Genomic DNA, 576716 nt, shown 5'->3' with positions numbered 1-576716 from the left:
AACTCATAGGTTTTAACCATGGTGATGGTTTACATTGACATGGTAGCCTTTCTAGACCCCAAGCCTTTGTAACAAGCCATTCATCCACCCTCTTTCAAGAGAGTTCTAACAGTTTGACCTACAATGGGTTAACAATTTCATTACATTTGAGTACTTGTTACTTAGTTTTGATGATATCTAAAGGAATGGTAACAATGGTAGACACTCCCCTTGCTATAGCAGCACTCAATCCTTGAATAATGATAACTCTTTTGGAAATGGGTATGAAGAATTCTTTCATTTGCTCCTGTTGACTCATGCAATAACCAGGGCTTGAATTATTTGATTATTATCATTTCGACTACTACAATAACCAATGATTGTAAACACTATTTCTTGTGTCATGCAATAGCAGGGGAGGCTCGTCGAAAAACATTTGAAGGAGCATACGTAAGAATGGGCATGCCCCACAATCTATTAGTTTTCATAATTGTCTGAAATACGTCAATACCCAACCTCCTTGTAACTTATGGATATTTAAGGCATTTCCTGCCCCCTTTAACCATTAGCCTTTGGCTAATTACATCAATAGGGGTCCAAACAAGTTGCGCAGACATGTCTTCACTCATACTAGCAACTACATTTACAATAGTTGTTGCTAGAAATTCTAAGAATCACACTTGAAAAATTGTGGTGTTGGCATAGCTCTTGGTGATCCCAAGTGTACTCATGTAAAACATTTGTGCTAGGATTCTCCCTATTAATGATGTTCCAAAACCTCTATACATGCCTGAAAAACCTCCATCGCATAAGATGTTTGTTCTAACATTCACATAAGACATATGCTTATGTAAAACTTGTTGCATGGTTTTATGAACAACAACCTATGGATGCCTTTTGCAGGATGTCAAAAAGTTTTTGTGGGTTGTTAGGAAGTTATGAGTCTTATCTTTGCAAGAGGGAAAATCCAATAGGATTGTCTTGTTAGTTTCGGTACAGATCAATAGATCTATTAATTATGGTACATGGTATCTACACTAAAATTCGAAGTGGTGAGGCATGGTGTGGCAGTAGGAGAAATGACATGGTCGCAGGGGGTAGTGATAGTACCACGGCCAAGCAATGAGGCATCAAAAGAGTGACAACAAGGAACCAAAGAGTGACAACATGCTTCCAGCAAAGTGGTGCATAGACAAAAGAGTTTCTAGTAGGAAGTTTATCTAGCATACATTAACATTAAATGTTATAAGAGTAATGTCAACTTTAGTTCCAACATTACTTCAATATAGGGAAATATGAATTATATATATATATATATATATATATAGAGAGAGAGAGAGAGAGAGAGAGAGGGGGGGGGCAGGGGGCATAGCCTAACTTACAAACAAAATAGAAATTTTCATTGGAATTCGTTAAAACAATTTCAACAAAGAATGTGATTTTTTGTTGTTTAAAATGCATCATAAATTGATTCAAAGCCCTGAAAAACCACTGGGGCACTCAAAATGAAGTTTTTAAAAATCTGTGCCATATTTTAATTAAAATTAACTAGAAAATTTGTTATGAAAATGGTCATTTCATCTATAAGTTCATTTATATATATATATATATATATATATATATATATATATAATATTTACAACTCTAAAAAAATATTTAATACAATTTAAAGCTTTCATAATATGCAATATGTGATGATAAAATAAAAAAAAATATACAACATTGGAAATCTTGAAGAAATATAAAAACTTTGGATAAAATTTTAGAATACACAATAAAAAAAATATGATGATATATAGATCATTGTATACTTATGCCTTTGATGGATATAATAAGTTATGTAGATACAAAATATGTGGATGTATCTTTATATGTTTGTTTATGTCAAAATAATACATATATAATAGTCGTAGGCTAATCAGACTGTTTTTTGCCCTAAAAATCATGGAAATTTCGGTAATATTTTGATCAAATCCGGTAGGGAATTTTGTAAATCTAAGTTATAGTTGTCAAACTTCAAGATTTTGGGTGTCCCATAGGTTTTTGATGGAACTGAATCTATTTCCACCATCAAAAGCATGATTCAAACACTACTACTGCAAGGTTTCTTGAATTTTTTTGCCCAGATTTTGGCCACTTTTTCCATCCATACGATTCCTCCGTCTTAGTAGACGACGCCTATATAATATATATAGAACTAAAGTTTTGAGTTCCCTTCCTTAGCTTATGGTTTAAAGTTAAGGAATATATAGCGTGAATGGACTACAAAGAACTTTTAATAATCGGTTCTCGTTTCAGGTATATTTGAAATGCAGTCTTTGCTTACAAATATTAAAATGGTTGTGTTGACTCATCCATTACATATGCATCATTCTCGCTCATCATTTCCAAGTAGTTTAAAGAGGCGTCAATTTTCTCTGGAAAGTAATGGAAATTCTTGTAGGATTTTGAACAAATCTAGCTGAAATTTTTGTAAATTTGGTTTACAGCTATCAAGTTTCAAGATTTTAGATATTTCAAGGTTTTTGATGGTGTTGAATCCATTTCCACCATAAAAACGAGATTCAAACACTCCTATCAAATATTTCTGGGAAACAATAGCCAGATTAAAACAATTTTTTTTGGTGTCCCGACTAAATTAACCCTTGGGTAGACAACGCCCATCATTTCGCAGTAAATTTTTACTAATTAATTTGCCTATTAAATCCTTGGGTAGACAAACACTTTAGAAACTCATAGGTCTTAATCATGTTGGTGGTCTACATTGACATGGTAGCCCTTCTAGATCCCAAGCCTTTGTAACAAGTCATTCATTCACCCTCTTTCAAGAAAGTTCTAACAGTTTGACCTACAATGGGTTGACAATTTCATTACATTTGAGTACATGTTACCTAGTTTTGATGATATCCAAAGGAGTGGTAACAATGGTAGACACTCCCCTTGCTATAGCAGCACTCAATCCTTGAACAATGATAACTCTTTTGGAAATGGGTATGAAGAATTCTTTCATTTGCTCCTGTTGACTCATGCAATAACCAAGGCTTGAATTATTTGATTGGCTCATCTCGACTAATACAATAACCAATGCTTGTAAACACCATTTGTTGTGTCATGCAATAGCAGGTGAGGCTCGTCGAAAAGCATTTGAAGGAGCATATGTAAGAATGGGCATGCCCCGCAATCTGTTAGTTTTCATAATTGTCTGAAATACATCCATACCCAACCTCCTTGTAACTTATGGATATTTAAGGCATTCCCTGCCCCCTTTAACCATTAGCCTTTGGCTAATTACATCAATAGGGGTCCAAACAAGTTGTGCAGACATGTCTTCACTCAGACTAGCAACTACATTTACAATAGTTGTTGCTAGAAATTCTAAGAATCACACTTGAAAAATTGTGGTGTTGGCGTAGCTCTTGGTCATCCCAAGTGTACTCATGTAAAGCATTTGTGCTAGGATTTTCCCTATTAATGATGTTCCAAAACCTCTATACATGCCTAAAAAACCTTCATCGCATAAGATGTTTGTTCTAGCAATCACATAAGACATATGCTATTGTAAAACTTGTTGCATCGTTTTAAGAACAACAACCTATGGATGCCTTTTGCAGGATGTCGAAATTTTTTTGCGGGTTGTTAGGAAGTTATGAGTCTTATCTTTGCAAGAGGGAAAATCCAATAAGATTGTCTTGTTAGTTTTGGTACAGATCAGTAGATCTATTAATTATGGTACATGGTATCTACACTAAAATTCAAAGTGGTGAGGCATGGTGTGGCAGCAGGAGAAATGACATGGTAGCAGGGGGTAGTGATTGTACCACGACCAAGCAATGAGGCATCAAAAGAGTGACAACAAGGAACCAAAGAGTGACAACATGCTTCCAACAAAAAGGTGCATAGACAAAAGAGTTTCTAGTAGGAAGTTTATCTAGCATACATTAACCTTAAATGTTATAAGAGTAATGTCAACATTAGTTCCAATATTACTTCAATATAGAGAATATGAATTATATATATAGAGAGAGGGGGGGCGGGGGACATAGTCTAACTTATAGATTAAATAAACTTTTTCACTGGAATTCATTAAAACAATTTCAACAAAGAATGTGATTTTTTGTTGTTTAAAATGCATCATAAATGGATTCAAGACCCTGAAAAACCACCAGGGCACTCAAAATGAAGTTTTTAAAAATATGTGACATATTTTAATTAAAATTAACTAGAAAATTTGTTATGAAAATGGTCATTTCATCTATAAGTTCATATATATATATATATATTTAATATAATTTAAAGCTTTGAAATATGCAATATGTGATGATAAAATCAAAAAATATATACAACATTGGAAATCTTGAAGAAATATAAAAACTTTGGATAAAATTTTGGAATACACAATCAAAAAATATGATGATATATAGATCATTGTATACTTATGCCTTCGATGGATATAATAAGTTATATAGATATAAAATATGTGGATGTATCTTTATATGTTTGTTTGTGTCAAATAATACATATATAATAGTCGTAGGCTAATCAGATTGTTTTTTGCCCTGAAAATCATGGAAATTTTGGCAATATTTTGATAAAAATCCGATACGGAATTTTGTAAATCTAAGTTACAGTTGTCAAACTTCAATATTTTGGGTATCCCATAGGTTTTTGATGGTGCTGAATCTATTTTCACCATCAAAAGCATAATTCAAACACTGCTACTGCAAGGTTTCTCGAACTTTTTTGGCCAGATTCTAGCCACCTTTGCCATCCATACGATTCCTCTGCCTCAGTAGATGACACCTATATAATATATATAGAACCGAAGTTTTGATTTCCCTCCCTTAGCTTATGATTTAAGGTTAAGGAATATATAGCGTGACTGGACTACGAAGAACTTTTAATAATCGATTCTCGTTTCAGGTATATTTTAAATACAGTCTATGCTTACAAATATTAAAATGGTTGCATTGACTCATCCATTACAGATGCATCATTCTTGCTCATCATTTCCACATAGTTTAAAGAGGCATCAATTTTCTCTAGAAAGTAATGGAAATTCTTGCAGGATTTTTGAAAATATCTAGCTGAAATTTTTGGAAATTTAGTTTACAGTTGTTAAGTTTTAAGATTTTAGATATTTCAAGGTTTTTGGTGGTGTTGAATCCATTTCCACCATAAAAACGGGATTCAAACACTCCTATAAAATATTTTTTGGGAAAAATAGCTAGATTGAAACAATTATTTTTAGTGTCCCACCTAAAATGACCCTTGGGTAGACAACTCCCATCATTTTGCAGTAAACTTTTACTAATTAATTTAATTATTAAATTTGCTTAAACTCCTATTACCACATGTTTGTTATCATGGGAATGATATGTGTGATTGTCAAGGTACTAGCATATCAGTGTTTGTATTATTATCCTACAGCATGCAGGTTATTATGTGTTTCATTTATGCTTTGACTATCAATTATCCCATGTTTGACTAAAAATCAATTGCCATGTTTGAAATTTGATTAGTTTACAAGGTTTCACTCTTATTTTGTATTCATTGTTTTACCATCAGCCAACGGATCTTGCAATTGCAGTATTGTACTAGATCTCCTTCGTACTTAATGGGTGCAATCTGTATTTACTCATTTCTAGATGTACGAAACAACCTTTAAATTATAGCTATTTATCCCTGGGTCTACATTGCATATACTTTATTGACATAAATGACATGGCATGCAAGGCCATACCGAGCATAAACTTGACATATTGATTGTTAAACACGATATTTGATATACATATTTGAAGCGACATATACTTTCGGCATTATTTTTATTTTGTGTGTAATTTGTTAAATAATTAAAAACCCATATTTCTACATAAAAAAATATTACTACTTTAATTTAGAGAAGCATCTTAAACATCTAATAAGTCTCCCTCACCAAGAAACTAACTATGATTTTATGATAGTGGTTTAGAGAGGCATCTTAAATATCACTTTATGATTTATGTATGTTTTAAACATTTACTAGATTTTTATATTTAAAAATATTTTTTAATTTTATTGTATATTTTTTATATTTATAAGCTTTCTACATCTATTTTTAATCTTTATAATATATTAATATTATTTTTAACCATTTAAATTATGGATTGTAGATTTCTGTGGTCAGGTTTTTTAGAATTTACACTCGGATATTCCACAGTTTCCATTTTTGCTTTGTCGACTTTTCGAGTCTAGACCCAGACTCATCATCAGAACTTGATTTATAAGTGAAAATATATATAAATAAAGTGTGTTATTTAAATTTAATAAAATATTTAAAATTTACCTTATATCAATTAAAAATAAGAATATGGATTAGTGATAAAATTTTATGAATAGTTAGTTAGTTATATTTTTAGTGAAAAAAATATTAAGATTAAAGATGCTTTGAAATTGATTGTAATGTATTGATGTTTTGATTTTATGATTTTAAATTGAATTGAATGTGATTTGTTAAAGATAAATTTTATCCACAAATCCATAATTGATAAAAGTTGTTTTTTTCTTTAAGTCTTTGTTAATCATTTTATATCAAGACTTTTCAACAAATTATTTTTAAAATAGGGATTATATTTTAAAAAAAATTTGATTTCTATTTTTTTAATTGTGAAAGATGAATTTTCTCGTTAAATTAATGCAACTTTTTAAAATTGTTTCATATCCTCTTTTTTCAAATTTTTTTGTTTTCAATTTTTTTTAATTGTGAAAGATGAATTTTCTCGTTAAATTAATGCAACTTTTTAAAATTGTTTCATATCCTCTTTTTTCAATTATAAAACAATGTCTCTCCGTATAATGTTGTATTTATAATATTAATATCAAATCAATTATATTGCGATGTTATTATATCTGGGGCAGGCATGGTATAACTCATTCAGTGTTTCTTTTGATTGAATATTAGTTTGTTTTTAACCAAAAACTTATGATGTTTATCCATAGTTTAACATTTTTTTCTTCTAAATATGACTAATTCTATTAATGTAACAAAAAATAATACATGGAGGCACCGGCCTCTGCAGAACCTGTCTCAGATTTTACCATGTTTTAACAAACAATAACTGAAAATGACTGCCCTCATTGGGGAAACCAGTCCAAAACTCGAGAGGTGTGCTGCCCACGCAGGGGAACCAGCCTGTAATAGCATTGTGGAATAGTTTTTTGAACAAAACAACAAAATTGACAACAATTACAACAACAAACATCATAAAAGACCCCTAAGTTGGTGACCGGGTGCTCAAAGAAACCTGAAATAAACCTTGGCCTGCTAGGTGTCATTAGGTGGCAGAGGTTCCTCCACAATTAGACACCTGTAAGCCTCTAAGTCATCTTCGTTGTGTTGTTTCTCGCTCGTCGTTGCTTCCATATTCGTGTTTCCACTTGGAGTATTGTGTCCCGGAGCTGCGTCCGTTCGGTTCAGAGCTTCACCATGTGTTCTGCAAGTCCCAGAGCTGCTACTAGGAGTTTTCCTTTTGCTGGTGTCGGTCCTTTCCTGAATGATGTGAGCCGGGACGATAGAGCTCTGTGGCTCCTCTCTGAAAGCAACAGAAATGGTAGCAATAATGCACGGGCGCTCCAGCGTGCAACGAAACTAGAACTGGGTAGAATGGCAGGGTTGCATCATCGGGACAGAGGCATCAGGAGGTTGATGAGCGTCTGCAGCACGCCTAGAGCCGGCCGTCTGAGCATGCCCCCTACCACTGCGGGTGGCGGGATACCGATCCGTGAAGTGAGCCTCTGTCGAGGGAGAGGAGGAATTTGAAGGAATAGAGTCAGGGAGGGACAATGAGGGAGGGCGAGTTGCTCTACCTCTGCTGCTGCCCCTTCTACATCGCATCCTGTGCTGCAAACGAGGCATATTTGCCTAGCTGGAGTTGGTTCGACGGGTGTTAGGAGGAGCAAGACGAGGGATAGAATGGCTAGTGGGAGCAGGAGAATGGGGAATTCGAAGTTCAGAAGCAGAATTTAGGGTCAAAGCAGCAGTTCTGAAGCAGCAAAGCAGATTATGCAAGAAGTGGGCACCTTCAACCATTTCAATACAGCAGAGGATCTGGCACCTTCTCCCCGTTGTCGTGTGCGAGCTTGGCTCTGCAGCAGCGGGGAGACAGTTACAGTTCAAAGGAGGCGTAATAGGGGGAAGGCGGTCCGAAATTACCATCTTATGGATCAAAGTGAGGTTTCCTCGGCTTTCACACAGCATTAAAATGCCATTAATTATGGCGGTGGGCTTCTGGCTGGAAGCGTGGGTGGCCATGTGGCCACGCCACTTTCCAGCCCAGATTTGTTGCACTGTACCAATGCGATTAATCACCTGTATCTGGGAGTGATGCGTCTTTCTGCACCAGATCGATGCATCCCTATAAATGAGAGTTGTCATTTAAAATTTCATTCAAGCTTGCAGTAAGAACTAGTTCATTATCCACCCCCAGATTTGCCAGGAGATCCACCACTTTATTGCCTTCCCTTTTGATATGTTGGAATGTGATTGCTCTATTGGTTAAGAGCCATTTTTCTATGAGCTCTAAACGAGCCGCTAGTCTCCAGCTGTTGGCTACTTTGTGGGCAGGAGTTCCTTGGAGAATTTGATTGGCTATGGTGATGAGGATTTGTGAGTCTCCTTCAATTATTATAGGGAAAAAACCATGTTGCTGAGTCAAGCACAGTCCCTGCCATAGTCCTTCTAGTTCTGCTGAGTTGTTTGTGTCCCAACCTATTGATCCATAGAAGATCAAGAGTGGTTTGCCTCCATGATCCCTGAAGATTCCTCCATAGCCTACCATGCCTAGGTTGCCTTTGGAGGCTCCATCAAAATTTAATTGTATCATTCCTTGGGAAGGAGGTTTCCATTTACTTGGAGCTTTGGAATTTTGCGAGAGGTTGCTAGAGTGCTCATGAGTTCGACGGGTGCTAGGACGAGCAGGACGAGGGATAGAATGGCTAGTGGGAGTAGGAGAATGGGGAATTCGAAGTTTAGAAGCAGAACTCAGGGTCGAAGCAGCAGTTCTGAAGTAGCAAAGAAGGTATTATAGGGACCTAACATGTCCATCTCCTTCAAAAAAGTGTTGTCCTTAACGCTTGAGTAGTTCTAGATGCTCCTGTATAAAATTCTCATCCTCCCATGTGGAGTCTTCAGTGGATAAGTTCTTCCACTTGATGAGATACTCCGAAATTGATCGATTTCGTAGCTGTCGAGTTCTTGTTTCTGTGACTGCTTCCGGTTCCAATATAATTTTTCCTTCCTCATCAAGTTCTGGAAATATTGTTTGAACTGGGAGCTTGTTGCGTATAACCTTCTTTAAACATGAAACATGGAAAACTGGGTGCACTCGAGAAGCTGCAGGAAGCTCCAATTTGTATGTCATAGTACCAATCTTTTGCAACACCTTGTACGAACCATAATACTTTGGTGATAATTTATTATCCATCTTGGCTTGCTTGAGGGACATTTGTTCATATGTTTGTAGCCATAAGAATACCCAATCACCTACATCAAAACTTCTTTCACTGCGATGTTGATCTGCCTGTTGTTTCATTCTATTCTGCACCAACATGAAGTTATCCTTTAAGAGTTGAAGGACTTGTTGTTGATGCTCGATGTGATGTTCCACTTCTCGAACCTTAAAATTTTCTCTTAAATATGATGTGATGTGTTAGCCTCCTATTGCAATAGGTTTCATATTTCATGATTGACGGTTTTACATGCCAAATATGTCATCTTTTCATGTTGCAAGGTTCCATATTTCCAAAAAGTTCCATTTTGAAGAATCATACCATTTTTGAAGAGTTTTACAGATAAGGGAAAGCCAAACAGCTTAATCTTGGCTTCCCTAGGTTTAAATTGCTTGTTTTAGAAGATAGAGAATGCATATTTGTCCAAACAGCTTAAGCTTGGCAGATCAGTAGCTAGGTAGAGAAATGAAGGAGCCCAACTGCTTAATCTGGGCCCTTGGAAGAGATAAGGGTACATTTAGATATGAGGGCAGTCAAAAGAAAAGAAGATAATCAGGGTCTGCAAGTCTAAGTGCACCCAAACCAAAAAGAAGAAAAAATGTTAGGTAAGTAGGCTGGGTAAGTAGTTTTGAGGTTGCAGAATGAATAAGTGTGATCAATTTTGTATTTCAAAGTGTTATTTTACTTCAGATCACAAGTGCAAGGCAATTTTCCCTTGGAGCAGCTCAAGCGAGGCATGATTAACTTCCCTTTCTTCCTTTCCCCCAAATCATTCACTAACTTCCCCTAAAGATGTTAAGATCTGCTTAATATCTTTAAAAATTCATCATATTCCATAGCATTTGCCTAAGCAAAGATCTGCTTTGCTTAAGGATGCTTATATTTCTTATACAGGTCCTGTTTCCCCTTTAAAGCCTAAGATTTCTATCCTTAGCGCTTTCTTCACAAAATTCATATTAACTCCTAAACTCTATTATGTAAATTCCTCCTTATTTCCCCTTCCCATACTAAAAAATATAGTAAAAATCCCCATTATTTACATATCCCCTCCTCTGGTTGAAATATAACAATAAATATTGCTTGGGAATTACTAAGTTTACTTGAAACTTAGTAAGAACCCTCATTTTTGCTCAAAAACCATCTTCCTAAGGTGTTTGGACTCCTTCCAAACACAAAACCCCCCTTCAAATGCTACCGAACCCCTTCCGATGCATTAAGGACCCTTCCTAAAGCTTAAAAAATATTTATCCGATGCACTAAAACCCATCTCAGATTGCATTAAACCTTCTTCCGATCACATTAGGCCTTCGCCGATTAACAAAAAATTTCTCTGATCCATATTCCCCTCCCTCCGACGCGATATTGTTGTCGGAGATGGCAATGACTTTGTTGGCCCATATATATTCACGCTCTGATGGCAAACCACCGATCGCGACTTCGCGATCGTCAGTCACAAGGTTTTTGTACCTACATATATGCGCCCCCCTCTCATGCGCCGATGCGATATTTCTATCGCACCCGAAAGCATATCGCATCGCAGTCCACTCATTATCGCAATCACATCATTTATCCATATATACCTCGGCTTCCCCGTAAAACTTGGTTATATTGCAAAACCTAAGTTTTACTGCTAACCTCATTTTACCTCAATATATGACATTTCCGTATTATTTCCATTTTCACGCAGCCGCATGCCTTATCGCTTTTTCGATATCGGCGATCGCTCCCATCGCATCGCATATATAAAAGCCATTGGCCCCTGTCCCCGCCAATTGTCGATCGTCGATTTAGTCCCTGCCGTAACGGGACCCACCGCTGATGTCATCACTGAAAGAAAGCGCGAAGGGCGAAAATCGCAGCAATGGAAGGCCGCCTATGGCTCGGCTACCAGCAGGCCCGAAAATTCGCAGTTTGACAGGATTTCTTCATTTATGTTCATATTCAAATCGGCCAGCGCCGATAGCATTCCCGGGGCCACGAAAAGCATTTGCAGCAACCATTTTTGCCTTGAAAGGGCAGAAAAGGGGCGATTTGACAGTTTCTAGCATATCAAGGGAGAGAAAGTGGCCCAATTTAAGTGTTAAAGAGTATCAGAGGAAAGATAAAGCCCAGATTAAATTAAAGAGTATCAGTGAAGCGGCAAAGAGTATCAGATCGGCAATATCAAAGCAGGTGAACATTAAAGGCCTCAATCTAAGTCAAAGAAGCAGTAAAGGTCATTCAAAACTCATCAGATCGAGATTAGTGCACATTAAAGCCACCTAAAAGCAGCAGAACCACCTAAGAGGTGCAGATGAGAGAATAAAGGCACAGTTATTGCAGAAAACACTGCACCGAGCCACCAAGGACACCATATTAACTCATTTTGATGCAACTACCTCCAGCGCAGCTCAAATAGATATCTTCTTGCATTAATTTCAGGACAAGATTAGATTAAAGAACTCATTTCCCTCAGATCTGTTTAAGATCTGTTGTAATAGATATTTTTGGATATTTTCTCTATATAAACCACCCTAATTCATTGTTTAAAGGGTTGGTTGGCTGATAATCCTCATTCTGGACTTGCGCTGTATTTTTGAGAAACTCTGTAATCAAAGACTGTTGGAATGCTTTGGATGAAGAACTGACTGTTGTGTTATTAATGGCCAAAGAGTGACTGTGGAATTCTTGTGCTACTACATGGCTCAATAAGTGTTTTTCTAACTCTGTTTACAGTTTACATATGTTAATGCCACCATTGTGTTACCATCTAAATAGCAAGAAAGAATAATAGCTTAGGTTTTGCTTGACTGCACCCTATGCTCAGTTCTTGTTATTTCTATATGTTTTCTTCAGAAATGGTTATGAACATGCATACTTAAATGATCATGTTTACCCTGTTTCTTTCGCATATGACTGTTATTTATGAATTCTTGATTGCTCCTAGAGAAACTATCATTCACCTTCCCTCTCTGTTAGCTAATGAAAGATTCTCAATTGCCTTTCATCTCTGACCTTCATTCCATCTTTATTCCAGCCTAATATTGTTCTATGTGTAGCTATCCTACTCTATATTCCTCTTGTGACCAAGAAAACGCAACAGCAAGCCCTAATCCATGACTCCATGCCCAATGGTTTGAACTTCTCACTCTATGCATCCCAACTCTGCTTGAAAACGTCATCCTTCCCACCAAAATCAAAACAAAACCCACGTACACCATAACTAGCCTAAAATCAACCCAAAACAAAGTTAAATCATAAAGAGAGAGCCCTCTCTGACTGCAGGTAGGCTAGGACCTGCAGCCCAAAGATTGGTTTGTGGTTACCTCGGTCGTATCCCTTAAGGAGCCAAGGGACAACCTGAGTGATAACATCATTGACGACTCCATTGGGGAACTTATTCAGAAAATTCCAAAAAACAGGTTAGAAGCTGGCTCCCAAGAAGAAAACACATAATACTAGGTCAAACCCAGACCCAAATCCACCAGTTGTTTTTGAAAATCCCAATTTAATCTCTAGAAACCTTAGCAAACAAAAACAAGAAGAGGTTGTTGATTCTAGTCCTGAAACAGTTCAGCCAAGCTGTTTTCCAACCCCTGTTAAAGTTTTGTTTCGTTCAACCCCTACTTCCCCTTGTTCATCATCCACTTCTCTAAGCACCTCTTCCACACCTCCATTCACTGCGCATACTACCACTACCACCACTGTTATTACAGTTATTCCAGTTGTTCCATTTATCCCTGTAAATATGGCTAACAGATATGCACCCTTACAGTTACCTGCAAATCCAAGGGCTATGCCTCAGGACTATCAAACTAAAATCACATACTTTGATGCTACTGGTTTTGGCACAGCCCTGCAACATACCAAGAAAATGCAGGACTTTTTTGAGAGTTATGAAATAGATGATGATAGTGTAAGAATGAAGATTTTTGTCCAAAGTTTAACAGGAGATGTAAGGCCCTGGTTTAGAACACTTGTTGCAAATTCCATAGCTGACCCAGAGGCCCTTTACCAAACATTTCTTAACGGATGGGAGAAGAAGAAGGACCCTCTGCACATATTATCCAAGTATGACACTATCAAAAGAGGCCCTCAAGAAGCTTTCTTAGACTATTGTGCCAGGTTTAACAATGTTTACAACGCTATTCCACAAAACCTGAGACCTCCACCTAATCTTGCTTTATACAAATTCCCTGATGGATTTGATTCAGACATGGCTTATCAGTTAAGGGAAAGAGCCCCTCAAACCTTAGCAGACATGCAGAATGTAGTTGTTATTGTGGAGGCGAATCTGATTGCCAAGCAAAATAGAGCAAGAGCTGAGAGAAGAACCACTTTCAAAGATGAACCTTCAGCCTTTGAGCAAAAATTGGACACAATCATCAAAGGTATGGACAACTTTGAAAATAGAATGGGAACTATTGAAAGAAAAGCCTCATGGGAAGGACAGCAAAAAAATCCTATCAGAAATCCAAACTTTAGAAAAAATCAGAACCCAAACATTGGAAGGGCAAGTCCTGACCATGATATAAGACCTCCTTTTCATGAAAACTATGCTGAAGCATCCACATCTAGTGAGCAGGTAGAGGACACTCACATAAACTTGATGGGTTTGAAAAGTGAACAACAAGTATTTCTAACCCAAGAAGACCAAGATGACCATGATATAAAGCAATTTCAGACCAAGTCTGGAGAATCCTTTGACTTCAAACAAGGCTATGATTCAGCTGTCTACGAAGTCCATAAACAATACAAATTGAGAACAAGAACCATTGATGTGTCTGATCCCATCAAGCCAAAGGATGCCAAGCAGCCTAAGAAAGTAAAAGACAAGGCCGCTATCACAGAACCTGCTGATAAAATAGACCCAAAATTAAAAGAAGTGACCATAGAGGATGTATTTGACATGCAGCCCTCTAATAACCAGCCTTTTGTATCCTTTCCCTCAAAAGACAATGTAAATATCACTCCTCAAAGCCTTCCCAAAACAGAACAATCTCAAGAAATCACTGATGACCAAGAGAATATCACTAAAGATACAATTGAAAAGGGAAAATCTGCTAGTCACAATACTAAAACACAGTCAGAAAAATTGTTTGATTTAGAAGCAGAAATTGGTAAATTAAAGATATCTATTCCTCTCTCTGAGCTTGCCAAACACGATGTGTATAGACAGCAAATCAAAAGATCACTGCAAATACCAGAGAACAGGGATGATGTTAATGTCTTAGATAATCAACCTGAATTACTTTTTGGCCCTGAAGTCAATGGTAAATCGGGACATGGAGCTGTTCTACCCTTTTATGTCAGTTTGCACATTCATGATAAAGTGTTGCACAATGCTATGTTTGATTCAAGTGCTTCACACAATCTGATGCCCAAAGCTGTAATGGAGAAGCTAAACCTTGATGTCACTAGACCCTACAAAGACTTATTCTCATTTGATTCTAGTCAGGTCAAGTGTTTAGGCTTAATCAAAGACCTTTGTGTGTCTTTAGTCCAATTTCCCAACAAAACGATCCTAATGGACGTGGTGGTTGCTGACATTCCACCAAAGTATGGCATGCTCTTATCAAGATCTTGGGGAGAAAAACTCCAAGGATCTCTCCAGCTAGACCTCTCCTATGCCACTATTTCAGTCTTTGGACAACCAAAGAGACTGCATAGAGAAAAACTGATGAAGTATGTGGTAAGTAGTGAGGAAAAACCCCAAAACTTTCCCATTTACTCAATCCATTCTGATATGGATTCCTTTATATTGTTCAATGATGATAGTTGTCCTCTCACTAATGAGAAGCCTTTGCCTTTAGAACAAGAAACATGTATCAATCAAGAGTCGGTTGCCCATACCTGTCAAACTGTTAAAACAATTAGTGCAACCAGTATACAAGAAGAACCACATGAAGCACAAAACCTAGGCCCGCCTAATCCTAAAAAGACTGAAATTCTTAATACTAACCACAAGCAAGAAATCACATGGTATTTAGAGTTTGATGGTTCTGTTAATAAGCTAGGAGCAGGGGTAGGAATATGGATTCACAATACACATAACAGCCATGTAGAGGGTCATGCTTACGGACTAAACTTTAAATGTACCAATAACATGGCAGAGTATGAGGCTCTCTTATTAGGCCTTAAACTACTCAAAGCTCTAGGAGCTGCAAAAGTGTCCATTCTAGGTGACTCCGATTTGATCATTCAACAGATGAAGGGTAACTTTGTTACTAATGACAATAGGCGGAGATCTTATAGGTCTGCTGCCACAAAAATACTCAATTCCTTCACCGAATCCAAGCTTGCTAAGATTTCTAGAAACCATAACATGCATGCTCATAGTGTAGCTACTTTTGCTAGCACTTGCAAGCTGACCTTTGAGCCCAATTACCACTTTACTGCTGAGATAAAGCACAGGCCTACTATGCCTAACAATATCAAAGATTGGCAAGTGTTTGAGGATGATGCTCAAATCAACAATTTTCTTACCTTACAGCAAGAATTCTCAAGCTTAAACATTGATGAAGATGCCATGGATGACCCACAACAGCAAATGAGCCAAAATGAGAAAACTATAACAGCTGAAGCAGCAAATCAAATGCTGCACCCAACCATTTTTTATGAGAAAAACATGCAAGAACTGAAGCAAATGCATTTAGATGAAATAGCTGAAGCAGAGGCCGAAGTGATTGATTTAAAAGACAATTTTCTACCTACTGGCCTCACCCCATTAGAAGACATATTTGATTCAAACGATATCCCCAAAAATCCAAAGATGCAGCCCTTAAACGCTGCTGTGGAAGACTATAATATTGGGACAGCAGAGAAGCCCAAAATAATTAAACTGTCCAAGTCTTTGCCTCCCGATCAAAAACCAAAATATGTTGATTTATTTAAAGAGTTTCAAGATGTATTTGCCTGGAGTTATGAGGACCTTAAGTCCTATGACACCTCCGTTATTCAACATACCATTCCCTTAAAGCCAAATCAAAAGCCCTTCAAACAGAAAATAAGGAGAATCAATCCTGTGCTTCTCCCTTTGATTGAGAAAGAAGTGAAAAGAATGTTTGAGGCCGGTATCATAGCACCCATTAGATTTTCGGAATGGGTATCTAATCGTGTTCCCACAAGGAAGAAAACAGGGGAGATTAGACTATGCGTGGACTTGAGAAATCTGAACCAAGTCTCCCTTAAAGATCACTACCCACTGCCAAAAATGGACCACATTCTACAGAGAGTAGAGGGCTCCTCAAGAATTTCTTTGCTAGATGGCTTTTCAGGTTTTAATCAAATACTTGTTCACCCGGATGACCAAGACAAGACAGCCTTTACAACACCGTGGGGAACATTTAAGTATGTGAAGATGCCTTTCGTACTAAAGAATGCAGGTGCTACCTTTAAAATGGCCATGGACATTGCATTTGCCAAAGAAATCCATGATTTCCTAGTGGTTTACCTTGATGACCTTACTCCTTTCTCAAAATCTGATCAAGAGCACCTAAAACATTTGAGACAAGTGTTCCTAACATGTAGGAAATATGGCATTTCCTTGAACCCCAAGAAGTCTTTATTTGGCCTTGAAGAAGGAAAATTACTAGGCCATATCATTTCAAAATATGGGATTAGAATTGATCCTGAAAGAATTCAAGCCATCCTTCAAATCCCTTATCCAAGAAACATCAAAGAATTGCAAGCATTCCTAGGAAAGATTAATTTCCTAAGGAGATTTATTCCAAACTTGGCCGAACTGATACGAATGCTAAATAAAATGTTAAAGAAGGATTCCAAGGTAAAATGGACTTTAGAGGCCAAGCAAGCCTTTGAGGGCATAAAATCTGCCTTAACACAAGCCCCAGTCCTCACAAGTCCTCAATTTGATAAGGATTTCATCATTTTTTCATTTGCATCTGAACACACCATTGCTGCTATCCTTTTGCAGAAAGATGATCAGGGAAATGAAAAGCCAATTGCATTTTTCAGCCGAGCCCTTAGAGATGCACCCTTGAAGTATCAAATCATGGAGAAGCAAGCATATGCCCTTGTTAAAGCAATCAAAGATTTCTGAATTTACATTTTATATTCACATGTGATTGCTTATGTGCCAAATGCTGTTGTAAAAAACATATTAACTCAAGAGGGCATAGAAGGCAAAAGAGACAAATGGATTGCCAATATCCTTGAGTATGACATTGAGATAAAACCCACCAAGCTGATAAAGGGACAAGGTTTAGCCAAACTAATGTCCAAAACCAATTTCCAAGCCTTAGACATTAATCAACTGGACAATGAACAGGAGCTGGCGACTCCACAGATTAGTCAAGCTTTTTTGCAATCCCCATGGTATGCTGATATATGTTTTATATTGTTAAACCTGTGTGCTCCTCCAGGGTTGTCCAGAACCAAAAAGAGATTTTTAAAGATGAAAGCATCAAAGTTTTGTGTCTTAGATAATGCCCTGTTTTGGAAAAATCATGAAGGAATATTGCTGAATTGTCTAACTATGAATGAAACTGACAGTGTCATGAAAGAATTCCATGCAGGGGACTGTGGAGGGCACTTATATTGGAAGTCCACTGTTGATAAGATACTCAGGGCTGGTTTCTATTGCCCTCTTTGTTTGCTAATGTGAGAAATTTTGTTGTTTCATGCCACAAATGCCAAATCTTTGAAGGCAAAAGAAAGCTTATGCCCTTGCCCCTTAAACCCATTTCAACCGAGAAGCCTTTTCAACAATGGGGTCTTGACTTCATTGGAGAAATCCATCCATCCTCTTCTGGCCAGCACAAGTGGATTCTAACAGCCACATATTACTTTACCAAGTGGATTGAAGCCATCCCATGTAGGCAAGCCAATGACTCTACTATCATCCAATTCCTTGAAACCAACATTTTGTCCAGATTTGGCTGTCCTGAGAAGATCATTACAGATAATGCTGCTGCATTCAAATCCAAGAAAATGATCAGTTTTTGCCACAAATTCCACATTACCTTGGGTCACTCCACGGCCTATTACCCTCAAGGTAATGGCTTGGCCGAATCATCCAACAAGAGTCTGATTAACATCATTAAGAAAGTCTTGGAGGAGAACAAGAAGAACTGGCACAAAAAGCTTGTAAATGCCCTATGGGCAGACAGATTGTCAACCAAGAGGTCCATAGGGATGAGCCCATATGAGTTAGCCTATGGCATGGAGGCGAAGTTCCCCTCTTCTTTGGGAATCCCTGTTATCAAATTGTTGCAAGAGATTCAGGCAGAGCCAAATGATATCCAAAGAAGAATAAACCAAACCATCCATTTGCAGCAAACAAGAGAGCAAGTGTATGACAGAGCTCAGATCTTACAAGAGAAGCTCAAGAAAAGGTTTGACAAAAGAATCAAGGCTGAAGATTTCTACATAGGCAACAAAGTCTTAAGATGGGATTCAAGAAGAGAGGACAAAGGAAAGCATGGCAAATTTGATTTCCTGTGGAAAGGCCCCTTTATTATTTCTGTTGTGCAAGGCAACAACACATATTTTCTGAAGAGTTTGGATGGCAGCACAGCTGAAGAAGGCCCTGTCAATGGCCGAATTCTAAAGCACTATCATGATCCCTTTTGTTGAATGCAGCACAGCTCTGTATACTATCTGTACATTAATATTTGAATTTTCAGCACTTTTTCTTATAGCAGGCTAATAAGAGGGAACAATGCAACAAATTTTGAAGGAAAGACCAAAGAAAGTTCTATTTCAGATCTCTGTTTTTGAAATAATTACAAAGAAGTGCTCAAGCAGATTTCAATATGATTACAAGCACCCAAAAGGCAATAAGGAGAATTTCAGTTTACAACAACAATTGAAGATCAAGGCATTCTGACCTGTTGTTCTTGGCTTTTCATCCTGAAAAACCATCCCCAAGTGGAGCCACTGTTAGCCTCCTATTGCAATAGGTTTCATATTTCATGATTGACGGTTTTACATGCCAAATATGTCATCTTTTCATGCTGCAAGGTTCCATATTTCCAAGAAGTCCCATTTTGAAAAATCATACCGTTTTTGAAGAGTTTTACAGATAAGGGAAATCCAAACAGCTTAATCTTGGCTTCCCTAGGTTTAAATCTAAAAAGATAGAGAATGCATATTTGTCCAAACAGCTTAAGCTTGGCAGCTCAGTAGCTAGGTAGAGAAATGAAGGAGCCCAACTGCTTAATCTGGGCCCTTGGAAGAGATAAGGGTACATTTAGATAGGAGGGCAGTCAAAAGAAAAGAAGATAATCAGGGTCTGCAAGTCTAAATGCACCCAAACCAAAAAGAAGAAAAAATGTTAGGTAAGTAGGCTGGGTAAGTAGTTTTGAGGTTGCAGAATGAATAAGTGTGATCAATTTTGTATTTCAAAGTGTTATTTTACTTCAGATCACAAGTGCAAGGCAATTTTCCCTTGGAGCAGCTCAAGCGAGGCATGATTAACTTCCCTTTCTTCCTTTCCCCCAAATCATTCACTAACTTCCCCTAAAGATGTTAAGATCTGCTTAATATCTTTAAAAATTCATCATATTCCATAGCATTTGCCTAAGCAAAGATCTGCTTTGCTTAAGGATGCTTATATTTCTTATACAGGTCCTGTTTCCCCTTTAAAGCCTAAGATTTCTATCCTTAGCACTTTCTTCACAAAATTCATATTAACTCCTAAACTCTATTATGTAAATTCCTCCTTATTTCCCCTTCCCATACTAAAAAATATAGTAAAAATCCCCATTATTTACATATCCCCTCCTCTGGTTGAAATATAACCATAAATATTGCTTGGGAATTACTAAGTTTACTTGAAACTTAGTAAGAACCCTCATTTTTGCTCAAAAAACCATCTTCCTAAGGTGTTTGGACTCCTTACAAACACAAAACCCCCCTTCAAATGCTATCGGACCCCTTCCGATGCATTAAGGACCCTTCCTAAAGCTTAAAAAATCTTTATCCGATGCACTAAAAGCCATCTCAAATTGCATTAAGCCTTCTTCTGATCACATTAGGCCTTCGCCGATTAACAAAAAATTTCTCCGATCCGTATTCCCCTCCCTCCGACGCGATATCGCTGTCGGAGATGGCAATGACTTTGTTGGCCCATATATATTCACGCTCTGATGGCAAACCACTGATCGCGACTTCGCGATCGGCAGTCACAAGGTTTCTGTACCTACATATATGTGCCCCCCTCTCATGTGCCAATGTGATATTGCTATTGCACCCGAAAGCATATCGCATCGCAATCCACTCATTATCGCAATCGCATCATTTATCCATATATACCTCGGCTTCCCCGTAAAACTTGGTTATATTGCAAAACTTAAGTTTTACCGCTAACCTCATTTTACCTCAATATATGACATTTCTGTATTATTTCCATTTTCGCGCAGCCACATGCCTTATCGCTTTTTCGATATCGGCAATTGCTCCCATCGCATCGCATATATAAAAGCCATCGGCCCCCGTCCCCGCCGATTGCCGATCGCCGATTTAATCCCTGCCGTACTGCCACGTCACTACCGTACCGGGACCCACCGCTGACATCATCACTGAAAGAAGGCGCGAAGGGCGAAAATCGCAGCAATGGAAGGCCGCCTATGGCTTGGCTACCAGCAGGCCCGAAAATTCGCAGTTTGACAGGATTTCTTCATTTATGTTCATATTCAAATCGGCCAGCGCCGATAGCATTCCAGAGGCCACGAAAAGCATTTGCAGCAGCCATTTTTGCCTTGAAAGGGCAGAAAAGGGGCGATTTGACAGTTTCTAGCATATCAAGGGAGAGAAAGTGGCCCGATTCAAGTGTTAAAGAGTATCAGAGGAAAGATAAAGCCCAGATTAAATTAAAGAGTATCAGTGAAGCGGCGAAGAGTATCAGATCGGCAATATCAAAGTAGGTGAACATTAAAGGCCTCCATCCAAGTCAAAGAAGCAGTAAAGGCCATTCAAAACTCATCAGATCGAGATTAGTGCACATTAAAGCCACCTAAAAGCAGCAGAACCACCTAAGAGGTGCAGATGAGAGAATAAAGGCACAGTTATTGCAGAAAACACTGCACCGAGCCACCAAGGACACCATATTAACTCATTTTGATGCAACTACCTCCAGCGCAGCTCAAATAGATATCTTCTTGCATTAATTTCAGGACAAGATTAGATTAAAGAACTCATTTCCCTCAGATCTGTTTAAGATTTGCTGTAATAGATATTTTTGGATATTTTCTCTATATAAACCACCCTGATTCATTGTTTAAAGGGTTGGTTGGCTGATAATCCTCATAATGGACTTGCGTTGTATTTTTTAGAAACTCTGTAATCAAAGACTGTTGGAATGCTTTGGATGAAGAACTAATTGTTGTGTTATTATTGGCCAAAGAGTGACTGTGGAATTCCTGTGCTACTACATGGCTCAATAAGTGTTTTTCTAACTCTGTTTACAGTTTACATATGTTTATGCCACCATTGTGTTACCATCTAAATAGCAAGAAAGAAGAATAGCTTAGGTTTTGCTTGACTGCACCCTATGCTCAGTTCTTGTTATTTCTATATGTTTTCTTCAGAAATGGTTATGAACATGCATACTTAAATGATCATGTTTACCCTGTTTCTTTCGCATATGACTGTTATTTAGGAATTCTTGATTGCTCCTAGAGAAACTATCATTCACCTTCCCTCTCTGTTAGCTAATGAAAGATTCTCAATTGCCTTTCATCTCTGACCTTCATTCCATCTTTATTCCAGCCTGATATTGTTCTATGTGTAGCTATCCTGCTCTATATTCCTCTTGTGACCAAGAAAACACAACAGCAAGCCCTAATCCATGACTCCATGCCCAATGGTTTGAACTTCTCACTCTATGCATCCCAACTCTGCTTGAAAACATCATCCTTCCCACCAAAATCAAAACAAAACCCACGTACACCATAACTAGCCTAAAATCAACCCAAAACAAAGTTAAATCATAAAGAGAGAGCCCTCTCTGACTGCAGGTAGGCTAGGACCTGCAGCCCAAAGATTGGTTTGTGGTTACCTCGGCCGTATCCCTTAAGGAGCCAAGGGACAACCTGAGTGATAACATGATGGATGGTGGCTGATATCCATAAAGTGCCATAAATGGGGTCATTTTTGTTGTTGTATGGAAGGAAGTGTTATACCACCATTCAGCCAGAGGCAACCATTTGACCCATTGTGTCTGTTTATCAAATACAAAGCAATGAAGATATCCTTCCAAACATTTGTTTACTATCTCAGTTTGCCCATCACAATGAGGATGATAAGATGAGCTATGAGCTAACTGAGTATCGAGACAAGAAAATAATTTTGTCCAAAAATTTCCAGTGAATATGGGATCTTTGTCACTTACAATAATCTTTGGGTTTCCATGTAGCTTTTGAATTGTTTCCATAAATGCAGTAGAACCTGTACTGGCTTTAAATGGATGTGATAATGCACAAAAGTGTGCATACTTGGTAAGTCTGTCAACTACCACCATGATGACACTCTTTCCCTGATACTTGGGTAAACCTATGATAAAATCCACTGAAACCTCCTCCCAACGTTGGCTTGGAATGGATAAAGGTTGTAATAGACCTGGGGTCTTAATTGTTTCAACTTTATTTTGTTGGAAAGCCAAACATTCTGCCACAAACTTTTGAATATCCAATTTAAGGCCATCCCAAAAAAATTCCTTCTTAACCCTGTGGTAAGTTTTTAAAAATCCTGAGTGCCCCCCTAAGGGAGAAGTGTGCAATTCCATAAGAATCTTTTGCTTGAGTTGGGAATTCTTACAGAGGTATAAGTGATCTTTGTACCATAACGAATCATTTTGCCAGCTAAATGTATCAGATGTACTGGAATCTTGTTGAAACTTTCGAATAAGTGCCCACACTTCTTCATCATTCTTCCATTCCTCCCTTGCTTCGTTTATCCAATCTGGTTGGATAATATAAATGGCGCACAACAATGCTTCCACATCCTCATCCTTTCTTGAGAGTGCATCTACCACCACATTTTTCTTCCCTTTTTTGTAGATGATTTCAAAGTCATAACCCAACATCTTTGTGACCCACTTTTGTTGCTCTTCAAAGGATAATCTTTGTTCTAAAAAGTATTTAAGGCTATCACGATCCGTTTTTACCTTGAAGTGTCTTCCCATTAGGTAGGGTCGCCATTTCTTAAGTGCATGTAATATTAACAACATTTCCTTCTCATAAACAGCTTTGTGTAAAAACTTTCCCTTGATTGGATGATTTTCAAAAGCAATGGGTCTTTCATCTTGCATTAAAACAACACCAATTCCATTTCCTAAAGCATCACATTCCACAATAAAGGTTTTTGTGAAGTCCGATGTAGCTAAGACCGGTGCTTGGCACATTGTCTCTTTAAGATGTTCGAAGGCCTTTGTTGCTTCTCGAGTCCATGAAAATGCATCTTTCTTCAATAATGTTGTTAGAGGTGCTGCTATTCTCCCATAATTCTTAACAAACTTGCGATAATACCTTGTCAACCCGAGAAATCCTCGCAAATGCCTTATGGATGTGGGGATTTTCCATTCCTTAATGGCTTTAATTTTGCTAGGGTCTACCTTAACTCCTTTTTGAGATACATTATGACCCAGATATTCCACCTCTTGTACTCCAAAGAAACATTTGGATCTTTTTGCATATAATTGTTTCTCCTCCAATAGTTGTAACACCCTGTCAACATGTTCAACGCGATCCTTCCAAGACTTGTTGTAGATTAGTATATCATCAAAAAATACTAACACAAATTTTCTAAGGAACGGTTTGAAAATGGAATTCATCAAACCTTGAAATGTAGAAGGTGCATTGGTAAGGCCAAAAGGCATGACCAAAAATTCATAGTGACCCTCATGAGTTCTAAATGTTGTTTTCTGAATGTCTTCAGTCTTCATTCTGATTTGATGATATCCTGAATGAAGATCCAACTTGGTGAAGTAAATTGATCCATGCAATTCATCTAGTAATTCATCAATGACAGGAATGGGAAACATATCTTTAATAGTGAGCTTGTTGAGCTCCCTATAATCCAGACACATGCACCATGATCCATCCTTCTTGTGCACCAATACTACGAGAGCAAAGAAAGAACTTTGACTAAGTTGAATTATACCAGCCTCTAGCATTTTTGCAACCATATGTTCAATTTCACTCTTTTGGGTATTGGGATATCTATACAGCCTGATGTTTGGAGGAACACTTCCTGGAATCAGATGAATAGCATGATCATGATCAAGAATAGGTGGGAGACCTTTGGGAGTCTCAAATACCTTGGAATGATTGTCCAAGACTATTTGGAGATCTAGAGAAATAGATGATTTCGATGTGGAAACATCTAGCGAACATAATTGTGCAATTACACCTCTTTGTTCCTTTTTTAGAAGCTTTGTCATACCGTTAGAGCTGATTATCTTTCCTGGTTTCCCTGCAATACCCCTTAATTCAACTTCCTTTCCTTCCGCGGAAAATTTCATGAAAAGTTCTTGAAAATTAAAAGCTATTGTACCCAAGGATTGTAGCCATTGGACTCCTAGTACAACATCAGCACCTCCCATTGGAATGGAAAGCATTGGGCTAGTCAATACATATTCTCCCATGGATAGCTTGATATTATGGCACTTTCCAGAGCAATTTATTGTTCCTCCATTTGCAACCATCACTTGACACTCTAGTGCTAGATATAGGAAGCAATTCAATTCTTTTGCTACATTACAATGAATAAAATTGTGGGTACTTCCTTAATCAATCAACACTATTACATTTTTCTTCTTGATTTGTCCTTCTATCTTGATGGTTTGAGGAGTGGTAATTCCAGCCAATGCATTACAAGATATGGTCGGATTCATTTCTTCTTTATCTAGGCTTTGTTCCTGGAGTATATCCTCTTCTTTTGACCTTTCTTACTCATTTTCTTCTTCCTCTTCACAATCTATGTAGAATAATTTCTTCTCAGCACACTTATGACCTTTAGTGTATTTGCTATCACAACTTTAACAAAGCCCTTTTACTCTTTTTTCTTCCAATTTTTGTGGTGTCAACCTTATAGGTTGTGGAAGACTAGGGGCAACAACACTTCCATCTTTATAGTTGTGAGTGGTATGCTTCCTGGTTGCCATAATTTTGCTTTCCATTTTTCTTTCTAACCTGAATGTCTTCTCTAATGAATCAGGTTCCCAAAGGCGAACATCATGTTGGATATTATCCCTTAAATTCCCTATGAACGCATCAATCCTATGCTCCTCTGGAATATTTTTTACCCTTATTTTCAATTTTTGGAACTCCTCAATGTGCTCCATTATTGAACCCTTTTGTTTGAGACTTATCAATTGGCTAAACAAAGTGTTGCTTTTTGTATCCTCATAATGTGCTGTCAATTCTTCCGTAAAAATTGCCCAAGTGATAGTTTGTTTACGAGAGCAAAGTCATTGATACCATACAAATTGATTTGGTTCTAAATATAAAGTTGCAATACGTACCTTTTGTGTGTTTTGCACATTATTGAGATCAAAAAATTGTTCCATCTGTAATATCCATGTTGTGGGATCCTTGCTATCAAACTTCCTCATATTGATTTTTGGAATATGGTGGGTCTTCAATCCAACATTAGAGTCTATGAAATCATTATTAACATTTCTTTTGTTTGCATCATGATTTTCCTTTACTACCCTTTCACCATTAGTAAGTATTTCTTGTAGAAAATTTGTCAAAACTGTCTTCAAATTTGTGTTCAAATCTATCTTCAAATTGTCCATCTTAGCTTCCATGCCATTCATCTTAGCTTCCACGCCATTTATCTTAGCTTTTGTTAGCTTTTGTGAGAGTGACATTTGTTGCACTTGGTCTTGTAATTTTGATATATCATGTAGCATTTCTTCCTCTTCTTCATGAGTCATGCTAGAGCTTTCAGGTTGCTTACTAGGTGTTTGCATTTTCTTTCTTCGGGGCATCAGTTACCGATAATAATGCTCTATTATTCCCTTTGAATTCCTTCAAAATAATTTTTCAAACCAAGCTTAAGCAAGAATTTAAAAAAAATCTACACATCTTTTTTCACTTTGTAGGAGCTCGATATTGCCTCTGATGTATCTCTATAATTTTGGATCATCCAGTTTTGAAATTGTGACCTGCAGTAGCCCTCTGTGTCCTCTTTCCAATGCCACTAGTCTGATCCAAATTGGATTCTCCAAGGAAGAGTTATGTCAAATCTCCCACAGTTACCTAATTATAGACTATTTCAGTAGAGTGAACTTGTACGACGAGCCACGTGTCCCTGTTTTGACCTTTGGCTCTGAAAAATATCTACAAGAAACTACAATCCGTCCTATTTCTGTACGTTCTTATGAAATTTCAATCCAATGCTCAGAGAGAAAGTTACGATGATTTTCCCCAGGTCACCTGTTTGGAATGTAATTCAGGAGTCTGAAAAAAGACCAACTTCCTCAAATCATATCTCCGCAAATATAGCACGAAAAGCTCTAAAATTTAGACCCGAGGTTCAGCGTGAGTTCGTCTCAAATGGAATTTTTTTTCGCTTCTGAAACGTCGCAAAAAAAAGTTATAGTGAAAATGCCATGATGACCTATTTGGAGCAGTGAAACCCTAGAATCCAAAAACAACAATATTAATAAGGGATACAACTACAATATTAATGGGGTAATCACTAGTATTATAGGGACCTAACATTTCCTCGGCTTTCACACAGCATTAAAATGCCATTAATGATGGCGGTGGGCTTCTGGCTGGAAGCGCGGGTGGCCATGTGGCCGCGCCACTTGCCAGCCCAGATTTGTTGCACTGTACCATCGCGATTAATCACCTGCATCCGGGAGTGCTGCATATTTCTGCACCAGATCAATGCATTCCTGTAAGTGAGAGCCGTCATTTAAAATGTCAAGCGAGCCTGTGGTAAGAACTCGTTCATTATCCACCCCCAGATTCGCCAGGAGATCCGCCACTTTATTGCCTTCCCTTTTGATATGTTGGAATGTGATTGCTTTATTGGTTAAGATCCATTTTTCTATGAGCTCTAAATGAGCCACTAGTCTCTAGCTACTGGCTACTTTGTGGGCAGGAGTTCCTTGGAGAATTCGATTGGCTATGGTGATGAGGATTTGTGAGTCTCCTTCAATTATTATAGGGAAAAAACCATGCTGCTGAGACAAGCACAGTCCCTGCCATAGTCCTTCTAGTTCTGTTGAGTTGTTTGTGTCCCAACCTATTGATCCATAGAAGATCAAGAGTGGTTTGCCTCCATGATCCCTGAATATTCCTCCATAGCCTGCCATGCTTGGGTTGCCTTTGGAGGCTCCATCAAAATTTAATTGTATCATTCCTTGGGAAGGAGGTTGCCATTTACTTGGAGCTTTGGAATTTTGCGAGAGGCTGCTAGAGTGCTCATGAGTTTCCAAAATTTACAAAGGTAGAGGGCTTGACCAAAAAGATCCATTTGCAGCTTTAAAAGTGGATATTGCAACATATTTGCAGCTAGGTGAAGTTCTTATAGTGGGTGATTTCAATGCTAAGACTGTAAGTGAGCAAGCTAGCATTCTTTGTTCTAAAGATGATTGTGACCCTATTTAGTTTACAGAAGAAAGTAATCATCAGTGGGAAAGAATTTCAGAGGACAAGGGTTGCAATCTCTTTGGTGAACAATTGCTTACTCTATGTGGGGCCTTTGATTTAGTCATTTGTAATGGCTTGACTAGATGGGCAAAGTCTAGTAATTTCACTTCCAATACTTACAATGGAGCAAGTGTGGTAGATTATGTAATTTGCTCGCATGCTTTGTGTGAGAAAATGGAAGAAGTTTTGGTTCGAGATCCGCTGTGGGATTTGAAATCAAATCACAAGCCAATTTATTTATGTTTCTCTTGGATTGGAAAGAAACTATTACAGTCAAAAATTCAGCATGTCCAACAAAATCTACCACAGGGCAGAATTCTTTTGACCCCAGAAAATTGTAATACCTTCAAAATGACACTAGAGAGGCTCTTTGAGAAGGAGAAAATTACAATTCACAACCTTCATAGTCATGAATTAACACATTTAATTCAATGCGCACTTGCAAAGTGCAAAAGAACAAAAATTAAGAAGTCTGAAACAAATTGCTTTCCAGTTAATGCTTGGTTTGACGAGGAATGCAAAAAGGCAAGGAGAATGTGGTAAGAGTCAAACAAGGATAACATAAAGCTCAAATCTTACAAGTAGTTATTAAGCAAGAAAAAGGTTGATTTCAAAGTTTCAAGAAGGGAAGAACTAATCTTCCTTGGGAAAAATAATCCCAAATTATTTTGGAAGGAGCTCCAACCGAAAAAGATACAAATTGGAAATAATATTACAGCTTCTAAATGGTTTGACTATGCAAGACAACTCTATGAGCAGGTTCCCAAGGTTGACCATCCCCCCTTGGTCAACATTGATACTGAATTCTTCACGGTACAAGAGGTAGTGATGGGTATCAAGAAGTTGGGTGTTGGAAAAGCAAAATACTTAGCTGAACTCCAAGCAGAATATCTAAAGTGGGGCTCAAATATTCTTGCACCTCACATTACAAAAATCTTCAACAACATCATACAACAAGGGATCCCCACAGATTGGACAACTAGTCTGGCAATACCTCTTTTCAAGAGCGGTGACATCAATAATCCCTCCAATTATAGGACCATCATGATAAACCCTTTGTTTGCAAAGCTATTCAAAAGCATGCTAGAATACAAAATTAGCTAGTGGGCAGAAGAAAGAGATAAGCATGCTAAAGAGCAAGCAGGTTTTAGACCTAAACATTCCCCAGTTGATCATTGCATAACTTTAAGGCATGTCATTGAAAAAGTTTGGGAGAAAAAGGAAGAAGTCTTTTTTTGCTTTGTTGATTTCATAAAAGCGTTTGACTCAGTTCCTAGGGATAAACTTTGGCAGAGAATGGAGGAACTTGGGGTTCCTAAGCATTTGAGTGCAGTTGTGCATAAGCTGTATGAAGAGGTGAAAAATAAATTAGAACTTTAGCAGGCATTTTCTGAAAGTTTTAGAAGCGATATCGGGGTCAAGCAAGGTTTCCCACTATCTCCTACCCTTTTTGGTTTATATATCGACAAGCTTGAGGAGTGGTTAAATTCGCAAGGGGGTGATGGTATCTATTTGTCCAAGTTTGTTATAAGGCTTCTTTTGTATGCAGATGACCTTATGATAATTACTAAATCGGCTCTTGGTTTGCAAGAGCACTTACTATCCCTTGAGCATTTTTGTAGAAGTGTGGGGATGTAAATCAATATCAGCAAAACAAAAGTAGTGGTCTTCTCTAAGAAAAGAAAACATAACCAGCATAAAGTTCTACTTTGAAGGCAACATTCTGGAAGAAGTTGCAGATTACAAGTACCTTGGAATTGACTTCAACAAAAATCTAAGCTGGAATGGTTGTAGAAAGAAAAGAACTTTGGGGGGTTGGAAAGCATTTTATGCTTTTCAAAATAGGTGTAGAGAGGCAGAGTTATGGGACTGGAAGACCACTCAAACCCTTTTTGGGATTCTATTAATTTCGGTGATTCTCTATGGTTGTGAACTATGGGCTACTGGTACCTCCAACATGCAATGGAGACAAATTGAGAAAATTCAGAAGCGTTTGATTACAAACAAATTTAAGATTAAAAGTGCATTTCCTTCTGATATCTTTTTAAGTGAAACAAGGACTACTCCTATTGAAGCAATTGCTATGGTGCGAGTCATAAGGTATTTAAAAAAAAGTGAGCAAATGGAAGAGGGTAGATGGCCTAAGGTTGTCTTTAATGATAGATTGTGCAAGAGAAAAAAAACTTGGATGCAGCAAAATAAAAAATGGTTTAATAAATGGAGTATTTGCTTGAATGCATGTCCCATAAACAGCAAAGAGATAAAAGCTTTTGTTATGGAAAAGTTCCACAAACGTACTTGGGATAAGGAGCTAGGAAGAAAGAAAAATTATTATATTTAAGTGTTTAATCCCACTCATAATCATCAACCAAAAGCATACATAGAGGCCAATATCTCTTGGAGAGCCAAAATTCTTATTGCTCAGTTAAGGACTAATTCTCATCAACTCCGTTGTGAAACAAGGTGCTGGAAAAGGCCAAAGGAAGTGCGGGAGGAAAGGGTATGCATTTTTTGTTCTTCCGGAAAAGTGGAAAAAGAAAAACATTTCATTTTAGAATGTGAGGCCTTCAAAGACAACAGGGGAAGTTATGCAGATATGCTAGCAGCTAGCTCTTGGGATAATTTATTTAGCGAGGGGTTTGTCGAGAAGCTCGAAGCATTTATTGTGAAGCTTCACAGAAAAAGGGTCGAATACATCAAGCAAATGAAGAAGCAATCTGTCCCATAGGCTATCTTTAACCTCGTGGACGTTAAAATAATCTCTTTCTTCTTTATTTCTTTCTAACTAATATAACATAAGAAGCTACGCCATATAACCTTCTATCGATACCCATTCTATGGCCACTTATGAAACTTGGAAAAATCCCTGATACCTTTAACCATGATGTGAAAAGTTGTTGCGCAAGTGTCTACCTATACACGTGGGGCACATAAACAAAGATAAAGACTACTCACTACTCATTCATACGTGTACGGCTCTACCTACAGAAAAGGATAAAATTAGTATTTATCAGGAGAAGGTTTTCACCATGATTGTCAAATTTATAATGTTTTTTTTAAATATTTAAAATAGTAAAATAGTAAGTTAGAAACATGGAAAGGAAGTGGATAGGTATTTAAAAAGTAAGCGTTAATCAATATTAATGTGGATTTTTTTTTAATTAAAAATTTGCAAGGGTTTATTATTTTAATTAAATATATGGTTTAGATTTTAACAAAAGTTGTACAAATTTATAATAAAATAGGAATACACATGAAAAGAAAATAAATATTGTTTCATTTAATTTGCAATAATCACGTAATTCTTCATCGCAATTAAGTCATGATAACTTATTTCTTAATTTATTATTTTCTATTTTTCAAGCCAAATTTATTATTAAATAAACAAAACAGAAAATTCATAATATTAAATCCATATAAATATGAAATTAAATTTTAATAAAAATTCAAAATATTAAAAGAAAATACTACACTTTTTTAATTTCTCACCAAAAAGTTAAAGTTCTCCACTTAATTCGAGAGTTTTAATTTATGACTATCCTCCATATTTGATTAAATAAATATCATTATAAATGCATATTTTCATGATTCATATGTATGAATGGTAACATTTTTAAATGCACCTTATATATTCTTTTACTTTGAGTCTTTATTGTGTTTTACTTTAGTTTAGCTATATTTAAACTAAGCATAGAACTCACTACTATGTGGCTCTTGTTAAATAACATATACGTATGGATATAAAATTATTGAACTTGGTCATAAAAAAATGCTAATTTATTTCTTAAAACTTTGAAGCTTCCAGCAAACTTTGATCATTTATCACTGCACGGAGATTTGACCCAAAAACCTCCCTAGTGTTCACATAAATAAATAATAATGATGCTTTTTAAAAGACTGGCAGATTTTCTTTAAAACAATTCTTGCCTGGTGCACATTTTACAATATTTGCTTGTCAGATTATGTATCTAAATTTTTTTATTTTTATTTTTCCATTTGATTTCCGTGGATTCTGTATATTTTTTAACATAGGCACATACTTTTTTATTTCATTGATTTCCATCCATTCTAGGTATTTTTGTACTTCAAAGAACATAATTAGATAACCGGATTTTCATGAAATGCAGGTGCTTTTGTGCATCAATGGACATAACCACACAACTTTATTATTTGGTTAGGTTAATGATTTTTTAAATTAATTTTTAATTTTTATTTATTTTTTCAATAATATTTCATAAGTTTTATATGTTTTGGTAGACTTGCGCGGAGGTGGGTCTCTAGTTCCACAAACAAGGGGTCTCATACACTAATTTGGTGTGGCTTGGCCATGACCTTAAAATAGGATAATAATAATAATAATATAAATTACTTGAATCCACAATAAATATTTTATATTACTAAAATATAAAAATCATTAAAAAAAGAAGCCCCAAGGGATAGCTCAGATGGTCAAGTTCCTATTGCTAAGTACCTTGCCTATTTGGAGGTCACAGGTAATACCCTTGGGGTTAGGCCTTGGCAGGTTGATCTACATTTTATTAATATTGGTGTAGTCTAACTAATTTAACGAATACACTAAATGATTTTCTTACAACAATCCAGCAATACAATTTTGAGCAACATTGTGATTTCTTATTATTTAAAATGCACTTTTGAATGCATCATTCCCTCTATTGGCTAGACTAGGCCATGAATAATTATAATTATTTTATTTTATTTTATGTATTTTAACTGAGCCAAAATGTTTTATTAATAATTATAGTTATTTTATTTGTTTTATTAATAATTATAGTTATTTTATTTTTATTTTTATGTAATTTTATCAAGTCAAAATGTTTAAGAGGACAATACAAGACAAGGCATTACAACATCTCTTCCATTCTTGTTGCTCTGGGTTGGAGAGCGCCTCTTGACCCAAAAATAGTCATTTGAACAAGCATCATGTGAAGTGAGTTATAGATTTTTTGGCATGTGGTATTTATAAGTATTGGTCCATGGTATTGTAATAAAACCTATTTATAAATTAAGAGTTTCCATGGTAAAGTGAGGGTAACTCTTCATGGTTAAGCCAAACAAAACTCTTCGCCTGAAGAATAAATCTCGGGCCTAGACCTTAATCGCCCTGTTGTTCCTGAGGACTAGTCTGCATTTGTAATGCCAGGTTTTCTATGTATCTCTCTATTATCAAAATTATGTCGAGTATACACTAGTAGAATAATAGGAGCGTTGTTCAGTTTTGAAATTTTACCCGATAATTGGGCCTCGTTTGGTAGCTTGCATTTGCAGAAAATGAAGCCCATTTATGTAATTGAACTTTTAATTTCCTGAGCATTTGTCGCGTTTGGGCACAGATTTAATACAAATTGTACTCGTTGTTAAAAAAAAATCTTCATGGTTAAGCATCTTGTTCATATATATATATATATATAACATTTTTTTCAATAAGAAGAAAAATAACATCTGTATATTAAATAAATCGTTGACATTATTCACAATATATCAAGATATGGATATGTCTAACATTGTTCAATATATCCAAATGATCCAAAAACTATAGTTGATAAACATATTCACATACATGATCAAATAGTACCAGACAAAAAGTAAAAATATTAGCAGAGAGGAAACAGTCTAGAAAATACTAGGCTACCAGCGTCATATTCTGCCACATAGATAGACCTCAACTGTGTAGTCATTCCTTTCTTTGAGATAGCATCCGCATGTTCATTCATTTCCCTATATATATGTCCAATCCTGATGTCGTTGAAGGAGTTGAATAAGTGTCTAACCTTTGTTTCCAATGCCCAAGAGTTGCAATGTCCACGTTATATTTCCCATTGGTCCATTCCACCACTACCTTTGAATCCCCATATACCTGCAGATTTTCCAAGCCTAAGAGTTTTGCAAATGTTAAAACTCCCCACAAAGTTGTAAGCTCTACTTTTGTATTAGATCTTGATCCACATCTCCAACATAGGTTATAAAAGTGTTGTTGCTCCAAGAAGATTACACCTCCACATCCACTAGTGTTTGAGCAAGTAGCCCCATCAAAAAATGAAGAGGGATAAACCATCCTCATTAGATACTTTACAACCCTGGGTTTATGTAAAATTGTCCTAGGTCCCTTCTCCATAAAATATCCCATAATCTTATCAAATGTTCTTTTAATAATAGGTACTTTGTCCTCAAATATCAAATGGCTCCTGGTTGTCTAAATGCCTCATGCTATTGTTGGATTAATGAATTATTGAGTGCGAGTGAATCAATTATTAACACTCCTAACAATTTTTTATGGACATTTAAAATTTAAAATTGCATGCACACAAATAACACATGAGATGTCATCATTTATACATTTGAAACACAATGATTTATATGGAAACCTTTCCGAGAGAAAAATAACCAAAGTTGATTTTTGTATTATGATGATAATCAAGGCATCAACTTTGATAACATCATTTGTTTATGAGCACCCACTCATAGGAGGCCCCAACCCCCATTTTACTATACAGAGCAACCTTTTTTTGTAGTCACTAAATCTGAGAGAGAGCTTTAATTTGAGTTTGAGGACTTCAACTAAATATCACACAAACATCAAAAGATTTCAATAACTCGGTATGGCTCCCCTTCCTTATTCAGTGTGTTCTCCATGTTTGACTTGAACATTAATTGTGCCTTTCATTTTCTCAGTACACCTAAAGGACTTGATTTATTATGTTTTGTAAGGCGCGGGGTGTACTGTGTCTTTCCACATTTTTTTACATTGGGAGTCTACTCCAATTATGTACATAGCATTTGACAAGGTCTCTAGTATTTTCAAGCTACCTGAAGAGATTTCTTTTATTTAATACAAAATGGCACTCGGAGTACTTCATTTGGGCATATCGTAGAGAAATACCATCATTGAACTAAAGTGTTTCACTAACTCCATTGATCAACCTTTGTGCATTAGTACAACGTTGTGCAATTGGTCCTAACTCCTTTACGTGAGTGAGCTTCTTGAGGTTTTGTGGTCAATTTCAGTGTTTATAGAACTTAGTAGAGGTTCTAACTTTAGCAACCCTTCAAATTTGGGGAAGAACTATTGCCTACGCATTCCTATTTCTTTTGACCTGAGGTAAGATGGACATCCAGTTTGGCACAACTGCAAAATGTGGCACAAGGAGTTGTTGATGCATTTAGGATTCATCCCATAGAACTAATCCCTTGGCACTTTTAAATATAATCCCACGATGTCTTTTAAATGTAATAGGTTTTTAGTCCCATGATTTTTTAATGCACAAAAACACACATAAAACCATGACCTAGGCACCCTTTCCAACACTTGATAGGTTTGTCAATTGTTGCGAACATTTTCATTCCTCTACCTCGTAACCTCAGCCTTTTTAAACTATGCTCCTTTAAAAAATGCTAGAAACTTTCCTTCGAAGAAAACCCACCGAGGTGATGTAGCCTGTTGGGACCTCCTGCTGCAGACACCCCCAATAAAATAACCCCTGAGACAACATGGCCCTGCCACTTCACACAAATGGGCCCATCTCATGCCTGCAACACTTCACCGTTGGAAACTATTTATTCCTCGCCACCATGTCTCAGAATAGACTTTTCTTTGTCAATCGTCGATGAATTCTCTGTCTACCCACACTTTTATAATTGAGCTGGTTTCGAAAATGCTAGGGTTGTACCTCTGAGGTGACATCATTCGTTCCACGTGGCCTCTCATGATAGCACCGTGTGATGCCCAAAATAGGCCCACTTGGAAACCTAAAAGTGCCAAATCTACACACCACATGCCAACCATTGATTGTTCCACGTCATGTTTCCATTGTGTTTTGTTAACCAATCAACTCACACCATGTGTCCTCTTGTGATTTTTCCATGGTGTCAAGCATATGGAGATGAGGAGTCTCGGGCTTGTGCTTTTTGTCCAAATTATTTGTAAAAAAGAAAGGCATGTTGGGACATAAATTTCAAAGTCCAATATGAGAGATGTCTTCGGCAATAGATGGGGAATTTCCCGTTTCTCGGGTCCATCTCCCCAAACGTTTTTCTAAGCAACCTCCTTTGGAGATTCCCAAAAAAGGCCTTTGGGGATGTGTCATGTGGGGTCCCCCACAAAATCCCTCCTGAGATTTTCATTTGATCAACATTCCACCATTGCGCCAATTCATTTGGTAACATGTGGCATCTCATCATGGTGATCCTCTCCTTAGGACTTTAGATGTGGGCAATCTTTGGAACTCGAGATATTTTTTCATCAGGGTTACATGTCTCGAGTGGACCCGTGTGATCCCTCCTAATCTTACCCCACACTATATAATGTTGCTACTTGTGCACCAAATGTCACCTTTTCACTGATTGGACTATGGGGCCCATGGCCAAGAACACTAAGTATAACCCCTTTTGATCTGCTAAATTTTACTAGCCATATATTTGGCTCCTGAGGGTCAAATTCAAACTTCAACATTTTGTTGGAAAGCTCTTTCTAATAACTATATAAGTGTACCACTTCCAAGAGCATTTACATTGATCTTGTTGGCATTATGGCCAATGTGTTATCCTTGATGGCAACCTGCTTGTCAAATATATCCTTGATATCAACTTGGTGATAATATTATGGTTATGGAACTAATGCAGATAATAGGTATTATGATACAAATCTTACAAATGGTATGGACAAATAAATGGTAGTTCAGTTACAGATGGATGAAAAATGTAAAGGTTGAGAAGTATACGTGGTTCTTATGAAGAATGGTCATGTACATACGCAGGTCTTGTGAGAAAAAGTCGTGTACATAATTTGAACCATGGAAATATGGATACCAAGGATCATCACCATGGTAATTGCCCATAGTAATTGAGGCAACAATGTTTATTTGATCCCATCAAAAAATACTAACAACATTACTAAAGGATTTACCTAAGATATTGGCTAAGGAAAAATCTATATAAGGAGATGGAAATCAAGGTGTTGTCTGTGCAAGTAAATAGTCATTCATGTGTGATCTGATCTGAAATAGGTGAGCACCAAAGAGCAAGGAGATGAGTCAGATCTGGAAGATTTGAAAGTGGATTGAGTACTAATGGTTATACTTGTATGATTTATTTACCTTTTAATACCTAATGATGCAAGATTTGTTTGAATTTGTTTGAAGTGAGTTGTGATTTAACAATAAAATCTGCAAAAAGTATAATTGTGATTGGCAGTGAAGATCTGATTCAGTAGTTTAATATTTGTATGTTGGTTTTCTTAAATAAGGGCACGTACATACGCAAATATGGTTCAGCATAGTTGCTTATAAATTATGTGATATTTTATTTAGTACATTGGTATATATACATCAATGTTATGCATAATAATAGGGTACACGTGCAAATATGTTTTATGGAGGTCGTGTATATGTCCTAGGGTTTGAATTGATGCTCGATGATGACAGTTCATGATGTTTGTTCTATTTGCTGATGTTTTTCAATGATGTCTTAATAAGCATGGTTTGTATCTGCCATTGTTAACTGGGTTGATTTGATTTGAATGTTGGTTAGTGATAATGATACATGATGTTAATCTGTGATTAAGATGCTACTATGACTCAGCAAATGATGTAGTGATTTAGTGTTAGCATTCAATGATTTGAGATCTGTACACATGTTGTATTTAGAGGAAGTATGTATATACACAGTTATGCTTTAGAATAGACGCGTATAATTTATGAAGTAAATATGGTGAGGGTTTGCAGTGTTGCTTGATCATAACAGTTGATGAGTTCTGTTGTATGTGTTGTTGCCTGTCAATGATGTCTTGATCATGATGGTTTGTATCTTTTGTGATTTTTTTGTGCATTGATTTGACCCGGTTGTAGTCGTTGATTTTGTATTCAGTAGCTTGATGTTTTAGTGGTTCAATTGCTTTACAATGCTTGAGTGATTCAGACTTTGAGATTCAGGTTTTCAGTTTAGCATTTTGGTTTGGGCTTATTGTTTATGTGGGCCCAGTATGAAAATTTGATGAAAGGTGGCCTGTAGGTTGTTTGAAGATTGTTTGACAGGTGGATCCATTCAAGGTGTTGAGGGTTGCATGTAGAAATTTCTCTATAGATCAACTAGCTCTGATACCATGTAGAAATTCTGCAAATTCTCTACAAATTGCTCTGAGACTTATGTAGAAAATATGACTGTAGATTAACTCGATAATGCAATATAACCAAAGAAAAATATTATAATCTACTTCTACTATCAATTTGCAAAAGCTTAAAGATTTGAGCAAGATCGAGCTGAACACATATAACCAGAAGAAGAACAATCAATGCACATGAAACACAAAAATACTCAGGGGAAAGCCTCAGATAAAAACCCCACTATCTATATTATCATACAAGGTGGAAATATATCAGAATAATACAAAGCCTTAGCTCTCACAGCTAGCCAACTCTTAGTACAATCCTCCTAGATGCTCACAGGAAAACAAGGCTTCTCACAAACCTTCTCCTCTGCCCTCCAAGCCTCCTATTTCCTTGTGCAGTTTCTCCTTGGTGATCCTCCTATTACCAAGTGTAACATTGATCTCTCACATTGATCTCACACCCTGTAAAACTGCACAATACTAAAGGAACCTTTCCTTGACTGCATGCATGAGTTTCCTTTATAGGAGAAAACATGCAACTGATAGTACACTGCCCTTGAAATTTAGCTCAATTGGGTCTTTCTCATAATAGAAATGCATGAGTTTCTGATGAGGGAATCTTCAGTTATCTAGAGTACACTTGTTAAGTGCATGCATGCATCAACTGACTGATAACTCACAATTAGTTCCTCAAATAGTTTGGAACTAATTTAACTGGACTTAACTCAGTAAACTGAGCTAACTAATTACAACTCAAATATAACTCAATCTTATCTCCTTAATTAAGGGATAATCTCCTTAATTTAAGGGATAACTGTTGCATGACTTCAAAAAGACTTCTAACTTGAATTTCTCCAACTAATTAATCCATAATGAATTAATTAATTATTTCCAAGCAGCTGGTGAGACTAAATTCGAATTTTAATTCACAATTTTAAGTCAAGGACGAATTAAAATTGGAATATCCTGGATTCTATTTTTATCATTTCTTGTTGCTATTTTCATGATCCAGATTTAAACAGGAGCGCAAAAAATTACAAAGATAACCATAAACACAAAGATGCAGCAGAAATAATACTTCATTTCATTAAGGTAAAATACTAAAATATGCTTACAAACATCAAATGGAAATAAACTAGCTATGGCGATTGTAGCTTATCTCTGAGAAGAGATGTGGCAGCTACATGCCTCTGAACTGTGTTACAATGAGGCTCGAAGGCCTATTTATTGTTGTGAAAAAATGGAAAACCCTAAACATCCAAAAACCTAACCCTAGAAGATGAAACGCCAAAATGTGGGCCCCGTTTGGGTAAATTGGTACATCAACTTCTCGGGGTCGTAACTTTGGCATACAATCTCCGTTTGATGCGCACAATATCTTGTTAGAAAGATCTATCCAAGAAATACAACTTTGCGAAGAGCAACATCGGTCCATCAACCCATGTTGCTCCCAGTTTTCCCAAAAAACATCGTTTAGGGCCTCAAAACAACTCCGGAAGTTTAGGAACTTAAAACTGCTAAAAATAGTAAATTGTGCTACAATTAAGGAAACTGAAAAGCTGAAAGAAATAATGGTGGGGGTCCAAGTGGACTTGGCAGGTGGCCACCAATATCCACCTGGATCATTCCCCCCCCTGCTTAGCAAGCAATGGTCCCCACTACGTTGAGTTCCTCCATGAGATGAGGAAACTTCTACTGAAACTTGGTCCCTAGTGAAGGAGTTGGCCTACTTTGACAACTTGATACAGTTGGATATTCTGCTGGCGAGTGTGCTTGATCTGTGTGTCCATGATTCGATCAGTTGCAGCTTGTTCCATGCAATCTGGATTTAACTCTGTGGTTGTGAGTTGTTCTGCAATGTTGGATGTGTCTAGTAATGGTGGAAAGTATGGCCGAAGAAGGTCCACATTTAACATTGGGTGCATGCCAAGAAATGCGGGAATGTTGAGCTCAAATGCATTGTCTCCCATAGCCTTGGTAATGGTGTAAGGACCATATCGGAGTGGTCTGAGTTTACGATAGGCTCCGGTAAGGCATTCCTTTTGCAAATGCAACCAAACTTTGTCGCCCACCTGAAACTTGTGTGGCACCCGATGTTGATCATATTGTTGATTGTACTTGGCATTTGATTTCTCCAGAATGTCATGGACCTGCTGGCGAATATGTTGCATGTGCTCAATGAAAATGTTTGCCTTATCTGTTTCAGACTAGACATGAGTCGAATCTGCGTGAGTAGCTGCAAATGGCAGGGCCACATCAATGGGACATAGAGGCTGGAATCCCAAGCCCACCTGAAAAGGGCTATGGCTAGTCGAGCTGTGGAGAGCCCGATTGTAACTGTGCTAAACATAGGGGAGGCTCTTGTCCCATGTGCATGGATGCTTTGAGTTGTACATGTGCAGAATGTGTACGATCATCCTGTTGAAAACCTCTGTCTGACCATCAGTTTGAGGATGGAAGGTTGTGGACTTAGTGAGTTTGGTGTCCAGCATCGACCAGAGACTGGACCAAAATGTACTGAGGAACCTATTATCTCGATTTGAGATGATAGACTGTGGGATCCCAAAGTGTACCCACACTCGTTCAAAGAAGAGTTTAGCAATGGCTTTTGTTGTGATATTCTTCTTGCAGGTCGCCATAATGGCCATCTTCGTGAACCTGTCGACGACCACAAAAACACAGTCGTTTCCATGATTAGTGGAAGGAAGGCCTGACATGTAATCCATGGAGATGTATTCCCAAGGTCGACTAGGGGTAGGCAGCAGGGTATAGAGGCCTTGCTTCTTGATGGTCGGTTTGGCAATGGCACAGGCAGTGCATGATCTTATGTACTTCCCGACATCCTATCGGAGATTTGGCCAATAGAAATACTTCTGTAGAACTGCCACTGTTTTCTCGACCCCAAAATGCCTAGCAGCCCGACTGTAGTGTGTTTCCCAAATCATCTTGGCACGCTCGCTTGAAGGAATGCAAAGGTGACCCAGGTGGCATAACATGGCATCCTGGAGGTGAAAATCTGGAACATGCTGACCCTCCAAGAGTGTCTAGTATGTGTGGCTGAATTCTGGGTTGCTTTTGTAGAGAAGTTGCCAATCAGAAGTCTCGTGCCCACAAGAGTTGAGCACGGTGGTTAACACCATGATCGGTGGTCGAATGAGGCAATTTGCAACGTTATTGGTGCTACCCTTTTTATACTTAATATTCAAATGGAACTGTTGTAGGTATGTGGACCACTTCTGATGGCGATCATTCTGCAATTTCCCTTGGGTCTGTATGAACTACAGGGATCGGTGGTCTATGTGGATGACCGTTTCCTTCCCCAAAATGTAATGCTTCCATTGTCGGCAAGCCTACACAATGGAATACATCTCTTTATCATAAGTGGGATACTTTCAGACTGTGTCTGAAATTGTCTCATTTTGATATGCCATTAGATGCCCATGTTGAGGAAGGATTGCCCCAATAACATAGTCAGAGGCATCTGTCTCAACTTCAAATGGTTGTTGCAAGTCTGGTAATGCGAGCATGGGTATCGTGCAAAGGCGATCTTTCAACTCTGTGAATGCCTTCTATTGAGATTCAGACCAAAAGAATTTTGCTTTCGCTCCTCCCTTGGTGACTTGACTCAAGGGCTAAGTGATATGAGAAAATCCCAACACGAACCTGCGGTAGAAGTTAGCAAGACCTAGAAAGTTGTGGAGCTCTGTCAGAATGGTTGGAGATGACCAATCCCAAATGACTTGGATCTTGGCTGGATCCACATGCACCCCCTGTTCATTAATAATGTATCCCAGATACTGAACCTGGGTCATGCCAAAAGTTGTTTCTCCAAATTGGCACATAACTTGTGTTGTTGCAATGTTTGGAGAACCTGTTGGATGTGGTGGAGGTGCTATTCCCAACTGTAGCTGAAGATCAGGATGTCATCCAAGTATACTACTACCAATGAGTTGGTGAATGGCCGCAATATGTCATCCATTAGCCTCATGAAGGTTATAGGAGCATTTGTCAATCCGAAAGGCATAATCAACCATTCTAAAAGGCCCTCCTTGGCTTTAAAGGCAGTCTTCCACACATTGGAGGGTTCGATTGCTACCTGGTGATATCCTGACTTCAAATCGATCTTGTTGAAATATTTTTCCCCCTTCAGTTGGTCCAGGAGGTCATCAATCCGTGGGATCGGGTACCTATTACGAACAGTGATCTTTTTCAGTGCCCGATAGTCAATACAGAGTCTCCAAGTCCCATCCTTCTTCTGTACCAACACGATCAGGCTCCCACAGGGTGATGAACTCGGACAGATTTGACCTTTCTACAGCAGCTCCTAAATCTACCTCTTGATTTCATCGTTCTCCAAAACGGAGCGCCGATAGATTGGTCCATTGGGCAGTGGCACACCTAGGGTCAAATTGATGGAGTGCTTGACCTAACAGTGTAGAAGAACCCTGTGGGGGAGGTGAAGATGTCCTCGTACTCCTCCATGACCTTGTTCATCCGTAGTTGTCATTCAGAGGGCCCCTATCTAGAGGTCATGGCCACTGTCTTCTTCTTTCCTTGAGGGCGTATCATCAGGAAAACAAATTTCCCAATTTTGGAAATGAGCTTACTGCATTGTTTTATAGTAACCAAAGAGATGGCGGTAGGCATTGCTACCTCCGGTATCCTGTACAACTTATTTCCCAAAGTAACAATAGCAACACGAGGCCTTGATTCATACACAGCATGTTGCTTCCACAAGTATGGTTGTCCTAATAATACATCACAAACTTCAAGGGGAGCAATGTCACACAATACCTCATCTGTGAAGGGCTTGATGTTGTATGGAAGGCAACACTGCTAGCTCACGCGAACATCCCGTCCTTGGTGAAGCCACCCGATGGTGTACGTTTGTGGATGTGTTGTGGTCCGTAAGCCCAGCCACTTCAAGACCTCTACCGAAATGAGGTTCTCTTGGCTCCCGCTATCAACAATGAACTGTAGCGGGGAGCTCTTTACCCACATCTGGGAGTGGAAGAGACGCTCCTCCTCCTTTGGATCTTCGTGGTTGCAACGGTGGCGTTGGGCTCCGCATCGATAATCTGCTTCCTTTTTTCATTCCCCCTATTGGGTTCTGACTCAAAGTCGGAACATGCATCTGATTCTGAAACCTTTAGCTCAGCCACCAGTGACTGCTTGGCCCAACACTCACTTGTGTTGTGAGTGGAGCTCTTATGGAACTCACACCACTTCCCCGTGTCCTTTTTCAGCTTCTCGACATTGTTCTTTACTTGCAGCTTTGCCGAGTTGTCTTGGGTCACCCCACCTTGGCTTTGTCCTTTGTTCTACGGTTTGGGGGCACCTTTCCCTTGCTTCGTATTCGCAGGTCCAAAGTCTCGCTTCTTTTGTTTAAACTTTTGCTCGACCTTGACGGCATATCAGTATGCCGTGCCGAGTGAGAGGATGTTCAGGAATTCTATTTCTTCCTAGATGTACTTGTGTAGGCAGCCGCGGTATTTGAGTACCAAATGTTGCTCCAAATCCTTGATACCAACTTTGTGCAAAGGGTATGGAAAATATTGGTAAACTCTGGCACATCTTGGTCCCTTCCCTGCCGCAACGTGGTCCACTTTATGTATTGATCCTCATAGCTTCCAACAGGGTAGTACTGCTCCTTGATGGCATCCCGAAACGAATTCCAAGTGGGTGCGGCTGAAAATAGTGAGCCTGTACTTTCATTCTTCTGCTCGCAGTAGGTTTCCCACCAGTCCTTGACATGGGGGGTTGCTTTAAGAAGAGCGAAAATAATCTTTTCCCGACTGGAAAAATCATGAACAGAAAAATAACCATCTAGTAGATTTAACCATTTATCGAAGGCATCTGCGTCTAACTGACCCTCGAATATGGGGATTTCAAAATTAACTTGTACCTTAAATGGTGTGGCTTTTCCAGAGTAGTTGTTGGAAGCCAGTGCATCGCCCCTGGGTAGCCATAGAAGGATATGGGCAAAGTTGTCCATCATTGTGTTCCTTTGTTGCTCGAGGGCTTCTTCGAGCAAGATTTTGATAGGATCTCCTGCCCCCTCGTCTTTCTTTTCATCCGCCATGGGAGGTCGTCGGGATTTGCGAGGCTGGTCTTGCTAAGGTTCGACCAGTTCAAGCCCTAACTCCTTATATCCTAACCTCGTTGGGGACATGTAAAGAAAAACAGAGAAAAAACAAACCGCTATGATACCACTGATCCAGATTTAAATAGGAACGCAAAACATTACAGAGATAACCATAAACACATATATGCAACAGAAATAATACTTCATTTCATTAATGTAAAATATTGAAATATGCTTACAAATAGCAAATGTAAATAAACCAGCTAGGGCAATGGTAGCTTATCTTTGAGGAGAGATGTGGTGGCTACATGCCTTTGAACTCTATTACAATGAGGCTCGAAGGCCTATTTATTGTTTTGAAACAATGGAAAACCCTAAACATCCAAAAACCTAACCCTAGAAGATGAAACGCCAAACTGTGGGCCCCGTTTGGGTAAATTGGTACATCAACTTCCTAGGGTCGTAACTTTGGCATACGATCTTTGTTTGACGCGCACAATATCTCATCAGAAAGATATATCCGAGAACTACAACTTTGGGAAGAGAAACATTGGTCCATGGACCCATGTTGCTCCTAGTTTTCCCAAAAAACGTCGTTTAGGGCCTTAAAACGGCTCTGGAAGTTCAGGATCCAAAAAACTGCTAAAAATAGTAAATTGTGCTACAATTAAGGAAACTGAAAAGCTGAAAGAAACAATGGTGGGGGTCCAAGTGGACTTGGTAGGTGGCCACCAATATCAACCTGGATCATTTCAACAGCCTTCAGTGAGGGTAGGAGCTCCCTTCTGGTAGGAGACGATAAATGAGATAGGGGGTTGTAGCTCCATCTAGTGGGTGTTGGAGAACGAGTGGAGGTTGTATCGTACTGCATGGAGGTTCATGCACACTGGTAAGAGTCTACACTAGCAAAATATATAATGATTATTTTATTTATATAATAAGAAAGATAACTAAGATGATGACAACGGTGGTTTTCTCCCACATTGGGTTTCCAACTAAAATCTTGATGTTCATATGTGTTGATGTGTTGCTCATGTGTTGTGATTGATATTCTCTTTACTACATACTAAATGAATAATGAATAATGAAATGATAAAGTTACATATCAGATAGAAATTATGAAAAATAAGTAAATTGGATATACATTGTTTTCCTTCACTAAAGTATCGTACACATGTTGGTTGCATAAAGGACAATAGAGTACAGAATTCAAAATATGAAATGATAAGTTAAAGTGAATTAAAAATATTGATTCATCCCCCACCCCCACCTCCTCCCCTCTCAGTATTTTTCTTAACAATTGGTATTAGAGCAAGTCTCTCCAGTAATTCTTAATCACTTGAGAGTGGATCAGGGACAATGGGAAGGAAGCATGAGAAGAAAGAAACACAAAGGAAAAATTCAAATCAAGAAAGCAATGATAGTGATGCATCTAATGTTGTGGCAATATCTGCGTTCAAAGGTCAGGATGAATCTACAACAGATCAAGCCAAATCGGAAAATATGGATAATAAAGGTGTGCTTGTACTTAATGATGTTAACTTTTAGGAATGGAAATAAAAGATGAAGTCTAAGTTAATAAACCTTAGATTTGATGTTTGCCATTTAGTGCGTAGTAGTTGCACTAAAACTCCCCCATCATGTGAAGAATTGCAAAAGAATAATCAAGCATTAAATTAAATAATTGATAACATACTTGATTCATCACTAGAGAAGGCTATGCATTATGAAACTACAAAGGAAGTATGGGATAATCTGCAGGCAATCCATGAAGTAAAAACAAAGGAATATTGTTCACCGGGAGAACCAATAGGTAATCTTGTTTCTAAGGGAAATAATGACGTGTTAGAAGATGAGTATGATAATAAAACAACCTTTGTTATGTCAGATGGAGTTACTGATTCATAAGAAGACAGGTTAAAGAAAGTACTTAATCTTAGAAGAAAACTTGTTTTTTCTTTGAAAAGGATTAACAATCTTAAGAATAAGTTGCAGGCATATGAGAACAAGGATCATGATAAATTGGTAAATATTGCAGTAGAATCTAAACAATATTGTGAAGGACTTGAAGTTGAGATCGTCTCTCTAAGATCAGATCTTGAAAATTCAAACAAACGAAATGAAGAGATACTTCAAGTATTTTAAGAACAAGAGAATGGGATGAAGGAAGATATTATTGAATTAAAAGAGAAATTGGAAGAAGGAAGAAAGTTTGAAGAAGGAATGAGGAAGCAATATCTGGAAAAGGAAGAACAATATCAAAGACTGGAGGTTGAGGTAAACATTCTAAAAGGTAAATTAGAAGAAAAGGATAAACATTTGATATTTCAAGATAGTACTAAGACTCTAGATAACATTCTTAGTTATGAAATCTCTCCCTCTATTAAATCTAACCTTGATTTTCATGAAACTGTAAAAGGAGAATCTAGCTCACAAGCTTGTGCAAGCAATTATGAGGTTAAAAAGGAAAACTCTGAAATACATGGTAAAGAGATAAGAAATCAACCAAATCAATATCCAAGGAAAATGAATTTTCAAAGGAAATCATTTTCTCCTAATAAAAAAAACATTAATCGATTCTCTCCTCTCATCAATGATGTTGAATATTTTATATGTCATAACTATGGACACATTGCAACCAACTACAGAAGCATATAGTTTCAATCTCAAGCAAATAGCCACTTCACAAAAAGATCATCAACTCCCAGGTATTCAAGTTTCTTTCAAGGTTATTGTTTTACATGCAATATATTTGGTCACAAAGTTATTGACTGCAATAAAATAAATGTGAAGCAAAAATATTACGTTGTTCCCTTTTCTAGTCAAGTAAGATGGTATACTTGTAACAAGTTTGGGCATGTAGCAAAAGAATGCAAAAATTGGTCAATTGATTCATGCATGTAACAAGTTGATTTCCTCAAAGGAAAGCAACCAAACAAGAATATAGTTACAAAAAGACCTAAGAAAGATGAATCCACCAACACTTCTCATATTAAGCAAAAGAAGAAGAACAAGTGATGTGTGGCCTTACTATGTGCTCATTTGAAGATGAAGATAAATAATACATAGGCAATGAATGATCTCATCACATGTCTGGAGATAAGAATAAGTTTGAGTCTCGCAATAAAAACAAAGGCGCTAAAGTTATTCTTGGAAATAATGCACCAACAAAAGTTCTAGGAAAAGTTAGAGCCAAACTTGATAAGCATAATAAAGCAATTGATGCATTATTAGTTCAAGGACTAAAGCAGAACATTCTAAGTGTAGGCCAAATAGATGATAATGGATGCAAAATTGTGTTTACATCAACTAAATACAAAGTTATAGAAGAATACATTGGAAAGGTTATAACAAAAGGATTCAGAAACGCAGAAAAGTTATATGTGCTAAAGAAGAATTCAGGTAGAAATAAGAGGTATAGTTCCTCTTCTTCAGATTCAGAGTAAAAGAAGGTGGTTCTCACTATAGTGTATTTTATTTAATGCATTCTTCTAACAAGTGATTGCATAAGTGAATGTTGGCTACATAACCTCATGAAGAACAGGTGATGATTATCAGGTCCACGGGATTAGTGATGTATGATCTCAAGGGGAGTTATGCATGTGTATCTTGATAATGATTCCCTATGGTGTTTTGATGTATTTTTGGTAATGTGTATATTACTGACCTTGCATCTGATGAAGTAACAGTGAACAGGAACAAACAAGACATGTTCAAGGGGAGATTTGGCTATAAAAATCAGCAGTTTATATTTTGTACGCAGTTCTTATGAAAGAAAGCTACGTGTATACACGATTTTTGATCTAGACAGTTGCATATGATTCTCGGTAATGAAAAAGAAGTGGCACGGATTTAGAGGAAGCTTCCCATATGCTTCGATTAGTTGATTACTATATTTTTGGTTCTAACATTGTTTTTTTGCAGTCTGTTAGTGATGACCTTATGCTTCTTAGGGTATTGGCTCATGATGATCTTATGAGTTTTTGCAAAATTTCATATTGTTATTGATGAAATGGTTTTTTGATGCACTTGCCAATTGATGAGATGGATATGATGAGATTTGATGATGAATAATTGGCACAGGTTCATGGGGAGCATTTGCTATGCGTTTAATAGTTCATTGTTGGCATTATGGTTTCTTGAGCATTCCTTTGTGCATGATGGTGTTTATGATGAATTCATGATTTACTCACTGATTTTTGGCATATTTCATTGATGAGAGGATACATATGTTGTTTTCATTATGTCATGAGCTATCAATTATGCATGAATTGAATGTGGTAAATCCATGGATGATGCCTATATGCTGCGTGAGTTGCATTTGGAGAAATTGATAATGGCGTCTTAGTCTTGTTGTTGTCAAACATTAATAAGGAAGATATATATGCTATGTTCATTGAAGATATTGGTTGATGATGTTGTTGATCAGTTCTATGTAATGATTTTTGATGTATAACAGCTACTCTTTGCACATATGTTGTTGATTCATGTATATGCTACTGTTGATGGTGCTAGATTCAGGGGATCTCCCCAGTATGAAGTCCCAACTAGACCTTACATCATTAGTGTAGGAGTCCCATCCGGTACAATGGCTCGGTTTCCATTCTCTTAGAGATTTTCCTTAGCTCTTGTTGTTTAGCACATGAGAGTGTTATGCTGGTATCTTCGAAAAGCGAGGTGAGTGTGTGTGGTGAGTGTTGAATGTAACTTGTGTCTAGGTTCTATTAATGCAAAGGGGGAGAGTAAAGTGAGCCTCTAAGTGAAAGGTAGTAGTACCAACCAGGAAGAGACACACACAAACCAAAAGAAGTCTATCCAACATCCAGCATAATAGTCCACAACGGATGCGACAGTCGTAAAAATCGAAGTATAAGGGAAAACATGTACACCATCCAGTAGAGTAATCCACACGGATGTGACGGTCGTTATAACTAGTAAACAAGAAAGGTCTATCTAATATCCTATGGAGTAGTCCACAAGGATAAGACAACAATGATAACCAGTACAACACATTCCCAACAATGTAAGTACTAAAACAACTGAAGTAGTTCAACTATCTTAGTACAGGTGAAACAAACATGCATTACAAATATTGAAGGAATAGTCTTACAAAAATCTACAAAACATGCATGAAAATGTGATGGCCTTAATAGGATTATGCATTAAGCAAAATTTCCAAGACACATATGTACACCATACATCACTAGTCCCAGTAGTGGGACATTGGAGCCACTCCTCACTCCTTAAAGAACTGGTTGAAACTCTCAAGGCTATGTGGGAGGAGCTAAGGTGTTTCTCATACAATGGGAGGGGTATATATAGCCCAGGGTGATGCTTGACCCTTGTGACTCTTGGACTACCCTCATGACCATTCAACTTCCTATGACTTTTCAACTGACATGATTCTTCATCTTCACGTGTGTGTCCATTGGACTTTCAGTTTACATTAAATTCAGTTAAAACAGATATAGCCCATAGTAGTGATGTGGCCTTGACAACTCATGACACAACTTGACATGACACTGTTGACATGGACTAGCTAACTGTGGTGGAAATTTCAAGTTGTTGTTGCTACTGAGTGATGGATGTGATATTAGATGTGCTTTGTCTTTTCCTCCACATGGCTTGATGTTACGGGGTCTTCAATGGTCTTGGTCTTGTAAGATGGTTACATGCATGTGCTCCTTTCACTTGCTCTTTGATGAGCTTCTTTCATCCATCCAGCTGCAAGTAAGTCTTCTAGCATGTGCGCTCCTCCTTCGTCTCGTTCGTCGTCTTGCCATGATCTATCAATTTACTTGTTCCCGCAATTCACTCATGATGGGACGACATCAAATCCAAAACCTCTTAATCTAAGATGATGCATTTATTTCCATGGTCCATGCCCGGGACAAATGACAGGCTGGGAAGAGGACCCAGTAACTACGCACTATGCAGTTATAAGTGACAGGGAGGGGGGTTGTTCACTGAGACTGTGTAGAGTGCAACTCAGGCTTGGATGAGGAACTCTGGGGCACAATCTTCACTGTCGGGGAAAACTATGCAAAGGCTAATAGGAGGTAGGATTATGTAGTTGAGGAAAATAGTGGCAGCTGCAAGAAGGGACCCTGAGGGGCACCTTTGTCTAGTTTCCTGAGGGAATGCAAGGCAGGATAGCAGGGGAACCAGAGGACAGTTATGCACAGTTTCTGAGACCAGTGAGTCCCGGCAGAGGGAGGTCACTAGGAGGACACACCTGTGTAGTTTATGGAAGCAGTGTAGTCTCAGGTCTCTGTTCATTGCGGGGTTCCAGTAGGAAGGGAGGTGGCTTGATGATTTATCTTGCGAAGTGCGCAGTTCAGGTCGGGCTCTAAGGTAGTTTCTACGCAATTCTGGGAAGGAAGGTAGGTTGCTCACCTTGGGATTGTGCAGTGCAACTGTCCTAGAGGACAGCCTCAAGAACTGGGCAGTTCCAGGCAACAAAGGAGCATCATTGGGGGCTAAGACATGCAGTGTAGCCCAGTCAGGTTTCGGTGAGAAGGGGATTGTCCGGTAAGAAGGATTTTCAGGAAAATGGCTGAGTATGGGAAGAAAGTGTACCAGTGAGGACTCGACATTGTGATCACACACTTAGCATACTTTTTCAACATGACAAAATTGACCGTTGGTACAACAAGACAAAGCATTGCCCTCTGTGAGACTGTCTAGAGCTAAGAGCGACAGGTGCGACACTTGAGATAGACCTTCGGATGACTGTAACGACTCTTGCACGATAGTGCTTACAACTTTTTGAATGAGTGTGATAGAATATACATATATAGGACAACTCAAACACACAAAGACAAACCCTCAAAATCACCAGAACAAGACCGAAAGTCATGAAAAAACAATCAACATGTCAAAAGACGACAATTGGTCAAACAAGCAAAAGGGGTGAAAAGACTCAAAGAGAGCTCACCAAATGAGCCCGAGTGTTTGCAACCATAAAGGAAAAACCAAGGAAGGCTCTAAAAATTAAGTGCTAGCCAAAATTTTGGAGGGTGTAGCAACCAATACAACAACTACCTATGGTTCTTGAGGGTTGTGGCTCTTCCTATATACAGAAAGGATGTGTTGACCTTGATGACATGAGATCAAGGGGATGAGTTGATAACAAAACTTTATTGCACAATCATATGTTTTTGCTACAATTGATTGGTGATGATTGGAAGCATTGCGCATTTGGTCACGATATTAGAGAGATTGATGCTACACTGTCTTATCTTCTTATGGCTTCTTGATGATGAGGAGGTTCATGCTGGTATTATTTATGTTGCTACTGTCAGATGATTATGATTGCAAATGCACATTCGGAGCATGATAGTTGTTGATGAATATAATGATTTTGCTACAAAGGATACTTCATTTTTGAAATCCTTGTTTATGGTTATGGATGTCATGTATGTCTCTTGATGTAAAGGTCATGAAAAGACCCATGTTGTAATCATTGTAAAATTTAGTCATGTATGGGCTATTGCAACTAAGTCATGTCATATATGTAGCCCCATTATTGTGGGTATTTGATATAAAATTGGGTCCAACATATAAACCCATTATGTTGGGTGGTTGATGTAAACATGGGAGCATAAAATCATTGGTGATAGGAAAGGTCATATTTGTTTGAGTCATAAAGCCTTGTACTTTACCACATATATTCAGAAAGTGCAACATATGCTCAGGGGGAGCATGGTCAGTGTGCGGATTTCACGATTCATATCAGCATATCAGACTTATAATAATAAGCACTACATGGGAAGTACTTCATTCAACCCGATTCATCCCTTTGCACTTGATGTCAAAGGGGGAGAGAAGACTTGGTGTTTGGAGAGGTGTTTGGGAAGAAGACTTGGTGTTTGCAGGTGTGTTTTCAAGTGTTTACAGGTGGTGTCCAAACACCATAGTGGTTGCCATCAAGTCCAAAGGGGGATATTGTCGGCATTATGTCTAATGTGTTGTCCTCGATGGTAACATGCTTGTCAAATATATCCTTGATGTCAACTTGGTGATAATATGATGGTTATGGAACTAATGTAGATAATAGGTATCGTGGTACAAATGTTACATAGGATATGGACAAAGAAATGGAAGTTCATTTATAGATGGATGACAATGTAAAGGTTCAAAAGTATATGTGGTTCCTATGAAGAAGGGTTGCGTACATACACAGGTCTTGTGAGCAAAAGTCACGTACATAATCAAAATGATAGAAATATGGATACCAGGGGTCATTACCATGGTAATTTCCCATAGTAATCGAGGCGGAAAAGTTTACATGATCCTGTCAACAAATACTAACGACATTACCAAAGGATTTACCTAAGGTATTGGCTAAGGAAAAATCTATATAAGGAGATGGAGATCAAGGTGTTGTGTGTGCAAGTAAATAGTCATTCATGTGTGATCTGATCTGAAACAGGTGTGCACTAGGGAGCAAGGAGATGACTCAGATATGGAAGATATGAAAGTGGATTGAGTACTAATTGTTATACTTGTCTGATTAGTTTATCTTTGAATATATAATGATGCAAGATTTGTTTGAATGTGTTTGAAGTGATCTATGATTTAACATTAAAATTTGTACAAAGTATCATTGTGATTTGTAGCGAAGATCGGATTCAATAGTTTAATATTTATACGTTGGTTTCCTTCAGTAAGGGTGCATACATATGTGAATCTAGTTCGGAATAATTGCATATAAATTTTGTGATATTGTATTCAATATGTTGGTATATATACGTTGGTGTTATATACGTATATGTACTAGGGTTTGAATTGTTGCTTGATGATGTCTATTCTATTTGTTGTTGTCTATAAATGATGTCTTGATAAGCATGGTTTGTATCTGGCAGTGTTGATTGGGTTGATTTTATTGGAATGTTGGTTGGTGATGATGATACAGGATGCTAATCTATGATTAAGTTACTACTGTGACTCAGTATGTTAGTGACTTAGTGAATGTTGCAGTGATTCAATTTTAGCATTCAGTGATTTGAAGTCTGGACATAGGTTGTGTTTAGTGGAAGCACGTATATACGCGGTTATGCTTCAAAACAGTCACACATAATTTATGAAGTAAATCTGGTTAGTGTTTGCAGTCTTGCTTGAGGATAACAATCAATAAGTTCTCGTGTATTTTTTGTTTTCTGTCAATGATGTATTGATCAGGATGGTTTGTATCTGTTGTGATTTGGTTGTACATTGATTTGACCCAGTTGCAGTGGTTGATTCAGTATTCAGTAGCTTGATTTTTCAGTGATTCAGTTGGTTTACAGTGCTTCAGTGATTCGGACTTTGAGATTCAGTATTTCAGTTTGGCATTTTGATGGGCTTATTGTTGGTGTGGGTCCGGTATGAAAAATTGATGAAAGGTGGCCTACAGGTTGTTTGATGAATGTTTGACAAGTGGATTTAGCGTGAAACATTCTTAAACGTGGTCCACAAGGTGTTGACGTTTGCAACCTTCAGTGAGGGGGTAGGAGGTCCCTTCCGATAGGAGCCAGTAAGCGATATCAGGGGGTTGTAGCTCCTTTCTAGTGGTGTTGGAGAATAAGTGGAGGTTGTAGACTCTTTCAGGTGGGTGTCTATGTGTTGGTAAGAGTTTGCACCAGTATAAGATGTAGTGATGATTTTCTTTATATAATAAGAAATAAGACTGAGATGAAAGCAAGGGTGGATTTATCCTACATTTGGTTTCCACCTAAAATCATGGTGTTCATATGTGTTGATGTGTTTCTCATGTGTTGTGATTTATCTTATCTTTATTGCATACTAAATGATTAATGAATAATGAAATTCTAAAGTTAAACATTAGATAGAAAGTATAAAAAATAAGTAAATTGGATATGTGTTATTTTCCTTCACTAAAGCCACGTACACATGTTGGTTTCATAAAGAACAATAGCATACGAAATTCAAAATATGAAATGAAAAGTTAAAGTGAATTAAAAATATTGATCCACCCCCTACCCTCTCAGTATTTTTCTTAACAGATATCATGAGGCAAAAATTTCTTCTAATCCTGGGAATCCCAACTACCATAGTTATAATATATAGCTTTCTTCATCTAACCTACTACTATGATGGTTCTCTACCAAAGAATTTAGCTACCAAAAGAATCCCCCTAAAATTGATACATCATGCATTCTTCATTTAACCTTCTACTATGATGGTTCACTACCAAACACTGTAGCTACCAGAAGACTCCCCCTGAACTTGATACACCATGCATCTTCCATCCTTACTCATCTGACATCAATGCCAAAGATATGCTCAACAATTATGTATATAGGAAGTGTTTCCCATTCTAGATGTACATTGCCCAATATTTAAAGTGGGTCTTAAATATTTCCCCATTCTAACTAAAGACGAGATTAAATTCCTTCAACACAAAATGTCAGATAAACAAAGAAAGTGGACACTTAAGAAATAAGTGTGATATATTCTCCTCCTCCATACAAAGAGTACATTTGCTTAGTATAGAGAAACATGTTTTTCAAAGATTATCCCAAGTTAGAAATTTATTCCTCAAACAAAACCACACAAAAACTTTTAGCTTAACATGGATTTTCCAAATCCATAATTTTGTATGCCACCGTATAGGGGTTGGGAAGATCATTGTCGATGCTATATGTCAATAAACCTCCTTAATCGTGATCTTGCCTTCTTTATTATTTCTATTCCATATAGGGATATCTTCCTATGTCAACCAAATAGTGTCAACATTGTGCTTCAAATATCTCTTCTCAATATAATTAATATAGTAATAAACTCTAATGTGTAAGAGATTAATAAATTGTTAAGGAAAAGTAAGAGAGGAGGATCCAATGAGGCTTTCTCCAATTCTAACCCTTGAGTCATCTTTAATTTTCCATTTTATATTCTCTGTTATCCAACGTTTGATTGATAACATACATTACCAAATAAAAGATGCATTATGAGTGCTTGTATCTAGTCCTAAAACGCCATCTTATAAAAATACTTATCCCTGCAAATGTCTTGCCAAAATCTTGTTTCAAACAGAGCTCTCCACAGTGATTTTGATTCCAAATCCCAACCAAACCAAAGGATGTTTTTTAACCCCCAACCTCCATCTGATTTCGGCCTTGATAAATCCTCCAATTTAGCCAAGTGAATTTTTGATGCTCTATATTGCCACCCCAAATAAAACCAACAATGATGGAATTAATTTTATGGAAAATTAAAGTAGGTATCTTAATAGTGTGGAGCCAATAGCTTATATATTAACTATTTTTATAATAAATAAAAATTAAAATAGGGTTACAATTTAGTTAGTTTTCATATATATATATATATATATAGCAACGGGTGATGTATCATGCATTAAGTGATTTGATGCTTCTTATGGATTGATGCATATGGGAATTTACCAGGCCTTTAATTGCATTGATAGGTGCTCTAGAACCTAGTATGACAACAACGTAAGGTGTTATCTAATGTAATGTTATGCTGACTCAGTTAGAATTTAAAAATAAAAATAAAAAAATAATAATTATATATAATTAAAAATTAATATTAACTCTAGACTCTCGATGCTTGGTAGATCTAGATTTAAGATGGATCTAGGCTGGTTTATATGGTTGCGCTAGTATATAAGTTAAATTTAAAAAAAAAAAAATAGTAAATTAGCAATAAGGTTCAATGTTGTAAACAAAAATTTAATGGAAATTGATCTCATTGTAATGTTTCATATAAAATTATAGCAAAAGTGATAGCAGATAGACTCAAGAGACTCCTCCTAAATGTCATCTCTGAAAACTAGGGAGGCTTTGTTTCTAGAAGAAAAATTATTAATAGCATCAACTTGGTTCAAGAGGCCATAGAATCTAGTTAGAAAAGGGGTGAAAAAGGAATGGTTTCTAAACTTGATATGGCCAATGCTTTTGATAGAGTATAGCATACCTTCTTCTTCAAGGTAATGGGCAAAATGGGCTTTGACTCTAAGTTCACCCAATGGATCAAAGTATGTATAAGATCTCCTTGGATCGCTCCACTGGTGAATGGTAGAGTCACTACTTTTTTCAAAGCATCCTAGGGCCTTCGCCAAGGTTGTATTCTATCCGCTTTCTTATACATTCTCATGGAAGATACCCTAAGTCATCATCTGAAGTATGAAAAAAGAAATTTCCACCTTCCTAGTATCAAATATGAGCAAGGTGTAAAAGCACCAATCATTCTCAATTCGTCGACATACTCTCCTTATTGGTAGAGAATTTATAGTCATTGCCAAAATATTCAAACAGGTTTTCGATAACTTCCTTCAAGCTTTAGGAGGCCAAACACATTTTTCTAAGTCCCAAATTCTCTCATGGAACATATCAGCTATGAAATAAAAGTAGATTCGAATTCAATATTGTGGAGAACTTGAAGGAATTCAAGTATTTTGGCATCCACATATGCCTCAGATCTCATTCATCACAAGCTTGGCAAGGCATTCTCTTAAAAGTTAAAGGGAAGTTAGACTCTTTCGGAGTTAGATGATTAAATATGGTGGGTCACATCTACCTCATAAAAGCTTTCCTATAAACAATCCCCCTGTACAAATTTTCCCCTCTTAGCTCCTCAATAGATTCTCCAAGGTATGGACCAATCTATCCAATGTCTTTGGGAAGGTGGAAAATCCTCTACCAAAAAATTTCATTTGGTTAATTGGGCTACTCTACGTGTTGATTTGTGGTAGCATCGGATGTGCTCTAGCCACAAAATTTTGTGGAGAGGTTGGGGCACATGACATCTCCAATAGCCAGAAATCGTTTGGGCGGATTCTAAATAGTTCAGGAGATATTAAAATAATTAATATTTTTAATGGAGTCCCTAAGTCTAAAATTAGGGAAATTAAAATATTAATGTGGATTAATATAAAATTGTGTTCATATATATAAAATTGGGCATGAACATTTCGATCTCGACTCATGATCATCTAAAAGAGGAAGGAGCGAGGGTTTCAATCTCTACAGTCGCAATGGCTCTTAGTCTGACCTGCGTCGACCAAACCACCGGAGACTCCACAAGCAAGAAGCCAGAACACGCACGACCTGCATTGGTTATCTTCGGTGCGCCGAGAGCAGGGCTTTTATGTTATCTGTAGCAGTCAGGGTTTATAAGAAGAACGGAGCTGCGTTTTTGGCCAGATCTGTTGAATACGGTGCTTCCTAAGGCGGAGAAGACAGCTGGTAAACCCTTGATCGGCATAAACGGGCTGGATACGCTTATGAAATGCTTATGGATCAGGCACTTGACAGCCTGCTCTATGGCAACAAATGCCTCTGAGATCATCCTTTATGAAGGCGCTATCTCTAGCAACAATGGAGCTCTTAGGACGAAAAATCGCCAACCCTGCCAAAGGTATGAAGAAATATTACAGTTTTTTGCATATCAGAATGCAGATCTGTATTATTATGTTGCCGATCTTGACATTCACCGGTTCAAACAACTACCATTGAGCCCTGATTGGGAAACATATCCACAGATCCGCGGCAATGAGCACAGATCGAGTCTTGGGCTCGTAGATCCAGACCTTCTTATTGCAGAACGACCCTATTTATGGTCAAATCTGGAAGCTAGCTCACCGAACAAGCTGTTTCGAAGTGAGCAAGAGGTGCAGAGCAGAGTCACAGGGATAGATCTGCCAAAAACAAGATCTGGAACCCTGGATCATAAGTTCCAAGTATTTGTAAAAAACCCGGAAGGAAAATCGAAAATAATTTGAGTCAAAGAGACAGACATTGTCGAGCAAATGCAGAAAATTATAATGCAACAGTTGGGTTACCCCATCAGAACACAAAATCTGATACAAGGGGGCAGAGTGTTACAAGACATAAAATACCTTTGGGAATACCAAATTTCACCTCTATCAACAATTATCCTCAATCTGAGGTTAAGATGGGGTGCAACCAATAGTAACAGAAATCCAGATAGGGTGGGAGGAAGTGGTACTGGTTCAATCAGGAAAAAACCAGGCAGCATTTCCTTCAAAAATGTCCTACAAGGGAAAAACACAGAAGGAGCAGCACCAAACCAAACAGGTATGGACGCAAGGCCATACATAGTGGAACAGCTGGACCACACCCCAGAATACAACATAGATACACCAGAAATAGATGAGCACTGCACTATATATGAAAGACAAGCAATAATATGTAGATTTAACTGCTTTTGGCCCAAACTGGCTAATCTATTTCTTTGGATCTTCACGAACTGGACCACACACTACAAAATACATCTCTGCTCCAAGGGTTTTTTCATAGTGAAATTTCTATCAGCAATAGACAGAGACATAGTAATGCAAGATGGACCTTGGTTCTGGGGATCCACTGGACTCTTCATCACACCATGGTTCCCAGATTTTGATGCAAACACAATGGTTGTCTCCAAGATGCCAATTTGGGTGTGGCTACACAACCTCCCAATACATCTCTGGAATCATCAAGTACTAGCTGGAATTGGAAATACTATTGGGCGTTACATTAAAATGGACACCCAGTGAGTGGAGGAAAGAATATATACTTTTGCACGAATATGTGTGGAAGTAGACCTCAGCAAAGGCCTGCCAGACCAAATTCAGTTGAAGCATGGACAGAGGAGCTGGACACAGGTTCTAGATTATGAAAACACTGCTTTCAGATGCCGAATTTGCCAACAAACAGGACACCTACAAAGCATGTGCCCAGCAGTCAAAAAAGACAATCGCAGAAAGAAGAAAATGGAAAAACAAGCAAAGGGATGGCAATTTCCTCCACCTCCCCCGGATGATGAGGAGGAAGAAGAGATGGATTATGCTAACCCAAATGAGACCAATCAGATGAATAAAGAACCAGATGCAGAAGACACAAATCAACAGGAACATATAGACACAGCACTAGCAAGAAAATCAGAAATGGATATGGGCATAAATAAATGACAACACATATCAGACACGTCAGACTCTGATAAGGATAATCCACAACCTGTGGCTGAAAATGCATTAGCACTTATAACTCCCACAGAGTCACAGGGGGTTTGGAGAAAGGTCGAGAAGAAAAAAGGGCGAAAAGTCTGACTTTTCCCCACCTATGCATTAATATTTTTGCTATTTATGTTTATTTCTTGAAATCCATACACCTTGCGTGGTGTTGAAGGATCTATGCATCTTTTTGTGCACCTTTTTTGAAATCTGTTTACAGCATATGCCGAGAGGCATCTACAACATGTAATTTTTCAATCATAATGAAAGATTACGATTTTTCCTGTGGAAAAAAATATATAATTGTGTTAGAATGGTCCAAAAGACATGGATCAAGCCAGATCTAATCTTAGCCGTTGCTTAGGGACTTAATCTCGGTCGTTGATATGTCAACGAGAAAAGTATAATAGGGGGCTTGAGGGTCACTTGGAGAGCACACCAAATGATCAGTCATTCTATTCTCTAGAGCGGGGTTTGCTAAGAGAGATAGAATCAGTGATCGAAGTTGCAGCTAAGGGGCAGTGAGTACAAAGAGACAGAGAGGCAAAGATAGTGTCGGTAGATCAGCGCAATAGCCAGAGAGAGTGATGCAGTAGTAGCCAGGGCTCATGCAGGGCCACCTAGAGGAAGCCAAGAGTTGTGCAGTGCTTCAGAGAGGCCAGCGTTGCTAACACAGAGGGCCAGAAGGTTGACGTAGGGCCTCCTGAGGCTGACGCAGAGCCAACGCTAACAGATAGAGGTTCACACAGTCCAGAAAGGCTGACGCTGGGGTTTCTGGGGCAGATTGGAGCTAAGGAGCTACCAGAGGGTTTATCTCGGGTTTCAGCAAGGGCATTTGTCTCAGAATGAGAGGTACTATTACCAAGGGAATTCTTTGTTGGGTAAGCCGGATTTGGCACCCAGATTGTACTCTGAAATTTCTTAATAAGAAAACCCTCAGATAGTTGCACCAGTTTTCCCGCATTGGGTTTTTCTGGGGACATTGGACCAAAAATAATGGTGTCATTTTGTGTGCTTGTTTATGTTTCCTTCAGTTGATGATCTGTAATATGTTGATCATGCACTAGTGTTTATTTTCAGCATTTACATTGTAAATAACTTGTTAAGTAACAGAACAAGTAGGTAGGAATAAATCAATAAAGTGCATGGAGGGTTTCTAACTGGTAGACTTAGAAACTTCAACATGGTATCAGAGCATGGTTGCAAATCACAAGATAACTGAGGATATCAGCTGAGCGGAGCAGTAGCAGTAGAAAACAGTTGCCCCGAGTGACAGAAGTTGTTTCTAGCAGAGCAGCAACAAGGGAAGGGTGACGCCTGCGTCATCAAGGGTGAGCTAGGAAGAGGCAATGCAAAGTCTAAGGGAGGCAAAGGGAGACTCACGCAGAGCCACGCAAAAGCTGGGAGGGCTGACACAGTTGGTTGAGGAGGCCGATTTGCTGGTGCCGGGATTACAGAGAGCCTAGGAGCTCCCACCTTCAAGTTTCTAGGGTTTAGAAGGCTGTGGTAAAGTTGTAGAGTAGAGCTAGTGAGGTATTGTAGTCGGAACAATACCTGACAGGGCAAGTCCAAGAGGAGAGAGTTGCTACCAAGGGTTTCTAGTCGAGAAATCCGGATCAGTGGTGTGGTTGCACAGGCGATCAAAGTAGGGGGCATCTCCACATCGGCAGAAGGATTTCCAGAAGGGAAATCGAGACTTAGAGGGAGCCACATCAAGAACTTCCAAGAGGGAAGTAGAAGAGAATCATGGCATTACACGGAGTAAGAGGCCAGGACAAATTGGACAGAGCGTCAAACTTTGCAGTCTGGAAGGCCAAAATCTTATCCGTACTTTACAGAAATCATCAAGCACTTCACCTTGAAGACGATAGCTATCCCAGTCGACCCAGCTGAGAATGACAAGTACAAAGAGGAAATGGCAAGGGCCAACAGCATCATCCTTGACAGGGTCAAGGACCATGTAGTACCACACATTTCCGAGAAGGAAACAACAAATGAGATGTGGGAGGCCCTAAAAAAATTGTACCAGCATACTTCTGTGCATAGAAGAATGTTACTAGAAAATCAACTCAGGTCATATCAGATGAAGAAGGGAGTAATGATTGACACCTTCCTCGGAGGACTGAATGAGATCCGAGATCAGTTGACTTCCATAGATGCCATGCCAGATCAAGAATTGATGGTGAGTACAACCCTGAATGCAGTCTCAGAAGACTGGGAGGTATTTGTCCAAAGTATACTGGGAAGAGGGACACTTCCACCTTGGGATGAGATGTGGGTGGCCCTTTGCCAAGAAGAGATCAGACGGCAGACAAAGGCGGGAAGTAGCAGTAAGGGGATCAGATTCAAAAAGGAAGAGGAAGAAGATGTTGTCCTAGCATCTGTGGGAAAGCAAGAAAAGCGGAAGAAGAAGTATCTCTCCAAGATCAAGTGCTTACACTACAGGGAGCAGGGTCATTATGTGACCCAGTGTCCAAGAAAGAAGAGTAAGGGAGAGTCTTCCAAGACTAAGGCAGCGGTAGCAAGGGTAGAGAAGGAAGTGGAGACATATGATGATTGTGCCATAAGTGCACACGTAGCACTTGAGCGAAATTGGGGAGACATCGAGCTGTAGTCAGGTGGACTATAGGCGATGAGAGGCAAGATCCTCGAGGTACCCAGCCTCTTGGATTAGACCTTGCTATAGGAGCCTAGAAAAGGAGTAGCAGGGCTAGCTGATGTGGGTAGATATGGATGCGGATGGAGCAGTAGAGAGAGCTACAGTGTAGGAGTCTCGATACAGTGCAGGGCTAGCAAGATACAGCAGTACGAGAGGCTCGGGAGTGTTGCACCAGTCTAGGATGGTACAGAGCGGGATGCAACAGTGCGAGATGTAGAAAGTTGTTGCAACAGTGCAGAGGTCAGAGAGGGAGCACTTGTCAGCGACAGAGAGAGATTTAGCATCAAGAGGTTCTCTAGCCCAATAGAGAGGTCAGAGTTGGGAGATCAGTTACTTACTTCTCAATAACTAAGTTGCAATGCAACAATGGGCAGGATGATGAGAGGAGTTGCAGTGCGGATGCAGTGTTGGGAGAAAGGACCAACAGCAGCACGGATGCAGAGGACGTTGTCGTACAGATGTAGCAGTGGTAGAACCATAGGCAACAGTACAGGATACAACAGTGCAGAGGATGGTGGGCAACAGGCCTAGCATCACCACAGGGACTGATGCCAGATGATCAGAGTAATATTCAGTGAGGAGTATTGTTAGAGCATAGTCTTAGCTAAGAGGGAGCGTTGATTTTTGGCAGCATTAGATGTGCTCTAGCCACGAAATGTTGTCGAAAGGTTGGGGCACATGAGATCTCCAATACCCAGAAAGGGTTTTGGCAGATTCTAAACAATTCAAGAGATATTAAAATAATTAATATTTTTAATGGAGTCCCTAAGTCGAAACTTAGGGAAATTAAAATATTAATGTGGATTAATATCAAACTGTGTTAGAATGGTCCAAAAGACATGAATCAAGCCAGATCTAATCTTAGCCGTTGATTAGGGACTTAATCTCAGTCGTTGATATGTCAACGAGAAAAATATAAGAGGGGGCTTGAGGGTCACTTGGATAGCACACCAGATGATTAGTCCTTATATTCTCTAGAACGAGGTTTTCTAAGAGAGATAGAATCAATGATCGAAGTTCCAACTGAGGGGCAGTGAGTACAGAGAGACAGAGAAGCAGAGATAGTATCGGGAGATCAGCGTAGGAGCTAGAGAGAGTGACACAGTAGCAGTCAGGGCTCACACAGGGCCATGCAGGGGCAGCCAGGAGCTGCGCAGTGCTTCAGAGAGGCTAGCGTTGCTAACACAGAGGGCCAGAAGGCTGACGTAGGGCCTCCTGAGGCTAACACAGACCCATTCAAGGTGACGCAGGGCCAACACTGGGCAAATAGAGGCTGACGCAATCCAGAAAGGCTGACGTTGGGGTTTCTGGGGCATATTGGAGCTGAGGAGTTGTAGGAGGGTTTATTCGAGGTTTCAGCAGGCCATTTGTCTCAGGCTGAGAGGTACTACTACCAAGGGCATTCTCTGTTGGGTAAGCAAAATTTGGCACCCATATTGTACTCTGAAATTTCTTAATAAGAAAACCCTCAGATAGCTGCATCGGTTTTACCGCATTGGGTTTTTCCCGGGACATTGGTCCAAAAATAATGGTGTCATTTTGTGTGCTTTTTTATGTTTCCTTCAGTTGATGATCTGTAATATGTTGAGCATGCATTAGTGTTTATTTTCAGTATTTACATTGTAAATAACTTGTTATGTAACAGAACAAGTAGGTAGGATTAAATCAGTAAAGTTCATGGATGGTTTCTAACTGGTAGACTTAGAAACTTCAACACTACGAACACCAAAATCACATTAGGGGTTGGGTTTACATGATCCCGCCTTAATGAGTCAAACCATAGGAACTAAATTGGTGTGGAATCTCAAGTCTTATTCTGACACATGGTGGGCTCAAGTTCTTAGAACAAAATATTCTCAACAAACTCATGGGAGGAGAAATGATCATATCCAACCCTCGTGTCAAGGATCCACTATCTAGAAGCTTATCTCAGTTGTTTCTAGCCTCATAAATAAAAACCTTTGTTGGACTCTAGGGAATAGATTTGAAATTCATTTTTAGATAAACTCTATAATGGATCATTCACCTCTATAAGAAATAATCGTATTGTGCCCCCTTAAGGTCTTTTTAACTAATCAAGGGATGGTTACGCTGTCTCACACTTCCCTCTGGGATGATTCGGTTCAATGGGTCGGCTAGAAATTTGAAGAAATCCCCAACAACCTCCTCCACCTCATGGAGATCAAGAAAGAAAACCTTATGGGTTGTGCCCCTCATAATCAAAATGTTGAATACCAATTGAGATGGAAGTCTCAAAGATCTAGGAGGATCCAAAAAGGCTCAAAATTCAAAGTCCTCGAATCTTAAAAAAATATGGTGCCAAGTCGTAGAGCTTGGAGAGACCTATCCAATAGCATGAATGACACTTCAAATGGAATATGTATGAAGAAATTATGGTATTTTGAAGTTTTTTGGAAATAAGGAAAATAGGCACACTAACAATGCCACATGGTATCACCGAAGAGGACACATGGCACTTATTCAACATGCACAATCAACAGGTGGGACCCACAACCAACGTGCATGGTGACATGACGGGGGACCCAGGTGACACATCAAGGAACAATTTTCAAGTGAATCAATGGACACATGGCACCTGTCAGTAATGAGGTGGACCAATCTATAGGCATCCCATGGATGGCCAAATGGGTTTACCCAATCAAAAGAATTGTCGTGACAATTGGGGGTCAAACCCCTGACCTCAGAAGAATGAACTAAAAACCTACCAATATGTCACGCAGGTTGACTCTAGGACCCCCAACAAACAACATGATTTTATATAAGCACCAACCATATGCCAAAACGTCGAGTGTTTTGGACTCTGATCATCGAGACATATATAAACCCATGTGTTATTCGAACAATAAGGGAGAACACAACCATGAGGTAGCATAAGAGCTCCCAACCATGGGCACAAGACCCGTGTACAGAGCTAACAAGTGGCAGTCGTGGGAGGCCTATGCACGGGACCCGTGTAGAGCTAGCGCAATTCAAACATGAATTTTGATGCTCTACAAAGATTCTAAGAGAATATTCTATTGTTTTGGTACAAGTGTCGAGAGAGAGATTCCCAGAGGGGTCCCGAGGTAATGGCGATAGAACCATATGATGTTTATCATCATTCTTCATGATTTTTCGAGACAAGTTGAATGATACAAACATAATCTGGATCTCAACAGTAGATCTAAGGGCTCATGATTGAATCCCACATGAATCATTAATGTTGAAATATGTAACTAGGTTTGGTCTTCATAATGGCATATGTAATCGGGATTTTATGTATTTAATGAAAAGAGAAAAATAAATTTACTATTTGTGTTCTTGAAGCATGAGTTTCATGCTCAAGGGAAATTTATCTTTAGGTCAAGTACAAACTGAGTGATTCTAGGTTTTTCATAAAGTCAATTGAGTCATTGTCATGTATTGAAGACCCATTTGGGCATGTTACATATTGTGAAGAAAAATTTATTGAGTCAAAATAGAGTCAAAAGACCCTCCAAGATCTTGTCATGGCACAAAGATCAAGTCGAGCTACATGAAGGGACAAGTCGGCCTCAAGATAGCAATTTGTACCCCTCACAAGCCTATAAATAAGAAGGAATTCGACCTCATATGTACACTCAGTCACGCAAGTTCGATCTCCTCAATATAAAAGCTAGAAAAGGACGAAGAAGAAGAAGAAGATCAAGATCAAAATTTTTGGGCCTCGTTCTCTCTTTCTTTAGGGTTTCTACAGTTTTTGGGCTAAACAAAATTTTTAAGTTGCATTGAAGTTGTGAAGCTACAAGGTCAAAGCTGCATCGAAGCTGCAAGGTCGAAGTTGTGGAGCTGCAAGGTTGAAGTTGTGAAGTTGCCTCTAGATCAAAGTTGTGAAGTTGCTAGGTCGAATGTGTTGAAGTTGCACCAAGTTCGAAGTTGTGAAGCTGCTAGGTCAAAGTTGTTGAAGTTGCTAGATTGAAGTTGCATAAATTTTTGTTGGGGTCGAAGTTGTTGGAGAAGTTGTTGGAAGGTCGAAGTTTGCTGCTGGAAATAAAAGCTCATTAAGAAGGAAGGATGACTTGGTCTTGGAGGGTCTTGGTTAAGGGTCATAGGTCTTGGAATTTGTGATTTGAAGTTGTATAAGAAGAAAATGCTTTTGATGGGTTTTCCTCTCAGCTGGAGAGGTTTTGTCCCTAGTTTATCGCCTATATCTTTTGTCCAAGTGTCTCATTTTTCTTTATTATTTGGTAGTTGTTTGATGATAGGGAACACTAATATTAATAAAGGAAAGAAGAAGTTAATCAAGTAAAGTAAAAATACATCACAAGAAGTTATCAAAGTAAGAGAAATCACCTACAATTGTTTCCCCTAGATTTATCAACAATTAATGCTTGGCACAAAGTTCGAGATAGAGATATATTTTTCAGAAGCTAGTCGCGTTTACATTCAAAAGTTACAAAATATGAGATAGGCTTGCCGGTGTTGTGATTTCTAAGTTTCGAGAATTTGATTAAGCATTTTGGCATGAAAACTAATGTAAGTCTCATTTATTATTGATTTCCCCCTTTAGATATTTGTAAAAGGGAGAACAAGTATTTGCAAATATGCTTGATTCTGAACAACAGATTCAAAGAGGATATTTGCCACATGTTGTGAGAGTCCAACCCCTTTAACTTGGAGAAATGGAGAATAGTTTATGCCACACTATGTGAGAGATTTTAGCCCCTTTGAAGCGAGAACAATTGTTCCAGTGAGATTCTAGCCACTTTGATTTAGGAAAAAGGGAGGATAGTTTATGCCACTTACAGTGATAGTTCATTCCTTTTGTATTATCGAAGGATAACATCTCTTTAAAGGAGAGCAATTTCCACTTGCAAGGAGATTTAAATCCTTGTATTGACAAAGAAGAGCCTTATTGAAGAGCAACTAATGAAGTAGCTACATAATTCAGCGAAGCCCAAAGATGTAGCTCACACGCTGTGGGTGAACTCTGCTACCAAGTTTCGGTGCATTTGTCCATGTTTTCATTTCTTCATGTGTGTCACACTAATGGTTATTTCATGCTCTTTATGCAAAAAAAAATTTAAGTAATCAAAGTAAAGATCCTAGATCACTCACACTTATACTGTCAAAGATGGATATGAGGAACTGTTATTCTCCATGCTATTCCCTCGAAAGTCCTCTATTTGGAGAAAAAAATTGCTTAACAATGTTATTCTAAAAGTAACTACTTTATGTTGGCTTCTCACTCAAAAAAAAGTCTTAACCTTGGAAAATATTATAAAAAGGGCATTCAAGGCCCCTCCGTTGCCATCTAAATGTGCAACAAGAAAAGGTTGTTGTCTATCTCTCCCTTCTATGTCTTTACACCAAGCAAGCTTGGAAAACAGCCCTTGTCCATACGTTCTCTCGCATTAGGTGGCCTCATGACCTTCTTACCTTCACCTCATCCTAGCATAAACATTATATGGGTTTTTTTGACGGTGTTGGACCCGCCGACATTCAGGGGATCTCCTCGATATGAAGTCCGGACTAGACCTCACACTGTTTGGGGTAGGAGTCCCATCTAGTACAATGGCTTGGTTGCCATTATCTTAAAGATATGCCTTAGCTCTTGCTTGTCATCCCATGAGAGTGGTATACTTAGTCTTAAAATAGTGAGTTTCGTGTGCCTGGTGAGTGCTTATTCTTGCTTTTGTCAAAGTTCTTTCACTACAGAGGGATAGGGTGAAAGTGAGTCTCAAGTCGAAAGGGAATAGTCCCAACTCAGCAGAGACAAACAACACAGCAAGATCTGCGCAACTTCAGGCAGAGTATTCAACACGGAAGTGGCAGTCACAAACACAAGGTGAACAGATAGCACATACAACACCCAACAGAATAGTCCACACGAGTGTGACGGTCGTTATAACAAGTTTACAAGAATGAGTTTGTTGAGTTTACGACATAGTAGTCCACACAAGCGAGACAATGATAACAACTAATACAACACATTTCCAACATCATATGCACTAAAACAACCGAAATAGTTCAACTATCTTAGTACAAGTTAAAGCAACATGAATTACAAGCGTCCAAAGAATAGTCTTACAAATGAATACAGTACATGTGTGAAAATGTGTTGGCCTATTAACAGGATTCTGAATTAAGTGAAAGTTCTAAGACACATCCATACACCATACATCACTAACTCCAATAGCGGGGTGTTGGAGCCACTGCTCGCTCCTCAAAGAAAATACTACAGACTCTCAAGGCTATGTGGGAGGAGCCAAGGTGAAAAGTCCTTTGCATGTACAAATAAGGGGTATATATAGACAAGGGTGAAACTGACCCTTGTGACTGTTTGACTTCCCTCATGACTGTTCAACTTACATGAATCTTCGACTTACATGACTCTTTGACTTCATTTGTGGGTCTCTTGGACTTCCACATTACATTACATTGATTACACAGTTATGACCCAAAGTAGTGATGTGGTCGAGGTGACTCATGACACAACTCGACATGACATTGATGGCATGCACATGTTGGATGTGTTTTCTATGTCGAGTTGTTGTGCTTCTGAGTGATGAGTTTGCCCGTAGTGTACCATAGCTTCACCTCCACATGGCAAAGTGCACGGAGTCTTCAATGGTCTTGGTGTTCATTTGATGGTTCATGCATGTGCACATGTCTCCTTTACTTACTACTTGGTATGCTTCTTGGGTTTGTCCAACCGTGAGAAAGTCATCTAGCATGTGCTCCTTGTTCATCTCGTTCGTTGTTATACCATGTCTCATCCATGTACTTGTTTTTGTAATCACTCATGACGAGAAGACATCAAATCCAAAAATATCCCAGTCTACCATTATGTATTGTCTTTCATTTCCAGTTGTAGGTGACCAAGAGAGAGGACAAGGCTCTGAAATAGCGTAGAGCACATGTCAAGCTGGGATGCGAGGCTCTGAGACACTGTCGAGAAAAACTATGCAGAGGTCACTAAGAGGCTGGGTTGACCATTCCAGGATAGCAATGACATATGCGGGATTTGGCTCAACTCGGAGGCAAAACTGCTCAATTTTTCTGGGGAAGGCAGTGCTGGCAGCAGGAGGCACTGGCAATGAAAACTGCATAGATTTTCAGAGGAGGCCGGGAGCGGGCTGTGGGAGCTTGCTGGCCAAAACTATGCAGAACTGTGAGGCATCCATGCAGGACATGTCTACACAGTTTTCAGGCTGAGCAGGGTGTCGGGAAGTTGGTGAACTATCCAAGAAAACTACGTAATTTTTAGGAGGCATGGCGGGTCGGCCGACAGGGAGATTGACTGACAAAACTGCACAATTTTTAGAGACAGTGCAGTGACAGGTAGTTGGTGCCTGTCACTCTTGTCTGTGCAATTTCTTTAGTCAGTGTAGGCAAGCAGGTTGATAACTTCTACGAAATTTTTGGGAGTAATGAAGCTCGAGGTTACTACCCAGTCAAATTGTTTGGTTCACCAGCGGGAGGCTTGATGGATAGGCTTGCGGGAAGCACAGACTGAGATAGCTTCTTGGGTAACTTTTGCATTGTTTTGGGTGACAGTTAGTCGGGTTGATTCCAAAATTGCATAGTGCAAACTTCTTGGAGGGTAGCCTCAAGCTCTGCACAGTTCTGGGCAACAGTGCTTAGTCATTGAGGGCTAAGACTATGTAGTGAAGCTTAGTGGGGGTCTGATTGATGGAGGGTGGTCCAATCAACAAATTTTTCAGAAAAAAAAATGGCTAAGTGTGTGAGTGAGTGAACTCGTGAATACATGACCTTGCGAACACACACTCAACATGACTTAACAACAAGACACCTCAAACCAACAAGAACACGTCTCAATGTGACTGACTATGGGACTGTCTAATGGTGAAAGTGACAAGTGTGACACTTCGGATAGACCTTCAGATGACAGTGTCGGCACTTGTGCGATAGTTCTTACAACATCGTGTGTGAGTGCGATAGATGTTTACATAGCGAACACAACTCAAGAAAAAACCTTCAACATCACTAGAACAAGGTCGCAAGCATGACAAAACGATCAACATGTTGAAGACGACAGTTGGTCAAACAAGAGAAAAGGAAGCAAGACATGTAGAGGAAACATATGAAATGAATTTTTGGTGTTTTCATACAAGCATGTTATTGAATACATGATGATATGATAATGCCAAGCAGTCTTGAAAATTCAATTAAGAGATGTACTTTGAAAGATTTTCTTTACTTACCATACTTACCCTCAAGATGATCATGCATCCGACGGAGTTTGCATGTGGTCCTGACCTTTACCATCACTTAGTCTCTTGGTCCTTCTCCTCAACTCCTTGGGGGTGATCTTAGCATGTCACATTTTCCTGTAGTCACTGAGAGATAGATCAACACAGCTTCAGCGGGAAGTGATTGTTGTCGGGATGAGTCCCTTGTAGGGCCATCTGTGTAGTTTCTGCATGCACGACCGATAGGACAACTTGGAAAACACTGCACAGTTTTGAGGCACAAGACACTGTTGTGGGATGGGGGTCCTAGGAGGACACCTCTGTGCAGTTTCTGAATGCAGGGTGGCTGGACGGCTCTGCACATTTCTGGAAAGCAGTGTTGGCTACCTAAATGCTCTGTGCATTTCTAGAGAGCAGTGTTGGTTGGGGTCTTTGCACATTGTGGGATTTCAGTAGGCAAGTAAGGAAGGTTGATGGTTGAAGAAGCAAAGTACATAGTTCCAGGAGGCTGGATGAGGCTAAGATTCTTGGGAAATTGGCTAAGTGTGAGACCAATGAAACATATGTAAACATTGACAAGACTTGACTTTGATCGCACAACAACACTTAGTGATACAATCGAAGACCATCCAGAATGTATAAACATACTTTGCTTCATGCAACAACCTTCATGACAAGGGTGCATGTAGTGAGTGTGAAACATGTCTATGTGATGATAATAACTCATATGCACACAATTCCCTTGAAGCAAAACAACATTCCCTTTGTATGCCAAACAACAATCCCTATGCCCAAAAGTGAGACATGTTGTATAAAGATGAGAACACAGACAACTCTTAATATTTAGGGGAGCTTGAAATCGTCATCTTACCAACAAGTGACCAAGGATGATCCATCACAGGATCCAAGGTAGTCTCTGAAATTTGCATGCGAGCTAAAATTTTGAAGGGTGGTTGTAGCCTTTGCAACAAGTTCAGTTTCTAGGAAACCTAATTCTTTAAGTACCTCTGTTGGAAAATTTTGTTATCTCGAAATAGTGTCATATTTAAAAATATCAACCTTCCTCCAAATTCAACAACCCTGAAGGTTCTTTATCTATGTTATGAATTCAAAAGAATCAAATTAAGCACCCTGGACACACTCCTATATCACAATGAACAAGAGTGGATGGACTCCTTAATTGACAGATGGAAAATCCTCCCCATATCTACTTACAATTCTCACCTTGCAAAGAAGATCTGGAAACTTCGTCTCTCGAACGATGACTTGGTGGATTGGAAAAAGAAAAGGAATTGTTTGATTCTCCAATTAAATGGAGCCTCCAAAAAGAATCTAGGGGTGGCACAAGGGGGGAGGATTATTTATAATCTTGATGGATATTTAACAATCAAGTATTCCTAGGGGCTAGGTAAGAGGACCAATAATCAAATAGAATTGTATGGCCTCATACTTGGATTAATCTTGGAAAAAGATATGGATATATGAAAGATAGCAATCCTGGGGGACTCCCTACTCATTATTCAACATCTATGCAAAGGTTTGTTCCTTAGAGAAAATCATTTAAAACTACTCCTACATACAATTACTTGTGCTTTAGACTACTTCCCTCTTGACAAGTCCTTTTTTAACATTCTGAGGCATTAGAACTTAGAAGTTGACAGAAAGCTAACCTATATTACCTTCTTGAAGTTGGCCAAATGGACATATATGGATCCTTAGGCTGGATAATTGTTCTCCTCCCTACTCTTAGCTCTAATAATCTTGATTTGGACTCTTATGTTTAGGCCCTCTCACATTTGTCTATAATTATACAATGGAACTCATGATACAAACGAGTAGCAATTAATGTATGGTGTCATGGCTCTTGGTGATGTCACGACCTATGCAAAGGTTTGGTTTTGTGTGGAGTTGACCCACAAATATGTGGTTTCGTGGGGAATGTACATGTTCATAGTGTTGGACCTACCAACATTCAGGGGATCTCCCATATAAGAAGTCCCAACTAAACCTCAGACCATTTGGAGTAGGAGTCCCAACAGTGGGTGGTAATGTAATGCCTTGGCCAGGGGTACCGTGCAGAGATAGGTATGATAACTTTGGGGTGGAAGAAAGTGTGTGATCTTGTGGCGAATCAAGAGTGATGCATGGGGGCTCTAACATACAGAGGGGAAAAGGAAGTGTGCCCCTTAAAAACCTGTAGTAGTACGCAGCTTGAAAGAGACACACGAGCGAAATGACATCACAATCTAAAATGTGGAATAGTCCACAAATTAAAATAATGGGTTAATCCAACAACGCACATTCGACAAGATTCGTACAATTGCATACAAAATAATTCATAGGCAAATGTGTGGGTTAAGAAAAATACATTGCTAAAGAAACAAGAATATTCCAACTACAATAACAACATATGCATGAAAGCGTGTTGGCTCTGATATTATTATTATAAATGAAATTTCCATCCATACATACACCATTGACGACCACTAGCCCCAATAGTGGAACATTACAATCAATAAAACCTGCTCCTCCAAAGAAGTATACTCGCTCTACATTGTGGAGAAGCCAAGGCTCATCACAATACTCCCAAGCCTTTTCTAAGCCTAAGCCTAGCCAAAATCTTTGGATCCAAAAAGCCTTTTCTATGAGTTATGAGGTTCTATTTATAACAAAGGGTGGGGTGACCCTTGACATTCCCCTTTGTGACTCTTTTACTACCCTCGTGACTCTTCAACTTCTTTACAAATAACTCATTACATAACATGATGACCTTTCACATTCCACTAATGACACTTGGAATTTCACTTACAACATATTTACAAATAATATTACATTTTCCACATGTACTCATGTGAGACAAAACAAGCTAGAGATAGCCTAACAAGATAAAACACTATGACTTCGAAGTTTGGGGAAATACCAACTCGGAAACCTCCACTTGGTGCTTCTCGGTCACATACTCATGCCAAGCTTGGTACTGTGTGATGATGTCCCCAAAATACTTGATGATGTTTTTCTGATAGCAAACTCTTTCCTCCATAACATCTGGGTATATGGTTTTGGAACATATATCCAACTTGTCCTTAAGTAAGCAAATAAAGAAACAAAACAAGAAAGAAAACACTACTTCTACTCCTAAGATAAGCAAAGCATGGACCAACTCACGTGAACTGATATTTCCAATGTATCCACTGGCACATTGGTTGGCCCATGTAGGCGACAACATGATTAATAAGAAATATATTCAAGCAAACCAACCGACAAGAAAGATAAAACAATGTAAACCAAAACATTTGAAGCTTGAATGCATCCACACAAAAAAAGAAAAAAATGAAAGCACATGAAAGGCACTCTACAGATGTATCATGGTGTCTTGTCACAGTACATGTGGAATACAAGCATGTACACACCTTCAAATGTGACAAATGAGCAAACATGAAGAAAGAATAATTCTTCCATTTCGCAACATTTCTTGCTACGTATGACTCCTCCAATGCATGAGCAATAGGATCATGTGATTCTGGTGGAGGATGTGACAATTGTGAAATGGATTGATTTTCAATGTGGACAACAAAGTGATGAGGAGCGTAGGGAGATTCAACGGATTTATGATCAGAATTGGAACTAACATCAAGGTTATGAGAACCTGAAATAACCATTAGCTCACGCTGAAGTGCCTCACCAACTTGCGGAGTTTCCACTTCATTAGAAGATGCATCATCAAAGACCAGTGGCTTAGAAATATCAACAATAGATGAATCAGAATCGTGATCGAATGAATGAGTGAAAAGATCATGAAAACCACGATCAGAAAATTCGAGATGGACAACGACATCCTCATGATTTGATGAATCATAGAGAGGGGGTGATGAAAAGCAAGAATTTTTACCCTTTAAGTTTCTGGAAATGTAAGATGAGAGATTGGGTGGATCCGAGAAGAAAGATTTGTCCTCTTCACGATCATATGAAAGACTGATATCCCATGTGTTCTGTGAATGATCGGAAGTGGAGACGTTTGGAGATGAATTTTCACAAGATGGAATAGAAATGGCAGAATCGTGGAATATGTCAGGATAAAGCATATGAGATGCGGACAGAAGGAGGTCATCCTTCACCACATATTCTTGTTTAGACTCCCACACATACGCATCAAAAATGATAGTGCAGGTTGGTTTTACAACACCAACTCCATCCAAAACTTGATCCTCGTGAACACCACATGTGGAATCTAGAACGGATGAACACAACACACCAAAAACCAGAGGATCAAAGGAACCAAAGGAGGGAGGCTGAGCGGATGAGACCACATGATAACCATCAGACTTGCGGTCCAGATCTGCGCAGAAATCCTGAGCAGGCGGCGTAGGAGGAGATGGTGACAATTCAAAAGGTGGATTCACAACTTCTCCCAGCTTGTCTTGCAGAGCTAGAGTTGTTTAATGAGAAGGGGATGGAGGGTACTTAGGACAACAACCTTGTCCGTCTAAGATTTAAAACCTCTAACGCCGAGGTATGTTGGGAGAGATTCGGAAGTTTCTAACTCAAGAAAATTCTCAGAGATGTGAACAAGATATTGAAATCTTCCCTCCAAAAATTTCCAGTCAAATTCATCTTCACGAAATTCATAACAGTAATGAAGAAAATGATCATGAAAGTGCTTAAGAGATTCGTCAGATGTTTTTCGCAATTTTAAATTTTTTTGATGAAGTGCTTTACGATCATAAATAATGAAAGCACAAGATAATTCTCTGAACATGTGATCGAAAGAGTGTATAGGGGTTGCGGGCAATGTGTGACACCATTGCTTTCTGTGCCCTTCGAACGTGAAAGAAAACAACCACAAGTATTGTTATCCGAGGTGACATTATGTCTATCACAAAAACCACCAAAGGTAAATGTGTTCCTAAACAAGGGTGTTCCATTATTTCCATTAAACTTATGTTTAGAGAAGTCATCTATAACATCCATTGGCACATCGAAATCAATAGCGTGAGAGAAACATGTCGGGGTTGTGATTAGGACATAAGTCATGAAAGAAGTGTAGAAATTAAAAATGGACTTCAAGGGATCAGCTTGTCATCTGGCCCTCCTTCTAGCGCTAGAAATGTTGGCGGTTCTGGACCCGCCAACATTCAAGGGATCTCCCCGATAAGAAGTCCCAACTAAACCTTAGACCATTTGGAGTAGGAGTCCCAATAGTGGGTGGTAATGTAATGCCTTGACTGGGGGTACCGTGCAAAGATAAGTATGATAACTTTGGGGTGGAAGAAAGTGTGTGATCTTGTAGCGAATCAAGAGTGATGCATGGGGGCTCTAACATACAGAGGGGAAAAGGAAGTGTGCCCCTTAAAAACCTGTAATAGTACTCAACTTGAAAGAGACACGCGAGCGAAATGACATCGCAATCTAAAATGTGGAATAGTCCACAAATTAAAGTAATGGGTTAATCCAACAACGCACATTCAACAAGATTCATACAATTGCATACAAAATAATTCATAAGCAAATGTGCGGGTTAAGAAAAATACATTGCTAAAGAAACAAGAATATTCCAACTACAATAACAACATATGCATGAAAGTGTGTTAGCTCTGATATTATTATTATTATTGAAATTTCCGTCCATACGTACACTATTGATGACCACTAACCCCAATAGTGGAACATTATAGTCAATAACACTTTCTCCTCCAAAGAAGTATACTCACTCTATGTTATGGAGAAGCCAAGGCTCGTCACAATACTCCCAAGTCTTTTCTAAGCCTAAGCCTAGCCAAAAGCTTGGCTCCCAAAAGCTTGTTCTGTGATTTATGAAGTTCTATTAATAACAAAGGGTGGAGTGAAGCTTGACATTCCCCTTTGTGACTCTTTGACTACCCTCATGACTCTTCAACTTCTTTACAAATAACTCATTACATAACATGATGACCTTTCACATTCCACTAATGACACTTGGAATTTCACTTACAACATATTTACAAATAATATTACATTTTCCACATGTACCCATGTGAGAAAAAATAGGCTAGAGACATCCTAACAAGACAAAACACTATGATTCCGAAGTTTGGGGAAATACCAACTCGGCAAACTCCACTTGGTGTTTCTTAGTCTGGTACTCATACCAAGCTTGGTATTGCGTGATGATGTCCCCAAACTACTTGATGGTATATTTTTTATAACAGACCCTTGCCTCCATAGCATCTGGGTATATGGTCTTGGAACCTGTATCCAACTTGTCCTAAAGCATGTACAATATGGTGTTGACCATGACGGGACCACCAATGTACTTCTTCATGTTTTGTACGCTCAGCTCCAAGTCATCCCTGGTGGCCTCTCGCCTTAGCTGCTCCATGTACCTGTCAATCTCTAGCCAGACTTGGTTCTTGTGTTTAGCTTCGGTGAGGGAAACGAATGATGGGATCTTGTGCATTCTCACAATGACATCAAAACTCTTGTACAACTGTGCATATGAGGCTTATATGCTACTAACGAATGGGGCAAGCTTCTCATAGTTCTGGATCAACATCTAGACCTTTGCTTTCTCCAACTCTGCCCGAGGCTTCATCATCTTTGGCAAGTGAAGCGGGGGCCCTTTGTACTACATTGTCCACTCTTTCACATGGGCGATGGCAGCATGTATATTCCTAAGAGTTTGAAAAAACTCTTTGCTTCATTGTTGTAATTCAAGCACACGGACAACTACTTTATGCACGGTGACAAATCTATTGTAAATCTTTTGCATGGTAGTCTCAAGTGTTGATACTTCAGTGAGTATCACTTTCCTCATCTCTTCCATTATGGAAATTGCACTCTACTCTCTGATTTGTTTTGCATCTTGCCTGGTAGCCTGCAAGTTCTTTGCCATTTGTTCATTCTCAGCCAACAGGAACTTAACATTTGAGCTCTTTGCTCCTGCATAGGCAAAGGTGTCATAGGAAAAGGGCAGCTGGATGCTTTTTAACATCTAACACTTTCACCCTTTCCTTCATGAATTCAGGTGATGCTTGATCATCTGGAAAGTTCTTCCTCCGCGCCTGTACAATCTTCTTTTGCAACTCGTCAAATGAGAGATTGTACACATCCATAACCAGGTCAGCATCAAGGAGAATATCTTCTCCTTGCTCGCTCGAGATTGGTTCTGACATTGGAGGTGGTGGAGACTTAGAGATGACCTCAGGTGCTCTCGGCTAAGGTCAGCTTCTTCATTCAGTGGCTCCTTCCCCAACGCCATGTATGTCACTTCCATCAATTTCTCAATCTACTAAGCAAGCTCTTGATCCTGCATCTGTTTACCCTCTTCTTCAGCTGACGGTTGTTCTGACTCCTCAACCTGTATGGGTGTTGTTTGCTCTATCATTGCGACTTGCCTTTATTCTTCCACTTGTTTTTTCTTCTCTTCCCTTTCTCTCCTTCTCAGCTCGTGCTCTTACTTCAACTTCTTCTCTGTTTGCTACAAGTTTAGTTATGCTTCCTGTAGCCTTTGATTTTCTCTCTTCCTTCATTCTTCCCTCTTTATCTGTTGCTCCCTCTTTCCCTCTGCTGCTAAAGCTTCTTTCTCAATGATAGGGTCTAATCTCATCTTGTAGCTTTTCTCTACCTACGGGTTCTTGACAATCTTCCTCTTGCCCATGTCCTGCGTTGGATTGCTACTTATTGTTGTTGTTGTTTCTTCTTGCATTATTGTTGCCTACAGAGCAGCCTTCCAAGCTGTAGTTATATTGACCGGTTCGTGGAGTTTGGAGTCATTGTAACAGTACCTCCAAGGGTACTCGTCGTGCCAGTGAAATGTCTCGTGGATCCATGGATAGTACACTTTCGCATAGTGTTTCCTGTAAATACCGTGGAGATCATACGAATTAAAGTCTTTGTTGTCAAACTTGAACTTCAATATCTCCTTAGCTTTAGCATCTGCATATTTCAAGCTCTTAATCTCATATAGCCCAATCGGCAAAGGAAGAGTGGGCCATGGTGCCTTCTTCTTCTTGTGCAGTCCTGCTGATAACCCTATGGAGATGTGATATGAGACCTCTTCCATGACTAGCTTTTCCACGGCATACCTTGGTAGGACATGCAGAGGCTTCTCTTCGCCAAACACTCTGATGAAGATGCCACCGAGTGAGGCATACCGATCTAAAATGTTAAGCATCACCTCCATCTCTTATCCGGACATGCAACGTGGATCCTGCTCAAAGATAAGCTTATACAATGGGATGATGAAATGGTCATTCAGCCTTGCAATTACTCCTCGGTAGTTGCAATCCGAAAGCAACTTGTAATAAATGTTGATGGCAGTCTCTTTCAGGGTCCATGTCCAGCTCATGCCAGGAAATTTTTGTTGGGCACAGATTGCATCCAGTAAGTATGCGGACATGTAGAATCTCGCTTGCTTATCCTTGGGCAGATTCTGAGCGTTAGTCAAATGCACTTTCAACTGATGAACCAACAAGTCTAACCAGTTGAATGACCTTCCTTCACTCACCAAATGGTCTATTACAATTACCCAACCTTCAGGAAAGGTCTTTATTCTCTCTTGACCATATATTCAACATGCAAAGATCATCAAGAATGGGTAGGCCTTCTTGAGAGACTTTGTCTTGTAAACATGATTGGGTGCTTGTATGAACTTTGATGTCTCTTTCACCCAACGCGTGACTATATCTCTCGTGTTCACCTAGTTGTGGATGGCATAGAAAAGTGTGTTTATGCACCTCGCCGACTGAGGTGAATGATACATTTGATGAAATTTCTCTGCCCTGAAGGTGGAAATCTCTATCTCACTGACAGTGCTTAATGTCATAGTCTTTGGAAATTTGTGTGAGCAATCTAGCTGATAATGTCTGCACATGGGAAGGTGGGATACCTGAATGCAACCTTGTATAAGCTTGACCACTGGATACTGATATAAACATTTCAGTCCTCTAAGTCTTCATTGAAGTCCTCTGAAAAGTATTCTTGATTTGTTGCCATGTCAACTTTATGCCCTTTTCAATGAACAATTGAGTGTCTGTATAAATTGGTAGATTAACTGACATCTGCTCAACTGCTTCCCTAGTACTACTCTCGACCATTTCCTTTGATGCAACTCTCTTGGAGGCCATGTTAATTGTAACTATTAGAGAGATGCTCAACAATTGTTTTACTTGGAGACAGAGGGGACGCTAATGGCATGCAAATGTTAGCTTAAAACCAAAAGAACTTCAAGAAAAGATTAAGCAAAAAACCGGGCTAATGGTAGGGAAGATTGCACAATTTTGGTTCAAAAAGGTGACTGGCTACCTGTTGGAACTATGCATTTCGCAGTCCCAGTAGTCAGTAGGGGAGGCTTATTGACTAGAACTACGCAATTTGTAGTTTAGTCTGGACACCGGCCCGGAGAGACTGCACTGGGAGGCTGGATCCTGGAACTGCAAAATGCACAGTTGGGGCCAGGCCAAGGTAGCCTTTGCGCAATTCTAGAAGCCAAGGCAGAGGCCATAAGCTCCTAGAATGCGCAGTGCATGCAAGGCTAAGTGAGATCTGGGCAAGGGAAGGCTAGATCTGCCCAAGGTGAGTATGAAATCAAGCAAATTTGAAGGATGGTGTGATGTTGAGTGCAGATCTGACTGAGTGATGATGCACACAAGTGAAACAAGTGTAGGAATCAATCAAATTGAAGGAAAACAAAGCATGTGGAGAGAGTCACCACAACGATGATCGTTAGTGCAAAAACGGGGTAATGCATGCGACACTTGGGAATGGAAATGAAAAACTTAAAGCAACACTTCTATAAGCTAAAACAAGTTAAAACACCAGAAGTTGTTCAAAAAAACAAGTGAAACAACACTCTAACAAGCTAAAGAAGAAAAAGGGACAAAAAAAGTGGCAAAAGACTAGAAAAGCAAAACTTACCCAAAAAAGCGATGATGATCACACTGAAGGTTCCTTGATCTACTTAGGAATGCAAAAGCTCCAAGATTTAATGTGAAAATGAGCTCTGGCAGTTCCGATTAAATATATTTAGTCAATTTAGGGTTTATGACACGAAGGCCAAAAATCAAGGAAAAAGCGACACTTGGCGACAGTTTCCAAAATAACTCAAGTGCCTCCTTCGAACTACTAAAAGTAGATCCCTATTTTCTAGGTATGCATTTTTTCTTTTTTCTTTTTTTCTTTTTTGGGAAAAGTTGCCATGCATTTCCTGGAGAGATTGCGCAGTTCTGGGAAGGATTGGGAAACTCATTGGCTAATGCACTGAGCAACTTCTAAGCAAGAGGCTTTTGTTCAATTTCTGGGTTGAGTGGCTCTAGGCTGCCTCTCATGCTCTGCGCAATTTCCCAATTGAAGGATAGTTGTCAACTAGCTCTATGTAATTTTTGAGTTGAAGGCTCACTGTCAGCTTGGACTACATAATTCTTGAGAGCAAGGTTGGTTGCCCTCAAGGATTGCGCAGTTATCTAAGGCAAGTCTGGAACTGACTGGAAACCAAGTCAATAGATCGGCTTGCGGGTTAGACAGAAAATCAAGTAATCAAACACAATCAATGACGAAAGGATGAGGCTCAATCAAAGCACACAAGTAACTAGACCAGTGCAAGATGAGCTATCGTGATTTAGAAGGGAGGCTCCAAAACGAAGCATAGGAAAAAATTTGGATCTTGGTTGTAGTTGCTACAACAGTACCCAAGTGGTGGGATTTGTGACCAAAGATGTGGGAAAATAACAAAGGTGAAAAGTAATTGTTTATTCATTGGATGCATGAAGGGCACCCTTGAAGGGCTAAGGAGCACCTAGGGCTTCAATGGAGTGGAAAAAGACAAATGAAAGGAATTTTACTTCTTAAGATAATATGGTTTTTATATGTAGGCTCATGTCGACTTGGCCTACAAGACATGCCACTGGGTTTTAATGTTAGCCCCTAATATCATTGTAAGTAAAAGAGGATTCAAGTTCATTTGGCACATCCACAAGTGCAATTCATCATGAGTAGACTTTACAAGAAGTTCGAAAACTTAAAAGGAGTTAGGTTAGCAAGGAGAGAAGGATGTGTTGTGGCTTCTTGTCTTATGTTCTAGTTGGCGGAGTTTGGAAGGTCTATTCATGGCAAGTTCTCGGCACAAGTTATGTTGTAATTTCTTGTGATATTATTTGTGACAACTGAGCTAACTTCATATCTTGAAGAGAGAGTTGAGATTGAGGTGGAATGATAGGTTGAATTAAGGTCGAGTTCTTATCTAAGAGATACAAAGGATTATAGGTCTGTATGGGAGCATATTATAGTGTGTGAGTAATTGTTTTGTGACTGAGGTAACTCTAGTTGTGGGGGCCACAGAGGATTGTGAATTACATCAAAGACTTCAATCAAGCTAGTGACCAGAACCGTGGATCCTAAGGAGTCAAGTTGAGTTCTCAAGGAGGTAAGTTTGTGATTTTATGGAGTATGAAAATGCTAGTGTGGATAGGTCTATCCATAGGGGATAGTAGTTTATATGCCCTAGATCATTCATCATAAGGTGTGTTTAGGGACTGTGTGAGGGTTGGTTGTTTGTAGCCTAAGTTTAGTCAGTGCAAGTGGGCATATCATTGATGTGAGGGTTGTTAAATGAAATCCTTGTGTACAATGATCCTTTGAGAAGTAAAGGGAATGTTAGAGGTTGTTTGATAACCCTAAGTATAGTGATATAGGAGTGCTTGACATTGTTGGAGTGCATTTTTGTTGGTTCCATAAGGAATTTCAATTTGGAGTAGCAAAAGGTTAGTTAGGGGGTTGTGTGTAGAAGCCCTATGTTCAACCATCTAAGGAGAAACTAGAGGACTGATAGAGGAAAGATGTGGAAGACGCTATGAATAATGATCTAAGGAGAAGCTAGTCATTGTTAGAGGGCAACCAAAGTTCAGTGACATTGGAGTAATAGTGCCCTTGATATGAGGTAGTTTGGTGAGCTAAAGATACAAGAAACTATATAGTAGTAGAAGTACTTGTGAGCAGTAGAATTGGTGGAAAAGGACCTGTCAAGTGTTCAAGGTACATGGACTAAAAGGGCTAGTGTGAGATCTCCTTCAACAAGTAATTCAAGTGTGTCTTGTTTAAGGACAATTTGATAGTCATAAGTTGTTGACATCAAGCCCTAGTTGTTCTTGTATCAGGGCTAATTGTAAGGGCCACAATCCTTGGTATGGAAGCCCTATGTTTGTTGTATTAAAGTTGTAATATAACAAGTTTTAGGTTGAAAAAAACTCTTGTGTACTACATTAATTCACTAGTGTACATTTTCCGTTGTGCAAAGTTCTTGTGTTGTGGCATTTTAGTGTGTTTGTGATTGTGTTTTAGACATAGACCTGATTCTGAAGTGTCGAGGAAAAATTCAACATGGTGTCAGAGCTACTTTGAAGGGATAGATGAATCAGAGTATGCAAAATGAAGCATATTAAGAGGGAGTTGTGAAATTGCATGAACATGAAGTAGAAGGTTTATCTGAGAACAGGCAAATGTGGTCTTGACTAGCTAGGTGACGAGATAGGCCTGGAGTTCTGACGGATTGGTGGAGAACCTGGTGAACAACATTTTGTTGTGTGGTAGGTTCCAAATCATGGACTTTTGCGGAAGTTTTAAATATTGATGGGATTTCTTAAGGGGTGCTTTGGCATGAACGAGCTAGTCCCATGTGAAGGACGAGATAATGACAAAATAGTATCTTCATTGGGTTATGAAGTTGTGCATATGACATTGGAGTCTCATGCAGATGACATATTTCACCCAAGAGGATGAGATTACTTGTTGAGTTGAGTTGTTGTGGTCTAGTGTGATTAGACCCAATGTTCGATCGCAGTGTAGACTAACCTTGGAAGGATACAAGTTCAGTACAAAAAAATTCTAGGAGGGAAAGCAGAGTGAGCCAGTGGAGGTTGTGTAGACTGAGAGGGAGTCTAGATTCAGAGGGAGACTAGAAGTATTGTTAGCTACCCTATGGAATTTTGAATCTTTAGGTTGAGGAGATCGAGGTAGGTACACTATTGAGGATAGTGTGGTTCATTATGTAGAGTATACAATAATGGTGGATGCCAAATATTGGGTTAATGTCGTTGATGATGACGAGTTACTTCCAAGTAGTGGAATTAACTCCATCACTAAGGGGGAGTGTTGAAATGTGTTGCTTGGGATGTACTCCCACAACCCATGGGGTATTGGGTTTGTGTGGAGCTGACCCAAAATATGTGGTTTTTTGGGCAATGTACCTAAGTGGTGGGCTTTCTACCCAAAGTTGTGGGAAAATACGCAAGGTGAAAAATATGTGTTCATTCATTAGATGCATGAGGGACACCCTTGAAGGAATAAGGGGAACCTACGACTTCAATGGAGTGGAAAAAGACAAATGAAAGGGATTTAATTTCTTAAGATAGTGGGGTTTTTATGTGAAGGCTCATGCCAACTTGGCATAAAAGAGATGACCCTTAGGGTTTAATGTTAGCCCCTAATATCACTATAAGTAGTAGAAGATTCAAGTTCATTTGGCACATCCACAAGTGTAATTCAGCAAGAATAGACTTCACAACAAGCTCTTAGACTTCAAAGGAGTTGAGTTAGCAAGGAGAGAAGGATTTGTTTTGGTTTCTTGTCTTATGTTTTGGTTGGATGAGTTTGGAAGGTCTACTTGTGGCAAGCTTTGGGCATATGTTCTATTTTAATTTCTTGTGATAGTCGAGCTAACTTCAGAGCTTGAAGAGAGGGACAAGACCCTTATTTGAGGTGGAATGGTAGGTTGAGTTAAGGTAGAGTTTTTATGTAAGAGCAATGAAGGATTACAACTCTGTATGAGAGCATATTTCAACGTGTGAGGGATTGTTTTGTGACTAAGGTAACCCTAGTTATGGGGGCCATAGAGGACTATGAATTAGGCTAAATACTTCAGTCAAGCTAGTGATCAGAATCGTGGATCCTGGGGAGCCGAGTCGAGAATTGGAGGTAAGTTTGCAATCTTACTGTTGATGAAATTACTGGTGTGGATAGGTTTGTCCATGGGGGTTTTGAGCAATAGTTTATATGCCCTAGATCAACCATCCTAAACTGCATTTAGGGACTATGTGAGGGCTAGTTTTTTGTAGCCTAAGTTTAGTGACTGCAAGTAAGTATATCCTTGATGTGAGGGTTTCTAAATGAAAGCCTTATGTATAGTGATATTTTTATAAGTAAAGGGACTATTAGAAGGTTGTTGATAAGCCCAAAGTATAGTGATATAGAGAGGAGTGCCTTGTCATTATTGGAGGGCAATTTGGTTGGTGTGGTAAGGATTTTCAATTTGGAGCAACAAAAGGATAGTTAGAGGGTTGTGTGCAGAATCCCTAATTTCAACCATCTAAGGAGTAGCTAGAGAATTAATAGAGGGAAGACGTGAAAGACCCTATGAAAAATGATCTGAGTAACTAGTCATTGTGAGAGGGTAGCCTAAGTTTAGTGAGATGGAAGCAGCAGTGCCATTAATATGAGGTAGTTTGGTGAGCTGAAGATGCAAGCCATTTTGGAGTAGAAAAATCATTTTTGAGTAGAAAATAGGTGGAAAAGGACCTGCCAATTCTTCAAGGTATATGGATTGAAAAGGTTGTTGTGATATATCCTTTAGGAAGTAATTCAAGTGTGTCTTGTTCAAGGGAAGTTTGATAGTCATAAGTTGTTAACATCAAGCCCTAGTTGTTCTTGTATCAGGGCTAATTGTAAGGATCATGATCCCTGGTAGGGATCCATATGTTTGTTGTATTAAAGTTGTACTATAACAAGTTTTTGGTTGAAAAATTCTCTTGTGTACTACATTGGTTCATTGTTGTACATTTTTTGTTGAGAAAAGTGCTTTTGTTGTGGCATTTTAATGCGTTTGTGATCATGTTTTAGACATAGACATTATTCTGAAGTGCCGAGGAAAAATTCAACAAGGTTTTCCTACCAGTACTCTCGCATGCCTTAAGTAATGAGACATGACGACAAACTAAGTTGTGATCTGACCTTGCTCATCAACCATTGATTGTTTCAAGGAAGGGTGTCATAATGAAGTTTAATGGCGAGTGGATTGGCATAGCATGTCAATTCTCAAGTTTACAGGTTAACTTCATGGCCCTCATCATTTCCCTTCTCCATACCTCCCTGTTGTTGGACGAACGTGAGTTATTTATCTACATCCCTTAATTGTGCCCAATGCTAGCTCTTTTGAACTGAGCAGGTTTCTTAGGGTCCAATCTCTATGACAACTCGCTCAACAAATTTAGAGGCAACAATCTCAAACCCAAGGTAAATTTGTTCAGTGTTATTTGGTTCAAATTAGTGACTTATTGCAGTGGGAATTCTAACAATATCCCCCTCTCATGGGTGTGTCTAGATCCCCAGACTATGCTTGTGGGCTCAATTAAAATCAATTTGGTCTGTTGCAAGCATGTCCCAGCTAGCCAGTGCTCTTCTTCATAGGACAATCTCCTTTTGCTTAGCTATCCCCTTCCCTTTTTCTTGGTCTCCTCTGTAGATTTGGTTTCTTGTCATTATATGTTGACCTTCTTCTTTGATTGGAAATTTACTGTGTTCTTTTATCCCTTTGGTTTGGGTGCTCTCGGTTCTATGAATTATTGTTTTGGGCATGTTTCTCTCCATAGGAAGTGGCTACCTTCCTTTGGCTCTCTTTGCATAGCCAAGATCAAGGCAAAAATTGCCAATCTATGGAATGTAGTTGACCATATCTCTTTTATTGGTAGCCCTCCCATTGACCCTCTAAATTTTCTTTGTCTTGCCCAAGCTAACACTAGGTCCTCTCCCTCCTGCAACCCAAGAATATGAACCAATAAGGAGAAATCTGTAATAACGGGTGGCAACAATAATTGTAGTAAGTGCTTCTAGCAAAACAAATCTCTTGAGTTGGAACACATGAGTACTAATTGGAAACTCCATCAACAAGTGTCAACTTCCAATTTCCTCATGAAAGAGATTAAGTCTTTAAAAGAAAAATTAACTCGTCAAGAATTTGAAATCAATGCTCTTCACCAACCATTGGAAGACTTGAAGATGCATCTCATAGCCAATGAAAACCATAACTCATCCATCTGTGCCTCCAGTCGTCCCACAAGCAAACCATTGCTAGATCTAAATCAACCTCTTGAAGAAGCTCACTCTCCTCCTTTTTTATGTTCTAGTAATGTAAATGTGTCTTACTTAATGGGAAATTTTGCAAAGTCTACACATGTCGGCCTCTTGTAGTAGTCAGTTTATAATACAGTGTTTTTGTAACACTAGTTAGACCCTCCTTTGAGAATCCTATGCAAGAAGAATTAATGTATTTGATTTCTCAAGTAGTTGCATCTGGGTACAAATTTTAATAGAAAATTACTCACTTTTATTAAAAAAAAGTTAATGGAAATTTAATTTCACACTTGTGAACATGGAATCTTTTTTTTTTAATAAATTAAAATCCAAAAGGTCATAACTACCTTTGAGACAAATCTCAACCCTATATTCCATATTATTACTAAAAATAGACTTTATAAGTTACATACTTATCATCACTTAATAATTATTAATTATTGATAGTTAAATTAAATTTTGAAAACCTTATTACGAAATAAACAAACCTATCATCATAAAAAAACCCTTATATAAAAAATTATTTATTATTTCAAACCACTATCGTAATGCTCCATGTCTCTATATAAACAAATCTTGTGAGTTATCAAATAATGAATGTGTGATCAGGAAAATATTAAATACCATGTAATAAACCATTATTTATTTATTATTTTTTCATCATGTCTATTAAATATCACTTTATTCTCATCCTAAAAACAAAATGTAAAGGTAGAGAAACAATAATTGAAACAATTGGAAAATCTACTTTTTCCATTAGAATTCAACCTCCCGTGCATGGAGTTCAAGCTTAGATCAAAATGTTAAAAAGCATTTAGTGGATATTGAGGCCATTCTATGGACCCCAAGAACTGAAGTTGCTGTAAAAATGTTTGTTGTTTTTTAGATTAGTTTGCAATGAGAACTTGCATTTCGTTGAAAGGGGAAATTTGATGGAATGTTTTCCGTAGGCTATGCAGATAATATATTATGTGTGATAATCTATTATGCGTTGCTATGGAGGTCGTTGTGGAACAGACCCATCCATTTTCCCAAAACAAGGTTCTCTTTGGTCGACATTTACTAACTTGTAAGGCTAAAGCCTCAGCCTATGAATTTCCTCATCAGTTATTCCGCTCCTTTCAAAATAAGGATGATAAGAGTATTGATGCGATTTTTAAGCTCCACACGATCTGTTATTGGAACACTGATGTGATTCTATGTAGAGATACGATTCTTTGAAGTTTCTACGGGAAAGAAATTTCAATTTTTATGAAGCCTTTATGATGTTGAAAAAAATCAATTCTCTGCAATGTTAGTATTTGGAGCCATTAACTTAGTTTAGAAAGAAATGCACACAAAAATAGGAAACTGAATTACACAAACTAACACAGGAAATTTACGTGGTAAAACCTTGACAGCGTGTCAAGGAAACCTCCATGGGGCAAGGGATTGGAATTCTTATTGCTTCAAAGTCAATAATTATTCTCCAATGTACATCAAGCCTCTCGGGCAATCACCAATTAATATGGGTTATTTCATTACATAACTTCTTTTCCTTACAAAATTGAGTGAATGGTAAAATATATTTACTCAAATAATTACAATATTAACATTAATTGTTGCCATTCTTCAACAATATCCACCTTGACAACAATTTTCATACTCCCTTTCCCATGCCCATTCATCATATCTTATACAAGCCGAGAGAAGCCAAACACCATCACAACTTCCCTACTAAAACTAGTTTTGTGAACATGTCTGCACGATTCTCTTGTGTATGGACCTTCTTGAGAGCTACTTTACCACCATTGATCACATGTCTCACAAAATGGTACCTTACATCAATGTGCTTAGTATTGTTGTGATAAACAAGATTTGTGGCCAAATGAATAACAATTTGACTGTCATAGAACACATTCACTTTCTCCTTCATCCTTCCAAGCTCATCAAATAGACAGTTTAACCAGATTTCCTCTTTACAGGCATCTAAAGTAGCTATATACTCTGCTTTAGTAGTGGACAAAGCAATAATTTCTTGAAGCTTTGAAATCCAACTAATTGCTCCACCTGCAGGAGTAAAAAAATATCCTGTAGTATATCTCCTCTTGTCCAAATCACCTACATAGTCAGCATCCACATATCCGCGGACTGAACCTTCACTACCATTAAACATGATACAATGGTCGCTTGTTCCCCTCAAATACCAAATCACCCATTTCAAAGCTTGCCAATGTTCTTCTCCTGGATTTTCCATGAACCTACTGACAACTCCAACTACATCAAAAATGCCAGGTCTTGTAAATACCATTGCATATATTAAGTTTCCTACCACATTTTCATATGGTACATGAGACATATACTTACTTTCTTCATCAGTTCTAGGACTCAAACTTGAAGAAAGCTTAAAATTAGAAGCTAATGGAACATTAACAGGTTTCACATTGTTCATACCAAAATTTTCAAGTACTTTCTCCACATAATTCTGTTGCGATAACCAGAGCTTTCCATTTTTCCTATCGCTATGTATCTCCATGCCCAAGATGTGTTTTGTCGCTCCAGGATCTTTCATCTCAAACATCCTCGAAAGTTGAGCCTTCAACTTGTTGATCTCTTTCATGCTTTTGCTTGCAATAAGCATATCATCAACATACAAAACCAAGATAATGAATATGCCATTGAAACTCTTAAATTACACACAATGGTCATCCTCACTTATAGTAAATTTTTGGCTCACCATGAAGGAGTCAAACTTCTTGTACCATTTCCTGGGAGACTGCTTCAAGCCATACAATGATTTCCTGAGCTTGCAAACTAATCTTCTGTTGCAACCTTGTACAAAACCTTCCAGTTGTTCCATATAAATCTCTTCATCCAAATCCCCATGAAGAAAAGTTGTTTTAACATCTAACTGTTCTAAGTCAAGATCAGGTAATGCGGTTAGTGTTAACACAGTTCAAATAGAAACAAGTTTTACGACTGGTGAAAAAATCTCATGAAAGTCAATACCTTCAACCTGAGAATACCCTTTTGCAACCAACCTCGCCTTATACCTTTCAATACTTCCATCAATATTTCACTTCAATTTGAAGACCCATTTGGATCTGACAACACTTCTCCCTTCAGTAAGTTCTACAAGATCTCAGGTTTTGTTCTTGGCTAAGGAATCCATTTCTTCATCCATAACGTTTTTCCACTTTTTGTTATCCACATCAACCACTGCTTCCTTATAACAAGAAGGTTCCCCATCTTGAATAACCAATGTAATAGATGAAGCAGAATCTTCGTACCTTTTAGGTGTTCTTATTTCTCTTGTAGATCTCCTTAGAGTGATTGGTTGTTGGACTGGTTCCTGAACTTCTATAGTTTCCTTTGCATCTTCTTCACCTTTTTCTTCAGAAGTCTCTCCTTCCTTTTGACTTTCAGAAAAGGGTTTAGCCTCCAACTCAATTTGTTGATTCGGTGATACCTGTTCTCGTTAAACTTCTTCAACATATGATTTTAGAAGAGAATATTCATTAAATGTTACATCTCTACTAATGACTATCTTACATGACGAAGGATCCCACAACCTATCCTTTCACAACATAGTTATAGCCAACAAAGACACAACATTTTGCTTTTAGGTCTAACATAGAATGTTGATTCTTTGGAATAAGAGCATAGGCATCACAACCAAAAATTCTTAAATGTGAATAATCACAAGAATGACCCAACCAAACTTCTTTAGGAATTTTACAATTAATGGCAACTGAAGGTGATATGTTTACCAAATAACAAGCAGTAGATACTGCTTCTACCCATAACTCATTTTTCAGGTTAGCATTGTTCATCATGCTTTTGGCTATTTCCATAAGAGTTTGGTTGAGCAATGGTTTGATGAGGAGCATGATATGAGTGCATGGGATTGATGTGATCCGATTCATTGTTTTACAGTGTGAGCGGTGATAAGGGATTTGTGACCAAGTCCCCAAAGCCATGGTGTTGTCTTCGAGCCATGGGGTGATGTTGAAGTTGAGAGAGAAGCTTGATTGTTTTTTCTTTGAGAACAAAAGCGAGGCAAGAACATAAGATTTCGGCCTTTCATGCTAGACAAATTGATACTTTGAAGGTGTGTTTGACTAAAAAAAGAAAAATCTGGAAGTTTTTTTAAACTTATACAGCAATACATATTGATGTATTTACAACAATACATATTGATGTATTTGAGATTTGTCAAATTACCGAAGAAGTTTGGGAGCATCTGCAAACTTATGTAACAATCCAGTTTGCTGAATTGCACTTGCGTCAAATTTACCAAGGAATTTTGGGAATATCTACAAACTTTTAAACCAATATAAATCAATGTCGCAAAGTTCTGTTAAATTATGGAGGTTGGGGCATTGCCAACAATGCTAATAACTTCGAAATTGAAGTATTATGGTGCATTAAGGAAAATAATAAGATTTTGTGCAGGCCATGTGATCCAGGTGGATATTGGTGGCCACCCACCTATTCCACTTGGACCCCAACCATTGTTTCTTTCATTTTTTCAGTTTCCTTAATTGTAGCACATTTTACTATTTTTGGCAGTTTTTTGGGTCATAAACTACCGAAGCCATTTTAAGGCCCTAAACGATGTTTTTTTGGAAAACCACAAATTAAAAATATAAGTTTTTGACTCCATATTTGTTGTCATCAATTGTAGTCCTTAGACAGATCTTTCTAACGAGGTATCGTGTGCGGCAAATGGAGATAGTATGCCAAAGTTACGACCCTGGGAAGTTGATGTACCAACTTACCCCAACGAGGCCCATAGTTTGGCATTTCATCTCCTAGGGTTAGGTTTTTGGATGTTTAGGGTTTTCCATTGTTTCTCAATAATAAATAGGCCTTCAAGCCTCATTGTAACATAGTTCAGAGGCATGTAGCCACCACATCTCCTCAGAGATAAGGAACCATCGCCCGAGCTAGTTTATTTCCATTATGTATATAAGCATATTTCAGTTCTTTGATATTAATGAAAGGAAGTTTTCTTTCCGCTAAATTTCTGTGTGTATGGTTATATTTGTAATTTTTTGTGTTCTTGTTTAAATTCGGATTAGTGGTATCAGAGGGGTCTAATCTTTCTTGATCCTTCTTTGCATGCCCCCAACAACGTTGGGGTATAAAGAGTTAGGGCTCGATCTAGTTGAACCTTTGCAAGATCAGCCTCGCAAACCCTGACGACCGCCCATGGGGGAAGAAAAGAAATATGAGGGAGCAGGAGATACTATCAAAATATTGCTCGAGGAGGCCCTTGAGAAACAAAGTAACGCGATGGTGGATAATTTTTCCCAGATCCTTCAACGGTTTCCCACTAGCGGCACATCCACATCTAGCAGCCACTATGGAGGCGCCACACCTTTTAAGGTACAAGTAAACTTTGGCATTCCCATATTTGAGGGCAAAATAGATGCAGATGTCGTAGATAAATGGTTAAATATACTAGAAGACATTTTTTTGTTCATGATTTTTCGAGCCAGGGAAAGATTACTTTTTCTCTTCTCAAAGTCGCCCCCCACGTCAAGGACTGGTGGGAAACCTACTGTGAGCAAAAGGATGAAAGTACGCCCTCATTTTTTTCAACCGAACCCACTTGGAATTCATTCCGGGATGCCATCAAGGAGAACTACTACCCTGTCGGGAGCTATGAGGATAAATACATAAAGTGGATCACGCTGCAATAGGGAAGGAACCAAGACGTGCCGGAGTTTACCAGTGTTTTTGATACCCTTCGCACGAAGTTGGGTATCAAGAATTATGAGAAACATTTGGTACTCAAGTACCGCGGCTTCCTACATAGGTACATCTAGGATGAAATGGAGTTCCTGGACATCTCTTCGCTCAGCACAACATACCGATACACTGTCAAGATCAAGTAGAAGCTTAAACAGAAAAAGTGATACTTTGGAACGGTGAATCCGAAGTAAGGGAAAGGTGCCCCTAAACCACAGAACAAAGCACAAATCCAAGGCAGTGCGGCCCGGAACAACCCACTAAAGCCGCAAGCAAAGAACAAGACCATGAATCTAAAAAAGGACAAGGGAAAGTGGTGTGAGTTCCATAAGAGCTCCACTCACAACACAAGTGACTGTCGGGCCAAGCAGTCACTAGTGGCTGAGCTGAAGGCTTCTGAATCAGATGCATGTTCCGACTTTGAGTCAGAACCTGATAAGGGGAATGACAAAGGGAAGTAGATTATCGATGTGGAAACTAATGCCACCATTGCCACCACAAAGATCTAGAAGGAGGAACTCGAAGATCCAGAGGAGGAGGAGCACCTCTTCCACTCCCAAATGTGGGTAAAGGGTTCCCTTCTACAGTTCATTGTTGACAACGAGAGCCAAAAGTACCTCATTTTAGCAGAGGTTGTGAAGTGACTTGGCTTACAGACCACAACATACCCACAACTGTACACCATTGGGTGGCTTCACCAAGGACGGGATCTCCGCGTCAACTAGCAATGTCACCTTCCATATAGCATCAAGGCCTTCACAAATGAGGTATTATGTGACGTTGCTCCTCTTGATGTTTGTGACGTATTATTAGGCCAACCATACTTGTGGAAACGACATGCTCTATATGAGTCAAGGCCTTGCACTGTTATTCTTACCTTGGAAAATAAGTTGTACATGATACCGAATGTAGCACCGCCTACTGCCATCTCTTTGGTTTCTACAAAACAATGCAGTAAGCTCATTTCCAAAACCGAGAAATTTGTTTTCCTGATGAAACACCCTCAGGGAAAGAACAAGACAGTAGTCATGACCTCCACACAATGTCCCCCCACACGACAACAACAGATCGACAAGGTCGTGGAGGAGCAGAAGGACATCTTCACCTCCCCCGCAGGGGTGCCTCTGCACTGTCAAGTCAAGCACTCCATCAATATGACCCCAGGTGCGCCATTTCCCAATGGACCAATCTATCAATGCTCTATTCTGGAGAACGAAAAAATCAAGAGGACGATTCAGGAGTCGTTGCAGAAATGTCACATACGGCCAAGTTCATCGCCCTGTGGGAGCTCGATCGTGTTGGTACAGAAGAAGGATGGGACTTGGAGACTCTATATTGACTACCGGGCGCTGAACAAGATCACTGTCCGGAATAGGTATCTGATCCCATAGATTGATGACCTTCTAGACCAACTCAAGGGGGGGGGGGGAATATTTTAGCAAGACTCACTTGAAGTCCATATATCACCAAGTACCAAACGAACCCTCTGATGTGTGGAAGATTGCCTTCAAATCTAAGGAGGGCCTTTTCGAATGGCTGGTTATGCCTTACGAGTTAACAAATGCTCCTGCAACCTTCATGAGGCTGATGGATGACATCTTGCAATCGTTCACCAAATCATTTGTAGTGGTATACTTGGATGACATCCTGATCTTCAGCCAGAGTTGGGAAGAGCACCTCCACCACATCCGACAGGTTCTCCAAACAATGCGGCAACACAAGTTGTGTGCCAATTTGGAGAAATGCACTTTTGGCATGATCGACGTTCAGTATCTGGGATACATTATTGATGAACAGGGGGTGCATGTGGATCTATCCAAGATCTAGGTCATTTGGGATTGGCCAGCCCCAACCACTCTGACAGAGCTCCGCAACTTTTTGGGTCTTGCCAATTTCTACCACAGGTTCATGTTCGGGTTCTCTCATATCACTTTTCCCTTGAACCAAGTCACCAAGGGAGGAGCGAACGAAAATTTCATTTGTCCTGAATCTCAATAGAAGGCATTCACAGAGTTGAAACATCGCCTCTGCTTTGCACCAGTGCTCACATTACCAGAATTGCAACAACCATTTGAGATTGAGACAAATGTCTTTGACTATGTTATTGGGGCAATCCTTATTCAATAAGGGCATCCAGTGGCATATCACAGTGAGACACTTTCGGGCATAGTCTGGAAGTATCCCACTTATGACAAAGAGATGTATTCCATTGTGCATGCCTACCGACAGTGGAAGCATTACATTTTGGGGAAGGAAACGGTCATCCACACATACCATCGACCCCTGTAGTTCATACAGATGTAAGGGAAGTTGTAGAATGATCGCCATCAGAAGTGGTCCACATACCTACAATAGTTCCATTTGAATATCAAGTACAAGAAGGGAAACACCAGTAATGTTGCATATTGCCTCAGCTAACCCCCAATCGTGGCGTTAACCACCGTGCCCAACTCTTGCGGGTATGAGACTTCTTATTGGCCACTTCCCTACAAAAGTGACCCAGAATTTGGCCACACATACCAGATGCTCTTGGAGGGTCAACAAGTTCTTGATTTTCACCTCGAGGATGCACTGTTATGCCACCTGGGACACCTTTGTGTACCTTCAAGCGAGCGTGCCAAGATGATTTGGGAAGCACACTACAGTTGGGTCATTAGGAACCTCGGGGTCGAGAAAATAGTGGCAGTACTAAAGAAGTATTTCTATTGGTTGAATCTTAGAAAGGAGGTTGGGAAGTACATCAAATCCTACACTGCATGCACCATAAGAAGCAAGGCCTCTTTACTTCGTTGCCTACCCCTAGTCTACCTTGGGAATCCATCTCCATGGGATTACATCTCGGACCTTCCTTCTACTAAGAATGGAAACGGTTGTGTTTTTGTGTTCGTCGACAGATTCTTGAAGATGGCCATTATGGTGGCCTGCAAGAAGAATATCACAGTAGAATCCACTGCTAAACTCTTCTTTGAACGAGTGTGGGTACACTTTAGGATCCCATAGTCCATCATCTCAGATCGAGACAACAGGTTCCTCAGTACATTTTGGTCCAGTCTCTGGTCGATGCTAGACACCAAGCTCACTAAGTCCACAACTTTCCATCCCCGAACTGACGGCTAGACAGAGGTCGTCAATAGGATGATCGTACACATTCTACGCATGTACAACTCAAAGCATCCACGCACATGGGATGATAGCCTCCCCTATGTCTAGCACAACTATAATTGGGCTCTCAACAACTCAACTGGCCACATCCCTTTTCACGTGGGCTCAGGATTCAAACCACTATGTCCCATTGATGTGGCCATGCCATTTGCAGCTACTCAAGAAGATTCGGCTCATGTCCAGTCCAAAACCGACAAGGAAAACAACTTCATTGAGCACATTCAACACGTCCGCCAACGTTCCATGACATATTGGACAGATTCAATGCTAAGTACAAGCAGCGACATGATCAACATTGGGTTCCACACAAGTTCCAGGTGGGCGACAAAGTTTGGCTACATTTGTAGAAAGAGCGCCTCATTGGGCCCGACCGCAAGCTTCGCTTGCTCCGATATGGACCATACACAATCACCAAGGCAGTATGGGACAACGCCTTTGAGCTCAATATTCCACCATTCCTTGGTATGCACCCAATGTTCAATGTGGATCATCTTCGGCCCTACTTTCCACCATTATTGGACACATATGACATTACACACAACTCACACCAACAGAGTTAAACCCAGGCTACATGGAACAAGCCACACCTAATCGGATCATGGACACAGATCAAGAACACCCGACAGCAAAGAATCCAACTATATCGAGTTGTCAAAGCAGACCAAGTCCTTCATTAGGGCAAGTGGCTCACCAGGGACCAAGCTCAGCAGAATTTCCTCATCTCATGGAGGAACCCAACCTAAGGGGGGGAGGAATGATCCAAGTGGATATTGATGGCCACCCGCCTATTCCACTTGGACCCCCACCATTGTTTCTTTCAATTTTCCAGTTTCCTTAATTGCAGCACAGTTTACTATTTTTCGCAAATTTTTCGGGTCCTGAACTTCCAGAGCCTTTTGAGGCCCTAAACGACGTTTTTTGGGAAAACCGCTGTGGCAAATACATTATTTTAACTTAGTATTCACTGTCATCAGTTGTATTCCTTAGATAGATCTTTCTAACGAGGTATCATATGCGTCAAATAGAGATCATATGCCAAATTTACAACCCTGGGAATTTGATGTACCAACTTACCCCAACATGGCCCATAGTTTGGTGTTTCATCTCCTAGGGTTCGGTTTTTGGATGTTTAGGGTTTTCCATTGTTTCTCAATAATAAATAGGCCTTCAAACCTCATTGTAATGCAATTCATAGGCATGTAGCTGCCACATCTCTTCTCAGAGATAAGCTACCATCGCCCGAGCTAGTTTATTTCCATTTTGTATGTAAGCATATTTTAGTTCTTTGATATTAAAGAAAGGAAGTTTTATTTCCGTTGCATCTCTATGTGTATGGTTAAATCTGTAATTTTTTGCATTCGTGTTTAAATTCATATTACCATGTAAAACTTGAAAGGATGGACATGAGAGAAGTTGAAAACTCTTCAAACCCTAAAGTAATTCAAGAAATTGACAAGCACCCGACTTGACACTTTTGTCAGCAAGGAAGCGCAGCAGAGAGAATCTTTGAAGAACAATGATCCGGGTAATTTATTTGGATAAACGTGGCCTGAAGCGATAAGAAATATCGCAAGAGTGTAGTGGGCAAGTCGTGCATTTGCCTCTTGGAGAGTCGCTCAGCTAGTGTTCCCATGGACCATTGCCTATTACATCCTAGTAGTTCCTGATGTGAAAAATAAAATGTCAAAATTGTAGCTGCTAAAAACTGAGTACATGCTGGGGGAATTGTGGTCTGTCTATGGGCATTGAACAGGGACTAGTTGTGGTGGTTCTCTTGTAGTGACATCTATATCTAGGAATGGGTTATTGATTATCACTTTTATGCACACGATGCAAACGCAATGCTGGGACAATCAAGAGGTTGTGGTGAAGCCTCCCATTCAAGAGTGGGCCCTACAAGTAGTGACAATTTTGATACATTTAGGGAATATAGTTAGCGTTTTTTTGCCGAGACTAAGAAGGTGTGGAATGTAATTATTGGTAGATCTTCAGTAGCCATGATTGAAGACTCTATGATGGTATGGATAGATGTGGGTGATGGACATCAAGGGAACGAGTCAAAGGTTTATACAATAGTATGTGACTTGGAAATTTATATCAAGGATCCTCGTAAAATGTTCTAAGGATGGAAAAGGGTAGCATTAGCGGGGCATATGACACCCTTGAAATGTTTGATATAATGCGAGAAGTGGGAATGACAACGTAAGAAGATGGTTGCTTAAGGCATGATAACAACCAATGTTTGATATAAGGTATATAGCTTGCAAATAAATTTGACATTTTTTTATCATTTACCATATTCTTGGGGGTGATGGGTTGTTATTTTAATGGCAATGTGGGCTTCGTATGAAAAGATAAGATTATATATATATATATATATATATATATATATATATATATATATATATCTGTGTGTGTGTGTGTGTGTGTGTGTGTGTGTGTGTGTGTGTGTGTGTGTGTTGTATGAGTGATGGGTTTTTATTTTAATGGCGATGTGGGCTTGGGCGTGATGGGTTGTTATTTTAATGGTGATGTGGGCTTCATATGAAAGATGAAATTATGTGTGTGTGTGTGTGTGTGAGGCCATAAAATTTTCAAGGGGAAGAGCATGCTTGAATTTGGGTGTGGAAAAGAATGTACAATGAGAGAATGTTGGCTTAAACCCAAGATAGGAAGAGCAACTAAAATAAATAAATGCATTTCAAAAAAATTCATGTAAATGGGCATATGACTGTAAGACCTGATAAGGCATGCGTATCTCAGTAAATCACTAATAAAGTTTGAATGTCCACTTACGTGATATGGGGACACATGTGATGGTATGATAAAGCATGTTAAGCTATGAGAACATGTGAAATTATCAAATACCTTAACGATGACTTGGTAGGGCTGGAAGTGAGTGGTGGCTAGCTCACTTGGGCAGTTATATTTGGCCAAGGAAAACCCAAAGTCAAGTTTAAAGGGGGGGTTGTTAGATAATCTTTGTCATGGAGTTGAAGTTGTGCCAATAGTTGTGGTTTTTGGGCATGCGGTATTAGTGACCCATGGTAATAAGCTCATGGTACTACATGCAATTGAAGTCATTAAAAGGATTGTGTATTCTCCATTGTATTGAGCTATGGTTGAGTGGTGAAAGCTCGGGGTGTTGGCTGTCTTGGCTGTGTTTTAGCCATGGATAATTATAGATCTATTGTTGGCTAGTTTTTTTCCAATTGTGGTTTTCCAAGTAAATCATGGTGTACATGGTTTTAATGTTTGTTGCTTGTTTGTTTTTATTTCTCTTGAACCCTAACATGCAAGAAAAATTTTGGAGTCAGTCATTATATTATTGAAAAACTTAAACATAAAAAAGTAAGTTAGGCTGCAATCTGCAACTTATATATATCTAGAATATGTAGTTGATAAATAAAATGATTTACTGTTAATGTTTTTTTTTTTTTTTTTGAAATGCTAACACTTTTTTAAAAAATAAGCAGTTCCAATACATATATGATATCATGAATATCCATATATCAAAAAGGAGGAGCAAAATATCTACAAAATGACAACAAAAATATATCACAATGTAGTCTAAAAACAAGACATGTAGATATAGATTTAGTCCAAGTAATATCTAACCAAAATGTCTGTAGACAAATAACAACCCAGACCAAATACTAATGAAAATCCAAAATATGAGAATGCAAGAGAAATCATTATATTATTGAAAAACTTAAACATAACAAAGTAAGCTACGTTGCAATTTGCAACTTGTATATGATATCTAGAATATGTAGTTGATAAATAAAATGATTTACTGTTAATGATTTATTTATTTTTATTTTTTTAAAGAAGGAAAAAAATGCTGACACTTTTATTAAAAATAGGCAGTTCCAATACATATATGATATCATGAATACCCATATATCAAAAAGAAGGAGCAAAATATCTACAAAATGACAACAAAAATATATCCGACTGTAGTCTAAAAACAAGACATGTAGATATAGATTTAGTCCAATTAATCTCTAAACAAAATGCTTGTAGACAAATAACAACCTAGACCAAATACTAATGAAAATCCAAAGATATGAGAGTTCTCATATGAGAATGCAAGAGAAATGATTGTACAATCTATGCGATTAGGATTACCATACAAAAATCCAAAAACATTCAGAATAGAGATCATGATTCCTGGAAAAATGTTACGGCACATCAAAACATCCTTCTGCCATCTGCTTACCCGCCACAAATAATCTGTATTGTACCGAGATAGGAGCGGCCACTAGAGCTTGTTTGGAGAGATGATATGAGATTGAATTATGTTCGCTAAATACATGTGTGAAAGTAATGTGCTAAAAGGAGTGTTCCAATAGCTTTATGTGATCCAACCATACTTTCAAAGAAGGAATGGAGATGGAGGATCACCCTACCACCACATCTATGATAGATTTTGAATCCCCATAAATAGAGAGGGTCTTGATTTGAAGTCGCTTAACTGAAACCAACAATCCCCAAAGTGCGAATAACTCAACCTTTTCATTTGTACCAAACCCACCAAACCAATGAATGATAAAGTGAATATGGAGATTGATCCTCAGCCACACCCCACAACCACATCTTCTTTCATGGGCCACTCCATCAAAAAGCAAAAACCACATGTATTGGAGGAGATAGTGATTTGGGATGACAATTAGGTCACCGAGGAGACCCCCTTTCAGATAAACAAACTGAAATTTTAGAGCAAACAATGTGGATCATGGGAGGCTTGTATTCAAAGATGGCATGATTTATGGCCTTCCAAATCTCCAAAACTTTGAAAAGGGGTAATACTTTGTGTCTCCCTTTCCTGTCAAACCACCACCTTAAAACAGACTCAATGAGTCAAAATAAACCAATTGAGTAATATGTACCTGATTCAAGATGTACGCCCATATCTCCACTAACAAGGTGTTGATAAATCTAGAGCATCATAGTTTAGTTGATTTCTCTAGATTAGTAACTGCTTGTGAGTATATTTTACTTCATTAGATTAGGATATTTTCTTTTCTTAAGTTATTAGTGTTCTTCTTCATCAAACAACTACCAATGCACAAACATAAATAGACAAGAGACACAACATGTAGGCTTTGATCCAGGGCCAAAACCTGTCACTCTTTGAGAGGAAAACCCACACAAATTCTTCTTATATAGATTCCAATGGACAAATACCAAGACCAAGACCCTTGACCTATTAGCCACTCCAATACCAAGACACTAGTTCTCTTAACTGACTTCTCTTCTTCTCTTCCTCTTCGATCTCCTTAGCATTGAGACACTTGTCACCATCGAGATCTTCTTACTGTCTTCATATCGAGATTTCCTTTCTATGAGACCTCCTTGTTTTCATCTTAATACTGTGATGGCATCAATCTCTTTCCCTTGATCTAGTACTAATGTCATTCCTTTAAGGTAGCACCGAGACCTTAAACTGAGTTTCCACCGAATCATTGAATTGCAACTCTTTCATGACACCTAATTGTTCTTCGTATCACTGCAATCTTCTTTGTCACTGTGCTTGGTTAGTAGACTTCAAAAGGATCCAAATTTATTTTACTGTAATGACATATGAATTTACTTGATTGTACCTATCCACCAAAACCAGAGATATGAACTTCTTGGTGACTGTACTAGAGGCTCAGACTCATCACTGTTCTCTCCATCGAAAATATCTGAAATGTTGACTGTAGTTACCCTCCTAAAATCTCAGAGGAATCTGAATTCTGAACTGTGTATTATGAGAAGAGACTACCCTGTATATATAGTTGTTTTCCCATCAATATAAGCCAACTTGACATTTTGAATAGATGTGTCTCCATATATGGGGAGCCGACATGATTTTCCTTTCTGTTTTGAGGTTGACTTCAAGAGCAGGACTAGTGCTTGTCGTTGGAGGGCTTCTAAACATTTTCATAGACTCATATACATTGTTAGATCCCCAATATGGATTCTTCATACATGACATTGAATCTTTGACGTTAATGACAAATCCTAAGGCTATCAATGGGAGCCATCTAAATAAAATATCTTGCTCATGTAACCCATGAAGCAAGCATTAAAAAATAATTTTAGTTCTCTTATTTTCATCATTTACAAAAATCACAATTACATGTCATTATGAAGACCGAACCTAGTTACACTTTTCAACACTCCCTCTTAACTAGGGAGGTATTCATAATGGTACTTGGTCATTCTCAATCTGAAGAATTTCTCATAAGAAGAATGAGATTGGTAACCCATTTGTCTAGCATCATATCAAACAACATTGTCATATAGAAAGGCCTTGACTAACAACTCTATCCACATGATCAGAACACAATGTTGGCAAGACCAATGATTCATAGATATCATAATCATTGTCTCTCAAGGTACATACTCCACCCAGGTTTTCACAAAGTATGACCTACTTTGGACTATTCTTATCTTGGATAGCCAGTCCTCAAAGAATATTAGTCCACGACTACTCTTATCTTGGATGCCCTATCTCATCCTAAAAGAGTATTAGATGCCAGATGATTACCCAATCCTCCATTCTGTATTCCTAGGTGAAGACCAGAATGATGTGTCTATCTCTCCCTCTCAAATGGGGAGGACATGTCAATTCCAATAATGGAATGTACTCATTCCTACAGAAGGAATGTACCTAAGCTCCCTCTTCGCTTAGGAATTTCCAAGTTTCTTCCAAGTAAGAAACATGTTTTCAGGCTCCCTCTTAATTAGGGACCTACATCAACTCCTCAACCAACTGCTTGAAGAGATCCTTCCTTAGATGTCATGAATTTCTTTGTCAAGGAGTCTCCATATTTTTGTGGCTTCTTCATAAAGCGCAGACCATCCATGACTTTCATCCATGGGTCAGTCATATAATTATTCCTTTCATCAGAAAGTGATACATTAGTCTTTATATGGTCTTGCTTCATGTCATGCTGCCTTATTCATGCAATATTTTACAGAAGGATCTTACATCCTTCTATATGGTCCTCTTGGGAATCATCCACAGTTCCTCCCTTTAGCAGTCCTACATAAGACCATCTAGATATTTGTTCAAAAATAAGAAATGAACAATTAAATAAAAATTACCTTTGTGATGGTATTTCATTATGAAAACTTCTGGTTTGCATCAACATCCTATATACATGTTGACATATCTCCCAAATACATCCATTTTCAATGGTCTCCATCTTTTCCAGACTTCCATCAAAGTCTTCATATCTTTCCGGAAGATTTCTTAGTCAAATCTTCTTGGTCTTCTAGATGTTGATTTCCTTTACCATGGTTGCATATCTCATGATATCTTCCTTTCTTTCTTCACACATATCATTTCATTCCCAGGAGCTTCCAATCAAAGTTCCTCAATTGTAGTCAACCATCTCGGACTTCATATTGTTAGGATATTCCGACACATAGGAAATAGTTAAGTACAACTTGGTCTAGTATAGAGTTAGGTAAAGTGTGTTTCTTTACTATGTACATTTTGTAACTTACAATCCGACGGTCACAATATGTAGTGATCCGACGGTTCATTCTCTCCTCGGTATTACCGACACTTGATCTGTGGCTTAACACCCGATTGGTCCATGATATCTATTTGAAGAGCATGGAGGGTCATTTGTAGGGTAATCCGTCTATGAGAGAAGCATATGTAAATTTTCATTCTTTTATTAATAAATTGCCTGAAGTGGCCACGTTAGCTCAGGCCGTGGACTGTTTCCCTCTTTGAGGGTTTTAACCACGTCAAAATACTGGTGTATTGATCTGTGATCTGTTTGTGAGCGGTGTCCTTTGGTGTTCTGTCTGAGGAACTTACCCTGTAAATTCTTACATGGTATCAGAGCTATTTGAGGGCCGCATCCGTTGGTGATCCAAATCTGAAGCCGGTAGAACTGCATCCGACTATCGTTTCCTAGCTCTATTGTTTCTGACTGCTTTCGGGCCGAGAGGACTGCTCTGTTGTGTTGGGAGCATCTGTTCCAGTGAGGAACCCCTTTCGTTTCACGCGAAAAGGTTTCTGGTAACCCTAGCTGCGTCATTTTTAAGATCTGGGGGTATACAGTGTTTATTTGTAGTTTACAGTGATTTTCTCTCTGTTTATTTCGGTTTCGGTTTATTTAGCCTTTTTTATTACCGGATCTACACCTTTCATTTCTGCAGATGCTCTTTGCCCTGTGACTCTGTGCGATCTGGGCAAATCAGAAACAGAAAGGAAGGATTTTTCTCATGCGTATGCTCTTTTCTGCTGCGCCTTAGTGTGATCTCGGAAAATCAGAAACATTGAGGAAAATATTTAGTTTCTGGCTAAAGCTAACTTTGAGCCGCAAGGTTCATTTTTGAAAATATCTAGTTCACGGCTAAAGCTAACTTCGAGCCGCAAGGTTCGTTTTTTTTTGTATGTCCGTGTTGGGTTTTGTGTTTTTTGTTTTGGAGCTTTCTCAAAGCAAGCACGCAACCCAAGGCATTAGGGAAAATCAGAAACAGAAAGGAAGGATTTTTCTCATGCGTATGCTCTTTTCCGTTGCGCCTTAGTGTGATCTCGGAAAATCAGAAACATTGAGGAAAATATTTAGTTTCTGGCTAAAGCTAACTTTGAGCCGCAAGGTTCATTTTTGAAAATATCTAGTTTCCGTCTAAAGCTAACTTCGAGCCGCAAGGTTCGTTTTTTTTTGTATGTCCGTGTTGGGTTTTGTGTTTTTTGTTTTGGAGCTTTCTCAAAGCAAGCACGCAACCCAAAGCATCAATCTCTCTCTCTCTCTCTCTCTCTCTCTCTCTCTCTCTCTCTTTGTATAGCTCACTTGGTGCAAAGCTAATTTATGAGTAGAGGTCTTGGGTTCAAGTCTCCATTTTGTGGGGGCGGATTTTTTCATTTCCGCACATTCCCACACTTCGTCGGCGACTTCGTCAATTTTTTTTTCAAAAAGCCATAACTTCTTCATCCGGAAGCCGTTTTCAGAACCGTTTTTTTTTAAACGGCCTAATTTTTCGAGATCTTTCCATTGGTACACTTAGTTTCAGCATCTATAGCTTCAGTTTCTGTTAAAAATGGAAATTCCATGCCAAGTCATTCTTGATAGCACTAACTACTTCCAATGGTGGTCCTACATTGTGGATTTACTTAGAAGTAAAGGTCTTTACAGAATAGCCACAGGCCAAGAGACCAAACCGAAAGATGAAGATAAGGCAGCCAAATGGGAAAACGGGCAAGACCAAGCACGTGGGTTGATAGGGATGTCTATTTCTCCAGATCTTAGATTCCATATTGCAGAACTTGATACTCCTGAAGAAGCACTACAACAAATTACTAAAGTCTTTGGAATTAAAAATGAACTTAAAGCCCATCAACTTGAAAATGAATTGCTTACATTGGACCCCGATAATTTTTCATGCTTTGAAGATTTTTTGTCCAAGTTCAAGACCCTTAGACTTCTCTTGGAAGGTGTTAAGGTTAAGAAAGAAGATAGTAGCCTTATCTACTCCATTCTTACTAAGTTGGGACCAGCCTATTCTGTGTTTGTTTCCACCTTCCATTCTACAAGAGAAGCCTTCATTTCTCAAGGACAAACCTACAAGTCCCCTTCCTTTGATTCCTTTTGTGATTCTTTAATAAGAGAACAAGAAAAACTCTTACACCTTGGTCTTCTTCATCTTGGAAACTCTTCTAAGAAAGCGTTAGCCGCCCAGCAGCAACCAAATCCAAAGAATCCTAAGAAGTTGTATCCTAAAACGAATGGTCCTAAACCAAACAAGGGTCCTAAGCAATTTCAGCCTCAAAATGAAAAATCATTTCAACAAAATGGTAAGACAAATAAAAACAAAGGGAAGAAGACTGATAGACATTGCAACTTTTGTAATCGAGATGGCCACTTAGAATCCAAATGCTTTAAGAAGATGGAAGCCTTAGAAGCAGCAATGAAGAAGCACAACATCCATTTGGAGCAATCTTCAACTTCAACTTCATCTTCAGGAATGGCACTTTCTGCATGTGGTTGTCAAGCATCTCGGTCTGGATATGCACTAAATGTATCTTCTTCTTCTCATTCTCATGAGTGGCTCATTGATTCTGGAGCTTCTTATCACATGGCCAAAAACAAAGCCATGTTTTCTTCTTTGAATGATTGTAACACCAAAAATATATATGTTGGTGATGATAGATCTCTTAGTGTTGTAGGGACTAGAACTGTTCATCTAGACAATGGTCAGTTTAATGATGTATTATGTGTTCCAACCTTATCCTGCAACCTTCTATCTGTATATCCGATAACCCATTCAGGTGAAGGTAAAATCGTTGAATTTTCACCGCACGATGTTGTAATTAAGGACCTAAGAGATCCTAGACAGATTTTAGCTACTGGCATTGCTGATGATTCTACAAGGTTGTATAAGTTTCACAACTTTGGGTCATCAAATCTTCCCTCAGTATTTGTTGCTCATAATGATGAAGTGAGCAAACTTTGGCATGAGCGATTTGGTCACTTAAACTATCGCTCTCTTCAGAATCTATGTAAAGAAAATATGGTGACAGGTCTTCCAATGGTATCTTGCAGAGATGGTGTTTGTTCCGGATGTGTACTCGGAAAACATCATCGGGACAATTTTGAAAAACGTGCCTCTTGGCACGCCTCAGCCCCTTTACAGCTCGTGCATAGTGATTTATGTGGTCCACTTCCAGTTGCTTCATTCTCTGGCTACAATTATTTCTTAACTTTCATTGATGATTTCTCCAGACGCACTTGAGTATACTTCTTAAAACTCAAGAGTGAAGTATTTAACATGTTCTTGACCTTTAAGGCATTTGTTGAAAAACAATCTGGACATCAAATTCTTAAGCTAAGATCTGATAATGGCGGAGAATATGTTAAAAACACATTCATCAACTTTTGCACTGAGAATGGAATTCAAATGCAACATACTGTTCCATATACTCCACAACAAAATGGTGTAGCTGAAAGGAAGAATTGCACCTTAAAAGAAATGGCTAATTGTATGCTTCAATCTAAAGGACTTAGTCTTAATTATTGGGCAGAAGCAATTAACTGTGCAAATTACATAATAAATTGCACTCCTACTAAGGTTTTAAAGAATATCACTCCAGAAGAAGCATGGAGCTCAAACAAACCAGATGTAAGTCACTTTCGTGTTTTTGGAAGTGAAGCATGGGCCCATATTCCAGATGAGAAACATAAAGCTTTAGAAACAAAGAGTGAAAAATGTATTTTTGTTGGATATTCTGAAGATGTCAAAGGATATAGACTTATTCCACTTAAGTCCAAAAATGATATCATTAGAAGAGATGTAAAGTTTGATGAAAATATATTGGCCTGCGAGCCTAGTTCGGCGGATGTGCCACCTCTCCCTATCTCTTCTACTTTTGAAAATATTTCTTCTTTAGATGATGAAAGCGAGGATGAAAATGCTCCCCCACCTTCTCAGGATCCTCCTTCAGCTCCTCAGCTTCCAAAATGGGTCCATGCTACTCGGGATGCAGCAAGTGATCTTGTCGGTGATCCTACAGACCAGCGACGTACACGTTCTCAGTTCGAGAGAGCCTCTTCTTTACTAGCTCAAGCTTTAGGGAATTATGATCCTAACACCTTTGCAGAAGCTTCAGGCCATCCGGATTGGGAAGCAACTACGAATGAAGAATATCATTCATTATTGGCAAATGATACATGGGATCTTGTTCCTCTACCAAAGGGACGAAAACTTGTTAGATGCAAATGGGTTTACAGAACCAAGTATGGACTAGATGGGAAAGTTGATAAACATAAAGCTCGTCTTGTTGCCAAGGGTTTTTCACAAGTTGAAGGCATTGACTATACTGAAACCTTCTCCCCTGTTGCCAAAATGAACTCTATCCGCCTTGTTCTTTCCCTTGCTGCTTCTTTCAAATGGGAAGTCCATCAGATGGATGTTAAATCCGCCTTCTTGCATGGGGACTTGCATGAAGAAATCTATATGGAACAACCTATTGGCATTATACAAACAGACTCCAGCCTTGTACGTCGGCTTAAGAAATCCCTTTATGGTCTCAAGCAAGCTCCTCGCGCTTGGTATGCCAAAATGGATAACTTTCTTTTAGAAAATGGCTTTTCTAGGTGTCATTCTGACAATACTGTCTACACCAAGAAAGTGGGCAAGTCTCTTATCATTCTTGTTCTTTATGTTGATGATATTATCTTAACTGGTAGTGATCCCAACCTTATAAACCATGTGAAGTCTAGCCTTAAAAGGAAGTTTGAAATGACAGACTTAGGACACTTACATTATTTTCTCGGTCTTCAAGTCTTGCAATCCAAGGAAGGTATTTCCCTTTCTCAGTCCAAGTATGCCTGTGATATTCTACGCCACTTTCACATGGAAGACTGTAAGCCAGCCCCTTCTCCCTTTCAGTCTGGAGTCAAAATTTCAGTCACTTGTACTTCTCTTGAAGTTGATGCTACCTTATACCGTCAACTTGTAGGAAAACTTTTGTATCTAACCCATACTCGTCCTGACCTTTCCTTTGTTGTTGGCCTTGTTGCTCGGTTTATGCAAAACCCACGTGAAAGTCATTGGAAAGCAGCTAAAATAATACTTCGTTATGTTCGAGGTACAATTCAGTTTGGGATTCATTATAGTGCCGAAGTGTCACACGGAATCTGTCAAGGGTGCGGACACGACTGACCTTCCTAGAAGTCTAAGACATTCTAATGACAAACAAGACAAAATGGAGTGATCTTTCTCTAAATACACCTTTTACAACATGAAAACTACAAGTGTTTAGGCTTACCTTATTCCAAAACGCTGTTGTTGAAGTCCGTTCTTGACGATCCGGATGAGCTCCTCCTTCAAGTCAATTCCTGCAACCACAAACAATCAAACAATTACCAAGCACTTGCATTTCATATAATAAAACATATATTCAACATGCAGACCAAGGAACACATGAAATAACTCATTAACACAAGCTATTGAGAAAAATAAACCAGTTTGTATTAATAACGAAACAAAGAAACTCTTACAACCTGGCCTTGGTGTTGTGCAAGTTCCTCCCAGGGTCCATCAAGGGTTTTCCTCTACTTTGACAAAGCTCACCCTCTCCCAAGTAGAATCAAGTGAAGACAATCTCTCCTCACAAAGGCTCTAATGGAAGACCTAAATCCTGCAGCATTTACCCAAAGAAAATGTATAGCTCCAACCTCTTCTCCTTTTGGCTCAATGCCTTTATTTATAGTGCTGTAAAGAGGTTATTCAGGTCCACTATCAATGGGATCATCCCCCTCTATGGGTGGGATAGCTCCCTTATTGATGGGATAAGTTCCCCCTTAATAGAGATACATGAACCAACTGGAGGCGCATCCATTTCATCAAACCGACCTCTAGAATGTTCTAGAAGTAACCACAAGTAACTTTTTCAAGATAAAACTCGCGCATTTTGCCTTTTACAGAGGGACGCACCTGTCCCTTAACATACAGAGCGTCCATGGACGCAGATTTTGTGAACATGGTCAGCGTCCCCGCAGGTAAGGCTAGAGAGAACCTGCGACCCCAGAGATAAACATAGTTTTTACAAGACTTTCTCTCTTCTTTGAGTTTGAGATGGATAACAGAGGCATGAGACTTGCCTAAGAGGGTAGCATGACTGTTGATTTGAGCCATACTAACTGTAAGTAGTCAAGGTGACATTTTTTAGTGTAACAGATTGCCCCCTAAAGTGCGAAGCCTGGAATAGAATAGGGTTTTGTAATTCTAGGAAGGGTGAAGCGCTTTATCATTTCAAGGATTGCCTTGTGGATGGCCTGGTTGGAACCTGCAATTTTCAACACAAAATACATGGATAAGATTATATCATCACTGAGGTAGGCATTCCCATACTCAGATTCAAAACTTTAACTAATGGACTAACTATTCTGATACAGGAATGATCTTGCAGTACATCATTTTTATAGACTTTTGTAGACACAGTATGGACGCAGCCATCTGTTTATGATTAGTCTACATAGACAATGAATACAAAACTCCTCGCAGCCTGGATGGTAGAAACTAGATCCAGGGTCTTCACTTCTACTTCCCGAATTGGTACGATTCTAGCCATGTGATTAAATGATTCGATGTCGAACATGGTAGAAACCACTTGATTACCAGTCAATGATGTAAACTGTTAACAAGCGTGAGAGAAACCACCAGTAATGTCAATGGTCCTCAAAGTACCAAGCACAACCCGTGAAATGTGAATAGATGTTTTGATGTCGAACACTTCACGGAATCCTCTGATCGAAAGTCAATGATGTAAACTGACGTCAAAGGCGAGAAACCTGCCATTGATGCATGCAGACTTCAAGGTACTGTCGATTCCTAAGTCATCTTTCTAGATAATGTGTCGATGTCGATAGAAAGCGACCCGTTGCAGGCAAGCCCGCAACACGAAATCATTGTTCAAGTTGAAGAAATGTTGCTGTAAGGACTGACTCAGGGATGGTCAAATGGATGACAAGTATTTTGCAGATGAAAGTTTTTGCTTGCAGACCTCTTGAACACATAACGACACAACAGATGGCTTGGTGACGAATAACTCAAAGTTAATCCCCGAAACCCGGTTAAAGACTTTCAAAGTGATTTGGTCAACTGTGAGGTAAAAGATTTCCCAACCCAGGTGAATGAAAAGTGTCGTGTTCAAGAGCGGTAATAAAGTTTCTTCTGAGACAAAAGGTGACAAATAGGTTCATTCTTCTCTCTTTTCCCCCACCATTTCTGGCAAGTACCTCTTTATTTTTAACAAGCTTGAGGAGGATAACATATGCTTGATTATAAGCTCATCCTTCGGACGAGTCCAACCTAGTTTAAATTCGAACCCTAGGAAGGAGTGGTTCGTTCCTGTTTGTAATTGAACAGGTCCTCTACTGTAAAAGTTTAACGAGCCCAGTATAGGAGAAACTCGGCGTTTTTCAATTTTAGAGAGTCTGAAAAAACTAAAGGAGACTCCACGTTGAACTTTTTCGTATATTTGTGTCCCTCAAGCCCGAAAAAGTATAAAATAATACCTGGGGGAACCGCTTGATCTTGCGACCAAGGAGTACTTTCATAATAGTGTCGTTAACCTGAAAAGTAAAAAGCGATCAAGGACACGTCGTTTTATTTCCTTATCGAGTTTGAAACGACAAAAACCCGGCAATCTTTTCCTGATTTTGCGGTCAGAAAAGAGCTAAAAGGGGACCGTCTTTTAATTCCGTTTTAACGAGTGAAAAAGAAACACTCGGCGATCTTTTCATGTTTTAGGAGTCAGAAAAGGGCTTAAAAGATGACTCTGAAATTTTGTTTGTGAAAAATTACAATTTCCCTCGAAATCCCTTCGTCCTGCACAAAAGCGACACATTACTCATACCTGTTTAAAATAGGCAAAAATACATTCGAAAACATCTTTTCATGGTAAAAAATGAACTAATTCATCCAAAAAACCTATAAAAAGACCTTTTACCATGTCATTTTTACCGTTTCACTGTTGAGGTTGAAAAAGGAGCTTTTGACAAGAAACTTCCCGTGGTTGCTGCGGAAAATCTGACCGTCGGAATCGAACGCCGCTTCACCGAGGTATTTTACACATCCCACTCTTCATTTTTATCCGTTTAGTTTTTTGTTTTTGGTCTCTGTTTCATTTTTTGGGGGGGTTTTGGGTTCAAAATGCGCCCCTCGGCGGACGCAGGTGCCCTTCGGGTGACCTGCGTCCCCCGACTTTTTCTCACACGGGAAAAAGGTCGGGGGACGCAGTCCGCCTTCAGGCGAGCTGCGTCCGGACGCCCTGTGCTACAAAGCCGGGGTGCGTCTTCCGCAAAGGGCGCATTTCAAAACCCCAACTCTCTCAAAAAACCACCAAATTTTCTCAAATTAATTTCTAATTGACTCTTTTGATGTGCAGGGCCTAAAACATGTTAGACTGGAGAGAGAGAGAGCACGTAGAGGACGATGAAGCTGCGATTAACCACCAACCCTCTCTGGATGCCTTAAGAACATGTGGATTGTACAAATATTGGACCATACCGGGCATGAGGGGCCAGGTAAGATTTTTGGAATGGCTGGTTGAGCGATGGAACGTTCAAGATCAATGTTTTTACATTGGAGGGCACCAGCTCGAGATAGAGCCCTCGGATGTATACTTTCTCACTGGCTTGCCAAACAGAGGTGAGCAACTCAACCTTGCGGGGACCAGGCCGGGTGGCCAATCCCTTGATGATCTCCGCGAGGAGTGGTGCAGACCAGGGACTCGCCATAAAAAAGGCGTGGAGATAAAGCACATCGCTCTGGCGGAACTTAGAGTTATTGCATTTACGGTCACCAGGATTTGTGGCGCGGCCGCCTTGCACATTGCTTCCGGATCCCAAATGCGGATGGCAGTTGACTGTTACCAAGGCACCATCTTCAACTGGTGCGAAGCTGTGTCGGCTCATATGAAGAGCCAACTAACCAAGGCAAAGAACGGACGACTAAAGACTTTTGGATATGGGCCTATAGTCGTGAGCTTTGCCTTGGAGAGAGTTCCTATGCTGATCCCTCAGCAACTCACTGTTGATGACTTGGGTCCTCGGGAGCCAAAGCTTGTTCGATGGGTTGCGGTGATGGCCCGGCATCCTGACGAGGGTGCTGCAGTGGTTCGATTCTCAGACAGTTACTTCGACTGGCTAGAGGGCCAGCTTTTTGTGATACAAGACTTTCCATATGCCGGAATGGATTTCAGAGGTGATCCGGACATGGTTCTTCCACAGGGAGAACAATGGGATGACAGAGGTACTTTCATTTTCACAAGTTTTCTAATTATGTATTTTTTATTTTTCATATATATCGTCTCAAAGTAACAGTAAAACTTTAAAAATGCAGATGTTGGACCACAGCGTCCAGCCAATCTCCGGCCTTACGACAGACGACATCCAGCTGCACCGGCACCGGCCCCACAGGATGCGACAGCAGAAGTACTAGCTGATTTGGAGCATGATCTAGAGCGTCTCACGGCAGATATACCTGAGACTACTATGGACGATATTCCTATGAGGCTTCAGCGCTTCGTAGTCGCGGTCCCTGGACCGTTTAGGAGATTTTTGCGTAAGGTAGCCCGCGCAGTGGTGTCGTACAGAGAGCACCACCAGTGATTGACTAGTCACTTTTGTAGTCACATGTGACATTTTTGACTTTTTGTACTATCATTTTGCCGATCATAAGGTGTTTTAAACCTATGATCGAAGACGATGTATATATTTTTTGACACACTTCTATCTATATATATCACTATTACCGGCTTATCTTGTTTAACATATGTGATGAAATGTTTTTAAATTTACTTGCATGATTATTGTAAATGTCTGTCCAACATTCGAGAAGCAATTGCATCTGCTAATGTATTCAAAGACCTTGGAATATGTTGATATTCAATGTAATCAAATTCACGTTCCAAGAGACGCACTCTCAAAAACAACCTTAATAACACAGGATTTCTAATGGCATAAACTCTATTAAGCTGTAATACAACAAGTTCAGAATCTAACCTCACTATCAAACGTCGAATTCCAAATGAAATAGATTCGGATAATAATTCAACCACTGCACTGTATTCTGCAATGTTATTCGTTGTTTGACCGAGGCTTACCCCATGCATAGAAACTAACTCGTCAGAGGGCGAATAGATAACCCAAGCTGCGGAAGAGATATTCCGTGTACTACGACAAGCACCATCAGCAAATCCAATGTATGTTTGGAGAGGCGTCGACATCTACAATATCAAGAGTAAAACCAAGATGAGCCAAAATAATGACGAAAAACCACACTTGCTAAGCTAAGCACACTGACTAAACTAACACACTTGCTAGCTAGAAAGAAAATCTAACCTATCTAAAAATTTCTCCATACCCATCATTTTAAGCATAATACCTCTTTAGGTAAAGTCCATTTCTGGGTTTACCCAAAGAGTCCCCATCAAAATCAACTAACTCATAAGCCCCTTTTGCTAGCTTTCGCTTTACAATGTAGGGCCCATGCCACATGGGAACGAATTTTCCAGCACCTAGCTTATCGTTAGCTTGATCATATAATAGTACTAGGTCTCCTTCCGAAAAACTTCGAGGGGTTACATTTTTATCGTACTGAGCTTTCATTCGTTTCGCGTGAGTCTCGATAGCTAAAGTAGCGTCACGTCGAGTCTCATCTAATTTAGCCAAGTATAACAACCGTTTCTCCTCTTCGGAAGTAGCTGGAAGTAATTCGACAGCCATTTGAAGTGATGGGATTTCGCACTCAATAGGTAACACAGCTTCTAAGCCATAAACTAGCTGAAAAGGGGTGAAACCTGTTGAATTTTTCACTGAAGTTCGATATGCCCATAGCGCCGAAAATAACATGTTATGCCAATTCGTTCGATGGATACCAATGATCCGTCGAATCATGACGACTAGAACTTTGTTGATTGACTCAACCAAACCGTTGGCTTGCGGATAATAAGGTGTAGAGCTATCGTGGCGCAAACCAAGCTGGCTTGTAAGCTCAGTCATCATGACATTTCGAAAATGGCTTCCATGGTCCGTAATGATTGCTTGTGGGACACCAAACCTAGTTATGATATGATTGAATACGAAAAGTGCAGCTGTCTTGCCGCTTGCGTCGAATGTAGGCATCGCCTCGGCCCACTTAGTAAAATAATCAACCGCAAGGATGATATACGCATGCCCCCCGGCCGAGTGAGGGTTACAAGTAATAAAGTCAATGCCCCATTTGGCGAATGGACCAGCGGCAATTATAGGGTGGAGAGGAGCAGGTGGAGCGCGCATCTTGCGATCAAACACTTGACAGTTGTGGCATTTTCTGACGGCAAGGATACAATCTTTAAACATAGACGGCCAGAAATAGCCAGCGCGCAACACCTTCTGAGCTGTGGCATACCCAGACATATGACCGCCACATGCTCCAGAGTGACAATCATTCAAAACTCTCTCAGCCTCATCGTGAGTTAAACAACGTCGAAAAACTAAGTCTGCCCCCAGGCGATAAAGTGTATCTCCAATAATTCTGTATTGCTGGGATTGAAACCGAATTTTTCGACGGTTTTCCTTGGAAGCTTCAGGCCGAAAGGTTTGGGTTTGGAGATAGATGATTATATCCCCATACCACGGATCTACAGTGCTAATAAGAAACAAAGATTCGTCCGCAATGGACTCCTCTGCCACAGTCTCTGTGTCAGCACTCGGGAAATCACACATCAATTCCGCGAAGACTAAAGATTTCTTAGACTTGGACTTCTCAAACTCCAAGTCGAACTCTTGCAGGATGACGATCCATTTAGAGTACTTGCCCCCTAGCAGTTGTTTTGTCAAGATATAAATCATAGGGTTGCAATCCGAAATAACAGTAGTTTTGCGGAGAAGAATGTAGTGACGAAAACGCTGGACAGCTTGAACGGCTGCCAGGGCCAATTTCTCCACATGCGAATATTTTAACTCAGTTGGATTTAAGGTTCTGCTAAGGTAATATATCACATGCTCTGCCTTGAATTCATCTTCTTGAACTAACACCATTCCAATGGTGGAATGCGAAGCTGCGAGGTATAAGAAGTAGTCCTGGTTGTAGTTGGGAGGATGCAATAACGGTGCATGGGTCAACGCGTGTTTCAATGCATCAAAAGATTGTTGAGCAATCTCGTCCCAAAAGAATTGTACGTTCTGTTTCAACAACCGTGTAAAACCTTTAGTGACCTCGGCGTAGTTAGGGATGAATCGGCGTAAAAAGTTTGCTTTCCCTTGCAAACTTTGGAGTTGGCGCAAACTCGAAGGAGGAGGCAATTGGATGATAGCCTCGACTTTCGAGGGATCGACGCGAATGCCGGTTTTGGAAACAACAAATCCCAGCAATCGACCTGTTTCTATACAGAAAACACACTTGTGGGGATTCAACCGAATTCGATAATGCCTACACCTCATAAAGATTGCTCGTAAATGGACAAGGTGATCAGCTCGGTGTAAAGAATGAGCAGGCAAATCATCGAGATAGGGTTGCACAATGTGCTTGATGTCATGAAATGCATAAGACATGGCCCGTTGAAAAGTAGCACCGGCATTCTTAAGGCCAAAAGGTAATTTGCAATAAGCAAATGTCCCCCATGGACAAATGAATGCCGTTTTTGGTTGATCGGCAGGTAGAATATTGATTTGATTATAACCTGAGAAACCATCCATGAAGGAAAACATCTCACTTCCGGCACAATCATCAATAATTTGATCGATATAAGGCGTAGGATAGTTGTCTTTTGGACAAGCTCGATTGATATCCCTATAATCGATACAGATTCTTATTGTTCCTTGTTTTTTATTGACGGGAACAATATTCGATACCCAATCCGTTAACGGGATCGGATAAATGAAACCTGCTTTCAACAGCTTTTCGACTTCTGCTTTAATTGCAGCTGCTTTTCGAGGGTGAATCTGACGCAACCGTTGCCGAATGGGTTTAGCATCCGGGTAGGTTTTGATTTCATGAACAACAATGGCAGGATCGATTCCTGGCATTTCTTCGTAGGACCAGGCAAACACGTCGCGGAATTCTTGGAATAGGGCCTTGTAAGTTTGGATTTCTTCTTCAGTACATGCGGCACCTATATGAATGTTCTCCTCGATTCCGGGCTTCACTGAAATATCAATGGGAATAGTACGAGAAATATTCCCTAAATTCAGCTCTGAATCAGAATGTTTCGTTGGATCCTGAGCGTCTTTGACATATTCAGCGGTAAAGATAGATGAAAAATCATTTTCAAATGCATCATCCTTAGGTAAAAACGAAGATCTGTGATGGAGATCTTCCCATGGTAGATCATCTACACTTAGGATTTCGCGAAGTTGTTCGTCAGATGACACTTCTTCGGGAAACGTTATCCGTTCTAAGGGTGAGGTGAAAAGTGACTCTTCACTGACCACATTCATTTGGTCGGTTGAATGAAAGTCGGTAAAAGACATAAGAGCTTCATAAGCAATCTCATACGGACTCAACGGCATAACATCACCGAGTGAGTCTAGCTCAGAGTCAGAGGGAACATACCAAGGATCATCATAAATAATGTTTTCTGACGTGATCATATGAATTGTTGCGAACGAAGGGTCTGCATTGAGTGGAGGGAGAGGAAAAGTTCCCAGTAAACCGGAATCCTTAACTAAACCTACACCAATGTCCCTATAAGGGATTGTCGTTTTACCAACATGCTGGATAGTTTCTAAAGAGGTTGGGTCGGATGAAAAGTATGTCAGCTGATCAATAGTCACGATCTTACCGTTATGTGGAAACTTAATGACTCTGAAGACCGATGAAACGACCGCTGTCATAGCATATGACCAACTTCGACCCAAAAGAAGGTTGTAGTCTAGAGGGGCATCAACCACTTCCACATCCAGACTAACGGTTTTACCTTCGACCCCTATAGGCAATTCTTGTAGAATACCAAACGGACGGAACCCACGGCCATCAAAGGCCTTAAGGATGGTGGGGGATTGGTTCAACGAAGGAGAACCAAGCGATCTCCAACATTGAATCGACATAATACACGTAGAAGCTCCCTCATCAATCACAGTCCGATGAATAGGCCTGTTTTTGACTATCACTGGAATTTGGAAAGCCATTTGATGGGGGAGACGCGGTGTACTACTTTCTAGATCAAAGATCATTAGGTTCGGGTCCTGAACATCGACAGCTCCAATAGCCGACAAAAGCAATTTTCGTTGCGCTGGACATGATTGCAGCACTTCGAGTGCCGACATTGCTGAAGGTGAAACAGCTAAGTCTTCAACAATGTTGTAATTCTGGGCTGCTCTCGCATGTGGATTGAAAGCAGACCTTCGAAGTACACCCTTGGCGGGCGGCTTAATCACTAAGTCTGGGTTAGGTTTTTCGATCTGTAGTGGATCGGAACCAGGAGCTGAGGTTGATGGGTTAGAGTGAGAAGATTCTGCTTCTTTACCATCAACAGGAGCCTTACTACCATAATCTTGCGATCGAGTCGCAATCCTGACATGAGACATCATCAAAATGGGTTCTTCACTGGCATTCGAAGAAGAACCTATCATCTTATTTTCCTGCTCGGGAAATGGATTCTTTAACACAGCAGGAGTGGGAGAACCTTTAACTATTTTCACTACCTCGGCCCGATGAGGGCAGTCTCTCGTAAAATGATCTTCTTCACAAATGAGACAAGGATAACGAGGTTTGCGCTTTTCGTCATTGGTTTCCGACTTTTCCGTTTTCTCCTTTGGAGCCTTGTCTGCTTTAGCCTTCTTCTTTCCTTTCTTCTTTCCACCGTTTTTGGATTTGGCCGTAGATGACTCTACAGCGTGAATGTCGGCGGTAAGTTCAGGAGGAGAAGACTCTCCTGTCGGAGAATCAGGCAAAGTGATAATTGGAGTATTGGAGGTCTTGGAAGACTTCTTCTTACTCTTCGTAGTCACGATACCGATCATACCATCAGCGGCATGAGATCCCGAAGGAGCAGCAGCGATTTGGTTTGACTTTGGAAGATCCGGAATTTTCTCGTGTAACGTACCCGACTGAGTGTAAACTAAGTCAAGGTATTGTGCCTGAGCAATGACTTGCTCCTCAGTAACTACTCCGGCCTTAGCTACATCTTCAGTAATTCTTGGTAATAATGATTTTACAAACCATTCAGCTAAAATTTGGTCCGGGATAAAAACTTTCACTAATCTTCTTCGACGTCTCCACTCATGGATGTGATCAGAAATGTACGTGGATGTCGATTGTTTTAGCGAAGTTAATAATTCTGTACCATTATCGTATCTGACTGGTAACTGAAAATGAGTTAAGAATGAAGTAGCTAACTGGCTAAAGTTGTAAAAAGAAGCCCGTGGCAACTCAATGTACCACTTGGCTGCGAGACCAATGAGTGTACGCTGGAAAAGACGTAAGCGGATAGAATCATCTGAGATGGAATTTGATGCACACCAGAGGTGGTAAGTCATCACGTGATTAGACGGATCCTCTCCAGACTTACCTTCGAACTTGGGTATATCGCTGGGCAACTTATTTGGCATTGGCGGCCAGAACGGAAGATATTGAATTGGATCGTTCGTTAGGCGCGTCAAGTCGGGTAAATCTAAAGTCGCAATAAACGGTAACTGCCGGTTAGGATCTCTAAAACTCTGAGTCACAATACCAGCCCCAGGAGGAGGATATCCAGGATAACTAGGAACAGGAGTCGCATTGGGGATATTATATCCTCCTGGAAAACCAGGATTAACCGGACCGTACTGGGGTTGCTGAGGTGGTTGATAAGTGTACCCAGGATACGGTTGATACTGGTAAACCGGTTGTTGGGCAGCTTGCCCAGGTTGATACTGTCCCTGGTACGGAGGTTGAACAAATTGAGGTTGAGTAGTAACAACCGTACTTGTACCAGGTTGGCCTGCAGGCATCTGGACTGTGGTTTGAACCGTGGGTCCAGACAACGGTACAGATGTCTGAGGAGCGGTTACAGGGACAGTAGAAACCGGAGCTGCCGATACTCCAGAAGTAAGCATGGTAGATGAAGCGGTAGTTGCTGCAGCCGTGTGAGGAGGAGTACTAGGTGCAATTGGCGGCTGAGTAACTACAGAAGTTACAGGGGTCTGAACACTTGACTGGACAGGTTGCGGTTGCTGGGGTGGACCAGGAACTGCAGGTTGTCCTGCTTGAGGTACCGACTGTATACTTGGTTGCGACATCTGTTGACCCTGTGACGGATCCCATGTTAACATTCCAGGGTATTGACTCGTAACAGGTTGAGGATACTGAGATCCATAGCCGTATTGAGGATAGGGTTGATAACTGTAAGGTGTAGTCCCATATGATTGCCCTTGAGGTGGTTGATAACCTTGACCAGGGTATTGACCCGTAGGTTGATAACCTTGAGGTAAATACGAATACTGGGGTTGACCTTGACCTTGAGGTTGGTATCCTTGAGGTTGATACCCTTGGGGTTGATACCCTTGGGGTTGCCATCCTTGAGGTTGCCATCCTTGAGGTTGATACTGATACTGAGGTTGACTTTGGGGTACATATTGAGGCTGGGGTTGATACCCTTGGGGTTGATACCCTTGAGGTTGCCCCCCAGTCACGAATGAAGTACCTTGAGGTTGCCCCCCAGGCATTAACGAAGGTTGCCCCCCAGGCGGTAATTGGCCACCTTGAGGTTGGTTAATGGGAGTTGAACCTGACATCATATAAACTTCACCTATACTCAATGGTACATTACCACTGTTTCCAACTAATAACCCATGATCAACAGGTTGAGGAGATGCTCCCGCAAAGGTACCAGAAAGTGATTGATACCCAGTAGGAACAGAAGGACCGCCATGTAAAAATGATTCAGGACTTTGTGAAAACACAGATGACTGACCAGACATATTTACAGGAGAATGAATTCCTCTAGGTGGAACCGGAGTACGAGGTGTAGAAAAACCTACTGAGTTGTCTAAAAAATTGGTTAATGCAAGGTACCAAGATTCACTTCTAGGAGGACTGTAAAAGATGGATTCACGCTCCCTTAGATCAAGGGTAATTAGATCTTCAGAATCAGAAACGCCTATTTCTTCCTCTGGAACAAGTTCTTCTATAGCAATTAATCCAACAGGAAGATTTTCGGTGATAATTCTTTCTATTCTTGGTGAATCAGGAACACTAGGAGTTGGAGTAACAGGTTCTGAAATTTCAGGTTCTTCGCCTGTTTCACTGGCAGATGAAAAACTACCAGCAAGCTCGGAAACTGTAACAGCTTCGGGATTGTAACCTGTTTCTAATCTTTGGTAATCTGGATGGACTACCAAGGAAGATTCTCCTTCTTCAGGTGATCCTACTCTACTGCCACTAGGAGGAGTTACAAGGACCTTTAACCCTTCTAAATGACCCGGAATGTCTTCAGGAGATTCACCCCGCGATTTACGGAGTTTTCTTAACAAATCTATTCCGGTAACAATCTCAGGAGACTTGCCCCGAAGTCTACGGGACTGTCTCGGTAATTCCGCCACAATTAAAGATTTTAACTACAACACACGAAAACAAAGTAAAAAATTTCAAATCAAACCACCTAAAGTCTTCTAAAGAACCAATCAAATTTGAAGCACACGCCTAAATAATCTAGAGCGTCAAACCACACACAAACAGTAGTCTTCCGGACCAAAAGCGCTAGTTGGTGATTAGGCCCAACCTCGCAGGATTCAGTACAGAAATAGTGGGTGGAACAGTTACCCCGGCAACCTGCTTAATGAATAGACTGGACCAAGTTCCTCCACTTTAACCGTCTCGAAGTGAAGCGAACCCCCCAGAAAATCCAAGTGAGTATAACCGACGTCTGCTCCAGGTACAGTGGGACCTTCCCTCCACCGTCACCTTGGGTAGAATCCTAGATATTATGGCCACTAAGGTTACCAATCACAACAATTACACCTGGGGGAACAGTCTAAACTCCGACAGCACGCAAGGGCAGAGTAGCAAGCTCCAATCCCCTTACCGGCTCCTTGACAACAATCCAAGGTTTACCGATAAGTGACCCCTGGCTCCTCGACAATGGTTAATCCGAGGTTTACCGTTTGTAATACGTACTGCCTGGCGTCGTTCCCAACGAGGGAGGAATGATCCCCTCACTGGTTCGGACACGAGCTCGTGTTTCTCCTTTAAGAGGAGCTTTCCCAGAATGTAACTGAAACAATTGGATTTGTTCTACTCAAGATAGACTATCTGTTTGGTTTTGTAGTCTTGGAGAGTTAAGTACTCACCTACTCCAAGACCCTAGCCTAAGCTATGTTGGTGCTTCAGAGCCCTAGAAAAATAAAGATTACTAGATTGATTTTAATTTAAGCGTTACTTTTAAGGTTGTTTCTTAAGTCAAAAGGTGATGGAAGTGAAACTAGTGGTGTGTTGACTCGACTCGAAACCACTACAAAATGCACCTAGAATGATTTATCCACTACTTTACTTTTTCGATGAATTGCTTAACTAAAAAGTTGAGAGAATGCAATCTTTATAAAAGCAACTTCTTAATTGAAGACAATCAAAGAAACAATTCGTTTTTCTTTTCCAAGCATAAAAACATAACTTCTCTTTACATGCACGAAAAAACTCTTTTCTTCTTTTGAAAACAAAAAGCTACTTGAAACAAGACTTTTTAAGAAGATGTTTTTGTATTTTTCTTTTAATAAAGCAAGTAAATCTAATATAACCAAAAAATCAATCTTAACAACTCTTAAAATCTATGAAAATGCACTCATAAGCAAACTAAAGGCAAATTTACTCTAAGCAATCTTAACGAGGCCAAAACTAACAATGATTATTTCTAAGGTGTTTTACTTGATCACAATCAAATCAAGGACTAGCTTATTGCAGAATCAAAAACTAGCCAAAACAAAACTCTAATCTTTTTGTTCTTTTTGTAAAATGGAAATCAATACTTTATAAACAAGTAATTCGAAATTTGACCCAAAACAACTCAAATGACAAGTTGCTCAAACAAGGAGACTTTACGACAGGCTCAACTTCTAAGAAGGTTGACTAACCAGAGATATCTAAGGCTGGACAACTTTCTACTATCAAAGTCACTACAAAGCCTTTCCAAAAATCAAACCCTAGGTCTAAACTTCGTTGAAAACCACTAAAACACTCAAAGCTCACAAAACTAGTTCAGGTGAGAATTCTTGACAGGGTACTAAAGGATCTGGGCAGAAAACACTAAGGAAAAACAAAATCTAAAAGTAATTTAAAGCAAAAATGGAATTTTCTTAACTTTTACAGGAAGACGCAGGCCACCCGTTGTCACAGGTGCGGCCCCGCACTGTGCAGTCGACAACAGCGCGTCCAAGGACGCACTGTGCAGCACACAGAGACTGCGTCCTTCTGGAAAAAGGAAGAAAAACTAAAGCCAACTAAATCTACAGCTAAGCCACCCAAATACTAATTCTCACAGTCAAAAACCAGAAAATAAAAATGATTTTCTCAAAGCAAAGTTCATATAAAGGAAAAGACTCTCTCATTAATGGATTCCCCAGTGGAGTCGCCAATTTGTCACACGGAATCTGTCAAGGGTGCGGACACGACTGACCTTCCTAGAAGTCTAAGACATTCTAATGACAAACAAGACAAAATGGAGTGATCTTTCTCTAAATACACCTTTTACAACATGAAAACTACAAGTGTTTAGGCTTACCTTATTCCAAAACGCTGTTGTTGAAGTCCGTTCTTGACGATCCGGATGAGCTCCTCCTTCAAGTCAATTCCTGCAACCACAAACAATCAAACAATTACCAAGCACTTGCATTTCATATAATAAAACATATATTCAACATGCAGACCAAGGAACACATGAAATAACTCATTAACACAAGCTATTGAGAAAAATAAACCAGTTTGTATTAATAACGAAACAAAGAAACTCTTACAACCTGGCCTTGGTGTTGTGCAAGTTCCTCCCAGGGTCCATCAAGGGTTTTCCTCTACTTTGACAAAGCTCACCCTCTCCCAAGTAGAATCAAGTGAAGACAATCTCTCCTCACAAAGGCTCTAATGGAAGACCTAAATCCTGCAGCATTTACCCAAAGAAAATGTATAGCTCCAACCTCTTCTCCTTTGGCTCAATGCCTTTATTTATAGTGCTGTAAAGAGGTTATTCAGGTCCACTATCAATGGGATCATCCCCCTCTATGGGTGGGATAGCTCCCTTATTGATGGGATAAGTTCCCCCTTAATAGAGATACATGAACCAACTGGAGGCGCATCCATTTCATCAAACCGACCTCTAGAATGTTCTAGAAGTAACCACAAGTAACTTTTTCAAGATAAAACTCGCGCATTTTGCCTTTTACAGAGGGACGCACCTGTCCCTTAACATACAGAGCGTCCATGGACGCAGATTTTGTGAACATGGTCAGCGTCCCCGCAGGTAAGGCTAGAGAGAACCTGCGACCCCAGAGATAAACATAGTTTTTACAAGACTTTCTCTCTTCTTTGAGTTTGAGATGGATAACAGAGGCATGAGACTTGCCTAAGAGGGTAGCATGACTGTTGATTTGAGCCATACTAACTGTAAGTAGTCAAGGTGACATTTTTTAGTGTAACACGAAGCATCTCCTCTATTGGTTGGTTTCACTGATTCCAATTGGGCTGGTGACCCTGATGATCGGAAGTCTACTGCAGGTTATGTGTTCACTCTTGGTTCAGGACCTACTACATTGGCTTGCAAGAAACAAGGTGCCATTTCTCTTTCTTCAGCAGAAGCAGAATATCGTGGTGCCGTAGAAGCTAGTAAGGAAGCCTTGTGGCTTCGTCAGATCCTGTCAGAGTTTGGCTTCCAGCAGCAGCATCCGACTTCACTTTGGTGTGATAATCAAAGTGCCATTCAGCTATGCAAAGATCCAATCCAACATCAGCACAGTAAACACGTTGAACTGCACATGCACTTCATCAGAAAGCTCATTCACGACCATGTTCTTGAAGTGCAATATTGTTCAACAGATGATCAAGTTGTAGACATCTTTACAAAGGCTCTCACAGAGGCGAAGTTCACTAAACTTCGATTTATGGTTGGAGTTCAGGAAGTTGTCACTAAGGGGGGATAGGCTCTAGTGCCTCCTTCCTTCTCCTATTGTGTCATATTTGTAAATCCTTCAATCCTATCCCAAGTTGTTCTTAAGGGGGGATGTTAGGATATTCCGACACATAGGAAATAGTTAAGTACAACTTGGTCTAGTATAGAGTTAGGTATAGAGTTAGGTAAAGTGTGTTTCTTTACTATGTACATTTTGTAACTTACAATTCGACGATCACGATATGTAGTGATCCGACGGTTCATTCTCTCCTCGGTATTACCGACACTTGATCCGTGGCTTAACACCCGATTGGTCCATGATCTCTATTTAAACAGCATGGAGGGTCATTTGTAGGGTAATCCGTCTATGAGAGAAGCATATGTAAATTTTCATTCTTTTATTAATAAATTGCCTAAAGTGGTCGCGTTGGCTCAGGCCGTGGACTGTTTCCCTCTTTGAGGGTTTTAACCACGTCAAAATATAGGTGTATTGATCTGTGATCTGTTTGTGAGCGGTATCCTTCGGTGTTCTATCTGAGGAACTTACCTTGTAAATTCCTACACATATGAGGACAATTATGTTGATTTCATCTAGTGTGACCCATGCCTTCCAGCAATATTTCATAGGAGGAGATTCCTTTCCTTTTATCATGCTTCTTCAAGATCGAGCAATGATCCATGTTACCTGCAACCATACAACATGACTTTATAATATTGAATACAAGCATACATACCTCATTTACCTTTAGGCCATCTAGGCTTCTTTCAACAACTTTATTGATTGAAAAGAGCTTCAATCCCTTGATCTACTTTATATGTCATCATACCATCATCCCATGAATTCCACATGTTGGAGTTCCCGATGAAACATTTTCTTCCACTCTAGATCGGTGAATGCTTCGATGAGGATTCCATCAAAGAATCTTGAGGATTTTGCATATCCCTATCCAACAGATGTTTCCTTTTGACTTGATGTATGATGAGACTTATCCTAGATGACTTCTTCCCTTTCTTAAGTTTCCAATGAGGTTCTCAAGAGCTATATCCTTCATAGTTGACTATCATACATCTTTACATGTTTCCTGTTATCCTCTACAATGTCCCAGGCTAAGGAGGAGATCGAAAGAGGTAACTTCAAATCACTTGCAGTTCAGCAATTAGCCCTACTAAACTAGAGAGGGATTTCTCTAAGGATTTTATAGTCAATCACAGGAAGAGAAATGGATTTTAGGCTAAATATAATAGTTTTAGTTGAGTTTTTGAAAATTTAGGGTTTTTAGGTTGCTGGACAAGGGATGAGAAAGAGAAATTAGGTTAAAGTCTCAAAGGTTTGTAGTAGCAGGCATAAAAAGGAGCAATATAACAATGTCTTATGATGGATTTAAGATTTGGTCAATGTAGTGTAGGGTTTGAAAGCTTAAGAAATCATAATGAGCATGTATTACCATGAATTCATTAATCTAGAAGAAGAAATACACAAACATGATTTTCTACATAAACAGAGCTTTGAATATAAAGAATTTTGCATATATAACTGTAAGGAAAATCACTGAGGAAAGAAAAACATGTTAAGAGAGATGAATTCATTCATAAGAAACTGACATAGAAAGGAAAAAACACCACAAACTCACTGCACAAGTATTCCTAAAAAATAGCTGCAACTGCTCCTTGATTAACTGTATGAAAGCATAAGATACAAGTCATATCCTTTGAAGTCCAACCCTTCTCTCTAAATAAGAAATGATACATATAGACTCAAACAAATAGCTTCCTTGCCTTCAGGGGTCAAATCCCTAAGTGGTGGAATAGTTCCCAAGAATCTCTCAACCAACAAGTGAGAGTGAGAAGGTGAAAAACAAACTCTTCTCTTAGACTTTGATTTGAGTTTTGCTTCATTAATGAGGCCTAATTAACCATAGAAACAACCTATAATTCTAATTTATTCATGATTACATCATCTAGACTTCGAACTAATGAAGTTACATCATCAAGTTACCTTTGACCAAGTCAAACTAGAAATGTAAGAAATTACACTAGAATTTTTAATTAAAAACTCATAAAATTGCAGAAGCGCAACACCAACTTTGAGGCCACTTTTAGGTGCCTTTCTGAAGTCAAATTTGAAATATAATAGAACGGTCAACTATCCTTTCCTGTCTAGTTTCCATAACATCTTGAATTTTTGAAAATGACCCATGGGAAGGCCTTAAAAAAATGATTCTCCCAAGGTGTCTCTAAAAGCATAATCCCTGTCAAAAAGAGTGGTAGAATGTTGATTTTTGACCCCTTTTTCTAATTTTTCTCAAAATATGAGCCATAGGAGGCCACCATATTTCCAAAAATGCAAGCCACTTTTCATTTGGATCTCTAAGGAAAAAGTGCAGCGCCAAGGCATTGCATTTCTATACCTAGTGTATTTTCTGAATTTGCACCAAATTTCACCAAAAACCAAAAATGCTCAAAAAACTCCAAAAATTGGTCCAGAAGTTCCAAATGAGGTGTAATATGCTGTCATGGATTCTTCAGCAAGCATCTCCAAGTTTTCTTTCTCATCTTTGCTTTTTAGGGTTTTCTTTGAGTTTGGCCTTCAACTACTTGATTCTGACCTTGGCAACCTGATTCTTTGTGTAATAATGGAGTGAAACCCTAGACCATGACCTAAAATGAAGAATTTAACTATTTCATGACCCAAGACATTTAAATGAAGATATGATACCTCGAAGAAGACAATGACCATGATGAGTGATGAATACCATGAGTAAGTGAAGGGAGTAGCAGTGACCTATACACAATAGCCAATGACCAAAATTTTATTTGAAGATTCACTGAAATGACAAAAATTTGACTTGACACCCTAACGACATCTTGTAAGATCATATTTGATCATTGGTGACAAACTGAAATAACTGACACTAACATTTCCTATGGTGATGTCATGAGCTCTTACTTCTATTGCTTTTCCTCTTCCTTGGACTTCCTTCTTTTAGATTCCTCCACTTATTCGGTGAAATGGACATCTTCTCTGCCTTTCTTGTTATTTCCCTACTTGAGCTTAGGACAATCTTTCCTATAATGCTCATAGCATTGAATCTTAGCTATGTTCTTCTTTTCTTTTGGTAAATTTATGAATACTTTTTTCCCTCAACCTGTCTTCTTCTATCTTGCATAGAAACCACAAGTTGTTGAATGGGATAGCCTTCTTATCCTCATAGACATTTGTTACCTTGTTCATCAGTTAGTTGTATGAAGATTATTTCATCCAAGATCTTTCAATTGAGATTTTAGGAAGATAACCCTTTATCCTTTGATACCTTTAATTTGTGTAGATCGGATCTAAGTGATGTGACCTTCTTTATCACATCTTCAGAGAATAGTTCTACCATCTTATCATATATATCTCCTTGATGTCTCCAATACTGCTATATGAGGGGACCTTTCATAAGAATCCCTTCCCATTTATTATGAGGAGACCTTTTCATTGATATGACTTCACTTTCTTTAAGGACTATGTTTATCCTCCTTTTCCATGCAAGGAATTTCGATGACCCAACCAGCTTATAGATCTCCTTGAAAAATGAAGTCATTTTACCAAATTTGATTATAGAATGAAATATACCTACTTGACAAGTGAAGATGAAATCTTCAACTTGATCACTTTGATGGTGGTTGAAGAACATGTATTAGTGACCCTTTTGGATGATCTTCTTCCAAATGAAAATCCCTTATTCAATAAAGGAGATTGCTCCTTTTATGATGTCAACGCCTTTAGATCTAACTTCCTTTGTGATGGTGATTGATGAGGATGTTTTGATGCTTCCTTGGATGGCCTTTTTCAAGGATAAGGAGGGGATCCTTGCTCGATGATAGGGAGCTTTCCTTATAGATTTTGAAGATTATAATGCCTTGTCGCCTTCAATATACTTCGACTTCTTTGGTAGTGAATGAATGCATATCAGAAATGATTCTAGGATCTCCAAGATGATGTGATCTTAGTCCTAGAAATGATTCTCTATACTTTGGGTTGCCTTGATTTGTAGATCTATTCCTCTTTATGAGGGTCTTTGTGGTCTTTTGCTAAAGATTATAGGATCAAACACTCTTGCTGGTGTAGACTTCTAGTTGCCTTGATTTGTAGATCTATTTTCCTTGAGTAGAAATATGGCTTTGGCCTCGATTTTTTGATGATCCCAAGACTTCTTTGAACTATACTTCCTCCTTTGATCTAGGGTTTGATTCTTCAATGTAGATCCTTCAATTTTCTTTGATGCCTTCCTAGAAACTCGATCCTTGAGTGTCTCTTTAATTAGATGCCCTTCCTTAATTGTCATCTTAGCTCTTAAACCATGTTGAGAAATATAGGGCATCATAGTTTAGGTGATTTCTCTAGATTAGTAACTTTTTGTGAGTATCTTTTACTTCATTAGATTAGGATATATTCTTTGCTTAATTTATGAGTTTTCTTCTTTATCAAATAGCTACTAATGCACAAACAAAAATAGACAAGAGACATAACATGTAGGCTTTGATCTAGGGCCAAAACCTCTCACTCTTTGAGAGGAAAACCTGCATAAATTCTTCTTATAGAGATTCCAACTGACAAATACCAAGACCAAGACCCTTGACCTATTAGCCACTCCAAGACCAAGACACTAGTTCTCTTGATTGTCTTCTCTTATTCTCTTCCTCTTCGATCTCCTTAGCATTGCGACACTTGTCACCACCGAAGTCCAACATACAACAACAAAGTGAATTTCACACTTATCCATTAAATTCCAAAAATACAGTATTAATGGCCCATATAATAGAAAGAAATAAAGAAAATGATTTTAATGTCCACGAGGCTAAAGATAGCCTAAGGGACAAATTTCTTCTTCATCTGGTTGATGTATTCGACCTTTTTCCTGTGAAGCCTCACATTAAATGCTCCCATCTTCTCAACAAACCCCTCGCTAAATAGATTATCCCAAGAGCTAGTTGTCAGAATATCTGCATAACTTTCCATGTTGTCTTTGAAGGCCTCAAATTCTAAAATGAAATGCTTTTCTGTTTCCACTTTTCCGAAAGAACAAAAAATACATACTAATTCCTCCCACACTTCTTTTGGCCTTTTCCAGCGCCTTGTTTCACAATGAAGTTGATGAGAATTAGTCCTTAACTGAGCAATAATAATTTTTGCTCTCCAAGAAATATTGGCCTCTATGTACGCTTTTTGTTGATGATTATGAGTGGGATTAAACACTTCAATATAATAATTTTTCTTTCTCCCTAGCTCCTTATCCCAAATACGCTTGTGGAACTTATCCATAACAAAAGATTTTATCTCTTTACCGTTTATGGGACATTTGTTCAAGCAAATACCCCATTTACTAAACCATTCGTTATTTTTTTGCATCCAAGTCTTCTTTCTTTTGCACAATATGTCATTAAACACAACCTTAGGCCATTTGTCCTCTTCCATTTGCTCATTTTTTTAAAATACCTTATGACTCGCACTATAACAATTGCTTCGATAGGAGAAACCCTTGTTTCACTTAACAATATAGCATAAGGAACTGCACTTTTAATTTTGAATTTGTTTGTAATCAAACACTTCTGAATTTTCTCAATTTGTTACCACTGCATTCAGTTCAAGCACTCCATTAATCTGACCCCAGGTGTGCCACTGCCCAATGGACCAATCTACCGACGCTCCATTCTGGAGAACGATGAAATCAAGAGGCAGATTCAAGAGCTGTTGTAGAAAGGTCACATTCGTCCGAGTTCATCGCCCTGTGGGAGCCCGATCGTGTTGGTACAAAAGAAGGATGCGACTTGGAGATTTTGTATTGACTACCAGGCGCTGAACAAGATCACTGTCCGGAATAGGTACCTGATCCCACAGATTGATGGTCTTCTGGACCAACTGAAGGGGGAAAAATATTTTAGCAAGATCGACTTGAAGTCCGGCTATCACCAAGTACCAATCGAATCCTCCAATGTGTGAAAGACTGCCTTCAAAGCCAAGGAGGGCCTTTTCGAATGGTTGGCTACGCTTTTTGATTTGACGAATTCTCCTGCAAACTTCATGAGGCTGATGGATGACATCTTGTGGCCATTCACCAACTCATTTGTAGTGGTATACTTGGATGACATCCTGATCTTCAGCCCCAGTTGGGAAGAGCACCTCCACCACATTCGATAGGTTCTCCAAACACTACATCAACACAAGTTGTGTGCCAATTTGGAGAAATGCACTTTTGGCATGACCCAGGTTCAGTATCTGGGATACATTATTGATGAACAAGGGGTGCATGTGGATCTAGCCAAGATCCAAGTCATTCGAGATTGGCCAGCCCTAACCACTTTGACAGATATCCGTAGCTTTCTGGGTCTTGAACATTTTTACCACAAGTTCGTGTTGGGATTCTCTCATATCACTTGGCCCTTGAGTCAAGTCACCAAGGGAGGAGCGAACGCAAAATTATTTTGTGTCTGAATCTCAACAGAAGGCATTCACAGAGTTGAAACATCACCTTTGCTCTGCACCAGTGCTCACTTTACTAGACTTGCAACAAGCATTTGAGATCGAGACAGATGCCTCTGACTATGCTATTGGGGCAATCCTTACGCAATAGGGTCATCCAATGGCATATCATAGTGAGACACTTTCAGACACAGTCCAAAAGTATCCCACTTATGACAAAGAGATGTATTCCGTTGTGCAGGCTTGCAACAATGGAAGCATTACATTTTGGGGAAGGAAACGGTCATCCACATAGACCACCGACCCCTGCAGTTCATACAGACGCAAGGGAAGTTGCAGAATAATCGCCATCAAAAGTGGTCCACATACCTGCAGCAGTTCCATTTGAATATCAAGTATAAGAAGGGTAGCACCAATAATGTTGCAAACTGCCTTAGTCGACCACCGACCATGGCGTTAACCACAGTATTCAACTCTTGTGGGAACGAGACTTCTAATTGGCCACTTCTTTACAAAAGCGACCTAGAGTTTGGCCACACATACCAGATGCTCTTGGAGGGTCAACAAGTTCCAGATTTTCACCTCCAGGACGCCCTGCTATGCCACCTGGGGCACCTTTGTGTTCCTTCAAGCGAGCGAGCCAAGATGATTTTGGAAGCGCACTATAGTCGGGTCGTTGGGCATTTCTGGGTCGAGAAAACAGTGGCAGTACTGTAGAAGTACTTCTACTGGCTGAATCTTTGACAAGATGTCGGAAGTACATCAGATCCTGCACTGCCTGCGCCATTGCCAAACCAACCACCAAGAATCAAGGCCTCTATACTTCACTGCCTACCCCTAGTCGACCTTGGGAATCCGTCTCCCGTGCCTTCCTTCTACTAAGCATGGAAACAACTATGTTTTTGTGGTCATTCACAGATTCTCGAAGATGGCCATTCTGGCAGCCTGCAAGAAGAATATCACAACATAAGCCACTGCTAAACTCTTCTTTGAACAAGTATGGGTACACTTTGGGATCCCACAGTTTATCATCTCAGATCGGGACAGCAGGTTCCTCAGTACATTTCTGTATAGTCTCTGGTTGATGCTGGACACCAAGCTCACTAAGTCCACAACTTTCCATCCCCAAACTAATGGCCTGACATAGGTCATCAACAGGATGATCGTACACATTCTACGCATGTACAACTCAAAGAATCCATGCACATGGGATGAGATCCTTCCCTATGTCCAGCACAGTTATAACCGAGCTCTCCACAGCTCGACTAGCCACAGCTCTTTTTAGGTGGGCTTGGGATTCTAACCAGTATGTCCCATTGATGTGGCCATACCATTTGCAGCTACTCAAGCAGATTCGGCTCATGTCCAGTCGGAAGCCGATAAGGCAAACAACTTCATTGAGCACATCCAACATATCTGCCAGCATGTCCATGACATTCTAGAGAAATCAAATGCCAAGTACAAGAAACGACATGATCAACATCGGGTGCCACACAAGTTTCAGGTGGGCGACAAAGTCTGGTTGCATTTGCAGAAGGAACGCCTTACCGGAGCCTATCGTAAACTCAGACCACTCCGATATGGTCCTTACACCATTACCAAGGCTATGGGCGACAATGCATTTGAGCTCAACATTCCCCCATTCCTTGGCCTACACCCAGTGTTCAATGTGGACCGCCTTCGACCATACTTCCCACCATTGTTGGACACATCAAACATTGCAGAACAACTCACACCTACAGAGTTAAATCCAGATTGCATGGAGAAAGCCACAACTAATCGAATCATGGACACACAGATCAAGAACACTCGCCAGCAGAAGATCCAACTATATCGAGTTGTCAAAGCAAGCCAACTCCTTCACCAGGGCAAGTGGCTCACCAAGAACCAAGTTCAGCAGAAGTTTCCTCATCTCATGGAGGAACTCAATGCAATGGGGACCATTGCTTCCTAAGGGGGGAGGAATGATCCAGGTGGATATTGGTGGCCACCTGCCAATTCCACTTGAACCCCCACCATTGTTTCTTTTAGTTTTTCAGTTTCCTTAATTGTAGCACAATTTACTATTTTTACCAACTTTTCGGGTCCTAAACTTCTGAAGCCGTTTTGAGGCCCTAAACGACGTTTTTTTGGCAATCTACTGCCAGCGATAAGTTATCTAAAATCATTTTTTCCGACGTAGTCCTCGGAGATATCTTTCCAATGGGTTATCATGCACGTCAAACAGAGATAATATGACCAAGTCGCGACCCCGGGAAGTTGGCTGTCCAACTCACCCCAACGGGTCCCATAAACTCTTGGTGTTACATCTCCTCGGGTTAGGGTTTTGGTTGTTTAGGGTTTACTCTTATCGTTCAATAATAAAAAGGCCCTTGAGCCTCATTGTAACGTAGTTCAGAGGCATGTAGCCGCCACATCTCTTCTCAGAGATAAGCTACCATCGCCCGAGCTAGTCTTATTTCCATTCTGTTTGTAAGCATAATTCAGTATTTGATATTAATGAAATGAAGTGTTATTTCTACTACATATTTGTAATTATGGTTATATCTATAATTTGTTGCGTTCTCGTTTAAATCTGGATCACCATTTGAAAATGAGCATATAAGCACTTCAATTCCACATTGAAATACAAAAGAAAGCTTTCCTCAACAAGACATAGTGAGAAAAAAAATAAATGAGCTAAATCCTACAAGTAACAGTTGTTGTAGTAAACATCTAAGGGTAAGAAAACCCCTACAAGGTCTTCTCCATGCTCAAACACCTTCAAGAATTGATCCAAAACTGATTGATCCATACATCCGTGGACTTGAACCTAAAAAAGAAAAAAGCCTCTTCAGATGTGCTCTAATCAGCATATAGAGGTCACCATTCGATCCAGAATGTCCAAAAACACCTAGATAGACTCTTCTTGAGCTCCAAAAGGCCAAAAAATATTCCTATTATGGCACCCACAAGTTCTGTCTTTAGTTTCTTTGTTATCCGTCTGACAAAATGGATAAACAGTCTAACAGAGCGACAAATCCACCCTCGTTTCCACTGAGGAGGCGACAAATTTGCCCGCCAAAGGTGCATTTTGTTGGATAATTAAATTGTCCAATAACCCTTAAGTGTGGAAACTATGGCCACATGGGCCATGCAGTCGGGGGCCGAGGCTAACCGCCTGCCCCTGCCGGCCTTGGCCCCTTAACCTTCAGGTCATGGTCATATTAATGCCCACGAGGTCGAGGGTCGGGCCAATGACCTGCCCTTTCTGTCGAAGCTCCCTCATCGTGGTGCCACGGTCATATCGGAGAAATAGAACCAGGGGATGGTCCCCTTTACCTAACTTTCTGTCAACCTCCTTACCACTGTCCTGTGTGGGTTCAAATGTCGGAGGGCTAGGGGCTACCATACGCCCCTCTCCATCTATGCTCTGGTGGCTCCTTTTGTGGTCACATGAGGGTCTTGTGACCAGGGGTCGGACTAGGTCCCGAGCCCCTCTCCTTTGTGCCCAGGGTTGTGTGGTGATAGGTGACTAGGGGCGAGGGCTAACCACCTGACCCCTCCTCCCAAACATGCACTATGTAAACCTTAAATAGGCTTGAGGCCCTTATGGGGTAAGAATCACCCGCATGGCACAATGGCAAGGTGCTTGTCTTGGTCGACGAAGGTCCTATGTTTGAATCCTACCTAACATGTCTGACCATTAACCAAATTTTGTCCAACCGTGGGGTGCTACGTGGTGACCTCTAGTTGGGCCACATGGTACACCCTAATTGGCCCACCATATAAAACATGACCCAATCAAACTGTGACATTTTGACCAATACGGGGCTGCCACTTGGCAGAACCTCATTGGTCCATACTTGCACAGTTGGCTTGATGATGTCAACAATATGATAGCCTAGTCAGTTGCCCAGTCAGCAAACTTGTTATTTCTTTTAGCTGTTGGTCCAAATGATTAGAACGACGATAACTTGACCATACGATGTCGGATTGAGGTGAAACAAATGTCGTTGGATTCAGAATGACGAACACTTCGAATTGACACCATTTTAGAAACATTTTAGGCACTTTCATTTTTGAGTTAAAATTTGATTACTGGATTAAAAAATAAATAAATAAATAATAATAATAATAATAAAATAAATAAATTGAGAAAATATGGGGCCAAGAGTATGCCCTAAAACTATGTTTGTTTGGCTTCCTTAGACAACCCAAGACTTAGAGGTATTTGGTAGGAGCGAAAACGTACCCCATTAAGGACCACCAATTGGTGATTACAAGTGGTGTAGTTTTCCTTAAATAACAGTGATGAGTCAACCTGCTTTAACTGTGATAATTGTTCCACTATTAATTTGACCATTGAATTATAATAAATTTTCCTACTATATTAAAAATTAAAAAAACTATAGTAATTTTGCAAAAGTACAATAAAATAATATAAAATAAAATCAATGTTATTGGAAAGCCAAACCTTGAGAGGAGGGATAAATAAATCATTAAACTTAAATTATTATTTTATTTTTAAATTTTACTTTAAAAAAAGTCCATAGTCCTTGCGTGTTGAGGTTTAGCTTTGATATTGTGTTTAATACTCGAACCCTAATATCCACATGTAGAAAACTAGACAATATTCACATGCATTTAAACTAGTAAAACCAAATAGCATTTCATTGTTATTGCATAACTCATAAGACTATACGAGTTATGAGAGATACTTGAAAATTTCGAAAGGAATTGACTTACAATTTTGGTGAACATACAAATGTTGAGATAAAGATTTATACAGGAAAGAAAGAAAGAAAGAAATTATTTTAACGTCCACGAGGCAAAAGATAGCCTATGGGACAGATTGCTTCTTCATCTACTTGATGTATTTGGCCCTTTTTCTCTGAAGTTTCACAATAAATGCTCCCAGCTTCTGAACAAACCCCTCACTAAATAGATTATCCCAAGAGCTAGTTGCCAGCATATCTGCATAACTTTCCTTGTTATCTTTGAAGGCCTCACATTCTAAAATGAAATGTTCTTTTGTTTCCACTTTGCCGGAAGAACGAAAAAGGCATACCCTTTCCTCCCACACTTCCTTTGGCCTTTTCTAACACCATGTTTCACAACGGAGTTGATGAGAATTAGTCCTTAACTTAGCAATAAGAATTTTGGCTCTCCAAGAAATATTGGCCTCTATGTATGCTTTTGGTTGATGATTATGAGTGGGATTAAACACTTCAATATAGTAATTTTTCTTTCTTCCTAGCTCCTTATCCCAAGTACGTTTGTGGAACTTTTCCATAACAAAAGCTTTTATCTCTTTGCTGTTTATGGGACACGCGTTCAAGCAAATACCCCATTTACTAAACCATTTGTTATTTTGTTGCATCCAAGTTTTTTTGATCTTGCACAATCTATCATTAAAGACAACCTTAGGCCATCTACCCTCTTCCATTTGCTCAATTTTTTTTAAATACCTTATGACTCACATCATAGCAATTACTTCAATAGGAGCAGTGCATGTTTCACTTAACAAGATATCATAAGGAACTGCACTTTTAAACATAAATTTGTTTGTAATCAAACGCTTCTGAATTTTCTCAATTTGTTTCCACTGCATGTCGGAGGTACTGCTAGCCCACAGTTCACAACTACAGAGAATCACCGAAATCACTAGAAGCCCAAAAAGAGTTTGAGTGGTCTTCCAGTCCCATAACTCTGCCTCTCTACAACTATTTTGAAAAGCATAAAATGCTTTCCACCCCCCCCCCCAAAGTTCTTTTCTTTCTACAACCATTCCAGCTTAGATTTTTGTTGAAGTCAATCCCGAGGTATTTGTAATCCGCAACTTCTTCCAGAATGTTGCCTTCAAAGTAGAACTTATGTTGGTTATGTTTTCTTTTCTTAGAGAAGACCACTACTTTCGTTTTGTTGATATTGACTTGCATCCCCACACTTCTACAAAAATACTCAAGGGATAGTAAGTGCTCTTGCAAACCAAGAGCCGATTTAGTAATCAGAATAAGGTCATCTACATACAAAAGAAGCCTTATAACAAACTTGCACAAATAGATACCATCACCCGCTTGCGAATTTAACCACTCCTCAAGCTTATTGATATATAAACCAAAAAGGGTAGGAGACAGTGGGCAACCTTGCGTGATCCTGATATCGCTTCTAAAACTTTCAGAAATGTCTGTTGAAGTTCTAATTTTGACTTTCACATCTTCATACAGCCTATGCACAGCTGCTCTCAAATGTTTAGGAACCCCAAGTTCCTCCATTCTCTGCCAAAGCTTATCCCTAGGAACTGAGTCAAATGCTTTTCTGAAATCAACAAAGCAACAAAAAACTTCTTCCTTTTTCTCCCAAACTTTTTCAATGATGTGCCTTAAAGTTATGCAATGATCAACTGTGGAATGTTTAGGTCTAAAACCTGCTTGCCCTTTAGCACGCTTATCTCTTTCTTCTGCCGACTTGCTAATTTTGTTTTCTAGCATGCTTCCAAATAGCTTTGCAAACAAAGGGTTTATCATGATGGTCCTATAATTGGAGGGATTATTGACATCATTGCTCTTGAAAAGAGGTATTTCCAGACTAGTTGACCAATCTGTGGGGAGTCCTTGTTGTATGATGTTGTTGAAGATTTTTGTAATGTGAGGTGCAAGAATCTTTGAGCCCCACTTTAGATATTCTACTTGGAGTTCAGCTAAGTCTTTTGCTTTTCCAACACCCAACTTCTTGATACCCATCTCTACCTCTTGTATCGTGAAGAGTTTAGTATCAGTGTTGACCAAGAGGGGAGGGTCAACCTTGGGAACCTGCTCATAGAGTTGTCTTGCATAGTCAAACCATTTAGAAGCTGTAATATTATTTCCAATTTGTATCTTTTTCGGTTGAAGCTCCTTCCAAAATAATTTGGGATTATTTTTCCCAAGGAAGATTAGTTCTTCCCTCGTTGAAACCATGAAATCAGCCTTTTTCTTGCTTAATAATTGCTTGTACGATTTGAGCTTTATGTTATCCTTGTTTGACTATTTCCACATTCTCCTTGCCTTTTTGCATTCCTCGTCAAACCAAGCATTAACCGGAAAGCAATTTGTTTCAGACTTCTTAATTTTTGTTCTTTTGCACTTTGCAAGTGCGCATTGAATTAAATGTGTTAATTCATGACTATGAAGGCTGTGAATTGTAATTTTCTCCTTCTCAAAGAGCCTCTCTAGCGTCATTTTGAAGGTATTACAATTTTCTGGCGTCAAAAGAATTCTGCGCTGTGGGAGATTTTGTTGGACATGCTGAATTTTTGAGTCTAATTATTTTTTCCAATCCAAGAGAAACATAAATAAATTGGCTTGTGATTTGATTTCAAATCCCGCAGCTGATCTCCAACCAAAACTTCTTCCATTTTCTCACACAAACCATGCGAGCAAAATACATAATCTACCACACTTGCTCCATCGTAAGTATTGCAAGTGAAATTACCAGACTTTGCCCATCTAGTCAAGCCATTACAAATGACTAAATCAAAAGTCCCACATAGAGTAAGCAATTGTTCACCAAAGAGATTGCAACCCTTGTCTTATGAAATTATTTCCCACTGATGATTACTTTCTTCTATAAGCCAAATAGGGTCACAATCATCTTTACAACAAATAATGCTAGCTTGCTCACTTGCAATCCCAGCACTGAAATCACCCACTATAAGGACTTCACCTAGCTGCGAATATGTTGCAATATCCGCTTTTAAAGCTGCAAATGGATCTTTGTGGTCAAGCCCTCTACCTTTGTAGATTTTTGAAATCTGTGACGCAAAATAGCATGTTGCAATTCTGATGTGGTTTCCATTTTCTGATATTTTAAACCAAATGAATTGCTTATTTGAGTCTTCTTTTTCTAACTAAATAAGACGACTTTCTTTCTCCCTTACTAAAACCATGATACCCCGTGCCCTTTACCATTCCCCACTACCTTGTTCCACACTACCATCTTCCAGTATCCTTCAAACAAAAGTGTCTTGCACCCTTCATGCTCATAAAAGTAAATATCATATCATTTTTATCTCATACTAAATATAAGATAACGAGTTATAAGAGATACTAGAAAATTTCAAAGCGAATTGATTTGAAATTCCGGTAAACATAGAAACGGTGAGCTCCAGCTTGTTGCTATAGCCAATTGCAACCATAAATGGAGGATGACTCTCATAGATTAGTCAACACAATTGAGAGTTCTCTAAGTCCTTCAAGAAACACCTATGCCAACTTCATTTCTATGCATGTCAAGATTGCCGGAACAAAAGATGTCTCGTTACCTTTTCCACATTCATTAAAAGGTTATTTTTCATAAGTTCTATTTCGCACAAAGCAATTAACTTTTAATCATACATGTTTTAATTATTATTATTTTTAATTTATTTATTTAGCATTTTCCTAAATTTCATTTTAGTAATCTTTTATATTGGTGAGCTCTAACTTCTTGCTATAGCCAATTGCAATCAAATCTAGAGGATGGTTCTCATTCTAATTAATTTTTTAATCAATATAATTAAGAGCTCTCAAGTTTTTTATCAAATATCTATGATAACTTCATTTCTATGTATATTAAGATTGCAGGAACAAAAGATATCTCATTACCTTTTCAATATTCATTAAATGATTATTTTTCATATGCATTTGAACAAAAAAATTCCTGGCATAGGTTCCATTTAGCATCAAAACTCCTTGCATAGGCTCCATTTAACATCGAGTAATTAACTCTTAATCATACATGTTAGTATTATTCATAAATCAAGAGTTAAAGTTTATCTCCAAGTTAATTATAATTTTTAATTAATTTATCTCAATTTATTTAATTAAATAAAATGTCTCAACACTTACAACCCAATATGAGGGTGATATGTGATTTTGTCCATGCTCAATGTGGAGTTGCCAAGTGTTTATTTTATATATATATATATATATATATATATATATCTATAAATATAAAAACAATGTCAACTATAGTTAAAAACAAAAGAAATATACATATTTGGTTAGTTTTAATTAAAAGCATTATAAAACATCAATAATCCCACTCTCAAATAATTAAAAGTAAACAAATTCTTATATGTTAACTTTTGATAATGAAAATATATACAATTTTTCCCCTTTTTTTACAATGGGAAAACTTATCATAGCTTAGTTGTCAAACCAATAGTGAGGACAATAATCCACTAATGCACATTGGCTCATCCCCCTTATTCAAGGAAAACCAAGTCTTTCACTTTACTTTTTAAATATATTTCAATAAAGAACTTTGAATATTGATTTACTTGGATATCGACTTCAAAGAAAGTTATATATATATATATATATATATAATTTTAATGCCCAAATAGAAGACAACCATAAATACAATATTTTAACTTTTAAGATTAAGTCATATTTATGTATATTTAAAATTATATATTAATAACAAAAGGATATTTTAATGTGGACAATATGGTTCATAAAAAATTAGCAAAGATTTATTGGAATTGCAAAATTACCCCTTGTAGTTGCACAATCCAAGTGTCCAAAGAGATTTTCATTGGGTTTAAACTATGAAAATTACATATATCTTAACCATAGATCTAATGTTTTGTACCCTTAAAGAAAGTTTGCACATGAAGAAATTTGATCCCTCTCCACTGCAAATTGAAAATAGTATTACAACTTCGAAATGGTGTGGCTATGCAAGACAACTCTATGAGAAAGATCCCAAGGTTGACCCTCCCCCCCCTTGGTCAACACTGATACTGAACTCTTCACAGTGCAAGAGGTAGAGATGTGTTAAGTTTAGGTATGTTCTATGTTAGAGTAATTTATTTCAATTTTCACAGTTAGCTCAATATCTTTTCCAGATTAACAATCACATCAGCGTTAAAGTAAGCTGTAGATAGAACATAAATATAAATCACAAAATACAAGCCAAGACAAGAGGACACAAGATGTGGCACTGGCCAGGGACAAACCCCAATGTGGGAAAATCCTTGATCAATTCTTCTTATATGTTCTTCAATAGTTCAGTAGAGAGAGATAGTACATTTACAACTGAAGTCAACACTTTGATTTATCTAGATGAGAGCATCGATCATATCTAAGAAGATGATACATGAGATCAGTTGAACACATGTTGCTTCAACTGATTCTCCAAGGTGACTCCTTCACCTATCATCGTGCTGCATCTCGTCATCATGCTGCACCTCACCGTGTTGCACCATGCTACACCCATCATCACAATGTTGGACCTTAATATGACTGTTGTACTTAATGTTATATTGTTGTCCCATGTGTCATGATTGAAGCATGTTGTCCATGTTAGTTGTCCCATTGCTTGTTTGTTGTCCCTTGCATGCTTGCTATACCATTGCATGCTTGGTGTACTTGTTGCTAAGTACCATACAATTGTCCTAATGTTAGTTTGTTGTCCCTTGCATGTTGTTGTACCATTGTGCCACTGCTGCACAATGTCATGGCTTTCCTGTTGTGCTTTGTCATACCATAACAACACCATGAATTTGTTACACTAAATACTAGTTGTCCCATGTTGTACCATTGTACCATTGTTGTCCTGTTGTGCACTATATGCCATTAACCATTTTTGTACCATATGCTACACCATACTGCACCAAGTTGCCTTTGTTGTCCCATTGCTTATCATTGCAGCACCATGTAGCATTGTTGTCTCGCTGCTGCACCATACTTCTTGATGTCCATACTGTTGCACCATACATCTTGCTGTCATATACTATGTTGTATACAATGTTACAACATTCATCATAAGGCTTGGATCTATCATTCATGACTGTGATTCAATCCAAACGGAAGATAGAACATCCTTATTTAGAACAGCATTAAGGATAGCTGAAGGTGTGGCTTCTTTATCTCAGCGTTTACGTGTGAGAGCATTCCTTCGATGACAACAATAGTATTCCTTTCATGATTGCGTATAGGATAAGGGCTTTTCCTTTCATGACAGCAAGGGCAATCCATGTGTAAAGCACTTCTTCTAGGACAACGTTCAGGTGCCATCTCCATTAGGCAGCATAGCAACTAGTTTTAGGGCATATCTTCTCCTTAGACCTACGGCTAGGGTTTTTGCCTTCATTTCCATGGCTGCATATTATTACTTCTTCATAGGGCAGCATTAGGGTTTCTCCATAGGGAAATGTTAAGGCTTCTCTGTAGGGAAATGTTAGGGATTCTCCATAGGGAAACGTTAGGGCTTGCTGTTAGGCCTCCTTCACCATGCTAGATCTCCCTTTCCTCCTGTGTCTAGGGCTTCTTCATTAGGGCAACATAGAGCCTAGGGCACTCCCTCTAGATTAGGGCAGTGTTATCCCTTAGGATCTCTCCTCCTATTAAAACCCAAAGACAAGTAGAGAGGAAGAGATCCCAAGTGTGTTGAAATGGCTTGAAGGCCACCTCTATTTATACTAAAACGTTGAGCACAAGTGGGGTTTATTTGGTTGTTGGTCGACCTTGACGAATTGTCCCATAATACAAATAAATTCATATCTCCATGAATACTTATCGGAATCGAATGATCTTTAGATCAATCCTACACCTCTCGATGAGAGGGATCCAAGAAAAATATCAGCTGCCATTAATAAGGTGACCCACATGGAGTTTGTCCCTAGTTGCCAATTTTTAATACTCCCTCTCAACTAGGGATAACTCCATCCGCTAATCCACATGTCCGATTGTATTATCTCTGCCATTAGTGCCTTGCACTGCTCTGCTCTGTTGAACCATGAAGAAGAAGAATTGATCGAGAATGTCTCATACCATTCTCTACTGACCCGAAGTTAGTTTTATTGGTCCCATATCAATACCATAAGAGAGTGTCTCAAACCACTCATACTGATCCTAGATCAATGGAGGTCATCCTAGCATATGGAATACGGTAGATACAACGATGTGTCCATCGATAGTACTACTATGGTCCCTAACTCCATTTCCATTCTCATTGATTAGATGAGAGGTACTTCCCATGAGTCCCAGACTGCATGGGTAGGATGCCTTGATAGGAGAACTAATCATCTTGTCCCACAAGAGAACTAATCATCTTGTCCCACAGGAGAACGAATCATCCTGTCCCAAATTCGCCACGGGGTATCACAGGGGAAGGCTGAGCCATTCACCCTGTACACAGCACACCATTAGGGGAGGGTGAGTCACCCTATGGTCGTGTGTTGCTCCAGTAAGTACCCCAATTCCATACCAGAGCTCCCAGAGCTCATAGCATGCAACATGCAGGACCCTTATAAGAAGGTCTCTCAACGACTCCAAGTTGTTCGGGAAAGTCACAGATTTGACCTTTCCCTGGGGCTTTGACAAAATGTCTGTGACCTGTACATCAGTCTCAATGCGATGGAGCCTCCTTGCTCATCGACGTACCATATCCCAGATAAGGTAGTATCTAATGTCTATCTACTAGAGCAATCATCGAATATGGGATTCCTCAACAATCAAATCCCCCCCTGGTTGTCACAGAGAATCACAGTGGTTTTCATCATGTGTACAAACAACTCACTGAAGAGCTTCCACAACCAGGTAGCTTCACACGAGATCATACTCGTAGCTATGTATTCGGTCTCGGCAGTGCTTATAGCAACCGACTTCTACTTCCTGCTCATCCATGATATGAACCAGAATCCAAAGAGAACCAACACTGAGAAGTGCTTTAATGATCCTCCACACTGCCTTCCCAGTCAGCGTTCGAATAATCATGCAACTTCATATTTCTGACAGTGTATCTCAATCCATGAGATATTGTGCCTCGAAGATATCTCAGAAGATTCTTGGCACCAATCCAGTGAAGCTCAACCAAATATGAGCTCATCGTGCTAACTGCAAAACATATATCCGGACGGAAGTTCATCGAGAACATCAATGCAAATGAGTTTATGAAACTCAAAGGCATTTCCCAAATCTGGTCCGTCATCACCACCATATAACTTCTGAAAGTCAAGATCCTCGAGGTAGTCACTGGATTGCAGTTTACCATTCCACATCCGGAATCCAACTCCCTCTTACTTATGCAAGTGAGAGGGTCTTCACCTGTTAGAAATAGGTCGTCCTCAGAAGGTGTCGGTATGAGAGGTCTATCATCCACAACCTTTAAACAACGGTTTGGATCAGATTCACTCTTAGTGAATCTCAGCTTCATCTGACAGCTATCAATCCTCTCATAACAAAACTGGGGTGGTTAGCTTCAAGCTATAGAGGGCTTTCTTCCACCTGCATACATGATATTCTTGATGAATCTCAAACCCTACGAGTTGTTCCAAACCCGTGGACCTGCTACATGAGGGGAATGGTCCCCTTGTGAGATTTTCCTTCGGTACATCTCAAACATGTACCTTCATGCTCCTTTTGAATTCAGGCATCCCTGTCATCATCTTACTCACAGACCTCCAATGCTATGTGTCAACTGACATGGTCCCCAATGGACTTTCTGCAATTTGATACAAATTTCCAACCCTGAACCCACGAGTAAAATCATCTTTGAAAATTCTATTTTCAAGCACGTACATTTCCATCGATGAATGCCACCCTGAAACCTTTGAATTCCATTGCCAAAATGTACACTAGGTTCTTCTTGCGATCAGGTACATAAAAGAGATTATGTAAATGAATTGAGTTACCCTCATTCAATTGAGGAGTAACATCCTACACCCTTTTCAGAATAGGTGGCATTGGCTCCAAGTATAATCCCACGATTGTTTCCATCTCTACCAAATTCGAGAGAGCACTCTTCCATCCGATGAGGTGCCTTGAAGCACTACAATCAATAAGCTAGATTCCCAAAGAATCTGAAGGAGAGGGCCAATACAAGATAACGCTTCTTTATCTTATCAGAAACAACATTTGATTCTCCATACCTAGGGTTCCTTACTTTCATTGAAGAGTCGGTTGTATCCTTGATGACCTACATTACCTGTCATTCCTCTGATCATTGAAGATGTCCCTTGAATTATTGTTATCATCATCAAGTGATGTGTCCCTACCAGTCGGACACTCCTTCACATAATGGTCGAACTACCCTTCCTTCCATCCTTAGATCTGGACTTCCCATAGAAGTGATCTTCAGGTAGGCCATCAGAAACTTCTGCTGCGCCATTCTGATAATTGTCTCTGCTTCGACTTCACCCTTGGTGAATTAGAAGAGGGATGAGGAATCCATTGATCCTTTTTTCCTTTCTCAACTATCTTCAGTGATTGCTCCTTCACTCTTGCTTTAGCTTTGTCTTCACCTCAGCTCTGATACCATGTTAAGTTTATGTATGTTCTATGCTAGAGCAATTTATTTCAATTTTCACAGTTAGCTCAATATATTTTCCAGATTAGCAATCACATCAACATTAAAGTACACTACATATAGAACTGTTGTGGTAAAAACACAACACCCCCCATTATTGATGCGTCCACTTCGAATAATGGGGACCCTTTCTATAAAAAATTTGGCTAAACACCTTTTTGGATTTTTATTTTAGTTGATTGCCCTGCGCTTTTGTTAATTTTTAGTTTTCTTTGGATTCTTGTTTTGATTGCTTTGTTAGAATCGATTTTCTATAAGCTTCACATTGACGCTTGTTTGGTCTCATTTGGTCAACTGGTTTGAAAATGGCACTCCTTTGAAGTCTCATCATTTATCTAGCCTCGGTTAAAATTGCATAAAACATATAAGATTGCATTTTGTAAATAAATTAGTTCAATAACGCATTTATTTTAAATATTAACCATAGCAAGTTTTTTACTAACATTTTTCCATTTTTAGTTATGTAGCCAAATCATTAATTATCGAGATTTTAAGAAATTCACTCCGATGTCTAAATCAATTATTAATCTCGAAAATCCAAACATTCAAGTGACTGTAGTTTATTTTTCAAGTGGCTATAGTTTAGTTAATTTCATAACTAAATTTCATTAAAAATAAAATCAAAATAAAACATTAATTTTATATATTAAATTTCAAAATAATTAAATTAATATATATAAAATATAATTAATTTAATTAAATTAAAATTTAATATATAAAATTAATATATATAAAATAAAATTAATTGCGTCGGGACTTTTTTATCGCATCGCAAGTTTGGTTCGCAACATATTTTAAAAGCCATAAGCCACCCCCCGATGCGATATCGGGTCACAAGTTTATTCGCAACATAAATTAAATCTCATAAGCCACCCCCGATGCGATATATCGCATCGGGATTTCGCATGGTATTAAGAGCCCAACACCAAACTCTAGTTTTGCCGATGCGATAGCAAACGATGGTTTACCCTAAGTCTAATGGAAAGGTTTGATATTTGTTTTTTAGCATACGTTTTCATATTTGTTTTGAAATCACTCACGTATGAGTGAAGTGTATTAAGATGAGTTAGGTTAGTATATATTAGTATAATATATTAAAGTAAATATTTAATATTTTAAAATTAATTATATATATTATTTAATTAATAGATTTTAAATTAATCATATTAATTAATTCATAACATTTAATTAATGTGATTGATTTAAAGTTAAATATCATTTAGATTAATATTAATTAGTTTTTTGATTAGATTAAATTCGTTTATAAATAGTTTACTAATAATTAAGTTTAGTTTATAATTAACAATTAATTTAGAATTCTAATTTAGGATTTAATTTTTAATGAGAATTTTGATTTTTTTTAGCCTAGCGACAGAATTTCCAGATTCATGCCAGATTTGATCCATCAACTTTGGAGGCTCATAAATTGAGTTATACTTGGCCAAATGAGGCCCAGGACGGCTCATTGGAAAGAGAAAATCAAGGAGAATATTTCTGAGGAGATTTCATTGACAGATTTGGTCATTTATTGGGTCAAAAATCAGGCAGAAGATCAAGCTACACATTTTGAAAACAAAATCATTTTTCTGAGTTTTATTTTCATTGGTCCAGGCCTCTTCTAATTGCAGATTCACTAGTCAATGATATTCTTGGCCAATTAAATCATTCCAAGCATCAATACAGAGCTTATATTTTATTTTCAATTATTTATTTAAAATAGAATTTGATTGGGTTTGATTTAATTGCCAGAAACGATATTTTGATTGCATTTTAATTTATTTTGATTTCTTTTGCAGGAAAACAGTGGAAAAGATATGGAGAAAAGGATTTCAAGCAATGAGAATGCTCCAGCAATTGAAGATCAGAATTAGGAGCAAGTAAAATTATATTTGGCAGATTTCTCTTCAACAAACTCTCCTCTCCAAAATTCCTACACAAATATTATAAATAACAGATTGCAGAATGTAAAAGGGGCTGCTCTCCTCTGCAATGCTAGACTTCTAAAAGCACTATTGTAATAGGAATTTAGAGTTGTAGGAGAGAGGAGAGAAAATCTCAGATCTGGGGATTATTGAGGGTTTTCCCTTTGTATATTGAATTATGCATGAAGAACAAAGCTTGCACTATTGTGGCTCTAGTTTTGAAAGCAGAAGCTCAAGCAATGTAAAGGGCTGTTGGAGACCAAGGACAGAGAAATGGATGCAATAAATTGGTATTTCTAATACTACTGTTTCAAATATCAGTTTTAATTTTAAGGTGATAGGAATGTGTCATTTTATTCATGTTTGTGCACTATTGTCAATATGGGTAATTTGTCTCAATCTTGTTATTATGTATCTCTGTTTTTATGGATTAATTTCTCATTTTTGAGTAACTATTTACTCTGAAATCTGTCTTATGAAACTGATTTATTGAATGATAATGTGTTGTGAACTATTTCCACATATCATTATTCAATTATTGGATTTATTGATATTTGATAATCAATATCATTTTGTGAACTACTTCCTGAGTGTTGTTGGTTTATTATTTCAGTTAAAAGGTCTCAATAGGATGTGTTTTGATATCTATAATATCAGTTAATTGAACTACTTCATTAACTTGGTATTCATTATAAACAAGACATATCTAAATCCCAATATTTTGATTATCTTGCTCTTAGTTGGGTTAGATCTATATCTACCTAATTAAGATAGGATTTAGATTAGTTTCTTTTGCTTGCATCATAGAATAAGCTTGCATTTAGAATAAATTCTACATTCTTTTAAGTCCTCTCCTCAAAGAGGCAAAATTTTAGTTGTGGCTTGGCTGAACCCAAATCAGCTTAAGAGTCATTCTCTTGCCTGATCAGCAAGAAGAAGTGATCTGATGTCCCTGTCTATTGGTAATTAAAGATACATTATAAACCAATAGCAATAGGGAGAAGGTCACTGGACCTAGTTGAACAGTCGGAGCCACCACTCCAAACGGAAAAGGAGCTGCTTTTAAGGTCCGGACCGGGTGGTTATCCCCCAATGTTGTTGCAGCGATTTTCGAGGCTTCAACATTTTTGGCGCTAGAAGGAGGGCCTGAGATTTTGTCTATTGGAGTCTTTTCAAATTTTAATATTTTATTTATTGTGATGGCTCCTCTTAAACTTCCAATTTGGAGTTCTATCCATGGACGTGCATCCTCCAATACTCCACCCGAAGTGGTAAGACTCTTGTCTCAGGTAAAGTTTAATGGTAAGGGGAATTCTTCTGCTTTTAACCATGTCTTTCAATTTATTCAAAATGTTTCAAAATATGATTTTCAAGGAATTGATGAAGGCATTTTATGCAGAATTTTTACTCTCACATTTGCGGCAAAAGCCAGAAGCTGGTGTAGAACTCTTCCAGTTGCTTCAATCCACAGCTGAGATCAATTTGTTACAATTTTCATTTGTAAATTTGACGGCTACGATTATGAACAGGTATGTGAAGAAATTGAATATCTACGAAGGTTTAAAAATGAGTCTGTTAATGATTTTCATATTCGATTTCACTTGAATTGTTTAAGATTTAAGGACGAAGATAAACCTACAGAAGAAGAATCATTAGATTGGTTTAAATATATTTTTTCTCTTCCAACCATTCCCAATCCATATGAAATTGATTCAAGCTTTGTTCCATCCCCTTCCAATACAAATGAAAATCCCAATATGGATGTGCAAATAAATGGTGATGAAGTGGTTTCACAAAGCTTGGAAAATATTTCTAATAAAATGCAAGAAGACAACAACAGCAATTTTGGAGAAAAAGCCGCCTTGAAATCTGAAAGCTACTTTGAAGTAAATTCGGAAAATCAAATCGCAAATCAGCAAGTACAAGCAACAATCAAAGTAAATAAACTGCAAACTGCTGTACAAATTTCTGAATTTCTCCATGATGAGCAAATGCCAAAATCAGAGAAGCAAAGCAGCGTTCTTCAAGAAAGCATATGCACGCAAAGGAATGATCTGCAATCTGAAATTTACAATGAGCATAATGCACAAGAGCTCTCAAACAGAGACAGTTTTAAATGCATTGTTTCAGGTTCACATTTTTCCCTTTATCCTGATATTTTCAATAATGGTAATATTTTTCCTCTTAGTATCAATGATATTTCAGAAATTCAAGAGGATGATTTAAATGAATTACCATTAAAGTTTTATCAAGCTAAAGAAATAATAATCGATCATTCTTTTGCCATTAATGAACATGAAATGCTTGTTCCTCCTTGTTTGGATATATTAGATGAGATTGAAGGGAATTCTAGAGAGTCTTGTGAGGTCATTTATGATGATTACTCTGATATTGAGGATGTTGATTTCAATTTTTCTCAAGAGAATCCTCATGATAAAATTCAAATAACATCTGAGAATGAGGAACGCTTCAATTTAGAAATTATCCCAACTAATCCTCATTTTAGAGCAGCAAATTATCTTCATGATTTCACCATTCAAGAAAACATTCCAATTTATGATTCATATGAGGATCAAACTCTCATTCCTATTCATAATCATAATTTGTTTTCTAATTCACAAGTTGGAATTCAAAATTTTTCAAATTCCATAATTCTGGCCATTCCTTGTGAAAATGAAATCATTTCAAAACAATCCCAATTGTGTTGTAACATTAGTTGTACAAATAGTGATTTCATTTTAGTTTTTCTTTCACAGCTATTTTGTTTAAACTTAGATTTATTTTCTGATTTTATTTTGCAAAATTTTCACACTTTTCGCTGGCATATTGAACACCTTACTATCAAACACTCAATTGATGCATTGCCGAATTGGGAAATTGAAGTTTCATATTATAACCATGAACATAGAAAACTATTAACATATCAATGTCAATCGATGTTCATTGCTTATCAAAAGCTTCTATCTTCTCAAAGGCAATATCAACGAGAGAATGTATTTTTGCAATCTGGCCAACAATTCAATTCAATTAATAAATTGTCATTTTATTTGAAAGACTTCCATCCACTTTTCATTGACTCATTTGAAAATTATTTGGAAATTTTTCCTTCAAGGAAAATTGTCAATGATTTAACATTTGTACAAAACACTAACAAATTTTTTCAGGTCAATGAATCTAAATGCTCATCTTCACAATCTGGCCTGTTATCTCTTCCTTTGAATATTTCCCAATTTTTAATAGAAATCCATCCAAATTTCTATGATCCAATTGGTATTCAATTGGAAAGGAAATTTCATGAGAAAGAGATTTTAAATAAGTTACTAACAATAACTGTATATTCTGATTTCATATTTAATTTTCTTAGTTTAATTAGATTTGTATTTTTATTACTAACATTTGAACTGTACATACATGCAGCGATTAAAATGAGAAAATGGCTACACTGGAAATATGACTATACCTAGTCATTCTCATGCATATGGTTAGAATAGGAGTAGAATTAAATTAGTTAGTTTGTTTTATGTAGTTAATTTATTTTCAACAGTTCTGTAGATTAAAAATAAAACAAAGCAATCAGCCTTCTCATACATGTTCAGTGGAAACATTTTTCCTTATCAGAAAATTTTAATTCTTGCTTTCCTTTTTGAAATTTCTTATAGCGATATCTCTACTCTGCCTATTTTGAATAATGTCTTGATTAAATTCAATTAAAGTTGCACTTGGTATCGATTGCCTCAAAGCCACTTTTCTTCATTTCGGGATTTCCTTCTAAGATTTTCTTTTGAAATTTATATGGTAAGGATTTGAGGATATAAAAGCTTCATGATCCCATTATCCCATGAAATGTATGACTGTCCATGATAAGCTTAATTCTAATTCAATCATTATTAGTCAGTCTAACCTTTCAGAATTTTCCAAACACTGATCTTAAGGATGTCCATTTTGCCAAGTGCACACATTCAAATCTGTTTTGATATTTTTCTACAATTAATGGCTTAATCTCATTCTAATCTTTAGTTTATTATCTGATGCTGTAAAACGCATCATATTCATTTACTAAAGGTATTATTGAACAGTCGCTATAACAATACGGATTCTTCTCAAGTTATTCAGAATAAGCAGAGATTATAAATTGTTGTTTCAACTCAAAAAGGGAGCCTATTTTTATATTTATTTCTGGTAAATTTTATATTCCCTGAACATGAATAAACAGATTTTATTTAGGCTGATTGCACACTTAGATTTAGAATAAATGATGAGATATTTTTGAAAAAAGTCAAAACTTTGATAAATCGAAGGAAGAATTTGAAGATTCATAAGGTAAAATTTACAGACAAATTCTTTTCAGGTACGCATTTACAAGTTTATTCTCATCCATTATTAGTTCATATTTTCCTTAGTTTATTTTTAATTTGTGTTTTGTTTTATTCACAGGTTTTCAGTTGTTGTCAAAACTTGAAGTAAGCAGCAAACCCAATTCAAATTTGCAATAGGCTCAGGGAAATTTTATTTGTGATGCATTAGAATTTAAGCATTTTTAATTTTGCTTTTATTCACTTAGAAAATCCAATTGAAATTCCAAGGAATATCATAAGACCATTCGCATCACAGGATTTCATCGGAAGTATTTCTTAGTATTTCTTTTGATAACAAATTGTTCATCAAAGACCTCTGATGTATTATCTTACTCATATGCCATATTGCATTTCGCATATCGGAGCTTTCCAAGTGAAGTATACTTCCATGAACATGAATCGCCGATCTCCGATAATCGACTTTACCGATATTGCGATAAACACATAATTCCGGACCCGATATGAAATTCAAATCAAATTCATTAAAATATCGCGTCCATTCAATCGCAATAATGGTAAGAGCATAACTTTTAAAGGGCTGATGTCTCGAATCCGATATGTTATCAAATTTTCATCATAAAGTTATCGGGTCCACTTTTCATCGCATGTCGGCGTATCGAGAATGGTTACATCATGTGCTCAAGATTGCCGATTGTGCCGATTGCCGATCACCGATTAGCTACGACATTCACCGCACATCGGCATCACAAGAATCATATCGTGTTATATCGGGTACCAAAAGTTTGCCAATCGCCGATATCGCAATCGCTTCGTCGCATTGTTATTTATGCTTACATCAAATCTCTGATTCTGTGATGTGCGATGCGCGATGTGGGAAGCACAGTGTAAATATGCCCCCACCCCCGATATAATATTTCTTTAATGATGCGATCGCTCTATCTCATAGTACAACTTCTCATCGCATATTTTCATATCGGCAATTCGTCATTGCAACCTTTGATGCAAGAACTTCCAATGCATGCCTCTAAGCCGTTAACATTTAATCAATATATGGCATAGCAATAAAATTGAAGTCTTGCAAATTAAACTAAAAGCATGATGAAGAAACATGTTGTGTGGATCATCCGATGAAGCGATGTGTTAAAACGAGCTTGGGTAACCAATATGGGAAAAAGGCAATTGATGACAAATTTGCAGCATACAAAAATCATTTCAATTTCTCATACATTTTAGTTTTAAATATATAATTCCATAATTAAAAATGGAATTCAAGACCTCTCTATCTTCATAGTTGAATTTTATTAACTTGGATTTGGTCTTGATTCTGGACAATTTATCAAATCATGGAGTTTATATGAAACTTATAATATTTTGAGGAATAGTCATTACTGCAAATTCTCATTCTCATCTCTGATGCATTTCTTTTATTTCAATTCCCCTGAGCACTAAGCATTCTATTTTTACATTTTACTGCTTGCTTTAGTTTAAATAAAATAAATAATGATTTTGGGTTATAGGATTTTGGTTAGTGGGATTTCTTCATGTTTTTAATGATAATTAAAATAAGGAGTCAGCTAGTTTGGGGAAATTGATACCTTTCAGGTAAGATCAAAAGCAATTATCCAATGGTAAGATTCATGTGCCCATTTTCATTAATTTCCATTTCATCATTCTAGTTTCATTTTTGTTTTTAAATTATGCTGATATAAGACTCTGTTTTGCAGCTCTCCATTTAAAGCTTTCAATCCTCTGCCAGATCATATTTTCGAAAGTCCATACTCTTCTCCTAGCTTTATTTCAAGAAGCAGCGATAATCCTCATTGAAACAGCCACACCAGGAAGTTTCTGAACCTTTAGTTTGTTTCTTTAAGCATTCATTTTATTAGAAAATGATCAATATGATGCTTTGAAACAAGAAGATTAATATCATACAGAAAGTTTTCATTATGGCTGAATTTTACAATCACTGATATCTAAAAGCCTAAAGCATTCACAACTCTGCAAGATATGTTTTTCTAAATCTCAACATAAGAAGGAATGATTACATGCTTATTTTCTTTTTCTTCATATTGTTGGAGACATTGGTATAAACATTCTTGTTTGAGTTTATCTTGCGAAACTTGGATTTTCCTTTCCATTTTTAGAGATTTCTTTGTTTTTATTTTTGTTCGCTGATTTCTTTTCTCATTTTAGCATAAGAATTCTTTTCCTTTGGATTTCAATTTTGATTTTGGTGAATTTGTCATTATTTATATGGAAGGCCTATTTGTTACCTAACAATGGTCAGGATACGTGGAGAAAAATTGTTAATAGTCATCTATTAGCTTTTTCTTAAATCTCTTAATGAAGTTTGATTTTCTTATTATAGAGGTAAACATACTTAAGGAAGAGATTACCAATCAAGAGAAGTTGGCAAAGTATCATAAAGTCTGAAAATTTCTTTTTCATCAAATTGTAATCATTTTGAGATTTCAAAATTTTATTAAGATCTTTCAAAGTTTTATTATCAGTCAAGAAAAGTTATTTTTAACCAAGTAAAGACATGTTACAGCAAAGCACCTTTAACTCTGAAATTGTCATTCTTAACTCTTAAGGAGTCAATGATTCTCCCTGTCCCAAAGAGTCTTATTTTCTAGAGTATAGTCCAGAAATATATTTAAACTTAAAAGATAAGGGGTCTCATCATGAGCCTGCTTACCATGATCATAGGGGAAAAATAGGCTGACATTACCAATACTGCTAAACAAACCAGGGTAATGGCTTATGATTGCAAACAATTATAAGACAAGGGGTCTCATCACAGCCGACTTGTTCAGCCCAATTTTAACCAGTGAATGGCATTGTCAACTATCTGGCTACCATACTAGGACAATGGCTTTTAAGATTTAATAAAAAAAAAAAAAAAAAAAAAAATAATAAAAAGTAATACATATATAAATGGATTTATCTCTAGGTCAATAATTCTTGAAAAGATGGGATTCTGAATCATTGATGATTAAAAGGTAACCCTGTCGAAACTATAGACGTTTGTTGGCAGCAGTGGCTCTACCTATGACAAACGAGTATATTTTGAAAGCTAAGCTGTAAAGTGACCCCTGCTTTATCTCTACAACTAATTAAGGACTGATATAGAGTTTTGAAATATTTTAATTTATGAGGAATTTTAAGAAAATTACAGTTAAATGATTCTTGCTTTTAGTCAGACTAATGAACCTAGTCAAACATTTCACGCAAAATTTTCTCTTCTTTAATTATTTTTACTTCAATTTTAGGAAAATCTCATTCATAACAAAAAGAGATAACTGGTTCTTCTCCCGTGTGTCGCCAATTGTTGTGGTAAAAACACAACACCCCCCATTATTGATGCGTCCACTTCGAATAATGGGGACCCTTTCTATAAAATTTTTGGCTAAACACCTTTTTGGATTTTTATTTTAGTTGATTGCCCTGCGCTTTTGTTAATTTTTAGTTTTCTTTGGATTCTTGTTTTGATTGCTTTGTTAGAATCGATTTTCTATAAGCTTCACATTGACGCTTGTTTGGTCTCATTTGGTCAACTGGTTTGAAAATGGCACTCCTTTGAAGTCTCATTATTTATCTAGCCTGGGTTAAAATTGCATAAAACATATAAGATTGCATTTTGTAAATAAATTAGTTCAATAACGCATTTATTTTAAATATTAACCATAGCAAGTTTTTACTAACATTTTTCCATTTTTAGTTATGCAACCAAATCATTAATTATCGAGATTTTAAGAAATTCACTCCGATGTCTAAATCAATTATTAATCTCGAAAATCCAAACATTCAAGTGACTGTAGTTTATTTTTCAAGTGACTATAGTTTAGTTAATTTCATAACTAAATTTCATTAAAAATAAAATCAAAATAAAACATTAATTTTATATATTAAATTTCAAAATAATTAAATTAATATATATAAAATATAATTAATTTAATTAAACTAAAATTTAATATATAAAATTAATATATATAAAATAAAATTAATTGCGTCTGGGCTTTTTTATTGCATCGCAAATTTGGTTCGCAACATATTTTAAAAGCCATAAGCCACCCCCCGATGCGATATCGGGTCACAAGTTTATTCGCAACATAAATTAAATCTCATAAGCCACCCGATCGATGCGCATCGGGATTTCGCATGGTATTAAGAGCCCAACACCAAACTCTAGTTTTGCCGATGCGATAGCAAACGATGGTTTACCCTAAGTCTAATGGAAAGGTTTGATATTTGTTTTTTAGCATACGTTTTCATATTTGTTTTGAAATCACTCACGTATGAGTGAAGTGTATTAAGATGAGTTAGGTTAGTATATATTAGTATAATATATTAAAGTAAATATTTAATATTTTAAAATTAATTAATATATATTATTTAATTAATAGATTTTAAATTAATCATATTAATTAATTCATAACATTTAATTAATGTGATTAATTTAAAGTTAAATATCATTTAGATTAATATTAATTAGTTTTTTGATTAGATTAAATTCGTTTATAAATAGTTTACTAATAATTAAGTTTAGTTTATAATTAACAATTAATTTAGAATTCTAATTTAGGATTTAATTTTTAATGAGAATTTTGATTATGTTTAGCCCAGCGACAGAATTTCCAGATTCATGCCAGATTTGATCCATCAACTTTGGAGGCTCATAAATTGAGTTATACTTGGCCAAATGAGACCCAGGACGGCTCATTGGAAAGAGAAAATCAAGGAGAATATTTCTGAGGAGATTTCATTGACAGATTTGGTCATTTATTCGGTCAAAAATCAGGCAGAAGATCAAGCTACGAATTTTGAAAACAAAATCATTTTTCTGAGTTTTATTTTCATTGGTCCAAGCCTCTTCTAATTGCAGATTCACTCGTCAATGATATTCTTGGCCAATTAAATCATTCCAAACATCAATACAGAGCTTATATTTTATTTTCAATTATTTATTTAAAATAGAATTTGATTGGGTTTGATTTAATTGCCAGAAACGATATTTTGATTGCATTTTAATTTATTTTGATTTCTTTTGCAGGAAAACAGTGGAAAAGATATGGAGAAAAGGATTTCAAGCAATGAGAATGCTCCAGCAATTGAATATCAGAATTAGGAGCAAGTAAAATTATATTTGGCAGATTTCTCTTCAACAAACTCTCCTCTCCAAAATTCCTACACAAATATTATAAATAACAGATTGCAGAATGTAAAAGGGGCTGCTCTCCTCTGCAATGCTAGACTTCTAAAAGCACTACTGTAATAGGAATTTAGAGTTGTAGGAGAGAGGAGAGAAAATCTCAGATCTGGGGATTATTGAGGGTTTTCCCTTTGTATATTGAATTATGCATGAAGAACAAAGCTTGCACTATTGTGGCTCTAGTTTTGAAAGCAGAAGCTCAAGCAATGTAAAGGGCTGTTGGAGACCAAGGACAGAGAAATGGATGCAATAAATTGGTATTTCTAATACTACTGTTTCAAATATCAGTTTTAATTTTAAGGTGATAGGAATGTGTCATTTTATTCATGTTTGTGCACTATTGTCAATATGGGTAATTTGTCTCAATCTTGTTATTATGTATCTCTGTTTTTATGGATTAATTTCTCATTTTTTAGTAACTATTTACTCTGAAATCTGTCTTATGAAACTGATTTATTGAATGATAATGTGTTGTGAACTATTTCCACATATCATTATTCAATTATTGGATTTATTGATATTTGATAATCAATATCATTTTGTGAACTATTTCCTGAGTGTTGTTGGTTTATTATTTCAGTTAAAAGGTCTCAATAGGATGTGTTTTGATATCTATAATATCAGTTAATTGAACTACTTCATTAACTTGGTATTCATTATAAACAAGACATATCTAAATCCCAATATTTTGATTATCTTGCTCTTAGTTGGGTTAGATCTATATCTACCTAATTAAGATAGGATTTAGATTAGTTTCTTTTGCTTGCATCATAGAATAAGCTTGCATTTAGAGTAAATTCTACATTCTTTTAAGTCCTCTCCTCAAAGAGGCAAAATTTTAGTTGTGGCTTGGCTGAACCCAAATCAGCTTAAGGGTCATTCTCTTGCCTGATCAGCAAGAAGAAGTGATCTGATGTCCCTGTCTATTGGTAATTAAACATACATTATAAACCAATAGCAATAGGGAGAAGGTAACTGGACCTAGTTGAACAGTCGGAGCCACCACACCAAACGGAAAAGGAGTTGCTTTTAAGGTCCGGACCGGGTGGTTATCCCCCAATGTTGTTACAGCGATTTTCGAGGCATCAACAAGAACATAAATATAAATCGCAAAAGACAAGCCAAGACAAAAGGACACAATATGTGGCACTAGCCAGGGACAAACCCCAATGTGGGGAAACCCTTGATCAATTCTTCTTATATATTCTTCAATAGTTCAGCAGAGAGAGATAGTACATTTACAACTGAAATCAACACTTTGAATTATCTAGATGAGATCATAGATCATCTCTAAGAAGATGATACATGAGATCAATTGAAGACATGTTGCTTCAACTGATTCTCCAAGGTGGCTCTTTCACCTATCATTGTGTTGCATCTCGTCATCATGCTGCACCTCAACGTGCTGCACCATGCTGCACCCATCATCACAATGTTGGACCTTATGACTGATGTACCTAATGTTGTATTTTTGTCCCATGTGTCATGATTGAACCATGTTGTCCATGTTAGCTGTCCCATTGGTTGTTTGATGTCCCTTGCATGCTTGTTGTACCATTACATGCTTGGTGTAGTTGCTGCTAAGTACAATACAACTGTCCCAATGTTAGTTTGTTGTCCCTTGCATGCTGTTGTACCATTGTGCCACTACTACACAATGTCATGGTTGTCCTGTTGTGCTTTGCCATACCATAACAACACCATGAATTTGTTGCACTAAATACTAGTTGTCCCATGTTGTACCATTGTACCATTGTTGTCCCGTTGTGAACTATATGCCATTGACCATTGTTGTCCCATTGTTGCACCATATTGCACCAAGTTGCTTTTGTTGTCCCATTGCTTATCATTGCAGCACCATGTAGCATTGTTGTCCCACTGCTGCACCATACTTCTTGTTGTCCATACTACTGCACCATTGTTGCACCATACATCTTGTTGTCATATACTATGTTGTCTATAATGTTACAACATTCATCATAAGACTTGGATCTATCATTCATGACTGTGATTCAATCCAAACGGCAGATAGAGCATCCTTATTTAGAAAAACATTAAGGATAGCAGAAGGTGTGGATTCTTTATCTCAATGTTTACATGTGAGAGCATTCCTTTCATGACAACAATGGTATTCCTTTCATGACTGCGTATAGGATAAGGGTTTTTCCTTTCATGACAGCAAGGGCATTCCATGTGTAGAGCACTTCTTCTAGGATAATGTTTAGGTGCCATCTCCATTAGGTAGAGTAGCAACTAGGTATAGGGCATCTCTTCTCCTTAGACTTGCGGCTAGGGTTTCTGCCTTCATTTCCATGGTTGCGTATTATTACTTCTTCGTAGGGCAGCGTTAGGGCTTCTCTATAGGGCAGTGTTAAGGCTTCTCCATAGGGCAGCATTAGGGCTTCTCCAAAGGGCAGCGTTAGGGCTTGCTGTTAGGCCTCCTTCACCGTGCTAGATCTCCCTTTCCTCCTGTGTCTAGGGCTTCTTCATTAGGGCAACGTAGAGCCTAGGGCACTCCCTCTATATTAGGGCAGCGTTATCCCTTAGGATCTCTCCTCCTAGTAAAACCCAAAGACAAGTAGAGAGGAAGAGACCCCAAGTGTGTTGAAATGACTTGAAGACCACCTCTACTTATACTAAAACGTTGAGCACAAGTGGGATTTATTTGGTCGTTGGCAGACCTTGATGAATTGTCCCATAACACAAATAAATTCATATCTCCATGAATACTTATCTGAATCGGATGATCTTTAGATCAATCCTACACCTCTCAATGAGAGGGAACCGAGAAAAATATCAGCTGCCATTAATAAGATGACCCACATGGAGTTTGGCCCTAGTTTCCAATTTTAACAAGATGGATATCAAGAAGTTGGGTGTTGGAAAAGAAAAAGACTTAGTTGAACTCCAAATAGAGTATCTAAAGTGGGGCTTAAAGATTCTTGCACCTCACATTACAAACATTTTCAACAACATCATATAACAGGGGTTCCCTACAGATTGAACAACTAGTCTAGCAATACCTCTTTTCAAGAGCGGTGACATCAATAATCCCTCCAATTATACGAACATAATGATAAACCCTTTGTTTGCAAAGTTATTTGGAAGCATGCTAGAAACTAAAATCAGCAAGTGGGCAGAAGAAGAAGATAAGCATGCTTAAGGGCAAGCAGATTTTAGGCCTAAACATTCCACAATTGATCATTATATAACTTTAAGGCACGTCATTGAAAATTTTTGGGAAAAAAAAGGAAGATGTCTTTTGTTGCTTTGTTGATTTCAAAAAAATAAAAAAAAAAAAAAATTGGCACGGTTCCTAGAGATAAGCTTTGGCACAGAATGGAGGAACTTGGGGTTCCTAAACATTTGAGAGCAGTTGTGCATAGGTTGCATGAAGAGGTGAAAGTCAAAATTAGAAATTCAACAGGCATTTTTTAAAGTTTTAGAAGCGATATCGGGGTCAATCTAGGTTGCCCACTGTCTCCTACCCTTTTTGGTTTATATATCGACAAGCTTGAGGAGTGGTTAAATTCGTAAGGGGGTGATGGTATTTATTTGGGCAAGTTTTTTATAAGGCTTCTTTGTATGCAGATGACCTTATTCTGATTTCTAAATCTGCTCTTGGTTTGAAAGAGCACTTACTATCCCTTGAGCATTTTTGTAGAAGGGTGGGGATGCACGTCAATATTAGCAAAACGAAAGTAGTGGTTTTCTCTAAAAAAAGAAAACATAACCAGCATAAGTTCTACTTTGAAGGCAACATTCTGGAAGAAGTTATGGATTACAAATACCTCGGAATTGACTTCAACAAAAATCTAAGAGGGATTGTTGTAGAAAGAAAAGAACTTTGAGGGGTTGGAAAGCATTTTATGCTTTTCAAAATAGGTGTAGAGAGGCAAAGTTATGGGACTGGAAAACCACCCAAACTCTTTTTAGGCTTCTAGTGATTTCGATGATTCTCTATGGTTGTGAATTGTGGGCCATCAGTACATCAAACATGCAATGGAAACAAATTAAGAAAATTCAGAAGCGTTTGATTATAAAAAAAAATTCAAAATTAAAAGTGCAATTCCTTATGCTATCTTGTTAAGTGAAAGAGGGGATGTTCCTATTGAAATAATTGCTATGGTGCGAGTCATAAGGTATTTAAAAAAAAGTGAGCAAATTGAAGAGGGAAGATGGCTTAAGGTTGTTTTTAATGACATATTGTGCAAAAGAAAAAAGACTTGGATGCAACACAATAACAAATGGTTTAGTAAATGGGGTATTTGCTTGAACGTGTGTCCCATAAACAGTAAAGAGATACAATCTTTTGTTATGGATAAGTTCCATAAGCGTAATTGGTATAAGGAGCTAGGGAGAAAGAAAAAGTACTATATTGAAGTATCTAATCCCACTCATAATCATCGACAAAAAGTGTACATAGAGGCCAATATTTCTTGGAGATCCAAAATTCTTATTACTCAATTAAGGACTAATTCTCATCAACTCCATTGTGAAACAACACAATGGAAAAGGCCAAAAGAAGCGTGGGAGGAAAGAGTATGTATTTTTTGTTCTTCTAGAAATGTGGAAATAGAAAAGCATTTCATTTTAGAATATGAGGCCTTCAAAGACAATAAGGAAAGTTGTGCAGATATTCTGGCAGCTAGCTCTTGGGATAATCTATTTAGTGAGGGGTTTGTCGAGAAGCTGGGAACGCTTATTGTGAGGCTTCACAAGAAAGGAGCCGAATACATCAACCAGATGAAGAAGCAATATGTCCCATATGCTATCTTTAGCCTCGTGGATGTCAATATAATTTTCTTTCTTTCTTTCTTTCTTTCTCGAGGTTGCTACATCTGTGGTTAAGATGGATCTATACTAGTATGAATAGATATCATATAAGGCATGTGGTGTTAGCAACCATGGTATTCGTCCAATGTATTGTAAGAAGAGCTATTTACAAGTTAAGATTTTTCTGGGGTAAAATGGGGGTGAACCTCTATAGTTAAGAATATTGTTAGATGTTTTTTTTAATGTATATATGTTTAACTCATATATTAATATTTTTTTATAATTAGTAATAATAATTTATAATTTAGTTAACTTTTATGACTTTTTTTTTTAGCAATGTGTGATGTATAACACAATAAGCGTTTTTTATACTTACCATAGATTGATGCCTATTGGCATTTATCAACCATTTAATTTATATGGTTGTGCTAATAGCCCTATCTATTTTGGAATAGGGCTTCCATAATTTTAATTTAATTATAAAAAATTATTAAATGGATGGTAGGATTTAACCTCCACTGAATATTTTTAGTAGTATTTAGAAATCAAAGATTGAGATTTATTTTAAAATTAATTATGCTCTTTATTCTCTTTTAATTCACTTGATTAATTAAAAGGAAGTGTCATATGAAATGAACTATGGGTTTTTTGGACATGTGGTATTGATAAGCCATAATATTGGCCCACGGTATTATAGCAAAACCTATTTATATGTTAAGAATCTCAATGGTAAGTGGAGGATGTATATATGTTTTACTCATATATGAATTCTTTTTATAATTAATAATAATAATAAATTTAAAATAAAGTCGTAATGTAGTTAATTTTCATGATTTTTTAATCTTAGCAACGTAATATGTATCATGAAGTAAGTGTTCTGATTCTTATCATGGATTAATGTCTATCAACATTTATTAACCATTCAATTTACATGGCTACACTAATAGTTATTTATTGTTAGCCACATGGGAAAGCTTACTTGGCAAGTCTGTGAAAATGTAAGTAAGCACGAGTACAAGGTCACATGTTTCAATCCTTGGTTGCTTACCCATGACTGCATACTAGGGCGACACAATTGACATAAGAGTATAGTAGTAGTGGTCGAAATCGACCCTATGTCATCGCCCTAGTTTGTTAATTCCCCTACACAATAAATAAAATATCTCAAAATACATGTGAATTAACATAATTTTAAACGAACTTAAGAAAAAAGACAAAGTTAGAAGATTTCCAGAGAAAACTGTGTAATAGGATTTGTAATTTGTCCAATGTTTCTGGTAGGCACTCCACCCATCCATCGGGGACAAAAAAGCATATTAATCATTAAAAGTAAAAAAATTCTTATATTTTAACTTTTGATTATGATATATATATATATATATATATATATATATATATAATTCTTATTTTTTCTTTTTCTTCCTCCTTTCCTTATTTTTTCTTTTTTATTTGAAAACCTATCCTAACTTAGTTATCAAACGAGCAGTGAGAATACTCACAACCATCATTGGCTACAATACTCTAATGCAAACTCGTGAAGGCTTTAATATATTTCAATACAAAACTTAAATAAGTTATTTAAATATTCTTTTAAACTAATTTACTTCAATGTCCATCCATATGTGTGTGTGTGTGCCCAAATAGAAGAGGACCATAAATAAAATATTTTAACTTTAAGGTTAAGGAATATTGATGTATATTTGTCCATGGGGTCTTAGATAGACGATGATTGGGTGTGTTGTTAAGGCACTCTTAGATGTTATGTTAAATCATCGGTTCAATTCCTTAGCACATTTGAATGTTATTCTTAGACATGACCATGATGTAGCCTCACAAATGTTGAACTTACAAAAAAAAGGATTTTCAAGGGGTTTACAATATGAAAATTACACATATCTTAACCATAGATCTAAAGTTTTGTACTCTTAAAGAAAGTTTGCACATCAAGGGTTTTGATTCCTCTCAGGGCTTGCTGAATTAGTGGTTAAGATGGATCTACACCACTATCAACACATGTCATATTGGGCATGTGGTATTGATAAGCCATGGTATTGTAAGAAGAGTTATTTACAAGTTGAGATTTCCCATGGTAAAGCGGGGCTAAACCTCCATAAGAAAATTGTTAGATATTTTTTTAAATGTATATATGTTTAACTCATATATTTAATTATTTTATAATTTAATTTATTTTAATGAATTATTTTTTTTTGGTTTTATTTGGGCATTGTGAGATGTATAATAGGGTAAGTGTTTTGATATTTATCATAGATTGATGCCTATTGACATTTATCAACCATTTAATTTATATGGCTGCATTGATAGGCGTGTCTATTTTGGAATAGGGATTCTGTAATTTTAATTTAATTATCAACATACCACAATTTTGATTTAATTATCAATAATGATTAGTGGATGGTAGGATTTAACCTCCATTGAATATTCTCAAATATTCATAGTAGTATTCAAAAATCAAAGGTTGAGATTTATCTTAAAAGTAATTATGCCCTTTCTATCCTTTTAATTACATTGGTTAATCAAAGGACGTTCTGGCATGGTCTCTTCAGAATTCTTCTCAGCCTTTACGTGTTAAGGATTTATATACAGCAATGTCAACAGGCCTTACGTCTTACTCCGATCCGATCTTTCCACCCAGGCTTTGGGAGGCGACATGTCCTCTCAATATGATTCTATTTTCATGGCTGGTTTTTTCAAACAGGAATCTTACATGGGAGGTCCTTCAAAAGAAGGGTTGGCAGGGTCCGGGCAGATGTTCCATGTGTCAGTTTGCGGCTGAAACTAACGCTCATATGTTCTTCCAATGCGCTTCAACTACTCATATCTGGTATGAACTGTCTTTGTCTTATGGTTTTCCTTACCTCCAGGGCGCCCCTTGCCTCCATTCTGGTTCACATATCGGCATACCTCGACCTTTCTAGATGACTTTGGTCTATGGTTTCTTTAAATCGGTTATCTGGCCTTCATGATCTCTGCTTTTTGTGGGAGTCAACATTTTTGATATTATCTCTATGCATTATGGAATATGTTTTTTTTTGGTTTCCAAAATTAAAAATCTGTAAGTAATTTGGACTGACAAAGTTTTCTCCTTTATGGGGTTTCTGTTTATCTGCCGCTTGGACTTTCCTGAACTCTGTTTCAGGATTTGGATGGTCTCTTTGTAATGTATTCAGAATATTATGTTTTCTTAATATAATCTATGATGATTTTCTCTCTGAAAAAAAAAAAAAAAATAAATAAATAAATAAAGTCACAATGTAGTTAATTTTCATGATTTTTAATCTTAACAATAAAGTCACAATGTAGTTAATTTTCATGATTTTTAATCTTAGCAATGTAACATGTATCATGAATTAAGCATTTTGATTATTATCATGGATTGATGCCTATCGAGTTTACCATTCCTTTAATCGACATGGCTACACTAATAATTACTTGTTGTTAGCCACCCGAGGGAGCTCACTTGGCAAGTCCATAAAAATGTAAAGTAATGTGAGTACAAGGTCTCACATTTAAATCCTTAGTTGCTTACCCATGGTTGCATGCTAGGGGCGATGCAATTGATCTAATGGTATAGTGGTAGCAGTTGGAATCGACCATGTGTCATGCAAGTATGAGACTGGCCCAGTTGCTAATTCCCCTACACTTATCTCTCTCTCTCTCTCTCTCTCTCTCTATATATATATATATATATATATATATATATATACACACATACCGATGGGGGTGGAAGAGCGTGGGCATACAGAGGATGGGGAAGGAGAATCATTCTCTCCCATGCATTGAATGAAGGTACAAGTGGTAAGTTGGCGGGATGAATTTCACTATGGACAAAAGCTTTGAGATGTTGGACGATTGTGTTATTAGCGGGATGGAGAGTTTTGGTTGGATGGGTGCAAGCTTGGTTATGGGAAGTTGGGAGGGCGAAGGTGATTTTGAAGAGTATGCACATGTCGATAACTTGTGCATGCTCCTTTGAATTTGATGCTTTGTGTGTGGAATTCCTGATGGCAAGTGGATTTTTATGGCTGGTGCTATGGGGGGTAAATCGCATCAAATTTAGGATCTAGGAGGGCGAAGAGTTGGGTCTTGTCATGTCACTGGAAGCTTTCTGCAAATAAATGAAGTGCACAGGGTTCGATAGTTTAAAGAGCATCTCAAAACTGGCTTTCTGCTTATGGCATTCTGGTAAAGCTCCCTTGATTGTCCATGTGACCTTCTTAGGGCCATCTTTCTTTCTGGTCGGGGGTGGGAATTCCATTGTATGGTCTTCTTCTTTGGTTTTTGGAAGTTTGGCCCGACATTCACTAGGCCTCAACCAAAAGTTGGAGTAAGGGGTTGGCAAGGCTCCAATGCGGTGTGCTCGATCGTCAATTTCAAGGATATTCCCGTTTATGTAATTCACAGCTAATTGTCATCGGTTGCGGTCTTTATTTATGGCATAAGAGATTTTGGTCTTTTAGTTTTCTCACAGAGAATTTTGTGTTCTCCTTGTGCCCTGAGGGGTGCAGTGTTAACCTTGTCAAAATAGCCACTGTTGAAGGGAGTGGTTTGGTGTTAACGTGTAGTGGTACCATGGTAGATCGATGGGGTAGCCTTGACCAAGTATTGCCTCCCCTTTGAGAGGCATGGGCTTGGTGTTGAGGAAATTTCATAGTTTTTCAAAGGAAGTGGATGTATTGTCAAACTTATGTATAGTGTTAGAGATGGAGTGAAATTTCAAATGTGTTGGAGTCATGTTGACAATACTTAGGCAATGAGGTAGAGCATGGAGGGGTTTAGGAATGCAGAGGCAATGAGCGGAGCATAGAGGGAAATATGCGGTGGGAAGGGTAGCTGGTGGAATGGAGGTGAAGCTAGAGGAGGAGGTGACCTTTACCCAAGTCCCTTCTCCTAGCCATGTTGATATTCCTCCCCTTTTTGACTTTTTAGACTCCCATATGTGGCACATCATCCTTCGTTTGGAAAATTTGGAACAAGACCACAACGATGATCGAAACAAAGCTATACTTCATGAATAATCTGCAGCAAAACCAATGGAATTTGTTGGACCATTTGGCGTCACGTCAGCGGGGATAATGGAGATTGGTGGAGCGCATGGACCGCATGGAGGAAAGGATTTCACACTTAGAGTTTCATGTTCATGGAGACCACAGGTCACCATATCCTCCAAGGCAAGTACCAATTATTCGTGCTCAGGAAAATCCTTTTATTCCTTAGTGTTGGTGGGTTGTATCTTTATCTTAGAGGTCTTCTGGTCATTTTGGTTTTGGATTCTCGGTGAATTTTAACACTTTGTAATGAGTTTTTGTGTTTTGCTTTTGACCAACGAATCCAATAGGAGTGAGGCCGAAAGATCAGAATATCATGGGTAAACATGTTGTAACCTTTAGTTGAATTAATAGAAAGTTTTTTACTAACAAAAACACACACACACACACACTTATTATTAATATTTTAAACCACTTAGTTATCAAGTATAAAATTAGTTCAAAACAATGGTCATTACATGTTAAAATAAACAAAAGTTGACATATGTGAGAACAATGTGTTCACCACAGGCACATATTATGGACCATGTACGTTTTAACCCTGTACATAAATTACGTGCATACAAATTCTAAAAACAGAAAATAAACAATGACGAGAATATAAAACAAATACAAAAAGATCTTCCCCTGGATCCCAAAATCGGGACTACCAGATTGATTTTTCATTACGTTCCTTTCACTGTTACAATACATAAATATACATGCCAAAGCATTCATAAACCTTAATCCATACCATGGATTAGAAAATAACCGTAGTTCCCGTTATATGATCTACAAAATACCATGGGTAGAAAACCATCATGCTCAAAACCATGTGCAAAACCCATGCACAAAAACATAGGTAGGTCCACCCCCCTAATATAGGGTCCAAACAAATTTTCCCGGGGCGGTGCCCCAGACCCCGTGCAGGGGGGCTACCACCCCTTTGAAACCCCCCTATAGGGGGGGTTGCACCCCCTCTATGACCCCCTTGTTGCACCCAGCGCAACGAACATGGGGGTTATCGTCCCCCCTGTGACCCCTCTACACGTGCGACTAGTCGTGGAAAGAATATAACACACACCCAACATACCAAACCTCGAGCACATCAACATCTTTATGATAAATGTCTAATTCACTTAATCCTAAGCTTTGTCATTATTAATTTTAAAAAAATCGATTTATGAAGAATGGAAAGTTGTTAACAATTGATTGCCTCCCTTGTGAATTATACAAAGCCATGTGAGACACAAGTAGAGATGGCTTTTATTTTTTGGCAGCTAAAGTTTTCTCATATGGTAGGATGTCTAATTCAACCAAGGAATTGTCAAGCTCATTCGAAAGAACACGGCCAAGGATATCATTCAAGGTTGGAGGCCCATTACTTTACTAGGTGCACATAAGATTATGGCGAAAGCACTGGCTTTCCAAGCTTGGTTAATTGCATGGAAAGTAGTTCAATAAGAGCAAACAAGTTTTATTTATGGATCGATCTATTCTAAAAATTGTTATCTCAACTTGAACTTATATACGAGTTTATGTTTGTAAGGCCTAGTAATCTAAGTCATAAGACACGGTGATACACGACATAAAAAAATGAGTGTTCGACATGAGGCACGATGACCATGGAAATAAGACATAGAGGGTATATATATATATATATATATATATATATATATATATATATATATATTACAAATTACACATACAAAAATGAAATTTAAAAGTAAAGATTCAAATTTTGTTAGAAATGATAGCATTTGTTGAAAATGGCAACAAGAAATGCTAAAAATAGAAGTGCTAAAAATAGCACTGCTATAAATAGCAGTTCAGGTATCAGTGTTGGACATAGTAGTAAGGAATGAAAAATGGAAGTGCTATAAATAACATTGCTAAAAATAGCAATTCGAGATAGATTCCTATTTTAGTTAGTCCCTGAACTAAAATTGTGAAGTAAAATTCGAATTTGATCTTAGCAACTATTTGTAAATTAATTAATTAATTCATCTTGAGTTAATTAGTTGTAGAAAATCAAACATGAAGTCTATGTGGGGACATACAACAATTTCTCCATTGATTGAGGAATTTATCCATCAGTTAAAGAGATAAGGATGAGTTGTATTATTGAGTTGTAATTAGTTGGCTCAGTTAATTGAGTCAAGTCCAGATAGATTAATTCAAACAGTTTGTTGAATTAATTGTGAGTTTAGTTAATTAATGCCTGCATGCATGTAACTGTTGCACTTCAGATAACTGAATATTCTCTCATAAATAACTCTTGCATGTCAATTATGTCAGAGACCCAGTTGAGATCACAGGAGGGACAATGTACTATCAGTTGGATGAATTTTTCCTATCAAGGAAACTCATCCATGCAGAAGGATTTATCTCCTTCACGATTGCGCAGTTAGATCAGAGGTTAGTGAGTGTGTGAAGAGGCCAATTCACACAAGTGGCAGCACTGAACCCCAAGGAAAACTGCGCAAGGAAATAGGAGGCTTGGAGGGCAAAGGAGAAGGTTATGAGAGCCTTTGACTATCTATGAGCAGTATTGTTTGATTGCAGAGAGAGCAGGATAGCTTGAGAGCTGATTCTTTTTGTAACTTGAACAAGATTTCCACTTGTATGATAATACAGAGATTGGGGTTTTAAGCTGAGGCTTTCCCTGGGTTATTTCTTCTGTGTTATCTGTGATTGATTTCTCATTCTCAGTTATATGTGTTATGATTGATCTAACTCAAATTGATTAAGCTTCCGCAAAGTTTGTTGTAGAAGTAGATATTGTATTTTTCTTTAGTCTATTGCATAATCTGTTGATCTACAGTGGGAATTTCTACAAAATTTAGAAGATATGAATTAAATCATACAATTAGTTATTAGTATTGCATTAATGATGATTAAGGACAAACACGCATGAAATTTGAACCATAAAGTGTAATTTTCTCATAGTCATCAAAATCAAAATGTATTGCATAGATACTTATTCAATACTACTATAGGTGGGAATGTGAATGATTAATACAAACTAGGGTATATACAAGAAGTATAGATGGAAGGATCTTTTAGCTTATGTTTGTCAGTAATCCCCCTCCATGTTAGAATCATCAAAATTAACATCACTCTCACTACTCCCTTCTCCATTCTCGACCTCCTTTTCTAAATGTAATCCAATTTGTGCATTGACTGACATAGATGATGGTCCCTCAAGAGAATCACCATCATCAAAAGTGATTAGCTCTAGCACTAGACCATTAAGGTCTAAGTTGGCTAATACCGACTCAACATTATTGTAGGAAACACATCCCACATCTTTGTCTTTCCCTTAAATCACTCCTTCCTCTATCTACAATAAGACAAAGGTTGGTGTGCACATACATTATTGTCTTTACTTTGGACCCCTCAAACCCACTCTTATTTAAATTGTACAAATTCCTATATGTGCTTCAATTCCTCTTACAACACGAGGACAAAATAACTTGATAGAAAAACCTCACAACTAAATTTCGTTGTAAGAAAAATAACCAATTTAATTGACACATGCACCTATAATGCTCTTAGAATATCTTAAAATCTACAATAAACCTTTGAACTACACACGAACAAACTTGAAAACTCCAACACACCAGAGAAAAACATAGAAAAAACATATTACATTTTTAATAAGCTATAAACCCTTTTTATATGGAATGTATCTTGAAATTAAAACATAATTAAAACATGGCGAAGACATGTTTGACACATATCTTATGCACATGGCACATGGCACATGGCACATGCCAAATACATATTCTACATATATCCTATCATATTCGTATCCAACAAAAAAAAAATACAAACAAAAAACCTATGAAAAACTGTCTTGTTAATTAATAATAAAAAAACTTATAAAAATTTAAAATAAAACCTGATAGAGTTAAAACTAAGCAGGTCTACATGGACCATTATAATTAAAATAACACGTTGCTCAAATGCTTTAAGCTTCATACAACAAATCCAAAGGTGATCCCTAAACTAACTACATCTAGTAATTAATTATAAACGGGAGTGGAATATCACAATTAAAAAACACGGTGTATGATAAAAGGCATTGTAATATTTAAAAGAGTTTTCATTGAAAATATATGGTCAAATGGTAGCTCTATACCATATGTTGTAGGAATTTACAGGGTAAGTTCCTCAGAAAGAACACCAAAAGGACACCGCTCACAACCAGATCACAGATCAATACACCAGTATTTTTGACGTGGTTAAAACCCTCAAAGAGGGAAACAGTCCACGGCCTGCGCCAACATGGCTACTACAGGCAATTTATTAATCAAAGAATGAAAATTTACATAAGCTTCTCTCATGCACGGATTACCCGAACAATGACCCTCCATGTGCTTTAAATAGAACTCATGGACCAATCGGGTGTCAAGCCACGGATCAAGTGTCGGTAATACCGAGGAGAGAATGAACCGTCGGATCACTACATATCGTGACCGTCGGATTGTAAGTTACAAAATGTACAACGGTAAAGAAACACACTTTACCTAACTCTATACTAGACCAAGTTGAACTTAACTATTTCCTATGTGTTGGAATATCCTAACATCCCCCCTTAAGAACAACTTGGGATAGGATTGAAGGATTTACAAATATGACACAATAGGAGAAGGAAGGAGGCACTAGAGCCTATCCCCCCTTAGTGACAACTTCCTGAACTCCAAGCATATATCGAAGTTTAGTGAACTTCGCCTCTGTGAGAGCCTTTGTGAAGATGTCTGCAACCTGATCATCTGTTGAACAATATTGCATTTCAAGAACATGGTCATGAATGAGCTTTCTGATGAACTGCATGTGTAGTTCAATGTGTTTGCTGCGCTGATGCTGGACTGGATCTTTGCATAGCTGAATGGCACTTTGATTATCACACCAAAGTGTGGTTGGATGCTGCTGCTCAAAGCCAAACTCTGATAGGATCTGACGAAGCCACAAGGCTTCCTTACTAGCTTCCACGGCACCACGATACTCTGCTTCTGCTGACGAAAGAGAAATGGCAGTCTGTTTCTTACAAGCCCATGTAATTGGTCCTGAACCAAGAGTGAAGACATAACCGGCAGTAGACTTCCGATCATCAGGGTCACCAGCCCAATCAGAATCAGTGAAACCAACTAACAGAGGAGCTGCTTTGGCACTGTAATGAATCCCAAACTGTACTGTACCTCGAACATAACGAAGTATTCTTTTAGCTGCTTTCCAATGACTTTCACGGGGGTTTTGCATAAAACGAGCAACAAGGCCAACAGCAAAGGAAAGATCAGGACGAGTATGGGTTAAATACAAGATTTTTCCTACAAGTTGACGGTATAAGGTAGCATCAACTTCAGGAGAAGTACAAGAGACTGAAAGGGAGAAGGGGCTGGCTTACAGTCTTCCATGTGAAAATGACGAAGAATATCACAAGCATACTTGGACTGGGAAAGGAAAATACCCTCCTTGGATTGCAAGACTTGAAGACCGAGAAAATAGTGTAAGTGTCCTAAGTTTGTCATTTCAAATTTCTTTTTAAGGCTGGACTTCACATGGTTTATAAGGTTGGGATCACTACCAGTAAGAATAAGATCATCAACATAAAGAACAAGGATGATAAGAGAGTTGCCCACTTTCTTGGTGTAGACAGTATTGTCAGAATAACACCTAGAAAAGCCAGATTCTAAAAGAAAGCTATCCATTTTGGCATACCAAGCCCGAGGAGCTTGCTTGAGACCATAAAGGGATTTCTTAAGTCGACAAACAAGGCTGGAGTCTGTTTGTATGAAGCCAATGGGTTGTTCCATATAGATTTCTTCCTGCAAGTCCCCATGCAAGAAGGCAGATTTAACATCCATCTGATGGACTTCCCATTTTAAAGAGGCAGCAAGGGAAAGAACAAGGCGGATAGAGTTCATTTTGGCAACAGGGGAGAAGGTTTCAGTGTCGTCAATGCCTTCAACCTGTGAAAAACCCTTAGCAACAAGACGAGCTTTATGTTTATCAACTTTCCCATCTGGTCCATACTTGGTTCTGTAAACCCATTTACATCTAACAAGTTTGCGTCCCTTTGGTAGAGGAACAAGATCCCATGTATCATTTGCCAACAATGAATGATATTCTTCATTCATAGCTGCTTCCCAATGTGGATGACCTGAAGCTTCTGCAAAAGTGTCAGGATCATGATTTACTGGAGCTTGAGCCAGTAAAGAAGAGGCTCTTTCAAACTGAGAACGTGTACGTCGCTGATCTGTAGGATCACCGGCAAGATCACCTGCTGCATCCCGAGTAGCACGGACCCATCTTGGAAGTTGAGGATCCTGAGAAGGTGGGGGAGGATTATCATCCTCACTTTCATCATCTGAAGAAGAAATGTTTTCAAAAGTAGAAGAGATAGGAAGAGGTGGCACATCCGCCGGACTAGGCTCGCAGGCCGATTTATTTTCATCAAATTTTACATCTCTTCTAATGATAACATTTTTGGACTTAAATGGAATAAGTCTATAACCTTTTACATCTTCAGAATATCCAACAAAAGTACATTTCTCACTCTTAGGTTCTAAAGCTTTATGCTTTTCATCTGGAATATGGGCCCATGCTTCACTTCCAAAAACACGAAAGTGACTTACATCTGGTTTAATGGAACTCCAAGCTTCTTCTGGAGTGATATTCTCTAGAACCTTAGTAGGAGTGCGATTGATTATATAATTTGCACAATTAATTGCTTCGGCCCAAAAACTAAGACTGAGTCCTTTAGATTGCAGCATACAATTAGCCATTTCCTTTAAGGTGCGATTTTTTCTTTCAGCTACACCATTTTGTTGTGGAGTGTATGGAACAGTATGTTGCATTTGAATTCCATTTTCGGTGCAAAAGTTGATGAATGTGTTTTTAACATATTCTCCACCATTATCAGTTCTTAGCTTAAGAATTTGATGTCCAGATTGTTTTTCAACAAAGGCTTTGAAGGCAAAAAATGTGTTAAATACTTCGCTCTTGAGTTTTAAGAAGTATACCCAAGTGCGTCTGGAGAAATCATCAATGAAAGTTAAGAAATACTTGCAGCCAGAGAATGAAGCAACAGGAAGAGGACCACATAAATCACTGTGCACAAGCTGTAAAGGGGCTGAGGCGTGCCAAGAGGCACGTTTGTCAAAACTGTCCCGATGATGTTTTCCGAGTACACATCCGGAACAAACACCATCTCTGCAAGATACCATAGGAAGACCTGTCACCATATTTTCTTTACATAGATGCTGAAGGGAGCGATAGTTTAAGTGACCAAATCGCTCATGCCAAAGTTTGCTCACTTCATCATTATGAGCAACAAATACTGAGGGAAGATTTGATGACCCAAAGTTGTGAAACTTATACAACCTTGTGGAATCATCAGCAATACCAGTAGCTAGAATCTGTTTAGGATCTCTTAGATCCTTGATTACAACATCATGAGGTGAAAATTCAACAATTTTACCTTCACCTGAATGAGTTATCTGATATACAGATAGAAGGTTGCAGGATAAGGTTGGAACACATAATACATCATTAAACTGACCATTGTCTAGATGAACAGTTCCAGTCCCGACAACATTAAGAGATCTATCATCACCAACATATATATTTTTGGTGTTACAATCATTTAAAGAAGAAAACATGGCTTGGTTTTTGGCCATGTGATAAGAGGCTCCAGAATCAATGAGCCACTCATGAGAAGGAGAGGAAGAAGATACATTTAATGCATAACCAGACTGAGATGATTGACAACGACATGCAGAAAGTGCCATTCCGGAAGTTGAAGTTGAAGTAGGCTCCACATGGATGTTATGTTTCTTCATTGCGGCTTCCAAGGCTTCCATCTTCTTAAAGCATTTAGATTCTAAGTGGCCATCTCGATTACAAAAGTTACAATGTCTATCAGTCTTCTTCCATTTGTTTTTATTGGTCTTGTCATTTTGCTGAAATGATCTTTCATTTTGAGGCTAAGTTGGTTTAGGACCATTCTTTTGAGGATATGACTTCTTAGGATTCTTTGAATTTGGTTGCTGCTGGGCGGCTAACGCTTTCGTGGAAGAGTTTCCAAGATTAAGAAGACCAAGGTGTAAGAGTTTTTCTTGTTCTCTTATTAAGGAATCACAAAAGGAGTCAAAGGAAGGGGCCTTGTAGTCTTTTCCTTGACAAATGAAAGCTTCCCTTGTAGAATGGAAAGTGGAAACAAATACAGAGTAGGCTGGTCCCAACTTAGTAAGGATGGAATAAATAAGGTTACCATCTTCTTTCTTAACCTTAACACCTTCCAAGAGATATCTAAGGGTCTTGAATTTGGACAAGAAATCTTCAATGCAAGAAAAATTATTAGGATCCAAAGTAAGCAACTCATTTTCAAGTTGATGGGCTCTAATTTCATTTTTAATCCCAAAAACTTTAGCGATTTTTTCCAATGCTTCATGAGGAGTCTCAAGTTCTGCAATATGGAATCTAAGATCAGGAGAAATAGACATCCCTATCAAACCACGTGCTTGATCTTGTCTATTTTCCCATTTTGCAGCCTTGTCTTCATCTTTTGGTTTCTTCTCTTGGTCTGTGGCTATTCTGTAGAGACCTTTACTTCTAAGTAAATCTTCCATGTAGGCTATCCATTGGAAGTAGTTAGTGCTGTCAAGAATGACTTGGCATGGACTTTCCATTTAAAAAAAAAAAACAGAAGCTGAAGATGCTGAAAGTAAGTGTTCCAATGGATAGATCTCGAAAAATTAGGCTGTTTTAAAAAAAACGGCTCTGGAAAAGGCTTCCGGATGAAGAAGTTATGGCTTTTTGAAAAAAATTTGTTGAAGTTGCCGGCAAAGTGCGCGAATCTGCGGGAATGAAAAAAAATCCGCCCCCACAAAATGGAGACTTGAACCCAAGACCTCTACTCTCTTAAAATAGCTTTGAACCAATTGATCTATACAAAAAATTTGAGAGAGAGAGAGAGAGAGAGGGGGGGGGGGCTCGGTTTGCATGCTTGCCTTGAGAAAGCTCTTTTTCCCTACAAAACACAAAACACAAAACCCAACACGAATATGCAAAGAAAAACGAACCTTGCGGCTCGAAGTTAGCTTTAGCCAAAAAACTAGATATTTAAAAAAAAATTTCAAAGTTAGCTTTAGCCGAAATACTAAATATTTTTCTCAATGTTTCTGATTTTCCGAGATCACACTAAGGTGCAGGGAAAAGAGCATACGCATGACAAAAATCCTTCCTTTCTGTTTCTGATTTGCCCAGGTCGCACAGAGTCGCAGGGCAAAGAGCATACGCAGAAATGAAAGGTATAGATCCGGTAAAAAAAAGGGGTAAATAAACCGAAACCGAAATAAGCAGAGAGAAAATAACAGTAAACTGCAAAAACACTGTATACCTCCCGATCGGAAAAATGACGCAGCTAGGGCTACCGGAAACCTTTTCGCGTGAAACGAAAGGGGTTCCTCACTGGAACAGATGCTCCGAACGCAACAGAGCAGTCCTCTCGGCCCGAAAGCAGTCAGAAACAGCAGATCTAGGAAACGACAGCCGCATGCAGTTCTACTGGCTTCAGATTTGGATCACCAACGGACGCGGCCCTCAAATAGCTCCGATACCATGTAGGAATTTACAGGGTAAGTTCCTCAGAAAGAACACCAAAAGGACACCGCTCACAACCAGATCACAGATCAATACACCAGTATTTTTGACGTGGTTAAAACCCTCAAAGAGGGAAACAGTCCACGGCCTGCGCCAACGTGGCTACTACAGGCAATTTATTAATCAAAGAATGAAAATTTACATAAGCTTCTCTCATGCACGGATTACCCGAACAATGACCCTCCATGCGCTTTAAATAGAACTCATGGACCAATCGGGTGTCAAGCCACGGATCAAGTGTCGGTAATACCGAGGAGAGAATGAACCGTCGGATCACTACATATCGTGACCGTCGGATTGTAAGTTACAAAATGTACAACGGTAAAGAAACACACTTTACCTAACTCTATGCCTAACTCTATACTAGACCAAGTTGAACTTAACTATTTCCTATGTGTCGGAATATCCTAACATATGTGACAAAGTATACCTTCATTAAAAATTGGTCGGCAGAAATTATGTGGAGATTCGTTTGCTAGAAACTCAAAAAGGAAACCGAAGGACTTCATGGTTGCGGTTTATTTTTTTGGAAAAGACGGGTATTTCTTATTATACTTGTAGTACGTAGTTAGTTTTGCATTGACTATTTGTTTTTTTGGGAAGAGTTTGATTTTTTTATATTTAAAATGTGATGGTTTCAATTTTTATAATTTTTTATTTTGTTATCCTGTAAAATATAATTAATAAAAAACAAAAACTAATACTAATATCACATGAATATCAAAAATCGATATAGAAAATTTATTTTTATATTTTATTTATGTTAATTATATTTTTCATATATAATATTGAACTAAATAATTTCATATCTAGACAACGTTGGGTAAGTGAGCTAACAGCACTGGAACAGAACACAACGACCAAATCACTTTACCATTTTGGTTTCTTCTCTTATTTTCGTGGCTGCATTAAATGAGACAATTGTCCTTGGCATCAGATTTATCTCTAAATTTTTCCAAATATAAGTCCAAAATGGTTACTACAACGAAGTTTCATTTTTTTTTCACCCATCGGATATAAATAGAAAAACCCTCATCACTCATGAGTTTTCTATTAATATTATCACTGTCATCCTGCAATCACTCTCTTAGCCAAGTTATATGGTAGTATTTTGGAAAAGAAGTTGAGCATATGGCTTGAAAGTGAAGGTAAGCGGGCTAAGGGTCAAGCGGGTTTCAGAAGGCATCACTCAACAATAGACCACCTCATTACGCTTAGGATCATTGTGGAGGAATGTCGTACTGATAAATCCAATCTCTTTTGTTGTTTTGTGGACTTCAAAAAGGCTTTCGATATGGTTCCTAGAAACAACCTTTGGAATAGATTAGAAGAGCTAAAGGTTCCTTTCGAGTTGAGAGCTGCCGCTATAAGGTTATACGGGAATGTAATTGCCAAGTTAAAGAGCAATGAGGGGTGGTCAAAAGATATTAAGTGTAATATCAGAGTTAAACAAGGTTTCCCCCTCTCCCCTACCCTATTTGGCATTTACATCGACAAGCTCGAAGGTTATTTATAGGAAGCAGGTTGTGTTGGCACGATCTTAGCTAGGATAGTCGTCATCCTTGTTCTCTATGTTGATGATATTGTTCTTCTCGCAAGATGCCCATCTGATCTTGATAAGCAACTTAGGCTTCCTAAGGATTTCTGCCCTACCATGGGTATGACTATTAACAGTGACAAAACAAAAGTTATGATTATCAAATCCAAGAAGGACACTTACACTAATTTTACATATGACAATAATAACTTGGAGGAAGTGTATTCTTACAAGTACCTAGGAATTGATATTCATCACAAGTTCAACTGTAACTATAGCATTGAGAAAAGGATTAATGGAGGGTGGAAAGTTTATTTTGGTCTTGAAAATAATTGTAAAATGACAAACCTCGTAATGTGGGATAAAAAGAAGCTCCTTTTTGAAACTCTAGTCACTCCTGTTATCTTATATGGATGTGAGGTTTGGGGTTGTAGCATCTCTAGAGAATCTTAGAGAAATATTGAGCAAATCCATAAGCGTTTTATAACGTATAACCTGAAAATTAAAAGCAATACAACCTATCCTATTCTCCTTATAGAAGCAGGTATTTCCCCTACCGAGAGCCTAGCTATGATTAGGCTTCTGTTGTACAAGCACAAACTCAATAACATAGGAGATCATAGACTTCCTAAGCTAGCTTTAAATTCCAGTGAAAACCACCTAAGGCTCAAATGGGGGTGGTATAAAGACACGAGGGCCTGGTTAAACTATTGGAAGATCAATGAGAATGATGCATTGCAAAACATTAATAACATTAAATTTTTTTGAAGGTTCTTTGGCGAAAATCACATAGAGAAATTTTTGTCGACGCGTTTCGAACCAACCAGTGTGGTTCAACTTGTCCTGACGATGAACCACACTGGTTGGTTCGAAACGCGTCGACAAAAATTTCTCTATGTGATTTTCGCTGAAGAATCTTCAAGAATTTGATATGGACCACAGAGGTCTCAATTCAATAACATTAAAAATATTGTTACTTCTAAGTTCAAAGATAAAATGTGGTGTGAGGAAGATTTAGCGGCTAAAAGAAAATTAATTTATTATAAGAAGGTCATCAACCCCACCCTAGAAGATCAAAAGTATGTCTCTATTTTAACTAGCTCAAAAAAGAAAATTAATATAGCAAAGATTAGAACGAACTCTCATGAGCTCCATAGTGAAACAGGTTGTTGGGCAATTCCTAAAACACCATGTATGGAAAAGATCTGCCATCTCTGTGAGAATAGGAACATCGAGGATGAAAACCACTTCCTCTTAGAGTGCCCCTGCGTACAACCACATTAGATCTCAGTTTCATAATCTTGTCGCAATACTAACCTTCCTAGCCTTTTACGATGTCAAAATTATAGTGAGCTCGAGAGGTTTTTCTCCAAACTTTTTGAGCATATGAATAAAATCTTAAATCAAACTAAATAATTTTGTTTCTTTAGGTGTGATAGACCAAAGTTTGGTCTCAATGGACGTTAGCCATCATCATCATCATCATCAATAAATTAACAGAATTTGGTGAGAACATTTACAAGCCTAATTGAAAAGATTATGGATATATATCTTAGAAAACATATTTGAATGTGATTGTTATATAAACTTATTTTATATAATGTGATGTGAGAGAATAATTTTATATAAAATATATAATTTTTATTTTACTGTGATAATTTTTTTTATGACTATATCGTTTTTAGTGGAGGTTAATTATTATTATCAATGGATTGAGAATATACAATTATATATAAGCGGGCTAAAGGCCAAGCAGGTTTCAGGTTTCAGAAGGCATCACTCAACAACAGACCACCTTGTTACGCTTAGGATCATTGCGGATGAATGTCGTAATGATAAATCCAATTTATTTTGTTGCTTTGTGGACTTTAGAAAGGCTTTCGATACGGTTCCTAGATCCAACCTTTGGAATAGATTAGAAGAGCTAAAGGTTCCTCTCGAGTTGAGAGCTGCCGCTATAAGGTTATATGAGAATGTAATTGCCAAGCTAAAGAGCAATGAAGGGTGGTCGAAAGATATTAAGTGTAACATCGGAGTTAAACAAGGTTGCCCCCTCTCCCCTACCCTATTTGGCATTTACATCGATAAGCTCGAAGGCTATTTAGAGGAAGCAGGATGTGATGGCACGATCTTAGCTAGGATAGTCGTCATCCTTCTTCTTTATGCTGACGATATTGTTCTTTTGGCAAGGTGCCCATCTGATCTTAATAAGCAACTCAGGCTTCTTAAGGATTTCTGCTCTACCATGGGTATGACTGTTAACACTGACAAAACAAAAGTTATGATTATCAAATCCAAGAAGGACACTTACGCTAATTTTATGTATGACAATAATAACTTGGAGGAAGTGTATTCTTACAAGTACCTAGGAATTGATATTCATCACAAACTCAACTGGAACCATAGCATTGAGAAAAGGATTAATGGGGGGTGGAAAGCTTACTATGGTCTTGAAAATAATTGTAAAATTGCAAACCTTGTAATGTGGGATAAAAAGAAGTTCCTCTTTGAAACTTTAGTCACTCCTGTTATCTTCTATGGCTGTGAGGTTTGGGGTTGCAGCATCTCCAGAGAATCATGGAGAAAGATTGAGCAAATCCAGAAGCGTTTTATAACTTATAACCTGAAAATTAAAAGTAATACACCCTATCCTATTCTCCTTATAGAAGCAGGTCTTTCCCTTATTGAGAGCCTAGCTATGCTTAGGTTTCTATTGTACAAGCACAAAATCAGTAAAATAAACGATCATAGACTTCCTAAGCTAGCTTTAAATTCTAGCCAAAACCACCTAAGGCTCAATCGAGGGTGGCATAAAGACACAAGGGCCTGGTTAAACTATTGGGAGATCAACGAAAATGATGCATTGCAAAACATAAATAACATTAAAGATATTGTTACTTCTAAGTTCAAAGAAAAAATGTGGTGTGAGAAAGACTTAGCGGCTAAAAGAAAATTAAGTTATTATAAGAAGGTCATCAACCCCACCCTAGAAGATCAAAAGTATCTCTCTATTTTAACTAGCTCAAAGAAGAAAATTAATATAGCAAAGATTAGAACGAATTCTCATGAGCTCCATAGTGAAACAGGTCGTTGGGTAATTCCTAAAACGCCATGGACGGAAAGGATCTGCCATATATGTAAGAATAGGAACATCGAGGATGAAAACCACTTCCTCTTAGAGTGCCCCGCGTATAACCACATTAGATCTCAGTTTCACAATCTTTGTTACAATACTGACCTTCCTAGCCTTTTACAATGTCAAAATTATAGTGAGCTCGGGAGGCTTCTCTCCAAGCTTTTTGAGCATAGGAATAAAATCTTAAATCAAAATAGATAATTTGTTTCTTTAGGTCCGATAGACCATTATTTGGTCTCAGTGGACGTTAACCATCATCATCATCATCATCAATAAAAAATTTAATTTTACAAGTGTAATAAATATTTTATGTTTTTTAATTTTTATAAAATATATTTTTTAATTTTGAATTTTAAAAAATAATGTGAATATAAATAATATAGACATATATTTATTGATGATGATGATGGTGGTGGTGGTTAACGTCCGCTGAGACCAAACATTGGTCTATCGGACCTAAAGAAACAAATTATTTATTTTGATTTAAGATTTTATTCCTATGCTAAAAAAGTTTGGAGAGAAGCCTCGTGAACTCACTATAATTTTGACATTGTAAAAGGCTAGGAAGGTTAGTATTATAACAAAGATTGTGAAACTGAGATATGATGTGGTTGTACGCGGGACACTCTAAGAGGAAGTGGATGTTCCTATTCTCACATATATGGCAGATCCTTTCCATCCATGGCATTTTAGGAACTGCCCAACGACTTGTTTCACTATGGAGCTCATGAGAATTCGTTTTAATCTTTGCTATATTAATTTTCTTCTTTGAGCTAGTTAAAATAGAGAGATACTTTTGATCTTCTAGGGTGTGGTTGATGACTTTCTTATAATAACTTAATTTTCTTTTAGCCGCTAAATCTTTCTCACACCACATTTTTTCTTTGAACTTAGAAGTAACAATATCGTTAATGTTATTTATGTTTTGCAATGCATCATTCTCGTTCATCTCCCAATAGTTTAACCAAGCCCTTGTGTCTTTATGCCACTCCGATTATAGTAAATATAAAATTATGAATTATTAATTTTATTTATTTTTTTATACATTAATTTGGAATATATAATAAATATTTTATGTATTTTAATGTTTATAAAATATATTTTTAATTTTAAATTTTAAAAATATAATAAATATTTTATGTTTTTTAATTTTTATAAAATATATTTTTAATTTTGAATTTTAAAAATGTAATAAATATTTTATGTTTTTAATTTTTATAAAATATATTTTTAATTTTGAATTTTAAAAAAGTAATTTGAATGTAAATAATATGGAAATATATTTATTTATGGCTCATTATAATAAATATAAAATTATTTTATTTAATTATTTTCCATATATTATTTTTAATTTTACTTATTTTTTTTCGGATTAGTTTAGTTTTTTATATGTACTTTTATAAGCTTTATGTGGTTAAATTTTCATAATTTAAAGTTGCTATAAATATTTATTCAATAAAGACGGTTTCATTATTTAATAATGATGATAACTAAGATCAAACATTGATCTATGGAGATCTAAAAAACAAATTATTTATTTTGATTTAAAATTTTATTCCTATACACTGTTTATTCACACCCCACATTTTTTCGGAGAAAAATCATACTAATAGGGTCTTCTCTACATGGAAACCTTCCATATTTTTATGTGGTAAAATGGCCACCATAAGTGAACCAGAAATATCGGAAATGGCCTCCGCACCTACAAAACATGCCGCTGTATTTGGTCTAAACGGGCAGAGAATAGAGTTAGATTTCTGCCAAATCGACCCGGCGACTACACTGCTCGATTATCTGCGTTATCACACTCCGTACAAAGGAACTAAGCTGGGTTGTGGAGAAGGTACAAATTGGAAGCCCATTCATTCATCATTATTTTATGTGATTTCTTTGTAACTTGCAGTAGATTCACCCAAACATTTCTATTTTTCCTTTAGATTTTACAGAGAAGGTTGTTTTGTAAACTTGGGATTGATTTCTTCTCCTGATAGCAGGTGGTTGTGGAGCTTGTGTAGTGTTGCTATCAAAATACAACATTAAAACGAAGGAGATAGATGAATTTTCAATAAGTTCATGCTTAACACTATTGGGTTCTCTAGATGGCTGTTCTATTACAACTTCCGAAGGTCTTGGGAATTGCAGGGATGGATATCATTCTGTTCACAAAAGAATGGCAGGATTTCATGGATCGCAGTGTGGATACTGCACTCCAGGAATGTGTATGTCTATCTTTGCTGCTCTTCGCCGAGCTGAATCTAAAGAAAAATCTGACTCCAAGCATGGATTTTCTAATCTTTCGGTATTGGAAGCAGAGGAAGCTATTGCAGGTAATATATGCAGATGTACTGGATACAGGCCCATTGGCGATGCGTGCAAAAGCTTTGCGGGAGATGTTGATTTGGAGGACTTGGGTCTCAACTCGTTTTGGAAAAATAATGAAGCGGCTAATCCAAATAAATTGCCGAGCTACAACCCAACTGCAGTCTGTACTTTCCCAGATTTTCTGAAGAGGGAGTTTCTAGCTAGAGGATGCACTGTGCCTAACTGCAATAACCAAAATGGTGTAGTACTGAGAGAGCCAACATTAGATTTTGCTTATAAAGAGGATATTAATGGAGAAGAGCGTTTCTGGACTAGACCATCCAGCTTGGAGGAGATATGGACAACTTTAAAACTCAAAAAAGCTGGCGGTGAAGATCTTGAACATAAGCTGGTTGTAGGAAATACAAGTGCTGGAATCTACAAGGGAATGAAACCTAAAGTATTTATTGATATCAGCAATATCCCAGAGCTACAGGTTATCAACAGACTGGATTCTTCGATTGAGGTTGGAGCAGCAGTAACCATTGCCAAGCTTATCGAAGCTTTAGAGGATAGAAAAACCGTTGATACTGGTTTATCGGATCAGGGTAAGGTGAGTTATAACAAAAAAATAGTATTGAAGGGCATTGCCGAACACATGAAAAAGGTTGCTTCTGGATTCATTAGAAATACAGCGAGTATTGGTGGTAACCTAGTTATGGCCCAGAAAATGTCATTTGATTCAGATGTTGCGACCATTCTACTGGGAGTTGGTGCATATGTCAAAATTATTTCAGCTAAAAGAATAGAATATATATTAACCATGGAGGAGTTCCTTGACAACCCTCTGGATTCAGAGTCGTTATTACTATCAGTATGCATTCCATACTGGAATGGAGCTAGTTATTCAGTGAAAGAAGATAAGGACAATGATACCACTGGAGTTTATGGCGAATTGTTGTTCAAGACATATAGAGCAGCCTGTCGTCCCCTTGGTAACGCAGTGTCTTATGTTAATGCTGCCTTCTTGGCTCGAATTTCGTTAAATAAGCCTGGGAGTAACCGCATTATTGAGAGTGTTCGACTTGCTTTTGGTGCTTTTGGTGTGAGCCACGCCATAAGGGTTAATAATGTGGAGGAATTCTTAGTTGGGAAGGTTATAACTTATGCTATTCTTTTGGAAGCAGTTCGCATGCTTAAAGTCTCCGTTGTTCCAGTGGAAGGCACTCCAAAACCAGCTTACAGGCAAAGTGTGGCTGTTGGTTTCCTTTTTGACTTCCTTTTCCCTCTTGTAAAAGATTCAGTGATTCCCTCTGTTACTTTCCACCCAAACCGTATGGATGAAATAAGCGGGTCTGTAAATTTGAATGGTTCTCTGGAAGTGAGCAATGGCCAGAGTAATATCGATCCCAAAGCAATGAAATCGCGCTGTAAGCCAAAATATCTTACAAGTGGGAGACAGATGATGGAGTTCTACAATGATTACCATCCAGTAGGCCAACCTTCTTCAAAAGTTGGTGCTGAGCTTCAGGCGTCAGGTAATTTCTTGCCATCTTGCTTTCTAGACTGTAGATATCACCTATCTTGATTCTACATCACTATAGCCCAAGCCTGCTATTCATGACCTATTTGGAAACATTTGATCCCAGCAAAACGTACACTTGTTCATATGCTTGCTCGTACTTGCGAAGAATCTATTGTGTATAGTAGTGCCATGTGGAATGAGGCAGCACACAAACTTTATAAGAAAGAGTCAGGACGACTGAAGTTCAACTAGGAGGCCAAGGATCCTAGTAGCAACCCTGTTGATTTACGCTTATGGAGGATTGCCAACACACTACCAACAACGCTATTTGAGTTCAGGTTATACTCAGTTTTGGGATCACCAGGAAAATTAGGAAGGCGAAAGGGTAGGTCACTAAATACATTAGGCTATTTAATCTTTGTTTAATGTGCCTAAATGGGCTGTAGGTGATTGATTTTCTTTAATTTATCAGCTTAATAACAACAATGAAATAGACAATATACCAACAAGATGTAGAAAGAAAACTAGGCCTATTGTGATAAAGGGCACTAAATCTACAACCCAGTATGATAGAGAGGTTCTCATGCAAGTAACACTTACATCATCATATTCTTGTTTCATAAACAATTTTTTTTTATGACAAATAATAATAATAGTAATACTGTATGTTATCGAAATATAGATACAAACGGAAATAACAATACCTGTATATTTATGAAAGATAGTGATTCGATATGTAAATAATAAACACATTATCTAATTCAACTTCAAATTGCAGAAAATCGTTATACTTCTCCAGTAGGTTGCGTGGAATCCAGAAGGATTCAGTATTGTCCAATAGGATCTGTGGGTAACATTTTTGGAATACCTTGTTAGTTTCCTTCTAAACATCTTTGTCTGCGCTAACCTGCCATACATTGAACTTTGGTGTGGAAAAACATTTTGTGACAGGGGAATCATAGTCATTTCCTAGAGGTGGCTTCTAGACTACCATTACCGACAAAAGTAGGACCAACTATAATATAATTCCTTCCCATGTTCCTGTATCCAAGCAGTTCTGTATGAACTCGTTCATGAGGTACTGTGACCAACACATCTTAATCCAATGTTCCGCGGGGATGTGTCGCTAGGGTGGGGGTGTAGTCCCCACATTTCCCATTTCCCATGCTCCAAGGATGGGAAGCCCGGGGAACATTTCCCCATGTCCTCCTTTTGGGGAAGTTTGGGGAAATGCAGGGGAAAACATTTCCTCAATGTGGGGATGTGTTTCCCCAAACGAGGTGTTTATGGGCACCCCCTAAAAAAGGGCTAGGTGTCCCCCTGAATTTTGCTTAAAAATGTGAAAATTTGATAAAAATATCATTTATTGCAATCAACCTGTAATTATCCAATGTATTTAATGATGAGAAAAACTATTTTATTGCAAATACTGAATAAAAACATCATTGCAATATTCACCAAAAATAAATTGCGGAAACTTGAGAAAATCAATCACAAAATGGACACCAATATTTTTGGACAAAATGTCCCTGAAAAAACCCTGAATGGAAAACCGGTTCTTCAGATTTGAGGGTTTTAATAATCTTTAACAAATTCTACAATTGATATATATTATAATACTGCTTGCCAAACCCCAACAAAGCTCTGGCAAAATATTTCTTCCCTCCACAAGTCCATCTAACCCCTAGAAGGCTTACAAGTTATAACCTCCCTCTGCAACTTGACATGGCCTCACACTGGCAAATACAACCTGTACGACCCCACATGTGTTGCTTCTAGACCCTCTGATGCTTACGGCCTAGACGGAATCAACCTCTCGACCCTTTTGGCAACTTGTATGACCCTCTTGGCAATCTCGTACTACCTCCTCTTGGCAAATACAAGGAAGCTCAACTTCTTTGAGAGAAAACATGACCCTCTTGGAATCCTCAAGGCCTCAATGCTTCCTTGTTTGCAGAAAAACTGTGGAAGAATTCTTCCTTCGGATCTCGGAAACTGGAAGAATACCGATGAAAGAAAACCTCGGAAAATATTCACTGCTTCAACTACTGCTGAAACCCTCACTGGTGTCAAACCCAGATCATGATGATCATTGATCTCCGAAGTTGGCCATCGATTCCCTTTATAATCCCTTGTTGAGAAATCAATGGCCAAGATCTAGATTTGAAATGATCTAATCGATGGCTAAGATCACTTAGAAACTTTTCTAGACATCTTTAAAGTAAAATTGACCATGTCTCAATTATTACTGATTAATTAATCTATTTCCCTAAGTTAAAACTTAGGGAAATAATTAAAACTGATTAATTAATTTAATTAAGACATTTCCATTCAAAAGAATAGAACACCACTAGAGGCTAGAACACCTGTTTGAGCTACATCAACCAACAAAAAACAATAATTTATGAGTGTTGAAGCTTGATATTCAACCCTAGGGCCCTTCTAATGCTATGTAATTAATGGCAATGTTAAATTCTTAATGTAAAAGGATGAAAATGAAAGATAAAGGACAATTCCTTATTCTCCTTTATCTTTCATTTTCATCCTTTTACTTGAATTTTTATCATTGCCGTTAATTGTTTCAGGATGTTTGAGAGTGGTTCCAACCTCATTGGATTTCATATGAAGAAAGTAGAATTTTAGTTCCCACTCAAAATCTAGTAGGGTTAACAATTTTCAAAATATCAAGATTGGGGGGATTGCAACGTTTCCATTGAGAATTCCTTATTTTTCATTTTCATCCTTTTACTTAAATTTTTGTCATTACCATTAATCGTTTTTAGGATGTTTGAGAGTAGTTCCAACCTCATTGGGTTTATGAAGAAAGTAGAATTTTGAATCCCACTCAAAATCCAGTAGAGTTAATAGTTTTCAAGATTTCAGGATTAGGGGGATTGCAATGTTTGCATTGGATTCTATCATGCATGATGAGATGGAACTAACATTTAATCAAAAGCACCAAGCCCTCTATGTACCTCGATGTTGGTGACATTGATGGTTGAACTCCTTTGTCATGACCCTAGTAAAAATGTACTCATCACTTAAACCAAATCTCGATTTGACATGTTAAGCTTTTTCTATCTTATTTTAATGCTTAGAGGGTTATATTGATGACGAGGATCCCAATATAGGCAACAATTTTGATGATATGTGGGTACTTGTTGTAGCATGATTTTTTTTATTTGGACTATATAGGCCATCTAGAGCCTCTTTTTTTTGACGTATTCTTGGTTCAAATATGGATTGTACTTGGTGCTATTTTGCTTATATGCACCCTTGCTATATATATGAGAAACTTTGAATATTTGTTTATAATAGTTTGGATTCATATGGATGCACATGAATATTTATGTATTTTTTTCAAAATTTGAATATTTATGTGTTTTTTTGGTCTAGTTTTTTTTTTTTCTTCATTTTTGGGTTGATTGGTTCGACGATTGGTCCGGTTTTGATAACATTGGTTCATTGTCCATTTTTCATTTTCAATTTTAACTTTTGAGTCTTAATTCTAGATATTCTTGACTAGTGTTATCAGAACCAGACTGAACTGGTCTAAACCAGCCAGTCCGACCGGTTGGAGGGAAAAACTGGTTTGGACCAGCCTCTTGAACCATACTGAACCGACCCGTTTTGTAATGGAACCGGCTGGTTCAATATCAAACTGACCATTTTCAGCGAAATGGTCGCTTCATTAGAGCCACATACAATGTAGCGTACAGACCCTGTTTGCTTTTTTTCTCTTAACTAGCATTTGGCCCATAGTAGGTGCCTAATATTCAAACCTATGGCCTTACTATTGCTATGCAGTTCATGGTAATGTTAAATTCTCAAGGTAAAAGTGACATTTTCCTTTATCTTTCATTTTCATCCTTTTACTTAAACTTTTAATATTACCATGAAATGGCTCAAGATGTTTGAGAGTGGTTTTGAACTCATTGGATTTCATATGGAGGGTAGAATTTTAGATCCCACTTAAAATCCAATAGACTGAACAATTTTTCAACATTTCAGGATTGGATAAGAGATCATCTAAGTGTAATTCAAACAAGATTGCAGTGATTCCAATGATTGAAGGAGTCATTGATCTTTAAACTTAGTTCTCCCATTATAGTCTTCTGTGCATAGAAACCTTTATCAAATTTGACTTCATTGTAAATGCATCTAGGCTTTTGATTACAAGTAAGTATCCAGGCATCTCCAAGACCTTTATAGACAACTTCAATGATGTTAAAAATTATTCCATGTTATGATCTCCTCATGGTCACTTTATAGTCAAGATCCTTGGCCTTGAACAAAACATTCTTTGTACTCAAGACTAAGAACAATCTCCTCCAATGACTCAGCCTTCCAGAGACATTAATCAAATCACAACAATATTAGTTACCAAAACAAATAGTATTCTAAGGTTATTTTAGAAGACTCTCGGCCTTCGGATAGACTGAGATTCACTCTAAGGTTCAATCTGAGTTGTTTGACATCTATAGTAGGTCTTTAGACTTCAAACTTTTATTATTGTTGTAGTGTGCTCACAAATACTTCCAAATTTGCCATAATTCATAATTTGATCAACCACTGTGAGACATGGTAAATCAACAACATCATATAATTACCAACTCTTGGTAAATCATTAGCGTCAACTACTTGCCATATCCCGGTCGATACCTGACACATGGCATATCTTAGCATCAACTAGTCACCATATTTTGGTCACATTGGCACATGGTATATAGACTAGTCACCATCATCCTGGTCAATATCTCTGACTCATGGTGAATCTCCAAGGGCCTCACTCTTCAAGGGATCCTCATCCTATCTGGAGAGTCCGAGCCTGATGCTGAAGGCACCCACTCAACTGAGTGTATGAGCCTCTAGGACCATTCTTTCTCTTTCTGGTCAATATCTTTTACTTGGAAAGAATGTCTGTCCTCTGTCGGACCATTCTCCTTAAGGTAGAATGTCTCTCCCCTACTAGACCATTTTCTTAAGGTAGAATGCATATCCTCTGATGCTATCATATCAACAATCTGGACCATTCTCCTGGTCAACCTTATCCAGAGAGAATTGTCTGTCCTTGATGTTTCTATCTCATCACTCCCTCTTACTGAGAGAGACACACTCAATCATTTCAAGCTTGCCCTTAAAGTATACAAAATTCGTTCCGAGATCAATCTACTTGACTATAGAACTGGATCCATACTGCTCCCTTCTGTACCTTGTCTTTGTTAGTTTTTGGTAGCAACGAACAAGTGTTCTAGTCTCTATGGTGTATAAGAGGCTAAGGAACACAAGATCTCCAAAACCCAGAAAAGTTTCACAAGAAAAACCCTAGAAACACTTCAATTAGATGAATTGACCAATAATTAAATATTTCCTAAGTTTAACTTAGGAAAATTGGTTAATTAAATCAGATTAATTGAGGGAAATCAATTTTTCTCTAGAGATTTCTAGAAAAGTGAATTGATGGAGTCAAGATGATCTTAGCCATTGAGTGAGATGTGATCATGGCTGTTGGTTTCCCAATAGAAGATTATAAGAGCAGGGTCGATGGGGTTGGAGAGATACAACAATAGAAGATAGTTGAGTAGTTCAACTACCCAATTGTAGTGATTCAACTATGGTGCAACTGAAGCTAGGGAGACACCGAGCAGTGGGGTTTCAGCACAGATTTGGGAGGAAAATTTCCGGAGAAAATTTCCACAGTGATTTCCAGTTTCTAAAGGTAGGAATGAGGTCGATTTATCTGCAGAGAAGGAGGCCGAATCAGCTAGTGCGAGTTAGCCAGTTTACCCAGTGCAAGTTGCAGGAGAGACATCATTCAAGTGTGCCAGTGCCAGAACTATTTCCCAGATGCAGAGTGAGTGGGTCTAGCAGCTACTAGAGGCATTTCGACTTGCAAGGAAGGAGTCCCAGAGGTTGTGCGAATTTCCAGAGGCAAGCAATGCACATTCTAGTAGGCATTGCGAGTAGCCAGAGAGAGTGCGAGTTGGTTAGGAGAGGCTAGATTGAGTTGTAGAGGGAGATTTTGAATCTCTAGTTTATTTTGTTAGTGGAGATCAGTATTTGCGGGAGCTTTGTTAGTATCAGGCAAGTATATTATTGTACTCCTAAATTGCTGAAGATTAATAATAATAAAACCCTCATTTGTTGTACTGGTTTTCCCTTCAAGGTTTTTCTAGGGACGATTTGTCCAAACATATTGGTGTTTGGTTTATTGTGTGTGTGTGCATTATTTTCTTAGTTCCAGTATTTTTATATTCCGCAACGTAGTTTTATTTGTGAAGAATTGCAGTGTGAGTTTATCGTTATTCGTCGTTAATAATTAACAACAGAGAAATAAACTGCATAAGTTAGGAGATAAATTTCTAGTTGCTGCGATTTGTGGAAATTTCACATGGTATCAGAGTAGATCTAGAGAGAGGTTGGTGTGAAATTTTCTAAATCTAACAGATCAGAAATCCTACTGCAGTAAACTGATTTGCATTACCTACTTGTGTTCTTCATTTTAACAAGTTATTTTCAGAACTATTCAGAAAATACTAATGCAAATACACTGCAGCCTACACCAATATATAGATCAAGTACTGAAAAAATAAATGAGACTACGACACAGGACACACTTATCTTTGGACTAAACGTCCTCGGAAAAACCCAGTGTGGGAAAACCGGTGCAGTAGATATGAGGGTTTTATTATTATGCAGATTTCTGAATACAACTAGGGTGCCAAATCCGGCTCACCCAACATAGAATAACCCGACAGAAGTACCTCTATCCGGAGACAAATATTTTGGTGGATCCAACCACTGGATGAACAAACCCCACAGGTGACTGCGCTGTCCCCAGTGCTGTGCAACGATGGCTCCTCCCAGCTCTGCGTCACCCACCTGGAGTTGCACTATCTCTCCCTGATGCTGCGCTGCCTCTCCGTTATGTATTCTCGGCCTTGGATGAAAGTCCCGCTGCCGAACTGTCCCTCTTTGCACTAGAAGCTTACTCCGAAATTCTCAGCAAACCACGCTCTAGAATTGTGATCTAGCTCAAGTGCCGCTCTCCCTGTGTGTGTCCTCCAACTGACCCCAAGCCTTCCTTTATACTTTTCCTGTTGAGAAATCAACGGTTGTGATCTAATCTCTAATCAACGACTAAGATTAAACTAGACTTGATCCTCGTCACTTAGAAGCTTCTCACCCATATTGACATTAATTCACTTTAATTATTTTAATTTCTTAAGTTTTACCTTAAGCACCATTAAAAATAATTAATTATTTGAATAACATGTACTCCGGGTGGAATTTCTCCAAACGATTTATGGGTCTTGGAGATCTCATGTGTTCTAGCCCCTCCACAAAATTTCGCAGTTAGAGCACATCCGATGCTACCCAAAAATCAACACTCCCTCTTAGCGAGGAATGTGCTCTAGCAATACTTCCTAGCAGAAGTATCACACTGATCCACGACATCGGTCCTCTGCACTGCTGATGCTCGACCTGCTGCCCTAAATCTACTGCGCTGTTGCTGCCACTGTACTACTGCCCATGACACTGCCACTGTCACTGCTGCATCTGTACTGCAACTCCCTCTCAATATGCTGCATCATGCTGCCCATAGCATTGCCACTGCTAACTGCTGCATTGCAACTCAGTTGCTGAGAAGTAAGCAATTGAAAAGCCACCCAAAAGTTGACATGCTGGTCAGTCTGGATGCCCCTTGACGCTGAAGCTACCTCTGCTGCTAATCTGTGCTGACCCTCTGATGCTACTGCGCTGCTGTTGTATCTGCTCTGTGCCTTCCGCACTACTGCAACACTCCACTGCGCTGCTTCAGACTTTGGCACTCTAGCTCTGCCACTATTGCTCCATCATCCCTCACACCAACTGACTCTCGTCATTCTACTACTGTCATTAAGGGCTCCCGTAGCCGTATGTGATCCAAGAGTTTGGGCACCTCAAGGATCCTACCCTTTTTCTCTTCACTGTAGCTCCAACTACAGTTCTATATCACCCCACTTCTTTTCTAGAGGTGCATGAGCACTCATGGCGCAATCATCATCGTCCTCTCCGTCAGCTTGCGCTGGAGCAGCCTTTGAGTTAGACTTCTCTTCTTTGCCCTTCTTCTTTTGGGCACTGCATGGCGAAATGACCCATTTCTCCACATCTGAAGCATCTAACTTTGGATATGTCCTTTTTCTTTCTCTTCTACTGCCCTTGATGTCCCGCTGATGTGAGATCTGCATCCTCCTCGTCCTCCTTGACTCTGATCCCTTTGCTGTTGCTTCCCGCCTTGGTCAACCGTCTGATCTCTTCCTATCGAAGCGCTGCCCACATCTCCTCCCAACTAGGAAGAGAAGCCCTAGCCAAGATGCTTTGGACAAAGGTTTCCCAGTCTTTAGTGACTGCATTCAGGGCAGTCCTGACCATAAATTCAGGATCTGGTGTAGCCCCTATGGAAGTTAGCTGGTCACGGATCCCTTGCAACCTAAGAAGGAAGGGATCGATTTCTTCTTCCTTCTGCATTTGAAACTGTCTCAGCTGACTCTCAAGCAACATCTTCCGCTGAACGAAAGTTCCCTCGTACAAAGTGGTCAAGGCCTCCCACATTTCCCTTGCTGTGTCTTTCTCAGCAATATGTGGGATCACATGATCCTTGATCCCGTCCAGGATCATGCACTTTGCTTTTGCCTGAGACTCCTCGTACTTTTTGAGAGGATCAACTTCAACCAGAACAACAATCGTCTTCAAGGCATAATCCTTGATGCAATGTTTATCCAAAACTTCCAGGATCTTGGCCTTCCAGATGACGAAGTTGGATGCTCCATCCAACCTGTCCTGATCCCTTAGTCCGTTAACAACCATCTCTGCTCAAATGAATGTCGAACTGGTTCTCTTCTCCCTCTTTCGCTGCTGCCCCAACAAAACTCGGATCTGGATTTCTTTGGCGCTAGAAATCCTCTAAGGAACAAGCTCCCTCTGAATTTCGATTTCCTTCATGGAAATCCTTCTGCCAACCACTGTCGAACCACCCCTCTCTGATCTCTCTTTGTTGCTACTCAGCACTGGATCTAGATTTCTTGGCAAGAAATCTTCTGAGGAACTGATTCCCTCTACTTTGCTTCTGCCCCACTAGGTACTATTCTGCACCAACAGAATCAACACCCCACCAGCAACTCCAGATAAAATCTGTGCTGCACCCCCAACCACAACAACTGGAAAACCGAGACTCAACAGTCTCTGCGCTGGCCCAGTAACCACTGCGCTGCCCTCTGCAGCAACAACGTCACCCAATCAGGCTGACGCAGGCTTTGCGTGAGCCTCCCTTGGTGACTGCGTCACCCCTCCTCTGCTCTCTTGGCCTGAAACTGCGTTGTCTCTCAGGACAACTGTCTTCACGCACAAATTTTTCCTCTGTCCTTTCGCTGATGGCTTCAGTCCTCCTTGATCTGCAATCGCTCTGATACCATGTGAAAATTTTTGAATCTAACAAATTAGAAATCCTACTGCAGTAAACTGATTTGCATTACCTACTTGTGTTCTTCATTTTAACAAGTTATTTTCAGAATTATTCAGAAAATATTAATGCAAATACACTGCAACCTACACCAATATACAGATCAAGTACTGAAAAATAAATGAGACAACCACACAAAGGACACACTTATTTTTGGACTAAACGTCCTCGGAAAAACCTAGTGTGGGAAAACCGGTGCAATAGATATGAGGGTTTTATATTATTCAAATTTCTGAATACAACTAGGGTGCCAAATCCGGCTCACCCAACAGAGAATAAATTCGGCAGAAGTACCTCTATCCGGAGACAAATATTTTGGCGGATGCAGCAACTGGATGAACAAACCCCACAAGTGACTGCGCTGTCCCCAGTGCTGTGCAGTGACGGCTGCTCCCAGCTCTGCGCTGGGATTGTGTCACCTCCTCTAGGAGTTGCGTCACCCTCCTGGTGAGCCTTCCTGGCTCAGAATTCGATCTATTGAATTGATGCCCAATCTGCCTCACAGAAACCCCAGCGCTGCCTCTGCGTGACTGTGTTAGCCCTCCAGCCTCTGCCTCACCCTTTTGGAGCTGCGCTGTCTTTCCCTGGTGCTGCGCTGCTTCTCTGTTATGTATTCTTGGCCTTGGACGAAAGTCCTGCTGCTGAACTGCCCCTCTCTGCACTAGAAGCTTACTTCAAAATTCTCAACAAACCACGCCCCAGAATTTTGATCTAGCTCAAGTGCTGCTCTCCTTATGTGTGTTCTCCAACTGACCCCAAGCCTTCCTTTATACATTTCCTGTTGAGAAATCAACGACCATGATCCTCTAATCAATAGCTAAGATTAAATTAGACTTGATCCTCATCACTTAGAAGCTTCTCACCCATATTTACATTAATTCACTTTAATTATTTTAATTTCCTAAGTTTTAACTTAGGCACCATTTCAAATAATTAATTATTTGAATAACATGCACTACGGGTGGAATTTCTCCAAACGATTTCTGGGTCTTGGAGATCTCATGTGTTCTAGCCCCTCCACAAAATTTCGGAGCTAGAGCACATCCGATCAATGTTGCACGAAGCGGGGACGCGAAAGTGTCATTTTCCAAAATCTAGGAAGCTTATATTTATATTTTTTTTGCATTTATATTCAAAACAAACATCCCAAATACAAGATTAGTTGTAGAAGACATTGAAACATGCATATTTTTACATAAATCAAGATAGATATGGCATCCATGATTCCATTGTACATCAATGATTAATTATTCGAGCATCAACCATCTATATTCTAGCAATTACAAACATACATCAAATTTTTAAGCATATTATAAAACATAAAACATAGAGCATATTATGATTTATCTAGCGAGTGAGCAACTGTAAACATTTGTCATGTCCAAAATTCAAATAATAATGTTTACAAAATAGGTCACTTGGTCACCGCCAAGACAAAAAGGTTCAAATTCACAACAAGCCTACAAGTCTAATGATTAATCTATGACAAAAGTAGTAAATTGTGAATATATCTACTAATCTCTCGTCCTTCCACCACGAAGAGAACGTGGCGGTGGGCCTCCACGTGGTGGCAATGAAGAAGATGGTGCTTGTGAAAGTTGTGGCACTGAAACTGATGAAGACGAACCCCCTATTGTTGGTGTTGAACCATGGAACCTGGGAACCATGGGACCAGATGGGGGTGGCATCTCAACTCGATCATCATCATCACGGAATCACTCAAAAAATTCATACCAAAAAAACCACTAGTTAACAAACAAAATTAAAAACAGGAATTAGAGAAATGCTTTATAAGCAAAATTCATACCACAATGGATACACCTGGATAAGAGCATCCTCTAATTGCTCTAATCACAACACTCCATCCTCCAAATTGGGCTTCTCTGGATTCCTGTCCCGAACCTTAAGGTCTTTATTAGTCTTTGCATCATCGCAGTAATGGGACAACAATCGCAAGTTGTAATGAACATAAACCAAACTCTCTGTCCGGTCTAAACTCAACCTGTTCCTTTTAACACTGTGGATGAAAGAATAAGAGCTCCAGCCTCCAACTCCTCTCTGCAGAAGAAGTGTTTACCAACTGTGATAGCACCCGCAATGCCAAAGTTTGTAGAAGTGGAATAGCACCTCCACGCATGTTCCACCACTCAAGAGAAGAAAAAGTCTCTCGATCTCTAATTGCATGCATGCTCCCAAATGGACCAGTGCTAAGCATATAGTTGCTCAATTGTGTCTGTACGAAACACGTTTTGGAAAAACCGAAACACAAATCGGGATAACCGAAATGTGGATCAGAAAAAACCGAAACACGTTTTGGAAAAAACAGAAACACGGATCGGGCCGTATGGTTCCGAAATGGCAGGAACCGTATTTTTCAGCCTGATCCGTGTTTCGGTTTTTCGGAAACGTGTTTCGGAGGGCGGATCACCCACGGATCTGTACGGATCGCGGATCGGGCTTTTGATCCGGGGAGGGGGGACGTTTCCTGCAACACTGCATCCGATGCTACCCAAAAATCAACAATTGGTGTAGATAAGAGAGATCAGTGCACTGGAGAACAAATCTATGTGTTGGTCAGTTAGCCAGTGCGTGTTTCAAAGGCTGTAGTTCGATTTCCAGTCCAGGGAGGTGATTTGGAGGAAGTGAGAGTTGTCTCAGTGAGTAGCAAAAGGCAGTGAGGTTGCCGGAAAAGATTTCCAGAGGCAAATCGAAATTTTCAGAGCAGATCTAGCATAGAGGGTTTTCCGCAAAAGGGTTTTGCAGGGTAAATCAATGCAAGGCTTGGAAGAGAAAGCACATGAGGGTCTTATAACCCATTTTATTAATTTCTCCAGTGTATTTGAGGTCACAAATTTTCCTGAGATGACCGCAACAGGATTGAGAGATTATGATAGGTTGGATGGAGACTCCAACTTTGGTATCTGTAAGGCTAGGATGCTATTTCTATTGGACGAGAACGATATGAAGTAGTTCGCTACATCAATTATAATTGTACCAACAGATCCCATCTAGTTTCATGAGTATAGAAAGGATAATGCCAAAGCCAAGAGGATTATTCTTGATGGAGTCAGGGATCACGTTGTTCCACATATTGCAAAAAAGGGAATAACAAAGGAGATGTGGGATGCCATTGTTAAGCTGTACCAGGATCTGTCAGAGAACCGAAAAATGATTCTCAAAGAAAAGCTGAGAATCGTCAAGATGAATAGGGGCGAAGATGTAACCACCTATCTCAACAAGATTCAGTCTTTTCGAGATGAACTCGCTGCAGTAGGAGAGAAGCCATCAAATGATGAGTTAGTGCGTATAACACTCAATGGGTTTACTAAGGAATGGTGTATGTTTGTTTAGGTGGTCTCTGGGCGTGATAAGCTTCCAGATTGGGATCGACTATGGAGTGATTTCACTCAAGAGGAGCTAAGGCTCAACTTAGTCAAGGGCACTACTAGCAGTAGTGGCAAGGCAACAAAGGTGAAGGAGGAGCAAGAGAATGTCACTCTTGCAGGAAAAGGTAAAGCAAAGAAGGGTCCCAGCTAGGGACAAGACTTGAAAGAGAAAAGAAGAAGGACCTGTCGAAGGTCAAGTGTTTTGGCTGTGGTGAACTTGGTCACTATGTCAGCCAATGTCCTAAGAGAAAGAAGGACAAGAAGGAGAAGCAGATAGCTGCTTCAGCAGAGATCGAGGATTTGTCTTCCAGACTGGAGGATGAATTTGTGCTTATAGCGACAATATTCTCAGGAGGAGGAGTATGACACTCTAGTATGCCAGATTGGGCAGGGTCCGAGGAAGGAGCAACAAGGAGATCTAGATCATAGCCAAGGAGGGATTGATCAATAGATTAGATCCAGTTGCTGTGTATGTGATTCCTTAGGTGGACCATTACCTTTGCTATGAGAGCCCAAAGTATTGAAGTAGCTGTGAGATCGAGACTCACTATTGCAGTGATAGAAGAAGCGTAAGGGCATCAACAATGTGAGATTAGAGTAGCGGAGTGGAAGTGCAGATTGGTTTAACTACAACATGTAGCAGGAGAATCAGAGTAGTGTAGTGATAACATGGTTGACAATGATTACCAGAAGATTTTCTTCGCAAAGATTTCTAGTTTCTTAGTGGCAAAGGGAGATCGGTGTTATCTATAGAAGAGGAGTGCGAGTTACTCCAGGGAGGATGCAGTGTCTCCAGTAGTGCAAATTGACTGAGGCAGAGGGAGTTGCTGGGGCAACGAGGTACTTTTCTAGTCAACTCGATTTACAGAGGAGAAGTAGTTCCCAGTTTGATGGTTCGATTTTTAGTGGAGGCTAAGTTTTTTTCCCAGCAGTGCGTGTTTGCCAGAGAAGATGTAGTAAATTGCTGTTACGCAGTTGCAAAGGTCGATTTAGGGTCTCAGAGGGAGGCCAAATTGATTGGGAGGGGCCAAGTAGCTTCTAGGAGGTATCAGAGCAGGTTTCTTTGGGTATTTGTGGATATTTGCAAGGGATCTAGGTTGGCGGGGTCAAAAATCGTAAAACCCTAATCATGGCCAACGAATCTGTAAATGAACCTCGTGATCCTGCAGAGGTGAGGTTTTCGTGGCTTGAACAACAAGTCGCGAATATAAACCGCAATGTAAACCTCCTCATGGTGGCCCTAAGCAATAAGCTAGGGATATTTGGAGAAGATGGGGTTCGAATGCAGAGAACAAATCAGAAGGGGGATCGGGAGATCGAGAAGACACGGAGAACCAACTGAAGAAAGAACCTGGAAAATATCAACTTAGTTCGAGTGCCATGAACGAATCCCTGTTCAAAATGGAAGCAAAAGTCGATATCAAGCCGTACCACGATGACATCGACGCTCTGAAGCTGAACCACTGGTTGCAACAACTGGAATTTTATTTCAGCGTCCATCAGATCGAGGAAGGGCAAAAGATCTCATTCGCGCGGCTGAAATTAGAGGGCCATGCACTGACTTGGTGGGAGAGCCACATGGAAACCCTGAGGTTGGAGCGAGAACCTCCAATGATTAAGTGGGTGGATTTCAAAACTCTCATTAAGTCACAGTTTTATCCCATTGGGTACGTGGAGGACAAGTGGATTTGGTGGCATTACTTCAGGGAAAACCCGGGCCAAAGCGTGCAGGAGTACACCACATAATTTAGAAAGATGGCTATAATGCTGGGTATCTCTCTAAAGAACCCAGATGTGCTGCTCAAGTATTTGAGGGGTCTGCACCGCCATCTGCGTGAGCAAGTGATGCTATTCAAGCCCAAATCGGTGGATGAGGCTTGTGTACAGGCACAATACCTGGAGAACATAGGCTTGAAAAGAGCGCAATCAAGTGGATCGAAGCAAAAGGAGCAACAAGAAGCTTCTAAGGAGGGGAAGAAGAAGCAAAAATGGGGAAAAGATAAAAAGACGACAACCACAACACACCAGTGCAAAGATCCTAGCAACCACTGCAACCACTACAACATTGATGGCCATACAAAGGAGAAGTGCTGGAAGTTGCATCTAGAGCTAAACCCGAAGAACAAGAAGAAAGATAATAATAAGAAGAATCTCATGGCCACTGATTCGAGCAACCAAGTTGAAAGCAACTCGGACGTGGATGAGAAGATTGTCTGTACATCAGTGCAGAAGGAGGTGAATCTGAATAGCCTTTAGCAACAGGAAGAGAAAGAAATGACCAAACTCTTCCATATAAAGATACAGGTCAAGAAGACAAATATTGATGCTCCATTTGACTCAAGATCGTAGATGAATCTCATTGCAGCAGAGCTGGTCAAGAAGTTGGGGCTGGAAGTTCGTGATCATCCAAACCCATATCCACTGGGATGGGTAAATAAGGATGCAAAGCTGAAGGTAACAAAACAATGCAAAATTAGATTTTCTATTAGTGCTAATTTTATTAATGAAGTAGATCTGGATGTGGTTCCCCTTGATGTATGTGGAATCGTGTTTGGGAGTCCATACATGTACATGCGTGATGCAATATTCATGAGGAGAGCTAACCAGTACCGACTCATCAAGGATGGAAAATCGTTCATCATCAACGCGCACAAAGGCAAGTCAAAAATTTCACTGGTAAGTGCCAACCAAGCCAAGAAATTGATCAGTTCCAGCAAGAAGTATGTTTTATTGTTTTTAAGAGAAAGTCAGTCTAAAGAGGAGTCAATAAAAGGCAAGACATCCCTAGAGAGGTGTACTAAGAAACATAAACAACAATTGGAGGAGTTGTTACAGGCATACAAGGATGTATTTCGAGAGCCTAAAGGGTTACCACCTAAGAGAGAAGTGGAGCATGAGATCCAGCTATTGCCAAACTCCCCATTGCCAAATATTAGGTTGTACAGGCAGTTTGTTATAGAAGCAAGTGAGGTGAAGAAACAGTTGCAACAACTGCTGGAACAGGGTGTCATTCGACCGAGTACATCACCATGTGGGTCACCCATCATCATTGTGCCAAAGAAGGATGGGACTTGGAGGATGTGTATAGATTACAGGGCGTTGAATAAAATCACGCTCAAGAACAGATACCCCTTGCCCAAGATAGACGATCTGCTAGATCAATTGCAGCAAGCAAAGTATTTCACCAAGTTGGACTTGAAGTCTGGATATCACCAGGTTTGATTCAAAGAAGAAGATACATGGAAGACCACCTTCAAAACCAGGCAAGGTTTGTATGAGTGGTTAGTTATGCCATTTGGCCTATGTAATGCACCAACTACGTTTATGAGATTAATGAATGATGTATTGCGCCCTTTTATAGATTCATTTGTTATTGTCTATCTGGATGATATACTAGTATATAGTGCTACCTGGGAGGAGCATATTTCACATTTGACGCAGGTGCTGGAAACATTGAAGAAGCACCAACTGCTAGCAAATCTCAAGAAGTGTGAGTTTGCGCAGCAGTCTTTGGTGTATCTAGGGTATGTGATCGGTGGAGGAGAGCTGAATATAGATCCTTCCAAGATGGAGGCCATCATGAAATGGCTGGTGCCTACTAATGTTTATGAGGTCAGGAGTTTCATTGGGGCAACACAGTACCCGAGGAAATTCATAGCCTCATTTTTAGCAGTAGCAGCACCGCTCTACACCATAACAAGTGGCAAGAGTTTCCAGTGGGGAAAAAGTCATCATAAGGCTTTCGAGGAGCTAAAGAAGAATATCAGTCAAGCACCAATTTTGGCATTACCAAATTTGCAGCGCCCTTTGAAGTGTAGACATATCTGAGTGGGTATGCTATGGGAGCTGTCTTGATGCAAGGAGGAAGGTCTGTTTGCTACCATTCTAAAGTGTTTCATGGGCAGCTCTTAACTACCATACTTACGATAAGGAGCTCTATGCCATGATGCAAGCTGTGAAGAAGTGGAAGCACTATCTGATGGGAAAGGAGACAACAATCCACACAGATCACCAGCCGTTATAGTACTTGCAAGCCCAGAGTAAGCTACAACAGACCAAGCATTACAAGTGGATGGGCTTTTTACAACAATTTCATTTGGTAATCAAGTATAAGAAGGGCAGCACAAACAAGTTGGCCGATATGCTTTCACGACCACCCACATCAAAGATTACAACTTTGGGGACTCTTATGCACATGGAGCCATTCACCCATGATGCATACAGAGAGGCATATTTAGAAGATGAGGACTTCAAGGAGGTGTATCAGTAGTTGCAGGTGTATTCCAATAGTAAACTAACTAATTCATAATCAAAGGGTTGATCTAATTATGTTTTGTGAAAATTCCTAGATCTAACAGTCTCAGGAATCCTACTGCAACCAGCTGAATCTACTTCACCTAGATTGTAAATTACATTTACAAGCTTATTTCAGATTTCTTCATGAAACATTGAAGTAAATTACTGAAGCAACCTACACCAATTAAATATGATTATGAAACATAGAAACTGAGCAAGGAAAATAGAAACACATAGGACACAGTGTTGATCAGTGGTTGTCATTGATGTCAACGCAAGCAGCACCAGGGGCTACCTAGATCTTGCATGGGTATTTTAACTTGACAACTTACTCTATTATGAGTCAATGATCTTCTATATGGATTCTACTTGTCGATATGTTTCCGCCGATATATGGCACGCCACGTAATTCTTCACGGTTTGAGAGATATTCGTGTTTGAAGTTAGTAACCTTAGTTAGTGGGCTAAACCCTATGGGGTTGTGGCATGGCAGTCATAATTGGTTGTGGTCATTGAATAGTAAATAATTAATAATGTTTTTTCTTCCTAAAATCCCTCCAACGTTCACTTGTTGAGGACCCTCTCAACTCAAGACTTTCATATAAATAGTGACCCTCGTGTCTTCCTCTAGTAGGGATTTTGTGGCTTCAAACAGGTCATCGTAGCATTTTCGCTATATTTTTTTTTTTTAGCGAAGCTTTAGAGGTTGAAATTAAAATCTATTTGAGTCGAAATCTTGATGAACCTCGTGATTGAATTTCAGATCTTGGTTCGCTATATTTTCGGAGATATGATCTGAGGAAGTTAGGGTTTTTGCAGGCCCCCGAATTCCATGTTAAACAGTTGACGTTGGGAAAATCGTCATAACTTTCTCTCTGAGCATTGGATTCAAATTTCGTAAATAGTCATAGAAATATGATGGACTGTAGTTTGTTGAGTAGCTTTTTCAGAACCGAAGGTCGCAACAGTGACACGTGGCACTTCGTACAAGTTCGCTCTACTGAACTAGTCTATAATCAGGTCATCGTGGGAGATTGGGCATAACTATTTCTTGAAGAATCCAATCCTGATCAAACCATGGGGTTGGAAAGAGGACTCAGAGGGCTACCACAAGACGAAATTTCAGGCCCTGGAGATCCGAATTTACATAGATACAAAAGATTCAATATCGAGATCCTAGAAGGCAAGAAAACGCATGTATTCAAGGATCACTGCAGTAAGGACCACACATCAACAGTCAAGGGTAAGTCTCCTACAACAAGGTATGTATGATTAGTGTTTACATTTGAAATATGAGTATCATCTCTGACATATGTTTTTACAGGACAACGTAAGTACATACAGGGTCTCAGCTATATCTCAATGTCTCTATATGTCACAATTAGTTTTGATACCACATTTCGGATGTCCTATTCTTGATACTACACATTTGATGCTACATATTCTTGATGCTACACTAAGTCTGCTAAATCTATATGATGTTGTAAGTTCATGTTACTTGTCTTGTCATAGTTGATAGAATGGTCTCTGTTATTGTACTTAGAACTTGGTCCATCACAAGTCTAGGATCTGTCATCGGTTTTTATTGTATATATCTTTAGGTCAATTTTGGATATAGTCTTGCATACAGTCCATGCCTATATCAAGAGTGGGAGTCTTTGTCTACTGCTGCAACAAGTCAACAACAAAAGTGACAAGCACACTTCAGGTACGCATTGTAATTTTAATTTGTATTTATTCATTATTATGCACATACATATGTTTTGCAGGCAGAGGTAAGTTGAAGGGTATTTTGTTTTGTTTTGGGATTGGTTTCGCCGGGCAAATTTTGCTTGCAGGTAGAAGAAGATTCAAGTACAACTTCAAGCAAGAATTCAAGAGCAGAAGTATCAAATCAAAGGAAGCATTGCAGCGGGACATCCTTTGAAGACATGATAGCCATCCGTATATTGTGAAGAAGTGTCAAGGCTAAGAGTCATCATTGTAAAGTTGTAAAAGAGTCATTTGTAAAAGTGTCATCATTGTAAAGTTAGAAAAGAGTCATTTGTAAAAGTCTCATCATTGGAAGATTCATTATTGTAAAAGAGTCAATCTGCCTAGAGTCGAAAAGGCATTATTGGGAGGTATAGGAGTCTCTGTTGGGATGATGTCATGGTTGGGTTGCAGGTCATAGTGTGATTGGGTGTTTGGTCAAAATCATTGTAAATCATATTGTATCGTGGATTGTTGTCCCTGGTACGAGAATCCACACTCTTGTCTCATTTCAGTCATTATAGGGTGGCAGGGAGGTGCTAGGTTGGTGCATGAAGTTGCCTACAGGTTGGAGCCTGTGAACACTTCAGGGTGGTAGGTTGGTTTAGGATGTTGGGGCATCCATTCAGTTGACTACTGAAGAAACTAGGGCGTTGGGGTGTCCTTTCAGTGGGAGCTGGAGAAGAATGTTTTTCTAGAATTCTAGGAAGTTGTTGCTTTCATTTCAATTGGGGTTGAAGATTAAAGAATTTATTAGAAAAGCGTTCGGTGGTTTTGACCCGGAGGGGGTTTTCCACCCAAAATTCTTGTGTCTACTGTGTTTTTTTATTTACTGTTATTACTGCATAAACAATAATAATAATTGAAGATTAACTAATGCTCTGAAAAGATTTAAAAGTGCTAATTGCTAAGGAATACTGATTCACCCCCTATCTTAGTATTTCCAACAATTGGTATCAGAGATTGGTTCCTTCAATAGCAATCTCACAATTGGAAGGAGATCATGGAGTATACTAAGAATAGAGTTCCTTTGTTCAATGGAAATAACTATGCACTTTGGAGTGGAAGAATGCAAGTTCATTTGCTGGCGCAAGGATATGAAGTATGGGAAATCGTTGACAAATGCTTCACACCGACCCAGGATGAACAAGGTAAGAAAAATATGGTATATGATGCAAACGCTAAAGATCTTATTATCAGTGGGCTTATCGAATTTGTTTATCTTAAGGTATTGAGTAGCAAAGCTGCTAAAGAGGTATGGGGCAAGCTTGAAAATATATATGCAGGGGACTCAAAGGTGAAAGAAGCAAAGCTTCAAATTTTCAGGGCAAAATTTGAGCAACTCAAAATGAGGGAAGATGAAGATATTGCTGCATACTTTCAGCGTGTTGATGAAACAACAAATACATTGGAAGGTTTGGTAGAACCTGTTGAAAAAAAAATATTTGTTCGAAAGATCCTCAAAACCTTGCCAGCAAGATTTAACCCTAAGGTATCTGTCTTGGAAGATAGATCGAAAATGACCTATCTCAGCATAGATGAATTGCATGGAATTCTTATGGCATATGAAATGAGGATTGAAGAAGAGGATGGCATATCTCATTTAGAAACAACATTTTCCGCATCCAAGAAGAATAGTAAGGACAAGCAGACTCCGAAAGCAAAAACTTGCAATTGTAAGGATGAGGAAAAGGAAGAAGATGAAGAAGAATTGCCTACTTCACGTGGAAAATGAGAACAAGTACGGGAAAATTCAAAGGTAAACTTCCATTAATATGTTTTGATTGTCGTGAGGTTGGGCATTTTGCAGCCAAATGTCCTCACAAAAATGACGCTGTTACAAATGGAAAGAAAGGTCCTAGGAAGTTCAACAAGCAAGGCAAGAAGAAATGGTTTAAGAAAAGTTTCTTCACTAAAGAAGATAGTTCCTCATCCAAAGAAGACAGTGATAACGAAGAAGAATTCAACAGAAGAGTATTGTTTATGGCCAAGCACAATAAGCAAGAGGCACCTGACAAAGAAGGAGACGAAGAAGAAGAAATGACTAAGGTTGAATTTCAAAATGAAGTGATTAGGGTTATCAAAGAGTTCAAAGCTAAGAAGAAGCATGTCAACACTCTTGAAGATGAATTGAAGACAAAAAGAGAACAGGTCCTGTTGACGCTACCGCCTACACCTACCTACAAGTCAGTGAGAAAAACCTTCAACCCCACAAGGTGTGGTTGGTGGCAGGGAATTCTGGAAGGGGCTGTCACACTTAATCCCTTCTCTCTCCATTTAAGCTATCTCCTAGGTTAGCTAAGGGGGGTGGTCCCTAATGAAAAGTTAAGTTAAAAAGAGATGTGAGTTTCTAGGAGAATTGTTAGAGTTAAATAGATTATTTCTTTAAGATTTATAAGCAAAAACTGATATGAGCAATAATCATCATAAGATAAGCATGAAATACATAAACAACCAGTGTCTACCAAGTATTTGCTCTTTAAGAAATAAAATTGTATTTTTCTGAAAACAAAAGTAGAATGCTTCAAAAATTGAAAGCAAAGTAATCTTGAAATGGAGACAAAGATGACATGAAATAATCAAAATGATAATCTACAATTAGTGTACAAGAACTAGATCAAGACATGCAAGTAGAACTCCATACTTGTCTAGTTAAAACAATGCTCTAGGTAGCAAATAAAATCCTTGAAAGCACAAGATAGTGATCAAGAAAGATATTTAATTTAAATTTATGTGATCTTAATAAGTTAGAGGAAAGGAAACTCCCTCTTTCAAAATCGTTTGATGAGATCCTTGAGGCAAACTGATTGGGTCCTTCTATTCTTGATCTTGGGAGTTAGTTCGTCTATTGGAGAGCTACCCCACGCCCAAGTAAATCCTTCAACCAAATCTAAAGATCTCTACACATTTAGAAAAAGATGTCAGCAATCATAAGGGATTACATTATACAATGGAGGAGAAGGCTAGAGATTTCACCAAAAATCTTCGAGTGCTCTTCTTCCTAGAGTATTTCTCTAACCCAAAAACCATACAAGATAGCTTGCATATGTTAATCCAAACAAGTGGCAAAATGATAACTAGCATAATCCAACATACATGTAGAATGTAAAGCACAAAAATTGAAATAACATCACCTCAAGAAATGGAAGGAGAACACCAACACAATAGTACCCCAAAGTCTCTTTTATTACATGAAAGATGAATAGAAAATCTAGTAGAGTCTCTGCAAGCCCAACAGCTCATTCTATATGATCCAAAGATGAGAGCCAAAGCTCATTTAAATAGGCAAATGGGAGCCAATCCCAATGTGAGATGAAATGACAAGCGTAGGAATGGAGATAATCCCAATGATAAACTGAGTTTCCAAGTGGTTACATGACCGAGATCCCAATGGAAATTCGAATTTGCTTTAGTGGATGTGATATTTGACCAAGTGCCAATGAATCTTTGAGTGTAGTAATGATCAAACAAGTGTCTGATATGAATGCTGTGCATATCTCCTTAGCTGGGCAGCGTATATCCTTTCCTCATGTGCCAACTTTCCTAACTGTTGATTAGTGCGAGAGCTACTTGCCAAGTGCACATGTAGCTGAAGTAAATGGGAGACAAACTCCCTCACAAATCTCCAACTAAAACCCGTGATTTGACACATCTGCAACCAAATACCAATGCTGCCAATCAAATCTGTGTATAGCTGCCAGCGTAGAGGTTAATCTGTTGTGCGTGGATCATGAACTAAAACCTGTGATTTGACACATCTGCAACCAAATACCAATGCTGCCAATCAAATCTGTGTATAGCTGCCAACGTAGAGGTTAATCTGTTGTGCGTGGATCATGAAGTCGCTGGGCAGCGTAACATGTGTAAAATGTGGAGACAAACTCCACAATATTCACAATCAAGTCTGAACTTATACCTTCATTCCATATGCTGATTTCTTTGACACCTGTGTTGATTCCTTGCTGTAGCGTTGATCTTTGACCGCCAACGTGTACTTAATCTGCCCATACGTGGAGTTGTCTCCTTGATTGGCAGCGTAAATATCTCTTAAAAAATCTGCTGTGTTGTGTAATATCATGTTGCTGCGTACAAGCTGAACTGAACTGCTGTTGGCTGATTTGCGTGGAGCTGGAGCGTTGACACTTCGACTGGGCCAGCGTGGATGCTTTAATTAACATGTGCATATTTCCCAACTTATGCGTAGACAAGGAGTCATGTGGGGTCCCTCCAACTGATTTTAACTTTTTCACCTTAGACTTCAATTAACATTTGATTTAAATTAAATCAAAGTCACTTCATTTGCTTGTACGTACTTCTCATGAGCTCAATGTGGGCCCCTTTGACTTGAAACTTTTGACTTAATTTGTGGCTTCATATGGTGGGCCCCACATAATTACCAAATTATCTTTAAATTTCATTTGGAACTACCATGTCATTTGGTTGACTTTCTTTGACTTCGGAAAAATTTAGAAATTTTTCTAATTATTGATTTTTTTTTCCTCATTTTTTGCCACTGTTACTAGGAAAATCGTCTTTTGAGAGACTATAAGTCACCTTTTGACCCTGAAAGTGGGTCCTAGGATAATGTTGTGCCTCTGAGGATGAATTTCGAGTAATCACACACCTCAGACATTTCCTAAGGCCACTTATTTACACCATTACATAGAAAATAATTAAAAAATCCTGTTTTGCGGGAAATTTTTAATTATTAAAAAATCTTACTTAGACCTAGCCAAATTCCATGAAATTTTTTGTGTGATCTAGTATGGTAATATACATCAACTCTAGACACTAAGATGTGTTAGGGGCTCAACCTTCAAACCGTCACCCCGACTTTGGGTTAAAAAATGAGTGAAAAAACCCAGAAAATTATTTGCCTCTGAAAATGAAGGGATAATTAACCGGATTAAAAAAACACTCCAAGGTGTACTCGTTTGCTGATCAAGTCCCAACATCTTAGGCCTGTTACAGATTCAAAAACTCATCATCACTAGTATCACTTATTACAATTCCCCGCAGGGTGTGGAATCTGGGTACAAGAAAGATGATGAGAAGATAGAAGTAGAGTTAAAAAACTCTGTCGACTGATGATATCTGATGGTACAAGTGTCCTCTGGATCATCCTTGGGCATGAAATCTTCATATAATCATCAGGTGCCACTCCAGTCGTCAACATTTAGCTCCATATGGGGATGCATGCTAGATACAAAGTGATAGTGTGCAAGAACCTGGAATTTGCATCAATCGGCAAAAGACATATATCAATAGTATCCATTCAAAATATCATCAAATGAAATAAATTATAGAAACGAAGAAATGAAAATTTATTCTAAGAGCATAAATGACAGTTTATTCATGAAATAAAACTAATTAAACAAAAATGACACGAGATAGGGTTAGAAATATGATACAAAAAGATCCCCCATGGCATCAGATATTTTCGTTGTAGAACAATTTGAGCAGCTGGCCGTTCACAGGTAACTCGAGTGGTTCTCCATCCAAAGTGCTCAAATGGTAGGAATTTTGTCCAACTGCTTCCCTGATAATGTATGGTCCAAGCCACAAACTGTCAAACTTACCATGATTTCCTGGCCTTTTATTCCTACGATCCCATAACAAAACCATATCATTGTTAGAAAACATTCTATTCCTAGATGATTTGTCAAAATTTCTTTTAACCTTAGATTGATTTTTAAAACAATGCTCAAAGGCTCTTCTTCTGGTTTCGTCCAATTCTACAATTTGGTCAATCCTACATTGCACAACATCTTTATCAGATGTAAAACTTTATAGCAATTGGTAAGCTGGTAGCCTCAAATGCACATGAAGGGTAACAGCCAAGCCATAAACTAACTCAAAGGGACTCTTCCCAGTAGAACTCTTCTTTGTAATCCTATCAGCCCACAAAGCATATTTAATTTTACTATCCCATGCCCGTTTGTTATCCCCTACTATCTTCTTGATTATGGTTATCAAATTCTTATTACTAGACTCTGCTAAGCCATTACCCTAAGGATAGTAGTTTGATGAATGGGATAAAACAATGCCATACTTAAAGCAAAACGATGAGAATTCAGCAAAGCTAAAAGCCTTGGCATTGTCGGTGGTAATCTTGGCAGGGACACCAAAACAAGTGATAATCTTATCTTCAAGAAAATCTATCACTACTTTGTCGGTGGCGTGTTTTGTAGGTATGGCCTCTACCCATTTAGTAAAATAATCAGTTGCAATTATAATCCATGAGTAGCCATTACTCAAATTTTCATTAAATTTCCCTATAAAATCTAGCCCCCAATGTTGAAAGGGAGCCTCCATGACCACAGGCTAAAGAGGCAAAGAAGCTAATTTCTTCTTCCCAGTGAATAGTTGACAAGATTGGCAACCTCTAACATACTTGTGTACATCAGCAAAAATAGAAGGCCAAAAATAACCAACTCTCAAGATTTTATGGGTAGTAGTCTTAGCAGAATAATGCCCTCCACAAAATCCTGAATGAAACTCAGACAGAAGCTTTTTGGCTTCAACTTCATCAACACACATAAGTATTACCCCCTCCGGATTTCTCCAACCGAGACCATCCTTCATAATGCAATACTTAGTTGCTCTAAGCCTTAATGCTCTACTTTTATGGCCAACTAAATGGTTAGGACATGACAAATTTTGCAAGTAATAATTAATGTCTTTATACCATTCAAATTGACCCAATCTTTGAAGTTCGGATGAAGTTAATTGCAAATCATTTTGACAAATCATTCCTATCACTTTCTCATTTCCTTCAGTCAAGATTTTGGCGAATCCCCGACCTTTCACAAGCTTGGTAGGTCTAATATCCAAATCATACTCGTGAATCTTCAAGACCCACCTAGCTCGAGTTTCTAAGCAATCAGCTTGGACTAAAATATCCTTTACAACAGAGTGGGGAACAAATGCAATTATCCTAGAATACCCCACATAAACTCTGAACTGTTTAAGAGACTTGACCAGAGTTGCGGGGGAGCGCTCCCCTCCCCCCGCTCCCGCTCCCAATCCGCGCTCCGGGCGGGAGCGGGCTCCCGATAAAAAAATTTGCGCTCCCTGCCAATTTCGGGAGTGACATCGGGAGCGTCGCTCCCGTTTCTCTTGGAGCGAAAATTTAACGCTCGGGAGCAATCGCTCCCGAGCGTTAAATTTTCGCTCCGGGAGCGATTCGACCGACGCTGGGAGCGATCCGGGAGGAAAAAAAGCCGCGGATGCGAAAAAAAATCCAATTTTAAAAAAAATAATTATGTTTTAAAAACTCAATGAGGCAAACAAAAATTTCATTATCACTTGAATGAGAGCAAGAGCAAACGAGAGCAAGAGCAAAGGAGCGAGGAGAAGCGAGGAGCAAGTGCCGAGGAGCGAGGAGCAAGCCTGCAAAGAGGTAAGTAACTTAGTAATTTAGTTAGTTTAATTTAGTTTATTAACTATATTTAGTAAAAAAATCATGAATCTAAATTAAATTAATAAATTAAATTAATTAATCTAAGATTCTAAATAAATTAAATTAATTTACAGATTCAAAAGCCTACAAATATCAAACATGATGGACCCGGCTATATTTCTTGTCATTTTCCTCTTCTTGGTCCCTTTTATGGTTATTATGGTGCTGGAGAGTAGGAAACGGAGGGGCCAAAATGAAGAGGGGGATGAAGAAGCTAGAGAAAGTGGATTTGATGAAAACCTCGGTGAGGAGGAGCTGGAGGAGGGTGAACATGACTCTCAAAAAACTAAACAAGACCAAACCCCATTGTGGAAATATGTTAACAGGCCTGAAGCAGGGAGAGGGGGTGGAACCACTAAATTTCATTGCCCCCATTGCAACAATGATTACACAGGTTCATACACCCGTGTCAGAAAACACCTCTGCAGGAAAGGCCATGGGATGGAGACAAACAAATAGGAATCAAAACTTGTCCAACGATGTCAGCAACGGATAGAGCCAAATACATAAGGGAAGAGGAAGAAGCCCAATACAAATCAAAAAAATCAAGGGGTTTCTTTGAACCAAGCTCACAATCACAAGCACAAAGAACTCCTTCAGCATCCTCCCAAGGCAGTGGATATGGAGGCACAGGGTCATCAGGTTTAAGGCGTAGAACCATATCAGATTTCCTTGATGAGGGGTGTAGGAATGATGTGGATTCAAAGGTTTACAGGTTTCTCTATGCATGTGGGATACCATTCAATGTTCTTCGCTCACCTTATTGGCACGAAATGGTTTCTGCCATAAATGATGCCCCTAAAGGATACAAGAGCCCTGGGTATGACAAGGCAAGAACCGTTGGACTTGATCATGAAAAAGCAAAAATATCACATTCTTTGAATAGAATGACAAGTTCTTGGACTGACCATGGGGTGTTCATTGTATCTGATGGATGGACAAATGTAAAAGGCAAGGCATTGATAAGTGTTCTTGCTGTGTTTGTTAGTGGTGCCATCTTTCTAACTGCACATGATTACTCAGACAAGTTCAAGACCGCCATCAACATTGCAGAAGCATTACATGAAACAATTGACCGTATTGGGCCATACAATGTCATCCAAGTCATCACTGATAATGCTCCTAATTGTAAGGCAACGAGAGCAATTATTGAGGATAAATATCCCGACATATTTTGGTCTGGATGTTTGGTTCACACATTGAACCTTCTGATGCATGATATTGTCAAGAACAAAAATGCACAATACAAATGGATTGGTGATTTGTACAAGAAAGGCAAACAAATGATAAAATTTATTACAAATCATAGCAATACCCATGGCCTTTTCCGCAGTCACTCGATATTGGAGTTGTTGAAGATTGCGAAGACCAGATTTGGTAGCTATTACCTCACCTTCAGGCGCCTTTTGAAGGTAAGAGAGTCATTGGATAGCATGGTATCAAGTCCACATTGGCAGGTATTAAAGGAAAGGGCTACAAATGCAGCTGACAGGTGAGGTTTTGAACTGGTGGAGGAGGCCGCTCTTGATGGTCAGTTTTGGACAAGTGTGAGGCAAGTATTGGATTTCACTAAGCCCATTTATCACATGATTCGGTTTGCAGATACAGACAAACCAGTGATTGGCGAGGTGTATGAGCAGATGGATACCATGTTGGGGCAAATAAAAGATATTGTTCATAACAAAGATCCCGACTTGTACAAACTGATTCATGATTGTGTGTTTGAACGGTGGAATAGACTTAATCTTCCACTACATTGCTTGGTGTATATCCTTACGCCAAAATACTACTCTACATCTTGGTTGGGCCAACCTGCACCAGGGGATGGGATTAGGACCAAACCCCATTTAGATGCACAGGTAACTAGTGGATATTTGCAAGCATTAGAAAAGTTGATACCTGACAGGGAGGAATGTGTAGCTGTGCGCCTTGAAATAGGCAAATACTTCAGTGGCACTGGTTTGTTTGGTACCTTCGCAGCAATGGAAGACAGAGACAGATTTGATACTCTCACATGGTGGGAAACATATGGCGGCCATGGACTTTTGCCAAAATTGGCAAAAAAGGTTCTATCACAGGTTGTGAATACTTCTTCTGCAGAGAGGTGTTGGAGCACCTACAGCTTCATACATAATGTGAAAAGAAACAGGCTCAATGAAAACCGAGCAGAAAACTTGGTTTATGTGCACTACAACTTGAGGTTGTTGAGTCATTACTGTGATCGGGCTTATGAGGATCCCACATATAAAATTTGGGACAATCACCCAGAGGATGACAATTTGGAGGATGGTATAGTGCATCTTGAAGAACTGGAAGAGGAACTTATAAGGGATGAAGATGAAGCAGCTGCAGCTGCAGCAGCCATGCGCCCTCCATCTCCACCATCCAGTAGCAGTGCTCGAGGTCCGAGTCTTGTTCCTTTGCTGTCGCCACCTCCATCTACACCCTCACGTGGAGGGCATGTGCCTTCTAGTTCTGGTCGTCGGTCTGTGCGGGAGACTCCTAGAAGACCACCACGACCTGCTTATACTCCTGGAGACTCTCGTGGCAAGGGCCACATGTAGATTTACAGTTTACTTGTCTTTTCTAGTTTCTATTAGTTTTCATAACTGTTGAGTCTTGAGTCCTTGACTCTTGACTCTTTCATATCATAATGATATTTTTTGTAAACAATATATGACTGTGACAATGAAAATTTGAAGTTTGAAGTTGGCAATTATAACTCATTGGTAATGATTGTGAATTATGAATATGATGCTTTGTGAAAGACTAAAGTTGTTTCATTTCATTTCATTATTCATGTTAACAATTAGAAGTTAGGACTTAGAAATATCTAAGATATTACTTCTTGTAATGGTTAAACTTAGCTTACAAGTACAACTTTGGTGATTAATGATGATAAATGTTATATATTGAATTTTCAATTTTGAAGGCTTGAAGTTGAAACTTTAAGATTGAATTTGATGAATCATGATTCACGAGACTCAATATGTTGCAGTTGTAATATGTATTTTACTAACTTGTGGACATGGTTGATGAAGATTATAATTTCTAAATGATTGATGTGATATGGTTCAATGATCAATCTATGTTTTTTTATGTTTTTTATATCTAATTCATCATTCTACATGTTTTTGTTGACATATATGTATAAAAAATTTAAAAATATAAAAATATATATATATTTTTAAAAATTCGCTCCCGGATTCGCTCCCAAACCGGGAGCTTCTGAAAATGGTCGCTCCCGCTCCCCGCTCCCGCTCCCGCTCCCAAGTAACATTGGACTTGACTAAAGCATAAGCTTGCTTCTCCATGGTGCTATACTTCAACTCAGACCCTTGAAGGGACCTACTCATAAAAGCAATACGCTGCTCATGCCCTTCATTATTCTTTTGAAGCAACACCCCAGCAATAGTATCTTCGGATGCAAAAGAGAAAATCAAAAACTCCTTTGAATAATCAAGGCTTACGAGAACAGGTGCTTTGACAATAGAATCCTTTATTTCCCGAAAACCTTTTCTACACTCATTTCCCCAAACAAACTTAACATCCTTCTTTAAGAGGGTTTGGATGGGTTTGGCAATCTCATCATAATTTGGAATGAACCTTCTAAGAAAATTAATCTTTCCTAAGAAGGATTGAAGGGTTTTAAATTTTAATATTATGAGGCAAAGGAATCTTTTGAATAGCCTCAACTCTTTCAGAGTCAATCTTGATCCCATCCTTTGAAATGATGTGACCAAGCAACTTCCTTTCAGTCACTCCAAAAATAGATTTAGCAGGATTTAAGGATATTCCATATTCTCTACACCTATCAAAAATTTGCCTTAGGTGGCTTATATGGGAAATTCCATTTTTAGAAAAAACAGTTAAATCATCTTGATAGATCTCAATAACTTTCCCAATTAGACCCTTAAAGGCAGTGCATAGCCCTTTGAAAAGTTGCTCCAGCATTCATTAATCCAAAAGGCATCCTCAAATATTCAAATGTACCCCATGGTGTGGTGAATGTTGTCTTATGTCTATCCTCTTTCTTCACCAAGACTTGGTTGTATCCTGAAAATCCATCTAACAAAGACATCTTTCTAGATCCTGTTACCCTTTGCAATAATGTTTCCATATTAGGTAAAGGGTAATTATCTTTTTTACAAGCTAAATTAAGATTTCAAAAATCTACACATAGTTTGATTGATCCATTCTTCTTCCTCACAATAACCAAGTTTGAACACCATGTGGAATGCCTAGTGTGAACAATAATACCAGCTTGAAGCATCTTTTGCAATTCCTTTTGCACCAAGGGGGCTAACTTAGGATTGATTTGCCTAAGTTTTTGCCTAAAGGGTTTGGCATTTTCATCCTTAAGAGGGATAGTATGTTCCATAACATCTTCCCTATAACCTTTCAACTCATCATATGAAAAAGCCAAAACATCTCTATATTCATGAAGTAAATTTATCAAATTCTTCCTTTCTTGCTCATTGGTACCCTTGCCTATTTTAATAATCTTTGGGTCATGAGGGGTACCAATATTCACTTCAATGAATTCCCCTGGGTCAATTTTCTTATCATCTTTTCTCTTTGATGCATCATGTCTGTCAAACACTTGCTCCAAGGCTACATGTTCCCTAGGAGTGGGATTTGTCACCACATTACACTCCTCATAATCACATCCTTCCTCTTTGTAGCCAGCCTTAAATTCAGAAAATTCCTCCATGTTATTTTGAAAAACGAACCACCTGGCTTTCATCATTAAAGATTTGCCAATGCTCTAGATTATTAGGAACTGATGGCCTAAAGATAATCTCCATCTTATTTTTATTATCCACCAAGTTCTCTCCAAGCTGTAATGTAGATGCAGCAACAACCAGCTCATCAGATTGTCTATTTCCTTCCCTAGGAATTGCTTGAAGGTCTAATGCATCAAAATATTCCATATTATCCCAAACAACATTTTGATACTTCTTTAATTTATCATTCTTGCATGCAAATTGATTCTTAGTTTGAAGAATGACTAGATCAGAATCCCCCTTGATACTTAAGCAACTTTATCCTCAAGTCTTTTGCCAACTCAAGACCCAACAATAGAGCCTCATACTCTGGTACATTGTTGGTTGCATCGAATTCCAATCTATAGGCAAACTTGAATATGTGACCAAGAGGGGAGGTAAGGACAATTCCAACACCCTTACCATACCTAGAATGGGCACCATCAAAATTCATGTGCCAAACTTCATCTTTCTTACAATCCACCTCCTTGTCCAAAGGAGGAAAAGAATTAGCCAGGATAGCATAGTTTCCGAAGTTATCAGATTCATACACAATTTCATTATGGGGCTCCTTGGAATTTTCTATATGAAACTTTTTCTCCAATTCCCTATCCAATCTAACCATGACGCCCTCACTATTAGGGATGGTAGTGTTATCACTCAGATTTTCCTTGAAGTTGTTGAGAAGAGGAAGGGGGTCCGAGGTAACCACTAACCAACTTCTAGGTACAGAATCTAGCCAATCTGTACCCAGAGAGGGCTCTCTCTTTAAGTTTTAGCTTTGTTTTGAAAGATATTAGGCTAGTTATGAAGTTTAGGGGTTTTGTTTGAGTTTGGGCGGTGAGATTCAATAGCAGAGGGGTAGGACTAACTAGTTTAGGCCATTGGGCTAATGGATTCAAAGAAGATGGCTTAACTGGATTTGGATTTTTAACAAAAGATGGTTTCACAAGGCAAGATGGTCAAACAGGGAACAAATAACAACTTGGAATAGATGGAATGGGCTCAAAATGGGTGAAGGGCAGTTAAGAATCCTTCAGCCTATTTAAAGAGGGAACTTGAATGACTACTAATAAAGAGCAGTTAAGTATTCTTTCATAAATAATCAAAATGAACGAACTAGAAAACAGGAGCAATTAAGATTTCATTGTTTATCCTAATTCAAAAAAAACGTAGAGAATAATAACGATTGAAAACAGAGTGCAATCAAGCATATTCCGAATTACTCTTTTTCGTTTATCATTCAGATATGAAACATAGATGATATAAGATATTAAGAAACAAGGAAAACTTTAAAACATAAGGTAAAGAGGACTTATTGATCTGGTATTTGATTCAAGAAATCTGTGGAAAGTCCTTTGCATCAATTCTTTATCAAGCAAGCCATACAAAAGTTGGTCCAACAACACTTTATTCCAAAATAATCAGTATTACAGCAATGTCTAAGAATCCACACTCAATACTCCAATTGAGGGAGTATTTATACAAAAAATATCTCATAACAGAGTGAGATATGTTCTAGGATGACTATGAATAAGTTACAAGAAAATAGAGACAACTGGTCTCGAAGATAGGAGAAAAGGTAAACTGATGTTGTGCTGTTCCTATTCTCGCTGAGTGTGCTGGAGGCATGCCCTATGATTTGGCTTGCTGCTGTCTTCTTTAGTAACTCTGTGCTGGCTGCCCTGTTTTGACTGATACTCTTTACCTGTTCTGATACACTTCGAACTCTTTGATCTTTGTTCATCTTTGTTCATCTTCTTTACCATTATTTACTATAGTAAATAACCAAAATTTACATTTCACCAAGGATAATTTTATAAAATTTCTAAGATGTCTTCCCACCATTTTGGTTCTGGCAATCTGTTTTTCTGAAGTTTCCTCAGGGTCTCATCAGTTTCTTTATTCCTGAAAAAGGTAGGCTGATTTGGGAACAAATGCTTTATCTCGTGCTCAACATAGAATAAGTTCTCCAAATTCTCATAGAGCACTCTGCCTGTAGGCAATGCTTTTATTCCTGATACACTTGTTGATGAACCTGCTTGGTTGCCTGCATACTTATTCAATTTTTCCACATAGTCTTTATGAGTCATTAGTTTATCATGAATAACTAGAGGACTTGGCAAACCTTTACTCTGCAAAACATTAAATCTCTTCATGAAGGCATTGATTTCTTCCTGCATGTCATGGCACCTTCTCTCTAAGTTCTGCATCAGAGTTCTTTTAGTAAAGACTCTTTTGATTTCCAAAATTGTACCTGTTCTATATTGAATGCCCAGTTCTTCAAGCTGGTACTTATTCCTGGTATTCAAAAACTGTATGAGATTATTGGCTTCTTCAGGCATATTTCTTAATTCTGCCTTTGTCTTCTGAATTTCTTCCTGAGCTAGTTTCACGAAATCAATTTGCTAAAAAATTATCTGAATTGATGGCCAAGCATCATTTATTGATTGTGTGATGTTGTTCCAAAGAATTTTCTTGATATCTGACAGAGACTTGTCAAAAGTAAGATCTTTCTCCAATGATTTCACTTTGTTTTCTGACACTTTAATCTCTCTTGTCTTTTCTGCAACATTTATCTTTGAGAGATCATAGCTTCGTTTCGTTTTGGCATATTGCTCCTTTACCTTATTTAGTTCTGAAACTTGTAGTTTCAGGTCCTTCATTGATTTTAATAGCTCCTCTGTGCTCAAATTAGCAGTGCTGCCCTGTGCTACTCCTGCTGTTCCTGTTGTTGCTGTACTTGTAACTGCCTCTGCTGTGACTGCTAGAATATTTGGTGCCAATGCTGCTCCAAGAGTTGATGGGACTGCTGTTGATACTACTGGTATCACATTGGGAGGCTGGGAGGTCGACTCTCCCTGCTTGTCCTTCAATGCTTTTTCAAGTGCCTGTTCAGTATCATTCAGTCGTTCATTGAGCTTTAAGAGTAAATCCATCAGCTCTTCTTCAGATTTTTGCTTTATAACCTCATCAGTCTGTGGATGCCTTGAAGGTGGCAGTTTTAATTGTTTCCTTAGGGCAACAATATCTTCATCTTTCTTTTTGATCAAGGCTTCTGTAGCCTTTGCATCTTTGGGATCATGACCCAATCCAATAATTATTTCTTCTAAGGATTTTATTCTGTTATCTTTGGCCTGAGAGGAGGCCTTCTCCAAGTGTAGTTGAGTAGTAGTATTATCTAAAGAATTTTGCAACCTATGGGCCATCATTGCCTTACCAGTCAAGGTTGAGTAAATCATTTCTCCAGTTTGTTTATGCAACTCAATCTGATCCAAAGGATGAATATCCTTTGCCATGACTTCAAAATTTGTTCTGAGATAATCTGCTGCTGATTTAGGCTGCTGCACATTTGGCTTGAAATAGCTCATTATCATCTTGCCTTCTTTGATGTCATAAGCTCACATCAATATCTGTTGATTTGTAGGAGCCATCTTCAAATAATGGTTATAAATCTACAACCTCAATGGATCATTCCTGGCTTTTATTTCTGTGAATGTTTTCTTAATATCTGAGGCATCTGTTCCTGGTGGCTTGAAAGAAGATATCTCTGCACTTTGCTGCCTTTTTAGCTCCTGCCTCTGAGAGCTAGTGGATGTTCCTCCTGCTGGGAAAGTTTGCTGGCTTTCCACTCTTTCTTCCCTATGACTATCTGTATTTTCTTAAGCAAATTCCTCCTCTGAAAGGGGATTTAATCTTTGTCTCTTTGTTCCAGGCTGTCCTGAAGGTTCACTAAGAGGGGTAGTAGTTCCCGTATCTCTCTTTTTGTTTCTTTCCTCATTTAGAGGAGTTTGCAAAACTGGAGGCTCTCCCATATTGATCTGAGTGGGAGGAGTATGTGTTTGAGCCTGTTCTCTGGAAGTTTCAGGCTGCTTGGACATTGTAGGCTGCTCAGTGTTTTGAAAGTTGGTCTCTAATTCCTTGCCCTTTAATGTCCCTGTGGCTGGTGTACTTATTTCCTGTGAAGGTTGCTGAGAGGTTCCAGCACTAGAGGCACCAACTCTTGATCTTTGAGATAACTCAAATGGTATCTGCCCAAAAGAATCCAAGTCAAGTGTTTTCTCAAGATTTCTCATAACTTTCTCAAAATTGACCTGTTCACTATCATGCTCTACTAGAGTTCCTTCCCTCCATTCATCCATATTTGCATATTGTTCGATTTCTAGAATCCTATGGTGAATATATGGGGACAACTTGTTCTTCATTCTTCTATCACATATAACGCTGTTCGGGTCAGATGGTATCCACCCAAAACTCTTTTGTAACTTAAGATGCTCTTCTAAAATTTTTTCTGCTTCTTTCCATGCTTCCCTAGTGTTGCAGACAAAAGGGCCTAGCTGGTTCTTGATTCTAAGCTGAGCTTTCTTCTTGGCATTACAAAAATGGACTAGGTTTGCATTTATCATTTGCCTGAAATATTCCAATGCAAAGAGTCTTATTGGAACATACTTTGGTAGCTTAAAAACACAGAGTTCACACCCATAAATCCTGATTTCTGTGTAATTCTTATATAGGTACCAGCCACCTATCCTGTATTGCTTGGAGAGCTGGAGGATTTTCTTCATATCACCATTGATTCTAGGAGGGGAAACTCCTGTCAATAAAGTGGTTGCTGGATGGACAAATAGGTCAATGAACTCATTGTAGGTGTAAGGGGACTCAATGGAGTTATGGAAGATGAGACTCCAAAAGATGACAGACCTTGGATTGCCTCTAGTGTCAAGTTTTTTGACATGGAAAGGGAGGTTGTCTGACTGATAATACAACATAAGATGATAGATGAAAGTGGTGTATTTAAAGACTCCTTCATTGTCCAGTCTTAGGAATTGGTCATGAATTTTATTGGCAATATAGGAGGCATAATCATATTTAACAGCAGGGGGCTGTCCAGGAGTAAAAATTGACAACAACACTAAGGTTACATCATCAACAAACTCTCCGGAGTTGAATCCCATGATTAAGGCTATCATATCAACAATGAGTTTTCTTGTATCTGTAAAGAAAGTCTGCAGATAAGGAGGTGGGCCTTTAGGCTGATATTTAGGGTCCATGAACATCTGACAGATGTGAGTCAGTTCTGATTGAGACAATTAGGAAGATTTCTCAAGTAAGTATCCCATAGAAATGAGAGTGAGAGCTTGACTGGAGTGGAATTGCAACATTTCATTGATGGACTGAGCAATTATGGGAAAAATGACTGTTTGACTTGAGGACATGACTGCTCTTTGGTTAGGGTCATAATTGGCACAACATTGATGAATTATATCTGAGAAAACATGGATTGAAGGGAGGAAGTACATGGGAAGGTTGGATTCCCACAGTCTTAAGATGTCAGAGCCACTCAGATAACTATCTTTGGCCTGAAAAAAGATCTTAAGGTGGTTTTCATTACCGGATAAGTCTTTTATCTGAAAATCTTTATCGGCCAGAGGCAGATAATCTAAATCTTTGTGAGGAGCGTTCATGGGTGCGACATTCAAAGCTATAGGGGTTTCCATCTCTGGTTCTTGTGGATTCAGAAATGGAATTTGGGTTTTCTGTGAAAAATAGTCAAAACAGCAGGTTTGGGAACCTATATAGTGAAACAAAGACTAAATTTATAGTGAAATTGGTCTTTTTCTTTGGAATATTCAGTGTAAAACCAAAACTTGCAGGGTTTCGGTGGAAATGGGATAAATACCTATATAGGGGAAGTGAACAGTGCAATGGCAGGTTGGATAACAAGTTCCGGACTGCATCGTTGCAAATTTTTTGACCAGGTGGCGGTTGAAAAGCTTTAACGGTTCACTTGGACGTTGCTTTTCATGGGAACACAGTTTGTCGTATGAGACAATGAAAACGACATTTCGTTGGTTTTATTCACAAAATCAAGGTTGGCGGGATATTTTGGTTATCGGGCGGATGACGTGTGAAAGGAATTAACGTTTTCTCGCATGTGGAGGGTGGTAAGCGGTATGTGATCGCACCGCTTTTGGAGATGGGCGGGTTTCGGCCGAGAGCCAGCGATCCCACAAGATTTACGACGCGTGGCAGGGGTACGGTGTGAAAACCGCTTGGTGATCGCGCGTTAACGTGCGGTCACCAAGGGGGGTGCGATATTAATAACGACCGTCAGATGATGGGGACGGGATCAAACGGTGGACGGGTGAGTGATACTGCGGAGTTTTAACTGCGGCGGGCCCAATATAATTAACAAGTTAATTAATCATATCGGGGTGATTGTGAATGGGCGAGGAGGTTCTTAATTAACCTTGGGGGTTAATTAATTCCTTGCTAATGCAGCGGGAGATCAGGGTTATTAACTAGTTACGTGTTAACTAGTTAATCCCGGTTTAAAACATACTTATGGTTATAATTAATCAATGGGGGCGGAATATTAATATTTCAGGATTTTATTTATATATATAAATAATACGGGAAAAGGTAATTTATGCGAGATTTATATAATACTAGAGTTAGTAGTTAATATGAAATGAAATGTAAAAAAGCGCTAAGTAAAACATTAAAATGAATATTTAACTTAGGCTTTAGTGGAAAAAAGGGGTTTTTAAGTGATATAGTATATTTTTCCTAAGTAAAATGGAATTTTACTTAGGAAAAGACTTATGAGAGTAAATGAATGATGATTTTAAGTATTTAAATTTTAGGCATTTTAAATTATTGGGCCGAGGTTCCGGTCCTTCTAGAAGTCAGAGAAATGCTCTGAGCCCCTCTAATTTTCAAAGACCTTAGTACTTAGGGGGAATTAGTGAAATCTTTAGGGAAAAATGAGAAGGGAAGTTTATTATTTGACCTTGTCTTGCTTGAACTGCATCAAGTGTAATGTCTGCCTTGCACTTGTGATAAAATTGAAAATTAACACATTTAGAGACATTATCCATCACAAGTAATTTTGCAACATCATCTACCTACCCTACCTACTTTAGCTTGACATTTTTTCTTCTTTATTAGGGTGCACTTGGACTGGCAAACCCTTAACACACTTTTCTTTTACATGTAGCAATCTATCTAAGTCTAACCTTATTACATCCAAGGGCTCAAATTAAACTGTTGAGCTCCTTTTATTCACTCTGCTTATCTACTTATCTGCCAAGATTAAACAGTTTGGTCACATTTTATTCTCTATCTCTAAAACATGAAATTGAAAAATTTAAATTAGTCAAGTTTAAACTGTTTGACTGTTCACCAATTATGGCATAAGTTACAAGTTGCACACAATTTGTTTATTACATAAGAGTAAAAAGTAGTGGCATTTAGACTTGTACACTTTCCTTGGTCTTTCTTTTGGCGGGGTTCAATTTCTTTCACTTTTTTGACCATTTTATTCTTTTCACCCTTTGATTTTTCTTTTAGGGTATACCCTCTTTACATTTTTTAATTTTTTGGATTTTTTGACAATATGGAAAACCTTTGCAACAAGTAAAGGTATGAACATATTACATAGCCCATCAAGTCAATCATGAAAAATGACACCTTTTGGTATAGGAGCATAACACTGGCTCCACTTGGGGATGGCTTTTTCTGATGGAAAGTCAAGGACAATAGGTCAGATGGCCTTTGAATGACTTTGACTGAACTCTGAAATCTTCTTCTGCTTGTTGCTTTATTGTATGTATGACAGTGACACTTCTGAAGCTTAGGGCCTTCTCTTCGGGCTTCAACTCCAGCAAGTTACTATCCAATCCAAACTGTGACATTACTAAAGATATAGTATATACATGTTAAAATCAGAATACATTAAAAAGTAGGATCATAGTAATGTTTCATCATCCGACCATTAATTGGCCCTTCTTCTGTTCCTGTGCCATCCAACTTTTTCAGATAGTAAGTATTGTTTCCTTGCAAGGCATGGATAATAAAAGGTCCTTTCCAGAAGAAGTCAAACTTCCCATGTTTTCCCTTATCCTCTCTCCTGGAATCCCATCTTAAAACTTTGTCTCCAAGGTAGAAATCTTCTGCCTTGGTTCTTTTATCAAATATTTTCTTAAGCTTCTCTTGCAACACTTGGGATCTTTGATACACTTCCTCTCTGGTCTGCTGCAAATGGATGGTCTGGTTTATCCTCCTTTGAATATCATTAGGTTCCACTTGAGCTTCCTGAAGTAATTTCATTACAAGAACTCCTAAAGATGAAGGAAATACAGCCTCCATGCCATAGACTAACTCATAGGGACTAGTTCCAATAGATTTCTTGGTGGTGAGTCTGTTTGCCCATAGTGCATTTGTAAGTTTCTTGTGCCAATTTTTCTTATTCTCCTCCAATAATTTCTTAATAATATTAATTAGGCTCTTGTTGGAAGACTCAGCCAGACCATTACCTTGAGGGTAATAGGCTGTGGAATGGCCTAAGGTAATATGGTACTTATTACAGAAACTTATCATTTTCTTGGATTTGAAGGCAGCAGCATTATCAGTTATGATTTTCTCAGGACAGCCAAATCTAGACAATATGTTGGTTTCTAGGAATCCTATAATCACTGTGTCATTGGCCTGTCTGGAAGGAATGGCTTCTATCCATTTGGTGAAATAGTCTGTGGCAGTGAGAATCCATTTGTGTTGGCCAGAAGAGGGAGGATGGATTTCTCCAATGAAGTCCAGGCCCCATTGTTGGAAGGGTTTTTCAGTGGAAATTGGTCTCAGGGGTAAAGGTAATAGTTTTCTCTTGCCTTAAAAAATTTGACATTTATGGCAAGTAGTGACAAATTTCTTTACATCAGCGAACAAGGTTGGCCAATAAAATCCAGCCCTTAGGATCTTGTCTGCAGTTGATTTCCAGTAAAGGTGTCCACCACAGTCTCCTGCATGAAATTCTTGGAGAACCTTGTCAGCTTCTTCTTTTAATAAACAATTCAATAGAATACCTTCATGATTTTTCCAAAAAAGAGCATTATCTAAAATACAAAACTTTGAAGCTTTCATCTTTAAAAACCTTTTCTTTGTTCTGGATAACCCTGGAGGAGCCTACAGGTTTAATAGTACATAAATTATATCAGCATACCAAGGTGAATTTAAGAAGGCTTTGCTGATTTGTGGAGTCGCCACTATGTTATCACTCAGATTTTCCTTGAAGTTGTTGAGAAGAGGAAAGGGGTCCGAGGTCACCACTAACCAACTTTTAGGTACAGAATCTAGCCAATCTGTACCCAGAGAGGGCTCTCTCTTTAAGTTTTAGCTTTGTTTTGAAAGATATTAGGTTAGTTATGAAGTTTAGGGGTGTTGTTTGAGTTTGGGTGGTGAGATTCAGTAGTAGAGGGGTAGGACAGACTAGTTTAGGCCATTGGGCTAGTGGAGTCAAAGAAGATGGCTTAACTGGATTTGGTTTCTTAACAAAAGATGGTTTCATAGGGCAAGATGGTCAAATAGGGAACAAATAACAACTTGGAATAGATGGAATGGGCTCAAAATGGGTGAAGGGCAGTTAAGAATCCTTCAGCCTATTTAAAGAGGGAACTTGAATGATTACTAATAAAGAGCAGTTAAGTATTCTTTAATAAATAATCAAAATGAACGAACTAGAAAACATGAGCAACTAAGATTTCACTGTTTATCTTAATTCAGAAGAAAACATAGAGAATAATAACGATTGAAAACAGAGTGCAATAAAGCATATTCTGAATTACTCTTTTTCGTTTATCATTCAGATATGAAACATAGATGATATAAGAAACAAGGAAAACTTTAAAACATAAGGTATAGAGGACTTATTGATCCGGTGTTTGATTCAAGAAATCTGTGGAAAGTCCTTTGCATCAATTCTTTATCCAGCAAACCATACAAAAGTTGGTCCAACACCACTTTATTCCAAAATAATCAGTATTACAACAATGTCTAAGAATCCACACTCAATACTCCAATTGAGGGAGTATTTATACAAAAATATCTGATAACAGAGAGATATATTCTAGGATGACTATGAATAAGTTACAAGAAAATAGAGACAACTGGTCTCGAAGATAGGAAAAAAGGTAAACTGATGTTGTGCTGTTCCTATTCTCGCTGAGTGTGCTGGAGGCAGACCCTATGATTTGGCTTGCTGCTGTCGTCTTTAGTAACTCTGTGCTGGCTGCCCTGTTTTGACTGATACTCTTTACCTGTTCTGATACACTTCGACCTATTTGATCTTTGTTCATCTTTGTTCATCTTCTTTACCATTATTTACTATAGTAAATAACCAAAATTTACATTTCACCAAGGATAATTTTACAAAATTTCTAAGATGTTTTCCCACCATTTTGGTTCTAGAAATCTGTTTTTATGAAGTTTCCTCAGGGTCTCATCAGTTTCTGTATACCTGAAAAAGGTGGGCTGAATTGGGAACAAATGCTTTATCTCGTGCTCAACATAGAATAAGTTCTCCAGATTGTCATAGAGCACTCTCCCTGTAGGCAATGCTTTTATTCCTGATACACTTGTTGATGAACCTGCTTGGTTGCCTGCATACGTATTCAATTTTTTCACATAGTCTTTATGAGTCATTAGTTTATCATAAATAATTAGAGGACTTGGCAAACCTTTACTCTGCAAAACATTTAATCTCTTCATGAAGGCATTGATTTCTTCCTGCATGTCATGGCACCTTCTCTCTAAGTTCTGCATCAGAGTTCTTTTAGTAAAGACTCTTTTGATTCCCAAAATTGTACCTGTTCTATCTTGAATGCCTAGCTCTTCAAACTGGTACTTATTCCTGGTATTCAAAAACTGTATGAGATTATTGGCTTCTTCAGGTATATTTCCTAATTCTGCCCTTGTCTTATGAATTTCTTCCTGAGCTAGTTTCACTAAATCAATTTGCTAAAAAATTCTCTGAATTGATGGCCAAGCATCATTTATTGATTGTGTGATGTTGTTCCAAAGAATTTTCTTGATTTCTGACAGAGGCTTGTCAAAAGTAAGATCTTTCTCCAATGATTTCACTTTGTTTTCTTACACTTTAATCTCTCTTGTCTTTTCTGCAACATTTATCTTTGAGAGATCATAACTTCGTTCCATTTTGGCATATTGCTGCTTTACTTTATTTAGTTCTGAAATTTGTAGTTTCAGGTCCTCCATTGATTTTATTAGCTCCTCTGTGCTCAAATTAGCACTGCTGCTCTATGCTACTCCTGCTGTTCCTGTTGTTGCTGTACCTGTAACTGCCTCTGCTGTGACTGCTAGAATATTTGGTGCCAATGCTGCTCCAAGAGTTGATGGGACTGCTGTCGATACTACTGGTATCACATTGGGAGGCTGGGAGATCGACTCTCCCTACTTGTCCTTCAATGCTTTTTCAAGGGCCTGTTTAGTATCATTCAGTCGTTCATTGAGCTTTAAGTGTAAATCCATCAGCTCTTCTTCAGATTTTTGCTTTATAACTTCATCAGTTTGTGGATGCCTTGAAGGTGGCAGTTTTAATTGTTTTTTTAGGGCAGCAATATCTTCATCTTTCTTTTTGATCAAGGTTTCTGTAGCTTTGCATCTTTGGGATCATGACCCAATCCAATAATTATTTCTTCTAAGGATTTTATTCTGTTATCTTTGGCCTGAGAGGAGGCCTTCTCCAAGTGTAGTTGAGCAGTAGTATTATCCAAAGAATTTTGCAACCTATGGGCCATCATTGCCTTACCAGTCAAGGTTGAGTAAATCATTTCTCCAGTTTGTTTATGCAACTCAATTTGATCCAAAGGATGAATATCCTTTGCCATGACTTCAAAATTTGTTTTGAGATAATTTGCTGCCGATTTAGGCTGCTGCACCTTTGGATTGAAATAGCTCATTATCATCTTGCCTTCTTTGATGTCATAAGCTGACATCAACCTCTGTTGATTTGTAGGAGCCATCTTCAAATATTGGTTATAAACCTGCAGCCTCAATGGATCATTCCTGGCTTTTATTTCTGTGAATGTTTTCTTAATATCTGAGGCATCTGTTCCTGGTGGCTTGAAAGAAGATATCTTTGCACTTTGCTGCCTTTCTAGCTCCTGCCTCTGAGAGCTAGTGGATGTTCCTCCTGCTGGGAAAGTTTGCTGGCTTTCCACTCTTTCTTCCCTTTGACTATCTGTATTTTCTCAAATTCCTCCTCTGAAAGGGGATTTAATCTTTGTCTCTTTGTTCCAGGCTGTCCTGAAGGTTCACTAATAGGGGTAGTAGTTCCCCTATCTCTCTTTTTGTTTCTTTTCTCATTTAGAGGAGTTTGCAGAACTGGAGGCTCTCCCATATTGATCTGAGTGGGAGGAGTATGTATTTGAGCCTGTTCTCTAGAAGTTTCAGGCTGCTTGGACATTGTAGGTTGCTCAGTGTTTTGAAAGCTGGTCTCTAATTCCTTGCCCTTTAATGTTCCTGTGGCTGGTGTACTTGTTTCCTGTGAAGGTTGCTGAGAGGTTCCAGCACTGGAGGCACCAACTCCTGATCTTTGAGATAACTCAAATGGTATCTGCCTAAAAGAATCCAAGTCAAATGTTTTCTCAAGATTCCTCATAACTTTCTCAAAATTGACCTGTTCACTATCATGCTCTCCTAGAGTTCCTTCCCTCCATTCATCCATATTTGCATATTGTTCGATTTCTGGAATCCTATGGTGAATATATGGGGACAACCTGTTCTTCACTCTTCTATCACATATTAAGCTGTTAGGGTCATATGGTATCCACCCAAAACTCTTTTGTAACTTAAGATGCTCTTCTAAAATCTTTTCTGCTTCTTTCCATGCTTCCCTAGTGTTGCAGACAATTAGGAAGATTTCTCAAGTAAGTATCCCATAGAAATGGGAGTGAGAGCTTGACTGGTGTGGAATTGTAGCATTTCATTGATGGACTGAGCAGTTATGAGAAAAATGACTGTTTGACTTGGGGACATGACTGCTCTTTGGTTAGGGTCATAATTGGTACAACATTGATGAATTATATCTAAGAAAACATGGACTGAAGGGAGGAAGTACATGGGAAGGTTGGATTCCCACAATCCTAAGATGTCAGAGCCATTCAGATAACTATGTTTGGCCTGGCAAAAGATCTTAAAGTGGTTTTCATTACCGGATAAGTCTTTTATCTGAAAAGCTTTATCGGCCAGAGGCAGATAATCTAAATCTTTGTGAGGAGCGTTCATGGGTGCGACATTCAGAGCTATAGGGGTTTCCATCTCTGGTTCTTATGGATTCAGAAATGGAATTTGGGTTTTCTGTGAAAAATAGTCAAAACAGCAGGTTTGGGAACCTATATAGTGAAACAAAGACTAAATTTATAGTGAAATTGGTCTTTTTCTGTGGAATATTCAGTGTAAAACCAAAACTTGCAGGGTTTCGGATGAAATGGGATAAATACCTGTATAGGGGAAGTGAACAGTGCAATGGCAGGTTGGATAACAGGTTCCGGATTGCGTCGCTGCAAATTTTCTGACCTAGTGGCGGTTGAAAAGCTTTAACGGTTGACTTGGACGTTGCTTTTCATGGGAACACAGTTTGTCGTATGAAACAATGAAAACGACATTTCGTCGGTTTTATTCACAAAATCAAGGTTGGTGGGATATTTTGGTTATCGGGCGGATGACGTGTGCAAGGAATTGTCGTTTTGTCGCATGTGGAGGGCGGTAAGCGGTATGTGATCGCACCGCTTTTCGAGATGGGTGGGTTTTGGCCGAGAGCCAGCGATCCCACAGGATTTGCGACGCTTGGTGGGGGGATGGTATGAAAACTGCTTGGTGATCACGCGTTAACGTGCGGTCACCAAGGGGGGTGCGATATTAATAACGACCGTCGAATGATGGGGACGGGATCGAACGGTGGACGGGCGAGTGATACGGCGGAATTTTAACTGCGGCGGACCCAATATAATTAACAAGTTAATTAATCATATCGGGGTGATTGTGAATGGGCGGAGAGGTTCTTAATTAACCTTGGGGGTTAATTAATTCCTTGCTAATGCAGCGGGAGATTAGGGTTATTAGCTAGTTACGGATTAACTAGTTAATCCCGGTTTAAAACATACTTATGGTTATAATTAACCAATGGGGGCGGAATATTAATATTTCGGGATTTTATTTATATATATAAATAATACGGGAAAAGGTAATTTATGCGAGATTTATATAATACCAGAGTTAATAGTTAATATGAAATGAAATGTAAAAAAGCGCTAAGTAAAGCATTAAAATGAATATTTAACTTAGGCTTTAGTGGAAAAAAGGGGTTTTCAAGTGATATAGTATATTTTTCCTAAGTAAAATGGAATTTTACTTAGGAAAAGACTTATGAGAGTAAATGAATGATGATTTTAAGTATTTAGGCTTTTTAAATTATTGAGTCGAGGGTCCGGTCCCTCCAAAAGTCAGAGAAATGCTCTGAGCCCCTCTAATTTTCAAAGACCTTAGTACTTAGGGGGAATTAGTGAAATCTTTAGGGAAAAATGATAAGGGAAGTTTATTATTTGACCTTGTCTTGCTTGAACTGCATCAAGTGTAATGTCTGCCTTGCACTTGTGATAAAAGTGAAAATTAACACATTTAGAGACATTATCCATCACAAGTAATTTTGCAACATCATCTACCTACCCTACCTACTTTAGCCTGACATTTTTTCTTCTTTATTAAGTTGCACTTGGACTGGCAAACCCTTAACACACTTTTCTTTTACATGTAGAAATCTATCTAAGTCTAACCTTATTACATCCAAGGGCTCAGATTAAACTGTTGAGTTCCTTTTATTCACTCTACCTATCTACTTATCTGCCAAAATTAAATAGTTTGGTCATATTTTATTCTCTATCTCTAAAACATGAAATTGAAAAATTTGACCTAGTCAAGTTTAAACTGTTTGACTGTTCACCAATTGTGGCATAAGTTACAAGTTGCACACAATTTGTTTATTACATAAGAGTAAAAAGTAGTGGTATTTAGACTTGCACACTTTCCTTGGTCTTTCTTTTGGTGGGGTTCATTTTCTTTCACTTTTTTGACCATTTTATTCTTTTCACCCTTTGATTTTTCTTTTAGGGTATACCCTCCTTACATTTTTTAAATTTTTTGATTTTTTGACAATATGGAAAACTTTTGCAACATGTAAAGGTATGAACATATTACATAGCCCATCAAGTCAATCATAAAAAATGACACCTATTGGTATAGGAGCATAACAGGTAGCATAACTTAAATCCATTTGCAAACTACCTCGAATATCAGCTCCCCACTTTCTAGACAATAACATCCCCCAAGCATCAGGCACATCAATCACCACAATATCCATGGTGATCATAATGTCAAGATGTAAAGCTAAGTGGACTTGAAGATCTTTTATCAAACCACACACTTCATTGATCTTTGAATCCATTGCACAAATGTTGTGGTAGGGTCTAGAAATCCTCAAATTTAACTGATTCATGACTTTCTTAGTCATGACACAAAATGATGCCCCAGAGTCAAACATACAATTGTGTAAAAGCATTCCATTGACCATCATAGTGATGAAAAAAGGTTGGTGGTCTTTGTTATCTCTACACATATCACTATTTTGCAGAGTGATAGGGGCATCCTCATATCAATCCTTAGAAAAATTAGACATTTCTTTTCCATTAGGAGCATCAATGGTTTTCAACAATTTATATCTTTGGGACGGAATCTTCATGATTTCAGTGACAGGAACTAAAATCTTAGCATTATTAATCCATCCTCCCAAGTCAATATTCAACTTCGATGTGGGTGGAGTGAAAGTTTTACTATGATTTCTTTCTTTATTCTTTCCCCTTTCCTTATCCTTGGCTATCTCTAAAATCTGAGTTGATGAAGGCTTCTCTCCATATAATTCAGTGATCCTATCCAAATCTTCAAAATTATTTATACTATAGGAGGATGGAGACTTTTTATTTACCTTCTGACTACTCTCCATAACTCCCATCCAATTTTCCAAAGACAAATGATGCTCTTTTCCAACTACATTAATTAGTTCACTTGTTCCCATGATATCTCCTTCTAGGATCCTTCTTGCATACGGACAAGTGAGTTCATCATGTATGTCATCACAAGGTCTCCAATAAGGCATGGAATCATCAACTAAGTTTGTAGAATCGAGTGGATTAGGTGGCCTATAGTCATTGGGAGGTCCTCTCTTTTGCCATCTATCATTTCCTCTATTTGGGAATCTCCCACCTTGATTTCTTTCCATGGCCACTAATCGATTTTGGATAGCATTCATTTGACTGGTGTGATTTGCCTCCATACTCTTGATGAGTTGGGTTAACTCCTTAATAGGATCATGTGTAGTCTCTTCTTTGGCCTTGCCTTTGGAATCATTCGGTTTCGATGGCCCTCTAGTGAAACCAGGAAGTTCAGACTTTCCTGATTGCTTTCTAGCCTTTTCCATTTTTAAGGCTTCAGTTTGAGCTGCACCTAAATTCACAGGCTCCTTCCTCCTCAACTCATAAGTAGTGTCAACACCAAAAGCATCCAGATATGAGCATAAAATAAATTCATCGGGAGGTTTAACAGTAGCAGGCACGCTGTTTACTAATCCATTGAATCTCTTGTTAAACTCTTCCATGGTTTCGTTCTCATTTTTCTTCATATTGCTAATGACGTTGATCAAATGCCTATTTTCCTTCTTCTCTTCAAACTTATCTAAAAAAGCAGTTACAATGGCTTATAAAGAGGTATATGAGTTAGCAGGTTGCTCAGTGAGCCAATCAAGAGCATCTTCTTCTAAAGATAAAACAAAAAGTCTCATCTTCACATCCTCATAATTAGCAGCGTTACACCATTTAAAGATACAAACATTAAAGTTTTTCACATGTGATGTAGCACTAATGGCATTGTTACCTTGAAAGGAAGACAACTTTTCAATACACTTGTCAGGGATATTGTGAGGATAGCCATTTATGTTAGTGAAGTCACAAGGAGCAAAAAGATCATTCATGATGCTAGGATCTACTTGTTCTTGAAAAAGAAAATGAATATCAAAAATAGCCTCTTGCCCAAGACTAGCAGGAGCTCTACTACGAGAAAGTCTATTCAACCTCTCTCTAAAAACCCTTTCAGGATCAGGAGAGGGGTTAACTAGACCACTTGAATTTCTCCTAGTAGAGACTCTTGCAAAATTTGGATTGAGTGGAGTCGCCACTTGAGCAAGAATCTAAATCTAAAGTTCAAAAATGCTAAAATCAAAAGGTTAGTCGATTTCTCAGGTACAAGAAAGCTTGTCTCCGACAACGACGCCAAAGATGTTGACCCTGCCGCCTACACCTACCTACAAATCTGTGAGAAAAGCCTTCAACCCCACAAGGTGTGGTTGGTGGCAGGGAACTCACAGAAGGGGCTATTACACTGAATCCCTTCTATCTCCATTTAAGCTATCTCCTAGGTTAGGTAAGGGGGGTGGTCCCTAATGAAAAGTTAAGTTAAAAAGAGATGTGAGTTTCTAGGAGAATTGTTAGAGTTAAATAGATTATTTCTTTAAGATTTATAAGCAAAAATTGATATGAGCAATAATCATCATAAGATAAGCATGAAATACATCAACAACCAGTGTCTTCCAAGTATTTGCTCTTTAAGAAATGAAATTGTATTTTGCTTGAAACAAAAATAGAATGCTTCAAAATTGAAAGCAAAGCAATCCTGAAATGGAGACAAAGATGACATGAAATAGTCAAAATGATAATCTACAATTAGTGTACAAGAACTAGATCAAGACATGCAAGTAGAACTCCATACTTGTCTAGTTAAAACAATGCTCTAGGTAGCAAATAAAATCCTTGAAAACACAAGATATTGATCAAGAAAAATATTTAATTTAAATTTATGTGATCTTAATAAGCTAGAGGAAAGGAAACTCCTCCTTTCAAAATCGTTTGATGAGATCCTTGAGGCAAACCGATTGGGTCCTTCTATTCTTGATCTTGGGAGTTAGTTCGTCTATTGGAGAGCTACCCCATGCCCAAGTAAATCCTTCAACCAAATCTAAAGATCTCTACACACTTGGAAAAAGATGTCAGCAATCATAAGGGATTAGATTATACAATGGAGGAGAAGGCTAGAGATTTCACCAAAAATCTTCTAGTGCTTCTCTTCCTAGATTATTTTTCTAACCCAAAAACCATACAAGATAGGTTGCATATGTTAATCCAAACAAGTGGCAAAATGATAACTAGCATAATTCAACATACATGCAAAATGTAAAGCACAAAAATTGAAATAACATCACCTCAAGAAATGGAAGGAGAACACCAACGCAATAATACCCCAAAGTCTCTTTTATTACATGAAAGATGAATACAAAATCCAACAGTGCCTCCGCAAGCCCAACAGCTCGTTTTATATGATCCAAAGATGAGAGCCAAAGCTCATTTAAATAGGCAAATGGAAGCCAATCCCAATGTGAGATGAAATGACAAGTGTAGCAATGGAGATAATCCCAATGATAAACTGAGTTTCCAAGTGGCCACATCACTGAAATCTCAATGGAAATTCGAATTTGCTTAGTGGCTGTGATATTTGACCAAGTGCCAATGAATCTTGAGTGTAGTAATGATCAAACAAGTGGTTGATATGACTGCTCTGCATATCTCTTTAGCTGGGCAGCGTATATCCTTTCCTCATGTGCCAAATTTCCTAACTGTTGATTAGCGCGAGAGCTACTTGCCAAGTGCACATATAATTGAAGTAAATGGGAGACAACCTCCCTCACAAATCTCCAATTAAAACCTGTGATTTGACACATCTGCAACCAAATACCAATGCTGCCAATCAAATCTGTGTATAGCTGCCAACGTAGAGGTTGATCTGCTGTGCGTGGATCATGAAGTAGCTGGGCAGCGTAACATGTGTAAAATGTGGAGACAAATTCCACAATATTCACAATCATATCTGAATTTATTCCTTCATTCCATACGCTGATTTCTTTGACACTTGCATTGATTTCCTTGCTGTAGCGTTGATCTTTGACTGCCAACGTGTACCTAATCTGCCCATACGTGGAGTTGTCTTCTTGATTGGCAGCGTAGATATCTCTTAAAAAATCTGCTGTGTAATATCATGTTGCTGCGTACAAGCTGAATTGAACTGCTGTTCGCTGATTTGCGTGGAGCTGGAGTGTTGACACTTTGACTGGCCCAGTGTGGATGCTTTAATTAACATGTGCATATTTCCCAACTTATGCGTAGACAAGGAGTCATGTGGGGTCCCTCTAACTTCTTTTAACTTTTTCACCTTAGACTTTAATTAACATTTGATTTAAATTAAATCAAAGTCACTTCATTTGCTTGTACGTACTTCTCATGAGCTTATTGTGGGCCCATTTGACTTTGACTTGAAACTTTTGACTTAAGTTGTGGCTTCATATGGTGGGCCCCACATAATTACCAAATCATCTTTGAATTTCATTTCGAACTACCATGTCATTTGGTTGACTTTCTTTGACTTTCGAAAAATTTAGAAATTTTTCCAATTATTGATTTTTTTTTTTCCTCATTTTTTGCCACTGTTACTAGGAAAATCGTCTTTTGAGAGACTATAAGTCACCTTTTGACCCTCAAAGTGGGTCTTAGGATAAAGTTGGGCCTCTGAAGATGAATTTCGAGTAGTCACACACCCCAGACATTTCCTAAGGCCACTTATTTACACCATTACATAGAAAATAATTAAAAAATCCCGTTTTGCGGGAAATTTTTAATTATTAAAAAATCCTACTTAGACCTAGCCAAATTTCATGAAATTTTTTGTTTGATATAGTATGGTAATATACATCAACTCTAGACACTAAGATGTGTTAGGGGCTCAACCTTCAAACTGTCACCCCGGTTCTGGGGTTAAAAATGCGTGGAAAAAACCCAAAAAATTATCTGCCTCTGAAAAAAAAGGGATAATTAACCTATTAATTTTAGGTATATTCCATGCTCGAGCAATTTATTTCAATTTTCACAGTTAGCTCCATATCTTTTCCAGATTAGCAATCACATCAGCATTAAAGTAAACTGCACATAGAACATAAACATAAATCGCAGAAGACAAGCCAAGACAAGAGGACACAAGATGTGGCGCTAGCCAAGGACAAACCCCAATGTGGGGAAACCCTTGATCAATTCTTCTTTTATGTTCTTCAAAGTTTAGCACAGAGAGAGAGATAATACATTTACAACAGAAGTCAACACTTTGACTTATCTAGATATGAGCATAGATCATCTCCTATAATGATGATACATGAGATCAGTTGAAGACATTTTGCTTCAATTGATTCTCCAAGGTGATGACTTCACAGTTCACCTAACATAGTGTTGTAGCTTGTACTCATGTTGCACCCGTCACTGTGCTGCACCTAGTCACTGAGCTGCTCCCATCTGCTCCCATGCCCATCATGTTGCATCATTCTTCATCATGCTGTCTCATTCATCATCATGCTGTTGGGATCATCATCCTTGCTGCACCTCCGAGATCATCACTACTGCACCAAGAACTTCATTACGCAAGGTTCTTGAGAGCATCATTGCTGCACCATGACTTCTCCTTGAGATTATTATTGAGATGATCTCTGCACCTATGAAGATCACGACTGCACACTACTATAGGATGAGATCATTGTGAGATCATGATCCTAGACACTGATCCTTGCCAAAGCTGACTCTCCTTGACTTGGTGATCATTGCTTCTTTCATTATGTTGAGACTATAATGATCATACTACTTATGATCCTTATCATCTTGACTGCCTCTGAGATACTTATTCATATCAAGAATACTAGATCTGAATACTGTGATGACTATGACATTGTATGTCTCCTTTTACAGGTATGCTGAGAAGCTATTGATCAATACTGAAACCTACTTCATTATTGTGGTTATGCTGAGACAGTAACATATACATATGTGAGACTGAGATGACACCCAATGTAATCCTCATTAAGCCAAGACAATGTGCAAAAGAGTAGATCTGCTTTAGGTAATCTGAGTTACTGTTGTTTATTGCATCTAAACTGCCACAGGGATACCACCGAGATTTATATGCCGAGACTAATCCTTGTCATGCGAGATCAGATGCCGAGACTGTATCTAGCCCAAACTTCAACTCACTACTGCGTCCTCACATGAGGTCATTTCTGTTCCATTTATCCGGGATCGTGACTGCACCTAAAACCCGAACGAGGTGCAGTCAAATCCTTACTGCGGCTCTACTCCTTCATGCGAGATTTCAGAGGAAAATGCGAGATTCTTTCTCTGCGTGAACATGTCTCCTTGACTGCGTGAACAGGTCTCCTTGCTGTGTTTAGATGTCTTCATTGACTGCGTATAAGGTGTCTCCATTGATTGCGTTTTAGCTGTCTCCATTGACTGCGTTTAGATTTCCTCATAAGCCTGCGGCTTACTGCGGCTAGGGCATCAGCTACTGCGCCCAGCGTACTCTTAGTGTCTTTCTCCTTCACCAAAAACCCAAAACGTGGAGAGGAGGAGATCACATGAAGAGTGTGTGTTTCAAATGACTTCAAGTCCTCTCCTATTTATACTAAAACGTAGATGATGAATAGACATGACTATTGGGCTTCTGAGCCTACACAAGTTGCTGGCCGACTTGACAATTTGTCTTATAACACAAATAAATTCATAACTCCATGAATACTTATCGGAATCGGATGATCTTTAGATCAATCCTACACCTCTCGATGAGAGGGATCCAATAAAAATATCAGCTGCCATAAGAGTGTGAGGAATCAACAACTGCTGCGGTTAATGACTCGAGTCAAAACGGTTCGTTAAATGACGCACTATTCTGAACAATTTAGCTTATCGACTCCTAGAAATTTGAAGATGAGGAGTCTATGCAACAGTATATGACACAAGTCTACGATTGACAGACATGTAGTTTAACAAGATGGCAGTGTCATTACATGTTTAGGGGGAGAAGAATAGTTGAAGTATTATAGATTCAAGAAAGGAAGTGCTGACAAGCAATCTCTATGTGAAAGTGGATCAAGACAATCTAACGATTATCAATATATCTCAATAGGATAAAGGAATATTCATATATCAAATCAAGTACATCAAGGAAATGCTCAAGAAATTCAAGATGGAATATTGCAAGCCTATCCTTACCCCCATGGTAACAGGTTACAAGAAGATTCGTCAAAGGATGTGGACCAAAGGTTGTATAGATCCATGATTGGTAGTCTCCTATATGTGACAACCTCCCGGCTTGATGTGATGCAGGCAGTGGGACAACTAGTAAGATTGCAAGCAACACCAAAAGAATCTCATATTATTGTCGTCAAAAGAATTCTTTGATATCTTAAGGGCATAATGGAATATGGTCTATGGTATCCCAAAGGAAATGATCTGGTTATCCAAGCTTATACAGATGCAAATTGGGCAGGAAGTGTTGATGATCGTAAGAGTACTAGTGGAGCAACATTCTATCTAGGTGGTTGTCTTGTTTCATGGTTAAGTAAAAAGCAGTCTTCAATCTCGTTATCCACAGCAGAAGCAGAATATATCGCGGCAACAACTTGTTGTACACAAGTTCTCTGGATGAAGCAAACTTTGCAAGATCTTCAAGTCAAGTTTGATGAGCCTATTCCCATCTTTTGCGATAACACCAGTGCCATTAGTATCTCCAAGAATCCTGTGATGCATTCCAAAACGAAGCACATTTCGATTAAATATCATTTCGTTAGAGAGAAGGTTGCTGAAAAGAATATCAAGCTTGAATATGTTGGCACTGTTGTCGCGCGGATTGTCACGACAACGCTCAGATCGGGGGCTGTCACTCTGATCCCCGATCTCTCCGTTTAAGCCTGTCTCCCGTGGCTAAGGGGGGTAGACCCTGTAGGGAAGGACGACCAACTGTGAACCAGTTGGGTTGGGAGACACGAAAGGAAACGAGCACTAAATAGATTTTATTAGATTAACAGACCAGTGCCTTATAAGATTGTTATTAAAATGATTACTTGTTAAATGATATAGAAATATAAGCCGTGAACAGCAATCATTTGTCGTCAAAAGGTATCAGCTAAATCACGATGACCAGAACGATATCCAGAAACTGAAAATCTAGAAAGATGAATGCTTTAATCCACCACGAATCATAAACCATTAACCAGATATCAACTTCGCATCTCGACTTGAAAATTCAGCATGAAAGATATAACATGACAGACAACTGAAACTGGATCCAAAAAAAAAAAGAAAATTTTCCAATTTTTTATATTTTTTCAAATTTTTTTTTTTTAAAGAAAATTTAAATAAGAAAATTAAAAAAGAAAAAAAATCTAAAAAAAATTTATAAAATTTTAAAATCCTAATAAAAATTAAATCTCAACTAAAAAGTAAAGAATCTATTAAAATCTAATTAAAATTAAAATCTAAAATTCTAACATCAAAAATCTAAACCGCATAAAGCTAACCTAACACAACCTAAGATTAAAAAGACAAAACCTGAAATCAAAACCTAACTAAAAAGTACGCTGCCCTTCCCCTTTTTTTATTTTATATTTAAAGTTCATTTAAACTACAAATGACAACAAAACTCAAATCGAAATTCTAAATGAAAAACCTACGTAACCAAAAGTAACCACTGCAATACGACTCACGGAGGCAGAAACGAAACTACGCGTATGCTATCAGCATTTTAAACAAAAAGAAGAAGCCGTAAACGAGGTTAGAGCTGCACGTTCGGACGGAGATGTAGATCGAAAGGACGCTGCGTAGAATTTACCTGAGCCCAAAACGATTACCTGTTCCGTCTGATTGGGATCTGATCCGTGTGCGGAGAAGAGAGGTTTACGCCAAACGACGGTGATGAACTATGGTTTGAAGCTGCAGTTTCGGGCGAAGGCTGTATCCCTCACGTGATGAAATGAATCGACGGCGGTAAGATCTGGAGTTGCTGGCGTGAATGATTGGAGTTTACCCGATGTCTTGATAAACTGGATGGCGGAGGCAGTAACCCAACGCATACACCTTTCAATGTCTTCCTGCGGAGATGAATCTAAAGTCTTTGACGGATGGCTGTTGCCTGCGGGTTAATACCTTGTTTCCACGCAAATCTGGCGCTGTCGGCAGCTTGAACACGATGCTGGAGTAACCTTTTCATACAGTCATTCCCACGAGAGATTGAAAGCACGATGCTGCACTGGACGTGGACTGTCTGCTACGCAAAATGGAGAAGAGATCAACGCTCATTTGATAATGAATCGATTGCGCAGATCTGTCTGTCGGCAGCGTAAAATTTATTCGATTCTTCCAGCCGGTAACTGATATCTCATTACAGCATTCAAGACCACGAGCTGAGAAAACAGAACCCTCCTGCTCACACTCATGCCATGGCGGTGATCTGAAGAATTTCTGTCTATTGAAATACTGGAGCAGAGTAATTTCACGCCAGAAAATTTGCTATGCAATCACGCCCTTAGTAGAAATGGACACTGAGAGACATTACCCTGGAGGTACCCTGCCCCTGAAATGATAAAATCACCCCAAAAAATATAATATATACCTCAAACCAAAACTGAAAACCCTAATCAAAACTGCATAAAGCAAAAATTTGAAACTGAAGCCCTAGATCAGCTTAATAATTTACAGATTTGGCCCCTTAACAGCCAGATTCAGCAATAAGTACGGGAAACATTTTAAAGAACAGAAATTTCAGATTGTCACTGTGAAGAACTTCAGAAAATCTCTCATGCAAACTTAGAAAAATAAACCGAATGATAGACCCAGGATCAAATCCAACTGGGCTCAGCAAAAAATGCTTGTGGGAGTTGGCTGGTTCAGCCTAGAACTTCCCCGAACGCCCACAAAATTCCTTCAGAAAATGTTTTCTGCACAGCTCAAAACAACCATCAGTAAAGAGGGCAAAAATGCTGCTAGGTCTCAAAAAGTAATGGAGATACCTGCCATTACTTCAGAAACCCTAACAACACTCAAACCCTAGCAAGCGAACAAGATACCTGTGCTCACAATACTCTGAAAACAAGCTATTATTAATGGCTGAAAACTGAAATATGCAGAAAAATAAACATCTCACAGCAATTCCAGAGAGTAACACCAGCAAGATTTTGGACCCCAAAGTCTTCTTTTATTAACAAGAAATCAGATTACAAGAGAGCTTTTTCAGTTACTGACTCATAGATCGAATGATCTAAAAATGACCCCTAGCACCCTATTTAAAGGAAATGATCCCAACGGCTAGTTTGAGTGATCCATGTAGAAATGATCTCGACCGTTGATGAGGATCAAGACATCTCTTGATCTCATCCGTCGATTTATTCACTTAAAATATTATTATTTTATTAGTTAGGGTTTTTGTTTTATTTTTTAATTTTTTATTATTTTTTTATTTATTTCATTTTTTAATTTTTATTTATTTTATTATTTTTATTCATTTTTTTAATTTCTTAATTCATTTTAAAATGGATCATCGAACTAAGCCTTCGGAAACATCACCTAGGACCTAGGACTTAGGACTCATGAGGGGATTTAAAACATTTTTCGACCCTCAGGACACATTAAATCATGACTTTTACAATTTACATCTTAAGGGAGAAAACCCCTTTAACATAGACCCTCACAAATCACCCAGTTCTGCGACACAACTATAATCTAGCAGATCAACACACTAGGATTCTCCTAAAATTCCAATGACAAAATCCATCCCGGCTTTGGGGTCAGGTTTGAAGGAAAACTCTGCCAATCCATGGATCGGTGAGACGAAAAACCTTCCGGGACGTAGATTACCACTAGAAAGTTAGGTCCACCTAGGCAATTCACATACACGACTCATATCTGCTAAGATTATTTACAATTAATACATGCAGACTGGGTTTACAATTAGCTTGATCAAGCTGCTGATGACTGCTGGATGGCACGAACACGCTGATCAGGTGCTGCCCCTTTCTTGCAAAGAAAAAGGGGGTGTACTGCATGGGTAGTTGACCGGTAGAGGTCAACATCTGGCTCTACTTGGGGACACGTTGCTGCTTGCAGGAATGTGAGAATCCAGAATCTGCACCCATACAACACACAGATAAAAATAAGTAGCGTCCATTCCAAAATCATCATATACATTAAGCACAGGAAAGATAAAAGCTCTTCATTTATTGACTAACTAACGACATGAAAAGTAAATCTAATCCTAAAAATAGAAATGAAATGCTGAAAAGACAAGGTGTAGGGATAGAAATACAATACAGAAGATGCCCCAATGGCATCAGATATCACCTCTGAAGAACAACTTGAGCATTTGGCCGTTCACTGGTAGATCAAGTGGTTCGCCATCCAATCTGCTCAAGTAGAATGAGTTCGGCCCGGCTATATCTCTAATGATGTATGGTCCCAGCCACAAACTATCAAACTTCTTATGTTTTCCCGGCTTTTCATTTTTGTGATCCCAAAGTAAAACCATATCTCCAACCTGCAAAGATCTAGATCGAGAGCATTTATCAAAGCTTTTCTTAATCTTAGATTGATTTTTACATATAGCCTCAAAAGCTGTCCGACGAGCCTCATCTAATTCCACAATCTGATCTATCATATTCTGAACAACATCTTTATTAGTGGAAAATTTTTGGAGAAGCTGATAAGCTGGCAATTTTAGGTGCACAGGTAAGGTAACATCCAAGCCATAAACTAATTCAAAGGGTGATTTACCAGTAGACTTCTTCTTAGTAATTCTGTCTGCCCACAAAGCATACTTGATTTTGCTGTCCCAAGACTTCTTGTTATCTCCTACTATCTTCTTGATAATGGTTATGAGATTTTTATTACTTGATTCAGCCAAACCATTACCCCGAGGATAGTAATTCGACGAATGAGATAAGACAATGCCATACTTGAAACAAAAAGATGTAAACTCTGAAGAACTAAAAGCCTTGGCATTGTCCGTAGTGATCTTAGCGGGGACACCAAATCTAGTAATGATGTTATTTTCAATGAAATCCATAATAACCTTTTCAGTGGCATTCTTAGCAGGAATGGCTTCGACCCATTTAGTGAAATAATCTGTAGCAGTCAAAATCCATGAGTAGCCATTGCTAGAATTTTCATGGAACTTCCCTATGAAGTCCAGACCCCAATGCTGAAAAGGTGCCTCCACAATAACAGGTTGTAGAGGAAGGGCAGCAAGCTTCTGCTTCCCAGTGAACAACTGACAGGCTTGACACGTTCTAACATACTTGTGCACATCAGAAAAAATCGAAGGCCAATAATAGCCAGCTCTCAGGATTTTGTGGGCGGTAGTTCTAGCGGCATAATGACCACCACAAAATCCTGAATGAAATTCAGAGATTAATCTTTTGGACTCAACATCGTCAACACACCTAAACACTATGCCTTCAGGATTTCTCCATCCAAGGCCATCCTTCATAAGGCAGTACTTAGTGGCTTTTAGTCTAAGAGCCCTTCTCTTATGAGCGACTAAATGGTTAGGACATGCAAGATTTGTCAAGTAGTAAACTATGTCCTTATACCATTCATGCTCTGCTAATCTTCTCAATTCTGGTGAAGATAGATCGTCAAGGCAAAACAAACCAAGAGTCTTTTCATTACTTTCTGTTAACATTTGAGCTAAACCTTGACCTTTGATCAGCTTGGTGGGTCTAATTTCTAAATCATACTCCTGTATCTTAGTAACCCACCTAGCACGAGTCCCTAAGCAATCAGTTTGAGTTAATATGTCCTTAATAGCAGAATGTGGGACGAAAGCAATGATCTTAGAATAACCCACATAAGTTTTAAAATGCTTAAGAGACTTGACCAGGGCATAAGCCTGCTTTTCCATGGTATTGTACTTCAATTCGGAGTTTTGAAGTGCTCTACTCATGAAAGCAATAGGCTGCTCGTGACCATCTCGATTCTTTTGAAGCAAGACACCGGCAATGGTATCTTCTGAAGCGAAAGAAAAAATCATGAAATCCTTGGAGTAATTAGGACTAACCAGGACAGGAGCTTTTGCAATAGCGGACTTGATTTCTTGGAAAGCCTTTTTGCCCTCTTCTTGCCAGACAAATTTTGCATCTTTCTTCAGAAGACTTTGAATGGGCTTAGCTATTTCTGCATAATTTGGGATGAATCTTCTAATAAAATTTATCTTTCCAAGGAAAGACTGAAGGGATTTAAGATTATGCGGGAGAGGAATCTTTTGAATTGCTTCAACTCGTTCGGGATCGATCTTGATTCCTTCCTTAGAAATGATATGACCGAGTAATTTCCCTTCTGTTACCCCAAAAACAGATTTAGCCGGATTCAAAGAAATTCCATATTCTCTGCATCTATCGAAAACTTTCCTAAGATGATCTATATGACTGATACCATCTTTAGAGAAAACGGTAAGATCGTCTTGGTAGATTTCAATAATTTTCTCAATTAACCCTTTGAAGGCATAATCCATGGCCCTCTGGAATGTAGCCCCAGCATTTGTTAACCCAAATGGCATTCTGATGTATTCAAAAGTACCCCGCGGTGTTGTAAATGTGGTCTTGTGTCGATCTTCCTTTTTAACCCAAACTTGATTATACCCAGAAAAGCCATCTAGCAATGACATCATTCCAGACCCAGTTACTTTTTGCAACAAATTTTCCATGTTTGGCAAAGGGTAATTATCCTTTTTGCATGCTAGATTAAGGTTTCTAAAATCGACACAAAGTCTTATTGTACCGTTCTTTTTCCTAACAATCACCAAATTCGAACACCATGTTGAATGCCTAGTTTGAGCGATGATCCCTGCTGAAAGCATCTTTGCAAGTTCTTTCTAGACCAAGGGGGCTAATTTCGGATTAATTTGCCTAAGTTTCTGCCGAAAGGGTTTAGCATTTTCGTCCTTTAAGGGAATAGTATGCTCCATAACATCTTCCCTATAGCCTTTTAATTCATCATAGGAAAAAGCTAAAACATCTCTATATTCATGAAGTAAATCAGTTAACTTTTTCCTTTCCTCCAAACTAGTGCCTTTACCAATTTTAACTATTTTCGGATTTTCAGAAGTACCAATGTTAATCTCGAGGTACTTGCCTGGGTCCATCTTGTTTTCTTCTCTAAGCTTTGTGGCATCATGCCGATCAAAATGTTGCTCTAAGGCAACCACATTTCTAGGAGTAGGATTTATGATATGTTCATGATTTAAAGATCCATCCTCCTGAGAATTTATCCGAAAATCTTCAAACTCATCCAAACTGTTGAGAAAACGAACGACTTGTTTTTCATCATTAAAAACTTGCCAATGCTCTGAGTTGTCTGGAACAGATGGTCTGAATATTACTTCCATTTTAATTTTATCGTTAATTAACTCGTCAGACAACTGGAAAGTGGTAGCAGCTACGGCAAGTTCATCTGCCGAACTATTTAGCTCTCTAGGAATTGCTTCAAGGTTAAGGGCATCGAAGTGCTCCATAGTATCCCACACAGCATTTCGATAGTTTCTTAATCTCTGATTTCTACATGTGAATTTGTTTTTAAGCTGCATGATAACCAGATCGGAATCCCCCTTGATGCTAAGCAATTTAATCCTCAAAGCTTTGGCCAATTCAAGTCCCAACAATATGCCTTCATACTCAGCGACATTGTTGGTTGCTTCAAATTCTAAACGATAGGCAAACTTGAATATGTGACCAAGGGGAGACTTAAGCACTATTCCAGCACCCTTACCATGACTAGAGAACGCACCATCGAAGTACATATACCAGACTTCATCTTTAAGATTTTTTACCTTATCATCGGGAGGAATTATGAAGTTAGACATGATAGAATAGTTCTCGATGTCAGATTGCTCTCTAATTATTTCATTATGAGGCTTCTTAGGATTTTCAACATGAAATTTCCTCTCGGGCTCTCTATTTAGTCTAACGGAACCATCACCGCTAGGAGAAGGAATCATAGCATATGACCAATTCATCTGAATGCTTCCTCCTAGATCAGAGGCCCACTTTCTAGATAACAACATACCCCAAGCATCAGGTACATCAACGACAACAATATCCATAACAACCATGATGTCTGGGTAAACGGAAAGATGAACTTGGAAATCCTTGATTAAACCATGTACTTCGATTTTCTTAGAATCCATGGCACATATATTATAGTAGGGTCTGGAAACTCTTAAGTTAAGCTGTTCCATAACCCTTTTAGTCATAACACAAGCAGATGCACCTGAATCCAACATGCAGTTATTCAGTTTATACCCATTGACTAATAAGGTGATAAAGAAGGGTTGATGATCTTTGTTATCAGCATCCACGCTTTGCAGATAAATAGGAGCATCATGATAGTCAACCTCGCGAATCTTCTGCTGAGAAGTGTTGACTTGAGGACCCTGAATTGCCTTTAGTAACTTGTCTTTTTGGGAAGGGATCTTAGCGATCTCAGATACAGGAACCCAGATTTTTGCATTGTTAAACCAACTTCCCAAATCAACATCTATTCCAGAGTTTATGCCAGGGTTTAAAGTTCGAGGGGGAATTTGATTCCCGCTCTGATCTTTATCCCTTCTTTGGTATGTCAAACCCTTATCTCTAGCAATTTCTAAAATTTTCTCAGGAGAGGGTTTCTCACCATATAACCTAGCCAAAATGTCATCTTCATTTTCAAGGTTATTAATACTAAAAGCAGATGAAGGATCCATAACATCATAGCTCCTTTCCTTAACCTCTATCCAATCATTCATGGGCAAAAGAAACTTGCTCCCTACTACGTTTATTTGCTCACCTGTCCCAAACATTCCATTATCCAAGAGTCTTCTGATAATGAGACAAGAGGACTCTTCGTGAAAAGCATCGCAAGCACGACAGTAAGGAGGAGCATTATCTACCAGATTAGTAAGCGGATTAGGGGGTCTCTGCTCACTAGATTGACCCCTTCTTTGCCAATTATTATTTCTGTTATTATTATTTCGAGGTTGAAAATTTTGCGATTGCGTTCTTTCCATTTGAATCAATCTATTCTGCAAAGTGTTTATCTCCTTATTATGATTAATTTCCATAGTTTCAATTTTTTGAAGCAATTTAAGAACAAGCTCACTTTCTGGCTCTTGGACTGCTTTTCCCTTAGGTTCCTTTAGTTTCGTGGCAGCCCTATCAAAACCTGGGATTTCAGACTTCCCAGAAGCTGCCTTGTCCTTTTCAAGTTCTACAGCTAAGGCTTGGCAATCTTGATAATCAGTAAGTTTAGCACGCCTTAACTCATAAGATGGTTCAGGACCAAAGGCATCAATGTAAAAATCTTGCAGAGTTTTATCTGTAGGTTTATAGTCTTGAGGTAATTCTCTAATAATACCATTAAACCTTCTATTAAATTCTTCAACAGTTTCATCCTCTCTCTTTTTCATCAGAGTAAGAGCTCTTACAAGATGTCTTCCCTCTCTCTTATCTCCATATTTTTCTCTAAATGAATTAATGATTGATTGTAAAGAGTTAAATGAATTTGGAGGTTTTTCTGTAAACCAGTCATAAGCATCACCTGCTAGAGTCAAGATAAAAAGAGTCATCCTGACATGTTCATGATCAAAATCAGGAGATCTAGCATACTTAGCCATCCATATATTGAAATCTCGCAAATGGGAATTAACAGTAATGGCATTATCTCCTTGAAAATTAGGCAATTTGTCTATCCCAACAGATGGAATAGCATTGGGGGATCCAGGAATGTTAGAAAAATCACAAGGGGCATACAGACTCATGGTGCTGCGCCTAACTTGACCTTTAAAGAGCAAATGAATATCGGAAAGGGCTTCTTGTCCAAGATTTGCAAGGAGTGTACGAGAAGCAAGTTTGTGTGATCGCACCCTATAAACCTTTTCAGGATCAGGAGTGGGGTTGCACAGACTGCTTGGATGTCTTCTAGTGTACACTCTTGCAGATAATATAGGAAGTGGAGTCGCCACTTGAACAAGAAGTTAAAACACAGAAAAGCTTGAAATGTAAGAACCAAGGACAGAAAAACTCTATCCCCGGCAACGACGCCAAAAAATGTTGTCGTGCGGATTGTCACGACAACGCTCAGATCGGGGGCTGTCACTCTGATCCCCGATCTCTCCGTTTAAGCCTGTCTCCCGTGGCTAAGGGGGGTAGACCCTGTAGGGAAGGACGACCAACTGTGAACCAGTTGGGTTGGGAGACACGAAAGGAAACGAGCACTAAATAGATTTTATTAGATTAACAGACCATTGCCTTATAAGATTGTTATTAAAATGATTACTTGTTAAATGATATAGAAATATAAGCCGTGAACAACAATCATTTGTCGTCAAAAGGTATCAGCTAAATCACGATGACCAGAACGATATCCAGAAACTGAAAATCTAGAAAGATGAATGCTTTAATCCACCACGAATCATAAACCATTAACCAGATATCAACTTCGCATCTCGACTTGAAAATTCAGCATGAAAGATATAACATGACAGACAACTGAAACTGGATCCAAAAAAAAAGAAGAAAATTTTCCAATTTTTTATATTTTTTCAATTTTTTTTTTTTTTTTAAAAGAAAATTTAAATAAGAAAATTAAAAAAAAAAAAAAAATCTAAATTTTTTTTATAAAATTTTAAAATCCTAATAAAAATTAAATCTCAACTAAAAAGTAAAGAATCTATTAAAATCTAATTAAAATTAAAATCTAAAATTCTAACGTCAAAAATCTAAACCGCATAAAGCTAACCTAACACAACCTAAGATTAAAAAGACAAAACCTGAAATCAAAACCTAACTAAAAAGTACGCTGCCCTTCCCCTTTTTTTATTTTATATTTAAAGTTCATTTAAAATACAAATGACAACAAAACTCAAATCGAAATTCTAAATGAAAAACCTACGTAACCAAAAGTAACCACTGCAATACGACTCACGGAGGCAGAAACGAAACTACGCGTACGCTATCAGCATTTTAAACAAAAAGAAGAAGCCGTAAACGAGGTTAGAGCTGCACGTTCGGACGGAGATGTATATCGAAAGGACGCTGCGTAGAATTTACCTGAGCCCAAAACGATTACCTGTTCCGTCTGATTGGGATCTGATCCGTGTGCGGAGAAGAGAGGTTTACGCCAAACGACGGTGATGAACTATGGTTTGAAGCTGCAGTTTCGGGCGAAGGTTGTATCCCTCACGTGATGAAATGAATCGACGGCGGTAAGATCTGGAGTTGCTGGCGTGAATGATTGGAGTTTACCCGATGTCTTGATAAACTGGACGGCGGAGGCAGTAACCCAACGCATACACCTTTCAATGTCTTCCTGCGGAGATGAATCTAAAGTCTTTGACGGATGGCTGTTGCCTGCGGGTTAATACCTTGTTTCCACGCAAATCTGGCGCTGTCGGCAGCTAGAACACGATGCTGGAGTAACCTTTTCATATAGTTATTCCCACGGGAGATTGAAAGCACGATGCTGCACTGGACGTGGATTGTCTGCTACGCAAAATGGAGAAGAGATCAAAGCTCATTTGATAATGAATCGATTGCGCAGATCCGTCTGTCGGCAGCGTAAAATTTATTTGATTCTTCCAGCCGGTAACTGATATCTCATTACAACATTCAAGACCACGAGCTGAGAAAACAGAACCCTCCTGCTCACACTCATGCCATGGCGGTGATCTGAAGAATTTCTGTCTATTGAAATACTGGAGCAGAGTAATTTCACGCCAGAAAATTTGCTATGCAATCACGCCCTTAGTAGAAATGGACACTGAGAGACATTACCCTGGAGGTACCCTGCCCCTGAAATGATGAAATCACCCCAAAAAATATAATATATACCTCAAACCAAAACTGAAAACCCTAATCAAAACTGCATAAAGCAAAAATTTGAAACTGAAGCCCTAGATCAGCTTAATAATTTACAGATTTGGCCCCTTAACAGCCAGATTCAACAATAAGTACGAGAAACATTTTAAAGAACAGAAATTTCAGATTGTCACTGTGAAGAACTTCAGAAAATCTCTCATGCAAACTTAGAAAAATAAACCGAATGATAGACCCAGGATCAAATCCAACTGGGCTCAGCAAAAAATGCTTGTGGGAGTTGGCTGGTTCAGCCTAGAACTTCCCCGAACGCCCACAAAATTCCTTCAGAAAATGTTTTCTGCACAGCTCAAAACAACCATCAGTAAAGAGGGCAAAAATGCTGTTAGGTCTCAAAAAGTAATGGAGATACCTGCCATTACTTCAGAAACCCTAACAACACTCAAACCCTAGCAAGCGAACAAGATACCTGTGCTCACAATACTCTGAAAACAAGCTATTATTAATGGTTGAAAACTGAAATATGCAGAAAAATAAACATCTCACAGCAATTCCAGAGAGTAACACCAGCAAGATTTTGGACCCCAAAGTCTTCTTTTATTAACCAGAAATCAGATTACAAGAGAGCTTTTTCGGTTACTGACTCACAGATCGAATGATCTGAAAATGACCCCTAGCACCCTATTTAAAGGAAATGATCCCAACGGCTAGTTCGAGTGATCCATGTAGAAATGATCTCGACCGTTGATGAGGATCAAGATATCTCTTGATCTCATCCGTCGATTTATTCACTTAAAATATTATTATTTTATTAGTTAGGGTTTTTGTTTTATTTTTTATTTATTTCATTTTTTAATTTTTATTTATTTTATTATTTTATTATTTTTATTCATTTTTTTAATTTCTTAATTCATTTTAAAATGGATCATCGAACTAAGCCTTCGGAAACATCACCTAGGACCTAGGACTTAGGACTCATGAGGGGATTTAAAACATTTTTCGACCCTCAGGACACATTACATCATGACTTTTACAATTTACATCTTAAGGGAGAAAACCCCCTTAACATAGACCCTCACAAATCACCCAGTTCTGCGACACAACTATAATCTAGCAGATCAACACACTAGGATTCTCCTAAAATTCCAATGACAAAATCCATCCCGGCTTTGGGGTCAGGTTTGAAGGAAAACTCTGCCGATCCATGGATCGGTGAGACGAAAAACCTTTCGGGACGTAGATTACCACTAGAAAGTTAGGTCCACCTAGGCAATTCACATACATGACTCATATCTGCTAAGATTATTTACAATTAATACATGCAGACTGGGTTTACAATTAGCTTGATCAAGCTGCTGATGACTGCTGGATGGCACGGACACGCTGATCAGGTGCTGCCCCTTTATTGCAAAGAAAAAGGGGGTGTACTGCATGGGTAGTTGACCGGTAGAGGTCAACAGGCACAAAGGAACAAATTGCTGACATCTTTACCAAACCATTACCTCGTGAAGCATTTGAGTATCTTCGCCAAAAGCTTGGGATTCTCCCAAGTTTTCATTAGACTCTTTCTCTTATCTACTCGAGTAGAAAGGGGGAGTGGAGGTGTGTACAGGTCCGCAGGATGGTTGTTTGTCAGGGGGAGTTACCCTTTGCCATTGATGACAAAGGGGGAGAGAAGGCAGTAGGAAGAGGTGTCATGATCGCAGGGGGAGTACTTGTGTTGCCATCAATGCCAAAGGGGGAGATTGTTGATCAATGGTTGTCATTGATGTCAACCCAAGCAGCACCAGGGGCTACCCAGATCTTGTATGGGCATTTTAACTTGACAACTTACTCTATTCTGAATCAAGGATCTTCTATATGGATTCTACTCGTCAATATGTTTCCGCTGATATATGGCACGCCATGTAATTCTTCACGGTTTGAGAGATATTCGTGTTTGAAGTTAGTAACCCAGTTAGTGGGCTAAAACCCTATGGGGTTGTGGCATGGCACTCATAATTGGTTGTGGTCATTGAATAGTAAATAATTAATAATGTTTTTCTTTCCTAAAATCCCTCCAATGTTCACTTGTTGAGGACCCTCTCAACTCAAGACTTTCATATAAATAGTGACCCTCATATCCTCCTCTAGTAGGGATTTTGTGGCTTCAAACAAGTCATCGTGGAATTTTCGCTATAAATTTTTTCTGCGAAGCTTCAGAAGCTGAAATTAAAACCCATTTGAGCCGAAATCTTGATGAACCTCGTGACCGAATTTCAGATCTTGGTTCGCTATATTTTCAGAGATATGATCTGAGGAAGTTAGGGTTTTTGCAGGCTCCCGAATTCCATGTCAAACATGTGACGTTGGGAAAATCGTCATAACTTTCTCTCTGAGCATTGGATTCAAATTTTGTAAATAGTCACAGAAATAGGACGAACTGTAGTTTGTTGAGTCTCTGTCTCTATATGTCACAATTAGTTTTGATACCACATTTCGGATGTCCTATTCTTGATACTACACATTTGATGCTACACCAAGTCTGCTAAATCTATATGATGTTGTAAGTTCATGTTACTTGTCTTGTCATAGTTGATAGAATGGTCTTTGTTGTTGTACTTAGAACTTGGTCCATCACAAGTCTAGGGTCTGTCATCAATTTTTATTGTATATATCTTTAGGTCAGTTTTGGATATAGTCTTGCATAGAGTCCAGGCCTATATCAAGAGTGGGAGTCTTTGTCTACTGCTGCAACAAGTCAACAACAAAAGTGACAAGCACACTTTAGGTATGCATTGTAATTTTAATTTGTATTTATTCATTATTATGTACTTACATGTGTTTTGCAGGCAGAGGTACGTTGAAGGGTATTTTGTTTTGTTTTGGGATTGGTTTCGTCGGGAAAATTTTGCATGCAGGTAGAAGAAGATTCAAGTACAACTTCAAGCAAAAATTCAAGAGCAGAAGTTTCAAATCAAAGGAAGCATTGTAGCGAGACATCCTTTGAATACATGACAACCATTCGTATATTGTGAAGAAGTGTCAAGGCCAAGAGTCATCATTGTAAAGTTGTAAAAGAGTCATTTGTAAAAGTGTCATCATTGGAAGAGTCATTATTGTAAAAGAGTCAATCTGCCTAGAGTCGAAAAGGCATTATTGGGAGGTAGAGTCTCTGTTGGGATGATGTCATGGTTGGGTTGTAGGTCATAGTGTGATTGGTTGTTCGGTCAAAATCATTGTAAATCATATTGTATCGTGGATCGTTGTCCCTGGTACGAGAATCCACACTCTTGTCTCATTTCAGTCATTATAGGGTGGCAGGGAGGTGTTAGGCTGGTGCATGAAGTCGCCTATAGGTCGGAGCCCATGAACACTTCAGGGTGGTAGGTTGGTCTAGGATGTTGGGGTATCCATCCAATTGACTACTGAAGAAACCAGGGCGTTGGGGCATCCTTCCAGTGGGAACTAGAGAAGAATGCTTTTCTAGAATTCTAGGAAGTTGTTGCTTTCATTTCAGTTGGGGCTGAAGATTAAAGAATTTATTAGCAAAGCGTTTGGTGGTTTTTGACATGGAGGGGGTTTTCCACCTAAAATTGTTGTGTCTACTATGTTCTTTTATTTACTGTTATTACTACATAGACATTAATAATAATTGAAGATTAACTAATGCTCTCAAAATATTTAAAAGTGCTAATTGCTAAGGAATACTGATTCACCCCCCCTATCAGTGTTTCCAACACAGTGATTTTTGGACAATAGTCCCCGGAAAAACCAATGCGGGAAAACCAGTGCAGCAGCTCTGAGGGTTTATTATTATTAAGCAGTAGCAAATTCTGAATACATCACTGAATACCTCATAGGGTTATTCAGTTACAAAGAGAAATACTGGCAGAAGCTTTGTGAGTTTACCTCACACAATCACTGAGAAAAAGTCCCGGCTGTTCCGGCTGTTGGATGAGGTGCCCCTGGCAGGCACTGCACTATCTCTGCGCTGCCTCTACGTTGTCCTAGCGTCAACCCTCTCAAGCACAGCGTCACCCAACTAGGGAATTGATCAGTAGCCTAGAGTCACTGCTCTCAGCCTCCCGGTCTCACACCCCGACTTCTGGCTGCTGAAACTAACCCTCTGCTCTGATTTTCAACTTTCTCTCTCTCCCTCTGCATTGCTTCTCCGTGGCCCTTCTGGCCTTGCGTCAACCTTTGCGTCAAGGCTACTGGATCACTCTCTACCTCTCTTTGCTGATGTATCTCCGACTGAGAATCTCTCTCTCCAGAAGTTGCTATCCCAGTCCCTCAACTGCAAGAGATCTCTTCAATTGATCTTTCCTCCTGAGAACTTCTCACTTCAGAAAATCGATTTTCTCAATCTCTCTGTGTGTTTTCCAAATGACCCTCAACCCCCTTCTTATATCTTCCTGTTGGACAACCAACGACCTAGATTAAATCATAATCAAAGGATCAGATCGTTTTGGCTTGATTCGTGTCTTTTTATAGAAGTTTCACCCCTGATTAGATTAATACCCATTAATATTTTAATTTTCCTAAGTTTAGACTTAGGAACCCCATTAAAAATATTAATTATTTTAATAAAATCACTTCTGGGTGGAATTTCCCAAAACGCTTTCTGGTTTCTTTGGAATACATGTGTCCAAGCCTCCCTGCAAAATTTGAGGCTTAGAGCACATCCGATGCTACCCCAAATCAACACTCCCTCTTATTGAATACCACTGCTGCTACTGCTACTGTACTGCTGCCTTTGACACTGCCACTGCCAATGCTACATCTGTACTGCAACTCCCTCTCAAACGTTGCATCTGCTATGCTGCTAGCACTGCCACTGCTAACACTGCATCCGTACTGCAACTCAGTTGCTAAGAGAAGCAACTAAAAACACCCAAGACTGGACAAGTATCCAGTGGATACACCTCAGTGCTGAAATCTTGACTGTTGCTAGTCCCACGCTGTCTTCTGAAGCCATTGCACTGCTGAAGCTCTGCATTGTGCCTCCTCGCACTGTTGCCTCTTTGCTTTGCACTGCTCACATTCTGGCGCTACTAACTACTGCATTTGTCGAATCAACACTCCATGGCACCAACTGAAAACTCCTCCATCCCGCTACTACTGATCATGGGCTCCCATAGCAAGGTGATGATCCAAGAGGTAGGCTTCTTAAGAATCCTGCCCATCTATAGCTCTATCGAACTACAATTCTATATCAGCCCACCTCCCTCCTTGAGGTATCTTCGCTGTCATGGCGAACTCCTCCTCCTGTTCAATTTTTGCGGTTGCAACCTTAAGGTCATGCTTCTCATCCTTGCCCTTTTTCTTCAAAGGACACTGGGATGCATAGTGGCCCATCTCTCCACATCTAAAGCACTTCACCTTGGAGACGTCCTTTCGTCTCTGAAACCCCTGCCGTCCCTTCGATGCAAGGGCCGCGTTATCCTCCTCGTTTACTTTGGGCTTCGACCCACTACTGCTGCTGCTCCCGTCAAGTTTGACCTTGAGCAGGTCTCTCCTCAGCTCTTCTTGTTTTAGAGCTGCCCACATCTCGTCCCAATTTGGAAATGCTGCTCTGCCCAGGATACTCTGGACAAAGACTTGCCATTCATCCGAGACGGAATTTAGAGCCAGTCTCACTAACTCCGAATCCTGAGGTGTGTGCTCTGCAACTGACAACTCATCACGAGTGTCCTTCAGTTTCGCAAGGAATGGATCCACATGTTCTCCCTTTTGCATCTGCGCAGACCTCAACTTCTATTCTAAGTACATCTTCCGTTGCTTGGAAGATCCCTGATACAATGTGGCCAAGGCATCCCACATCTCCTTAGCAGTTCCTTTGCTAGCAACATGGCACACCACATGATCCTTGACTCCATCCAGGATCATCCTTTTGGCCTTTGACATCTCAGCCTTGTACTTCTTTAGCGGATCTGCATCTGCAGGTTCAGCTACCACATTATCAACATACATCTTGAGGGCATGCTCATCTAGAAGGAAAGACATTCTAGCCTTCCAGATGGCATAGTTGGAAGCCCCGTCCAACCTGTCTTGATCCCTCAAGCCACTGGTTGCCATATCTTCCGAAAAATGTCGAACAACTCCCTCTTTCTCCCTACTGCGTAGCTCCTAGGTTGCCTTACACACTCCTTGATGGAGCTAGTAAGCTGTTGCTCCTCTGCTGCTCAGCAAATGAGAAATACTGATTTCCTCGGTAAGAAATCACTGAGGAAGTATTCCCTCACTATGCGATTTGCTTCTTCCTTCTGACAACTTTTCTGCCCAGCACTCAGCTTGCAGAAAACTGCTCCTTCTAGCTCTGCGTGGCTCCTTTTGCCTTGACAATTTCTCGATCCGATAGTCTTACCTCTCTGTCGGTTCACTCAGAGAGAGACACCCATAGAAATATAGCCCTCCTGGCTAGAACCGCGCAATCCCTCAGGGGATTCGAACTGCTGCTTGCTGTAGCAAGTTGGCCCTTGCTTCAGTGCTAGATCTACTCTTCCCTGTTTCATATCAACAACTTCGATACCATGTGAAAATTCCTAGATCTAACGGTCTCAGGAATCCTACTGCAACCAGCTGAATCTACTTCACCTAGATTGTAAATTACATTTACAAGCTTATTTCAGATTTCTTCATGAAACATTGAAGTAAATTACTGAAGCAACCCACACCAATTAAATATGATTTTGAAACTTAGAAACTGAGCAAGGAAAATAGAAACACATAGGACACCGTTATTTTTGGACAATAGTCCCCGGAAAAACCCAATGCGGGAAAATCGATGCAACAACTCTGAGGGTTTATTATTATTAAGTAGTAGCAAATTCTGAATACATCACTGAATACCTCACAGGGTTATTCAGTTACAGATAGAAATACTGGCAGAAGCTTTGTGAGTTTACCTCACACAATTATTGAGAAAAAGTCTCGGCTGTTCTGACAGTTGGATGAGGTGCCCCTGGCAGGCCCTGCGTTGTCCCAACGTCAACCCTCTCATGCACAACATCACCCAACTAGGGAATCGATCAGTAGCCCAGAGTCACTGCTCTCAGCCTCCCGGTCTCACACCCCGGCTTCTGACTGTTGAAACTGACCCTCTGCTCTGATTTTCGACTTTCTCTCTCTCCCTCTGCGCTGCTTCTGTGTGGCCCTTCTGGCCCTGCGTCAGCCTCTGCGTCAAGACTACTGGATCACTCTTTCCCTCTCTCTGCTGATGTATCTCCAGCTGAGAATCTCTCTCTCCGGAAGTTGCTATCCCTGCCCCTCAACTGCAAGAGATCTCTTCAATTGATTTTTCCTCCTGAGAACTTCTCACTTCAGAAAATCGATTTTCTCAATCTCTCTGTGTTTTCCAAATGACCCTCAAACCCCTTCTTATATCTTCCCGTTGGACAACCAACGACCTAGATTAAATCATAATCAAAGGCTCAGATTGTTTTGGCTTGATTCATGTCTTTTTTTAGAAGTTTCACCCCTGATTAGATTAATACCCATTAATATTTTAATTTTCCTAAGTTTAGACTTAGGAACCCCATTAAAAATATCAATTATTTTAATAAAATCACTTTTGGGTGGAATTTACCAAAACGCTTTCTGGGTTCTTGGAATACATGTGCCCAAGCCTCCCTGCAAAATTTGAGGCTTAGATCACATCTGATGCTACCTCAAATCAACATGTTTCTCCTTTGAACGGAAGGCCCACAATAGACCCTTAGAACACGTTGGAAAGAAACACAGAGTTTCATAAACAAAGATAATCTATGAGCGTGCGGAGATCCATGATTTTATCACGATATTCGTGACGATGAAACATAAATAAACGTAGCAACGTTCAAGTAAATAAAATAAATGCTATGGTCCTACTCAATTTTCCCAACAATAAATTTCTAGTTAAATAATCTAGAAAAATCCTTTTTGTTTTAAAGCTACTATTTCAACATTAATTTGGCCATTTAATGCCACTTTGATTGGAGTCATGTGCACGATGGCGACAACACCGTTGACTACCATCTCCAGGACGACTTACTCTACAGGCTGGATAAGCTATGTGTTCCTAAAGGTGAGCATTTGTAGCTGATTAGAGAGGCTCACACCTCCCAAGTTGCAGGGCACTTTGGTGTAGGGAAGACCGTGACTAACTTGCAGAGGTATGTGTATTTGGCCAAGATGCAAGAGCACGTAGCTAGGTTCATAAGGGAATGCATGCTTTGTTGTACGAACAAGTCTAGTAAAAGGAAACAAGGTCTATATCATCCCTTACCTGTACCTACTCGTCCTTGGGAAAGCATTTCCATGGACTTTGTGGGAGGTTTATTGACAACCAGGAAGGGACATGACTACCTGTTCGTGGTAGTTGACATGTTTAGCAAGATGTGTGTTTTGATGCCTTGTAAAAAGACCATCAACGGACAAGAAGCAGCAAACTTGTTCTTTGGACAGGTTTGGGTGCACTTTGGGATACCAAGGAGCATCATTTCAGACAGGGACACAAGATTTTTCAGTGCATTCTAGACTACATTGTGGGAGAAGATGGACACAAAGTTGAAGAGATCTACAACATTCCATCCACAAACAGATGGGCAGACAAAAGTAGTCAACAAGACTTTGGTACAACTTTTGAGAGGATACAACCAGAAGCATCCGAAGACTTGGGATGAAAATCTGATATATATACAACATTCTTATAACAGAGCAGTCCACACTTCTATAGGAAATTCCCCATTTGAGACTTGTTTTGGATATTTGCCACCTTCACCTTTGGATATTGCATATGGGAAACAAGGAGGAGCGAGGGAAGATCTTACAGGAAATGCTTTGAGGGCTAGAAAATTTATAGAGAAGATTAGACAGATCCATCTACAGGTATAGGAAACACTGTAGAAGTCGCAGGAGAAGTATAAGGCTAGGCATGATCAACACAGAACAAAGAAACCATTCAAGGTGGGAGACAAAGTATGGCTACAGTTGAACAAGGAGAGGCTGCAGGGGCTTGGTAAGAAATCAAGGCTCTGATGTATGGTCCCTTTGAGATACTGGAAAAGGTGGGTGATAATGCCTATTGACTCAGTTTACCACCATATATGCGCATTTACTCAGTTGTGAATGTAGAGAATTTGAAACTCTATGAGCCTTCCATGCTAGATCAGGAAGAGGAACAGGTCCTACCTTCTGTGGAGGATTTGGCACTAGACGCTCAGGCAGAGTTGACAGAAGATACAGTTTTGCAGAAGAGGTCCAGAACTACAAGACAGGGGCAACATGACCTTTGTCAGATTGGGTTGAAGGGACAACTTCTAGGCAAAGCTAAATGGTACACCAAAGAGAAGGTGGAGGAAAAATTTCCTCATCTCATTCAGTAAAAGCTTTTGGGACCAAAAGCCTCCCAAAATGGGGAGGTGTGATTCAAATTGGATCATTATATTATTTGTCATCCATCTTGATGCATTTGCAGTGGAAAAAGTGGAGGAATAAGCTCACGGGACCGCTTTTACTGGCGGGACCCAGTTTGGCGAAACGGTCTCTGAAACCTTCCAGGAGCGTTTTGAGGCATCAAACGACGTTTTTTGGGGGTAAAACTATGCTGCTTTTGCATAGCACCTTTTCATGCTATTCTACACACATAGACCTTTCCAACGACACAAGAAGCGCATCAATCGGAGTCCGTATGCAAAAGTTATGCCACTCAGAAGTTGACCTTCCTGTTTTCACACCTATAGTTTGGGAGGATGGCGTGTCAACTCCCATTATTCATGGAAAAGGGGCTAGCCAAGTGTTTGTGATGTAAGAGACTCTAGAAGAGTCTATTTTGTAACTCTAGTTAAGAGTTGATGTAGTAAAAATTAACCACTAGAAGGCTATCGAGTTGTGTTATAACTGGGCCACTAGGAGGAGAGCATTTTTTCCATATCTGAGCAAAGATAGCTAGGAGAGATAGGAGGTAGAGCACATAGAGAGGATCTGTGCATTGTAGTAGCCCACGAGCCATAAGCATTGCTTCTTTGTACTTGCAGCCATATTTCCAGACAGAGAAAGAGAGCGAAGCAGCCTCACCTTCCAGCTGGGTTTTCTCCCGAAAGGGTTTCCCAGAGAGCATATCTTGTATCTTGTGTGCTTATTTTGTCGTTCTCTACTTTTTTGCATAGTTTCCATTCACATGCATGCACTAATTACAGTTAAATACATAGATCTTAAAGTTTAATAAACTGTAATAGTGTAGAATTTTTAGAGTTTCAATGTAATAGTATTAGATCTGTTGTAATGAACTGTCCAATGGAATATCCACGACAATTTATGGATCACAGAGGGAGGCCGAATTGATTGGGAGGGGCCTAGTAGCTTCCAGGAGGTCGGATAAGCTAGCATAAGTGAAGGAATAAATTTACTGGAGGTTTGCTAATTTATAGCAACCAATTGTATCACAAATGTTAGACACCAACATCGTAGATCAATTCGGCTACAACATGTTCCCACAGATTAGCAGATTGCAGATATACTCACGAAGCCCTTGGTTAAGGCAAAGTTTGTCTACTTCAGGGATAAGATGGCAGTTGTGGAGAACACCTTCCTCGCTAAGAGGGAGTGTTAGTTTTTGGTAGTAGCGGACCCGTGTTCTAGTCTCTATGGTGTCTAAGAGGCTAAAAAACTCAAGATCTCCAAAATCCAGAAAAGGTTTCATAAGAAAAGCCTTAGAAACACCTCAATTAGATTAATTGACTAATAATTAAATATTTCCTAAGTCTAACTTAGGAACACTGGTTAATTAAATCATATTATTTGAGGGAAATCGATTTTGCTCTAGAGACTTCCGAAAAAGTGAATTGATTGAGATGTGATCATGGTCATTGGTTGCCCAATAGAAGATTTTAAGAGCAAGGTTGATGGGGTTGGAGAGATACAACAATAGAAGAGAGTTGAGTAGTTTGACTACCCAGTTGCAGTGATTCAACAAGGGCACAGTTGAAGCTAGGGAGACATTGAGCAGCGGGGTTTCAACAAAGATTTGGGAGGAAATTTTCTAGAGAATTTCCACAGTGATTTCTAGTTTCCAGGGGCAGGAAGGAGGTCGATTTATTTGCAGAGAAGGAGGCCAAATCAACTAGTGCGAGTTAGCTAGTTTACCCAATGCGAGTTGCAGGAGAGACATTGTTTCAGTGTGTCAGTGCCAAAACTATTTCCCGGAGGCAGAGCGAGTGGGTCTAGCAGCTACTGGAGGCAGTGCGACTTGCAGTGAAGGAATCCCAGAGGTTGTGTGAATTTCTAGAGGCATGAAGTGTGCATTCTGGCAGGTAGTGTGAGTAGCCAAAGAGAGTGCAAGTTGGCCACGAGAGGCCAGATCGAGTTGCAGAGGGAGATTTTGAATCTCTAATTTATTTTGTCAATGGAGAAAGTATTTGCCAGAGATTTGTCAGTATCAGGAAAGCAAATTACTGTACTCCTAAATTGCTGAAGATTAATAATAATAAAACCCTCTTTTGCTACATTGGTTTTTGCCAGGGACGATTTGTCCAAAAATATTGGTGTCTGATTTATTTTGTGTGTGTGCATTATTTTCTTAGTTCTAGTGTTTTTATATTCCACAACGTATTTTTATTTGTGAAGAATTGCAGTGTGAGTTTATTGTTATTTGCCGTTAATAGTTAACAAAAGACAAATAAACTACATAAGTTAGGATATCAATTTCTAGTTGTTGTGATTCGTGGAAATTTCACAGTCTTGGTACTACATCTAAAGGTGCCCCAACCTTTCATCATGCTGTCACCTGCACCTGATCAAATAATTTTACTAGAAGTTTCTGAAGCCCTACTACTTTACAACTTGCCATACAACTGCAATATACTTGGCCGCTACAATACGAAGTGCGACAAATGTCTACTTCATGCTCATAGTCGTAACGAAGCTTGACCGAAACAATATCTTGATGAACTTTTTCTCTCTTTAGCACTCTCTGCGTAATCTAAATCTGCAGCTGTACTTCACTATTTGAGATAAATCTCAAAACATAACTGATTTTGCCATTACCAACTGTACCATGCTGGTACACCAACCCTTTTACTGGGTCTATCATCACAGTTGCTTCCCTGTCAGTGTGACTAGTTGCTCTCTCTCACACTGAGACATATCCTGCTGTGGTAATTCTGGCTGCTCTCTCTGCCATTGCAACCTTTCAACATATTACCTATCTAGCCTGACAATCTCAATGACAGTCCATAATTTCGAACTCAGATATTTACTCTCTCTGAAGCTAGTATGAGGCTCTTTGACTTCTCCTAGAGGCAATTCTTTCTGACACAACTCCCTCTGACACAAATCCTTCAGCTTTCGTCAGAGAGAAATTGCATGAGATCAACCAAGCCTAGCATGTCTGCTTGTAATAGCCTTCTTGTGAACTTGTGCTCACAACCTTTAGCTTTGCTGGCAGACAGAGATCAACTTAGTTCCTTGCATAGGCTTAGATGACATCTTCAACTTCTTTGCTTCACCAAAGCTCTGATAACATGCTGATTTTTCAGTACAATTAATACAAGTACTTTATTTTTGAACTATGGTAATTACTTGTGAATATGTATATTATAATTCTTTTATCTTCATCAAGCAATCACACTTGAGAAATTCAACTAATAATCATGAAAGGAAAGTAGAGATTACAATGTGCGTGAGAGAGAGATATGTGTGTATGTAAAATGAAAAAGTTCAAGTGTACTTTATATCCAAGATACCCAAGAGACATGTCCCTTGAAATAAATAACGTCTCTTTGTAAATTAAATTCTAGTATGTCTACACAATTACATTTTTACTCATATTTGTTAAAGTGTTGAAGCTTACGTAAATAATGGTGGGCAGTAACTTCTGGCAAGTATATTTATATACAACATGTTCTTTATACCATATTTTACGCAAATACTTGCTTAAATTATGGTGGGTAGTAACTTATGGTAAATATGTTATTTACGTGAGTATGAGCTATTTTTCAAGGATCTTAATTTAGGTGGTTTTATTGATTTCTTTTCTTTCTTCTAATTCAAGGATTATGAAGACCGACCATAACTACTTTCTTCGACAGCTGGCTGGCTGTTAAGAATAGGACAAAAGTTTTCTCCTATAGGGTTACCCATTTTGGTGGGTAACAAGCCGTATAGCCCATACAGGTGCCCAGAAACTTTCCAGAAAATTTCTGAAAATTGCTGTTGCTTGTATTTTTCTCAGTTGGGCCATTTTCCCAACAACGGAGCCCTTGTATGCTTTCAGATTAATTAATGAAAAGTACATTTTGAAGGACATCAAATATTCTGTGTATTTGTGCAGATTGGTTTAAATTTTTAGTTCTGCTGAAATTTATTTATTTCAGTTAAAATTCCAGCTGTACCTTTTATTTAGTAAAGCTGAAATTGAATTTAAAATCAGTAAGGAAATTTACTAGGAAATAATTAGTCATTTACTGGAGTTAAAACATTAGCACAAAAGATAACACTCTCTGCATGAGGAAATGTTTTATCCAAAGACCGGTCTTCTCCATTTTTGAACCATTCAAGAAAGAAATGCCCATGATCCTTCCTTGAATCCTGGCATCCTCCGGCAGATGGCCTAGAGCATCCTCAAAGAACACATAAAAGTCATGGGGAAGGGGGCCCTGTTTGATGAAACGGTAAAGGGAAATTCAAGTTGAGAGATTTCTATTCATTGAAACAAAAGCTGAGACATTGGAGAATAAAGTGTTGACCATGGCAACACATCTTGGTTTAAACCTGAGGCAAAGCAACATCTCTGTGATACATAGCCAATTGATTCTATCATATGCTTTTGTCAAAATCAATTTTCAGAAAGAAATAATGCTGATCCAACTCCCTGGCCCACTCCATGGCTTCCCATACAGAGATCATGTATGCAAAGTAAATGTTCCCTGAACAAAGCCTGTCTGCTCCTGTCTGACAACTCTTGGGGCCACTTTGCAAATGCGGAGGTTAATTTGAAGCTTCAAGTTCATTATTGCTGAAAGATTACCTTTTTAGAAGAGATTAATGGTCAGAGAGAGGGCACTAGCTTTCAATTTTTTCATCCAGGTAGGTCATGGGCATGTTAGGAAGCAGATAATCCTAGCATGCCACAACCGAAATGTTTTCCATTAAAAATCAGTTCCAAATTGCAGAATTTTTTTAGGACAAGTTAAAGGAGCATTCACTTTTTTCTAGACCATGGATGATATCTGAAATGAATAGTGCTAAATGGACAAATAAATGGAAGAGAAATTACTGCCGTGAATCTATTTCATGCTTTTGGGCTCTAATATTCTCAGTTTATTGTGCCCCAAATTTGAGTTTGATGGAAGTGACTCTTGATTCTTGCAAACTGTGCAGGAGAATCTGTATATGTAAATGACGTTCCTTCACCAGAGAATTGCTTGTATGGGGCATTTGTTTATAGTGAAAAGGCTTTGGCGTTAGTTAACAAGGTTGATGTAAGACACGCAATAGAATCTCCAGGAGTTGTTGCTTATATATCTGCCAGCGATATTCCCAAAGAAGGAAGAAATGTGGGTGCCGACACCATCTTTGGCACAGAAGTTCTATTCGCTGAGGATATTGTGGAGTGTGTTGGCCAACCAATAGGTCTTATGGTAATTACTATCCTGTAAGGACTTGTGCAATTTTGAAAGTTACTTCCACCTTTTTAGCAGGATAAGAATATTACTTCTATGTTCTTTTTCTAACAGTTGGTCACTGTAGTTTTCCCTTGTTTTTTTTTCTTCTATTTATCTCATCTTTAGAGTCTCTCTCCTAGGTTGCTGGCAATTTTTATATCTGATTTACTGTTTTTGTTTTCTCTAGTTTACCTTTTGTGGCCCCATTTGGTTAGGTTGCAAATACTTGGCACAATGCGAGAAAGGCAGCTGATAAAGTGAAGGTAGACCATAATTGTGAGCTGTTGGGCCCTCCCATACTGTCTGTGGAAGATGCAGTAGCAAAAGAAAGCTATTTTCAAGTACCTGGATGGTTTTCCCCAACACCAGTAGGGGATCTTGCAAAAGGAATGTCAGAAGCACATTGTAGGATTGAATCTGCAGAGGTGACTTTTCCTATTTACAATCTACGACTGTTTCAACACTTCGTGCTGTTCTTTGTCACTGTAGTGTTTGTTATGTGATTCAAGACTTAATATTAAAAATGTTAAGATATGCATAGGAGTGATAAACGCAGGTTCCAGATAAATATGAGAAAATATATTCTTATAAATCTTCTCTTACAAGGATGCTAATCTTGATAGGTCAAGATGGGTTCACAATATTATTTCTATTTAGAGATGCAAACTGCACTTGCTATACCAGATGAAGATCAGTGCATGGATGTCTACAGTTCATGCCAGAATCCCAGTATTTTACAGAAAGTTATTGCAAACTCTCTTGGGGTTCCTATCCATAATATACGTGTTATAACAAGAAGAGTAGGTGGTGGGTTTGGTGGGAAGGCCATCAGATGTATGCCGGTAAGTTCTTGCATTCAAAGTTAATTTAATTTTATTTTTTGTCTGCCTTTGCACTTATAGAGCTCAAATAATATTTTTTTGTAAACAGTCTAAAATTTTGCATAAATGCATCCATGCACGTAATCTCTTGTACTGCTGCAGCCATGAGCGAAGTTGCATTACAAAATCTTTTCAAGTCTTCTTAAATGCCATGAATAATAGACATGGAAAAGGCAAGGAAAGAACAGTCTTACCAAGGAGCGCATGCAAAAATAGTTGAACATTCCATTTGTTTATTCTATGATTGTTCTGAACATAAATTTATAAAATAATATAATTTAATAATGCATAATTAACTAATAATTAGTATAATGAAATGACATATATCAAAGGACATGACTATTCATGAAAAGGCATCCCAGCTAGGTATATATACAGGGCCCTCATTATATTCCATCATATCATTTTGTACTCGAGCGTTTATATATATTATTATTCATCCTTATGGTTAATTTCATATTTCATATTTCAGATATTCTGAATATTTTGTGTGTGAGCGAACTTTGTTTGCCTCATTTGGTATCTGAGCCTAATGTTAAGAATTAACATGGGCGTGACAAGCAAGAAAATTTGGCGGAAAAGGCGTGAAGCCCTTGTATTGTATTTGATTGATCTCGAAATCTGAATATATAATACATCAATAATCCTTCTAGATCTTCTAGATCTAGATCTAGATCACACTGACAACTCAGTGGATCATGATGACACCTCATAAAGATAAGGTCTACAACTCATGGACTTGGAACTTGTGTTGTCTAGGGACTCACAGTGTAACATCCCCCCCCCTCAATCACAAGTCTGAATAATTTTACCGATAACTTTTGTTATCTTCAAACTGAAACTATTGAACTGAGTTCCGATGAAGATATGCCTGAAAAACCACCAATATTTGAATGTTTGGAAGTGATCAGCTACTATGTCTGAACATATCCGTTGAAATGGTTTTTAAGGAAACCAATTGCTATGATGGAATTCTCCATTGTTGACTGAATGTGAATGTTGATTGATTGACTTCGAAACTTGAAGCCTGATACTTGATGTCCCCCCTTTATCAGGTGCAAGGAGAAAAGTTTTTCAATAGTTGATTTTGGAAAGGATCCAAGCTGAGGCTTTGGATTCTTTAGGTCGTGGTTTTTCCAGTTGACCGCTAACCATCTTCCATTGGAATTGGTGGTTTATGGTTTACAACTGACCAGACTGCTTTGAATAATGCAGTGGTTTTTGGATGACCACTAACCATATTGCTTTGATTTGAACAATGTGGTGGTTTATGGGTTACCACTAACCATCTTTGGTTCATTAATTTATCAATTTACTCAACCCCTTAAAGGTGTAGGAGAGTTTCTTTTATCAGTGTGCTCCCCCCATAAGGTGAGGAGAGTACCATTTTTTTGTGAAATAGTTGAAAACTTTTTACTTTGTTCATTTCTTCAGGCGGCTTAATCTTTACCTCTGTCTTGACTAGATTGTAGTACTTGTGCAACTTCTTTCCCTTTTGATTCCATTTCCAAGGGTTTATCCATCCATAATTGACTGTCTTTTTAGCCGCCTTCTGCTTTCAACATCTTTCTGATAAATGATTTGTCTTTCCACAATGAAGACAAGGATCGAGGTTAAAACACTAACTCTCCATATGACCATCTCTATGAGAACGCTGACATTTATTAACAGAATTTTGAATATCTTCAAAGAATCCTGCACTCACAACTGAACTGGTTTGGAGAAATCTAGAATATAAATGTTGTTTTCTTTGGTGTATCCCAAGCGATGTCGATCTTTGTTGAATGAAATTTCTTCCCAAGGTCTGATAACCATCTTGGAAAGAGCATAATTTAAGTAGAGAAAATTAAATGTTAAAAATGGCTCACCCAACGGAGAATGCCCTCGGCAGGAGTACCTCTCAGTCGGAGATAGATATTCCAGCTAAATCACCAGATGAACGATCCCACAACAACAATGCAACTTCTGCTGCTCTGTGTGACTCTGATAGGGACTGCGTCACCCTATCCAGCTCTTCGGCTCCAATATGTCCCACGAAAATCTCCCAGCGCTGCCTTTAGGGCCTGCGTTAGCCTCTCTGGTCCAGCGTCAGCCTCTCTAGCCTAGCGCCAACCTATTTGGCCCAGCGTCAGCCTCTCGGGGCTCTGCGTCAGCCTCTGGAGCCTCTGCGTCTTACACATTGGTCCTCTCTCGCTCTGCACAACTCCTGGTTGGCTCTGCGTGGCTTCTGGCTGCCTTTGCGTGGCCCTCTAGCTGGCTTTGCGTCAACCTCTCCCGGCTTCTACGCTTATCCTCCCGGTACTAACTCTGCCTCTCTGCTATGTATTCACTGCCCCTCAGCTGCAATTCAGATCACTTCGCTCAATTTCCTCAGCAAACTCTGCCCCAGAAAATCGAGTTCTTGATTTCTCTTGGTGTGTTCTTCAACTGACCCTCAAGCCTCCTCTTATACTTTTCTCGTTGGTCCATCAATGGCCGAGATTAAATCTCTAATCAATGGCTAAGACTAGATTTGGCTTGATCCATGACTTTTGGACCATTCTAACCCAGTTTTATATTAATACCCATTAATATTTTATTTTTTCTAAGTTTAGACTTAGGAACTCCATTAAAAATATTAATTATTTTAATATCTCCCAGACTGGTTATATTTTGCCCAAACCATTTCTGGGTCTTGGAGGTCTCGTGTGCTTTAGCCTCTCCACCAATTTTTGTGGCTAGAGCACATCCGATGCTACCCCAAATCAACAGAGAACAACTTGAATTTTGACTTTCTTATTCAATTTCAAGTAGGTCATGTTGACCACTGAAGTACACTTGAAGACTCCATGCCCAAGGATATGTTAGAGGATTCTTGCACCTGCAGAGATCATATATCATCAGAGCTTTTAAGCTATTTCTTCTCTTTCTTCTTCTCTATTGTACTTAGATGTTGATTTTTGGTAGCATTGGATGTGCTCTAGCCATGAAAATTGGTGGAGAGGCTAAGGCACATGAGATCTCCAAGACCCAGAAATCGTTTGGAGAAATTCTGCCCGGATGAAGAGATATTAAAATAATTAATATTTTTAATGGGGTTCCTAAATTAAAATATTAATGTGTATTAATATAAAATGGGTGAGAAAGTTCTAAATAACGAGGATCAAACCAGATCTAATCGTAGCTGTTGATTAGGGACTTAATCTCGGACGCTGAATCGTCAACAGGAAAAGTATAAGAGGAGGCTTGAGGGTCAGTTGGAGACACACCAAGAGAGATCAATCAGTCTGATTTTTTGGGGTGAGTTTTGCTGAGGAAATCGAACAAGTGATCAGTTGCAGTGAGGGGCAGTTTGACAAGAGGCCGAAGAATACATATCAGAGAGGCAAGAAAGAGCTAGAAGAGGTAGCGCAGAGCCTAGGAGGGCTGACGCAGAGGCTAAGGAGGCCAGCGCAGAGGACGTAGAAGCCGCAGAGGACGCAGAAGCCGACGTAGAAAGATGTAGAGGCTAACGCAAACAACGCAAAGGCTGTAGAGGCTGACGTTGGGCTGAAGAGGCTGCGCTGAGGAGGTTCTGTGGGGCAGACTGAGAGCAGATTAGCCGGGAGAGGGTGACGCAATTCCAGAGAGGGTGACGCAGTTCCAGAGGAGTGCTTGGAGCAGCTTTCACTGTCCAGCACAAGGAACAGTCAGAGTCACTGTGGGGTTGTTCATCCGGTTGCTGATTTGCCGGAATATCTGTCTTTGGAGAGAGGTTCTACTGCCAAGGAAATTCTCTGAAGGGTGAGCCATTTCTGGCACCCTAGTTGTATTCAGAATCTGCTTAATAATAAAACCCTCTATATGCTGCACCGGTTTTCCCGCATTGGGTTTTTCCGGGGACGATTGTCCAAAAATAACGGTGTCCCTTGTGTTGTCTCAGTTTATTTCAGTTGTTGATTTGTATATTTGTGAAGGCTGCATTTGTGTTTACTTCGATATTTATGCATTTAAATAACTTGTTAATGCAAAGAACAAGTAGGAGATAGTAAACCAAAAAATGCAGTAGGGGTTTTTGATGTGTTAGATTCAGAAATTTTCACATGGTATCAGAGGGATTGCAGATCAAGGAGGATTGAAGACACCAACAGAAGAAATCTGAGAGTTTGCAGTAGAGAAGCAGCTGTCCCAAAAGACAACGCTGTTCCAGAGCCAAAGGTGCAGAAGGAAGAGTGACGCAGTGCAAAGAGGGTGACGTAGAGGCTCACGCAGAGCCTGTGTCATCATTCTGATCCGGGAGAAGAGCCAGCGTAGAGGTAGAGGGGGGGGGCAGATCAGGCCTACGTCGTGCCCGGTCGTCTTTCTCAGCTAGGAAGGATCGACGCTGAGGCCAGGAGGAGCTGATCCAACTCTCACTGTGATTGCGCAGAGCCAAAAGGGCTCAGATTCTTTAGTTGCCGGGGCTAAGGGAGCTGTGCAGATTGTGATTTGAGGAGTTGGTGGGACGTTGTTTCTGTCTGTGCAGAACAGTGTCTAAACAGACGAAACCAAGGTAGAGGGAAGCACTACCTCGACGAGTTTCTAGCCAAGAAATCCACATCCGAGTTGCAACGACAAAGGGGGATTGGAGAGGAGTGATTCGACAGTTGGCAAGAGGATTTCCAGGAGGGAAGACGAGACTCAGAGGGAGCCTAGAAGAGGAGCAGAGATGGCAGTGAATGGATTGAGGGATCAAGACAGATTGGACGGGCTTCCAATTTTGCCATCTGGAAGGCCAGGATCCTGGCAATCCTGGATAAACATCACATCAAGGACTATGCCTTGAAAACTGTAGCTGTCCTAGTTGACCTTGATGCAAATGAGAAGTATGAGGAGGCCATGGCGAAGGTGAAATGCATGATCCTAGACGGGGTCAAGGATCATGTCATACCACATATTACTGAGAAGAACACAACAAATGAGATGTGGCAGACGCTGACCACCTTATACCAAGGCTCTTCCGTGCAGCGAAAGATGTTATTGGAGAATCAACTGAGGTCATATCAGATGCAGAAAGGAGAGGAGATAGATCACTTCCTCCTCAGGTTGCAAGGAATTCGCAACCAGCTTACTTCCGTGGGGTCTACACCGGATCCAGAGTTTATGGTCAGGATTGCTTTGAATGCAGTCTCCGAGGACTGGGAGATGTTTGTCCAAAGCATTTTGGGCAGAGCGACTCTTCCTGAAGAGACGTGGGCAACTCTTCAACAGGAAGAGATCAGGAGGTTGACCAAGGCGGGGAGTAGTGGTAAGGGAGTTCGAGTCAAGAAAGAGGAGGAGGATGCAGCTCTAGCATCTGCGGGACAACAAGGGAAGAGGAAGAAGAAGGACATCTCCAAGGTCAAGTGCTTCAACTGTGGGGAGCTGGGACATTATGCATCTCAGTGCCCTAGGAAAGGTAAGGGAGAAGCTTCCGACTCAAAGGCAGCTCCAGCAAAGGCGGAGAAGGATGTCGAGACTGATGACGATTGTGCCATGAGTGCTCATGCACCTCTAGAGAAGAGGTGGGGTGACATCGAGTTGTAGTCAGGAGGACTACATGAAGGGGCAGGATCCTTGAGGTGCCCAAACTCTTGGATCACATCTGGCTATGGGAGGCCTTAACGATAGTAGCATGATGACAGGTGTCGGGTGGAGCAAGGTGTGGTGGAGCGACAAGATAGGGCTAGAGTGCAGAAGTCTGTAGCAACGCAGTAGAGGTTGCAGTAGTGCGAGAGGCAGAGAGGTGTTTGTAGCAACGCAATGGCAGCAGAGGGAGCACAAGATAGCAACAGAGGTAGCTTCAGCATCACGAGGCTTCCACACTGACCGAGATGTCAATATTTGGGTGAAGTCAGTTACTTAATTCTCGGTAATTAAGTTGCAATGCAACAGTTAGCAGTGGCAGTGCTATGGGCAACATGATGCAGCATGTTGAGAGGGAGCTGCAATACAGATGTAGCAGTGGTAGTGGCAGTGTCATGGGCAGCAGTACAGGAAGCAGCAGTGCAGTGGATGTGAGGCAGCAGGCCAAGCATCAACACAGGTACCGATGCAGAGGATCAGTGTGATGTTTCTATGGTGAAGCATTACTAGAGCACATTCCTCACTAAGAGGGAGTGTTGATTTTTGGTAGCATCGGATGTGCTCTAGCCATGAAAATTGGTGGAGAGGCTAAGGCACATGAGATCTCCAAGACCCATAAATCGTTTGGAGAAATTCCACCCGGATGAAGAGATATTAAAATAATTAATATTTTTAATGGGGTTCCTAAGTCTAAACTTAGGAAAATTAAAATATTAATGTGTATTAATATAAAATGGGTGAGAAAGTTCTAAATAACGAGGATCAAGCCAGATCTAATCTTAGCTATTGATTAGGGACTTAATCTTGGCCGTTGAATCGTCAACATGAAAAGTATAAGAGGAGGCTTGAGGGTCAGTTGGAGACACACCAAGAGAGATCAGTCAGTTCGATTTTTTGGGGCGAGGTTTGCTGAGGAAATCGAACAAGTGATCAGTTGTAGTGAGGGACAGTTCGATAGGAGGTTGAAGAATACATATCAGAGAGGCAGCAAAGTGCCGGAAGAGGCAGTGCAAAGCCTAGGAGGGTTGACGCAGAGGCTAAGGAGGCCAGTGCAGAGGACGCAAAAGCCGCAGAGGTAGACGCAGAGGACGCAGAGGCTGACACAAAAAGACGCAGAGGCTGACGTTGGGCTGAAGAGGCTGCGCTGAGGAGGTTCTGTGGGGTAGACTGAGAGCAAATTAGCCGGGAGAGGGTGATGCAGTTCTAGAGAGGGTGACGCAGTTCCAGAGGAGTGCTTGGAGCACCTTTCGCTATCCAACACAAGGAACAGTCAGAGTCACTGTGGGGTTGTTCATCCGGCTGCTGATTTGCCGAATATTTGTCTCCGGAGTGAGGTTCTACTGCCAAGGAAATTCTCTGAAGGGTGAGCCATTTCTGGCACCCTAGTTGTATTCAAAATCTTCTTAATAATAAAACCCTCTATATGCTGCATCGGTTTTCTCGCATTGGGTTTTTCCAGGGACGATTGTCCAAAAATAAGGGTGACCCTTGTGTTGTCTTAGTTTATTTCAATTGTTGATTTGTATATTTGTGAAGGCTGCATTTGTGTTACTTCGATATTTATGCATTTAAATATCTTGTTAATGCAAACAAGTAGGAGATAGTAAACCAGAAAATGCAGTAGGGGTTTCTAATGTGTTAGATTCAGAGTTTTTCACATTAGATTCCGCAAGCCTTGCGGGGATATTGTAAAGTGATGCTAGCATGATGAAATAGAGTCATGTAACAGGCCTAGGTAGATTAGGACTTTGTTATAAAGTGCGTTCACTCTAGGAAGTTTTTTTACTTGGTTAATTATTTGTGCTTTTCAGTGTGTAATAATTAATTGAGTTTTTCTCCTAGATAAAACCCCAAAGCTGGAGTGTGGCTTGATAACGAAGTCTTAAGTGAGTCCTAGTGTCTAGAGTCATTGTATATTACCATGTTAGTGTGAAAATTCCGAAAACCAAAATCCTATTGCAACAATTGGTATTATTTCTTCTAACTGATAAATTAATTATTCGGTTTATTGCTATGACAACATTGAAATAAACACATTTCAACCTTCACAAATAAAAATTACAGAAATAAATAGCATTGGAACTGAGAAAATACTAGCACACACACATAAAAATTAACACTGTTGTTTTTGGACGAAAGTCCTTGGAAAAACCGGTGCAACAGATAAGGGTTTTATTTTACTATAAAACATTGAAAATCTGAGTACAATCTGGATGCTTGAAGCTGACAATCCACATCAAGAAAATATGGGCAAAATTATTGAAGGGAATTACCCTTCCTCCACAAGCAATTCCGACACAAACTGCATTCATCTAGGGGTTTTGCCTTGGCTGTCCGCCTACATCCGTTGTCCTTGTGCTATTGTTTTGGTAACTTCTTGATGAACTAAAAGATAAAAGAAGAACATAAAGATAAAAGAATCACAAGTAATTATCTATATAAGAAAATATTTCTGCCTTTCTCATTTTTTAACATGGTATCAAAGCTAAGGTGAAGAAGGAAAAACGCAGTTTTAAGTATCTACTGAAAGGAGTCTAAAGGATTGAACAAGGGATCATATAAGGAGATCTTATAGGGGAAGAAGCTCACTATCTTCAAGGCTAAGTTGCACGAAACAAGGAAACGGGTACGAGTTTCCGAAACGGGCACAGGTACGAAACTTGACCCCCCCAAATTTTGGAAACGGGGAAACGAAATATATATATATATATATATATATATATATATTAGGACATTTAAGAAGTATGTGCAATCATAAAGCATACATGATACATTCTAATTTATTACATTATGATTAAATTGTCAATTGTCAATGCATAAACTATAAGTCTCTAAATGGACACCACATTTACTCATGAATGATCACATAATGAAAATAGCAATATCCAAAATCAGCCACGAGAAATTTCTAATTTCTTGTCTCATGCTTGATTGGGAGTCTCCTCCTACATAGTCGAATGACCTTAGTGCTCTTGATTAAATACAAGTTCCATACCCTAGTACCCTAGGTGCTCTTGATTAAATACAAGTTCCATACCCTAGTACCCTAGGTGCTCTTGATTATTGGGAGTCTCCCCTGCATAGAGGGCTTGGTTCTCTTGATTAAATAAAAGTTCCATACCCTAGTACATGACAAAATCCAATGGAAACATTGCAATCCCCCCAATCCTGAAATCCTGAAAAATAGAGAAGTCTGCTGGATTTTGAGTGAGATCTAAAATTCTACTTTCTCCATATGAAATCCAATGAGGGCGAAACTGGGTGAGAATGTTCTAAATGACATGGATCAAGCCAAACCTAATCTTAGCCATTGATTAGGGACTTAATCTCTGCCGTTGAAGACTCAACAACAAAAATATAAGAGGAGGCTTGAGGGTCAGTGGGAGATACTCCAAGATTGATTAGTCAGTTCAATTTTCTGGAGCGGGGTTTGCTGAGAAAATTCGAACAAGTGATCTGAGTTGCAGTGAGGGGCAGTGAGTACAATGCAGAGAGGCAGAGATAGTGCTAGATGGCCAGCACAGTGATTGAGGAGGCTACGCAGAGGCAGCAGGAGCCACATAGAGGCAGCTAGTGACTGTGCAGAGGATGAGGGGCCTGCATGGGTGATGCAAAAGGCCAGAGGGCTGACACAGAGAGGCAGAGGGCTGACACAGAGAGGTAGAGGGTTGACGCAGGGGGTTCTAGAGCTACGCAGAGGCTAGCAGGGTTGACGTAGAGCCTGGGAGAAGCGCTAGAAGGATTTTCGTGGGGCAGACTTGCTGAATATCTTCCTATGGGGAGAGGTATTACTGCCAGATAGAAATCTCTGTTGGGTGAGCCAGTTGACACCGTAGTTGTACTAAAAAAAGTTGCTTAATAATAAAACCCTCAGAACTGCTGCACCAGTTTTCCCAAGTTGGGTTTTTCCTGGGACGATTGTCCAAAAAATAACGGTGTCCCTTGTGTGTTTGTTTATTATTCAGTTGATGATCTGTATATGAGTTGAGACTGCATTTGTGTCTATTTTCAGTATTTATATGGTTAAATAACTTGTTAAGGAATAAACAAGTAGGTGAAATAAACCAGATAATGTAGGAAGAATTTCTGACGTGTTAGACTTAGAGATTTCAACAAGAATATCATCTAAGAAGATTTGTACAAATTGATCGAGGTATTTGCGGAAAATGTTGTTCACAAGGTTCATGAATACTGTTAGTGCATTGGTCAGCCCAAATGGTACCACAGTTAACTCAAAATGCCCGAAACATGTTCGGAATGCATTCTTAGAGATATCACTTTCCTTAATCCTTAGCTGATGATAGCTTGATCGTATATCGATTTTTGAAAAGACAACAGTTCCTTTCATTGGATCGAAGAGGTCATCAATTCGAGGCATTGGATACCGATTCTTTACTGTAGCTTGATTTAAGTCTCTATAGTCTATGCATAACTGCAAGGAACCATCCTTCTTCTTGACAAAAATTACAGGAGCACCGCAAGGTGAAATACTGGGGCAAATGTGTCCTATATCCAATAGTTCTTTTAACTGAATTTGTATTTCTTGAAGTTTTGGAGCTGTCATTCTGTAAGGTGTTTTAGAGATTGGTTCTGTACTAGGTTTCAATTCTATTATGAGATCCAACTCTCTTTCTGGAGGTAATTCTAGTAGTTCCTGTTAGGATATTCCGACACATAGGAAATAGTTAAGTTCAACTTGGTCTAGTATAGAGTTAGGTATAGAGTTAGGTAAAGTGTGTTTCTTTACCTTTGTACATTTTGTAACTTACAATCCGACGGTCACGATATGTAGTGATCCGACGGTTCATTCTCTCCTCGGTATTACCGACACTTGATCCGTGGCTTGACACCCGATTGGTCCATGAGTTCTATTTAAAGCGCATGGAGGGTCATTGTTTGGGTAATCCGTGCATGAGAGAAGCTTATGTAAATTTTCATTCTTTGATTAATAAATTGCCTGTAGAACCCACGTTGGGACAGGCCGTGGACTGTTTCCCTCTTTGAGGGTTTTAACCACGTCAAAAATACTGGTGTATTGATCTGTGATCTGGTTGTGAGCGGTGTCCTTTTGGTATTCTTTCTGAGGAACTTACCCTGTAAATTCCTACATGGTATCGGAGCTATTTGAGGGCCGCGTCCGTTGGTGATCCAAATCTGAAGCCGGTAGAACTGCATGCGGCTGTCGTTTCCTAGATCTGCTGTTTCTGACTGCTTTCGGGCTGAGAGGACTGCTCTGTTGCGTTCGGAGCATCTGTTCCAGTGAGGAACCCCTTTCGTTTCACGCGAAAAGGTTTCCGGTAGCCCTAGCTGCGTCATTTTTCAGATCGGGAGGTATACAGTGTTTTTTGCAGTTTACTGTTATTTTCTCTCTGCTTATTTCGGTTTCGGTTTATTTAGCTTTTTTTTTAACCGGATCTATACCTTTCATTTCTGCGTATGCTCTTTGCCCTGCGACTCTGTGCGATCTAGGCAAATCAGAAACAGAAAGGAAGGATTTTTCTCATGCGTATGCTTTTTTCCCTGCACCTTAGTGTGATCTCGGAAAATCAGAAACATTGAGAAAAATATTTAGTTTTTCGGCTAAAGCTAACTTTGAGATTTTTTTTTTTAAATTTCTAGTTTTTTGGCTAAAGCTAACTTCGAGCCGCAAGGTTCGTTTTTCTTTGCATATTCGTGTTGGGTTTTGTGTTTTGTGTTTTGTAGGGAAAAAGAGCTTTCTCAAGGCAAGCACGCAAACCAAGGCCCCCCCCCCTCTCTCTCTCTCTCTCTCAAATTTTTTGTATAGATCAATTGGTTCAAAGCTATTTTAAGAGAGTAGAGGTCTTGGGTTCAAGTCTCCATTTTGTGGGGGTGGATTTTTTTCATTCCCACACATTCGCGCACTTTGCCGGCAACGTCAACAATTTTTTTTTCAAAAAGCCATAACTTCTTCATCCGGAAGCCTTTTTCAGAGCCGTTTTTTTTAAAACCGCCTATTTTTTCGAGATCTATCCATTGGAACACTTACTTTCAGCATCTTCAGCATCAGTTTTTAAAAAAAAATGGAAAGTCCATGCCAAGTCATTCTTGACAGCACTAACTACTTCCAATGGGTAGCCTACATGGAAGATTTACTTAGAAGTAAAGGTCTCTTCAGAATAGCCACAGACCAAGAGAAGAAACCAAAAGATGAAGACAAGGCTGCAAAATGGGAAAATAGACAAGATCAAGCACGTGGTTTGATAGGGATGTCTATTTCTCCTGATCTTAGATTCCACATTGCAGAACTTGAGACTCCTCATGAAGCATTAGAAAAACTCGCTAAAGTTTTTGGGATTAAAAATGAAATTAGAGCCCATCAACTTGAAAATGAGTTGCTTACTTTGGATCTTAATAATTTTTCTTGCATTGAAGATTTCTTGTCCAAATTCAAGACCCTTAGATATCTCTTGGAAGGTGTTAAAGTTAAGAAAGAAGATGGTAACCTTATTTATTCCATCCTTACTAAGTTGGGACCAGCCTACTCTGTATTTGTTTCCACTTTCCATTCTACAAGGGAAGCTTTCATTTGTCAACGAAAAGACTACAAGGCCCCTTCCTTTGACTCCTTTTGTGATTCCTTAATAAGAGAACAAGAAAAACTCTTACACCTTGGTCTTCTTAATCTTGGAAACTCTTCCACGAAAGCGTTAGCCGCCCAGCAACAACCAAATTCAAAGAATCCTAAGAAGTCATATCCTCAAAAGAATGGTCCTAAACCAGCTCAGCCTCAAAATGAAAGATCATTTCAGCAAAATGATAAGACCAATAAAAACAAATGGAAGAAGACTGATAGACATTGTAACTTTTGTAATCGAGATGGCCACTTAGAATCTAAATGCTTTAAGAAGATGGAAGCCTTGGAAGCCGCAATGAAGAAACATAACATCCATGTGGAGCCTACTTCAACTTCAACTTCAACTTCCGGAATGGCACTTTCTGCATGTCGTTGTCAATCATCTCAGTCTGGTTATGCATTAAATGTATCTTCTTCTTCTTCTCATTCTCATGAGTGGCTCATTGATTCTGGAGCCTTTTATCACATGGCCAAAAACCAAGCCATGTTTTCTTCTTTAAATGATTGTAACACCAAAAATATATATGTTGGTGATGATAGATCTCTTAATGTTGTAGGGACTGGAACTGTTCATCTAGACAATGGTCAGTTTAATGATGTATTATGTGTTCCAACCTTATCCTGCAACCTTCTATCTGTATATCAGATAACTCATTCAGGTGAAGGTAAAATTGTTGAATTTTCACCTCATGATGTTGTAATCAAGGATCTAAAAGATCCTAAACAGATTCTAGCTACTGGTCTTGCTGATGATTCCACAAGGTTGTATAAGTTTCACAACTTTGGGTCATCAAATCTTCCCTCAGTATTTGTTGCTCATAATGATGAAGTGAGCAAACTTTGGCATGAGCGATTTGGTCACTTAAACTATCGCTCCCTTCAGCATCTATGTAAAGAAAATATGGTGACAGGTCTTCCTATGGTATCTTGCAGAGATGGTGTTTGTTCCGGATGTGTACTCGGAAAACATCATCGGGACAGTTTTGACAAACGTGCCTCTTGGCACGCCTCAGCCCCTTTACAGCTTGTGCACAGTGATTTATGTGGTCCTCTTCCTGTTGCTTCATTCTTTGGCTGCAAGTACTTCTTAACTTTCATTGATGATTTCTCCAGACGCACTTGGGTATACTTCTTAAAACTCAAGAGCGAAGTATTTAACACTTTTTTGGCCTTCAAAGCCTTTGTTGAAAAACAATCTGGACATCAAATTCTTAAGCTAAGAACTGATAATGGTGGAGAATATGTTAAAAACACATTCATCAACTTTTGCACCGAAAATGGAATTCAAATGCAACATACTGTTCCATACACTCCACAACAAAATGGTGTAGCTGAAAGGAAAAATCGCACCTTAAAGGAAATGGCTAATTGTATGCTGCAATCTAAAGGACTCAGTCTTAGTTCTTGGGCCGAAGCAATTAATTGTGCAAATTATATAATCAATCGCACTCCTACTAAGGTTCTAGAGAATATCACTCCAGAAGAAGCTTGGAGTTCCATTAAACCAGATGTAAGTCACTTTCGTGTGTTTGGAAGTGAAGCATGGGCCCATATTCCAGATGAAAAGCATAAAGCTTTAGAACCTAAGAGTGAGAAATGTACTTTTGTTGGATATTCTGAAGATGTAAAAGGTTATAGACTTATTCCATTTAAGTCCAAAAATGTTATCATTAGAAGAGATGTAAAATTTGATGAAAATAAATCGGCCTGCGAGCCTAGTCCGGCGGATGTGCCACCTCTTCCTATCTCTTCTACCTTTGAAAACATTTCTTCTTCAGATGATGAAAGCGAGGATGATAATCCTCCCCCACCTTCTCAGGATCCTCAACTTCCAAGATGGGTCCGTGCTACTCGGGATGCAGCAGGTGATCTTGCCGGTGATCCTACAGATCAGCGACGTACACGTTCTCAGTTTGAAAGAGCCTCTTCTTTACTGGCTCAAGCTCCAGTAAATCATGATCCTGACACTTTTGCAGAAGCTTCAGGCCATCCACATTGGGAAGCAGCTATGAATGAAGAATATCATTCATTGATGACAAATGATACATGGGATCTTGTTCCTCTACCAAAGGGACGCAAACTTGTTAGATGTAAATGGGTTTACAGAACCAAGTATGGACCAGATGGGAAAGTTGATAAACATAAAGCTCGTCTCGTTGCTAAGGGCTTTCCACAGGTTGAAGGCATTGACTACACTGAAACCTTCTCCCCTGTTGCCAAAATGAACTCTATCCGCCTTGTTCTTTCCCTTGCTGCCTCTTTAAAATGGGAAGTCCATTAGATGGATGTTAAATCTGCCTTCTTGCATGGGGACTTGCAGGAAGAAATCTATATGGAACAACCCATTGGCTTCATACAAACAGACTCCAGCCTTGTTTGTCGACTTAAGAAATCCCTTTATGGCCTCAAGCAAGCTCCTCGGGCTTGGTATGCCAAAATGGATAGCTTTCTTTTAGAATCTGGCTTTTCTAGGTGTCATTCTGACAATACTGTCTACACCAAGAAAGTGGGCAACTCTCTTATCATCCTTGTTCTTTATGTTTATGATCTTATTCTTACTGGTAGTGATCCCAACCTCATAAACCATGTGAAGTCCAGCCTTAAAAAGAAATTTGAAATGACAGACTTAGGACACTTACACTATTTTCTCGGTCTTCAAGTCTTGCAATCCAAGGAGGGTATTTTCCTTTTCCAGTCCAAGTATGCTTGTGATATTCTTCGTCATTTTCACATGGAAGACTGTAAGCCAGCCCCTTCTCCCTTTCAGTCTGGAGTCAAACTTTCAGTCTCTTGTACTTCTCCTGAAGTTGATGCTACCTTATACCGTCAACTTGTAGGAAAACTCTTGTATTTAACCCATACTCGTCCTGATCTTTCCTTTGCTGTTGGCCTTGTTGCTCGTTTTATGCAAAACCCCCGTGAAAGTCATTGGAAAGCAGCTAAAAGAATACTTCGTTATGTTCGAGGAACAGTACAGTTTGGGATTCATTACAGTGCCAAAGCAGCTCCTCTGTTAGTTGGTTTCACTGATTCTGATTGGGCTGGTGACCCTGATGATCGGAAGTCTACTGCCGGTTATGTCTTCACTCTTGGTTCAGGACCTATTACATGGGCTTGTAAGAAACAGGCTGCCATTTCTCTTTCGTCAGCAGAAGCAGAGTATCGTGGTGCCGTGGAAGCTAGTAAGGAAGCCTTGTGGCTTCGTCAGATCCTATCAGAGTTTGGCTTTGAGCAGCAGCATCCAACCACACTTTGGTGTGATAATCAAAGTGCCATTCAACTATGCAAAGATCCAGTCCAGCATCAGCGCAACAAACACATTGAACTACACATGCACTTCATCAGAAAGCTCATTCATGACCATGTTCTTGAAGTGCAATATTGTTCAACAGATGATCAGGTTGCAGACATCTTCACAAAGGCTCTCACAGAGGCGAAGTTCACTAAACTTCGATATATGCTTGGAGTTCAGGAAGTTGTCACTAAGGGGGGATAGGCTCTAGTGCCTCCTTCCTTCTCCTATTGTGTCATATTTGTAAATCCTTCAATCCTATCCCAAGTTGTTCTTAAGGGGGGATGTTAGGATATTCCGACACATAGGAAATAGTTAAGTTCAACTTGGTCTAGTATAGAGTTAGGTATAGAGTTAGGTAAAGTGTGTTTCTTTACCGTTGTACATTTTGTAACTTACAATCCGACGGTCACGATATGTAGTGATCCGACGGTTCATTCTCTCCTCGGTATTACCGACACTTGATCCGTGGCTTGACACCCGATTGGTCCATGAGTTCTATTTAAAGCGCATGGAGGGTCATTGTTCGGGTAATCCGTGCATGAGAGAAGCTTATGTAAATTTTCATTCTTTGATTAATAAATTGCCTGTAGAACCCACGTTGGGACAAGCCGTGGACTGTTTCCCTCTTTGAGGGTTTTAACCACGTCAAAAATACTGGTGTATTGATCTGTGATCTGGTTGTGAGCGGTGTCCTTTTGGTATTCTTTCTGAGGAACTTACCCTGTAAATTCCTACAGTTCCTTTGGAAAAAATCCAGAAATTCGGATAACACTGGATAATGTTGTAAGGATGGTCCTTTCTCTTTGCTTACTTCTTGAATTGCATATACCTGACAACCTTTTCTTAAACAATGCTTCATTTGCATTGTTGAGATGAAGCGTAAAGATACTTTCCTCTTAATACCTTGGATTTGGATCGTCTCTCCTTCATCATTTATATAGAGAATTGTTTTCCAGTAACAATCTACCCATGCTTGATGAGCTTCTAACCAGTCCATCCCTATGACGAGGTCATAAGTTCCTAGGGCTGTGACATAAACTTTTAACTTAGTCGAACAGATCCCTAGATCAACTTTGCATTCCTCAACACTTAAATCTACGGATTGGAGTTCTCTTGAAGCCATTTCCACCTGTCTGAAATCGTTTTGCTTGCAGGCTGCCAACCCACATTTATTTAATGCATATGACGAAATGAAACTATTAGTGGCACCAGTATCAAATAAGATTTTGAGTTTTATGCCGTTAATAATACCTGAGGATTCCACTACAGTGGATTGATGTGCTGCCTGGTTGTTGTTGACTATTGCATGGATTCTATGATTGCCTTGGGTATTTGATGATGGCTCTTTTCTTGTTCTATGCATTATACTTGATGAAGCTTTCAGACAATCATGTTGCAAATGCGGTCCTCCACATCCCCAACAATTAACTTGGGGTGATCCTCTTGAGTCAAATTGTGAGTTTCTAGACAAGGAGCTCCGTCCTCGTGTGCCACTTCCTCTCTTATTTCTTCCTCTATTAGCAGTTTCTCGAGATTTCCATGGACTTGTGTTTGATGATTCAACAACTATAGTATTAACTGCCACGGGAGCTCTTGCTCCTACTCCTCTTGGGGTAAATCTATTACCATAAGGAGGTGGTCTCGAGCTACTTCCCTTAAAGAAGTTTCGTGGAGCCTTTCCTGGAAAGCCTGGCTATAGGGTTTCTACTGGCTTGACATCCCTTTTTATTCCCAGATGCTCCTTTGCATAACAACCACATTCAATTGCCTCGGTTACTGACGATGGCTTCCACATCCTAACCATGGCCCTGATTCGAGGATTTAATCCATATACAAAGCGCTCATCTTGACGTTCGTCAGTATCTAGATAATGAATATATTTCACAAGTTCCATAAACCTTATCTCATATTCCTCCATTGTTTTGTTACCTTGGACTAGCGTATGAAAGGCCCCAGACTTGCTTCTCTTGAAAATATGGAGGTAAGTACTTGGCGCAGAATCTTTCCTCGAACAACTCCTAGGGAACATTATCCGTTGTGAGGTGTAATTGTTTTTCCAGATTCCCCCACCAAATCAAGGCGCTTTCCTTTAACTGAAATACAACAATTTTCGTCTTGGAAGTAGAAGAGTACTCTCTTAGCGCAAAACATCTATTCATTCCTTCTAACCTTGCTTCAACATGTTCTCCAACTCGTCCTCCTAAAAGTTTTGGGAGTTTAATTTTCGATAGCTCCCTAGAAATGCTCCCTTTGATTGTCTATAATCAGAACCTTTGTGCTCTGTTGGATTTCTTTCTTCAAGTTGAGGTTGCTCTTCTTTGGTATTAGCTATTGGCGGCCCTTTTAATGTTTCCAATATGGCTTCCAATGAGCGCATTATAACGGTTAACTCAGGTGTTGAAGCGATTGGCATTGATGATGGTCTCGGTGGTGGTGGTGGCAATGGCGATGGTGATGACGACAGTGGTGGCGTCAACGATGGCGATGCTACCCGATCACGTCGTCGTCGTTGATATGTCCTTACCATCGTAGCTTTTCTTGGATACATAATAAAATTATGAAAATCTGAGGTATACTTTTAGATTTAACATATATAATTTTGCAAATTCAAGCTCACAAATGGGTATAGTTTTTTTGCTATTATTACCTGCAGGCAGGTCTTACTAGTACCGAGGTCAAGGAGGGTGGCATCGCTACCTCCTTGTCCTAATGCATGGTGTTCTATCCTGATGCATAATAATTCTTAGCTAAATGCATGGGTCTTCATAGACCATAGTATAATATTTGCCTTGTATTTTCTAGTCCTAACTGCAGTTATGGAAGGGGTTATAAACCTTGGATATCTTCATTAATGACCTGATTAATTTTCTAAATAGTCTAACAAATATATATAGACCAAGAAGTATTATTAATAAAATATAAATGGATATAAATAGACACTTTAAGATAAAAAGTATATAAATTATGTAATCAATGTTATAAAGATTATTTACAAAATCATCATTTAAATAATTAATTTGGTCCATTTTAGAGAAATAAGGAATAATATCTATAAAGAATAATTTAAATTTACTAATTACATAAACTCCAATTAACACTTTAACTAACACAGCGTTCTTCATTCGTATCATTAATTTATTTCATCTATACTCCTATATATATAGCTAATTGAGTCCTTGATTTCTATATCTATGTTGTGAAGCCTTAATTATAAATTTCATATCTCTCTTTTATTGTAATTAAAAGAAAAGAATATCATGCCAACCAATCTAACGCGACAGTGATATAATGAAAATGCCACATTCTAACTAAATCTTTATAAATTTTGAATTCTTGATTTTAACAATTTTATTTATACATAAGTTTAAACGATAAAATAATTATAATAAACCATATTAAACAAATAAAGACCTATACCCTATTCACTCAAAATTAACCAATGATTTACATATAGCTTAACCAAGGGAACATTTAAAACTTAAGCGTATTTATACATTGTTTAATAATATGATATGGAATCTAAAGCACGAAACAAAACATCATTACAATTTGCTATAACATATTATGGCATTTCATTTTTAATGATACTGTTGACACTGTTAGCTCTACTACATTCTTCAACATTTGAAGGTCGTAAGCAAGCCTGGCCGTGTTGCTGCTGTTCAAAGAGGACTCGCATTTGTCATTTACCTTCTTCTCCTTCAGCTTCCTCATACTCTCTTAGCCCTCCGTATCTTTGTTTTTCCTCCAAAACCTTGTACAAACTCGCTTTCCCTCAGGTCCCCGGGGGTAAAGTTAAACCCATGAGACCGTGATAGTGTGACCATGCGCTTTTCATAAGCCCTTTTCCCTCATCACTATCGGCAAATCGCATGCATAAGTATATAAGGCTATGCCCCTGACTTCCGCCGATGCGATAAAGTCTTAAATATGGTTTTTTCCTTTATCGGGTCTAGGCTCTAATCACTAATCGCTATCGGCGATCTCAATGGACCGCTTGATATGCTGTAGCGCCCGCTTCCAAAGTGCCGATGCGATATTGGACGTCGGACCCGATATGACTCACCACTCCCTTGTATAAAGTTTCAAGTCCGCTTTTCCGCCTCCGATAGTGTATTGGCCTATAACTCAGTCTTTCTGCCTTTTGCGCTTCCCAATAGTGTATTCCTTCATCCGCTGTTCATGCATTCTATCCAACGATAATCGCTCCTCCCGCGCCCACAAACTGACCGCACATTAGTTCGAGGGGAAAATGGTTTTGGCTCTGTCCCATCCGCCACGCGTCACCCGGTGATTGTGATCGCTCGCCCCTGTACGATTACCGCTCCCCTTCAAAAGCGGTGCGATCAATCCCGCTTCCATCTGTTTCCTCCTGTGGAGCCATAGCTGTTGTCCATCTGTTTCATCCAACGGCCAGTCTTGTTCCTCTATTCAGTTCGTCCACCCGCCATGCAGTCCTTGTGCCTTTGACCTGTATCATACATCCGAAGGACGGAGAGATCAATTACCAAGTGCCCGACGCATTTTATCTCCAACAACCGCATTTAAGAAACAGAATGGCCGAGGGAAAAAGGACATGCCTCGAGCAGATCAAGCATTTATCAGTTATGGAGCTTGTTTCATATTACACTCCGCCTGTTCAGGAAGTACAGCAGAACATCTGAGAAGGTCAAATTCGTCCGCAGACACAGTCAGTTTGTAGCAGAGACGCCATCAGAGAGTTAAGGTGGTTGGTGGTCAATTATGACCCCTCCACGCATAGCACAACAACATATCTTTGTAATGAAACTCTTTATATACCTAGAAAACATATAGGATGAGGGTTGATGGTTGTTATTTTGATGTAAGGTTCAACTTCTGGAGACTGTAACTACTTTGATACTTGCAGCGTCTGGTCTTCATTTTTAGTTAATACAAGCTTCTTTTGCTGTTAATTGCTCACTTTCCACTTTTTTTTTGTTCTAGGCTGTGCCTGTAATGCATTTCTCATGTGCTCTTGATATTTAGCATTTGAGGAGCTGTCATCCCACCTCTGTGTTGGAATCTAGTATGTATCATTGAATATGTTATGCATGTTTCTGTTATCTTAATGCCAAAGAGCTGTCATCCTGTCTGTGTATTAAGAAATAGATTTGCAGACCTCTTTACTGGTTGCAGCTGGCCATCACATGGTCTTGTGCATCTGCTGGTGTGGTCAGTATTCTCCATGTTCACCTATTCCTTAAACTGTGAGTGATTGGTGGTCTAAAGCCTTGTAGTCTGGGGGTGTTCACCCATGTCTGGAGTTAAGCATAGTAGAAGTGGTTATCTGGCTTGAATATGCATCATTCCTTCCATTCATCTACCCATTTCCAACATTTTTGTTGAGTTTGTAATGTTCCCGAGCATCTCTGAGATACAACCTAGGAGAGTTTCTTGGGGTGATAATAGACACCTAATCATAGGGATTAGGTGAACAACTGTAAATAGTGTAAATAAATAATAGAGAAGATGGAGAGCCATCGGGAGATGAAACTCAACAGTCACTCCCTCGTGTATATAATAATGAACAACCTAAATGAATAATATAATCTCATTTGAGGAGTTACCTCCTGGCCTGACATGGTATTAGAGCCAGTTCTAATTTTAGCTTTCCTCCCTTTGTAACTCCCTCATGTTCTGCCTATTTTTGTAGAATTGTCACCTTCTTTGCATCCTGTACACCTGCGCTAGTGATTTCTCTGTCTTATCCCTGCAAGATTCTGTGCATTATTGAATTCACTAGTCTAAATGCAGTGGGAGTGCTGAAGGGTCGATTTGCTGCATTAAGGCATTGCTTTGCCTACTGTGAAGACTGGAGCCAGTTGCTGCGTGGAATGGTCATGTGATGCCAGGAAGTGCTGCGACTATGTGCTGGAAGGGTGGCGCAGCTGGAAGCGTGGTGTTATGGCCAACACTGTGACTGCAACTGCATTTGAGTCTATTATTCCCTGGAGCGTGGTGCTGGACTGAGTACGCTCTGAGTTTGGTAGAAGACCAAACAACCCTCCATTATATCAATATTTGGAGACTGCTAGAAAACGCTGCATACTGCTGGTATGAATTATTTATATGCATTGAATGATTGTGTTGCTGGTCTGATATCAAAACGCTGCATACGCTGGTCTGATATCAAAACGCTGTATACGCTGATATTTCAATATGAATATTTTGAAAGTCTGCATATAAATCCCTGCCATATATAAATCCGTTTTTTTTTACTGTGACACCACTGCCATATACACCCTCCCGACACCGGGTCATACAATCACACAGTTACGCTATCACAGTGGACTGTTGAATGGTCATTCCCATTTCCCGTCGAACTGAACCATTTCTGCGAAAGGAGCTATCATCCTTGCCAAATTCTATCGCATTTGTGCATGTTCCTCAACTCCACTCCCATAGCTCCGATTGTCACAGCGTCGAAGACTGTTGGGGTATTTTTCAAACTGGTTGCAAATTCACTACTACAGTTCCGCAGACAAAAGTTCGAGGTATGGTGAATGTATATGGTGTGAAGCGCATTCAACTCCTTTGAAAATGGTGGTAGTATTAAAGTTCATTGAGATTTTTGAATGGTGATAATAGAATGAGAATTTTGGATGGTATTTTTTTCGGATATATATTATATGGTTTATATGTTGAAACCATCATATAATATATTTGTGAGTGGAGGAATATATGCTACATTAAAAGTATTAATATAGTGAATTCTTTTCCACCTAAACAGAAGATATCCAGAAAGGTTGTGTTTGTTTTGGAAATCAAAAGCAAATATTTTTTTTTTTGGGAGTGCATTCACTAATATCTATTGTTGGAGTAGTTCTCTTTGGGAAAGAGAACTATCCAGAATGGTCAAGGAAAATTAAACACACTCATTTTTAATGAGCTGTGGAAAGGAGTGTGTGTTGGAGACGGAGACAAAGAACCAGAACAACCTACCTCAGGCAAGGAATTCTCCATTTGGGAAAATAAGAACAACAAGGCTTATGCATTGATTGCAGTATCAGTAAATGAAGAGGTGAGTCGCCATATTTCACCATTTTCAAATGCTTTCGAAGCCTTACAAAAACTGAAAGAACTTTATGACACACTCTGCACTTGAAGTTGTTCAACTCATGATTCAATTGTTCAGCCTTGAATTACAAAATGATGATCCTCTTGCTCTTGCATCAGAAGTAAAATCTATTATGCATGATATCAAAGTCACTAATGTTGAACTGGACGTTCCTCTGAAAGCTTTTGTCAAGGCACTTTATCTCACTTACTCAAATTTTCTTGAACCATTGCAAGCAAATGGAAAACTCGAAGATTTACCTTTGACTCCTTTGTGAAAAAAATTGCTGAAAGAGAGAAAGCTTTTGGGAAGAAGATAACTCCTCAGTCTTCTGAAGAGGCTGTGTGTCTTGCACATAGAGAGAAGAATCTTGCTCAAGATTCTTCTAGAGGAAGAGGTGGTCGAAGAGGAAGAGGAAGAAGAAATTTCAGAGGTAGGGGGGCAGACACTCTCAAGGAGAAAAGTCAGATTTACATTGCATACGTTGCAAAAGAGATGGATCACATGATGCATCCACATGCAAGTTGCCTTGGGACAGAATTGAGCAGGAAAGAAACCAACCCAAAGGTAAAACTAATGACAAAGAGAAAGGTAAAGCACCTGAATCCGCTCACTATGTTGTGGCACACTGTAATATTGGAGTAAATGAAGACTTATTTAATGCTTCACTTGCTTCTTGGAAAAATGATTGGTTGCTTGATTCAGGAGCAACTTGCCACATGACTTTTAGAAGAGATTTTTTTGAAGAATTTACTGACAATGTTGATGGAGCAATATACTTTGCAGACAAATCAAAACTCAAGCCATCAGGGCTTGGCACAATCAGGCTTAAATTGCCTGGTCTTCTAGACTTTCTTCTGCATCATGTTTTATATCTCCCACAGCTGAGGAGAAACTTGCTGTCCTTGGTCCACATCCGCCAGCAAGGACACTCCATTCACATGTTTGATGGCAAGGTTGAGGTAAGAAAAGCATCAGACCACTCACTTGTCATGACAGGGGATAGAAGAAGAAAGGCTTCTCAAGCTGCAGGGTACCTCTGCTCATGCACAAAAGTTCTCATACAATTCTTATTATGATGAAGGTACATTTCCATCAAGTTTATTATGGCATGCTAGATTTGGACACTTGAACTATGACAGCCTCCGCTTGTTGAAGAAAAATGGTGTTACTGGTTTGCCTACAATTCCTAGGAAACTTAAGCAATGTGATGCTTGCATTCTAGGAAAGCATAACAAATAGTCTTTTCATGATTCACATTCCAGAGCACATAAAAAACTTGAACTCATTCATTCAGATTTATGTGGTCCAATGCCTGTTCCTTCTGCAAATGGAAATAAATATATGATGACATTTATTGATGACTACACCAGAATGTGTTGGGTTTATTTATTGAAGAACAAATCTGATGCTTTTCAAACATTCAAGAACTTTCATACATGGATTGAAAATGATGCACAATCTCATATTGGCTCTATTCGCACTGATAATGGAAAAGAATACACTTAAAATGAATTTGAAAACTATCTTTGCCAACATTTGATCAAACATCAAACAACTGTGCCTCAAAAATGTAAAATTGATGTTTTGGGTTGATGCAGTTCTATGTGCTGTATATGTAAAGAATAGATGTCCGTCTAATGCTATTAGAAACAAGACTCCTTGTGAAATGTGGTATGGACACATTCCTTCGGTAAAGCATCTTAGGGTCTTTGGTTCCACATGTTATGCCTTGATACCAAAGGTACATAGAAACAAACTTGGTACAAGAAGTCGTAAGTGTATTTTCCTGGGGTAGTCAAACACCTCCAAAACATACCGTCTCTATGATGAAGTCAATAAAAAGTTTGTTGTATCTAGAGATGTAATCTTTCTTGAATCATTGTTAATTTTAGGTATGTTCTATGCTAGAGCAATTTATTTAAATTTTCACAGTTAGCAATCACATCAGCATTAAGATAAACTACAGATAGAACATAAATATAAATCGCAGAAGACAAGCCAAGACAAGAGGACACAAGATGTGGCGCTAGCCAGGGACAAACCCCACAATGTGTGGGGAAACCCTTGATCAATTCTTCTTTTATGTTCTTCAAAGTTCAGCAGAGAAAGAGAGAGAGAGAGAGATAGTACATTTACAACAGAAGTCAACACTTTGACTTATCTAGATCTAGCATAGATCATTTCGTATAACGATGAGATCAGTTGAAGACATTCTGCTTCAACTGATTCTCCAAGGTGACTCCTTCACCTATCATCGTGCTGCATCTCGTCCATTTGCTGCACCTTATCGTGTAGCACCATCATGCTGCATCATGCATCATCACGCTGTTCATGATCTCATCACTATGCTGCCCATACATCTTGCTGTAGTCCAAGTCACTGTTGCATGTCACTGAGATCCATATACTAGATCTCTAATCCTCTTTTCCATCGCTGCTGAGATCCTCCTCGTTTCAACACCATTGAAGCCATCATTACGGAGATCTTTACTGTTGCTTCATATCAACATGATCCACTCACTGTGATCTCTATACTTTCATGGATGCACTAAGACAGTCATTACATTATGTCAATGAGCTCTTCATTGAAGTCATCATTATGTGGACTGTTGCAATATACCTTTGTCATCACTGTATATTTGTTGAGACAGTGATTCTCATTACTGCTTTATTATGTAACCTTTATGCTGCTGAGACTACATCATTCCTTTATAATTTGTACCAAACAATATGATAAATCCTGTAGAGCGGATCTGCTCCAATGCTGAGACTCTTCTTCACTGCGATGACATTATTCATTGCTCCTGGCATCGAGGTTGTGACTGCACCGAAACCCTAGGTGCAGTCAAACCCTACTGTGGCTCCTCTCTATGAGACTGCGGCTTGCAACGTATTACATATTTGCGAATGACCTGCGTTTGCTGCGTATGACAGCGTATATAGGTATATAGAATTGCTACATATATATGTTTCCACGTATAACCATGTTGCCAGATCCACTGCATGCCTTGTGTGTAACCACACTGCCAGATCCACTGCGTGCCCGAGTATGTCTTCTGGACAGCGTATATATGTTTCCACGTATCCGTATAAGTGGTGTGTGTAACCGTCACCATTACTTGCGTATATATGTTTCCAGGAGCAGCTTATATATCTCTGCATGAACAACGTATGACCAACGTGTAAACAAGTCTTTGTATCTGCATTGAATATCATCTATGATCTGCGTAGAGGTATCATCAATGACCAGCGTATAGGGTTGACCATGAACAACTTATGAGAAGACTTATGAACAACATATAAGAAGTCTTCAAGAACAATGTGTAAAATAGCTTCAATTACTGCGTTGAGATGCCTTTATGACTGCGGCTAGGTCTCCATAACTGCGTATAAGGTCTTCCATTCCAGCGTATGAGATATCTCCATTTGACAACGTATAGGTGTCTCTGTTTGCTGCGTAGATCGACCTGTGGCTAGGGCATCACCATAAGGCTAGCGTATTACTCTTGGTGTCTCACTCCTCCAAAAACCCAAGACGTGTGTTAGAGTCGGTCTAGTAGCCCTCCACTAGAGATCAAAGCTCTTTGCATTTCATGATTAGGTGTCCCATCATTGTGATCATGTTGCATTCCGTTAGGCATGCCATAATCCTGGTGGAGGGAGTTTGTGTCTTTTATTCCCCTCTTGTTTGGCACTGCTGGTTCAGGTTTGTTCAAGTAAATAAAATCCTCAAAGGGTCATTCATCTTGCTTTAAGTTTTAAGGTCTTAGGTCTAGGGTTGAGTCCATTTTTGTCTTGAGAGGTCATAAAGGACCAGCAGGCCAGAGGGATGTCCTTCATTAAACATTATTTCAAAAATTCTCATCATTGTACAGCGAAATTTTCACCTTGTTCTCAAAAACTCTGTTTTTGAAAACAAAGGTCATTATCTCATTTTTGTAAAAATTCTCAAAATTTCAAATTCTTCAAATGTCGAAGTGCAGCCTTGGTCTCCTTTGCCAAAGCACTTTGGAAGCTATCCCTGCAAAAATTTTCAGAAGAAATCATCATTTCAACCAATTTTTCAAAGAAAAGAAACCAAAAGTCAGAGCCAATTAATTCAAAAAGTGTCAACATTCAAAACATTATAAAGTGGGTTTTGGGCAAGTAAAAATCTAAAGGAAGCCTATAAAAGCACATCACTCTTCATTAGCAACTCATTTGCCTCTCACAAGCTAAGAGAATCCTTGCAAAGGCGATTTTAGGAGTTCTTGAGCAAAGTGGGCAGTTTCAGAGGCACGCTACGCGTCAGGAAGGGCGCGCTACGCGTCAGGGGCGCGCTACGCATCAGGGAGCTTTTCTCAGTGTTATTTTGCACGTGCGCTATGCGTCAGAGGGGCGCTACGCGTTGGGCAAGGCGCGCTACGCGTTGGGTTTTCTGCTCAACAAACTGCCAACAAGCCATCAAGTCGACTTTTCTCTCAAGCACATTGCAGGTAGGCCCCTCCTCCATGGCTAGATTTGGTTTTGCAAGATGAAAGAGAAAATTAATATGTTCAAATGCTATGAAAATGATAAATCAAAACCCTACATTGTTGTGGAAAATTTAAAGTCTCAATGGTACTAGGGTTTCAAATTTCTCTTGCTGTCCAAGGTTGCCCATTTGTAATCCCTTTTTCCCTCATTTTCATCACCTTTCTCCTTCAAATTTTCCCATGAAATTTCATAATTCTCCTCTCTAAAATTCCTAAAACATACTTAATTCCCAAACCTTTCTTCACTTTAAAATCCCACAATTTTGTGATTTCCCATGTTGCCTTCCCTAAATTCCTTATTTTTGTTTATTGTCCCTAATTCCCTCATGTTCCCCTATCCCTAACAATTCCCTTGTATTTATGTCCCCTTGGTAACAGCATTTGAAAAGTCAAACAACAGTTAATTGGGTGCAAAGTCAGCAATACATTTCAGCCATCTTGCCTTCAAAACCATGTCAGAAACCGAATCAGATTATCAGCAGAGTTATGACAGTGATTCAACACTAGAGGTAGAAGTGCCAAGGAGGCATCACAAGGGTGGTAAGGGTGGTCGGCATGTCAGGGAAGAGCCCACTTCTTTGGCTCAATTGCAAGCCTGTCCACTTGCAATGTCATGTTTTCAGTATCAATCATGCTTTGGATATTGTGAGAGGATCTCACAAATTCAACACCATAGAGAACTGGTCCGCTTGTTTGTCCTACATTTGCACAATGGCCATGTGAACCTTGCAGGAGTGGATTTCACCCTATCACCTGAAATTGTTGCTCAAGCCACCGGGATACCAAATGTTGGGGAAGAGTGGACCAAACGCAAGCTGCTAGACAAATTTCATTATCAACCATACATCAAACCCGGATGCATGAGGCACCTTACTGCTGTTTTTCCTTTCAGATTCCTAAGGGATGAGTATGCACCCTTGGTGAGGCTCATTATGCGCTATTTCACTTGTGAGGGCAGATTTTCACGTTTATATTCATACCATATCCGTTTGTTGATGCACATTACCCGGGTACGAATGATGAACATTCCATTTTTCATGTGTCGAAATATAGAGAAGATGGTGCCCGTAGTGCAAAGGAAGAACCCCGCACAACAACTCAAAAGTATATATCATTATGCACTGATCGAGATCATAGTGATGCATCAGTTGGCACAACAACGTATTGCTTGGGAGGATTTCATTTCTCGCGACTTCTTCATGGTGCCACAACCACCTCCCGAGATTGTCCATGATGAGGGAGGGCCTTCACAGCAGTTTCACATTCCAGAGCCCGAGCATGTCAGCACTCCAGCATGTGTTACATATCAGAGAGGCCACAGGGTCTTATTTGCATTTGCACGGCGAGTATTATCTCCACATCAGGTGGAAGGGGTCTTGCCTTCTTCATCAGCACAACGAGTGTTATCTCCACATCAGGTGGAAGGGGCCTCGCTTTCGACAGCAGCACAGGTACAAGAGAGAGGCAAGCAACCCATGATGAATGAGGGGCCATCAGGAGATCCGGACATAGATATTGTTGACCTTGATATCAGCTCTCCTAGCTTAGAGCCAAAGGAGATCATTCAGCAACTAAGGGCTGAAAATGACTTGTTGCAGCAAAAGTTGGAAATGGCAAATTGGACAATCACATACTTAGAGCAGCGCAACAAGCAATTAGAGGATGAACACACTCTTGATGAGTTGCGGAGGATCCGAGAAGACCGGAACTTGGCTCGCAAGAGACCCGGTGATTTGACACCTAAAGAGCAAGGGTCTATGCTCATTCAGGTGAACACTCATTTAGAGAGGTTGATAGCCAAGGCAAACAGGGACAAAGACATGCTCCGCCACATGAAGAATCATTATTGGGCCCACATGCATGTGTGCAAAGCAAAAATGAAGGTACTCAAAGCATGCTTGGCCAAGGCACTAAAACGGAGGAAAAAGCCCGATCCGCTTCAGATTTTGGCTGAAGCCACCTTGAGGGAGCATGGTGCTCAATGATACAACTCCAGCTCAAAATTCAGGAAATTTGGAGCAATTTTGGTCAATTTTGAATTTTTTGTGCCAAAAACAGGTTTTTGCCCTCAACGCGTAGCGCGCCGCGCGCTACTCTTAAGTTGGGGAGGTCCATTTCACGAAAACTTAGCATTTTTGGATTTGTCATGACAAAATACACTTGCTCAGCCACTACCAAGAAGTTTCATGGAGATTTGAGCCCCCAAAAGGTCAAAAAACAAGCAAAAAATGACCTTCTGCCACTTTTTGGACACACAGGAAGCAGTCTTGGGAGATTGCAATTTTGGAGGGGCAAATGGCCACCAAATTGAGAAATTCCACTTGGGCTGGAGAGTAGACATCCAGACCTTTCCAACAAGCCCACTTGTGCCTCATTTGGATGCCGGGAAGTGCCTCAAAAGTGGCCTGAAAGGCGCGCTACGCGTTGGGAAAATTTGCCAGTTTTGCACCTTCAGCTCAGGAAAACGCAGCATTGACTAGTTTTGACTTTTTGGTGGGATTTTTCATCCTCTTTGATGTAATTGATGTAATTTCATGTTGACATGACACTTTTTTACCTATTCTAGAAGATTCATTCATAAAATGGCAAAAAATTAATGAATGAATTGGTTTCCTAGCTTATAGAGGCAAGTTGTTTTGATTGCCTAGATTGTAGTGCTCAGTTTAGAATTGGTTGAAACAGCTCCTAGGATGATGAGCTCGACCCCTAGAGGCAAGGAAATGTGTTAGCTTGCCTATATTATGTACTTTCTTAGTCATTTTCATGGTTGGACTCTGGAGGGATAAGCTTAGACTGTATTACTCTTTGTATCTCTGCAATTTTGGCAAAGGAAGGACCAGGGTTTTGCAGCACTATTTGGGATTCCTGTGGTGATTTGTGTTGATGGTGTGTTTCTCTCATGTACTTGTAAGTTTGTTATGTGTATCATTTTCCTACTCTTCTCTTCTGCAAATTAAGTAAATGAAGTGTTAAGGTAGAATTCATGGTTTCTATGCTCTACCTTTAAGTTTGCTTAATATCTATGTTTTCATCTGTTTAAGGAGAACTCCTGATGGTTTCTTGCTCTCCTTAGCTCCTCACCAGTCACACCTATCCATTCACTTATTTCAAAGGCATCAAGACAATCTCCTACCTTGCCCCAAAAAGACCTCTGCAAAAACTGTGTCTCATCCCCGCACCCAAAATTGCTGTGCTCAGTTTTCCAACAAAACCCTAAAATTTTAAAATCAAACTTTCCCTATCAGTTTACTAGCCTAAAATCAGTGTTCTTTATTGGTCATCTCAGCCCTTTGAAGACCTTTTGCCGAGATAGACCCGGAGAGAGCCCTCTCCTGTCCCCGTAGGGCTAGCTATGAGGCTAAGTGGTTTGATGTTGCCTTGGATTTTGTCTTTTTCAGCCTGAGGCCAAATTCAAGCGCTAACAACGTGGAGAGGAGGAGATCACTCAAGAATGTGTATTCAGATGACATCAAATCCTCATCTATTTATACCAAAAACATATAGGTTGAATAGACATGACGTTTGGGCTTCTAGAGCCTACATAAGAGCTGGTCGGCTTGATAATAATTACATAATCAAAATAAATTCATATCTCCATAAATACTTATCAGAATCGGATGATCTTAGGATCAATCCTACACCTCTCGACGAGAGGGATTCAATAATAATATCAGCTGCCATAAATAAGCTGACCCACATGGAGTTTGGCCTTAGTTGCCAATTTTAACACTCCCTCTAAACTAGGGAGAACTCCATCTGCTGATCGATATGTTCGACTGTACTATCTCTACCATTAGTGCCCTGCACTGCTCTGCCTAGCTCTGCTCAGCTCTGCTGGCTCTACTCTGCTCTGCTCAACTCTGCTGACTTTGCTGGCTCTGCTCTGTTCTGCTAGCTCTGCTGGCTCTGCTGGCTCTGCTCTGCTCTGCTAGCTCTGCTTTGCTGAACTATGAAGATGAAGAATTGATTGAGAATGTCTCATACCATTCTCCACTGACCTGAAGTCAGTCTTAGAGTGCGTACCACTGGTCCCAGACCAGTCTCAACCGACCCAAAGTCAGCGTCATAGTGGGTAGCACTCCTACCACTGGTCCCAGACCAGTCCTCCACTGACCCGAAGTCAGTCTTAGAGTATGTACCACTGGTCCCAAACCAGTCTCAATCGACCCGAAGTCAGCGTCATAGTAGGTACAACTCCTACCACTGGTCCCAGACCAGTCCTCCACTGACCCGAAGTCAGTCTCAGAGTATGTACCACTGGTCCCAGACCAGTCTCAACCGACTCGAAGTCAGCGTCATAGTAGGTACAACTCCTACCACTGGTCCTAGACCAGTCCTCCACTGACCCGAAGTCAGTCTCAGAGTATGTACCACTGGTCCCAGACCAGTCTCAACCGACCTGAAGTCAGCGTCATAGTAGGTACAACTCCTACCACTGGTCCCAGACCAGTCCTCCACTGACTTAAAGTCAGTCTCAGAGTATGTACCACTGGTCCCAGACCAGTCTCAACCGACCCGAAGTCAGCGTCATAGTAGGTACAACTCCTACCACTGGTCCCAGACCAGTCCTGCATTGACGTGAAGTCAGTCTCAGAGTATGTACCACTGGTCCCAAACAAGTCTCAATCGACCCGAAGTCAGCGTCATAGTAGGTACAACTCTTACAACTGGTCCCAAACCAGTATCATTGATCCCAGATCAATGAAGGTCATCCTATCATAGAGAGTATGGTAGATACAGCGATGCTTCCATCGGTACTACTATGGTCCCTATCCTCATTTCCCTGCTCATTGATAAGATGAGTGGTACTTCCCATGAGTCCCAGATTGCATGGGTAGGATGCCTCGACAGGAGAACTTAATCAATCCCGTCCTCACAGGAGAACTAATCATCCTGGTACAATTTTGTCATGGAGAACACATCATCCAGACCTCACAGGAGAACTAATCATCCTGTCCCACAAGAGAGCGAATCATCCTGTCCCACAAGAGAGCAAATCATCTTGTTCCAGTGCGCACCACTAGGGGAGGGTGAGTCACCCTGTGGCTGTATGTTGTTCCAGTAAGAATCGCAAGCCCCCAGAGCTCCCAGAGCTCAATGTATGCAACATGCAGGACCCTTTTACAAGGGTCTCTCGACGACTCCAAGTCGTACGGGAAAATCACAGATTTGATCTTTCCCCGGGGCTTTGTCAAAATGTCAGCGACCTGTACATCAGTCTCAATGCGATGGAGCCTCCTTGCTCATCGACTTACCATATCCCAGATAAGGCAGTATCTGTGCTGGAGCAATCGTCGAATACAGGATTCCTCAATAATCGAATCCCGCCTCTGGTGTCACTGAGAATCACAGTGGTATTCATCATGTGTACAAACAACTCACTGAAGAGCTTTCACAACCAGACTGCCTCATAGGAGGCCATACTAGCAGCAATGTATTCTGCCTTGGCGGTGCTCAGAGCCACCGACTTCTGCTTCCTGCTCATCCAGGATATCGAGGCAGATTCCAAAGAGAAACAACACTGAGAAGTGCTCTAGTGATCCTCCACACTGCCTGCCCACTCATCATTCGAATAATCATGTGGTTTCATATTTCCGGCAGTGTATCTCAATCCATGAGAGATTGTGCCCTGAAGATATCTCAGAAGATTCTTGGCACCAATCTAGTGAGGCTCAACCAAATATGAGCTCACCATGCTAACTGCAACCCATATGTCCGGACGGAGGTTCTCCAAGAACATCAACGCAAATGAGTTTATGAAACTCAGAGGCATTTCCCAAATCTGGTCCGACATCACTACCATATAACTTCTTGAAAGTTAAGATCCTCGAGGTAGTCACAGGCTTGCAGTTTATCTTTCCACATTCGGAATCCAACTCCCTCTGTCTCCTATAAATGAGAGGGTCTGCACCTGTCAGACATAGGTGCCGGTATGAGAGGTTTATCATCCACAACATTCGAGTAATGGTTTGGATCTGTTTCACTCCTAGTGAATCTCAGTTGCATTAGACAGCTATCAATCCTCTCATACTACGCCCAAGGTGTTTTGCTTCAAGCCATAGAGGGCTTTCTTCCACCTGTATACATGAGATTCCCGATCGTGAGTCTCAAACTCCTCGGGTTGTTCCAAGCCTGTGGACCTGCTTCATGAGGGGAATGGTCCCCTTATAAGATTTTCCTTTGGTACATTTCAGACATGTACCTTCATGCTCCTTTTTGAATTCAGGCATCCTAGTCACCATCTGACTTACAGACCTCCGGTGCTGAGTCAATGGACATGGTCCCCAGTGGACTTCCTACAACTTGATACAACCCTGAACTCAAAACATCTTTTAAAAATCACGTACCTTTCCATTGACGAATGCCACCTTTAGATTCGAACTTCCCAATGAAGTGATCTTTAGATGGGCCATCAGAAACTTCCACTACGCCATTCTGATAATATGCTCTGCTTCGACTTCACCCTTGGTTAACTTAGAAGAGAGATGTGGAACTCATTGATCCTTTTGTCCTGTCCCAACTGTCTTTGGTGATTGCTCTTTCACTCTTGCTTGGGCATTGTCTTCACCTCAGCTCTGATACCATGTTAATTTTAGGTATGTTCTATGCTAGAGCAATTTATTTAAATTTTCACATTTATCAATCACATCAACATTAAGATAAACTGCAGATAGAACATAAATATAAATTGCAGAAGACAAGCCAAGACAAGAGGACACAAGATGTGGTGCTAGCCAGGGACAAACCCCACAATGTGTGGGGAAACCCTTGATCAATTCTTCTTTTATGTTCTTCAAAGTTTAGCAGAGAAAGAGAGGGAGAGATAGTACATTTACAACAGAAGTCAACACTTTGACAGTTTTTGACTTATCTAGATCTAGCATAGATCATTTCGTATAACGATGAGATCAGTTGAAGACATTCTGCTTCAATTGATTCTCCAAGGTGACTCCTTCACCTATCATCGTGCTGCATCTCGTCCATTTGCTGCACCTTACCATGTAGCACCATCATGCTACATCATGCATCATCATGCTGCTCATGATCTCATCACTATGCTGCCCATACATCATGCTGTACTCCAAGTCACTGCTGCATGTCACTGAGATCCATATACCAGACCTCTAATCCTCTTTTCCATCGTTGCTGAGATCCTCCTCATTTCAGCACCATTGAAGCCATCATTACGGAGATCTTTACTGTTGCTTCATATCAACATGATCCACTCACTGTGATCTCTATACTTTCATGGATGCACTAAGACAGCCATTACATTATGTTAATGAGCTCTTCATTGAAGTCATCATTATTGGACTGTTGCAATATACCTTTGTCATCACTGTATATTTGTTGAGACAGTGATTCTCATTACTGCTTTATTATGTAACCTTTATGCTGCTGAGACTACATCATTCCTTTATCATTTGTACCAAACAATATGATAAATCCTATAGAGCGGATCTGCTCCAATGCTGAGACTCTTCTTCACTGCGATGACGTTATTCATTGCTCCTGGCATCGAGGTTGTGACTGCACCGAAACCCTAGGTGCAGTCAAACCCTACTGCGACTCCTCTTTATGAGACTGCAGCTTGCAACGTATTCCATATCTGCGTATGACCTGCGTTTGCTGCGTATGATAGTGTATATAAGTATATAGAATTGCTGCGTATATATGTTTCCACGTATAACCACTCTGCCAGATCCACTGCGTGCCTTATGTGTAACCATGCTGCCAGATCCACTGCGTGCCTTGTGTGTAACCACGCTGCTAGATCCACTGCGTGCTTGAGTATGTCTTCTGGACAACGTATATATGTTTCCACGTATCTGTATAAGTGGTGTGTGTAACCGTCACCATTACTTGCGTATATATGTTTGCAGGAGCAGCTTATATATCTTTGCATGAACAACATATGACCAGTGTGTAAACAAGTCTTTGTATCTGCGTTGAATATCATCTATGATCTGCGTAGAGGTATCATCAATGACCAGCGTATCTTGAATAGCGTATAGGGTTGACCATGAACAGCGTATGAGAAGACTTATGAATAGCGTATAAGAATCTTCAAGAACAACGTGTAAGATAGCTTCAATTACTGCGTTGAGATGCCTTTATGACTGCGGCTAGGTCTCCATAACTGCGTATAAGGTCTTCCATTCCAGCGTATGAGGTATCTCCATTTGACAACGTATAGGTGTCTCTGTTTGCTGTGTAGATCGACCTGCGGCTAGGGCATCACGATAAGGCCAACGTATTACTCTTGGTGTCTCACTCCTCCAAAAACCCAAGACGTGGAGAGGAGGAGATCACTCAAGAATGTGTATTCAAATGACATCAAATCCTCATCTATTTATACCAAAAATGTATAGGTTGAATAGACATGACGTTTGGACTTCTAGAGCCTACATAAGAGCTGGTCGGCTTGATAATAATTACATAATCAAAATAAATTCATATCTCCATAAATACTTATCGGAATCGGATGATCTTAGGATCAATCCTACACCTCTCGACGAGACAGATCCAATAATAATATCAGCTGCCATAAATACGCTGACCCACATGGAGTTTGGCCCTAGTTGCCAATTTTAACAATCATCCAAAACTGAAAATGTTGTTGAGCGGCAACTTGATCGCTTGGATAGATTCGCAAATGCAAAATCATTTCAAGCATTTGATAATCAGATTCCACATCTTCAAGGGGGGATTCCTACACTAGATCAACCTGTGGAATCTTCTTCTGAAGCACTCTCTCCCCTGCATGAAACTCTAAAAACGGATGATACTTTGAGTGATGTGATTGACAGGATTAGGAGACTCAATCTTGATTCAATCCGAACTCAATCAACTGAGTAACCTGGAGCATCTCAAAAAGGTCCCCCAAAGTGGCTGACAAAGACACTTGAAAGTGTTCATCCTGATGAGGTTGGAAAGACAGGAACTAGAAATTCAACCCGGCAAAATGGAGGTGATGTAGGTGACTCTAATTCACCTGTTGATATGGATGTTTCTTATGATTGTGAATTGAATTTGTCTACATATTAACCAACTTCCTTCAAAGAAGCTGTTTCTCATGATGAATGGAAAGAAGCAATGCAAAAGGAGTATGATGCCTTGATAAAGAATGGCACTTGGAAGCTAGTTGATCCTCCATTGGGAACCAAACCAATTGGCTGCAAGTGGGTCTACAAGAACAAGTATAAAGATGATGGCTCACTTGACAAGCACAAAGTCAGGCTTGTGGAAAAAGGTTTTGCACAGAAGGAAAGGGTCGATTATGAGGAGACTTTTGTCCTCACAACAAAATGGGCTACCGTTCGGACACTCTTTGCCCTAACAGCTCAGAATGGTTGGAAAGTCCATCAAATGGATGTAAAAACTGCTTACTTGAATGGAGATCTGTTGAACACGTTTGGCATGGCTGAATGCAATCCTCTGACTACTCCAATGGAACAAAACTTAAAGCTCACATCCATTGAAGGAAAAGAATTTGAGGATGCAACAAAGTATAGACAACTTGTAGGAAGTCTCAACTACCTGACTACTACCAGACCAAACATTTCGTTTGCTGTTGGAATCCTCTCCAGGTTTATGCAAAAGCTTGTGAGGGACATTGGTTTGCTGCAAAAAGAGTTCTAAAGTACTTGAAGGGAACTCAAGACTTTGGACTCAAGTATACACAGGTGGGCGACTTCAACTTGATTGGATACTCTGATTCAGACTTCGATGGAGACAAAGAAACTGGGGTATCTACTTCTGGTTATGCTATGAGTCTTAGATTAGGTGTTGTCTCCTGAGATCATGCAAACAATCAGTTCCAGCAGATTCCACAACAGAGGCAGAATATGTGGTAGCAGCTGAGGCAACAAAAGAAATTGTGTGGTTCAGGGAAATTCTGGAAGATTTGTAGGTAAAACAAGTACATTCGACTCCACTCATGATTGACAATACCTCGGCAATAAAGTTAGCCAAGAACCCAAAGTTCCATGATTGAACGAAGCACATCAATACAAAATATCATCTGATTCGACATCATGTTGAAGCCAAAACAATCCATCTTCGCCATTGTTCCACTAATGAGCAGATTACAGACATCTTCACCAAAGCGCTTGGAAGACAAAAGCTTGAAAGATTCAGAATGATGCTTGGACTCACCAACATCGCTTCAGGTTAAGGGGGGGAATGTTGACACCTAATCATAGGGATTGGGTGAACAACTGTAAATAGTGTAAATAAATAATAGAGAAAATGGAGAGTCATCGGGAGATGAAACTCAACAGTCACTCGCTCATGTATATAATAAGGAACAACCTAAATGACTAATATAATCTCATTTGAGGAGTTACTTCCTGGCCTAACAGATACAAGGCATAAATGGTCTTATACTCTATATCCTTTTTATGTCTGGATACTATAGGCTTTACATGTTAGGGTGTTCACATCCTCTTTCTAATATATTTTATTTTCCAAATTTATTTTAAGCAACCATCCTTATCCATTAACATCCCATTTGATTCTCCATTCTTTAATATATATAATTGAAAAATATATTAAAGTTGATTCTCCTCTTAGTATGGCTAAGATAGGAAACTACCACTAACATAGGTTTAGCAATTATAAAGTTATATGGATATAATTAAAATGATTTTCCATTTCTCTATAGATATAATTAAATCGTTTCGGCATTTTCATTTTATGAGTTTTATCTCTTATATATACATATAAATGTAATATGCCTATTTAAAAAAAGATATATTATATTTTGCTTAAGTTTAAAATATTTCCTTCGACTTGAAAATAAACGAGCCCCAAGTGCAATACAACACGAGTTCCATCAACATGCCTAACACATGACCACCTCCACCGGACATTGCCTTCTCATTATTTCTCATCGCACGAGCTTTTGTTGGTTCCTCCTCTCGGTGCCTTTGGGGCTACACTTGGTGATTGTCGATTAGTGGACTCGGTGTTTGGCTTCTCGGTTGGCAATGTTGAGTTGTGGACTAGACCTCGAGCCCAATGATAAAAATGAATTTTTCTTTAACATACCGACATGACCTTGCCGTCAAATATCAGAACTAAATGTGGAGCCCTGAGACTCTTGGAAATCGATCTCGGATATTTCGGTAGTGTATTATCACACTGTTTGAGGGCTTTGAAGAATCAGATATGCTAAAAACAATTAACCATACACAACAAATATAATCAAATTAATAGACTAAAACAATGTTCAATTCTCGTACTTGTTATGAGGCAACACATGAATTTTATTTTTTGCAGTTAACTTTTATAACCATGAATTCATCTGAACAACTTTCAGATATACCAATCTATAAGTGTAAAACAGAAGAAATGCAAAAGTTTGTAAAGCCATACAACTAAGGTTAATAATTATTACTATTAAGCTTATTTAACAAGATCTAAAAATATAATAACACGAAACATTAATCTGATAATAAGAAAATATTTAAATAACATCGTAACAAATATTTTTTTCTATCTTATTTTAATTTTTTTTTTAATTAATTTATTTCTTTTGGTGTAAACTTGGTAGATCCCTTTTCTATTAATATTTCATGAAAATAAGTATGATTTTTACAAAATTGTAGGTGGCCTCAACCTGCCCGTAGGAAACTAGATTTGTTGGCCACCTGTCTGCATTGAACACTGTCCAAAATTTAAAAAGAGTTTTTCTTACCATCCATGCTACATTGGCAACTTTATCAACTATATATTTCTTTCTAAAAAAGTAAATGCTTGTTGTCATATAGACAAAATTTTACTGCTGGTCTGTTTCATTCATCTAAAGAATCCACCGGGGCTGGGGCTTTCGCGCTTGAACCCAGAACTTCACTTCTCATCATATTTTGAAGACTCTGTTCAATCCTGTTCACAATGAGGTTGTTGTTATACAACTGCATTTGGACAGATTGTATCTCCCTTTGTAGGTCCTTCATACTTGGCTCAGCTGGTCTATCCTCCTTCGGGTCTTCTCTTTCCTTATAGGTTGTCATAGCGCAGGCCAGGATGTTTTTCATGACCCAATACTGTTGGATAGTTTGACGAAACAACGTTTGGCATCCTCTGGTATTCCCTGGGTCTTTGATGATTGTTTCCCATTCCTCTGCCTCGATCTCTTGATTTTCAATGTTTGTGTTTAGTTCTCTTTCCCATTTGGAGATTACAGCTTTCACCTCAGCCGGGGTTCCTACATAGTATGCGTTGATCAGGTTTTGCATACTCTCCTTCCCTGTTTTCCTGCCTCTTTTGCTCGGGCCTTTGCTTGAGGTCGGTTCCAGGCCTTTCATCTTCTTTCCCGCCTTTCCCGTTCCTCTGTTTCCTTTCCTTCCTGGTTGGTGACCTTCCTTCGCCATCCAATTCTTCTTTCTGCTTTTTTCTTCCCTTTCCAAGCAGCGCAACTGTACCGGGGCTGGAGCACAGTTTAATTGCCGCATCTTCGGAGTTCTCTGAACTCTGATTTTTAAGCTACCTATAACAGAAACCAGTAATACAACATTGTAAGTCATCATCAAATTAACCATAGTGTACTCATAGAGTTTTGTGCTTTGTGAGTTGGTAATGAAATTGACATCTTTCCTTCTGTTCTTGTTTGGAGACTCAGCTTGAGAGTTGGCCTCGCTCGTTTTGGGATTCCCCACAAACTTCCCCCAATCCGGGTGAGTCTTCTTGGGCGCGAGCGTTTTCATCCGCTCCGTGCCCTGAGAACTATGATAAGCCCCCTCTACACCCTTATTCCCCGCTCCCCCCACAGAGTTTTGAAGGATAATAACAACACCCTCGTCCTGGTTGAATAACCCCTCTACCCGGCTCCCGAAAGACTTCCCTGCACCTCCACCCTACTATAATTGTAGCCTTGCCCCCGGTTTCCCAATATAATTTCTACCCTAGTTATCGCCACCCCAGCAGGCAAGACATTGCTTCTCAATCGCCCACCAGACTACAATTCTTATTCCGGTCCACGAGGGAGCTATCCTTCGCCATTGGGTCCTTGTGAGGGAGCAAAGCAAAAGCCTACTCAGAGCGATTTCCCATCCCCAATTGCATCCCCAATTACTGCACATTTTCCCGCAAACCTTTTCCAGGTCCAGGCTCCGCTCTGGAATGAGGAAGTTCCACCCTATCAACAGGTCGAGGGAGGCGTCAAGGCCGGAGAAATTTCGAGCCTTCCGCACTTATTTGAGACACCTTCCTTCTCTATCCACATTCTCAACCATATCAACTTATAGAAATTGGTCCTACAGACGCAGGGGGAACCCCTTTGGATGACCCGGTTGGCTGCAAAACGACTCAGCTTTCTACTCATACCTCGAAACCTATCTACCTAGAGGCCAAGATAAGGGTTCTCACACCCCCTTCCCCGGATGACAACACTGTTGATCTCTCCCCAAGATGACAGACCGAATACCTAAGAAGACCGGGAGACCTCAACATTGAAAACATCCGGGGGCACCATTAGAATTATCTAGTGTTCCGCTTCCAGAATCATTTCGCGCTGCTTTCTAAACTAAATCTTTGCAGGAGCCAATTCATATCCAGACAATCGTGAGTGAGAGCAGAGAGCACATACCAGTTCTTGCAAACGATAGCCGAATGCTGCTCGACGTCCTCCAACCCTCGGCTCTCACCACCTTTAGCTGCACGTCCTGCCTTGTCTTGTTGCATGCGAATGATTCTCCAACTAGCCTGCTTATCATTTTGATTTTCTTTCCACCTGCCCCATATGCCGCTCGAAGGACCCGCAACGTGATCTCTTCCTCTGTCCGCTGCCCTTTCTCCCGCATGAGAGTCTCGGGATGGGGTTCCACTAACAATCCCATAATTGCAGATCATTAAATCTCTCCTACCGCCGGCTGCTCTTGCCGCGAGTTTTCTACGACAACCTTGCCACTTGTCGGCTGCCGGTGCATTTGTCCTTGCCCTCTTCCCTTCGCCGTTCGTGACAACTAGCCATCCGTTCTTACCTCTGCCCGCTTTAACAATTGTCCCTGCCCTGTATTGCCTGTTACTCCACTGCCATTTGCCAACTCTCGTGACCCCTGACCAGCCTCTTCTCCCTCTGCCCGCCGTGCCAGCTGGCCGACTGATCCACCCTCGGCCCCCCATGCCCGCTGACCGTCCTCTCTCGGCTCTAATCCGCGAGGCTTGTCACACCTCGATCGAGGGTCTTATTTTAATTTATTTAAAATATATAATCTTCAAACCTTATTTTGAAAATATCATAGTAAAAATTTGGGGTTGTGACTCATGGAATGGGCTTCCGACAGTTTTCGATGAATATCACATGATATTTCTTAGTGCTTACACTTCGATTGTAGTAGGAGGGTCAAAAATGTATACTATTACATTGTTCAGGTTGCAAACCTAACAAATTTCTAATGGTTTACCAAAATAATTATCAGTCAAGTGATGTTTCTATACACACTTTAATCATCAGTCGGTTAATTCGTTCAGGTTGGCTCTCTGTACAAAGAGCTCGGGGCACTGTTAGCCCAGAAAATCATAGAGATAATTAAAAGTGGCCCCTTGGTTCCGCAGAGTTTGTAACCCCCCTCTGATACCAGTTTGTAATGCTTAAACCAAAATTTTCCCATTTAAGTATACAATTGAATTCCAAATTCATGTAATACCGAAAACATAATATAATTTCCATATTAAATTTCGAATTTCTTCTAAAATTTACCAACTACAATTTAAGCAAGAAATTTATCATTTTTTAATGCACAAAGACCTACCTGGTTTCCTTGTATGAAGTTGATCCCGAGATGTTATGGCTCCAAATTCGCACTGGTTACCAACAGACCAAAACCTCCCAGCCAAACTGGGTACAACCTAGGTACTCAGTTCCAGAATGCTTCCCAATTGATGTAATCTACCCCCCTGTGCCCAAAAACTTCAAGAACAACGAAGGCTCAGTCCTTATTGTTTGTAACTTTCTATTAAAATTTTTCTCCTTTCTTCTCCCAGTAATATTCCTCCTCCCTTTTTACTTCATCTTTGTTCCCTTTATATTTTTCCCTGAGGGCTCTTCTCCAACTTTCAGTTGGTTGCATGTTCGTTTCCCTTTTTGTGCTGGCTTCGCGAGGAGGGTAAAGCATTTAAATTAGAGGCGGTGGTCTCCCTTAAGATGACATGTTTCTTATTACTTTTGGAACTTATGCGTATGATCTAAACCACCCTCCATACTATTAAATTCTTTCTTTTAATTTTGTATAATATGCATAGTATCTTTTCAAATGTTCATTTCTTTTATTTATACTTGTCCCTTTTATTTATTCGTATAAATTTATATTCCATTTTAATTTTGTATAGTAGTATTAATCTTTTATTTTGGATAGTATTCTATGGTTACCTATTATGATGACGACACATACTAAAATACCTATTCCAATATATTTTTGCGAGTTAGATATTTATCTAGTAACTTCAACAATTACGTCTTTTATTCTACGCTTGGAATTTCTTCTGTATTTAATATGACTAGTGCAGTGCAGGCGACGCATGCATATGTAGCTATCATATGCATGCATTGTATGCATGATAATAATTCACATTTCGTTTGTACTAGTAGATGGGTCATTACAACAATGGTGACACTCCCAAGTGTTACTGCCTATATTGTTTAGTGAGATTTTGCTATAACAAATATCATTGTCTTTTTGGAAAGTCCCAAAACTCCTTCCCTATTTTCTTTAGATAACTAGGTCAATAATGCTTGGCCTTATACACGAGGGAGGCCCTTGGACTTGGCTCTTTTGCACTCAAACAACCCCACGATCAGACACTGCTAGGATAATCACCTCTTTTTTCTGGTTCTCATAGGTAGAGACACTAAGAGATAGGCAAAGAGAAGCTATAACTCAACATCTAGATTAGTGAGATCACAAGGAGACATCCTATCTCTATGTGTAGGTCTCTTGTGATGTTGTATTTAGAATTAGAATAGGCCTTCAAGCCACGACAAACATCCCTCTTCCTCCTGCTTTAGATATCAGCGTAAATTGGGCCCTTCCAAACATTGGGTGTCGTAGACCTGTTGTTGCTCAAATTATACACTAGAATGCGACAATGCTCAGGGTAGGGGTTGTCACTCTGATCCCGACCCTCTCCGTTTAAGCTATCTCCCTAAAGTAGGCTAAGGGGGTAGTCCCTATGGATGAAATGATGAATTCGGGAGACACAATTGAATGGCCTAACAACTTGGTTAAAAATGATTGGCAAGTTTAATTATTTAGCACAACTTGATTATATTTATTGAGATTATTAATTAGAGACTAGTGCCTTAGGAGTCAATTTACTTGCACAATATAGATTAAAGTCCAAGTAACTGGATGAACAATTGCTGCTAGGATGAAGAACTATCCTATATGAGATGTAACACCTAAAACTAAGTGAGATGCAAGCTCTTGGTTAATTTTAATTAGAATGCATATTCTTTCTACAACCTTCTTTCTACAAGAAGGTTGTAGAAAGAAGCCCACAAGAAGTAGGCTATGGCCTCATTAACGATACCTCCTGTGAGGTTCTAATGACCTTGGTGCCTCCATTCCTAAATGGGGTTGCTCACAAGAGAACTACAAGGTCACCTGTTTTAACCTTAGTGCAAGGGTCAAACATCGCAAGGCAAGAGAGAGGGGCGATCTTGTCTTTTTATCAACCAAGATTATGCTTGGAGGTACGTTTTACAGATGCTCTTCTAATCCTAGAATGATATTCAAGGTATGAGAGATAGCTTTAAGTGAGATTGTTAGATGACTTTTAAGTATTTCAAGTTAAATTACTTAAGATTCAATGATGTTCAACACAAGAGCATAAAAAAAATATTTGAAGAGAAATCGCAGGAAAAAATCCCACTAAAGCAAAATTGCCACTGAGCCACTTGATCTTCAAAACCAATCTATCAATGAGACAAGCAACTTCCAATAGATTATCCAATCACAAGATTTATTCATTGACTTAACAATGTCAATGAGACAAGTGCTCTAAAACGATGATAATGAAAGGCAAGGAGCATCAATTTATCAATGGACTTGATATGCAAATTAGAAGCCAAATGAGACAATGAGGAATGCTCAAAAGATATATAAAGTGATCTTATCAATTAGCAATCTCAATGCTCTTTAAGTTATAACAACAAGGAGCAAGAACAATATTATATCAATCTAGCAGTTAGACACAACGTTTTTCAATAAGCAAGATGCTCTAAAAGTAACAAGAGAAAGAACAAGATACACTTATGCAATATCAATAAAACTTTAGAGCATTAGCAATCGTTAAAGCTTCCTACAACAAGATGCTCAATTAGATGACAATGAGATTACTTTCCTTAGGGCACAACTTCTTTAATATTGCTTTAGATGTTTATAAGCAATGGAAATGGAGACAAAAGCAAAATTATGCCAATGATGCAATGCAAAATGCAAAGAGTGACCAACAAGACAACAATTGTATTTCCACAATGATTAGTCCAACAACTTAGAGCAAAACCACTTAAATCACTTTGCCAATGAGAGAAATGATCCTTAAAGGCCTCAAAATGAGTTCTTATGAATTTATGTGTTCCTTTTATCACTATTATGATTTATTTCAGAACTGTGAATACATATATCAGACCTTAAAAATCATATGACAGTCCACTAAATTCACTTAGAACATCAAAAATGCAATAACCCAGATCTTTCCTTGAAATTAAATGTATGATGGTTATTGGCTTACTTTAAAGTATTTCAAAGCTCTTTTAAGGTGTGTATTTAGAGACTTTATCACTGTTATTAGATGACTTCAGATCTGATCATAAAACAATGAGGAAAGAGATGAGATTAGAGAGCAGACCCTTGGCCCTAAGGCCTTGCTAGATGGTGATTTGACTTCCCAAAGTGCACTAGAGCTCCTTCAAATACCTGCAACACAAATATTAGTCTTGACAAACAATGGATCAACCCTCTTATGACTAAAGCTAGGGATTCTAGGGCTAGTTGATGGGCTATAGAGGACTTGAGCCCTTGAAAACTCCTTCAATGAGTGATGAAGCCTACAAAATCAGTTGTTAGCTAAAAAATTCAATGGATAAATGTAAAAATAATCTAGAAATCAACTTGAAACCCTTGCCAAACTTACCATAAGCCTGCAAAACAAATATTAGTGTCGAAATAGACTGCAAAACCCCACAAGTAGCCAATACAAGACTGAATCGATGAGAAAAATGCCCAAATAGGGCTGCGACCTAGGGCTCGAAGCCCTCTAAGGCCTATGACTCCCCCAAAATATGCCCAGAAGGGTCGCGGTTAGGAGAAAAACCCCTTAGGGGTTGTGGCTAGGAGGGATAGGCCTCGTTAGGCCTGCGGCTTGCCACACAAAGGCCTTTTTGGCTTGTGATGTGCCCAAAAGAGGCCCTAAGGCTTGTGCCTAAGCCCCAAAGGGCTGCCTCTAGGGTAGAAGGAGCCCACAAGACTTGCGGCTTAGGAAAACAGGCCTTACAAGGCTTGCGACTTAGGAAAAAGGCTGTACAAGGCTTGCGGCTTAGGAAAAAAGGCCTTACAAGGTTTGCGGCTAGGCCAAATAGGCCATGACACCTGTGCAATAACAAGTTTACCTCAAGGGAAACACCTCAAAGGCTAGTAGCTTCCTTCTTCAGTTGGACGTTTAGCAAATGTGACTTGGGAAGGCTAGATCTTACCCTCTAGGGCCTAGATCAACCTTCTTTTCTTTAATGAATAGGCCAAAAATTAATTTCTGCTTCAAACCCTTAAGCTATCACTTGCACAAATGAAATAGAGAAGACCCAAGAACCCAATATATACAAAATGAAACAAAACCCCAAAACCCCAAAACCCCAATACTATAACAAAAAAAAAATTAGTGCTAAAATACAAGGGTTAGTGGAAGAATAATTTACAAAATAAAATGTTCTCTCATTAGCATATTGAACTTTATGGCACAAATAAAATTTTGGAATAGTGAGAGAATAATTTTTAAAATCTTTGCAAAGCCCTCCTGCATAAGATTTTTGTTAGATCAAGAGTTGGAGCTAAACAAGGGTGTGATCCCCTCATAGTCTGTGAACTTGGAGGCCAAGGGCTGGAGCAACCTGTAACTCAATGCACATCAAATGATAGATTATTAGATAAATAATGGTTTGATTCACACAATAGCGCTATAGATCTAGAGATACCTTCTAGACCTTGTTAGATCTAGAGTGTTTACTGTCACCAAACACCTAAGGCAAGATACTTGTACCAATAGATGTCCCAACTACCAACAATTGAAATAATAATCAACAATATATTTCAAAGCATATCAATAAAACATCCAACACATACCATAGATCAACAAATGAGAAACACCTTGAATTGAACTGCAAATATTAAGTGCAAAGAATTTCCAGTAGAGCCTTGCTCAGTACCTGAGATAACTGTTACATCATCCAAAGATGAAATGAGGAGCTTGGTAGCCTCCTTATATAGAAATTGAGAGAAGACAACCCCTCCAAGTGGAAATGACAGCTAGTTGGCTTTATCTTCGTCAAAATAATCTCATTCGTCGATCTTCTTTTGAAAATAACTTGATCTCGACTGTCGTTTTTTTATTTTTGAGGAAAAATTCGAATTTTTCTAAAACCCTCTTTTTCTTAGTCCAAAAAAAATATTTTGGACTTTTATCCTCAAAAAATTCACCTTGACTTAACCACTAAGGTCGAAGGGGTCAATTTCTCTTAAAAAATCCATTTTTCCCTTGTTAGAGGACACTCAAAATTTAATTATTTTTTGACCCAAGAATTTTTGATGATTTTCCACTTGGAGAGAATTTAATTTCTCTCAAATTATTTTTTGACTCAAATAATTAATTTTCTAACTAATTATTTCTTTTTTTGTTTGCCTGAAAAATTAATTAAAAGACTTAAGAGGGGAATAAATATTTTTCAACCCTCCAAGTATGTATTATAAAACAATTTAGCCATGGTATCTAAATATGAGTAACCATGCACTAAATTATTCCTAAACAGACATTTACATCAAATATTACGTTATCAACCCTTAGAATGGTAAATACACATTTAGACATACCCCTCAAAACATTACCCATTCTGTGACACAATATGATCTAGTATGAAAAATAAATAGATTCAATAAACACTAGGACTTACCTAAGACCTCGTCAAAGAATTCCACCCTAGCTTTATGGTATCTCTGGGAGAAGAACTCTGCTGATTATCTGTGTTTAGAAACACATAATTCGGGGAGGTTAAAAAACTCCCTAGAATGAAACCCTTTGAGAAGAACACGAGAAGAATCACAAGCTTACATAGGTGTTATGACATGGCTTAATTGTCATATTGGAATCATTTACAATAAATATGCAAAAACTGGGTTTACAATGATAAAAATGAAGCTGAATGATGACAATGATCCTTAAAAAATTTGTCCGCTGCTTTGTACTCTGCTTCTTGGAAGTGTTGACACAAGTGTGGACAACATTTGGCTCTACCTGGGGACACGTTGCTTTAGTGAAGGAATGTGAGAGTCGAAAATCCTATATCCAAGAAAACAAAATGACATCATGTAGCTATCCGCTCTAGATCAAAATCATCATATGTATATCATCAAATAGGAAATCATTTGCTGGAATAGAAACCCTATTCTAACAATGAAACTTAAAAACATAAAACATAAATGCTGAAATAAATATTATCTAATACCAAAAATAAAATTTTACTCTATTGACGGTGTTGTCGCACAGATTGTCACGACAACGCTCAGACCGGGGGCTATCACCCTGATCTCCAATCTCTCCATTTAAGCCGTCTTCCGAGGCTAAGGGGGATAGACCCTATGGGATGAATGAAGACCAACTGTGGACCAGTTGGGTTGGGAGACACAACAAGGCGATTTAGCACTTGATTGATTTAGAAATTAATGGACCAGTGCCTTATGGAGTTAATGATTAAATGATTATTTATTAAATGTTGTAGAAATATGAACCTTGTAAAACAATCATTTATCATCAAATAACCCAAGGAATGCAAGATATTCAATAAATGCACAATGTTTTAATAATGATCTAGCAATTAAATTTCTAAAGATTGAATGCTTTAAACAACAATAAAATTTAAATGCCAACCAATTACCACTTTCATATAGTTAACTTTCAAATAAACATTTAAGTGCATTTAACTATAGAGAAGAGGAACATAGATACCACAAGAGACACCAAAAAAATGAATTTTCAATTTTTAGTTAATCTTTTTTCAAAATCTTTAAATTTTTTATTTTTTTATGAGATTTTTTAATTTATTTAAAAAAATAAAACAAAACAAAACTAAAACATATCTAATTCTAAGACCTAAGCTATAGGAAACTAAAAATATTAACACCTAACTAAAAAAGAATCAAAATCTAAATTTAAAACCTAAATTAAATAAACTCGAAGTCTAATTCTAAAGCCAGATCCTAACTAAAAAAGAAAAAAAACTTAAAAGGAACTTTTTCATGCTTTTTTATATTTTTTTAATTTCTTTATGAGATTCTAAGCTTAAAATGAAACAAAACTTAAAATCTAAATAAAAACTAATCTAAAACTAAATTAACACCTAATCTACATACATATAATGAAAATGAAAGTCGATTATCATTAAATCTAAATCCTAAATTAAATCTGAAATTTTATTTTATTTTTTATTTATTTTTAAATGAAAAGTTAAAGTAAAAGGTGAGATAAAAACTAAAACTAAACTAAATAAAAAATTTTCATTTTTATTTAAATTTTTAAAGAATTAAACTAAGCTAAAGAAAAATATAAAACCAAACCAAATAAAGGAAAAAGGGAGACTTATGCTAACCTAACTCTAAATAGAAAAAAAACTAAACAAAATAAAGCTTGATGCATATATTTAAAAAAATGAAAGTCTGATTTTGATTGATCGTATGCAGGTCGACGTGAGGAGGGTAACGACTGTGGAATGGCAGCTCGATGGATTCTAGATGGTGGAAGGAAGGCGGGCAGGGAAGAGCGATGGATGGAGCTGGTGGAGAAGCGTGCCGTAGTTTGGAGATCGAACATAGGGGCTACGGATATGATGCTGGTAGCGTGGTAAATAAAATACGTTTTATTATTGTGTGCAGGTGATAGGGAATGCATCGACTGAGGAGGGAGATGCGCAGTGTTTCCAGGACTGACTTGCATGGAGAGGTAGAAAGGAAAACGCAGATGCTTGCCGCGGATAATGTGAAGGGAGGAGAAGATGCAGGTGAGTTGAGCTCGCTGTGTGGAGCGAAAAATTGATGAATGGGTTCGATGGAAGGGACAGCGTGAGGAGTTCGAGCGGGTTTGAGGGGCTGTAACACGCAGATGCGTGGATTTTTTGATGGCCACTTTAACAGTAACGACCAGGGCAGCAGAGGGAGAGATTTAAAAAATGAAGCAACGTAAAAAAAATTCGATTCCTTGCAGGTCTGAACGCTGGAGTTTGAGGCTGCGTGAATGGAAGGTTTTCGGTGTGCAGTGCTGCAACTTAAAGGATGTAGACATGGAGGTTTGGACAATGCACACCTGAAACAAAATTTCAAAATCCTTCTGTGAAAAAGAAAACCTTCCAGGCAGCAGCAAAAAACCCTTGAATTTCTTCAAAAATTGTAAAAAATTTAAATCAATCCGCTTCAGATTGCCTCATGGAAACCCTGAAAAACTTTTAAAATCTATACCTGCAACCTGCAATGGCAAAAACAGAACACCGAGAAGTAAAATGTGCAAGAAACAAAACTGAAAACCCTAAAACCAGCTAAAAATTTACAATATTTACAGATTTTTGACTCTTAAGCAGCCAGATTTGTCAATAATCCACAGTAATATTTACTTCAGAAAACCCTTCATGCATTCATAAAAATATTTCAAATGATAAGCCCGGGATCAAAACTGGCTGGGCTCTTTCAGAAAACGCAATCTGGGAGTTGGCTGGTTCAGCCGAGAACTTCCCCGAATGCCCGGTAATCTAAAAAAAAAAGGATTTCCTGCACAGCTTAAAATCAACCATTAACATAGAGGGAGAAAACAATAGTGAAATCCAGATCAAATGGAGATACCTGCCATTATATTTCAGAATCTAAACTATCATTCAAACCCCAGAGATCAGACAAGATACCTGTGCCTGAATCAATCTTCATCAAGCTATCATCAATGGCTGAAAATAAAATTATGCAGAAAAATAAAACATCTTACAGCATTTCCAGAAGAGTAACACCAGCAAGATTTCAACCCCAAAGTCTTTCTTTATTGCACAAAAAATGACTACAAGAGAGCTTTCTTTAGCACCAGACTCTTAGATCCAATCTGATCTCAAATGACCCCTAACACCCTATTTAAAGGAAAAATTCCCAACGGCTAGTTCGAGTGATCCATGTCAAACTAATCTCGACCGTCGATGAGGATCAAAATCCCTTTTAATCTCATCCGTCGAAATTTTAAATGCATTTTAATATATTAAAAAATTAAAACTTTGCATTTATTTTCTCAAAACTTTTGACTTATTATTATTTTATTTTATTTTTTAAATTTTATTTTATTTAAATTTTAAATTTTTTAGTTATTTTAATTTTTTAATTTTGTTATTTTTTTATTATTTTTATATTTTTTATATTTTATATTTTTTATTTTTGGATCCTCGAACTTAGCCTTTGGAAAAATCACCTAGGACCTAGGACTTAGGACCTATGAGGGGATAAAACACTTTCTAACCCTCAAGACACTTTACATCATGACTTTTACTATTTTACATCTCAAGGGGGAAGCCCATTTGACATAGACCCTCATAGACCACTCAGTTCTGCGACACAAATATAATCTAGCAGATCAAGCAATTTGTAATAATCTAACCAAATGGTTAGAATTATTTCCAAATTACCTTTACATAGACTCGAAGCACACTAGGATTCCCCTAAGATTCTAATGACAAAATCCATTCCGGCTTTGGGGTTAGGCTGAAGGAAAACTCTGCCGATCATGGATCGGTGAGACAAAAAACCTTCCGGAACGTAGATTATCACTAGAAAATTAGGTTTGCCTAGGCAATTTACATACATGACTCAAATCTGCTAAGATTATTTACAATTTACACATGCAGACTGGGTTTACAACATAACATGATCGGGCTGATGATGACAGTCGAATGGCACGGACACGTCGATCAAGCGCTATCCCTTTTGTCAAAAAAGGGGGTGTACTGCTATGGGTAGTTGACACGTAGTGGTCAACAGACGGAAATGAAACCTTTCTAAGAGAGTAGGGTTAGAGATATAATACAGAAGATTCCCTGTGGCATCAAATGTCATCCCTGTGGCTCAATCTAGAGAAGCTATATTCTAACAAGTTGATCTATTGGTTGCTTGTCTGGTGTCCCCTGCTAAATCCTGATTCTTTTGGGTTGATGGAGGTTCTAAGTGTTGCACTGCAAAGTCTCATCAAATCTCTCCCTCTTTCCCCCTTTGTTCATGAGACAAGATGAAGTAGCACTTCAGATAGGCTGAAAGAACTCTGTTACCACTGCATTGTATTCTGTAGGATGTCCTTGTGCTTCAAACTCTTCATTGTCAGGCCTTCTTGGGTTTTCCACATGATGCCTTCTTTCAGCTTCCCTGTATAATCTGACTATACCACCTTCTGCTTGCAGGAATAGTAGCTTATAATAGATCTAATTGAATGCAGCCTCCAAGATTAGCCACAAAATTTCTTGATAAAAGCATTCTCCACACATCAGGCACATCTATGATAGTGATATCCATGGTAATTATCCTATATGGGAAATTTGTCAAGCAGACTTGTATGTCCTTGATTACATTAAGGACTTCAATCTTTTGTGAATCGATGGAACAAATGTTATGGTAAGGCCTTGATATCCTTAAATTCAATTGGTCCATGACCTTCTTAGTCATGACATTAGTTGAAGCCCCCGAATCTAACATGCAATTGTGCAATAAATGATCATTTACAATTAAAGTCAAGAAGAAAGGTTGATGATCTTCATTTGTGATGTAGCAATTTAAATCCTTCAACTTGATTTCTTCATCTTTATGGTACGTAACCGTCTTATCGTGCCGAGATATGCCTAAGGCTTTAAAAAATGCAACTCTCTGAGACAAAATCTTTAGAAGCTCTAGGATTGGGACAAAGATTTTAGCATTGTTTATCGATGTGACCCAATCAATCTTTAATCCTTATTGATAGGTTTTAGAGGCAACTTGTTGCTTATTCTGATTCTGATCTTTTCCTTTCTTTTGATAAGTATATCCTTTACTTCTAGCAATCTTCAAAACTTGCTCTTGAGATGACTTTTCACCATACAACTATGTAATAGGATACTTTTCATCATTGAAATTATTAATGGTGAAAGATTAAGGGATCATTTCCATACAACAACTTTCATTCTGAGAATCCTGACTAATATTTTTTATTTGTTCACTTGTTCCTTCATCCAAGATATTTTTAGCGATAGCACACAAACTTTCATCATGAAAACCTTCACAAGGTCTACAGGATGGCACAGGCTGATTGACAACATCAGTTGATTCAAGTGGATTCGACAGTCTCTGTTCATTTGGAGGATTCCTCCTTGGCCATGCATTATTATTACCTTTGCTATTATTATTTCTAGGCTGCATATTCTAAGCTTGATTTCTTTCCATTTGAATTAGCCTAGCTTCCATGCAATTCATTTCTCTGGCATGTTCAATTTTCATTTCCTTAATCAAATGAGTTAATTGTTTAATTGGATCATGCTCAACTTCTTTTATTTCGTTTGCATTAGTTTTGACTGGAGCTCTTTCAAAACCAGGAATTTCAGATTTTCCAGATGCTTTCTTATCCTTTTCTAATTCCTCAACTAAGGCTTGAGCAACAACTAAATTATTTGGCTTAGAATGTCTTAACTCATAAGAAGTATCAAGAACAAATGCATCAAGATACTGTTCTAACAAAGATTTATCAGTTGGTTTGTAGTCTTGATGCATTTCCCTCACAATGCAATTGAACCTTTTATTGAATTCCTCAACCGTCTCATTTTCATTCTTCTTAATATTGTTGATAGCTTTAAGTAAATATCTTCCTTCTCTCTTATCCCCATATTTATCTTTGAATGCATTGATGATGGCTTGCAGGGAGTCAAAAGAATTATCAGGCTTGTCCAAGAACCATTGCAATGCATCTTCTTCTAGAGAGAGAACAAAGATCTTCATCTTAACATCTTCATGATTATATGCAACTTTGTGAGCATGTTTTACCAAGAAGGTTGTGAATGCTTTGAGATAAGCTTCAACATTGATCGCGTTATTCCCTTGAAACATAGGTATCTTATCCAAACCAGAATCTGGAAGATCATGAGGATAACCTTGAACTTTGGCAAAGTTGCAAGGTGCGAAAAGATCCATGATGTCTTACTTGACGGGGTCAAGGAAAAGCAAGTGGATATCAGGGAGGGCTTCCTGTCCGAGAAATATTAAATGCTTACTAGAATGTAATTTGTTTAATCGAGCTCTAAGGGCCTTTTCAGGATCTGGAGCGGGATTAACCAAACTACTAGGATTTCTTCTAGTATATGCTCTTGTAAAAGGATGAATAAGTGGAGTTGCCACCCAAACGTGAAACTAACCCAAATGTCCAGGTGCTAAAGAATGTGCAGATTGATGAGGATGAAAAGATGAGTGAGACTAAGGATGACACGATTATACCCCAGTGCCAAAAAATGTTGTGACGATGCCGGGTTAAAGAAGATGATGATGAAAAGGGAAAATGTCGACGTGCCGAGAACAAGAAATTGGTCCCTGACAACGATGCTAGAAAAATGTTGCAAAATGAAAATGAAAAGATGATAAGAAGGATGTTGTTAAAACCAAGGACCACAAGGCTCATCCTTGACAACGACGCCATAAAATGTTGTCGCTCAAATTGTACACAAGAATGCGACAACACTCAAGGCAGGGGCTGTCACTCTGATTGCGACCCTCTTTATTCAAGTTGTCTTCCTAAAGCAGGCTAATGGGTGTAGTCCCAATGGATGAATTGATGAGTTCGGGAGACCCAACTGAATGGCCTAGCAACTTGGTTAAAAATGATTGGCAAGTTTAATTATTTAGCACAACTTGATTAGATTTATTGAGATTATTAATTAGAGACCAATGCTTTAGGAGTCAATTTACTTGCACAATATAGATTGAAGTCCAAGTTACTGGATTAACTATTGCTGCTAGGATGAAGAACTATCCTATATGAGATGCAACACCTAAAGCTAAGTGAGATGCAAGCTCTTGGTTAATTTTAATTAGAATGCCTATTCTAGATGATAACCCTCAATCTAGCCGTCTTGAAGCAAGTCTCACAAGAAGGTTGTAGAAAGAAGCCCACAAGGAGGCTATGGCCTCATTAACGATACTTCCCATGAGGTTCTTACAACCCAGGTGCCTCTGTTCCTACAAGGGATTGCCCACAAGAGCGCTGCAAGGTCACCTATTCTAACTTTAGTGTAAGGGTCAAGTGTCGCAAGCCAAGAGAGGGGTGATCCTATCTTTCTATCAACCAAGCTTATGCTTAGAGATATGCTTTACAGAAGAACTTCTAATCCTAGAATGATATGCAAGGTATGAGAGATAACTTTAAGTGAGATTGTTAGGTGACTTTTAAGTATTTCAAGTTAAATTACTTAAGATCCAATGATGTTCAAGACAAGAGCATAAAATAAATACTTGAAGAGTAATTGCAGGAAAAAATCTCACTAAAGAAAAAGTGCCAATGAACCACTTGATCTTCAAAACCAATTTATCAATGAGACAAACAACTTCTAATAGATTAATCACAAGATTTATTCAATGACTTAGCAATCGCAATGAGACAAGTGCTCTAAAACAATGATAATGAAAAGCAAGGAGCATTAATTTATCAATGGACTTGATATGCAAATTAGAAACCAAATGAGACAATGAGGAATGCTCAAAAGATATATAAAGTGATCTTATCAATTAGCAATCTCAATGCTCTTTAAGTGATAACAATAAGGAGCAAGAACAATATTATATCACTTTAGCAATTAGACACAATGTTCTTCAATAAGCAAGATGCTCTAAAAGTAACAAGAGTAAGGACAAGATACACTAGCAATATCAATAGAACTTTAGAGCATTAGCAATCATTCAAGCCTCCTACAGCAAAATGCTCAATTAGATGACAATGAGATTACTTTCCTTTGGGCACAACTTCTTTAATATTGCTTTAGATGTTTATATGCAAAGCAAATGGAGGCAAAAGCAAAATTATGCCAATGATGCAATGCAAAAATTTAAAGTGTGACCAAGAAGACAACAATTATATTTCCTCAATGATTAGTCCAACCACTTAGAGCAAATCCATGATTCCATTGAAATCACTTTGCCTATGAGAGAAATTATCCTTAAAGGCCTCAACATTAGTTTCTTGTGAATTTAGGTGTTCATTTTATCACTGTTATGATTTATATTAGAACTGTGAATGCATATATCATACCTTAAAAATCATATGACTGTTCTCTAAATTCACTTAGAACATCAAATTGCAATAACTCAAATCTTTCCTTGAAATTAAATGTACGATGGTTATTAACTTTAAAGTATTTCAGTGCTCTTTTAAGATGTGTATTTAGAGATTTTACCACTGTTATTAGATGACTTCATATTTGATCATAAAACAATGAGGAAAGAGATGAGGTTAGAGAGCAAACCCTTTGCCCTAAGGCCTTGCTAGATGGTGAGTTGACTTCCCAAAGTTCACTAGAGCTCCTTCAAACACCTGCAACACAAATATTAGTCTTGACAAACGATGGATCAACCCTCTTATGAATGAAGCTAGGGTTTCTAGGGCTGGTTGATGGGCTAGAGAGGACTTGAGCCCTTGAAAACTCCTTCAATGAGTGATGAAGCCTACAAAACCAGTTGTTAGCTCATAAATTCAATGGATCAATGGCAAAATAATCTAGAAATCAACTTAAAACCCTTGCCGAACTTACCATAAGCCTGCAAAACAAATATTAGTGTCAAAATATAATTCAAAACCCCACAAGTAGCCAATACAAAACTGTATCGATGAGAAAAATGCCCAAATAGGGATGCGGCCTAGGGCTAGGAGTCCTCTAAGGATCGTGACTACCCCAAAAAATGCCCAGAAGGGTTGTGGTTAGGAGAAAAGCCCCTCTAGGGGATGCAACTAGGAGGGATTGGCCTCCTTAGGCCTGCGGCTTATCTAAAAGAGTCCCTAGGGCTTGCGGCTAAGCCCTAAAGGGCTAGTGCTAGGGTAGAAGGAGCCCACAAGGGCTGTGGCCTTGGAAAAAAGGCCTTACTGTTGATTTGGGGTAGCATCGGATGTGCTCTAGCCATGAAAATTGGTGGAGAGGCTAAAGCACATGAGATCTCCAAGACGCATAAATGGTTTGGAGAAATTCTACCCAGTGAAGGAGATATTAAAATAATTAATATTTTTAATAGGTTCCTAAGTCTAAACTTAGGAAAATAAAAATATTAATGGGTATTAATATAAAACTGGGTTAGAAGGTTCTAAATGACATAGATCAAGCCAAATCTAATCTTAGCCGTTGATTAGAGATGTAATCTCGGTCGTTGAAGACTCAACAAAAAAAGTATAAGAGGAGGCTTGAGGGTCAGTTGGAGACACACCAGAGTGATCAGTCAGTTCGATTTTCTAGAGCGGGGTTTGCTAAGAGAAATCGAACCAGTGATCAGTATTGCAGCAAGGGGCAGTGAGTATGAGGTAGAGAGGCAGAGATAGTGCCGGAAGACTGGCGTAGAGGTAGAGAGGTAGACGCAGAGCCAAAGGTAGCCATGCAGAGGCCAACAATGACTGTGCAGAGGCCAAAATGGCCTGCGTGACCCACGCAAAGGCTGCAGAAGTGACGCAGAGGGCCAGAGAGGCTGCGCAGAGCCTCAGAGGGCTGACACAGAGGGTTTCAGGCTGACGCAGAGGCCAGGAGGGCTGACGCAGTGCTTCAGATTGTGCTGGAGAGGGTTTCATGGGGTAGACTTTCAGAATATCTGCTTCCGAAGAGAGGTATTACTGCTAGATTTTTTTATCTCTGCCGGGACAACCAGTTTGGCACCCAGTGTACTCAAGAAAAGCTGCTTAATAATAAAACCCTCAGAACCGCTGCATCGGTTTTCCCAAGTTGGGTTTTTCCGGTGATGATTGTCCAAAAATAACAGTGTCCCTTGTGTGTTTGTTCATTTCTTTCAGTTGCTGATCTGTAGATGGTTGAGATTGTATTGTGTTTATTTCAGTATTTATATGGTTAAATAACTTGTTAACAATTAAACAAGTAGGCGAAATAAACTAGAGAATACAGATAAAATTTCTAATGGGTAATACTAAGAAATTTCAACATGGTATCAGAGCATTGCAGATCATAGGAGAGTTGAAGGCACCAATTGAATCAGAGAATTTGCAGCAGAAACACCTGTCCCGAGTGACAAAAGTTGTACATAGTAGAAAGCAGTGGAGAAGGGTTGATGCATAGGGCCTGCGTCATCAGTTCGAGCCAGAGAAGGGGCCAGTGCAGTAGCAAGGAGAGGTAGAAGAGGCTCACGAAGAGCCACGTCATCCTGCTCAGCCAAGTAGGAGTGATGTAGTTGGCTAGTGGAGTGATTCAGCCACTGTGGTGATTGCACAGAGCCTAGAGGCTCAGTTCTTCAATTGCTGGGGTGTAGGACGTTGTGGGCAGATTGCAGAGAGTGAAGCTGGTGGGGTGCTATTACTGTCGAGGAAGAACAATACCTAACGGGATAGAACTAAGGTAGAGGGGGTCGCTACCTAGGCAGATTTCTAGCCAAGAAATCCAGATTAGTGTTGCAAGAGCATAGGAGATCGGAGAGGTGCGTCTGTTGGCAGGAGGATTTCCAGGAGGGAAATCGAGACTCAGAGGGAGTCTAGTAGAGAACTTCCAGGAGGGAAGTAGAGACTCAGAGGAGTCGAAAAGAAGAGAAGGGAGATGGCCATGAACGGACTGAGGGATTAGGACAAGCTGGACGGGGCGTCCAACTTTGTCATTTGGAAGGCCAAGATCCTGTCTGTTCAGGATAGACATCGCATCAAGGCCTTCATCTTGAGAACCGTTGCTATCCCAGTCGACCCAGCTGATAACAAAAGGTATGAGGATGCGATGGCCAAGGCGAAATGCATAATCCTTGATGGGGTCAAGGATCATGTGGTCCAGCATATTGCCGAGAAGGAGATGACAAAGGAAATGTGGGATACCTTGAAGACATTGTATCAAGGCACTTCCGTGCAGAGGAAGATGCTACTGGAGAATCAACTGTGGTCGTATCAGATGCAGAAGGGGGAGCAGATAGATCACTTCCTCAACAGGTTGCAGGAGATCCGGGACCAACTGACTTCCATAGGGGCCACGCCGGATCAAGAGTTAATGGTGAGGACCGCCCTTGAACGAGAGCTGCGTGGAGATGATTCCTTGAGGATTATTCATTTGGAGAGGGCCGAATCAGTGGATTTACCAGCACTTGAGCGCAGAGGTATCTTCAAGCCAAGAGCTAGGTTGATTCCTGCGTAGAAATCATAGATGTTGAGATTTCTTTGTGTTATATTTTGAATTTTTTCTGCGTGAAAGCATGAGGCAGGAAGATTATGTTAAGTTGTTGAAAGCCTATGGAGAAGAGAGTGCCCTACGCGTGGACCTGAAAGTTGGAGTTGTATTCTGAGCTATTGACTGTGTTAGTGCCATCCTCAGGCATAACTTTGAAATCTGGACGAAGAGGAAGCTCTGCTACATGAAATTTGCGATCTGCAGATTTACATAATTCTGGACACGTATCTAGCAGCTGCTTCTGTGGTTGTCGTAACTGCTGGAGCTGCTGTTGAAAATGATGCTAACATTGCAAGAAAATGCCGCTGTTGTATTGCAAGGTGTTGTGCCTAGGCTTGCATCACTTCTTCCAGCTTTAGAGCTTGGTGGTAATGTCATTGCAGAGCATTTATATTATTTTGTTGTAGAAGATTGATCACACTATGCTGAGGATTGATCCCACTATAGTGAAAGGAGATAATACTATTCAACTGAAGAGAAGCATTATTTTGCTGAAGAGAATTAATATTATTATTATGTTAAAGACGGTTTGGTTTACTGAACTCTGCTGCAAGATTGCTGTAACAGAGGCGCGGAGATGTACTGAATAGGTATCACAGTGTTTGGTTGCATTAAAGTAACTGAAGGTTGTAAATTCATCTGTTTGAAAAATTACCATGTGTCTCTTGTTGCCGCATAGATCGCACTTGGTTGCTAGCCTGACTTGGAAGTTGTTTCTGTCACTGTTGCTGTTGTAGAGCAGCTTTTCTTTGCTTAAACGAGCTCAGAAAGGCTTGAATCTGTTTCTCAAAATCATTAACCTTGTCTTCTTTAAACCATGGTGGAATACTGCTCTTCTGAACTTCAAAATATGCCATCATACAGTGCAAAGTAGTTTGATAGTTTCTAAGCCTTTCGAATCGATCAGGTTGCATGGGCTTCTGACATTCCATTGAAAGCTTTGCAGATAATTCTATTATCGCTGGATAATAAATAGTCTTCAGATTTTGCAGTTTCTGATAAACATTCTCTTGCCAGTCAGCAACGGTTGGATGACCAGTTTGACCTGACAATTCCGTTGATGCTGGAAAACTTGAAGAGGCCTCTGACAGTCCTCGCTGGTGTAATAGCTGCCTTTGTTTTTCAATAGAGCTCGCTTGCTGCAACAAACCATCAGTTGTCTGAAACCTTCGCAGCTCTTGTGCTCAATTGAGCTAATGTGGCAAGTCGGTGTGCTCTGTCCGGTGTAGCCTTCACTCTCAAGGCCCAGATAATGATACCATTCTCATTTCCTTCTATCTCAGGAATACCCCTTTTCTTCTAGCACTGCAGCTCATTCTCAATCGCTATACACTCATTTTGCTGCCAGCCAGACAGCCCAAGTTGACGAATCCCAGTCACAAGTGCTCCTAAAGGATGATCTCGGCTAGTTGCATTTCTGCAGCTTGCCTCTCGAACCAGCCATGATGGGCCTCCTCCAGCCTGAACAACATTCACAAACTTGCTCAGTAATACAAAAGAGTAGTCTTCAAGGCCAATTTCACAGAGGCGCTACTTTTGACAGGTAGCAATAGCAGTGTCAGGAGCATCATTCCTCAGACCACTTGGCCTTTTACAAGCATTGCTCTCAGCTCTGTTAGGGAATGCAAAGTCCCGATCAACTGTTCCATAACTTGGAAAGTATCTGTGTAGGTGGCAGCCCTGCAGCGAAAGGCTGGCGGTGTGAACCATAAAGGTGTGAAGGTGAATTTTTTTTAGTGGAGATGTAGTGTATTTTTTTTTGAAATAATTTGTTCTTGTTGGTAAGTTGAATGTTGAGAGTCTAATGGAGAGATAAGGAGTGGATAAATTATTTTTTATTTTGGGAGTAATAAGGGTGAAAATTGGGATTCATTTTCTAATAAGGTTGATGGTTGAGATTATTTCCTTGTAATGGAGTGATAAGGTGTAGTTGTTAAGGAGGTCATTTTCATATTTTGTTGAAGAAAGCGGGCGAGTCAGTTTTCGAAGACAATTTGACACCAAGGAGTTTTCAGTCTGTGCTTGAGACGCCTCACTGAAGACATTGTCATGATGATGTATCTTGAAGGTTAATAAAAACATATTTTTTTGTGGTGCTTGTGTCCTAGATCAGTCCGAAATTGAATAAGGGGATCTTAGGTACACGATGTGTAATGAATGCATGTGCATGACTTGTGTTCAAATTATCTCTGTCTTATGCTTTAAACAACTACATGCACGTAAGTACACAAGCACAAAGCGTCACATCATCAACTTGATAAGATGATCTTCCAAGCAAGCACATTTCACATTATGTAATCACAGAAATCAAGTTAAGGATGCTACAAAATCAAGCATTTCAATTCAAGACATTTCTACATCAACATCCAATCAAGTTGTCATCTACATCAACAAATTTTTTGCAGCAATTCAACAACAATTTTTTGGCAATTGCACTTGCACCATTTTTTAATAAGGTCAATACAAAATTGTAACTTGCAAATCATCGTTTGTAAGTTGGATTGTAATCAAAGACAAATTGAGTTGAATTGTATGGGTGCATTCTCGGTTGTAACCGACACCCTAATTTGAATTGTTAAGGTAAATACATTAAGTCAAGTAAGTCTTCAACTGAGTCATCAAGATTGAACTTGTCATTTGTATCTTGGGTGCACTTTCGACAGTGTTCGACACCCTTTCCTTTTTTTACAAATCATCACATTCAGTGAGTACATTCAAGAAATCACAAGTGTCAGTAATCAATCAAGTTCAAGTGAGCATCAAATCAAGCCAGTGTTTAAACAATCAAAGCAAGCAAGTGTGAGTTCAAACAATCAATTGTTAAAATAAGTTCAAGCGAGCGTGCAACAATCAATCAAACATCAAGCGAGCGAGTTCTAAAAATCCAGCAAGTATTAAAAGCAAGCGAGCATGAGTTCCAACAAGTTCACATGGCGAAAAGCATTTAGTTATTAAAGATTCTTAACAATTTGATCCTCTCAACTGCTGAAGACATGGTGCAAATCAACAAAACAACTCTTGCTGACATTCAAGTGCATCTTCAACATGCACATGAAACGATTGAGTTCCTTCAACTGGAGTCGCAACTGCAGAGAAATGAGTTGCAAGAGAAGCGTGTTGCTTCCAAGTCTTTGACCAATCCAGAGACAACTGATCATTCGACTTCCTTCATCCAACCAGCTTCAAGTGTTGAAGTTGTTCCAGTTCAACTTTCTTCCAAACCCATCATCAAGCCATGGGAAGAAATTCAAAGTAATTGAAATTGACGTGGCTTAGGATATGTCAAAGATAATGACAACTTACATATCCCTGATTATTCAAAGCCCATTCAGTTCGTCAGTGCCGGATTACTTGAACAAATCACCTCAGCAAGTTCTCAGCCACTTGTAGACCGACGTCAATGCACACAAACTGAAGTTGTAGACAAACAGAAATGCACACAAACTCAAGTTGCAGACAAACTGACATGTTCTCATTGTCAAAGAACCGGTCATCTGGAAGATCAGTGTTTTGATCTCCATCCTTGTCACCATTGTGGCAAGCAGAATCATTCATCAGAGAAATGTTGCAAACACGACCAACTTGCCAGATTGAAGATCGATTATTCATGGATTGATCCCTGGGAATGGTCATCCACAGTCAAAAGATTGTATAAGTTTTACAATCGCATTCACTCACAAATATTGTAGCCAACAATCAAATGAAGTTGGTACTCTCGTGTAGTTGAACGGGGGAGTACAACAGTTAAACTCTCCTACACTTACAGGGGGAAGTTGAGATATATTTTGGAGAAGATTGCCTCTCCTTTCAGCTGACAAAGGGGGGAAAATGTCAATGAAATTGACAAGTGGTTGTCAGACTGAAAGTCTCGACAACATCAGCGAAGCAGCCAGTGGACATCTTCATCAGCCAGTGGGCGATCATCATCAGAAAATACGCCAGTGGGCGTTCATCAAATTGTGTTAGTGGACACCGAATGTTGTTTTCAAGCAAAGGACAATTGGATCCTTTTGCAGCTTGGCACATGATGGAGTTGTCAAGCGACATTCAGAGATGAATCAGTGATGTAGCTGACTCATGGTCACTTCATATTTGAGTTTTTTTTCAGCATCTAGCTTTGACGGTTTTTGAGTTTTGCAGTGATTTGGGCATAGCTTTTGATGAACTTCCTATAGTACCCTGTGTGTCCCAAGGTAGCGCGCAACTGTTTAACACTTTGCAGTGCTTCCAAATTCAGAATTACTGCAATCTTCGCGGGGTCTACCATTAGTCCCTGTTTGCAAACCACATGTCCCAGTAGGTTCCCAAAGGGAACGAGGAACGTGCACTTCTTAAGGTTCAACGCAATCTGGTGTCGTCGGCAAGTATCCAGCATCAAGCGTAAGCTTGCTACGTGGTGCTTAACCAATCCAAAGACAGTCCAATCATCCAGATAGACCTCCAGGAATTTTTGGATATATTCTTTGAAGGCGGCAACAACTATGTGCGAAAATATGGCTGGCGCGTTTTTTAACCCAAACGGCATGACGATGTATTGAAAGCAGCCCCATTCAGTGGCGAAGGTGGTCTTGCTCCTGTCTTTCGGCGCGATTTTGATCTGGTGGTACCTTGAGAACCCATCGATGAAAGAATATGCTTCTTGCCCGCCAACATTTTCTAATACTTCATCTGTGAACGGGGTCGGGAATGGGTCGTACACAGGCATCATTCAACTTCTTGAGGTCCACGCATATTCTTATCTCGCCCTTCTACTTTTTCTCCTGCACTACCATAGGGCTCACCCAGTCAGATTCTTCCACCGGCTCAATAATTCCGGCTGCGAGCATTTTGTCTAGTTCTACGTGGACCTTTTCCTTGTACTTCGGATTCAAGCGATAAGGCCTCTGCTTAACCGACTTCGCGTTGGGTTTTAGGGTGATTTTCATCATCCCTAAATTGCCAACGATCCCCTTTAAGTTCGTAATCTTGGTCAGGAATAAGTCTTGGTACTCGCGGAGTGGCTCAGCGGCCTTATCCACCGTGGCATCATCCCAATGTTTACCTGCTTCGTTTTTAGCGGCGCGGTGATGTCAGGATCTTCAATCAATGGTCCCTGAACCTCGCGATAGCCGTCATTTTCTGGAATGTTAATTTTCCGTGGATCCTCATTATCGTCCTCAATATTTACATTGTAACACTCCAGCGTGCAGCTCAGCTGGGTCACCCATTCCGGCTGAAGCACTTCCATTGGCTCCTGGGGTATTCTGAAGATAGCTGCTTTTACTGCTTGTAGCACATCATCAACAGTATCCCACCAACGATCTTCAAACGTGAAGGTTAATAGGAATCCTTCACGCAAGATATCCCATTCGCTCGTGCCATGGCGAAGCTCCGTCTCAGTATACCAATTCATGGGTATGATATCCAGGGTATGACAGAACAGGTGCACCCACTCAGGTTGTGGCTCTTCCCCATAGACCTTGGTCCATTTTGCAAGGTGTGCACGTGGATCATCCCGTCCGTCATACTTGTCTGTTAGCCGCATCTGGGGCGTCCCAAACCGTATGCGCATCATCCTTCTACATTCGCGCCAGTCTTCAAAACTTCTTTGATGCGCGGGTGTAGTGCGCAGTACCCATTTCAGAGCATCGAACCGCTGCTGTTCCGACACTTCTCTTTCAAATTTGTTTAGGAAATCATCCACTTTGCTCAACCTGTCATACATAGGCAGATCTCTTACCTCTATCGCCACGCAGCGCAGCAACCTTGTCATCATGTTACAGTTGAGCGTGGTTACCTCGTGTAACCGGTTCTGCCATCGTTCTATCTCCTCGTCCGAATCTGAGGTGCAGGAGCTTTCGCGCTCCCACGAAATCCTGCCATCCGTTGTTGGATTCACCCAGTCCTGCTCCCGCGCGGTTATCTTGTAGATACAGTCTAGATCATCGTTGCTCTCGTAGTCGCGCACTGGCTCTGTGTAGCGCGATCCTTCTGCAGGGTATAAAGGTACCACTACGCGCAGTGACTTTTTCTTGCAACCCCTTCACAGCCTTGCTGTCGTGCAACAGCTTCATGCATGTCTCCAGAAAGGTAGTGAGCATTGATGGGTCTATTTCTATTTCCAGTTTGTCTTTACTACTTGAAGTGGAGGCCTCCGTGAAGCCCTTCTTAGCTTCCATGAATGTCTCCTTAGCGGGCTCCAAATCAAATTCTGGTTCCTTTGTTGGAGCCTTGCGAACCCAGGCACTTTCTTCGGGCTGCTTGCCTTTGTCATCTCTTGTCGTGATACCACTTCAGAGCACGATATTTACATTCGGGTCTTCTTCGTGTGGCTCAGACCTCATCATTTGCAGGGTCTGAGTCGGAGGAGGTTGGAGTGTTCCTTTATCGCGTAGCCTCGCTATCAGCATGGGACAATCCTCTGTCTCATGATCAAACTAGGTACAATATAAGCATGATGCCCTCGTCGAATTTGTACAATCGCGGGCCAAATGCCCTGGCCCTCCGCAATTGTAACAAATCAGCTGGCCGCGACCTCTTCTTGGTCCCGTTCCACCTCGACCTCGTCCGCGGTCTTGAAATCCAGTGCGCGTCATCCCTGCATTTTGATCGAGGGCTCGCGTTTTGGTCTGGACTCTGTAGGTAGGATTCCGATCCATCATCAGTTCATAACTTCTACAGGTGCGCTCATCGTGGCCTACTGACCTGCAAAAATTACAGAACAACTGCTGGGAAGTCTGCATATACTTCTGTAATAGATGGCAGTTATCTGTAGCATGCTTCCCTCCTATCTGACAAATCGTGCACCATAATGCAGGCGCCGCGCTCGGTCCTGCTTGTGCCTCTGGTCTCAATGGCATTGGTCCTCCTCTCGCCAGGTAGTTCGCGAAGACTGGACAATGGTCCTTGTCATGTCCCTGGCCCTTGCACTTTACGCACCATACCTCCTCGTGCGCTTCTGGGCGAGCTGTCCTATCTTGTTTCAAACTCTGCATCTCAAGACATAAGTTTTTCAATTGCACGTGGATCTGTTGAACTCCTAGGTTAGGATCTTGTATCGGGGTCTCGTGCAGTCTCATTGCGATCTCCAAGGCCTCGACCTGAGTGGATAGCTTCTGCTGTGACAACGTGTTCCTTAGATGCAGCGTTAGCGATGCTACAAACCATGCGCGGTGTTGCCCATCCGTCAAGGTCATGTTGGCTTCACGAATCATACACTTCAGTCTCTGATCTAGCTCCCAGGGGGTCTCGCCTGGAAGCATCGCGATTTCCTTAAATCCAATAATCGACTGTCTCTGATTTTGGCCTGCTAAATTCCCTGTTTAGCACAGCTTGGATATCTGCGATCCCTACGTTTGGATTGTCATTGGAATGCTTAATGTACCACGTCAGTGCGCGATCCTGCAAAGCGCTGACCAGCGTTGCTTTCTTTATATTGTCATCCGTGACTCCCTGCGCTTCCCATACAGCCTTTACCACGAACCAAACTGGTCCGGATCTTCGTTCCCTACTCCTTTGAACACCACAACTTTATTGCACTCGCCATATTGAACTGTGGTGGTGGTGGAGGTGGTGTGGGTGAAGACGGGGGTGAAGATGGTGAAATTGGTGGTGGTGTAGGTGGGGGTGGTATGCGCGGAATTCGCTGCTTTATCAAACTGATCGCACTTCTTGGTGAGACCTTCGCAAGCTCTTCCTCGCTTTCTCGCGGAGGTGAAATCAAGGGGCTAGTTTCTAGTTCTGCGCTACCTTCATTTTTGTAGATCCTCCCACTTCGCGTAGCCCCAAACATCAATTTATTCGCATAACCCGCTTTTCACACAGTAGCATCTTAATCCAAGTGTTCAAAGATTTAACGTACTTACCTCGCAGTCCTTTGAGGAAGCGTCGTTCCGCCTCGTTATAGCTGACTGAAGTATCTACCGTGAACTTGGTGATAAACCCTCCTATAATTCGATCGAGCCAATGGTCCACAGCGCGCGCGATCTTATCTTCCGATGCTTCCAGTCTGCGAACCGACTCTAGAGTCCACACAAGAGGTTTGTCGAGCCTACACCTTCCCTGATTGTTTGCTAGCTTAGTGATCCACTCGTACAACTCAGAGGGGAAGGATGCAAAGAAAATTTCGTGAATTTCCGTATATAAGTAGCAATCTAGCCACTCTTCCTTCAATAATCGCGGATTCCTTTTTTCCTGTGCCGCGAATTCGTGAATCTTCCTGTCCAACCACTCTTCAATTCCTTTCTTTGTCGGATTCCACCGATACGACATCAGACATCTCTTATGCAGATCCCGGTCCCAACAACGGAACCATTTGTTGGCTTATTGGGGCCTGACCTAGGTTCAGAGTTGATTTAGCTAAACAAATCCCGGTACTACTGGCCCTTTCGGCAACAGTTCGCGGAGCGCGGACTAAGGTCTCACCCGAAGTAGTATGGGAGGGTGCTAGAATCAGGTTTCTGTACCTTGGAGATGTCTGATGAGTTCAATTAGTCCGTGGTTTGACCTTGCGCACAAGTCGCTACGCGCACTTTCCCTTACCCGCAGCCTGATATATTGTCTCCGCGCAGCCCTACCGAGGGGCTGAACGTTGCGCTCTGTGTTATTACCCAAGACCTCAATGGTATTCCAAGGTTAGTTAATTAACTTTGCCTACCTGAGTTCTTTAAGTATACTTAACAATATAAACCATTCATACAGGTGCGTGTAGTAAATAAACAATGTATTTGCAAATCATATCAAACATGTATTAACCCAAGAATAGATACACAGAATTATGATAAAACTTCTCTTTATTAATTTCTTCCTCGGTTACAGACTCGACTTCACCCTGCGCACTCAGCTGCAGGCGTCTGTGCACTCAGCTGCGGACTACTAGGCCTCTGCGCACTCAGCTGCAGAGCCTTCTCTTACTCTACGACCCAAAGACACACTTCACTTAGTTACTTAGACTCTTCCTTCTCTATTTTTTCTCTCCTTTTTTACACTTACATTACAAAACTAGGGCAGACAACCCTGTGGCTCTATTATACTTTTGCGCCCCGTGCCCGCAATTCACGGAGCTTCACAACAAGATTGGGTCAAAACTTGGGCTTTGAGCCCCAAAACATGCCTTGGGGGGATTCCATGCCCAACAGTCTTTAACATATTACAATGACCCTTTTGACTTCATGACTTCATGACAAATTTTTAGAAGAACTGTTAATTTTAGGTATGTTCTATGCTAGAGCAATTTATTTCAATTTATTTTCCACATTAGCAATCACATCAGCATAAAGTAAACTGCAGATAGAACATAAATATAAATCGTAGAAGACAAGCCAAGACAAGAGGACACAAGATGTGGCGCTAGCTAGGGACAAACCCCAATGTGGGGAAACCCTTGATCAATTCTTCTTTTATGTTCTTCAAAGTTCAGCAGAGAAAATGAGAGAGATAGTACATTTACAATAGAAGTCAATCACTTTGACTTTTGATATCGGCATGAGATCAGTTGAAGACATATTGCTTCAACTGATTCTCTAAGGTGACTCGTTCACCTATCATAGTGCTGCATCTCGTCTATTTGCTGCACATTACCGTGCGACACCTTGCTGTACTGTCACATGTGTTGAACCTTGATGACTGAGCTGCTCTCATCTTCATGCTGCTCATCAGGCTGCATCTTCCATGGTCTCATTCATCATCAAGCTGCCCATGCTCATGATCTCATTCATCATTATGCTGCCCATGCTCATATCATCATGCATCATTATGCTGCCCATGCTCATATCATCATGCTGGTTATTATGCTGCCCATGATCTCATACATCATGATGCCTTCCTTCGGGGACAGATGCTCCCGCTGTTTCGGCAATTCCCGGTAGTTCGGGCTTTTTCGGCAGTTCCGGCGTTTCCGGCTTTTCCGACAGTTCCGACATTTCCAGCATTTCCGGCTTTTCCGACATTTCCAACATTTCCGGCTTTTCCGGTATTTCCGGCTTTTCCGGCGTTTCGGCTTTTCCGGCAGTTTCGGCTTTTCCGGCTTTTTCGGTAGTGCCGGCTTTTCCGGCATTTCCCGCTTTTCCGGCTTTTCCGACTTTTCCGGCAGTTCCGGCTTTTCCAACTTTTCCGGATTTTCCGGCAGTTCCAACTTTTCCGGCAGTTCCTGCTGTTCCGGTATTTCCGGCTTTTCCAGCTTTTCTGGCTTTTCTGGTATTTCCGGCTTTTCTGGTTTTTTCGGCTTTTCCTTAGGATCTCTCCTCCTACTAAAACCCAAAGACAAGTAGAGAGAGGAAGAGATCCAAGTTTGTGTAGAAATGACTTGAAGTCCTCTTCTATTTATACTAAAACGTAGAGGTTGAATAGACATGACTGTTGGGCTTCTAAGCCTCCATAAGTTGCTGGCCAACTTAACAATTTGTCCATAACATAACTAAATTCATAACTTCATAAATACTTACCAGAATCGGATGATCTTTAGATCAATCCTACACCTCTCAATGAGAGGGATCCAATAAAAATATCAGCTGCCATAAATAATATGACCCACATGGAGTTTGGCCCTAGTTGCCAATTTTAACACTCCCTCTCAACTAGGGAGAGCTCCATCCGTTGATCCATATGTCCAACTGTACTATCTCTGCCATCAGTGCCCTGCACTGCTTTGCTCAGCTCTGCTGGCTCTGCTATGCTCAGCTGGCTCTGCTCTGCTCTACTTAGCTCTGCTGGCTCTGCTCTGCTCTGCTGGCTCTGCTCAGCTCAACTTAGTTCTGCTGAACCATGAAGAAGAAGAATTGATCGAGAATGTGTCATACCATTCTCCACTGACCCGAAGTCAGTCTCAGTGTGTGTACCACTGGTCCCAGACCAGTCCTCAATCGACCCGAAGTCAGTGTCATAGTAGGTACAACTCCTACCACTGGTCCCAGACCAGTACTCTACTGACTCGAAGTCGGTCTCAGAATATGTACCACTGGTCCCAGACCAGTACTCTACTGACTCGAAGTCGGTCTCAGAATATGTACCACTGGTCCCAGACCAGTCCTCAACCGACCCGAAGTCAGTGTCATAGTGGGTACAACTCCTACCACTGGTCCCAGACCAATATCATTGATCCTAGATCAATGAAGGTCATCTTAGCATAGGGAGTACGGTAGATACAACGATGTGTCCATCGGTACTACTATGGTCCCTATCCTCATTTCCCTGCTCATTGATCAGATGAGAGGTACTTCCCATGAGTCCCAGACTGCATGGGTAGGATGCCTCGACAGGAGAACTTAATCAATCCTGTCCTCACAGGAGAACTAATCATCCTGCTACACAATCACCATGGAGAACACATCATCTAGGCCTCACAGGATAACTAATCATCCTGCTACACAATCGTCATGGAGAACACATCATCCAAACCTCACAGGAAAACTAATCATCCTGCTACACAATCGTCATGGAGAACACATCATCCAGACCTCATAGGAGAATTAATCATCCTGCTACACAGGAGAGCGAATCATCCTGTCCCACAAGAGAGCGAATCATCTTGTCCCACAAGAGAGTGAATCATCTTGTTCACAGGAGAGCGAATCATCTTGTCCACAGGAGAGCGAATCATCCTGTCCCACAAGAGAGCGAATCATCTTGTCCCACAAGAGAGCGAATCATCCTATTCCAGTGCGCACCACCAGGGGAGGGTGAGTCACCTTGTGGTCGTATGTTGCTCCAGTAAGAACCACAAGCCCCCAGAGCTCCCAGAGCTCAATGTATACAACATGCAGGACCCTTGTACAAGGGTCTCTTGACGACTCCAAGTCGTTTAGGAAAATCACAGATTTGATCTTTCCCCCGGGGCTTAGACAAAGTGTAGCGACCTGTACATCATCTCATAGCGATGGAGCTTCATTGCTCATAGACTTACCATATCCCAGATAAGGTAGTATCTGATGTCTACTTGCTGGAGCAATCGCCGAATACGGGATTCCTCAATATCGAATCCCACCTTTGGTTGTCACAGAGAATCACAGTGGTACAAACAACTCACTTGAAGAGCTTCCCCAACTAGGCAGCTTCATACGAGATCATACTCGTAGATATGTATCCGGTCTCAGCGGTGCTTATAACAACCGACTTTTGCTTCTTGCTCATCCATGATATCGAAGCAGAATCCAAAGAGAAACAGCACTAAGAAGTGCTCTAATGATCCTCCACACTGCCTGCCCAATCAACATTCGAATAATCATGCAGTTTCATATTTCCGGCAGTGTATCTCAATCCATGAGAGATTGTGCCCCGAAGACATCTCAGAAGATTCTTGGCACCAATCCAGTGAGGTTCAACCAAATATGAGCTCACCATGCTAACTGCAAAACATATGTCCGGACGGAAGTTCACCAAGAACATCAACGCGAATGAGTTTATGAGATTCAAAGGCATTTCCCAAATCTGGTCCGACATCACTACCATATAACTTTTGAAAGTTAAGATCCTCGAGGTAGTCACAAACTTGCAGTTCAGCATTCCACATCTGGAATCCAACTCCCTCTTACTTCTGCAAATGAGAGGGTCTGCACCTGTTAAAATTAGGTCGTCCTCATAAGGTGCTGGTATGAGAGGTCTATCATTGACAACCTTCGGATGGTTTGGATCCGTTTCACTCCTAGTGAATCTCAGCTTTATCAGATAGCTATCGATCCTCTCATACTATGCCCGGGGTGTTTTGCTTCAAGCCATAGAGGGCTTTCTTCCACCTGCATATGCGAGATTCTTGATTATCAATCTCAGACCCCTTGGGTTGTTCCAGACCTGTGGACCTGCTACATGAGGGGAATGGTCCCCTTGTAAGATTTTCCTTCGGTACATCTTAGACATGTACTTTCATGCTCCTTTTGAATTCAGGCATCCCTGTCACCATCTGACTCACAGACCTTCGATGCTACGTGACAATGGACATGGTCCCCAATGGACTTCCTGCAATTTGATACAACCCTGAACTCAAAAACATCTTTGAAAATTCTATTTCCAAACACGTACCTTTCCATCGATGAGTGCCACCCTGAAACCTTTGACTTCCATTTCCGAGATGGACACCAGGTTCTTCTTGCGATCAGGTACATAAAAGTGATTCGGGGTTCCTTGCTTTCTTTGAAGAGTCGACCATTTCCTTGATGACCTGCATTACCTTCGGACACTCCTTCGCATAATGGCCGAACTTATTGCAACCAAGGCATCCGCCTTTCCTTCCACCCTTAGATCTGAACTTCCCAATGAAGTGATCTTTAGATGGGCCATCAGAAACTTCCGCTACGCCATTCTGATAATATGTTATGCTTCGACTTCACCCTTTGTGAACTTAGAAGAGAAATGTGGAACCCATTGATCCTTTTGTCTTGTCCCTATTGTCTTTGGTGATTGCTCTTTCACTCTTGCTTGGGCATTGTCTTCACCTCAGCTTTGATACCATGTTAATTTTAGGTATGTTCTATGCTAGAGCAATTTATTTCAATTTCTTTTCCACATTAGCAATCATATCAACATAAAGTAAACTGCAGATAGAACATAAATATAAATCGCAGAAGACAAGCCAAGACAAGAGGACACAAGATGTGGCGCTAGCCAGGGACAAACCCCAATGTGGGGAAACCCTTGATCAATTATTCTTTTATGTTCTTCAAAGTTCAGCAGAGAAAGTGAGAGAGATAGTACATTTACAATAGAAGTCAATCACTTTGACTTTTTATATCGGCATGAGATCAGTTGAAGACATATTGCTTCAATTGATTCTCTAAGGTGACTCGTTCACCTATCATAGTGCTGCATCTCGTCTATTTGCTGCACATTACCGTGTGACACCTTGTTGTACTGTCACATGTGTTGAACCTTGATGACTGAGTTGCTCTCATCTTCATGCTGCATCTTCCATGGTCTTATTCATCATCAAGCTGCCCATGCTCATGATCTCATTCATCATTATGCTGCCCATGCTCATATCATCATGCATCATTATGCTGCCCATGCTCATATCATCATGCTGCTTATTATGCTGCCCATGATCTCATACATCATGCTACCTTCCTTCGGAGACAGATGCTCTAGTTGTTTCGGTAGTTCCCGGTAGTTTCGGCTTTTCCGGCAGTTCCGACATTTCTAGCATTCCCGGCTTTTCCGGTATTTCCGGCTTTTCCAGTATTTCCGGCTTTTCTGGCGTTTTTGGCTTTTTCGGCAGTTCCGACTTTTTCGGCATTTCCGACTTTTCCAGCTTTTCCTACTTTTCCAGCTTTTCCGGCTTTTTTGGCTATTCCGGCTTTTCCGGCAGTTCCGGATTTTCCGGCTTTTCCGGCTTTTCCGGCTTTTCTGGATTTTCCGGCAGTTCCGACAGCTCCGATATTTCTGGCTTTTCCGGTATTTCCGGCTTTTCTGGCTTTTCCGGCTTTTCCTTAGGATCTCTCCTCCTACTAAAACCCAAAGACAAGTAGAGAGAGGAAGAGATCCAAGTGTGTGTAGAAATGACTTGAAGTCCTCTTCTATTTATACTAAAACGTAGAGGTTGAATAGACATGACTGTTGGGCTTCTGAGCCTACATAAGTTGCTGGCCGACTTAACAATTTGTCCATAACATAAATAAATTCATAACTTCATAAATACTTATCGGAATCGGATGATCTTTAGATCAATCCTACACCTCTCAATGAGAGGGATCCAATAAAAATATCAGCGGCCATAAATAATATGACCCACATGGAGTTTGGCCCTAGTTGCCAATTTTAACAAGAACTCAATGGACGCTTGACTTATAAATAAATTTATCTTTAGCATGAAACCCATGCATCAAGAATGACAATAATAAATTTCTTTTTCTCTTTACATCAAATACATAAGATCATGATTACATTAGACATCATGCAGACCGAACCTAGTTACACAATTCAACACTCCCTCTTAACTCGGGAGTTATTCATAATCCATACAAGGTACTTGGACATTCTCATACTAAAGAATTCTCATAAGAAGAGTCGGATTGGTAAGTCATCTCATAAGCTATTTTCTCAACTTATACTAGTGCATCTCATCATATTAACCAACATTGTCACATAGCAAGGACTTGACTATCAACTCTATCTCTCCACAAGATCAGAGCACAATGCGGCCGAGACAATGGCTAATAAACACCTTTCATCATTGTGTCTCAAGGCACATACCCCATCTAGATGTTCACAAGGTATGTCCTTTTAGGACCATTCCTGTCTTGGAATAACACATCCTCAAGGAATTTCCTCTTCGACTATTCTTGCCTATTGGATGCCCTACCATATCCTCAAAGAGTATCAGAATCAACCTTAGATGCTTACCCAATCCTCCATTATTTCTTCATAATATGAAGACAAGAATGATGTGTCTATCTCTCCTTCTCAACTAGGGAGGATCTACACATTCCTATAAAAGGAATATTCCCAAGCTCCCTTTCAACTAGGGACTTGCCCAAGCTCCCTTTCAACTAGGGACTTGTTTCCAACAACATCTATCTACTCTTTGGTGGAGATCATGGTACTATATGTGAAAATTTGGTGATCTCGAATCCTTGCTATAATAACTGATAATATTTCTTCTATTTCTTAAATTACTTAAACAAATTATTTGCAGTTTTCTACGGAAAATATCAAAATACATACACTGCAGCCTTCACAAATAAAATTCCGCGGAAAATAAATACAAGGAAAATACTAGCACATATATAACCACAATGACAGTTATTTTTGGACAATTGTCCCCTGGAAAACCCAACGTGGGAAAACCGGTGCAAAAGATAAGGGTTTCTTTTATTAATCTTCAACAGTAATTTCTGTACAAGACAAAATAGAGGAAGAATCACTGAGAGAAATTTACTAGTGAATTTCTCACACTCCACAACGTTTTCTGACCTTGAAGAGTGTTGATTTGGGGTAGCATCGGATGTGCTCTAGCCATGAAAATTGGTTGAGAGGCTAAAGCACATGAGATCTCCAAGAACCAGAAATGGTTTGGACAGATTGTACCTGGTTTGGGAGATATTAAAATAATTAATATTTTTAATGGAGTTCCTAAGTCTAAACTTAGGAAAAATAAAATATTAATGGGTATTAATATAAAACTGGGTTAGAAGGTTCCAAAAGTCATGGATCGTCCAAATCTAATCTTAGCCGTTGATTAGAGATTTAATCTCGGCCATTGAAGGACCAACAGGAAAAGTATAAGAGGAGGCTTGAGGGTCAGTTGGAGAACACACCAGAGTGATCAGTGATTCGATTTACTAGAGTGGGGTTTGCTAAGTAAAGTCGAATCAATGATCAACAACGAGGGGCAGTGAGTACTGGACAGAGAGGCAGAGATAGTGCCGAGAGACCAACGCAGAAGCAGAGAGGCAGACGCAAAAGCCAGAGCAGGCCACGCAGAGCCCAACAGAGACAACGCAGAGGCTAGAGGGCCTGCATCATCCACGCAGAGGGCAGCAGGAGTGACGCAGAGGGTCCCAGAGGCTGCACAGTGTCTCGGAGGGTTTTGAGGCTGACGCAGAGGCCAGAAGGGCCAGCGCAGTGCTTCAGAGTTGCTGGAGAGGGTTTCGTGGGACAGGTTTTCTGAATACCTGTTTCCGAATAGAGAGGTACTATTGTTGGTTTCTTTTCTCTATTGGGTGAGCCGGTTTGGTCCCCAGTTGTACTCAAGGATATACTTTATAATAATAAACCCTCAGAATTGTTGCACCGGTTTTCTGGCATTGGGTTTTTCCGGGGATGAGTTGTCCAAAAATAATGGTGTCACTTGTGTGTTTGTTTTCTTTCAGCTGTTGATCTATAGATGTTGAGACTGTATTGTGTTTATTTCGTTATTTATATGCTTTAAATAACTTGCTCAAATTTAACAAGTAGAAGAAATAAACCAGAAGAGTACAGATTAAATTTCTAATGGATAGACTTAGAAATTTCAACATGGTATCAGAGCGTGGTTGCAGATCACAGGAGAGCTGAAGGCATCAGTTAAGCAGAGCATTTGCAGCAGAATCAGTTGTCCCGAGTGATAAAAGCCGATCCTTGCAGAAAGTGACAAAAGGAGGGTTGACGTGGAGGGACTGCATCATCAGTCCGGGACAAAGAGAGGCCAGCACAGAGGCTAAGGAGGGCAGAAAAAGGCTCACTCAGAGCCACGCAGAGACTAGGAGGGTTGACGCAGTTGGCTGAGGGAGCAGTTTTGCCAGTGCCGGGATTGCGTAGAGCCTAGAGGCTCAATCCTTCAGTTGCTAGGGCGTAGGAAGCTGTGGGCAGTTTGCGGGAGCAAAGTTGGTGGGGTACTGTGGGCAGAACAGTACCTAATAGGGCAAAACCAAGGTAGAGGGAGTTGCTACCGAGGCGGATTTCTAGCCAAGGAATCCAGATTAGTGTTGCAGGTGCACAAAAGATCAGAGAGGTGCAACTTGACAATTGGCAGGAGGATTTCCAGAAGGGAAATCGAGACTCAAAGGGAGTCTAGCAGAGAACTTCCAGGAAGGAAGTAGAGAGACTCAACAGGAGCCGAAGAGAGAACTTCCAGAGGGAAGTAGAGAGACTCGCAGGAGTCGACGAGAAGAGCAGAGAGATGGGCATGAATGGGCTAAGGGATCAAGACACGCTAGACGGGGCATCCAACTTTGTGGTGTGGAAGGCTAGGATCCTGTCCATTCTAGATAGACATCGCATCAAGGCCTTCGCCTTGAGAATAGTGGTGATCCCAGTTGACCCGGCTGAAAATGAGAAGCACGAGGAGGCAATGGCCAAGGTGAAATGCATCAACCTTGATGGGTCAAGGATCATGTGGTCCAACATATTGCCGAGAAGGAAACAAAAAATGAAATGTGGGATGCCTTGAAGAAATTATACTAGCATACCTCCGTGCAGAGGAAGATGCTACTTGAGAATCAACTGCGGTCATACCAGATGCAGAAGGGGGAGCAAATAGATCACTTCCTCGGTCGGTTGAAGGAGATCCGGGACCAACTGACTTCCATAGGGGCCACGCCGGATGAGGAGATGTTGGTGAGGACCGCACTTAACGTAGTCTCCGAGGAGTGGGAGACATTTGTCCAGAGCATACTGGGCAGGGCGGATCTTCCAGATTGGGAAGAATTGTGGGCGGCTCTTTGCCAAGAGGAGATCAGAAGGCTGAGCAAGACGAGAAGTAGCAGCAAAGGAGTCCGGATCAAGAAGGAAGAGGAAAAGGATGCGGCTCTAGCATCTGCAGGAAAGCAAGAAAGGAGGAAGAAAAAGGACCTCTCCAAGGTCAAGTGCTTCAACTGCGGGGAACTGGGTCATTATGCGAACTAGTGTCCGAGGAAGAAGAACAAGGGAGAGGCGTCTGACTCTAAGGCAGCGCTAGCGAAGGCGGAAAAGGAGGTAGAGGAGGATGATGATTGTGCCATGAGTGCTCATGTACCTCTAGAGAAGAGGTGGGGAGACATCGAGCTGTAGTCAGGAGGACTACAGGTGATGAGGGGCAGGATCCTTGAGGTACCCAACCTCTTGGATTATACCTTGTTACGGGAGCCCCAAAGAGAGAGTAGCAGGACTGGCGGATGTCGGTAGAGACGGATGCAGATGAAGCAGCAGAGGGTGCTACAGTGCAGGAGTCCCCGGGCAGTGTGAGGCTAATAGGTTGCAGCAGTGCGAGAGGCACGGAGAGTGTTGCAACAGTGCAGGATGGCACAAAGAGGTTTACAGCGGTGCGAGATGCAGGGAGTTGTTGCAGCAACGCAGAGGCAGTAGAGGGAGCACTTGATAGCGACAGAGAGAGTTTCAGCATCGAGAGTGTTTCTAGCCTGACAGGGAGGTTAGTAGTTGGGTGGATCAGTTACTTACTTCTCAGTAACTGAGTTGCAGTACAATAGCGGTTAACAGTAGCACGATGCAGCATGATGAGAGGGGGTTGCAGTGCAGATGCAGTGTTGGGAGAAAGGACCAGCAGCAGCACGAATGCAGAGGGAGCTACCGTACGGATGTAGCAGTGGCAGTGGCAGGGCCATGGGCAGCAGCACAGGATGTAGCAGTGCAAAGGATGTTGGGCAGGGAGGCCTAGCATCAACACAGGTACTGGTGTCCTATAATCAGAGTGATGCTCAGTGTAGAGTATTACTAGAGCACAATCCTCGCTAAGAGGGAGTGTTGATTTAGGGTAGCATCGGATGTGCTCTAGCCATGAAAATTGGTGGAGAGGCTAAAGCACATGAGATCTCCAAGACCCAGAAATGGTTTGGACAGATTATATCCGGTTTGGGAGATATTAAAATAATTAATATTTTTAATGGAGTTAATGGGTCTTAATATAAAATTGGGTTAGAAGGTTCCAAAAGTCATGGATCAAGCCAAATCTAATCTTAGCCGTTGATTAGAGATTTAATCTCAGTCGTTGAAGGACCAATAGGAAAAGTATAAGAGGAGGCTTGAGGGTTAGTTGGAGAACACACTAGAGTGATCAATCATTCGATTTACTAGAGCGGGGTTTGTTAAGTAAATTCGAATCAGTGATAAGCAACGAGGGGCAGTGAGTATTGGACAGAGAGGCAGAGATAGTGCCGAGAGACCAGCGCAAAAGCAGAGAGGCAGACGCAGAAGCCAGAGTAGGCCACGTAGAGCCCAACATAGACAGCGCAGAGGCCAGTCTCTCTGAGCATCCTGAGTGCTCCATGGTGCAAGTGTCCCATCCTCTTGTGCCATAGTTCATTCAGCTCCTTTCTATTGTTGTTATGACTGCCTATTAGTGCCATTGAAGAATCGATCTGCAATCTATATAGCCTGATGCTTCGATCTCCAATCTGTCTCACCTTCTTCTAGGTAGGATGCTTGACATATACTTTCTTTCCCACAAAGTATACATCGTATCCTTTGTCCTGCAACTGGGACATTGAAATTAGGTTCACACCCAATCCTAGCTCATGCAGTACATTTGTGGCGCTAGAACTAGTTCTTGCTTCTGTCTGAAAATCTATTGTGCCTCTCCCTACTGGAGTACACTTAGTTCTGTTGCCCATAGTGATCTAGAAGTCCATTTGCTCCTCTTGATAGCTCGAGAAATATTCCCTTACTCCAGTCATGTGAGATGAAGCTCCGCTATCAATATACCAGACACCATCCAAAGCCGATCCTGAAAGACACGCAAACTCTTCCAATCTGGAAGATAATTCTGAGGCTTCTTGATTATCCATAATTTTTTGTGCTATTTCCTTCCCAACACTGAATTTGCTGCTCTGCGTGGAAACTGCTGCGCTGCTCCCTCTGCCTCTGACAGATCTTTAATTTGGAAATCAAATTTCTCTGTCGACTCACTAAGAGAAATTGATTTTCCTCAAAACTTCGACCTCCTTGGCCCAAGGACTGCGCTGCCTTTGGGGTTTGGAATTGCTGCCTCTACAGTTATTTCGAATTCCCTCTTCCTTCTGCAACTGAGCTCTTCTCCTCACGATTTGAGCTCTGATACCATGTGAAAATTCGGTGATCCTGAATCCTTACTGCAATAACTGATAATATTTCTTCTATTTGTTAAATTACTTAAACAAATTATTTGCAGTTTTCTATGGCAAATATCAAGATTCAAAATACATACACTGTAGCCTTCACAAATAAAATTTTGCGGAAAAACGACGTAGCAGATGAGGGTTTATTTTATTAATCTTCAATAATAATTTTTGTACAAGACAAAATAGAGAAAGAATCACTGAGAGAAATTTACGGTGAATTTCTCACACTCCACAACGTTTTCTAACCTCGAAGAGTATGTTTTGCCTCTTTTGCTAGCCCTTTTGTGTCACTCTCTGCGCAGTGACTACGTAAGCCCTGCATTGATCCTTCTACTGCGCTGACCTGCGTCACGCCTCTGTGCTGCCTCCTCCAGATTTGTCCTGCACTCTCAGACTATGCTGATGCCCTCTCTCTCCCACCTGCAACTCACTCTCTGACTCAATTTTCTCTTGCCGAACTTCAACCACTAAGAAAATCGATCTGCTTGAGCAATTGAGTATCTGCTCTGGTGTGTTCTCCATCTACCCATTGACTTATTCTTATAATCTTCTGTTGGAGCACCAACAGGCAAGATTAAAACATAATCGATGGCTAAGATTAACTAGAAATCAATCCATGTCTTCTTCTAGAAGATTCTCACCATGACTTAATTAATACTCTTTAATTAACCAGATTTCCTAAATTTAGACTTAGTGAACCATTTAAAAAAAGTTAATTATTTTAATTAATTCGTCTCTAGGTGGAATTTCTAGAAACGATTTTTGGGTTTTGGAGAATACATGTATTCTAGCCTCTCCACAAAATTTCGTGGCTAGAACACATCCAATGCTACAAAAATTAACACTATCAACTGCTTGTAGGGCTCCTCTTTCTGCATCGTGTCATGAACTTCACCTTCTTCATTATGGAGCCTTCTTCATCGTAACTTCTGTGTAGGGCTTCGACCATCTTTCTCCATCACTTCCCTTCAAGGAAGTATAGGGTTGAACCAATAGTCATGTCATCCATCTCTTCATCGAAAAGTGATCTTCTAGTCCACATTTGGCTTTTCTTAATACAACTACTTCTTCTGAGTAATGTTTCTTTCAAGATCTTCCATCCAATCTCATGAGTATAGATTGTAGGTGATTTTCTACAACCCTCTTTAGCCCTGTAACAACCCAACCAGATGCTTTCAAAAATCAAAATGAACAATAAATCAAAGTTACTTCTTTATGATGGCCTTTCGTCATGACATCCGCTTCTGGCAGCATCAACATCTTGCATATGTATGAATCCATCTCCAAGACACATATTACCAAGGTTTTCCTTTTGTATCATACATATTAGGGTCTTCATACCTTCTTTATGGAGATGTCATAGCTAATCGTCCTAGATATCAGATATTGATCACTTATTTTATCTTATAGATGCATCTTCTCATGAACTTTTCTTTCATCATATTGTTTTCATCAGGATATTCTTTACATGGTTATTTCAACATAGGAGCCATGATTTTCAACCACCTCATATTCCATATGAGGTCATATTATGTTGATTTCATCTTATCAATATGTAGAAGAGTTCAAGGCACATTGTCTACATGCCTTCATGCATCATTCTAATGGAAGCAATCCTTCTTCTTCGATCATGCTCATGAGATAGAGCATTCAAACATGTTATCTGCAACTATATGATGACATGACTTTATCTATCAAATATATACATACCTTTTGTTGTCGCACAGATTGTCCAGGTAGCGCGACAATGCTCAGACCGGGGGCTGTCACCCTGATCCCTGATCCCTCTGTTTAAGCCGTTTCCCTGAAGCAGACTAAGGGGGGTAGACCCTATGGGAAAAAGGAAGACCAACTGGGAACCAGTTGGGTTGGGAGACACAGCAGGGGGAAACAAGCACTTGGTCAATTTTAGAATTTGATTAGATCTTTAAATGCTTAAGATCAGTGCCTTATGGAGTTAATTAACTGCCGCTGTTTATGAAGTAATTTAATGATTGCTTGAAAATATTTACAAGATTTCCAACATGTAATGCGCATAATATAATCCAAGAAATGATTAATTTCACTAGATGCAAAATATTCAATAGATGCGCGATGTTTTAGCAAATAAATTTCAAAAGATCAAATACTTTAAGCAACCACGAAATTTAAATGCTAACCAGTTTCGAATAGTTAATCTCCAGATATAAACATTTAAGCACATTTAACTATACCATAACAGAAAAAGACTTTAAAAGGAATTTCCAATTTTCAATTAGTCTTTTTTTTCAGAATTTTTTAATTTTTAATTTTTATTTTTTATGAGATTAAACTAAACTAAAACTTAAAGATTAAAAACTAAGCTAAAAGAAAATGAAATTTAGACCAAAGACTAAATATATATACAGATGAGATGAAATTTAATAAAGAAATTTGCTAAAATCTAAATGAGACAGAACAAATCAAAACTTTTTTATTTTTTGATTTTTTAATTATACATATTTTTTTTGTAAAATTCAAGGATTAAACTAAAATCTAAATAAAATTAAAATCTAGTCTAAAAAGAACTCTTTTTTTATGCCTTTTTAATATTTTTTATATTTTCATACTTTTTATATTTTTTATTGTTATATTCTTTAATTAAATGAAAAACTAAACAAAATAACTCAAAATCCTAAATATTAATCTAATCTAAATCTAAACCAAATTCAAAATTAAAATTCTCTTATCAAAATAAAATGGAAATTAAAATGAAACTTAGACTAAACTAAAACTAAAGACTAACAAAAAAAAATCAAAATTTAATCTAAATTAAACAAAAACCTAAGCTAAAACTAACCAACGCATATGAAAAACCCCAACTCGTCAAGAAAAAAAATTGCATTTAGTTTATGGCTATGCAGGTTTGCGTGAGAGGAATTTGTCGGCAACAGAGATGAGAATGAAATGGCCGGAGAAGGAGCTGCGTGAGGGCTAGCGAGGCAGCGTGGAGAGGGTGAGCGCGGGTTAGGACAGCGGATGGGGGAATTGCTGAGCAGTATGGCAGCGTGGAGCTGGAAGATCCATTGGCAGAAGGCGAAGGATGAATGACGTGAGGACGTTATTGCAGGTTGAGGATGGGAGAGATACGCTGAGGCTGACAGCGTGAGGAGAGGAGTGCGCGCAGGATGAAGGTTGATTGAGCGAGGGAATGAGGGATGTAGATGAGTGATGGAAAGGAATCGTAGCCGCAGAGGATTGCAGGTTTTAGGGGCGTATGGGCATCATGGAGCTGGGGTTTGGCACGCAAGGATGGAGACTGCGTGCCACAGCGTGAGGGTTTTGGCAGCAGAAAGGTGGAGGTTGCGGTGAGAAGGGAAAGCTAGCCACAGGGAGAAAGCAATCATGCGTGAAGGAAGAGATGGATAGTGGATTAGGGTGCGAAATGACCAGTGTAAAGAAATTGAGGGACTGCAGCGTAGGAGTTGGGAACAATCCAGGAGCCTGCTTAAAAAAATTTCGAAAATTTTCCAGTGGAAACGAAACCCCAGCAGACAGATAGCTGGGTGCTGGTGTGGTGAGCGATATGAGCTGTGTGGAGCTGACAGATTACTGAGAAGAGGGCTTGGCAGCAATCTAAAAAAATCTCAAAAATTTTTCTTGCAAAGATGAAACCCTGGCCCTGGGCAGCAAAACTGTACACCCGAAAAAAACTGATTCTGAGGCTAGATCTTACCCTTTAGGGCCTAGATCTGGCTTCAGACGAAAATGCTTTCTTCCGACCTACAACCTGCAATAACAAAAACCGAACACCCAGAAATAATATATGCAGGGATTATAACTAAAAACCCTAAAACCAACTAAATGATTACAATATTCACAGTTTAAAGGCTCTAAATAGCCAGATTTATTGTTATGCCACAAAAATATCTTCAGAATTTTAAACTTAATGTGAGGTGCTTCATAGAACTCTTCGTGCATTCACCAGAAAATTTCAAATGATAAGCCCGGGATCAAAATTGGCTGGGCTCTTCAGAAAATGCAATTCGGGGTTGGCTGGTTTAGCTGAGAACTTCCCTGAACGCCCGGTAATCTAAAAAAAAAAGGATTTCCTGCACAGCTTAAATCAACCATTAACGAAGAAGGAGAAAACGATACTAAAATCCAAATGTAATGGAGATACCTGCCATCATATTAAGAAATTTAACTACCATTCAAACCCTAGCGACTAAACAAAATACTTGTGTTTAAAATCACTCTTCATCAAGCTATCATCAATGGCTAAAAATAAATTTATGCAGAAAAATAAAACATTTTACAGCAATTCCAGAAGAGTAACACCAACAAGATTTCAACCCCAAAGTCTTTCTTTATTGCACATGAAAAATGACTACAAGAGAGCTTTCTTTAGCACACGACTCTAAGATCGAATGATCTCAAATGACCCCTGACACCCTATTTAAAGGAAAATTTCCCAACGGCTAGTTCGAGTGATCCATGTCAAAATGATCTCGACCGTCGATGAGGATCAAAATCTCTTTTAATCTCATCCATCGAAATTTTAAATGCATTTTAATATATTAAAAAATTAAAATCTTGCATTTATTTCCTCAAAATTTTGACTTATTATTATTTTATTATTTTATTTTAGTTTTCAAATTTTTATTTATCTTTTTTAATTTATTTTTAAATTTTATTTAAATTTTTTTTTTAATTTAATTATTTTTTATTATTTATTTTTATTTTTTATTTTTATTGGGCCCTTGAACTTAGCCTTTGGGAATTTTACCTAGGACCTAGGACCCATGAGGGGATTAATTATTTTCTAACCCTCAAGACACTTTACATCATGACTTTCACAATTTTACATCTCAAGGGGAAAACCCATTTGACATAGACCCTCATAGACCACCCAGTTCTGCGACACAAACATAATTTAGCAGATCAAGCAATTTGAAATAACCTAACCAAATAATTGGGATTATTTCCAAATTACTTTTACATAGACTCGAAGCACACTAGGATTCCCCTAAGATTCTAATGACAAAATCCATTCCGGCTTTGGGGTTAGGCTGAAGGAAAACTCTGCCGATCATGGATCGGTGAGACAAAAAACCTTCCGGAACGTAGATTATCACTAGAAAATTAGGTTTTCCTAGGCAATTTACATACATGAATCAGATCTGTTAAGATTATTTACAATTTATACATGCAGACTGGGTTTACAACATAACATGATCGGGCTGATGATGACAGTCGAATGGCATGGACACGTCGATCAAGCGCTATCCCTTTTGCGAAAAAGGGGGTGTACTGCTATGGGTAGTTGACACGTAGTGGTCAACATCTGGCTCTACTTGGGGACACGTTGCTGCACTGTAGGAATGTGAGAATCCAGAATCTGCATCCACGCAACACACAACAAAACATAAGTAGCATCCATCCAAAAATCATCATATAACATTAAGCACAGGAAAGATGTAAGATCTTCATTTATTAACTATCTAGTAACATGAAAAGTAAATCTAATCCTAAAACAGAAATGAATAATGCTGAAAAACAAGGAGTAGGGTTAGAAATACAGAGGATGCCCCATGGCATCAGATGTGTTCAATATAGTGTATACTGAGCATTTGCCTGCTTCTAGGCAAATCTGTCGGCTTCTTCTTGGATGTGCCATGTCCAATTTTTCATACGGTAGGACTTTTTCCTATCCGAAAATCAAGCTGCTCACAGCCGTCTGATGCATCAAATCTTCTTCTCGTTCTCTTTCTTTTGCATTTTTTCTTTGTGGCACGCTGTATCACTGATGACGTGGAACTTTCTGCTTCAAAGCTCTCAGATGAAGTATGTAAGATATGCGTGACATGTCTTTCTTCATTTTGCATCTGCCCTGTCAAGGATGACCGATGGATTAATCTCACAGGTGCCATGAGTTATAACTTGATCTTCTATGGTTGGTGGATTAACCGTCTGAGCATCAACCTGATTATTAATTTCCCTTTTATCCAGGTCACTTTCATTTATCCACTTTTCAATGGAACAAAGGACCTCATAATAAGATGGAGCTTCTTGTAGCAGATAATGAGGATTCTGATCTTTTGACGTTCCCTGGTTTCTTTCATCCTTCGACCGCTCTTGAAATTTCTGAACTTGTATTTTAATGGCATCCATCTGACTAGAGTGTTCAACCTTCATAGCACTGATTTCCCTGGCATGGTCTTCTTCCATGGTCAGTAACTTATTCTGAAGACATATTTGACTGGCTTCCATATCTTTTATTACTTTGTCGTCCTTTGCCTTTATGGTCATCCAGCAATGTTGCATAAAGTTTATCTCTTTCTTATGATTTTCTTGCATGGTAGCCAACTGATTATTATGATCAAATGTCATGATAGTCATTTCTTCATCCATAGTTAATAACTTGTTTTGTATAGAATTAATTTCCCTATCATGATTAGCTTTCATGGTCTCAATTTCCTTAGCATGCTAACTTTGCATGTCGGCTACGTGATCAGAGTGTTTAATTTTCATGATTTCCATCTCCTTATCACGTTTTTCTAGGCGGGGACACTGTGCATCCTGAGAATCCTTGCAACCTTATCAGGATTCTCAGGATGCACAGTGTCCCCGTGACCTTTAGGCCCCTTAACACCATTCGTTCGTTCCTCAGATCAGTTAAGGATCCTATTGACCCCAAAGATATGAAAGGGGTTTATATGATCCCCTGCTCCTGTGGGACCCCTTATATTGGTGAAACCGGTCGCTCCATTAATCAGAGGATTAGTGAGCACGCTGCTGACCTTAAACATAGGAGAGTTAAGTCTTCTGCTTTAGCTGAGCATGTGGAAAAAACCAATCATCATGTTTGCATTGAGGAGGCTAGTGTTATCGCTAAGGTTTCACATTTCCATCATCGGAAATTTAGGGAAGCTATTGAGATTGAAAAGAGATCCAACAATCTCAATAGAGATGATGGCTGGAAAATCAGCAGGTGCTGGGTCCCAGCGCTTTCTTCTTAGTCGTTTTTCCTGTCTCTTTTATTATTTATATTTTGTTATTAGTACTTTTAGTTACTATTATTTATTAGTCAATTACTAGTGAATATACAAATAAGAAACTATTAAACATTTCTTTACTAGTAATCGTTTTTCTTTATATTTAGTATTTATTGTTAATAACTTATTTCTGTTATTATTATGATGTAATATTAGTATTAGTATTTATGTACTTAATCACTTAGTATTTTAATTATTATTTATTTATTTAATTATAAACTATTACTAAATACTACTATGTAGCAATATAATAAACGTCTATGAAATACTGTTATTTGGTAATCGTTTTTCTTGTTATTGATTTATTTTAATTATTATTTAGTTTCTATAACTTAATTCTTTTATTATTTTTTCATTTATATAAATTAAATAAAACAATGTATTTACTTTTATATTTATTTATATTTTTCATTTTTTCACTTATTTATATATTCATTCATTTATTTAATAAATAAATAAATAAATAAATTATTATTATTATTTTTAATTCTTCTTTTATATAGTTATATATTTATTTAATAAATAAATAATTTATTATTATTTTTCTTCATTTGCTTATTTATCTTACACCTAATATAACTAAATTTATATAGTTATATATGAATTTATATTTATTTACCTCACTAATAATACCATTTATATAAATTAAATAAATAATTTACTTTTGCTATTATATTTATTAATTTATATTTTTATATTTATTTATTTATTTAATAAATAAATAAATATAATTTATTATTATTTATATATTTATATATTTATTTAATAAATAAATAATTTATTATTATTTTATTTATATATATTTAGTTATCTCACACCTAATATAACTAAATTTATATATTTATATATGAATTTATATTTATTTACCTCACTAATGATACCATTTATATAAATTAAATAAATAATTTACCTTTGCTATTATATTTATTAATTTATATTTTTATATTTATTTATTTATTTAATAAATAAATAAATATAATTTATTATTATTTATATATTTATATATTTATTTAATAAATAAATAATTTATTATTATTTTATTTATATATTTATATATTTATTTAGTTATCTCACACCTAATTTAACTAAATTTATATAGATTTATATATATTTATTTATTTTTGATTTATTTATTATTATATTATAATTTATCATTGATATATTTAGATATTTATTTCTTACCTAATATAACTAAATTTGACCTTGCTCCTTAAGTCAACCTTTGGCCAGGTAACCGTTGGTGTCTCTGCTCTAGCTATTTAAATAGGCTAAGCTGGATCTGTTCTTCAACTTGTCCTGACGATGAACCACACTGGTTGGTTCGAAACGCATCGACAAATGGTTTCTCATGTGATTTTCGCCGAAAAATCTATCATAAACTTGTTATGGATCACAGAAGCCTCAACTCTACAAGTGAAAGAATCTTCAGGACAATTATTAAAACAATTCAAAGCATCACCCTCTAAAGAAAGGACAAAAAGACGCATTTTGACATCTTCATGATTATACTGAGGAGATCTACAATATATAATCATTATACGAGTAAACTTGCTTAAATGCTTTCTAACAGCGACTGTATCATCACCTGAGAACAAAGGTAATTTAGAAATGGCCACTTCCGGAACATCATGGAGAACATCAGTAAAATGACATGGGTTAAACAAATAATCCATGATGAATAACGAGGGACCAAATGGATGATAGAGAGAGATCCTGGTTCAAGAAAACCAAGAGATGAAAGAAGTGGAGTCGCCACTTGAACAATGAATCTAATTCTAGGATTCAAAAAGCAACAAGCAGATATGAGGGAGGCTTCTTGTTTGGGAAAAAATAAATGAAAAGAAATGGAGTTGCCACCCAAACAAGAAACGAACTGAAGAGTAGGTGCTGAAGGTACGATTAAACGATATGATGAAAGATAAAGTGATGAAAAGATCAAATGATGCCAAAGAATGTTGGCCGTTTGATAGGCTAATGAATGGCGGAAAAGATGAGATGATGCCAAAAAATGTTGACCTTGCCGGCTCAAATGAAAAGATTCGAGATTCCAGATGAGAGAGAAGAATGAAGATGAAATGTCGTTGAAACGTCAGGGACAGAAAAACTCTATCCCCGGCAGCGGCGCCAAAAAATGTTGTCACACAGATTGTCCAGGCAGCGCGACAACGCTCAGACCGGGGCTGTCACCTTGATCCCCGATCCCTTCGTTTAAGCCGTCTCCTTGAAGCAGGCTAAGGGGGGTAGACCCTATGGGAAAAAGGAAGACCAACTGGGAACCAGTTGGGTTGGGAGACACAGCATGGGGAAACAAGCACTTGATCAATTTTAGAATTTGATTAGATCTTTAAATGCTTAAGATCAGTGCCTTATGGAGTTAATTAACTGCTGCTGCTTGTGAAGTAATTTAACGATTGCTTGAAAATATTTACAAGATTTCAAACATGTAATGCGCATAATATAATCCAAGCAATGATTAATTTCACCAGATGTAAAATATTCAATAGATGGGCGATGTTTTAGCAAATAAATTTGAAGAGATCAAATACTTTAAGCAACCACGAAATTTAAATGCTAACCAGTTTCGAATAGTTAATCTCCAGATATAAACATTTAAGCACATTTAACTATACCATAACAGAAAAAGACTTTAAAAGGAATTTCCAATTTTCAATTAGTCTTTTTTCAGATTTTTTTTATTTTTTTTTATGAGATTAAACTAAACTAAAACGTAAAGATTAAAAACTAAGCTAAAAGAAAATGAAATTTAGACCAAAGACTAAATATATATACAGATGAGATGAAATTTAAAAAAGAATTTGCTAAAATCTAAATGAGACAGAACAAATCAAAACTTTTTTATTTTTTGATTTTTTAATTATATATATATATATTTTTTGTAAAATTCTAGGATTAAACTAAAATCTAAATAAAATTAAAATCTAGTCTAAAAAGAACTCTTTTTTATGCCTTTTTTATATTTTCATACTTTTTATATTTTTTATTGTTATATTCTTTAATTAAATGAAAAACTAAACAAAATAACTCAAAATCCTAAATATTAATCTAATCTAAATCTAAACCAAATTCAAAATTAAAATTCTCTTATCAAAATAAAATGGAAATTAAAATGAAACTTAGACTAAACTAAAACTAAAGACTAACAAAAAAAAATCAAAATTTAATCTAAATTAAACAAAAACCTAAGCTAAAACTAACCAACGCATATGAAAAACCCCAACTCATCAAGAAAAAAAAATGGCATTTAGTTTATGGCTATGCAGGTTCGCGTGAGAGGAATTTGTCGGCGGCAGAGATGAGAATGAAATGATCGGAGAAGGAGTTGCGTGAGGGCTGGCGAGGCAGCGTGGAGAGGGTGAGCGCGGGTTAGGACAACGGATGGGGGAATTGCTGAGCAGTATGGCAGCGTGGAGCTGGAAGATCCATTGGCAGAAGGCGAAGGATGAATGACGTGAAGACGTTATTGCAGGTTGAGGATGGGAGAGATACGCCAGGATGAAGGTTGATTGAGCGAGGGAATGAGGGATGTAGATGAGTGATGGAAAGGAATCATAGCCGCAGAGGATTGCATGTTTTAGGGGCGTATGGGCATCGTGGAGCTGGGGTTTGGCACGCAAGGATGGAGACTGCGTGCCACAGCGTGAGGGTTTTGGCAGCAGAAAGGTGGAGGTTGCGGTGAGAAGGGAAAGCTAGCCGCAGGGAGAAAGCAATCATGCGTGAAGGAAGAGATGGATAGTGGATTACGATGCGAAATGACTAGTGTAAAGAAACTGAGGGACTGTAGCGTAGGAGTTGGGAACAATCCAGGAGCCTGCCTAAAAAAATTTCGAAAATTTTTGTGCGGAAATGAAACCCCAGTAGACAGATAGCTGCGCGCTGGTGTGGTAAGCGATATGAGCTGCGTGGAGCTAATAGATTGCTGAGAAGAGGGCTTGGTAGCAATCTTAAAAAAATCTCGAAATTTTTTCCTGTAAAGATGAAACCCTGGCCCTGGGCAGCAAAACTATACACCCGCAAAAAACTGATTCTGAGGCCAGATCTTACCATCCAGGGCCTAGATCTGGCTTCAAACGAAAATGCTTTCTTCCGACCTACAACCTGCAATAACAAAAACTGAACACCCAGAAATAATATATGCAAGGATTAAAACTAAAAACCCTAAAACCAGCTAAATAATTACAATATTCACAGTTTAAAGGCTCTAAATAGCCAGATTTATCGTTATGCCATAGAAATATCTTCAGAATTTTAAACTTAATGTGAGGTGCTTCAGAAAACCCTTCGTGCATTCACCAGAAAATTTCAAATGATAAGCTCGGGATCAAAACTGGCTGGGCTCTTCAGAAAATGCAATCCGAGAGTTGGGTGGTTCAGCCGAGAACTTCCATGAACACCCGGTAATCTAAAAAAAATAAGGATTTCCTGCACAACTTAAATCAACCATTAACAAAGAAGGAGAAAACGATACTAAAATCCAAATGTAATGGAGATACCTGCCATCATATTCAGAAATTTAACTACCATTCAAACCCTAGCGACTAAACAAAATACCTGTGTTTAAAATCACTCTTCATCTAGCTATCATCAATAGCTGGAAATAAATTTATGCAGAAAAATAAAACTTCTTACAACAATTCCAAAAGAGTAACACCAGCAAGATTTCAACCCCAAAGTCTTTCTTTATTGCACATGAAAAATGACTACAAGAGAGCTTTCTTTAGCACACGACTCTAAGATCGAATGATCTCAAATGACCCCTAACACCCTATTTAAAGGAAAATTTTCCAACGGCTAGTTCGAATGATCCATGTCAGAATGATCACAACTGTCGATGAGGATCAAAATCTCTTTTAATCTCATTCGTCGAAATTTTAAATGCATTTTAATATATTAAAAAATTAAAATCTTGCATTTATTTCCTCAAAATTTTGACTTATTATTATTTTATTTTATTTTTCAAATTTTTATTTATCTTTTTAATTTATTTTTTTAATTTTATTATTTTTTATTATTTATTTTTATTTTTTATTTTTATTGGGCCCTCGAACTTAGCCTTTGGGAATTTTACCTAGGACCTAGGACCCATGAGGGGATTAATTATTTTCTAACCCTCAAGACACTTTACATCATGACTTTCACAATTTTACATCTCAAAGGGAAAAACCCATTTGACATAGACCCTCATAGACCACCCAGTTCTGCGACACAAACATAATCTAGCAGATCAAGCAATTTGAAATAACCTAACCAAATAATTGAGGTTATTTCCAAATTACTTTTACATAGACTCGAAGCACACTAGGATTCCCCTAAGTTTCTAATGACAAAATCCATTCCGGCTTTGGGGTTAGGCTGAAGGAAAACTCTGCCGATGATGGATCGATGAGACAAAAAACCTTCCGGAACGTAGATTATCACTATAAAATTAGGTTTGCCTAGGCAATTTACATACATGACTCAGATCTGCTAAGATTATTTAAAATTTACACATGCAAACTAGGTTTACAACATAACATGATCGGGCTGATGATGACAGTTGAATGGCACGGACATGTCGATCAAGCGCTATCCCTTTTGTGAAAAAGGGGGTGTACTGCTATGAGTAGTTGACACGTAGTGGTCAACACCTTTTCCTTCTTTTGGTCATCTAGAATTCCTTCTAGCAACTTTCTTTTCTTGCTTGAAGATGAAAGTACTTCAACCAACTCAACATGTTGCACATCTTCGTCATCATACCTTACCAGTGGATCCCACACAAGGTGGAATGTGGACTATTTGTGAGGCACTTGCTTCTTCTAAGTAGAGGTGAACCTTCTTATAAAGATTCTAGTGGAGGATCTTGATGATCCCCATTCTGCAAATGCTCCTTTCTAATAATGATGATGTATGATGACCTCTTTTATCTTTTATCTTGCTAGATGACTTTGTCCAACCATATATACTACTATTTCGGTTGTTTTTTCATGCTTTCAATGAAGATACCATGAGTTACTTCCTTTCTATCATGATGATTGCTTTATATAGACTTCAACTTTGGCTATATCATGCTTCTATGATGATGTCATCTCTATCTCAGCTATAATGCATCCTATCATACTTGTGATGCTTTCCATCATGACTACTATCTTCTTATAGACAAAGTGAAGGAGGTTATTTTAGTCATAATAAAGGTCTTTCACTTCCTCCTTTGACTTCTTATTTTTAGGTTCTTCCACTTCTTCGGTGATATGGGCTTCATTTCTATCTTTTCTTTTCTTGTTGTCCTTTTTGAGTTTAGGACAATTCCTCTTAAAGTTCCCATATTCATTACATTCATAGCATTGGATCTTTGACATGTCAAGCTTCTTCTTTTTCCGAGGATCAAACTTTCCAAACTTCCCTTTCTTTCTAGCCATAGCTGCATATGCTTGAGTTTGTTCACTTGATCCAACATCGCTCTTTGCCTTCAACCTAGTTTCTTCAATCTTACATAATGACCAAAGTTCACTGAATGGAGTGGCTTCCTTCTTTCCATAGATACTTGATACAAAGTTGCCCCATTCATTAGGTAGTGCATTGAGCACAACGGTGGTCATTTCTTTATCAGACATTATTTCTCCTAGTTCTTGTAGTTGATCTCTTATTTGTGATACCCTCATAAGGTATGAGGCTACCCCTTCTTCCTTTGATACCTCTATTTTGTACAGTTCGGTTCTCAATGATATGACTTCTCCTGTAGTGCTCACAAAAAACAATTCTACCAAGTTTTCATAGATTTCTTTTGACGTTTCCATCTTAGCTACATAAGGGATGAGTGAATCCTTGATTGATTCTATGAGAATTCTTTGAGCCCTTACTTCCCCTTTCATGTACTTCGATAGTGTTTGAGATTGCTCTTTAGATGGTTTGGAGATTGAACCCTTAACATATTCGATAACTTCATTCTCATGAGGATCATATCTATCCTCTTCTTCCATGCAAGGAAATTTGATGACCCAATAGTTTGTTGCTTTCCTTGCAGAATGAGGTCATGTTGATAGTAGATTCAGACGTAAAAATAAAGATACTTGTCAAGTGAAGATGCTCCTTTGAAGGTGATATCTTCAACTTGATGCCTTCTTGATGATATTGATAATTGGAGATGCCTTTCTTCAAAGATGCTGAAGATGTGATTCTTTCTTCAATGTGAGGGAGATGGCCTTGATTCCTTTAATGATGGCAATGCTTCTTTTTGCTTCTTTTGGATGATGTGAGCTTCCCAAGAATGCTTCAAGTGTAGAGTCCTTCTTTGAATGAGGTAGGGTCTTTGAGGTCTTCTTCTTCTACAAAGTGTTGATCCTTCTAGATGATATGATCCTTGTAATGAGATGGGTAGTCCTCTTTGATGCTCCTTAGTTCCTTCCTTCAAGATGATGTGTGGATTATTCCTTCTTGATGATCTCCTTGTGCTTGGCCCTTATGTATCCTTCTTCGAGTGATCTTCAAGCTGCCTCTTCTTATTTTGTCACCTTAGCTCTGATACCATGTTGAGAAATCAAGGGGCAACTTAATTAGATGATTTCTCTTATTTTGATAACTGCTTGTGATGTATTTTTACTTAACTTGATTAGCTTCTTCTTTTTCTTGATTATTATTGTGTTTGCTATCATCAAACAACTACCAAACAATGAAGATCAATGAGATAAGAGGACACAAAATATAGGCTGCAAGCCAGTGCCAAAACCTCTCCTCTTGAGAGGAAAACCCACAAGAATTCTTCTCTTCTTATAGAATGTTCAGATGATGAATTCCAAGACCTAAGACCCTTGACAAAGACCCCTCCAAGACCAAGCCAACTTTCCTTCTTGATGAGCAATTTCGACCTAGCAACTTCCAACAACTTCGACTTAGCAACTTCCAACAATTTCGACCTAGCAGCTTCTAGCAACTTCGACCTAGCAACTTCCAGCAACTTCGCTTCCCAACAACTTCTTCTGTAACTTCGACTTCCCCAACAACTTTTTCTGCAACTTTGTCTTCCCGAACAACTTCTTCTACAACTTCAACTTCCCCAACAACTTCTGCAATTTCGGTCTAGCAACTACTTTAGAAACCCTAACACGAGAGAGAGAGAGAGGTCCAAAACTTTGATCTTGCTTTTCTTCCTCTTTTCCTTGATTTTCTTCCTTTTCTTTTTGTCTTCCAGCTTCTTTCTTGAGGAGATCAAACTTGCTTTTGTTCTATTCAAATGGGGTCGAGTTCCTTCTTATATATAGTCTTCCTTGGAGGTTGAATAACTGTCCATGAGGCCGACTTGTTTTGGAGGGGGTCTTTTGTCTTACAAAAATTATTTTGACATAATGCAATATGCCCAATAGGGTCTTTAACATATTACAATGACTCTTTTGACTTCATGATAAATTCCTAGAAGCACTCAATGGGTGCTTGACCTATAAATAATTATACCTTGAGCATGAAACCCATGCATCAAGAATGGCAATAATAAATTTATTTTTCTCTTTACATCAAATAGATAAGATCATGATTACATTAGACATTATGAAGACCAAACCTAGTTACACATTTCAATACTTTTGAAAATAACATGATCTCCACAGTCGATTTTTTATTTTTGAGAAAAATTTCGAATTTTTCTAAAATCCCCTTTTTCTTAGTCCAAAAAATAATATTTTGGACTTTTATCCTAAAACAATTCACCTTAACTTAACCACCAAGGTCCAAGGGGTCAATATCTCTTAGAAAAACCATTTTTGCCTTGGTAGAGGACCTCCAAAATTTAATTCTTTTTTGACCCACGATTTTTTGATGATTTTCCACTTGGAGAGAATTTAGTTTATCTCAAATTATTTTTTGACTCACAAATAAATTAATAATTAACTTTTTGACTAATTATTTCTTCTTATTTTTGCCGGAAAAATTAATTAAAAGACTCCAAGGGAATAAATATTTTTCAACCCTCCAAGTGTGTCTATAATAAAATAATTTAGCCATGGTGTCTAAATATGAGTAACCATGCACTAAATTATTCCTAAACACAATTTTACATCAAATATTACATTATCAACCCTTAGAAGGGGAAATACACATTTAGACATAGACCCTCAAGACATTACCCAATTCTGCGATACAATATGATCTAGTATGAAAAATACATAGACTCGATAAACACTAGGACTTACCTAAGATTTCGTCAAAGAATTCCACCCTAGCTTTGGGGTATATCTGGGAGAAAAACTCTGCCGATTATCCGTGTTTAAAAACACACATAATTCAGGGAGGTTAAAAAACTCCCTAGGATGAAACCCTTTGAGAAGAATCATAGGCTTACCTAGGTGTTATTACATGGCTTAATAGTCATACTAAAATCATTTACAATAAATTTGCAGAAATTGGGTTTACAATGATAAAAATGAAGTTGGATGATGATAAAGATCCTTGAAAAATATTTGTCCGCTGCTTTGTACTCTGCTTCTCAGAACTGTTGACACAAGTGTGGTTAACAAGACCTACTCTTCTAGATCTCTCAGCTCAATGCTTCTAGAGAGTCTTTCATCATGAGTTTCTCTACCCTAGCCTTGGATCGTAGGAGATGACCACTTAGTGAGATCAACGACTTAGAATTGCAGCTTCTGTTCATCATGATCATTATCATCAACATATAATGGCTTCAATTAATCTTGAGCATTCCCACTTAGCATAAGTTGAGACGTTCTCCTAGGTTCTCGAGTTTTTGACAAAGATTCTTTCATACTTTATTTCTATCTTCTTTTTCTTTGTCATTCCCAACTTTGTATCTTATTACAGAATTTAGGTCTTAGACATTGGATTTATTGTCTTCTTTTTCATGTATTTTAATTCTGATGGACCAAGCAATCCCTTTGACCTACTTTCGATCACTCTTTGGACATTAATAAAATTGTCTTATCTTCTTTGAAATTTTAAAGTAAATTTAGATACCCATTGGAGAGATGAACATCCAGTTCCATTTGTGTGAGGTTCCAATCTATTTTTTGGTCTTGGTTAAAGACAGTCAAACTTGGTCAAACTGAGGTTTAAATAAACATTTGCAGTTTTCAGAGTTGATCACATTTTTGGAGATCTAGTATCGTGTATGGTATGGGCTGAAATTTAGTGGCAATCATAGGCTATTGACTTTTGGTCTGTTTTTAGCAACGAGACTTTTCGGGTTTTGGCACCATTTTTAGAGAACCAGGGCTGCGCATAGCTGTTGGGTCAAGTTTCAGCGATTCAAATAAATTTGGTTTTCTGTCAAATTTTCGGGGTCCAGATCAAATTAGATCCTTCTAAGAGACACTTGGTGTCCTTTGAGATGATTCAGCTATTTTAAGAGGTCTATTCTTAGAATTTGATCACTTCACTTTATTGCTATTTTTGGAGGAGGATATTGGTTTGTTGGTCAACAAAAGGAAAAAATGTCCAAGCAAAAACAATAAAAAAAGTAAGCAAACCCACCTTGGTAAAAGTGGATTGAACATGGTTATAGGGGAATTTTATTTCCTTCAATTAATGTAGATAGTTTATCATTGCTGGCATCATGTCCAGTCTGTCGTTTTCCAGGCTTCACAGCCTTGATTGTATATTCTTAAATTCTGCTGTTTGATAATGATTATCTTAAAATATTTTATTTGGAGAAATAGCTTAGTTCTCTGGATAACATTTTTTATTGAAAAATAATTTCTTTTTGGCTGAAGCAGACTGTATGATATTTGTCTTTTTATCATCAATTTACTGAATGTGAATAATTGTTCAGGTTGCAGTTGCATGTTCAGTAGCTGCATACAAGCTGAGGCGGCCTGTCCGAATGTATCTTGATCGTAAAACAGACATGATCATGGCTGGTGGGCGTCACCCTATCAAGGTAAACTACAGTGTTGGGTTTAAAAATGATGGAAAAATTACAGCATTGCATGTGGATTTATTTATTGATGCAGGCTTCTCAGTAGATTTAAGTCCTGCCTTGCCCCAGAATATAATAACATCAATGAAGAAGTACAACTGGGGAGTTCTGTCATTTGAATATAAAGTATGTAAAACAAATCTACCAAGCAAGTCTTTCATGAGAGGCCCTGGAGATGTACAGGGATCTTTTATTGCAGAAGCTATCATTGAGCATGTTGCCTCAATTCTAGGCTTGGATGCAAATACTGTAAGAGAGAAGAACATACACACTTTTGAAAGTGCTGAATTTTTCTATGGCTCCTGTGTTGATAGCCCCCTTGCTTATACATTGCCTTCAATATGGGATAAACTGAAACGTTCTGCTTCATTGGATGATAGAAGGGAAACTATTAGAAGGTTAAACACTAGTAACAGATGGCTGAAACGAGGCTTATCATTAGTTCCATGCTTCTTCCAAGTAATGCTGTCACCTAAACCGGCAAGAGTAACAATATTCCGGGATGGTTCTATCACTGTAGAGGTTGGAGGAATTGAGCTAGGTCAGGGACTTTGGACAAAAGTGAAACAAATGACAGCATATGCTCTTGGTCAGCTGTGGAATGATGTATGTGAAGATATTATGTCAAAAATTAGGATAGTACAGCAAGACACTATAAGTTTGGCACATGGAGGATTTACAGCTGGAAGTACCACATCTGAAGGAAGCTGTGAAGCAGTTCGAAATGCTTGTAATATTTTAGTTGAAAGGCTTCTCCCAGTTAAGAATATTTTGGAGAAGACGAAGCCCAGTGGTGTTTCCTGGGAGGACTTGATTTTGCAGGTATGTTTATAATTCTTCGTTTCCATTTTGTGAAACTTCCCAGCACTCTAAAGAATAGGAATGTGTTATTGACATTGTGTTGGAGATTAAGGCTCACTATTTCTGTTATGCTTTTCTGTGAATTGTATTTATAGATATGGTGATTTTTATTGTAATTTTATCTATATCTTCTTTTGACCATTTCTGATCTAGCCTTGTCTATCCTTTCATAAGGTTTATAATGCTATGGAAAAGTATTCGTATGAGATGAGGTTAAATGAATCAAAACCCAAGACTTGTCAGGGGTTAAGTGGTGGTAGAAATGCCACTAGTCACTAGCGTTTCATGGTATACTTTGGGTCATCAAAGGGGCTTTTAATTGGCTGGTTAACCGTTAAACCATAGTTCTAGGAAATTCTAGAACATTCATCTGTCCCACATATAGAGACAATTACCCAAAAGTTTTCCTAAGGGGTTTATTTGCTGTGACTCTTGGGATCATACCATGAGAGATCGGGAGTCTTGTCCCTTGGTTGTATGAGAAAATGGCATAATCAAACTAGACTTTTTTGCAATACAAAAATTACAAATTCTTATCTTTGCAGTAGATGTATTAAATTGAACAATGTTGCACAAAACTTCTAGGAACTTGGCATTTCGGGCCGTACCCGTGCTTAAAACTCTATGTTGTCACACAAATTATCTAGGCACTGCGACAACGACTCAGATTAGGGGCTGTTACACTGATCCCCAATCTCTCCGTTTGAGTTGTCTCCCAATAGCAGACTAAGGGGGGTTGACCCTATGGAAATGGAAAGAGGAAAAATTAGTTGGTAACCAACCAATCTGGGAGACACAGCTAAGCAACCAATAATTGTTTAGATTGTGCAAGATTTTAAGGATTCACACTGATTTGAGGAAAGTCATACCATTGCCTTGTGGAGTCAACTATCTCGTGGAGGAAATAAGGTCTAAGTAAAGTATGGGAAACTGCTGCTAAATGACTTAACTGTCTCATATGCAAATGCAAAACTTAAAGCTATGTGAAATGTAGGGACTTGGTTAATTTTAGTTAGATGAGGGCCTAAAATTATTTCCAAAATATGTCTTAAATGTTATTTAACTTAAGGCCCAGAAAAATGGTGATCTTATTGTGAAAACAAGTACTTATAGCAGCACTGTAAAATGTAAAATTTGCACAAGTAATTACTGAAATGTGCAATAGGACTGAAATATAAAAAGCTGGAAATAAAACACTTTAAATTCAAAAATCCATTTGTATGAAGTACTCAATCAAGATCATTAGATGCATAAGTAAAACTAGATTAGTCCTACTTGCATAAACATGTAAAAACAAATGAACTTCAGAAATTAAACTAAGTGTTTTAAACTCAGATCACATTAATGAAATATCAGTCTAGTAATCTGCTCTTAAATCAAATGTTAATGCCAACAATATATTCTAAAACAACAGTCCTGTAACCATGCAATATTCAGATTTTTCTATGTATAACAACAGAAACTTTTAAATGACAAACTGATAACTACAATTCAGAAAATTTATGAGTTTAATTATTTCTGATCTACTGATGTATTTGATCTAAAAAACTCAGAAATAAATTACTGAACAACAGTGAAACAATGTTCAGAAATTTGTCAATTAGCATGCAAAAAGTTACTGAAGATAATTTCTATCTCTGCAATGTACAACAATAGAAGATGTAAATTAAATTTGTTGCTATACTCTAGCTAATTTCAAATCTATGCCAGTATTAGCCTTGCTTTCAAAATGAAATGAGGAAAGGTTAGAGGGTGTGCACCAGTCAGCCCTTAGGGGCTTGAAGACACTTGAAGATATGCTGCCCGAATCATTGAAAATCCTCAACTCAGAATTTTTTTGTGAAAAACTTTTTGTTAAAAATTTGTTAAATTTTTTAGGGAAATTTATGGAGAAAATTTAGTGATGAAGGAGGGTGAAGAAAGGGAAGCTTGAGGAGAGGCTGTAAGGCTAAAAGGGAAGGCTGAGAAGGAGGGGTTGCGAAGAGGAGGTTTGGGAGAAGGCCGAGAGGGAGGAGGGGAGGGAATGGAGGCCGAGAGGTGAGGGTCGAGAGTGAAAGGGCGGAGGGCCGAGGGTGAGGAAGAGTGGAGGCCGTGAAGGGATGGAGAAGAGGGGACAGAGGGAGAGCAGAAGGAGGAGGGCCGAGAAGGAGTAGGAGGCCGAGAAAGTAGGGGGTCGTAAGGCAGGCCGAGAAGGGAGGAGGAGGCTGTAAGGGGAGAAGGCAGGCCGAGGAAGAAGGAGGGGGCTGAAAAAGAGAAGGGAGGTCGAGAATGAAAGGGAGGCTGGAGATGGCCAGCGTAGGGCCTCAAGGCCCTAAAAAAATTTGCCCATGATCTTCTTGCAATTTCTTTTCAACCTGCAAACAAAATGGAGATGCCCTCCGGGGCTTAGATCTCTTTCCGGAATCCACGAAAATCACCTGCAATTTTCAGATCTGTTCCTACACAAACGTAAGATAACAAACCCCAAAGCATGTATATACAAAAATATGAAATACCCAAGACCCCAAAGAATTAGAAATTTGATATTTTCAAATCTACAATATTATTCTACAGATCTAGTAGATTTGCAGATCAAAGCCCTCTATTAGCCAGATTTAATATTTTTTTGCACAAATTTAGAAATAAATTTGAAATTTTAAAGAGGCACAAGCCTAAGAACAACCCTGCAAATAAAATATTTTATAAGATAACTTCAGAAATTAAAAAACATTGGGCTCTTTAGATTATGTAAACAAAGAGTCACTTGGTCCAACTAAAGACTTCCCCAAATGCCCAAATCCTGAATGATAACTTTTGCACACTTAGATCTTCTTGTTAGATTAATAGAGATTCAAAAATGATCATAAAATCATCAAGAAATAGAGATACCTGCTACTTCTATCAAATCAAAATGATATTTAAAAAACTCAGAAATCTGTGCAAGATACCTGTACACAGATCAATCCTCAAAGGCTATTAACTAACAAATGCAAATAAAAGCAATAGAGTATTAAGAACAATATTACCACATAAATCTGAAAGAGGAACACCACGGTCTAAAACCCCAAAGTCTTTGCGTTTTATTAACTAGAAAAAGTTACAAGAGCTTTCTTAGAGCAAGTACATGATTCAAAAATCAGATCCAAATAATGGAGAGAGGCCTCTCATTTATAGAAAAATTCTTCAGCGGCTAGTTGGTTTGATCCTATTCAAAATAATCTCAACCGTTGATGAAGATCAAATGATCTTTTAATCATCACTGTTGAAATCAGTGAAGCACCACCTGTTTTAAACCCGCGGGTAAGGGCGGGTCTATCGCTGGGCCAGGTCACCCGCATAGAACCCATGGTCTAGACTCAGACCCGATGGGTTTTCCATAAGACTCGACTACTTGCATCAAACCCACGGGTAGCCCATTAGACCCCTATCTGAGCCGTAGAGGACCCGTCGGGCATGAAAACCCACAAATTGTCCAAAATTTTGGATTTTTTATTTTTTGGAAATGAGGTGGAGGGAAAGGGAAATTGGAGGGAAAAAATGCTTTATAAACACCTCTCTCCCTTCCATTTCTCATTCACTTGTCATTTGAGTGTTTGGCTAATTTATTTGAGTGTTGAGAATGAAGCTAAAGGAGCCTGAAGGAGTTGTTGGAGGAGGCTAAAGGAGGCTTCATCGGATCAGACTAAGCTTCAGGTAGGCTTCATGAACCTAGTTAGAATGTTTTCCATGTATTCATTTTTGTTTTTATTTTTTTTTTATGTTTGCAATTTTTGTTTGTTTGTTTGTTTGTTTATGTTTGGGGCTGCCTGTGGCTGAATTTCTTAGCGACACAGGGCCACTGTGTGGCTGAGCCACACAACCAAAAAAATTGCAAATTAAAAAATAATTTAAAAACATATATATATATATATATATATATATATATATATATATATATATATATATATAATATTCTTCCAGATTTTGTCACCATGCCACCAAAGGGTTTCAGACAGTCTCGTGATCCGACATGGGCACATGGTCAATGAATCGTTGCCGGTAATGACCACAATATCAAGTGCAATTATTGCAATGCCATAATGCATGCAAGCATAAATAGGCTGAATTACCACCTAGCCAGAATTCCTGGGAATGGTGTGGGATGTTGTCCAAGTTGCCCTGATGAAGTCACTACTGAAATGGTAGCTGTTTTGGAATCCCTTAAAGAAGCAAGTTTTAAGAGGGCAAGAAGGAAGGATGAGATTGTTGGGATAGGTACTTCATCTCAGAGTGAAACACAATTTCAAAGTCCAGGTATTGGTAACTCCTCTTCAAGTGCTGTGACAAACAGGAGTATAACCTGTTCTTTCTTCATTCCTTGTACAACTTCAGGATCTCAACCAACCTTGGACAATTTCAATGAAAAGAAGAGGAAGGGGGTAGATGTGGCAGTGAGGAGGTTTTGGTACCATAACAGTCTTTTATTCAACTATGCAAAGTCTTATTTTTATCAGCCCGTGGCAGATGCTATTGCAAGTGCTGGATGTGGATACAAAGCCCCATCTTATAATGCACTTAGGGGGAAAGAGCTAGATGAGGAGCTTGAGTGTGTCAAGGAACAATTGGAGAGCATTAAAAGCTCATGGAAATTTACAGGTTGTACAATTATGTTTGATGGGTGGACAGACTAGAGGGTAGAACAATAATAAAGTTTGTTGTAGCTTGCCCTAAAATCCATTGATGCATATGCAAATGTAAAAGATGCACATTTGATTTTTTCATTGTTGGCTGATGTGGTGGAGGAAGTTGGGGTTGCAAATGTTGTCCTAGTAATCACGGAAAATGCAACAAATTATGTGGCAGCTGGAAGGTTGCTTTGTGCCAAATATCCCACATTTTTTGGACTCCATGCGCTGCCCATTGCATAGACTTGATGTTAGAGGACATTGGGAAGTTGGAGTGGGTGCAAGATTTTGTGCAAGAATGCAAGCATATTACCAAGTATATTTATAATCATGCTTGGGTGTTGAATCTTATGAGGGAATTCACACAAGGTGAGCTTAGTTGCCCAACTGTCACACGGTTTGCTACAAACTTTCTTTCCCTCCAAAGCCTTTTGTATGAGTACCAAGCTTTGAGAAGAATGTTTTGTAGCCAGCAATGGGTATTTTGGAAAGATAGCAGAAAACCAGAAGCAATGTTTGTGAAAACATCTGTCTTTGCTGATAGTTTGTGGGACAAAGTCACTGAGATTGTCAGCTTCACTGAGCCCCTTGTGAAAGTCTTGAGATTGATGGATGGAGAGAAACCTGCAATGGGATATATTTATGAGGGCATGGACAGGGCCAAAGAGGCCATCAAGACTTTCTATAAGGGAAATGAATATAAATATCTCCCTATATGGAAAATTATTGATTCCAAGTGGGACAGGCAACTACATTGACCATTGCATGCAACAGGAGCATATCTCAATCCAAGCTTATTCTATAATGAGGGGTCTAGCATTCAAAGAGATCCCGAGGTGATGAGAGGTGTCATGATATGCATTGAGAAGATGTTCCCGGATCAAGATATTCAGGAAAAAATCAATATACAACGAGATATGTACAAGGAAGCATCTGGCATGTTTGGATTCAGCTCAAACCAATGTCTCAAGGACAAGAAAATGCCTTGTAAGTGCAAATTATTAGAACTTAGCTTGTAATTTTGCTAGTTCTCTTTTATATGTTTGGCATTGCAAACTGATAATCTTTGTTGTTATTTTTTACAGCTCATTGGTGGTGTTGTCGCGCGGATTGTCGCGACAACCCTCAGACCGGGGGCTGTCACTCTGATCCCCGGTCTCTCCGTTTAAGCTTGTCTCCCGCGGCTAAGGGGGGTAGACCCTGTGAGGTGATGGAGGCCAACTGCTAAACAGTTGGGCTGGAGACGAGATGCACTAAGATGATTGTATTAATTTGATAGACCAGTGCCTTATGAGATTAGTACTTAAGTGATTACTTGCTAGATGATATAAGAACATGAACCGTAAAAAAACAATCATTTATCGTCAAAACATCAGAACAATGCTTTAAATATCCAGTAAACCACAAAGTTCATCAAATAACGATATCTAGCAACTTTGATCAATGCTTTAAACAACAGTGAAATTAAGAATCGTTAACCAGATATCTATTTCGTATCTTGACTTTGGAAATTCTAGATCTCAGCATGAAAGATACAGCATGAAATAAGACTGAAACTGGCAAAAGAAATAAAATAGAACTTAACACATGTTTAAACTACGAAACGCATTTTTTATTTTTATGAATTTATTGGTAATAAAATGAAACTATTTAAAATACAAACAAAACGTAACTGATATAAAACAGTACAAAACTTAAAAAAAATTTAATCGAAACTATAACCTAGGCTAACCTACGCTACAGGATTAACTGCGTTAAAAATAAATCAAACAAAAATTACGATGGATCAAAACCACGACTGCAGACGTATCCAAAACTGGGAACGAAAACTTAAATGAAACACGGCTTAAGAGGAAACCGCAGGCCAAACCCAAAAAACGACGCAGTCACAATATCAACGCACGAGAGTAAATGAATATCAGAGGCAGCAAGACCCAGTACACGAAAGCGAGAATGAAGCGAGGGTTTCGTTGACGGGAGCAAAGATTTCGTTGATGTTTAGAGCAGAGAAATGGCATGGTGCAAGCCCCAGAAATGCAATGCAAGCAGTCGACAAACAAATAAATGCCCAGAAATAACGAAATCGTGACCCTGGCTCGAAAAAGAAACTGCGCAATAAAGCTAAATTCGTGATGCGGTGATGGGGATAGATGCAAGAAATCGAAAATGGTTACTGTTCACCCCTTTTATATGCGAATTCAAATACAGAAAAAAATAACGTGAATGCTAACAACGCCTGGCAAACAAAAGATTTATGAAAACGACAGCAGGTGGAAAAAAAAAAAATGAAAAAAATCAAAAAATCGCAGAAAAATGGAAAACCCCAGCCGTCGATGGTTAATGATTTTGACAATTGATTATCACCTGGTCGCTAATGGAGAAAAACTCACTGTAAATTTCGTCAAGCTGCCTGCGGAGCGGACTGTAGAGACGCTGATTGAACTTAAAACAAGACTGCAGACACACGACCTCAGGCACCAAATGTCGACGATTGAAAGCAACACGCTGTCATTCACGTTGAGACTCCCCTTTTTTCTTTTTGGTTCTCGCAGGCAGAGAAATAGCTTCCAAACGCCCTTACGTGGGCTCTGGTTGGGACAAGCACATTTGAAGACAACACTGGATATCGTGGCTAAAAGATCTGCAGGAAAAATATATTTGTCCCTGCGACAGATTTAAACACTGATGAATAATCAGAAGATTTATTAAACCCTTGAAAGTCTCAAGTAAACCATGAAATCAGAATCCTGCTGAAACAAAAGGGCAAACCCCTGTATTATGTGTAAACAAGAAATTGAAAAACCCAAAAATGCCTGATTAATTTACAAATTTTGGCCCCTCTTCAGCCAGATTCAGCAAATAAGAACAGGAATACTTTAGAATATCAGATAAGTTTCAGAAATCTCTCATGTAAACCAGAAAAGAAACTTTTAAATGATTAACCCAGGGCAAAATCAGCTGGGCTCTGCTAAGAAGAGCTTGTGGGAGTCGGCTGGTTCAGCCTAGAACTTCCCCAAACGCCCACCAATATCCTTCACCCAAAGATTTCCTGCACATCTCAAGCAACCATCAATAAAGAGAGCAAGAGTGCTGCTAGATCTCAGGAAATAATGGAGATACCTGCCATTATTACAGAAACCCTAACAACACTCAAACCCTAGCAAGTGAACAAGATACCTGTGCTCACAATACTCTGAAAACAAACTATTATTAATGACTGAAAACTGAAATATGCAGAAAAATAAACATCTCACAGCACTTCCAGAGAGTAACACCAGCAAGATTTGGACCCCAAAGTCTTCTTTTATTAACCAGAAATCAGATTACAAGAGAGCTTTTTCAGTACAGATTCACAGATCGAATCATAAAAAACTGTGAAATGACCCCCTAAGACTCTATATAAAGGAAATGATCCCAACGGCTAGTTTGAGTGATCCATGTTGAAGTGATCTCGACCGTCGATGAGGATCAAGACATCTCTTAATCTCATCCGTCGATTTTATTAAAAAATGATATTTTGCATGCATTCACAAAAAATATTATTATTTTATTATTTAGGGTTTTTGCTTTATTTTATGAACTTTTTATTATTTTTTATTTATTTCATTTTTTAATTTTTATTTATTTTATTATTTTAGTATTTCATTTATTTTCTTAAATGGATCATTCGAACTAAGCCGTTGGAAAGATCACCTAGGACCTAGGACTTAGGACTCATGAGGGGACTAAAACATTTTTCAACCCTCAAGATACATTACATCATGAATTTTACAATTTACATCTTAAGGGGACAAACCCACTTTAACATAGACCCTCATAAACCACCCAGTTCTGCGACACAACTATAATCTAGCAGATTAACACGCTAGGATTCTCCTAAAGTTCTAATAACAAAATGCATCCCGGCTTTGGGGTCAGGTTGAAGGAAAACTCTGCCGATCGTAGATCGGTGAGACGAAAAACCTCCCGGGACGTAGATTATCATTAGAAAGTTAGGTCCACCTAGGCAATTTTACATACATGACTCTGATCTGCTTAGATTATTTACAATTCATACATGCAGACTGGGTTTACAATTTAAATGATCAAGCTGTTGATGACTGTAGGCTGGCACGGACACGTTGTTCAAGTGCTACCCCTTTCTGCCAAGAGAAAGGGGGGGTACTGCATGGGTAGTTGACCGGTAGTGGTCAACATCTGGCTCTACTTGGGGACACGTTGCTGCACTGTAGGAATGTGAGAATCCAGAATCTGCATCTATACAACACAGAAATAAAAATAAGTAGCGTCCATTCCAAAATCATCATTTACATTAAGCACAGGAAAGATAAAAGCTCTTCATTTATTGACTAACTAATAACATGAAAAGTAAATCTAATCCTAAAAACGGAAATGAAATGCTGAAAAGACAAGGAGTAGGGATAGAAATACAATACAAAAGATGCCCCATGGCATCAGATATCATCTCTGAAGAACAGCTTGAACATTTGGCCCTTCGCTGGTAGATCAAGTGGTTCACCATCCAATCTGCTCAAGTAGAATGAGTTTGGCCCAGCTATATCTCTAATGATGTATGGTCCCAGCCACAAGCTGTCAAACTTCTTATGCTTTCCCGATTTTCATTTTTGCGATCCCAAAGTAAAACCATATCACCAACCTGCAAAGATCTAGATCGAGAGCATTTATCAAAGCTTTTCTTAATATTAGATTGATTTTTACATATAGTCTCAAAAGCTGTCCGACGAGCCTCATCTAATTCCACAATCTGATCTATCCTATTCTGAACAACATCTTTATTAGCGGAAAAATTTTGGAGAAGCTGATAAGCTGGCAATTTTAGGTGCACAGGTAAGGTAACATTCAAGCCATAAACCAATTCAAAGGGAGATTTACCAGTAGATTTCTTCTTAGTAATTCTGTCTGCCCACAAAGCATACTTGATTTTGCTGTCCCAAGATTTCTTGTTATCTCCTACTATCTTCTTGATAATGGTTATGAGATTTTTATTACTTGATTCAGCCAAACCATTACCCTGAGGATAGTAATTCGACGAATGAGATAAGACAATGCCATACTTGAAACAAAAAGATGTAAACTCTGAAGAACTAAAAGCCTTGGCATTGTCCGTAGTGATCTTAGCGGGGACACCAAATCTAGTAATGATGTTGTTTTCAATGAAATCCATAATAACCCTTTCAGTGGCATTCTTAGCAGGAATGGCTTCGACCCATTTAGTGAAATAATCTGTAGCAGTCAAAATCCAAGAGTAGCCATTGCTAGAATTTTCATGGAACTTCCCTATGAAGTCTAGACCCCAATGCTGAAAAGGTACCTCCACAATAACAGGTTGTAGAGGAAGGGCAACAAGCTTCTGCTTCCCAGTGAACAGCTGACAGGCTTGACATGTTCTAACATACTTGTGCACATCAGAAAAAATCGAAGGCCAATAATAGCCAACTCTCAGGATTTTGTGGGCGGTAGTTCTAGCGGCATAATGACCACCACAAAATCCTGAATGAAATTCGGAGATTAATCTTTTGGACTCAACATCGTCAACACACCTAAGCACTATGCCCTCAGGATTTCTCCATCCAAGGCCATCCTTCATAAGGCAGTACTTAGTGGCTTTTAGTCTAAGAGCCCTTCTCTTATGAGCGACTAAATGGTTAGGACATGCAAGATTGGTTAAGTAGTATACTATGTCCTTATACCATTTATGCTCTGCTAATCTTCTCAATTTTGGTGAAGATAGATCGTCAAGGCAGAACAAACCAAGAGTCTTTTCATTACTTTCAGTTAACATTTGAGCTAAACCTTGGCCTTTGATCAGCTTGGTGGGTCTAATTTCTAAATCATACTCCTGTATCTTAGTAACCCACCTAGCACGAGTCCCTAAGCAATCATTTTGAGTTAATATGTCCTTAACAGCAGAATGTGGGACGAAAGCAATGATCTTAGAATAACCCACATAAGTTTTAAAATGCTTAAGAGACTTGACCAAGGCATAAGCCTGCTTTTCCATGGTATTGTACTTCAATTCGGAGTTTTGAAGTGCTCTACTCATGAAAGCAATAGGCTGCTCGTGACCATCTCGATTCTTTTGAAGCAAGACACCGGCAATGGTATTTTCAGAAGCGAAAGAAAAAATCATGAAATCCTTGGAGTAATTAGGACTAACCAGGACAGGAGCTTTTGCAATAGCGGACTTGATTTCTTGGAAAGCCTTTTTGCCCTCTTCTTGCCAGACAAATTTTGCATCTTTCTTCAGAAGACTTTGAATGGGCTTAGCTATTTCTGCATAATTTGGGATGAATCTTCTAATAAAATTTATCTTTCCAAGGAAAGACTGAAGGGATTTAAGATTATGCGGGAGAGGAATCTTTTGAATTGCTTCAACTCGTTCGGGATCGATTTTGATTCCTTCCTTAGAAATGATATGACCGAGTAATTTCCCTTCTGTTACCCCAAAAACAGACTTCGCCGGATTCAAAGAAATTCCATATTCTCTACATCTATCGAAAACTTGCCTAAGATGATCTATATGACTGATACCATCTTTAGAGAAAACAGTAAGATCATCTTGATAGATTTCGATAATTTTCCCGATTAACCCTTTGAGGGCATAATCCATGGCCCTCTGGAATGTAGCCCCAGCATTTGTTAACCCAAATGGCATTCTGATGTATTCAAAAGTACCCCATGGTGTTGTAAATGTGGTCTTGTGTCGATCTTCCTTTTTAACCCAAACTTGATTATACCCAGAAAAGCCATCTAGCAATGACATCATTCCAGACCCAGTTACTCTTTGCAACAAAGTTTCCATGTTTGGCAAAGGATAATTATCCTTTTTGCATGCTAGATTAAGGTTTCTAAAATCGACACAAAGTCTTATTGTACCATTCTTTTTCCTGACAATCACCAAATTCGAACACCATGTCGAATGCCTAGTTTGAGCGATGATTCCTGCTGCAAGCATCTTCGCAAGTTCTTTTTGGACCAGGGGGGCTAACTTAGGATTTATCTGCCTAAGTTTCTGCCGAAAGGGTTTAGCATTTTCGTCTTTTAAGGGAATAGTATGCTCCATAATATCTTCCCTATAGCCCTTCAACTCATCATAGGAAAAAGCTAAAACATCTCGATATTCATGAAGTAAATCAGTTAACTTTTTCCTTTCCTCCAAACTAGTACCTTTACCGATTTTAACCATTTTCGGATTTTCAGAAGTACCAATGTTAACTTCAAGGTACTCGCCTGGGTCCAACTTGTTTTCTTCTCTCAGCTTCGTAGCATCATGCCGATCAAAATGTTGCTCTAAGGCAACTACATTTATGGGAGTAGGATTTATGATATGTCTATGATCTAAAGAACCATCCTCGCCAGAAACTATCCGGAAATCCTCAAACTCATCCAAACTATTGAGAAAACGAACGACTTGTTTTTCATCATTAAAAACTTGCCAATGCTCTAAGTTGTCTGGAACAGATGGTCTGAATATTACTTCCATCTTAATTTTATCGTTAATTAACTCGTCAGACAACTGGAAAGTAGTAGCAGCTACGGCAAGTTCATCTGCCAAACTATTTAGCTCTCTAGGAATTGCTTCAAGGTTAAGGGCATCGAAGTGCTCCATAGTATCCCACACAGCATATCGATAGTTTCTTAATCTCTGATTTCTACATGTGAATTTGTTTTTAAACTGCATGATAACGAGATCGGAATCCCCCTTGATGCTAAGCAATTTAATCCTCAAAGCTTTGGCCAATTCAAGTCCCAACAATATGGCTTCATACTCAGCGACATTGTTGGTCGCTTCAAATTCTAAATGATAGGAAAACTTGAATATGTGACCAAGGGGAGACTTAAGCACTATTCCAACACCCTTACCATGACTAGAGAACGCACCATCGAAGTACATATACCAGACTTCATCTTTAAGATTTTTTACCTTATCATCGGGAGGAATTATGAAATTAGACATGATAGAATAGTTCCCGATGTTAGATTGCTCTCTAATTATTTCATTATGAGGCTTCTTAGGATCTTCAACATGAAATTTCCTCTCGGGCTCTCTATTTAGTCTAACGAAACCATCACCGCTAGGAGAAGGAATCATAGCATATGACCAATTCATCTGAATGCTTCCTCCTAGATCAGAGGCCCACTTTCTAGATAACAGCATACCCCAAGCATCAGGTACATCAATGACAACAATATCCATAACAACCATGATGTCTGGGTAAACCGAAAGATGAACTTGCAAATCCTTGATTAAACCATGTACTTCGATTTTCTTAGAATCCATGGCACATATATTATAGTAGGGTCTGGAAACTCTTAAGTTAAGCTGTTCCATAACCCTTTTAGTCATAACACAAGCAGATGCACCTGAATCCAACATGCAGTTATTCAATTTATACCCATTGACTAATAAGGTGATAAAGAAGGGTTGATGATCTTTGTTATCAGCATCTACGCTTTGCAGATAAATAGGAGCATCATGATAGTCAACCTCACGAATCTTCTGTTGAGAAGCGTTGACTTGAGGACCCTGAATTGCTTTTAGTAACTTGTCTCTTTGGGAAGGGATCTTAGCGATCTCAGATACAGGAACCCAGATTTTTGCATTGTTAAACCAACTTCCCAAATCGACATCTATTCCAGAGTTTATGCCAGGGTTTAAAGTTCGAGAGGGAATCTGATTCCCGCTCTGATCTTTATCCCTTCTTTGGTATGTCAAACCCTTATCTCTAGCAATTTCTAAAATTTTCTCAGGAGAGGGTTTCTCATCATATAACCTAGCTAAAATGTCATCTTCATTTTCAAGGATATTTATACTAAAAGCAGATGAAGGATTCATAACATCATAGCTCCTTTCCTTAACCTCTATCCAATCATTCATGGGCAAAGGAAACTTGCTCCCTACTACGTTTATTTGCTCACCTGTCCCAAACATTCCATTATCCAAGAGTCTTCTGATAATGGGACAAGAGGACTCTTCGTGAAAAGCATCGCAAGCACGACAGTAAGGAGGAGCATTATCTACCAGATTAGTAAGCGGATTAGGGGGTCTCTGCTCACTAGATTGACCCCTTCTTTGCCAATTATTATTTCTGTTATTATTATTTCGAGGTTGAAAATTTTGCGATTGCGTTCTTTCCATTTGAATCAATCTATTCTGCAAAGTGTTTATCTCCTTATTATGATTAATTTCCATAGTTTCAATTTTTTGAAGCAATTTAAGAACAAGCTCACTTTCTGGCTCTTGGACTGCTTTTCCCTTAGGTTCCTTTAGTTTTGTAGCAGCCCTATCAAAACCTGGGATTTCAGACTTCCCAGAAGCTGCCTTGTCCTTTTCAAGTTCTATAGCTAAGGCTTGGCAATCTCTATAATCGTTAAGTTTAGCACGCCTTAACTCATAAGATGGTTCAGGACTAAAGGAATCAATGTAAAAGTCTTGGAGAGTTTTATCTGTAGGTTTATAGTCTTGAGGTAATTCTCTAATAATACCATTAAACCTTCTGTTAAATTCTTCAACAGTTTCATCCTCTCTCTTTTTCATTAGAGTAAGAGCTTTTACAAGATGTCTTCCCTCTCTCTTATCTCCATATTTTTCTCTAAATGAATTAATGATTGATTGTAAAGAGTTAAATGAATTTGGAGGTTTTTCTGTAAACCAGTCATAAGCATCACCTCCTAGAGTCAAGATAAAAAGAGTCATCCTGACATCTTCATGATCAAAATCAGGAGATCTAGCATACTTAGCCATCCATATGTTGAAATCTCGCAAATGGGAATTAACAGTAATGGCATTATCTCCTTGAAAACTAGGCAATTTGTCTATCCCAACAGATGGAATATTATTGGGGTATCCAGGAATGTTCGAAAAATCACAAGGGGCATACAGACTCATGGTGCTGCGCCTAACTTGACCTTTAAAGAGCAAATGAATATCGGAAAGGGCTTCTTGTCCAAGATTTGCAAGGAGTGTACGAGAAGCGAGTTTGTGTGATCTCACCCTGTAAACCTTTTCAGGATCAGGAGTGGGGTTGCACAGACTGCTTGGATGTCTTCTAGTGTACACTCTTGCAGATAATATAGGAAGTGGAGTCGCCACTTGAACAAGAAGTTAAACACGGAAAAGCTTGAAATGTAAGAACCAAGGACAGAAAAAACTCTATCCCTGGCAACGGCGCCAAAAAATGTTGTCGCGCGGATTGTCGCGACAACCCTCAGACCGGGGGCTGTCACTCTGATCCCCAGTCTCTCCGTTTAAGCCTGTCTCCCGTGGCTAAGGGGGGTAGACCCTGTGAGGTGATGGAGGCCAACTGCTAAACAGTTGGGCTGGAGACGAGATGCACTAAGATGATTTTATTAATTTGATAGACCAGTGCCTTATGAGATTAGTACTTAAGTGATTACTTGCTAGATGATATAAGAACATGAATCGTAAAAAAGCAATCATTTATCATCAAAACGTCAGAACAATGCTTTAAATATCCAGTAAACCACAAAGTTCATCAAATAACGATATCTAGCAACTTTGATCAATGCTTTAAACAACAGTGAAATTAAGAATCGTTAACCAGATATCTATTTCGTATCTTGACTTTGGAAATTCTAGATCTCAGCATGAAAGATACAACATGAAAAAAGACTGAAACTGGCAAAAGAAATAAAATAGAACTTAACACATGTTTAAACTACGAAACGCATTTTTTATTTTTATGAATTTATTGGTAATAAAATGAAACTATTTAAAATACAAACAAAACGTAACTGATATAAAACAGTACAAAACTTAAAAAAAATTTAATCGAAACTATAACCTAGGCTAACCTACGCTACAGGATTAACTGCGTTAAAAATAAATCAAACAAAAATTACGATGGATCAAAACCACGACTGCGGACGTATCCAAAACTGGGAACGAAAACTTAAATGAAACACGGCTTAAGAGGAAACCGCAGGCCAAACCCAAAAAACGACGCAGTCACAATATCAACGCACGAGAGTAAATGAATATCAGAGGCAGCAAGACCCAGTACACGAAAGCGAGAATGAAGCGAGGGTTTTGTTGACGGGAGCAAAGATTTCGTTGATGTTTAGAGCAGAGAAATGGCGTGGTGCAAGCCCCAGAAACGCAATGCAAGCAGTCGACAAACAAATAAATGCCCAGAAATAACGAAATCGTGACCCTGGCTCGAAAAAGAAACTGCGCAATAAAGCTAAATTCGTGATGCGGTGATGGGGATAGATGCAAGAAATCGAAAATGGTTACTGTTCACCCCTTTTATATGCGAATTCAAATACAGAAAAAAAAAACGTGAATGCTAACAACGCCTGGCAAACAAAAGATTTATGAAAACGACAGCAGGTGGAAAAAAATGAAGCGTAATGCTCACGTCTGAGGGATCAAAGAAATCGCAGAACGAAAATGGAAAACCCCAGCCGTCGATGGTTAATGATTTTGACAATTGATTATCACCTGGTCGCTAATGGAGAAAAACTAACCTGTAAATTTCGTCAAGCTGCCTGCGGAGCGGACTGTAGAGACGCTGATTGAACTTAAAACAAGACTGCAGACACACGGCCTCAGGCACCAAATGTCGACGATTGAAAGCAACACGCTGTCATTCACGTTGAGACTCCCCTTTTTTCTTTTTGGTTCTCGCAGGCAGAGAAATAGCTTCCAAACGCCCTTACGTGGGCTCTGGCTGGGACAAGCACATTTGAAGACAGCACTGGATATCGTGGCTAAAAGATCTGCAGGAAAAATATATTTGTCCCTGCGACAGATTTAAACACTGATGAATAATCGGAAGATTTATTAAACCCTTGAAAGTCTCAAGTAAACCATGAAATCAGAATCCTGCTGAAACAAAAGGGCAAACCCCTGTATTATGTGTAAACAAGAAATTGAAAAACCCAAAAATGCCTGATTAATTTACAAATTTTGGCCCCTCTTCAGCCAGATTCAGCAAATAAGAACAGGAATACTTTAGAATATCAGATAATTCTCAGAAATCTCTCATGTAAACCAGAAAAGAAACTTTTAAATGATTAACCCAGGGCAAAATCAGCTGGGCTCTGCTAAGAAGAGCCTGTGGGAGTCGGCTGGTTCAGCATAGAACTTCCCCAAACGCCCACCAATATCCTTCACCCAAAGATTTCCTGCACATCTCAAGCAACCATCAATAAAGAGAGCAAGAGTGCTGCTAGATCTCAGGAAATAATGGAGATACCTGCCATTATTTCAGAAACCCTAACAACACTCAAACCCTAGCAAGTGAACAAGATACCTGTGCTCACAATACTCTGAAAACAAGCTATTATTAATGACTGAAAACTGAAATATGCAGAAAAATAAACATCTCACAGCAATTCCAGAGAGTAACACTAGCAAGATTTGGACCCCAAAGTCTTCTTTTATTAACCAGAAATCAGATTACAAGAGAGCTTTTTCAGTACAGACTCACAGATCGAATCATAAAAAACTGTGAAATGACCCCCTAAGACTCTATATAAAGGAAATGATCCCAACGGCTAGTTTGAGTGATCCATGTTGAAGTGATCTCGACCGTCGATGAGGATCAAGACATCTCTTAATCTCATCCATCGATTTTATTAAAAAATGATATTTTGCATGCATTCACAAAAAATATTATTATTTTATTATTTAGGGTTTTTGCTTTATTTTATGAACTTTTTATTATTTTTTATTTATTTCATTTTTTAATTTTTATTTATTTTATTATTTTAGTATTTCATTTATTTTCTTAAATGGATCATTCGAACTAAGCTGTTGGAAAGATCACCTAGGACCTAGGACTTAGGACTCATGAGGGGACTAAAACATTTTTCAACCCTCAAGACACATTACATCATGACTTTTACAATTTACATCTTAAGGGGACAAACCCACTTTAACATAGACCCTCATAAACCACCCAGTTCTGCGACACAACTATAATCTAGCAGATTAACACGCTAGGATTCTCCTAAAGTTCTAATAACAAAATGCATCCCGGCTTTGGGGTCAGGTTGAAGGAAAACTCTGCTGATCGTAGATCGGTTAGACGAAAAACCTCCCGGGACGTAGATCATCATTAGAAAGTTAGGTCCACCTAGGCAATTTTACATACATGACTCTGATCTGCTTAGATTATTTACAATTCATACATGCAGACTGGGTTTACAATTTAAATGATCAAGCTGTTGATGACTGTAGGCTGGCACGGACACGTTGTTCAGGTGCTACCCCTTTCTGCCAAGAGAAAGGGGGGGTACTGCATGGGTAGTTGACCGGTAGTGGTCAACAGGTGGGTAGATTGTGGCACTGAGGCACCACAATTACAAAAATTCGCCATCAGAGTTCTGAGTCAACCCTACAGTGCTTCTTCTTGTGAGTGCAATTTGTCAGTGTTTGAGCACATCCACAACAAAAAGAGAAACAGGTTGGAGCATGAGAGGTTGGTGAAGTTGGGTTTCATCTACTACAACCTTCGAATGCTCACAAAACAAGTGCAACCAATGGATACATATCCAATTTTATTGGATACTATTGATTTAGAGTCTAATTGGGTTGTGGAGGAGGAGGCCCCTGATTTGAGTTGGCTTGATGAAGAGACTGAGGATCTCTCTAGTTTTCCATCTCAAATGGAGACTCCAAATACACCTGCCTCACAATTGCTTCAGCCTTCCAATGTTACCACTAGCTCCACGAGGGCTTATTTTAGGCGTGGTCGTCCATGAGTGATGAGACTCAAGATTGTTATGAGACAATCATTTATCATTTATGACATATGTATTTGAATTTTGAACTTGCTGACATTTTTGATTTTAATTATGGAATCATGAGTCCTTTTCTTATTCAGTATCTAAATGTTTTTCTTACAAAAATCGAATATGTTATGTTGTACTTTTATAGATATGAGATGATGTAATGAATTATTGCATATATTGTGGGTTTTATAACTTATAAGGATTCGAATTGTCATTAGTTTCTTTTTTGTGCTTAAATTTTACCATATTTTAAGGTTTTTTTTTTTTGTATTTTGACGAGTCTTATAAGGGTCGTTCCCGAGTCATATATGAGTCAACGAATCAATATTGTGACGAGTCTTATACCAGTACGAGTCATGCAACATTGGTTGAAATAAAGTTACCTTTTGAGGAAATTCGAATTTAACTTTTAATTTCCTTTTAATTAACTAAAAAATGATTAGTTTGAGTTAATTGTTGCAAAAAGTTTACTTTGACCTACTATTATGAACCAAGGGTTGAAAATATCTTGAAATTTTCAATATTCCCATCGCTGGGGACCTCCAAAAATCAAAAACTTTAAAACCCACGAATTTTAAATGTTGGAGAATTTAATTTTTCCTAGGACCTAAATTAATTAAATATCTGGCTTTAGCATTTTAATTTATTTTAGCCATAAATTTTATTTGATTGACTCATGAGCGGATTATTAATTTTTGCAACCCTCTAATATTTAGCCATGGTGTCTAACTATGAGAGATTATGCACTAAATAAATTTTTACATGAAATATTACATTTTTATCCCATGAAGGGGGAACACTTGTTCGTTATCGACCCTCAATAATTACCCATTTCTACGACAAAAATTATGATCTAGTAGACTAAGTGACTTGTAATAAAATAATCTAACCAAATAGTTAGAATTATTCCCAAATCACTTTTACAGAGACTCGATAAATAACACTACGACTCATTTAAAATTCCGACGAAAAAATCCACCCTAGCTTTGGGGTGATGCTGGAGGGAAAAACTATGCCGATCATCCGTGTTTAGAAGCACACATGAATCGGTGAGACTAAAAACCTCTTAGGATAGAAATCATCATCGGAAAAATAAATTTACCTAGGTTGTTACATACATTTGTCTTACTAGGATCATTTACATTACAAAATGCAGAATGAGTTTACAAAAACTCCTGTGTACATATAGCTAATAATGATGTATCTGTGGATCATCTAAGTGCTCGGACATGATGGAAATCCACGTGCAAAAAAATATATAGTTATGGGGTAGTTGACATGGAGTGGTCAACATCTGGCTCTACTTGGGGACATGTTGCTTCATTGAAGGAATGTGAGAATCCAAAATCTGCACCCAAAGAAAACACAAAATGACATAAGTAGCGTCCATCCAAATATAATCCAAAAATCATCATATAACATTATATAAAATAGAAGCTCTGTAACAATTCTACAAACATGAAATGTAAACTTAATCTAAGAACATAAATAAAATGCTAAAATGACAAGGTGTAGGGTTAGAAATACAATACAAAGGATGCCCCATGGCATCAGATGTCATCTTTGAAGAATAGCTTGAGCATTTGGCCATTTGCAGGTAAGTCAAGTGGTTCACCATCCAATCTGCTCAAGTGGAATGAATTTGGACCAACGATGCCTTAGGTCCCAGCCGTCAAATTTCTTATGCTTTCCCGACATTTCATTTTTGCGATCCCATAGTAAAACCATATCTCCAACTTGCAAAGATCTAGACCGAGAAGATTTGTCAAAGCTTTTCTTAATGTTAGACTGATTTTTGCATATACTATCAAAAGCTTTCCTGCGAGTTTCATCCAACTCCACAATTTGATCAATACTGTTTTAGACAACATCTTTATCACTAGAAAAATGCTGAAGGAGTTGGTAAGCTGGTAATTTAAATGGATAGGTAATGTCACATCCATGCCATAGACAAGTTCAAAGGGACTTTTACCAATAGCTTTCTTTCTAGTTATCCTATCTGCCCACAAAGCGTACTTGATTTTGTTGTCCCAGAACCGCCTGTTATCTCCTATTATCTTCTTGATAATGGTGTTGGGAATCACGATTGCTGTTAGACCAAAACCCACAGGTGTTAGTCAACGATCACATTGCCAGAGATAAGGATCCACGAGAGGCGGTTAGTCCATGTCGCGAAACACACAAGGAGCGTTGGTTTATGCAATGTCCAACAATCTCCCCCCCAACGCGAGCTGGGTGTGTATCGAACTCGTGACCTACGCTCTGATACCACTTGTTGGGAATCACGATTGCTGTTAGACCAAAACCCACAGGTGTTAGTCAATGATCATGTCGCCAGAGATAAGGATCCACAAGAGGCGGTTAGTCCATGTCGCAAAACACACGGGGAGCGTTGGTTTATCCAATCTCCAACAAATGGTTATAAGATTCTTGTTACTTGATTTAGCCAGGCCATTACCCTGAGGATAGTAGTTAGACGAATGAGATAACACAATGCCATACTTAAAACAAAAAGATGAAAACTCTATAGAACTAAAAGCCTTGGCATTATCGGTGGTGATTTTAGCCGGGACACCAAATCTAGTAATAATATGATTTTCAATAAAATCCATTATGACCTTTTCAGTGGCATTCTTAGCAGGAATGGCTTCAACCCATTTAGTGAAATAATTGGTAGCCGTCAAGATCCATGAGTAGCCATTGCTAGAATTTTCATGGAATTTCCCAATGAAATCCAGACCCCAATGCTGAAAAGGTGCCTCAACAACAACAGGTTGTAGGGGCAGGGCAACTAGCTTCTGCTTCCCAGTGAACATTTGGCAAGCTTGGCAACTTCTAACAAATTTATGAACATCAGAAAAAATAGAAGGCCAATAGTAACTAGCTCTAAGGATTTTGTGGGCGGTAGTTCTAGCAGCGTAATGACCACCACAAAATCCTGAATGAAACTCGGAAATCAACTTTTTAGACTCTATCTCATCAACACATCTAAGTACAATGCCCTCAGGATTTCTCCATCCAAGGCCATCCTTCATAAGGCAATACTTAGTGGCTTTTAATCTAAGAGCCCTTCTCCTATGAGCAACTAAATGGTTAGGACATGTAAGATTTAACAAGTAATAAATAATATCCTTGTACCATTCATGCTCTCCTAATCTTTGCAGCTCAGGTGAAGATGAATCGTTAAGACAAATCAAACCAAGAGTTTTTTCATTTCCCTTGGTCATCATTTCAGCCAAACCTTGACCTTTGACTAACTTGGTGGGTCTAATCTCTAAATCATATTCTTGAATCTTAGTAACCCACCTAGCACGAGTCCCTAAGAAATCAGTTTGAGTTAATATATCTTTAACAATAGAGTGTGGGACAAAAGCAATGATCTTGGAATAACCCACATAAGTCCTGAAATGCTTAAGAGATTTAACTAAGGCATAGGCTTGCTTTTCCATGGGAGTATAATTTAATTCAGAATTCTGAAGCGCTCTACTCATGAAAGCTATAGGTTGTTCGTGTGTCTTTATTCTTTTGTAACAGGACACCAACAATGGTATCTTTAGAAGCAAAAGAGAAAATCATGAAGTCCTTTGAATAATCAAGACTAACTAAGACAAGAGCTTTAGCAATAACACCTTTGATCTCCTGAAAATCCTTTTTGCCATCGTCTTTCCATAAGAATTTAACATCCTTTTTCAAAAGACTTTGAATAGGCTTAGCTATTTCTGTGTAGTTTGGAATAAATCTTCTAAGGAAATTGGTTTTCCCAAGAAAAAACTGAAGGGATTTGAGATTATGAGGGAGAGGAATCTTTTGGATTGCCTCAACCCTCTCAGGGTCAATCTTGATCCCATCCTTGGAAATGATGTGACCAAGCAACTTCCCTTCTGTTACTCCAAAAACAAACTTAGCAGGATTCAAAGAGATTCCAAATTCTTTGCATCTATTAAAAACCTACCTAAGATGACCTATATGACTGATACAATTCTTAGAAAAAACCGTAAGATCATCCTGATAAATTTCAATAATTTTACCGATTAAACCCTTGAAGGCATAGTCCATAGCCCTTTGAAAGGTAGCCCTAGCGTTAGTTAACCCAAAAGGCATTCGAATGTATTCAAATGTACCCCATGGTGTGGTGAAAGTAGTTTTGTGTCGATCTTCCTTCTTAACCCAAACTTGATTATACCCAGAGAAACCATCTAGCAGGGACATCATTCTAGAACCCGTTATCCTTTGCAACATAGTCTCCATGTTTGGCAAAGGGTAATTATCCTTCTTACATGCTAGATTAAGGTTTCTGAAATCGACACAAAGTCTGATTGTTCCATTCTTCTTTCTAACAATCACCAAATCGTAACACCATGCTAAATGCCTAGTCTGAGCAATGATTCTAGTTGCGAGCATTTTTGAAAGCTCCTTTTGGACTAAGGGGCCAACCTAGGGTTTATCTGCCTAAGCTTCTGACGAAAGGGCTTAGCATTCTCATCCTTTAAAGGGATAATATGCTCCATGACATCTTCCTTATCACCCTTTAGCTCATCATAAGAAAATGCTAAGACATCCTGATATTCTTGAAGTAAATTGATTATCTTTTTTCTTTCTTCCTTACTAGTACCCTTACCAATTTAAACAATTTTATGGTCACTAGAAGTACCTATATTTACTTCAATAAATTCACCAGGATCCATCTTATTCTCTTCTCCTTTCTTTGTGGCATCATGCCGATCAAAGTGTTGCTCTAAGGCAACAACATTCATGGGAGTAGGATTTATAATATCTTCATAGTCATCAGATCCATCCTCCCTATATCTTACCCGAAAATTCTCAAACTCATCCAAGTTATTTAAAAAGCGAATCACTTGCTTTTCATCGTCAAAAACCTGCCAATGCTCTAAGTTATCTGGAACAGAAGGTCTGAAAATAATTTCCATTTTAATCTTATCCTTCACTAATTCATCAGACAACTGCAAGGTAGATGCGGCTATAGCAAGCTCATCAGCCAAACTATTCTTCTCTCTTGGGATAGCTTCGAGGTCAAGAGCGTCAAAGTATTCCAAAATATTCCGATAGTTTCTCAATCTCTGATTCTTACAAGTAAATTTATTTTTAACTTGCATGATAACCAAATCAGAGTCTCCCTTAATATGAAGCAATTTAACCCCTAAGCCCTTTGCCAACTCAAGGCCCAACAACAAAGCTTCATACTCAGCCACGTTGTTGGTTGCTCCAAATTCTAATCTATAGGAAAATTTGAGAACATGCCCCAGGGGAGACTTCAACACAATCCTAACACCTTTACCATGCCTCGATGATGCACCATTGAAATACATATACCATGCTTGACTCTTCAGGTCACTTATCTTTTCTTCAACCTTAACTTCTGAGGGGATTATGGAATTATACAAAGTAGCGTAGTTCCCCAAGTCAGGTTTGTCGGTGATCACCTCATTATGGGGTCTTTTAGGATCTTCCACATGGAATCTCCTTTCTAGCTCCCTATTTACTCTAATGAACCCAAAACCTCTAGGAGAAGGAATCATAGCATATGAACAATTCATTTGGATATTTCCCCCTCGATCAGAGGCCATTCCCTAGACAATAGCATACCCCAAGCATCAGGAACATCAACTACAACTATGTCCATCACGATCATAATGTCAGGGTAGATAGACAAATGGACTTGTAAATCCTTTATTAACCCATGAACTTCGATTTTCTTAGAATCCATGGCACATATGTTGTAGTAAGGCCTGGAAATCCTTAAATTTAGTTGTTCCATGACCCTCTTGGTCATAACACAAGCTGAAGCGCCCGAATCTAACATGCAATTGTACAACCTGTAACCATTAACCATCAAGGTAATGAAAAAAGGTTGATGCTCATTGTTGTCAGAATCCATACTTTGCAAATACACAGGAGCATCCTGGTAGACAGTCTCAGGAGCCTTGTCTTGAGTAACATTAATACAAGGATTCTCAATGGCATTTAACAACTTAGCCCTTTGGGAAGGGATTTTCAAAACTTCGGTGACAGGAACCCAGATTTTGGAATTGTTCAACCATCCACCCAAATCAATATTCATTTCAGAGGAGGGGCTAAAATTTCGAAGGGGAGCATGATTATCGCTTTGATCTTTATCCCTTCTTTGATAAGTTAGCCCCTTATCTCTCGCAATTTCTAAGATTTGATCTGGAGAGGGCCTTTCACCGAATAATTTAACCAGCATATCATTGTCATGGTCAAAATTATTGATACTATAGGAAGACGCGAAAGGTCTGACATCATGACTATGCTCCTTAACCCCTTCCCAATTTTCATTTGATAGGTGATATTCCCTACCAATGACATTAATCTGGTTACTTGCCCCAAAGATCCCACTATCCACAATTCTCTTAATAGTGGGGCAAGTAGCTTCTTCATGCAAGGCATCACAAGCCCTACAATATGGAGGAGCATCCTCAACAAGATTGGCAGATTCAAGGGGATTTGGTGGTCGATGTTCATTTGATTGCCCTTTCCTCTGCCAAGCATTATTATTTTTATTGCTATTATTTCTAGGTTGGGAACTTTGAGCTTGCGACCTTTCCATTTGGACCAACCTAGATTGCAAAGTACTTATCTCTTTAGCATGGTTAGAGATTAATTTTGCTTGGTTAAGCTCCATGCTTTCTAGCTTTTGAAGTAACTTCTGCATAGGGTCATCTTCAAATTCCTTAACTTCTTTACCCTTAGGCTCTTTTAGCTTTGTGGAAGCTCTATCAAAGCCTGGAATCTCAGATTTCCCAGATGCCTTCTTATCCTTTTCAAGCTCTTTGGCTAAAGTTTGACACTCCTTATAATCAACAAGTTTAGCACGTCTTAATTCATAAGAGGTATCAACGTTAAAAGCATCAATGTAGAAGTCTCGAAGAGATTTATCAGGAGGTTTATAATCTTGAGGTAATTCCTTAACAATACCATTAAACCTTCTATTAAATTCCTCAATGGTTTCATTTTCCTTTTTCTTTATGATACTTAGGGCTTTAACTAGATGCCTTTCTTCCCTCTTATCTCCAAAGTTATCCTTGAAGGCATTAGTAAGAGCTTGTAATGAATTGAAGGAATGATCAGGTCTTTCGGTGAACCAATCTAGAGCATCCTTTTCTAAAGAGAGCACAAAATACTTCATCCTCACATCCTCATGAGCAGCATTAGAACCACCCCATTTGTTAATGAAATGCCTAAAGCGATTAAGATGATCTTTAACGGTTACCACATTATTGCCTTGGAAAGAAGGCAATTTATCCATACCTGTATTAGGAAGGTCATGCAGGTAACCCTGAATGTTAGCGAAATTGCAAGGAAGATACAAGTCATCCATGATGTCTTGCTGAATGGGATCTAAAAAAAGCGAATGGATATCAGAGAGAGCTTCTTGTCCAAGATTATCAAGATGTGCATGGGAAGAGAGCCTGTTTAATCGAACTTTAAAAACCTTTTTAGGATCCAGAGTGGGATTAATCAAGGTACTCAAATTTATTCTAGTGCAAACCCTTGTAGGAAACGAATAAAGTGGAGTTGCCACTTGGACAAAAATCTAACGTAGAAACCTGAGATCAAAGATGAAGGATAGAAGATGAAAGATGAGAATTGTCATAATGCCAAGGTCCAATAAATTGGTCCCCGGCAACGATGCCAAAAAATGTTGTCGCACAGAATGTTTAGGCACAACGACACCAACTCAGATTGGGGGCTGTCACACTGATCCCCAATCTCTCTGTTTGAGTTGTCTCCCAATAGCATACTAAGGGGGGTATAGACCCTATGGAAATGGAAAGAGGAAAAATTAGCTGGGAACCAACCAATCTGGGAGACACAACTAAGCAACAGATACTTGTTTTAGATTGCGCAAGATTTTAAGGATTCAAATTGATTTGAGGAAAGTGATACCAGTGCCTTGTGGAGTCAACAATCTTGTAGAGGAAATAAGGTCCAAGTAAAGGATGGGAAACTACTACTAAATGACTTGATTGTCTCATATGCAAATGCAAAACTTAAAGCTATGTGAAATGTAGGGACTTGGTTAAGTTTAGTTAGATGAGGGCCTAAAATTATTTCTGAAATATGTCTTAAATGTTATTTAACCTAAGGCTGAGAAAAATGGTGATCTTACTGTGAAAACAAGTACTTATACCAACACTGTAAAATGTAAAATCTGCACAAGGAATCACTGAAATGTAAAATAAGACTGAAATGTAAAATGCTGGAAATGAAACACTTTAAATTCAGAAATCCATTTGTATGAAGTACTCCATCAAGATCATTAGATGCATAAGTAAAAGTAGATTAGTCCTACTTGCATAAGCATGTAAAAACAAATGAACTTCAGAAATTAAACTAAGTGTTTTAAACTCAGATCACATTAATGAAATATCAGTCTAGTAATCCGCTCTTAAGTCAAATGTTAATGCTAGCAATATATTCTAAAACAAGAGTCCTGTAACCATGCAATATTCAGATTTTTCTATGTATAACAGCAGAACCTTTTAAATGACAAACTGATAACTACAATTCAGAAAATTTCTGAGTTTAATTATTTCTAATCTCCTTGTAGGTTTTAACCTTATACAGAAATTACTTGCATACGAATTCTAAAACACATAAAATAAACAATGCGAGAGCATAACACATAAAACACATATACACAAAGATTTTCCCCTGGATCCCAAAACCGGGACTACTAGCTTGATTTTTCATTATGTTCCTTTCAATGTTATAATACATATTTATACATGCCGAAGCATCCAATACCATGGACCGAAAACCATCGCGTCCAAAACCATGGACCAAAAACCATCGCGTCCAAAAACATGTGCGAAAATCATGCACAAAACCATAGGTGGGTCCGCCCAATTTAAAATAGGTTCTGTTGTCGCGCAGATTAACACGACAACGCTCAGACCGGGGGCTGTCACTCTTATCCCCGATCCCTCCGTTTAAGCCTGTCTCCCGCGGCTAAGGGGGGTAGTCCCTGTGAGATGATGAGACCAACTGTCGACCAGTTGGTTGGGAGACACGAGATACGATATAAAAAGGACTCGATGGATTTGATTAATTTAGCAGACCAGTGCCTTAAGAGATTGTTATTAAAACGATTACTTGTTAGATGATGTAGAAAAATAAACCGTGAACAACAATCATTTGTCATCAAAGGCATCAGCTAAAACACAATGCTTTAAGAATAACCAAAACGATATCCAGCAACTGAAAGTTTTGAAAAGATGAAAGCCTTAAACCACCACGAGAATCATGAATTGTTAACTAGATATCATATTCGCATCTCGACTTGAAAATTTTAGATCTCAGCATGAAAGATGATAAATCCCGAAAATGACTGGATCTGGCAAAACTAATTTTCGACAATTTTTTTTTTTATATTTTTCAAGATTTTAAAAGAAAACGAAATTTTAAAACTAAATCTAAACTAAAACCCTAAAATATTATACAAAAACATAAATCTAAAAAAAACTAAATAATTTTTTTTTTTTTTTTTTGAAAATTTTTAAAACTAAACTAAACTAAAAATTAAAAAATCTAACAAAAACACTTTTTGATTTTTTATAACAAAATTTAAAACTATTTTAAAATCTAAATAAAACCAAACTTAAAGTAAAAAAAAGATTAATCTAAAACTTAACTAAGCCAAAAAATCTAAAAAAAAAAAAAAAAAAAAAAAAAATATTATAAATAAATCTTTTTATTTTTTTATTTTTCATAACAAAATCTAAATATAAAAATCTACTCTAAATGCAAACTAAAATTTACACTAAATTAAAATTTAGGACTAAATTCAAAACTTGAAGAACTAAAAGATCTAAATTCAAATAACCTAACGTAACTTAAAACTAAACTAAAATAAAAATGAATTTAAATCTAAGTTAAAATCTATGCTAAACTACGATGCATAAAACAAGACATTGAAAAGAAAACTAAAACGTGACCATAGCTATAGCTTGAGATCAAAAATGATTTATTTACCTGGGCAAACGAAGACAAGGGAAACCGCATAAGAAACTTAGACGCATACATCACAGTAAATAATAAAAAGAACGCTCAGCGTAAATAATGCATCCTGGCTTTAACCCGATGCTTGAAGGAAAAGGCGTGAAACGATATTACCTCAGCCGCCGGATCACCTGGAATTTTCGATGAAGCTCTTGACTGATACCCTCGTGATTTACTGGCCCGGAACGAAAATGTGAATGAATGCAAACCATCGTTTTCAAAATGGACGTGCTGCAGAGGCGTGTTTGAACCTTCAAATTTCGTGAAGCCGCCTGCGTCTGGAACTCGACGGCGGCAGGGAAAGAACCCGAATCAGTTCACCTGAACGCTTATGCTTATCATACCCTTGCCTCAGTCGATGGTGGCGGACGGATCTGTGTATACTGACCCTGGACGTCTGACGGATTTGAGCCGTTGAGGATTGATTCGAAACCGTGTTGATACCGAATTGAAACAACTTTGATTTGCTCGGATCAGTTACATGGCGTGTATAGTTTGTTTTCTTTGTGCATTTACAGGTGCGATTTAGACGGCGGAGGTGAATGCTGCAGCGGATTTGAATTGGAACGACCTCAATTTGCACGCATCCTCACTGCCGCAGCAAACAAACCAAGGAAATACGCTAAGCAAATTGGAAATGCTACAGGATGACATCTCAGCTGTGCAGATGGAGTTCGATAAAAACTGGCGTCCACAGCAAAAGTAATATTTGATCCTCGCTCAGTTTTAAAAGGTCGATCGGTTTTGTTTCGAATGGGTGCGATAGCTGCGTTGTAGCCACAGGAGAAAAGAGGCACCGTAACCGACGTTTGAAATGGCAAATGCCCACAGGATGACCAACAGCAGCGTGGAAAGATAGCTCTTTGGACAACGAAGAAATGACCTTGCAAAATTTTTTCCTCCAGATCTTATCTGTAACCTGCAAGAGAAAGAGAACTTAAGATGGAGTATGCCAGAAGCTAACCTAAAAACCCTAAGCCCTAATAAAAACTGTACAAAACAAGAATTTGAAACCCTAGATCAGAGAAATTTGAAACCCTAAAATAGTTGATTAATGTACAAACTTTTGGCCCCTTGACAGCCAGATTCAGCAATAAGAACAGGAAAATTTTAAAGGAGTAAAGATTCTCAGATTTTCACTGTGAAGAACTTCAGAAAATCTCTCATGCAAATTTAAAAAAAAAAACCGAATGATAGACCCAGGATCAAATCCAACTGGGCTCAACACAAAATGCTTGCGGGAGTTGGCTGGTTCAGCCGAGAACTTCCCCGAACGCCCACAAAATTTCCTTCAATGATGTTTTCTGCACAGCTCAAAACAACTGTCAATAAAGAGGGCAAAAATGCTGCTAGATCTCAGGAAGTAATGGAGATACCTGCCATTACTTCAGAAACCCTAACAGCACCCAAACCCCAGCAAGTGAACAAGATACCTGTGCTCACAATACTCTACAAAAAGCTATTATTAACGGCTGAAAATAACCAATGCAGAAAATGAAACAATCTCACATCATTTTAAGAGAGTAACACCAGCAAGATATGGACCCCAAAGTCTTCTTTTATTAACCAGAAACAGATTTACCAGAGAGCTTCTTCAGTATCAGACTCACAGATCCAATGATCTGAAATGACCCCTAACACCCTATTTAAAGGAAATGATCCCAACGGCTAGTTCGAGTGATCCATGTAGAAATGATCTCGACCGTTGATGAGGATCAAGACATCTCTTGATCTCATCCGTCGATTTATTCACTTAAAATATTATTATTTTATTAGTTAGGGTTTTATTATTTTTTTTTAATTTTTTATTTATTTCATTTTTTAAATTTTTATTTATTTTATTATTTTTTATTATTTTTATTCATTTTTTTTAATTTCTTAATTCATTTTAAAATGGATTATCGAACTAGGCCTTCGGAAACATCGCCTAGGACCTAGGACTTAGGACTCATGAGGGGATTTAAAACATTTTTCGACCCTCAAGACACATTTCATGATGACTTTTTACAATTTACATCTTAAGGGGACAAACCCACTTAACATAAACCCTCATAAATCACCCAGTTCTGCGACACGACTATAATCTAGCAGATCAACACACTAGGATTCTCCTAAAATTCCAATGACAAAATCCATCCCGGCTTTGGGGTCAGGTTTGAAGGAAAACTCTGCCGATCCATGGATCGGTGAGACAAAAAACCTTCCGGGACGTAGATTACCACTAGAAAGTTAGGTCCACCTAGGCAATTCACATACACGACTCATATCTGCTAAGATTATTTACAATTAATACATGCAGACTGGGTTTACAATTAGATTCATCAAGCTGCTGATGACTGCTGGATGGCACGGACACGCTGATCAGGTGCTGCCCTTTTCTTGCAAAGAAAAAGGGGGTGTACTGCATGGGTAGTTGACCGGTAGAGGTCAACATCTGGCTCTACTTGGGGACACGTTGCTACTTGCAGGAATGTGAGAATCCAGAATCTGCATCCATACAACACAAAAATAAGTAGCGTCCATCCAAAATCATCATATACATTAAGCACAATAAAGATAAAGCTCTTCATTTATTAACTATCTAAAGCAGAAACGAAAATGCGGAAAAAACAAGGAGTAGGGTTAGAAATACGATACAAAGGATGCCCTACGGCATCAGATGTGTTCAATATAGTGCATACTGAGCATTTGCCTGCTTTTAGGCAAATCTGTCGGCTGCTTGTCGGATGTGCCATGTCCAATTTTGCATATGGTAAGACTCTTTCCTATCCGAAAATCAAGTTGCTCACGGCTGTCTGATGCATCAAATCTTCTTCTTATTTTCTTTCTCTTACGTTTTTTCTTTCTGGCAGGTTGAATTACTGATGACCTGGAACTTTCTGTTTCAAAACTATCAGATGAAGTATGCGTGATATGTCTCTCTTTAGCCCGCATCTGATCTTTATCATTCTTAAGTCTATCCGGATCACCTTCAATTAACCATCTTTCAATCGAATCAATAACCTCCTCATAATAAGATGGAGCTTGTTGCAGCAAATGAGAAGACTCTTGATCTGTTGATGTTACCTGGTTTCTTTCATCTTCCAATTGCTGAAACCTTTGAACCTGTATTCTAATGGCATCCATCTGTCTAGAGTGTTCAACCTTTATATCACCGATTTGTCTGGCATGATGTTCTTCCATGTATTTTATCATTTTATTGTTCTTTTCCTTTATGTCCATCAAGTAATGCTGCATGAAATTTATTTCTTCTTTATGATTCGCTTGCATGTCAGCCAACTGATTATTATGATTGAACGTCATGATAGTCATTTCCTCTTCCATAGTTAGTAACTTGTTTTGCATAGAGTCAATTTCCCTATCATGATCAGCTTTCATGGTCACCATATTTTCCTCTAAGACTGACATCTTGCTATGCATGTTTCCAATTTCTGTTTCATATTTAGTTTTCATGGCCTCAATTTCTTTAGCATGCTGATTTTGCGTGACCTCAATCTCCCTATTACGTTTTTCCAGGTGGGTGCATAAAGTTTTCACATCATTGACATAATTAGTTTGATTGATTTCCATATTTCTCACCAGCATCATTAGATCTCGTAAAATTTGTTTTTGCTCTTCCCTTTCATTGTCATTTATCCCTGATTTTTCACTATCATGAACTTGATCTGCAATATTTCCGGTGGATGACACATTCTGACATGATGAATCGTCTTGGGATCTTTCAGCTGGACCTCTTATCAAATTACTTTCATTCTGTTGCACAATTTTAGGGCAGAAGGCAAGCTGTTTGGATAACCATATCTATTTTTAAAAGCATCGACAATGTCTTCTAAAGAAGTGAAAGATTCCTTTGGAAAATTGTTAAACCAATTCAAAGCATCATCTTCTAAAGAAAGGACAAATAGACGCATTTTGATATCTTCATGATTAAACTGAGGGGATCTACAGTATATGATCATGATGCGAGTAAACAAGACTAGATGCCTTCTAACAGCGATTGGATCACCACCCGAGAAAATAGGTAACTTAGGAATGGCATCTTCCGGAAAATCATGGAGACGTTCAGTAAAACGACATGGCTTAAATGAATAATCCATGATGAATGATAAGGGATTAAAAGGATGATAGAACTAGATATCTGCTCAAGAACATCAAGAGATGAAAACAGTGGAGTCGCCACTTGAACAATGAATCTGATTCTAGGATCCAAAAAGTAACCACAAGCAGATATGAGGAAAGCTTCTTGTCCTGGAAGAATGAGCAAATGGAGTCGCCACCCAAACAAGAAACAAACCGAAGAGATGCTACTGATATGGCGAAAAATAAGGCAATAAAAGATCCAAATGATAACCCAAAAGGTTGAATTTTCCAGCTCAAATGAGAAATAAGAACGATGGGAAGATGAAAGAAAAGTCGTTGAAACACCGAGAATAAAGACTCCCCGGCAACGACGCCAAAAAATGTTGGCGTTGCCGGCTCAAACGAATGATAGAAAGATGAACGATGAATGATGAAAAGTCGTTGAAATGCCGAGAAAACAAAGTCCCCGGCAACGGCGCCAAAAAATGTTGTCGCGCAGATTGACACGACAACGCTCAGACCGGGGGCTGTCACTCTTATCCCCGATCCCTCCGTTTAAGCCTGTTTCCCGCGGCTAAGGGGGGTAGTCCCTGTGAGATGATGAGACCAACTGTCGACCAGTTGGTTGGGAGACACGAGATACGATATAAAAAGGACTCGATGGATTTGATTAATTTAGCAGACCAGTGCCTTAAGAGATTGTTATTAAAACGATTACTTGTTAGATGATGTAGAAAAATAAACCGTGAACAACAATCATTTGTCATCAAAGGCATCAGCTAAAACACAATGCTTTAAGAATAACCAAAACGATATCCAGCAACTGAAAGTTTTGAAAAGATGAAAGCCTTAAACCACCACGAGAATCATGAATTGTTAACTAGATATCATATTCGCATCTCGACTTGAAAATTTTAGATCTCAGCATGAAAGATGATAAATCCCGAAAATGACTGGATCTGGCAAAACTAATTTTCGACAAATTTTTTTTTTATATTTTTCAAGATTTTAAAAGAAAACGAAATTTTAAAACTAAATCTAAACTAAAACCCTAAAATATTATACAAAAACATAAATCTAAAAAAAACTAAATAAAATCTTTTTTTTTTTTTTTTGTTTTTGAAAATTTTTAAAACTAAACTAAACTAAAAATTAAAAAATCTAACAAAAACATTTTTTGATTTTTTATAACAAAATTTAAAACTATTTTAAAATCTAAATAAAACCAAACTTAAAGTAAAAAAAAATTAATCTAAAACTTAACTAAGCCAAAAAATCTAAAAAAAAAAAAAAAAAAAAAAATATTATAAATAAATCTTTTTTATTTTTTATTTTTCATAACAAAATCTAAATATAAAAATCTACTCTAAATGCAAACTAAAATTTACACTAAATTAAAATTTAGGACTAAATTCAAAACTTGAAGAACTAAAAGATCTAAATTCAAATAACCTAACGTAACTTAAAACTAAACTAAAATAAAAATGAATTTAAATCTAAGTTAAAATCTATGCTAAACTACGATGCATAAAACAAGACATTGAAAAGAAAACTAAAACGTGACCATAGCTATAGCTTGAGATCAAAAATGATTTATTTACCTGGGCAAACAAAGACAAGGGAAACCGCATAAGAAACTTAGACGCATACATCACAGTAAATAATAAAAAGAACGCTCAGCGTAAATAATGCATCCTGGATTTAACCCGATGCCTGAAGGAAAAGGCGTGAAACGATATTACCTCAGCCGCCGGATCACCTGGAATTTTCGATGAAGCTCTTGACTGATACCCTCGTGATTTACTGGCCCGGAACGAAAATGTGAATGAATGCAAACCGTCGTTTTCAAAATGGACGTGCTGCAGAGGCGTGTTTGAACCTTCAAATTTCGTGAAGCCACCTGCGTCTGGAACTCGACGGCGGCAGGGAAAGAACCCGAATCAGTTCACCTGAACGCTTATGCTTATCATACCCTTGCCTCAGTCGATGGTGGCGGACGGATCTGTGTATACTGACCCTGGACGTCTGATGGATTTGAGCCGTTGAGGATTGATTCGAAACCGTGTTGATACCGAATTGAAACAACTTTGATTTGCTCGGATCAGTTACATAGCGTGTATAGTTTGTTTTCTTTGTGCATTTGCAGGTGCGATTTAGACGGCGGAGGTGAATGCTGCAGCGGATTTGAATTGGAACGACCTCAATTTGCACGCATCCTCACTGCCGCAGCAAACAAACCAAGGAAATACGCTAAGCAAATTGGAAATGCTACAGGATGACGTCTCAACTGTGCAGATGGAGTTCGATAAAAACTGGCGTCCACAGCAAAAATAATATTTGATCCTCGCTCAGTTTTAAAAGGTCGATCGGTTTTGTTTCGAATGGGTGCGATAGCTGCGTCGTAGCCACAGGAGAAAAGAGGCACCGTAACCGACGTTTGAAATGGCAAATGCCCACAGGATGACCAAAAGCAGCGTGGAAAGATAGCTCTTTGGACAACGAAGAAATGACCCTGCAAAATTTTTTCCTCCAGATCTTATCTGTAACCTGCAAGAGAAAGAGAACTTAAGATGGAGTATGCCAGAAGCTAACCTAAAAACCCTAAGCCCTAATAAAAACTGTACAAAACAAGGATTTGAAACCCTAGATCAGAGAAATTTGAAACCCTAAAACAGCTGATTAATGTACAAACTTTTGGCCCCTTGACAGCCAGATTCAGCAATAAGAACAGGAAAATTTTAAAGGAGTAAAGATTCTCAGATTTTCACTGTGAAGAACTTCAGAAAATCTCTCATGCAAATTTAAAAAAAATAAACCGAATGATAGACCCAGGATCAAATCCAACTGGGCTCAACACAAAATGCTTGCGGGAGTTGGCTGGTTCAGCCGAGAACTTCCCCGAACGCCCACAAAATTTCCTTCAATGATGTTTTCTGCACAGCTCAAAACAACTGTCAATAAAGAGGGCAAAAATGTTGCTAGATCTCAGGAAGTAATGGAGATACCTGCCATTACTTCAGAAACCCTAACAGCACCCAAACCCCAGCAAGTGAACAAGATACCTGTGCTCACAATACTCTACAAAAAGCTATTATTAACGGCTGAAAATAACCAATGCAGAAAATGAAACAATCTCACAGCATTTTAAGAGAGTAACACCAGCAAGATATGGACCCCAAAGTCTTCTTTTATTAACCAGAAACAGATTTACCAGAGAGCTTCTTCAGTATCAGACTCACAGATCCAATGATCTGAAATGACCCCTAGCACCCTATTTAAAGGAAATGATCCCAACGGCTAGTTCGAGTGATCCATGTAGAAATGATCTCGACTGTTGATGAGGATCAAGACATCTCTTGATCTCATCCGTCGATTTATTCACTTAAAATATTATTATTTTATTAGTTAAGGTTTTATTATTTTTTTTTAATTTTTTATTTATTTCATTTTTTAAATTTTTATTTATTTTATTATTTTTTTATCATTTTTTTTAATTTCTTAATTCATTTTAAAATGGATCATCGAACTAGGCCTTCGGAAACATCACCTAGGACCTGGGACTTAGGACTCATGAGGGGATTTAAAACATTTTTCGACCCTCAAGACACATTTCATGATGACTTTTTACAATTTACATCTTAAGGGGACAAACCCACTTAACATAAACCCTCATAAATCACCCAGTTCTGCGACACGACTATAATCTAGCAGATCAACACACTAGGATTCTCCTAAAATTCCGATGACAAAATCCATCCCGGCTTTGGGGTCAGGTTTGAAGGAAAACTCTGCCGATCCATGGATCGGTGAGACAAAAAACCTTCCGGGACGTAGATTACCACTAGAAAGTTAGGTCCACCTAGGCAATTCACATACACGACTCATATCTGCTAAGATTATTTACAATTAATACATGCAGACTGGGTTTACAATTAGATTCATCAAGCTGCTGATGACTGCTGGATGGCACGGACACGCTGATCAGGTGCTGCCCTTTTCTTGCAAAGAAAAAGGGGGTGTACTGCATGGGTAGTTGACCGGTAGAGGTCAACAGGTTCCAAAACCAAAATTTTCCGTGGCGCTGCCCCGGACCCCATATAGTGGGGTTACTTGTACCCCTCAAACCCCCTGTGACCCCCCCGCTACGTGGGCTAGTCGTAGAAAGAATATAACACAACCCAACATTCTCCCACTTGTTGTTTTCTTTCCACAGGGGGCCATAAGAGAGCTTAGTCATTTATCAAGCGCTGCAATGCCCATTGTTTCTCTACACCAAGAGAACTTCTCAGAGCTCATAGATTTTGTCAATGCATCTGCAATATTCTTCAAAGTGTCCACCTTTACTAGCAACACCTTTTTGTCTTCTATCATATCCCTCACAAAGTGATATTGAACATCAATGTGCTTTGTTTTTGAATGATATGCAGGGTTCTTTGCCAAGAAAATTGCACTTTGGCTGTCACAGTTTATCTTTATAGCTCCCTGTACTAACCCCATACTTGAACACAATCTCTGCAACCAAACTGTTTCCTTGCTTGCATGAGTGGCTGCCATGTATTCTGCCTCTATAGTTGATAGTGCCACTACAGATTGTTTCTTACTCATCCAACTGACTGCACCTCCAAATAGGTTAAACACATACCCACTTGTAGATCTTCTCTGATCCAGATCTCCAGCCCAGTGTGCATCAACAAAGCCACGAATATCCAACACTCTGTCCAATCCTGGTCTTCCTTGGTAGCACAAACCATAATCACTAGTGCCACACAAATACCTAAAAATCCGCTTCACTGCTGTCCAATACTCCTTTCCTAGTTTTGACATAAACCTGCTCAATACTCCCACTGCATGTGCAATGTCTGGTCTAGTACAGACCATTGCATACATGAGGCTACCGACTACACTTGCATATGGAACACGGGACATGTCCTCTTCCTCTTCTTGTGTCTTGGGACACTGTTCAACAGATAACTTTACACCTACAGGAATAGGAACCTTCACCAGTTTACTATCTTGCATATTAAATCTCTGCAATATTGTATCGACATACTTCCTTTGGTTTAACCAGAGCCCGATCTCTTTTAATTTCCATGCCCAAAATATAGTTTGCAGCACCAAGATCTTTCATGTCGAATTTGGAGGACAGTTGGGTCTTCAAATCCTGGATAATTTCTTTGTCATTTCCAACTAGCAACATATCATCCACATACAAGACCAAATAAATAACACTGTCACCAATTAATTTAAAATACACACAGTGATCTGCTTTGCTTCTCGTGAAGCCAAGTCCCTGTATAAATGTATCAAATTTCTGATACCACATCCCTGGTGACTATTTTAACCCATACAAAGACTTCTTTAACTTGCATACCAGTTCTTTCTTACCCTTCACCGCAAAGCCTTCAGGTTGCTTCATGTAGATTTCTTCTTCCAGATCCCCGTGAAGAAATGCTTTCTTCACATCCATCTGTTTTACTTCAAAATCAAAAGCAGCAACAACAGATAAAAATAATCTAATAGAAGTTACCTTGGCAATAGGAGAAAAAATATCACCAAAATCAATTCTTGGCACTTGGGAAAAACCTTTTTTCTCCCAACCAAGCTTTGTATTTATCCACCTTTCCTTCTGCATTTGTCTTCTTCTTGAACACCCATTTGCTGCCAATGGGTTTCCTTCCAGCCGGCAACTCCACCAGATCCCAAGCCTCATTTTTGTGCAAAGATGCCATTTCATCAACCATGGCCTCTTTCCAGAGTTTTCCATCCTCTGAATCTACTACTTCCTTCACAGTTTTGGGATCATCATCAGTAATAGATAAAACAAAATTTGAACAGAAAACAGATGGACTATACCTTTCTGGCTGCCTTCTTTTTCGAACTGATCTTCTCACACCCGGAGTTTGTGGCTCTTCATCTTCTGATTCTTCCTCTGTTGTAGAGTCTGATTCTTCCTCCTTTAGCTCAAACTCTATCTTCTCAAGTTCCTTTGGTTGGACTTCATGTTTAATAACATCTTTCACCTCTCTGAACGCCACATCTCGGCTGTACACAACCTTCCTTGTTACTGGGTTCCAAAGCTTATAACCCTTTAAACCATCCTTATACCCAATAAAGATTCACTTTTCAGATTTACTATCCAACTTGGTTCGTTTCTCCTTTGGAACATGTACATATGCATCACATCCAAATACCCTCAGATGTGAAAGAGAGGGTTTCTTACCAGTCCATACTTCTTGTGGAGTTTTATCCTCCAACGCTGATGAAGGTGATCTGTTGACCAGGTAACATGCTGTCTCCACCGCCTCTGCCCAGAATTCCTGTCCTAACCCGGCACCATTGAGCATGTTTCTTGCCCTTTCCATCAACATCTTGTTCATTCTTTCTGCAACTCCATTTTGCTGAGGTGTGTATGGAGTAATCTTCTGCCGTGCTATACCACACTTACAGAATTCTTCAAATTCCTTACTACAAAACTCTCCACCGTTATCTGTCCTCAGCACCTTTATCTTCTTCTCTGTCTGGTTTTCCACCAGAGCCTTAAATTCTTTAAACCTGTCAAAGACTTCAGATTTCTTCTTAAGGAAATATATCCATGTATTCCTTGAGAAGTCATCTATAAATGATACATAGTACACAGACTTACCCAGTGATGGAACCTTCATAGGTCCAAACACATCACTGTGCACAAGCTCTAATATCTGTTTCGCCCTTTTACCACCAGAGGGGAAACTCACTTGATTTTGCTTCCCATATACACAATTTTCACAGAAATCAAAATCCAGAGAGCTATTACTCATACCTTCTACCATACCTTTACCATGAAGTATTCGAAGGCCCTTCTCTCCAGTATGTCCAAGCCTTTGATGCCACAGCATGGTCTTCTCTCCAGAGACCACTAGATTTTCTGCTCCACTTTCAGGAACCATAGAACTGTTGCACCTATCAACAACCGTGCTGCGTGTACAGAGTTCCAATCCGAACTCCCCGCATCAATACCAGTGCTCCCCGAACCATCTTACAGGTATCCTTCTCGAACACTGTTTTTACACCTGCATCATCCAACTTGCTTACAGAGATCAGATTTTTGGCCAATGCAGGAATATGCAGAACACCCAGAAGTGTTCTAACCCTTCCACCTTGCAACTTCAACTTTACTTTTTCACGACTAACGATTCTAGCCTTCCTATCATCCCTTAAGAAGACATCACCACCATCATATTTCTCATACTCGCAGAATCACTCTCTATGGGGAAGTGAAGTGAAAGGATGCACCTGAGTCAATCAACCATGCCTCATGATCTACATGTGTACTTGAAGAAGCCAAGTACACATCCCCACCTTCATCTGAGGTGGTTTTCGCCTCTGTAGAAGGAGCATCATCAGATCCCTTTCCTTTATTAGGAGCTTTAGATTTACAATCCCTTTTGTAGTGCTCTTCCTTTCCGCATTTCCAGCACACCACCTTTACAAGTTTCCTGGAGATTTAGATCTCCCTCTAGATTTAGATCTCCCACTCGATGATTTATTTTTGTTTCTGTTCTGGTACCGTCCTCGTACAGACAAGGCATCACCATTCTGGCTCTCCATATTTTTCCGTCTCATCTCCTCCGTCAGCAAGGATGAGACTATTTCATCAAACTGTAAGGCAATTGCATTGCTACCTATTGCAATAACCAGACTATCCCACGAATCTGGTAGAGAACACAACAAACTGATGCACTTATCTTGATCTGAAATTTTAATATCAACAGATGTTAACTGACTTACCATAGTATTAAATGCGTTCAGATGCTCTGTCAACGAGTCTCCATCTTTCATCCTTAGGTTATACAGCTTTTTCCGCAAGAACAGTTTATTCACCAGAGACTTAGATTGGTACAAAGTCCCTAACTTGTCCCACAAAGCCTTCGTCGTAGCTTCCCTTGATACATTCAGCAATACTGAATCTGAGACACACAATCGTATTGTGCTTTTTTCCTTCCAATCCAACTTCTTCCATTCTTCATCGGACACTCTCGTTGGTTTAGTACCCAGATATACCGCGATCCACTGATCTTTATCCACCAACAGATCCTCCATCTTGAGTTTCCACAACTCAAAACTCTGACCATTAAATTTCTTGATCTCTATCTTTCCACTGCTCACCATCCTCTTCACTACCAGAGTCGATCTCACAGATCTCCCACTGAACAGGGTCTACCACAGGCCCGAGCGAAACCCCTCAGCAACAAAGGCGTCCCCTTGAAGCCAAAAACAACTCTTATACCAAATGTAGGTTTTAACCCCGTACAGAAATTACCTACATACGAATTCTAAAACATATAAAATAAACAATGACCCCCCCGTTATGCAATCGACGCAACGAAGGGGGGGGCTCCGCCTCGCCTCTAACCCCCCGTTTAACTATGTGGGCTAGTCGTGAAAAGAATATAACACAACCCAACACTACTGATGTATTTGATCTAAAAAACTCAGAAATAAATTACTGAACATTAGTGAAACAATGTTCAAAAATTTGTCAATTAGCATGCAAAAAGTTACTGAAGATAATTTCTATCTCTACAATGTACAACAATAGAAGATGTAAATTAACTTTACTGCTATACTCCAGCTAATTTCAAATCTATGCCAATATTAGCCTTACTTTCAAAATGAAATGAGGAAAGGTTAGAGGGTGTGCACGAGTCAGCCCTTAGGGGCTTGAAGACACTTGGAGATTTGCTACCCGAATCACTGAAAATCCTCAACTCGGAAATTTTTGTGAAAAACTTTTTGTTAAAAATTTGTTAAATTTTTTAGGAAAATTTATGGAGAAAATTTAGTGATGAAGGCGGGTGAAGAAAGGGAAGCTTGAGGAGAGGCCGTAAGGCTGAAAGGGAAGGCCGAGAAGGAGGGAGTGTGAAGAGGAGGTTTGGGAGAAGGCCGAGAGGAAGGAGGGGAGGGAATGGAGGTCGAGAGGTGAGGGATGAGAGTGAAAGGGAGGAGGGTCGAGGGTGAGGAAGAGTGGAGGCTGTGAAAGGATGGAGAAGAGGGGACGGAGGGAGAGCAGGCCGAGAGCAAAAGGAGGAGTCGAGAAGGGGTAGCAGGTCGAGAAAGCAGGGGGCCGTAAGGTAGGGCGAGAGGGAGGCCGAGAAGGGAGAAGGAGACTGTAAGGAGAGAAGGCAGGTCGAGGAAGGAGGGGCTGAAAAAGAGAAGGGAGGTTGAGAATGAAAGGGAGGCCGAGAAGGAGGCTGGAGATGGCCAGCACAGGGCCTCAAGGCCTGCAGGGTTGCTTCTTCTTGGCCTAGAGGCAAACAAAGTGATCTTGAGGCCTCCTTGACTAGGAACCAAGAAATCCTACTCTTACTCATCATAGACTTTGTTGACCACTACGTGTCAACGACTCATAGCAGTACACCCCATTTTTCGCAAAAGGGATAGCGCCTGATCGATGTGTCTGTGTCGTCCAACTATCATCATTAGCCATGGATCATCTTATAATGTAAACCCTGTCTGCATGCGTATAATGTAAATAATCTCGGTAGATCCGTGTCGTGTATGTAATAACCTAGGTAAAACTACTTTTTTGGTGATGATCTACGTTCCGGGAGGTTTTTTGTCTCACCGATCCATTCTCGGATGTTCGGCAGAGTTTTCCTTCAGCCTTAACCCCAAAGCTGGAATGGATTTTGTCACTGGGATTTTAGGGGAGTCCTAGTGTTCTAGATCAAGTCTATGTAAAAGTGATTTGGGAATAATCCTAACTATTTGGTTAGGTTATTTTATTACAAATTGCTTGATTTGCTAGATTATATTTGTGTCACAGAACTGGGTAGTCTGTGAGGGTCTTTTGCAAATGGGTTTTCCCCCTTGAGATGTAAAAAATGTGAAAATCATGATGTAAATTGTCTTGAGGGTTGGAAAAATAATTTATCCCCTCATAGGTCCTAGGTCCTAGGTAACTTTAAATTTTCCAGAGGTAAAATTCGCGGGTCCTTTAAAAAATTAAATCTTAATAGGTCCAAGGACTAAGGTTAATTGATTATTTTGCTAAATTTTATGCCTTGGGTCCCTGGGGTTAAGTAAAAGTCAAAATTTTGAGGAAATTAATGCAAAATTTTAATTTTTGAATTTATTAAAATGCATTTAATTTAGAAATTCGAAATTTCCTCAATATTTAAAATTTCGACGGATGAGATTAAAAGAAATTTTGATCCTCATCAATGGTCGAGATCACTTTGACAAGGATCACTCGAACTAGCCGTTGGAATATTTATCTTTAAATAGGAGTTCATTTGTCAGTTGAGATCATCCAATCTTTTGATCGTGTACTAAGCGAAAAGCTCTCTTGTAATCTTTTTATGAGCAATAAAGAAAAACTTTGGGGTTAATTTCTGCTGGTGTTACTCTTCATGGAAATGCTGTAAGATGTATTATTTTCATGCGTAATTTCTTTTTTGCTATTAATAATAGCTTCTGAAGAGCGATTTGAGTACAGGTATCTTGCTCAGTCGTTGGGGTTTGAATGATAATTTAAGTTTTGAATATAATAGCAGGTATCTCTATTAGATCTGAATTTTATTATTGTTTTCTCGCTCTATGTTGACGGCTGAATTGAGTTTTGTAGGAAAAGCATTGATTATTAGATCATCGGGTATTCGGGGAAGTGTTCGGCTAAACTAGCCAACTCCCGATCCGCGTTTTCTGAAGAGCCCAGTTTGAATTTGATTCCGGGCTTATCATAAGATATTTTTATGGGTGATGCATGAGGGTTTTGAGCTTAGTACCTCCTTTAAAAATTCATTTTTTCTTTTGTGCTAAATCGTTAGATCTGGCTATTAAGAGCCTCAGATCATCAGATCTGGGAGCGGAGTCGGACTAACACTCCCTAGATCTGATAGATCTACCATTTATGTACATAGATTTGTAATTATTTTCAGTTTTTTGACTTGGGTTTTCTGAGTTTTAGTTTTTTGGGTCATTGTATATATCGTTTGGGTGTTTTATTGTTGTCATGCAGCTACAGATTTGAAAAGGAAAACTGTGCAGAGTCTAGATCTAGGCCGTGGAGGGTAAGATTTGGATCTCTGAGGTTCATCGGCATAATTCTACAAGGAGATTATTCAATTAATTTTGCAGTCTAAGGGTTTTAAGAGCTTCAAATCTAAAAAAAATTATAAGACCTGGGAATTTCGTAGCGGGTGGATTTAATATTTTAATTAAATTTGGAATTTTTTTTTAGGGTTTCATTGATAAATTTTAAACATAAATATAACATCTTAAATCTGGGAATTTCTGAGTTTTGTTGGGCACCATTTGTCTTTCTGTCTGCTACTTAGGGTTTTCATTTTTTTTGTTTTGTTGCCGGAAAATTTCGAAGATTTTTTGGGCAAACTATTTGAAACCCTCGCTGCTCTCGCTACCCATCAGATCCGCCCTCTCTCCTATCTGCTTCTCTTCCTTTTCCGCACCCCTTGCCGTAGCCCTGCATCTCAACTCCCTCTCCACGTGAACTCCATCTCCATTCTCCTCTACGTACCCCTTGATCTTCACGCTGTCCAGCTCCCTCGTTCCTTCGCTGCCAGAACCTCCGAGTCTTCATCCTCACCGCAGCCTAACTCCTCAAATCCGTCCACGCATTCCTTCCTTCCTCGCTGTCCAGATCCGCAAATCTCTCTTCCGCTGCTGCATCAAGCTACCTAAAACGCAGTCACTCTTCCCTTCCCTCGCTGCACCTTCTACGTGGCTACCTTCAGCTCCTCATCGCTCCATCGTTGACCTGTGCGTTGCCCCTGCGCTATTCGTCTATCTCCCTTCATCCAGAAAACCTCTCCTCGCTGCTCCTTTCGGCCGTCTTTCAAACCTACAGTCAATAATCCAAAATATTCGACTTTTTTTTTTCATTGTGATATATGCGTTAGTCTCCTTTAGGGTTGCTTCATTCTTTTTTTATTTTTATTTTATTTAACTAAGACTTAGGTTAGGTTTCATTAAGACTTTAACAAGTAAAAATAATAAATTTCAATTTAGTTTTTGTTCCATTTTTTATTTTATTTTATTTATGATTTTAAATTTATATTAAAAATAAAAAAACATTTAAAAAATATAAAATCCTAAAAAAATCTAAAAATCTTAAAAAATCTAAAACATTTAAAAAACATTAAAAAAGGTTTTTTTTTGTGATTTTTGATTTAAATTTTTTTATTTTGGTTATTTTTTTAAATTGTATTTTCTAAAAACCCTTAAAAAATCCTAAAAACATTAAAAATCCTAAAAATAAAAAAAAATCTAAAAATTTTAAAATTTTGGTGTCGAATTTAAGAACGAAATAAATTAAAGGATTTGCGCATAGACATCAAATTTTTTAATGTGGCTCATGGCCCATTAAAAATTTCGATATTTTAACCCTTTGATGTGTTCTCCTTATTTTTCACATTAAATTATTGCCTAAGGAATAATTAAAAAATTTTAACCTAAAGTTCCTTAGTGTCATTTGGTCATAAAATGCATTTTTTATGATGGTCAAAGTGCGATAAATGTTTTAAGTTATATTGACTGTTGGAGAAAACTAATTGAATCTAGATCTTGGTCATTAACGATAATCGTCTTAAATCTGGAATATCTTGCGTGATACAGTGTTGGGCGTTTTTGTGGATTATTTATGATTGTCACTTTTCGTCACATATTGAAAATCGTTCTGGATAGCTTGTTTTATTGATGGTTAATTCAAATATCGAAGGCACTGGTCTATAATTGTTTCTATCTTGTGGTCGTGTCTTGTTTACGTTGGCGTTTAATCTATCAATCTGATTTAATCGTTTAGATTCATCAAGTTGTCCATCATTAAAATCTCCTAGAGCCCGTGATCCACAGGCTTTCTCATCCATTTACCTTAGGGACTACCCCCCTTGACTTGCCTAGGAGAGAGTCTAAATGGAGTGAGTAAGGATTAAGAGTGACAACCCTTACTCTGAGCGTTGTCGCGCTGCCTAGACACTTTGCGCGACAACAGACTCCATTCTCCCAAAGATTAAAGCATTGATCTACCAAGGGTGGTCACTAAAATCCACATTTTCTCACATTCTTCCGGGACTAGCCACATTGGGGTGACTAGGGCATCAATTTCCCGACAAGCTAGCCATAAAAAAAATTCAATCTCCTAGGGTCTCCTGTGCTAGCCTTTCCTCTTGCCCTCCAATTTTGAAGCCATTCCGACGGTGGAGTTGGAAGAAAAGTCAAGCCCTAGCTTCGGGATCAAAACTTGCCCTGCCATCCCCAAGGCTAGTACCTCATAGGGTCAAGACAACATCTTCAAGTGAAATTCTTCTCTTGATCCTTTTCCCCACCTTGTCTAGGGTAAGAATATCATTGGTTGCTTCATACCTTCCTCATATCCTAGACCGGGTCCACTTGGCCCTGTGTGGTTCTGCTCCTTCAAAAGATTAATCTTCAAGAACCATCTGGGATACCAATTCTAACAATGATTTTAGGGATTGGGGAACTCCTTCACAAGCTTATTCCCATAAACCTAACCCTAAAAGTCCTCTCTTCCTTTCCTTAGAGACACATAGTACCTTGCTTAGAAAGCAAGCAAGCTCTATCCTTCAAACTTTCTGGGAAAGGGTTTGGTTCACTCATATCCATTGACTTATCATTAGTGACTCCATACATATCTGGTCTACTCCGATCGGTGAAAGTTTGTAAATAGAAGGGAGCCTATAGTGGGCTAAGTCTTCATTTGTTACCCTTGGCCTAGCATTTGCCCTTTAGGGATCCCCCTTAGGCCCCCTGCTAGTTTGAGTAGTAACATTTTGGCGCCATTGCCAAGGACACGAAACATATGTTTTGTTCCCCATACAACATATTGACATATCATTATTGGTGACTCCATTGGAAGAATGAAGCCCTAGTTCTTCATTGAACTTTAAGGTCGATGCTTGTAGGGCGAAGCAAGCATTTTTTAGGCATCTTTAATTTCACCTTGACGACTCCTACATATTTTTCATGTATACCTCAATTAGGTTGTCATTCTTTCGCAAATTTCCCGCTTTGGACATTGCTAGCGTCCTATGGTGATCCACTCTCCGCAATTGACCATGTAGAAAGATTTAATGCATATGCTTCAAGCGAGAAGGTTGTCCACCAAGATGTCCTTATGTTATTCTTCATGGGATCTCTCGGTGGTCATAATTCATGTGTGCACAATCATGAACCTAGGAGCATCTCATCTATTGAAGAGTTTGTTGAAGGCTTTCTTAGACATTTTCAAGTACACCCTGCATTAAGCATCAAAGAGGAAGCTTTCATTGAGCATCATCAAGACATCAAGAATCTAGGTAATGAGCAAGAAGATGAGTCCTCTTTCGGTCCACATGATGAAAATGATGATTTTGAGGACACGTGCTGGGAAGGATGAATTGATGGAAAGTGAAATTGAGACCAACTCTACCTTTCTCAAGGATACTACTCTCGATGAATCCTCTTTTGAAAACCCTGAGAAAGGTGATCCCATTAGCCCCTTGAAAAATGGCATTGAATATTATTGCCACGTTGAAAAGGGGAAATGGGAAATTGTTGGTCCTCAATTTGATTGTGCTCTCATTTACGACATCGATAAGAAGGATGAGGATGAGATTGGTCCTCCTTTCCCCTCGAGCACTACTTGATGATATACCCATTGATACCCTTGGGAAGGAGAATCTTCGTTTTCCTTTGCTTAAAGAGGGGCAGTTGGAAATTAAGAGAGACCCAATCTTTGATACTAACGAAATTGATAAGACTCCCGCTTCTCCCAAGTATGATTCTATGTTCAAATCACTTGAGCATCTAGATTATGATTTTGGGAAAGTCGAACCCGTTGAATACAATACTTCTTTCTCCCTTTTTCCTATTGGTCATCATCTTGAGTCCTCATCAAGTGATTCCCTCACCCCTAGTCATATGATCTCAAGTAATTGTGAGCCTTTTTCCCCTCTTGAGTATAGTTTCAAGGAAAATCCCTTTATTGATTATACTTCTCCTCCTTGGATGCACCCTCAGGGTTTTGGTCACTCCATAGTCTCGCCTCTCTAGTGTAATCATCATGTGCAACCTAATTCTCCATCTCGTCGGCCTCCATGTCCTACTAATCATAACCCAATGAAGGCCACAAGCCATGATGCAAATAATAAGGACAATGGTGGAAGTGATATGCCAAAGTTTGCCATCCATTAAAAGTTTATGAGCTTGGTTTTCGACATCTCTATATTTTGGTGGCAAGAGAAGATCTCATGGACTAGATTACATCCTTTGCATACCTCTTCTCACATAGTCATCCACATGTGGGCATCATATTTTCCCACCTCTTGCCTGCAACATCCTCCATGTGTTTGGGTTTGCATTCTCTTTGGGATTTGCTGCATCAGTAATCATATAGGCAGGCATATTTATATTGACTTGATGATATGTTGGTTGCACTGGCTTTATGATTACACTAATAATAGCTTCGTCATATGCATGCTAGGGTAGGATACATTGCATGCTAATTTTCTCATTAGAAATAACATCATATGATATTTCTCATGGTAGATAGGCGCATATCTGCATATTTTATTTTTTGTTGTTGATTTTATGGCCTAACATATAGCATGTGCGATCATGAAACACCACGAAAGCATGCTGCCCCGTGTTTTTCCATCTATTGTATGTGCAGGTGACAGGTCTACAATAACCGTGAGATTGCTAGAGTTCTCTTGACCTCTCTTTTGAGTAGCTTCGCCCACTTCTTCGAGAGATCATGTCCCAGTTGGAGCCAGATGTTACCCACCACTTTATGGGTAATATCCCTAGGATAATTTTTTTCTCCAAGATGGTCCTCAATCGGTAGCCAGCAGCCCCTTGCAGCCACCAACTAGCTCATTGTGCCATCTTCTCCGCCACCTGAGCCAACCATGTGGTCCCTCGCCCATCTGCCATGATCGTATGTTTGAAGGTGGGCCTCTTGAATCTAAAGGTACGCTTTTTCATTTGGAAATTGAGTATTGTAGTTTGCTTATCATGGACACTTTTGGGCATGGATTAATGGGGGGATTCGGCGGAAAGAATGGGCTAGGTCTGTGCTTTTGTCCCCTAGACCCCTTTTAGGAATTAACCTTGGATTCTAGTCCCGTGGGATCTCTTTTATTGACCATTTGGTTCTAGGGATGGTATTTCACAGGAAACCCTGATTTGGTTGCATGGTCCCACTCTCTTATCTGCCTATATTACCCTCTTTCATTCATTATCACCCCATCCATCATTTTTCCCGCCTGGGTCCACATTTTTCCATTAGATCCACATAGGGTTAGCTTGCCCCTTCCCCTTGCCCACACCTTGGGTCATGGTTTGAAATGAAGCCCAGAGGTTGATGCAGCTGAAAAGAGAGTTAAAAGCATATATGGCCATATTCAACAGGAAAAGTACCACAAAATGGAAAAGATGGCCGGGACAAAAACATTTACCATGTGGGAAAAAACCAATACATGAGCTCTACCCCATCATCATGGCCATCACCCTGGTTCCTACAGGTTCTATGAGCCTTCTTCATCATATAGGAACCCATGATTGTCCCAACCCCTGGTGGGTGATGAACCGCCCCACCTTAAAAGGGGGATTCCACTGCTATATCTTACACATCATGCTCTAACCCCTTGAGCCTCGAGTAGTTAATCAAAGAAAATCATAAAAAGGAAAAAGACATAAAAGAAGGGTGGAAAAATCAAGGTCGGGGCACCTCATGTACCACGATTGCTCCCTCCTATACACTATAAATTCAAGTGTGGGCTTCCCTCTTATTAGCTACCCTTGTACCCTGACATGTGACCCAGGGCTACCCCTTTTCATCTCCAACTTCATTTACCATATCTGTCACATGCCACCACCTTTTGAAGGATGTACCTTGAATATTGCTCCCTTTAGAAGTAGAAACAACCTAATAGGGTGCTTGGTTAACCCCATTTGGAGTTTAGGAGATATTGGCACATTCCGAAGCCCATTATGGAAGGGCATGCCATTATGAAGTCCCCACCTGTGGTCCATGATTAGGTAAGCTCATTTACTCAATTTCTCTAATGACTCGTTGTACTGGAAGGCTAGGATTGCAGGGGGTTTCCATTTGGGCTTTGGTCTCTCTCTACGGGGTCCTAATCCTCCAGAGGGCTACATTGGCACATGTAGGGTGAGCATTGAGAGCCATGGGCCTCCACAACAGTAGATTTCACTCCATGGATCCCCACAGCCATACAAATATTTCTTGTGGTTCACTTATTGAACGAGGAGGATGCACCTGATCCATCATGCCTAGCTGGCCCCAAATCTACACTATACACTTGGCAGATGATCCAAGATTTGCACCATGATGTGGCATCACCTACACCATCATCCTAGCCCTTTTAGACGATCTACAACATCTTCGATTTGTTTGGAGACCCATGAGGACACTTGTGTGCCCCCACATGTCATTTGGAGCACCACAGGTTATTACAAGCGGCCAACCCCTTGTCCCCTGCTTTTGAGGGTCTTATTCTTCATTGTGGCACCCATGGACCTCATTAAGCCTCTTAGAGGTCCCTACGACATGCATAGATTATTATTTTCCCTCTTGAGAGGCTTACTTTTTCATTTATGAGCTAGTTTGGTGGTTTTGTCACCAAAAGTTGTATTGTTAGCACATTATTTTATTTTTGGGGCTTATGTAGTCCAAGGAGGCTAATTCGAACTCCTAAGTTGTGTATAAATAGGAGTGAGATGAGTTCATTTCTCATCATTGTTAATCAAGGTTGTCATTGATGTCAATATGGCATTGGCCGAGATGGCAAGTATTCTTGAGATGCCTGGTTCCAGATGATGATGAGGTACATGTTGAACAAACTCTTGTTTGATGAAGATGCCATCAATGAAGATGTCAAGCCACCAATGAAGAAATCTTAAGAAGTCCTAGAACTAACTATGATATTGTTGAGTGTCAATCATGTGCCTTATGAAGTATCTAATATACAAGCCCTTGATGACATATGGAGGACTACACTTGATGAAGGTCTTGATGACATGGTTGGAGACTATATGATGACATGGAGGACCATTTGATGACATGGACAATGATTGGAGACATGACATGAAGGACTTGGAAATCACTTGATGGCAAATTGATGGATGTTGCACTATGACATATCACTGCACTATTATTGGATACATGATGCTACACTATCATGATGACATGGATGCTGGATACACTATCATGATGACATGGATGATATTGATGACATACATGATGACACACTATGATGAAGAGCTTGGAGTCATAACAATAAAGGAGCCCTAATGACCTTGCTGTCCTAATCACCTTCTGCACATAAAAAAATAATTCAAGGACAGTTACAAAGAAAAATAAATTTTGGCATCTTGGAGGCAGCCTATCAACATGGATCCTACACCATCTTAAAGAGGATTTTTTCCTCTTTCTAATGAGCCCTTACTTGCCCCGAAACTCCCAACGGTTGATGAGATAATGATTTTTTAAGCTATGAAAAATATAATTATTTATGAGCCGACCTACACCTTGGCCTACTCATGTCGGCTTACTTCAAGAGACATGTCTCTTCATTGGAGGACAAACTAGTATATATTGACGTCTGAACTTATCATTCTAGCCAACAATTCGGTGAGCATTTCAGAGAACATTTTCGGTGAAAATCACAGGAATTCAGAGTGAGACAGCAAGGAGACCGAGGAGGATTTTTAATCACTGTTTGGGCATTTAAGATATCTCCTATAAATTCGGATCTGCAGTTGTGAGTATTGTGTGTGGACAACATTGCTGAGGGTCAGATTTAGGACAGTCCTGAGGAAGTAAAGGCTCAGATCTGTTGAAGAATTTACCTCAGATCTGTATATATGCTACATACCTCGGACCTGTGGTGAACGAGATACTGTGGGCAGTGACTCCTGTGGTAGCCCAGTGATTACCCTCGGTCCTGTTGTAGAGTTACACTACAACCATCTGTGGAGGACAAATCTCGAGGCTCAGACTTACAGCAATCTCAGAACCTATGAACTAAGTTTGTTTTGAGGAGCTTGATTAGTTACCTCTTGAGAGCTCCGAAGTCTACCTGTGGCAGCCACTTGTGGAGACAGATTTGTGGAGATCTGAAGCACAGAATCACTAGCTTGGATATGAAGCTAAAAAAGCTCGAACCAATGATCAGCGTTGTTTGGAACAGTTAAGAATTTGAACAGTGAAGTGTTAGGAACATTGGGCAGTGAAATATATGGAACTTTTGGAGAGTGATTACACTTCAGAACTGTGATTGTCTAACAGTGGAAAAACTCTTGAAGACCTTGGTTGAAGCTACAATATTGGAAGTCTATTGAAGGTAGTTGTAAGAGACCACTTAAAGCATCACTTAGAGCAGTGAAGACATATTGTTGGAGATTGAAGTATCATTAATGTTGGTTGTAAAATCTTGAGCATCCATAGGAGACATTTGGAGCTGCCTCTCGAGTAGTTCTGAAGCACACTTGAAGTAGAAAGATCTCATTGTTGAAGAAACATAGTTAAAGCATATTGAAGAAGTCTTATTGAAGATTTCGAAGAAGCCCTCTTGGAGATATTTGCTGGAGCAGTCCTAGAGTATACATCCTTGCTCTTGGAGCTGACTTTGAAGAGTCTTGGAGTTTAATCTTGAAGACCATGATGCGTAAACCATCATGAGGTGACTTGGAGAATCTGATTGGGTACCATGAAGGACAGTGGAGACACCTTCATGTCAAGAGATCAAGGTTGTCATTAATGACGTACAGTGGAGAACGATGATTGACAGGGCTCATTGAAGAAGACATTGGGAGCCGTGAAGTATAACCAAATACATCTTGACAAAGTGAAGCTAAGGGTTGGAGCCCAAGAGGTTGAAGCCTCGGAAAAATAAGGTTGGTGCCTTGGAGGATAGGGTTAGAGCCCTAGAGGGTCGGAGTCCTCAAGAAACCAAGTCAGAACTTGAACCAGATATAGGGTTGGAGCCCTTGAGGTTGGTGCCTCAAAATTGATGAGGTTGGAGCCTTGGAAGTCCAAGTCGGTGGTTGGCAAATACAGGTTGGACTCTGGGAGATTGAAGATCAGTGTCTTCATCTAGGGTTGGAGCCCTACATATACTGTACTTGATTTATTGAAGAAATTAATAAAAACATTTATTCTTATTGTTCATTTTGTGTTCTAAATATAAGTGATATAACTGGTAAAAGTAACAATTGAAAAAGAATACGGATTCTTCCCCCCTTTCAGTATTTCCAACAATTGGTATCGGAGCTAGTACCTTCACTCAAAAGCTTAACAGCTTGAAGGTTGATCCTTAGAACACAAATGGCAAAGCCAAGGAAGAAAGCCAACAATCCTCCTAAAGATGTCTCTTCCTCAACCATGAAAACTGAAGACAATCAAATTGAGAAAGTTCTAGTGTTCAATGAAAACTTTGCTGTATGGAAGGTAAGAATAAGAAATTTCTTAATGGCTCAAGGCGTTGGAGTATGGGAATCAGTGATCACTGATAGCACGATGGACGATGAATCCAAGGAGTACAATACAAGAGAAATGAAGACAATTTTGAATGGGCTACCTGTTGAATTTTCTAAGTCCATCCGTTAGAAAATTAATCTGTATTCTGCTGGTTTATTTCTTCTACTTGTAAATTCTGAACAAGTTATTTAAAACATTTAAATACTGAAATAAACACAATACAGTCACAACATCTATAGATCATCAGCTGAAAGAAAACAAACACACAAGTGACACCGTTATTTTTGGACAAATGTCCCCGGAAAAACCCAACGCGGGAAAACCGGTGCAGCTATTCTGAGGGTTTATTATTATGCAGTATTTCCTTGAGTACAACTGGGTGCCTAACTAGCTCATCTGACAGAGAAAAAAATACACGGCAACAATACCTCTCTATTCGAAAATAAGTATTCAGAAAACCTGTCCCACGAAACCCTCTCCAACGTCTCTGAAGCTCTGCGCTGGCCCTTCTGGCCTCTGCGTCAGCCTCAAACTTCTCTGCGTCAGCCCTATGAGGCACTGCGCAGCCTCTGGGACCCTCTGCGTCACTCATGCAGCCTCTGCGTAGATGACGCAGTCCCTTTGGCTTCTGTGCTGTCTCTGCTGGGTTTTGCGTGGCCTGAACTGGTTGCTACCTCTCGCTCTGCTTCTGCGTTGGTCTCTTAGCACTGTCTCTGCCTCTCTACCCGGTACTCACTCCCCCTCACTGCTGATCACTGATTCAACTTTGCTTAGCAACCCCATTCTAGCAAATCGAATGACTAATCACTCTGGTGTGTTCTCCAACTGACCCTCAAGCCTCTTCTTATACTTTTCTCGTTGGTCCTTCAACAAACAAGATTAAATCTCTAATCAACAACTAAGATTAGATTTGGCTTGATCCATGAATTTTGGAACCTTCTAACCCAATTTTATATTAATACCCATTAATATTTTATTTTTCCTAAGTTTAGACTTAGGAACTCCATTAAAAATATTAATTATTTTAATATCTCTCCAAACCGGGTACAATCTGTCGAAACCATTTCTAGGTCTTGGAGATGTGATGTGCTTTAGCCTCTCCACTAATTTTCATGGCTAGAGCACATACCATGCTACCCTAAATCAACACTCCCTCTTAGGGAGGACTATGCTCTAGTAGTACTCTACACTGAGCATCACTCTGATCATACGACACCGGTACCTGTGCTGATGCTAGGCCTCCCTGCCCAAATCCTTTGCACTGCTACATCCTGTACTGCTGCCCATGGCCCTGCCACTGCCACTGCCACATCCGTACGGTAGCTCCCTCTGCATTCATGCTGCTGCTGGTCCTTTCTCCCAACACTGCATCTACACTATAACCCCCTCTCATCACGCTGCATCGTGCTACTGTTAATCGCTACTGTACTGCAACTCAGTTATTGAGAAGTAAGCTAAGTCACTTGACACGGGGATTCGGGACACGTAGGATTCGAGATTCGTGGTGTCGGATTCAGACACGCTGACCCCCCGGAACAGGACACGTTATATATTATTTTATTAAAACATATATATATATATATATATTTATATATATATATATATATAAAAAATATATATATATATTAAAAATTAGATATTATCATATTTATTACACAAATTTTAATTAATGATACAAATTTATTGATTTCAAACATAGATCTTCATCTATAGCTATTAGCATGCATAGTACATACAAAATTCACATGTCAATCTATTATCTATTTCTTATGCTTGGCCCTCTTGCCACCACGAGAAATGTCTAATTTTTTAGTCTTGTTGGAAAATCAGGATCTTTGTCATTAATATCACCCTCTAAGCATTAATATCCAAAGGTATCTTTGTCATTACCTCTGTATCTGTATAGGGATCTTTGTCATTAATATCACCCTTTAAGCATTAACATAAGATAGAACAAGCATAACATGTCAAGTCAAGATTTTGTTTGAGTGATGCGTACATTTTTAGGAGGGTCATGATATAGGAGTTCGACAACCAATGTCACTAACATCAAGGTACATAGAGGGATTGGTGCTCTTGATTAAATACGAGTTCCATACCCTAATACATGACAAAATTCAATGGAAACATTGCAATCCCCCAATCCTGAAATCCTGAAAAAATGATAAGTTTGCTGGAATTTGAATGAAATCTAAAATTCTACTTTCTCCATATGAAATCCAATGAGGCCGGAACCACTCTCAAACATCCTGAGTCATTTCATGGTAATGTTAAAAATTTAAGTAAAAGGATGAAGATGAAGATTAAGGAGAATGTCACTTTTACTTTAAGAATTTAACATTACCATGAATAGCATATCAATACTAGGGCCTAAACTTGATCATTAAGCTGCCAAAACGCTTGCCAAATGAAAATATGCGTGGCTGTAATGACCAAACACGCCCTTTTCATACCCGCACTGAGCTTAGCGAGTCTTGGAAACAGGACACGATTCCCAAAATCGCGACACGCTTTTGAAAATCGTGACATGACCTCGGATTCGACGTGTCAGAAAAGGACACGACGTGTCATATGATTTGGACATGAATTCGGACCGAATCGTGTCGGATTCGCTGGATTCGAGATTCGTAGGGGGTTTAGGACGAATGCAGTGACTTAGGAAGTAAGTAATTGATCCACCCAACTTCTGACATCCCTGTCAGGCTAGAAACACTCTCGATGCTAAAGCTCTCTTTGCCGCTAACAAATGCTCCCTCTACTGACCTCTGCGCTGCTGCAGCAACTCCCTGCATCTCGCACCGTTGCACACTTCTCTGTGCCATCCTGCACCATTGCAACACTCCCGTGCTTCTCGAACCATTGCAGCCTACTAGCCTCGCGCTTCCCGAGGACTCCTGCACTCTAGCACTTTTTGCCGCTTCATCTGCATCCGTTTCTACTGACATCTGCCAGTCCTGCTACTCTCTCTTCGGGGCTCCCGTAGCAAGGTACAATCCAAGAGGTTGGGTACCTCAAGGATCTTGCCCCTCATCACCTGTAGTCCTCTTGACTACAGCTCGATGTCTCCCCACTTCTTCTCTAGTGGCACATGAGCACTCATGGCACAATCGTCATCCTCCTCGACTTCTTTCTCTACCTTTGCTGGCATTGCCTTAGAGTCAGACGCCTTTCCCTTATTCTTGTTCCTTGAACACTGGTTCGCATAATGACCCAGTTCCACACAGTGGAAGCACTTGACCTTGGAGAGGTCCTTCTTCCTCTTCTCCTGCTTTCCTGCAGATGCCAGAGCTGCATCCTCTTCCTCTTCCTTCTTGATCCGGACTCCTTTGCTGCTACTTCCCGTCTTGGTTAGTCGTCTGATCTCTTCTTGATGAAGAGCCACCCACAATTCTTCCCAATCTGGAAGATTCGCCCTGCCCAGTATGCTTTGGACAAATGTCTCCCACTCCTCGGAGACTGCGTTTAGTGCGGTTCTTACCATCAACTCTTGATCCAGCGTGGCCCCTATGGAAGTCAGTTGGTCCCGGATCTCCTTCAACCGATCGAGGAAGAGATCTATCTACTCTCCCTTCTGCATCTGGTATGACTGTAGCTGATTCTCAAGTAGCATCTTCCTCTGCACGGAAGTATGTTGGTACAATGTCTTCAAGGTATCCCACATTTCCTTTGCTGTCTCCTTCTCGGCAATATGTTGGACCACATGATCCTTGACCCCATCAAGGATGATGCATTTTTCCTTAGCCATTGCCTCCTCCTACCTTTCATTAACTACCAGGTCTGGGATAGCCATTATTCTCAAGGCGAAGCCCTTGATGTGATGTCTGTCTAGAATGGACAGGATCCTGGCCTTCCAGACCACAAAGTTGGACGCTCCGTCCAGCCTATCTTGATCCCTCAGCCCATTCACGACCATCTCTTTGCTCTTCTCTGTCGACTCCTCCGAGTCTCTCTACTTCCTGCCTGGAAGTTCTTGGTTTGACTCCTGTTGAGTCTCTCTACTTCCCGTCTGGAAGTTCTCGGTTCGACTCCTCCGAGTCTCTCTACTTCCTGTCTGGAAGTTCTCTTCTAGACTCCCTCTGAGTCCTGATTTCCCTCTTGGAAATCCTTCTGCCAACCGTCAAGTTGCCCCTCTCTGATTGTCTGTGCAACTGCAACACTGATCCGGATTCCTTGGCTAGAAATATGCTTCGGCAACAACTCCCTCTACCTTGGTTTTGCCCTGTTAGGTACTATTCTGACCACAGTACCCCACCAGCTTCGCTCCCGCAAACTGCCTACAGCTTCCTTCGCCCCAGCAACTGAAAGATTGAGCCTCTTGGCTCTGCACAATCCCGGCACAGGAAAAACAACTCCCTCAGCCAATTGCGTTAGCGCTCCTGGCCTCTGCATGGCTCTACGTGAGCGTGTTTCTGCTTTCCTCAACCTCTGCGCTAGCATCTCTCAGGCCCGGACTGATGACGCAGTCCCTCTGCGTCAACCCTTACTCTGTTGCTTTCTGCAAAGGATCAGCTCTATCACTCGAGATAGCTGAATCTGCTCTGTCACTCGGGATAGCTGAATCTGCTGCAAATGCTTTTCTCAGCTGATGCCTTCAGCTTTCCTGTGATTTGCAACCACGCTTTGATACCACGTTGAATTTTCTAAGTCTATCCATTAGAAAATTACTCTGTATTCTGCTGGTTTATTTCTTCTACTTGTAAATTCTGAAAAAGTTATTTAAAACATTTAAATACCGAAATAAACACAATACATTCACATCTACAGATCATCAGTTGAAAGAAAACAAACACACAAGTGACAACGTTATTTTTGGACAAATGTCCCCGGAAAAACTCAATGCGCGAAAATTGGTGCAACTATTATGAGGCTTTATTATTATGCAGTATTTCCTTGAGTACAACTGGGTGCCTCACTGGCTCACCCGACAGAGAAAAAAATACACGGAAGCAATACCTCTCTATTCGGAAATAGGTATTTAGAAACCCTGTCCCACGAAACCCTCTCCAGCGTCTCTGAAGCTCTGCGTTGGCCATTCTGGCCTCTGCGTCAGCCTCAAACTTCTCTGCGTCAGCCCTTTGAGGCACTACACAGCCTCTGGGACCCTCTGTGTCTCTCTTGCAACCTCTGTGTGGATGACGCAGTCCCTCTGGCCTCTATGCTGTCTCTGCTGGGTTCTGCGTGGCCTGAACTGGATGCTACCTCTCGGTCTCTACTTCTTGTTGATTTGGGGTAGCATCGGATGTGCTCTAGCCACGAAATTTGGTGGAGAGGCTGGGGCACATGAGATCTCCAATACCCAAAAAGGGTTTGGGCAGATTCTAAACAGTTTGGGAGATATTCAAATAATTAATATTTTTAATGGAGGAAAATAAAATATTAATGCGAAGTTGCAGGAAACGTGGGCAGGGGGTCCGTTTCCCCAGGGGAAACGAAACGAAACTCGTTTCCCCGTACCGTACGGCCTGGAAACGCGTTTCCGGCCGTACAGCCACGTTTCCCGAAACGGAAACGTGGCCGTACGGCCGGAAACGCGTTTCCAGGCCGTACGTGCCACGTTTCCCCAAAAAAAACACTTGTTTTTTAAATTTTTTTTTTTTTTAATTTGTTTTTAAATTTTTTTAGGGTTTCCAGGTAGTTCTAGAAACCTATTCTAAAGTTATAAAAGAGCAGCTTGGCTCATTCTCTCATCACATCATTCATGCTTTATGATTGCACATATATATAATAATAATTTTTAAATATTTTTATATATATATATATATATATATATATATATATATATATATATATATATTCGCGTTTCCCCGTTTCCAAAATTTGGGGAGGTCGCGTTTCGTTTCGCTTACCGTTTCGGAAACTCGTTTCCGTTTCCCCGTTTCGTGCAACTTAGTATGAATGTGAATTAATATAAAACTGTGTTAGAATGATCTGAAAGGCATGGATCAAGCCAGATCTAATCTTAGCCGTTGATTAGGGACTTAATCTCGACCGTTGATTTGTCAACGAGAAAAGTATAAGAGGAGGCTTGAGGGTCACTTGGAGAACACACTAGAGTGATCAATCATTCTATTCTCTAGAGCGGGGTTTGCTAAGAGAGATAGAATTAGTGATCAGGAGTTGCAGCTGAGGGGCATTGAGTACAGAGAGACAAACAGGCAGAGATAGTGCCGGGAGAGCAACGTAGTAGCTAGGGAAAGTGACACAAAGCCATCCAGGGCTCATGCAGGGGCAGCCGGGAGCTGCGCAGAGCCTCAGAGAGGCCAGCGTTGCTGACGCAGAGGGCCAGAGGGCTGACAGGGCCTCCTAAGGCTGATGCAGACCCATCCGGGGTGACACAGGGCCAGCGCTGGGCAGAGAGGGGCTGACGCAGTCCAGAAAAGGTTGACACTGGGGTTTCTGGGGCAGATTGGTGCTGAGGAGTTGCTGGAAGGATTATCCAGGGTTTCAGCCAGGAGATTTGTCTCAAACTGAGAGGTATTACTGCCCAGGAAATTCTCTATTGGCTAGGCTAGTTTCGACACCCAGATTGTACTCTGATATTGCTTAATAAGAAAACCCTCAGATAGCTGCACTGATTTTCCCACATTGGGTTTTTTCCCGGGACATTGGTCCAAAAATAATGGTGTCATATGGTGTGATTGTTTTTGTTTCCTTTAGTTGTTGGTTTGTAATATGTTGAGCATGCACTAGTGTTTATTTTCAGTGTTTGCAATTGTAAATAACTTGTTAAGTAAAATAACAAGTAGGTAGGAATAAATCAGATAAAGTGCATGGAGGGTTTCTAACTAAGTAAACTTAGAAACTTCGACACTTCTGCTCTGGTCTCTTGGCACTATCTCTGCCTCTCTGCTGCCCAGTACTCACTGCCCCTCGCTGCTGATCACTGATTTGACTTTGCTTAGCAACCCCGCTCTAGCAAATCGAATGACTGATCACTCTGGTGTGTTCTCCAACTGAACCTCAAGCCTTTTCTTATACTTTTCTCGTTGGTCCTTCAACGACCAGGATTAAATCTCTAATCAACGACTACAACCATCTGTGGAGGACAAATCTCCAAGCTCAGACTTGCAGCAATATCAGAACCTGTGAACTAAGTTTTTTTTGAGGAGCTTGATTAGTTACCTTTTGAGAGCTCCGAAGTCTACCTGTGGCAGCCACCTGTGGACACAGATTTGTGGAGATCTGAAGCACAAAATCACTAGCTCGGATCAGTGATCAACATTGTTTGGAATAGTTAAGTATTTGAATAGTGAAGTGTTAGGAGCTTTGGGTAGTGAAATATATGGAACTTTTGGAGAGTGATTACACTTCAGAACTGTGATTGTCTAACAGTGGAAAAACTCTTGAAGACCTTGGTTGAAGCTACAATATTGGAAGTCTATTGAAGGCAGTTGTAAGAGACCACTTAAAGCATCACTTAGAGCAGTGAAGACATATTGTTGGAGATTGAAGTAACATTAATGTTGGTTGTAAAATCTTGAGCATCCATAGGAGACATTTGGAGCTGCTTCTCGAGTAGTTCTGAAGCACACTTGAAGTAGAAAGATCTCGTTGTTGAAGAAACATAGTTAAAGCATGTTGAAGAAGTCTTATTGAAGATTTCGAAGAAGCCCTCTTGGAGATATTTGTTGGAGTAGTCCTAGAGTATACATCCGTGCTCTTGGAGCTGACTTTGAAGAGTCTTGGAGTTTAATCTTGAAGACCATGATGCATAAACCATCATGAGGTGACTTGGAGAATCTGATTGGGTACCATGAAGGACAGCGGAGAAACCTTCATGTGAAGAGATCAAGGTTGTCATTGATGACGTACCATGGAAAACGAAAGTTGACAGGGCTCATTGGAGAAGACATTGGTAGTCGTGAAGTATAACCAAATACATCTTAACAAAGTGAAGCTAAGGGTTGGAGTCCAAGAGTTTGAAGCCTCAGAAAAATAAGGTTGGTGCCTTGGAGGATAGGGTTGGAGCCCTAGAGGATTAGAGTCCTCAAGAGACCAGGTTGGAACTTGAACCAGATATAGGGTTGGAGCCTTTGAGGTTGGTGCCTCAAACTTGACAAGGTTGGAGCCTTGGAAATCCAAGTCGATGCTTGGCAAATACAGGTTGGGGCTTGGGAGATTGAATATCAGTGTCTTCATCTAAGGTTGGAGCCCTACATATATTGTACTTCATTTATTGAAGAAATTAATAAAAGCATTTATTCTTATTGTTCATTTTGTGTTCTAAATATAAGTGATCTAATTGGTAAAAGTAACAATTGAAAATGAATACTGTTAATTTTGAGGTATGTTCTATGCTGATAGCAAATTTACTTCAATTTTCCATATTAGCTCAATATCAATTCCAGATTAGCAATCACATTTAGCATGATAGTAAAATGCAGATAGAACATAAACATAAATCGCAGAAAACAAGCCAAGACAAGAGGACACAGGATGTGGCGCCAGCGAGGGACAAACCCCAATGTGGGGAAACCCTTGATCAATTCTTCTTATATGTTCTTTAATAGTTCAGCAGAGAGATGGATAGTACATATACATCAAAAGTCAACATTTTGACTTATCTAAATAAGAGCAGAGATCTTCTCTAAGAAGATGGCACATGAGGCAGCTGATCTAAACACAGGTGAAGGCATACTGCTTCAATTGATCCTCCAAGGTGACTCCATCACCATGCGGCACGCATCACTGTGCTTCACCTCATCATCATGCTGCACCCAAGACTGTGCTGCACCCAATCACTGAGCTGCTCTTCATCACTATGCTGCTTCCCATTACTGAGCAGTACCACATCATCATGTTGTATTCATCATCAACAAGCTGCTGCAATGCTGCTGGTATATCTACATGCCCATCATCACCATGCTGTACCATTGTGCTGCACCATACTGCACTACGCTGCACCCATCCTTGCTGTCACCTATATGCTGCACCACTATCATTGTGCACTATGCTGTGCCATTCATCATGCTGCACTAATTATTGTGGCAACCAAACATGCTTTCTCTAACACCATGCTGCAGCCAACAAACACTCATCCATGCTTGCTGTAATATATATCATTATGCTGCACATACAACATCCAATATGCTGCAAACTATTTACATTTATCAGCCTTAGCTGCTTGCTATGGCTTGCAGCCTAGCAAAGCAGCTAGGCTATGGTTGTTTAGGCTTCTTTCATATTCAGGCAGCAGAGAGCTTCTCTAGGACAGCAACCAAGTCCTCTAACAGTATTCCTTAACTGCTTCTAACAACCCTCATAAACAACCTCTAACAGCACTCCTAAACAACCATTAACAATCCTCCTAAACAACCTCTAACAACCCTCCTAAACAGCCTCTAACAGCCCTCCTAAATAGTCCTTCTTAACTGCGAATAAGTTCCCTCCATGGACTGCATCTAGGGCACCAACATGACACATAAGACCAGCATATTAGGGATCTCTTTAAGGGCCTAGATAAGGCAACGTGTGCAGCATTAAGGTCTCCACCATGACTGCATTTAGGTCTGCGTTTAGGGCTTCACCTTGACTGCGTTTAGGGAAGCTTCATCATGACTGCGTCCTAGATCCATGACAACGTAGGGGGCAACTTCAACATGACTGCGTCTTAGATCTAGGGGATGCGTAGAGCTAGGGCATCATCTTCTAGGAGCTGCGTAGATCCTTCTTCCCCATGGTAGCATCTAGGGCAACTCTTCTTAGGGCAGCGTATCTCTTAGGATCTCTCCTCCCACCAAACCCAAAGACAAGTGGATAGGAAGAGATTACAAGAAGAGTGTGTGAAAATGACTAGCAAGCCACCTCGTTTTATACTAAAACGTTGAGCACAAGTGGGTGCAATTTGGTTGCTGGCCGACCTTGACGAATTGTCCCATAACACAAATAAATTCATATCTCCATGAATACATGTCGGAATCGGATGATATTTAGATCAATCCTACACTTCTCGACTAGAGAAATCTAAGAAAAATATCAGCTGCCATAAATAAGATGACCCACATGGAGTTTGGCCCTAGTTGCCAATTTTAACACTCCCTCTCAACTAGGGAGAACTCCATCTGCTGATCCATCTGCCAGATTGTACTATCTCCGCCATCAATGCTTTGCTCTACTGAACTAAGAAGAAGAAGAAGTGATCGAGAATGTATCATACCATGCTCTAGTGACCCGAAGTCAGTCCCAATGAAGAGAGTGTGCCATACCACTCTTATTGATCCAAAATCAGTTCCAAAAGAGAGTGAGTTATATCACTCTTACTGACCCGAAGTCAGTTCCAATTGATCCCAGATCAATATCATCCTAGCATAGGGAGTACGGTAGTAACATGATGCGTCCATCAGTACTACTATGGTCCCTATCCTCATTTCCCTACTCATTGGCCAGACGAGAGGTACTTCCCATGAGTCCCAGACTGCATGGGTAGGATGTCTCAGCAGGAGAAGGATGAACCACTCATCCTGCCTACATGTCGCTAGGGGTATCCCAGGGGAAGGCTGAACCACTCACCCTGTACACAACAAATCACTAGGGGAAGGCTGAACCACTCACCCTATGGTTTCTCATCTCTCCAAGATGTACCCCCAAGCCCCCCGGAGCTCCCAGAGCTCAATGTCCATATCATACAGGACCCTTAGGAGAGAGACTCTCCACGACTCCTAGTCGTTCTCGAAAAGTCAAGAATTTGACCTTTCCTAGGGGCTTTGATAGAATATCAGCGAATTGCACATCAATCCCAATGCGATGGAGTCTTCTTGCTCCTCGATGTACCATATCCCAGATAAAGTGGTACCTGCTGTTTATATTTTTGGAGCGATCATAGAACACGAGATTCCTCAACAATCGAATTCCCCTGTGGTTGTTATAGAAGATCACGATGGTATCCAACACATGTCCAAACAACTCATTGAAGAGCTTCCACAACCAGACAGCTTCACAGGAGGCCATACTCATAACTATGTATCCGGCCTAATCGGTGCTCAAAACAGCCGACTTCTGCTTCCTGCTCATGCAGGATATCGAAGTAGAACCCAAAGAGAACCAACACCCATAAGTGCTCTTGCGATCCTCCACACTGCCTGCCTAATCAACATCAGAATAATCATGCAGCTTCACATTTCTGGCAGTGTATCTCGATCCATGAGAGATTCTGCCCTGAAGATATCTCAAATGATTCTTGGCACCAATCCAGTGAGGCTCAACCATATATGAGCTCAAGCTGCTAACTACAAAACATATATCCGGATGGGAGTTCACCAAGAACATCAATGCTAGTAATTTCCCAAATCAGGTCCAGCATCACTACCACATAAGTTCTTAAAGTTAGGCTTCGTCAAGACAGTCATGGGCTTGCAGTTCACCATTCCAAATCCGGAATCCAAATCCCTCTTACTTTTGCAAATGAGAGGGTCTGCACCTGTCAGAAAGAGGTCATCCTCATAAGGTGCCAGTATGAGAGGTCTATCATCCACAACCTTCAAGCAATGGTTTGGATCGGCTTCACTCCTAGTGAATCTCAACTTCATCAGACAGCTATCAATCCTCTCATATCAAGCCCGGGGTGTTAGCTCTAAATCATAGAGAGCTTTCTTCAACCTGCATACATGAGATTCCTGATCATGAATCTCAAACCCCTCGAGTTGTTCCAAACCTGTGGACTTGCTACATGAGGGGAATGGTCCCTTGTAAGATTTTCTTTCGGTACATCTCGGACATGTACCTTCATGCTCTTCTTGAATTCAGGCATCCTTGTCACCATCTGACTCACATCGGGTAGGGCCCCATAATAAGCAAACCTTCGGTGCTATAGAAGAGATGTGTCAACTGACATGGTCCCCAATGGACTTCCTGCAACTTGATACAAATTGCCAACCCTGAACCCAAGAATAAAAGAATCTTTGAAACTACCATTTTCAAACACGTACCTTTTCATCGATGAATGCCACCTTGAAACCTTTGACTTCCACTGCTAAAATGGACACCAGGTTCTTCTTGAGATTAGGTACATAAAGCACTTATTATAAATGAATCGTGTTGCCCTCTTTCAATTGAGGGGTAACATTCCCTACACCCTTTTCTGGATAGGTGGCATTGACTCCAATTATAATCCCCATGATTGTTTCCATTTCTACCAAATTAGAGAGAGCTTCCTTCTATCTGATGAAGTGCCTTGAAGCACTACAATCAATAAGCTAGATTCTCAAAGAGTCTAGAGGAGAAGTAGTGGAGAGGGCCAATATAAGATAATTCTCCTTTAGCTTATTAGAAACAACATTTGATTCTTCATACCTGGAGTTCCTTGCTTTCCTTGAAGAGTGTTAGGTCCCTTTTCTATCTTTTTGTGAGTTGGTTTCCTAACAAAGGGTCGACCATTTCCTTGATGACCTGCATTCCGTTATCCTTTGCAGTGGTACCTGTCATTCCTTCGATCATTGAAGATGCCCCTGGAATGATTGTTATCATCATCAAGTGATGTGTCCCTTCTATTAGGACGCTCCCTCACATAATGGCCAAACTTATTGCAAGCAAGGCATCTGCCTTTCCTTCCAGCCTTAGATCCGGTCTTCCCATTGAAGTGATCTTTAGGCAGACCATCAGATGCTTCCGCTCTGCCACTCGGATAATATTCTCTGCTTTGACTTCACCCTTGGTGAATTTGAAGTGGGATGAGGAACCCATTGAGCCTTTTGTCCTTTCCAACTGTCTTCGGTGATTTCTCTTTCACTCTTGCTTGGGCTTTGTCTTCGCCTCAACTTTGATACCATGTTAATTTTAGATATGTTCTATGTTGATAGCAAATTTACTTCAATTTTCCATATTAGCTAAATATCAATTCCAGATTAGCAAACACATTTAGCATGATAGTAAAATGCAGATAGAACATAAACATAAATCACAGAAAACAAGCCAAGACAAGAGGACACAAGATGTGGCGCCAGACAGGGACAAACCCTAATGTGGGGAAACCCTTGATCAATTCTTCTTATATGTTCTTCAATAGTTCAGTAGAGAGAGAGATGGTACATATACATCAAAAAGTCAACATTTTGACTTATCTAAATAAGAGCAGAGATCTTCTCTAAGAAGATGGCACATGAGGCAGCTGATCTGAACTTAGGTGAAGGCATACTGCTTCAACTGATCGTCCAAGGTGACTCCATCACCATGCAACACACATCACTGTGCTGCACCCCATCATCATGATGCACTTGACACTATGCTGTTCTTCATCACTATGCTGCGTCCCATTACTGAGCAGTACCGCATCATCATGTTGTATTCATCATCAACACGCAGCTGCAATGCATCATGTTGCTACTATATCTACATGCCCATCATCACCATGTTGTACCATTGTGCTGCACCATACTGCACTACGCTGCACCCATACTTGCTATCACCTATATGCTGCACCACTATCATGGTGCACTATGCTGCACCATTCATCATGCTGCACTAATCATTGTTGCAACCAAACATGCTGTCTCTAACACCATGCTGCATCCAACAAACACTCATCCATGCTTGCTATAATATATATCATTATGATGCACATACAACATCTAATATGCTGCAAACTATTTACACTTATCAGCCTTAGCTGATTGCTATGGCTTGCAACCTAGCAAAGAAGCTAGGCTATGGTTGTTTAGGCTTCTTTCATATGCAGGCAACATAGAGCTTCTCTAGTACAACAATCAAGTCCTCTAACAGTCTTCCTTAACTGCTTCTAACAACCCTCCTAAGCAGCTTCTAACAACACTCCTAAATAACCTCTAACAACCCTCCTAAACAACGTCCAACAACACTCCTAAACAGCCTCTAACAACCCTCCTAAACAGTCCTCCTTAACTGTGAATAAGTTCCCTCCATGGACTGCGTCTAGGGCACCAACATGACACATAAGACCAGCGTATTAGGGATCTCTTTAAGGGCTTGTATAAGGCAGCGTGTGCAGCATTAAGGTCTCGACCATGACTGCATTTAGGTCTGCTTTAGGGCTTCCCTTGGCTACGTTTAGACTTAGGAACTCCATTAAAACTATTAATTATTTTAATATCTCCTAAATCGGGTAGAATCTGCCCAAACCATTTCTGGGTCTTGGAGATCTCATGTGCTTTAGCCTATCCACCAATTTTAATGGCTAGAGCACATCCGATGCTAGCCCAAATCAGCATATGCTTGATGTGAAGTTTCCCCACTCCTCAAGTAGAGCATTGATTACCATAGTTGTCATCTCTCTGTCAGACATGACTTCCCCAAGCTCTTGAAGTTGATCTCTCATTTTAGAAATTTTCATGAAGTAGGGAGCTATTCTTTCCTTTGTTATCGTCATCTTGTATAATTCATTTCTCAGAGATATTACTTCTCCGGTTGTGGATACCGAGAATAACTCTACTAGCTTATCATAAATTTCTTTTGATGTCTCAAATTTGGAGACATAAGGAATGAGAGAGTCTTTGATTGATTCTATCAAAATCCTTTGAGCTCTTATCTCATCCTTATTGTACTTGGCTAAGGCTTGAGTCTGTTCCTTAGCAGGGATAGTGATATTCCCTTTGATATGTTCTAGGAGTTCATTCTCTTTTAGAAGTAGATCAGTCCTCTTCTTCCATGCAAGAAAGTTAATTGTACCTACCAATTTATTGTTTTCCTTGCAAAAAGACATTGATGTATATTCAGAAGGGGACATGTACTTACTTGATAGATTTTGAGATGTAATGGATTTGCTTCCTCCTTGAAGGCTTGATGGCTTGTCTTCCCTGGATCTTGATGTTCTTCAAGTTGCCTTCTCCAAGTGGACTTGCTTGGTGATTAGGTTTGCTTGAAGACTTGTAGCTTGATGTAGGTCCTGCTTCAATATGCTCTTCTTTGTAGGTGCCTTTATGCAAGGCTCTTCTTCTAGCTTTGTAGACCTCCTTGATGATTGATGGATTGTATACCCTTCTTGTCCTTGAAGTGATTGAGACTTCTAGGCTTGATGCTTCAACTTTGTAGATGCTTCTCCTTGATGAGTGTTCTTGAGTTTCCCTTTCCTTGATGTGTCACCTTAGCTTTGATACCATGTTGAAGAATCTAGGGCAAAGTAGTGTAGTGTGATTCTTCGTTACTTGATAACAATTTGTGGAGTCCTTTTACTTTTTTTGTTAGCTTCTTCTTCTTCTTCTTATTAGTGCATATGTGTGTACTTCATCAAACTGTTACCAAAACACAAAAACAAGAACACAAGATATTGGCTCTCTGCTAGGGCCAAAACCTCTCTTCTCTTGAGAGGAAAACCCTTTAGTGAATTTCTCTTATTGAAGCTTCTATTGATCAATGCCAAACCCTAGACCCTTGACAAAAGTATCCTCCAAGCACCAGTCAAATCCTTCTTTTTGCACCCTATTCCCCAACACTTCTTCTGGCACTTTGTCCTTCAGCACTTCATCCTCCTTCTTGCGGCACTTCGTTCTTCTTGGATTGTGTGTTCTAGGCTAATCCTTGACTTCTTCCTTCGCTTGAGAGGTAGTCTTTCTACCTTAGGATGATGACCTTCTATCCTTCCAATCGAACCTTCTTCTCTTGACAACTATTGTAGACTTAGGGCAACAACAATGCAGCCCTAATTCTTCGCATGTGTGGAGGATTCTCTTCACTAAACCATGTTAGACTTGTCTTCTACCCTTCGCTTGCATACCCTTCTTCCATGCTTGAGAGAGAGGCCTTGTAGGCCTAGTTTGCACCCAAAACAATGAGATATAGTGAACTGTGATTTTTTGCTGTTATGGCCGCAGGCAGACTCTTTCCCTTTCGCACGTGTGGCTGTGAGTTTACCCCAGAAACAATCCTTAATCTTCGGCTTCTTTCTCCCTTCCTTCGCTGCCCTAGAAGGCTTCTTTTCGTCCTTTTCTTTACCTCTTTTCTGCGCTGATTTCAGAGTGAACTTGTGCATTCTATTTGGAGTGGACAACCTCTATAAATAGCAGTGTTCCACGGGGTCGTGTCCCCCCACCTGGGGGTCGAGTTTCCTAGCTCCCTCGCGCTCCGGGGACTTGGGGACGAGAGGGGGACGTTTCCCCACGCTCCCAAAAAACAGGGTACATGAGGAAACTTGAAAGGGGTCGTTTCCTAGGCGAAAGGGGTCTTAAGGGGTCTTGAGGGGTCGTTTCCCTAGAAAAATATCGCAATTTTTTTTTATGAAACAAAAAAATCGTAATTTTTAATATTTGTTGACCAACTGGGAAGGGTTTACATTATGTTCATTTCACATTTCATTTTCTGTTTGCTCCTTCGTTGAATTGAACACTGCCGCCATCGCCAAGCAACCTTCTGTCTACTCCTTTGTTGAACGGAACGCTGTCGCTGATGTATCAGACTTGACTTTTATATTATTCAATATTCAATGTTCATAGTTGGAAGTGGAACATCAATATGGTTTAAAGTTTAAAGTTTAAAACTTTAAACATTTATAATTTTATAATTTATTTTCATTGTGCATTGTTAGTAAGTTAGTAGACTAGTAGTTACACTGTACAGTTACAAAATTACATGTATGATGTATGATTATAATTTATATGATAATGATATCAATGATCATGCTTTTCGTTTTAAATTTGTTTCAGTTATATGATTCCTCGATTTATATTTTATATTTATAAGTTTTTAAGACCCCGACGTCCCCCCACGTTTCCTAAAAATTGGTGGGGAGCTTTTGCATAGGCCACTCCTGCGTATCCCCACTCCCTCGCCTCCTCGTCCCCGAAACTTGGTGGAACATTGATAAGTAGAGGTCTGTCCCTCCTCTTCAGGCTGACTTGACTGTCCATTAGGCCGACTTGACAGTTTTATCTTAATTCATTTTTTATTCATTATTTGGCTGCTTGGAGACTTCGTTGATGCTAGGAGAGGATTTGACTTGGCTTGGAGGAGTTCCCATGACCTTGTATATTGACATACCCTCAAAGGATCTCATCATAATTACATTTTGACTTTGACTCTCTAGAAGCACTTCAAAATGTACTTGACCTATTTTCAATGAGCAAGAAACTCATTGACAAATAATATCAAAATAATTTCTCTTTTCTTGAATAAATGCAAATATCAAAATTACATTTATGAAGACCTAGCCTAGTTACATTTCCTTCAACACATTCGTCCTCCTCCATTTTGGAAAAGCAATTTCGGCGCTTTCTGCGATCAGTTCTGAAGTAGAAGATGCAAAGTTTTGAGGTTATCTGTTCTGGAAAAGTGTGAGCTTCCTGGGCTACTAAAGATGTGAATCAGTGCAAATTTTCTGGGCAACAAAACAACTGAAATAAGAGAAAATTTTGTGTGGATTTTTGGAGGGCTTGACTTGGCTTCTTGGTGGATAGATTTGGGTCTTGGATTTCTCACTTTGATCTGATTCTATAAGAAGATATTTTCTGGGTTTTCCCCTTTGAGGGGTTTTGCCTTGGCTTGGAGCCTATATCTTGTGTTCATTGTTTTTCTGTGATCTTCATGTTTATGTTTTTGGTAGTTGTTTAATAAAAATAACTTATTAAAATAAATAATAAGCCAACAAATTCACAAATATGTCTATGTTTTTGGTAATTGTTTAATAAAAATAACTTATTAAAATAAATAATAAGCCAACAAATTCACAAATAATTACCATGCTAAGAGAAATCAACCGTAACACACAAGTATACTGATTTCTCAACAAATAAGGGGGTTTTCTTTTCCAAAAGAGAAAAAAGAAAGAAAGGTATGTGAGCCATGTTCCCCCTACTATATCTGCACATTTATGTTTTTACAAACATTGTATTGATGTACCTATTCACTAATCACTAAAAGGTGATACAAAGCAATTTTCCAAAAGAGAAAAAAGAAAGAAAGGTATGTGAGCCATGTTCCCCCTACTATATCTGCACATTTATGTTTTTACAAACATTGTATTGATGTACCTATTCACTAATCACTAAAAGGTGATACAAAGCAATTTAACATTAGCAAGAGCTTGGCGTGTATTAAATCTTTTTGTAGGCATCTTTCAACTCATTAGAATTCTTTCCTTTCGGAATAAGCCATTGAAAGGAGTACTTTGACATGAGATGAGGTTGCTGGAAAGGAAATAAAGAGTAGATGTGCTAGTAGTGCATGATGCAATAATCATGTCATGGCTAGTGACAATAAACTATTCAAATAAATGGAATAACTCTTTTTAACTATAATAGGAAGATAATATGTGGATTTACCTTAGCATACAATCATTTAATAATTACCATAGGTACATTTTGAGAATATTTGTATCATGTTTGTCATCTATGATGTTTGTTCCTTCAATGATAAGGCTATTCCGTGATAATGGAAGCTAAACTCTGGGTTTGTTTCGTTCACAGGCTGTTATTCAATCAGTCAACCTTTCTGCACAAACATATTGGGTTCCTGATTCAAATGCTAAATATCTCAACTATGGTGCTGCAGCAAGTGAGGTAAGCATACAAATTATTTATGTGATATAATATTATTTGTAATCACAAAAATATCGATGTGTGAAACTCATATTACAGGTAGAGGTAGACCTCCTTACAGGAGCTACTACTATACTGCAAACAGATATAATTTATGACTGTGGAAGAAGCCTGAATCCTGCTGTGGACGTTGGACAGGTTCGTTAGTGGATTTGCACCATATTAAACTATTGTTAAATTGTTTCTTTTATCTGGCCCAATTGTTTCCGTTTTTTTTGGCTAATGTTTTGAATTTCTTTGTTCCTGGTGTATGGCAGTTTCATGATTTAAATATAATCACATTAGGGACGCTATTTGAATATGATTGGTCATTTAACTTCTTACAAAGTTGCAATGTTGAAAAAATCAGCTTTCGGATAAAATCGTCGAGGGTTGAGAAAATGAAAAAATGGTAAAAATTGGCAAACATATACAAAAATATTCATTCTTTTCAAATTTTCTAGCATCTAAAGCATCCACAACATCAAATATATGCATTGCCACACATATGAAAGAAAACTAATATATAAGAATCAAGATGTATAAGATGTCTAGTGCTACATCACATGTCAACAATGAATCATGTTCTGAATTTTGAGTTCTGATTTGGCCTCAAAATATCAACAAAAAATATAATAAATGTATCTCATCATCATGAGTCATCTATAATGAAATTAGATACATAAACTACTGAGTGATTTCCTTAGCCCCTATTACAGGAAAAGGTAATGGATTTTCCTCTAGAGGAAGAAGACCTTGGGGGTGGCATTGGACTTTGATGACCTCTAGATGAAGAAATAGGTGGTAGACTATGTCATTTACTAGTGACCTTGATAGGTGGTGTCATCTCTCCTCATCTTGCTCCTCCTCTACCTCTCTCCGCCAAGGTTACTTGGGAGCAGGAGCGACATTTTCAGAAGCTCCTGGTTCGAGAGAGAATTGGGGAACGAATTTTGATATAATATATATTTATTTATATTTTGATGCATATATGTCAACAAAAATATGTAGAATGATGAATTAGATATAAAAAACATAAAAACGTAGATTGAACCATATAACATCAATCATCTAGAAGTTATAATCTTCATCAACCATGTCCACAAGTTAGTAACATACAACATATTGAGTCTCATGATTCATCAATCTTAAAGTTTCAAGCTTTCAAAATTCAATATATAACATTTATCATCATTGATCACCAAAGTTGTACTTGTAAGCTAAGTGTAACCATTACAACAAAGAATATCTAACATGAAATGAAATGTTATAAATTGAAATGAAATGAAATGAAACAACTTTCAACTTTCACGAAGCATCATATTCATAATTCATTACCAACGAGTTATAATTTCCAACTTCAAGCTTCAAACTTAAATTGTCATATATTGTTTACAAAAAATATCCTAATAAATATGAAAGAGTCAACAGTTATAAAAAGTACTAGAAACTAGAAAAGACAAGTAAATCTATTGCCTATTGCTGATGCTTGGGCCTCTTGCCACCACGAGAAATGTCTATTTTTTGTGTCTTGTTGGAAAATCGAGTTCTTTTTCATTAATATCACCCTCTAAGCATTAACATAAGATAGAAAAAGCATAGCATGTCAAGTCAAGATTTTGTTTGAGTGATGGGTACATTTTTAGTAGGGTCATGATAGAGGAGTTCGACAACCATTATCACTAACATCAAGATACATAGAGGGATTGGTGCTCTTAATTAAATACGAGTTCCATACCCTAATACATGACAAAATCCAATGGAAACATTGCAATCCCCCTAATCCTGAAATCCTGAAAAACTAATAAGTCTGCTGGATTTTGAATGAGATCTAAAATTCTACTTTCTCCATATGAAATCCAATGAGGTCGGAACCACTCTCAAACATCCTGAGTCATTTCATGGTAATGTTAAAAATTTAAGTGACATTCTTCTTAATCTTCATTTTCATCCTTTTACTTTAAGAATATAACATTACCATGAATCACATATCAATACTAGGGTGTAATGACCAAAAGTCGTATATGTAGTGGAAATATTAAAATACTTCGTAGACAAAGACATCCATCATAGGGTTGTAATTGTAAATTGTATATTGTATAAAAGAATGAATATAGGATAACTACAAATGAGAATGAGAGTCCTGTATTATAGCCAAGTAAGTACCCTTTCACGAACAAGCATGTTTCTAAGACATGCCTTTTCATTATTAACTAACTAACCATTAGTTAATTTACTTATTATTTATTATTATATTTATATTATTATGATTATTATTTATTATCTATTTTTATTTATTTTTACATAATTTATGTTCATAACATTGCCTTCCCCTTCAAAAAGCTTTGTCCTCAAAGCTTGTTGATGAAAGGGCTTGATCTCTTTTCTGTTACAAATGTCTTCTGCTTGATCTCTTTTTCTGTTACAAATGCCTTCTCGTCTTAGAACAATCATCTTTGTCGATACAAGTTGATATGATTCTTGGAGTGATATATAAAGTTGTTGTACTGAGAATGGATCAGACCATCCTAGATTAACCTTCTGTGGAATCTTCTGATCACTGGAGCTTTGTAACGAATTGTTATCAATAGACTGAATTGTGCTCACTTCAGTATTCTTCGGAACATAAGTTTGTTGTTTATGTTCTGAGTGATACAAATTTGTAGATTGATTAAGGTGTCTACTCTTGTGATTCAGATGTAGATAAGGAGTTTTTCTTGTTTGAACTTCCTTCAACGTTTTTATGGCAATTTCTTGATTTCCTTCAAGCATTGTTCTTGTTGAATTGATTGCTGAATCCTCATTTGGAGTGTTCGTCGTTTGAACGACAACCTCTGAGAACGTCTTTAATTCAGGAGGATTTGGATTTGCTTGAACTGTGATATTAGTGTGATCGATGTTTGTTTCTTCTTCCCCAACTTGGACTACTACATCTAGCAATTTTGATGCTTCTTTTGCGATAATTTCTTCGAACCTATTCGTCAATGATTTCTTATTGTCCTTAAGTTTTTTAATATGTTTGAGCAGATTTTGGTTATGATTTTTGAGACATAAGCATTCCTCATTTTCTGAGTCAACTTTATTTTGGCCTTCAAGCTTCTCGTCTTTTAAACACTTGATTTGTTATAATAATTTTTGTTAAGGTCTTTTAAGCATAAATTCTCCTCTTCTTTCTTTGATAGACTTTCGTTGAATTTTTTGTCAAAACTTTTTTTTTCTTGTTCTAACTTGTACTTCTTAGCTTTACATTTTCTCACTTGCGTAAGTAGTTTTTGATTATGCTCCTTCAAATACGAATTTTCTTTATTTTTGTTGGATATGACTTCTTCAAGTTCTTTTTGCTTCCTTGATACTGTTTCTAGATTCTCTTGAAACATTAGTTTCAAAATATCCTTAAGATCTTTTGATGAAGGCATTATCAGTTCTGATTTCGTTGTCATGTCTTGGAACGTCACCATCTTCCTCTTCTAAGGGAACATCAAGATTTTTTTTGTGTGTTTAAAATGAACATACCTAATTCTTTAAACCAAGGGCGACTGAGAATTATGTCAACGTCTTCGTCAAGCATAGTTACGACATTAAATTGAGATATGTACTCAAAATGATCAATTGTCGCTTGTAAATCATTAATTTCATATTCTTTTTTCCAAAAATATTTGTTATTTCTCCTATGTTTGACTCTGGAATTAATAGTTGATTTGTTAGATTAACATTGATGTAATTCTCCTCGCGACTTGTACTAATAGCATTATTAACTTTTTCCCTTGGATTGTCCCTCTTAATGTAATTAACTTGTGATGTGTGATTAGAACACCCTTATAGGAAAATGATCCTTCCTTCATTTCCAAATTAGAATCCATTTTTTTCACTTTCAAGATGAGCGGAAGGTTTAAAATAATCCTTGTAATCCTTGTAATAATATTTTTGCTTTTGTTTTTAATAATATTACCTTTTTGAGTATATGTATTCTCTGAAGTCTTAAATAGTTTACCCTTTAAATAGAATATTCCTTTTTATTTAGACTTCCCACTTTAAAAAAAGTTAATATAGCTCCATTATTTAGATAAACTGCTCCTTATATTTATTATAATGCTTTTAAAAATTACTCTTCTTTTGTTATAACTTGTTATCCTTATATCTCTTTATAGTTCTAGAGTTAACCCTTTATAAACTTTAATATATGGATCTTTTAAGTAACCTTTTATAATGATACCCGCTTTGTACTTGTATATATTTTCAATAATTTTATGACTTGAGCTTTTCTTTAAAATACCCCTTTATAATATAAAACTTCTCTTTCTATATCTTTTATTTATAATCTTTTCTTTTTATTTTTGAAAAGTTACAACCCTAGTGAAACGTGGTTATTCATCTCTTTGGGGTATAATATAAAATATATGTCCACTTATGTTCCTTTGACTCGGTTAATTTTCTCCACGTAAAAGTAAGACTTACCATTCAATTAAAGAGAGTTTGAATTCCTTTAGTTCTTCTTTTACCTTGAAAATACCATGGGCAATTACCATGGGTTGCTAATATCACGAGCTTGTAAACCACTTAATGAAGAATCAAGATAATATTATCTACTCTTCCTCTTCTTACGTATAGTTTTAAAGATATTTGGAAAGATTCCCTTTTGACTTTATCATGCACTTTTTATCAATAATGTTAATTTTTTTTTTTTTTTTTTTTTTTTTTTTTTTATATATGAATGTTCTCCTTCAAAATTTACATCGGGCTATATTTGTTTTTTTTCTAATATTTTTTATCTTTTTGTTTTTTACTTTATATTTCAAATTTTGTTTTTTTTATTCTTTATTTTTCTTTTTGTGTTTTTTGTTTTTTTCTTTATGAATTGGGGAAAGGCCTAGTAATGACTGGTAGAATGGGGAACCTCCTTCTTCGTGGCGAATGCTTGATTGGCGACAACAAAATTGACGACGAGTTGAAGGCCAAAGGCCAGATCAGACGTGCTCTGATACCAATGTAACAACCAAAATTCGTATACGCAACGAAAATATTAAAATATTTCGTAGACAAAGACATCCATCGTAGGATTGTAATTGTAAATTGTATAAAAGAATGAATATAGGATGAGTACAAATGAGAATGAGGGTCCTGTATATATAGCCAGGTAAGTACCCTTTCATGAACAGACATGTCTCTAAGACATGCCTTTTCATTATTAACTAACTAACCGTTAGTTAATTTACTTATTATTTATTATTATATTTCTATTGTTATGATTATTATCTATTATCTATTTTTATTTATTTTTACATAATTTATGTTCATAACATAGGAGGGCTATAGGCTTGATCATTAGGTTGCCCCACTCAAAAATTATTTGTTTATTTGAAAACAAATTGCATTTGGGATGTTACTGCAAAAGAAAAATTGCAAAAAAGGCTAGGGAGTGAAAATTTCACTCCTAGGGTTGCTCTCGAAATTGCTCCCTGTGGGAGCGATTTCAGGAGTGCGCTCCCGGGGTTGCTCCAGAAGGGAGCACGCTTCGGGAGCGGGTTCGGGGGGGGAGGGGAGGGGGGGGGATACTCCCCTGCAACCCCGCTCTTCACTACGACTGCTACCTCCTCCAATGCATCCTCCTCTAACAAATCGGGGACCAATTACATGACAAACCTCTCTACCTCAACCCTCCATGCAATAGTGATGTCAATCCCATCCAATGAGATCGCTTCCAAATCAGGTGTTTACTGAAGTTGTCTCACCCACAATAAGAGATTGTAATAGACGTACACCATTTCATTAAAGCGCTGGGACTCCAAGTTGTATGAGGGTCATAATTTCATAAATTATAAATCAATAATATAAAAATTATAAATTATAATTTATAATGAATTCAAAATTTAATTTGAAATTTTTTAACTTGTTGCACTTCTTGGTGTGTAATTTTTCAAATACACTCCAGTTACGCTCACATTTGGAGGAGCTACATGTTTGGCTAAGCAATCAAATGACAAACTTTTGGAGATTGGGTATTTTATCACCATAGCTTGTCTGCCAAGCATCTACAACAAATAAGACAAACATAAAAAAACTTTGAAATTTGAAAGTTGAAGCAAAGTATGAAGAGACAATGAAATTTAAAACAAAATAAAGCTCATCTGGCTTTTTGGTGTTCCTATAATGGATAGCCATTTCAGAGCTAAATTTCCCATCTGCTATCCTATTTATCTCCAGTTCTTTACAAATATTTGCATGTTCTTCTTGTGATGACACCATCTTATGAACATAAATGAGGAATCCATCCATCAGCTCAGCATCAAATATGAAACTAGAGGAGTAAGAGAATGCGGACTTGAGGTAGATCCATGTAGCATGAATGGGATGATGGAGTGTATTGTTACATCGCTCATCAATCACTCTCCATATCAACTGTTGTTTCTCAAACGCCTTATACCCCTTATCCTCATAATAGCTACGGATAATTTCTTTGGCCTTATCCATAGCCTCATACAAGTAGCCCATGGCGGGCTTGTCTCCATCTACCAACCAAAGAACCTTTACCAAAGGTTTGGTAATAGCACACACCTCCTCCACCCTTGCCCAAAAGTTCCCCTAATATGAAACTAGCCTGCATATGGCCTCTCTCTCCATTTTGTGGCTAAAAGATAAAACACATCACTCCTCTAAAAGAAACATTCTCTTCATATCCCACATAGAATTTAAGATAGATTGAAGAGATATGAAGCTAGTGGAAAACCGTGCAATAACAGGACACACAAACTCCTTATTATTGGTGAACCTTATAATGAAGTTGAGCACAGATGCATGATTATATATAAATTTTGTTATGGTCTTGGATGATTCAACAATATCCCCGACATAAGGAATTTTCCCTATATTCTTTAACATCAAATCAACACAATGTGTAGCACAAGGTGTCCAAAACAAGTTAGGATGCCTCTCCATAAACAACTTGTTAGTGACAACATAATTTGCAACATTGTTCGTTATGACTTGGACAACATTTTGTTGACCTATTTCCTGAATGAACATGTTGATTAAATCACAAAATAATCATGCATCTTTAATGTGCGGATAAAGCAACATATTTCATAAACATTGCACCCTTGGGAAAATTAACGAAGAAGTTTATAAGGTTCTACACTTTTGATCAGTCCAACCATTCGACATCACAGTGCAGACAATTGCATTCCCATGATGCCCTAAACTCCTCCAATATTGCATTGCAATTGGCCTTTTTATTTTGAAGTGTAGGCGTTCTCAACTCATCATAGGAAGGGGCTTTGTACCTCGGGCCAACAATACCAATAACATCAATCTTAGGCTGGTAGAATGGATTTCTCTTGGCAATGCTAAAAGGAATGTGATTCCATAGAAAATACCTACCCACCAACTTGTCGAATTCTTCCTTCTCATTTCTTTTAAGTGTTGACCTGATAGAAGTTTCTGCACCAGGTGTTGTTCTAGGAACAAAAAATAATGATGTAGATGCAGGGTTAACCATTGTGGAAGGTGATGCTGAAAAACCACTCTCACTTCTCCCCACTCTTCCCCTTGCAATTGACTTCTCATAATTTCTCTGTTATCTTTTGAAAAATCTTTATCTTGTAGTGATTTGGTAGCAATACAGATGATTTCAGAAGCTGCATTTGGGAAAAGTTCTATATTATATCTTGGAATTTGCACAAGGTGGTATTTCAATCGAGAGACCCCCTTCTCATATGCTTCCCACACAACTTACAATTCAAATTTTTTGTATTGAACTCCCTTCGAGTTCACCATATACCCACATAGGGTCCAAAGCTCTTAGCATTTTCAGAGTTCATTGTAATGATTGAACATATGGTAGAAAAAAATTGACAAAAATAAAAAATAACATTTTTACAATCAAGATTAAAAATAAATAAAAAAATTGCATAAAAAAGGACATTTAACTACAAAAAAAATTGCAATAACAAAGGGACATACCTATAGGCTACAAATTGCCAAATTTCAAATACACTGGCAACTGTGGGAAGTTGGCCATTGGTTGGGAAACCCTCTCCAGACAATGAATTGATAATTGCAAAAAAAACACTCTCCCCCTAGTGAAATCATGAAAAAAAATGGGTGACTAAAACCACAAGAAAAATCTGAAAAAAAAAAAAAAAAAAAAAAAAAAAAAAAAAGGGAAATTGATGCGCATACTTGCAAGTGTGCCCAATGTTGAGGGAAATTGATCCTCATTGCAAAACTCATGGGATTGTCTGAAAGAATTGGTGTTCTCCTCGTCCTCCTCCCACGAAAACATGTTCTCCTTCTCCTTTGGTCTCAAGCCCATGCTCTATTTGCAAAATGACAAATAAAAACCAAAAAATCACTTAAATATGGACTTGGGCATGATGCGGTAGTTTTTCGGCTGTCACGATAAAATTGTGATGTTAACGATATTTTTGTGATTTTTTCGGTCAAGAAAAAATTGCTAACTTTTTTGGTTGATAATATCACCCCGTTGAAAAAATCGTAATATGATGATAGTTTTGCAATTTTATTGTGCAGTTTGCAACATTGAAAAAACTTAAAAATCACTTAAATTCAGACGTGGGTGCAACATGATGATTTTTTTAGTCATGTCGCGATAAAATTGCGATGTTAATGGTATTCCGAGATTAGAGGTGAAGTCAACACTGACTTCCAAGTGGATCTATAAGATCAAGGATGCAGTAAATGACACCATTGAGAAGTACAGAACGAGCTTTGTGGTGAGAGGGTTCTCCCAGAAAGAGGGAGAGGACTATGAGGAGACCTTTGCTCCAGTTGCCAGGTACACTTCCATTAGGATTATTATTTATCTTGCTTTAGTTATGTTTTGGAGGTTACATCAAATGGATGTAAGGACTGTGTTCCTCAATGGTGTGATTGAGGAGGAAGTGTACATAGAAAAACCTCAGGGCTTTGTGATACATGGGAAGGAGTCCCATGTTTGCAAATTGAAGAAGGCTTTGTATGGACTCTTCGAGCAAGGAGGACGACTTTTGTTTTGTCAATGTTATGACTCTTCACTTCAAGGATTTGCAAACACTCTTTAAGCCTTATATTTTATTTTCTGAGCTTGACTATTTGTCCTTGAGCAACCTCAAATTTTTCTTCAAAATCAATGGTGTAAACTGCTTCTAGATTTGCCTGACTCTTTTGATTGTTTTCATCTTCTTTAAAAGATTCTATATTCATGGATATGGAGGAGACTTCTTTCAGGGGTTTGGATTCACACCTTCTTGACTTTGTCATATGTGTTTCTGAGGTCGACTTTCTAGTTGTTAGGTTGTGTTTGAAGGTACTGACTTTGAAATCAATTCTTGGAAACACTGATGGGGGGGTGAATTAGTATTTCATTATTTTTAACTATTTTCATCTTTTAAAAATTTGATGCACATAAATCATGAAACACAGGTCTTCATAAGAAACACCCATACAAATTTTCTTTGTAAATATTTTGTAAACTTCCTTGTACAAATTAAGCACCAATTTACAACTTTCGTAGGCACCAACCTACAGGGGATTTAATTCCCCTAGTTGAGCACCAACTTGGCGAATGTAGGCACTAGCCTATAGAAGACACCAATCCCCCAACTCAGCAAATGGTTGGCACCAACCGATGTCTTCAAGTTGTTCCTTGGGTCTGTCATTAATAACTTCTAGTCCTCAACAAATTCTTCAGTAAGTTGTCATCTAAACATGCAACCCCCAGGTTTGTTCCTTCAAGATTGATCACAATCACTTGACCTGTACACTTTAACTTTCTGTTCTTCAACTAGGCTTCTTGACTTGGCTCTTTAGACTTGATCTGCTACACCCACTTGGCACTTCAACTTCCTCAACTCTTGTTGGTCATTGTTCAACCATCATTGCTTAGGCTCATTATATGTTAAAAGTCAATGCACTAGAATTTGGCCCTTAAGACAGGCTTGAACTCGACCTACAAAAACACCAAGACTCAACCCTCAAGACAGGCCTAAAACTTGGCTTCTCACACCAAAATTCAACCCTCTAACTAGACTTGAAACTCGACCTTCAAAAAGGACAGATCTCAGCCATTGAGACAGGTATGAAACTCATCCTTCTCCTCACAAAAACTTGGCCTACTTAACCTTCGGAATTTGGTCTCCAATAAGGGCTGCACTTGGCCTCAACAAAAACGAAACCCTTCCCTAAAAATTATTCCCAAAACCCTTTTACAGCCTAGGTACAACAAATATATCTCACACAAATTCCTCTAACTCAGCTAGACTTCCAACTCAGCTTCACTTTACTTGGTTCATGAGGTATGAACCTCAGAATTGCTCCTTTATTTCCCTAAAAGAAGACTGAACTTGCTTGAGCGAGTGAGTTCTAGGTGTTGAAATTGTAACTAGTGTCGGTCTTCATAATGTAATGTAAAACTATCGTTGATTTATTTATTATATTCATTATTATATTTATTTTTGGTCAAATCATGTTCTTCATGCTTATAGAGTAAAAAGAGTCAAAAATAATTTATCGAGTCAAATAAAAATATACTGGAGTCATGTCCCATTTGGACATTTGTAAGCAAAGAATTTTGAATTTTTCGTTGAGTCAATAAGTCTACAAAATGTCAAGTCGACCCTCGAAACAAGTTGGCTGGGTCTTCAAGAGACACTGTTCGACCTCCTGGACAGCTATATATAAGCAAGTTCGACTCTCTTGGAGATAATTCATTCACACACAAGAAGTACATCTGAACCATGTGAAAGAGGACAAGAAGCAAAAGTCAAAGGAGAGAGAAATCAAGTTAAAGAACTAATTTTGTTTGACCAAATTTTAGACTTGAAGGCTGAATTTTTCTGTGCTACTACAAGCCCAAAATTTTAGGGGCCAAAATTTTAGGAGTTGAGCAAATTTGGGACAGTTTGACCATCGCTGACTTTGACATTGGAGGTGACTTGGAGGAGAATTTAACTTGGCATTTTTCGTGGCAGTTTTGGTCTTGGTCTTGGTCTTGGATATCTCATTTTGATTTGATTCTCTAAGAGAAGGATTGTTGGGATTTCCCCCTAGTGGGGTTTTGCCTTGGTTTGGAGCCTAATTTTTGTGGCTATTGTTTATTTATTTTCTTGGAAGATTGAACATTTTGTATAATTTCTTGATGAAGAAGACATCATAAATAATAAATAATCTAAACATTCACAAGTAATTATCAAGTAGAGAAATCAAGCCTAATTCCACAACACTTGGTTTCTCAACACTAGGTTACTCAACATAATGCCTATACATAGTGCGTTTGACTCCTGAAAGTAGGGTTGACTTACCCACTGGCTAGGCTGACTTGTGCACTATATAATGAATATTCAAAAAAATCGTTTCTCCTCCACTGTGAGGAGTTAGAGGGATTTCCATGTACCATTGGAAATGTCTCAGAATAAGCTTTCCAACCATATATATTATGCTCCCATTCGAACTAGGTACTTGGAGTAAAAATGCATTCAAAGATAGGGTATCTAAATGGGACATCAAAAGTCCAAAAACAATATTTCTAGAAGGTGTGCTATATATCGTTGGAAAGGTCTCAAAATATGCTATTTGACTATATACCACTTTCTCTTTCATTTGGACAACCTTTGACATCAATAAGAATCATTTTCAAGAGTTCCTTGATGGATATTTGACATTCTACTTCATGCATGTGGTCATCATCAAGGTTGTACTCTTGAACTGATTCTTCTTGTGAGTCGCCATTAGATGATTGTTCATTTTGTTCATATTCTTGATAGTTCATAGAATTATTAAGTGACTTGTTTTCACAAGTTGTAGTTATTGTTGGTCTTTTCTCAATTGTTTCAGAAGGGTATTGTTTTCTTCTATATTGCTAGTTATTTCAACCTCTAACTCATGTAATGGATTTCTTTGAAACTCAGGGAATTAAGCATCGATCTCCATTTTTATTTGATGGTAAACTCCTACCCAATCATCTAAGTGTTTCTCTTCAAAGTCTGCTTCATAAGTTTAATGTTTATTAATGGGATCACAAGAAGGTATTTCATCGACATCCATAAGAGGTGGTTTTTCATCCTTAATATGTTCATCAAAGAATTGATCTTCAAGTAATTACTCATTTCTAAGGTCAAGATCTTCATAAACTGACTATTCCTCCATAGGCTCATCATTGGATGAGAAATATTCTTGGAAAGTAATCAAATACTTAATAAAATCATCTTTAGAGTTTGAAGTGGAGGAGCCGAACGTTTAAGAAATAGCTCAAGGAAAAGATCCATGTAAACAATACTTTTTGGACTTCCACAATATTTAACCCACTCCTTTTGTTCATGTCTGAAGGAGGAAACAAAAAGTCTCATCAACACATCCTCACATGTTACATTAATCTTTGAAGTGTTTTTGAGAAAGTTTGCAACATGAGGAGTAGCTAAGGAAGGATCACCATTATACCTTGGGAGCTCACCTAGCCAATCTATAGTTTTATAATTCGGATAACTAAGAATCCCTCTGACATCAAGAGTTTTGCAAGTCAACCTCCTTGTTATTTGAAGTTTTAGCTTCATTTCATTGATGAAGCTTATCCCAGGATAATTCTGTTCATTTGAAAACTCCATTGGAAGAACAAAGCCCTAGTTCTTCACTGAGCTTCAATGTCCCAATGCTTGTAGAGTGAAGCAAGAATCTTTTAAAGTTCACCTTGGCGACTCCCCATTTGGTTATTATGCAGGACTCAAGGCAATGGCTCCTTGGGATCTACATGAGATGTACCTTGCTTTGGATGTCAAGGATATTCTTGGATATCCAAATCGATGGGATATAAGTTCTATGACAAATGTCCCAAAATTCGATGGTGATCCTTCTTCAATTGTGGATCATGTTGCCAAATTTATCAAGTATACTTCACAGATCAACATGGTTCATGAGGATGCCCTAATGAGGGTCATCTTCATTTTGCTAGATATGGATTTTATGGTGCTTTGCTAGAGGTTTCATTGACAACTAGGTAATAGAGGGTTATATTTTCAAAAAGATGGAGAAAAGGTTGGATAAAAGGGATAATCGATAGTCAAAATGATGTCACGATGAAGACGTATCACATGGTTTGAACAAAAACCTCAAGTAAGTCATTTCAATTTTTTTTGGTTTAGTGGTATATGCATGGATTCCTAAGAAGAAATAAACCAAACTTGATGCAGATTCAAAGAAAATGGCACTCACAAGCTACAATGACAACCATAAAGCTGATAGGTTGGTTGATGTCAAAATATGTCTTAACTATGATATGGTAGTTGATGAAAGCACAAGATTGTTCTAGAAGCAAAAAGACATAAAATCAGATGTATATTTTTTTTGAAAATGAGGAGGATATGGATGGAACTATAGGTTTAATGTAGTAGACAAATTGATGACAATATGTAGGGATCATCTCTCAACTTGATTACCATGAATTTTTCAGCCAAGAGGATGCTAGAAATTCTCAAGAGATAATAGGGTTGCTTTGCAATAGTAGGAGGGAAAGAAAAGGGCAAAGTGGTGATACAAAACCTGTAAGGACATTCATTTGGATGCGCTACTTGATATGAAACAAGAAGGTAGACCAAAAAGGCATATGGTTTAATGAATTATAATGATGTTGTTCATTAGGACGAGTTGGTTGTTGTGAGCCTTGTCAGTAGACCAAAAAGAGATGAGACATCTAGTATAATGAATTATGCTTTGATGTCTAACCTTAGTGAATTATGATTTTATGGCTAACCTTCAAAATTCTTTTGAGCCTCAAGATTATGAAAAAGTCAAAGATAACCTAGAATGGAAAAAGGCTATCCAAGTTGAACATGAGACTTTAATGAAGAATCAAAGATGGTCTCTCGCAAAAATGCCTCCAAGAAAGAAATCCATTGGTTGAAAATGGGTTTATAAGGTCAAGTATAAGGTAAATAGAATGCTTGACAAGTATAAAGTAAGGTCGGTTCCAAAGATCTTTGCTCGAAAGGGAGTGATCGACTATGAGAAGACATTTGCTACAACTGCAAAAATGGTACAACCCACTTGATTTTGGCCATGGTAGCACATTTTGGTTGGAAACTACATCAGATGAGTGTGAAGAGTGACTTCCTCAATGGTGATCTAGAGGAAGAAGTATAGATGTACCAATTGCAAGGATTTTAGGTTCTAGGCAAGGAATATCTAGTATGTAGATTGAAGAAAGCTCTTTATGGGCTTAAGCAGTGTCCCCAAACATGGTACATCAAAATTGATAGATATTTGGGAGAGCATGAATTCAGAAGATGTCCTTCTAGCTACAATCTCTATATTAAAAGCAAGAATGGTAATGGAGAATTTCTAGTGATATATGTTGAGGACATCATCATCATGGGTGGTGATGCAAATTAAAAGCAATTGCAAAGGTAATGTTTGAGTTACATTTAACTTTTGACATGATATATTTAGGCCTTCTACACTATTGCGGTGTAGAAGCCTCGACAAATAGATAATCATATTCTTATTTCATAAACGAAATATACCAATGGTTTGTTAGATGGGATTCAAGATGGTAGATTGCAAAATCTCATGTAGATCTATGGAGAAAGGGATGAAACTTTCAGCCAAGATTGATGCGAAGAGAGTCAATGAATTAGTCTACTGCCAACTAGTAGGAAACTTGTTCTATTTTACTGCAATTTGACTTGACTTGAGCTATGTAGTTAGCTATATCTCTTAGTTTATATAAACTCCAAAAACGAATTCTAGACAACAATAAAGATGATGCTAAGATATATAAAGCAAACATTGGATTTTGGCACTCTATTTTAGTTCTATGGTGATTCAAATTTAGATTGTCTAGGATTTGTGGACGACAGAAAGTCTAAATGTAATTCCTTCTAACTTGGCATAGGGGAACTTTCTTGGACCAAAAAGAGACAAGATGCAATGTCACCTTCCTCTATAGAAGTAAACTATAGTGCAACAATCAAAGGGGCAAATGAAATAGTTTGGCTTAAAAGAACGCTTGTAGATTTGCAAGTTCATCAAAATGATCCCATAATGCTTTCTCAAAATGATCAAAATAATAAACCAGGGAATTCTTACGCTGAAAAAGAATCTTGTCTTCCTTGAGTGGACCAAACATTTTGATGTGCATTTTCGTTCCATTCAACAACTTGTAGAGGATGGAGAAATTGAGTTGAAATATCACCCAACTTAGGATCAGACTATAAATACTTTTACTAGGTCTCTTGGTTTAGAGAAATTTGCGAAATTTGAAGACAAACTTGGTGTAGTCTAGAAGGACCATTAAGGGAGGATGATAGAGTTGTTTAGTTAATAATGGTCATCTAGACCATAGCCTTAGGCATATTAATAAAACCATTTTTTAACTTATGATTTAGTGTTGTATTACTAACCTAAATATATTTAGGTCATTTTAAGGTTCATGCATCTAGGTTTTACGCACTTATGGTTTTGTCATCCCTTTACTTAAGAGGATATTAGTCTTGCCATTTTATTATCTAAGAAGTATTTCATCTCTTCCAAGTTCTTATGTGTTCTTGATTTCTAATCTATGAAGATCCCCCATTTTCCTCTGAATATCCAAATGGAGGGCAACTCAACTAGTAGCCACAATAACAACCGATAACCCGAAGGGATTTGATTGGACTTGAATTTTGACATATGGCCTTCCCATTTCCAGCATGCTATCGATGGATGGTTGAATTGATTGAGTGAAACCTTAAAACTATATATATATATATATATATATATATATATATATATATATATATTAGTTTGAAGGTTTTAACATTGTAGGTTTAGTTTTTTATATTCTGATTTTTTATTTTTATTTTGAACATATAATGATTTATAATTGTTACATACCTAAATTACACATAAATATTACACCTCATCCATAATGGTATGTAGAATGCATCTCCCTTCTCTTCCTATGTAAAAGAAGATTATAAAAGGTAGATGTAGAAGTTAGATCTCATGCATTTGCTTTCATTGCATGGTGTTGGAAATAATACTGGGGGGGGGGGGGGGGGGGGGGGTGAATCAGTATTAGCAAATCACTAACTTTTTCATTTCCATAATCAGATTCATATATGCTACTTCAGTTAAGGGAACCCGCGTGTACACGCAACTGTGTTTAATGCAACTAGCGTATATCTAGTAAACTTATGATTCAGTTAATCCATTATATGTTGATCTTTAATCAGTGCATCAGAACTTCATTAACCATATAAACAGTAAACAGGTGCAGTAAAACAGAACAGATCATCACACATAAGAAACACACATGAACACCATGATATAAGGTGGAAACCCAATGCGGGACAAAAACCACCTGCTGCCGTCTTCCTTTAATATAAGAAAAACCTGTTTACAATCTTGTATTGGTGCAGACTCATACCAGTACGTAGGCACCCACTTGCAGAAGGCTACAACCTTCTCTCGTTCTCCAGCTACTACTGGAAGGGAGCTACAACCCCCTGGCTCTTGTACTAGCTGATATGTTTACTAGTATGTAGGCGTCGGCCTACTGAAGGCTCCAACCTTCACTCGTTTTCCAGCTGCTACTGGAAGGGAGCTCTAACCCCCTGGCTCTTGTACTGGCCGATATGTTTACCAGTACGTAGGCGCCGGCCTATAGAAGGCTACAACCTTCTCTCTTCCTCCAGGGACCACGTTTCATAAATTTTCATACTGGATACTCCTGAAGCACAACACCATAATCTGAAGGCCACGTTTCATCCAATTTTCATACTGGACCCATCAACAACATTGAAGCACAAAATTAATCACCACTACACCTGCATCATCAATATCTGAATCACCCAACACTGAAACCCTGTCAACAAAACACAGTCACTAGAACACAGAGCAGACCACAGAATTCTGCAACAACAACCAGATCCAACTGCAACTTCAAATATCATACTTCATACTGTATACGCTACTCTGATGAGCTAAACCAGCGTGTATACGCGCTTTTATAAAAGTGAACCCGCATACAGATCTGCAAATATTTACTCATAACTTTGCAGCTATTCCAGACATCAGTCATATCCTAGATCATAACATTTATATAGTAAAACATGTGTCAATAATTCAGATCTAGTCTATCCATGATCAAACCACATAATGATAATACATTCCAAGCCTTATGATCCCGATCCGTCATCCATCATCAACCGCATAGGTGCATCCTTGGTTTAGATCAAGCAAAGCATCACAAACCCATAACCAACGTACTAGATCTCACACTTCATCAGATATTCATCACTTGCACACTTGCACTTTGGCCTAATGATCTTCTTCTCCTTATATATGTTTAGGCCTCTCTTAATACCATGGTCCAAAACCACGTAGGACCAATACCTGGGGTCAATACCTCGGACCAAATACCATGGACCAATACCAAAATACCATGGACCAAATACCACAAACCAAAACTTAGTTTTCCAACATGTACGCGCCTTTCCTTCTGTGAAAGTGCGTTTGTACGATATACGCGCCTTTGTATATAGTAAACCTGCGTGTATACGCGACTTGGTATATAGTGAACCTACATATACCTTTCCTTCTTCATCCTTGTTGTTTACCTGCTATACTGTGATCTTTCGTCTGAGAGAGTTGCCATCAAGGACAACACTTGTGTCATACCTGTATCATAATGCCAACACATGGGTGAGTAAGGAAATGCTATTTTCATGTGAAGTTGGCTTCTTCTAACGTAAGTATAAGCTTCTTTGGAAATTGCACAGGTAAAAAAGAAAAGCATTTTTCAATCCCAAGTACAATGAATTGAAATACGTGCATAATTAGCAAATAAAAATGCTCATGGCCGAAATTTCGAATGGATTTCATTGAACTAAAAATTCTAGAAATCCATTAGTAATGAGCTACCTTTAACACCAAGCTTACCCCTTGTGCCCTTTTTATTCATCAAGCTAACTCCACGAGTAAAACACAATGTGATGAATTCGCTGAAGAGCTTCAAGGCCTAGGAGAATTGCAACTAAAAAATCATCGATTACTTTTGCGCATATTTCCTTATTGTAGTGCAGAGGAGTCAACATCATGTTTTTAAATAGCATGGTTGTAGCTAAAAAATAATCAATAACTCTAGTAAGAGCATTAATGAGAATGTAAGAGAACATTATTGAGAGCCATGATTGAGAGACTTGAATTTCTTTTTAATAATAATAATAATAATAATAATATTGATGATTAAATCAAAATTGAACTATTAGGATTGATTGATGATCAAAAAGGATTTTTCCATCAACAATGCTTGATTACCAATTAATGCAAGTTGATTTACTATTTTTGGAAAGTCATATTTTAGACTTCCTATTTTTAGAAACTCATCCCTGGGCTGCCAAATTTTCAACACTCCCTCTCTGCTAGGGAGGAATTTCTTTCTACAACAGAAGATCTCTACTTTCTCTGGTCATCTTTGTACATATTTGCTTTGTATCATCTAGAACAATGATGCCTCACTCTAATGAAGAAGAATCATCATAGGAGAGCTTCGACTACCACCATATATGCACGGAAAATAGGGGAGATTAATCTATCACCCTATATTCACTTGGGGGATTTCCACTTGCCAGCATATGGCAAGGATCTCACACATCCAAGTCTCGTCTCTGCTCGGGGGGATCCACTTGTCAACACATGACAAGGATCTCGCACAACCAAGTCTCATCTCTGCTTGGGGGGATCCACTTGTCAACACATGACAAGGATCTCACACATCCAAGGCTCATCTCTGCTTGGGGGGATCCACTTGTCAGCACATGACAAGGATCTTGCACAACCAAGTCTCATCTTTGCTTGGGGAGATCCTTTGTCAGCACATGACAAAGATCTCACGCATCTAAGGCTCATCACTACTTGGGGGGGTCCAGTTGTCAACACATGACAATGATCTCCCACATTCAAGGCTCATTACTACTTGGGGGGATTCACTTGTCAACACATGACAAGGATATTGCACAACCAAGTTTCACTAAATGTCAAATGGTGGAACACCTGCATCCTAGACAAGTCACACAAACAAGTCTCACAACACCTATTGGCTAGATAGGTGGCTCTTCCCAGGTCCCAGATTGTGGATTAGATGCATATTGAGGCCTACTCTTGTGGCACACACTACACAAGAGGTCCCTCATCCTCAGGAGCTTTTCGGCATTATTCCCTAATCTTGTGAGCTTTGATAGGGGGAAAGGAAGCTTAGTGTTCTTGATCAGCTGTGATCGCTTCCCAGAAGGGTCACAACCATAAGTCCAAGCATCTCTTTAAAAATCAAGAACTTTCCTTTCGGTAAAGGCTTGGTATGAATGTCAGATATTTGATCATCGGTCACAGTATGATGGAGTATCACTTCTCCTCTCTGCACCATATCTCGGATATAGTGATATTTGATCTCAATGTGCTTGGACTTGTCATGAAACGTGGGATTTTATGCAATACAAATCCCACTCTTATTGTCACAATATATAACAGTTGTGTCTAGAACTTGCTCAAATAGTTCCCCAAAAAGCTTTCTCAGCCAAACTACCTCACAGCTAGCCATGCTAGTAGCAATGTACTCAGCTTTAGTTGTACTCAGTGCAACAGACTTCTGCTTTTTGCTCATCCAAGAGATCATGGCAGATCCCAAGCTAAAGAAACACCTAGAAGTGCTCTTTCTATCAGCAGAGTTATTAGCCCAATCAACATCAGTATATCCATGAAGTCTTACATTTTTAGCAATATATCTCAATCCAAGATTGATGGTCCCATGCAGGTATCTCAACACATGCTTTGCAACAATCTAGTGTGCATGTGATGACTTAATCATATGTTGGCTCAGGGTATTGACTGTAAAACATATGTCTGGTCTAGTGCTCATTAAGAACATCAATGCCCCAATCAGTTGTCGATACTCAGAAGGATTTGTGAAAATTTCTAAACATAAATTCTATTATTGCAGCAACTGATTTATTTTTCCTACTTATTTTCCAATAATTTATTTATGAAATCCCTTCAGTAAATATCAAAATAAATTCTACTGCATATATCACACCATTATACAGAAACAAACACATGCACAAGGAACAAACACATCAACACAATGATTTTTTGGACAATTGTCTCCGAAAAAACCCAATGCGGGAAAACCGGTGCGGCAGAGGAGGATTTTATTAATCAGCTTTTCTTGAGTACAACTAGGGTGCCAAATTGGCTTACCCAACAGAGATAACCACACGACAGTAATACCAAAAATCCTCTTGCGCTTCCCCTAGGCTCAATGTCAGTCCAACTAGCCTTTGTGCGGTGCCCAGACCCTCTGCGTCAGCACTCTGCCTCACTGCATCAGCACTTGGCCTCTCTGCGTCACCCACGCAGGCCCTCCAGTCACTGCATAGTCCAGTTTCCTTTGCGTCTTTCTGATTGGCTTTGTGTCTGCCTCTTTGATTTCTGCTCTGGTCCTCTGGCACTATCCATGCCTCTCTGTTATGTACTCGTTGCCTCTCACTGCAATCCAGTCCTCTAGTTCAAATTTCTTAGCAAACCCCGCTCTAGAAATCGAACTGACTGGTCTCCCTCAGTGTATCTCCAATTGACCCTCAAGTCTTCTCTTATACTTTTCCTGTTGATGAATCAACGACCGAGATTAAGTCCCTAATCAAAGGCCAAGATTAAAATATACTTGATCCTTATCTCTTAGAAGCTTCTCATCCTTATCTTTATTAATACCCATTAATATTTTTATTTTCCTAAGTTGAGACTTAGGAACTCATTAAAAATATTAATTATTTTAATAGCTCCTCATTCGGATGGAATTTTCCAAAACGATTTCTTGGTCTTGGAGATCTCATATGCTTTAGCCTCTGCACTAATTTTCATGGCTAGAGCACATTCGATGCTACTCCAAATCAACAGGATTTGCCAAATCAAGACCTATAGCTTTACAACATAGCTTTTTGAAGTTCATCTCCATTGGAGTATTCATGCATTTACATTATGTCAGCAAATCTTTCTAGTAGCTTGATAACATATTTTCCTTGAGGAAGGAAAATATCAACAAGTTTTTGTCATACTTCAAGACCCATAAAATAGTGCATCAAATGAAATCTTTCATTTCAAATTTAGAGGCTAACTCCCTCTTACACTAGAGGATAAGAGGTTCACCGCTTGTCATAAATAAATCATCAACATATAAAAATCAAAAGGCATACCTTGGAATGTCTTGAAGTAAAGATTTGGATCATAATTACTTCTAGTAAAACCAATCTTCATTAAGAAACTATCAATGTGGGCATACCAAGCTCTTGGAGCTTGCTTCAAACCAATAAGGGCTTTCTTCAGTCTGCACACTTGAGTTTTCCGGTCATGTACTTCAAAGCCTTGTGGTTGCTCCACAAATACTTCTTCCTTGAGGAAGCCATGCAGAACAATAGTATTCACATCCATTTTCAAGAGACCATCATTGGCTAGCAGCTAGAGCCACAATAAATCAGATGGTTGTATAACGGGCAATAATAAATCGGATGGTTGTATAACGGGCAATAGGTGCAAAGATTTCATCATAGTCTATTCCTTCTTTCTGAGAGAAACCTCTAGCCACAAATCTAGCTTTATATTTTTCAGTACTTCCATTAGCACCATGTTGAATTTTATACAACCATTTAGAAGACACAATAGATTTACCTTGTGGTCTTTGAACCACTTCCCATACATCAATATGAATGGTGGACTCATATTCTTCAGCCATTACATCTTTCCACACTTGATCTTTCACTGCTTCTTCAAAAGTGCATTGTTTAGCCTGAATAATGTTGCTCATGGCTACAACATATCCTGGGGAACTGACATGGTTTCTTGCTTTCTTTGAAGGTTCCTCAGGGAGTAGCATGTCTATTAACATCATGTAAAGTGTCACGAAGCCATAATCGTCTTTCTAGCACATGGATAAGGATCCAAGGAGTCCATGGGATCCATGGGTTTATTAGCAAGATCAAGCTCAGGCTCAGGATCTTCTTGTGCATCCAAGGCAGTTGATTTGGGGTAGCATCGGATGTGCTCTAAGCCTCAAATTGTGCAGGGAGGCTTGGGCACAAGTATTCCAAAGAACCCAGAAATCGTTTTGGAAAATTTCACCCAGAAGTGATTTTATTAAAATAATTAATATTTTTAATGGGGTTCCTAAGTCTAAACTTAGGAAAATTAAAATATTAATGGGTATTAATCTAATTAGGGGTGAATCTCTTAAAAAGAGCCACAGATCAAGCCAAAACAATATGAGCCTTTAATTAAGATGTAATCTAGGTTGTTGGTTGCCCAACAGGAAGATATAAGAAGGGGCTTGAGGGTCATTTGGAAAACACACTAGGCAGATACTCAGTTGCCCAAGAAAATCGATTTTCTCACTGGTCGAAGTTTGGCAAGAGGAAATCGATTCAGAGGGAGAGTTGCAAGTGGAGGAGAGACTGAGAAGGTTCAGCATCAGTCACAGAGACAGGGACGAAGACGCAGAGCAGTTGAAGGAACAACGCTGGGCAAATTGATGTTGGGAGAGGCAACGCTGGCCTGAGTGATGCAGGCGTTGCACAGGCCAGAGAAAGTGACTCTAGGCAAAGCCAGAGAGACGCAGAGGATGGAGGAACCTCTCTCTCGAGTCAAATACTTGTTCAGTAACGTCTGTAATTATTTCTCAGAAAACCTTGTTCTATACTACTGGGTGTAATTTGTACATGTTGATTTTCGTTGAAGAATAATAAAACCCTCATCTACTGCACCGGTTTTCCCGCATTGGATTATATCGGGGACAATTGTCAAAAAATAACTGTCATTGTGTGTGTATATGTGCCAACATTTTACTTACATTTACTTTCTGCAATGTTTTAATTGTGAAGGCTGCAATAGAATATGTTTCGATATTTGTCGTAAGAATACAATAGATAACTTATTTATGAAGTAATAAGTAGAAGAAATCATATTAATCATTGCAGTAGGATTTCTATTTTAGAAATTTTCACATGGTATCAGAGCTATAGGGAAGCAGAAGAGAGAAGCTGGAGGATCCAGTGCTGAGAAAAGAAGGGAATTTGAAATTCCTGCAAGGGCAGAAATTTGAATCTCCCAGAGGATTGCACAGTTCAAACCAAGGAGATTGGATTTCGTGGGAAAACTCTCTCTGAGTGAGCCGACAGAGAGGTAAGTCTTTTCCAATCGAAATTTATCAGTGGTAGCGCAACAAAAGATTCAACAAGGAGGATTATTTCAGGTGGGACGCAGTTTTTCCTACAGCAGTTGCTAGGATAGGTTAGCGTCAGAAATTGGCACAATATGGATACTCAAAGTGTCTCAGATTTATCTACTAGATTAGATGAAGAATTCGCATGCCTAGCTAATTCAGCATCAGTAGATTTTTGGTACATTGATAGCGGGGCTTCAGCTCTGGAGTACGAGAACATTTCTCCAGCTATCAAGAAGAACAGATGGACTTCCAAATAACTATGGGAAACAAAACGAAATGTACTCCAGTAGGGAGAGACAACATAGCTTTTCAAATGGAAGGGAAGCAGGGATGAACATCCGAGCCACCAATGTTCTATATGTGCCAGGATTAGGAATGAACCTAATATCAGTCTCCCAGTTACAGGATAAGGGATATGATGTATACTTCATCGGGAAGAGAGTATACGTTAAGCATCCAGGCTGGAAGAAGAAAAAGCAAATTGGGGTTCGAAGCAACAAGTTGTATAGGTTGCAACTCGATTCACCAATGGCACTGATAGGCAACAACTATAATGATGAGGAGGAGCGAAATGAATTATGGCACAGGCGAATGGGGCACTTAGACCATGGAGAACTGAGGATGCTCAAAGAGACTATTACAGGGGTACCAGTCCTAAGTAGTGAACATGATGAATTGTGAAGAGGATGTGTGCTAGGAAAGTACGCTAAAGCAACTTTTTCCAGAAGTAACAATAGAGAAAAGGATGTATTAAGATTAATACACTCAGATATCTGCGGTCCTATGTCCACAACGACTCTTAGTGGTGGCGAATACTTCGTCACTTTTATCGACGATCACTCCAGAAAAACTTGGATCTATTTCTTAAAGACCAAGGATGAGGTCTTTGATCGTTTCTGAGAGTTTAAGGCTCTTGATGAAAATATGGCAGGGAAAAAGATAAAGGTATTACGTTCAGATAATGGTGGAGAATATACAAACGAAGATTTCACAGATTTCTGTGCAAAGGAGGGCATCAAAAGAGAGTGGACAGCGCTAATCCTGAGCAGAATGGAGTGGTAGAACGGAAGAACCGAACTATTGTTGGGGCAGCCAAAGTCATGTTGTATGATCATGATCTGCCTAAGTATCTATGGGCAGAAGCTTGTAACACGACAGTATATATTCAGAATAGAATTCCTTATGGAGCATTGAGGAAGAGAACGCTCAAAGGAGTATCTCAGGGAAGAAGCTGGAAGTCAGTCATCTCAGAATATTCAGAAGCATGGCTTATTGTCACATTCCAGACGAGAAGTGCAAAAAATTGGATCAGACTATAGAGAAGGGGTATCTCGTAGGATATAGAGAGACCTCAAAGGCATATCGAATCTACATTCCAGGCAGCAGGAAGATTGTAGTAAGACGGGATGCAAAGTTCATGGAAGACAGAACTTTCAGGAAATCTCGTGAAATTCCTGCAAAAGATCAGTCAAGAGATGTTCCGTTAGTCCAAGAGCAACATGGGCAACAAGAAGGACATACAAGAGAGCATACACCTGGGTCGAGTACAATGACTAGTACTAGTATTTCCTCAGAGGGAGGAAATGCATATGCTTCTCAACGGACGAAACAACAAGATCAGGAGGAAGAATTGGTTGAGCCTCCCACCACCAGTGGTAGAACAAGCAAAGAGGTGTGGCAGACACTGAGGGACGCAGAGGAGTTTGTTGGAGCTCCTAGAGCCGAGAAGAGGCAACATAGACAACCAGATAGATACCAAGCATTGGTAGCTCAAGTTGGAGAACCCTCTAGCTTTCAGGAAGCTGTTCAACACCAAGTATGGGTGGATGCCATGGTGGAAGAGTACAACTCCATCATGACGAATGATGTTTGGGAAGTAGTACCTAGACCAGAAAATAGATCAGTTGTTTGATCACGATGGGTCTATAAGATCAAGTATGCTGCAGACGACAACATAGAGAAGTACAAGGCAAGGTTTGTAGCAAAGGGGTATGCTCAGAAAGAAGGGATAGACCATGAAGAGAGCTTCGCCCCAGTCGCTCGTTACACCTCTATCAGATCTGTTATATCCTTAACAGCTCAAATGGGATGGGAGATTTTGTTGATCAGTGGTTGTCATTGATGTCAACCCAAGGAACACCAGGGGCTACCCTGATCTTGCAAGGACATTTTGACTTGACAACTTACTCTATTTTGAGTCAAGGATCTTCTAGATGGATTCTACTCATTGAGATGTTTCCGTTGATATATGGCACGCCAAGTAATTATTCACAGTTTGAGAGATATTCATGTTTGAAGTTAGTATCCCTAGTTAGTGGGCTTAAAACCCTATGGGGTTGTGGCATGGCACTCATAATTGGTTTTGGTCATTGAATAGTCAATAATTAATAAATCTTTTTGCCCCTAAAATCCCTCCAACGTTCACTTGTTGAGGACCCTCTCAACTCAAGACATTCATATAAATAATGACGCTCATATCCTCGTCTAGTAGGGATTTCGTGGCTTCAAATAGGTCATCGTGGCATTTTCGCTATAACTTTTTTTCTGCGAAGCTTCAGAAGCTGAAATTAAAACTCATTTGAGCCGAAATCTTGATGAACCTCGTGACCGAATTTCAGATCTTGGTTCGCTATATTTTCGGAGATATGATCTTAGGAAGTTAGGGTTTTTGAAGGCTCCCGAATTCCATGTCAAACATGTGACGTTGGGAAATTGTCATAACTTTCTCTCTAAGCATTGGATTCAAATTTCGTAAATAGTCACAGAAAGAGGACGGACTATAGTTTGTTGAGTAGCGTTTTTAGGGCTGAAGTTCGCAACAGTGACACGTGGCACTTCGTACAAGTTCGCTCTACTGAACTAGTCTATAATCAGGTCATCGTGGGAGATTGGGCATAATTTTTTCTTGAAGAATCCAATCTTGATCCGAACTGTGGGGTTGGAAAGAGGACTCAGAGGGCTACCACAGGATGAAATTTCAGACCCTGAAGATCCGAAATTACATAGATACAACAGATTCAATATCGAGCTCCTAGAAGGAAAGAAAAAGCATGCATTCAAGGATCACTGCAGTAAGGACCACACATCAATAGTCAAGGGTAAGTCTCCTACAACAAGGTATGTATGATTAATGTTTACATTTGAAATATGAGTATCATCTCTGACATATGTTTTTTCATGACAACGTAAGTACATACAGGGCCTAGGTTATATTTCTATGTCTTTATATGTCACAATGAGTTTTGATACCACATTTCGAATGTCCTATTCTTTATACTACACATTTGATGCTACATATTCTTGATGCTACACCAAGTCTGCTAAATCTATATGATGTTGTATGTTCATGTTACTTGTCTTGTCATAGTTGATAGAATGGTCTTTGTAGTTGTACTTCGAACTTGGTCCATCATAAGTCTAGGGTTTGTCATTAGTTTTTATTGTATATATCTTTAGGTCAGTTTTGGATATAGTCTTGCATAGAGTCTAGGCCTATATCAAGAGTGGGAGTCTTTGTCTAATGCTGCAACAAGTCAACAACAAAAGTGAGAAGCACACTTCAGGTACTTACTATAGTTTTAATTTGTCTTTATTCATTATTATGCACTTACATGTGTTTTGTAGGTAGAGGTGAGTTGAAGGGTATTTTGTTTTGTTTTGGGATTGGTTTCGCTGGGAAAATTTTGCATGCAGGTAGAAGAAGATTCAAGTACAACTTCAAGCAAGAATTCAAGAGAAAAAGTATCAAATGAAAGGAAGCATTGCAGTGGGACATCCTTTGAAGACATGACAACCATCTGTATATTGTGAAGAAGTGACAAGGCCAAGAGTCATCATTGTAAAGTTGTAAAAGGGTCATTTGTAAAAGTGTCATAATTGGAAGAGTCATTATTGTAAAAGAGTCAATCTTCCTAGAGTCGAAAAGGCATTATTGGGAGGTATAGGAGTCTCTGTTGGGATGATGTCATGGTTGGGTTGCAGGTCATACTGTGATTGGGTGTTCGGTCAAAATCATTGTAAATCATATTGTATCATGGATAATTGTCCCTGGTACGGGAGTCCACACTTGTATTTAATTTTTGTCTTTATAGGGTGGTAGGGTGATGTTAGGTAGGTGAATGAAGTCACCTACAGGTTGGGGTCTGTAAACACTTTAGCGTGGTAGGGTGGTGCTAGGGCGAGTGGTGGCTCGCTAGAGTGTTGGGGCATCCATTCAGTTGATTACTGAAGAAACTAGGGCGTTGGGGCGTCCTTCCAGTGGGAGCTAGAGAAGAATGCTTTTCTAGAATTCTAGGAAGTTGTTGCTTTCATTTCAGTTGGGGCTGAAGATTAAAGAATTTATTAGAAAAGCGTTTGGTGGTTTTTGACCCAGAGGGGGTTTTCCACCTAAAATTCTTGTGCCTACTGTGTTCTTTTATTTACTGTTATTACTGCATAAACATTAATAATAATTGAAGATTAACTAATGCTCTGAAAAGATTTAAAAGTGCTAATTGCTAAGGAATACTGATTCACCCGCCCTCTCAGTGTTTCCAACAGATTCACGAGATGGATGTCAAGACAACGTTCTTGAACGGAGTGATAGAAGAAGAGGTGTATATAGAACAGCCCGAAGGCTTCGAAACTCATGAGAAGAATTCTCATGTTTGCAGGTTAAAGAAAGCCCTGTATGGGCTCAAGCAAGCACCTAGAGCATGGTATGGTTGAATTGATAGTTACTTGCAGCAGTTGGGATTTTTCAAGAGTGATGTTGATCCCAATCTCTACTATTTACTGATAGAGAATGAGCCACTTATTCTGGTACTATATGTAGATGACCTGTTCCTAATTGGATCATCTAGGCTCATCCAAGACTGCAAGAAGAATCTTGAAGTCGAATTCAACATGAAGGACTTGGGATTGATGCATTATTTTCTGGGGTTGGAAGTTTGGCAGAAAAATGGGGAGATCTTCCTTGGACAAGGAAGGTATGCTACAAAGATTCTGAAGAGATTCAGAATGCAAGATTGCCGACCCATGGCTACTCCCATGATCACCAGCTGGAAGACAATAGATGCATCAAAGGATAAAGAAGTAGATCCCACCTTGTACAGACAACTCATTGGGTTGCTTATGTATCTGGTCAACATTAGGCCAGATATTTGTTTTGCTATCAACACTCTTAGTCAGTTCATGGTGGAACCAAAAAGGGTGCATTGGGCAGCAGTAAGACACATACTTAGGTATGTATGTGCAACAATTGGATATGGGTTGAAGTACTCTAGAGGGGAGGATATCAACTTGAATGGGTTCACCGATGTAGATTGGGCAGGTAATTCAGTAGACCGAAAAAGTACCTCAGGGTACTACTTCAGTGTTGGATCAAGGATGATATCTTGGTGTAACAGGAAGCAAAAATCGATAGCACTTAGTTTAGCAGAAGCAGAATATATGGCAACCACCATAGCTACGTGCAAAGCCATATGGTTCAGAAAATTGCTTGTGAGCCTATTTAGAAAAAGGATGGAAGCGACAAAGGTTTACTGCAAAAATTAGAGTTGCGTCTCTGAGAATCTAGTATTTCATGATCGGTCGAAATAGATAGATATTCGTTGTCACTTTATCAGTGACTATGTTTAGCGTGGGGTAATACAGCTACAATGTGTTCCCATAGGAGAGCACGTGGTCGATATACTCACAAAGACTCTCGAAAGAGCTAAGTTTACTCAGTTTAGAGAGCAGTTGGGTATGGTTGAAAATCCGTTTCAATAGCAGCAACAGGTTGTAGTGCATAGACGGTTGGTAGTGGTAGTGCCAACAACATCACAGATGCAACAATTCAGATGGAGTTGTAGTACATATGTAGCATTGATAGTGGTAGTGTCAAAGGAAGCAGTCAAGTCGCAACAACAATGCACTAGTTGGTGGACAGCATGTCAGACACCAACAACGGAGAGGACGATGCTTCAGAGTCAGAGCAGTATGCAGTAGTAGTGTATTGTTAGAGCACATTCCTCACTAAGAGGGAGTGTTGATTTGGGGTAGCATCAGATGTGCTCTAAGCCTCAAATTTTGCAGGGAGGCTTGGGCACATGTATTCCAAAGAACCCAGAAAGCGTTTTGGGAAATTTCACTCAAAAGTGATTTTATTAAAATAATTAATATTTTTAATGGAGTTCCTAAGTCTAAGCTTAGGAGAATTAAAATATTAATGGGTATTAATCTAATCAGGGGTGAATCTTCTAGAAAAAGCCACGGATCAAGCCAAAATGACCTGAGCCTTTGATTAAGATGTAATCTAGGCCGTTGGTTGCCCAATAGGTAGATATAAGAAGGGGCTTGAGGGTCATTTGGAAAACACACCAGGCAGATACTTAGTTGCCCAAGCAAATCGATTTTCTCACTGTTCGAAGTTCGGCAAGAGGAAATCAATTCAGAGGGAGAGTTGCATGTGGAGGAGAGACATAGAGGGTTCAACATTAGTCAAGGAGACAGGGACGAAGACGCAAAGTAGTGGAAGGAACAATGCTGAGCAGATTGACCTTGGGAGAGGCAATGCTAGCCTGAGTGACGTGCATTGCGCAGGCCAGTCCAGAGGCCAGAGAAAGTGATGCTAGGCAAGCTAGAGAGATGCAGAGGGTGGAGGAATCTCTCTCTCGGGTCAGATACTTCTTTAGGAATGTCTGTAAATATTTCTCAAAAAACATTGTTCTATACTGCTGGGTGTAATTTGTACATGTTGATTTTTGCTGAAGAATAATAAAACCCTCATCTGCTGCACCAGTTTTTCCGCATTGGGTTTTCCCGGGGACAATTGTCCAAAAATAATTGTGTCTGTAGAAATTCCCACTGTAGATCAACAAATTATGCAATCTACTAAAACATAATACAAGATCTACTTCTACAACACTTTGCGGAAGCTTAATCGAATTGAGCAAGATCAAGAGAACACATATAACTGAGAATGAGAAATCAATCACACATAACACAGAAGAAATAACCCGGGAAAAGCCTCAAACTAAAACCCCAATCTCTGTATTATCATACAAGTGGAAATCTTGTTCAAATTACGAAAAGAATCAACTCTCAAGCTATCCTGCTCTCTCTGCAATCAAACAATATAGCTCACAGACTGAATAGACATAGTATATGTTCTCCTCAAGCCCTCCAAGCCTCCTATTTCCTTGCGTAGTTTTTCTTGGGGTCCAGTGAAGCCACATGTGTGAATTGGTCTCATCACACTCACTAAACCTGAAGAAATAACTACGCAATCCTCAAGGAAAGAATTCCTTCTACATGCAAGGAATATTCACAATGGAATATTCTAGCAACTAATAGTACACTACCCCTCCATTTGATCTCAACTGGGTCTCTGTCTGAAATGACATGCATGAGTTATTTATGAGAGAATACTCAGTTATCTGAAGTGCAGTAGTTACATGCATGCAAGAATTAACTAACTGAACTTACATTAATTCAACAAACTGTTTGAATTAATCTAACTGGACTTGACTTAGTTAACTTACCCAACTAATTACAACTCAAATTACAACTCATCCTTATCTCTTTAACTGATGGATAAAGTCCTCAATTAATGGAGAAACTGTTGCATGTCCCCACATAGACTTCATGTTTGATTTTCCTTAACTAATTAACTCAAGATGAATTAATTAATTATTTTACAAACAACGGCTAAGATCAAATTCGAATTTTACTTCACTATTTTAGTTTAGGGACTGACTAAAATAGGAAGGTATCCGAAATGCTATTTATAGAATGCTATTTTTAGCACTTCCATTTTTCATTCCTTATAGCTATGTTCAACACCGGTTGAACTGCTATTTATAGCAATGCTATTTTTAGCATTTCTTGTTGCTATTTTCAACACTCCCTCTCAACAAGAAAGGGATTATCAGTGACCCAAATCCTGTCTTTGTGGAACTCGAACTTGCATTTTGACAATGCTTTAGTCAAAATATCTGCATCTTGTTCCTCAGTCGAAACATACAGCAACAACATGATTCTCTTGACCACAGTCTCTCGAAGATGGTGATACCGGATATCTATGTGCTTGGACCTGTCATGAAAAACTGGATTCTCAGAAAGTTTGATACAACTCTGGTTATCGCAGTAGATCACTGTAGGATCCATCATCTGACCAAACAATCCCACTAGAATCTTTCGCATCCAAATGGCCTCACATGTAGCTTGATTAGCAGCCATGTATTCAGCGTCTGTTGAGCTAAGTGCAACTGATCTCTGTTTCCTACTGTACCAGGAAACCACAGCTGAACTAAGGTTGAAGATTCCTCCAGAAGTGCTCTTTCGGTTTGATGGACTCCCTGTCCAATCCGCATCTATGAAACCCTGAAGCTTCACTCCCTCTGTCCGTCTGTACCACAATCCGAACTGAGATGTGCTTATGAGGTATCTCAACACATGCTTCGCTGCCTTCCAAAACAACTTGGTAGGCTGAACCATAGCTTGACTCAACTGGTTCACCGCAAAGCATAAGTCGGGTCATGTGTTCATCAGATACATAAGTGAACCCACCAGCTGCCAATAAACAGTAGCAACTACTACCTCACCTGAAGTAGCATCCTCCTTCCTCCAGTTCCCAGCTAGAGGAGTCTGCATGGGCTTGCACTTCTCCATGTCAAAGCGCCAGAGTATCTCATTGGCATACTTGCCTTGAGACACAAATACTTCCCCATCTTTTTGCCACACTTCCATGCCTAGGAAGTAGTGCATAAGGCCCATGTCCTTCATCTTGAACTCTCTTGCAAGGTCCTTCTTGCAAGACTGTATCAGCTGATCATCACCTGTCAAAATCAGATCATCGACATAAAGAACAATGATCATTGGTTTACCTTCTACCATGATGTGGTAAAGGTTCGCATCTGTTTCACTCTTGGTGAAGCCCAAACCGGTGAAATAGTTGCCAATCCTGGTGTACCAAGCACGAGGTGCTTGCTTCAGTCCATACAAAGCCCTCTTGAGTCGGCACACATGCGACTCACGATTGAAGGTCTCGAAACCCTCTGGCTGCTCAATGTACACCTCCTTGTCCATCTTCCCATTGAGGAATGTTGTCTCACATCCATTTGGTGGATCTTCCACCCCATCTGAGCTAATAGTGCCACTATCGATCTAATCAATGAGTACCTTGCTACGGGAGCAAAAGTCTCATCGTTGTCGATCCCCTCGACTTGTGAGAAACCCTAGGCAACAAACCTTGCCTTATGTTTCTCAACACTGCCATCAGCTGCCTGCTTTACCTTGTAAAGCCATCTGGAACTGACCACTGACTTGCCCTGAGGCCTTGGGACAACATCCCACACACTGTTCCAAATGATAGAGTCATACTCCTCTACCATTGCATCAACCCAGACTGGTTGCTACACTGCCTCCTCGAATGAAGAAGGTTCGGTATCTACACACTCCCCAACTAGGGCCATGTACCCAGTGTACCGCTCAGGCGACCTCCTCTGTTTGCGCTGAGAAGATGGTTGTCCCACATTCTCCCGCGCATCCAGCATCAACTTGTCAGCTTCCCTTGAGCGTTTCCGCCCATTTCTGGAAGTATCAGCATGAGTGGATGTCTCCACTCCCGGATCCTCTGCATGCGGCTGCTTCGCATCAATCTGAGACTCCTCCTCCTTAGGAACAAAAGGTTCCTCCTCTGCATGCAACTTGAGCTCCCTCTCAAGTGACACTTGCATGGGTTTCTGCTTGTCGAACTTCAAATCCCTGCGTACCACAGTCCTCTGAGTGGAAGGTAGGTACACCCGATAGTTGTGGGGTGTATCAGTGTACCCCACAAGTATTACCAACTCAGCTGTTGAGTCTAGCTTCTTCCTGGCATCTTTGGTCACATGACAGTAAACTGATGTTCCAAAGATTCAGAAGTGACTTACATCAGGTCGCTTCCCAGAATAGGCCTCCATAGGTGTCTTCATCCCCAGTATACAGTGCAGGCTTATGTTATGCAAGTATACTGCTGTATTGCATGTCTTAGCCCACAAATGTAGTGGTAGGCTTTGGTCATGCAACATCGCTCGAGTTTCTCCCACAATCGATCTGTTCTTCCTTTCGGCCACCCCATTCTGTTGTGGGTTATGGGGTGCCGTCAATTCCCGTTTAATACCTTCTACAACGCAAAAGTCTTTAAACTGTTGGGAGACATACTCTCCACCATTGTTGCTACGCAAGGCTTTTATTTTCTTTCCAGATTCTTTCTCTGGCAAGGCTTTAAACTCACAAAACCTCAAGAAGGTCTGATCCTTCTTTGCATAAAGTAGATCCAGCATCTACGATAAAAATCATCAATAAAAATAACATAGTACCTTTGTTTAGCGGTGGAGGCTGTAGAGAAAGGTCCACAAACATCTAAGTGAACTCGCTCCAGGATTGCTCCAGCTCTACTGTCTCGATCTGGAAAGGAAGATTTCGCATACTTACCCAAGGTACAACCTTTGCATGTAGTCGTCTGCTCAAGTTTTCCCTTGGGTAATCCGGTAGAAATCTGCTGCATGATCTTCAGGGCTCCATGGTGCAAGTGGCCCAGTCTTCTATGCCATAGCTTGCCAATATCTTGGCTCTGCACCATCTCAGCTTTGGAACTCAAAGCAACACAGTCGTCTACCTCCAGCTTGTAGAGATTCTTGACTCGAATCCCTATTCGCTTTGTCTGTCCAATACCGATATGCCTCAGGAATACCTTTCCTTTACTAAAGACTACATCATAGCCTTTATCTTCTAGCATAGCGACAGACACAAGATTCTTCTTCAGACTTGGTACATACTTTACATCAGTCAGGGTGAGGGGAGCTCCATGCTCCCTCTAAAACACAACCGTACCTTCACCTGAAACACGGTACTTTCCATCATTGCCCATCTCGATCCGCATCTGGAGATCCTTCTCCTCCAAGGTACTGAAAAGATTCTTGTCACCTGACATGTGGAATGAAGCTCCACTGTCCAGGTACCACACACATCCCACCATGGATGAAACCATGCATGCGATAAGCGAGAAATCCAGCTCAAACTGTGAGGCCAGTGCCTCACCATCAGATCCCTTCGAGGAACCCTTCTTGGATTTCTTCTATGGACAATTCGCATCATAATGGCCCACCTCATGACAATGAAAGCATCACACTTTCGATTTGTCAATCTTCTTCCCACCATGGGAAGAACCGGATTTGGAATGGGACGCCTTCCCTTTCCCTTTCCTCGCTTTACTTGCTAATGCTAGATTTTCCTCATCATCTTGCTTCGATGAGGATCCATCTTTGGTGCTTCTTATTTCCTCATGCATCAGATCTGACCAAAGTCGTTCCCAATCTGGCAGTTTTTCTCTTCCATTAACCGAGTTTTGGTAGCTATGCTAGCTCTTAGGAAAACCGAAGAGTGCAAGACTCACCATGTCATCATCAATGGTTGTGATCCCTACACTTCCAAGCTCATCCCTGCAGGTGGTGAGCTTGTTCAAATATGTAGAGATCGTGTCGCCCTTTTCACACTTGATCTTATGAAGCTTGTCTTTCAGTGCCAGCTTCCTCTGATTGCTGCTGTTCTGATATAAATCTTTCAATGTTTTCCACATCGAAAACGATGTCTCCTTCCCATGGAGGCTCGAGACAATGTGGTCTCGAACTCCCTCCAGGAGGATTCGAACTCCCTCCAGGAGGATTCTCCTTGCTCTAGCCACACATTTCTTCCATTCCGCCAGTTGAGTAGCATTAGTTGGCTTGGGGACTTCTTGATCAATGAAGTCCTTTAGACCATTATCCTCTAATACTGCCTCCATGTGATCCTTCCAGGCTATATAATTCGAGCTGCCATCAAGGGCATACTTGAGTCTTAAACCACTCAACGCCATAAGTGAATTTGAGATGTGATAAGAACTCGATTTCTATATTCAGGAACCACAAACTTCGAACTCCTCCTTCTTGTATACTGTTCTTTGCCTTGATCACCTTTGCTCTGATACCATGTAGAAATTCCCACTGTAGATCAACAGATTATGCAATATACTTAAACATAATACAGGATCTACTACTACAACACTTTGCGGAAGCTTAATCGAATTGAGCAAGATCAAGAGAACACATATAACTGAAAATGATAAATCAATCACACATAACACAGAAGAAATAACTCCGGAAAAGCCTCAGCTTAAAACCCCAATCTTTGTATTATCATACAAGTGGAAATCTTGTTCAAGTTACAAAAAGAATCAACTCTCAAGCTATCCTGCTCTCTCTGCAATCAAACAATACAGCTCACAGACTGAATAGACATAGTATATGTCCTCCTCAAGCCCTCCAAGCCTCCTATTTCCTTGCGTAGTTTTTCTTGGGGTCCAGTGAAGCCACATGTGTGAATTGGCCTCATCACACTCACTAAACCTGAAGAAGTAACTGCGCAATCCTCAAGGAAAGAATTCCTTCTGCATGCAAGGAATATTCACAATGGAATATTCTAGCAACTGATAGTACACTGCCCCTCCATCTGATCTCAACTGGGTCTCTGTCTGAACTGACATGCATGAGTTATTTATGAGAGAATACTCAGTTATCTGAAGTGCAATAGTTACATGCATGTAAGCATTAACTAACTGAACTTACATTAATTCAACAAACTGTTTGAATTAATATAACTGGACTTGACTCAGTTAATTGAGCCAACTAATTACAACTCATCCTTATCTCTTTAACTGATGGATAAATTCCTCAATTAATGGAGAAACTGTTGCATGTCCCCACATAGACTTCATGTTTGATTTTCCTTAATTAATTAACCCAAGATGAATTAATTAATTATTTTACAAATAGTTGCTAAGATCAAATTCGAAATTTACTTCACTATTTTAGTTTAGGGACTGACTAAAATAGGAAGGTATCTCGAAATGCTATTTATAGAATGCTATTTTTAGCACTTCCATTTTTCATTCCTTATAGCTATGTTCAACACCAATTGAACTGCTATTTATAGCGGTGCTATTTTTAGCATTTGTTGTTGCTATTTTCAACAGTGTCATTGTTTGTGTATATGTGCCAACATTTTACTTACATTTACTTTCTGCAATGTTTTAATTGTGAAGGCTGCATTAGAATATGTTTCGATATTTTCTATAAGGATACAGTAGATAACTTATTTCTGAAGTAATAAGTAGAATAAATCATATTAATCACTGCAGTAGGATTTCTATTTTAGAAATTTTCACAAAGGCATTATCCTGTCTTTCAACATTAGCAGGAGGGGTGTCTATGGCTTTTCAAAGAGTTGCATCTTCATCAAATTTTATATCTTTGCTAAGCTCTATATTTCTTTGTCCAAGTATATATATTCTGTAAGCTTTAGATTTTTCACAATAATCAACAATCATACCTTTCTTACCTGAAGCTTCCTTCTTGGTACTCTTTTCCTTTGGCACATGAAAGTAGACATGGCAGTCAAAGATCCTTAAGTGCCCAATTTTCTTTGGGTTATGGTACAATGGTATTTTTCATGATTAGAGCTTCCTTGCAGAAGTCTTGAGCTTTTGTCCATTTCGTGTGCCACTTAAATCATGGGATGGCTTGACATCTTCCTCAATTTCAATACAGACAACTTGGTTCTCACATTCATCAAATGTACCTATTGATCCAAAAACAAGAGCAAGAACAATAATAACAAAGTAAATAAACAAAATGAAAGTATATTTGGTGATGAGGTAGGTCTTTTTTTATTTTCTAGATGTAAGAGTGCCTCTTTCATTATCCTTGCACCAACTTCCTCTTGGAGTTTACTCTTCCTACACTATTATGCACCCTGATGATCTTCAAGATTTTCTTTTCTTGATTGCATCCTCATCAAGAAGTTAGTGAAAGAATTATTCAAATACTCATGCAGGAAGAATAATCAATGATATATAAAGATAAATCTAAACAAGAGCAGTGAAAAAAATAAACAACATAAGCCTTGAAAATACTTTTTTTTCTTTAATGGGGATTACATGAGGTTGTTAGCTCCCTCTTGATCTGGCCTTTATAAGTTACCACTTTCCATCAAACATATGTCATTAGCAGAAGAAATGCATTTTTTTGAACATCACTTGGCAAACTCCATCATGATCCACTCTAATCTCATATTTCAAAAATCATCTTTCTCACATGAAATAATGTTTAATAGTGAAGATGAGTGAACTTTTGGTGCAACAATTTATATTGATGATTACATATCATGAATCAATGCATGGATAGGTCTTCCATTGATTTTATAAAGATCTTCAAATCTTGATCCCAAAGTGAAGGTATGTAATAATAATTATACATATTGATTTCATTTCCTACAATGATATTAGTTATAATCCATCTTTGTTCACTGCAAAAGAGGTTAGTTTAGAAAACTATCATTTCATCTTTTGCAAAATTCATGATTCTTAACTACAACCATTATTTTCAGTAAACTCTAATATAAAAAATACCAAAACCCATAAGATTATATCATTTCTCATATAATGCGAGAGAATCATCTTCAATATTCAATTTCTATCAGTTATTCTTTCATAACCTTCTATGTATTATACTTCTTTTTAAGACAACGCTTTCTTGTACATGCATAAACTGAAGTAAAACTATTTTTTACTTTTACATGCATGAACAAATACCAAAACCATAATTATCAAACACAAGCAACACCCTAATTTTAAACCAGGTATATACAAAACTTCTTCATCTAGATAAAAAGAAACAGAACCAGATCCCTTTATAAGATATGTAGAAGTATCTCCAAGTATAATTTTCAGATTTGTTTCACTCTCAACCAAATTTGAGAGAATTTCTTTATAGCCAGTGAAGTGCCTTGAAGCACCACTATCAACAAACCAATTGTCACAAGAATTTGCAGGAGAGGAACTAGAAAGAACAAAAACAAGAAAGTACTATGATTTTGGTTCTGCTTTCAATAGCAAATAGGAAAACAAATAAAATCTTCTTATTTCAGCAACAAGTAAGGAGCAACAAATAAGATTTCAGCAGTAAGAAAGAAGGGGCAACAAGTAATATTTCAGCAGCAAATGAGAAGAGATATTTCAAAAGAAAAATGAGTTACAGTTAGAAGGGATAGCAAGAGATATTTCAACAAAAAGAGAGTTGCAAATGGAGCGGACAACAAGAGATATTTTAGCAGAAAGAGAGTTGCAAATGGAGCGGACAGTAAGAGATATTCCAGCAGAAAGAGAGCTGTGAATGGAATTTGTCTTCTTGAGCTTGTCTTCACCAAAGCGCTGATACCATGTTGAAATTTTGATATTCTATGTTGTAACAATCACTTACTATAAAACTTCTTTATGCTACAATATTAGTTAAACAATTGTAGATAGAACATAAACCATATAAACCATATGCATAATAGAAGACAGCCAAGAACACAATGAGACACAAAGAATTTAGGTCCAATGATCAGGGCAAAACCCACTAGGCAAAAACCCAACCAGATTCTTATTCTTTTAGATATCAATAGTTCAGTAGAGATACAAAGTACAATGAAAGATTAAGAAAATGACAAAGTTCACCCAGATCTGAACAAGTTGTAGCATGAAGATCACTAATAGCAACCACTGAAGGAAACACAAAATCAACCTTGGTTCACCAAGTTTTGCTCTTACTCTCCTAGTCTCTCTCTCACAATCTCCTTCAAGTCTCTTCAACTCTCTCTCAAGTTTGAATTCACAATGCACAAGTGAGGCGAGATGATATGAGACACATATATATAGGAGAAACAATGAACGAACAATGAATTATTGACATAAAGGAGGAGCAATACACATGCCTTGAGGAGGAGTTACATTTTCCATTTAGGGAAGAGTAACTCATGCCATTAAGGAGAGAGAATTTGAATTCCATTATAGAGAGACAACACATGCCTTAGATGAGAGGGTGAGAGGAATCTTTTATGACATGCCTTTAATGAGTGTGTAAGAGAAATCTTGCATGCCGTGCCTTGTAAGAAGAATCTTTTGACATGCGTAGGAGGAATATTTTATGACATGCATAGGAGGAATATTTTATGACAAGTCTTTTAATGAGAGTAAGAGAGTGTAAGAGAACATTATTGAAAGCCATGATTGAGAGACTTGAATTTCTTTTTAATAATATTATAATAGTATCATAAGAATAATATTGATGATTAAGTCAAATTTGAACTATTGATGATCAGAATGGATTTTCTATCAATGATACTTGATTACCAATTAATGCAAGGTGATTTATTATTTTTGTGAAGTCATATTTTAGACCTTTTATTATTAAAAAATCATCCATGAGAGCTACAAGATTTTCAACAAAATGTGGAGAGTTCACTATTCAAACTAGTGATTCCAACAAATCCCTGCCAAATTCTAAGCAAATATAACCAAAAATAACATTGTAATACATTTGTTGCACTAATTAATCATCACTCTTAGTAGCAATACCGACAGGTTTATAGAAGGAACCAAAAAATTGTATTTGTTTGAAAATCAAACGCAAGAGGTGATGCAAATGCCAACTAATGTGGAGTGGCATATGTGCAAAATTTTAGGTTTCTGAGGTTCACTATGACCGAGGCTTTATTCATATATATAGATATGTATTTTAAGGATCAAAATAATTCGTATTGACAATCAGGGGATGGTTTTGACTATCTATGAAATTTAAAAAATTCATTTTGTCCACGTTGATTCATTTGAACTTTTAAACAATTGTGTTTTAGATGAGCGAAAATCAGTGATTTGACAATTCTTTGCCTTCGTTTTTTCCTGAATTTTTCATTAAGAATTTTATAGATGTATTCAGATGTTTCTGCGATTACTTTATACCTTTTTTCTTGGCAATTTAGAAATGTCCATGCCATCTAATTTATCAAAGGGTTGCACAATAGCATTGCCCCAGTTTCTACAAATTGGTTTTGAATGGTGTCTGAAATTTGAATTAGCATGTTTTTCTCATCCTTGTGCAGATTGAAGGTGCTTTCGTGCAAGGAATTGGATTCTTTATGAATGAGGAAGTTGTCGTTGACAAAAATGGGAGGGTTGTATCTGATGGAACATGGACCTACAAAGTGCCCACTATCGACACCATTCCGCGGAAGCTTAATGTCGAGCTGCTAAGTAGTCCTCTGCACCAAAAGCGCGTTCTTTCTTCAAAAGGTTTGCTTCCAAAACCAACTCTTCTGCGGCACCAAATTTATTTGGTTTCACTTGGAAGCTATAGTGTGGCATACCATTGTTTATAAATGTACCATTTGGTGTAGTTTACAGTAGAGGATGGGAAAACATATTATGTTTTTGAATATGGTGGTCTCTATTTTTTTGGGTAATTGTTGGCATTTGCATGAATGCATGACAGCTTCCGGAGAGCCGCCATTACTTCTAGCAGCATCCGTTCACTGCGCAATAAGAGAAGCCATAAAAGCAGCCCGGGAAGAACTCCAAATAGAAGATAAGTACTTCAGAATGGACTGCCCTGCGACTATGGATGTTATCAAATCACTGTGCGGACTGGATAATGTTGAGCGCTATTTGCAAAGTTTGACGGCTACTATCAAATCACCATCATGACTTGTCGGTGGTTGAAGAAAATCAAAGGCAACTCAGGAGTATCAAAATTCAAAAAGACCAAACCGTAGACCGTAATTGATATATATATATATATACATGTCAGGCACATCAGCTGAAAAGCAGCCATTTTTCAATGTTTGTGCCGTCATGTAAAAACACATGTCTACAATATGTTTGGGTGGCAGTGTGCATCAAGCAACCCAGGTTTGATCTTTGACTGCGATCACCTCTTACTCCGCCCTAATTTAGAATCTCGAAGCCAATTGTCCAACGAGGTTGATCCAAATTTGAAAGTTTATAAATAACAATGACGATTAAAATAATCTACTGGTTAAAAAAGATAGTTATATAACCATTATTGTAGTATATATATGGAGTTGTTTTTAGTGAATTTTTTTGGAAGTTTTTCCGGTGGATTTTTCCGGTCTAATTTCTCTAAAATCCGGCAGGAATTCATTGAAATCACAAGATTGATGGGTAAACCCTGCACAATAGAAGTGCTCTAAAGTGTTTCATGGCGCTGAATCCATATATACAGTGAAAAAACTAGTTTAAATAACACAAATCAAGACTTCACCTCAAAATTTTCCACCGAATTCCGCCATCTGAAACTCCAAAAAGTCGCACTATAGACAACTCCTTAAAGTTCTTCCCAATAATGTTTATTTGACAACTTCTTTTGAAATTAAAAGAAATGTAAGGTAACTCATTCTATTTCGTTTTTGGAGTTTCTTTCTTGGAAAAATATACCCTATGTATATAAAAAACTCATTTATGAAGAGTTATATAAAAGAGTGGAAGGGTATATATAATGGTGATTATAATCTTTTACCATTTTGCAATATAAAAGCAAGAGAAATAAAAAGCTAATATATTTTACATTTAATTTTCCAAACAATAGAAAGAAAAAGGATTTTTAAACAATGTTAAAGTTTTTCAAATATATGACAAACTTAAAGGTAACAATCATCAAATAGAAGAGATTGTAAGTAAGTCTTACATTGAAGCACCCTTGAGCATTGATTCTCAAAAACATCAAACACTTTTGAAATTGGAACTCCCCAAAAATTTACTTATTAGTCTTTGAATGCTAACAAATAGGGTAGAAGTAGTCCACTCTTGGCCAACCAATCCTTGGTAAGAACCCCTTCATAAATCACTAGCCATGCAAAAATCCTCAACTTACAAGAAAGTCGAATTGACTAAACGCTTTGTCGGTGACAAATTCATCTATCCTATGGATCTATGGAGAAACAATGTTTATTAAGGATCAAGAACAACAAATATCTTTGATGAAGCACATAACATAAATGAGGAGGATCATACTACAAAAGCGGACAATCAAAGCATTAACTTCAATCCTTTGAAAATGACCTAGGCATCCCAATGTTGATATTAAATAACTTAGAGCTTGGGATAAGCCCTTGCAACACCATAATCAAGAGTTGATCAGGGGTTAGGAGGACATACTCTTGAGCAAGAGCATGCCACTCCTTGCAAGAATGGGAGATCATTTCCCACAAATTACTCCCCCCTCCCCCCACCTCCCTAAGAAAAAAACGCCCTTCCTACTTAATCTATGAGACTAGAAATACAACAAATCTACTACAAAAGAACCCTCAACTTGCCAACTCCATTTATTGCTTGAAATAAGTGGTGTGACGATAGGATATCACATAGTCTGAAACCTCCTAGGACCCCACTTTGATGTTGCATTGTAATTACCTGATCTAGAAACAAGATCTACTAAGGCATTGAACCCTCAAGACACTACACCACTCACTTGACCATCAAAATGCTACCTAGGGTTGTAGCATTAATAAAACCCCGCCCCCTAGAGATCCCATGAAACCAATGGAAGGCCTCACTCTCCACCATATTTATATCACAAATAGGCCATCAAACTCTGTTCAAGTTGTTTGAACTCTTCCCCATTTAACCAACCAGAGACATAATACACATTACAACTCTAAATAATACAACTAATAATAGGAAACTTGCTTGCAAAGGGAAAATCTTCATTGTGCTAGATGTGAAGCTTGCTCTACATCTTCTTTAATATGAATCCCACATGGCTAATGGTGATAGACCAACTTAAAGAGAAAATAGCAAGTGATAACCTCATGTTGAATATAAGACAAAGAAGAAGGAATCCATTGTAGCATTGCACCCATTCATACTAACCAAAAATGATTTTATGAGCATTAAAGTACAACACTTGATGAAGAGCACAAGGTGTTGTTGATCTCTTTTTCTGACAAGGTAAAAAGTCAACCTCCCAGGGTTTAGTTCCAGGTTATCTCTACATTTTTATCAAGGAGGTACTCCTCTATTGATTCAATTATGATATGCATATCACTTGAATATTAAAAATTAAACATTTAATACATGCGCCTGTGAGTGGACCAAGTCTTTTTTTAAGTAAAAATGAAATGATAGCAAAATAAATTATGCACTCACAATTCCATTCCACATTATCATCCATAAATATACACGAGGAAACATATTTGAAGCAAATTCAAAGAGACAAACACATAAAATATTGGTCTGGATACTCAGAGAATTATAAAATGATTTTACACATCTAATATTGTAAGAGCATAAGAAAACATGCATGAGACTCTTCTTATTTGAAAATTAAAGTTTCATAATCACAAATGACATTGCTTCCCAAAGCAAGCTCTTTGTGAGAGTGAAAAGAATATTTTACAGACTTACAGTTTCAAAATAAAGTCAAGTGCTTAAAGCACATTCACAAAATCTATTACTGAAGTGTAAAATAAAACGTGTTCGTCCCTAAGGGATTGGGATGGGGCTCACATGGACCAAATTGTAATGAAAAAGGTACCTAGAAGAAAGATAGAAAATACAGTTAGGGATTGGCTTTAGAAAACGTACAACAGTTCAATAAAGTCAGATGATCGAAGAATGGGAAGAGAATAGGGAATTAATTCAAAGAAAAACAAACACCCACATTGCAAAAGGATTACAAGTGGAATGAATCTTCTTTCTCTTTGCAGTTGTTGTAGAAGAAATTTATATAGTTGGCTCGTCAATTGTTCATTATTCTAACTACTCTTGAAGTTATTGTGGGTTGGTGACTTCATTCAAGAAGTTCCTAAGCCATTCTTTGATGTAGTCCTCCATGGGTGGGATGGTTATGTCTTTCTTCACTCTTAGAGTAAATATCTCATCTTCTATGTCTTTAGCATCTAACTACAGTGACACAATATTAGCCAATTAGTCATTGTTGTTGTTAATGAACATTACCAACCATTTCTTGATTCAGACTTCAGGAAAATCGACCATATTGTGGAATTGAACCCCCTATGATACTCTGATAACATCCACTTCTTCTTTTAAAACACCTTTAGGGATGATCATGGATTCCCTAATCATTCGGGGGCCTTTAATATCATCAACAATCTTAATGAGATTGAAGAAATTGTTGCTTTTGTGGCCATCGATGCTTGAACACTTAACAAGAGCATCCTCAAACATCTTAATTCTAGCAGAACAACCTTCTTTGATTTGATTAAAATCCTCATTGGAGTAGGCAAGCCTTGTTGATTTCTTTGGATATTATTTAGAGACTTGAGTTTATTTACAAATGTATTCAAAATATTTTCAACAAATTGTTGATAGTTCTCAAATATCTCTTCGTAAATATTCAAAAAATGATTTAATTCTTTGAAATAAATTTCTCAAATGGAGAGAAATTTCCAATGCTTCGTCTATAATTTCAAGTCGTTTGTTAATGTTCATAACGACATATATTCTAATTCCTATTAATAGCTAATATTCTGGGGTGTGCCAGGTGTAATTGCTACTTCAAGCGCCTGAATAAACAATGAAATCATGAACAAGGGTGTGGGATTAAGAGCTTATTCAAACTCATGTGTCCTTTTCTTCAGTCTCAAATTCTCAGCTTCTTGCTTTGTTGTTGAATGAGCAAGAGCATCCCTAGTAGTTTCATTTAATTTGAGGAGTCGAGAAGGTCCAACTCCTGAAACATTTATTTGGCTCCTCATTTGACTCATTTCATTCTTCTTTCTTATTTGCACTTTTTCAAAGTACAATTTCTTTGTAGATTTATCATAATGGGTATCTTGCATGGTTAAAGATTGGTCTTGAAATAAGATAAGTTCTTCAGTAGTTGTTTCTTCAACAATTTGATGGGCTTCAACCATTCGTGTCATTACCCATTTCGGAACTGTAGTACTATCTACTTCCATGTCCATGGGTACTTCTACATTCTATGACGGGCCTTTCTTACTTGAGCGTTTACCTTTGGATGATGAAACCACATGATTTTTCAAGAGAAGAAGGACGGGGTGGCTCTTCTCCATCGCAGTCACTAGAGTGTTGGTCATTGATGTATCCTCTTATTGTCGGATGGTGTTGTCATTGATTTCAACCCCTGGAGTTGGTTGGGTTTGGCTTTGACTAAAAACACTAGTCTTTGATGTCAAATGAACAACAAATGCTTCTTAGTAATTGACAGATTACATCAAGTTGGCAGCGCCATTTTTGGATGGTTAAAAACCCAAGTCCTAGGGTTTGGGTTCCCTGGACTAAGGATGTACCCCAACTTTGTCAAGGGTTTTTGAAGGGCCAAATCATTGAGTCTGGGTTGGAGATCCATGTCACTGGATTCTCCTCACAAAGACGTTTTCGGTGGTATGTGGAATGCCACATAACTCCTCTTGGTTTGAGAGAACTTTAAGTTTGAAGTTGATGACCCCAGCTTCTGGGCTAAAACCCCAAGGGGTGTGACTTGGCCTATTTTCATTGGTTGTGGACATCCGAATCAGGAATGAGGGCTCCTTGTCATCTTTTTTGGAAGACTTACCTTTGAAATTTAGCTTATCTGAAGAAAAAGAACTTCGGACTCCTGAGGTAGAATCAACAACCTTTTGTGAAGGATAACATTAGTTTTTTTATGGTTTCTTGTTTATTTTTGGAGGTTCGTTGGTACAAGATATTTGCTTAAGGAAGAGCGATTGGTTGAGGAATGATATATCCTCTAAAACATAAAAAAAAACCCTTGATATTCATCTTCAATTCTTTACAGGAAACTTAGGTCAGTATTATATTGCATACTTACTATATTTCTTTTGTTTTCGATCTGTGTAGGTAAGTTTTTATTACAGGTAAGGAATTTCCTTCAATGAAATTACTATGATATAACTCGCTTAAATTCTGATGTTTAGGTTCTGAAAATTACACACTAGTAAATTGTTACTTAGATCAAGGTTCTTGGTTTAAAAATTGCTTTGCATTTTGTGAAATTTAGTAGGGATTCACTTGATATCTAAGCGAGTTTAGGAGAAAGTCCTATTACAACCAGCAACCCTAATTTAGGTCACAAAATTTTGAAATTCATTTGTGTTGTTTTGTTTGGTTTTGGGTTTCCTTCACTATTTTTTATTTGGATCAATTGGGATTCGTTGGGCAATTAGAGTAGGTCTAATTACAGTCATTAGGACAAAACTATTAGTGCACACATAAAGCTAAACTGATTTTGTTTCTTGGTCCCCTTCTCAATATACGACATTGAATTTCACCACAAGACAGTGGCAGTAAGATCATATTAAATTGAACAATTTTAAGTATCATGCACTAAGCCAATGATTGATTCAACATCTTGCTGAAAAAACCTCTCATTGCTTGGGCTTGTAAGTGATGCTTAGTAACACAAATAACATAACACCTATTTTATGTGACCTTGTAGTAATAGACTTAACCATGACTTGACATTTGAGATTACATTGACAATGATCTGTGCATCAAATTTGAGGACAACAATGCAAATATATAGTGAAGCTATCTACCTTATAATGGTATGATACATTGATATATTAACTGTGACACTTGTTGATCAATAACCTTTGTTCTATCTTGACTTCAATGAACTGAACTTTGAAGTTAGTAAACAATGGTCCACTTACCTTGTTAAGATATTAAACTTATTGCATGGAAAAACCTAAGTAATCCAACCACTGTGACCTTTGGTTACCTTAATAACCTGGAGTTTGACATAATCCTCATAATTGACTCTTGACATATAAGTATTGTTGGAGTTATCACTTGGTTGGACAAAGAATTTTTTCAAGAAGTGCAAGGGTTTAGTTTGGTCCTAGGGTTTAGTGTTTGATCCTAGGTTTGGTACTAGGGTGTTATGTCCCAGGGTTTCATTGAAGGAAGGGTTGCATGTGCTTAGAGAAATAGTTGGGTAAATTTGGACATAGAATGGATTGGAGACATCTAGGATTCAGTATAAGAAGCATATTGTTTTGACACTGATTTATAAACGTGTTAGTTGACAAGACACTTGATAATGATAAATAACTTGTCTATAACAACTTATTGACATGGGATAAGTGCAACAATGTTTAGACATATGTTAGTAGCTCTTTGTGGACAGAGCTTGAGAACATTGGTAGCAGGTTATAGGGATAACCTGAGGCGCCTTTGCTTGTGCCATCATTTGATAGCAGTGCCAGATGGTTGCAACATTGTGATCAGTTTGGAATAGTGAAGTAGCTTGAAGTATGATTGTCTAGATATGAGCCTTGATGCTTATTCATTCGCGAGAAATTCAGTACAGTGACATGCAGTGGTAGCCAATGTTGTGAGGTCTTGATGTTGAGCAGTAATCAGATGTGCAGTGATCTATGTATGCAGTGACAATGATGTGAAATTGAGCAGTGACAGTGATGTACAATTGAGCAGTGAGTTTTGATGTGAAACATTGTGCAGTGGTCAATGGCTACTAGGATTTGACAGATATACAACATCTTCTTTACAACTTTACTATATTGATTCAGAGCATAGGGGGATCCAGTCTGAAAATTGTGAAACATGGTTCACCGACTCTTCAGGGTGGTAGGGTGGTGTAAGGCAGGTGATTGGAGTCACCTTCAGGTTGTGGCCTGAGAACACTTCAAGGCGGCAGGGTGGTGTTAGGGCAGGTCCTAGCTTGTACATGGCATTGGGGCGTCCTTTCAATTGGGTTTGATAAAATACAGGGTGCCGAAGTATCCTTTCCAACAACAACCGGTAAACAGAGAGTTGGGGCACTCGTCAGGTTGTGGCCTGACTTACAAGGTGTTGGGGCGTCCTTCCGGTTGCAGCAAGTTATTAGGGTTTAGTAGCGTCCTACAGGTTGTTGCCTGTGAATTAGGGGGTTGGAGCCTCCTTCAGTTGTGGTTGAAAACTTGATGTAATTAATTTTCTTTTAAAGAAGAGGAGAAGACAATTACTAAAGAAGAATCCAATGGTTTTTTACCTGGGGGGGGTGTTCCACTTAAAAATATTTTGTCTACTGTCTTTATCTTTTGTATTGTTGTATGGTGTTTTTTACTGTTGATTATTGTTTATGATTATCTAAAGAAGAACAATAATAATCACTGAAGATTAACTAATGCTGTGAAAAATATTAATTCCTCTTATTATTTCCAACACTTATAACAATTGTTTCTTTTCTCCTCTGTGTGGAAGAGGAACTTCGGTCGGTTTGTGGTGCCTGAGTGGAATGAGAGCTTGCGGGCCTTTTCCCTCTTCATTTCGTTCTTCCTTCGGTATCGATACTTGCTTCTATTCCAACATGTTCGACCAAGATAGGTGTTTTAGAAGTGCCAACTTGATTCTCTCTATTTCCTCCTGATACCCTTGTGAATAAATTGGCATATCTCATGGATGCCAAGTGACTAGAAAAGGTGCCTTTTGGATCGAGTCCTTGGAAGATTTAGCTTTAGTTAAATTAAAGGATTTCAATAATTTAACAAATTTTGCAAAACAAACAAAATTTCCTACTATAATCTCTACTGCAGTAAAATGGAGTGGAATATATATATATATATATATATATATTTTTTTTTCTATGAAATAGAACCAACACTGGCATTGCTTGCATACTTCAGCAATAAAGTATCTTATTAAGAATAAATTTAGAGAGTAGTAAGGGTTTGCATTGATATCCATATATCTTGATGAAATTATTACCCTCTCGCTCCTCATATATCCCTTTTCCTATTAGAAACGTCACTGCTTCATTAGAATTTCATTTGGGCTCTTGCCATATGGCTAGTAGCATATAGTTGTATTCGCGAACAAAATATAACATTATGCTTCCACAAGATAGGATATCGTAATTGAGTTGGTTTTGTACCTGGGTTCATATTATTCTTGTAGGGTAATCAATGGAATATGTTGCATGAGACTATTACCATCACTTGGTAGGACATCATGTAGAATTTTTGGGTTTTTTGGAAGTTGACCAGTTGATATGAAATCTCATTGGAAATAAATTCCCCCAAATCAAACATGATGTCGCTTTTGAAAGAGAAGTACAAAACATATAATACTAAGTTCAAAACCATTGAAGTTGACTCACACGCCCATTAAGGGAATTTTGAGGTTAAAAATGGGCCTCAAAATGAAAAATGTGCTAACAAAATAAACTTTAAGAGAACAAATAGGATTCAAGATAATGATGTCATCTCGAAGGGAGAATATGTTTGGACATAAAAGAAGAAAACTATTTTTTTAATAATATCTTTGGCTTACCTCCTTGTAGGTTTACTCAACTTTCAAGTGTGTACATCTATTGGATGCGAAATTAGATTTCGCATCCAACGATTACCCATTTTGGATACTTTTTTGGGTAGATCCGCACCAAAGAAAATTCAAAATACCTAGAAAAATGTGTTTTCTCGATGTGGATCTACCCAAAAGTATTAAAAGAGGGTACTCGTTGGATGCAAAAACTAATTCCGCACCCAGTGGGTGTATATATTTGAAATTTGAGTAAACCTACAAGGAGAGAAGTAAAAAATACAAGAAAAATGTATTTTCTTTCTTTTCTTTTAAAATTCATGACACTTATTTTATTATTTTTAATATTCTCTTATTATTTTCCTTAGGAGGCCCATTTTAGACCTCAAAATTCCCCTAATGTTAACTCAGGAAAATAACCAGGAAAAGTATCTATACAACTCAAGAAAAATAGATATGCCTATGGAAGAAAGACTAGACGAGATGGGTGCAGGGGAATTATAAATTCTTGAATAATATTCATTCCATTAGCTTGTGAGTGTAGGAAAGAATAAGCTTCGGTGAGTTTGAGTTGCTTTTTAGGCTCAAATAGCTTTAGAATTCTTCTAGAAATATTTGAAGTAAGAAGCATTGGATTCTTCTCCAAACTGAGCTTGAAAGTTCTAGTCTTTAAGTTAGATTGTTTTGCACACCAATGCACTATCTCTTTGAATTCATAGACTTTTAGGACACATACAACATACACCAACCATGTGTTATAGATTATATATATTTGTCTTTTGGCTGGAGCCAAGTTTAAGTACCATTGGTATGCAACAAACTAGTAGAAGCTTTTGTCTTATCTAGCTAATGAGTTAGTTGTGTCTCCACAAATTGGCTCCCTCCTTTTAGTCACCATATTGCTCATTGGTTTAATGTATTTGGTGATGTGTGATGAATCAATGATGCCTTAGTCAGTCTTAGTTGTTAAATCCTTGAGTTATGATAGTCTTTAATAGGATATCACCTTTTCATGTACCACCTTGATTGGGCCATGCAAGAGTGATAATGGAATTTAATAACTCATGGCCAGTCTTAAAGAGATGTTATGGGAAATAATTCATGTGTCACAATATTAAGGTGATTAGTTAAGCAATCCTCGTAATGCAAGGGTACGTCGTGACACACATATAATTTATATAACGTGATATCAAGTTGCAGGATGATATGATTTACATAACAGAACATCAAGCATCTTTTTACACCTTGAGAATCAAACTTCCTTAAATGGGCTTTCAATGAGCCTTGAAAGAAGCAAGCAATTGATTTTCACTAAGTATGGAATGGAAGCATTAAATGTAACTTTGTGACATGTTGTGTGGAGAACTGCTCGTGCAAAAGATTAAATGTGCAGGTATAATGGATATGTGGAAGGATTATATGTGCAGAAGAATGATTGATGAATTGTTCCACACACAAGGAAAAATAACTAAGTATCAGAAATGCAGAAAACATAGTGTTAGTGCAGAAGTGTACGAGTGTGGAGTGGTGAAGTATTTCCACACATTTCACTTGAAAAATGACTAAGTCAAGAAAAAAATTGGGGATGGGAAAAATACAATAGGAGTGCAAAAATAAATCAACATGTGTCCAAACAAGAGCCTCATCAACAAAATCTTTCTTTGCCCTAACAAAGACAAGTGAGTCTTGAACAAGGTGGTTGTTAATCATGTTAGAGGCATCTGTGAGAAAAATAACATGGACCTATCTGGAAATATAAGTAGCCTCAAACAAGTAACACAAACCATACACAATTAAGACATAAATATGAGGCCAACGGACATCCTTGACGGATTGAGTGATGTAAGGAGATTCAAGGAATAATGTCTTATTAACAGAGACAAAGGTTGAAGCTTTGGTGAATAGAGTGTTCACCATGACAACCTAATGGGGACTAAACCCAAACAAAACAACATCTCTGAAATAAAGGACTAATCAACTTGATCATATGCTTTCTCAAAATCAACTTTCAAGATTAGAGGTTGTTTCCTAATCCCCTTAGTTGATTCCATGCCCTCCCATGTAGAAGCCAAAGTGTCAAGAATGAATCTTCCTTGAACAAATATTATTGGTTCTTGGTAAACCATATACTTTGTGAATGAACAAACTCATATTGCCAAAGAATTCACCATAATCTTATAAGCAACAATGAGTAAAGTGAGAGGCCAAAAATGGTTGATTTTCTTAGTGCCAAAAACGGTTGATTTTCTTAGTGCAATTAGGGTTAGCACAATATTTCTGAAATTATGATAATTACTTTTGATGTAGATCTTCTTTTAACTTATTCCAATATATCATTCAGTAATTATACTTTAGAAATTCAACCATAAAGAATAATAGAATAATAGAGATCACAATACACAAAGGAATACAAAATTTACCCTGGGAAAACCCACAAAGGGGAAAAACCCAACAACCTTTTTCAATAGAGAAATTATTCTTGTTCAATGAGAGACACACCTAGACCTATGGTCAAACCTAGCCTTCTCCTCCAAGTCAAGTCACCCAATCTAATCCTGCACTTCGCTTTGCCTGTTTGACCCTGAATTTCAGCCTTCTTGCAATAACCAGTTGACCCAAAAATTTCGGCCCTACAACAGTTGCCCCAGTAACCCAGAAATTTTGACCCCTTGTAACAGTTTCCCTAGAACAATGTGAACCACAGAGAGAGAGAGACTTATCCACATGTGCGAGTTGCAAGAGAGAGAAAAGAGATATTTCAGCCTCCTTCTTTGTCCTTCTTCATCCTTCTTATCCTTTTCTTGCTTGCCCAAAAAATGTCCTGTGTGAGAGAATGTGAATGCCCTAATGGAGGAGGTTGAGCTGACTTTATATATTAGTATGTCTTGGGTGAATGGAAATGTCTCTTGGCCAGGGATGAATTGACTTGGAGGGAAGCTGACTTGTCACTTTTGGAGCCAAAATTTACATTTCAAAAATTCAATTTTTCATCTTTAAAAAGTCACAATGGGACTGAATCAAAATAAATTTTCCTTTGACTCAAGCATTTATAAATATGATTTACAATGATAAATACAGTTACATCAAGTGACCAAATGTACATTATGAGACTGACCATAGTTACAAATTCAACACTCTGTCTTAACTATGGAGGTATTCATAATCATTGTCATAGGTGTTCTTAGATCAAACAAATATCTCTAAAGAAAAAAGTTATTCATCATTTCTAGCATCATCATCTTTCATCAACATCTGCTAGTGGCCATATCCGGGGTGGTACCAAACCCATGGCAATGTCATTATCATATTAGGACTCACTCCTCTAGAGTGATCAGTCCTCAAATCCCATAGCCTCTACCTAGGCCAAAATGCTGAGACCCTCAACTAACAAGCACTCACTCACCTTTCCTGGTGATTACTCTGGGCGAAGACCTAGCTCAACCTCTTTTTGGTTGGTGATTGGGTCTAGATGCTGAAAGGAACTCACTCCACTCTACTTGGTGTGTGCTTAGGGTCCTCCTCCAAGAGACACTCACTCAACATTGCTTGTTAAGCCCTCCAGGTCTCTTGGACCCATTCTCCCTTTCAAGAGAATGTCCATCCATGCTGCAGACATATAAACACTCCCTCTCAACGAGAGGGGTAATCTCCACAAGCCCCAACTTATCTCTGAAGTACATAAACTTGTCTCTCGACAATGGATTCATCAGAACATCAGATGTTTACTCATTGGTGGAGATGTATTCAAGCCTTATTACTCTCCTCTACACCATGTCACGAATGTAGTGGTACTTGATCTCAATATGCTTCGACTTGTCATGGAACACAAGATTCTCTGAAAGCTTCACACAACTTTGATTATCACAGTGTATCATCATCGGTTCCAACTCTTGGTCGAACAATCCTGCAAACAAATTTTGGAGCCATACTACTTCGATACAAACCTCATTGGTTGCGATGTACTCTGCTTCAGCAGTGCTGAGTACAATTGGCCTTTGTTTCCTACTCATCTACGATATCATAGAAGATTCCAAACTGAAGCATACTCCTGAGGTACACTTCCTATCCTCAACACTTCCTTCCCAATCAACATTCGTGTATCCCTAACGTTGTAAATCCTTGTTTGCAACAAATCTCAAGCCATAATTCATTGTACCACAGAAATGTCTCAAAATGTGCTTTGCTGCAATCTGATGCCCATGTCTCGGTTCAACCTAGAACTAGCTCTCAATGTGTTCACAACAAAGCTTATGTATGGTCTGGTGTTAACCAAATACATCAATGAACCAATCAACTGTCAGTACATAGATGGATCTACGAATTTGGAGTTAGATCCTCTTAACTTCTTCAAGTTAGTCATCATGGGAGTTGCCATGGATTTGCAATCCATCATGCCAAATCTCTGAAGGATCTCTAATAATACTTTCCTTGACCAAGGAAGACTTCGTCAGGTTCCTGCCATACTTCTAATCCGAAGTAATAGTGCACCAACCCAAGATCCTTCATATCGAACTCAAAAGCCAACTGCTTCTTGCACTGAACGATAAGAGGCTGGACACATTTCAAAAACAAGTCATCAATATATAATATTAAGATCATAGGTGCACCCTTCACAACCTTAAAGTAAAGGTTTGGATCGACTTCGCTCTTGGTAAATCCAAGTCTCATCAGACATGTGTCAATACAAGCATGCCAGGCTCTTGGAGATTGCTTGAGCCCATACAAGGCCTTCTTCACCCTGCAAACATGAGATTCCTTTCCAAATACCTCAAAGCCTTGAGGTTGCTCTATGTGCACCTCTTCCTCAATCACAACATTGAGGAACACAGTCTTCACATCCATCTGGTGAAATTTCCTTCCCAACGAACCAACAAGAGAAATGATGGATCTAATAGAGGTGTACTTGACAACTAGAGCAAAGATCTCATCATAGTATTCTCCCCCTTTCTGGGAGAATCCTCTAGCCACGAACTGTGCCTTGTATTTGTCAATATTACCATCTCACCATTAACTTTCCTTTAGGCCTTTGGCATAATCTCCCAGACTTCATTTTTCATGATCGATTGGTACTCTTAATTCATCACTTCCTTCCACACCTGTTGGTTGGCTATGTCTTCATATTGGGAAGGTTCTGCATCAATGAGTTTCGTCATGAGAGATGCATAGATTGAGAACCTCTTAGGTTTCATCACCTCTCTAGATGTGCCATCAAGAGATTCATGTCCTTCTGCCTCTTCCAATGTGGATCTAAGCCATGCTAGTCTCTTCTTGATCTTTGGAACTGTGACTAGTTCTAAAGGATCTTGAGGCCCTTCTAGCCTTCTGGTACATCTTGTATAACTCGAATGCTCCTCCCTTGAGGCCTCCTTCTTTACTTCATCCAAGGAATCTATGGAGACTTCCAATTTTCCACTTCCTCATTGAAGGTGACATCTCAGTTGACCTCAGTTCATCACTTCTCTAGAATGTATATTCTGTAAGGTTTCGATGATTTGTTGTACCCAACAAATATGCCTTTCTTTCCTGAAGGCTCAAACTTTTTCCTCTTATCTTTAGGAACATGAATATATATATACAAGGCAACCAAAGATCGTCATGTGACCAACCTCTGGCTTCCTTTTAGCGAATGTTTCTTTAGGAGTTATACCTTTTAGAACTTTATGAGGACTTATATTTTGAAGGTACACAATTGTTTGTGATGCTCCCCCCATAAGAACAATGGCAAGTCCAAATCATACATCATGGCCTTGACAATTCTTCAATGGAATTTTTCTTTCTCTCTGCTACACCATTCTATTGTGGATTATAGTGGACAATCAAGTCCTTCTTAATCCTAGCCTACTTGCAGAAAGAAACAAGCTCCTTCGAGGTGTATTCTCCTCCAATGCCAGATATTAGTATCTTGATATTTCTACCTGTCATGTTTTCCACATAAAATTTGAATTCCCGAAACTTGTCAAATACCTCATCCTTAGTCTTTAAGATATATATCCATGTCGTATTAGAGAAGTCATCAATAAATGTCACATAGTACAACAAACCACCAAGCGATTTCACAAGAATCAAACCACACACATCAGAATGAATCAAGCCCAAAGATTCCTTAGATCTGTTATCATTATTTGGAAATGGCTTATTGATGTTCTTCCCAAAAGCGCAACCTTTGCATACAATGTCGTTCTTTATTTGTAGTTTAAGAACCCCTGACACTATTTGACTCAACTCAAGAAATGCTCTAAAATGAAGATGTCAATACCTTCTATGCCATAACTCACTTGGATTTGTTTCATCATGTACTGGTGCTTGATCTAGTTGACTTACAAGTCTATACAACCTTCCACCACGAATCCCAATAATCCTAGCATCATCTATGCTAGAGCCTCTGAACCAAACGAGTACTTTTACATCCACAAAAGAAACTCTGTCTCCTTTATCTTCTAAACAAGAAATAGAGACAATATTCTTTTTCAAACCTGGTACTTAAAGAACATTGTTGAGATGTACATTGTTACCATATTCCGACTCTATGGATGCCTTTCCAACTCCTTTGACTACATAGCTATTGTTGTCTCCCAGTTCAACCCTTTGAGGCAACTTCTTTTCTTTCATACTTGAAATATTCCCATGCTCTCTGGTCATGTGCCTTGATGCTCCACTATCTACGAGCCATATGTCATCACCATCTGCAAAGGAACTTGTCAAAGCATAATAGTAAAAGAAATGCTTTTCACCTTTGACCTTGTTTGGTTTTCATCTTCAACATCCCCTACGGAAGCATGCTGCTTTCCTTTTCTCTTTTTGTTATTAGCCATGTTAGGACAATCTCTCTTGAAATGTCCATATTCTTGACAACCATAACATTGGATCTTTGATAAGTCTTTCTTCTTCTTAGAGGAAGAAGATCATTTTCCTGACTTCTTATGTTGAGGTCCAAACTTCTTCTTTCCCTTGTTCTTGAAATGAGCTGCAAGGGCTTGAACTTCCTCATCTTGATGATCTCTAGTCATCAATATTGCTTCTTCTTGAGCACACAATGTCCATAGTTGTTCAAATGTAGGAGCTTCCTTCCAACTACTTATACCTGTTGCAAAAGCATCCCATGATCTAGGAATACCATTGAGTGTTGCAATCACTAGTTCATGATCAGGAATGGATTCTACAATTGCTTGAATCTGATATGTTATTTGATAAATCCTTACGAAGTAAGAAGCCATAATTTCATCATTAGTCATCCTTATATTTCAAAGCTCATTCTTCAAGTTCATTAATTGACCAACGTTCTTGATAGTGTAGAGATTCATTAGGGCATTGTAGATCTTCTTTAAAGTATCAAGTTTTGTAATGTAGGGTACCAAATGATCCCTAATGGAGTCTAATATAATGCTCATAATATTGATTCCATCTTCCTTGAATTTTTCTTTCCCTGCTTCATCATCTAGTTCATTAAAATTCCCTGTAACGATATGAAAAACCTTGTACTTGGCAAGAAGAGTATCTATTATAACTTTCCAAGCTTTGAAGTTTGATTCTCCCTCTAACTTGTTTTCAAATTTCATAGAGGAAGCCATAGAAGCCAATATGCAAGAAGTACTTCGATAAAATGCTCTCTAGGGTTTTGTCAAGGTGATTTCAATATTCCTTCCTTCCTTCACCAAAGCTCTAAAACCATGTTGATTTCTTAGTGCAATTAGGGTTAGCATGACATTTACGAAATTATGATAATTAATTTTGATGTAGATCTTATTTTAACTTGTTCCAACATACCATTCAACAATTATACCTCAAAAATTCAACCATAAACAATAACGGAATAGTAAAGATCACAACACACAAAAGAAGACAAGATTTACCCTGGGAAAATCCATAAAGGGGAAATTCACATCAACCTTTTTCAGTAGAGAAATTCTTCTTGTTCAATGAGAGACACACCTAGAATTATGGCCAAACCTGGCCTTCTCCTCGAAGTCAAGTCACCCAATGTAATCTTGCACTTCTCTCTACTTGTTTGACTCATAATTTTGGCCTTTCTACAATATCTAGTTGGCCCAAATTTCGGCCTTGCAACAGTTGCCCCAGTAACCTAGAAATTTTGGCCCTTTGCAATAATTGCCCCAAAAAAATGTGAACCACAGAGAAAGAGAGATACTTATCCACACGTGTGAGTTGCAAGAGAGAGAAAATAGATATTTCAACCTCCTCCTTTGTCCTTCTTATGCTTCACTTGCTTTCCCAGAATCTGTCTTGTGTGAGAGAATGTGAATGCCCAAATGGAGGAGGTTGAGGTTCATTTATATAGTAGTCTAGCTTGGGTGAATGGACATGTCTCTTGTCTAGGGCTGACTTGAATTAGAGGTAAGTTGACATGTCACTTTTGGAGTCAAAATTTACATTTCGAAAATTCAAATTTTCATCTTTAAAAAGTTGCAATAGAACTTTGACTCAAGCATTTATAAATATGTTTTACAATGATAAATACAATTACATCAAGTGACTAAATGTACCTTATGAAGATTGAACATGGTTACAAATTCAACAACAACAACCATTAGAATCTCTCACCACATTCTTTGGAATAAACTTGACCAACCCCTGGTTTAGAAACTTGGAGTGCTGACCAGAAGCGAACACTTCAAAGGTCAAAAAAATAAATCATCAACATCAATATCCTAAATGACCTTGTTGAACTCACAAAGAAACCCATCCATGCTTGGGTGCTTATTGACATGGAAGATAAAGCAAGAAAAAATTGTTTCTTCAAGAAATATCTATCCAACTTGTCTCTACTAGCATAAGAAACCTTGTAGGGAACCACCCTGCAACAAGTATCTCCAGTAGTTTCCACCTCAAAATTTTTTTACGTTATTAAAATTCTACCTTGCTAGGAAACCTACAAAAAAACATAATACATAAAAAGCCTCTTTGGATATCTATCACAAGTTTTACAACATAATACTTTCCATCATGGGAGACTTCAAATTTCATGGAATTGAAATTGGTAAAACAAATTCATTTATTCTATCGGTTGATTGAGAAAAGAAGTTGTGATTTTTATCACTTATATAAAGAAATTAACATTAGAATCTCACTATTCTTTGGAATAAACTTGACCAACCCCTAGTTTAGAAACTTGGAGAGCCGACCAGAAGCAAATGCTTCAAAGGTCAAAGAACAAAATCATTAACGATAGTATCCTACATGACCTTTTTGAACTCTCAAAGAAATCCATACATGCTTGGGGACTTATTGAAATGAAAGATTAAGCAACAAAAAGTTATTTCTTCAATAAATCTCTATCCAACTTGTCTTTATTATCACATGAAACCTTGTAGGAACCACCCTACAACAAGTATCTCCAATAGTTTTCACTTCAACATTTGTTTACGTTATTGAATTTCTGCCTTGCTAAGAAACTAACAAAAATACATAAAAAACCTCTTTGGATATCTATCACAAGTTTTACAACATAATACTTGCCATCATAAGATACTTCAAATTTCATGGAATTGAAATTAGTAAAACAAATTCATTTGTTTTATTGGTTGATTAAGAAAAAAATATAATTTTTATTGTTTATATGAAGAAATGCAAAACACTAATGGAGAGAAATTAAGTAAATGTTGAAAATACATTTAAACATATAATCTATTATTATTAAAAATAAAGTAACATTGAAAAAAATGTTGAAAGATTTTCACTTACCTAAAAAAATTCGAAATGAAATACTAATATAACGTTAAATAAATTTAAATACATAACATTTATCATTTTTTTATAATGTTATTAAACGTGCAACACGAAAAATTGAAAACCTAATAACAATATAATTTCGTTTAATCAGTCAGTTAGTTGTACCCATTAGAGTTTGTGAGATTATCACTTAGATAACGAAATGAAACAAAACATTATTTGAGAGAGAGAAATAAAGTAAACGATGAAAAATAGTTAAATACATATTATTTTTTATTATTTTAATATTATTAAAAATAAAATAAAAATAAATAAATATTTGAAAAAAAAAATGGTCATATTATCATTTAAATAAGGAAATAGAGTTTGTGAGATTATCACTTAGATAACGAAATGAAACAAAACATTATTTGAGAGAGAGAAATAAAGTAAATGTTGAAAAATAGTTAAATACATATTATTTTTTATTATTTTAATATTATTAAAAATAAAATTAAAATAAATAAATATTTGAAAAAAAATGGTCATATTATCTTTTAAATAAGGAAATAAAATATTGTTTAAAAGAGAAAAATAAAGAAATATGGAATAATATTAATAGAAAGGTAAGTAAAATAAATTTTTAAAAATAAAAAATTATTAAAGATATAGTTTTATTAATTTTGTTAAAGTTGGAATGTAGCAATAGATTTGTCTATTGACTATTATTAATTTAACATTAGATAAAACAAATTATAATATTTAACATTAGAAAATAAATATTTATTTTTTAATATTATTAAAATATTTATTTTTTAAATATTTGATTGGACTATAATTTGAAAGCCTTATTCTAATGTGTGCATAATATAATTTTATGTGGATAAGTGTCTCATATATTTTATGTGATAATTTATGAATATAATTGTCGTATACATGCATGGCTTTTAAATATTTGTGTGCAGATTTTTTATTATTTTTAAGCTTTGGAAGAAAAAAGAAAATCCTTGAAAATAGCTCATACTCCTATAAATAACATATTTCCATTAATTACTTCCCATCATAATTGAAGAAAGTCTTTGCATAAAAAATGGATAGCAATAAGATGTAAATAAATCTTCTTACTTCCAAGGTCATTACTACCCACTAAAATTTATGCAGGTTTTGTGTCTATCTAGTGCACATCTCAATTTATTAGTTCCTTTGAAAACAAGACTAGAAGATTCATTTGTCTTTAATGTAGGTTATAATTTTTTATGAAAATTTTCCTAGAACATAATTTCTAACTTGAGTGGAGGGATTAAACTACCATTCAACATATGTTTAATCATATGGTTGTTTCTATGCATTACAGGGAAAAACTGCATATATCGATTCAACACCCAGGGAAACCTATGAAGGACTCCTATTGTGGAGAATTTACAACTCAAACTTGTGATTCCAAGAAATCTGTGTCAGATTTTAGACAAATTAGACAAGAAAATATGGCAAACCCCTCCAAAACATAGAAAAAATAGCTATGATGATTTGCGAATATCTTTTATCACATTAAGACATGTATGTATATATAAGCATATTGGTAATACAGGATAAGAGCATGTGCCAAGTTTAAAGAAGCCAAAATGAATAACAATATCATATTAAACATCATTTTAAATATATAATTAGTAATTAATAATATTTTACAAATATAATATTAAATTTATTATTAATATTAAATAGTTAAATTATTTTTAATATATTAAAATATTATAAATTTAAAATTAGTAAAATCAATTAAAAATAATTTTAAATATATATTTAATAATGAATAAACCATTATTCATCTAATATAATATTATAATTATTATTAAACTTAAATGATTAGAATATTTCCATATCTTAAAATATTATAAAGTATTTTATTGTAATTTAATTGGTTGAATATATAAAGTTAATTTTGTTAGGTCACCTTTTTTTCTCTTTAGAACTATGAAGGTTTAAATTCAGGTGGATCACATAAATTCAGGTGGATCATATAGTGATGGGAGGAATAATTCATAATTAAGATATATCATGAAATTATTAATAGGTAATAAAGTTTAAGGAAAATGAAATGTGAAGATAATGAGAGAATTTAAGGATGAAAACCACATAGAATATCTTAATTGATTAAGATATTGCAGAAAATATTGGAAATTTTATCACAGACAACACTGTAAATGGTTAATCAAGGTTGATGGTAATGAGACTGCTAAAGCATTAAAGGTGGAGAACTATCGCTGTCGTGTAGAGAGCCATCACTGCTATGTTGCTCAAAGAGAGAACAAACGCTGTTTTTGTTTAAAGGCAAATATCAATGTATACCAATCGTAGCCGGTGTTTTGATAATAATTGTCGGTTACTATGAGTTTCTATGCCGAATTTTCTCATGTGAAATATATATAAATGTTGCGGGGGAGAAACCACTGCTGTTTGCATTGAAGGCTGAGCCCGCAGAGTGGAGGTAGCAGTAGCGTGGAGCCTTGGAGCCTGGATTTGGATGGGTTGCAAAGTATGTAGAATTTAAGAGAAAAATTAGTAGAATTTTGAACACCGTAGTGTTGGAAAAGATGAGAATCGGTTTTTAATTTTGAAATTGCATAGGAAAAACATGGATATTTGAGTAGCAAAGTCATCAATACATACAATTGAGTCAAGGAATGGTTGTGGACCTGTAGTATTCTACATAAGAGATCATTCATGCTTAGGAATTGATTTAAACATCATCGCAGAAAGATGATTTGAACTTTCAATCTGGTCATAGGTTATAAATAAAATATGGAGTTTGGTTGCAGTGGAAATCATGTGTAGAGGGCAGATCCACATATAGTGTGGACCTGTAGCATTAAAATCAGATTCAAACGCCGGTGTACAGATGAAAACGCCGCTTATAAAAGCTGCGCTAATATTCAGAGCACCGTGAAGGGAAAAGTGAAACCACAAATGGATTGGCTTTATTTTACAACAACGAATTTATAAAACATGATTTAAGGTAATTTAAGGTAATAAACATGATTTAAAGTAATTTAAGGTAATTAGAGCTAGGGTGGATCATTTCCATTATCGGAAATTTAGAGAGGCTATTGAGATTGAGAAGCAATCTATCAACTTCAATCAAGATTGAGATAATGATTGGAAGTTAAGCAAAAGCTGGATCTCATCGCCCTCTCATTGCAATAATTTTCTTTTTTTTGGGTTATTATTATTATTTGTTTTTATCATTTATTTAGTTATTAACAATTATTATTTTTATTACCATTAATGTTATTATTATTTGTTTTTATTGTTTTTTAGGTTATTATTATTAATTGTTCTATTATTATTTATTTATTTATATAATATTTTTTGTGGGTTATTATTATTTTTATTTTTTAGGTTATTATTATTTATTTATTCTTGAGGTTATTATTATTATTTAATCTAGTTATTTCTATTATTATTGTTATTACTTTTATTACCATTAATGTTATTATTTATTATTTTATTATTATTTATTTATTTAAATATTTTTTAAGGTTATTATTTTAATTGTTTTTATTATTTTTATTTTTATTATATTTATTTAGTTATTTATTTATTCATTTTTAATTTTAGAATTTAAAGCTAGTTTTCAAGAGCTAGTTCCTAACGGCTATCTCAAGACCCAGATGCTTCTCTGCGATTTAATCTTTTGTTAAGATTGTTTTTCTCACCATTTGTCCCGAGGATGAACCACATTAGTTGGTTCGAAATATCGACCCATTCTATAACATGTGATTAATCCAGAAAGCATTCTAATTATCGATATGGATCACAAAAGTTTGAGATTTAACATGATTTAAGATATTGTTCTTGGTTCTATATATATGTGTTGGGAGAATCTTATTTCGTAGGATATGATTATCAAGTGCATGAAAATGAAAGTCCCTAAGTATAAAAAGAATGAATTTGTATGAAAATAAAAGTTTTTATTTCCCAATTTCAAAAAAGGGAAAGTATTGTGGTATTGCAGGATTTATATTGTTAACTAATCTTTTGGGATTGTTATTGTATATTGTATAATATGTAATTAGTTTTACATTTCGTTTTTACGGTTAATAAGTTATTGAGATACAATTGTCTTGTACCTAGATTTCACATGTATAAATAAGTAATTTTATCATTAATATGATGCTCTCTCCTTGTGTTCTTTCATTGTGGAGTTTATTTGGGCTTATACAATGGTATCAGAGTCGTGGTTGAGTTGTTCCTAAACTCCATGTATTTGAAGTCTATGGTAAAGGAGTCGCGGAGCGTGAACACTGTGAAGATAAAGTGCAACAGAAGGTTAATCCAGTGGAGCAATGCAGTGGGATGCCCAAACTATTCACTGTCTGTAAGTTTCATATCTTTCAGTCATAATGAAAGACGATTGGATAGATTGAGTGGCATAATTTTTTTTAGTATTTACATTTACGACAGTAAACAAGAGTTTAATCGTAGTATTTGCATTTACCACAGTAAACGTGAGTTTAATGACGGTAAAATTTATGAAGGATAATAAGATACATTTACTGTAAACAAGAGATGTTTGAAAGATACAAAGTTTGAATGATACCAGTCTTTTATAGAAATATTTCTGAAGAATACAAATTTTTTTTTTTTACTGAAAATGATATAAAGATTGAATGATACAAGTTTTTTACATAAATATTTCTAAAGAATACAATTTTTTTTACTAACAAGGATACAAAGATTGAATGATACAAAATTTTTACTGAAGTATTTGATATATATTTTTTTAATTGAAGAGAATTTTCTGGTGATTTGAAATACATATCTGGTGAAGATGTATATTTTTGGCGGTTTGAATTAATTTTCTGGTGATTTGAAATACATATTTTTAAGAGGCCATTGGTAAAATAAAATTTATTTTTGAAGGCTAATAAGATTTGAACCTAGTTCTTTGCTAGGCTATTTTTGAAACTTACTACTAAACCGTAAAGCCAACTTTGTTAAAACAAGAGGAGAAGAAATTTATATCTTTTCAAAAGTATTGCATATATTTTGAATTTGAAAGGATTTGAAGAATATTTGGCTACATAACAATTATGACTTCAATAGTTTCCATAGTTGGATTTGTTCTTAATGGAAAGGAAAATTATCAAGAGTGGTTTAGAAAGCTTAACCGTGCCCTTGTTTTTAACGATTTGTGGGAAGTTTGTCAAGGCAAAAAGGATAGTGATGGAAAAATAATTTCACCAGAGCCGCCTGATAATGAGAAGCAACATGCAATTTGGGAGACAAAAGACAACAAAGTATATGCATTAATAATTGCATCAGTGACAGAAGAGGTAAGCAGATATATCGTTTCTTGTGGTACTGCATTCGAAGCACTAAAGAAGTTGAAATAATTGTATGATTCACACTTAAAACTCGAAATTATTTAGTTATTGTTAAAGTTGTTTAATTTGGAGATGAATGATAATGATCCTTTGAAGAGTGCCTCTGAAATAAAAGCCATTTTTTATTAGAATATTCCTATTTAGTATTTAATACTCATTCTTTTAGCTGTTGCTATTTTTATTCGTTTAAGCAGTTTCTTAGATGAAACTGAGTGTTTCCATATTCTACATAGAAACTTGATGTTTCTATTATTGTAAATATCTCTGTATTATCATTGAGCTTCTTGCTCATTCTGAATTAATTCATTCAATATTCTTTTATGGTATCAGAGCCAGAAAAAGAGATTTCTTGAACAGTTATTCTCTTCGCATCCTAATCTCTTGAGTTCTTTCATTCCTTTCTAAGGTCGAGCCCTCTGTAAGCCAGGTAGCCTTCACTGAGTCTTAGCCTCGGCTTTGCTCACTGTGATAAAAGCTTACAGTCGTCTATCTCGATACAGAAATGGATTCTTCTCCTGCATTATCATTTCTTCATGTCTAAGCATTTTTTTGAGAAACTCTAGGATCTGGTTTAGAACAAAATTGCCGATTCTGTTTGGATAATCGAAGTGGGATCTCCACAGGGTTTTAAGAAGGGACAGGGCGTGCAGCCATATTCACATTCTCTTCGATCAAACGGTGGCATCGAGAAATTCCGCAGAGCCTTGCGCTTCATCCGCTTCGTCCATTTGATGGGATCGTGGTCAAACGTAGAATTTTTGCCGTGGCACCTGTGTGTTGAAAAGGGCACTTACGACTTCTGATTAGACGAGGGAGACGGAATTGGCGTAAGCGTGTCGGGTATTATTTTTTATATCGTTCTCGCCCACGTATAATCGTTTTTTTGCGTGTCGGGCATTATTTTCTTTTTATATCGACCTTGCCCTCGTATCATCGTTTCTCTTTGGGTTTCGCTCTGCGGAGTTCTGTTTTGCCAAGGGTCAATCGATCGATTTTAGCGCTAAATCGACCTGATTCCAATCCGGAAGTTCTCGGATCACCGCAGATCTCAGTGATTCTGCGTGTTGGAAGCTTTTGAACGGAATACTCTGGCTTGGACTCAGCGGTAGTCATTACTATCAACGGCTTTTCTAGAACTGATATAGCTTGACGTTGCAGAGTAAAACGGAAGGTTTGCAATTTTCTGTGGAGATTTATTTCTGCTGGGTATATATATATATATATATTTAAAAAAAAAAACTGTCTTGCAGAACAAATTCTGTTTTTTGATTTGCACCAGGATAAGCGGGCAGCTACATTAAAATTTGTGTCAGACTTCTGTTTTGAAAATGGCCACGCTCACCAATCTGATGTTAGAAGGAAATCAACGTTTTAATGGCAGCAACTATAACATTTGGAAACAAAGAATGTTGACCATTTTTGAATACAGGCGTCTTGATCAGCTCATTTTGGGCAAAGAGCTTCGTCCCGGTACAGCTGGTACCGATCAAGATAAATTTGATGATCGAAATCGAGAGGCTGTTATGCTTCTCAAGCTCTCTGTCGCTGATGATCAGTTACCGCAGATTCCTTCTGGCAAGACAGCTGCCGAGATTTGGGAACAGTTGAAAGAACTGCACGAAACATCTGACAAAAGCAGAGCTTTTTTCCTCAAAAATCAGTTGTTCTCCATCATGATGGACGAACATATGTCTTTACAGGAACATCTCAACAAAATTAAAGACATTCGAGATCAGCTCGAAGCTATTGGTAGGACCATGGAGGAAGAAGATATGGTAGTCATTACTTTGAAAAGTCTACCGAAATCTTATGAACATTTCATAGAAACACTCAACATTACCACCACAAATGTTGATCTGAAGTTTCCAGAGCTATGCACCAAACTCCTGCAGCAGGATCGGTGGAAACAACAGTTTGGTAGTGGTGCTTCATCAGTGTCTTCGGAAAATGCATTTGCTGCAAAATATCAGTCCTCTCAGTCCTTTCAGCAGAAAGGCTCTTCTCAGCCTTTTGATCCTGCTAGGAAGAAAAGTGTGCAGTGTAATTACTGTCACAGGTTCGGTCACATGAAGAAAGATTGCCGACAGAGGATTGCTTCTAAACAGAAGAAACAGGGAGGTCCCCATCAGACAACAAATGTTGCGAACATTCTGAGCAGCAAATGTTGCAGAACATTCTGAGCAGACAGATTCTGCCTTTTACGCCTTTATGGCTAAAAGGTCTTCAGATCATGTTCCTTCCTCTGCCTGGTACATTGATTCTGGTGCATCACGCCATTTCTCTCACAGGCGTGACTGGTTTATTGACTTCTCACCTTTCAGTGATTCCGTGGTATTTGGCGGAGGTGAAAAGTACACAGTAGTTGGCAGAGGTACAGTTCAAATCCAGTCTGGTGGGCGCACACTCATCTTTCTGAATGTATACTATGTCCCTGGTATGGAAATCAATCTGCTGTCTGTCAGCCAGATTATGAGGAATTCTCCTCAGCTTGATGTAGTGTTCAGTGCACACAAGTGCTCTATTATTGACAGGGAGACTAGTCTAACAGTTGCTGTTGGCCTCGAAGACCATGGTCTATACAGACTACTTGACACCGGTGACTCTTCAGAAGTGGCTCTAGCAGCACGTGTCTCTCCCATCAGCACTCTATGGCATCAGCGATATGGGCATCTAAATATGCAGTATCTCTCTCAGCTCTCTCGGGAGGGACTTGTGTCAGGATTACCTGATATTCAGACTCAGCAGTTGGGGGTATGCAGCGCCTGTCAAGCGGGAAAGCAACATCGGTCTTCATTCAAGGATGGAGAATCTTGGCGCGCATCTAAGGTACTCCAGTTACTTCATGCTGATATTTGTGGTCCTATGAATACAGCTTCTATCACTGCTTGCAAATATTTTTTACTTATTGTTGATGATTTCAGTAGAAAGATGTGGGTGTATTTTTTAAAAAATAAATCTGATGCACTTAGTACATTTCAGAAGTTTAAAACCATAGTTGAAAAAGAGTCTGGCTGTAACATCATGACCCTTAGGACCGACAATGGGGGGGAATTTTGTTCTTCAGCTTTTGCCAACTTCTGTGATATTCATGGCATCAAACGTCAGTTAACCACCCCCTACACTCCTCAGCAGAACAGTGTTGTCGAGCGTCGCAACCGCACGGTTGTTGAAATGGCTCGTTCCATGCTACAACACAGGAGTGTTCCAAAAAAATTCTGGGCTGAAGCAGTATTTACTGCTGTTTATCTTCTTAACCGATCACCTACTCAGGCTGTTAAAGGGAAGACTCCTGAAGAGGTTTGGTCTGGCCGTAAACCTAAGATCAGTCACCTCAAAGTATTTGGCTCAGTTGCATATGTTTGGATTCCACCTGCTAAGCGCTCTAAGTTGGATTCCAAAAGCCAGAAACTCATGATGACAGGTTACAGTGATCATCACAAGGCCTATAGGCTGATAGATATAGCCACCGGTCGTCTTAGCTTCAGTCGTGATGTAGTATTTGATGAAGACAGAGGATTCTTTCAGTCTTCTTCTTCTGAGCAGTGTTCTGAGGATCAGCCTCACAGTGTTCTTCTTCCGGTCGGTCCACCTGATGGGAGGGATGATATAGCATCAGTATTTGATAATACTCTATCTGAGCTTCCTCCAGAAAACAACCCTCCTCTTGATGCCCCTATTGCTCTTGAGTCTTCTCCACCTCCTCCTGATATTGGTTCCTCTACTCTTCGGCCTAAATGGTGGGCTAAAACCATTGGTGATCTCCGAGATGATGAGCTTCTTGAAGGTAGAACTTCTAGACATAAGAACAAACAACAGTCTACAGTCAATTTTGCTCTTATGGCTAACCTTCACAGTATTTTTGAGCCTCAAACCTATTCAGAGGCTAAGGGTACATCTGAGTGGGAACAGGCTATGGAAGCCGAATTCCAGAGTCTTCAGAAGAATCACACCTGGACACTTTCTGATCTTCCTGCAGGGAAAAAGCCCATAGGCTGCAAATGGGTGTATAAAGTGAAATAGAAAGCTGATGGAACCATAGACAAGTATAAAGCTCGTCTTGTGGCTCGAGGGTTCTCACAGAAGGAAGGCATCGACTATGAAGAGACTTTTGCTCCTACAGCCAAGATGAGTACCATAAGGCTTGTCCTTGCCCTAGTAGCTCAGTTCAATTGGAAAGTTCATCAGATGGATGTAAAGAGTGCTTTCCTAAATGGTGATCTCCAAGAAGAAGTCTACATGACGCAACCTTCAGGATTCAAGGTTGCTGGTCAAGAACAGAAAGTGTGTTGATTAGCTAAAGCCATTTATGGATTGAAGCAAGCTCCTCGGGCTTGGTACATGAAAATTGATCAGTACTTGACAGATCAGGGTTTTCAGCGGAGCCCATCTGATGCAAACCTGTATATCAAGCATACTGCTGATGATATCTTGCTTGTGGTTGTCTATGTGGATGACCTTATCATTACTGGCAGCTCTGCACATTTGATCCATGGGATCAAACAAGATTTATGCAGAACTTTTGAGATGACAGACTTGGGACTTCTTCATTACTGTCTGGGGGTTGAAGTTTGGCAGACTGAAAATCATATTTTTCTCTCTCAGTCCAAGTATGCAAAAAATCTTGTGGACAGGTTCAGAATGCAGGATTGCAAACCAGCCACGACTCCTATGGAACCAGGGCTCAAACTTTCATCACAGTCATCCTCTCCCCTTGTGGATGAAACTTTATTCAGGCAACTAGTGGGCAGTCTCATCTATCTTACTGCCACCAGACCTGACATCAGTTTTGCAGTAAGCTATATCTCCCGCTTTATGTCAGCTCCTAAAGCTGATCATTGGATAGCAGCAAAGCGTGTGCTACGATATGTGCGTGGTACTTCTGATTATGGCCTCTTATATACTCACAATTCCAATCCTATTCTCAGTGGTTACACTGACTCTGACTGGGCCGGTTCGGTTGATGACCGTAAATCTACAGCTGGGTATGTGTTTAGTCTAGGATCTGGTGCTGTTACTTGGACTAGTAAGAAGCAACAGGCAGTGGCTCTCTCCTCAACAGAAGCAGAGTATCGGGGAGCAGTTAAGGCATCCTGTGAGGCAGTTTGGCTTCGACGTATGCTTGCAGATATGCATGTTTCCCAGACCAGGCCTACTTCTTTGTTTTGTGATAATCAGGGAGTTCTCAAACTTGCCAAAAATCCAGTCTTTCATGAAAGAACAAAGCATGTGGAAACTCATTGCCACTACATTCGCCAGCTTGTTGAAGACGGCTCAGTTCAGTTGCAATATGTTCCCACAACAGAGCAGCCCGCCGACATCTTCACCAAGCCTCTTGGTCCTGATAAATTTGTAAAATTCAGAGGGTCTATTGGTGTTGTAAATAGATTGAGTATTAAGGGAGGGTATTAGAATATTCCTATTTAGTATTTAATACTCATTCTTTTAGCTGTTGCTATTTTTATTCGTTTAAGCAGTTTCTTAGATGAAACTGAGTGTTTCCATATTCTACATAGAAACTTGATGTTTCTATTATTGTAAATATCTCTGTATTATCATTGAGCTTCTTGCTCATTCTGAATTAATTCATTCAATATTCTTTTATTTTTCATGATATAGAAGCCATTGGAATTAAATTAGATTTACAACTTACAACTTTTATAAAAGTTCTTCACCCTGTCTATTCAAACTATTTGGAATCTCTCCAAGCTAATGGGCAACTAAAAGACATTACTTTTGATAAACTAGTAAGCAAAATAGCTGAGAGAGAGAAAGCCTTTGGGAAGAAAGAGGCTCCACCTAACTTTAATGTAGAAACTTTGTGCTTGGCACAAAAGGATTAGAAGTCTCATGCTGAAACTTCTAGAGGTGATAAAAGTAGTAGTGGTCATGGTAGGAGAAATTATAAAGGTAGGGGGGGCAAAAATAATTAGGGAGACATACAACAAAATTATAGACAACAAATGAATTTTAATGATAGACCAACTATCAAATGTTTTAGATGTGGTAAATTAGTCATACTTCTATTAACTGTAAAATCCATTGAGAGAAAGTCAGTCAAAGGAGAGAACAATTAAATGAAAAGAAAGATCAACCACGACCAGACAAGGGATAATCATCAGAGTCTACACATTACATTGTTGCTCACTGTAATTTTAATATGAGTGCTGTTTTCAACACTGCATTTTCTTTATGGCGAGATACTTGGATTTTGGATCCAGGAGCCACTTGTCACATGAAATTTAGGTGAGATTTTTTTGAAACTTTCAGCGACGATATTGATGGTGTTATTTACTTTGCGGACAAGTCTCAAATTAAACCATCTGGCATTGGGTCTATTCATTTGAAGATACTGAATTTTGCAGATTATGTTTACAGGATGTACATTATATTTCATAGTTTCAGTGAAATTTGATGTCTCTTATCCATATTCGGCAACAGGGGAATTCTATTCATATATTTGATGGCATTATCAAGATAAGAAGAGCATCTGATCATGCAATTGTTATGATTGGTGTGGAAGAAGGTACGCTTTTAAAATTAAATGGTACTTCATCTACTAATTGTCGTGAAAATTCTATTCTTTTGGCGCAATAAAGTGATATCCTGTCTCCCATCTTGTTGTGGCATGCTCGATTTGGTCACATCAGTTATGGCAACATAAAAATTATGAAAAAGCAATGTATTAAAGGTATTCCTACACTTCCAAGAAAGATTACACCTTGTGATGCATGTATTCTAAGAAAGCATTGTAAACAACCTTTTCATAATTCTTCTTTTAGATCTACACGAAAATTAGGTCTCATACGTTCAGATTTATGTGGACCTATGCCTGTTGCAACTACAAATGGAAATAAATATGTGTTGACATTCATTGATGATTACTCGAGAATGTGTTAGGTGTATTTGTTGAAGAATAAGTCACAAGTGTTTGATGTTTTTTAAAATTTTCATTTGATGATTAAAAATGAAACTCAACAGAATATAGGCATTCTCAGAATTGATAGTGGTGGCGAGTACACTTCTCATGCTTTTGAACAATACTTGAAAGACAATGGAATCAAACAACAGACTACCATACCTTATAATCCACAACAGAATGGCGACATAGAACTTTTCCTAATATGGTTAGATCTATGATGTTGTTTAAGAATGTTAAGTTGATGTTTTGGGGAGAAGCAATGCTTTGTGCAGCTTATATTAGCAATCGTTGTCTTTCTTATGTCATCGATAATAAATGTCCTTATGAAATGTGGTATAATCGTCTTCCTATTGTTCAACATTTTAGAGTCTTTGGTTCTCTATGTTATGCATTAATTCCTAAACATCAGCGCAATAAGTTGGGTGCTAGGTGTCGCAAATGTAATTTCTTGGGGTATTTTGCTACTTCCAAAGCTTATAGATTGTATGATGAGGTGAAAAAGAAGTTCATTCTTTCTAGAGATGTTATTTTCCTTACATCATATAAAAGTAATTCCACTGTTGATAAGAAGCTGGCTCATTTGGAGAAATTTTCATCTAAGAAGTTCTATTTCGAATCTGATAATGTTGTTCCACACACTGAAGGGGGAATTCCCATTCTGGATCAGTCTGTGGTTCTTCCAACTTTGACTCATGAGAATGTTATTGCTGAAGAAAATTTGGATGATAGTAATGTTTCTGCAGGACCAGAAATTGCTCTTGAAGAGCTCGTTCTTGAGCTTGTTTTTCAAGATGAACAACCATCACAACCACTTCAACAACCTTTACAAAGATCTACATGTGCTCGAAAAGTTCCAAGAAAGTATGACGATTTTGAAATAGGAATGTCTTCTAAAGGTGATTAAGGTAACCTTTCTCATGATTGTGAATTCAATCATTGTACAATTAGCGAACCTATTTGTTTTGAAGAAGTTGCTAATTATGATGAATGGAAGGATGCAATGCAAAAGGAATATGATGCACTTATTAATAATGAAACTTGGAGGTTAATAGATCCTCCTACAGGTGTCAAACCCATTAGTTGCAAATGGGTGTATAAGATCAAATACAAAGCAAATGGTTCGCTTGATAAATACAAGGCAAGACTTGTAGCAAAAGGCTACACTCAGAAGGAAGGTGTTGACTACACAGAGACATTTGCTCCTACAACAAAATGGGGCACAATTAGAACTCTGTTTTCTCTTGCAACTCAGAATAGATGGAAGATACACCATATGGATGTTAAAACAACTTTTTTGAATGACGATTTGAAGGAGGATGTTTATATGTTTCAGCCTGAAGGTTTTGTTGTTAAAGGCAAAGAGAAAAAGGTATGCAAATTGGTTAAAGCTTTGTATGGACTGAAACAAGCATCTTGTGCATGGTATGAAAAGTTAACTGAACACCTTCTCAAAACGCCTTCTCAAATTGAATTATAAGTTATTTGATCTGGATGATGTAACTCTTTTTGTTAAGAAAATTGAAACTTAGTTGTATATTTGGTTGTGTATGTAGATGATTTGATGATCACTGGAAATAATGATGACTATATAGTGTCTGTTAAAAGAGAATTATTCAAAGTTTTTAACATGACAGATTTGGGTTTATTACATTATTATTTAGGGATTGAAGTTGATTAGAAACCCAAATATATTTTTATTTCTCAAAAAAATTATATTGGATAGCAATTGGACATATTTGGGCTGCAGGATTGTAATCATATCGCTACTCCTATGGAGCAGAATTTGAAGCTTACTTCCACTGAAGGAAGTATGTTTGAAGATCCAACAAAGTATAAACAACTTGTTGGAAGTTTAAATTTTCTAACTACTACTTGACTTGACATATCTTTTGTTGTAGGGATACTTCCTAGGTTCATGCATAAGCCATGTGAAGGTCATTGGAATGCAGCAAAGTGAGTACTCAAGTATTTGAAAGACACTCGAACATATGGCATCAAATATTCCAAAGTTGCATATTTCCATCTCACCGGCTATTGAGATTCTGATTTCGATGGAGATAAGGGGAATGGAGTCTCTACTTCTGGTTATTTGATGAGTCTTGGATTAGCAACCATCAGTTGGAGATCACGTAAGCAATCTATTCTTGCTGATTCTACCACCGAAGCCGAATATGTTGCAGTAGCTCAAGCTACAAAATAAATCATTTGGCTTCACAAAATACTTGAAGACTTGTAGGAGAAACAAAAGGCTTCAACTCCACTACTCGTCGACAACTCTTCTACAATTCAGTTGGCCAAGAATCCCAAGTTTCATGATCAAAGCAAGCATATTAACCCCAAATATCACTTGATTCGACATTATGTAGAGGCCAAAGTTATTCATCTAACACATTGTCCTACTTCAGGAGAAAATCGCAGACATATTTACAAAGCCACTAGAACGTGAAAAGTTTGAAAAATTCAAAATGTTACTCGGCATATCAGATGTCCCTTCGGATTAAGGGGGGAATGTTAACTACGGGATTGCTATTGTATATTATATAATATGTAATTAGTTTTATATTCTGTTTTTACGGTTAATAAGTTACCGAGACACAACTGTCTCGTACCTAGATTTCACATGTATAAATAAGTAATTTTATCATTAATATGACACTCTTTCATTGTGTTATTTCATTGTGGAGTTTATTTGGGCTCATACATATATGACTCAAAAGTTTAATCATAGTGATGGAGAAGTCAAGTAAAAGTGGAAAGTATGAGCTCAAGTCAATAGTGTTAAAAAGGATTATTTTGAGTTAAAGTCAAATGGTTAAGAATTTGTTAATGGTGCAAATTTGGAAGAAGTTTAAGAATTTTTTAATGGTGTTAAAAAGGATTATTTTGAGTTAAAGTCAAATGGTTAAGAATTTGTTAATGGTACAAATTTGGAAGAAGTTTAAAAATTTGTTAATGGTGTCATAAGGAGAGCCATCGGTATATAATGAAGTTTTTTTTGGTCAAATTCTGTTCTATAAAGTTTTTTCAATGTGATTTATTAATATGAGATTTATTATAAAAGTAATGGTGGTAAGTAGTTATTTTTTTATATGGGTGAATTCTTTAAATTTTAATTATGTTTAAGGAAAGTTAAATAATGGTTTTTTAAAACATGTTTGGATACTTTTATCTATGTTTTAAGGGAGAGGTTTATGATGAGATAATTTTAAGAGCTGATTGCATATTGAGGAAGGGAAAGGAGAGAAAAAGGCTACAAATTGCTAATGACTAAATTGAATTATTGCAACAATATCTTGGTGATGCTTTGTAACAAATAGACATGTTACAAAAGAAAAATAATTTCACAATGGCCAAAATTGCAGAACTTAGATTAGGAGATAATGAACTTTGTCATGAATTTGTTGGTTTCACTACACAAAGCATCAACATATTAGAGGAAATATTGACTTACTAAATCAATGGGTAGATGATCATTTCAAAATTCAAGATTAAAAGAACAAATTGATAGAATCATTGCAACAAGAATTATTGGCCAAAGAAAATATGTTGTTCGCACTTGAAAGTGAAGTGAAATAGTTAAATCAAGAGAAAGCGAAATTTGATGCAAGTGGTGACTTCATTCAAAATATTGCTAGTTCTACTTACACTTGTCATTTAATTGGTGATAATGTACATACGTCTTTCTATTGCTCCGAGGCTCCGAATAATGACTTTGTTGGTATTTCTAAAGATGAAGATGATGAACTAGCTATTTTGAGAAGCACACAATGAATTAGTGCCAAAATTTTGAATAGACTGGGTTATGATGGAAAGGATATAGGCAAAAGAAGTCAAGATATTCAAAAGCATATACAAATATGTGTAACGCAAAAAATTGAAGGCCTATGTTATGAAGGTCAAACAAGTAATGCAACTATCAAATTGGTGAAAGAAAAAACATTGGCAACATGCGAACCATCTAGAAGTTGTAGTACAATGAATCAAGTGCAAAAGCACAAAGTACATTGCAATCATTGTAGAAGAAAATGACATGTACAAGTTGAATGTTGGAACCTACATCCTTGCAGTGTTTATGGTCTTATAAATCATGATTATCACAAGTGTTGGAATAGATAAATATTAAAGCCTCATATATAGGTACAATGTGTTAGGATATGCATGCTTGGATGGAAGAAAATTTTACTTCTATGTTGAAAAAAAATTACATGGTCAAGTCAAGTGTACAACAATATCTCCCACACAAAGCTGACGAGTTAATTGGTCCTCTAAAAGTGAGTTGTCATTAAGGTAGAGTTAAACATGTTTAGGAAAGAGTTTTCAATTTATTAAGTCAAATGAAGCATGAGTATTTTTGTAATGGTTTGTGGTAAACCAAAAACCACTATATGATAGATGGAGGTTTGTGGTCAGGCAAAACCACTTGATGTTTAGTGATAAGCAAAATCACTTGGAAATTGTAATGATTAAAGGTGAATTAGGAAATCCCTGAGTAAGATGTAATGGTTGAGGGGTAATCCATAGAAAACCCATGGGAAGGTCAAGTGTAAGCTAAAGAAATCCTTGATATGAAAATGATGCAACCCGATAATTGAATTAAGATCTAGAAATTCAAAGAAAGATGCAACACATATTGATATAGAAACACAATGACTATTGAAGATATAAATGTAGATGAATAAGACTAAAGATGATGCAAAGTGGAGAAGACTAAAGATGAAGATAACTCAAGGCATCCAAATTAAATCATAAGTATTCATTAAGGGGGAGTAGGAAAGAATAATTCATACTTATGATATATGATGGAATTATTAATATGTGAAAAGTCTATGTATGATGAAAGAAGAGGAAAATGAGAGAAGTTAGGGATGGAGATTACATAGAATCAACTCAGAGATATATGGAGATATTCATGGAGATATATGAAATTTTGTTATGAGCACCTGAATGTTATATTACAGGGCTTCATGTACTTTATTGATGCATGAGAGTGTGATGTATTATTATTGTAATTCATACAATGTGATGGTTTATGGATATTTTTGTTCCTATGTATCACTTTCTATGTGTAAATGGTTTCATATGGCTACTCATAATACCAACAATGACACCTTGTCCCAACCACTAGAGATATGTTGGTAAGTTAGATATATGATTGATATATTATTAGGTACATGATTGATTCAAAATGGATTTAAACCAATGATGGTTGTAAGATTTAGAGTATCTTCAAGTCAATTCAATGTTCTATGAAGGTTAGGAAACTATGAAAGCCAATGTAAATGTGAAAGTGGAATAAGGCAAAATGAGATAACAATAAAGAATTAGGTGAAAAAAATAAATAGGAGAGAAGAAGTTGAGGAATGGGAAGTATAATGCAATCCTTGTTAGCCTTCCCATTAAACCAACTCTCCCTATATTTGTGTGAAATTTCATTATCAAGTAGTCTTTTAACCAAGTAGAGGATAATGGATAAGAAACCATGAAAGCATCGTAACTAGAGATTGCCAAAATAGATTGAGCACTTATTCAAAGTTGGTTTTTCCATTTAGGCTATGAGGGTAAATATGAGGTCCGTCGTGTCTTAAATAATTAGAGAATTTCTATATGATTTTGCTTTCCATATTCATGATTTTGTTCTTGTTTTAATGGCCATTAGTGATTAGTGGGAGTGGAAATGAGAGACATATAATTATACTTGTGGATTTACTACATATTGATTTTCCTGGTTTAATAAATAGTATTAATAGCTCTATTACTACCACCATAGGATGCATTTCTAGGCATAAAGATCGAAGGTTGTCAACTCTAAACTATCGCCCCTTTGCAGGAGAATTTAATTTTGGTTACTGGATGAATTTCTCACTCCTCCAACCTGCAATTCCTTGCTTGAGTCAAATTTCTTCTTGTGTGAGCATTCTTAAGGCATTGTTAGGTATATTTTTCCTTTCTTGATAGAAATTCCTACATGCTTGGGCATTCTTAGGCATTGTTGGGTGGATTTCTCCTTGCTTGGATCAAATCCCTATCTACTGCGGAGTCCTTCGGCATTGTTGGGTAGATTCCTCCTTGCTTGGGTCATCCCCTTCTCCCCTGAACAACATTCGTACTTGTTGGCGTCAATTTGAGGATAGCCTTGGTTAACCAAGAGGTTGTGTGCATCTTTGGACCATTTTCTTAATCCTTCCAATTGTCACCAAGGTCGTACGTGGATGTATGATGGATCTATACATACCAACAAGCTACACATACAGGTAGGCATTCTTCCTCCCTATCACGAGTTGAATTGTTCTTGTGGTTGTAGCCGCTATTCCTTTTCATTGGCTTTTATTCTACTGTAGGAATGGCTTTCACGATCATTTTTCCTAATTACATTCCCTCTCCCATTTGCTAAGATGTTATTTCAACCACATGCTATGAAACAATTGATGGAATAACTATTTGCGAATAATATCCAATATTTAAACTATGTAATGAGATTTAAACAATAAAAACTATTTGTGAATAATATCCAATATTTAAACTATGTAATGAGATTTAAACAATAAAAACTACACACGAGAATCTGATTTTATAACACATTTCCCTTTTTAGGGTTTCTTGTAAGTTTATTGTGTTCCTTGCTTCGTGAATGGCCGTCAAAACCAACATTCGGTGTCAGCGCTAAGCTAAGCTGCGTGGAGTTTAAGAACTGCGTGTGAAAGTTGATTTGCCTGGAAACTCGATTTGTGTGAAAGCTTATGTGCTATGTAAAACACCAAGTTGGCAGCATGAAAATCTGTACACAAGCCTGCCGCATATATAGCTGCTAAGCGTTGGAAGTGGAGTATCAAGTTGCTGGACGGAAACCGCGTATAGTTGACTAGAGTCGTGCTACTAGGAATAATTGTTCTGTGTAGAACGTGGAGCATCTTGCCAGAGGGAGTCATGATGCGACAGTTGGTTGCTGTGTGAGTTTGAAGGGAGCTTGCAGTGTGCACTGTGGAAAGTGTAAAGTTGCAGCGTGCTGTGTGTTGCATGAGGATTGGTGCTGTGTGGACCTGTGCTTGCTTGGGCGAGCTGTGTATAGCTTGATCGTCGGAAATTGAGATTGCAGGTTCGAATTCATTGGAAAAGAATGAAGTCGTGTAGCCTGTGTAGAGGAAAATCTGTTGGAGTCTGCTTGGAAGAGAGAACCAGTCGCTGCTAGTCTTTTTATACACCTGCGTAAGAACTCACAGCCTTGTGTATTTGAGCTGTCACATAAATATGAGAGTCGAATTATGAAACTAGTGGGCACAAATAATCAAACTAAGGTTGTAACGAGAGAATTTTGTGAGTTGTCTAAAGATATTTGTGGACCCGCGTGAAGATGGTTGTATATGTTATAGCTCAAAATGGAGCTGATGTGAGCCATTGCGTAGAAGAGAGTTCAAGACGTGGCCCGTAACATTTAAGGAAAATGATTCAAAATGCACCATTGTTTGGCTAAGGATTTCCAATTCCTTAACAAAAGGGAAAGTGTGGAAATGAATCCATTTAAATTGAGGTTCAAAATCAATCTAGACTGGTTATTCATTCATCATGTTCGTCATGCAGCAACAACAAAGATAAATAGCTAATTTTGTTTATTTTTTCTACAATATTGTTGGGATGTTGTGACCTGGAGATGGATAGATGCAACTAATACATTTTGAGAGAAAAGGTGGCATCCCTAGCGAGGTGTTCGGTTCACAATAGGAAAGCCCTCTCTCACCCCCTTGTCAGGGATTGGGATCTAAATGCAATAGAAACAAGACCTCTATTCAGGCTCCACACCTAACATGATCAGAATCAAGATGTTGTAACTTATGGACTTGTGGTTGGTGAAAATTATAACTACTAGATGATAGATGTTATATGGTTTAATCTATGTTTGTATGATTTTTATATATTAATTCATCATTATACATGATTTTGTTGACATATATGCATCAAAGTTTATAAAAATACATATTATATAAAAATATCTCCCAAAATCGCTCTCGACCCGAAAGCTTTTGAAAATTGTCGCTCCCTGCTCCTACTTCCAAACAGCCTTGGTCTAGATAACATTGGAGTCAAAAGAAAATTAGATTCATGTTTTTTAAAGTTTCATTTTCATTTAATGTATTAATGTTAAAACTAATCATTCTAACATTATAAATTATTTGTAAGACACACATATTATGAAGAGAAGAAAAATGTTATAGAATGGTGCATGATCAATTGTACTCAACATTCAAGTCAAAGGTATAGTCAATTCATGTTTGTGGTGTGTCAATTATGTCTGTCAACCTAAAGTCATAAGTTTCATTGTTGCAAATCGTACAATCCAATGATGAAACATTTTCTTGTAAGCATGAAAATGTATTAAGAAGTTGCAGCTGTCTTGTTGGATGGAGATGTCCTTCTACAAGAAACAATTTTATGCAGGTATTACAGTAGAATATTAAGATGAAGAAGACTAACCAAGGATGATGAAGAGACTGACTCCATGAAAAAAAAGATGAAGCAGAAAGATGAAGATGAAGAGAAAAATCACAGAGAAGAAGACTCCATTAATGAAGGAGATAGATGAAGAATGATGAGGAAGCAAACTCCATAACTAAATAAGACAAAAGAAAATAGTACAAAGATGTAGAAAGAAGATTATGAAGGAAGTTGATGGACTCCTTGGCTTGAGTAAGGAAGGCAAAAAGTATGAAGTAGAATGCAATAGTGAAAGGCCAAGGACAAAGGATGAAATTTGATGCAGTAGGAATGAAGCAATAGAAGAAACCAGAGAAGAAGAAGAGAAAAAGTGAAGTAGTCGAAGAGAAGTAGCCAAAAAAGAAGGTGAGAGAAGCAATATAAGAAATGGAAGATACATGCAAAAGAACATGAAGCAAGGTAAATAATAGTATTGTGTGTTCAAAATTGAGATGAAAATGCAATGAATCCATACAAACATCCCTAAAATTTGAATTGTCCCTAATGTATTTGATGTAAAAATGAAATTTTTGTATTGAGATGGAAAGGAAAGGGCTAGATAAGCCCTAATAGAAATTGAATGTACCTGATTTGATGTAATGTAAGTCTGATGAGGCAAGTATACCCTCATTGATGAGGTAGTGGTGTTGAATAATCACTTTTCATGAAGGAATAAGTGGTGTTAAATAACCACTTGTTGTGATTGTTGTAAGAGAGGCTGGTTTTTGGTCATTTGAAACCACTTGTGATGTGGCAAGCATAAGACACTTGAAACTTGTATGGTTAAGGGTAGTCTAGAAAACCCAGGTTAATGAATGATGTTCATGACATGGGGAAGTTGAATGTACGCATGCATAAATATTTTGTTGAATCATGTATGAGAAAACGTTTCCTAGAAAATTGGCGGATACAACAACTAGCGACCCATGCATTCTAGTGGATGGTAACTTTTTAATATAGGCTTCAACAAAAACGTTAGTTATGTTTTTTACAAGTAAAAGATGAAGAATAAATATAAATGAAGATAAAAGGAAAAGGCCAGTTAAGAAGAATGCAAAAAATTGAATATGAGGGGGATCAATTCAAAGGACAATTGAAGATTGAGAATTCACAAATACTCATTAATGGGGTTATGGTGGAATAAATCCTACTTGTTAATAATATCTAATATTAAAATTATGTAATGAGAAATGTAATGAAGTAGACCAAACATTGTATGGTTGGGTGATTGAGAGGAATGAGTGAAAATAGGGATGAAGATTTAGTGAGAGATTCACGGAAATATTGATGAGATAGTTGCGGTGGTGGTTTGAAAATAATTATGAAATATAATGTATTTTTATAGTCACCATCATTATGTGTTGTGACCATTTGTACAATACAAACTATACAAGGGAATTTGGTTTTATAATATATTTTCCCCTTTTCGGGGGTTTCTCTTGTAAGTTTCATGTGTCCCTTACTTTGTGAATGGTTGTTAAAACCAACAAAAATCGAGTTTGTAAAGTATATTGCATTTATTTCCATTTCCCATATTAAGGGCCTAGGTTGAAACTATTCATTCAACATTTTTTTGATTTAGAAAGGAAAGATCATAAAGGATTTTCAAAGCTTAGTATTGGCTCCTCATTACAAGGAATAGACATGGAAAAAATTGAGAGGCTAAAAATAAAGACTAGTTTGGTAGCCTATGATAATATTTATTTGAGAAAGCAATCTTATCAAAACATACCTTTGATTTATTCAATTTAGAATGCCATGAATAAATGTGCATTATAGCTAGGCATCTAGTTTTGATTTAAATAATAATTTCAACTGTATGTGAATACATGCATTGAGTTGTAACATTACACATTTTTAAATATTAACTATGTATGTTGCTTTCAAATTTGCAATTTGAATAACACAAAGACTTTGTAGTTTCATCATCTATTCAAATTTATATAGATGTGTAAGCATTCCTACATGAGGTAATTAAGAACAATGTAAATAATGGTGGAAACTGATCTCTAGTGGCTTTGCTTCATCAGTATAGAAAGTTCTCATTGGAGGGTTATGCTTTTGTATGGCCTTATGTAAACCAATCGACAACAAAGGTCATTTAGATGATAGGTAACATCCAATCATGCACATAGAGTTGATTGGTAATTTCCTTAGCATTATGTGACAACAAGCGTAAGAATTCTCACATGCCAACTAAATAATGGTGAGCATAAAAGTTGCATTTACATTCATATCATGCATATAAGCCTAGAATAAACTCCATAAATAGACACTTGAAATCCTCCACAGTTAGAGAGATGACCTTGGTTGGCTCATTGAGAACAAAATATTTCCATTGTAATTTCATTTGGTTTCTTATGTGCAGGAAATATGGAGAAAGGAGGTAGATAACCATTCTAGAGTAAAGGATTCATTCAGAGTAGAGACCTACTAGCCTTTTTAAAGATAGAGCTCTCCATGTAATATTGAGAAGTGAGTGGGCTATAAGTCCATCATTAAACAACGCCACTGCACACACTGTAATGAACGCAAGCGGAAATATCACTGTAGGAGACATGGAAAACAACCAGGTCATTGTTGGCAAACAACCCGATGAAGGGAGTATCTCTGTGAGCATCAATGCCAACACCCATGTAAAAGAAAATATGTAAGAAAACATGGAAAAATAAAAAATTACAGTGAGTAACCAGTGGATAAATGCATATCATCAAACATATGAACCTTCCGTGAGCTCGAACAACATAAGATCTGTTGGAAAACCGTCATTAAGAGTCAAGACAAGTAACCATATCAACTAACTATCATTCGATAGAGGTAGTAGCTCTATGAGTAGTGATACCAACACCCGTATGTCCACCGAAAATGTAGATAAAGTGCTTAAGGATGATAAAGTAGATGTCACTATTAATGTTACCCACATCTCCCCAAATAACATGGGTGTCAAAAAGGTGGTTAATATTTCTTATTATGAGCTAAATAAGGATGAATTGGAGGTCTTGAGTAAAGGACTAAGATTTTACATATCCCCCAACCATATTTTGTAAGAATAAATTATTTGTAGCTTTGATGATAGGATACAAAGTCTAAGGGATGAAGATAAGGAACAAATTAGACAAGATTGTGCAGTCGTCTTAAGAAAGGAAAAGCCTCCAAAACAAATTTGAACTATGGGCAACAAATTACCCTAAGAAGCCTGTGAAGCAATGAAAACATTGTCATATTGAAAGAAGACAAAGGGGGAGCAATGATATTAATGGACAAGGAAGAATATGTCACCAAAATGAGGGACCACCTGTATAATAGTGGTAGCTATAGGAAGCTCAAGGAAAACCCTATTTCTAAGATTACTAAGGTGGTTAGAAATACCATCAAGGATTCGAACCTTAATGATACGATAAAGAAGCGACTTTCTCCAGACAATAAAATTACCCCACAAATTTATGGGGGCCCAAATATTCATAAAGAAGGTGCCCCCCTCAGACCCATTGTCAACATTATTAGGGCACCCATAAACAAATTAGCCGAATATGTTACAAGCAATTTGGCTCCACTGGTTGGAAAAACAAATTCATAAATTAAATACTATAATCATTATGTGGAGCTTATAAAGAAACAAAAGTTAGATCCTAGGGATAATATTGTAAGTTTTGATGTTGTCCAAATCTTCACAAAGATTCCTTTAGATGAAGCTATCGAAGTGATAAAAGAGGTTATCGACCCCTAGACTACGAGGCTTGCAAAGATATGTCTTCGTTCTACATTCTTTTCCTTCCAAGGTGAATTATTTGAGCAAGCATCTAGAGTGAATTTGGGGTCCCTACTATCCCCTATAGTAGCCAAGATTTTTATGGATTTGAAAATAAATCCCTGGAAACATACCCTCTAAAGCCAAAATACTCATTCAGGTTTGTTGATGACACTAGTGTAATTTGGCCACATGGGGGCAAGGAGTTAAGAAACTTTCTAGACCACCTTAACAACTTATCTAAGGACATCAAGTTGATTATGGATGTTGAGGAAAACGATTGAATCACATTCCTATACATTCTCCTCGTTAAGAATGAATATGGATCATTAGGACACAAGGTGTTCAGGAAGAAAGCACACACTTATAACTACCTTTATACAGAGTCACATCATCATCTAGAAAAAATGATGGGAGTGCTCAAGACCCTCTTCATTAGAGCATTAAGAATATTTGACTTAGAGAATGTAAAGGAGGAGATAAAATATTTGAAGAAAGTATTTACTAGCATTGGATATAAAAATAAAGACATCATAAAAACCATCAAAAGAGATAGAACTAGAAATGGAGCAAGACCCTCTTCGATAAGCTCCCAACCTTCTAATAATAAGGCCTGTTTACCATAAATTCAAGGAGTCACGGATAACCTGGATAGGGTTCTCAAAAAGAAAAAACATTGATACCTCTTTTAAGCCCTTAACAACCATCAGACAAAAGATGAGATCAGTAAAAGACAATCTTGATCACCTCCAACACAAAGGGGTTTATAAGGTCTTGTGTTCATGTGGAGAATGTTATATTGGAGAGATAGGAAGATCCTTCAAAATTAGACTCAAAGAACACGATGTTGACATTAAAAATGGTAGAACTCAATCTTCAACACTTGCAGAACACTCATGAAGAACATGTCACCATGTTTGCCTTGAAGACACAAAAATTATTGCCCAAGAAAAGCATCAGTATAAACGAAATATCTATGAAGCCCTTGAAATTATTAAGCATCCTCGTAATGTTAATAGAGATGGGGGTATGGAATTAAGTAGGATTTGGATCCCCTTACTCACTCAAGCACCCAAGTCTTACAACCTTGACTATAACCTCTTCCCCTTGTTCCCTTCTACACTTTATCCCTCATTTAACCTTTCCTATATCCCTCTCCATCATATTCATTTTCCCTCTAAATCTTCTCACTTCATCCCCCTTCTCATCATTCCTTACATTCTATCCTTACTAATTCCTAAACCTAATAACTATATCATCTTACAATCTCTAATAATTAACCCTAATAATCACACTATTATCCCTTATAATATTACAATAAGAATTAATTCAAATTATAACAATTATTAGTACTAACTTAGTGAGTTTATAATAATAATTATATGCTTATAGAGTTAATAATAATACTAATTATTATCGCTGTTATTATTATTATTTATTAACTTTATTATTAGTATTAATTATGTAATTAATACCAATTATAATAATACTTAATACTAATAATAAGGATAATTATAATTATTAACTTTATTATTAATTATTAATAATAATTAATGCTAATAAGGATTACCTATTAATAAATTCCCTTATATTAATGATTAAACTTCATTACCATTAATATCTATTATTAATATGAATTCTGCATTCTAATATTTTTTTTATAATTTATTAATTCTTCTTAATTTTTTTTTTTTTAGTTGATCGGCTTTTTTACTTTACATTTCCATCCATTCCATATTAATATCCATCATTTCTCGCTCTTCTCTGTAGGGTTTTTATCTCGATGATGAGTCTTGTTATAGACTCGAAACATAATGCAAAAATGGCTACTGTGGAATTAATTTTGAATATTAAGCATACTCAAGATACTCACCACAGAAATCTTCGAAAAATCATATAAAAGTTGTTGAATCCTTAACCATGACACAATTATTTGTATTTTGAAGAGAGCACAAACTCAACATAGGCAAAGAAAACAAAGAGAGCTTGGAAAAATTGAGGGCCATCAATACTCAACTTAAAGAAGAGAACTAACACTTGAGGAAGATGGTACAAATGCTCAACCAAAGGATGATAGAGATGGAGCAGAACCTTGAGACCTATAATAAATGTTTTCCATTACTAAAGGGGTGATTTGAAGAATACCAAGGCTTAGCTTTGTTGACTACCAAGAGGGACCATCTCTTATTATAAGAGAAATGAGAATGAAAGTTTATTTCAAAATTCAGAGAATGCTTAGAGATTAGAGTTAGTCAGTATAGATATGCATTGCGGGGACATACAAGTTTCAACCCAAGTCAAATCCATAGCTAGAACTAGAGCTAGTAGCTCAACCATGAGCTAGATTTAGAGCCATAGTCATAGTTGTAGTCACAAGCTACTGTCAAAGCCACATTATAGAGAAGTACATAGAAAGTGCATTACTCTAGATTGGTTTTCTTCAATATTTTGAAGATGAAAAAGCCTCTCAATGAGAAGGTGTTAATTGAAATGGATCTGAAACAACTAATGGTTGTAACGCTCAATACTTGCAAGCCAATTCGACAATTTATGAAGGTGAGGAAAAATATGGAATCGAATGTAAATATAAAAGTGGAATATGAAAAAATGACAGAAAAACAAAGAATTCAATGAAAAAATAAAAGAGAAGAGGTCAACTAAAGGGAAGTGAAATGTCATGCCTATTGGCCTTCCCATTACCACAACTCTCTCCATATCCTTTTGAATTTTCATTCTCAAGGGATATTTTTCACAAGGAGAGGCTGATGGATAAGGAGCCATGAATGCATTATAACTAGAGATCTCTTAAATAGATTGAGAAACCATTCAATGTTGGTTTTCCCATTTGGGTTTCTAGGGTAAATATGATATCTGTTGTCTTCAATTTCTCTACAATTTCTATGTGATTGTGTTCTTTATGTATTCATGTTTTTGTTTTGGTTATAATTTCTTCCAGTGATTAGGGTAAGTGAAAATCAGAGGAATATATGTTATTCTCTTGACCCGTGAGAAATCCAGAATACCTGAAATACTAAGAAATATAGCCCATAACACAAAATTATCAAATTAAATGAGAAAAACTACAAAGCATTTTATTGTTCAGAAACAAATTCAATGTTCACTTGCCCCTTCAAGGGGGCAACCTATAGTAGAGAAGAGCTTGATTACAATAAGACTCGATGATCTTTCCCTTACTAACTATGACTATTTATAGCTAAATGACATCCAAAACCCTAACTACTAGTGATCCCTTGCATAACACGAGTTAACCACTTTATTTATTAACTATGGTCCATTTACAACTAACTGTGGTCCCTTTTCTCTAATACAGGTTAACCACTTACAATTATTAATGTGGGCTTTATTGAATTTCTAAGTAACTATGACTCTGACTCAACCCATTGGGCTTATTACATAAATAAAGGGATTAGGGTTGGACCCTAACATGCCCTCCCCCATCAAAAGCAGCCTTGTCCTCAAAGCTGACATTGTGGAAACTATTGAAGAATAGTGGCTGGTTCCTAGATCACATCTTCTAGAGAGGTGTATTTCCACTTGATGATGACTTCCTTGATCATGCGTTTGTGAATATGTCTTTAACGAGTATCGAGGGCTTGTTATGGTCGAAGCCAAAGTGAGCCTTCCTCATCCAATTCAGTTAGACTTGTTTGAAATTTTCAATTGTTCCCCACCACTTTCTTAAGGCATGATACATGGAAGACCAGATGGATTTTCGAAGTAGGTGGCAAGGCTAGTTTGTAGGTGACTGCTCCTATGCGTTGAAGTATTTGTCAAGGTCTATATAATTTTGGTGCTAGTTTCTGGCAGGCCTGTTCTTTGAAAAATGTTTTCTTATATGGTTGGAGTCGCAGGAGTACTTGATCCCTTTCTTGAAATGCATGCTCAGAACGATGTTGGTCTGCTTGTTGCTTTATTCGGTTCTGAACTTGGTGTAGATTATCTTTGAGATGAGCTATCATGGAAGCATGATTCTATAGGAGTTTATCAACTCCCTATACTTTAGAACATCCAGGGATATAAGAAATAGGTGAAGGTGGAAGTTGGCCATACACTGCCTTATATGGAGTCATCTTGGTGGATTCATGATAGTTAGTATTATACCACCATTCAACTAAAGCTAGTGTTGAGATGTTAGTGTTGTCACTGATGGCCATACAGATTGAATATAACATAAGCAATGAATATATATGTATATGTATATGTATATGTATATGTACATATACATATACATATATATCTATATATATATATACACACACAAACAGAATCCCAAGAAGCGTTGGACCAAAGGAATAGTCCTAAGGAGCAAGAGGAGTAGTACCAAAGAGAAGAGAAGGAGCCAAGATGATCAACGAGTGGAGTAATAGACTTTGGAAATCGTAATAATCCATTATCGAAATATATCACAACGCATATAATAAAACCAGATTGAAGAAATATCATATTGGTGTTTTTATAACGACGCTTTTTTATTGTGAGTCACCACTCAAGATTTATGATCTTCATTCTTTGATATTCGATCTCCGATCTCCGATTCTGATCTTTTATCTCTAACTCTGATCTCCGATATGCGATATGGACCTCCGATCCATGATGTGCGATATGGACCTCCGATGCGATATGGACCTCCAATCTCCAATGTGCGATATGAAGCTCTGATCTCCAATATGCGATATGGACCTCCGATCTTCGACTTCCGATATGCAGACCTGACTTGAATTAACAATGATTTAATTATCAAATCACCTCCTCCCTTTATCAGAATTTTTGAATGCAACCTCCGATAAGATCCTCTAATTTTTGATTGCCGATATGGTTGCGAAACTGATTGGATTTATCATAATGTGCCTAATATAATATCGTGTCTTCCTCGTCTGAACTTTTCTATGTCGCAAGTCTTATAGGCCATGTCATGTTAAATCTTCTGATACAAACCTCTGATATCCATGTGGTCCCGATGTACGGGAGAAAAGTGATGATGTGACATGTGGGACCTCCTGACATCCATTATAATATGGTTTTGTTCGATTAAAAGCTATGGCCCCTCCTATATTTATATTATCATATGGTTTCGTGACAATGAAACTATGTTATATTTGGTCGATTATTAACAAAAACCACTTCCGATAGCTATTTAATATATTTTCAATGTGCTACCTTATGCACAAGTCGACTTCTCCTCTAATGAACATGTATTTTTGCTTATTGGCGAAACTCATATAAACATAAGTCAAATACTTCATTTCAAGTATCAATTCAGTGAAGATCTATTACTGATATATATTATAGTCCACAAATCGTGAACTAGGAACACCGAGAAGGAATTGAAGAATTAAATTGTTTGTAGATATTTGTTCTAGAGCTCATAAATCGGGTCTATAGAAAACCTGTGGCTCATATCGAGGAACATTTCAGTTTCAGTAAAGCCCATATCTGTGGGACATTTCAATTTCGGTGGAACATAGATTCGTGGGTAGTGCAATCCCAGTGGAGCGTAGATCTTAATATAAATGTTATATACCTAGGGGGGATAACATGGGGTACCAAGGGAGGTACCCAAGGTAATAATGTAATAATGGGATGGGCCATAGTAATAAATAAGGTGGTTAACCCATGTCATGTAAGGGACCACAAGTAGTTAATAATAATGTAATGGGCCCATGGTATTAGTTGATGGTATGAGGAAACCATGGTAATGATGCATGGTATTGTATGTATGAGGCCTATATAAAGGCTAGAGACTCCACATATGAAGATGAAGAGAAGTATTATTGTATGAACAGGCATATGGCTTGTGGAGTGTTCTCCTTCCTTAAGGAGTGAATGTATGGTGTTGCCCTACCTTAAGGGTTTGATAATAAAGAAGCATTTCTATCTATTTGATCTTGTTATTCTTGGGTTATTGCTATTATCTTATATTCTTGGGTTAGATCTACAACAAGTGGTATCAGAGCACTTTCTTGGGCAAACCGTGGAGATTTTTTTTTTATTTTTTGCAGGGATTTTTTGGGTGGCGAATTTGCAGATCATATCTGTACGTTTTGGTAATCGATCTGCAGAATCTAATTGCAAATCTGTATTCCTTGTGAAAAATTACCCAAATTCAAAAAAAAAATCAGTTGAATCGGAGTCCGGATGAAGGAGATATCGCTGATCTAAAAATCAGTGGGGTTGCAGACAATTTTCAGGGCAACGAGTTTGCGGCGCAGATCTAGACGTCCTGGTATAAGATCTGCAAAATCTAATTGCAGATCTGGATTCTTTGGGAAAAAATACCCAACTTAAAAAAAAAAATCAGTTGAATCGGAGTCCGGATGAAGGAGATATCGCTGATCCAAAAATCAGTGGTGTTGTAGACAATTTTTCGGGGCAGCGAGTTTGTGGCGCAGATCTGGACGTCCTGGTGCACGATCTGAAAAATCTACTTGTAGATCTGGATTCTTTGTGAAAAAACACTCAATTTCAAAAAAAAAATCAATCGAGTCGGAGTCCGGATGAGGGAGATATCGCTGATTTAAAATCAGCTCTTTTTGCAGAAATTTTGGTGACGACGGGAGAGTAGCAGCACAGATCTGAAATTTCAAGTGTCTGGATCAAGATTTCTACCACATGGGCAGATGCAGAATGATTGTTCCATTTCTAAAAATAGGTTATAATATAGAGTCTGAGCAATATTGACGAAACTGTGACAATTTCAAATTTTCGCCAAGTAAGTGAAATTTTTTCAAACCCTCTTCATGGCTTCTAGCAAGGTTCTATACTTTACTGGAAAAGATGATGGTCCTACTATTGAAGAATACATAAAACAACAGAAGTGGGTATGGAAAAAAATTTGGGAGGGATTATTGGCGGTTGGGTTTCAAAGATGAGGCTTACAAATGGTGTCTCTCACTTGATGACAAACAGTTAACCAAACTCTCAGATGCAGAATTTGAAAAAGTCCTTTTAGACAAATGGTCTCGTGCTAGAAAAAAGGAGAATGAGACACATAAGGGGTTAATTTCTACGGGTGTCTCCTTATTGCAGGTTCATGGATTGATTCAGAAGGAGAAAATCATTGTGTCTATAAATCCTAGTTGCAAACAAAATCTTATAAGTATTAATTTGGAAAAAAGATTGCAAGCTCCAGCAAAACACATTGAAACTGCACAGATTGATAATGAGGATGTTCAAGTGTATAAGGATTTGAAGATTTCTATGGATAAGTATGTGTTTCATGGTGATTTTTATGCTTCAGATATGGATAACATGGATGTTGTTTTGGGATACCCTTGGATGGAATCTGTGGGTACTATCAATATTAATGTGCAGAAGAAATTCCTAAAGCTATGGTATAAAAAGAAGAAAATTACATTACAGGATATTTCCATCCATAAACAGGTAGAGCACATGGAGGCTGAAGCAGAAGATGTTCAAGGGACTGACATATCAGATGATGAGCCTTTGATGATCGACAATCAAACACAAACAGAGGCTGCAGAAGAAAAGGTTACAGGTGATGATACATCAGAGGAGGGCTCAGTGGTTGATGTCATATTGACAAAGAAGACACCACAACAGGCACCACAACAGGGTGAAGTCAAGAAAAAGCCATCGTGGGTTAAAACTTCAACATATCATCACCCACATCACCCAGCGAGACAACCATCAAGATGGAAACCAAGTCGTCACATGACGGATCGCGAGGAGAGAAGATCCACCCACTACACATCAACACAGAAGAGCGGCCACGGTCAACTTCCATCTCAAGCGAGCGAGGCACCAGCGAGATCGAGGGTTCACCTTTCTCTTGGATGGCTAGATGCACGTGCATGTTATCAGTGGACTACTCTTTTGAGTAGATCTTATTATTTGTGTTCTTCCCATGTTTCGGGGACGAAACATGCTTAGGGGGGTGGAATGTTATATACCTAGGGGGGATAATATGGGGTACCAAGGGAGGTACCCAAGGTAATAATGTAATAATGGGATGGGCCATAGTAATAAATAAGGTGGTTAACCCATGTCATGTAAGGGACCACAAGTAGTTAATAATAATGTAATGGGCCCATGGTATTAGTTGATGGTATGAGGAAACCATGGTAATGATGCATGGTATTGTATGTATGAGGCCTATATAAAGGCTAGAGACTCCACATATGAAGATGAAGAGAAGTATTATTGTATGAACAGGCATATGGCTTGTGGAGTGTTCTCCTTCCTTAAGGAGTGAATATATGGTGTTGCCCTACCTTAAGGGTTTGATAATAAAGAAGCATTTCTATCTATTTGATCTTGTTATTCTTGGGTTATTGCTATTATCTTATATTCTTGGGTTAGATCTACAACAAGTATATAAAATTTCTCCACGGTTTGCCCAAGAAAGTGCTCTGATACCACTTGTTGTAGATTTAACCCAAGAATATAAGATAATAGCAATAACCCAAGAATAACAAGATCAAATAGATAGAAATGCTTCTTTATTATCAAACCCTTAAGGTAGGGCAACACCATACATTCACTCCTTAAGGAAGGAGAACACTCCACAAGCCATATGCCTGTTCATACAATAATACTTCTCTTCATCTTCATATGTGGAGTCTCTAGCCTTTATATAAGCATCATACATACAATACCATGCATCATTACCATGGTTTCCTCATACCATCAACTAATACCATGGGCCCATTACATTATTATTAACTACTTGTGGTCCCTTACATGACATGGGTTAACCACCTTATTTATTACTATGGCCCATCCCATTATTACATTATTACCTTGGGTACCTCCCTTGGTACCCCATATTATCCCCCCTAGGTATATAACAATAAAAGTGTGAAGGACTATGATCTCTCAAGACTACCAGAGGAGGCTTTGCGATAGAAAGGGTAAAGTAATATTCAAACTATCTGTGGAGGGGAAATAAATTAAAGGCTCAGAATCACAGTCACCTATGGAGCTCATACCACACATCAGATTCATGATTACTTTAAGGACAATCACTTGTGTTTATTGGGATCTCGGACTATACTACAACGAACAGAGAGCTCGAACTTCTGTAGATCCCAAACCAGTAAACAATTTGAGAGACTCAGATTGATAGTGTCAATTGTGGAGGGCTTGGACGAATATCCTTTGGAGATAACTCAAGACAGTTGTCTTGAAAGAAGGATCAGACCTATTTATTTGAAGAAACTCATATCACAGTAGTAGAATTTAGAAAAATCTTGTTGTTGAAGCATTGTGAAGACTTCCTTAGAGAGTTCTTGAAGAAGCCCTTGAAGAGGCTTAGAGCAGGTGCAAAACTTGGGTTTCCTATTGAAGACATCTTGAAGGTCTTGGAGATATTATTGGAGAATATAATGCATTGAAGCAATCATGAGGTGACTTTGGAGATAATTGTTTGGGTACCATGAAGAGCAGTGGTGACACCTTCTAAGAAGACAGGGCCGTCATTAATGAAGTCATTTGGAGGAGGCATTGTTGAAGATAGACAAGACTTGTTGTAGAAGATATTGGGATCCATAAGAATCATCAAACATATAATCTTGATGAATTGCAGCTAAGGGTTGGAGCCCTACAGGTAGTGCATAAATTTTGAATAATATGACACATATTGACACAGATTATCCTGATTATACACTATTGCGGAATACATGCATAATACATAACCGCTTCTACATTGATCATCAATTTACAGAAGCAGAAACAATAACATGCGCACATAGAAGCATCAATCGCACATATCAACACAGTATTTTCCCGGGGAAAGCATCTCGCTAAAAACCCCAACTATCTGTATATTATATTGATTGAGAACATGTAACAAACATAGTACAATACTCCTCACAAGTATCGAGCACTATCTCCACCTATTACACACAATACAGCTTAGATCTGATCTCCAAATCTCCTCCGCTGCTTGCCTGCCTCCACTGCACAATACCTGCTGAGAATGAATGAGAATGGCTGATCCAAACTCCTATTTACCTTGTGAAAATCACCCACACTGTAAATCACGTGAGCACAAGCTATATTTCACTTGGTATTGGCCCACACTATGTAGAGATCATTGGCATAACTAAATCCCATGCATTTGCACAATCTCATGCACAACTGATAGCAATCTCAACCTCTAACACCTGTCCCTGCTGAACTGAACATGCACTGGCATGAAACTGAGTTAACTGATGTATTCTATAGTTGCATTATGAGTTAATAATTAGTTTAACAACTCATCATTAGTCTATTTGCAGTTAGACTAATTACAACTAGTTTAACCAAGTCAAACTGAACACAACTCCATTAACTGCTCATCTAACTCCACAGAACTCAACCACATGAGTTCTAACTGATGTCCTGCATGCAATAGCTCAACTGACTCATAAAGAAAATGTATTTCCTTCTGACAGCTGCATGTGCCACATCTGTAGCTCAAACTGAAGTGCTCGAAGAGGATAAGATAAAGTTTATAGTCTAAATATTATTATGAGACAATAATATTTGACTTTTCTATTTTTGAAAGCCAGTCTAAAAATAGACTCTGATCACTCCTGCTGTGATCCAAAAATAGACTTTGCGCCATAATTTGCCTGCGGGCCCACTTAGTGAAGGCGACTCCTTTCCACTAAGCTCCATCATCTTGTTGCATTCTCAACAAGCATTTCTTGTTGCACACTTTTCAACAGGTAGGAGCCTCATAAAGATAAGGTTGGTGCCTAGGAATATAGGGTTAGAGCCCCAGAGGATAGGAGTCCTGAAGAGACTAGGTTGGAGCCTATACTGAAGATAGGGTTGGAGCCCTATAGGATAAGAGTCCTCAAGAGACCAGGTTAGAGCCTGTACCAGAGATAGGGTTGGAGCCCTAGAGGTTGGTGCCTCTAATTGACCAGGTTGGAGCCTTGGGAAGTCCATGTCGGTGCTTGGTAAACTATAGGTTGGAGCTTGGTGGATTGAATATTGGTGTCTTCATCTAGGGTTGGAGCCCTACACATTATTGTATTGGATTTATTGTAAACAGGACTGGAGTCCTCGTTATCTCTTATTTATAAAAGTATTTATTCTTATTGTTCATTTTGTGTTCTAATTATAAGTGATCTAACTGGTAAGAATAACAATTGAAAAAGAAATATTGATTCACCCTTGTCTGAGTATTTCCAATAATTGGTATTAGAGCTAGTACCTTCAGTCAAAGCCTAACAACTTAAAGATTGATCCTTAGAACACAAATGGAAAGTCCGAGGAAGAAAGCCTCCAATCCTTCTAATGATGTCTTTTCCTCATCCGTGAAAACTGAAGAAAACCAAATTGGGAAAGTTCCATTGTTCAATGGAAATTTTGATATATGGAAGATGAGAATGAGGAATTTATTAATGGCTCAAGGCATTGAATTCTAGGAATTAGTGATTACTGAAAGCATGATGGAAGGAGAATCCAAGGAATATAATACAAAAGCGATGAAGGAAATATTGAATGGGCTACCAGATGCTATAAAGACGAAAGTGGAGAAATGTTCATTGACAAAAGGTATGTGGGACAAATTTCAACATCTTCACTCAAAAGGAGCATTGACCATGAATTCTAGTCAAGAAGATGATGGAAAGGAACATGGAAGTACAGAACCCATTAAGGAAGTTGAAAACAAGAGTGAAGACATCAAGGCCAAGGAAGTCCTAGAAGGTGAAGAAAATAAAAATGACTTTGAAGAAGATCTCATGGCAAAGCTTGTAGCTACCCTAGAAGAGATAAGCAGTTTGAAAAATGAGAATGAGGAGCTCAAGAAGCAATCATAAGATGGTGACCATGACCTTGACAAGAAAAGGAAGGAAGTTAACCTATTCAAGCTTCAAGTTCCAGAAAGAGATGAGGAGCTCACCAAGATTAAGGAGTAATTTCATCAAAACAAGAGAAAGCATCATGAAGAAGCCATATCCATGAAAAATCAATTGGATAAGGCAAAGAAAAGGGAAGAAACTTTGTCAAGGCACCTTGAACAAAGACAAGATATCTTGAACAAACTAGAAGCAGAAATTGGTCAATACAAAGACGAGGTCTCCTCCCTTAGATATCAACTAGAAGAAACAAAGAAACAAGCACAAGGAGTTGAGAAGGTGATGGAATATTTGGAACTCAAAGAAGGAAAAGTTGATGATGTAGAAAAGGAAAGAAATTCCATGACAATCCAACTAGAAGAAAAAGATAAAGAGATCTTCAATCTGAAATCAGATATCATCTCCCTTGAAGTAGAAATTAATGAAGCAACATGAGTCAAGGAAGAAATCGAGAAACAACTAGCTATGAAAAATGATGATTGTGGAAAAATGGAAGAAGAGATTGTTTCACTAAGGAAAGAAGTTGAATTTCTGAACAAAAGCTTGAAAATTTCTCAAGCCTGGTATGATATGCTCAACCATTAGAGATCTCCATTTGATAAAACAAGTCTCAGTTATGCAAGTGAATCCTCAAACAGAAATGAAGAAACTCTTATTGCTTCAAACAACAGAGATGTGGAGAAAATTGAAAGCAATATTGATGTCCTCAGTTCCAACAAAGGAAAAGAGAAGAGTCAATATGACATTGGAAGAAACCCTACTCCAAGAAGATGTCAAGATGGTGTCAAGAATGCAAGAGGAAATAAATCTAGTCAAAGGCTTCCAAGACAGAATAATTTTAGAAGTACATCGAGACAAAACTGTGCATAAAGTGTCAAGGATGCAAGAGGAAATGGATATCATCAAATAATTTCGAGGTAGAATGCTTTCAGATGTGCATCAAGGCGATTATCATTTCTCATGCACCAAAATTTATTTCATGGTTATTGTTATTCTTGTACAAATTTTGGGCACATGGCAAAGGATTGTAGGGCATACCACAAGGGAAAATATAATCACCCCCATTAGTTTCCTGGAAGCAATTTCGTAGGAGGAAATTATGCTTCCTCATTTATGTACAAAACTAAATGCTACAAATGTCATAATATTTGTGATATGGCTTGTAATTGTAATTTGAATTGGGTCCCTAACCAATCTCAAAGCATAACTATCAAACCATAAAATAAAATCACAAAAGTATGGAGAAGGAAGCAAATTGGATCATAAATCCTCTTGAACACTCAAACAAACAACACATGTTGTTGATTAGATGAATGTATCATTGATAGAGAAAATATTCCAAGTGTTTGATGATGAGACTCTACTAAAAGGAAACCATGCATACTGTTGCGGGGGGATTTTGGCCACTCTTTCGAAGGTTATCCATGAAGAACCCTATAAAAACCTCGATGAGTTGCACATGAAAAATCATGCTATGAGGCATATCTCTCGATAGATTATCTTCCGGAAATAACTCCATTGAATAAAATCATCCATTGATTGAAGATATCTTCCACTTGCATGATCTTTCTTGCCTAAAGCAAAAAAAAGAGCTACAAGAGTCTATGTAGGCAGGGGGGATCTGATTAATCAACTACAATTGAATTGTAGATAGTCACTAGAGTTGGAAAATTACGGGCTACTGAGATCAGACTAATATCAGAAGGTAGTAAATGCTTGGTGAAAGACAAAAAAATGAAGTTGATATCAAAATATTCTGAACAAATCTAAAATCTGGAAATGACATTTGTGGAAGTAGACAACAGTTGAATAAGAAGGATATATAAACAACTACAAAGTATTTGAACTGGTATTTGAGTCTCTACAAAGTAGAATATATAACCAAATATTATAATACTTGATGGATGGAGTAAAATAGACCCATATCAGTATAGCACCATTGGAGAACTATAGAAAATAATGACAAAGGTGACTAAGCAGCATGATGATGACAAAAAAGGGAGCATGGGTTCAGGGGGAGTTGTACAAGCAGCTGTCTAAGCAATAGTGGAAGAAGCAATGGTATCAAAAAGAGAAACAGGTTGAGGAAACACAAATATTGTTGAAATTTCCTTCAAATAGGCAGTAAAATTCACTAAGAAATTGTTGAGTACCCCATTTTCCATTGATTCCAAAGGGGGAGATAATACAGAAAGGAGAGGATCCAGGAAAAGGAGTATATTGCCATCAATGAAAAAAGGGGAGATTGTTGAGATGTCAATGTTGTCATTGATGGACATATGGATTGAATATAGCATAAGCACTATCTATCTATCTATATATATATATATATATATATATATATATATATATATATATATATATATATATATATATATATATATATATATATATATATATATATATATATATATATATATATATAGACAGAATCCCATGAAGCATTGGACCCAAGGAGTAGTCCCAAGGAGCAAGAGGAGTGGTAATAAAGAGAAGATCAGGAGGCAAGATGATCCAAGAGTGGACTAAGAGACTTTGGAAATATTAATAATCCATTATTAGAATATATCACAATGCATATAATAAAACCAGACTGGAGAAATATCATATTGGCGGTTTTATATCGACGTTTTTTTATTGTGATTCACCACTCAAGATCTTTGATCTCCAATTTCTGATCTCTGACTCTCATCTTCGATCTCTGACTCCGATATCCGATCTTTGATTCTGATCTCTGATCTCCGACTTCGATCTCCGATCTTCGATAGAGATATGGACCTTCGATATTTGATGTGCGATATGGACCTCCAATCTTTGATGTGCGATATAAAGCTTCGATCTTCGATATGCGATATGGACCTCCGATCTCCGATTTCTGATATGCAGACCTGACTTGACTTAATAACGATTTAGTTATCAAATCACCTTCGCTCTTTATCAGAATTTTTGAATGGAACCTCTGATAAGATCCTTCGATTGTTGATTGCCGATATGGTCACGGACCCAAATAGCTTTATCATAACGTGTCTAGTATACTATTGCATCCTCCCCATTAGAACTATTCTATATCGCAAGTCTTGCAGGTCATGTCATGTTAAAGCTTCCGATACAAACCTCCGATATCCATGTGGTCCCAATGTACGGGAGAAAAGTGATGATGTGACATGTGGGACCTCCTAGCTTCCATTATAATATGGCACCTCCTATCTTGCTATTATAATATGGTTTCCGTGACAATGAAACTATGTTATATTTGGTCGATTATTAACAAAGATCCCTCCGACGACTATTTAATATATTTTCAATGTGTCACCTCATGCACAAGTCAGCCTCTCCTCTAATGAATGTGTATTTTCATTTATTGGGGAAACTCGTATAAACACAAGTCAAATACTTCATTTGAAGTATCGATTCAATGAAGATCCTTTACAGAGACATATTACAGTTCACAATCATGCACTAGGAACTCTAAGAAGGAATTGAAGAATTAAATTGTTTGGGGATATATGTTCTAGAGCTTGGAAATCAAATTTGTAGAAAACCTGTGGCTCAGATTGGGGAAAATTTCAATTTCGGTAAAGTCCATATCTGTGGGAAATTTAAGTTTCGGTGGAGTGCGAATTCATGAGTAGTGGAGTTCTGGTGGCGCCCAGATCTTAATATAAAATTGTGAAGGACTTTGATCTCTCAAGACTATCGGAGGAGGCTTAGTGATCAAAAGGGTGAAGTAATATTTAGACTATATGTGGAGGGGAAATATCTTAAAGGCTCGAAGTTATAGTCACTTGTAGAGCTCGGACTACACATCGGATCTGTGATTACTTTAAATATAATCACATGTGTTTATTGGGTGCTCAGACTATACTGCAACGAATAGAGAGCTTGAACTTCTGCAGGTCCCAGACCAGTAAACAATTTGAGAGACTCGAATTAACAATGTAAATTGTGGAGGGCTCGGACAGACATTCTTTAGAGTTAACTCAAGTCAGTCGTCTCGAAATAAGGCTCAGACCTATTGCTTTGAAGAAACTCAGATTACAGTAGTAGAATTTAGAAACATCTCGTTGTTGAAGCATTTTGAAGACTTCCTTGGAGAGTTCTTGAAGAAGCCCTTGAAGAGGCTTAGAGCAGGTGTAGAACTTGGGCTGCATATTGAAGACATATTGAACATCTTGGAGATATTATTGGAGACTATGATGTGTTGAAGCCATCATGAGGTGACTTTGGAGATAGTTGTTTGGGTACCATGAAGAGTAGTGGTGACACCTTCTAAGAAGATAAGGTTGTCATTGATGAATTGATTTAGAGGAGGCATTGCTAAAGATAGACATGGCTCATTGCAGAAGATATTGGGAGCCATAAATAATCATCAAACTTATCTTAATGAATTATAGCTGAGGGTTCGATCCCTAGAGCTATGATCCTCATAGAGACAAGGTTGGTGCCTTGGAAGATAGGGTTGGAGCCCTAGAGGATAGGAGTCCTCAAGAGACCAGGTTGGAGCCTGTACCGAAGATAAGGTTGGAGGCCTAGAGGATAGGAGTCCTCAAGAGACTAGGTTAGAGCCTATACTAGAGATAGGGTTGGAGCCCTAGAGGCTGGTGCCTCAAAATGACAAGGTTGGAGCCTTGGGAAGTCCAAGTTGGTGCTTGTTAAACTACAGGTTGGATCCTACTGGATTGAAGATTGGTGATTTCATTCAGGGTTGGAGCCCTACACATTATTGTATTAGATTTATTGTGAAGATGATTGGAGCCGTAGTTATCTCTTATTAATAAAAGTATTTATTCTTATTGTTAATTTTGTGTTGTAATTATAAGGATCTAACTAGTAAAAGTAACAATTGGAAAAGAAATATTGAGTCACCCCCCTCTCAGTATTTCCAACAGGTAGCCATTGTACCCATTGATGCTACTTTTATGAAGTGAAGTACCTTAGATATGTCTCTAAACATTTGTTGACTACTTCTATTTGACCGTCAGTTTGGGGATGATAGGAAATACTTAGTTGGAATTGCATGCCCTGTAGTTTGAAAAGTTATTTCCAAAATTTGCTAGTGAAAGTGGGGTCATGATCAGACAAAATTGAAGTCGGCATGCCATGCAGTTTGAAGATCTAGTCCAAGAAAACTTGAGCCACCAAAGTGGGGGTAAATGGTTGTTGTAGAGTGCAAAAATGAGCATATTTAGAAAGTTTGTCCACAACCATCATGATGGTTGATTTGTTTTGTCACTTTGGGAGACCAGTGATGAAATCCATGGAAACATTTGTTAATACATAGGGAGGGAGTGGGAATGGTTGCAAGGTTCCCAATAACTTGATTGTTTCCCCTTGTTACGTTGACACACATCACATTCAGCTACAAAAATAGGAATGTAGTTTTTCATGCCAGTCCAAAAGAAAGAATGACATGCGTGAGAATAAGTCTTCTGAAAGCCTGAATGTCTTGCAATTGGAGATGAGTGAAGCTCATCCAAGATGCGGGTTTTGAGGGTGTATGTTGGTGATATAACTACTCTATCCTTGTAGCGAATAATCTCATCCTTCCAAGAGTAGTCAACAGCGGAATTAAGATATTCTCTCAAGTTATTAATGAGTTGTGAAAGAGAGGGGTGGGGGGACCATTCCTTGTGGGCCTCTTCAATCCAATCTGGTATGGGTAGAAAGATCGATAGCAGTGTGCTCTCATCCTCAAATTGGCGCGATAAAGCATTAACTACTACATTGTCACACCCTTTCTTGTAAATTATCTCATAATCATATCCCAAGAGTTTGGCAAGCCATTTATTTTGCTGTGGTGATGATAGATGCTACTTCAGAAAATATTTTAGGCTTTGATGGTCTGTGTGGGTTTGGAAATGTTGCCCCAACAAGTATGTTGCCAAGTGTCTACTGCATGTAAGATGGCCATCATTTCTTTCTCATAAGTAGATTGACCTAGATGTTTGCCACTGAGTTGTTGGCTGGTGAAATCCAATGGTCTACCTTCCTGCATTAATACAACGCCAATATCGGTACCAGAAGCATCACATTCAATCACAAAAGTTTTGGTGAAGTCTGGAAGGGCCAATACGTGAGTGGAGCACATGGAGATAAAAATCAAACTTTGAATTAAATGAAGGAGTTGTAGCTCACAGGTGTGTACAACACCTGGGAGACTGCACTCAAACAAAGAGGAGACTCTCTCTCTCGTTCACTCCACATTACATCAAATGAATATTACAATATTAAATACATCACTGAAAATTAGGTAGTTGTGAACAACCTCCTAAACTCTAGGAACTAATCCTAAACTAAGGAGATGCGTTACAACCATATAACAATTTCTCCATTATTTTTAACTCCCCCCCTTAATGGAGAAAGGGTTATTCTGCACTCCTAACATCCCTCTAAATAACTCAAACTTTACTCGCCCTAGAGGCTTAGTAAAAATATCAGCTAAATTATCACGTGTTACAATACTCCACACATATTTCTTTTGACTGTATCTTTTCTCGAACAAAATGAAACTGAGTGTCAATATATTTAGTATTTTTATGGAAAACTGGATTGTATGCAAGCTTTATTGTGCTCTGGTTGTCAGTTTTGATGCTGGTTGCTTCTTTCTGTCCTTTGCCTGCATCACTAAGCAATCTCCTCAACCAGATGGCTTTGCATGTAGTTGCACACAACGCCTGGTACTCAGCTTCACATGATGATAATGCTACAATACTTTGCTTTTTGCTACTCCATGAAATAACCCTAGATCCAATACTAAATGCGTAACCTGTGATGGATCTACGATCATCCAGGTCACCTGCCCAATCAGAATCTGAATAACCTGCTAAAGTAACATCAGAAATGTCAGTGTATAAAATACCATAATTACAAGTACCACTAAGGTACCTCAACACACATTTTGGTGCAATCCAGTGACTTTCAAGTGGTTTGGACATAAACTGGCTCAGCACACTAACAGAATATGCCAGATCAGGTCTAATTGTCGTGAGATATATCAAACTTCCCACTAGCTGTCTATACAAAGTGGCATCCACCTGTTTTGTACTGCTTAACTTGAGATTCTGCTGCAATGGTGTTGCTACTGTTTTGCACTATTCCATTCTGAATCTTTCCAATAGGGTTCTGGCATACTTTCCTTGAGTTAGAAAAGTTTGACCAGAATCTTTCCACACCTCCAAACCTAGGCAATAATGAAGATCTCCAAGGTCTTTCATTTCAAATACATGTGACATTTGTTGCTTGATTTCTTTGATCAAATTATTTGCATTTCCTGTTATAATCATGTCATCCACATACAAAGAAATCAAAATGATTTGCCTCTGTTTATTTATCTTGGTATACAGGTTTGGGTCATTGAGGCTCCTATGAAAACCATGTTGTATAAAAAATGAATCAATTTTCTCATACCATGACCTGGGTGCTTGTTTCAAACCATAAAGTGCCTTACGTAATTTACACACTAAATGCTCTTGCCCTTTTTTCACAAAACCAGGAGGCTGTACTAAAGAAATTTCTTCCTTTAATTCTCCATTTAGAAATGCAGACTTAACATCTAGCTGGTGTAGCTTCCATTTATGTTTTGTTGCTAAAGAAATTAGCATTCTAATTGTATTTAGTTTAGCTACAGGGGCAAAGGTGTCATCGAAATCTATTCCTTCTTGCTGTGAGTAACCCTTTGCTACCAGTCTAGCTTTAAATTTTTCTACACTCCCATCTGCATTTATCTTAAGTTTATACAGCCACTTGCATCCTATAGGGGTTTTTCCTTCAAGAAACTCAACTAATTCCCAAGTATGATTTCTATATATTGATTCAATTTCCTTATGCATTGCAGCCCTCCATTCATATGATTTACTTGCTTCTTCATAGTTTTAAGGTTCTACAATGTTTAAAATTTTGGACATTAAAGCATAGCCTTTCAATCTTTCAGGTAGTCTAGTTTTCCTACCCGATCTTCTAGGTAGAGGAATTACCTCAACTCTATCTATTTCAACACTTTCTGGGCCTGCATCATCACTTATTATACTATCTGCTGCTACTTCTTCCTGTTTATGCTCCTGCTCCTACTCTTCATCTTCGTCACTGTTCATATCTATTAGCAATGGAATGTGGATGTCACTGTTAGAGTCTTCCTTTCCATCTTCAGTCTGTTCATGAAAAATAACATCTCTGCTTTTAAAAACTTTATGAGTCACAAGATTATATAACTTGTATGCCTTATACTCTGTGCCATGTCCTACAAATATACATTTCAAGGCTTTGGGGTCTAACTTCTTTCTATCTGCTTTTGGTATATGAGCATAAGCTTTAGATCCAATTCTTAGATGACTAACTGCTGGTTTGAGTCCAAACAATGTTTCAAAGGGGGTTTTGAAGCCTAGACATTTAGTAGGACTCCTATTCTTTAAATAAACAACAGTATTAATGGCTTCTGCCCAAAGACCATTCGATAGACCTTTACCTTGAAGCGTACTTCTCGCGCACTCCACAAGAGTTCTGTTCTTGCATTCTGCTACTCCATTCTACTGTGGAGTGTGTGGCACTGTGAATTGCTGCATAATCCCATGATGCTTGCAGAAGTTCATGAACTCTCCTAACCTGTACTCTCCCCCTTGATCCGAGCGGAGAATCTTTATCCTCTTTCCTGTTTGGTTCTCTATCATAGATTTGAACTCTTTAAAGTACCGAAAGGCTTGAATCTTTTTACTTAAAAAATACACCCATGAAAACCTAGTGCAATCATCTGTAAACAATAGAAAATAATATGCACCTCCTAAGGACCTAGTTTGCATAGGTCCACAAATATCTGTATGCACTAGTTCTAGGATGTCTCTTTCCTTTCTGTTGACATGCAAAGGGAACTCTTCTCTATGCATTTTCCCTAATGCACATCCATCACATTCCAGCTTGACATTATGAAAAACAGGGAGTCCATCGACCATACCTTTCTTCTGAAGTAAGATGAAGTCTTGCAAATTGAGATGTCCAAATCTCTGATGCCAGAGATTTTCGACTGTTGATATAGCTGCAACCATTGCTTGTCGTGGCATACTCTTTGCATCCAATCTGTACAAGTTCCCCACACGCACTCCTGTTGCAACTATTTCCATCTGGCTATCCTTAATGACACAACCATTCTTAAAGAATTGCACCTGCATGTCCTGGTCTGTAATCATTGAGACAGAGATCAAGTTTTTCTTAATTCCTGGAACATATAATACATTTTTAAGATGTTTAATGTCACCACTAGGTAGCTTCACGGGAATATCTCCATATCCTTTGATCTCATACCCACTGTCATCTCCTAGATAAATTTTTGATCCACATGCAGATTCTTCAAGAAATTCAAAATAGTCCTTCTTACCGGTCATATGTGAGGATGCGCCAGAGTCGACCTACCATATGTCGTCCTCATCTCCCTTTGATGATGAAAGACCACAATCGACTGCGAATAGTTGAAGATCATGGCTGTGGTCCTCCTCTTCTCCAGCAAAACACCCCTGGTGTTTCCTCTGTTTGCCTTTTCTTTCATCCACCTGCCTCTTATAGCATTCTTTAATCTGATGACCATGTTTCCCACAATAAAAACATCTCTTAACATAATTATCAGTCATACCTCTGAATGATCTCTTTTGAAAAGAGTTGGCTCCCTTCTGCTACTGCTGCTACAGTTGCTGGTGCTGATGTTGGTGCTGGTGCTGCTTTCCTCTGTACTGTCGCCTCTTCGCCATCAGAGCTAGGTCATTGCTCTAAGTTTTCAGATTCTGTCGTCGCTCCTCCTCCTGGAGCAGAATTGCTGTCAGCTCATCAAATGAAGGGGCTTTCTCCCTCGCTGACAACCCTGAGATAAACGTCTGATATTCATCAGTCATTCTGTTCAATGTGAGTGTGACTAGATCTGAGTTGGACACCTTTCTCCAATAGCTCCTAGTTTGTCACTCAGATCCTTGACTCAGGCCAAGAATCCAATAGCGGACTCATTCTCGTCCATCTTCAATGCAAATAGCTTTCCCTTGAGTGCCAGAACACGATTTGTATTCTGTGTCTCGTACAAGTTTTTGATCATTGTCCATATATCAGCGATCGACTTAGAATCTCTGATATGTGGGATAATATTATCCTTAACGGACATCTTCAGTACAACTTTTGCTTTCGTTTCTCTTTTATCCCAATCTTGTTCTTGGGTCGCTATTCCAGATCTCGGCTCATTTCCCTCAATGATCGCCCATGCATTTACGCTCTCCAGCAAAGTTTGCATTTTGAATTTCCAGTTGGAGAAATTCGATCCATCGAGTTTGCCAGACTCGTGGAGGTATGATTCTATATTGTTGTTCATTTTCACCCAACTGAACACTCCAATCGACCACCACCGGGCAAGTCCGATCTACTACCACCGAACAGATCAGGAACTTCACTGTGCCACCACCGGGCAAGTCTGATCTGCTACCACCGAACAGATCAGGGACTTCACTGTGCCACCACCGGGAAAAACCGATCTGCTACCACCGAATAGATCAATAAACAAGCTCCAACATGCCACCACCGGGCAAAGGCGATCTGCTTCTACCGAACAGATCAAGGAGCTGCACTACGCCACCACCGGGCAAAAAACCTATCTGCTTCCACCGAGCAGATCACAGAGCTCTGATTCGCCACCACTGGGCAGGTCCGATCTGCTACCTCCGAGCGGATCACGGAACCCCAATTCGCCACCATCGGGTAGGTCCGATCTGCTACCTCCGAGCGGATCAAGGAACCTCAATTCGCCACCACCAGGAAAATCAAATCTGTTGCCTCCGAGCAGAAATCTCCACGTGCCACCACCGGGCAACTCCGATATGCAACGAAAAATTGCAGATTTCCAGAGAGAAAGAGGTTGGCTCTGTGGCGCTCTAAACAGCTACGAATCCGCGCCAATTGCAGAAAGAAAAATTCACGGTGTCCACGGAAATTGGCGTGCTTAACAGCCATAGATCCATGCCAATTCAGTTACAATTTCGTTGGCGCGCTTATCAACCTCAAACCCGCACCAATGGGCGCGTCCATTCTTTAAAAACTCGTGCCTTTCTATTCTGTTTTGGATTGGCGCGACTATTTGCAAAAAATCCGCGCCAACTGCTCCAACCCTTTCTTCGGCTCATAGATGATCAGTCATCTGAGACCCTTCACTCCCGGTGTTACTGCAGTTTCACCTGATCACACAAATACATTTACATGCACTCCTACCACTACAGATATGTAACTAATGATACATCCCTAAAAAAAAAATTGAGGCTATCTCTACCCTAAGCTCTGATACCAAGATAAAAATCAAACTTTGAATTAAATGAAGGAGTTGCAGCTCACAGGTGTGTACAGCACCTGGGAGACTGCACTCAAACAAAGAGGAGACTCTCTCTCTCGTTCACTCTACATTACATCAAATGAATATTACAATATTAAATACATCACTGAAAATTAGGTAGTTGTGAACAACCTCCTAAACTCTAGGAACTAATCCTAAACTAAGGAGATGTGTTACAACCATATAACCATTTCTCCATTATTTTTAACTCATGGTCTGTTTGAGAGCCAAGAAGGCTTGCTAAGCTACATCATTCTAGAGAAATGATTTTTCTTGAGAAGATTGGCGAGGGGTCTAGCAATGTGCCCATAATTGCGGACAAATTTGCGATAGGAGCCAGTGAGACCCAAGAATCCTCTCAAACTCTTTAAGGTTTTTGGTTGGGGCCAATCTTGCATTGCTTGAATCTTTTTTGGATCAACCCTCACTCCTTCACAACCCACAATGTGTCCTAAATACTCGACTTCTTCCACTCCAAAAGATCACTTGGATAATTTGACAAACAATTTTTGATCTCGGAGAAGTTGCAATATCTGGTCTACATGTTGAAGATGTTTGTCCCAAGTTATGTTGTAGATGAGAATGTCATCAAAGAAGATGAGGACAAATTTTCGGAGGTATGGTTTCAACAGGTGGTTCATGAGGTTTTGAAAAGTAGAGCATTACAGAGACCAAATGGAATGACCAAGAACTCATAATGGCCTTCATGAGTTTGGAAGGAAGTCTTGGGAATGCATACTTCCTTCATGCGTATTTGGTGATAGATGGAGCGGAGGTTTAGCTTTGTAAATAATTGAGCACCATGCAGTTCATCAAGTAGATCATCAACAACTAGAATAGGAAAATTTTCCTTGATAGTGAGCTTGTTGAGGGCCCAAAAGTCCGGACACATGCACCATTCTCCATATTTATTTAGAACCATGACCACTGGAGATGAATAAGGATTGATGTTGGGACGAATAACATTGGCTTCTAGGAGTTCCTTGATGATTTTTTCAATTTCATTCTTTTGGGAAAAAGGATATCGATATGGGTAGACATTAGGTAGTTGGGCCCTCGGGACCAAAGGGATGCTATGATCATGTTCACCCCTAGAGGGTGGGTGCTCTTTAGGTTTGTTAAAGGCCCACTAGTGGCGATATAAGACCTATTGCATCTCAAGATGAATATGATGAGTAGTGGATTCAATGGCTTGGATGGCATTAATTTGCATGATTACTCCATGATGGCCCTTTTTAAAAAGATTCTCCATTCGATGTGAGTTGATGATAGTAGGAGCACCTTCCTAGAGTCCCCTTAATGTATGAATGTGGTCATTCTGCTTAAAGCTCATATATATTTCCTGGAAATCCATTGTGATAGGGCCCAATGTGTGAATCCATTCAGCACCTAGGACAATGTCGCAACCACCCATTTCAATAGAAAACATGTGGATATTTAGGTGGTAGTCTCCCATCTGAAGCTTAATATTTTCACAATGACCTTCACATTTCATGGTCCCCCCATCAGTGATAAGGACTTGGAAATTAGATACCGCCCACACAAAGCAATGAAAAGCTTCTGCAACTCTCTTATGGATAAAGTTATGAGTGTTGCCACTATCAATCAATACCACTACTGGTCAATGTTTAATAAAGCCTCAAATTTTGAGAGTCTGAGGCAAAGAAATGCTAGCCAAGGAATGTAGTGATATAACCGGATCATCTGGCATAACTGTGGGATCATTGTCGGTTTGGATTTCCTTGACTTCATCCTTGGGAACCTCAAGGGATGGAGCTTCCTCTACTGAGTTGTTATCAGTAGCATCAATTTGAAGGAATTTTGGTTCCTTGCATTTATGTCTAGGGAATTACTTGTCATCAAAGCAGTAGCATAATCCTTGTTTTCTTCTTTTGGCCATTTCTGCCGGTGACACCTTTTGAACCTTAAGTGTTTGGGTGGGGCCCTGAGCCTAGGTGGGATGCGCCTTGGCCCCAAAATTTGGATGATGTGACTAAGAATTTAAGGTGATTTCCATATCTAAGGCCTTCTTGCATGTGTTGAACCAAGTAGTTGGGTGGTGCATCCGAACATGGGCTTGGATGGCTTCTTTTGGGCCACTGATGAAACAATCCTAGTATAATTCATCTCCTACATTGTGAGTTTTGATGGCCAATTGCTCAAAGGCTGCAATGTAGACCTTTAATGTACCTATTTGTCAGAGCTTAGTGAGATGGCCCAAAAAATTAGATTCCCGGTCAAAGCGATCACATATGGCTTTTGAGAACATATGCCAAGTTACTTTCCCTGGATAACATTTCTTATGCCACTACCACCATTTCCATCACCCTTGGTCCAAGTAAAGGGCTCCCACGTGTAGCTTAGTTTCATCCTCGTAGATGTCATTAAGGGAAAAATATTGTTCCATTTGTGCTACCCATACTACAGGGTTAGAGCCATAAAATTTGTAGATGACTAGCTTGGGTGTCCGGTGGTTGGAATGGTGGTGATTTACATGGAAGTGAATGTGATGGCTAGATTCTCCTTCTATGTGTGCATCAACACTCGGCTCCTCTCGATGAAAATTTGTCATAAGTTCTGTTAGTTGTGAGATTTTTTTGTAAACATTGTCCATATTGTTCTAGAATTCTTCAAACATTTTTCAAGGTTTTTGATCCTCTCAAAAGCCATAACTTGAGATATGGTACCTAACATTCACCACCTTGGTCAATTACTTAAGATTATTCTTCTTGGAAAGAGGGCGAGCTTGGGAGTCTAATGGCATGGGTCACTTGAAGTCACGTTAGAATTTTTTTGGGACCGCCAGAAAGCTGGGGACTTACAAGTGAATTGTACCACTATGACCAACTCATCATCCTGAAGCTGATGGGATAAGTCTCTAGTAAGTGTCCCGAGATGGTCTCAGACTTTTTTTTTTTTACTCCGAAAGGAGTTTTACTCCCTGTTGATCAATACTGCAGTCACTGAATTCCAGAAAGTGTGATACTTCCCAATGCCCTACGAAAATCGGGCTTGGAGTGTAGCAACAAAATCCCAAGGTCTTTGTCCTGCCGAATGTGTTGTGACAATCTGATCAGGACCACAGTGGTCAAAACCCTCACTACACAAACCATCTGATCTGTACTGTGAAAACCCCAACTGTTCAATCTTAGTTGTATGGCAGCAGTAGAACCCCAACTACTAGATTTGAGCTGGAAGACAACGTAGAGGGAAATCTTCAAATAGCATAGGGAACTATGGTCACAAAGGAGTGTCAGGTGCTATAGATTCTGATATACGTAGGGGTCCAACAATAGCACTCGGCCCAATCTTTCAGGGAACTAACTAAGGAGGATCGATTGCACCATTAGTTGTACTACTCGACTACCCTATTGTACGTGAAAGTAATCTCCCCGATTGTTGTTCTCAGTGTATTGTAGCAGCAATATGAACAATGAGTTCTTTAAGGTTAGGTTTTAGGTGAGCTTATAGGGCTTTTGATATATCCAAGGGTACATGGAAGTGCAGTCTGTGCGCAGTTCTGTCTAATGTGCTACTACTTGAAGGGGTACCCATAGGGGTTACAAGGGAGTCCAATAAGCGTGACCACCTCTTGTAGTTCCTGTGTGCATGCGTCCCCAAAAATGTAGGTTTATGCGCTCAACGATAGATCCCGTGGTTTAAATATGTTGGAACACATCTCTAGCCTAAAAAAAAGATATGTGAAAATTGGAGGTACAACTGGCCCTGGAAAGTGCTTTGATACCACTTATTATTCCCTTGACCTGCAAAAAATCTAGAATACCGGAAATATGAAGAAATATAGCCTAAAACACAGAATTATTACATGAAATGAGAAAAACTGTAAAGTATTTTACTATTCAAAAACAAATTCAATATTCACTTGCCTCTTCAAGGGGGAAACCTCCAGTAGAGTAGAGCTTGATTACAACAAGAATCGGTGATATTTCCCTTAATAACTATGACTATTTATAGCTAAATGACATCCAAAGCCCTAATTACTAGTGGTCCCTTTCGTAACACGTGTTAACCACTTTATTTATTAACTATGGGCCATTTACAACTAACTGTTGTCCCTTTTCTCTAATTCGGGTCAACCACTTACAATTAGTAATGCAGGCTTTATTGACTTTCTAAATAACTATACTCTGGCTCGATCCATTAGGCTTATTACATAAATAAAGGGGTTAGGGTTGGACCCTAACAACATATAACCATACTTGTGGATTTACTACATTATTGATTCTCCTTATCTAGTAGAGAGTAAAACAACTCTATTGCTACCATTGTAGGATGTATTTCCAATCCAAAAGATCAAAGGTTTTCATCTCAAAGTTGTTGCACCTATGTGGAAGTTTGTAAATTGGTTCACTTCTTATTGTTGAAATAATTTCTCACTCCTCCAAGCTAGAATCCTTTGATTGGGTCAAATTTCTACCTGCTCGGGTATTCTTAGCCATTCCTAGGAGTTGTTTGTGCTTGGGTCAAATTCGTAATTTCCTAGTTGTTCTTAAGCATTGTTGGATGGATTCTCCCTCCTTGGGTCAAGTTACTACCTACATGGGAATTCTTAGGCATTATTGGGAAAATTCCTCCTTTCCTGGGTCATTGCCATTGATGGGATGAACAAATGTGTTATTTTTACATTAGTTTGTTTTAAAATTTATTTGTGAGATTTAGAACCAAAGTTTTTTTCATTGCATTTCCTTAGTATTTCATGTGAATTATGGTTAAATGTTAAAGAAATAACATATTTTGCATTTATATATTAAAACATGGTTTTTCTTTTGATTGTTGTAGAACCAATTGCCATTATTGTTGATTCTGTAACCAAAAATCCATGCAGTGAGTGCTTGAGAATTTTAATATGAGACTTCATCATGTCAAAATAATTCTATCCTCAAAATATCTCAACAACCAAAATTGCACTTTTTGAGAAATTGGCATTTTATTATTTGTTCAAACACCAGCATAGATTCTACGACACCTTACAAAAGCTGCACAACATCCATGTAGAATTTGTGATACCTCACAAAAGTTGTAACACCAACATAGAAGATGTTATCCATTGTTGTAACATATAACAGTCAGATTGTTGTAACACCTACCAATCAAGTTGTTGTAACACCTACTAGTCACATTGTTGTAATACTTTCTAGTGTATTCATTGTATATACAAACTAAGACGTGTGTATTCATATGGATCTACCTAGATCCATGTTTGGCTAAGAAATAAATTACAGATACATATGCTTATAAAGCAAACAAAAGGTTCATCTTGCAATAACCCTGAAAAGAAGTAAAACTAAAAAAGGGAAAATGAAACTATAAAACAAGGGGGGAGATCAAGTATTGTAGAGATCACTTATCTTTCCCTTTTATCCTTTCTTTTTTCTAACTTCTTGTCATTCCCCAACTTTGGGCTCCACTAGAACCAGAGCCATATCATTATCAATGTCTTTGGGGGGTTCTCTTTGTCTGAATCAGAGCTATCTGATATGTGAACACACTTTATTCCCACTTAGCCATCCTCTTAGTGTACCAAATTTATCTAATGATCTATCTCCTAATTTTTTACTGAAACAATCCCACTCTGATGTAGAGTAGTATTATCATTCTTCTCCCATGCACCCTTATTATTTTACAATATTCTTCATATTGTCTTCATCTTCTTCATCAGAGAAATGTGGATCTAAAAACTACCATCCCTTTGACTTGTGCACCTTTTTCTTTTTTGGGTTCTTTTTCGCATGTGGGCATGAGTTCTAAATATGTCTTATTTGAAAGCAAAAATGACATCTAAATGTTGTATTCTCATAGTATAAAGCTTGACACCATTGAAAATTTTTGATGTTTCAAATTATGTGATCTAGTAAACCTTTGTTCAGGTCAATCTCCACACATATTCTAGGAAAGGTAAATATACCTTTCTCTATTCTTTCCATGTCCCTCTTTTTGAACTTGCTTGAATTATTCCCAATGCCATCTAAGACATGATGGTACCAAAAAGGAAAAGGGAGGTTTGGGAGTCTCACCCAAACCGAAAATATTGTTACAACCATATTTGTTGCATCAAATTCTGGAAACCATGGAATAATAAAGACATTGTTCGACCCCAAAACATGGCCCTTCATTTAATGCAAAATCCAAATTATCTTGTGTGATAAATTGTACAATGAAAAATCCCTTGGAATATAAAAATAGGTCATAGTTGGGTGTCCACATGGAAAAACCCATTGGTGTAGGTCTTTTGATTTGGGCTAGAAGCCATTAAATATGCAAATAACCGCCTTGGAATGGAAAACTTCGAATAAAGAATTTACTTCAGAAATATTTACTTCCAAGGCAGAAGGTTTCTCCATTTGGTCTACTAAGTAGGGCATTGGAATGCTTTGTGTATAATCTATTGGGGAAGGAGACTTCCCTTTCATAGCATATTTGAATGTGGAATATTTTCATTTTTTTTTCTAGATCCTAAAGCTCCATATCCAAAGGACCCTCCTCTTAGTCTTGTGTTTAGGATTAAAGTTTGGTTGTTGCTGATATTATAATATTGAATCTGGTAATAATCGTTGAGGACCTTCCTATCATATTGAAGAGCTTGGAATGTCTAGGAAATCCCCGTTCTTTTCAATGTATTATTTTAAGGATAAAATAGGGGCATGAATTTTGGTTTCAAATTATTTATAAATATCTATAAATGTTTCTGCACTGACACAACCCTTTGAACAGACTGTGTAAACCCAAGGGGGCACGATGGAGCATGTTGTGGGAAAGCATGCCATTTGGGCCCAAAAACTGGAGCTTCCATCAAAACCTCCACCCACAATATAGAGCATAGTTTTTTAATCGCAATGGAAAGAGTAGATGGCTCCAAGCAATACCTTTTTGTGCACTCTAAATGTGATGGTCTCGGATCAGGAAAGTCCCACATCTGGTAAGACATCTTTGAATTCATGGACCCTTCCCTAGCCATAACACAACAAAATACGATCCAAACCTCCTCTTGCTTGAAACATTTCCCCCTTTTTCTAATCCCAATTGGATAAATGAAGTAATTACCCCTTTGTTCAGTCCATTCAAACAAGAAAAAACCAAGCCAAGCTGAGAGGTGGTGGTCAGATAACATATTCATAACAAGCAAAATCTATCGTCGATTATGTATTCCATTTTTTCCTTGTTCCTCCAATGAGATCCAACTTCGTAAGTGTTATTATGACAAAAATTAATTTATTTATATTGTAGAGTAGCAAGTTTAATTTATTTTTGTTGTAGATTATTTAATTAACTTATGTTGTAAATGTAACGAGCGTTAATATAGAATATTATCAACACTTTGTTCTATGGAGGTAGAGAAAACCTCAATAGAGTAGAGTGCTATGTCATTTAGGTAGATTTATTTAATTTCTTGTCATGTAATTCGATAAGAAATTTGATTTTGCAATTATTTATTCACGTTGTATTTGCTTATTTTTTATATTTATTTTCATAATTAATTTATTCTGGTATTATTAAATTCATTTATTCAATTAATTATTCATATGTGATTGCAATTATATATTTATTAGTTTATTCATGCAATTGATGATTCATGTCAGATTGCATTTATTTGTCTATCTCTAAATTTTAGCTAACATAATTTCATTTCAGATTGGGTTTGTATTTCTTTAAGTTTTTGAATAAATTTGTTTAACGTAATATTACATTTGTTGCTATGAGTTATAATAGAGATGATCTTGGAAAGGACTAGATTACATTTTCATTTCCTATAACTAGTCAATAGATTTACTTTCAAAAAGTGTGAGTTCCTTTCCAACAAGTAGTTAATTGATTTCCTTTTAGCAAGTGTGAATATTAATTATAATTTTTTTTCTTGTAAGTAGTTAATAAATGTTGTTTTATCAAAATGTGATTTCCTTTTGGCAAGTTGGATTTTTTTCATATATATAAAACGAGCCTCATAGATGGTAGCAAGTAGGGCATGGCACAAGCTATCCAATAGTTAGTAGATTTCATTTATGCAAGAGTAATTTACTTTCCAAGTTTTTAGAACCTTATCAAAGCTTGTGAACTATCTATACTCTCCCTGCAAAAGTAGTTATTGGACCTACAACTACAAAATAGACCGATGAAAGTAGAAAGTATGACTTGCATATATAGTGCATGACAACTCATAAGTTCCATAGGATCCCTGAATCGACAGCTAAATTCACATTCTTTCTAACTATCTTTGTGAGAAATTAGGAGGGTATTTAAAAGGCCTATCGCCTCTCTCCCCTAAGCAACATTCTTATGGGTTGGTGCAAATTTGAGCCTAACCTTGGTTTTCCAAGAGGTTGTATCCATATCTAAACCATTTTATTAATCCCTACAACTATCACCAAGGCCATACTTAGCCATATGGTGGCCATACACATGCCCATATGCCACACAACCCATAAAAATTTCTTCTTCGTGTCACGATTTGGATTATTGTAGCTACTATTTCCTTTATTGGATTTTCATTATATTGTTGGAATGAACCCTCAAAATCAGTCTTCATGTTCTCTTATTGGAATTTCATCTCTCTCTTGCTAAGATGTTGCTTCAACAACATACTACAAAATTATTGAGTTTTCCAACAATGCATTTCTTGTTGTTGCACATATTGCAAGGATAAGTTGGGATTATTATTTCCACATGTTTTGGATTTGGGAGGGAAGGATCATAAAGGAATCTCAAAGATTAGATGTGGGCCCTCATTGCAATGGAATAGACATGGAAAGAAATTAGAGGCTACATAAAAAGATTATTGTAGCTTAGAGCAATATTTTTTTAAGTACGAAATTTTGTTGAAGCATACTTGTACTTTATTTCATTTCATAATGACATGAATAAATGTATAGTGTAGATAGGGATTTGGTATGATTTAGAGAATAATTCCACTCGTGTTGATTTTTCATGATCTTCTAATTTGATAATTAATTCAAATGATTTCTTCATTAATTCATCTTATGTCACATACAACATTAAGAAATTATACATAGAAAATCTCAACAGTGAAACAATAATGACAGTAGGATCATGAAGAGACAACCACATACAAGACACACAAATTTTTACCCTGGGAAAACCCCAACTAGGGAAAAACCAAACAACCTTTTCTTATATAAATTGTCCAATTCAATAAGATATACAATATGATTTTTAGTTAAATAAAGTCAAATTGACTACAATTATCCAATGAGGCAAACTTGGTCAAACATGCCACATTTTTGGCCTCCTAACTTCTAAAATTCGGTCAACTCTGGTCAATAGGGATGAATTTCGACCTCCTACAACTACCTCAGAAACCCTATTCAGTTCTGGTCAAACTGCCCTGGACCTATGGTCAAACACCCTCTAAATTTTGATTAAATTGCTTCACAAGAAACATAGTCAAACTGTTGGTCAACGCGAGTCAAAGGTTGGTCAAACTTGATCAAACTTTGATCTTCTTCTCTCATCTCTCCTTTGTATGTGTGAACAGAAAGACATAATATCTTGAGTTGATCTGAATTGGTATTCAAATGAGGAAGTCAATTGAAACTATATAGTGGTTGAATGAGCCCAAATAGGTGTGTCATTAGGGATGGTCGACTTGATCTTTATGCTGGGCTAAAATGAATTTTGGAGGTAGTTTAATTTTTTTTTTTTAAATTTCTTTTATGGGTTGACTTGGAGTAGCTGAGAATGTCGACTACATCTACCCCAAAAATCAACACTCCCTCTTAGCTAGGGAAGTATTCACCTTGACTTATTCAAATGTTCTCTTGTTGAAAAATTTGTCCATCACAAGAAAAAAGTTGAATGAGATAGCTATGTTTGTGTGTCCATCTAATTCATATTCTATACAAGAACCATGTGGAATGCATCCTGCATCACCATCATGCAAAAGAATCTAGTCACTGACTAGACACATCTCTTTTGTAAATGGTTATGGTCCCCACCGGGCAAAGGATTTCCAGGGTCCCACTATCCAAGTACCTTTTGGCCTTCTGGGGTCAAGGCTAGTCCTAGGTCACCAATTATCCAAGCTCTCAACTAGAACCTGGTCAACACTTGTGACCTATGGTGAAACCTTGGGAAATTACCATTCTTGCATGCCAATTGAATGGTGATATACTTGCATGATGCTAAAGGAACTCACTCTACCCACAGCTAAGTACCTCTTGGCAATATGGGGGAACACTTTGAGCCTTGATGTCCTCTGGGCCATTCTCTTTAGCCACATTACATGGCCCCTAGTCAATACCTTTGACCTGTCAATATTTTGACCTAAGGACAAAGTCTTCCCCTTGATGTTACAACATTAACACTCCCTCTAACTGGGAGGGAATAATTCTTAACTAATATAAGATTTTCCCTGAAGTATACAAACTTCACCCTAAGATAAAGGATTTATGTGAATGTCAACATCCTGCTCAACAATAGAAATGCATTGGAGCCTCATTTCTCCCTTATGTACCATGTCTTGGATATATTGGTACTCAATGTGATTTGACATATCTTCATGATTGTCTCCTGCACCTGATAAAACAATCCTGCGAGTAGCTTTTGAAGCTACAAACCTTCACAACTTGTCAAACTAGTTGTAATATACTATGCAGCTAGTTTCCTGCTTATCATAGTAGACCCCAAGATGAATCATCATCTTGATGTGATTTTCTCGTATTTTGCACTTTCTGCCCAATATGAACCTATATATACCTATAGTTATACTTTATCACTTGAGACATATCTCAATCCATATCCAATAGTGCTATGTCAGTACCTGAACACATGTTGTGCCACAACTACTTTTCAGTCACTCTAGCTGGGGGCTCCCTCTGACACTAAAATAGATCTTGTTGTGGAAATCCTGGTTTCTCCCTATGACACTCAACTTCTTCAGATTTTTAACTATTGGAATGGCCATGGACTTGTTGTCCATTGCCCCAAATCTCTGAAGAATCATAATAATATACTTCCTTTTACCAATGAATATCTCGCTCGACATTTTTCATACTTCTAGTTCTAAGAAGTAATGTATCAAATATTGATTCTTCATCTCGAACCTAGAGGTTGACTCCCTCTATCAAATGATGCAACACTTCCTATTCCCTCTATCACAGAAGCAAATCCTTCTGCCACTATTTCTCCTTTTTTCACGTGAGCCATTTTTCTCCCGTCAGAAACAAGTCATATAAGATTAACCAAGACTAATTAGATATCCATCAATTCGATAATACCATGCCCGAGGATTGTATAAATATTTCTTCAGTTTGTATACATGAGATTCCTCTCATGTACCTCAAAGCCCTAAGGTAGCTCTATGTAAATTTCTTCTTCCTCAATTACTCCATTGAGGAAAGCGGTCTCCACATCCACCAGATGTAATTTCCAACCCATAATGGAGGCAACAAAATTAATAATTCTAATAGAAGTGTACCTAACAATTGAAGCAAGCATCACTTCATGGTCCTCTCCCTCTTTATGGGAGAACTCTCTTTCCATGCATCTCGCTTTGTAATTCTCTATGCTATCATCTACCGTATGCTTGATCTTGTATATCCACTTGGAAGTCACCACTGACTTCCCTTCAGGTCTCAACACAATTTCCTCCACCATAGCATCCTTCAAACTTGTTGGCATGCCTTCTCTCTATGAAATAGAATCTTTTTAGTTCATTTGGCACAGTTCTAAATGTCGGCACAATTTCTCCCTTTTGAACACCAATCATTGATCCTGGGAAAACCCCCTTGCCACAAATTTTGCTCTGTTCTTCCCAATGTTTCCATCTATTGCGAGTGCCTTGGAAACCTTCACAATGTACCTGCGACCCTCATTAAGAATTCATGGAAAAATCAATTATAACCAAGCAAAAGATACAAAGGCAAAATGTTTATATTTTTTTCCAAGGATTACAAATATTTGAAACTCCCTCTTAATCCTTTATTTCTTGTAGAAAACATCAAAATCCATCTGCAAACTCATCATCCCTATCCTCGTCATCAATATTTTTCTTTCCTTTTCTTCCTTGCATGAGCTATGGTTTTGTCTTCCAACAAAAACATCGATCTAGGTCTAGCTCTAGGTTTTTATCCACAAACTCTGGGGATTTCTTATACAAGACTTCTAGTCTTTTAGGATTTACAAGTCCTATATTTCCAATTTTCATCTACACCTTTTGTAAGTTCAACAAACTTTGTTATATTCAAATTTCTTTCCATATCCATATGTCCAAAAACATAGAGTCCCCATGCCTTCCATCAACCAAACCTTAATAAATGAACAGTCTTCAAGTCATTATAAAATTGTCCATAGGATTTTTTCATATAGATGATTGATCTTGAGCCTTTCAAACTAAGTAGCTTAGCCTCTTCAAGACAATTGCGCCAATAAGAACAATTTTTCCTTTACAAGGATAATCTTTAGTTCTGAAAATGGCTTGGCCTTCACAAGATAATTTCGGTCTCCAAAAACAGTAATGAGGAACTCAGCCTCTTCTTCACTGTAAACTTATCAATGCCCTTTGAACTACCATCTCAATGAAATTGAACTCAAATTTTGTGCATGATCAACATAGCACAACAATAAACATCAAATCATGAATTATTTTGCTTTCAAATCCAAATCAGGAAGCTAGTGGAGTGGGTTTGTATAGAATCATTAATATGCCTTAATAGTTCATGATACTTGAAACAAGTGTATCCAATGTCCATTCTTGCTCAACAAGTGACCTCAAAAGGTCTGCTTCTAATATAACAATGTCTATATACTTTCACTATATTCAATGGCATCAATATAAGCTAGACTCGGCCATGGCAAGCTAAAAATTAGCTCTCTCTCTCTCTCTCTCTCTCTCTCTATATATATATATATATATATATATATATATAACAATGTCTATATACTTTCACTATATTCAATGGCATCAATATAAGCTAGACTCGGCCATGGCAAGCTAAAAATTAGCTCTCTCTCTCTCTCTCTCTCTCTATATATATATATAATGAACCCACAATCTTGCTATAAGAAAGGTCAAAGTATCAACATAGAACGGAGCTTAGGTTTTGATTAAACAATTCAAGTGTATATCACAACTTCAACACTGCCACATACTTCATAGTTCACTTAGGATCATGCTTCAAGCCTTCTAGGGTTTAATCTCAAAAAATTATGTGCAAATTATCCTGTTGTAGTCAAGTGTCCAAAATCATAAAAGAATGTGTCATAAGATCTTCATGCCTCCACACTCACACTTTTTGTCACTATGAGGGCATAAGTGTTATCGGGAAATCTAGTGTCTATGCAGAGCTGCTAGTCCCACTAAGACTGGTAGCTATCTTAGAAACAAACAAACTAAAACTACTTTCGTTTTCCTTTATGAGAAATAGATAAGAGGGGAAAAAAGGAGACCAACCTCTATCTTGCGCTTGGTTCCTTGCTTGATTCCTCTCCCTTCTGATAGATCTTTGCCACTCGCTTCCTCGTTTACCCAGCTTCAAAGAGCACCTATAGAATCAAAGCAGCATAACATTATCCAAGAACAGAGATCTACTACCATAAACAATATAGGACTAGATATATATTGACCACACAAAAGCATATATCATCAATCATACAAGAATGTGGAGGAAAATTTGAATAGCTTTATTAATATCAAGAATAGCAAAGAGGATTACAACCAATTGTTCTGACCCAGCGTCATCCTCTTAGCAAGAAAGCCCTTCTTCACCTCATAAAAAGCTTAGATCACCCAACACTATGATGTTACACCAAGAAACCAGCGGCACTTCCTTATAAGATACAAAATTCCAGCCTCTGGATCTCTGGGATGAGGGATCCATATATAGATATTTGCAAGGGGGGTGAGTCAGCTTCTGAGATTTGATTAGTGTCTTCTCTCTGATAGTTCTTGATTCCACTTGGAGATTGATGATCTCTTACTCATCCCTGGGTGAATGCAGAGAGGCAAGTGTCACAGGAGAAGTTTCTGGAAGATTCCATGATCCTCCACCTCGCAAATTGACTCTGCCATTTGTCCACTCTCGCCCATCGCACCCCATAGAAGGGATTTTCAATATGCATCGCACCTCCCATGTGCATTTAGGTGGGATGCAGCGCACTTTGACCATGGAGCAGGTGAGATGGTCCAGTTTTGACCAGTTCTGAGTAGTTTTTCATGGAGAACTTCTGGGAGATGATGTAATCAATTGACCTTATTCTTTTAGGGGATGGAACAACACTTTTAGGGACTTAGGAGCCCTCGGTTTATGGACATATTTGATTGGGGTTGTAGTGCCCAAAAATGTCTATAACAGTTGCCCCCTAAAGCATGAGGTCGTTAATCTTTTGATGTCGGGTGAAATGCTTTATCATGAGGATCTGAAGTTTTTTCGAGCTGGAAGGTGACCTGTAATAAGATACAATACAATACATTATCTTCATAATATTTTCATGATCTAGCTGAGGCGGGCATTCCCATGCTCAGCTTTATAAATTCATATTCATGTACATAAGACAGACAATCCTCTGTGTGCAGACTGATGATTCTGGTAGAGCCATCATCCCTTAGGTGGGATGATTATCTGCAGCAATGATGTACATTTGATGTCTTTATTTTCCTGAATATATATCGCAACCCGGATGGATGAAACTAGATCCGGGGTCTTCAATCTCATTCGATCTTCACTCAAAGTACAAGTCGATCCATGTGAGAGATGTTCTGGAGTCGAACATGGAAAGACATCGCCTGATTACCAGCCAATGATGTAAGCCGTTAACAGGCATGAGAGGAATCACCGATAATGATGATGACCCTCAAGGTACTACAGTAAAATTCACGTGGTGTGAATAAGGGACTTGGCATTGAACACCATGCAAAATCTTTTGGTTGAAGGCCATTGATGTAAACCTGTTGCCGGAAGTGAGAAACTTGCCATTGAGGCATGCAACCGTCAAAGTACTGAAAGGGTTGTTCCTAGATCGACTTCGTGGATAATGAGCTGATGTCGACAAGAAGCGATCCGTCATAGGAGGGCCTTAATGAATCCCACATCTATGACACAGAATGGAGCAAATGATTTTGGAGGTGAAAACGGTCTGATGATATAAGGTTCAAGGTGGCGGTCATGAAAGAATGGAGTGTAAATGTATTGCAGTGGATGAGACACAGGTGAATTCTCTGAGCGACTTCTCTTGAACATATCGGTGACACTGACATGATGGATTGGTAGCGTTAACCTCAAATATGGATGGTGTGATGGACCAATGGTGATATGACCAGTGAACGGAACACCCAACCCGACTTAGATGCGGAGTGAAAGTGTCATGTTCAAGAGCGACTTGCTACCAATAAAGTTTCTTCAAGTTTTCTTCCCAATTTTTCCCCGGTCATTGCTGACCAGTACCTCTTTATTTTTGTCAAGCTTGAGGAGGATAACATATGTTTGTTCTATAATTTTCCCTTCGGGAAAACCCATCGCTATGTTTTAACGAGCCTAGCGATAGTGAAACTCATTCTTGTCGGTATGGACAAGTTTGTCGCTATTCGGTTTTAACGAGTTTAACGACAAAGATAACTTAGTCCTTTTCAATTTTAGAGAGTCTGAAAGGGACGTAAAGAAAACTCCAACAATTCTTTTTCGTCATATAATCCCTTAAGTCCAAAAAAGTATAAAATAATACAAAAGGGATGAATTTTCGATAATTTTAACGAGCCAAACAAAACAAGCGCTCGATCTTTTTGTGTAATAATCCCTCAGGTCCAAAAAGATTAAAATCTAAAGGAGGGATAGCACTTCTAGTCACTTTAACGAGCTGGAGAGGCCAATTACTCGGCAATCGTTTCATATTTTACGAGTCAGATGAAAGGAGCTTAAAGGAGACTCGTTTTTCGAGGAATGAGTGATAAATTCGGGTAGCAGCTAATTCCAGGTAAGGTTTGGAATTTTCCAATCACGCTAGTGTCACAAGGATGGCTAACAGGATCACTCTTCGCAGCTGTTCCTCAAAAAGGGTAAACAATCAAATGGAGGTGAATGATCGGCCAATACAGAGTGGAGGTGATAATGAGAACACGACCAAGGCTTCAAAGGTTGATGATAATGCATTCACGATGGTTATTTACCGCAAATTGGTTCATTTTTTAATGAATGAGCTTAAACTCTGGGAGAAACATTTGCTCACTGCTTATGTTTATTTTTTAACGAGCTTGAACTCCACATAAAAACTGCTCGATATAATGGTCATTGATTACCTTGATTTTACCATTGAAAACTTTGTTCCTTCAAAGGTTGTACTGCCTATTAAATTGCTTCATCAAACTAGTTAGAAACGAATAGTATATGCTTGAAAAATGAGTCAAAACACTAATATTTTACTTGAATTACGTGAAAAGTAATTTAAAAGTGGTTTTTACCTCTCATTTTACCATTTCATTTGAACTTTGGTTTGTTGGAGCTTTGGAGGTGCTTTCCCCCTTGATTTTCACCAGCTGATTCCGGGAGGTTCTGTGGATGATTCTTGGCGCCGTCTGGACCAGGTAAGAGCTAAACATGAGCTCTTCAGTTTCATTCTTTCCTTTTTGAATTCTGAGCATGTTTCCTGGTTTTTCTGAGCCCTTTGGGTTTGAAGAATTTTCCTTGGCTTCATCGCACCTTTCCTATATCGAAAGGTGCGATGCATGCTTGCTTGGCCATTGGCCAATCAGCATGCATCCCACCCAGTACACTACTGTGGGTGCGATGGGCGCAAGGAGTGAAACTTGTGCATAGTTTTTCATGGAAATGTTTGCCTATTTTTCACCAAATCAGGATCCTGACTCTTCTCTTGTTTGTTTTAAGAGATTCATTGGAGCAAAATGCCTGTTACATGATGAGAACGTGAGCATGAAGAAGAGGACATGCTTGCTTTACATGATCTGGTTACGGTAAATGCACTGCGGAACTGTGGCCTGTTCAAGTTTATTCGCATCTCTAGCATGAGGCAACAAATCAACTTGTTGCAATATTTTCTCGATGCATGGGATCCTACCAACCAGGTGTTCCAGATTAGGGGCAAATCCATCCCTTTGACTGTCGTGGACATTTATTTTTTGATCGGCTTATCGAGGCGTGGTGCCCCTATCTCATTATCAGGTTCGGCCCGTGGGGGTGAATCCATGAGAGATTACATTAGCCGGTATTGTAGAGAGGGATCCCAGCCGAGTAAGGACGGCAAGATCAACATTTGAGATGTCACTAACAAGTCCTTGAGGACCATTCTATTCACTTTTGCTAGACTGGCTGGTAGTGCGGCTCTTCATGTGGCCAACAGATCTTATATGCAGTATGCCTTGGAATGCCTTGAACCAAAGGTGTTCAACTGGTGTGATGCAGTACTCTATGTGATGAAAGAATAACTGACCAAGGTGAAAAATGGAATATTGAAGAACTTTGGATATGGTTCTATTTTGACTGCTTTTGCCTTGGAAAAGATCCCGCTGATGCAGCCGCAGTATGTTTCACTTGGTTTACCTCCACCGACTGAGCCACAGATGCAGAGATGGGTTGACCTTATGGCCAAACATGCTGGTTAGTCCCAGGTTTCCTTTTCTGATACCTTCTTCGAGTGGTTCAATGGTCAGGAGATGGTTTTTTCCGAGTATCCATATGCTGGTATGGATTTCCAGGGTGACCCGGATTTGGTGCTGCCGGCTGGCGAGCAGTGGGGTGCTATCGGTAAATTCTCTAACCATATCTCTATTTATCATTTCTTTTTATAATTTTCTTATGCTTTCTTCTATCAGGACTAATCAAAACTCATGTGCTCATGCAGATGTGGGACCAGTTCGGCCAGTAGTACGCCTGAGAGTGCCAGCTGCCGCTCCAGCAGGAGAGGCTATGGGAAGGGCTATCCTTCGAGACCTTGATGTGGCCGAGACTCTTTCAGCATTGTAGGATCATGTCGAAGGCCTCACTCTTGGTATTCCGGACGTGAGGACTGACGAACTGCCTCTGAGGTTGCAGTGACATACTAGCAGTGTGCCGAGTCGATGGACTAGGCTTTTATGCATGATTGCACAGGCGGTGACTTGTTATCACCAGCATCATTAGACTAGGGTGCCCCCTAGCGTTTTGAGTTTTGGTTCATCTGACCAATTTTGTCTTGGTTACAGAACATTATGTGTAAACCATAAACAATTATATATATATTTTTGATTTTCGAAGTTTTATTTTGGTTAAGTTACATGATCCTTATGCAAATATTGATGAAATGCTTCTTTTTATAACTGTTGAAAATGTCTATCTAACACATAATTTTCCAATGAGTCTGTTAATGTGTTTAAGTTTCTGGAAATATGTTGATATTGAATAAAATCAAATTTCCTTTCCAAAATCTTGACCCTTAGGAACATGCGATAGATAGCTGGATTTCGGATGGAGTAGATACCAGTGAGTTGTAAGATGACGGGTTATGAGTCTAGCCTAACGACAAGTCGGCGTATGCCATGCGTGATGGCATTAGAGAGAAGTTCTATCAATGCGCTATATTCAGCGATGTTATTTATTGACTGACCAATACATACCCCTCTGAAGCTTACTAACTCGCCGCTTGGATAAAAAATGGCCCAGGCCGCAGAAGATAGGTTCCTCGAACTACGACTTGCTCCGTCGGCATATCCAACAAATGATTCCAATAGGTTCGACATCTGCAACAAATGTAAAAAGTGGATTACCTGACCAAAACAATTACCCTTAGCAAAAACAAAAATGTAACAAAAGCATAGGGGTCACTACACTGAATCATGCATAGTAACGCTTAAGGTACACCCCGTTACGGGGTTGCACCAGTGGAATCCCATCATAATCCACTAACTTGTAGGCCCCTTTTGCTACTACACGTTTAAGAATATAGGGGCCCATCCACAAAGACTTGAATTTACCTGCTCCCAATTTATCGGATTCCTGGTCGTAAAGCAAGACCAAGTCACCTTCTAAGAAGACACGGGGTTTGACATTCTTGTCGAACTGTGTCTTGACTCGTTTCTTATGGGCTTCGTTAGCCAAAGCGGCATCACGACGGGTTTCATCCAATTGGATTAGTTCCAAGAAACGAGCCTCCTCTTCTGAAGTTCCGGGAGAAGGTCGACTGCGAGTTTGAGGGACGAGATTTCACACTGAACTAGTAAGATTGCTTCTAGGCCATACACCAATTGAAAGGGTGTAAACCCGGTTGCATTCCTTACCGATGTTCGGTATGCCCACAAGGCTGAGTACAGGATCAGGTGCCAACTCCTTTTGTGGACTCCAATCATCCTTTGCAGCATCCGCTTCAGGACTTTGTTGATTGCTTCTACTTGTCCATTGGCCTGCGAGTAATATGGAGTAGAGCTGTCATGGGACAACCCTAATTTGGCAGCCAATTCAACCATCATGTGATTGTGAAAATGCTATCCATGATCTGTGACTATGGCTTGTGGAACGCCGAATCTGGCGACTACATGATTGAAAAAGAAAAGGGAAGCTGTTTTGCCAGTGTTGTTTAATGTAGGCATCGCCTCGGCCCATTTGGTAAAATAGTCTACCGCGACTATGATATACCCATGCCCCCCGGTCGAGGTGGGGTTACATGTCATGAAATCTATGCCCCATTTGGCGAATGGCCCAACAACAACTATTGGTTGCAGTGGTGTGGGTGGTCTTCTGGTTTTGCTATCAAAAATTTGACATGCATGGCAACTTCTGACTGTGGTTATGCAATCTTTGAACATTGTTGGCCAGAAGTATCTTGCTCGTAAAAATTTTTGCGCCGTAGCATAACTAGATTGATGCCCCCCACACGCACCTGAATGGCAATCATTCAGGACTTTTTCGGCCTCCTCATGGGTGAGGCACCTCCTTAGAACTGTATCAACACCACGACGGTAAAGCGTATCACCGACGATCATGTAGTCTTTTGATTGGTATCGAATACGTTTTTGTTCCGAGCGAGAGGTATTAGACCTATATTTTTGGGTTTGGAGATAGATGATTATATCTCCATACCACGGATTGCTTGAAGATATCAGAAACAAAGATTCATCCACGATGGTTTCTTCGGATGTTTCATCATTGGACGACGATGAGAGATCGAATAGTAATTCCGCGAAAACCAGGGATTTCTTCGATTTGGATTTTACAAATTCCAGATCAAACTCTTGAAGAATTGCTATCCATTTTTAATATTTTCCCGCTAGCAACTATCGTGACAATATATAAGTCACGGGGTTGCAATCTGACAAAAAGGTAGTTTTTCGAAAGAGGACATAGTGTCGAAATCTCTGTATTGCTTGAACAGTTGCGAGAGCCAGCTTTTCAACATAGGAATACTTGCTTTCTGTATCATTTAAGTTTCTACTCAAATAATATATGGGATGTTCAATTCCATTGTCTTTTTGAACTAAAACCATTGTGATGGTTGTATCTGCTGCAGCCGGATACAGGTTAAAGTCTTTTTGATAATTAGGAGCGTACATTAATGATACTTTCATTAGGGATTCCTTTAAAGAATCAAAGGAAGCTTGCGCGAGCTGATCCTAGACGAAGGGTACTTCTTTTTTCAATAGACGCGTATAACCTTTAGTAAGTTTGGCGTAATTTGGAATGAACCTCCTCAGAAAGTTTGCTTTCCCTTGGAGTTTCTGAATCTGAAGCAAATTTGAAGGTGGAGGCAAATTTATGATTGCCTGAACCTTACATGGGTCAAGACGAATCCCGTCCTTTGAGACTACAAAGCCAAGAAAATGACCAGAAATGACACAGAACACACATTTGTGTGGATTGAGTCGTATCTTGTAGTGTCGACAACGTAGAAATATGGCTCTCAAATGCTGCGGATGGTCGGTCCGCTTTCGTGAATGAACTAGAAGATCGTCGAGATATGGTTGAACGATGTTTTTGATGTCATGGAAGGCATAATTCATTGCCCTCTGAAATGTTGCCCCTGCGTTATTTAAACCAAAGGGTAACTTGCGATATGCAAATGTGCCCTACGGAAAAATAAATGCAGTCTTTGACTGGTCCTGTGGGCAGATATTTATTTGATTATACCCGGAGAATCCATCCATAAATGAAAAGATTTCACATCTGGCACATTCATCAATTATCTGGTCAATAAAGGGTGTAGGGTAGTTGTCTTTTGGACAAGCTTGATTTACATCCCTATAATTGACGCACACTCTAATCATTCCTTGTTTTTCATTACAGGAACAATGTTCAATACCCATTCGGGTAGAGGAATCGGGTAAATAAAACCAGCATGGAGAAGTTTTTCAACTTCTGCCTTGATGGCAGTGGCTTTCTTGGGGTGCACTTGCCGTAGCCGTTGTCATACTGGTTTGACATCTGGATACATCTTTATTTCATGTTCAACTATACTCGAGTCAATGCTTGGAATTTCATCATATGACCAAGCAAAGACATCTCCGAATTCGCGAAAAAGAACTTTGTATATTTCCAGTTCTGAAGGATAACAACATTTGCCAACATAAATATTCCCTACAACATCTATTTTGGTCGAGATATTTATGGCGATAGTCTCTTCGATATTGGACAAGTTTCGCTCGGAATCCACCGTGTTTACAGTATTTGATAGGAAATTAAAAACTGAAGGATGATGAAGGTCATCAGGAGTATCTTCTCGATAATCCGGAAGATGGGAACGATGGTGGTACTCTTCCCATGGTGCCCCGTCAATTATCATTGACTTAAAAATTCCTTCGTCCGTGTAATGCACTTGCAACCAAGGATCTGAAGGGGTGTCATATTCCTTAGACCTATCTATCCAAATGCTTGATGAGCGTTGATTTGGGTTTGCCTCCCATGCCAAAAACATTGATTGCTACAATATTTCTAGTGGGCTTGGAGACAATACCTGCAGACGATCCATGCTAATATCAATTTCTAAGATCTTTTGAATAGAAGATATCATATTGCAGGCTCCTACTGTTGCCACTTCCACTAAATTGATTCGAGGTGGGAGGGCAAAAGTTCCCATTAATATAAGGTCTTTTAGTAGGTCTACTCCGATATTTTGAAGCGAATGGGGGCTTCCATGGATCATCGGAATGCTTCCTGTAAATTGGGAACTATTGGGGAGAAATGTTTGTTGGTCAAGATTGTAATTCCTCCTAGAAAGGGAAATGCAATCTTCTTAAAGTAGGTCGACACAACGGAAGCCATAGCATATATCCAGGGCCTTCCCAGTAGGATGTTGTAATCTAGGTTTCCGTCGATTACTTCAACATCTATTTCTACTGTTTCCCCCCCCAGTTCAACTTGCAAGTTACTTAAGATCCCATATGGGGTATATGTACGTCCATCAAATGCTTTTAATGTCGTCGAAGATCACGACAAGGTTGGAGATCCTAAAGTTTTCCAGCAACTCATCGACATAATACATGTAGATGCCCCCTCATCAATAATTGTTCGATGAACAGTTTTGTTGAGGGCTTTCACTTGAATGAGGAAATCTAGTTGAGCTGGTAACTGAGGATCATTTCCTTTGTGATTAAAGGAGACAAGATTAGAATCCTTTGGGTCAATCCCACCTATTGCTAATAATAAAGCCTGCTTTTAGGAGGGGCAATTTTGCAGTACCTCAAGTGTCGACATAGCGTATGGCGATTCAGCCAGATCTTCCACTATATTATAATGTTGTGCTGCTCTGACACGAGGATTAAATGTCGACTTGTGTACTACTCCCTTTGGCGGTTTTATTGTTAGCTCTAGAATGATGGGCGGCGCAAATTTTGTCGAAGTTGTTGTCGACTACTAGGTTGATCTTTATCCTTGTTGTTCGACAGCTGCGGATTCCCATAATCTTTATTTCTTGTCATTATCAAATCATCATTTTGCTGTTTCGAAACTGACAACATCAGTACTTGGGACGGGGAAGCATTATCACTGGCAACCAGATTTGTTCTTGGATTTGGAAACGGATCAGTTAATACTGCCGAGGTTCTTGAATTCTTGAAGAATTTTTTAAGCTCAGCTTTATATGGAAAATTTTTTACCCAATGATCCTCGTCACATATAAGACATGGACGACTTGGTTTCTTATCTCCAGAAGGGTTTGCAGAAGATTTTTTAGGTGATGATTCCTCGTTTTTCTTCTTCTTCCCTTTGTTTTTCTTCTTGCCTCCTGGTTGCTTGGTTTCTTTGCCTTTGTCTGTAGAGACGGCATTTACTTCCGAGGTGAGAAGTTCTTCTTTTGCATTTTGACTAGAAATCTTACTGGCCTTTTTAGATGTAGCCTTTGTTGATTTCGTGTCTGTCGTACCAATCACACCATCGCCGACATGAGAGTCATTGTTCGATTTAGGAGGAGGAACGGAAAATTCCGGTCTGGGAGCATCAGGGATTTTATCATAGAGCATGCCAGACTGAGTATAAATCAAGTCTAAATATTGCGCACGAGCAATAACTTGCTCTTCAATGATGACTCCTCCCTTTGCCACATCTTCTGTAATGGAAGGTAATAATGACTTAATAAACCATTCAGCTAAAAGCTGATTAGGAACATATGTTTTTACCATTCTACGACGACGTTGCCACTCATGAATATGATTGGATATGTGAGTGGCCGTCGTTTGCTTGAAATTGGTAAGAAGTTTTGTTCCTGTTTCGTACCTTATGGGTAACTGAAAATGGGTTAAAAAGGTTGTGGCTAGGGTACTGAAGTTATCAAACGAAGCTCTAGGTAATTCGATATACCATTTTGCTGCCGAACCAATTAACGTTCTCTAAAAAAGGCGAAGCCTAATCAAATCATCGTTTAGGGTGTTTGATGAACACCACAGATGAAAGGTCATCACATGATTCGATGGGTCTTCACCCAGATTTCCATTAAATTTAGGAATATCTGATGGAAGTTTATGCGGAATCGCTGGCCACCAAGGGGTGTAAGCAATTGGATCGTTCGTTAGCCGATTTAGATCCGGTAACTCTAAAGTCACCACGAAGGGTAACTGTTGATTCAGGTTTGGCGAAGCATACCCAGGATAAGATGGAATTTCCTGAGCAGTTGGTCTTTGCATACCAGCATAATACATTTGATGCTGGTAACTTTGGTAAGGTTGATGGGCATAACCATTGTAGAATGGTTGACTTTGATCGTTTTGAATATATGGCTGCCCATTATTTGCAAAGATTTGTTGCTCAGATCCTTGGTAAACTTGTTGGAATTGCGGTTGTTGATATTGCACCAGCCATGGTTGTGAAGCCATGTGCTGTTGTCCAATACTGGCTGTTTGACCAAGATGAGGGGTAATTGTACCTGTTTGGGCCTGTGTCATTCCACTAGTTGGCGATTGTGGTTGAGTCGCAGGGATAAGAGGCTGTTGCATTACAACCTGAGAAACCTGAGGTTGGCATACAACAGGCAATGCTTGTACTTGCGACACCGTCACAATAGCCGGCGTAGTTGGTATATTTGACATAGGTAAACATTGTTGCATTAAGTATACAACTCTTGGTTGTTGAGGCAGTATTGGCACCCAACCGCCTAGATGTAATTCCAGCAAAACCTGAATTTTGTTGTGAACTCTCGTATGGTTGTCCTCCCGGAGGAGACAATGAAAGGGTATGTTTCCCCCCATATGGCGGTAATCCGGTACTTAAAGGAATGGTTTTCCCTTGAGGACCGGATTGCCCAAATTGACACTGTGAAGGATCAATTTGCTGAGACTCAACATAAGAGTTCCCGGATATTATTCCGAATGAACAAACGGGAACGGACCATACTGTCAAAATAGCCTCTGAGTGGGCCCTATCTAGTGATTGAGAGCTAGTTGGGATAGATGGTATGCCGACGAACATTGTTGGAGTGACAACAGGAAGTTCTGTCGTCGCTGTGTCAAAGGACACATTCCTAAATGTCAACGGTTGTTCAGACATTTCTAGTCTATCCAAAAGATTTCCTATCGATTCTACAGGAGCTTCCGATAACGGTAGACTAATTTCTGATGAAGAAGGATATAGGGTGATCCTGACTCCAAATTGCGACGGAGTACTAGATGGAGGATCCTCCACAATCTCTTCTATAGCAATCAGACCAGGTGGAAGAGGTAGACCGTCAGGTCCGTAAAATATTTCCGGTTTCGAAGAAGGTATAGATTCTGCAGCGACAGATATTTGGGGAATAACACCTTCTGAATTAGCTATAGATGGAGCTTGTTCAGTAATACAAGTGTTTACCTTCACACTAGGATCAACCCTACTGTCCTTTGGTGGCTACGGAACTTCTTCTATAAAGGTAGAGATACTAGAAATGTTTGGAGTAACCAGAGTCTCTGATGGTGTCGGAACACTTGTTCCAACTTTACCAGGAGATTTCGAACCGGTTAAACGAGTTCGCTTCGTCCATAACAGTTTTGATTCTGGAGACAAAGACGGTTGACTCGTAAGCATCCACAAATGATGGGGTTTCAATTGACTTTCTTCCACGATTGCGGATTACTCGATCAACTAAAAATCAAGGGGAAATATGTTTCCGAATTAGATGAATTTTAGACGCTTTGACACAACTTGTTTTTTCAAATTTTAAGAGTCGAGAAAAAACAAAAGATGACTCTAATCGCCTTCAATCTCTAATGAGCTTGAAGTGACAAGTGCTCAGATGGACCTTTTCCTTTAAGGAGTCTGAAAATGAATGAAAGAGACTACTCTGAAAATCTAGACAGAGGGATTACCAAACCAATCGCAAAACTGCAGAATACTTTTTACGGTACGACAGTCAATTTTACCAAATGCTGTGTTCAGTGCATTACGATCGATAGGGCGGCAGACATGGCTTCCTATGGATAAAGGATATAGCCTATTGTGGTCTCCCAATATATACTCGATGGTATGTGGGAGCACAAGTCCGTACTGGCACTTGTCGTCTCAAAGTGGAGGAATCACCCAACCAACAATGAAAACAACAGTTACCAGGCTTTACGACGCTTAAATACATCTCTGGCCTAGACTTCTAAATGTTGTACGTTAGGTTCTAGAGCGTTTTTAGATTCATTAAATTTATTTTACAGTTGATCTTGCTTAAGAAATTTTCCTTTCAGGTTCACCGCGTGATGTAGATATACAATTCCTAGAATGCAATCTAAGATGATAAACAATCGTTTAATCTTTTTTTTGCAATGAAAATCCTAGCTACTAAAGAAAGAGAGATGATATTCTTTCAACATAGAGAAGAGAGCACACACTATATGCACTGTCCTAAATCAAACCAACAAACAGCCTAAATGCAAATGCACATGCATGTATTTGTTTTCAGCCTTCTCAATGTGTGAATGATAAAAAGAAAGCTAAGCGCAAATCTGAATTATTTTTTAAAGCGACATTACTAACAAGCTTCTTTTCAAGTCAAAATGAAGACAATGATGACACTTTGCGATTTGGAATTGAAAACTTGCTTTCGACACTTGAAAAAATACTAATTCAAATAAAATGCAAGAGTAACAGTGTAATCAACTATCAAGAACAATCGGGGTTGGCCATGGGCGTGGGCGGGGAGGCAGCTCCGTGCAGCGCGCCTCCTCACCCATGCCCATGTAATGGAGACCCTCCCCTATATATATATATTAAATTTTGTGTATTTTTTAGTTTTCAATTTTTATTTTTCATTTTTTGTGTTTTATTTTAATTTTATAATTTTTATGAATTTTTTCTATTTTTTAATTTAACCTTTTTTTTTTTTAATTTAAATATATTTTACTATTATTATTATTATTATTTAATTATGTTGTTGTATTTTTTTTTTTCTAACTTAAAAAGATCATTATGGATGTTTTTTTTTTGGGATTAATATTCAAAAAATTTCTTTAAATTTTATGTTTTTTTGAAATATTTTACTTTATTTTTTAATATTTTTATTTTTTATATTTAATTTTTTGTTTAATTATTTTTTATTTTTACAATTTAATTTTGTTTTGTTTTTACATTTTTATGGGTGTTTTTTTTTTTGCTCATGTTTTTTTATTTTTATTTTTATGTTTTATTATGAACATGAAAATCACGAACATTTAAAAAACAATATTCACACTTAATACTTTAGAAATTTTAAAGTGTAAAAAATAAGTGCTCTAAACAAAAAGGGTTGATGTTGCATCAACCCTTTTCAAAATCAAGATGAAATCACTAACATTTAAAAAAGGTGTTCATACTTGCTACATAAAAAAATTAAAATGTCAAAAATCAACCCTCTGAAAAAAGGGGTTGATGCTGCATCAACACTTTTCAAAATCTGCATGAAAATCACTAACATCGAAACAAAAATGTTCAAACTTGATACATAAGAAAATTTAAAGTGCCAAAAAAATGATAAAAAAAAGGTTTATTCTGGCATCACCACTTTTCAAAGTCGGGTGATTTTTTGCTACCTCAAAAAAGCGGGTACCAGTTCACTTTCTCGTTTGATCAATAACTATGTTTAGATTGCAGAACTTAGAGGCACTCGGTCCTCCATGAATACTCTTAGCCTACTTAATCATCCTACGAACCTAAAATTAGGGCTAGGGTAGATCGCGGCTAGCCCTAATCTTGACATAGACCCTTAATCTTAGAGGGCCATGAACAGGCCTCAAACCAACCTTGGCTTGTCTAGAATTCAACTTGGTCTAAACAACAGAAGGATTGTAGACCAAATCTCCTACTTAGCCTTCTTCATACTTTCTTCATCTCTCAATGTGACTTCAATGGCTAGTCTTTTTACCCTTTCTCTTCATACAAAAATCCATAAAATGTTCTTATAGACATAATCAAAACCATCCTTTGACTTGACTAGGGCTTCAGTTTTAATGGCTGCTCTTTGACCTAGCTATGATACCATGTTGATTTTTCACGATCTTATAATTTGATAATTACTTCCAATTATACATAGAAAATATCAATAGTAAAAAAATAATGATAGTAATATCATGAAGAGAAAACCAAACACAAGACACATAATTTTTTACCATTGGAAAACCTTAACTAGGGAGAAACTCAACAACCTTTTCTTAGAGAAATTTTCCAATTCGACAAGAGATACAATTTGATTTTTCAGTCAAATAAACTCAAACTGACAACAATTATCCAATGAGTCAAACTTGGTCAAACATGCCACATTTTCAGCCTCCAGTACTTCTTTTGAAATTTTGGTGAAACTGTTTCACAAAAAACTCAGTCAAACTGTTGGTCAACACGAGTCAAAGGTTGCTTAGACTTGGCCAAACTTCAATCTACTTCCTTCCTCTCTTCTTCGCATGTTGTGTAAACAAAAAAACAAAATATATTGAGGTGATCTGGGTCTTCAAGTGAGGAAATCAATTGGCAATATATAGTGGTTGAATGAGCCCGACTAGGTGTGCCTTTAGGGCTAGTTGACTAGATCTTTATGTTGGGCCAACTTACATTCTAGAGGCATTTCAAAGTCTAAATTTCTTCTTTATATTTGTTTTATGGGCCAACTTGGAGTAGTTGGGAATACCAACCACAACTATCCCAAAAATCAACAAATTGCACATGAATACATGCATCAAATTCTAACACCTTTTTACACCCTAACCATTTAAAATATTGTTAAATTTTCAATTTGAAAATTTATATAGGGGGTGAATACATGAAGATGGGTTACACTTTTGGGCCAAATGTGGTGATGGAATTTCAAAATTTTATCCTTTTATCGAACTGAAGACCTCAAAATTCATATAAACATTGTGAATTTTGATTCAGAGTAAAAATACAAGATCTGGAAAATTATCTTGTTGTCTAAATGATATTTTTTGAAAAGAATTCTAGTGTCGTATAATGTGTCAATTTTCCATTAAATGAAATTCTTGTCCTTGCAAATTTTCACACATCTTAAGAGGTATGTGTGTGTTCGCGTAACATAATTTAGTCTAAAATGCATAATTTTTAAGATATATATATATATATATATATATATATATATATATATATATATATATATATGATCTACACAAAGATAACTAAGTTTTTCATATTAACTTTTTTGTTGCAAAACTATATGTTTTTTTATTTTTCGAAGTTGGCGAAGTAATATTACAATTGCATTTTGCAGACACGTGTTTGCGTAAGGTTTTATTTTTTCAACTATTTAAATAAATTGAAAAACCAAGAGTACCCTTTTGAAGAGGACTCACAAATGAAGATAGTTCTTTTTTTTGAATTTTTTTTGTTGTATATATTTTATGTTATTAATTTTTATTCATCCTCTTTAGAACTGTTCAAAAGAAAATTCAAGCATATGTTTAAAAGAAATTAGATGAAAAATATCATATGAATTCGAAAATGTCAAAATCATATGACATTCGATAAAGGGTTCCTTCATGAATCCAACATGATCAACTCTACCACCTGAGTATGATTTTTACCTAAGTTCGTTAGGGTACAACATGGCGTTGCAGAAAAATGTGCAAAAGGGGTGCTAAAATTATTGTTTTTAGGACCTCAAAAGCTTGATTGGGTGCTTAAATTTTAAATTCAAATAGCTCGATCGAGGGTTTTCGGAACTGTCGATTAATCCATTTGCATGGTTAACGAGGGGGTTGATCGAGCTATATGGATTGATCGAACCATGGAGCTCGATTGAGGCTTTGTAATTTTTTTTCAAATCCTTATATGAATCCCATAATCCCATAATTTAGATTTTAAAATCAATAAAGATCTGAAATTTATCCATTAATAATTTAACCAAGTTGATATGATATTATTTTACTAAAAATGAAAATTCAATTAGATCTAGGTTATGGACAAAATTAGAATTTTTTTATGTTATTACGCCGCAAGGCGCATTCTACAACCCAGTATGGGGACAATGTGTAAGTATGTATGTCTATGATCAAAATATGCCTTGTGATATACCTTGAATTTGAATAGATCATAAATTTACCTTCCAAAAAAGTTTTTAACACATTAAAATTCCAAAATTTATTATAATTTTTTTTATCATGTCATGTAGAAACCTTATTAAATCTAATATTAATATCAAAATATTATTATTATTATTATTATTAAATTATGAAATTTGATATCAATATTAATATATTTTAATATTAAATTTATTAATTTTGAATTAATATAATATTAACTTTAATATAATATAAAATTTGTTATATTATAATATATATTAATATATTAGGATGTATATTAGCTCCAAATATATATGGGAGGGAAGAACAAAGACCTAGAGTGATAGAGGTGGAGACATAGAGAGAGTGACAAGGGAGAGATGGAGATAGAGTGTGTATGTTTGGGGGTGAGATAAAAAGACAAAGAAGGAGAGATGGAGATAAGGGGGGAGAGAATGAGAGAGGGAGGGAGATAGTGACAAAGATAGAGGACAAAGAGGGGGATTGAGAGAGGACTTGAGAGGGGGAGAGAGAGAGAGAAATGGAGTTGGAGGGGGGGAGAGAGGGTGTTAAGAAGAAATACATAGAGAGAGAAAGGTGGAGAGAGAGAGATAGTGACAAGGGAGATGAAGAGAGAGGGAGAGAGGAGAGTAGGAGGGAAAAGAGATATAAGTGGGGGACTGAGGGAGAGAAGTGGAAGAGAGAGAGGGAGGGAGATATAGATAGATATGGAAAAACAATGTGTATGTTTGCGGGGTGATATAGATAGATGAAGAAGGAGAGATAGAGGGAGATAGGTATATAGATGAAAGGTGGGGAGAGAGAAGAAGAGAGAGATAGAGAAAGGGAAGGAGGGACAGAGGGAGAGAGGGACAGGAGGAGGGAGCGATAGATATGAAGAGAAAGAGAGAGACTATGTGTGTGTAATTGGGGGGGTGAGAGAGAGACAAAGAAGGAGAGATGGAGGGAGAGATAGATATAGTTGGGGCGGGGAGAGAAAGGGAAAAAAATTCTTGCACTAGATTCATTGACTTCGGTGTAGACACTGATTTCTAATCCTATTTGATTTATTGCACTAGATGCATTGATTTTTGTGTAGATGTTGATTTCTAAATCTATTTGATTACTTGCATTAGATGCATTGATTTCATTAAATATGTTAAATTCAAATCTTGTTTGATTGTTTACATTAGATGCATTGATTTCAATGTAGATGTTGATTCCTAATTTTATTTGATTGCTAGCACTAGGTGCATTGATTTCAGTGTAGAAGTTGATTTTTAATCCTATTTGATTGCTTGCATTAGATGCATCGATTTTAGTGTAGATGTTGATTTCTAATCCTATTTTATTGTTCATGTTAGATGCATTAATTTTAGTGTAGATGTTGATTTTTCATCCTATTTGATTTCTTGCATTAGATGCATTGATTTCAGTGAAGATGTTTATTTCTGATTTTATGTAACTAGATGCATGGTGTACATTAATTTTAAGGTAATTAGATTAACATTGTGCATTAATTCCAGTGCAAGCACAAAAAAATTATTGACGACGTGCATTTATTTCTATGTTATATTAATTCAACCATCAATAAAATACTTGAATTTTAATCTCAAATAAAATGTTCACTTAATTGAAATGTTTTCTTCTCGAAACAGTAAACTATTTGTATTTAACTACATTCTTATTATTCTCATTTTTCATGCTTCATATTGGACTGTAAAAAGTGCAACAAATAGACACACACACACACACACACACACACACACACAAATCATTTTATGGCTAAGCTCTTGTAGATAAACTCAAACGAAATAAAGTCTAATAAAACTTATTTGTAACTTTTACATCTCCACATATTTTAAAATTGAATAAATCTCATTTCAATCATATTTGAGTTTTTTAAAATTGAATAAAACTTATTTCAATCATAAGGAATTGATTGAAATACTTGGATGTTGTTATGTTCTTATACCAATAGGTGTCATAATTTAGGATTGGCTGATTTTAACTTCGTAATATGTACATACCTTTGGTTTCTGCAAATGTTTTCCATATTATAAAAATTAAAAAATGTAGAGAAGTTATGTCCTAAAAAAAAAGTCAAAGGACAAAAAGAATAAGAGAAGGTCAAAAAAAAATGAAAGAATATGAACCCCAAAAACAAAAAGACCATGAAAGTGTGCAAGATCAAATGCCACTGCTATTTACTTTTCTGCATAATAATTATTGGGTGCAACTTGTTATTGATGCCACAATCCATGGTAACCAAACAATTTAATCTTGGTTATTCCATGTTTTCAATTTCATGCTTAGAGATAGAGAATAAAATTTGACCAAACTGTTTAACCGTGGTAGATAATTAGATTAGGTAGAGTGCATAAAATGAGCTCAACAGTTTAATATGAGCCCTTGGATGTAATAAGGTTAGACTTAGTTAGAATACCATTGTAAAAGAAAATAAAAAGATTTTGATAAGGGTTTGCCAGCTTAAGTGCACCCTAATAAAGAAAAGTAAAAATGGTAGGATGAGTAGGTGGGTAAGTAGAAGAATGGTTGCAGAATAGTGATGATTGTTAGATAAAAGCATGTTGATCACCTTCATCATCAAGTTGCTAAAGTATGGATGACAATGAAAACATTTACATCATAGACAAAAGTCAAACTAATTAACCTCCTCACTCATTTTTCCTTAAGTTTTACTAATTTCCCGTAAGTACTAAAGGCACCAACAACATGAAAGTTAAGGGGGCTCAGAGCATTTCTCTGAATTTTGGAGGGACCAGACCCTCAGCCCAATAACTTGTAAGGCCTAAGTGCTAAAGCCCCTTCATCAAAACTCACCCCCTTAATAATTCATTCATCCCCTTCAAATCCCTTTCCTAAGGTAAAATCACTCTTTTACTTAGGAAAAATAAATGGTTTTTTATAAAACCCCCCAAGCACATTTTAGCCTAAATCATAATGTTGGATGATGAATGTATTTTTGGAAACATCTACTTAGCGCATTTCTTTTTCCATGATCATATTAACTTTTAACTTTTATTATTTATGTAACTCCTGAAACAAATTACCCTTTCCTGTATTATTACTAAAAATCCCAAAATAAATAAATATCCCTTCCTGATGGTTTGGAAAATAAACCATAAATAAATTTAATTAAGTTGGATTAATTAATCGAACTGCGATTAATTAAGAGCCAAAACCCTCCGACGTGTTAAAAAGGGATTAATTAATCACCTGGATTAATTAATAGCCTCTCCGCCAATACAATCATCCCGATATAATTAAATTCATTTTAATTATGTTGATTATTCCATCGGGCCCCTCCATTAACTCCCCAACACTTTCCACTGTCAACTACCGTTCGATTGGCCTTCCCTCATCCAACGGCTCTCACCCATATCGCACTGGCTTTTTGGTCGAACATTAAGCATGTGATATAAGCTGTTTTGACTTTTCGCCAATGCTACGTGTCATCCAATTTGTGGCATCGTGCGACCCTCCGCCAAAACCACCAACCTCCCAAAAGCTGTGCGATGGATCCCACTTACCGCCTGCTCGCTACGCGACAAACCATCTACTGTTCAGTTCGCGCCATATTTTGAAAGTTTTCCTGTTAAAGTTCAAAACCCCAAGAATCCATGTTTTCTCGCCCTTCACCCATTCTACTGTATAAACTTATGAAACCCTTATGCTCCACCTAAAGCCTCTGCTAACCAATTCAAGCATGGTTTACTTCCCAAAATCATTTTGGACTCACTTCATAGATCTATAAAGCTCGATAAATCCATTAATGACCCTCCCTGTCAACCCAACGTTTTCCTAACAGTTTGTTTTGTTTTACAGGTGATCAAAAGACCACAGCCTTGGATAAACAATCTTAATACTAGTCATAAGACCTGTTTACTCCAAGATTGTTATCAAATCTATTCAAACAGAGATGGAAAATAAAACATACAGTTAAAATACAAACAGAGGAAACATGGAATTAAATGATTTACTGTTGAAATAGACAGTAAAAACCTAAAATATACAGTGAAGGTAAAAGGACACAATAAAGAGCAATCAAAGTGTGTCAGGATTAAATAGTATCAGATTGAAGACCAAATCAAGTAAATCAGCTAGCATGAAGATAAACAGCAGGGAAGACAGTTACAGAGCACACAGATTCATGTCAAAGTAGAGACAGATGAAAAAACAGAGCAGTAAAAGTAAGCAGTAAAAGTAAAACAGTAAAAGTAAACTTGGAGACAGTAAGGGTTAAACAGAGATGAAATCAGAGCAGAAATGGTACATTCTTAAAAAATTTCTTGTTTAAGTCATAGTTTTGTAGAAACTATTGTGGCCAATCCAAGAAGTATTTTGAGAAATTAGAGGAGGTTTTTGTTCCTAATAGGCCAATATACAAAAAACTATCCCACTTTTTACACAAGTGTTACCAAAAGTGAGATAAGTGCATGTCTTCATAGCCTATTTTTAGTTCGTGCAAAGTCTTGTTTTTGACATCTTTTTGCAGAGCATATTGTGAACATCTGGAGTTGATGTTTGGGAAAATGATAGAGGTTTACCTCAAAAACGTTCTTATCTACAATAACCTCTTTCACCTTTTATATATCTATCTCGGATTGAGATATACAAGCATATCATTGGACCCTAATTTTTCTGGGGCAAAATGCACAAAGGAAGGATGCAGTTAGTGACTAGGATGCCTCATCATCACTTAAGAGTTGCTATCAAATTTGACTTTCTCTTATTTGTCACCATAAATCCATAAAAATAGTGCTAAATGGATTCATTAGTTTTGAATGACCTTTATTTAAGTTCCATTAATGTAAAACAGTCGAAGATATTTGTGAAATCAATCTTGATATTTTTCAAGATATTTCAGTTTAGAATTAGTATAAATACTTCTCCATTTGAAGTATTTTGGGTGGATTCTATAACATCTCTATAACTCTATGATATCAAGCTAAGAAATCTTTTGTACTCAAACTTGGATTTTTTCTGGAAAAAGAATGAGAGTTGAGGACATTACATCAGATTCTCGTGGAGTATAATTGCAAATAAGTATTCTATCCTTGTGATTTTATGTTTTTATATACGTTTCAATGTTTAATTTATCTTAAATCTAAATGGTAAAATAGTCAAAGTATATCAGAATTAGCTTTATTGCTCTCTGCTATCAAGAGTTTACCATTTATATGTTTTCTTCTAAATTATTTCGTTAAAGGAATTCTTAATTGCTCCTCTATCCTTGTAGTTTTCTCTAATAAGTCCCTGGTATAGGATTCTTAATTGCGTTATGCTGGTTGACCTATCTTCCTTTCTTATTTCTAATCCTAACTTGAGGATTTTTAATTTCCCTCTAGTTTTGAGAAGAAATATCATCCATTCAAGCCCCAAAGTTTGTTTTTATTCTGCTATCCTACCTGTTGAAATCCTACCTCAGCAATTTGACTTGATCCAGTGAATTATCCCTGATTGACTCCATATCCCAATGGCCTAAAAGCCTAGTTTGCCCATTTGTTTCAGAACCCCACCACTCTCAAACAAAACAACCTCACTGAACATTCATACTAGCCTAAAATTCTTTCAAACATAGCTAAATCATAAAGAGAGAGCTCTCTCTGGACTTAGGTGGGCTAGCACCTAAGTCTAAAGATTGGTTTGTGGTTACCTCGGAAATTTCTTTCTTTAACCTTGAGAAAATTCTGAGTGATAACATAGTGGCGACCATACTAGGGAGAACTAACATTTTCTTTAGCATTGTTTTATAGGTTTAGATCTGATCTATGATGGTGGACAATGATTAGACACACAAAGGTTAAAATCATCCACCTGGCGACTCCAAATCAATTTCATAATCAAGACTCCATTGGAGAAATGAACCTGAAAGAATTGTGTGAAAAGACCAGGCTTTTAACTTGGATTGTTATCCAAGACATTATGTTCTTTCTCATTGATAAAGTTTTTCAATGTATATTGTATTTTAGAGAAGATTTTAGATCAATTTTTTATTATTTTCCTTTAAAAGTTGTAGATATAAAGTCTCCTTACATATTTGAACAACTTTTTTCTGAATCTAATGATGATCATATTCCAATCAAAGAAACTAAAACAATCAAGACTAATCATACAATCCTTGTACATGTTCCTATACCTTGTAAAGTTCCTGATAGATATAAGCCCCTCATGTTACCTGCTACACTCCATGCTCTTCCTAATGATTATCACAAGTATCTCCCTAGGTTTGATGGAGAGAATGGTATCACTGCCCAAAAACATATTCAGGCTTTTGAGGATTATCTTAACTTATTTGAAGTAGATGACAAGGATGTTAGTATTTGGCTTTTTTCTCTTTCTTTGCAAGACAAAGTCAAGAGTTGGTTCAAAACCCTGCCTGAGGCAAGCGTCTCAAATCTCCAGCAGCCCCTCAACACTGGA

General features: G+C 38.5%; 1 protein-coding gene and 1 pseudogene across 2 annotated transcripts; one reads left to right on the top strand and one right to left on the bottom strand.

Annotated features, from left to right (window-relative positions):
* Nucleotides 1-2663: 2663 nt before the first annotated feature.
* LOC149233607 (uncharacterized) lies at nucleotides 2664-3529 on the bottom strand (annotated as a pseudogene).
* A 178147-nt stretch (nucleotides 3530-181676) lies between these two features.
* LOC149233606 (indole-3-acetaldehyde oxidase-like) lies at nucleotides 181677-474515 on the top strand. Of its 2 annotated transcripts, XM_089379806.1 has the most exons (10): nucleotides 181678-181904; nucleotides 182056-183900; nucleotides 263050-263309; nucleotides 263549-263758; nucleotides 263957-264175; nucleotides 361155-362123; nucleotides 433574-433666; nucleotides 433745-433843; nucleotides 473877-474066; nucleotides 474266-474515. In XM_089379806.1, exons 1-10 carry the CDS (start codon nucleotides 181718-181720, stop codon nucleotides 474475-474477), a joined length of 4284 nt encoding a protein of 1427 aa, XP_089235932.1. In that variant the 5' UTR covers nucleotides 181678-181717; the 3' UTR covers nucleotides 474478-474515. The 2 variants fall into 2 exon arrangements, with proteins under 2 accessions (XP_089235933.1, XP_089235932.1); XM_089379807.1 differs by lacking the exon at nucleotides 433745-433843 and having other exon boundaries at nucleotides 181677-181904.
* Nucleotides 474516-576716: the final 102201 nt, after the last annotated feature.

The sequence above is a fragment of the Pinus tabuliformis genome, chromosome J, assembly GCF_031772625.1.
Source record: "Pinus tabuliformis cultivar Carrire ecotype Pingquan chromosome J, CPIR1, whole genome shotgun sequence".
Taxonomy (NCBI): Eukaryota; Viridiplantae; Streptophyta; class Pinopsida; order Pinales; family Pinaceae; genus Pinus; species Pinus tabuliformis.
This window is presented reverse-complemented; position numbering and strand designations above follow the sequence as displayed.

Bases quoted from the DNA above. Each gene is read 5' to 3' on its own strand.
- LOC149233606 (XM_089379806.1), top strand. From the start codon at position 181,718: ATGGCCACCATAAGTGAACCAGAAATATCGGAAATGGCCTCCGCACCT. The intron at 263,310-263,548 runs GTAATTACTATC...CCATTTGGTTAG, and splicing joins GCCAACCAATAGGTCTTATG to GTTGCAAATACTTGGCACAA. The intron at 264,176-361,154 runs GTAAGTTCTTGC...ATAATTGTTCAG, and splicing joins AGGCCATCAGATGTATGCCG to GTTGCAGTTGCATGTTCAGT.